The sequence below is a fragment of the Lepisma saccharinum genome, chromosome 12 (genome assembly GCF_977018435.1).
Source record: "Lepisma saccharinum chromosome 12, izLepSacc3.1, whole genome shotgun sequence".
Classification (NCBI taxonomy): Eukaryota; Metazoa; Arthropoda; class Insecta; order Zygentoma; family Lepismatidae; genus Lepisma; species Lepisma saccharinum.
In genome coordinates this window covers 42555001-43131716 of record NC_139240.1, presented here as the reverse complement: position 1 = coordinate 43131716, position 576716 = coordinate 42555001, and the positions used below count along the sequence as shown (strand labels likewise).

The window sequence follows — 576716 nt, the reverse complement described above, 5'->3', positions numbered from 1 at the left end:
GAACTGTGATTTCCAAGTAGCAATGACAGTTCTACCTGTGATCACAAAATCACAGTTTTTCCATCACTACTTCTTGTCAGTGTCAGTGTTGACGCTATATTTTTGGTGTTGCTGGCAGTATTGCCAAATAAAGTTGCAGAAAAGATTTTCATCAGTTTCAGGGAACCACAGTGAGAAATGTTAGGGTAATTGCAGGAGGTCAGGGTTAGAATACTACGCACAAGTCCTACATCAAATCTCCTTTTAGTACAATCAAATTAGGAGTATTTGGAGGTCAAAAAATAAAACGAAACATGCTAGAACATATAGTACCACTCGTGTTGAATTTATAAGAAAAAGACCCAAAGAATCCCATTGCGGGTTTCTGTCTTAGTTGATGCACCAAAAAGTACAACCCTGGGGATTTATGCACTTTAATGTGTTATTGGAATCAACATATTTGTATCAATTGACACACTTTGGGTTCTGTGTGTACCAGTTGACAAACTTTGGGTTCTGTGTGTATCTTCTGGCCTATAGGTGCGCCTTCAAATGTCAGACAATATTTATGCATTTATCAGTTGAAAGCAAAGCTACGTGACCTTCGGTACGTGAAAGTAGAAAGGATACAGTACTTCCAGATATTCTCAGATACTCGCCTCAAGACTTGACTACCTATATTTACGTGAACTTTACACATTAAAGCTAGCTTTTATACGCTCCATAATAATCTCTCCTTATCTGTACGTAACTTCCACTTTCACCAGTGCGGAAGATGTCATCTGCCTAATGTATCGATGTGCATGTGTGTGTGCAATCGGTGCGTGAGCTGGAGCGAATGCGTGCGAGCCGCCTACGCAGATACGAAACCGAAGCGCGCGCCAACAAATCATTTCGGAAATTACTGCAATTAGAGTTTCGCAACGATCGCCGCAAATCAATTTTAGCCTACCAAAGTGCATGCTCGGTTGACACCTATATAAACACCGATTGCAATGGCAGATTCGAGGCTTTCTCACGATACACATCGCTCGGTACCTTTAAGATTGTCCACACTCTTGCTTTGTACCTGGGACACGAAAGACCCACAATTCACTGCGATAATTTGAGCTACAAGTAAAACTAACAATCCTTTGTGGAAGGTTCGGCAATAGTTGTGCGGACCAAGCATTGTTTTCGACCAAAAATTCTTCACATTTGAAGAACATCAGAGTGCGAAATCATTGAAGACGGTGGAGGAGGAAGATATTAATTTATACACAAGGTGCGGGACTATTAGGTATATGATATACTACATATACATAGATATAGGAATTCCTTTATTCCTATGTTATACTTAACTCACTTACTTGCTTACTTTAACTTACTTATAATTATACTTTTATATTAGATATTAATAAAGTATCTCCTGTCCAATATACACATACAGACTCCCTATCATCGCCGTTAGTTGAATGATTTCAATTATCTATTTAAAATTGTCAATGGCAAAATCCGCTACAGTACCTAAAGTGTAAATCACCAACCCTGAGACCTTCTGTAAACAAACCGTCTCACCGATTCGATGTATCACTCCGAGTCAGCTGATTCATGACCAGTGTTTCTTTCAGAAAATTTGCTCCGGGGAGGGAGGGCATTCCAGAGAACCGGGAGGGCGTTGTGAATCTCATCTGCGAAATACAACATATCTGCGTTTAACATTGAGAAATGACGTACAGTAACAAAAGTGAAGTAGGATTCGGTGACCTAAGTATACTTAGTAATTCACTGTGGAAAGACATAGATTTTTCTTTTTATCTGTCTCTGTTTCTTTTTAATAGTCTGTTGTCTAAAATTTACAAATATTATATTATCAATTAGCATTGCAATAGTATATAGTAAATTATCACCTACTTTTACATTTAATCATCCAGAACAAATTCCACAATGGTGAACCAGGAAAAATATTACAATTATATATATAACTCAATAGAACACACCATGCAAAACTTAAGGTGGCATGAAGAATTTACAGCAATCTTATCCTGCGAACTTTATTCGTGGCATATAAATCTACTGTTTTCTCCAGAAAATCATCAGTTGGAATCTTAGGTCCCTCAACGCTTATTATCATGCAATGCATTAAAGTTCCTGGTAGCATTCTACTTCTTGTCCTAGTAAGTATCCTATTCATAGCACTGAAAGACCTTTCTACGCCGGCTGTCGTTACAGGAATGGTTAGAAGGACTTCACAGAGTTTTTATTTCAACTCTCAATATCCCACGTCAGCTTCTAAGATTTTCAACAATGGATTGTCTGTCGCTTCTGTATATATTCCATTATCAAGCATCGACTTGACAAAAAAAAATTTAGGACTTGAGGTCAGCAAGAACGCCTTGCACCTTAAGCATGTGAAAATTAGCACAAAACCTTTTGACTTAGGTGTCTTGCAAGTCTGCTACTAGCTGAAAGGTTTCAAATTGACTTGCGAATCTCATGGAATCAATAGATTGATCGTTGAACCTGTTTTCCATTTCTTCAATTACACTTTCCGCGTATTCCTTCTTCCCACAGAAAGTTTTCCTAGCATCTTCATCAGCAACCAGGTGCGCTTCAGATCCGATATTCTTCAGTTCGGTCCGAATATTTTTTGCAGATCGCTGTATTGTTTTCACACTGATTTGCAAGAAGCAGCAGCTAGAAGCGAAAAAGACGTGCCTGATTTGGGAAAAATTGCTTCGTGAAGAGCTTATATAAATTGTGTCTGCTTCTTCAACTCAGAAGAAATCGATTTTTTTTTCTGCGATTTGTAACTTCATATCTTGCATTTGGTCGTGACGTTTTTAACTGGCTACAAAATAACTAACTACCTGATGTGACGTTTTTAACTGACTACACACTAACTTTTTACGAAGAGCTGGTCTCTTCCAGAGTCTGTAGGAAGTTTTTAGTTTATTCTGACTTTTTAATGGACTGTGTTTGTCTTCTGCAAGTTCCCTTACAATCTTACACTTTTAACTCTTCTCAAGAGGCTTCTTACATCCCTTGTTTTAACCTTTAATCAAAATTTCAGACAAGGGGATATTTCCCGTATACATTGAAGGGCGCAAAATGTCCATATGTACCCAACAATTTTAATTCAATAAATCAATGAATCAACAATTTTGAAGAAAAATGCAAGAGAGAGAGAGAGAGAGAGAGAGAGAGAGAGAGAGAGAGAGAGAGAGAGAGAGACACACACACGGAGACGAAAACAGAGAGACAGGAAGAGGGAGATAAAGAGAGAGAAAGAGACAGGAATAGAAGAGAGACAAAGAGGCGGGAAGATGGAGACAAAGAGATAGAAAGAGGGAAACAAAGAGAGACAAAGAGACAGGAAGAGGGAGGCAAAGAGAGACAAAGAAATGGAAAGAGGGAGGCAAAGAGAGACAAAGAGACAGGAAGAGGGAAACAAAGAGAGACAAAGAGACAGGAAGAGGGAAACAAAGATAGACAAAGAGACAGGAAGGGGGAAACAAAGGGAGACAAAGAGACAGGAAGAGGGAAACAAAGATAGATAAAGAGACGGGAAGAGGGAGACAAAGAGACAGGAAGAGGGAGGCAAAGAGAGACAAAGAGACAGGAAGAGGGAGACAAAGAGAAACAAAGAGTCGGGAAGAGGGAGACAAAGAGAGACAAAGAGACCGGAAGATGGAGACAAAGAGACAGGAAGAGGGAGACAAAGAGAGACAAAGAGACGGGAAGAGAGAAACAAAGATAGACAAAGAGAAGGAGAGACAGAGGAAAAGATAGAAATGAGAGGGACAGAAAGATATAGAGATTTACACACACAAACACAATCACACAGAGAGATAGAAAGACAGAGAAATTTAAACGGACAAAGAGAGAGAGAGAGTTATTTCAAGAGGTCATCACACTTGTGGCTCCTTAAAACCTAAAAAAAATGTTTGTTGACTTGTTCATTCTTATTATATAAACACTACCCATGTATTATGACTCTCCCCAAGTTAAACTTCAACGAAAACATTCATGAAATAAAAACCCAAGCCTATTATAACGCTATCTCATTGGGGATTAGTACTGCATTACACATCACTGATTTTACATGATATGGAGTAGAAAAATCACACGATCCTGGCAACGCAGAGAAACCATAAGAATAGAGAAAAAGTAATAAAGATGAAGGCTTTTGCCGATCGCTTTGATGCTTACGACACACGACATTATCAGGTAAGAAGAGATGAAGAGGCGGGGAAGAGGGTAGGGGAGAACAGGCCATTAGGACAGTTATCGTTCCATTTCTGTCCGGCATAATGACTGTGGACGCGATCGAATGACGTATCCAGGCAGTGTAGCCAACTGGATGCAATTTGAACTAAGCCATAGTATGTCTGCGAGATGAGAGGCAGAAGGAAGAAACAAACAAAGAGAAAATATAAATAAATGGAAAAGAAAGGATAGGAAAGAGATGGACAGAAAGGTTGAGTCAACGAGTCTGGCAGGGTTAAAAGAAATCTAGTGCATTTTTGTATTAATAGCCGCATTTGTTTCACAATTTCTTACAGTGCCAAATCAGAGCTGAGATTAACTCTTGGAATTGGAAAGAACATCAGTTCTTTTCACATTTTCTTTCACATGCTCCATATCTGTAATGAGTTATTGCATTTTTAAGTGTTAATATTGCACTAATTTCTCTAGTTTTGCCAATATTCCATTGACCTAGCTTGTGGGGGCTTTGCTCTGATAACACTAATTGTATTTCTTTTTCAGAAATAGTATACCTTTCGTGTTCTTTGAATAGCCAGGTGCAATGAACTCCAGGAGCTGCTTTCTTGCAGGCCAGTAAGGCTCTGACGGTTCGACATACAACCAGCATAATCCTCTGTGTAGTTTGTGTTCAGTATCCTGCCCACGTCCGTGTGTGAATATTCTGAAGTGCAGAAAAAAGAGTTGAGATAAACACAAGAGGACAAGAGAGGTAATGAAAGTGTTGTAAATCTCCATCATTCGCACCCTGGGAGATGAGCTTCGTGTGGTGTAGCTAATGGAAACGCGTCGAATTGTAATAATAAGGTCCTGGGTTTGTTTCTCGATAGAGGCACACTTAGGGTTACCAGACGTCCGGATTTTTCCGGACATGTCCTACATTTTAGCCTTGTGTCCGGCGTCCGGGAGGAATTTGAAAAATATCATAAATGTCCTACATTTTGAGCGTCACGTAATATTACAGTAATTAGGAAAATACGTAACAGAAAAAAGTCATGCAAATTACAAGTCTATGGACTGCGCTTTCAAACTCAATAGTGAAATTTATTTTGATTCAGTCATTGCACAAAAAGAATAAAGTTTGTCCTGCTATTAAACAAACGGGAAAACGGAAGCAATTAATTAACAAAGTCTTGGGACCACTTTCTGATAACGTCACTGTTCAATGCCTGAGCAGAATTTCTTGCCTTAGGGTTTATACTGATGGAACAAGGTGTTGCCATTCTTATTCAATATAATTTAATTTTAAAGCAGGGGTAGGATATAGAGAAAAAAGTTATTCAGGGTGTCTGCCAGTCAAGAAAGTCATGGAAGTCGGGAAAAAGTAAAGAAATCAACAAGTAGGTCAAGAAGTCACTAAAAAGGCAATAAGTTATTCTTGTGGTCAAGAATTTTTGCTATTGATTGGTTGATTTAGTTTATTTTACTTCACTTTTTTCTATCTCATTGGCTAATCGCGAAGATGAGGATGAATGATGGTAAGATAAGATGGATGAATGGATAGTCATAAACATATAGGGACAACCGACACAAGCCCCACATAAGATTATACTGGCTGCGAGTAGACGCCAAAGCCTCTTATTGGATGACAAACACAGTTCAGGATTCATTAATACGAATTCTACAGATCTAATTCTATTCTTAAATTCATCTTCAGTTTTCATCTTAACTGCCCTTTTGGTAGGGATTTTCATTAAATAAATATTTATTTTCTTAATTACTAATTTCCAACTTTACCCTGTTATTGAACTAAAAACTACCCAAGATGAAACCATTTTAAATTACAGTAATTGCTGAATATTCGTTTGCCATTACAGGTCATAATTCAAATATTGAGAGAGTAATTTCATTACCATCAGCACAATAGACTCACGAGAAAATTATTTTTTCATAAAGTCTGTAAAATGTTTGGTATTGGTCCCTATAATTTCAACGAGTTTGACTGTCCACTATAACATCAATATATAGTTTGACTAAACCTGAAATTTTGATAAAAATTGTCTCCCCTGGAAAGTACCACTTAAATGAAGTAGTAAGAGGTACATTGATTAGTATGATTGCAAGTTTTAAAATTTTGCATTTAAACATTCGTTGGGAAATAATTTTTTAACTACTTCTTAACGTGTTCTATAGAAATCTGTTTTATTTATTGAGAATGTGTTGCGTCCTACATTTTGACTTAATGTCCTACATTTTGGGACAGCATGTCCTACATTTCCCTTACAGCGATCTGGTAACCCTAGGCACACTTGGTTAGGTCCCGATTAGCCTGAGTGGACTTGAAAGAAACTTGAAAAAAAGAATGAACGGTGGTAGAAGAAAACAGTAACTTTTTCCACGATAAGATTGGCAACACTGTTTCAGCGCTGTATGCATAAACGACGGAAGCATGACTGAACCGGGAGGGGGTGAAGTAAAAAAAAGAAAACTACCTTTGGAAGAGTAACGCGCTAATCAAACTATACAAAAAAAAATCATATGCAAAGGTGAATTCTGGCGTCGCTTTGGGAGAAGGGGAACAGGGGGTATTCTTTTTGACAGAGATAAAGATTGCAGCACTTACAGAGGTGGAAATTACCCCGGGCGTGGACAATCGGAGTCCGGCGTGTCTGTCAATCATAGCTCCTTGCGTTTATGTGAGTTATGCACGCCCGTACGTGTCGGAGAGTTAATGCGGGAAGCGTTGCGTCAAAGGCTAAGCGATCGCTTTGTTCAGGGATCAATGATGGGAGGGGGTGGTTGCAAATCGCTATGGGAACCGATTGTCAGCCTATCCCTGTCATGGATAATCGATAATTTCTTGTAGCCACAACATCCGAAGCCGTAAAGACGGTGTCAGCCAATGGGTATAAAGTGCGCAGAGAAACCTTGATCCTGTTTGAGTTTTTTTTATGCACAGATAGGCTAATCGGGACTGGAGCTACAGCTTAAGTGATATCGCACCACCGGGTGCCGAACCCGGACTCCTTGATATCAAGGCAAGGACGTTACCACTACGTCATCAGTATATTTCTTTTTAAATGATAAATATTAATCTTATAATTATATTCCCGAAAGGAAAACCGAGACTTATGAATGTGCAAATTTTGAAACGAATGTGTCAATTATAGCGAGAGGATTTCGCTCCAGCGGCAAATAGTTCGCACGGACGACGCTAGATAGAGTACGGAATTGAGAGCTTCTTCGCTCGAGCGAATAACGCTCCAACAGGCAAAACGAGCGGTACACGCTCGAAGCCCAGTAGTATACGTATAACCGTAATTTGTCTGTGATAGTAGGCTCTCAAATATGTATAGTGAGGTGAAAGAGACAGTGCAATTGTAAACTTAAAGCAAACATAGTCATCACTTCCATGTTAAAATGTAGTTTAGTTTATCTTATCAATACATAGCGATATATGAAAATGAAATAGATGATTATAGGGTGAAACTACCAGGGCGGATTTTTACAGCTATTGCCGCATTGAAATTATATCTGTATATATTCGAGCGTATCACGCTCGAGCTTGGGAGACTCGAACGAGTATTAGCGAGCAAAGTGGTCCCGTGCAGTGCTCTAATGTCAATGTAAGGCTGTATTTTTCAATTCATTGACATTGTGCGGTCATGAGAATTAGTAAGTGATGGTGAAATTGACTTCTATCTCTATAAACCCCTGCACCGACGCAACCAGCAGTTCATCACAAACTGGCACGTTGCCTAACATGCCAGGATGATAATGTATATGTTAGACAGAGAATACATCAAGATCAGTTGACCTAATTGTTGTGCGTCGGGTTTCCTTCAATCGTTTGTTTATGGTTTATCTGCAAAATTGCTACGAATTGTGAGAGGTAACCATTTGTCAAGACACCCAAACGTCATCCTCTCTTTCACGTAGAACACCTTGGACTGTATTTTGCAGCCTAACGAGGCTCTGGTGTCTGGACTCATGTTGTATGCTGTCCATGTGTATATGTGATTGTTAGGGAGACAAATTTATGGTAAATAAAAACTGAGGAGAGCGGTAAATAGAATGTTAGATCAGCGGTATATACCAGCGGTGGAAAAAAAATGGCACACACTTTTTCATTATGAGAGGAAACAACATACAAAGGAGCTATAAATTGATAAACTACTTCATTTTTATATACTGTACACATACAGAAGTACTTAGCTGTCCAACCAAGAAGAAAACATCAACACAAAAACACTTCATTTCTAAATTGCATATCTAAAGTTATATATTCATTTTATGTATTTAAAGGATATCTTTGCTGTCCAACAAATAAAATAATCACTACTGCACATACACAAACACGTAAAAAATCACATGATGAGAAACAAAATTAATTCATGACTGAACACAAATGACACTATTGTTTCCCTTGATGTGCGGGAACAGACTAATCTTATCGCTGCTACAGCTAGCAAGTTCAATGAAACTGGAAGTTGAGTAGACATTCGAGGAATGCAGCTTGACAGGGAGCGAAGTTTTCGAACTGAGGTTATGTGCATGGGAAATCCCAATTTGCAGCGTCTTCCTGATGTGATCGAAGATAAAACGTTCTTCAGCTGCTAGTGGTAGGAAACTTTAGGCAAACGTTTCGTTACAAATCGACAGTTTGCGCGCACAACCTCGATTGCCGGTTTTTGCGTGTTTTCTACTTAATTTGATGATATTTCACGGTTATTTCGCGAAAAAGCGTTCATTTCGTGGAAAATCAAACATTTCGCATTACTTTGCGAATAAAACTCATGCATATTTCATCATTGGGGTGTAGTTACGTACAGAATGTTGAAAATTGCATCTTTTTTCCACATTTCGCGATACGCGCATCGCGTATTCAATTCAATGTCCCTATTGATTGTCCTTTGATCTTACCATCATTCACTCTCATCTTTGGGACTAGCCAAAAGTGGCAGAAAATCGAAGTCAAACCGTATAACAGCAGAGAATACTGCAGTGATGCACATATTGGATCACCAGCATTTAGTTGGTGAAGTCAGAAATTTGTGAAATTTTTTCGCCACATTCCTTGGTTTTTGTGTGTCTGATAGATAGTTGTTGAACAAGTTGAAAGATATTGTACACGTTTGGAGTAAAAGGAAAGGAGTCAGGGAATTTCCTAAGCTAATCGTAAAGCTTAAGGCGATCTCCTACCTTGGCGAAAAGTTTGAGTATTTTCCATGGAAGCTTATGGGGGTAACTTTGGTCACAATTATCTCGAGAACCAGTCGACAGAAAATTTTCAGATTTGATCTGAACACCGAGAAAGGATGTTTCTAGAGAACCACTGATTAATATTTTCATTTTCTGCATCAACGTCCCGAAAATTTATTAATTAATTTCTATTCGCATTTTTTTCACTTTTCTTGACTGCAAAATGTTGTCGATAGGGGCTCTAAAGTTACACGATTATATTAAGGTTAAAGTTACACGCAAATGAAAGACCGTGTTTCTCTTGATACCCCTCTCTTGTGCCTCATGCGCACTTTTCCATTTTAAAATACTGGAGTTGATCCAAGATGGCGGCCTGCAAGATGACCGCCATGTTGGTCATATATCCTATCTGGTTTCCCTCCTACCATGTATCGTGTTTTGGTATGTTCGTGTTTCACCATACGTATTGTTTTAAATGTGTGTTCCCATACCTATGGACCATCCTTTAGAAATACAGTATAAAGATATACCTGATACACTTATCTGATGTAGGGCCTTCCCGATGGCGTAGGGTCCCGGTGGAGGCTCATTGAACAGTGGTTCGGATTCCACTTTAAGCTGTGGGCCAGTCCATATCCTATCTGTGCATAAAGTGGACTTAATTCAAATTCAAAAACACTCATCTGATAAACATTACAGAACAATCTGATCCATTTTTTGAAGCATTCTACGCACTTCTCAGGTGCATATTATTATTTCTGATCCCAACCAATCGAAATGAGTTCAATAATACGGAAACGGAACCTGCATTGATTCACTAGATCTATGGTACTCAAACTATTTTCTCATTGTACCCTTTTTAGTTGCAACCAAACGTCTAATGTACCCACCATAGGTTTTCTCCGAATAGTGCGTTTTGAGCAATTTTTTGGCTACCTGACTGGTGGGGCGTTTTTGGTATGTTGGAGGAGTATATCTCCAATAGAGCAAAATGACATTCGGGCTGTAAGTGGAAAGATGGTAAACACATAAACATTAGATTCTTACGTTTATTATTTTATTAGGTGTTCCTACGTTTACAATCATCTTTATGTATAGTGTTGTAATCCCGTCTTACCTGGGATCTGAGGTCACAGGGATGTTTCAATAATACATTTTAAGTAGAGCTTAATTGTATCTGTTAGCTGAACCTGCTCCGATTAAGAGGGAAGAGATATGGAAGGTTGAATTTAAAGGTTATTTACGCTTGTTCATACCTGGTAGGTGAGTGATGTTCTTGTCCAGATGCTTCTTGCAGACCGAATGGTGACTGATGCCAAGGTTCGATTCCGTGACCCTTGGCTCACAAATCCGAGCGATCCCGCGCGACTCGCTGCATACTAGGCAGCCGTAACTTCGTGTTCCGTCGTCGTAGTTCTGTAGTTGTAATGTGTCGTAGAGTAATTCACGTGTAATCTGAGACTAATGATCCAGAATGAGCGTCAAATGAGAGTCAAAATCCAATGAGAGTCAAATGAGACTTAGTTCGGGGAGTGAGCTTCCTTTTATAATCTTAGGCTTCGAAAGGTTGTTAAACCTTTAGAACACGCTGGATCTTGTTTAGATCCACGCGTTTGCCTTTCAGTCATTGTTTTCACGGAAGTTACAAAGTTAGCGCATTCTTGGGATCGCCCGCTGGTCGGACAATTCCAGGAAATAAACAAGCGTAAATATTCTCTTGACGAGGTTTTCTCGTATTCGTAATCTCCATATCTCTACAATAGTTACAAAAATTAAAATGTGTAACACGTATGCACTTTAATTTTCATATATTTTCCCACAGTTATTGAAAAAAAATTAAGAACAAAAAATAAGTTTGTAAACAAACTGTCGAGCACAATTTTGAAGTTTTTATTGTAAATTCTTGTGAGAAGGGTGTGCCTCTATAGCCTAACACAGTTTCTTGATGTCTGGTTGTGCACTTGAAACCTTCAAGCGGAGATTCGGCTCCAAATTTAGTCTATTATAGATTTCGAACGAGTCTTATATTTCAAAACACATGAAACAAAGATAAGAGTGTCAGTGTCAAAATCAGCCTCATTTTCCTGTTGAGTGTTAAAGCTATGAAATCTGAAACAAGGAAGTCTACTCTACACATCTGCAGCAAAAATGTCGTGTGGGTATTCTCCACATTTCTCTTCCGAGCTGATCGCGCACTCCCTTCAAGTCGTTCATGTACCCCTGGGGATACGCGTACCACAGTTTGAGAACCACTGCACTACATGAAGTTTAGTTTTAACTCCGTACACACAGAAAACTAAATGCATCATATCGATTGATGCACTAAAGTGTATTTTATGGCTTCTTCAAAGAATCAGATTCACATTTGATGCATTTCAACAAGGCGTCCCTCAAGGAAGTATATTGGGAACACTACTATACATGATTTACGTAGCTGATTTCGACCGCGCTGTCCAATATTGCCACTACCATCACTATGCTGACGATTCGCAAATCTATATTCAGTGTAATACAAAAAACTACGATAATGAGATGACCAAACTTCAATTCGATCTTGATGCTATAACAAATTGGTCACGGAGGAACTCCCTTCAATTAAATCCATCAAAATCTTGCTTCATGATCATAGGAACTCATGGTACCCTTAAGAAACTTCACAAAAACGCACCTTCTCCTCCAACTCTTGGCAGTATACCGCTATGCGAGGTGGATACAAGCAAAAACTTGGGGATTGTGTTCGATAGACACCTAAATTGGGAGCCACAAGTCGAATTTATTGTGAAAAACTGTATGGGGAAACTTAAATCTTTGTATCATTTAAAACATACTCTGGACGCTAATGTTAAAGATCGTCTTATGCAAGCACTCGTCCTATCCACATTAGACTATTGAGCTCCAGTGTACAGCCTAAACTATAAACTTCAAAAAATTCAGATTTGTTGTATACGTTTCATATTTAACCTAAACAGAAAGGAACATGTATACCCCTATTTAAAGAAACTTTCTTGGCTAAACATTAACAATAGAAGAAAATACTTAACACTCACCTTGATGCATAAAATTCTTAACAGTGGCTCCCCAAAATACTTATCCGATAAGATCTGTTCTCGTAGAACATCAGCCGAACATAATATCCGCAAGAAACACAATCTAAAAATCCCCAAACATAAAACCGCCAAGTCCTTCATTGTTAAAGGGATCAGGGAATGGAAAAAAACTGCCTGCACCATTCATTAACTAACATTATTTGCCATCAAAGTTTTAAGAAAAATCTGAAGAACTTACTATTGTCCCAACAACTTCATTAACCTTCATATGTTAACAATTGCACCTGCACTTATACATCATATAATGCATACCTCCCCCGCACACACATTGAACTACCGAAGACTTATTACTTATCTTTACTCCACAGTATATATACTAATCTATTCAATGTATTATTTTATCATTGTATAATCTTTATATTATCTTTATTGTATTATCATCATCATTATGTGTTTTTTTCTTTCTTTTGGTTTTTATTCATTTATTGTATCTTTGACAAGGGTTGATTGTAAGAACGGCCCACGAGGCCGAAACACGCCTGCTTAAATAAAGACCATTCTATTTTATTCTATTTGGTTCAATTTTTGTATGTCGTGAAAGAAACACCAAAGTGCATAATTTGATTAAAGTGCGGATTTATTTTAGTCGAGATGCACTTCAATGCATCAGTTGATGTTCCTTGATGCACCTTCTTGCATCTTTTTGGATCATGCACTTAAACGTTTGGTCTAAGCTTCAGAGTTTATGTAGTTCAGACCAAACGTTTAAGTGCATCATCAAAAAAATATGCATTCTGATGCATCAAAACGCATCAACTGATGCATCAAAACGCATCAACTGATGCATTGAAGTGCATCTCGACTGTAATAAGTCCTCACTTTAATCTAATTATGCACTTTGGTGTTGCTTTCACGACATACAAAAATGCAGCCAAATGCATCAAATGTGAATCTGATTCTTTGAAGAAGGCATAAAACATACTTTAGTGCATCAATCGATGCATTCTGGTTCATCAATCGATATGATTCATTTAGTTCTCTGAGTGTATAGAAAACAACGAAATAACACAGCATCCAAACTATAGCGTTAGAGTCAACCCTAACAACAGCAGGTCTGTTTGTCTGTTAGGGAACCGGCCGAGTTCAATTGCATCCCTTTCTCCCCTACCTAACCCCTTCCAGAGAGAAAGAGAGACAGAGAGAGAGAGAGAGAGAGAGAGAGAGAGAGAGAGAGAGAGAGAGAGAGAGAGAGAGAGAAATCTTACAGAACCGGAGACGGCGCACACCCATACATGGAGACTCCTCAATCAATATGGCCGCCTCACGACGTCGCAGCATCCCTTGCTACATTCGATCTCATCCCCATAAGCATCCCGGATAGGAGAAAGAGAGGAGCTGAAGGGAGGGGAGGGAGAACCGAAATGGAAGATTGAAGAGGGTTGGAGGGGGAGGGGGGACATCCCGAGAAAAAGGGTAGGAGGGGGGTTTCTTAAAGGTAATGTGACGGATGAAAAGTCAACTCCACAGACGCAACAAGAAAGAAGACGCCTTACTAGAATTGCTGCAAATGGACTCATCTAATTCTTACTATTTTTTGTACGAGGGTTGGGGCATAAGTCATGGCAATTATTATTTTCTTCCCGCGAGAATGCCCGAATAGCCTATACAAATGGAAGGGAGCAGTGTATAGTACTGTGGAATGTCTGAGGAATGCAGATAATTTGTACAGTCAACGGCAAAGATAATGGTAGGCAAAGTGTTCACCGCTATTTTCATTACTTTTTTGTTCTACATCCTGTGTTGTTTTAAGGAATGAAACTATGTTGGTTCGAAGCAGGCATTGTTCTCTGCTTATTGAAGTCATTATTTCAATTCGTTGTTATCATATCGTGTAATTCAGACAGAATGAAATGGTGGTGGACAATTCGCCTACTGTACCAAGTGTGGGATAGAGAAGCGAACGAAACATCCTTAAGTATAGCATCGTGCCACATCCATTTACAAGTCAGAAAGCACGCATTAGCTTTACAGGAACAAAAGAGGTGCATGCTACAGTAGCACGTTATTCCTCACAGTTTCCACCAGCTCCCTGTGGCATTTCTCCCTGGAAGAACGGTTATTTTGATACACGGACGATGTCCACGTCATTGACGGTGGTTGACTCAACAATGAATTCCCAGCGCACTCTGTACAATAACCGTTCATCGCAATGCCATCTAGTGACGTGTATACATACTCTGGGACATACGACCATATTTTGGTACGACCGTTTAACTTTGAGAAAAATATAGTTGCCATGACTATGCCCTCGTTTATAGAGCGACCCTCTCAAAATTTTCGGAACCTTATTTGATATTTCGGTTGCGGAAATCGAACTATATACACTGTATGCATCCTTCTAAAGTGATTTCAAAAGGTAGAAACCTAGTACTTTTATTATTCTGAAAATAAAACGATAAATATCAGAACAGAGATATATGAAAGATATACCTCGTGTACAGGGTACAACCATTCAGCTCTGAACGTTTTGTATGTGTTTATTGCAAGTAATCTTTAGGTAGTCTGAAGTTCATAAGTAGAAAAAGGAAATTCAACATAGAATTGAGGACTAAAAGTGGTAAACGTTGTAAGTGCCAAAAGCAAAAGTGTTGGGAAATCGCACATCAGCCCGTAAGAACATGCACACTAGTGACCTCTTTACACGCCCTCTGAACTACTTAGAGGGCTACCAGCCACATTTCACGTTTACCACATTATAAAGCATGGCACATTTCACAGTTTAACGTGGAAAACGGTGTTTGAATTATTGTGGCACTTACAGCGTTTACCAATTTTAGTCTTCAATTCGCCTTCCTAATTCAGGAATTCAATCAATTTCCGGCCATGACGTTTTGTCCTAGTGACTACATCCGGTCTCCCCCCCCCCTTCCCTCTCTCTCTCTCTTTCTCTCACACACATACCGTAGGAAAACGTAAAATGTAGGAAAATCTTCAAGTTCTGAACTTAACAACAAAAAAATCGATTAATGTGAAAATAGAATTAACATTCATTATCTTTAAAACCAGTGGCGTGCCCAAGGGGTTGGTGGGGGTCACTGCCCCCTTTGGCCCAGTATTCCTAAAAGAAAGAACATCAAAGGCAGGAAAAGATGACAAAACGAGGCTCCATTACAAAAAAACAGTATCGAAACCCCTCCCTTTGGAAAGTCCTAGACATGCCACTGTTTGAAACATAATGGAAGTTAACTCAAGAAGCAACGCTGATTATTTTTTATGAACATAGCATCGGTTAGCATTAGATCCCGGATTTTTATGTCATATCAAATTTCAAAATATGTACATAAATATGTAACAATAATTAATAAAATATGTAGCTACTCAAAAAAGCATAGCAACGTGTACATATTTAAGGAACTAATTTTGTCAAATATTAATTACTTTTCACATCGCAAATTATTGTATAATATGTAAATATGTAAGAGAGCTCTTTGTAACTTTCGAAACAATCGAATGGAAAATGCATAGCTACTTTTGTAATTTTTGTACAAAGGAACATATTGTGCAATGCTATACGTACAGGAAAGTAGCTTTCTTGTCCACCAATGCAAAGTTTCTAGGTGCTTTGCCTAGACCTGAAAGCGAAACTAAAATATATAACCAGAAAGGGGGGACGGGGGAGAAATTCCATTTCTTTCGATAAATAACAGTTCCCCCCCCCCTGTCTGTCGACTTGGCAGTCAATTTTAGGTGATCGTAAGCACTAAACATCTCATTGAAAATATGACATCACATGAGCTACAAATTTTCTTCATATTACAGAGATCGAAAACATAGGGAAAAGGATCAAGATAGGGAAAAATACCGAAATATGTTGTTTTATGTAAAGTAAATTAGCAAATATGTACAATATGTAATATCCTGGCAAATATGTAAAAAATATGTAACATAAAACTTATGCAAAATTATGTCAGTTACATAATTCGTTGATATTTTCCTGTTCAAGGTATGTATCTAGAAAGGAATAGAATATGTAATTTTCGGGGAGGGGACTTATCCCTTATCAGCAGCCGCCATGTAAAGAGGAAAAAGTGGGAGGGGGTAGCCATGAAGATGAATTTCTCATTATATTACAACGTATTGTACAAGATGTTTAATCCTGACAATGAAGTAAAATTGCTTACCGCCATACTATATTTAAATTAGATATTTATACGATTTCGGGGGAGGCTTCAGCCCCCCGAGCCCTCCCCTTGGCTACGTGCCTGATTAAAAGGTCGTCACGAGTCACATTTTCGTTCTTGTGAGAAACAGATTTTGAAGTTAAAAAAGTACATCAATATGTATTTGCAGTACAAATTTCTTCTGTCGCTAGTACTTCGTATTCTATCTAACCCCTGCACATCGCGTTACGACGCCAGGGATCCCGGGTTCGAATCCCGGCCTGGGCATGGATGTTTGTGACTGTTTATTCATCAATTTCATCATGTCATCACTCATCCACATCTTTGTGCCCCAAAAGTGGCACAAAAAGCGAAGTAAAATAAAGCAAATTAATCAATCGATCAATCTGTCTAACCCATCGAGAAAAATGTCTTGACAATGTATGTAATAGACTTCCGTGCCATTTCGCTTGCGAGTGAGTCGTGAAAGTAAATAAACCTGACACCGTCCAGCAACATTCCCACATTTATGTTATAAAGACGATTAACTTTTGTTTTCTAAATCTTCCTTTACCGAATTGTAGGCAGGGTTTAAACGTGAATTTACAGATGGCGCAGCGGTAACGTCGTCGCCTTTTAACTCTAGTTCGATACCCGGTGGAGGCACATAGTGGTTCGTATTCCACATTAAACTGTAGGTCCAGTCCCGATTAGGCTTTTAGTGCATAAAGTTGACTAAAATCTCAGAAATTCAATCCTGAATTATAGTCAGGGCACTGTTGCCACAATCTGAGGGCACAATTTCCCCCTTTTCTCCAAATTTTCCCTTCATCTAATGAAATGTTACGTAATAATAATAACAATTGGTAGTAGTAGTAGTAGCAGAGAAGTAATGGAACCTAATATAATATTACTACTAGTAATATTGAATGTGAAGGCTTCAAAGTTCCCTTTAATCGAATTCCCCTTTTCGCTTAAAATTCGGTCCGAAATCCTCTGCAAAAGGGAAATTTCCCTTCGAATGGCAACACTGAGTGAATTCTATGACGAATTTTGATTATTTTAGAAAGTAACGTTTGTTTACCTTTACTATTATATACTGATTGGGTTTTAGTGGGAAAATAGGAACATGTAACGTTACACCGGCCGTAGCAGCGGATCGAATTCATCGACGGGTGAAGTTACAAAACAGAGCCGTGTTGTGTATCGAAAACAAGGCCGTGCAGAGCCTAGAGAGAGAGAGAGAGAGAGAGAGAGAGAGAGAGAGAGAGAGAAAGAGAGAGAGATTGACTGCCAGCATCGCGAAGGACCGGATGCTCTCGAAATGAGACAGCTTTGTTGCTATGGTGATAGTCCGGGGATCTCTGTCTCCAAGCGGCTGCAAGATCTGGGGGCCCAACCCCGGGGAAGAGCGTGGGCGGTGACAATGGGTTTATCTCTTGCGCGGCGCATCTTCCCTCGCAGTGCGCATGCGCGGGGTAATCCCTGAATAACGATTCGCAGGATGAGCCTAGATAGTGTGTCATCCTCGCTCCGCCCTCGTCGGAGGAGACAAAATGGAGTCTTCGGGTCCATCCGAGGGAAGGGATGCTGGGTGGAAAATCCGTTTCGCTCTCGGGAGAAGCGTCAGTCGCTGGAGCATCCGCAAAATCAATAGCTGGAGATTCGGCTCAGGCTGGATGGTTCCCTCGTGGCTTTGTGGCGGTTTGGTATTGATTGCGTGGGAGAGGAACACGGGACGGCGACTTCTGTTGGCTGGAAGGCCTCTCTCTCTCTCTCTCTCTTTCTAGCGTTGACTCAAAGACGATCTTCTCTTTGCTGTACGCACGCAAGCCTTCACTTCAGCAGGGCAGACTAGCGCCAAGAATATCTCCACTATGTCTTGAGTAAGATATCTCGACTTTGAAGGGTAATATAAGTTGCAACAAAAGAAGATACATAAAAAAGATACCGATACTAGTATAATTTTAGTTTAAAATAACAAAGGCTCGTGACCGTCATACTAACCCATCACATTCCATTAATGACATTAAATAACTTCCAAGTTATTTTCATGTAGTATTATAACAGTTTAAAATATTGTGTGATATTTGGTAATATTGTTTTTATTTGAACTTCTCTCTAGGCCCAGAGGATGTACTGGAAGAATTTTTTTAAACATTGCAAGAATTTTAAAAGTATTGCAGTTACACCAAAATATCGGTGTCACATCTTGAGTTTCATGTAAATATTATTCATGTTTGTCGTTTAGGTTGATACGAGATGGAGAAAAGCGACAGTTATTAAAAAACGCTCAACTCCGGCTCTCTTTATGCCCTGCTCTCTGGTATTTAAATAAAAGCAAGTCGTTGCGGTATCGGCCGATGCCCTCACATAAAAGACTTACACAGAATAATCCACGACCCTCCCTCTCCGCTTGAAGTACGAGGCGTATTTTTAAAGTAAGTACCGTTTTGATATGTACAAAAAACAAGTAAACTTTTTGTAACAATTTTACGGACACAAGCTTTTGTATTCCGTCGTCATAGAAGTTTGCCGCCTGAGTTGACAGCCACTGCAACACGGCCGTTTTGAGGCTATCGTCGTCATCGTGGTGCTGACCTCCGAGATGCTTCTTCAGTTGCAGAAACACGTGGTAGTCACTGGGCGCTAGATCGGAGCTGCATGGAGGATGATCAAATTGTTCCCAGCCAAATGATGCGATGAGATCTTGACAAGAAAAGTCAAGGCGCTACCTAAACGTTTGCTTTTGTGCGCCTCAGTTAACATTTTTGTTACCCATCGTTACAATTTTAGATAGTTTAAGCGTTCGGTAACAATTTCGTAGATAACACTTCTTGAAACTTCAGGAAACTCCTCTGATAACGAAGAAATCTTGAAGCGTCTGTTCTTTTTCACTTTTTCGTCGACTTTCTGCACCAAATCGACAGTGATCACTCCGTTCCTCGTCATGAACATTCTTTCGGCCATCTTTGAAAGCTCTTACCCATTTGCGTACCATTCCATCACTCATAATTTTTTGTCCGTACACTTCTCAAATCTGACGGTGAATTTCAACTGCTGTCACGCCTTTAGCACTAAGGAAACGAATAACAACGCGTATTTCACAGTCGGCGGGATTCTCAATCGGCGGAGGCATTTTAAATACGCAAAAGCAAATGTATACACGATCGATTGTTGCCACAATGGCGTCTGTGGCTTGCCAACAGATGTAGGTACACAGTGCACATGCACGGGACACCGACCGCAGCGCTGCAGCGGCGGAATTTCAAAACGGTACTTACTTTAAAAATACGCCTCGTAGATAAAACAGAACGACTTTCATATCCTTCATCCGTCTGAAGAACTCTGCAATAATCTCGTCCGGAAACAGCCTAGCATGATAGTAATGCTACTTTTAAATAATTCTCCTTTTTTTTACCCCACGAGGGCAGGAATTGGAAATGACTGGTATCTTATATTTCCACACAGCCATTACCAGGTAATTACATGCCTTCCTTTACCTTTATGGTATCGGTGGAAAAATCTCAACCGATATATACCTATACCGCTTGTATCGGCCGATACCGATACACCGGTATCAGCTGAGCCCTAACAAAAAAATCACTTTCCAGAAAGAGCTGAAAACCAAGCAAAGACAATAACAAATCCGAAATCATTTATTTCATGTATCGAAACCAGGTGCGGATCCACGGGGAGGGCGATAGGGGCGATTGCCCCTCCCAACTACCAGGTTTTTGGATACATTATTGTGCCTAATATTTTTGAAGGCTCAAATGTTTTGTCTTCTATCGCAAAGTTTAGCAGGATCGAGAATATTTTCTAAGGTTTCATTTAAGCCCATTTTATGCTCATGATAAGCTAATCGGAACTGGACCTACAGTTTAATTTTGGATCAGAACCAGTATGCAATATGCCTCAAGAGGAGATCCGACCCGAGACCCTTTGACAGTATAGGTTTTCCTTTTCTTTGCTTGTTCAATTGAACCCATCATATCTGACCATTCAATTTACCGTGGCCCTGGGAAGAATTATGAAAACGACATACAACAATGACCATCTATTCGGGACCTCCCCGATGGCGTAATGGTAACGTCGTCGCCTTGTAATCAAGAGGTCCAGAGTTCTAAAAATTTAAGTCAAGTCCTGATTAGCCTATCTGTCCATAAATCGGACTTAAAACTCAAATTCAATAACAATCTATTTCAGCCCTTGACTCCTATTTTTGCAATACAATGCACAAATATCTAGAACATGGAAGTCTGCTAAAAGTGGCACAAAAAGCGAAGTAATATAAAGCAAATCAATCAATCTGCTGGGTTCATGTCCACAGTACTATACAGTATTATTGTTTATATAACACAGTGCAAGTGTTGCTTAGAATCGATTCACGGTGAGGTGAGGAACTGAAATTCACCCATCCCAACTGTAATTTCTGGATCCACCACTGATCGAAATCTATCCTATCTTCACTACTGCCATCTGTGTGAAGATGTGAAACTATTTCCAGTTAGAGCGAGCGTGCTTTTTCTGATTGGGTACTCTAAGGAAGGTTGATTTAAGTTTTCATAAACAACTACAAAGTGAGTTATTATCATGTCTCATGTATACTGTAGTTTCACTCGTATGTGGATTATAAGCAGCAACTTCCGTCCAAATGAAACAAGTTCGTGCTGCACCTATTTCTTACCTTTAATTCACAGCAGAACCTTGTGGCAAGAAGAGCTGCTAATGTCTGGCGATTCCAACATACTTTCAACGTTATCTTTTGAACGAAATCTTCATTTAGAATTTACACTAACTAACATTTCTACTTGTTTGTCTTTCAGAAGTTCCGACTTTCCCTTAATTTTTTCTTTCCTTTTACCGCAAGATATAGGTGCATTAACATATTTTTCATCCTAGAGGGAAAGTTTTGAGAAAATCAGGACATAGACATCTGTTGAGGTGTTGCTAAACTATTAGAAACTTAAGTGTGATACTTGCGGATGCCATTTCAATAGTCTTACTTTTTCTAGCCTATTTGGTTTCAACTGTAAGAAATATTCTATGTTTGAGGAAAAGATCAAGATAGAGACATCTGATGGGGTACTACTAAACTATTAGAAACTTGCGTGTGATACTCGTGTATGCCATTTGAGTAGTCCTACTTTTTCTAGCCTTCTCGAGGAGAAGATCAAGACGGAGACATCTGTTGGGGTGCTGCTACACTATTAGAAACTTGCGTGGAATACTTGCAGATTCAATTTGAATAGTCTTACTTTCTCTAGTGTTTTTGGTCTCAACCGTCAGAAAGGTTTTATCTTTGAGAAAAAGATAATGACAGAGACATCTGTTGGGTTGCTGCTACACTATTAGAAACTTGAGTGTGATACTTGCAGAAGGTATTTGAATAGTCTTACTTTCTCTAATGTTTTTGTTTTCAGATTAAAATTACCACCTGAGCGATAGTGTTGCTTCCAATATGGCCGCTCTACGTAGGATAGATCTTTGTTTACATTTAGTAGTAGTACGTAATAGCAGCGTGTTGTCATTGCTGGTATGGAAGAAACGTTTAAATTACGCGTTATATTTAAATATTGCGAATGCGATGTGAATTCCAGGAACTATAACGAAGGTGAAGCTGTGCTGAGAGCGAAGCATTTAATTATGATAATAAAAATAACACAGAAAATGCAGACGAAATTAATGTATACGCACTGGTTCTTCAAAGCAATTCACCTGTATTGCAAAGCTCAAGCAGGAAATAGATGCCGTTGCAGTTTTTTCCCCAAAGAGGCAGGCTGGTTTAATAACAACACCAGATAATAATAATAACAATAACAACAAGTTCATTGAGGCTATCTTCAGTCTTCACTGAAAATTGACTGACTGAATGAAACAGCAACATTAGCATGTCAATTATGTTTTTCTGACTTACCTTTATGATTTCGGACATTAATTAATTCCCATACTATTTTCATCTTCGCACTTGAATCTGTTCCAAATTTCATGCACAATACATTGTTTTCGAAAAAATGTTATATTCATAAAGAACAATTTAAAATTTACTTTCATGACAATAAAATCATCTTACCGAAAGATTATTTCCGAAAATAAAGTGAACAGACTAGTGCATTCTTCGTAATTTCCTTGCCGCATTTGAGTTATGCCAATCTTGTCAATCAGTTCTGTTTTCCCTGATTTATTTAAACATTTCATTTTGTTAATTCCACGGGGTAGAAAACACATGTAAGCTTTTCACTTGTCCTGAACCACAAAACGATTTATAGCAAAAAACTGAACAGCAGACGCTACTTTTTCGCATGTTCCCCATGCTTTGAACGGCTTCAACACGGCAAAGCGCAGCGAAGTGTCCTAAGTGGAGTGGTTCCAGAAAATCTCACCAGGAGACATATCGGATAATTTTAATCGCGAATATTCCATCCTTGAGGACAAGATCAAGACAGAGACATCTGTTGGGGTGCTGCTAAACTATTAGAAACTCGAGTGTGATACTTGCGGAAGCTATTTGAATAGTCTTACTTTCTCTAGTGTTTTTGTTTTCAGCTGTGAGCAATATTCCATCTTTGAGGACAAGATCAAGACAGAGACATCTGTTGGGGTGCTGCTAAACTATTAGAAACTTGCGCGGATGACATTTGAATAGTCTTACTTTCTCTAGTGTTCTTGGTTTCAACTGTCAAAAATAGCAATACAGAACACAAGTTAAGTGAAAAACAAGAACCTTAGGTGATGTGCTGCGGGAAAAATAAGTAACCTGTTTGTGGAAGAGTAAGTTAGGTTCTAATGGATAACTCTATCCTTGTATCCAGCGAGTACAGTCACTTCGCGCGCCCTGATTTTTGTCATTGAAGTTTGCCAAGGAAAGCTGCAGGTGACACGACCCTAAAGCCACAACATCGGTTCGGGCGGCGGGAGGAAAAAGAATGCAGAAGAAGAAGAAGGAAGAGGAAGAAGAAGAAAAGGAGCGTTATTCCGACGAGCGTGTCTGCGAGATGAAAAGCCCTGGCCTGTTGATGCTATTTCCCGGAGGTGTGCAGGTGTGGTCTTGTATTCGAGGGCGCGTCTCCCAGATACATCTGGCCACTGTAACGCAACACCTGAACGTGACACCGCAATACTTGGCAGCCGTGACGCTGACGTCACACCCTAAGATGCAGGATAGAGAGGTGGGAGGATGCTGTGCCTGGACCAGAAGATGCGAAAATGGAACATTTGAATCCAGATTAAACTCCATAGATGAACAAGGCTTTACGAAAAAGATTTTCCCGTTATTTTCCAGAACCACCACAGGCAAATTTCATTTGTCGCTCTCTTTCCAAATTCCTCTTCCTACAGGAGTAGACATTGTAATTCAGAAGCCAGCTTTCTTTCTCAAATATGGTGCAAGAAGGCCATGAATCCAACTAAGCTAAAGCTACACATTTTGAATTGTGACCTTCAGATATTTAATTTATTAATTAAAATAAAATTGGTTTATAAGTAATTAATTCTTGAGCTGGAATGGCATTCCTAAAGAATGTAACATCATAAATAACTACGCAACAAATTCTAATAATGGTCGACTACATCACATTGAATTTGAATTTGAAGTTAAATTTTTGGGAGCGTCAGCACTTAAAGGCTATTTTGCACCCGACACATTGTACGGGGTCCAGCCCCTTACCATAACTAAAATTTCATAATTGCAGTGTCGTGTTACTAAAATATTAAAATATTTTGACTTTCCTTAAAAGCTGAGGCTGTAAAGGGACACCCAGTTCACACAAGGCCAAAGAAACAGAACAACACACACAAAATTATACTGGCCATAGTGCCGGTCGCCAGAGCCTAGTTCGTCTGCAAAATGCAGTCCAGGGTGTACTACGTGTAAGTGAGGTTGACTTTTGGGCGCTTACGTGGAAGGTCACCCCTTACACCCCACCCCGACTACATCACATTGCTCCAGATATTCAAAATTCGGCCAGCAACAGTGAAAATAAATATAATAGCATTCTTTCTGATTTATTGATGAAAGTGATACAGAGAAAACACATACTGTACTTGTTATATAGTATATAAATATAAAGTGATGTAAATTTTCGTAAGCGAACTCGAGATATTAAAAATGTATTACAAGTGAATTTGAAAAATCAGGCGTCAGGTGAAAATTTTCAGGGGCCATGGCGATCGATCTTGGCTTCCCAACAAGAATCCTGCAAATTCTTCTTTCCTCTCCCATTCGTGCCACATGGCCTGCCCACTTAAGTCTTCTTGATTGAATCATTCTAATAATATCTGGAGAGGAATACAAATGATGCAGTTCTAAATTATGTAACATTCTGCTCATCTCTTCTAGGTCCAAACATTTTTCTAAAGATTATATTTTCAAATACTCTTAATTTATGTTACTCCTTTAATGTAAGGGACCAAGTTTCACATCCATATACAGTAAACCCTCATTAACACGAATCTCAAGGGACCGAAAAAATTCGTGCTAACCGGGGACTCGAATTTTATTGTTGCAATACAGTTCTTTCTACACATTAACCATTTACAATACGTATTATGTATGTCATCATAGAAAACACTACAACAGTACTACAGTAATTAACTCTTAAGAAAAGTACTCGCAGATCATTTTCTGGTGAAAAATTCCTGTATATTGCACTGTCGCAGACGGGAACGCAAATTCTTCACGACAAATCGCTAATGATGAAATTGAGTGTTTCTTTTGGAACCAGCGAAACAACTTAAATCTTGAATGTCTTAATTTTTGCCAATCTCGCTTGCTTTTGACTGAATTATAGGTCCAAGGTACATTTGAAGCGCGAATATGGTTGAACCATTCTAGAAGTAACGTTTCGACATCTTCGTACTTAGCACTGCGAAGTCGCTTAGATTTGTTACCGGAACCTCATGCAGCAGCATTAAGAATTTTTTCACGATCTTTATGTATTGTAGATAATGTCTATGCCTGCTGTCTACTTCCCCTTGGCCACGACTTACTGCTTGCAACTCGTACTGGCTATGTTTTAAAGAATAGAAAAACACATTTGAACACATTGTTGATCTGAATCTGTTGGTTACAACACTGTATAAGTTGATTGTTGACAATATGATAGAGATTGTTGAGCGATTTTTTACATACCTAGCAGAGGAACAACAGAAAAAAAAAACTATGAAAAACTTTGAAAGTTCGTGTTAAATGAGATATAATGACGCAACGGACTAAGAAACAGTTTGTAATTCGTGGTAACCGAAATTCGCGTTAACCTCTAAAACTTTCTATAAGATATAATACATCCCTGCCGGGACCAACATTTTGTTCATGTTAACCGAGTGTTCGTCTTAAGCGAGTTTGTGTTAACGAGGGTTTACTGTAATACTACAGGCAAAATTACTGTTTTGTATATTTTAAATTTTACTTTCTTAGATGTTATACGAGAAGATAAGAAAAGTAACATGCATTTCCTGAATTAAGTCTGCTTTTTATTTCCTCTTTAATATAATTTTCATTTGTTAGTATTACTCCTAAGTACTTGAATTTGGAAACTGATTCAAATGAGTTGTTACCAATAGTTAAATATTGACGGTATATATTCAGGATGTTCTTATTGTTTACGAAAGGTAAAAGTGTGCATTACGAATTTCAGTATCCCCTGCACCAGTCTGTGCGGCACCTTTCGGACCAATCATCTTCGGAACGAGAGTCTCTCCTTCCCTCCTCGCTGTCAGAGGCAGAGAAAACCGAGATCGGAAGAGCCTCCCACAGAACGGCGTATGTAATTAGACCCGTTTCGTGTCCGAGGGAGGGATGCGTGCTGCTTCGGTCGGTCATCACACGACGCCGTCGCCCTTGCGTGTCCCGTGGCGTAACCCGAATCCTCTCGGCCCCCGCGAAAAGTCAACCGTCTTATGCAAGTTTCCATGTGACAAGAAGCCCCGCTGATTCCCATCACGACACGCGACCTCACCTGCAGATAAGCGCCCTGGGCGACCATCACTCACGGGGTATCTGTCAGCATCGTTCTCGCGTGAGTTCGGCCCTGGCCTGATCGCCCCCCCCCCTTCCAAAATGACCGTACCTCCGCCCGTGATTCATGAGAACCGAACTGATAAGGATGACATTTCTTCCGCCGCGGCTTCAAGTGAACAAGGGCCCTGATCTGAGGCACGCATCCCACGACGATCTTTTGGTTTCTTCTTTTCCTGGAAGCTATGCAATCCCGCTTTACAAAGTATTTTGCCTCTGCCTTCGCAACAAGAAACGAAAATAAAAACAAAAGATGTACGCGACGTCGATAAGAAAAAGTACAGAGTCACGCAAATTAAACTTAGAATTAGGAAATACAGGATGTTCAAAAAAAAAACTTACCACATTTTGTAAATTTTCATACGGTTTATTGATTGATTTGGTTTATTTTACTATAAAGGATAACCATGATGTGGTAACACATAGGCTCATTACACGGTCACGTATGTAACAAAGATACCCCAACATACAGACACAAATAATGGTAATCTGGGGCACAAATTAGGTACTGAGACGAAACCTATTTTATTGCATAAATTAAATGTTATTGACAGTAAATAATAGAGAATACATTACATTGAATATTTGACTGTTTCAACTGCTTCTTTATAATGATTATGCATCTGACATATATTTCTTCTTGTTCAAAATTCTGCGAATTATACAGAACAATGTGTATTTTGAATTTTTCTACAGACTAACAAAGGACTAACAAATAAATATCACTTAGCAGAATTAACAGAATCCTACTTATAATTATTCATTGTAGTAAAATTGCGCGAGTCATGTATGTGACAGGCGATCATGTTTGTGAGATTGTATGAGAATACATGCATTTTGGTTACCTGATAAACTCTTAATATTAATGTATTAATAATATTTAATTTAAATACATTAAATGTTATTAAATATTTACGTTAATATAAATAAATTAATATATTAATATAAATAATTAACTGAGAATGGAAATATCACAATTCCACGACTGTTCTTTATGTTAGTAGGCAATCTTTGAATTATATCATCCACTTTTATGGTGCCTTCGTCATTTTCTTGACATATGGAGTTACTTATGTTCAGACTGTTTCTTCAGGAAAACAATACTAATATCAGAGTTTTGGCACAGCAGACACTTGTGCAACATACGTTTTTTTCCCATATACTTCTACAAGCAGAGAAAGCGCCAGGTGAAATATTTGAACGGTATATTGTAGCAATGAGATGCAGGCAGGGGAGATGAAATTTTTAAGGAGTACTGTATATTGGGGAAGACTAGAAGGGATAGAATAAGGAATGAGGAGTTCCGACAGACAGTGGGGGTGGGGAAGCTTCAGTACAGAATAGATCAGGCACAGATGAGATGGTTCGGACACATGAAGAGGATGGGTGAAGAAAGACTACCAGTAAGAGTTTACAATGCACAAGGAGTGGGAATAAGGCCAAGGGGGAGACCAAGATGTCGGTGGAAAGAGCAGATAGTGGAGAGTGTTAGGAGAAGAGGACAAGGTTGGAACACCGTGGATGGAGAGGAATGGTGGAAGACTTGACTTCTATGCCGACCTAGCCAGATGCAGGAAACGGAGAAGGATGATGATGATTGTAGCAGATGGTAACTGTGAAGATTCAATACCGTACGCACTACCTTTATCATCACAGCATGATTCTTTATCCTCACAGTAACAAATTATTGTATTAAGGTATCCAATGACTGTTCACTGCTAAATAGCGAGATTCCACTCAACCTGAACTTGATCTTCTCTTTTGCATCATAAAAATTATATTCACATTTGGAACTATTTTTGCAGCTACTGCAGCAGAGTCGACTGCATTCTGCACAATGGTTTCTTGTGCCATGACTTCTGCATGCACTCTAGACTTTGAACTACCACCCATACCATACCCAACTCCTTTTCCATGGGAAGTTGCTGAATATTTTCATTCAGCACTCGAAAATTGATCTTGTGATCTGGATATCATGTAGGTAGGGTAGCATATAAACTGTTTTTAAATTCACTCAATGGTCCATCACTCCAGATTACCAGTTTTGGCTTATTAGTTTGAAACTTGGATAAGACAGTTTTGCTTTGATGTGTTAGATTGGAAGGCTGCCGCTTGAATTATTTTACATTGAATGTTCATTGTAGGGTAGTTAGTATTTGTGAACATGTTTCCTAATGTCATTTTCCCATATAGTCATTTCATCAAGCAGACCTGCATATACGTAGAATGTCCGAATGGTATAAGAACTCTACCACTAATTCTCTGTATTCAATAGCTATTGTTACTGCCACTGTTAAACAGAAAATAAAATACACTATTCTGATTAATAATATCTGCATAATAACAGTGTGACATACATGTCTCAGGTCACAAACCTGCCTGCTGTCACATATATGGCCATCATAAACTGTAAAATTAATTAAAATTTTAATTATTTTTTAAAATATTTTGACAACCTTCCATGATTGCTTTGTGCACACAATATTTGGAGATTACATGTAGTATGAAGAGGAAAAATAACTTTGAAAGGTCATGTTTGTGACTCCTGAAAACCACAGCACCAATACCCCCCTTGCCCTTATGTGGCAACGCCTATGCCTGTACATGAAAATAAACCAAGTTCTTTCATGCCACGTTTGACTAATCGCGAAGATGAGGGTGAGTGATGATGTGACGAAATTGATAAGGGACACTCACAAACAACATACGATCATCACCGTTTAACTCTGAGAAAAAAATATAGTTGCCATGACTTATGCCCCAACCCTCGTATAAATTAAGAGACTGTTAAATTTGTTTACCGATCCCTCCTCGGCATGGTTTTGACGCGACCACATCCATATTTACCCCCGAATCCTATGATGGGGAGCAACCCGTGGACACTTGAGGAAAGTTCCTGTGGGAGGATCCAGGAATCAGATTACCCTCTCGTGGCCGTAGCGGAGGGGGAAGGGGGAGACAAGAGTCATGATAGAGGGCACTAATATGCATTCAGCCAACGAGCACCCAAGTACCCTTGAGGGATCATGCGATTCAATTATGGGGACAAGCTGCGTGTGGGGGACCGTTTTTCTGACTGGGTGATTCCTTATGGCGTATTAGGCTCTATCGTTGTGACTGGAGAAATGCGTATTGAGTGCATGATAGAAAAAGGTCTCCTATAGCTTGTCTTGCTGTTCCCATCCCTCGACTGCTTGCTAGAGTCCACGGGAGCGGAAGGAACAGAAGTTCTAGAAATGCAGAAGTGATCTCCAATATCTGGTTATAATCTCAGTCAGCATCCTTGCTCTGTCCACATTCTCCACGCTGCATAGTCGGTTGCAGACACAAGCAATTTTTCTTGCAGTTACTGCTAGCAGAAGTGCTTGACTAGAGCCCTTATATTTCTGGGCCATACCATTGTCACGGGTGGGACACGCGGACTAATTTTTTTTTTATATTAAAGTAACTATTCTACTGATAGTTCTTAGAGTTTCTGTGCAATGAAATATGAAACTTAACACTGTTGATTAAACATAACTCCCTTAGAATACTTCCACTTAGAATTCTTAGGCACTTCCAATGGAATGCCCCTTCTGCGCATTTTCATAGCGCAAAATACAAGACGTATCATAATATAGTAAACAACTTAAAGATTTTATTTCGTCTAAACTATGTGGATCACAACAATGATATTTTTGGTGTATCAATCAGTAACACTTCAAATTTCTATGAATGTCTACAAATGGCTACAAATGTTCAATGTGGCTTCCTCCAGTAATGCGACACACGTCCCATCGAAATTCGAGTTCATGCCATACTTTTCACAAGAACTCCTCGTCCACCAAAGCAAGGGCGTTTCCTATGCTCTCCTTTAGCTGTTGCACATTCTGCGGCATATAGGTGGTAACTTTATCATATTTTGTGAGTCAACAATCTCGACTTGTCATTTGGATAAACGCTCAAGTAATATACATAAATAAGTTAGATGGTAGAAGGGATTTTACATATTGTTACTTTATTTTAACTTTTCGATTTACTTTTGATTGGTACTGTTTTCCACCCTTTTCACCAAAAAACAATTAATTTCTCCTTTATCTGTTACATTTCCGCTTCAACTCCACTAGAATATTCAAAGGTCAATTAAAGGTCAATTGTCTTAAATATTTCTTTTTTATAATTTGAAAGTTGACATAAATTAAAATAAATTTCCTTTTATGTAAAAAAGGTGTTTTTATCTATCCTATCCATGACACAAAATTGTTTACTTATAGATATAAATCTGGGAAAATATTTTAAAAGTAGTTAAACAACAGTGCTTAGTTTCATATTTCATTGCGCAGAAACTGTAAGAAGAATGTTGCTTAACTATCAGTAGAATTATAGTCTGGGCGCCATTCAACCCATTAGAGTGGAAAGTCCTTGAAGTACCTAGAAATTCATTTTATTACCACAATCATGATTATGATAATATAGTGAGTCAGTACAATACCTGGGCTCTCGCGTAGTCAAGTGGTTAGCACTCTAGCCTTATATTGGGTTCGATTCCGTTAAGAGCCCCAAACACTTTCGGTGTTGACCCAGGATCGTGAGGGCATCTCTGGTCTCCAAAGCCAGACAACAGTGGCTATGGGACTCGATGCGCTGACCGCCTTCACCCGACGGCAAGCCCTGGCCTTTAGAAGACTGTTACGCCATGAAATTTGGTTTTGTACGGTTGCGTAGTAGCAGAAAAAAAATGGCGGTCAACTTCAACCGGAGACTGACTTGGAGAAGAGGGACGGGGAGTGAATATTGACACACATTATTTTTTTAAAAGCAATTCTGAACATTTTCGTCCTCTTTGATTCCAAGTCAGTAACACTTGTCATCAGTGCAGATCTTTAGCCAGAGTCAGGGGTCAGGGGGGGTTGAGCCCCCCTGGAACTGCCGTCAGCCCCCTGAACCTGTCTTCAGCCCCTTGACATTAGGCAAAAGTGAAGAGTGAAAATGTAGACAGCAGATATTATTTTGCTCACAACTTTGGTGAAGGATAAATTCACAGAACTTGAACAACAGCTAACACATTTCTTCATTTTATTTGTAAGAAGAAGTATAAGTAGCGGCAAGTATTTATAAGATTCTCTTCTCTAGACTCTAGAAGGTTATTTCACAGGGGAGCTTCTTTATCTGTACCTTCGCTGCCCCTGTTGCGGCATGCCACTTAGACCGAAATCTGTGACTTTGATGTCATCATGCAAATTCCATCCGCATCTGCGTCAAAGGTCAACAGCTCCCAAGTTTTTGGAACGAAGGGTAGTTTCATTGCTTCCGCCGGGGGTGGAATGTACTGTAGACACTATGATTGAATATTGTGTATTTCTTCTTGTGTGATATAAATATCTGTATCATCAAAAGTAGTATGGAGTGTGGAGTACGGGATGATTTCAGTAGCAGACAACACTTCAAAAAACGATGTTATAAAAGATATAGAAAAATGTAGTATTTGTATGATATTTCTAAAGTTCATATAACTTAATGACCCCCACCCCCTGCCCCACACACATAATTTACCTTCATTTAATTCTGTTAAACTTTTGAAAATTGGACTTGGTTTACAAAGCCCCCCCCCTGATAACCCGTGAGCCCCCCCTGGAGGTCAGTTCTAGCTACGGGCCTGTATCAGTGGCGGATCCAGAAGTTTCAATTGGGTACCTCACCTCACCTCACGAAGAATAAATTCTAAACGCTACACTTCCACTGTTTTATATAAACAATTTACAACAGTACTGTAAACATGGACCAAGCTGACTTCCATGTTATAGAGATTATTTTACAAAAAATAGAGTGCAGGGCCTGGAATAGGTGGTTGCTATTGTATGTCGCTATCATAATTTCTCCCATAGACAGGGTAAACTGAACAATTGACATAACGAGTAAAGTGAATGAACAAGGAAAATAAGTAGCTATTATCTAAAGGGGTTGCACAGTGGTTCGGATATAAATGTAAACTGTAGGTCCAGTTCAGATTAGCCTTTCCTCGGCATAAAATGGGCTTAAATCAAACTTTAAACAATATTCTCTAGCCTGTTAAACTTGGTGATCAGACAGAACAAAAATATTATGCATAATAATATATCAGGAAAACTAGCAGTTTGGAGGGGCAATCGCCCCTGTCGCCCTACCCGTGGATCTGCGCCTGATTGTCATTGGTATTTCTCTACACTCTACAAAATATGCAACTGAATTGCCATCAATTACATCAAGATACTCCTCTTGTTATTAATAGGGAATCGGGGGTTTTTACCATCTTTGGTGTCTTGTTGCAAGGCACCACACACAATATGGAGGCCTTAAACACAGGATTAGGTGGTGCGTTTCACCAATTAGGGTTTTACACCACTTTTAGTAACATCTCGGTTGTTAGTGTGAGCAGTTTTTGAATTGAAGGTTTTCTCAATAATAAATATCGACAGATTTCAGTGACTTCAAACATCGTTTTACAAAGTTTATAGGGCTGGAAGTTGGAAAAGATGATCCTTCGTGATATAAATAGTTTTCGTAACATTTGTCTGGGGGAAGGAAGGTACATAACATAGCCAAAATCCCACGAGACAGTTCATGCAATTAGATCATGGTGCTTTGTCATTCCGTAATGAAAAAGGATCATTAAGCAGCCTACTTGAAATACTTTTCTTTCTTTACGACTAAGAGAGTGTGGCGTGATAGCAGTCAAGTGAATTGAAATGCGCATAGCTAACTCGGCCCTTATATCAATGGAAAATTACCGTGGCTTAATCTATGGCACCGAAGGAATCTGAGATTGTTTAGTTGTTCAGAGGAAATTTAAATCAAAGGGTGAGAAATGGCCAGAAATGTCCAGGGAATATAAATGGTACCTTCAGGAACTGGATAGTTGATCTACACAACAAACAAAATATTGGTTCGTATTCCTTTCCTTTAGTTGCAATTTTCTTATGTTCTCATGTATCATTTGAATGTAACTAAAGTGTTTTAGCCAGAATTTATTTTTTATGTAGATGTGAATGTGTGAGCGCAATGGCACAGTGTGAAGCATGTACTGTATCCTGATTAGGAATTGTAGCTCTCCTAGCGACGTGATTCGAACAAGTGTTTACCTTGCCTGTAGTCATTGTAATCAATTCTCAATTTGCCCAGTACTGTATGGCATTGCGATGACATACGGTAATCCGGGCCAAGCATGAGTCATTTTCGACTACCATTGAAGCTCGTACCAGTGTACAGCCTAAACGGTGCATGCTTAGTTGAAAATTCAAGCAATTTAGATTGAAACTAATCTATTACCAACAAGTTTCCGTTTTTCGCTATGTGCACTAATGACGGAGTTGTTTCTCGGATCGGACTTTAGAATCACTTTGTATTTCTAAGAAGAGGGAACGTGAAAATGTGTTTCATGTACGCTAATCAAAACAATATTGTGTTTATATTAAATGTCATTTCTGTTATACTTTCACTTTTGAATTAGTATATCAATTTGTCTAGCAAAATATGTTATCATGCATTACCTAACATAACCTTACCTAACCTGAATCTAACGACTCTGGATCCCAGTGCCATCCCATTTTTAAATGTTATTGTTATTGAGTAATAGTGTATGTATGATATAATTTCTTGGAATGACCCATATTAAGATTAGTGCACTATAGAATAAAAATATAAAGATTTACATTATTTACCCTTGCATTAACTTTCATATTATGTGTATTACGTCATATATCTATATGATATAATACAAAACTTAATGCAAGGATAAACTATTTTTATCTTTATGTTCTTATTTATATTTATATATGTGTAAAATATGTCAACATATTATAATTTGGAATGTGCGTGCACTAATGCCTCTCGTGGGAACTATCCGTGTAGAAAAGTCTGAATAAAATTTTAGGAACTCAAAGATCAAAACATCCCAACATCAGTACTGGCAGAGCCTGTTCCACATTTTCTTAGAGGACGAGCGACATTTCTTAACGCAAAAGCGACATCGTAACGAGCAAGACGCGCAGGATATCGCTCAGATATTAAAAGCATATTCAGAAGGAGTGGAACGGAACGGATGACGAGACGGACCATTAAATCCCAACGACAACCTCTTTGATTGTCGACTCCTGTGGCGGCCGAGGAAGCGACAAACGAAGACACGTAAACGGGGAGTCTCGACGAATTTGCGAGTCCCGATACCTTTGTGCTGCTGTCCCTCAGGAGGGAAATGAGCCGTGGTTGATGCTGGTTGCTGAAAAGGGAACGACACTATAGCGTCTATCGTCATGGCTCTCTTTGTTGGAGCCGACAATCAGATCGCACCGCCTTTTGTTCGAAGCATTTTCAAACGTCCGGTGTCTTTTCGTTCTTCCTATTTCGCTTATTTCTTTTATCTCCTGGGTTAATCTTAATCTTGTCCAGACATTATTAGAATAATTAAATCAAGAAGAATTAGGTGGGCAGGCACGAATGGGAGAGGAAAGAAGAGTTTACAGAATTCTTGTTGGAAAACCTGATGGTAAGAAACCTTACCCAGGATAGGGACAGATGGAAGGCTTGTGTTGCTGCAGCTATAAACCTTCGGGCTTAACAAGACTAGAGAGTTAGTTATTTAGTTAAGTTTAATCGCGACCGCTTATCTACAAAGTATAATGAATATGAAGATGAATAGTGAAAGATGAAATGGATGAAGGGGCAAAAACACAGACGATTATACTTGCGGTGAGTCCAAACGCCAGAGCCCTGTTAGTCTGCAAAAGAGACTCTACGTTGCACTACATGGAAGAGACGTTAGGCTCACCCTTATACTCATGCACGGTTAATGAACCGATGAAATGGATGACGGAATGACGCACTCATGCAGCACCTATGCGCACGGCCATGACATTAGGCGGGTGGCAGATGTTCGCGCTGTTGCCACGTCGGAGCAAAACCCCGTGTGTTGAGAGCTTTAAGAGAATTAAAGATCTCGTTGTAGAGTTGGTCCTTGTAATCCGTGTGATACAAACTGACAGTATTTCCTCGAAAGATCAGGGATGACACAAAAGTGCCCCGGAGAGAGGTCGGTCTGACGCTCGAACTACACTAGGCAACGCAGCCCGGTTGACGTTGCCACACAGTGGGCGGGAACCAACTACTTTTGTCCCGCTCTCGCTTTGCTTTTCCCATATGTTGCAACAGCGCAATTCTGTCCAGCCGCCTATTTTCATGGCTGTGCGTTTAGGGTTTTAATCTGGAAACTTTGGATTCGTATCGCTCACCGCCGCCACGAGGACAACTGGCTGATATCATTTGACTGATGACCATATGGACACGTGGCAATACTAGGTGACCACTTGCAAATTTCAAAGTGTTCCCAATAATAAAAAATGTTATTTCTGGTCCACAATAAATTATTTCCCTACGTTACGTATTTACTAATGTCTCTGCCACGCGTCAACCACCGTAAACCAAAGTGCTTCTATCCGAATCTCCCTCAATGGCTATAAAAACTTTGGTTCAAGAGCACGACGTTTACGGCAGTTATTACAGTATAGTTATCAAATTGAAGATTTTCAATTTTGGCCAAACCCTGTTCCTAAAATAGTATTTTATTTTAACGTTTTTTTTTTTACAGGATTGTAACATATGCCTGAATCACAGGAGGCTAGATCTTTTGCTGGATTTTCCACTTGGATTCGTACTAGTTGTGTGGTACTGGCTCATCTGCTAGTTTTCGCCTAACACGATACTTGTTGCCGTACTTATCGGTATACTTTTGTTCCCACAAGGCATTGCGCAGAGCAGAGAAGGACAAGCGATTTGAATAACGTAGGAGAATAGCTCCTACTGTCATTACAAATTAAAATTAAAAGAAATATTTGGACTAAATATGGCAATCAAGGTGTACTCAACAAGCTTTTAATGAATTCTTGGCAGGATTCATTCATTAAAAATATGTTCACTGGTAATAATAATACAAATTTTCATTATCGTCTAGTCACATTTGTCGTGTACAAATCTCATCACTTTGGATAAATTCCTAAATGTTAATGAACACGAATGCACATCAGCTCCGTTACTTCTCCTTTCATCGAGCAGCGAACAAAAACCAACACTCGGAAATCGCAGACAAAAAACTTCCGCTTGCTAAACTCACTATCTTTACATGAACAAACTGTCGCTCTGCTTTGTTCATGGCTGTTCCACAGAATCTAGCAGAGAAAGCCAGTTGCAATTAGAACAAAGCCTAGTCGTCAAAACCATTTAAGCAGCCAGCCCGGCGGCCATCATTTCCAGCCAGGTAGCCAGTCCAGCGCCAACTAGGGTATTCGTACTGGAAATTCAGTTCCATGTGATTCAGCCTTTAATGGACAATGAGTGGCGAAACTCTGTGGTGCGTTTGTGGGTTGTTTGTCGAGAGTGAGTGGCTCCACAAAGGGTCCACTATATGGATCCACTGCTAAATGTAAAGTGCTTATTTTACTATATAATCTATCGTATGCTCATGAAGCGACCCACACACGGTACACAAACACTGAAGGCATCACCCAGTGGCCACTTGATGGAGAACAAGACGTCTCAACCAGCCTCGACAAACATCGCATGTAACTGCCTAGTAGTTTAGCAGCAGCCCAACAGATGTCTCTATCTTAGGCGCTGTTCTTTCATTGTTCAAATATACTGCTAATAATCTTTGGGAAGAACAGTTGAATGAACTCGTTCCAGCCATCACCTTCTCAAACTGGAGAAAGCCGAATGGCTTCTTCTAGTCACGTGAGCGACGTCATCATCTGTAGGGGAGACAGCCGGCATGTTTGATTTATTTGGTGGAAGTAATGTTGGACCTTTTTAGTGAATGTGGAATTGCAATGCAATTTTAAGAACTGCAACGAAGTTTAAGTGAAGTGTGAACGTACAAGAAATATGGTCTATAAGTGTTGAGTACCCCAGTGTAGAGGAAATTATGATTAGAACAGTAAAACTAATGTATTTAGATTTCTTCAAGATGTTACTAAAAAAGAGAAATGTATTAGAGCAATTCCACGTAATTTTGTCCCTACGATCAACTCCAGGGTAAGTAACACAGATCTTATACTTATCAATAAACTTGAGAAATAGCTTAGTTCACAATGTAAAGATTTAATGTACACGAAATAGGCATCTTACAAACTAAGATGGTCTTGTTCCAGCCCGGAAGTTCTGTTGTAACTAATTTGCTTCGAGCACTTTTGAAACAGGTTTTAAGCACAAGAAACGTGAAACATAGAATCATTCCCACCATATGACATCATTCAATCAATACGTTTCTCTCTGTCTGGGGAGTCTATTTAATTATATTTGAGTTACATGCCACAGATGACTAGCAAATAAATACACAATTACCAATTTGGACATATATGAATATGCAAGGAAAATAAACAGTCAAATTCACTATTATAAAAAATACTGTGCGTGTCACACGGTGGCAGCCGCGAATGTGTGCCACGAGGTTGCATACATACCGGATAAACAATGCCGTTTTCAAGGCCTCGACGACCAAAATGTTACCTCTTAATCCCCTGTAGACGCTGTGAAACTTTGTTGGCGCTGTGCGCATACATACAAACATTCATATGTGTGTATGTATGTGTGTATATATATATATAGATATGTACAAGGGACCTTCTTTTTATCCCCGACCATTCGCTGACAACAACCCAACATCTCGTTTTGGCAGCCTTGTTAAGGATGATGAATGTGTGCGCAGCAGTACGTGCGTTACTCACGTGAGGTCATATAAATTTCTCCAGATGGTAAGATAGTCTGTGATCATATAATGTCATACGTGTTGATCCGCTATTTTTAAGAATAATCTTTTGAGCCACTTCCCTCCTGTCTACGACATAATGGCATGCAATTTCCATAACGGCCTCCTATTTTTCGCAGTGCAACACGCCTTCGAACAGAACAGTTTCCTTAATTGCAAGAGATACTGGCCTGGACCGTCAGGGTCGTATATACTAAAAAATAAGGCCAACCTTAATCTGTATCCTTGTCGACAGATAACCCAAACCACACAAAAATACACCGGATTGCATAGGTGTAAGGGGAAAATTCACTACAGCGGCATCAATCTTGATAACTTGTGTCATGAGTTATGAACAGCAGCGAAAGGAGAAACCACGTATCACCCTAAGCCGGGACCCACAAATACTTCCAAAATTAAATAAAATTAAGGATAATGTTGAAATATTTTACTTAATAAATAGATTCTACTTATTAACCATAAAAATAAAAATCCAATAAATAACTTTTTTTAACCCACTACTATAATTAACATATAAATAAGATGCCTGAAAAAGGGTTACCATGATAGAGTAAAATATACATGAAACCTAACATGTCCTATATATTCTATAACTGAAAGAGTTAGACTTTCCCCAATGGTATCAAACCCCATAATGCGTCATACACCAAACTATAATAAAAAGGTAAGCTAATTAAGCTAGAGGGCTCATACCCCACATATGAAGGTTCATAATCAATCCTTCCCTTTTTAATGTTCACAAATAATAACGAAATACAGAAGCATGACTTAGGTACTTCTTAATCCAAGCGTTAGCATCATCAGTCCGGGACTCACCTTGAAGGATATTACATTTCATGGGATCCATAAGCATGGGAACCAGCAGAATTACTTGTAGACGTTTGCACCCAGTTTTTGATCATATTTTTGCCAACATCTAGTACTTTGAGAAGCCCTATTTTACGTTTGCTTAAAAAGATTACACATACTTCATTCTAGGAAAGTAAATATGTAATTTAAAAGATTAATTTAGTCTAACTAAATACAAGTGCTGAAATTGAGAGATGCTGGTAAAAAGCGATGGTAGAGCGCGAATAACACTACTGCAACACGGGATGAATTTAAAGTGCTAAAACAATATATCTTAGTAATTTAAATGTAATAGGTTTCTAAGACACAGTAAATAAATTTTCGAGCCCGTCTTTGCCACCCACGTAACGCCCCCTCGGGACCCAGCAGTGGGTCGCGCCCCATAGATTGAGAAACGATGCTCTAAGCACGAAAGAGGTGTAGACCATTGAAGAAGCGTTAAAGGAATAACCGTAAACGTGATTAAACGCGAAAGCAAAATCTAGCACAGGATTGATTGATTGATTTGCTGCTTTAAGTCCACTTTATGCACAGTAAGGCTAATCGGGACTGGACCTACAGTTTAGAGTGGGATCCGAACCACTATGTGCCTCTACCGGGTATCGAACACGGGACCCCTTGATTACAAGGCAACTACGCTACCACTGCGCCAGCGGGGAGGCCCTCTAATACAGGAATAAGCGCGAAGGTAAATAAATTAAATAAACGCGAAGGGACCGAACGCTAAATGGATTAGGCGCAAATGGAATAAAGTCAAAGAAACAATCGCGGAAGGAACAAAATTTCGTACCGGATTAAGCGCCAAAGGAATCATAGCAACTGTAGTAAAAAACGAAAAACAAAATCTAGTTCAAGGAGCAACGGTGAAAGAAATTAATGGCCAAATCAAAATTGAACACCAGAATAAGCGCGAAATGAAAAACCGCGAAAAGTATTAAGCGCAAAAGGAACTAGAGCGAAACGGAATATCAGAGGAGGGACAAGCGCCAATAGAATAACCGCGAAAACTAAATTTCAATTTCGTATCGAATTCCTTTCAATTGTTTCGGCGACCCTTTGCATTCACCAAATAGATATAAATATTAAAATTGTGGTTAACTGGTAAAGTTCAGAAACAGAAGAGGGCACGTACGACCCTCAACACGTGACGAAGCTCCCATAATCCACCTGGGATCATGAACCCAAAAATAATCCAGATGCAGCTCGAGGCTCGCATGGTCCATCTCCCTGAGGCTATAAATACACCCCGTAAAGTATTCGGAGGAAATGGAGAAGCATCAACTAATTCTCCCCCCAGGTGGCTCTGGCATCGCATTCCCACATGCTCCACGGCTATTATGGGTCTCCGTTGAGGTCAGTGGGAGACTCCAGAACGAATTCTCTCCTCTCTGCCTTGACACCTCCGGGGCCAATAAAAACTCACAAATTGGAGATGGGCTTTATGGGAACTGAAACAGATCTTGCTTTCCAGCGAACATCGTGCAGTTGGTAACACTGGGGAATAAAACGTTGGTAACCCTGATGAATAAGGAAATATTTCAAGAGCCTATGGAACAATAGTTGAATGTTCAACTTGCAATGTTAGAAGGTGGGACAGGTCGTCGGAGAGAGGCAGAATGAGATAGAGACAGAGGGAGAGAGAAATAGAAGGATAGAGAGAGAGAGAGAGAGAGAAAGAGAAGGATAGAGAGAGAGAGAAATGGGTAGACAGAGAGATGCAGACAAAGAGAGAAGCAGGGAGATAGAGAGAGAGAGAAATAGAAAGAGAGAGAGAGAGAAAGAGAGAGAGAGAGAAAGAGCCAAAAAGAGAGCAAAGAGAGAATGGAGAGAGAGAAGAGGCAGACAAAGAGCGAGATACAGAGGGAGAGGGAGAAAGAGAAGGATAGAGAGAGAGAGCCAAAAAGAGAGCAAAGAGAGAATGGAGAAAGAGAAGAGACAGACAGATCAAGAGAAAGACAGAGAGAGAGAGAGAAAGAGAGAGAGAGAGAGAGAGACAGATGGGTATACAGAGAGATGCAGCCAAAGAGAGAAGAAGGGAGATAGATAGAGAGAGAAGAGAGAGAGAGAGAGAGAGAGAGAGAGAGAGAGAGAGAGAGAGAGAGAGAGACGGAGACAGTCAGGGAGAGAGACAGAGACTGAACAAAGGGCGGGAAGATAGGACGAGAAATAAGGAAAAAACAGCGAACGAAGATACAAGAAAAGAAGAAAGACAAGCAAGAGAGATGCTGTAAATAAAGTGACGGATGTAGGGCAAGATAAGAAGAAATTAATGCAGAGAAAGAAAGAGAGGAAGAGTTTTTAAATAATGCAGACAGAAAGAGAAGAAAAGGTAAACACAAAGACAAAGAAGAAATGAAGATACGAAAATGAGAGGGAAGGAGTGAATGAACAGAGACAAGAAAGAAATAGAAAGAAAAGCGGTGAATAAGAGACACAAGGAAAGAAGAACGTAGGATAGACACAAAAGAAAGAGGGAAGGAAATTGAGGAAGAAAGAAAAAAGATATGACTAAAATGAATCTTTGAGCTAAAGCCGATATAAGAGATATAAGTTTTTACCGATACCGATATTGTACCGATATAACACTTAAGATAGCCCCCAAAAATTCGCTGTTAATCCAGCATCGTGAAGACTCCGGTCCTTGAAGCCAGATAACAGCAGAGATGGGACTACATGCGCTGACCAGACGTTAGTCAACAAAAAACTGCTCAAAAGTTTAGTTTTGGACGAACATACCGGGTGGTCCAAAAGTCCCGGAACGGTCACATATCGTGAGAAATACATATCGAATCGGAAAACGAAAAAATACGTGTTTAATAAGTGAAATAAAGCTATTCAATAATATCACATTTGATTCCCCACCCCTACCCCCCTGGGGTGGGGCGGGGGCAACTGTGAAATTTTAAATTGAAAGCCCCGTTCTGTATTGTAGAATCGGGAAGAGGACTTCATTCCGAGTCCAACGAGCTATCAACAATCCTCCTAGCTCAATTAGGAACGGAAATATTAAGATTTTGAATTTTCGCCAAAAAATAATAATAAGTAAAAAAAAAATTTAAAAAATCATAAAACCCCCCCAAAAATTCAAAGGGACACTCTGCCCCTAATTGAGCTGCCCCAATACCTTTCCATAGAGTATATGGTAGACCCCTTTTCCATATACTCTATTAAAATGTGGTGAGTGCAGATTCCGAATCTTCAATCGCTTTCACTGTAGCTCAATTTTTGGGAGTTTTTTTTTTTTTTTTTTTTTTTTTTTTTTTTTTGCGAAGATTTAAAATCGCTATATTTCCGTTCTTAATTGATCTAGGAGGATGGTTGATAGCTCGTTGGACTCCGAATGAAGTCTCTTTACGATTCTACAATACAAAATGATGGTTTCCATTGAAAATTTCACAGTTGCCCCCCGCCCCACCCCTAGGAAGCGGGAGTGGGGAATCAAGTGTGATATCATTGAATAGCTTTCTTTCACTTCCTAAACACGTATTTCTTTCGTTTTCCGGTTCGATGTGTATTTCTCAGGATATGTGACCGTTCCGGGACATTTGGACCACCCGGTATATAAAACGGCAGAATTTCCATGAAGATTATGAATGGATCACACACACAGTTTGTAAATGTAACGAGTTTTGCTTCAGAAAATAGATAATATTATTTGTACTTATTTAGATACTAGTGACCTGTCCGCGTTGTATTATATGTATATGTTAGGCGTGTTCATAAATCCGTTTATATAGATCTCATCAAAACCAAAGCACAGTACTATTTGTTGATGACTTTTGTTTATAGTATTAGCAATTTCCATGTGTCTAGGCACAGGGGTTCGGGTTGTAAACATTAAAAAAAGAAAGAAAAAAAACAACGGTTAACACTCCCATTTGTCTCTCAGGGGTTGAATTTGATTTCGATAGTTCAGTATTAGCGGTGGCGGAGTGGTTAGCACAGAGCGCTACGACACCAGGGGTTCCGGGTTCGAATCCAGGATTGAGCATGGGTGTCTTTTGTAAGCGTCCCTTCATCAGTTTCATCGCATCATCCTCATCTTCGCGATTAGCCAAAAGTGGCAGAAAAGGGAAGTAAGGTCAAACAAATCAATCAATCAATCAATAAGTCCCGTACCGTGACCTAAGGTGTCAGGTTTCGGACTCGGTTTGAATCTCAAGGGGGAAGCTTAACAACTTTTCTCCTGAGGTTTCGACTTGGGGAGCTACGGCGTAACCAGATCATGGAAACCTACAAGAACGACTGGGGGTTCGTCGTGCTGACCACACGTCACCCCGTAACTCGTTGGATGATCACCCACCTCTGCTGAGATTTGTGGGAGTAACGCCGGCAGTCTGTAGGTATAGGGCTTGGCCTGCAAAGGCTGTTGCTCCATGGGTTATTATTATCAGTCAATATATCTGGAGGGTAATAGTCAGTGGCGTGCGGTGACATTTAGACCAGGGTACGCAACATGGTCGCACTGAAGGGAGGGGTTAGAGGGGTCAGACCCCCCCCAGTCCATCGTGTTATACAGAAAATTACTTTTTTCGAAATTTTGTAATGGAAAATTTATCATCCTTGCATAATTTTCAAATAACAGGAATAACTTTTTGGAACGGCATAGCAGCATTTATCACTCCTTGCACCCTTTTGTAAGACCTTGATTCATCCCGCACAAAAGTTGTTGCTTGAGAATAAAGAATCACACCATATTTTAATTATTTTTTTTACGAGGAACATGTCCTGAAGATTAAGGGGAGCAGAAGCTAGTTTAATAAAATAGGATGTCAATTATTGAAGCATTAACGAGAAAACTAAGGAATCTCTGATATAATCTTAAACGCTACCAGAGAGATCCAAATGTAACGAGGTAAGATATATGTATGATCTTTTATATTTATATTCGCAAATACGTATATTCTGATGTAGCTACGTACAGTCCACCAATTGACTTCGATTAATTCCTACATGCAGCGCAATTAACATTGAACGCGAACGAACTGACATAATGATTTTTCGTGCTTTCGTATAGCATGTGATAAATTTGATAAATGTCAGTATCCTCCGTATCCTCTACTATTTGACACACCTTTCTCAGAGGAAACCAACGAACAAGGCCAACAAATAAAGTTTCCGCTTTTTCTACTGCCAGTCAATTGTATAGTTCTATTTTTTTAAATTCCTTTTTCTGAAAATGCGTAACATACTGCTTACCATCATTCATAACTCCTGCTTGAAACAAGTCCTGAAAATCAGGAACACACACACACACCTACCATTTCGGATCGTTTGCACTTTTATTATTATTATGCCGAAAATCCCATCTCCAGAATGTCATCAATAACTCTCGAATCCCCCCCCCCTCCCCATTCACTAAACCGAAAAACAAGCAAATAATATAAACGAAACACTTGCTGCAAATTTCACACCACAGAAGAAAGTAAAAGTCAACCTCCCACGGTAACAAACAAGTGTCTGTCGCCCCGAAAACAGCGCGTTCTTGTGGATGAATGGCTCGGAGTTGCCGGTCTATGAAATATTTTGTAGAAAAATGATAATAACGCTCACGAGAAAAATGCGTCAGCATACAAAGGTATTCATCCCAGCACAGTTCAAGAGCTAAAAGAGAAATGTTGCGCACAATATACCATCCATATACATTACATTTTTAAATGTCTTGGAGGGGGGAGGGGAGTGGCTCATTATCGAATCCCATAGTAGCATTATGTTTACTTATGTTTCTCGTTTTTCTATTCATTCATATTGTCGGGTCAACAGTCAACTCAACACCCATCCTCATCAACTTATAGGCTGAAATGCAAATGAACTTAAATAAAATGTTGATCTCTGGAATGGGATAAACAGATACTCTCATACTCTGAGTAATGTGTAAATTTGCAAATTGTTCACATAATTTCCCCCTGAGACAATGACGCCGCCAAAAAGGGGTTCACGCGCAAAAGTTAATACTCAATCGGTCAGTCCATTCTGCTATCCTCGTTTCCCTAACGCAAAAACCTTGCTAGTGTAATTTTAACCTCGCATAAATATTTCACATCTTATAGTTTACGCGAATATTCTACCACAAAATATCCTTGCCCTCCTCTTAGCAATCTTTTTTTTTTTATTGCAATCGAGCACAGTGATCTATCTATCTACGCGTGACTGCTAAATGTGAGTAAGCTAAACATTCCAGAAAGAAATATATGTTGACTACTGCCAACACTGCAAACGCTGCCCAAATCCTTGGTACCCTGGCTTCCCAGACCTCTGTGCTTTGAACAGGGAAACGCAGGATGAGGCGAGAGCGGGCAGACCCAAACATATGGTCGGGGCTGATCTGAGCCAATGGGGCTGCCTTCCGAATTTCTAGGGTACTCAAGAGGAGCGGCTGCGTTTGCTCGTGGAAATCGGCAGAAACGCGGATCGGGTGGTTCGCGGAAGGCACATCGGGATCGTTCGGGACTGCGTCCAGGAAGGCCAGATGGTGCAGACGACACAAGGCAGTCCGTAGCGTGTTCGTGCGGAAATCTGAATTTCTTGCAGTGGAAGTTCGGAACGATAATTTTCATGTTCAGGGAAGGCGAATAAAATATTTATTATTTTCTTATTGTGTTGTGGGTACGCATTGCGTACTTTGCGTATCCAGAATGCACGCCGCTGGTAATAGTACGCCCCTGGCAGACCTTGAATTCAGCACTGAAGTAAGGATGGAAAGAGCGGCCTTATCGTTAAAATCAGTAGAACACATGCTCCATCAACAGATATTTATCGGCTGCCGCCACAAAGTTAACAAGTTCCTGCCCATCCGTAAGGGTTAATTGCCGAGGGACCCGCTAGATGTCAGCCCGCAACCCAACCCAATATTCTTCCTCTTACCCACGTGCATCTGTAAATATTTGCGTGGGGTCCCGAAGGAGAGGACGGAAAATCTGTAGCAAGCATGAAACGAGGAGGCAATGGAGCGCGACGCTAGCGACACCTGGTAGAGTGACCTCTCGACCTGCGGAATCACGCTTGTATATCTTTTCGCGAGGTCAGGGAACCCACGGAAGGCTTATGGTGGGAAACAAATTTGTTGGGCGGTTAGGTCTGTTTCCCAGAAAGGGATAATCAGCTGCGAGCAGGGGCGGACTATATCAGGAGCCTCGTCCTATGGTATTTTGAAATTTGACTACCTTCGTGGCGTAGTGCTTAGCACAGCGCACTACGACAGAAGGGGTCCCTGGTTCGAATCCCGGCCATGGCATTGGTGTTTTTGTAAGTGTCCCTTCACCAATTTCATCTTCATCTTCGCGATTAGTCAAAAGTGGCAGAAGAGCGAAATAAAATAAACCATATCAATCAAGCAAACAAACAATTAATCAAACAAACAATTAATCGATCGACCTATATTTTGAAATTTGTCACAAATAAAAAAAAACGCAAGAAAACGTATTGAATTACTGTTCCAGAAATATTGTTATATTTGATTATACATTTAGTGCAAAATGTTTACTAAACTATTGGAAGAGATTTAGATACGTTAAACCATCTCCTTTTATACTGTCATAGGAGTAGAAATGTCTATGCGGGAATATTGCAATAGTGGTGTGAGGACGATTTCATTTAATTTGATTTCGAGGGAACGTCAGGGGTCCTGGTTACAATCCCGGCCTGTGCATGGGTGTTCTTTGTGAGTGTCCCTTCAACAATTTCATCATATTATCACTCATCCTCACTTTTGCGATTAGCCAAAAGTGGCAGAAAAGCGAAGCAAAATAAATCAAATCAATCAATCATTACGAGGGAGACATCTTTGCAGTGTACGTACACTCACCGGCAATAATAATGGGACGCATAGATCCAGAAATACTAGCTTCTCTGCAAGGCGATATGCGTGTTGCCTAAATCTACGACGATAAGTGTACCGGGTGTTTCATAAATAATTTACGGGTTATAGAAATTTATTGCAAGTAAAGTACGAGGGTCACTATTTATATTTTGAGCCTTGGCAACACTGAAGTTAGGCGCGATTTGACGTTTGCACGGAATCGTCTGGCATTATTGACCATAACGTACTTCAAATGTTTTGTCAATAGCTTCATTTGTGTTGTTTATGTTGCCTTGGAGATTGCGCGACAACAATAAAATGGAATTAACTCGTGAACATTTTCGTGCGATGATTTTTTACGATTTTCGACGTGGATTATCAAGACAAGAGTGCATCGATCAACTTACTTCCACATTTGGCGATGAAGCCCCATCCTTTGCCACTGTGAAACGCTGGTATAACAAATTTAATCGTGGCCGCCATTCGCTCACCGACGAGATTCGCGAAGGTCGTCCAAAATCAGTTGTTGTTCAAGAAAACATTGATGCTGTGCAAAACCTAATACTGCAAGATCGTCATGTGACATACTGTGAGATTGAGGCAACCATAGGCATTAGTTCCACCAGCATATATAAAATATTACATGATCATTTAGCTGTGAGAAAGGTATGTTCTCCTTGGATCCCACACAATTTGACAAAAACTCAAAAAGACGCTCGCGTCAATTGGTGCAAACAAATGCTCAATAAATACAATCGTGGTGCTTCAAAAGACGTATATAAGATTGTAACAGGTGACGAATCATGGATATATGCATATGAGCCGGAACGTAAACAGCAGTCGACTGTATGGGTGTTTCAAGATGAACCCAATCCAACAAAAGTTGTTCGCGCTCGAAGCACATCGAAACAAATGGTCGCCTGTTTTTTCGGGAAAACTGGTCATGTGGCAACTGTGCCTTTAGAGGAACGTAGAACGGTCAACTCTGAATGGTACACAACAATTTGTTTGCCAGAGGTCTTCGGTCAAATACGGAAAACAAACAAACGCCGTCGGATCATTCTTCATCAAGACAATGTCAGCTGTCACACATCTCGTCTAACAACCGACTTTATGAACAGTCAAAAAATCGAATTGATGGGTCATCCGACGTACAGTCCTGATTTGGCACCCAGTGACTTCTTCTTTTTCCCGAATGTCAAGAATAAATTGCGTGGACAACGATTTTCGTCGGCGGAAGACGCCGTTGATGCGTTCAAAAACCATATTATGGAGGTGTCTCAAGAAGATTGGAAAAACTGCTTTGACAAATGGTTCGAACGAATGCAAAAGTGTATTGACCATAAAGGAGAATACTTCGAAAAACAATAAAGCAGTTTTCAATGCCAAATTCCTGTTTTTTCATTGTTAGGCTCAAAATATAAATAGTGACCCTCGTATTGAACTCACGTTAATGAAACCAGTCCGGAACGAACGAGGAAAGCAAACAGCTTTTTTCTTTACACCTACAAATGTTCAATGCATGCACCACGGGTGACACGGTAGTCTCCTTCTTGCAACACTCGCATCTACATGAGCCTGTCGATAGTGTCTATCGCTGCGATAATACGCTTCCTTAGGACTTAGATATCACGCGGCATTGGTAGCGCGAATACCCTGTCAAAAAACCCACAAAAAGAAGTCACACGGTGTAAGGTCCGGTGATCTTGGGGACAAAAACATTGAACAAAACGCTGTGAGTGATGTGGTTGATTCGAGTGTCTCCTAGCGGAAGAGATGTGAACTCTCAGCTTAACAAAACAATCACTCACAAACTGTTTGCGTTCCTTCTGGACTGATTTCATTAACGTAAGTTCAATACCTTACTTGCAATAAATTTTTGTAACTCCTCAGTCGTTTATGAAACACCCTATATTATAATAGCAAATCTTCAATGGCATCTTCTACCACATCCGTAGTGTTAGGCAACGTGTCCCGTTTCTATTGCCGGTACAGCTTGACATATCAAATTTCAACCGTAAGCGATCGGATGGAACGTTGCCGATGCAATCAGCCACCCGCCCCTGCGTTGCAAAAATGTTCGGTGTTCTTCAACACATCGCCGTGCCAAAAGGTTGGTATCATTTGAAGGAAAAGCCGTGCACAGCGAAAGCAGAGACGTAATATTTAAAGTTGTTGATGTTCTTGACAACGAAGCTAGTGGCAACACGGGGGCACTCGGCCCAAGCGAAGGAGATGCGAGAGGTTCTGATATAAGGTGAAAAATTGTGGGAAACATTCCTTTACACGTGGTTTCATGTAGTCGTCAGAATCATTCCATGTATAGCACGCATCATATGTTTCTTTGGGGAAAATATTTGGAAAGCGTACACGCTAGTACATTTTGATATTTAAGCCTAAAACACATCAATATTGGATTTTCGTGGTATTTTTTTTAAAGCATAAAATGTGTTGAAGTTCGAGAGGAAGACCACAACTTACCAGTGGCGAAGCGTCCTATGAGGCCAGGAGGCCGGGCCTACCCTCGCCATTACTCTTTTAAAGGTGTATTTACTTATTTCGTCAAAACATATGTAATGCAATGGAAAAGTTTGGAATTTTCATTTATGATAATTACAAAAAAATTCTAACCCTGTCCAGTATACGAACTTTCCACGGAGTGAGGCACATTTGCTGGGGCCTCTTCTCTTCACATTCCGTCCTACGGTGGTATATGCGGGAAGCCTAATCTTACGAGTACTGTACGTATGCTTATAACGCGCTCCTGAGGCCGGCCTCCCGGTGTTACCCACTAGGACGAACAGCATATCAGCAACACTGCATTTCCGCCAGGGTTGGAAATTTGTGGTGTACCGGCATTTTTTATAAACATTAGCCTGTGTTCGTGCAGAGAGATTTCTATTTCATTGTATATTCTCCATATTTTGTACGAAACTTAGGTTTTCCTTCCTTTCATCGACAAGTGTAAGTGAAGTTGTGAATTACAGAGTACTGTAGTTCTGACTTCGTTTTCTGGTCAGAGTGCTGATGGTCTTGTCGATTCACCCAACACCGTAGCGTAAACAGAAAGTCCAAAGAACTTATATTTGTAAAGTAAGTCTTCATACCAAATTACGTAAATTAAAATGATAGTTACGCTTTATATTTACAAAGTAGTTTTACTTTCACTGGGAATAGAATAATTTATTTTTATCGTAAACGGGGATTCCCCTCTCGTTCACCCTCTGGGAAAACTTGCCTCCTGCTCACGACGCTAGAAGGGAGCTTGGCGCTTGGCTCGGAGCGCGAGGTTCGTGGCGGTAGAGCTTTGTTTTTGATTGGTGTCGTGTGCAGCGATCAGATTTATGCAAGAAGTGCTGGACTGAAATGCAAGAACAAGAACAATCGAGTTCTTAATTGAGTGAAGAAGTAATCATCGGTAAGGTAGGACCCACTTTTGGTCTTTCATGTTTCCTTCTTATAACAATCATTTCTAAAATGTTTTCAAGTATATTTTCCTTTGCAAGTAGCAGTGGCAAGTGACAGCAAAATATTTTTAAAAATTGAAAGTTGTTGAAACGTTATTTAATGCGTTAACACTGTCGTTGAATAAATATTACAAGCAGATATTTTTTATGCAGCCGACACAAGCGAAGAGGTAGGCAGTTTCGTTTACCCTGAAGGGATAACAAGAGAAGAGGGCGGCCAAATAAAGTACAATGCAAGGGAAGACTTTTTTTGGGTTTAGGACAAAGAGGGTTATGGGGTTATTGCGCGGGCCATGTCTGTTTCAGGTCTGGCGGAACAGGCCAGTGTTGTCACATTGGATTGGCAGAAAAGAGCTAAATTGCGCCTAAAATTGGGATTCTATTCTCTCAAGCAACTACATTTATTATAACCTGTTTATATGTTACATAGTAACCTGTCGTGTTGCCGGGTCCCAAACAAGGATCCTATGTTCTGTTATCACGTAAGGGTGTCTACTAACACAAGGGGTAGAACAAACTAGGATGCGAAGTATACACACTGAATGAGAGAGGTCACCTTTACTTATGTTTTTTTTTTCTTGAAAGCCCCGTAGTCGTCATCCTAACACGTTACGAAGCCAGGTGACCTAATTGTGGTCATGTCAATGTTTCCTGGTCATCTTTAATTCATTCTCCATACATTCTCATCGTCACGATTAGCATAGATCAGAACAAATGAGACGAAAATATTCAAAATTTAAATTATGTTTACTTGCACATACAGGTGTCAGAAATTCATTTATCTAGAAAGCCAAGACTGGAATTAACTACAACCATTCCTTTAGTTAGACAACAGATAACAATGGTGTTTTCCTCGGTGCGAGGAAGTCTTGCTACAAAAACTAAGTTGACAGCAATAGAACATACCAAACTGACAGTCGCTGAAAGTGCGGAATTCTGTCGTGTGCTCACGGCACAAACGTCAGACTAACCCGAAAATTATGGGGTTCTTCTAGCCCTTTTCACCTCAATTGCAAAATAAATAAATAAATTTAGAAAAAAGTGATGAAGAATTGACAACAGGGCTCGAGCACTATTCGTTGGATTTTCGCGATGTCTCATGATTGGTAGTTCTTTCTGGAGGTGTGTGCATAAATCAGGGGTTGAAAAAATACAAACAAATAAAAAAAACAGAAGTGAACAAAAATCTAGATCGATGACATCTGGTGGGTGGGGGAGAACGTCTAAGACACAATTATCGTGCTGATGGCCGGTAACAACACTTTTGAAAACGTCATGCCACTGCCAAGTAAAGAAGCGGTCTGGAGAGACATTGAACCACTCTCCATGACATAGCCCCCCCTCCCTTTCTTTTTACAGATTTAAGCAACTAATGGAAATTATCGCACTTCTGTGCCTACCCTGCTAGGAACTCTACGCTTCGCCACTGCAACTTACATACATTTTATTTCAAATTCGCGTTATTTCGAGATTTCGAATGAATGAGAATGTGTTTATTGATTGATTGATTGTTTATTTTACTTCGATTCTCTGTCAATTTTGGCTAACCCCGAAGATGAGGATGACTGATAATATGATGCAATTGATGAAGGGACACGACATTCACAGAGAACACCCATGCCCAGGTTGCGATTCGAACTCGGGACCCCTGGCGTCGTAGCGCGCTGTACTAACCACTCCGCCACGTAAGCCAGCAAAAGATGGGTTGAGAACTTGTAACTGAACATCCTTTGAAACAATTAACATATTTCGTTGTTAATGAAATATGTTAATTGTACCTAGATATGAGATCTGAAATAAAATATATGTGGCTTGGTTTTCCTAAGTCTGTCAGATTTGGGAAAACTCCCCTCTGAAAAAAAAGTTCTTATCTGCCAGATTCCTTTCCCTCTTACCATCACCCTCCCCTCACGCCCACTGCGAGAGGGGGTAAGAGGGGGTGAATAATTAGCAAGAAATGCGTTCCCGGGGCAGGCTTAAATCAGAACGAACCTTTATTAAAATCCTGCGGCGTGTAAATTCTCCAGGCATTAAGTTAATTAGAAGGAAATTACAAAGTGCTTCTGACACATAATTCGCCATTTTGCGATGGCGAGAGAGAAAGAGAGAGAGAGAGGAAAATTCTTCATGATGAGTGAGAGGGAAATAAGTCCGATTTTCTTCCCGCCCTTTCTCACCCCTTCTAAACACTCATCTACTCGGGGGGAGGGATTTTTGAATGGAATACCGAAGACGTCTTTCTTTTTAGCTGCAGAAGGGGGGAAAGAGGGGGAACTAACTCCAGGATCTTCGGTTTGCAACAACCGTGCCTCCACATCGAAATGCCTACTTGGCGTAAAAAGTCGTTCTTCTCTTTCTTTTGTTTCCAGAACTTCTTTTTCCACGCGCATGCGCTCCGGTCTTCCTTAACACATTCGTCTCCCTTCATATTTCACCATGATGACTCCTGCAATGCCATCTGGACGTAGCAGCCGGTAACTAATGCAGAGGGCACTGTGGTTGAGTTATCGGTCGTAGGTTCCTTCCCCTCCCCTCTCGTGCCATGGGAAAGACACACTGTCTGGTGGCATTTATGCTTTATTGTTGAAGGTCCTGGACCCAATTTGCAGCTGAACTGAAACTCCCACGGGGCACGTGACTGATTTCGCTACAACTGGCTGCTGAATTATATAGCAAACTGGAAATGATTCTCACTACCAGTTGTCCAGCTAATTTATTTATTTTCTTTTGTACACCCTTTAATAAAAGGGTTTGGAAAACGTCAAGATACAGAATGGTATAAAGTCAGTGCGTTTGTTTCTGGCGGTGCGCAACGGGACGCCGTACCGGCACCTTTTTAAAGGTGAGCTTAAAAAAAATTATGACGTTTTATTTTAACGAAAGAATTATGTGTGCAACACCGTTCATGAACATACCACAATATTTTGAATAATTCTTACATGGGCGTCAGTAGAAAATTTTCCAAGGGGATGGAAAAATCGAAGATATATAGAAGATGTTATACATATCAAGGAAGATGAAGGAAGCTACAGAGACGAGAGAAAATATCGCTAGAGAGAAAAATTAATGAAGAAAGGTACAGAAAATATAGAAAAAGAAATAATCAAGAAGAGAGGATGTAAACACGAATAAAAGGTACTAAAAATTGAGAAAAAGGTCGAAAGCTGAAAAAAATATACAAGGAATGAAAGATTAAGAACTAAAAAGGAAGATGGAAGGAGAAGTATACAATTTTTCCTCATTCCAAGGGAAGTCAAGCGACCCAACCCTCCCCATTAACCCTCCCTCACTGTGAACGATCATGAGTTCTTATGATGAACACAAAACCAAGCATTGTACATAGTTATTACTAGGGCTTGGAAGTTGAGGAAAAATCCTTTTTTTTCCTAGTGTCCGAAGACGAGGCCCAACATAATATATGTTCATTTTGGCTCATTGTAGGCCAGAAAAAGGTGGGTTTTATTTGTCCTTTTTGGCCTTTTTCGGCGATTTTTGGCTTATTGGTCCTTTTTTAGCCCATTTTTAGGTCTTAACGGCTTTTTTTGCAACTTTATCTTCTTTCGACTACATTTTTACTGCCCATTCTCAATTCGAATCATCTGTATAGTACAGACTACAAAAATAGAGCGAGTACAATCAAAGATGTTACGTTATATGAAGTATAAACTTGAAGGTATTTATCCCAAATTTGATTCGTACAGTAATCTAATAGAGGAGCTCCGAATGCACAGGCTTGACGATCGAAGGACAGTGCGCGACCTGCTGCTGCTCTGGAAAATATATAATGGAAAACTTCGCTCTCCTAATTGGATCTCACAATTTAAATTACGCGTTCCTAACAATAAGACGCGACCCAATCATCAAACCTTTTTTGTGAATAGAGCGCGAACAAACATTGTCAAGAAATCCCCTATCTGGAGAATGAGTATTCTCTACAATGCCTTGGAAAAGCGTAACAAAAATATTGATTTGTTCTCTATGCCATATATACAATTTAAAAACTGTGTAATGAAAACAATATCAAATAACAGTCACTGAAGCATGTATAAAAACCTGTATCTCTGAACTCTCTAACTGGGCGCCAGCCTGTTGAGTTCATTATTGAAAATAAAATAAAATAAAAATAAAATCAGTTCATCACCTCTTAAACATCCTTTCTGTAGTAAAGAAATAAAGAAATAGGTATTTGAACCATCCTTGAAACGAGATAAAAACATTTTTGGACGACTGAGATAGGATCCGAAGTCCTATTTCTGTAACCCTAGTGTGGTTAGGCCAAATATGATTGATTCTTCAAATATGATTTTTCCAATTATGTTAATGTAAAAAATATATAATGTCTAAAAGAAGATGCATTTCATTCATATAGTTTTTTCGCACTGTGTGTTCCATACCACCAGAATTTTTTATTTTCTTTATTCATTAAATATGTAATTAAAACTGAAGTTATTAATTAATTTGGATCACTTTTGTACGTCCTTTTTTTAATATTTTTAGGTCTTTTTTATAGGTCTCTTTTTTGGCAATTTATAGGTCTTCAACTTCCGAGCTCTAGCTATTACATTAAAACAAAACAGTATTCCTAGAGGATGGATGAGATATTGCATCTCCCTTTCTAGTTGGAATTTATTTTAGCCCTTAGGGTAGAGTGCGAAATCCTGAGGCGGAACAGGTTGGAGGGATTTCACCCACCAACAGTCTTGTCCTAAAAATTCCCCACCAAAACTTCCAGGGGGAGGGGGAGAGAGTTTGCCTTAACAACGAAGATAAGCAATTAGTTTTGACTTCAAAATATACTTTACTAAGGAAACAAACACGAAAAGAAGGACAATATCTGCCCCTGTGTGCGTTTGTGAGTGTTGCATGTGCTCTATCTTTCTCCTTTTCATTCAAGACCACAGGCGTACGTTGAGAGGGGGCTGATGGGGCTACAGCGTTACGAAATTTTGAGAAAAATCAATATTTTCAAATAAAAGCAGTGAAGAACTCGGAAAAAACCAAAGTGGTAAATGCATACCTCCATTAAAATGACTCCTGATTGCCATTTTTGAGAGTGGAAAGATCTAGAAGGCAGCTATGTACTATCCACCTGTACAATTGCAGCCCCTCCAGAAAGAAAATATTCTGCGTACGCCGGTGCTCAAGAAGCTATTAGTAGATTTACAAAAATATCAATATATGCACGATAAAAGTAAAAATAATAATACAACCATGAAATTTAATTGATTTATCTATCTAATATATAAAAATGGATGTATGTGTGTGTGTATGTTTGTTCCGGCATAACTCTCAAATGCCTGGAGCGATTTCAACCAAACTTGGTTCGCGTATCACTTGCAATCTAGAAAGAAATACTGTGGGGGTAAGACACCCCTGGCACCGCTGGGGGTGGGGGTGGGGAGGGGTGACGTAAAAATAATCGAAAACGACTGATATTAGAGTCGAATCCATAGTTTTCGGGGTCGCTAAGATGAATAGTGACACACTCAATGCCGTTCAACTCCAAGTTCATCACCTATCGGGATGGGGTGAGAAGGGGTGAAAACAAAGTGTCAAGAATGACCTAGATTAGTGTCGAATCCATAGTTTTTCGAGTCGCTAAGCTAATTGGTGACATTCACGATGACCAAACTTGGTACATATATGACTTACAATCTGGAAAGAAATACCGTGGGGATAAAACACCCCTGGCACTCCTAGGGCAGGGTTGGGAAGAGGGTGACATGTAAAAATAATCGAAAACAACCTATATTAGTGTGGAATCCATAGATTTCGGGGTCGCTAAGATGAATAGTGACACTCCCAATGTCTTTCAACTCCAAGATATCCCTGTCACCCCTAGGGGTGGGCTTGGAAGGGGGTGGCATGTAAAACGACCGATATTAGTGTGGAATCCATAGTTTTCGGGGTCGCTAAGATGTATAGTGACATTCCCAATGCCGTTCAATTTATTTATTCTTGCTCCTGGAGGTGAAACTAAAAATGTTGTTTATAATCAGTTTTGAGTTAAATTAATATTACAGTGAATTTGTAAAAGATTGTACTTTATAATTTGTATACTGTACTTATACTTTTAAACACCTGTAAATAAAATTAGTTACATTTTTAACCAGTTGGTAAAGAAATTAGTTTGCTAATTTAAAAATATCGGATATATAAAAGTAATAAAAGTAAATAAATAAATATATGTATATCATATATAAACATTTTATATATTTGTATGTATGTGCGTAAATTAAGACCTTACTAGCCTCACTAGTCTTCAATGATTTCGCACCCTGTGTTTGGGGGATGCAATAATTACATACAAGAGCATTACTTCCAAAGAAGTTACCAGAGTTACCCTACTCACCAGAAAATTTCAAATGCCACAATGTTTCTGACGCAGTTACTTCTTCCAAACCCTACCCTACACTAAAGGTAATGGTAACTAGCCTTATGGGTAAGTAAGAGAAACTAAAAAAACAATGATTTATGTAAGATGGCCATTTAATTCTTAATTTCAATTTTATCCATCATGAATCAATACGTTTATTAGATGAGGTAGTTAACATTACATTTACTGACTACGGGTAAATAATAATGCCTCTATCGTACATCAAATATTTATAGTTTTTGTGGGAAACATTTAATAAATATTTATAAGACATATAATAAAATGTAACGAACCTGAGAGTTTAAGGTTTTATATTTGTAAGAAGTTAAGATTTTTAAAATGTTTGTCACTTCAAATGATGTGCAAGCTGCCACAGACAACTATAGTTAGATTGATACAGTTGTGGTTGGAACTTGTGTATATCGTGTCATTCTATAGAATGAAGGGATCTGAACCAGTTAACTGATGGGGTGATGTAAACTACTCATCATTCATCCTCTTGATGAGACCACTCGTCATTGACATGACGAGTTATTGCTTGGCATGCGAAAGGTACAAATTACACAAAGGAATTAAACTACTGAAAAGACAATGGCAACTCGTTGGATCTTGTGAACCGTTGAACCTGTATCATGGCTGGGTGTAGGATAATTACCTGTCTAACTGAAGTCTCTTAGCTGAATGAAAATAGCGAAGTCCTCTGTGAGCTTCTCTCCTATTTGTTGACCAGAGCGTTGTACTACTATCGACCTCCTGCCTTGCTGACCTCCTCTCTCTACCAACTCAATTCCCAAAGTCCAGCCACTTCCCAGCTTGTCTCACCTCTATATTCCCTGGCCATCGAGCTCTTCCTCGATGCCGAATCGCCGAATCGTGTTTATTATCATAATTGCTACCATGCAAACCGCTGACTCTAAAACCAGAAGTGTTACCTGTTTCCTGAAAGCTCAGGAGGTTTGCATGGCACAACACAATGCATTGTAAACATGCCTAAGAAGCTTGAGACAGCTGAGAGAAAAACAAATGAATGCCCTGGTCAACATGAAGCGTTCAGAGAGACTTAATAAAATAAACATACAATCCTATGGATTGATACGTTCGCGCCGCCTAGGAAAAATTTTCCTTTGAAAATTTAAAAGTCAAATCGCAAAGCTTGACATGACTCAGGTTCGCCAATTCCATATATTTTCTTAAAAAACCAAATATACAAAATAAATCCACCAAAACATAACTTGTCTGTTGTTTGCCGTAGCCTGAATGAAAAAAAAAAAATTTTATTCCCTAAACTCTAAAATAAATAATACCCTTAATACTAACAAAGTCGTATGTTTATACGATGTAAAAAACAATAATATATACTATTATAGGACTAGAAATCACAAAAGTTCGTGTCGTTAAGCGAAAAAACTCTTAATGTATCACATGTGCGTGTACGTAATGTTTTCATGTAGAATTGCTCATTAATTTGCTCCTAGTCAAGAGTCTGTGATCCCTCGCCACGCGATAACGACTCTGTGTCTTCCGCAAGGCCAACGGCTGGCTGGAGCGTCTTGCAAGATGGAACGGAATTCACAATGTTTATGACTAGTTCCACTTGATATAGACTCTTCAAACAAAATAGAAAAACCTTAAAAAGGTGCACAAGTAAGCACACGTAAGTAAGCATGTAAAACATTGTCACATCTCACTATTTTGTCCATGTGAAAACCTGATCATATCAAAGTGCGTATGTTTTACGAACTAGGTAGCACTGCACTCCTAACATCGCCAAATATATAAACTTGCATGGCTGTGTTGCACATTCCAATGTATTATTATACAATATTCAAAGCATATAGTGAGTTACACTGAAAACTGTCGCTGATAAAACTTAATTATAGCGTTCAATTTTCTTTTCTACATTAAACTGTACACTGTATACATATATCTGGCTTGGTGAATACCTTTGTATGACTGCACACAAAATTATTAATCTTGCAAGTGACAAAACTATGTGCTTGAGTTTAAATATCAAATAAATGTTCTGCGAACAAATGTGTCGCTTTCAATATTCCATGTTGGTGAGAAGAGAAAAAAAAATAAAATATATCACACTTATATTTGCATGCAATACACATATGCATAAAATATTGTCACTAAAGCATGCTTTCTAAAATGTTCGAAAGTGCTGTAATTATGTTTTTTATTGCTTGCATGTCCGTTTATTATTCAAAGTGCAAAATTTCATCGGAAAAAAAAATTATGCACTAATTGATGCACTGGTCAATTGACTGATGCTTGTCGCTTCCTTGCAGTATAATGTAAACTTAAATGCATATAAAACTGATTCTTATGCATGACACAAAACTGAAAATGTATATAAGGACTATGGAAAAGTACTGTTTCCCATAATGCATGTTAAATGACCAAATAGATACACATGATAGGAGCTCACATGTGTATGTGTAGAAACACTGTAGCACAATTCTGTAATTATTGTTTGTGACCGGAACTGCTGGTTGTAAAATGTATATTTTCTCTGCTTCCTCTTCTTTCTGGATTGCTTGTCGTCTTGACTGCATTGGGGCAATGTAAAAATGTAGTAAATTACCCGTAGAACTAGGAGGGCAAACAGTGTGGAGGGGAATTTTATTTAGCTCCATCACTAGGTGTTGTTGATAATGTGTAGTCCGCTATGCTGGGAAATGTATGGTTGTACATCCTTCCTGTAAAAGGTAGTCTCCGTGCAGTAATAAGTAAAAATGTCTGCATGTCTCCCTCAAATTGGTGGTGACGAGTCTCTTCTTGAAATAGTACTTAAAATATCTGCATGTCTCCCTCGCAGAATGATACTCAGTCTTTCTGCTTGGTAATAGTAGACTGCTTGCGGATGTCCGTCATGAAAAATGCCCATGGATGGAGTAGGCATTGCTTGTCCATGGCGTTCCGTATAGACAGGTTAGGTTGAATAAAGGGAAAATTATGACAAAGAAAGGAAATTGCAATAGGATGGGTATATATAATTCAAGTATGCATGTACACAAAACCAACTAATTTCCACTGCCTTTTCTTTTAAAATTAAATTAAATTGTCTCATCAAAATAAAATAAATTAAATAAATATATAAAATAATTGCCATAACTCTTTGAAAATAAATAAGGAAAATTTAAATAAAATATCCAACCGTAATTAAAATATTAATGTCCATGATTAATGTGTTGCCTTAACCTATTAATTATTACTGCGCTGCTCTAAATGAATCTGTTTAAAAAGCTGATAATGTTTATACAAATAATATCCTAGGGTTGCGGTTAATAAAACATTCCAAATAATAAAAACTAATATTGACATGGGCAAAGGGTTTAGAACTAATTCTTGAAATGAAATGTTCTTACTAATTGATTGATTAAGTTGTTTTAAAGCAAGTTCAAGCGAAGTCCATTGGGGAATAGTGAAATCAGATAAATTCTTGGGAATATTAGGTAGTAATCCAATTTCCTTCATTTTTACTTGTTCGAAAGCTAACATTCTTGTGTGTAAAATTTGTTGATCCACAATAATTTGCGAAAAATCCTGATAATTAAAAAATGAAGATTGGCCTTCGTTAAGCTGAACTGATCTGTGCGTGTTCAAATTATTATTCAAATTCTGAATGACAATAAATTGACCTGAACCTGATATTAAAATACCATTACGTGTTCTGATAAACTGAAATAATTTATTGTCAGTAATAGACTTCACTACAAAATGTAAAATTAATAAACAAAAGTAAGTGTTGCAAGCATGTTCTAAATTCTGTTTAAATGTAAAAAAAAATTATTATGTCGTGAACCCTTAAAATAAATATATAAAATTTGTGTTGCGCAAAGCAAGCTGTTAGTATCTAAAAGGTTGCTTTGGCAAGCCTCTAATGGCCTCCTAATAAAAGATAGGCCGGTGCGATTAGCCGTGGTTCATAAATATGCAATATAAAACAAAAATTTCAGTAAATGCTACTTCTGAGTTTCGTTGAAACTCCAGGTGGTAACAAATATAGCATCAGGGAATTAAAAAAGGTGATATTCAAATTTTAAACACAATAAAAATAATAAAAACTTTTTCAATTCCAAATTTTCTTTAAACAAAAGAAATGTATCCACTCAAAACTTCTTGAGTCCGCCGTATACCTCAAATCACTTGGTCGTGTAAACAGACCCGCCGCGGAAAGGTATACTTGACCCATATAAGAATGGTGTGTCAATCCCTTAGGTATGTTTAAACAAAATAGATAGAGAATAGTTATGCTATATATTAAAATATAAATACAAATTAATAGTTATTACCTACTGTATGAACATTAACACGAAGTTAATCAGTAAGAAGTAATGAATTTATTGCTGCATTGTCAAATAAGGTGCAAATTGGGTAAGTGAGCTAAATTTCCTGATAATAAATAATAATAATTTCTCAAATTCTAACATTTGTGGTAAACCACACTGTTTAAATTTGGAAAGGCTAACGATGCCGTGGCGACTTTTGCTGCACATGCCTGTGCTAATCACCGAGGCTTAGCCTGGCATGTTGCTAATAATCTTGATTACTCTATGTGCATAAAGTGCTAAAATTGCCCTTTTGTAGAAATTTCCCTGATTTTATCAAAATTTCGTTTATCTTTATCCTGATTTTAATGAAAAAATGCGTCAATGTCCCAAAAAATTTACTTACTATAAATATCTCTATGAAAACGGGAAAATTTTGCGAGAAAAAACGCAAAAATTCATCTTGTTGTTCCTTTGTAAAATTATTGGTCGTGATTAACCTGAAGTGCATAAATGCGACGTTTTATGGCAAAAGTTATTTATGTAAAACAAAATATCCCTAACATTGTTGACATGAACTTCTATCGTGAAAATCAAATTCTAATGGCTATATGCGTAACTAAACTGATCCCATAAAATTTTAATGGACGACCGCCCCTGGCTGATGTAATCTCAATGCTAAGTGATTTCTAAGCTTCTAGCGTGTTCAAAGTACTCGGAAGAGCGCTTGAGTGCAGAAAAGGAATTCGCTGATACCAGACGTTCTAAATTGTGCAAGGTTGCATTTGTGGTCGCTGGACGCAACTGAAAATTTCTCTATGGCGACAACGAAAGCTCTGGCAAGTTCGCTGCCGTGATCGGCGACTTCGGGGAAGTTCGGGTTCCGTTCGGGAGGTGGAGGGGTAAAGGTCGCTTCTTCAAGCAGCAAGCAAAGGAACGGAGAGAGAAAATGCAAGGCGATGGTTCGCTGATACATTGAATGACGCCTAACTGTTTACAAAACTTTAACTTACTACGAACAAAGTGTAGTAAGCGCTGCGGGAGTACGAAATAAAGTCAAGGACTTAAAATGACGTAATAAATTGGATGAAAGAGAAAAAAAAAACTTCGTTGTGCTTACGACAGCGTGTTACTTGAACACTTCCGTGCTCGTAAAATAACAACATTTGGGAAGCTGTTAGCAAACTAACTGACTAATAAACCTTGCATAAAGTACAATGAAACATAAAAAATGAATAAATTATACTTAAAATTGGAAACGTAATTAATATAAAATTCTAGGCGAACGTGAAGTCGTAGAAAATGTGGTCTGTAAACGAAACAACAGGTTCGGGAACCTGAAAATTTGGCTTACTTTCTGTTTTTAAAGTAACACTTGAAACTTTCTCTACTTTTACTGGTGACTGATTCGCAAATAACTCTTTAATATTTACAACTGGCTGAACACAGGATGAAATAGGCAATTCACTTTCCAATTTGCGACTGTTTGGAACAAAATTAGGACCCTTGCTTACGGCAAATTTCTGAACTCTATCTTTAACGGATAAAATATTCTTCGGTAAATCTATACTGTCGTCTTTAGTGACTAAACTATTTCTGGATGCGTCTTGAACTTCTTCTTGTACCCTAGGTTGAATAATAATGGACTGAATTAGTGGAGGCGGCAGTGGCGGATTTATTGTTTTCAATGGTACCACTTCAACAATTGGTGTAACATCGTCGTAAATCTGATCAATGGACGGTGGAGCATTAAGTTTGCTTAACTGTAACTCGTTGGTACACTCATGGTCATAAGTAATAGATTTCTTGCGGTGACATTGAAAATAACAGATTATGAAAATTATAAAAATACTAATAATAAATGTTGTTAATAATAAAATTGTAATTATATTATAAGGATAGTCAAAGGACTTGTTCAACAGATAAATAAAATTAGAAGCTTTTACGTGTGGAAGTAATCCGTTTAAAATAACTAAAATCGCAATGATTTTCATGTTGCTTAGGCAATCAAAACAAACAGTTCTTCAAAGCTAACACGTACTTTAAGCCTGCCTAGTCTAAGTAGTAGATATTTTAACTCAACCTTTAATTATTTCTGACTCTAGGCTCAAATTATCTGCGTGATTTATTTATTTAATATAATTTATTTATTCTCTAAATTTATTAGCACTGTTTAACTTATGTTATTTTAAATTTTACTGCAAACTTTTCAGGTGTTAACTTTATGTTTAAAAACTTTGAAATCAATCGAACCGTACTGAAGTACAAGGTAAGGGAAAAAAATTGAGACTGATTTACTCCTGACTACCTGAAATAAAATAATAACTATTATTTATGCGATCTTTAAATGCATTAAAATACTAACATCACTAAAACTTGAAGAATCTTTAATTCTCTCTACTCATTCTAAAATATGCTTAGCATATTATTGTGGCAAAGCTAGAAACTAAAACCGTTGTGGTTTACTCATAATCATTCTGCGATGGCAGAATGGATTTCCAGGATTTTGGTCTAGATCCAATATCCGAAGGAAAATACTTGTTAGTGGAGCGCAATAAAATCTTGACGTCGACGTCTACATATTCATATAATATAAATATTCTCATAACTGGCGCTTAAAAATAAACTTGCTAATATAATCATATACCTTCTTCTGAAGAGTAACTATAAAATTCCAGTGATGTATTCGCTGAGCTAGTATTATTACATACTGCAAAAACTTTTGTGCCTAAAGCACATTATTAAATAATAAGTCTGCTTTTAATTGTTAATATTATTAGTGCTATTTTATTATAAATTATTATTATGTCACGCAAGTGAAATTAAAATATTAAATCTTGTTACTTATATAAATTTTCAATTTTAGTGACCATTATCCGTGCGTGAGTCCGCGTTGTCTTCTTGACGATCTTCATCTTCACCTGCCAAATTTTCCTCGCCTTCACCGTCATCTGGCGCATAATATTTTTTGAGTCTCTGGACGGCAATAGAGTCCACTACTGTCTTTCCGCGCTTGTTTTGGAATTCCACCAGGTATGTATTGGGATTCTCTTCTTGAATAACTGTGGCTGGGCCTTTATAAATACCTGAAAAGCACCGTGCGGTTCCAATTTTCTGGGTGCTGTCAAAAATTAATACTTGATCGCCTGGTTGAAACTTGATCTGTTTCCTCTTCTGATCATAATATTTCTTCACTTCAACATGTCGTTTTGCTAAATTATCCGTAGCATTGGTTCTTGCTTTCTCCAATACTCGGAACCGTACATCATTCTCCACATTTTCACAGCTTGGTGTGTGTAATGCAAGCTCCCAGGGCAGAGTAGGTTGGAATCCATGTACTAAAAAGAATGGGCTATACCGCAAATTCTGATTCCTGGTAGTATTGTAACTAAATACACTTGGCTGTAAATATTGGACCCAATCAGTGTGTTTTGAGTTGACATAACACTTCATTATACTCTGTAAGACCCCGTGGTTACGTTCCGAAAGACCTATAGAGTTATGAAGACCGACTGGTGAAAACTTAATGGTGATTCCCAATTTAGTGCCAAGTTCCTGGAAAAGCTTAGATTTAAATGCAGATCCGCGATCCGTGTAGATATCCTGTGGGACTCCGTAGCGTAACACTATCTCTTCGTACACAAATTCTGCTGCTGTACTGGCCGTGCAATCCGCAACTGGTTTGGCTATTAAATAGCGCGTCCCAAAATCTGTTGCAGCGATTATGTATCGATGACGAAGATTGGATGAAGGAGGATATGGGCCTGAAAAGTCTAGACAAATTCTCTGGAATGGCTTCTGTGCGGGAAAGGTGCACAGTTCCCCTGCTGGTAGACCTGGACGGCGTTTATTCTGCTGGCATGTTATACATTCCCTAATTTTCCTCTGTATAAATAACTTCATATTTGGAAAATAAATTCTTGGTAAGGCCACATTGTAACACTTGGTAAATCCAAGATGAGAACCTCCTATGGGTGAAGCATGGAGTGTCTCAATCACAGAATCACGTAACGTCATGGGAATGCATAATAATTTCTTGGTAGTAGCTCCTAATTTCTGCTGTCTATACAATAATCCATCTTCCAACACATGATGATAAACCTGCCTCTGGATGTGTAAAGGTAATGTTCCATCGTCCCTGTCTGGGTCCTCCAAAACTTTAATAATTGGGCCAAAAAATGAATCCTGTCTCTGATGTTCTGCGACATCTGTGCTTGCATCAAATAAAGTAAGTGTCCTGGGTTCGGGAATGTCCTCTTCAGTGTTGCCATCCTCTACGCTTTCTCCACATTCTCTGCTGAGGGGATCGGCGATATTCTCCGTAGTTTTAACATGGATCGGTGTAAATGAAAAATCCTCCAAAAGGTTGCTCCATCGAAGAAGCTTTGAGCTCAAATTACGGGATGTCCTAATGTACGTAATTGCTTTGTTGTCTGTATATAAATCAAAATGGCGGCCAATAAGATAAAATCTAAATGATTTAAAAGCATATAAAATTGCTGTTAATTCCTGCTCAATAACACTCAATCTTTTTTCAGTATCGGTCAACGTTCTACTGCAGTACGCACATGGCAAGTACTCTCCTTCTGCATTGGGCTGCATTAATACGCCACTGACCGCATGAGATGAAGCATCGGTGAAAACTTTGGTGTTCTTCGCTGGATCGTACGGTAACAAAACAGGTGCAGTAATTAGAGCTTCCTTTAATTTCTCAAATGCCGATTGTTGTTCAGGACCCCATGTAAATTTCTTGCCCTTACGAATTAAACCCTGTAATGGTGATGCAATATCAGAAAAATTCTTGACATATTTCCTCACGTAGCTGCAAAGACCTAAAAACATTTTAACCTTCTTCGTGGTGGTGGGAACTTTATAATTCTTAATGGATGACAGTATTCTATCACTTATACGATAGCCATATTTGCCCACATTGTGGCCCAAGGCAATTGTCTCATAGTATCCAAATGAACATTTAGGTACAGCCAATTTCAATCCGGCAGATCGTAAACATTGAAACATTTTCTCTAAATTGACCAACATATCCTTAAATGTATTGGCAAAAACAAACATGTCATCGATATAAAAGGCGAAATTATTGTCGTTCATTCCCGCTGTAGCGAGCTGAACACATCGGGTCATTGCCGCAGGAGAAGTCACATGTCCCATAGGTGTAAAGTTCATCGCAAATTGTCCCCTGGCTGGTATAGTAAAGGCAGTGTACTTTTTCGATTGTTCTTCTAATGGTATTTGAAAAAATCCTTGTTTCAAGTCAGCACTACAGTAGTAGCTCTTACCGGCCATATTGTGCAATATCTCTGAAATGTTTCCAATTGAAACTGCGTCGAAAACGGACCTGGCATTCAATAATCGAAAATCTTGCACCATGCGATAAGCTCCTGATTTCTTCTTGACAAGAAAAACTGGTGAATTGTACGGTGATGTCGTAGGACTGATGACCCCTGCTTCTAGCAAGTTGTCAATTTGCTGGTTAATTTCCTTACGCAGGTGAACTGGTATAGGGTAGGCTGGGACGTGAAATTCCGAATCGTCCTTTAACTTTATACGATGCGTATAATTAGTGGCACAACCAATGTCTTGCTCAGACCAAGAAAATACATCTACATACTTCTCTAATAATTGTCTAAGTTGCAATTTCTGATCGGGTTCTAATGCTGGATTTATGTCAAATTTAGTAATGTCGTGCACTGGTTTTGTCACGGTGCCAGTCTCCTTGGTCACCATAACGTTAGGTCCTTTGTCGTCTGCAATATGACGCGAAGCTGGTACTGGATTTTGCCATGCCTCTGCGGTACCTAAGCGTGCCCCTTTCCTAATTTTAACTTTGTAAGAATTTGGATTAGTAATCCAAATTAAAAATGACTCCGGATTTACAATGGCTCGAGGCACCATTAAGCCTGTGTCCATTTGAAACTGTAAATCTGGTTCCAAATAAGTTAAATTTTGATTATTAGAATTTGTCAATTTGACAGGAATACACAAATGAGATCTAGGTTTGATTCTAATTTGTCTGGAAGTTACAAATTCCGGCACATATAAATCCCTGATCAGACTAGCAACTTTTATGGAGACGTCAAAGGTCTTTCGGTGTTCCGTCCTTAACTGGTTTCGCGGAGGAGTACCAAATCTCCTCAGTGTGAGTCGATTTTGATCAAAATCCAAATTTGCCTTATGCGCTCTTAAAAAATCGTTTCCCAGGATTGTCCCATGTTCAAAATTTGGAATCATCCGAAAAGGATGGGTAAAATTGCGGCCGTTTATTGCAAAAGTTAATAGGACAATCTCTTTAATTTCAATCTGTTCTTTGGCTACTCCCCTTATGGCCGTATGAATTTTGAAACGTTTGGCGGTTGTAGGAATGCCTCGATCACTGGTGACGGATACTTGGCTTCCGGAATCCACGAGAAACCTCTGACGTTGTCCCCCTAATACTGCGTTAATATAAATTAATTCCTCATAGGGGAAAGTAGAGACTGATATCTGTTTGCCAACGAAATCTGCGCATACGTCTCTTCTATGGGCAGTCATTGTTCGTTTAAAGCCTCCGTGTTCTGAAAACAAGTGGCTGCTGTGTGATTAGGGTAATTACAAATTGAGCAGCGTGGTCTCCCCCGTTGCTCTTCCCTGTTTTCCTGGTCTCGCCCTGCTGAAGACGAGGAACCCCGCGAGTTCTGTCCGCGGAAGTTTCCACGTCCTCGCCATTGTTGGGTATTGCTGTATCGCCTATTGCGATCTGTGTTGTTACCATTACTATTACGTCCATTCCTGTACCCCCTATTGAATTGTCGTCTATTATTATTACCCCGATAAGAGCCTCTATAATTATTACTTGACTGATAATTATCCTTATAATAGGGTTCTCTAAATTGTTTTGGAGTAGATGAGTCGGTGCCAGGGTTCTGTTTCTGATCCTCCATGCTGTTCAATCTCAAAGTGAGACTGGCTAATCTCGCTTCCAGACCAGTTTCCTGAGCCTGGACTTGAGCTTTGGTATTGTGAGGATTGTTAAATAACTTAAGTTGCTCAACCTCCTTTTGCAATGCTTTAAATTTTGCCTCAATGTCTGAAGTGGGTCGCGCTTGCGCTGACTCAGCAGTAGCCAGATTGTTACTCTGCAGTAAAATCTGCTGCTGTTGCGAAAGTGCTGGTGTATTATGCAAAGGAGAGAATAAACTCTCTCTTTGCTCTTCGTACCTCAATTCCTTCAGCTTGCGCTGTCTCATCAAAAATTGGAGTTTCTCAAAGGATTTCAAATCTTTAAGCAACCCATGCACGGACTCATACTCTTTATGGTGGATATCTTTCATGTAATCCACCTGTAAGCCTAATATGATCTGCTTGATCTGTTGTTGAATACTCATTTTGGGGTCTGCCTTGAGTAGAAGTAATTGTTTGTCCCGAACATAATTCGTAACTGGCTCAGTTTCTTTGTGTAACCTATATCGAATTTGCTCCTCGATCTGGAGTTGATCCAAGGACCCTGTAAATTCGTCTTTAAATTTTTTCTGTATCTCCTCGTAAGTAACTTCCTGATTGTCTGTACCATCTTTCCAGGATTGGTACCACCGTAATGCTGGCCCGGCCAGAAGGGCTGGAAATAATTCTAGTTTACGGGCATTATTCCATCCATTTAATATGGCAAGGCTATCCACTTTATCTAAAAATTTTGAAACGTCCTCCCCGGCTATCCCCTGAAATGGGATACCCTCTAAAATAGTTGGGGGAACAAACTGCGACTGAGCCATTGTTGCGAATTGTGTTTGGTCTAAATCTCTAAAATCCTGATCCTGTTGCTCTAATTGTGGTTCACATCTCTGTTTTTCCAATAATTCTCGCTGAAGGCGTCTAGTTAAAATTGGGCTACGTTTAAACTTGGGGGTGGAACTTGCAGCTGGACTGCTGACATCTAAATTAAAACTTGTAGTCCCTCGTGCTATATCTAGCAATTGATCTAATGTTTCGTCGAGTTCATCAGCAAGGTGAAAGCTCGACATCTATCATGGCACCAATAACTTCTTCTCCCCCCATAAATGCAAAAGCTTTTAAGCCCTATGTATTTTCAAAATAAAATATGGCAAGGACATACTAACGAAAATAAATGAGCAAAATTTTGGGGTGGGAGTTGACCAAGTGTCAATATTTGGGGTGGGGTTGAATTTAAACTGGTAAAAAATTTCTTTTCATTTCTGAAAAAATGAAAAGACCCGCTAATCTCCACCACGTGTCATGCTATTTTCTCATCGCATTTCCGCAAAAATGGATGAAAGCCCTAAGCACCTCCATCCACGTGTCATTCTATAGAATGAAGGGATCTGAACCAGTTAACTGATGGGGTGATGTAAACTACTCATCATTCATCCTCTTGATGAGACCACTCGTCATTGACATGACGAGTTATTGCTTGGCATGCGAAAGGTACAAATTACACAAAGGAATTAAACTACTGAAAAGACAATGGCAACTCGTTGGATCTTGTGAACCGTTGAACCTGTATCATGGCTGGGTGTAGGATAATTACCTGTCTAACTGAAGTCTCTTAGCTGAATGAAAATAGCGAAGTCCTCTGTGAGCTTCTCTCCTATTTGTTGACCAGAGCGTTGTACTACTATCGACCTCCTGCCTTGCTGACCTCCTCTCTCTACCAACTCAATTCCCAAAGTCCAGCCACTTCCCAGCTTGTCTCACCTCTATATTCCCTGGCCATCGAGCTCTTCCTCGATGCCGAATCGCCGAATCGTGTTTATTATCATAATTGCTACCATGCAAACCGCTGACTCTAAAACCAGAAGTGTTACCTGTTTCCTGAAAGCTCAGGAGGTTTGCATGGCACAACACAATGCATTGTAAACATGCCTAAGAAGCTTGAGACAGCTGAGAGAAAAACAAATGAATGCCCTGGTCAACATGAAGCGTTCAGAGAGACTTAATAAAATAAACATACAATCCTATGGATTGATACGATATGTTTAGAAATACGGCATAATCTGTTCGTGTTGACGTCACTTTCTCATCTCAGCAGAGGAAGTGAATCAGCCTGAATGTTTTCTCCTGACGACAGACTGAGTTGAAAAACAGGTGAAGGTGAGAAATCAACAGAAACGTGGTACCGGTTAATGGAATGCCCGAATAGTGTAATTGGTAATTAATTTCGGTTCTTTCTAGCTATACTCGGAAATAATAATTAAGTACTGAAACTTTCGTGTATTTACGTTTGTCTTGTCCAACGTTAATTTATATGCAAGTGTGTTTAGTGTTTGTGATGTAATTTAATATGCTATAGAATTATTCCTCTTCAGGCAGAAACGTAAGCAAATCTGTACCTTGCTTGTAAGTCCACATACGATAGGAAATATAAGTGATTATGAGAGATAAGTGATTATAAAACTGCGTTTAACTTTGAATACCGTGTTGTGTTTCTTTTCTACCCAGCAAGCTCTGATGAGTGATAAAGAGTCTCATGTTCCCGACACAAGGAGCAGCGGACTAACTTTGTGACGACTGGTGTCCAACCGGGGGACGATGCAAAATGTATCAAATTGCTGTCAACTGTGATCTTTTTTCAAGTAATGTAACTGATATTTAATATTTAGATAAAAACTAGGGTATATTTTCAGGATTTATCACCTTATTAATAACATTCATGCATAAATACAACCTGATTTTGCTTTTCCTACATAATATCATACTACATATCCAATCTTCAATGTTATAGAATTTTCCCATATTTTACTTAAAAACTTAAAATCGAGTTTTCCCTGCATAATCAAAATATCAAATGTATAGTAGTCTATTCAGTACAAGAAACATAAATGTAATTTGCATTTTTTATTATTTTAAAGTGTAAATAACAAACGACGTGCACAATGAGGTTTTGAGTTTTTCCTTTAACTCCACTTTATGCACATATAGTCTAATCGAGGCAGGACCTACAGTTTAAAGTGGGATCTGAACCACCGTGCAGTGTGCCTGGGAACACTGTTACCACTATGCCATTGAGGAGGCCACGTGGAGAATACAAAGGATTACTAGTGTGTGGTGGCTCATCACAGAGCACATGAATATCCTAGCAAAATCCTTCCCATCTTTCTTACATAAGGTAAGTTACACACCACTGCACACAGGGTAAGAACATTACAAGAGGAAGCCTGGGAACATGGAGAGAGTTTGCACTCAATGAGAGGTAAGGTAATATGGTACGGAATATTAATATTCCTTTTTTCTTCCTCTCTCTTTTTCTCAGGAGATCTTTCAATCTTTTTAGGCACACGGAACTGTTTGAAGATGGAGATGAATTTTTGCCAGAGCAGACGCGAATGTAATTTTCTGTACATTTGAGGAAAGGAAATGCATTTTTAATTAGGGGAAAGTTTCCGAGCAGATCCCCCAACTTCTTCCTCTTCAACGCGAATTTTTAGTAGCCTGTGGAAGGTCTGCAGGATATATAGAGCTGCAGTGATTGACATCGCACTGTGAGAGAAACCTTAATGCAAGAAATGAGTAGTGTGGGTAGGAAAGCCAACTAACTAACTAACTCTCTAGCCTTCTTAAACCCGAAGGTTCATGGCTGCAGCAACACAGGCCTTCCATCTGTCCCTATCCTGAGCAAGATCTACATACTTTTTTCCATCCCTACCGATTTCCTTTAGGTCCATCTCAACGTTGTCCCCCATCTTCGTCTTGGCCTTCCTACAGGTCTCTTACCATCAGGTTTCCCAACAAGAATCCTGTAAACTCCTCTTTCCTCTCCCATTCGTGCCACATGGCCTGCCCACCTACGTCTTCTTGATTTAATTATTCTAATAATATCTGGACATGAATACACATTATGTAGTTCTATATTATGTAACCTTCTGCACTCAACTGTCTCCTCATCCATTTTAGGTCTAAATATTTCCTAAGGATCTTATTTTCAAATACTCTCAATTTATGTTCCTCTTTCAATGTAAGGGACTATAGACAAAATTACTGTTTTGTATATTTTAACTTTTAGTTTCATAGATATTAAACGAGAAGACAAAAGTTTATGAAGAGAAAAGTAACATGCATTTCCTGAATTAAGCCTACTTTTTATTTCCTCGTTAATATCATTTTCACTTGTTAATATTACTCCTAAGTACTTGAATTTGGAAACTGGTTCAAACGAGTTGTTATCAATAATTAGATTTTGATTATTACCTAACACTTGGTTTCGGCCTGTAAGCATATATTTAGTTTTATCTTTGTTAACTTCCAAACCTATATCTTTAGTTGCTTTGAAAAATATTTTAGCATTATTCTTAATTGTATTTATATCATCCTCTAATAAGTCTACATCATCTGCATATCCTAACAACTGAGTCACACCATTTAATTTTAGTCCTTCGTTAGTTTATTTTACCTTCCTAACAGCATATTCTAAGGCAAAATTAAAGAGCAAAGGAGATAATGCATCTCCTTGTTTTAACCCATCATGAATTGTAAATTTGTCAGACACATTAATACCCACACGAATTTTACTTTCTGTTTCATTGGTGCATACTTTTATGATGTTAACAAGATTCTTAGGTATTCCAAACTCTACTAATATATTATATAATTTAGGCTATAAATAATATAGGAAGGAAAGAGTTCCTAAAATATTCCCACTGTAGTTACAATTGTACAGACAACGTTTCGATTGACAATGATGAGTAAAAAAAAGTGTGGGCCTCTGAAGCCCCCTCAGGTAAGTAAGTTTTTCGTACAGCACGATTAAGTTAGGTGTAATAAACTGGAATTTCCGATAGCCTTCCCGAAAGCATAGTGGCAACGTCGTCGCCTCGTAATAAAGGTGTCAATGGTTCGATACACGGTGGAAGCACACAGTGGTTCCCAATGTCTGTCCAATCCCGATACAGAGAAAGCAAGAGATGGAAGGAATTAAACTGAGGAAAAGAGTTACAGAAACAGAGGGAAAATAGAAAGAAAGAAACACAAACGAAGAGAATAAAAGGTCGAAAATGAAAGGAGGAGAAGGAGAGAGATTAAGAAACAGAAATATAGAGTCAGAGAGAGATAGGGATAAAGAGAAACTGGAGAGAAATGTAGACGGCAAGAGGGGAACAATGGAAGAGAGGAAGTGAAAATCACAGGCAGCAAGAGATAAACAGAAAGAGACAGAGAAACAGAGAAAAATAGAGGGACGTAGAGAAGCAGAAGGAGAGAAATGAAGATAGATAGAGAAAGAAACAAAGGAAGAGTGAAAGAGAAATATACAGGCAGCAAGAGATTATCAAAAGAGGCAGAGAAGCAGAGAAAAATAGCGGGACGTAGAGAAGCAGAGGGAGAGAAATGAAGATAGAAAGAGATATAAACAAAGGACGAGTGAAAGAGAAATCCACAGGCAGAGAGAGAGGATAAAGAGAAAGAGAAGTGGAGAAAAACAGAGGGACGTATAGAAAGGGAAGAAGAGAAATTAATATAAAGGCACAGAGGGAAACAAAGGAAGATAGAGTTTGATACTCGGTGGAGGCATAGTGGTTCGAATCCAACTTTAAATCCAGTCACGACTAGCCTCTCTGCATCCAGTGGACTTAAAGCAAACAAACATGAATTTTCGAGCTAGAGAAACGGTGTGAGAATTGCTATGAACGTGAAAATGAAAGTTTCACCCAAAATTTTTAAAAAGAAGAGACGTTCTTGCAGGGTTTTGGGAGGCACTGAAGGTTAATTTACGCTAGTGCTGGAACATCAGCTCCATGTGTATCAGAATTTATATTTCGAGAAGTAATCCACCTGTAAGTTTATATTGTTGTGTGGTTTACGATCTGGTAGCAGCTTAGGCTCTAGATATAGCACTAGGATAAATAGGAGGTAAATAATAATAACCTTCTCGCGGACATGTATCTGGGGTCTGGAGTTACATTCCAGTGTATTGCAATTTTTGCTTTTTACCGTCGATTTTTTCATTTAGGGATAATCGCGACTATGAGAATAGGTGATTATTAGATGAAATTGACGAAGGGACGCTCACAAAGAGTATCCGTGCCCAGGCCGGGATTCGAACCCGGGAACTTTGAAAGTCGACTAGTTAACGCGCTCGGTCATCCTGCACGTCGCAACATGCCGCGAACGCATATTGGGGATATGGAGGTAGGGCGCCACACATTCACGATCTCGGCCGGTGTGGAGGAGGTGTGATCGGCACCACGCTTCCACTTCCATTAACCCCAAGATATCTATTTATTAGAGGCTATACAGTCCCTATACAGAGAAAGAAAGGAAGAAAGGAGCTACAGAAACAGAGGGGAAAATAGAAATAAAGATACACAAAGGGAAAATGGAAGTAATTGAGGGGGAAGGAAAAAGATGGAGGAAAGAAAATACAAAGGGAGAAAGAGAGGGATTGGGGGAAATTGAAAGTGAGAAGAAAGAGAGAGAGAGAGAGAGAGAGAGAGAGAGAGAGACAATGAAATGAGACTGAGAAAGATAAATACACAGGCAGCAAGAGAAGATAAACAGAGAGAGAGAGAGAGAGAGAGAGAGAAGTGGAAACGGAAGGAGATAAATGAAGGTAGAATGATAGGGACGGAAACATTTATTACAGACTAGGTAAACTCCAGAGCTGGTCTATGCAGACACATTGCAGGAGGTGATGTCAGCACCACGCTCCGGCTGCCTTTACACTTTTTCGCGGGTTGGCTGAACCCCAGAGCATCTCTATGCACGACATTGTTGGAAATGATCGCACCTGAAATTAACCAAGCCGGGAATAGAACCAGGGTCTTCGGTGTGACAGTCAGAGTCACCACAACTGATTGAGAAAGAAGCAGAACACGGCTTAGAGCCAGCGCTGAGAATGACATATTGTCTACCCTTCCCCCTTGCCGTCTGAACAGGGGAAACAACGTCCCCTGAGGACGCCATGTCTCCCCCGAAAGCAAACACATAATTCGATACCCTTAATTTTCCCACCTGTCCTGTTTGCAGAGATCATCAACCAGCGATCCTTGTCCGATGATGTCACGAATTATCATTTTTAAAACGCTCTCTTCCCCTCTGATCGATAACAATTACCTCTATCGTCCGTCAAGACATGTAATTTAGTGTCAGGAAGAGCGAGAGGGACTCCCCACCCCCTGTTATGACTCCATTTCCTCCCCTCTTAACCTCTTTTTCTTCTATTTTCCCGATTTCCATGTCGTTGTGTACACACAGGGGACAGCGGAAGCAACTTTACCACTATGCACACCGAACAAGCTCAATAACTTGCGATGAGGCTAATTTTATAGTGAAAGCATTGGTCGGTAGAGCAACCGCGAAAAGGATTTAAGCGCGAAAGTGAAATTTCGCGCTTAATCCGTTTCGTGGTTGTTCCTCTCGCGCTTAATCCGTTTCGCGGTTGTTTTTTCGCGCTTAATCCGTTTCGCGGTTGTTCCTTTCGCGCTTAATCCGTTTCGTGGTTGCTCCTTTCGCGCTTAATCCGTTTTGCGGTTCCTTTCGCGCTTAATCCGTTTCGCGGTTGCGCCTTTCGCGCTTAATCCGTTTCGTGGTTGTTCCTTTCGCGCTTAATCCGTTTCGCGGTTGTTCCTTTCGCGCTTAATCCGTTTCGCGGTTGTTCCTTTCGCGCTTAATCCGTTTCGCGGTTGCTCCTTTCACGCTTAAACCGTTTCGTGGTTGTTCCTTTCGCGCTTAATCCGTTTCGCGGTTGTTTTTTTGCGCTTAATCCGTTTCGCGTTTGTTCCTTTCGCGCTTATTCCTGTGTTCAATTTTAGTTTTGCGATTAATCCATTTCGCAGTTGATCCTTTCGCGCTTAAACTATTCGCACTTTTAATGTATTTCTAGGTTATTCCACCAACTCGAAAGCATGAGGATTGTAAAAAACAACAGATTATACCTTAAGGAGACTTGAAAAGCAAACAAGCAGCAGAAATGAACATGTTTTCACTGATTAAGGAACAGATAACCTAATCCTTGAGCAGAAGGCATTCTCCTATAATCTATTAACACTAAGCAAGCCCTGGCACCTGGCAACCAGTTGGGTGAGAATAAGAAGGGAGATAATCCTCTTCTGCTCCTCCCAAAATAGGTAGATAGGCTGGATAGTTCCAAAAACTGATTCTAAAGCTTTTTGTTGTACCACCTCATAGGCGCCGACATCATGGGGCTTGGGGGGGGGGGGCTCGAGCCCCCCCCAATGTTAACGATTTGCTAAAGAGGATATAATGTATTATTTTGCTTCTCTTGTAAAGTTTACTCTGAATTGTGCCACATGAACTTAACTTTAAATACACATTTGAAATGTTATAGACCATCAACTCTTGGGAGCTGAGACCGCTAAACCATCAACTTTGGGAGGGCTATGACCAGAGCCAGCAAAACACATGACTAATTACTATATACTAAGTATATAATTATGAGTATTGTTAACATTTTTACTAAAAGGAGTTTCAAAATAAGATGTGCATGAACTAGGAGAGTGGATGGGACGTTCGGGCTACAAATGGCTCTCACATGACATTCAGAACGAGATAATTGATATATTAGGGAGATCTGTTTTGCGCTCCGTGGTAGCAGATGTTAAAAGTCGGGAATATTTTGCTATTATGGTTGACGAAACTTGTGACATATCCATCCGTGAACAATTGACATTTTGCATTCGAACTGTAAATAAAATTTTTAATATTTTTGAGGAATTCATGGGCTTTTACGAGATTCCGAACACTGAGGCCAAAACTTAAAAAAGGGAAGGAGTGAGTCATTCATTATTTTTTTTCAGTGATCAGAGCCCCCTCAATAATTTTGACAAGTCGGCGCCCCACCACTACATCTAAGACAAATCTTATGCAAATCAAATGAAAATTGGAAAATATATAATTATTAATGTGTAGACTAGATGATTATGATTAAAACCATTGAATGTTTACAATAAGGCTCCATAGAAATGTAAATAGTGCACACAATCGAACCATGACTTAATTTTGAAATTCAAGAAAGTACATGCTTTAGAAAATGATTTAAAATTTCCTGAATTTTCAACGCTACCTGGTGTGTATTTCGTCACGAAGCATACAGAAGGCAGACGTCTCCCAAATGCATGTTATAGAAAGATAAAATTTTGTGAAAACCTGGTATAAATTCCATGCAGTTTATAGCAATATATGTATTTTGGAAACTTCAATGCTTCAGTACAAATGAGCATTCAACTGCGATTCTGGACACCTCTCTGTATGTGTGTGTGCTGTAATTTTATTTCAAGTAACTTCACACAATTCCCACAGCCTCTGCTATATTTGAAAACCCAGGGCTTTAGAAATTTTCCAATTCGTCAGGGCGTGGAGGGTGACAGATCCATTTTAGAGTGTTCACGTAGCAGAATGGATAACGCTCTTGCTTTCGGTACTAGTGGTCCCATGTCCGATCCACAGCGGGAGCTCCAACATTTCAGTGTTGACCCAGTATCGTGAGAACAAATGGGGAGCTACTTGACAAGAAGTAACGGTCTAGGGAGGAAGTAAACGGCGGCAATATGACTTACCATGACAAATCTCTATCGCCCTGTAATCAAGGAGTTCAAGGTTTGATCTTCGGTGGTGGCACATTGCACAGTGATTCGAATGACACTTTAAACTGTTGGGCCAGTGTTGGGCCAGTGTCCATTAAGCCCCTTGAACGTACAGTGGAGTTGCAAACAAAGGACGCTCGTCAGTATTTTGTTCTCAATCGGCTGTTAGGGCAGGGTTGGGTGCCAAGGAGAGTGAAAAATCCGGTATTAAAAGTGAACTTAATTAATTGATTTTTTGGATTTTGATGCAGTAAACCAAAATATGAAATAATGGTTCTCTAGAAACATCTTTTGTCAGTTCTCAAGACAAAAATTGAAAACTTTCTGTCGAATGGTTCTCGAGATAATCGTGACTAAAGTTTCGTCATAAGCTTATACGGGCTTGACACGGAAAATGCTCGAACTTCAACAGGGTATAAGGTCATCTTAAGGGCAGGGGGAACAGTTTGTGTCCATCCAGACGCGAGGGTCCTAAACTGCTCCTTCCCCACCGAGATTTCTCTCGCGGAGAACTGAGTAAAGAGAGGTACGTATGTGCGCAGGGTGGTTGTAGGAGGAGGAGAAAACTTAGCATTACGCTTATGGAAGTTTATTTTATTTCTTCTCTTTGGAATATGAAACATCCGATGGCGTAGAAAAACATGTGAACGGAAAGAGAATAGGCTCGAGATTTCATTTCCGGTTGGAAAAGTCGAAATGTTCATTTGATTAGACGCAATTTGAAGTTGCCTCTCCATAAAGAATATATGGGATCCTGTAAATACTTATTCATCATATGTTTCACGGATCGTCTCTGGTTTAATAATCAATTTTAAAACGACTTCCACTTCCAACATGGGGAGAAATTCATGCTCTCTTTTGCCTCTATGTTTCATTTCAGAAACAGTTATTTCGACGTTATTGAAAAAAATGCACTGGTGTGAAACTGCCCCTCGTAACTTTAACAACTTGTCTTGTAGCATATTCTAGACTCGTGGATCAGTTCGGAGTCACAAGATAAAATTCTAAACACACAGTCATGAATATAGGCGGCTGGGCAGAATTGCGCTGTTGCAACATGTGGGAAAAACAAAGCGAGAGAGGAACAAAAGTAGCAGATTCCCGCGCACAGCGTGGCAACGTCAACCGGCCTGCGTTGCCTAGTTCGAACGTCAGACTGACCTCTCTCCGGGGCACTCTTGTGTCATCCCTGACCTTTCGAGCAAATATTGTCAGTTTGTATCACACGGATTACAAGGACCAACTCTACAACGAGATCTTGCATTCTCTTAAACCTCAGAACACACAGGGTTGTGCGCCGACGTGGCAACAGCGCGAACTTCTGCCACCCGCCTAATTCCATGGCCGTGCTTTTAGTTACGCTTCGCTCGTGTACCTTAGGGTGAGGCAAGAAGTTTTGCATGAAATTATCTGATTCGTATCTAATCAAACTGAAGACGAAGATACTTCTCGGAGCTTCCGTTCCGAGGGTTGAAGCGAGAGAGGGATGATCCCGCGGTGATGAATCGCGACGTCACGGGATCGCAACATCCCCGAGCAGGGGCGGAACGGGAAAATTGAACAGTCAATCCAACGGCGGGATTACATCCGGCGTGGAATCTCCCGAAAAAGTCTCTTAATCACGGGCGGAAGGATAATTTAATTTCGGTCTTGGCACGAACGGCTGGGAGCTGAGGATTTTCGGGGTCGGCCCTAACGAGGAAGAACACTTCAATCAAACACTTCGGAGATTCTTGTTCTTGCCGGGTGGGGGAGGGAGAAGAGCGGAAGAGCAGGAAATGAGATACGATGAGAGTTGTTGTCTTCGCCCTACTTTGAAGAGGAGGTGGAGAATCCTCGTTAGATTAGAGCCACAGGAATCGACCACTGATTCCACCAATATATCTGAGGCCTTTGTGGCGCTAGTATCGTGGGTGAGGAAAGCACAGCGGCTCTAGGAGAGACCAAAGGGGCTGATGGAATGCATGGGGTTTCATTGTATTGCCAAATATACAGCATGTCCAAGATGTCTCCGTCGTATTTCAAAATATGCAGATTTATGACAGTTGCATTCATGGCGTTCTTACACCATATTTGTTAAAATGATAAAAGGCTGGCTCCTGAGAAAAATGGACTGGCGCATGAATTATTTTAGCTTTTTCTACTCCTGGCTTTATTTATGTTTTTGGTACATAAGCTTTCACATATTTATTAAAAAAAAAAAAAAAAGGTAAAGTGTTCCCCTGTGCTTAGCACCACGCCATGAAGGCGTATAGGGGGTGTGGGGGTAACGCCCCACACTTTCTTGATCCGGTCGTGAGTAGGGGTGATGTGATCAGCATCACGCCCCTGACCGCCTTTACCCCCCAGGGTTTCCCCCAGGTACCCATGTTATTCGACGCTGGGTAGGCGCCGGGGCCGCTTCCACCGTTAGAAAAGTTCCCGGATTTGAACCGGCCGGGGATCGAACCCGGGACCTTTAGCATGGTAGTCAGACGCGTTACCGACTGAGCCACCGCGGCCACCACATATTTATTATTATAAGAAATAAGAAATAATGGAACAAGGAGACAGCTTTGCTTATAGTTTTAAGTACAAAAATCGTTCGTATGCCGGCCACTGTACTTTGCAAGTAGTTGCATCAATTCCACTTCCACCTGCTTCTTTCTCTTCTGTTCAAAGTTGAACAAGATCCTCTCCCTAGACTTCCTTCTAGCTCGACTAAAGCTTCCCAAATGAATGCAGTAATACGGTATGCGCCAAAATATACAGTACTGAAACTCGCGCATCTCGAACACGTGGTTGCGTTTGTCGACGGGGCATAGCTCCAGCTGCACGTGTTCGCAGTAGTGAAAAGGAAGTTGTGTTGTGCAGTTGTTGTTGGAAATGGATCTCTCGACGGAGGAAAAAGTATTCATAGTTGAGCATTATTTCCGCTCATACGGAAGCGGTCGTAAAGGTGGACCGAGTTTGAAAAAGGTGACTGGTCTATATGCAACCCAAATGACAATCGTCCACTCCACATGCCCTAACCTAACCTAACCTTAGGTTTCCTGACAGTTATGCAATTCAAAAGGCACGATTGTTATTTGGGTTGCATATAGACCAGTCACTATATTGTAACATGTCTTATACTTTTGTTCATCTTTTCATTTCAGTACTGTATATTTTGGCGCATACTGTACATCGAAAATACTGAAGTCCTCGTGCGAAACTAGAAATGAGGAATTGCAATAAAGCTTGGATGTTCTAAAGCATGGAAACAAGCTGTTTCCTTGTCTTCGGTGAATCCACGGAAATCCTTTCATCTTAGCACCCAGAGAAGACATATAGTTGGAAACAGGGTTGCCAAATTTAGCTCTTTAACTACGTTACAAATTTTCAAGTTAACAATTTTAAGAGTTGTACAGTAACTGTGAAAGTTATGTGGACGTTACTTCTATTGTAAAAGAAAGTAACTCTGGTACTTTTAAGATTACCTACATTCCTTAAAAACAAAACTAACTGTTACAAGTAACTATTATGTTCCCAGCACTGATATAAACCACCCTCGCAGTCAATCTCTCTGGGCGGGCAACAACGCCTTGGGTCCCGGGTTCGAATCCTGGCCTTGGCATGGACGCTCTTTGTGAATGTTCATTCATCAATTTAAACATATCATCACTCATTCTCGCCTTCGCAATTAGCCAAAAATGGCAGAAAAGCTAAGCAAAACAAACCAAATCAATGACCCAATCAAACACCATGTGTAATTTAAAAGTTACTTGTTGTGTAAAATAGTGTGTATATATAATTGAGCGTTAGAGGTCTATATATGGACGCACGCGTATGTGTGATTTGTTGTAACAATACAGGGTGTCTCAAAAGTAATAGCGCAAACTGACACAGGTGAAAGTACACGATAATAGAAGCAAAAAAGTCTCAGTAAACATGGGTCTGCAAACGAGCCGTTTTCGAGATAATCGCGAATGTGTGGTTACAAGCCGCCACTGACTTCATTGTTTGTAAACGTCGTCCTAGTTGGTAAAATGCTAATAATGAGTGCGAATGTGTGGGTACAAGCCGTACCACCTCTCGGAAATGTTCTGTTTTGTAAACAAAGAGCAAACCTCCGACCGCGGTGTTTACAGAATGCAATCAATGTCGGCTTGTACGTACCCACACATTCGCACTCGTTATTAGCATTTTACCCAACTAGGACGACGTTTACAAACAATGAAGTCAGTGGCGGCTTGCAATCACACATTCGCGATTATCTCTAAAACGGCTCGTTTGCAGACCCATGTTTATTGAGACTTTTTTGCTTCTATTATCGTGTACTTTCAACTGTGTCAGTTTGCGATATTACTTATGAGACACCCTGTATATCCTTAAAAAGACGTATACTGTTCAGGAAACGAAAATACAGTCCACTACGCTGCAATGGTTCTTTAATGATTTGATTTGATTTTTGTTATTTGGCGTCGCTTTTCTGCCACTTTTGGCTAATCGCGGCGATGAGGATGAGTGATGACATGATGAAATTGATTGAAGGATACTCGCAAAGAACACCCATGCTGAGGCTGGGATCGTGCAAAGGGAACCTCAAACCAGGCTTCAGTTAATGTTTTTTTTTATTTCCTAAAAAGGCCATGTTAGGAAATTTAAATATGTAATTTATGCGTTCAAATCCACTCAAAATTCATGAAACAACAGGGAAGGAGAAAAAATTAACCTACAAAATTAAAAAAAGGTCGGAAAATGCAAAATAAAAGTGGAATAAACTACTTTCAGGTTAAGCATTATCTTCAAGAACCAGAAAAAGATATGATTTTCCTGTAACTTCCTAGCCTTATTTATTTGTATTCAAAGACTCGTGAAATGAATGAATGAATAAATGAATTGAAATTTTTGGGTGCGTGGGCACATGTGGCCATTTTGCATCCTTCAAAGTATGCGCGGAAAATATTATCTTATCTATAAGCCTTACATTAAAGTTAAAAAAGGGGGTGTTAAGAGTCCCTTGAGAAAGGTTAAAAATACAAGGTTGTAAATGAATAGGGAGCGGAAGTTGATCACCTAAACAATGTAGGTAGGTATATGGCGTATAGAATGTCCTAAAAAATGGAAAAAAATGACGTCAAAAATGCAAAAAATGATCATTAAATTTGTTAGTTTCAGGTTAAAAATTGAAATGAAAAGAAAATTAAACAAAATGCAATCTTGTTGTTTTTTTTTTTTAAAAAAATTAATCAGAATATGAAACGAGGATTTCAAATGGAAACAACCGAATAATTTTTAAACAATTTAATGAAAAAGTCGTATACACTGAATGAATTGGTGTAAAATGCATTAATTTCCCGCATCTGTGCTTGTAAATTGCAATCTTGCGAGATCTATAACAGGCCTATGTTCACCTTGGTGAAAAGACTCAAGAATATTACCAAAACGAAAGAAGCGATAAAATATGACGAAACAATACACCGAATATAGCGAAAAATGACGAGAAAATGCCGAAAATTGGGGAAAATGACCTAAAACCCGAAAATTGGCAAAAATTGTAAAAAAAAATGGACTTTAAAATTATCTTTTTTGGGTTCTAGACGAAGTGTAATATTGTGTATATTTAATGGACATCGTGTCCGAGATGGTAGAAAAAAGATAATATTTCATCAACTTCCGCTCCCTATAAATGAACCTTCACCGGACAAACAGAACATATTAAAAATGTACGGCTTGTTCAAGAACTTCCTCAAAGAGCTAAAAATATTTGTCATCATCCACCAGCATGGGTGAAAACAGTTGTTAAGATTTAGAAGAAAATCAAATCAACACATTGAATAAGAATATGCCTCGTTTCCGATGAATCAGGGTTGGATCCCGACACCCGACGCACCTGGAAATTCCGAGATGGTTATGACAGGGAAATCTGCTCCAGCTTCTCTTCTGCCGAGGGAGCCAGACGTCAGAGGATTCTCTCCGAGGTTGCCATGGAAACGGGAAAATGAGCTCGGAACTTGGATGACGTTCGGGATGGAACAGGGATGGAGGAGGGGTTGAAATTCCTCGGAGCGGCAGGTAAGTTAAATTCTCTCGAGGCTGGGTCAGATTATTGTGATGAAATATGCATAAGCTTCTTAATACACTCTTTTCTCTTTTATTACTGCGGCCACTTTCGTGCGGGCGCAGTGCATAATGGGAAGAACATAGCAAGCAGTAACAAGAAGGTATAACAATCTAGATGAAGCTGCAAAGCAAGTAACATTACAAATACAATACATATAAATCAAAAGTGAAGAAAAAGGTTTCATGACGGAAATGATTCCGTAGAACCTGAATTTCGCAGGCCATGTGGCACGAATGAGAGAGGAAAGAGAAATTTACAGGATTCTTGTTGGGAAACCTGATGGTAAGAGACCTGGAGGAAGGCCAAGACGAAGATGGAGGGGCAACGTTGAGATGGACCTAAAGGAAATCGGTAGGGATGGAAAAGAGTATTTAGATCTTGCTCAAGATAGGGACAGATGGAACGCCTGTGTTGCTGCAGCCATGAACCTTCGGGTTTAGGAAAGCTAGAGTGTTAGTTAATTAGAAATGAATTTAAGCGCAATGGATTCAGCTCAATGCTTTTCATCATAACCTGTTGAGTTTGCATTTCTATGGAAACCTCTCTAACAATGGGAGGTTGAATCTCCTTTTCAGCCATTGTTGTTGTTTCCATGGAGATGATTCGGTCAATTGTTAGAACGCTACTAGTATTGCAAAATCCCAAAAGTCCCCTCCCCTCCCTATCTTCAGTGCTTCCGTCCGCCAGCGCCCCGCAAGCCTCAGATTCACAGACTCTCAGTTCCTGAGATATATCTCCCTAACCAATTATCATAAGCCGATAATTCTTATTTAGTCTTCATCTTCATTAGATGGGCTAAGATAATATTCTGTTTGATTTTGCTATAATGTCAGTGATTTTGCAGTCATTTTAAAAGTAATGCTTAAAAAATGAAAAATTTTCATTACTTTTTATAGTTTTACCTTGTAACTTCTGAATAAATTAAGTGACATAAAATTCTTTGAAATAAAAGTTGTAGCCTAATTTATAAGCTTTAAAACTATATAAGTTTTAATGTATTTTTACTAAAAATACCCCATAAAATGTGTCTCCAAATGGAGGATAGTACGAAAAAGTGTTTCTTAATCACAGTCCAGAGCAGTGTTGCCACAATATGAGGGCACAATTTCCCTTTCCAAGGGGCAAAATTTCCCTTTTTGGATCGTTTTTCTCTTCACCTAAGCAAATTATATAATAATAATGATAATAATTAGTAGTAGTAGTAGCAGCAGCATTATTAGTGGTGGTGGTGGAAGTACGTAGTTAAGTTTTACATTGAATTCGTTATTAGTTTTATATATATATACTTTTAAATTTCGCATTTCATTTTTATTAGTTCCTGACCAGATGTCCCAAGTTTTATTCCTAGTCAAGAATTCATTTATTCGTTAATCCTCATCGCCAAAGATGCATAAAAGCAACGTACAATAAACTTAAAGGAGCAGAAACAAGTTGGAATAGCAAAATAAATAAATAACATAAAAATGTGGATATGAAATTCGAAATTAACATAAACTGTAGTAATGTAGTCAGATGACCTTAACATTTCCCTGCAAGTGTGGTATTTTCCTCGAAATTCCCTTTTCCCTTTTGGCTAAAATTTCGGTCCGAATTTCCCTGCAGAAGGGAAATTTCCCTTCATGTGGCAACATTGGTCCAGAGGCCAAGCCTCGAGAATTCCAATTAAATTAGGATAAGTCACCTAGGCACATCTATAACGAATAAGAACGAATCGGAGAAAAATACAGAGAAGATTTCAAATTGAAATAAAGCATAATAGAGTTTACTAGATATACGCGTACAATGAAAGAATAGAGATGTGTATACAAATGTAATCTGAGATTGTGTAAAACAATGGTGAAACCAGTGTTGATATACGGGTGTGAAACGAGGTCACTAACACCAAGTACTGAAAACAAATGAGACGTGTTTTAGAGAAAAATGTTTGGACCAGTAAAAGACCAGTATGGAACTTCTATCTGGATTTTGAGGGACGACCGCTTCTGCGAGTATCTATCACAGATCCCGTAGTCATTACCTTGGAAGGGCAGTTTGGCATCCACTGAAGCACGAGCTCCGTGAACACCCGCCACCATCTCTGCACCACGGACTGCCACACTTAGTAACAGAGTGACAACTGGACACGCTCAGAAAGTACCAGACTTCGGGTCATTATGGGCTGCTCTTGTCACAGTGAGGAGAATGCACACTTCAGCAATTAAATTCCACCGCATCAGGGATCACAATACATTTTGTTTCATACAAATGCGGCTATATTTACAAACGTTGTAAGGACTGAGCCGATACAAATACTCTTACCGATTCCCACCGATACGATTACAATAATTAAAATTTGTTCAAAATATTGATCAATATTAGGGTATAAATATTCGTCTCCAATTATATGCACCAATTTACCAAGAAATTTGCTTTAGAATATTCAAGAATCACATCAGAATATTGAAATAGATATTATGTAACCACAACAATCAGTTATTCCTGCAAAATTGGTGCAAAATAAATAGAAAGCTTGAATTTTGCATAATTTCTAGCATCGTGAAAGTATCGCGCGACATTTTTGCGGACCCAGTGAAAGATAAAAATGCCGGGAAAGTATCGGCTGGTATCGGAAAATGAATTCCAACCGATACCAATACATCGGCATCGGTATGGGCTCAGCCCTAGTTATAAGCATTTTTTCAATACGGAGTTACTTTCTAGGCACCCTGTATGTTGACCACTTCAAGTATCCATGCGTGGAAATGATTCTCTGGCATTTCTAAGTCGGGGAAGTAATTACCGTTGTAACACAAGCAGGACCACATGAATTGAATCTTCATCATCTTTTCCAGGTTCCTTTTTGGGGTTCACCTCAGCAAGTCCATACCTTGTACGCTGTACGTTTATACAACCAATGACCGCACAACAGAAAAGCCTTTTTATGAGACGAGAAAAGACAGAGGACGATATGAGTTTTCTTTCTTCATTCTCTCCTGTTATTTTCCTCGATTTCTTTCTCCTTTTTGTTTGCCGAGAAGGGTCCAGACTGCACACACACACCCCCTTTCCCCCTTTCGTCACGGCGTTATCCCGCCCCCCTGCCCCCAGAACCACCTTCATCTCCCGGAAAATGAACACTCTCTATGCCCCTCGCTTCCTGCCGCAGCCATAACAATTTGTCACACCGAGTTTCCCGTTTTATGAGAGCGAGAGCCCCCCCGGGTTGACATGCCCACCTCGCTGGAGAATTGGGCGGCGCCCCCCCCCCTTTCATTGTTGAACGGGCAACAATGACGAAACTCAATCGATGGGCGATACTTTCGGAGATGAGTCCCGGAAGACATAAATCCTCCTCCTGGGATCCGCACTTTCGCAGGTGCAAAAAAGAGTCACGTGACCCTTTGATCCTTCCGTGCTTTTCTTGCTTAGCGTGGTTAATTCTGAATCAGACGGTGAAGCGGTGAAGCGAGATGTTGCAGAGAAATCAGTTTGAAAACTCGCGATTTACCACGAGAATTACAAATTAGCCCACCTCCCCCCCACCAAATCATAAGCGTCCTATAGAATCAGTGAGCTATCTAATACAGACTGTCCATAAAGATATGAACCAATGGCGACATTATTTTCTGATTAGGTTGAGCTTTGGCATTGACGACCGAGTGGAGATAATTCTTCTTGTGGGCGAAAGGCAGAGAGAAGAGTTCAATAGGATACACTCGGGGAGTTTAAGTGGCTTAAATAAATTTCGAGATACATGATTAGGTTCACGATAAGCACCAGTAAGCGAAGAGAGCAGAGCTGCAACACTTGTCTACTTTCATGCCAGTGTTGTGTGTCGAGACTGTTGGCGGATATGTGGAACACGTTTTGCTGCTCATTACTTCTCCCATTGGACGTAGGTTTTATGGACACCCTGTAGAGATTTGATTTGCTTTTTGTCATTTAGCGTCGCTTTTGGTCACTTTTGGCTAATCGCAACGATAAAGATGAGTAATGATGTGATGGAATTGATGAAGGGCCACTCACAAAGAACACCCATGCCCAGCCCTGGATTCGAACCCCTGACCTCTGGCGTCACAGCGTGGTGTGCTAACCACTCCGCCATGTAGGTCACCCAGGGAAAACCCATGAAGAGACTCTTACAAGGGAATGATGCGAACTGGCTGCTACAGTGCAGTCTCTTCAAGTAAAATGAAATATTACCGCATATGGCCACTACTTATCCCATATGAGGTCGGTAGCTCTAGCTCTAGGAACAGAAGCAGTCAGGATTCTTTTCTGGAAGAGGATCTTCATGTTGGAAACATTAATTATAGGAATTATATAGTCTCATCTGTCCGGACCATTCTTAACTGAAAAAGAATTAAAGGAATGCGATGGAGTTGCATGTCTTCTCTTATAATATGGCTCCAGAAAAGGAGCTCAGTTCATTTCCTGTTTCGTCTCTTGATCTCATTTTCATCTTTATTCTCTTTCTCTCTGTGTCTCCTTCGCTTCTTTTATTTGACTCAGTAACTCTTTTCTTCACTGACACATTTTCTCTGTTTTTTTCTATTTATTTCTCTTCCTCTCTCCCACCTCTTTCTCCTCTTTGTGAATGTCTTGCCTCTTGTCTCGTTTCTTTATTTCTCTTCTGTTTTCTTCATCAGTTCATTTTCTGCGTTTCTCTCTTGTTTAATATCTCATCTTCTTCTATACTTTCTCTCTTTCTCTCTCTGCGTGCCTTTTCTTAACTCTTCCTTTTTCTATTTCTTGCATCTTCATTTCTTTTCCTTCTTGATGATTTCATTTTCTGTTTTCTCTCTTAGTTTACTCTCTCTCTCTCTCTGAATTTCTCCTTCACTTCTTTCATTTGACTTAGTTTTTCTTGTACTTTTCTTTATGTATCTTCATCTCTCTCTCTATGTTCTTTATTCTCTTCCCCTTTCCATCTCTCACTTTTTTATGTCTCTTCTTACCTTCTCTGTTCCTCTGTTTCTCGTTCTTTCATTTCATTTAGTTTCTCTCTCGCCCTCTGTAGCATTTCTTTATTGTATCTTCCTTTTCCTCATTCGCCATCGCTTCCTTCATATATCTTCTCGAGGGCCTATGGTAAAGTCGTCGCCTTGTAATCAAGAGGTCCCGGGTTCGATACCCGGTAGAGGCACAATGCACACTGGCAGTGGCGTATACTGAATCTAAAATCTGGGCTATCTCACTATGTCACGTGGTTCTAGGCTATGAATAGAAATAATTTACCAACTCCTAAGAAATCAGGTTGCCAACTCATAAGAAATCAGGTTGCCAACTCATAAGAAATCAGGTTACCAACTCATAGGAAATCAGGTTACCAACTCAATCAGGTTACCAACTCATAAGAAATCAGGTTGCCAACTCAATCACGTTACCAATTCTTAGGAAATCAGGTTGCCAACCCATAAGAAATCAGCTTGCCAACCCATAAGAAAACAGCTTACCAACTCATAGGAAATCAGGTTACCAACTCAATCAGGTTACCAACTCATAAGAAATCAGGTTGCCAACTCCAGAATCCCTGATATGAATAATAAGATTTACAATTTCTGATCGATTTTCCTCCTGTATTTTATTCTCTAGATTGCAGGCTTAGCAGATAGCGTAGCTAGCCTACAATATACGCTCCTGCACACTGGTTCGGATCTCACATTAACCTGAAGGTCCAGTCCCGATTAGCCTATCTGTGCATAAATTGGACTTAAAACCCAAACCAAACAAACAAAAAATAATCTTCTATTCTCTCCTTGAAACGTCAGTACATACCAATTAAGGACACAACCTTTTGATTTCGACTTCTGGCGCCCCATGAGGGTTACTTGTGGTTCTGCGAACATTATCCGAGAGACCAAACATTCATTTGCAAATCACATATCCTCTGCATTGTCGCCCCCTTTGTTTCGTTCATGGAACTAACGGTAACGAAGAGGACCGAGGTAGTAACACTTCTGACGTCAGGTTTCGCTCGTAAATGGTTTTTGTCCCTGCCCGCAGCTGCCAATGTTTACAGGAGGAGACGAGGGTAAACAGGTCCCGTGTCATAAGAAACCTCCTCGGGACGCCCTATTCAAGGCATTGTGGGACGAATTTTTATGTCCGATCTTTAACGACGTTTTCCACATAAGAGAATGCACTCGCACATGTGAGGCGGGGGCGTGTGTGTGTGTGCGCTGTAATCCTACACCGCGCTGCAGTGGTTGGAGGTCAGATTATAGTCTTCTGGAAAAGAAATTGAGGGTGGGACAGAATCACATGACTTGTGCTACCCTCTGGTGGCAAATGATCCAAACTCTCGAATGCTCTAACTTGGACAGTCACCTACACTTGTGCGCACATGAGACAGTGGTGCAAACTATACTCTTCTAAAAAAATGAAAGTGTGCTACAACTCTTGATTAATCGCAACGGAGAGAATGAATGATGATATGATGAAACTGATGAAGGGACAATCTCAAAGAACAATCATGCCGAGATTTGAATCCGGGACCCTTGGCACCGTAGCGCGTTGTGTAAGCACTTCGCCACGGAGATTGGCGGCTGGCTCATGTCGATTGTTTAGGTTATACAGGGTCTCCGAGAATGAATGGTGGGATTTCATGAGGTCTCTGTGAAGTATGTATTATGTGTGATGGATTGAAAGTGCTTTTATTTATTTTTAGTCACTCAAAAATATTACGAACAACATTAGTAAGTTCAGATATGAGCGCGCACACGTCTATTTCGGTCCACACTCTGGCAAGAACGTCTGGGGTAACGCTTGCAATTGCTTGCCTGATTCTTTCCTTGAGGTGGTTATCATTATCAATTACTAGCTGATTGCGTGTATTTATTTATCTCAATCTTGTAATAGACAGGAAAATGATGAATTCTAACGATTGAGAGTGTCACGAAAACTATGGATTCCACACTAATATCGGTCGTTTTCGCAACACAGCCTTAATGTTAGACAACCCGAGAAACACTATCGTTGTGCGGATTGCATAGAGTCACGGATTTCTGTTTGTGCGGAATTTAATATCGGTGGTTTTCGATTATTTTTACATGTTACCCCTTCCCACCCCACCCCTAGAGGTGTCAGGGGTGTCTTACCGCCAAAGTATTCTTTCCAGATTGCAAATGATACGTGTACCAAGTTTGGTTGAAATTGCTCCAGGCGTTCGAGAGTTATGCCGGAACAAACAAACATACACACACACACACATACATCCATATAAAGATTTTATTGTAAACCTCAATCTTGACGTAGCCCCAGAGGAAGAAGTCTAATGGAGTAAGATCAGGACCTCCTGCCAATCCACCATTCTGGAAATCGACGATTCGACTCTTCTCGCACATGATTAGCAAAGTGGGGTGTTGCTCCATCTTGTTGAAAGAGGATCTGCAACTCCGCATCTTCCATTTCCATTTGCTCGACTTGAGGAAACACAAAGTTCTGTAGCATGACCATGTACGCAGTGGAGCTGATGTTAGTTTCAACAAAAAGGAATAGGCCAGAAATTTAATGCACAAGAAAACGATAAATTTAACAACAATGACTTTCTTATTATGACAACAATAATGACACAAATAGAAGCACACGAACGCAATCGTTTTGAGTGATCGAATAAAATAAAAGCACTTTCAATCCATTACACATAATACATGCTTTACAAAGACGTCATGAAACTCCACCATTCATTCTCAGAGACCCTGGCTCAGACAGACGCACGTATCGTCAAACTCAAATCATTTTAAGTCCACTTTGGGCATAGATAGGCTAATCGGAACTGGAAGTACAGTAGGATCCGAGGGGACTCACGAGGATCGAACTAGAAACCTCATAATTAGATAAACAAATGCAGCATTGAGGAGGCGTATTGAGAAAGGATGCGAATGGTGGCGCAGGAATATACCGTGCGTCCATTTCGATCTGCAGCCGAGAGATCGGGAGAAACGTGGCGGGCGGCGCTGACGGAGGTGCCGACATTTGCGGCCTGTAATGCCCGCATATTTTTATGGACATATGCAGACATTTATATAAATATTGCAAAACTAGCACTAACCTGTGTTATAAGAGTTGTTCAAAGTGATGTCCACCTACACGCCTGGGAATTTCTGTACAAATTGCCTACACACGTCTCGACACGAGTCTGTTTTCACGTAAGTGTCATACATAAAAATTCTTTGTTCTGACGTGAACCTTGCGGCTGGCATTCCAATCGTCTGACTGACACAACACACATACACACTGCAATAACACAAACAAGTAACGGCAAGTAACCAAGAATAACACTCTTACGCACAGTACGAAATTAACACGCTCTTGGTTTACATCTGCCTGCCACTATATTCACAGCTCTGTAGTCGCGAAGGAACAAAAAACTTGAGCTAGGAGATTTCGGATTGCAAGGAAGCTCACGAACACCATTAGCTTTTAACGTTTCGTCTGCAGCGTAATCTTGATACAGTGTTGCACATTCGAAACCTCCAAACGATCCCCATCGCAGAGTATTATCTGTGGCTCTTAATATAATTTCTAAAGCATATTTATTTGTGTATATAAGGGTGGAACTTGGAAGAATTACAGAAGAACTTTTGCGTGTTATAACACAGGTTAGTGCTCGTTTTGCAAGATGTCCACAAAAATAAGCGGGCATTACAGGTCTCAAATGTCGGCATCTCTGTCAGCGCCGCCCGCCACGTTTCTCCCGATCTCTCGGCTGCAGATCGAAATGGACGCACTGTAGTAGGCATAGCCACACACTCCGGATAACAGAACAGAAATTCGGATTTCAAATTATCCGATATCCGTTTCGGATACGACCTATAATCTGGATATCCGAATATCAGGATAACATATTTGATGAAGGATTTGTAGAAAATCCGTACAGTAAAATACGAAAATGACGAATAAAAGAATATGTGGATAGCCCGTAAAACTGAAAAACGATAAATCTCTTCGGAAAATGCACACATTCGGATGTCCGTCTAACCTAATTAGGCATATGAAATACATAGGCCTATATCTAATTTTGATTCCCTTTCGGAGTATCGGAATTCACTCATTCTCCTAACAGGTGATTGATATATAACATTTAATTTTGTGTTGGCTGTAGTAAAACAGACTCCCCATTGTGGCGTGTCTTAGAGATAGGAACACATATGTGGATTTGTTCTACGTGGATGTTATCGTTCATAATTTTGTACAGGAAACAGAGCAATTGATCTCCTTTCTTTTGCTGATAGTTGTGATGTTTACAGAGATAAGTGGTTCATATTCGGAGTTCTATGTCTGTTTCTTTACTTCGGTATAAAGCAGCACTGAAGTTCACATGTTACGGCTCTGTAAAAAGTATAATGTTTAGAAGTTCAGTGGTGTTGGTATATTACGTACTTGTTATTTGGAAATTTTCATGAGTTCCACGAATCAACGCTCAACTATAATGAAGTAACTAACCTGAATGTAATTTACTTATGGCTGCAAATTGTAAATTACATTTCTTTTCTGTAAAATAATCTAAATGATAGAAATACATAGTATCTCAACTTTTAAAATGTTTTAACGTTCATTGAACATACGACTATATAATGTTGGTTAGTGCAACTTAATTATGATGCATTAATAAAAGTGGGCTGGAGAGTAAAACCTCAGGTATAAATAACTAGAAATTTTAAAAAAATATAGTAGTATACAAGGTACCTTTATTTATTAGGTAGGCCATTCCCGAGGTTCCAAGATGTTTTTTTTCTCCCATGATCCTCTGCGCGCTATGACGTCACGAAGAGGACAGAATCGAACTTACTTCGTTAGCGTATAAGGAAGCTTCAAATAAATGGGTCGATTTTTAAGTATACACACTTTTTCTTGAATGCCGGTACAATGAGTACAAATCACCCTGTTCGTGCTATTGCCACGTGCAATAATAATAGATGATAATCGCCTTGAATAAAGTGATCATCGCTTCCCAAAAAAACAAGTTGCTGCAGACTCATTGGCTCTGTATTTTTATTACCACTTTTAACAGGCTCGGGAAGTCCACTGTATGTTAATGATAGGCTAATAGTGGCAACTGGGCATACAGTTTAAATTTGGATCGGAACAATTCTACAAGGTGCATTAAAAGGGAATCAGAGCTGAGACCACTGCAGAGAATAAGTTTTCATTTCTTTCTTTATTCGTCTTACTCCTCATATCTGACCATGAATTTACCGTGACAATGGGAGGAATTATGGTAACAGAGGCGTAGCAAAGGGTGAGCGAAGAGGCCTTATTATTTTCTTTTAAAATGTAATAAATAAAGGTGAAATAAATAGATGTAAAGGACTAATTTTTGTGGGCGATAAAACTACAACATTATGTATTTAACCGGTTATAATTTTCTAGTGAAACATTACAATTTGAATGAATATGTCAACTATTTAGTATTTTTAATTAACCGGGTGGTAGCCGTCTGATTTTAGAATATTCAGGAACCCAAACAACAACAATGAAACGTTCTCTTACAAAGGTTGATAAGCAGAAACACAATTATTGACTTCTTAAAAATAAGCGGTTCGAGAACATCGTAAACCATTATACACAGCAGAAACAACAGAAAAACTTGACGTGTTTGGTGAAATGTCTTTCGAAATATGACCAATTACCACAAGAACATTTCAGACGTACACACATAAATGAGATTCACAATGATTATCCACGTTCTGAAATTCAAAATGAACTGATACAGGCAAAGAGCAACGATGTCAAAATGGGTATATTAAAAAAAAAGTAAAATTGGCAAATCCAGAGATTTAATAACTTCACGTTCAGTTTCAATATTTACTTTCTTTAGGTTCGAAACTTATTCTTTTACATTCTATATTGGTTTGTAAATGTACGTGACCTAACACAAAACAGCACAACAATGTTTAACATGCAACAGTTATTGTTCATTGTTGAAGCTTGTTAAAGTAGCTGTGAAACTACATTCAAAACTTGAAAGCCGAACACGTTTAAGAATTCTATTGAACTTTTACTTAAGGTAAAAGTTCTTTAATGCCGGATATCCATTCAAAAGTGGAGAGATGCTGGCAGCTGCATGACAGTACGTCAGTTTTGAATTTTATTATTTTCAGTCGCTTTTCTGTAATTTCTAGCTAATAGCGGCGATGCGAATTTAGTGGTGATGATGTGATTAAATTGAAGGACACTTCCAAGGACACCCATGCCTAGATCGATATTAGAACACGGGAACTCCTGTGGCAAGATCGAAAGTCGACACATTCGGTCACCAAACCGGCGTGTTTATGTTATTAATGCTACATTGATTTGACATATTTTACTTCGCTTTTCTGTCACTTTTGGCTACTCGCGAAGATAAAGATGATGGGACAGTCACAATGAATACCCAGCCCGGCTTCCAAACCAGGGACCCGTATTAATGCTATATATGTTCAAAGGTGTTTGTAAAATATATAAACCCTGTGGCCACCAGGCCTTTAAGAGTGCCAATGCCTGCCAACCAGATTTCCGTTAGATGGCGCCTAGTGAACTCATAGAATCCCATCACCGCTGCTGTATACAGCTTGATAGATTAGATTGCAGAATCTGCTATTTTATCCACTAGTTATATCCTGTGTTTTATATTCTGTGCTAACAAAATATAACACACAGGATTTTCCTGAAGTAACTTGGATTCTTGCTGTAACATGATTATGCCTTGTTTCCATATTAAACACACTATAGTTCCTGACCAAGGCAGTTTTTTTTTTTTTTTTTAAGCACCTTACACGTTACGTTTCCATCCTATATCTCATGGATTCTTATTATTCGCATGGCAATAAAATCTGTAGGACCTCTCCCGATAAGGTTTTTCCCTACCGTTTGGTAGGAGACGTCGTGGAAGTTCCACCTAGGACAATGGGCCTGCCTCTGCGTTGGTGGTCCTATACTAGGTGTGATAGTACATGACGTTTTCCGAGCTGTACAAGTTTGACAGCTCTGGAATATTGCTGGGTTGGGAAGGTTCTACGCTTGCTCAGCATCCACTCTTGTTATGCTGGGGTGAACTTGGCCAGCTTGGCCAGTAATGACAGTAATCCCTGAGATTTTTCCATGTAACTTCAGGAAATGTAGGTATGTAATGAAGTAAGTCTTCATAGCCAGTATGTAGGTATTGAAATAGTAAGTATGTGATGTTAGACCACTAATGGTTCTTCCTTTTGGGTCTGAGAAGAAATTCCTTAAGCTTGTAGGTTAGGTTGAGTGATAAGTATTTCAAGTGCTTTGTGCAATTTTTATTGCCTTAGATTTAACCGTGTCAGTATTGCAGACTCAAATGGAAGAATGGTGTATTATAAGAGATCGCTGTGGAAATGAAAGCAAGATCTTGTTATACACAGATGCAATCGACATTTATATCGATTGTATTTGCAAGCGATATATCAAGTCGATTGCGGTTGGTTCTCCGGCGCAAGGCTGTAAGGTACATATGGCCTTGCGTCCCTCTTCCAACTCAAAAAAGAGGCCCTCACAGATGGTAGACGTTGACGGCGTTGTGAGGCTTCAAACTGACATCTATCTGTACCGACGATAGTTGGCCTCATCTTTTCAGGACCATGAGAGACATGGATTGTTCACGAACCATATAAGATGGAAAGCACATCAGATGTCTAACTGTACGGCCTCAAAATCAACAACGCAAGGATTCAATCACGACTAAGGGTTCGTCGTGCTGACCACATGTCACCTCATAACAGGTTCGATGATCTCCCGCCTCGGCAGGTGGAAGTGAGGCCGGCACACACACCTGTATTAGTACACATTTGGATACATGCCACGAGAATACTGACACGTAATGAAATTTGTTTGACTCAAACATGCTGCAGAAACTCTTTTCACGTAATTTAATAGCCGGCCTCCGTGGTAGAATAGTTAGCACGCCAGGGATCCCAGGGCATGGATGTCTGTGTCCATTCATCAATTTCGTTATATCAGCACTCATCCCCATCTTCGCAATTAGCCAAAAGTGGCAGAAAAGCGAAGTAAAATAAATCAAATAAAGAATTAAAAAATGTAGATTTTAATATTTCACATTTGTGTTGCCTGATTGAATTTGTATAACAACCCTCAACCACAAGATTTTTCATACTTGTAATATTTACAAGTACTACTTTCTTAAAATAAGGGTGACTTAGAGGCTCCCTTGTCTCAACAAAACCTCTACACACAGACACATATAAAGTTCTCTCACATACAACTTACACTAACGATCAGGAGGAAATGCCTGTTCGGTATATAGGCTATCATGCAAATTTCCTTTCTAGAACCTACCTGAATTGCCTCACAGATAATTCTAATTTTAACGGTGAAATGAACATTTTAACAATATTATGAAACCATATTAAAAGTCCTCAGTTCAGCTCTTTCACACATGTCAAAGTTCATAGATGGTCACCAGAAAAAAAACCTTGGAGAATTAACAAATCAATAAAATTTACACCTGGAGGACGCAGAAGAATTAGTGGACCTACGAACTCTTTTAAGAATTTCTCAAAATTTTATTTCTGAGATTTTTCTTTTTAACTTTTCGATGCGTGGGAACATGAATTACAATTAGTTCTTTCATCAGTATCAATTACGCAATACAGCGAAATCAGATGATAAGCACCAAATCGTTCAACACGGATCTCCTTCATTATATTATAGTTAACTTCTACTAAAGTCAAGTGGTAGTGAATCCTGATATTCAATGCTGATACATACATCGATTTGAAGAAAGTATTTATATGCAATTAAACACTTTCCATTCATAATATTTGCAGCTGCAAAGTTAATGCATCAAAGTGTGACAAATGTTTCACACAGACAAGGAACTAATATATATATACGTTATCTGTTTCAAGAAGATTGGAATTCATTGATATAAGAAGAAACTATCATGTACTGTTAACGAGAGTAAAATCATGGGATTTTACTTGAACTCTTTGTAAGAATCAGGATCACTCGAGGATAATTTTATGTACAAATGTTAGTGCTGTGATTTCATATATCGAATGCTATTATATTCTTATTTTCAATCCATGTACATATATTATTACTCAAGGACAGTTACTGATACAGTGTATATATTTTGAGTAACTTCAAGTTTTCTAATTAAATATTTACTGTGATAGTTGACATATATTATAAATAGAAACGAAAGCGATATTTACATGATACACTAAAGTAAGAGACGGTGAAATTTACATCGAAAGTATGATATGTGCACGTGTAACTCGGATGAGTACTACAAGCGTTACTGATTTTGTAAATATTAACTTCAAAATATTTAATAGTGTTGTGCAGTGTCAGTGTTTACAGGATTGATTACATACTACCTCGCTAGTGTGTCATTGTGACATAAACTTTTATCTAGGTCACTATTGATGAAGCAATGACCTTATAATTGTGTCACGTGGTGTGTGTATATATTTTATGCATGGACAATGATAACGTCATACTAGAACTTAGGTGTGTGGCGTAAGACTCTCAATCATTGCATGCATGAGTCAGCGTAATAAACTCACGTGTCAGTGTTTACCTTTCATACGCTGACAAGTATTGTTTATTTTGTTTATTTTTCTTTTCCTTTTCCTTTTCAGGAACTATATTATTATTCAAATTACATATTTTCGGTTATGTTATGTTAATTCAATAATTTTGGGACTATATTTTGTAATAAAAAAAGTCTCTCCATAGAAATGATCGATATGGAATACAACTTTAAATCTTTCATCTTTAAGTGAAAATCAAGAGATTTTCTTTAGGGGGTAGAGTAACGTATCGTACCCAAGGTATTGGATAGAAATGACAAGTCTTATGTCATTCTTAGCATAGTAGGAAACAGAGATAGGAATGCGGAATAAGCAATGAGGCAAACGTGAGGTTATTGTCTTGGGAGACGAGGAGGCTTGGAGTGTTGGAATTGACAGGGAGTGAGATCAGTTGGCGAGAATACGAGAGAGAGTAAGGACTGCGGATTGTGAGAGAGAAGCGAAGTGGAGAACGATTAGGACAATGGCGTTTGATGAGATTGATGTCTGACAGGGAGGTCAGACAAGTGACATTTGAGAGGATAAAAGTGGGAATAATCTTCATCTATTTATAAGGTAAGTAATATCCTTTTCTAAACCAATCCATATCGGTTCAGTCATGGAGAGTACAAAACCCCAAATCTAACTTAAGTTAATTTCTATCGCCATTCCTTTAAATGTAACCTCTTGTATTTATCACATTTAGGCCAAGCGCTTGATAACCATCTGAAAGATGAATGAGGAATAACTACATCACCTAATACAATCTAAATGTAAATAAGCAACTTAATGTTTATTTTAAGCTAATCCAGCATTTTCCCTGCGCATAGGCTAATCATAGAATCATGGCGCAATCTAGATTTTTCCACCCTGACATTCTCGAAACTATTAAGTTTCAAGGTAACATTCACGAGGATGTATTAAGATTCAATGATAAATTTGAAAGTTTAGCCATTCTTAATGAGTGGGATGACTCTAAGAAAAGACAGATGCTACCCAGCATCTCCACCACATATCGCAACGCTACGACTGCGTTGGGATCGAACTATGAACCTTTAGATTGTGCCTTGGGTACGATACGCTTCGCAATTTGCCAAAAGTGGCAGAAAAGCGAAGTAAAATAAACCAAATAAAAAATTGAAAAGTGTAGATTTAATATTTCATATTTGTGTTGCTTGATTGAATTTGTGGACTTAAAGTCTACTTTATACACAGAAAGGCTAATTGGGACTGGAATTACAGTTTAAAGTGGGATCCGAACCAGTATGTGCCTCCACCGGGTATCGAACCCGGAACCCCTTTATTACAAGCAATTACGCGATCGGGGAGGCCATATTTCTGTTGCTTTCCAAGCCTTATTTTGTAATTGCGCACTGCTACTATTATTAGTAAAACACATTTTATATGTCTGTTCGATATGATATGACATTTAATTAGGAAAAGCAACGGATAATGTAATATTTATATAAAGTTAATTAATGTATTAAGTATGTTCTTACAACAAAGGTAGAATATGATAGGAAGCCAGTGCCAAAATTAGCCATAAGTTTCTTTAATTCCTTGCATTAGTATTTGCCTTAAAATATTGTTACAAATAAAATATAAAAATAAAGATCCTCAAACTCAGGTGGATAATAGAACAAATTATAATTCTCAGCATGCATTTACCTTCCATTATTAGAAGTATCATTCGATCGAAAAACAATTTCTGACTCTTGGCTGATAAGTGCGACGTGCCTAAAATACAGGATGACGTAACAGCATGTTTATTCCATATTTTTTGTTTTGAATTTGCATTGCTCTTACTTTATTTTACGTATAATTTACCACTTCGCTAATCGCAACGATGAGAATGAATGAAGGGATGATCACAAATGCCTGTGAATAGGACAAAGAGCACAAACCCTACAGAGTAATACACTGATCGTTGGCCCACACGCCAGAGCCTCGTTATCCCGCAAGAATTAAGTTTCCAGCATATATCACCTGGAAGAAATATTGTTATTTGGATGTTTCCCGACAAGCCATCGTTTACTTCTCCATCAGCTAATTCATTCACCCCCTCGGTAGCCGAGGGCGTTAAGTTGTCGACTTTTGATTTTGCCTCCGAAGTTCCCCGGTTCAAGTCCCAGTGTTGTCTGCGAGTGTCTATTCATCAATTTAAACTAATCATCACTCATCCTGTTCGTTGCGATTAGCCAAAAGTGGAGAAAAGCGACGCTAAATAACAAGAAAACACAAATGCAAATTTATCCTCATCGTTACCATCAACTTGGAGAATCTGTAAAGTAATGTAAAAATATTAAAGGGAAATTCCAGGATATTCAGAAATAAGTCATGTCAGAGCATGCCCGGACAAGAACTTTCCTTAGAATTGGATATTTAAAATAAATGCAATAGGTTTCCTGTAAAGAAAAACCGGCAGTGGACTACATGGACAAGATATCACATAAATAATGTCTGCCCCCCCCAAAAACAATATTTGCATTGTTTTGGAATAAATGTATTCTACTATCATGTATTTCATCCCTTGTTATCAAATTAAATTAACAGTTTTGGTGTATAATATCAAAAGATGTATGAAAACACAGTGTTTCATGGGTTATCTACTACATTCTTCGCATAGCTTTCTTCCTCTTGGTGACGTCACAAGCTCTATCCATTACCGTGCAAGTCGCAAAGTGGCCCCCTATGAGTAGTATATTTCTTTGACACATCGGCTCCTAGGTGGACTAGAATACCTAGATCCCTGGGTGTACAGTGGTGGAAAAAAGTTCTTCCCCATAATACTTTAATGGCAGTAAATAATGCCGGAAAGGTAGGCAACACACATTGCACCTTAAGGTGATCGGGTGATTCTGTCTGTCTCAAGGAGCAACTCGTCTTTCATGCAATAGCAAAGAGACACAGGAAATATAGGAAAGTCACGTGACATCAGGTGGAATGTTGTTCGTCATAAAATCGCCTTTTCTCAAGCCAGGTCGCAGAACCGACAAGAGTTATAGCCTATGTCCGAAAATGATTCCCCTAAAACCGTTGAACTAAACGCTAAAATAATTCTTGCTTTAAGTACAAAGGCTACTATACTATATGTGCTGCGGTAGCTCGGTCGTTAGGAGTTTGATTACCATGCGAGAGATCTGAGTTCGATCTCCGACTGGGGAGAATTGGAATTTTGTCCACCTGTTCAAGTGGCTCCGGCGCCCACCCAGTGTCGTATAAAGTGGGTACCTCTGGGAAACTTTGGGGGGGGGGGGTAAAGGCGGGCAGGGGCGTGGTGCTGATCACATTATCCCCATCTTCGGCCGTAACAAGAAAGTGTGGGACCCTAACTCCACACCCCCTACACGCCTTCATGGCTTGATTCAAAGCACAAGGTAGCACTTTGCTCTTTCATTTACTATACGTCCCGATTTTGTCGGAATAGAACTTTCTAATTTCTATGTGGAATTTCTTCCAAGTTCCGTAGGGATGTGAATATATTTCGTTTTAAAAACCACGGCCGATATCCTGTGTGTGTTTGGGGGGGGGGGGGGTAGGCTATAATTCAAACATGTGAGGTGATACTTTTCTCACTACTCCATTCTCCGATTCTTCGTATCAGAAATAAATCTTAATTCCACACACTGAAAATGTAGCATTTCCTACATCTTAGCATGCAAATATCTAGCAGCAAAGTAATGTGTAGGCACATAGTGGTTCGGATACCACTTTAAACTGTAGGTGCATTCCCGATTAGTCTTACTGTGCATAAAGTGGACTTAAGACAACAAATCAACCAACCAACACAATCCGGTTATCGTCCAGATTATCGAAACCAGAAGCTTCGTCGCGAATAACATAAGCAGGAAGACAATGTGAAATTACCGAACAGAAACAGAACCTAGAAAGGCAAAATTAGATTAAATCGACGATACAGCACGCGTTCTGAAATGAAGAAGAATACGAAAGTTGAAGGACCTCGATACACACACACACACACTTTTCCTCCCCTCAATGGTAAGTTATCCTTCTTGCAGAGAAGCCTTTACGTAGGCCTTCAAGGCCACGACGAGAAAGTATTTTACGTGCAATGGCGGGACCAAAACACAGGTCTAGTTTGATATGAAAGCTGTGTTCCTCCTTATTTCGTACGTCATTGATAACAGGAACACGGGCCTCGTCTGCTAACCCTAGTTTCGTAGAGCAGACGCCTTTTGCCACCCTTTGGTTCCGTGACCTTAGCTCATAGTTAGCAAGAGGGAATGACTCACCAGATACCTGTTGCCTCTGAGCTTATGCAAGAATAGATATTTCGTTAGCGTCTGTAAGTATTGTTTCATCTGCAGTTATATCAGTTAACGTTCGAATTGTTTCCTAATGGTTACGTTATTTATAAATTAGTTCTCGAGAGTGAGCTTTCTATCTTTGTATGGGGGGGGGGGGTATCCAGCCTGCATGTATTATTTTTTTCCTGAAACAAGAAGAAATTCCAAGACAAAAAAAGAGTCGTAGAAGAGTAGTTAAAAAAAAGAAAACGAAAATGTAAATGTTTAATTAAATTATTGTATAGATCGAGTGAATAATATTTTTTCACGGGGCCTCCTCGATGGCGTAATGATAACGTCGTCACCTTATAATCAAGGGATCCCGGGTTCGATACACGGTGGATGCACGTAGTAGTTCGTGTGTCATTTTAAACTGAAGGTCCAGTCCAGATTAGCTTATCTTTGCAGAAAAAATAAAAAATAAATTGTCACAGTGTAAGAAAATATCATGTTCAACCACATACAAAAGGAAATAATTTATTCCATGTTGGAGTTCACATTTATAGCATCTAACGAACACAATTTTGGATCGCAACGTATTTTCTCAGATCCATTTTAATTATACGTGCATGATAAAATAACAGAAGTTGAGGAAAGAGAAAGCCAAGCGAAACACAGATGCCTTCTCCAAAATTTCAAATCTCGTTACGTAAGGTTCTGGGTTGAAGTCCCGGGCACGCATGACTCTCTTGTTCTTGCCCTTTTATCTTCTCTACTGTATTTCATCATAAATCGTCGTTATGGTTTACCTAGAGGGGAGAAATAATGACAATAATTGCCAATACAAAGTCAATAACGAACAGAACAACAACTCAATTAGGAAGATGTCAAGAAAGAAACAAGACTTTACAGTGTCTCAGTCTCTCGGTTTCTCGAATTGAAAATTGCTCTCCCGTTCTCGGTCTCGACTATAGTTAAATATAGAAATCGAAAAAGTATGTATATATTTCATATATCCCGGTTTTATAGGAGATTTCGTGAGAGATGAAATAAGTACTCTTCGATCATGTTTATTTTTATTAGTTTTGTTACGTAACATCACTTTTCTTCCTAGTCGCGGACGAGTGACCATTACATGAAATTAATGACGAAATACTCAAACACCTGTGACAAGGACGGTACTCAAATCCGGGAACTTTGGTGACGAGATCGAAGGTTGAACACTTAATGAGCTTGCCCACCGAGTCTGCTTAATGTTGCTTGTGTCAGGTAATTCGAAATAACTGTCAATATCCCACAATCATTATCATTTGTTTCATAATTTATTTTATTGATGTTATTAACCTGAAGTCGAAGAAATAGTTGAAAGGCAATAATGCAAGATTGAATGTCTCTGATGTTACTTCGTGCCGAATAATATGACGTGATATTATGATATGAATATATTAATAATATACTATGCCTAGTTATTCCATTGATTGATCCCAATTGCGCACACAAAATATGGTATAATGTCCACTCCTAACCAACCTCCGTGGCGGAGTGGTTAGCACAGCGCGCTACGACAGCATGGGCCTCTGGTCCGAATCTCGGCTTGGCTATGGGTATTCTTGGTGAGTGTCCGTTAATCAATGTCGTCATATCATCACTCATTACTCATCTTCATCGTCGCTATTTGCAAAAAGTGAAAGAATAGCGACACTAAATAACAAAAATCCAATCAAATGGAACATCTTCACCGATTTAATTCTATACCGTACAAAATTCCCAGTTTATTACTGCTTCTTGCTTCATTTTACTGCATCTCAATTGTTTTCCGATTCGAAAAAAATTGGAATGTTGAGCAGTTGATTGTGCATTGTTTCGTTGTTTGGATTGTTTAATTAACGTCGCATTAATTAGTTTTAGACCAATCGTGACAGAGGGAATCGAGAGCACAAAGGAAGGGGAAAGACAAGTTAGAGACCACGGCTCTCTTTAAAGGTAGCATTCCGTGAATACGACTGAAGTGACTGAAGAATATATTTGGATAAAATTTGTTTCGCTTTTTCCTTTTCTTTCTGTTTCAGTTATTTTACTTAACTTTTCTTTTACCACTCGTGTTAATCGTGTCGGCGAGGAAGAATTATAAACTCGTGAAATGGACGATGGGACAAAAAATATATATGCCTCTCCCACGGTTCGAAACTGTGACCACAAAATATTGTCTTATTTTTAAAATTTACGTCAAATATGGTTTCACTCGTCTCTTTCTCAAGGCGTTCCATTGCCTCTTCGATGGCGTAGTGGTAACGTCTTCGACATGTAATCAAAGGCTTCCGAATTCCATACCAGATAGAGGAACATTTGGTTCGGACCCCACTTTAATCTGTAGGTCCAGTGCATAAACTGGACTTAAACCATTAGCGTGTGGCATGTGGCCTGTGATGAGAACCATCATTTCAGTGAACCTTCTTGACAATGAGTAGTATCACTCGAAAAATATTTTCTTACGTGTAGGTCTTGTTAAGAAACCAGTTGCTGAAATGTTCTTCTTGAGGCCACGTAGCACCCAGCTGTTGTTTGTTGTTGCTGGGGCATGAGTCATGTGATTCATGCTATCAATGCTCAATCCTTCCTGAGAACTCAGATCCACCAGACAAACTTAAGCGAATAATTTGTTATTTGGGTTGCATAAACAACAGGCTTTAAGACGTTACGAAATTCTAGGTCCCGTGGCCCAGGTAATTCTTTCTCCGACTGTACTATGTATCACACTTCCTGGGTGAACCAGGTGTAATTAGACAAATATAAAATTAATTTATAACTCCATTCAGTTAAACCTAACGATGACTACATTATCTCATCAGTGATCCTGAGTTTTACTGTACTCCCATATCAAAGCGACTGTACGATTCTTCCTACAATAAACTGTTAAGGGTTTAGTGTTAGTGTTTTTATGATAGCTTCGGTTAGGCTCAGAAAGAGTTAGTTCTATCGGCAATAAGAGCAATGAGTTCACTAACTGTGCAAGGGAAACGTAGCACACTTTATGCTGAGATAGGATAATCGGAACTGGACCTATTGTTTAAAGTGGATTTGAATCGTTGTGCATTGTTCTCCCGCCGGAAATCGAATCCGGGCCCAGTTGATTACAAGGCGATAACGTTAAAAACAACATCATTTGAAAGGCCCAACAGATCAATCGAGAAGTTGCTTGAAAATCTGAAAAATGGTTGACTACAAACAGACAGAAGGATAAATCAGGTAAATTATTATTGCATTGATCTACTATTTGACAGATCTACTGGCCCGCCAAATTTCGTTGTGTACTGGGATACCAAGAGTTTACACGGACAAATCAGAGAGAATATCCGGCAAGATATGCAACCAGCAGTACAATGCAGTTGAACGAGGTTGCATACATGACAGGAAACACTGGCACCTATTGCACTGGCGGTATACGAGCTGTCTTGGATCTAGCGGAAAAGCCTAAAATCTGATAATAAACCTTTTCTTCAAGCAGACTTAATCTCCAGGAAAATATAAATCGTTGTTTAACAGAAACTCACGTTTATCCTCGAATTTTCCGAGAAAGAACAGAAGGTGCGCTTCACGGCACGGGAGTTGATAATTTTGTTGATCAGAAGATACCGCGTGGTCTGGTTGGCGAAAGTAAATCATGCCAACATTTATGAACAAAGCAAACATTACAGAGTATGCAGTGAACATTTCCCCTCAGGTAAGTTCATATGCCACCTTTCTCTGCGACTTTTAGTACAAATGGATCGAGCTGGGGTGTTTAATCATACTTGCAAGAGTGTTTCTTTGTTTTTTGGTAGAAAGGTGCTGATACTTCGATAAGTTTGACGATAAAAATGATAATCTTCAAAGTTTAATTCATTTTGATACTTGTAAGTTTGTACTTGATTATTTATTAGATTTCGTTCGTTAACACAAACTGTTATTAATTGTTATTCAATCCATGAGAAAAGGTGCCGGTATAAGTAGGTTTTGCATACTGTCAGAAAAAAAAACACTGCTATCGAAGTATTCCAAATTGATTGATTGATTTGGTTTATTTTACTTCGCTTTTCTGCCAGTTTTGGCTAATCGTGAAGACGAGGCTGAGTGATGATATGTTGAAACTGATACAGCGAAACTCACAAAGAACACCCATGCTCAGGCTGGGATTCGAACCCGGGACACCTGGCATCGTAGCGCGCTGTGTTAACCACTCCGACACGGAGGCCGGTATATCCAAAATTGTCAAAGCCAGGAGTGAAATTACTGTTTTCGAGCACCTCACATTTTAAATGACAGCGCTTGAACAAACGTTTAAATGAAAGAGAGATGATAATGGGAGAACCTTCGAATTTACAGTTAATCTGTACTGGATGTAAATATTTCAGGCAGAATCCTAACCACTAATAATACGAAAACAAAGTGATTCCAGGTAGCTGGGTCAAGTAAATAAACACACGTGAACTACAGTTGGCCAAAGGTTTAGGCCCCTTTTCATTTCGTTATTGTCCAGATCATATGGATCTACACTGCAAAACTTCGCTTTTTCTCCATATGTTTTTCTGTCGACTGCGCAAAGAGTTTGAACATATGAAAAATCACCGCTGTTTCCAGATGGCACGACATTGTCATTAATTTTATGCAATGTTACCGATATTTTACACAGTATTAACAAACATACAGTTGACGCAGGTGTGACGAACGCTACGTGGTGGGTATTTCCTTGCAGACGACAAACAACTTGGCCGCGAACATGGCGGCGGTGCGAATCCTGACGTCACATGAAACCCACCAATTATATCTGGAAGTTAAAGTTTTACCGTGGATCGAGCGGACAGGTCTAAATTTCGAATTAATACCTTTCTTCATCTTGGAAACCTCCCTTCTCAGATTTTTCCAGATTTGAGGCTGAACAATGTGTATAAAAACTTTGTGGTTTAAAGATGCTATGCTGCTAGCTTGTCACTTTTATTTACAGCAATATACGATCAAGGGCGCCCACAGAGTGTTCCCCCTGAGATATCAGGAAAGACTTCATGTAAATCGAATGGCAAAATTGTAGCATGAATACATGTAGCATGAATGGACGAGGGTTGCTATGAAAGACAACAGAATAAGTGGTGTCTGTAAATCGTGAAAACAAACAAGAAGACAAATAACTGCTCATCAACAAAGTGATAGATATTTCTGGGAAGGAAGCAGTTTATATTTACAGGTATTTTAATTTAATTTTAATTTTATGATTTGTAAAATAATTATAAATTATAATAATAGGTAAAATATAAATTACTCTCCCAACCCCTTCGGGTTCGAAGTGGAAATTCCTGGAGAGCTTTGCCCATTTTGGGAAAAAGTGGGGGATGCTTGTGTGAATCAACGTCGAGAAAATGCACTGGTTGGGGGGTGCCTACGAAAATTATCCTGGTGGGGGATGGACGCTTTATGAGAACTGGAGGATAGCATTCCCCATGTTGCCTCCACTTCGAGCGGACGGCCTTGTATACGATGGTACAATAGAAATACCTAACTTGGAAATATGAACAGGTTTTAAAAGTGCCGTCCATAACAAAACTAAATAAATAAATACTGAAGCTTTTCACTTGGTCCTTAACACACGTCCATCATGTATGAGGTTAAGTCCAACCAGAATCAAACACGGTTTTCCCTCGTACGTCGTCGTCTCTTCCATCGCACAAGATAACTCAACTTGAGAAGAACTCAGAGAAAAATGAACCAATGTGGGTTTTTGAAAAGGTAGCTGAACTTGCGTTAGACAATTAGGCAGCTAATAGTACGTAGGTCCACTTATGATTAGGCTATCCTTTCAAGCACCAGAGCGGATACGGATCCATAAGTTTTGTTTGAAATTTCATATCATTTTGCAAAGTACAGTTATGTATTTTCAAGGTAGTTCACGTTACAAAAAAGTAATTTGATGATGTGAGAATTAATCAATGAATAATCAAGAACGAGAGATCAGTCAACAGGCACAAAAACAAAAAACATTGTTTTTCTATGTTTTAAGTATGATTGAAGTGACTGGACTCCACTTTAATTCATACTGAATGTTATTTCATATTATTTTGCAAATTACAGTTATATTTTCTCTTCCCGATTGAAATCTCACCCTCCCACTTGATCAGTGGATGTTGTCACTATGGTGAAAAGCTGATAGATTATTTCACATTGCATTTCTGTCACTTTTGGCAAATCGCAACACAAGTTCCTGCCTGCAGGTCCAGACGCCAGAGCCTCGTTAGTTTGCAAAATGGAGGTGGACTTTACTTGACGTCATGTATTTATTCTGTGTACTCTTACTTCAATGAAGAAATTGTAGATGTAACAATGGTTAAGTGGTAGAGAAGGCCCGCACAGCCTTAACTTCGCCACGGAAAATACGGCGAATTAGGCCCGTAGCCAGAATTGATCTCCAGGGGAGGCTCACGGGTAAATCAAGTCAATTTTTCAAAAGTTTAAAAGTGTTAAATGAAGGTAAATTATGTGTGTGTGGGGGGAAGGGGGAGGGTGGTCATTAAGTTACATAAACTTTAGGAATATCACACAAATGCTACATTTTTCTATATCTTTTAAAACATCACTTGAAGTTTTAATTGGGTGCTACTGAAATCATCCCTTACTACACACTCCATACTATGTTTGATGATACAGATATTTACGAGACCCAAGAAAAGATGGAGAATTTTCAATCATAGTGTTTAGCGTACATTCCACTCCCCGGCCGAAACAATAAAACTCCCCTTCGTTCTCAAAACTTGGGAGCTTTTAACCTTTGACGCAGAGGGAATTTGCATAATGACGTCAAAGTCACAGATTTCTGTATAAATAGGAGGTCACAACAGGGACAATGAAGGTACAGATAAAGAAGCTCCCCTGTGAAGAATCTTTCTGAAGTCTGGAGAAGAGAATCTCCTAAATACTTGCCGCTACTTAAGACTTCTTATAAATAAGATGAACGAATGTAATAGCTCCTGTTCATGCTCCCTGAATTTAAATAATATCTGCTGTCTACATTTTCACTCTTCACTGCAAACAAATTACACAAAATAGCTTTACCTAATGTCAAGGGGGCTGACCTCGGTGCCAGGGGGGTCTCAGGCCCCCCCTGGCCCCTGTCTGGCTACGGGCTTGAATAAAACACTGCGTTAAATTGAGGCTATGGTGGATACTGTGAGATGACTTGCAGGGAGAACCAAGCTGGTACCAGGGCAATGATAAAGGCTCTAGAGAACTTGCAATTTTGTAATTTTTGCGTCCTTCTTCTACCCATGGAGTTTCCTGCTCCTAGAGTTTTCAAACTTTTACCTGTCGTGGATTCCCTCCGCTGACAAATCTGCACGCGCCTCCCCTCAATAGTAATAGATACATAAATACATGTGATGTAACCTTGAAAGATCAACACATATTCTCTTTATGTGTTTATTTACTATAGGTACACATACAAGTAATGAAGATATAATGTGTTTCATTAATACAGGTAGTGTACAATTTGTTTAATGTTTATAAGCTGGTGTCAATTCATTCAACGCTATGATATTCATGTTGATAAAAAGGGATAAATACATTCAATAAGAAAAGCTGGACAATGGATATTACAAACAGGATCACAGCAATGTTTAGATTTCTACATTTGATTGTAGTCCTGTTTCTGCTAACAACATGCGCAATGTAAGAAGGAAATCGCAATGGATTTCATCTTTAACCTTTCTCTTACAAAGCAGCATCTTCCTTTTGAAGGCTGACACCTTGTCTGAACAATGAGAACATCCAGTTTGTGGAAAATATCAGAAAGGTTTGCCAATTTCTGTGCAAAGGCACTAACTATCAATGAGGTTTTATAAGCATTGGCATCGATTTCTTCCACAACGTACGAGTGCAGTTCCTGTCCGAGTTCAAAAACACGGGAGATGAAATTGCCGATGGACAACCAACGTGAGATGCAATAATATTAATACAGAATATATTGATATTTTTTATTAACACATTTTACTCTTTCAGAAAGAAAATATTATTTTTCGTAAGTTCTTCACGCCTCCCCGACGAAACTTCTGCACTTCCCAATGAAGTGATGGAATGCGTACTGGAGCTTCAGGCCGCGATGTTTGCGGCACGATTACGCTAACCAGTGCACCACGGAGTTCGACGCTTTCCCATCGCTGCGGTTACAAACGCGCGTGTTCCGAGATTGAGCGAATCGATCGCAAAGAGGGGGGGGGATCTCTAAAAATAATAATAATAAAAAGAGAAGTCTTCCCTCTGATCGCATATTTCCGAGGAGCGCGCGTTGTTTGATGGGCGGGAGAGAGGGCGAGGGAGAGGGGGGAAGATATGTAACGATTCCCACTCTTCGGGACGACAAACAAGGGGGAGGGGGGCAAGAGGGGGTGTGGCCTGGATCTGGAACGCATCGTTCGATAGCTCCTCAAGCCGTGCGGTTTTTGCTCGCTCTCTCTCTTGTCACTCCGGAACGCGGGAGTGAGAGAGAGAGAGAAAGAGAGAGGGGCGACTCTTGGATTCCCGTCCTCCGCTCTGATTGGCTGTCGTCTCTTCAGGAGGCAGCGACTCCACAAGAGAGATGGTTCGGACGTCACGAGCATCTCAGACACTCGGCGTTCCTCCTAATCCACCGCGCTAGTGCGAAGCGACCGTCTCAAAGCTTGTATCCCGGCCTCGCGAACGGACAAGCCACCCTTCCCTATGCACCGGCCGTCGATCGAAGGATGAGATCCAAACCCGTGGCGAGGCGCCTTGCTCAAGGTAGGTCCCGTATTTTCATTTCATTCTTTCTTGCTTCCCCCCCTGTTGGAATCTTTATAAAGCACCCCCTGTCCCGGTTAGGCCCACTCCCCCCCCTCGTGAAGGGGGTGGGGGTTGAAGGGCATTAGCATTTGTATCGGAGAAACATCCCTTAGCTTTCGCTCTTATCCGCCCCCTTCTACCCCCTTTCCTAGTGCGTGAATAATACCTTACCGATTCCACCCATGTAATGACCTAAACAGACAGCTTGGTTTCTAGATATTAATCGTACCCTTGATATACTCTGATCTTTGTTATTATCTTTGTTATTTAGCGTCGCTCTTCTAGCTTTTTTGGCTATTCGCGACGATGAGTGATGAAAGATGAAATTGATGAAGGGACACTCGAAAAGAACAGCAGGTCCGGGATTCGAAATCGGGGCCCTTGGCTCGTGGTGCGCTGTCACATAGGTTGATTAAAGGTTACTTCTAATCATATTCGAAACTTGTGAGTTGGTTTGGTTAAATCCTTTGTAATCAAGGGGATCCGTGTTCGATCCCCAGTGCGTACCCAAATTCAAACTGTTGGCCCAGTCCCGATTAGCCTATTTTAGCGCAGAGTGAACTCAAATAACTTTTGACAAGCCGCGACTTGTTTTCCTTGCATTTCCTTGCAAGTTGTGTTCTCGAAACTTATTTCCAATTGTTTTAGTTTCCCAGATATTTATTAGCCCTCAGTGGCATAGTGGTTAGCACTACATATTGCAAGGCAAGTTAATTTCGTGCTCTAATATCAAGTTGTCGTTGGTACCTCGTGCATTTCACTTACCCGATCACCGTGGCGAAGTTGATATCACAGCGCGCTACAACTCCAGTTGTCTGGGGTTCGAATCCCGACCTGGGTATGGGTATTTTTGTGAGTGTCCCTTAACGAATTTTATCATATCATTACTCATCCTTATCAGCCAAAAGTGACAGAAAAACGAATCTAAATGACAAAAATCAAATCAAGCATTTCACAGTTAATTTTCCATTTCTTAAAATTGTTTTGCGATATAATTTGAGAATTATAGAGACAATCTTAAATAACTTACAAATAGAAATAAAGAATTATTGTAAATATCAGTTATGTTAGTGCAAGGGTTACTGTTTCGATCCCAACAGAAGATTCACTTGAGTGGTTCGGATTTCATTCTAAAGTAAAGTGAGTACTCCTGAACATAAAAGTGAGATTGAAAAAAAATATTTTCGTGACTTTTCGTTTGCGCATGTTACACACATAGGCCATAACTTCTTCATTCTTCTTTAATTTTTTTTTACAAATCCTTTGCGTTACTTTATACCTCCTTGCACTAGTCACGACGACGAGTGTCCGTGATTTAACACATAAGGAAGAGAAACCATGGATTCGAACCCTGAACTGCTGGTTAATTTTGGCAGAGTGTGTGTGCTGCTTGAATGAGCATGTCTTTCGAAGCGTGTGAGGAGTTCGATGCTTCCTTACGACGTGTACATTCGGTCAGACTAATGAACCCCGAGTAGGTTTTTTTCCGTTTCCGCCCCTGGAGCTTCTTCATTGCGCCATTGACAAATACAGGAAGTAAATATGCCTTCTTTGTATCCGGATAAGTATTCACCTCATGCATGATGTATGTGAAATAAATAAGAGAGGTAGAATAAAGATGAAAATTATTGAAAATTATTGAAAGCTCAAGAACGTATTGGATGGGGTACAGAAATGAAAGTTAAATAAGTGATGAATTCCATATATAGATAGATATATACAACTGTTCAGAGAATGCATAATGCCTTAGTAAACAACGCTGCATATAGCTTTCCATGTTCTCAAACTTGGATTTAAGTAAGAATGAAGTGTGAGTTGAAGACTAAAATTGGTAAACGCTGTAAGCGCCACAATAATTCAAACACCGTTTTCCACGTTAAACTGTGAAATGTGCCATGCTTTATAATGTGGTAAACGTGAAATGTGGCTGGTAGCCCTCTAAGTAGTTCAAAGGGCATCTAAAGAGGTCACTAGTGTGCACGTTCTTACGGCTGATGTGCGGAACGATGCGATTTCCCAACACTTTCGCTTTTGGCACTTACAACGTTTACCACTTTCAGTTCTCAGTTGTCAGATTTATTGCAAGGAATTGAAAACTCCAATAATACGGGAGGATCTCGACGACATAAAAAAGTTGAATTTTTAAAATTTATTCGAATTTTATGTGAAGAATCGTAAACTAATCGTGAAGATGGAATCGTCAGCTTTTAAGGGTAAAACTAGGTCTACAGGCCTAATAGGCTAAATAAATTTTGATTTCTCCTGTACTCCTCCGTGATGGCTTAGAGATAACATCATCGAATTGTAACGAAGGGGTACCAGGTTCGACACCCGGTGGAGGCACATAGTGGTTCGGATCCCACTTTAAACTGCAGGTCCAGTCCCCATTAGCCTTTCTGTGCATAAAGTGGACCTAATAAAGCAAACTCAGCATCTACACATTTTGTTTCCTTCTTGCCTTGTTTCCCTCGCATTCTCTCTTTTGTTGTATTTCTTTTCTTCCTTTCTTTATCATCATTCATAATTTTATCTTTCTTTCTCCAACTCGCCATTTTTTCCATTCTACATTCTCCATCGCACCTATTACGTGCTATTTCGTCATTTCTCTTTCTATTCATGTCTTCTTTTCAAATCTCCATCTATCCACATATCTTTCTATGCTCTATCTTATCTGTTTCTTCTCATCTTCTCCCTTTACCTCTCCTCAGGACACCGTGTTTCTCTATTCTCTCTCTATTTCCACCATTCTCTTCATCCTCCGCGTCTTTCTATTCTCTGTTTCTCACAATATTATTTTTATTATCTCATTCTCTCTAGTGTTGCCCACGGGACGAGACGGGACAGGCTTTTAAAAATTCGAGACGAGACGAGATTGATCATGTGTCCCGAGACAAACGAATATTTTCGAGACGAGACAGCATTTCACAGCATTTCCACGAGACGAGACAGGCCAAGGTCTCGTCTCGTGGGCAACACTAATTCTCTCTTTGCCTCACACACACTCATCAGAAATGGAATTTGTCATGCATTGCCCTATTAGACGGTGGTTACTTATTATTAATTCACCAGCTCAAAAGTTAAGCTGTAGGGCCAGTCCCGATTAGCCTTTCTGTGCATAAAATGGACTTAATTCCAAGCAAGTTATACCATCAATAACGAATAAGAAATAATGAACAATTTAGGTTTATAATTCTAACAAGATGTATATATGTGCCGCTTGATTTTGGGCATCATACAGCATCTCCCAAGTGTCCATAGGCCAAATATATGGGGCTGAAATAGTTCTGTGCACAGCGTTGGGATAGCAACAACCTTTTCTGTATCCACGGTATGGGAAAAAGAAAAGGAACATCAAAATGAAAAATGAAATTTTACTGGTAACCAGTGGGAGATTGATTTACTGCAATATTTAGTGAAGGCATCTAGCGTACGCAGTTCTAGGGAGAGGTCAGGATAGCAACAAAATACTTCGTAATTATTGTTTTTTACTTTCGTTTTTAAAGTTAATTAAAGACAAGAATGGCAATTTAACGCGGGTTTTGTTTTTTCAGAGTTGTGCTTTCAATTGAAAATTTTAATTTGCTCAAAATTTCGGACGGGGTTGTAGCCCCGTGAGCTCCCCCTACGTACGTCTGCAATATCACAGGAAGAAACTGAGATATGAATGAACTGAAAATGGCCATTGTACTTACCTTGCTGTAGTTCACCAAAGAGCAGTGGAGACAATACTGAAACACGTCTCTGCAAATTGACACACCTGTGTATGAGAAAAAAATATTTACAGTATGATAAATTTTCAGTCCCAGTGACTAGATTAACAAACCGAGAAAGTAACTGATAACAATTACAAATAATAAATGCAAGCATTAAATATTGGCTTTGATAACTTTTTTCATTACAGGTTTAATTTTTTGCTTTATCGTTACCAAAGTCATTGTTTTCCATACTATAATTATTACAATTAATATGAACATTAAATTAATTTATAAGTCGTGATTATAGCAATTTCTACAAACAGAAATCGAAGCATCAAAACAATATCATGAATAAAACTATACCGATTCAGCATTTAGCAGTTAATTTTTCCTACAACAGATGACACTGGTGTAGTTGCTAATAAACTAACAATGGCATGGAGTCGTAAATAATTCAAAACCAATATCAGTAAATGTATTTCATTCTTTTCTGCAGGATGTCCTAAAAATTTGTAACCAATTCACTCCAGAGCAGAACCGTGGGGAACAAATTTCTGTATGGTCAGAAGACACGCAACAAAACAGTATTATTATAGTAACAAGTAAAAAGACAAGAACATCTAAAGTAAATAAACGCTAATGGTTACTTTGATTCGAAAATAATCCTGGAGAAAATTTCAGATTTATCGATAAAGAATTGGCAATGATATATGGAAGTTATGATTATATATGTTATAGACGAGCATTAGAAATATTGCCACATTTAAAAAAATCCAATAATGTTGTTTCAATAAGAAAAAAAATTAGAAACCGTGATATAAGTATTCTTAAGATGAGAAACAAGTAGAACACAAAACTATTAAATCAGAAAATAAGGGAAGCGTTCAAAAATATCCAATCATGTTCCACAATACATAAATTGTTTTCTGACAACAAGTGAAGTTCATAGCGCAGATTTCTATATTTTGACAGTCATCCTCGATAACAATGCACTCAATATTCCGCGATATATACCGAAGGTATTGCTTTATATACAGTACATATATGCACAGAGTTCCCACGCCCCGCGACACCCACATACACGGGAGCGCCGTACAACAACGACGAACTTTCAAATGGAGAATCAAACTTTTCCCGTGACTCGAACCCTCAACCTACTGGTTACCTTACCATCAGGTTATCTTGCCAGGACCTTCCCCTTTCACCTTTTCTTAGGGCTTAGCGATATCTTTAATTTGAAGTTGAGAAATAGGCATTTTTCTGCGATGACCGCACAGCACTTCACATAAGCAATTTTGCTCGGTGAGGCCTCGATAATGGAATTTTCTATCCTGTATGTATGCAACCGTGCGTCACAGACGCAAGTCATTTATTTTTCTCTCATACTAAAAGCAATAAAATGCTACGGAGATAGCATCATGTCAGCAGAGACACTAGTATGGTGAAGACGCTATGGTTAACACGTTTTCCCTTAAATCATGTATTATGCTTCATAGACCGCTATGATATTGTTATGTTTTTGTATTAAATAAACGTTTCGTAGGTCTTGTGTAGAAGTCTGCACTCTCCTGTGTCGGCCATACTTTGACTCGCCACACTGTCTGTCAGTTGCTTTACAAAAGAATGATACATGCATCAGGCAAACCTGAAAGCTGCATGGTTGCATACATACAGGATATACATTATTTTCGAGGGCTCGTAACGTCAAACCGAAGCTTAAACAAGCGAAACGTTACTAAGGAAAGTCTTTCGCCTTGATGTCTTCTACATGCTGTAAAATTTTTGTAGTGTTGTACGGTGACACACGAAGGAAATACAGTTTTGAAATTTTAGTCCAATCACCCTACTGGAGTTAATGTTTCATTTATATTATTTAGCGTCGCTTCTCTGTCACTTTTGATTAATCGCAACGATGAGTGATGAAATTGATGAACGTACACTCTGAAAGAACACCGACGCCCAGGCTGAGATTCGAACCCGTGACCCATGGCGTCGTAGCGTATTCTGCTAAACACTCCACCACATGGATCAGCTGAAGTTAATGTGGATTTACGAGTATCTAAATGACATTAACTTCAGCCGACTGCCGTGGCGGAGTGGATAGCATAACGCGCTACGACGCCATGGGTCACGGGTTCGAATCCAGGCCAAGGACATGGGTGGTCTTTGTGAGTGTCCCTTAATCAATTTCATCACCGATCCTCATTTTCGCGAGTAAACCCCAATCAATTAATTGTATCTGAATTTTCACCCCCCCCCTTTCCTCCTGCAGTACTGGAATTTGAATAAGCAAAGGCCACTAGGATACAAAGGCACAACAATACCTTCACTTACACCCCTCTAGAATCCTACTCCCGAGCATGGGCAGAGAAAAAGTCATGGGGAAGGTGGGGGAGTGGCTCGCGAGGGTTTAGGGGAGGGGTGACGTCACATTGTACGTCAATATTGCCTCAGATTCACAACCGAAAACTGAGCCCGGAAAAGTCCACCGTCATGCAACACACGCCAGATTGCGGATATCGTGCGTGTTTTGTTTCGTCAACCTATTCTCCCCCCCACTACAAAACCCCCCTCATGCTGCCCCCTCCCCCTTTCCCCTTACCCGACCGTATCTTGCGTATATAATTGCATTTCGTTTGGGAAATAAATGGCTCTCCGAAGAAATGAATGCTCCTCGTTATGAGCTGAATTGAACGTTAAATGTTTCTTCCGTCAACCAGGAGTCGAAAAGTACCTGCTCCTGGATTTCGCTGCAAGGGTTTAAGCCATGTATAAACAACCGTTCTAAACTAAAGGGAATTGAAAGATATAAAACCCTTCATCTGCACATTACGAATTTGTCTTTAAGTACACTTTATGCACAGAAGGACTAATCGGGACTGGATCTACAATTTAAAGCGGAAGCACTATGTGACTACACAGGGTATCGAACCCGGTATACCCATTAATCACAAGGCGACGACGTTACCTCTACGTTGAGCCCTTCTCTGCACACTCATAGCTATGAAAGCTCGTACGGAGAGGGTTTTGGAAGTCCTCCTTTATAAAGTTCTCCTTTATACAGTTATACTGGCCGCGGTGGCTCAGTCGGTAACGCGTCTGACTACCATGTTAAAGGTCCCGGTTTTCATCCCCGGCCGGTTCAAATCCGGGAACTTTTCTAACGGTGAAAGCGGCCCCGGCGCCCACCCAGCGTCGAATAACATGGGTACCTGGGGAAACCTGGGGGGTAAAGGCGGTCTGGGTCGTGGTGCTGATCACATCACCCCCACTCACGACCGGATCAAGAAAGTGTGGGGCGTTACCCCCACACCCCCTATACGCCTTCATGGCGTGGTGCTAAGCACAGGGGAGCACTTTACTTTTTTTTTTACTTTTTTTTTATACAGTTTACAGTTATGCAATATAAGTTTCGGAAATCAGTAAACCAGTACAGTATAGGCGTGAGTAGTGTTGCCCACGGGACGAGACGGGACAGGCTTTTAAAAATTCGAGACTAGACGAGATTGATCATGTGTCCCTTTGACAAACGAATATTTTCGAGACGAGACAGCATTTCACAGCATTTGCACGAGACGAGACGGGCCAAAATCTCGTCTCGTGGGCAACACTAGGCGTGAGATCACTGAAAATGAATAAGGCCACAGTCCTCATTTGCAAAACGGCTAATTAGAGGGTGAGGCTAATGAAAAACCTTTAAAAAACTAACAAAAATTTTAACAGCCTGTAATGTCCGTTTGAAGAAGGCTTTGGTTTTTCATTTCATTTTGTGATACCAATAAAATTACGTATATAATATGGACGTTGCTATAATGTCCAGATTTTCAAAGTTAATGCATTTTTCTGGATATAACAAACTACGTATATAGCTAAATTTTTAGTTCCTGGTCATAATTACTGCAATAAAAATTAGTAATTTCCCTTCCGAGGAACTTAAATTTGCATACAAGTTTACATGAAAATAATTACTTGGCTATTGTAAAATTCCTTTTAAGGAAATCTTATTACGCAACGCAAGTTTTCAAAAATCGATATTTATGGAAAAATAGTTTCAGATTAGTAGGCCAAATTCATTCAGATAACGTTAAAACATTAACATAAACAATTTGTAGTTGCGTAGTTCCGGATTGCAACTGTGATCCAATGAGACAATGACGCTACTTCGTGGACAAATGGGTGAAATAGCTTTCACAGCACAGGAGATAGCGCGCACGAATACAAAACGCACATACCCAAATCTTATTTTTCTTGAAATACTCAGCCATTTGAATATATGTCTAGATTAAAGATGAATGAATATATGATGTAAAACAAAAAAGTATGCAATTCTACATACCAAAATATATTAGAAAGAATAACAGGATTTTTATTTGACTCTCCTTGGTATTAATGAGCGACTTGCTGTGATGTACAGAGCGCAAAAGAGGATCTGGGTGCCCAATCTAGCGAGCAACAGGATTGTCATGCACGGAAAGTGTGCTCCGGAATTTGTTAACTTCTTGTCACAGTCATCATAGACCAAGAAGTTCTGGAGCACTCCCACGCATGACAATCCTGCAGTTCGCAAGATTGGGCACTGAGATTCTCGGAAGGTCTCCACATCTCTGGTAGCCCCCTCCAAGTAAGAAGTCAGCAGAAGGGCCAAACAGAAGACCAGTTTCAAGCGGCAAAATACCATTAAACACGTCAATCAACATCCAACGCAAATGGAAGCCAAGGAAACGTTACTTTACAACATCAACAGCATGAATGAATTGATCCCTAGCCACTACACGAATCCCACGGAAGATCTTATGGATGAATCTGCGACCAGGACAAGAATTGGTGCCCACAACTAACCTACTTATCCATAACATCGGCCAGGAAGACCAACGTCGCAAGGTTCATCACCTACGCCGGCCAGCAACTTAACTTCACATCAGCTGAGCTCTTGGTCTACTTCCACCAGCGACTTCTGCAGTCATGACTAGAATATCTTGATTACTCCCCCCTTCTACTCTACATGTCAGCAATACTTGCCACCTTTCTCCATGCCACCGCAGCAAGATGAACCCATCACCTATCTAGCCAAGTATGATCAGATTCTGCTACATCACACAACAAACAACAATCTTAGGTGGCAAGAGTTCCATTCCACACGGCTATTTCACATACACACATACTTATAGTTTCAGATTCAGTACTCTAAAATCCTTTTGGGCTATTTACAATAAAACTATAGCTGTAAAAAAAAAAAAACGCCTCTAAATTCTTGCAAATAACCTGAACTAAATATTCTAAAGCATCTTTATCATAATTATTTCGTGCTTGTCGAGTGATAGAGAAAGTAATAGTGACCTACATTTTCCCGTACCAACTTGCTACCGAATTGTTTTCCTTTACCACCAAAAACTTTAGTAAGCTTTTATAAATATGGTAAATGTAGTGCTTGAAATGATAATAAGCTACAAACATTTTTTTTTCCTAATCTGACAAAACCTCGTCTTTATACAATGCTTGTTCGTTGAATTCCGGTCATGTTACACGACAATCTCACGTATTGTATTTCAGAGGATGTCGACAGACTGGCAAATAAACCACTTTCTCTTTACCATTCCACCAACAATGAAGTACGCGACATTTACTGGCCTTTGCGTCCCCAACAATGAATGAGATGTTTGACCGGTGAAGTGTGAGCAAGTGTTAGGGTTTGAGTATCGGAAGTCATTGTTGCCAGTACGATTTCACGTGTCGATGGGTGCCAATGGGTAGGAAGGGAGGGGAGGGAGGTAATAGTGGGTGATTGAAAGAGCAACGCAGTGGCTTTCGGGACAAATGATTGGTTCGAGTGCTAGCAAGAAAGGAAACCGTTTATTGGTGGGGAAAAAAAGAGTGTGTTAATCCGGTTTGACTGAAACGGTTGTTGTTCTTCCCTTTTGATGTGCGCTTTCTCTCTACTTACGTTGCTTAATGGATCAGAAGCGAGGGTGTGCGCCCGGAAGCCGAACCGAAGCCTTCTTCAAACGGACATTACAGGCAGTGCTTTATTGACGATTCCATTGCCTTTGGGATGTTTTGTTGCTGCGGTAAAGGGCACGTTCTCATTCAAATCCGTAACCTTTGAGTAACTATGCCACTGCGGATATAGGAATGACGTCGATTCCAAATTGTGCCATGTATTTCTGCCTACCACACACAGAATCAACAATGTATCTATCAATTGACTTCAGTAACACACTAAAAGTGCAAGAACTGTTAAGAATGCACTTTCGATGCACCAAAGGGTATCATCATCAGCTGTTGTTTCTTGTGATGATCAGTTGAGAAGATCAGACACGATCAGTTCAAGGAAACCAAACTTAAGTGCATCAACTTCGATTTTGTTTAGATGGAAACTCCATGCACTTATATAAGATAATCGTCACACCCTAATTTAAAGTGGAGGGGGTTTGAACCCCTGAAATATTCCTGCGCAGGAATCAATCACTTATTTACAATTGTTTTACGTAAGATAACAATTCGTTCACCAAGTAATTGATCTCCATTTAAGTTGCCGATTGGTTTGGTTTGATTTGGTGTTTTAAGTCCACTTTATGCACAGTAAGGCTAATCGGGACTGGACCTACAGTTTAAAGTGGAATCCGAACCACTTGAGCCTCCACCAGGTATCGAACCCGGGACCTTAAGTTGCCGAAAACTAAATGATTTTGCATTGTGTTCATATGGCATCCGCAGTTATCTGTTTCAAAATGAAATTATGTTTGTGTATATAAACACAAATGTGCATAGTACATACATAGTACACAGAAATACTTGGTGTGCGGGGCCGTTGACTGGCCAAGTCACGATCTTGCTACTTAAAGTTCCTGATTCGGGTTCCAGACTGACCCGTTGGATTGAATGAAATTAAAATTGTTGGTGCGTCAGCGCTTAGGCTCTTCCAGCCATTACGTTATAAAGGTCCTTGCCATAGATAAAATCAATACGTGTCTCTGAGAACTAAAATCTCCTTACGTAAGTTAAAAGCTGAGGCTGTAAAAGGACACTAAGAACATACAAAGACAAAACACAGGACGAAAAAACAACCTTACTGAGGATTATATTGACCGTATCACCAGACGCCAGAGCCTCGTTGGCCTGCAAGATTGTACCCAGGTAATTACCGGGAAGTGCTATATGGAAGTGAAGTTCACTTTGTGGTGCATTCTCAAAATATTAGACCTACTTCTTACATCCCTCACCTTTCGTGAGTTTACCTTTCACTAAAGCATTCATCTTCAACTTTATGATTGGCGGAAATAGTCAGAAAGGATTTTTTTTTATATCCCGACCTTCGTGGTTAGTACAGCGCGCTACGACGCCAGGGGTGTCGGGTTCGAATTCCGGCTTGAGCATGTTCTTTGTGAGTGTCCCTTCATCAATTTCATCATATCATCAGTCATCCTCATCGTCGCTATTAGCGAAAAGTGAAAGAAAAGAGATGTTAAATAACAAGAGTCAGATCAAATCCAGAAATATTTGTGGTAATGCAGCTAAATTGCAGAGAGTAGCTCTGTAGATTCTGCAACCAAACCGTCACCATAGAATGTGTCTTCTGCATCCATAAATAATCTGCAGACGTTAGCTACGTAAGCATGGGTGGGCTTCTCCGAACAGATAGATTCGCCAGGGTCCAGATGGGAAGATGATTCCCCCGCCTGTGATTGGCCAGGGATGGGGAGATAGCGAGGGGAAGCATCTGCCATTGGAAGAGTACCATCATCGTGATCCTCAGGGATGCTGTAAGCGGGGGACGAGGAAGGTTCTACTAGCTAAATTGGCAGAAGATCCTGCGCAGAGTGAAAAGGGCGTGGCAGATGTCTTCCATCGCAGAATCGACCCGTGCAGCATCTCGGTCTCATCTCTCCCCTGTGCACCCCCACCCCCCGTTCTCCTCGGCGGCTCCTTCACCTGGGAGCTACTCGGCACGTTCTCAGCATCCGCGGAAGATCCAGGAATGGAGATCATGACGTATCAGAGCACAAGCTAGAGTATGGATTCCTTTCTGAGGTCTCCGCTACAAATATTCCCTCAATTGTAAGACATTTCGTGTAGTTCCTAAGCGGCTGAGAAAAAGTTTCCATACCGAATATATGCAACCCGCAGTAGTGGGAAACACTGCAAATGGAGAAAGAGAACCTATTTTCTCTATGGATCGTTTCACCTCTTCCTACGCTCTTCCAAGACCAGAAATGACACTTTACAAACAACAAAAAAGCAGCTGCAAAACCGACGCAAGAGATGATACCAGATTCACCAACTGTTTGATGCAATATAAGTTTTTTTATTTATGTTATTAAGCGCCGCAGTTATGTAACTCTTGGCTAATCGTGACAATGAGGATGAGTGATGAAACTGAACGTTAGGATGTGTTGTAGCATTCTGACTTTCGGATATACGATAGTGACTTTTATTTTATTTATACATAAGAAGTTTGGTAATGGTGGACATGCCTTTTTTTTCCGACGGAACCGTTTGTACTTTACAAGTCGACACACGTCTGTACTTTTTCTTTATTTTTCTTCTTTAGGCTAACCGAAACGAAGGTGAATTATGATTAGATTTGATTGATGTTTGTTATTTACCTTTGCATTTCTGCCACTTTTGACTAATCATGACGATGAGGATAAATGATGATATGATGAAACTGATGAAGGGACACTAACAAAGAACACCCATGCCCAGGCCAGGATTACAATCCGGGACCCCTGGTGTCGTAGCGTGCTGTGCTAACCACTCCGCCACGGAGGTCGGCAAAGATGAATGGTGATAAATGACACTGATGAAGGAGACTCAAAAACAGAACACTCATTCCCATGTTACGTCTCCAACCAGTAACAAGTAACAAGTGAAAACTAGACTGAATTTTTTATTGGAAGTGAACCAGACTTCATTCACTTTACAAAACATTAACATTTTTTTTACTCCATTGGGCATTGTTAAACTTGGTGTAAAATTTGTTAGACAAATTAACCATATAAACATTGCTATATTTCCATACAAATTATCTTGATGTCACTATACTGGCATATTATTCTCTCAGACATTTTAACCACCTGTGAAAGCTTCGGGGGAGTGGTCCGAAACCTTGCCTTGTTGAATGTCCACTCCGTTCCCTCTGTTCATCCTTAGAAGTTACTGGTTCGTTGTAGTTTCATTGTTCCTTCGTCTATTTCATCAATTTAGAATGCACCCTATTCGTCACGGTCAGTTAGAGTTGTAGAAAAGCCGACACAAACCAATGAAACTGTGAGGGCTTGCAGGGGCGCCAACTTTTGAAAAACACAAAACAAATCTCATAAATCCTCCTTTTCATGTTTCATGATATTAATTTTCATAATATTGATACGCCTATGGATAGTATATAATATATACAATGCTAAAAATAAAGAAAATGGAGATGTAAGAGCAAATCTGAAATATGTGTAGTTAGTATAAGGTCAAGGAGCTATGTTTCATTTATTTGTTGGTATCTTTTGCTTATTTTTGTGGATACCAATTGCGACCAAAATAGAAAACTTCTCCATACTAATAGAAAACTTCTCCATACTATTAAGGCCGGCTGTGACTAACGTGCAACATCGATTTCAATAACAAAATTCACCACAAGTCACAATAACAAATACATAATAATAATAACAACAACAACACAAATTATTGGGTGGGCTATGGCCCCACGGACCCAAATAGGTTGTCGCTACTAAATGCAAGTCAAGGGTAATGGACCACGATGATTTCAATACAATGACAGTCCGGGAATCGAACCAGGAGACCTCTGGCCCAGTTGGACAGGCATTGTGCGGAGTTTCCATTCTCCAGCTTAGTCCCTCTTGAGCCCCAACCCTCGCCCACGCTTGCTTTGGACATTTTCTGCGCCGTTCGTCTGCGAAGAGTTCTTTATTGCACTCTGTTGGCCGTCGATGCATCGGTATCCGCCGTGACTCATGTATGCATCAAGTGCCAACGTCTCTCACACGCCCACGCCGCATGTTTCTATTCTTGTAAACGACCGGCTAAGGCGCAAGACTCTTCCATTGCCACCTTCGAGCTTGATAAGAGAAATGTTATTCATTTGGCCCAAGTGAATGATTCAGATCTGCAAGCCGATATATATATATCTTGGGATGTCAAACTAGTTTCAAGGTGCGGAAATTCTTGAAAATGCACTTATAGTCGTGTATTCTTCTCTACTGTGAGATCTGTATTCTTCTCTGCTGTGAGATCTGTTTCGAGTAACAAGCTAGCAGGGTGATGAGCACATCCTCCGTGATTTTGTTAGTGGCATCTACAGAAAAACTTGGGTTCGGTGTGGTATATGTTGTTTCTTTCTTATTACCTTTTTCTCCCTCTTTCTTCATCTATCTCTCTCTTTCTTTTATCCTTCTATCTTTTTCTCTCCATCTCTATTTCTATTTAATTTTTTCCGTCTCCTTTTCTCTGCTCTATTTATTTCGATCTTCTATTTCTGTGATTCTGTGTTTCTTCTATCTACATCTTTCCTTCCTTCTTTCGCTTTTCAATTTATTGAATTATTCCTTTCTCTCATTTATCCTTCTTTCTCTGCTTCTATATTTCTATTTCTGTCTTTCTTTCTCTCTTCCCTTTATCCTTATTTCGCTTTCTATGCTTCTGCATTTCTATTTATTTATTTCAATCCCCTTTATCTCTGCTTCTGTCAGCCTCATTCTATCCTTGTTTATTTCCTTCCTTTATCCTTCTTTCCCTGCTTCTATATTTCTATTTGTTTCTATCCTTCCTTCTTTCTTTTTCTCTGCTTCTTTCTTTCTATTTTTTCCTTTCTCTCTTTCATTTATCCTTTCTCCGCTATTATTCTATCAATTTATTTCACTATTATTTATCCTTCTCTCTCTGCTTCTTTATTTCTATTTCTATCCTTCTCTCTCTGCTTCTGTATTTCTATTTCTATCCTTCTCTCATACTCTTACCCTTATTTCGTTTTCTCTGCTTTTGTACTTCTATTTATTTACTCATTTACTTATTTCCTTTAATCTTCCTTCTCTTTCTCCATGTATACCTTTCTATATTCATCACTTTTCTTTATTTCTCTGTTTCTTAATTTTTTCCCTTTCTTTTCCTGTCCGGCCTACTGCGTGATCTCTCTCTCTCTCTAGTAGATATGATCCTGAAAATTTCTCCTGTAACCTATTTAGGTTAGTAGGAGGATGGACTAGGATACCCACCCACCCTCACTTATTTGGTTCTGATGCCCTTCTGTCTCATGTCTTCGAATAGTCGGACATCTGAAGTTCTGAAAATCTCTAAAACAAGTAAACAAAACTGAAATGGTCCTATCGATTGACGAAAACTCAACACACGAAAACAGAAGGAGGGGAGGGGGGGAGCTAAACTGGAACTTATCCCTCGCAAATACATAACGAAACATCTTTCGCGTGCGTGGAACATGAGGAATATCCTGGCAGCATAGGCTGATCCGCGATGCTGCTTCGGAACAAAATGCAACGCTTTAGAGGTTGATTTACAGCCAGGGTTGTGATCGATATGCGAGACTTCTGGGAGCAGGTTCATCTGAGCAATGTTCCTCTGTTTATCCAACGCAAGTGGTTGGTTACTTTGCGCCGTCAACGGAACTTTCTCATCTCCTATGTTTCTTGTCTTGATCTATTGTAAACGTAACCATCTTTATTCTTCTCGTCTCAAACACACGTATGCCTTGTCCTTCAACAGAAGTTATTCCATGTTCTTCCTATGAGCGTGTGAGTACACCAAAATTGTTTTCATTTTACGTGGTCCTACATGACCACACATACGCACACCATGGTAATCTGACAGTGCAGATTCACTTGTGCTGCCACCTGGAGTGCTTCATGGGAACTAATTTACACACTTACACTGCTTATGAAAATTTCATTCTGTTTGGGAGAACTTGCCAGAACTCAAAATTATATTATGGATTATTTAACAATTTTCTGTTGAATTTTGATTTTTTTTTCTCCAGGAGACCCAAGGAAGGTTCCCAGGTGTATGCTAACGTGGTTCCCCGAAACGAGCGATATGTCAACACACACACACACGCGCGCACTTATACACATCGTAGCAAATTTTACGTTATTTATGCTCACTTTATAAGGTTACGCAGATCAGATTTACCGCTTTTATCATCGTGTTTTTGCACATCATACTTCGATGTGCTTCGTCATGCTGTTCACTTGAGTATATGCAGATAGACGAGTTCTCGCGTGATACATAGAAGGAAGGGAGGAAGAAAGAAATAGAGAGAGAGAGCGAGAGAGAGAGAGAGAGAGAGAGAGAGAGAGAGAGAGAGAGAGAAAAGTAGAAGTAGAAGTAACGGTTCGCCTGAGCTTACACACTTTGTACAGATAGTGCTGCCACCTGGAATGCTTGATGGGAACTAATTCACACACTTTCCACATGCTATTTATGCAAATTTCCCACTATTTGGGAACTTTACAGAACTGACAATTGTATCAGGGCACAATTCCATAATTTTCTGCTGGATTTTGGATGAATTCTTCACAAAGGATCCGAGGAAAGTTCCTCAAAGCTGATTTGGTTCCCCCGTGTGAAGGTGTGCATTCTGAATACAATTCCCCGAAACGACTAATCGTGCGCGTACACATACACATACATACATACAAAGGTTGGAAATTAAGAATCATATTGTCAGGAGTTGTATTTCAATAGAAGTGAAATAAACTTAAGGAGAAGAGGGACAATTTCACACCAGTTGGGCATTTATTTCAATATCGTCGGATTGGGCACTGGGATTAGTATGCGAGAGAGTATGAATTTCTCTCCATGTTGCAAGTGAAAGCGGTTTTCTAAGGTTATTATTAAGCTAGACACGATGTTTGAAAAATATGATCAATAAGTATTTACAGAATCCCATGTATTCCTTATGGGAAATCAACTTCAACTTCAAGTTACGGCTAATACGGTAAAATGAGAGTTTTGACCTTTCCTACTACTATGACATAGTTCAAAGGGTCCTTTTCCCGTCCACGTACATTTCTACGTCATTAGATGTTTGATATTCCAGAGAGAACAAATGAAATAACGGTCCCATAAGCTTAATGCATTTCTTCTTGCCTCCTACGACCATCCTGGCAGTGTTGCCAAACCTGATGTGTACAAGAGAGCTAAATGTCACCAAGATGACTTTCAAGGAGCTAGATTAACGAAGGCGGGATAAAGTGCCTCCGTTAGCTTTACAGTGATGGCAATTTATTTTTAATATTCACCGCCTAGATTTGGCGGCATCACCCATCACAATAATCCACTGATGCTCATATGAAATCGAAAAAAGGATTCCCGGATTATTATTATCATCTTCCCCTTAGCCACGGCGCTATATAAAAGTAGGTGGGGAGGTAAGAGGGGGTGGGTGCCGCAACCAAAATAACAATATCACGTCACGTGCAAAATGTACACTCATGGCAAAAGTTGGTCTTTGTGGGCCAGTGGTGGCATCATAGTGGGTCAGGTGGCGGGTGCTACAATTCACAGCCAAACGAGTTCACGAAAGAGCCAGATCTGGCTCCAAAAGAGCGGAGTTGGCAACAGTGATCGGCAACTGCTGCAGTGAGAAAGACCTAGGGGAAATTGTCCCTCTCCCCACTGTAAAAAAGAGAAAGGAGAAATTGAACATTTTTTTTATGAACATTACATTTCATAGTGTTCTCTCGTATAACTGAAATTAGTTAATGGTAAGACTTCTTGCATAAAACTGGCGGGTAAAACGAATTTAACTTTGAGTATTATCACATAAGTCGAATGGAAACCTTGATTTGTTTTTTATCTAATAGGTTTCTGCATGTAGGGTTGCACAAGTTTGCTGTAATGTAGGATAGACTCATCGCTGATCCACATATATTTTCAAGTCTGAGTTAGTTAGTGCCTGCATACCTCAAGAAGAAGAATATTTGGAATCTATGCGTAGTCACCCATGGAGCCACCGCGAAGGTCTTTCCACCCAACTGCGTGCGGACTGAGGCCATTGTCGGAACTTCCTCCTCTATTTGTAAACTTGCTGGTGTGGTAAGCATGCATAGAGATATTGAATTTTCATTTCCAGAGAGCAAGAAATCACTGTTTTTTGCTGGTGCATGCAGGAGGTGCCATCTTTAAAATGACAAAAATGGTGTTGTGAAGCTCACTTGATCAGTGTTGCAGCCTTGATGTCGTTTCGTAAATAACGTCATGTAAATTTGAGCTGTTTACAGTTTTTCCTGTAATTTTTGTTGGACCTTTCATTTGACTCTCCTTTGTAAAAGAGAAATTCTCAGTGTGTTTCTGTACGCAGGAAATATGTATTTTGTTACTTCTTTGTATCCTGTTTCTAGTCTGCTTTGAATATCAGTGGGGAAAGATCCGATCTCTTATCACAAGAAGTAAATGAGGAATATTCATAACTACTTTAGCAGAATATGAAGTCACGGAGAAGCTATAAAAAAAAGGGGGAGGCTCAGGCCATGAGTAAATCATGTGAATCAAAGATCTCATCTCCATCTTGGCTATCACAGGAGCATTCCTTTCCTTTGAAGAGTTCCTTTCTCTGCGTGTGCGTATGTGTCACGCATACGCCGTGATTGTCTTCAATCCGCGAATGGCGTGACGCGGAGGGATATCTATTATGGATGAACCCGGATCGAGGAATGAAGGGAAGGTAGGGTGGTTTCGAGCGAGGGTGGCGATTTTATTGGAGGATAACGCGCCAGGTTAGATTTGCTGACCTGGGTCGAGGTCATGTTGAAACATGTTCATGAGTCGTCTTCTGCAATTAATGAAATCTGTTCATTTGGCAAGAGGAAAGCTCACCCCCTCAAAGGAAGATGAAATATGGTGGAGGATTTCTAGCACATGCATCCTTGTTGTAAGCTCTGCACCCCTAACATTGCGAGTTCAGGGATCCCGGGTTCGAATCCCAGGCAAGATATGGCTGGTCGTGTTTGTCCTGAATGAGAAATAGGAGAAATGAGTAAAACTGATACAAAAAAAAGAAAGAAAATGGAAGGGGAATTGCCGCTTAGTGGTTTTCCTTGTACTAAAAAAAAAAGTGTAGAGTAGCCTGACTGCCATGCGGAAGACCCGGGTTCAGTTCTTAGGGTGGCTGATTTTCCCGACATGGTCCCTGCATGGAGCGTTTTTTTTCTATTCATTTTTCTCTTTACATTCCTTCCTTTTCTCATTTTTCCATATTTCCTTATCCTTTCCTTACTCTCGTCTCCTTTTTCTTCCCTTTTATTTTCTTAATTTATCTTCTTTTTATTCCGATTATCTTACTTTCTTATCTCCTCTTTCTTTCTTTTCCATACGTTCCTTTCTTTTATTTCCTCTTTTCTTTTTCCTTCTCTCTCTTTTCCCCTTCCTATTACATTCCTTCCTTTTAAGTTTTCCTTTCGTTTATTTTTTCCTTGCTATCTTCCTCCTCTTTCCTTTCTACTACTTTTCTTCCTTTTACTTCCCTTCCTTTCTCCTATCTCTTTCCTTCTTTTCCTCATTTGGTGTTATGTTTTGATTCATCGCAAGAGAGAAGAATTATTTTTTAAAACGAGAGAGATTGGAAAGAAGAAAAAGTGAGTGATAGAGAAAAGAAAGAGAGAAGAACGAAAAGAAGTTTGATAGAGAAACAAAAGAAGCGAGAAAAGGAGAGAGATGGAGAAATAAAGAAAGCAAGAGAGAGCGTAAGAGGGAAAACAGATAAAGAAATAAAGCGAGAGAGTGGGGAGAAAAATAAGCAATAGAAAATAGAGACAAAACACTGGGAGTGTAAAGTTGAAAAGGTGACCAAGAACAAAGAAACAGCAAGTAAATAAATATGGGAACAAGGAAACGTCCTGAAGATGTAGAAATGAAGGCGAAAATATAGAAACGGAAGACAGAAAAGAATACAAGAAAAGAAAACGACTGATCAAACTATCCAAAGCGGAGAGGAGTAAGTGACCCTTTTGACTCTCCTTGTTGGCGCCTCTGTAAGTCAGTATCTATTATTGCACTGTAAATCATTTTATGAGGATCTAGCCAGAATGTTCCAAGAAACAAAGCCACGTGCGGTTCTTATAAATTGCTTCCCGCTCTCTCCCTCACTGCAAGACAACAAAAATGAATCTGGGGCTTCGAAGGGCCACAACTTGTTCGACACGCGCGAGTTGTGTCGGATTTCATTATCTATTCATGGCCGCTGATAACAAGCTGGCGTCAGCAACCGTGTTCTGTGGACAAAGCAATGACACCGAGTCATGCGAAATGGGTTATGCAAGCCTTCCCTGCGAGGGCGGGAACCATAGCTCCTGATGAGCTATTTGCATGGGGAAGATTAGAGGTGGACTGCTTGGCGTTCGCGCCGCTCGCAATGACATCCTCGTTTACGAAATAGCCTTTCCTTTGCGAGCTGCAGCCGCGATTGCTTGTTGTAATCACAGTATGAAAGTTCTTCACCTATGTCAATTCCTCTCTTTTCTCTCTCCCTGCCCTTCAAAGTCTTACTTCTCTGGCTCTATTTCTCACTCTCTTCCCCTTTCCTTCCCTCTCTTACCCATTTTCATACATTTCTTTCTCTCTCTTACCATTTCTCACTCAATTCGTTCCCTCGTGCCCTTTCTCACTCATTTGTTTCCTTCCCTTTCCCATTCTTATTCATTTCTCTCCCTCTCTTAACATTTCGCACTCATTCGTTTCCTCTCTTACCCTATCTCACTCATTTATTTACCACATACTCTTTCTCACTCATTTCTTTTTCCTATCTTACCCTTTCTCACTCATTTCATTCCCTATCTTACACTTTTTCACTCACCTTTACCCCTTACTTTTTCTCACTCATTTATTTTCTTCTCTTACCAAATTTCACACATTTTTCCATCTCTTACTTTTTCTCACTCATTTCTTTACCTCTCTCTTACCCTTTGTCACTAACTTCTTTCCCTCTCTTACGCTTTCTCACTCATTTCTTTCCCTTTCTCATTCATTTCTTTCCCCTTCTGGTTTTCTCACTAATTTCTTTCCTCTCTTACCCTTTCTCACTCATTTCTTCCCCCCTCTGGTTTTCTCACTCATTTCTTTTCTCTCTTACCCTTTCTCACTATTTTCTTACCTTCTCTTACCCTTTCTCCTTCATTTTTCCTCTCTAACGCTTTCTCACTCATTTCTTTCCCTCTCTTACCCTTTCTCACTAATTTCTTTCCCTCTCTTACACGCTCTCACTCATTTCTTTTCCTTTCTTACCCTTTATGAATATTTTTCTTCGCTCTCGTACTTCTCACATTTCTTTCCCTCTCTTATTCTTTCACACCACACTAATTTCTTCCCTTCTCGTACTCTTTCTCAGTAATGTATTTTTCTCTTACCTTTTCTCACTCATTTCTTCCCCCCCCCCCTCGTACTCTTTCTTACATTTATTTCCCTCCCTTACCCCTTCTAATTTATTTCCCTCTCATACTCTTTCTCGAAAGTATTGTAGGTCAAAGAGCTACATACCCATTTCCCCTTCAATACATGATTGATCGGAGCACATATAGTGGCCTTGCCTCTCCGCACGCACACATGATGTTGAGGTGCGTAGGCAGTTCCAGCCCCAGATAAATTAACAATGAGATGAGACTAAACAATCACAGGTAGTCACGGAGAGAACATGCACTCTCGTTCTACGTGACATGTGGCCTTCACAACGCAAAAACACAGCCTCCTGGAGCTGGAAAATGTCAACAACATACTCCCGTGAGTAATAAACAAAAAATACGGATCGTGTTTCAATAACTACAGGTGTCAGTTACTTGCTTTGGACACTTTACCTGTATGTCTGGGCGGGGACAGTCATAATTCTTCAGATCACCTTACGGGATAAGCGTAGGAAGTACTCGGGCAATGAAGGTATTGCAACACGATATGCTTTTCAGAGGTATCGAGTTTCTTAGCACTTGTATACAAAGACCTTGTTACTGCTGCACCAAACGAAGCAGGGTTGCTAACTTCAGTGACAAGGTACTAGATCTAGAGGTTTTGAAGTTACTGCAATCGTAAAGCATGCAAAGTGTAATTCTAGGATTAAGGGAGGGGCCGGGGGGATACAGCCCCGAGCCTCCACTTGTAAGGGAGATACTGCTGGGGAAAACTGAGTTGGAAATGAAGAAAATGAGACACTTGACATGTGGTAAAATATAAGTAACATAACTAATGATCGGACATAATTTGGCCTGAAAGTTTGAGCTGAAATTGTACATACGATGGAAGTTGTATGCTATTTTGTTGATGTTGTATTGTATTCAGAGTTGAAAGCATAGAGAACATACCTACCCCAGGAGATGTGTATTTCGTCTGTGCCTTCCTTTCTCTATCCTGCTTGAATTCAAACACCTTGAAAGTTAATTCGTGTTTTATTAACTTCTGACAATGTCAGCGTAAGAGAAACAAGAAGACACCATAAAATGCATAGCTACATTATCAGCCACATTGTAACGCCACAACAATCATTGACCATAAAACAATGATGTCTTCCCTTTCTCGCTCTTCCCATCTGCTTTACTTTCAGTTGTAATTGTCCTTCTGCTTCTTTCGATTCCAGTCCATTGTGCATTGTTTCATTGTTTGGTCTTTCTTTGTGAAGATCTTCTCCTCAATGCTCGACTTGAAATAGCAATTTTAATAGGATGTGACGTATCTTGTATTCTTATTTCTGTGGAGACGACCAAGAGAATTCATCCAATCCGTATTAAAATTTTCATCTGACGTAAGAGAATTAAGGCTACACGGAAGCAACAAAAGTAGTTTACGAAAATTCCTCACCTTTCGAAAAAGACCGCTGTAAAATGTCTTATTCTGCCAAATTTCATCGTTTTACTCTTTAGCTTAGCATTTCATTCGTAGTAGCTTCTAAGGGACTTAGAATGCCTTCACATGACGTAATTAATAAATACAAGAATTCTAATTGCATGATAGTTTATCAAAAAGTAAATATATCTTTGTGACTAATAACTAGATCGTGGTTTTGTATATAATTACATATTCTATTTTTTCTAGATACATACAGGAAAATGTCAACGAATTATGTAACTGACAAAATTTTGTATAAGTTTTGTTATATTTACTAATTTACAAAAAACAACTTGGCTATTTCCGTAATATTTCCCATCAAAAGGTAAACAAAAAGGTAAAGTGCTCCCCAGTGCTTAGCACCACGCCATTAAGGCGTTAAGGGGATGTGGGGGTAACGCCCCAGTCTTTGTTGATCCGGTCATGAGTGGGGGTGAAGTGATCAGCATCAAGCCCCTGACCGCCTTTACCCCCCAGGGTTTCCCCCAGGTACCCATGTTATTCGACGCTGGGTGGGCGCCGGGGCCGCTTCCAACGTTAGAAAAGTTCCCGGATTTGAACCGGCCGGGGATCGAATCCGGGACCTTTAGCATGGTAGTTAGACGCGTTACCGATTTTCTTTTTCTTTTTATATTTTTTTATAAAGGAAAGCCCCTAAGGGGAAGCTTCCCCCATCACACTTCATTCACTCATATCATTTCACTCACATTTCTATTTCAGGACTTTCCAGGACAGGCAATCACAAACATTCATGTCCGAGCCGGGATTCGAACCCGGGACCCCCGGCTTTGCAGCGCGATGTGCTAACCACTCCCGCTACAGGGGCCGACATTGAGCCACCGCGGATCTTTATCCTTTTTTATATATTCTCGATCTCTGAAACACGATTTAGAAAATTTGTAGCTCATGTGATGTGATGTCATATTTTCTAATCAATGAGATGCATAGTGCTTACGATCACCTAAAATGGACTGCCAAGACAGGCTGGACCGAAAAAAATACGGGAATTTATTTATCGAAAGATATATTTATCGAAAGATACTGGAGTTTCTCCCCCCCCCCCCCCCGGTTACATATTTTCGTTTTGCTCTTAGGTTTAGGCAAAGAACCTAAACACTTGACATCGGTGGACAAGCAAGCTACTGTACTTCCCTGTACGTAGCGAGTTACACAATCAATATGTTCCCTTGTACAAAAAGTGCAAAACTAGCTATGTATTTTCATTGTTCTTTCTGCAGACGCTTTCTTTACAATTTGTTTCGAAAGTTACAAAGAGCTCTCGTTTGGGAAATTTCTTAAATATATACACGTTGCTGCGCTTTTTTTGAGTTTATAAATTCGATACAAACTTTAATTTGAACAACTTATGTCCTTCAAATTATGTTGAATATGTTCAAATAAAATAAATACAAACAGAATTCTTGAAATTGTTTGGATACTCGATTATTATTAATATAACATATTCCTTGATACTACATATTTAGCTACGTATCCTTTTGATAATATACATTTAGTTACATATTTTAACATTTTTTTACTTATTTATTTACATATTTTGCACTTTGATATTACATGAAAATCCGGGATCTAATAATAACATAAATGTGTCTGTTTCTAAGTCACTGTATAACTTTGTTATCCATGGAATATGAATCTCGAATTTCTTTGACAGGTATCTCTCATAGAGTACTTACTCTTTACGCTTTAAATATCAAATGTTTATTACGTCCCTCGTCACAAATATTGGGGCTCAAATTCTGAAAAAAATTAAAAACGAGATCATTTTTCAAAGAGCTATAACTGGAAGAGGAAACCAGTAACAGAGCTCAAATATTTTCTGCTAAAACTTTAGATGTACGTTTCCTATATAAAAAAATATAGCTCTGATATTACATTACCTTTTTAAACAAACTTAAACTTTGATTTTTGTTCAAAATTGAATTGAAGTTTTGGCCCTAAATTTCAGCCGTTTGCATTAGAGATGACGAAAAAAGATATAGCACATAAAATATAGCTTGGAATGTACTGAAAACAATGTATTTTAACCCAGCCTTCTATCGTTTCTCTTAGCTAAGTTATCATAATTATCGCAACTAACAAAAATCAGCAATGTTTACACTAAATCAAGCTTTAGAAAAATAATCCCCGTTTTGAAGTACCCTTAGATATGAGCTACAAAAAAAAAATGTTCAAGCAAACGGTGCTGGACCATTCGGTATGATTGACTCAAAATATATATTTTCTTCTATTAAATATATAAGCAAATATGAATGAGATTTCTCCTATTCTGGGACATTTTAAGATGATTTTCTTCCCCTTCTCGCTTTCGTACAGTTTTGGCTTGGTCCTGGCAAATTTTGCTGCTCAAATGGATGTTGAGCCACAGACGGTAGCACAGCTTCCTATTGCCTCCTATCACTGGAAAAGTAGACAAGCGTCTAACTTACATAGAGTAAAGACAGAAAGATGTGGATTTTGCTGGGAAGAGATAAAAAAAAAAAAGTTCCACAACAGTTAACTAACTCGATTCGTATTTCTAACAATTGTCCGCGGACACTTTTATGTCGCCCAGATGTCCCAAGGAAACTTCTCCTCCCACCCTTTTCTCATCTCCTCAGAGATTTGTGATGGGCAGAGAGAATGGATCTTCAAGAAACCTGCAAGTGATAAAACGCAGCTATTCGGTCGGATGTATGTGTTTACCTTTGTCGTCCTTCCACCGGATGACTGATCGAAATTCCAGGAGGTTGGAACGTCTTAAAAACAAGTGACGGCGCGCAAGGAAATGCAGATGGCGTGGCAATCGTTTGATGGGGGCAAAATAATTACACGTGATTCGATCACTTATGTCAACACAGTCCTGGTATTTTAATGTAACAAGAAACAAAACGAAGCAGCTTTGAGAAGCTCAAATACTTACAAGGAATGGTCATGAGAAGAAGTTTTGAGTCTTAATTTGATTTGATTTAGTTTGCTTGTTAGTGTTCTGCCACTTTTGGCCAATCGCGAAGATGAGGATGGTAAGGTGAAATTGAAGAATGGCCAATGGAAAACATATAGGGACAACACAACATAAATTCCGGAGAGCATTATAGTATGTGAGAGTCCAGACACCACAGACGACCTCCGTGGCGAAGTGATTAGTACAGCGCGTTACGACTCCAGGAGTCTCAGGTTCGTATCCCGACCTGGGCATGGGTGATCTTTGTGAATGTCCCTTTACCAATTTCATCATATCATCATCACTCATCCTTATATCCGCGATTGGCCAAAAGAGGAAGAAGACCGAAATAAAATAAATCAAATCAGTTGAGCAATCCAGACGCCAGACTTGTTGGCCTGTAAAATTCAGCCAGGGTGTACTACGTGGAAGAAAGGTTAACATTTGGGTGGTAATGGAGAAAGCCACCTCTTACACTTCACAAAAATTGTGCAAGGTTTAATAATAACAACTGGAAACAGGGGAGAGAAGAGAAGATAAAGAGCATGGAACAGAGAGCAGGAAGAGGGAAAAGTGACCTGATAGAGACGGAAGAGAGAGGGGACAACAAGATAAGGGGAAAAGAACTAGAGGGAAACAAAGAGAGAGAGAGGGGGGAGAGAGAGAGAGAGAGAGAGAGAGAGAGAGAGAGAGAGAGAGAGAGAGAAGGTAGAAAATAAAAATATGAGGGACAGAGAAAAAGATAAATGAAATCAACAGAGGAAAGATATTGATTGATTGAATTAATTAACGTCTCATTTCTTCCACTTTTGGCTAATCGCGACGATGAGGATGAAGTTTGGTAGGATTAAATTGATGAAAGGACAATCACAAACATGTAGACGACGCAAGATAAGAAGGCTGACTTTTGGGCCTAACAAAAACATTGAAAGTATTAAGAAAAGAGAAGATAATAGTTGTAACAGAGAAAAGAAAGAGGGAGGAATGGCCGGATTGAAAGAGAAAGAGAAAGGAGATAGAAAGAGATGGAGGGGAGAACAGGTGAAAGAGAGAAAGATGAGAACAAAAAAAAGGCAGAGAAAAACTATAGAAACAAAATCAACAACAGGGGAAGTTGATAGGAAAGAGAGGAAAACAAAAGAAAATGAAAGCAAAGGGGAAGCAAAGAAATCAAAAGAGAAGGTAAAATAGAGAGATGGAGATAAGAATGAAAGAAGAAAAAAGAAAGAGCGCTTATCAGGAAAGAACTTGTGAGTAGAGAGTTAGAGAAAATACGGAAGAGAGAGATGGGAGTGAGTAGGAAAGAGAGAAGTCACATATTCCCCGAGCGATAAAAAAGGTAAGACTCACTACCAGCTTACCATATCCACAAGAGTGTAGGAACTTTCCGAAGAAACTTCTCTAAACACAGCCGACACTAAGGCTCACAGCAGCACTAGAAACGAAAGGATATTGATCCTTAGGCTATTTGCATGGCCGTTCCAAGCGGTAGAACACAAAGTAACATCAACCTAGGAAGACAAGACGAAGGTTTACTTATTCAACCCCCCCTTCCTCAGTTTCTAACTCTTTTACGTTCGATTTCCACACGAACCCGTCTCCTTCACCTCTAACCACTGTTTACCTTCCGCCGGGTCACGTGACTCGTTTCTCAATCGGCAGGGGGGAGGGGGTTCGGGCCAGAAAGAAGAAAAAAAACAAAAGAAAAAAAGAGGCAGCCCCCGACTTGGAGAAAAGTATGGAAATTGTCACATCTTTCCGTCCACTCGTTCTAGACTCCCCACTTAGTTGTTTCAATTTTCCCGCAGAGGGAATGAAAGAAAAGGTGCCAATATCTCAATCAGGAAATCATTTTTTTAAAAAGAAATATCTGCAGGGGAGAGAGTCCTGTTTTTTTTTTTTTTTTCTTCCTTCCATGGTACACAAGGGAGTGGTTCGAGACATGAATGCACGCAAGTCGAAGAAAATGAAATCGTAGTCTTTCGCATGCATATAAACACTCCCACCCACACACAGCGAATATGTACACTCATCGGCAATAAAAGTGGGACATGTAGATCCTGAAGTACTCGCTTCCCTACAAGGCGGTGGTAGAAGTTGCCATTGAAAATTTGCTATTAGAATCCATTTAACGCCGTAGTGTTAGACAACACACACAACGCCTTGCAGGGAAGCAAGTATTTCAGGATATACATGTCCGATTTTTATTGCCGATGAGTGTACATTCGTAACAGGCTGTAATTTTCGAAACGTACAAACTCAACTAACTTACATCGTTAGTTTGAGGATTACTTCGCTTGAGCCCGATAACAACGAAACTATCATCGAATTGTACTCGAATTCAGAGCTCCCTACAGTGGGAACATGGCCACACAGAGCTGCTTGTTTCGGTGAAATTTTGTAGATAGTGCCTTTCTAAAAAATAAAAGGTTGTAGATTTTTTTTTCAATGAGAATTGTACAGGGTGGTCCGAAAGTCCTGTCACCCCCTACCTAAAAGTAAGAAGAACAATAGAGGAACAATATACGAGCTCCTACAGTTTGGAAGTGAAGGCATGTCGCACATCCTCCATGCTGTTGCCAGAATGCACACGATCATGTGCCCATACACTTGGCAATCATCCTCTCTTCCAAAATGTAGGAGCTTGTGTCAGCCATCTGAAATAGAAAATTAAAACAATATTTACAGTACATGTGTTTGATATTATTATATTGTTCCTCTATTGTTCTTATTACTTTTAGGTAGGGTGTGACAAGACTTTCGGATCACCCTGTACACTCACCTCACTTAGTACTCCAGCAGTTCGTTTCTTTATACAGCATATTTGCAGAAGATACAAGTCAAGCTACAAGTGTATCAATATACGATGTATAGAAGACACTTTATTACTAACGTCGTTGACTGTACATACAGCCATACGAACTAGCTGAATGAGTTTAAAACTGAACGACAGAGACAATTACAGAAACTGTTTACACATGGACGAAGGGCTGGTATCTAGAAATATATTTCTGGGGGAGGAGTCCGAACCAAGTATCTCAGAATAGTAATAATAATAATAATAATTATATATGATAATTTTATGAGATGATAGTAATATAATAAAAATATATAATATAATAATTTTATTAATCGTGTGCCATTGCACCACAAACAATTGGACGAATAATCTCGGAAACATGCCATCAGAATATTTGAAAGTGTGTTCATTACTTTCGTATTAACGTTTTTCTAGACCTGTTGTAGTCATGTTACAAATAGGCACTCTTCACGAGTAAACTAGTGTCTTGTGATATTCTAATTCTAGGTTCGAATCCCGTATGGGTATTTGCGTGGTGTAGCAGACTATCACGAGCTTCATGACAGCATGTATCAATTTTTGCAATCTGAAATCCTGGGTTCAAGTATCGGGTGAACTGCTTGCTGATTATTTATTGCTCATCTATTTAATCAAATCAACATAATTTCCCCCCCTAGGTTGCGGCACTAGGGTAACTTGGGGCTTAACTTCACCCAACAATGCTGTAGTTCATAGTAATGGTAGAAAATATATATTGTGTAATAATTCTATGCCGATAAGGCATTGTCACAAAAAAGTGACACTTCGACTGTCCGTTTTACGTTTTAAAAAATCGTGAGAGACTTAAAGAAAGGGACTGTCTCGGCCAATACTGAACGTCTGGTCACCTGAGTGTAGAGAGACTCACAATAACGCCCATTCTCAAACAGGGACTCGAACACAAAACCTTAAGTGTCGAGATCTTGGTCTACACGAGCACGTCCACAATAAAAGCTGTTAATTTTGTGACGATTTGTATGTTAAGATCCCCATAACAAGTCAAAGCTAACGACACCTATTAAATTTAGTAAGAAGTATGTCTTATGACGTAGTATATCTGGCCCTGACGTCATGGAGATGGCCTCTTGTCCTTGATTTCGCTGCCCACTCGCAGTACATATCTCCTGCTTGTAAACGAACAAACGGATATACGTAGGTTGTTCACCTGTGTTATCTTCGAATGCAGCAAATATCTTCACGTGTGGTATGCAGGATACTAATTGGAGCGTTACCCAATGAATACTACTCGTATGAATACAGCCCAGTTGTAATCAGTGTTCCAGGAATAACCCTTGTTGACGTACTCGAACAAATCTCTAATCGAGAAGAAAAGGACAACGGCTTACGAATCTTCATGGAATGAGGCACGTGTCCTTTCGGGATGTGAGGGAATCCAACATGTTGCAGGTTTACGCATCCATCCTCCGATATATCACAGTCCCGAGAAATTCTGACGTCAGGCCACGGTGAATCATTCCAATGGCGATAGCACTGCCTGGCATGATCTCCGTCTCATCACAGCAGAGCGAAAGCTGCCAACATAAAATGCATTGACAAGTTTCTCTGTGCTTTAATACGTAACTCAATCAGAACCTTTTCTTGACAAGATTGCACAGCTGTAGGCTTCAACTGTTTACAGGGTTGATCGGGAAAGGTCCAGCACCCACGTACGTATAGGCTCCCAGCTTTGGCACCACCAGGCAGGGTGCGATTTTGTCATTAGGAGGTGAACTTACGGGGTTTACACTCTTAAAAATCTTATAGATGTTACCAATACCCCCCAGAAAACTGAATAATAGGTTTCCATGAATTTAAACCTCGCATGCAGTATCTCTCTATGACATAAATATTATTCATTCATTCATTGTTTTCTGTCTAATTGGCAGGTTTTTCACTGCAATCTCCAGCTTTCCCTATTCTCCGCCTTACGCTTCGTAATAGCATATGACCCAGTTAATTTAATATCATCCATAAGCTGATATCTCTTTCTTCCACGGACTTTTCCTCCTTCAACCATTCCCTCCAAGGCATCCCTTAGCAGGCAGTTCCTTCTTAGACAGTGTCTAACCAGTTTCTTTTCCTCTTCTTGATGGTCTCCAGTATAGATCTTTTTTCACCAACTCTTTTCAGTACGGCTTCGTTTCTTACCTTGTCCGTCCATTTTACACGCTCCATCTTTCGCCATGTCCACATTTCAAAAGCTTCGAGTAGTTTCTCTTCATTTCTTCTCAACGTCCAGGTTTCTGCACCATATAGTGTTACACTCCACACAAAACATTTCACTAATCTCTTCCTTAGACCTATGTCCATGGGTCCACAAAAAAACATTTTTTCTTCTATTGAAAGCTTCTTTTGCTATTGCGATTCTCATTTATGTACTTATAATCGCTTAAAATCTAATTTTGATGTCGAAGAGAATACAAATGAACACCCTTCGAAACCTTAGTAAAAATCAAACTACAGGGTGGTCACAAAGTGGGCGATAATAGTTGGATTACTTGATGTGAACACATGCCTGTGTCATTGATAACCACCTCTGGGACTTCTTGGAGGCCCTTCAGAACGTTATTTAGGGGAACGTCACCGCCCGGGAAAAGGTCTTATTCACACTTGCATCGCGAAATGTGCCAAAATATGGCTCAGAGTTCGGCCGTGCTATGAAAAAGACGGTATACATACCGATGTTCCTCCGGACACTTAAACCATCAGGCATGTGTTCATACCAAGCATTCAACCATAACCATCGTAGTGTCGAAAATACAGGTGGGTACGCCCACTTTGTGACCACCCTGTATATGAAAATTAAGCTTTTGAATTCTATAAATCAATTAAATGGACGAAATGAATGAGACCGTTCCTGCAGGTTCGATGGTTTGAAAATTGTCACTGTCAAATATTCTTGATACATTTTGTTGCAATTTATTTGGAAACAAAAGCAGATTTTAAAGTGTTGCAACTCCTAAATGATTTCTCTGATCGTTAGATTCGTGGCACTGAGCCCGCGTTCACGTTCAGCTGTAGTGGTACCAATTTCGATTGAATTCACAATGTTTTTGAGTGAAGTGGGAATGTGTTTCGGATATTCTTTCCAGATGCGAAAATCAAATCTTTTAACTAGTGACGCGCACGTGTTATGTAAGTATGATATATATTAAATAATATACGTTGCACATCGAGTAGGTGGGAAATAATTGTCCCTGGTCGGGATGCGTGATTCATAACCAGAAGTCGGTATGGTTCAAGATAGGGGGAGGGATCCTCCCTATTTCCCTTTTCAAAACGCACCCTGCCACCTAGTAAGGGTACCAGAAAAATGAGCGGAGGGAAAAAGGGGGAATATGCCACTCAATACCATACAAAAACCTCACATTTGGCTAAAATAATTGGAATTTATCCAGTTCCTCATGCTTGCTTCGAGGTTTGGTTTGAGTTGGTGCTTTAAGTCCACGTTATGCACACTAAGGCTAATCGGGACTGGACCTACAGTTTAAAGTGGGATCCGAACCACTATGTGCCGCCACCGGGTATCGATTCCGGGACCCCTTCATTACAAGGCAACGACGTTTCTACTGCGCCATCGGGGAGGAAACACTTGCTTCGAGGCGTGGGTGGACAACGAGAGGCGACACGAAAATCTGGAACGAATTAGAAGGCATGTGCCAAGATAATAGTATTTTACCAATTATAATGCTAATGACACGCAGAGTGAAGTTTTTGCCTTTTATCACTTACTTCTCGCGTAGTAACTTCTAAAAAAAAAAATCACCGGGTACTTTATCGTTACTTTTTGTTTACCACACACATGCTTTTGTCAGCCAACGTCCAAGTACTCTGGTACGAATGAGTCTTTGTCTTTTCACTACATGATTCACCTGGTTTGTTGAAGAAATAACAGGCAACCTTCTTATCACTTTGTTATTTTGATCTGACTAAGATGTTTGCGTGACGTTTCTGCTAGGGGTGAAATTTTATAGCTACAAGAAGCAACTTGCGGTTTCAAGAAGAGAATTGTCGATGTCGAAGTCGTGGCGCAAATTACGTTACGAAATATGAAAAGTTAAATAAATATTACGTTTACAGTGTTTGCACAGTTTTATTATAGTAATTTTTAAAATCAGATAATAATGGGATGATATTACGCTTCAAAACCATATTTTAGAATTTTAATAATAGTTTTTTTTAGGGGAGCAACGCGAATAAAGATAGGAAAACGTAAATATGAACAGGATATAATAAAAAAATAACCCTGAAATTTTTCTAAAGTTTTCATGAAATTTAGCTTCTCCCCTTTTCGCTTGAGACGGGGAAATTTCCCATCGTGTGGCAAAACCCCTCGCGCCTGAACATGTCGGTTTACACAAACGTAATCTTGCAAAGGAAATAGATCACAGAATAAGAAGGAACAGAAATCCTGCAAAGGAACTTGAACATAGGATAAGAACGAAAAGAAATCCTCCAAAGGAACTACATCATGGAATAAGAACGAAAAGAAATCCTGCTATGGAACTAGACCATACAATAAGAAGGAACAGATATTCTGCAAAAGAACTAGATCACAGAATAAAAACGAAAAGAAAACCTGCAAAGGAACTACATCACAGAATAAGAACGAAAAGATCCTCCAAAGGAACTATCATAAAATAAGAAGGAACAGATATTCTGCAAAGGAACTAGACCATAAAATAAGAAGGAACAGAAATCCTGAAAAAAACTAAACAAGAATAAGAACGAATAGAAATCCTCCAAAGAAACTAGATCATAGAATAAGAAGGAACAAAAATCCTGCAAGAAACTAGATCATAGAATAAGAAGGAACAGAAATCCTCAAAGGAACTAGATCATAAATTAAGAAGGAATATAAATCCTGCAATGGAAGTAGATCATATAATAAGAAGGAACAGCAATCCTTCAAAGGAACTACATCATAGAATAAGAACGAAAATAAATCTCCAAAGGAACTAGATGATAAAACAAGAAGGAACAGATATCCTGCAAAGGAACTAGATCATAGAATAAGAAAGAACAGAAATCCTCCAAAGGAACTACATCATAGAATAAGAACGTAAAGAAATCCTCCAAAGAACTATCATAAAATAAGAAGGAACAGATATTCTGCAAAGGAACTAGACCATAAAATAAGAAGGAACCGAAATCTTGAAAAGAACTAGAACAAGAATAAGAACGAAAAGAAATCCTGGAAAGGAACTAGATCATAGAATAAGGAGGAGAAGAAATCCTGCATGTGATCAAGATTATAGAATAAGAAGGAATAGAAATCCTGCAAAGGAACTAGATAAAGGAACAAGAAGGACACGAACTAGATCATAGAATAAGGAGGAGGAGAAATCCTGCAAGTGAACTAGATCATGGAATAAGAAGGAATAGAAATCCTGCAAAGGAACGAGATCATAGAATAAGAAGGAATAGAAATCCTGCAAAGGAGCTAGATAAAGGAACAAGAAGGTATAGAAATCCTGCAAGGAAACTCATTAGAATAAGGAGGAGGAGAAATTCTGCAAAGGAACTAGATCATAGAATAAGAGGGAATAGAAATCCTGCAAAGGAACTAGATCAAACAACAAGAAGGAATAGAAATGCTGCAAAGGAACTAGGTCATAGAATAAGGAGGAGGAGAAATCCTCCAAAGGAATTAGATCATAGAATTAGAAGGACCAGAAATCCTCCAAATAAACTAGATCATAAATAAGAAGGAATATAAATCCTGCAAATGAACTAGATCATAGAATAAGAAGGAACAGAAATATCCAAAAGGAACTAGATCATAAAATAAGAAAGAACAGAAATCCTGCAATGGAACTAGATCATAGAATAAGAAGGAGGAGAAATCCTGCAAAGGAACTATATCATAGAATAAGAAGGAATAGAAATCCTACAAAGGAACTAGATCAAACAACAAGAAGGAATAGAAATCGTGCAAAGGAGCTAGATCATAGAATAAGGAGGAGGAGAAATCCTCCAAAGGAACTAGATCATAGAATTAGAAGGAACAGAAATTCTCCAAAAGAACCAGATCATAAAATAAAAAGGGACAGAAATCCTGCAAAAAAACTAGATCATAGATTATGAAGGAGCAGAAATCCTCCAAAGGAACAAGATCATAGAATAAGAAAGAATATAAGTCCTGCAAAGGAACTAGATAAAGGAACAAGAAGGAATAGAAATCCTGCAAAGAAACTAGATCATAGAATATGGAGGAGGAGAAATCCTGCAAAGAAACTAGATCATAGAATAAGAAGGAATAGAAATTTGCAAAGGAACTAGATCATGGAATGAGAAGGAGAAATCCTGCAAAGGAACTAGATAATAGAATAAGAAGGAATAGAAATCCTGCAACGGAACTAAACCATAGAATAAGACGGAATAAAAATCTGAAAATGAACTAGATAATAGAATAAGGAGGAGAAATCCTGCAAAGGAACTAGATCATAGAATGAGAAGGAATAGAAATCTGCAAAGGAACTAGATCATAGAATAAGAAGGAATAGAAATCTGCAAAGGAACTAGATCATAGAATAAGAAGGAATAGAAATTGCAAAGGAACTAGATCATAGAATAAGAAGGAATAGAAATCTGTAAAGGAACTAGATCATAGAATAAGAAGGAATAGAAATCTGCAAATAAACTAGATCATAGAATAAAAAGGAATAGAAATCTGCAAAGGAAGTAGATCATAGAATAAGAAGCAACAGAAATTCTGCAAAGGAACTAGATCATAGATTTAGATGGAAAAGAAATCTGCAAAGGAACTAGTTCATAGAATAAGAAGGAACAGAAATCCAAGATAATTTCATTATCAAAACATTAATACTGCAATGGGGATAAGACAGGCAGTGACATCTGCCATAAAGTTCTGCAACGGCGAAAAAAAATAGATCCAAAGAATAATAATAGCTGAGATGGCCTTAGAGCGCTTATGTCATATGATTATTTTTTTATATCATGGTAAGCGTCTTTAATAACTCATTGTACTCGTATATAATGCCTAGTATATCGGAGCAGTATTTAGGTAATTCGTGTGTAGTGAACTTGTATTACCTGGTTCGCCAGTACAGTTGAGAAGACTTACATAATAGGAACATAAATTTTAATAGTTTACACGGCAATTGCATTAGTTCTGTCTTGTCGTCAAAATAGATAACATGTTTTGCATTTTAAATTATATGGTTTTATTCTTAAGCGTAAAGTTTATTAATTTTTCTTCTGGAACGTATTATGTCCAGGAATGTATTTGAATAACAAAGAGATCTGTGGCTTATCCAGTGTCATGGCATTGTCTAAAACAAGACGTATAGAGGCCACAGACAATTGTCATTAAGAGAATGTTATGAATTTACTTTTCATCGCATGGCAAGCTGAAGAAATCAGTAAAAACATTTCGTGCGTAATGCTGACATGCTGAATAAAGAGGCTGTTATAATGTTTTATTTTAACAATGTGAGCATATGTACATTACTCTTTACGATCGAGCAATTGTTTCTATTGATCTTTGCTATAAGTTATCCGGGATTGCATAACAAGAATGTAAAATAGAAGTACACTGTGTCGTGCTACGGGTTCATTTAAAAATGTGTATAAGCATTGTTAGGAACAGGCCCATAGCCAGAATTATATTTCGGCTGCAGGTGGGGGACTTATCCTTTATCAGCAGCCGCGATCTAAAGGCGAAAAAATGGGTGGTAGAGACCGTAAAGATGAATTTCTCAGTACATTACAACTAGTTAACCAATATGAGATGGACCTAAAGGAAATCGGTAAGGATGAAAAAGATTGGATTGATCTTACCCAGGATGGGGACAGATGGAAGGCCTGTGTTGCTGCAGCCATAATCCTTCGGGTTTATGAAGGCTAGAAAGTTAGTTAGTTAGTTTAATCCTGCTAATGAAGTAAAATTACTTTCCACTACTTATTTAAATTAGATATTTGTAAGATTTCGCATAGGTTTCAGCCCCCCCCCCCCCCTCGGCTACGTATATGGCCCTTGGTTCAAAACGTAACTCAGTTAGCACGGGCGTCAGAAAGGAAGGGATCGAATTGGTCCAACAACCCCGCCCCCACTTTAGAAATTGACATCGTTTACTTCAAGTTACAGAAAAGCGGAGATCTTGTTATTTTTATTAATAACAGAAAGTTCCGTTAGTGTGTATTCAAACGGAATAACTAACGTTAAAACTAACTTAGATCGAAAGAATTGAGTGTAAAATACAGGAATCATATGCTACCATTTAATCCACAGAATAAAGTTTAATGATTGGGTACTTAAAAATATATTTATGACTCGCACACAAGACGTGGCCAGGGACGATCGGATATTTGAAAAGTTTAGAACGCAACGCTATGGGTGTACGTGCTCTAATATTATACTAATAGCTACTCAAAATATTTTTGTCTATTGAAATTGATGAATACTGTCCTTTTCAAAATAGTTAGATGTTTTACATAAACGAATTCAATAGCGACACCAAATTGGAAAAGCAATACTTTTTTTGTCATTTTTACATTATTTAAAATAATTGGAAAATAATTGTCTTATGCCATTGCTCACAAATTCCTACCTTGCCTCTACAATAAATTGTGAGGTTCATATTTTGAAAAATATGAAAATTAAAAAATCGCTCACTTACCGTAGTTTTCGTGGTGAGAATAAGCTTTCTATAAGTTCCCTAGCAACGTCCGATCCCATAGTCAACAACAAACATGTCAAACACGATAGCATTGTTACATCTTTAAACAACCATAACGTAGCTATTTTCGTAATGTGAGTACTAAGTTGCATACAACTGTTTATGTAATCTCTGGACTGAATCTTCTTATGTAGATGTCACTCTTGTTTGATTAGCGTTTTCTGACTTGGAATTGAATCTGCGTTGTTGTTGATCTAGAAGATAAAGTATGAGAAAAGAATTGTCGGACGTCGCTAGGGACGACAAAACGGGGTATTTTCACTCTTAAGGCGAAGAGGGACAATTACGCACCAGTTGTTCATTTATTTCAATATCGTCGGATTGGGCACTGCTATTTAAAAAAGGGACTAGTATGCAAGAGAGTATGAACTTCTCTCCATGTTGCAAGTGGAAACTGTTTTTCAAGTTGATTAGTAATCTAGACACGATGTTTGAAAAATATTATCAATAAGTATTTACAGAATCCCATGTATCCTTATGGGAAATCAACTTCAAGTTACGGCTCATCAAATGGGAGTTTCGACTATTCCTACTACTATGACATAGTTCAACGTGCCCTTTTTACGTCCACGTACTTTTCTACGTCATTAGATGTTTGATATTCCAGAGAGAACGAATAAAATAATGGTCCCATCAACCTAATGCATTTCTCCTTGCCTCATACGGCCATCCTTGCAGTGTTGCTAAACCTGATGTGCATAAAAGAGCTACATTTCACCATTAATAGAGCTAAAGATGACTTTCAAGGAGCTAGATTAACGAAGGCTGGATAAAGTGCCTCCTAGAGTAATTTTAGCTGTCAGAGGGCTGCGGGCGCTGCAATCACCGTTAGCTTTACAGTGACGGCAATTTATTCTTATTTTTCATGGCCCTGATTTGGCAGCATCACCCATCTCAATAATCCACTGATGCTCATATGAAATCGAAAATGAAGGATTCCCGGATAACGTATTATCATCTTCACCTTAGTCACGGCGCTATATAAAAGTAGCTGGGGAGGTAAGAGGGGTGGGTGATGCAACCAATATAACAATATCACGTCACGTGCAAAATGAATGGTCTTTGTGGGCCGAGCCAGTGGTGGCATCATAATGGAGCTGGGGCGGGTGCCGCAGTTCACAGCCAAACGAGTGCACGAAAGAGCCAGATCTGGCTCCAAAAGAGAGGAGTTGGCAACAGCGATCGGCAGCTGTCGCAGCGGGAAAAACCATGGTGAAATTATCCCTCTCCCCCTTAAAGAATGGGGTGTGAGTATTTTTTAAATTTTCTTGTTGCTTTGAGACAATATCGAGGGGAGGATTCCCTCACGAAAAATATGTATGTCAGCGAGTCAGTGGGTTTGGAGTTTTATATACCGTACCGTATGTTGGATGCATGCAACTGCAATTTGTAATCATTATCTACATTTATGCATGATAAAAACATTGAAATTTAAAAAAAAAAAAACTTGCTTCCCGTTTTTCAACAGGCAGGCTGTCAAATTTCACGGTAACTTTTAACAGTGGAGAGACATGTAAGCAGCTGTTTGCATCGCCCATTCTCCCTCCGCTCGGTTGAAAGCGCCCCAGGGTATTCTCTTCTTGGCCCAGCTGCATATAAAGTTAATATTTTCCCACTTCAATCCATTTGATTGATTTAGTTAATTTTACTTCGCTTTTCTGCCACTGCTGCCTAATCGCGAAAATGGGGATGAATGATGATGAGACGAGATGGATAAAGGGACAATCACAAACATGTAGGGACAACACAACAGAAGTCCCACAGAGTATTATGCTGGCTGTGAGTCCAGACACCAGAGCTTCGCTAGTCTGCAAATACAGTTCAGAGTGTGCTACGTGGAAGGGAGGCTGATATTTGGATGTCTTCGAAAATGGTAACCCCTTACACCCCCAATCGCGAAGATGAGTACGAGCAATAATATGAAATAAACAATTGAAGTAGTTCGATAGTTCCTTATTGAATGAACTAATTACTAACTAACTCTCTAGCCTTCTTAAACCCGAAGGTTCATGTCTGCAGCAACACAGGCCTTCCATCTGCCCCTATCCTGAGCAAGATCTACCCACTCTTTTCCATCCCTACCGATTTCCTTTAGGTCCATCTCAACGTTATCCCTCCATCTTCGTCTTGGCCTTCCTACAGGTCTCTTACCATCAGGTTTCCCAACAAGAATCCTGTAAACTCCTCTTTCCTCTCCCATTCGTGCCACATGACCTGCCCACCTAAGTCTTCTTGATTTAATCATTCTAATAATATCTTGACATGAATACAAATTATGTAGTTCTAAATTATGTAACCTTCTCCACTCACCTGTCTCCTCATCCCTTTTAAGTCCAAATATTTTCCTAAGGATCTTATTTTCAAATACTCTCAATTTATGTTTCTCTTTCAATGTAAGGGACCAAGTGTCGCATCCATATAATACTACAGGCGTGAATGAGTTTGAGTTTTCTTAGACTGTAAATAGCTATACCGAGTGTTTCTAAATTGCGTGTAAATGTTATCATAATATGTCATGACCTACGTAGGCTAGAATCAATATTCTAAGGTACAGTAAAACCTTGTTAATCCGGACTTCGCTTAATCCGGACAGGCAAAAGAAAAAGAAGATAAAAAAAGCAGAATGCAAGGTTTTAAATGTGGCTAGAAGTCAACAAGAGAACTTCCCAAAGAAAAGGCAGTCAACCACTGATGAAATTCTGTTTCCCGCAGACTTTGTACTGTACTGTATAGTGTATTTAGGCCTATGCCCTTTAAATAGACCATAATAAACGTGTTTTGTTGCTATAAACGGAGTTTGAATGCACTTTCTACTGTTTATTTAGGTTATTTCAGTTAATCCGGACTTTCGTTAAACCGGTCAACTTATCCCCCAATTAGTCCGGATTAACGAGGTTTTACTGTACTTAGAACCGCGAGGCAATAGTTTAATTTATTGACTGGTAACATATACAAATCTGCAAATTTAAAAACCTACCTCCCGGAATGAAATCACAAATACGCCACTGAGTGGGCATTGCCCCAAAGCAAAAAACCTTAATTTGCACAGTGGGCTTATCTACTTTGAATATCCTATTTTCAACAATCCCACCTTTCCTTTTGGCGCGCACAATAGTCAGTGCCCATCATAATGTCGGCTTTGCGAACATTAACTGCCTGTAAACCCTTCTAGATGAGCGTTTACGAGCAGGCTGCGATTGGAATCAATAAACTGGCGGACTCTTCTCTAAACGTTTGTTTGTCCAGAGGTATTTGATGGGCAAGAACATAATGAAAGACAGAGAACCGCGTCTATAATTGCAAATCGCATCTCGCGTCGGGAATACATACCCGATAAGGCTGTCGGAGAAATAACACTAAGGCTGTCTTTATTGCATATCCCCGGATATCAACGCCGGGTGATAAACGACCGCTTCGGGATGAACAGAACTATTAATACGTCCGCGGAAGGATATCTCTATAGGCAATGTCTTGTCAATGCTGAGGGCAATTAAAAAAGTATAAAGATATTAAATATTGAGATTTGATGGACATTGTCATCCGGTTTAAAAAGGTCTAAGGGATAAGTTGCCGAGATGAGAGCTGCTGTTGTTGTGTTTGCCAGCTTCTGTAGTCATTGTTCTCTGTCTTACACATATCTGTTGCCCATTGTCTGCCTTGTGCCGTCTCCGACAGACAATCGACTACCTTCAGAAACACGTGCCATGGAGCGAGCAGGTACTGGAAGTGATTATCCTCATGACAATGCTTTGGTTGCGTTTGTGTGGACGATCAGGCGATGGCGTAAGCTTCAACAAGTGCAAAACGACGGTTTTTGCGGCGGTTATCATCTGCAGAACGTCGGTGATGGAGGAACTATTGATGTATTCTCATCCTACGATTGGTCGCATCCTTAAAATTTTACTCGTTGGAATGTCAGGGATAAGTCGGGTGGACGTTTGCAAAATTTCGTCTCCTTTCAAAAAGGCGCTATGATATTGCAAATTCCAAAAAATTACATCTGCTTAGAATTTCTACAAAATCATTTGTACTTCAATTCAAAGATGTTCGGGATAGCCAGGCCGGTTCTGCAACCGAAAATGGCGCTCGGTGGCGCTCGCAGTGTTGCTAACTCCTCACTTGAAAAAATCACCAAGGTTTTTGTTTTTGGGTCTAACCTAACCTCAAGCAAGGAGCTGGCAACACTGCTTGAGGCTTTTCTCGCAGTGTGGCCAACTCACCCCAAGAATATTTCACCATGTGATATTTTACAAGCGAAGCTAACCTACGAATGGGAGTTAGCAACACTGATTAGTGTAATCAGCTCAGTTGAGCGCCATCAATTGGCGATTAGTGTTGCCAACTCACCCCAAGAATATTTCACCATATGATATTTTACAAGCAAAGATAACCTACGAATGGGAGTTGGCAACACTGACTAGTGGAGGTGCACGGGTTGAGTGCCATCAATTGCGGTTCAGTGTTGCCAACTCACCCCAAGAATATTTCACCACATGTTATTTTTACAGGCGAAGCTAACCTACAAATGGGAGTTGGCAACACTGACTAGTGAAGGTGCACGGGTTGAGTGCCATCAATTGATGTTGCCAGTGTTGCCAACTCACCTCAAGAATATTTCACCATGTGATATTTTACAGGCAAAGCTAACCTACAACTAGAAGTTGACAACACTGGTAACATCAATTGCAATTCAATGTTGCCAACTCGCCTGAAGAATATTTTACCATGTGATATTTTACAGGCGAAGCTAACCTACAAATAGAAGTTGACAACACTGGTAACATCAATTGCGGTTCAATGTTGCCAACTTACCTGAAGAATATTTCATCATGTGATATTTTACAGGCGAAGCTAACCTACAAATGGGAGTTGGCAATACTGACTAATAGAAGTGGCCAGGGTTGCGTCCGAATCAACAGCAGATGTCACCTAGAGTGCTGTTCCATCTGGGACTCAGCCAATCTCTGTTGTCCGAATTTGCGGTAGACGTGGAGTCGGAGGGAAGAGCAGAGAGGCGCGACAGATGCACGCTTGAACTTGCTGTGATGCTGCGCTTGGCAGCCATATTCTAATTTTTATTTTGTACAGGCAACATTTACTGATTAGAGGATGTAAAACTCTATATTTTAATATTTTATCGATAATGAATGCAGAAAACTTGTAAATAATGAAATAGCGTGTTATATTTTTAATGTGAGTAGTTAGGTGGAAATCATTGTCATGTTTGTTTGCGCCCCCAGAGCGCGGTGGGTGAAGTTCGGGCTGACACCTGGCGGGAAAAGTGACAGCCGTACTACAAGGGGACATGCAGATTCGGACGACTTGGACGCGACTTCGAGTGCACGCGAGAGCAACGGGGGAGAACGGGATGGAGCGCTTGCCAATCCGGACACGGCTTTTGTAAACCTCTCTCGGGAACGATGTGCCACACACGCGCGCGCGCCTATCGGTAGATTATGTTTCGCGTATTTATTTGTTGCGCTGACACAGCGTGATGAGTAAATAATGCATTTTCTCATTTTTGAAGTACGAATGCACTTTATCGTAATCTTCCAAGTCCCGGGGACACTAATGTTTGTATATCGTGACTTTTGTAAACCTCTCTCGGGAACGATGTGCCACACACACACGTGCACGCGCTGGCGCCTCTTATTATTTGTGCAAGAAAAAGATGTTAAACCTGTTAAAACTGCTCTGTGACCCTCTCGTTCTTCACGTCGTACGCGAAAAACTTCTCTGCAATCAGGATAACGCTGCACACGGTGTCATCGGGCAGCGCGTCGTGGAACTCGCAGACGATTTTGATGTTGGTGCGATCGTTGACCACCACCTGCTTCCTCTTCGTCGTGTTGATGACGAACATCGGCCTGCGGATTTTGAATTCGCTGGGCGTGTAGTACACGTCCACGTTTCCCTCGGTCACGCGCTTGTAAGCCGTGTAAGCTTCGTAAAGTTTTAGGTAATCGTCTTTGGTCATGTCGAGGTTGTAATTCTCGCGCGGGAAAACTTCGTTGCGTCCATTTTTCAGATAAACATTCTTGATCTTGCAGTCGTCGAACTTGCTGGAATCTTTTTCCTGGTTGTTATCGCGCCCGGTCTGAAAGAGCACCACGACGAAATCTGGCATGTCGAACTGTATGTTGTTGAACTGTGTCGTCACGTCGAATTCCATGTGACTTCCCGACGCCATCTTCTGCACACACTGGTAACCGTGAAAGTGAATCGGTACCTGCGGACTCTTCAAGATCTCTGCTTTGTACTTGAGGGCGTAGTTTGTTTCGTATTCCACGATCGGCATTCTCAATTCCATGCTCCGGATGACGCACTTGGCTGCTTCGGGTAATGTGTTGGCTATCGGCGTGCCGTCGGCGTTCAAGTTGGTGTATCGCATCAGTGCGCCGTTGTTGTTGGCCGCTCTTCGAAACGTGACGCGCAATCCTCCCTTCCACATGATCTCTTTGTAGTCGGAGAAGAATCCCGGCAGCAGACGCATGGGAAAGAGCACCGTGTGACTTTTAGTCGATATTTTGGTCCCTGCTTCGAATCCTCCCGCCTGGTAGTATGCCGCATCCGTTTTGGATAATTTCAATGTTCCCACTGCCGTCGACGTGATGCCTGGATAATCTATTCTGTCGATGACGGTGTTGTGTTTCCTCACCTCCACCTGCGAGAACAGATGAGGTACGAAGTTGTCCACGAGTTTCAAATTTGCATTGGGCGGAAACGCTTCTCCGCTTTCTTTCTTCACCACGTCGAATTGAAGGTAGAGGTCCGCTCTGTGAGGATGAACAAACCCGTCCCCTACGTCCACGTCGTATTCGATCTCCCTGTTTGCTTCGTTGAGATTGGCGAACGTGCGACGGTTCGGAGGGAAAGATTGCAATTCGTAACTTTCGATTTGTTCCATTTTCACTATGTGTGTTATTTACTATACGTTGATCTCCACGATGGCCGTCGTAGTGGCACCTGCGAAATCCACCACCTCTCCTTTCTCGTTCGTCACCACCAACTCTATGTCGTCTATGCGGTTGCGACATACTGGAAAATAGATCGGCGAAGAGGGTGTGTAGATGATCGGTTCCATGAACTCGGAACTGGGTTTGAATGTGGCGATGATTCCCGTCTGCTTGTGACTTCCCAGCAACTCCCCGTCCGAAGATTTAGTGATCATGCCTTCCGCCACGTTACAGTGAACGTTCAGAGTCTCTATGGCCAGAAATTTAGGAATGTTTGCTGCCGTGTGCTTGATGCCAGCTTCGAGTTTTGTGTTGTTCTCGAAACCTAAAAGTTCTCCCATGGTGCCCAGGTCCACGGTCTCCGTCGCCGATAGGATTTCCACTCTGTGCGTGACCGAATTTTGAGAAAGGTACGTGCCTTTGGGTAAATGAGCTTGCAAAGTGGAAAGATTGTATTGACCTGGCGTGACGACGATGTGTTCGCTTCCGACGCTAATTTTGTTGTTGTGATGCGTGACGTTAGGTATGAGGTACATGCTGTAGAATGCACGCAGAGCTACGGATTTAGGATAGACGATGTCGTCGTGCAGCGTGAGTTTCAAGATCGAAGATTCGCTCGTGAGATGGAACACGCCCATCGTGTTTAAGATTCCACAATGCTTTCTGAAAATGTTCCACCGACGGGTTATTTATTTTAGACATGTATGCGAGAACAGAAAGGCAAAGGTGGCCGCAGTTAACATCGGTGAAACCCTGGATGCGTTTGTCATTGTAGTAGAGGTTGGCAACACTGAGATACTTCACCAACCTGGCAGGCGGTGTGCCACCGAACGAATCGAAAACAAATGCTTTGTCATCGTTAATTTTGAGGTAGCATATCCAATGTGTACCAGGATTTTTGTAATTGTCCAGGTTGACCACGCCATACTCCTTTTTCTTCACAGCAGAGGGTAGAGAATCGGACATGAAAACACCCCTAAAGTTCCTTATTCCCAACGGTTCGATCAGAGATTCAATATCGAAGTTGGACAGGGCTTCTTCTTTTTTTTATATTTCTTCAAAGCATCGAGGTTGCTTTTTTGTTTTTTGGTTATACCTTTCCCCTTCTTCTCCATAGCCAGGTTGTGACGTTTCTGTTCTTCCAATTCTGCCTTGTTTTTCTTCGAGTCGATGACGGTTTTCGCGATGGCGGCGCTACCGCCGGCCAAACTTCCAACGGCCCCCAATGCTGCCAGGATGGCCGGGATGCTGAATATGAAACCTCCGATCTTTTGCTGTTTTCGCGAACGCTGCAAGCGTTTCAATTGAGGTGTGCTGAGAAGTAATTTCATTCCGTGTCCTTTCGTCAAGCAAGAACGTTTCTTCTCACGTTGTTTCTTGGTGAGTAACCCATCGAGGGCACCTAGATTTTTCAGATTGGAGTATGGTATCTGGTACACGACACCTTTGGGCTTCATGTTGATGCTCTATATGTTATTTTCACGATATGTTATTTATATATATGTTTTGAGATTTTTTTGTTTTGTGTAATTTTTTTTGGTATGTTATTTATATATAAATATTCTGAGATTTTTTTGTTCCGTGTAATTTTTTTCAAGGATATACTTCCCGCAGAACCGTTACACAAATTCTATTACGTGCTTTGTTTTTTTACCAAAAAGTTCTTTTGTACCCTTGTACACGATTCGAGTTTTGTTCTCGATTAAAATAGCTAGCTTCTCGTCGGATAACATGTCAGCGTATCGATCTGGTAAAAATAGACTGTATTGTGCGTTGAGCAGCAGACGTGCCTTGGGACCATACTGGGTAGAAACAATTGAGCCGGAAGTTATCGTGTAAGGTTTGTCCACTTCCAATTCCCGAATTTTTACATACTCTACTGACAAATTTAGCATTTGTTTTAATGCTTGGAGGTCACTTATTTTTTCAGTTGTCATATCGAAGAGAAATTTTCAGTGTGTGTGTTAGAGAAATTTAGTTTTTTTTTTTTTTTTCACGATGTGTGTTATTTATATATACCGAAGATTATTTTTTTTCACGATGTGTGTTATTTATATATATATTTTTTTCACGATTTGTATCGAAGATTTTTTTTTGTGTGTGTGCGTTAGAGGAAGAAAGTTCGTACTTCGGAAAACGCAATGATGTGCGTGATGATTTCTTCAGTTTCCTGTTTGGACTTACACCAATCATCAGTATATCGTCTTCTCCCCTGCCTCGCCTCGTGCAGTTCGTCTATTCTCTTGTTTAATTTTTCCCCCGCAACCGAAAGAAGAGTGTCAAGATCACCGCACCTCATGCCGCTAATTTCCCGAAGATAATCCTTAACAGCCATTTCACAAGGGATGCGAAATTCCGGCGTTGATCTTGCTATGATCAAAAATTTTCTTATATCCTCACAATCTCTATTTACTGCATGTTTGAATATTTTACACAGCAGTTCGTGCGGCAAATCGGTTATGCAAGACATGTTGTTATTATTTCTTTTTTACTGTATGTTATTTATATACCCCATCCAAATTTTTGTTTCGTGTTCATGGCGATGGTGGTGCCCAGTGCTGCAACTCTTTCTCCCAGCGAAGCGTCTCTGCTAACGAATCTTTCGAAAGCTGCGTGCTCTAACTTTCTGTCTGCTTCATGACGTGCATCCAGATCGGTGCGAGTGGTGTTGTAGGCGATGTCGTGATCTTTGCATGCGGCGTCCAACGGATTCACACCCTTGTCTCCTCTCTCCAATCTTTTCTCGAGTTTGGTACCCGGTCCGCAGAACTGGTAGCCGGGTAAATGCATCTCGAAAGGTAACTTGTTGATGATGTCGTTCACGAGTCCCTTTCCTTCGGCCACGTTCCAGAATCTCGGAGGCAACGTGTTGATGATTTTGATGAGGTAACCTATACCCTTGTCGTTGTTCACGATGAAGTTGGAAAGTTTCGTGCTGATCATGTCCATAATTCCTATCTTCTCGTTGTAGAAATTACGATTGCCTGCATTCTCCTCTCCTGCAATAACCAACAACCTGTCTATGAGCTTGCGCACGTCGTCCACCCACACAAACTCTTTGGGTAGGGTGTTGTAGAGTTTGACGCCGCTGCCTGTTTTCACCTGGTTCCAAATCGGTTTGATGAGATTTCTGTACTTCTCGCCACTGCTGGATTTCACCCTATTCTGCGAGGCGTCGTTGTTCTGGTACAAGGCATCCGTCATGATCAAAATTTCCTTGTAACTCTGGTAATCTTCGTCGGTGTAATCTTTCGGCTGCTTTTTGGCAACGAGTTCCCACAGTCCCACCGTACCCGGATACCTGTTCCAACTATCCTTCTCGCCTAAATTAACTTTAATGTCGTTGCCTTCGAAGGTCACCTTCGATTTTCCAATCTTCCAAACCACACCACCGCCTTCGTTGCTCTCCATGCTCGGATACAATCCGAACACTTCATCCTTGTCGAATTTCCCCGTGCTCAGGTAGTCTCGTGCCAAAGGTCCCAACTCGATTTTATCCAAAGACGACGGCGTGCTACCTATGGCTCGACGTCGTGCCGGTACGTCCCTTAGTTCGAACGGCGTCGAAGGAATGCTCGAAATAGGCGTGGGTACGGTGTAACTTTTAGCTGCAAGTGGTACGAGTTCGTTGATCAAATTTTTATTTTGTTCCGTGACGCCTTTAATTTCTTTACCTAGATCGCTGATGGCGTCGATCACAGGTTGATCTTGACGTTTCTTCTCTTCGTAGAATCCGCGATTCTCGGATTTCCAACCTTTGAAACGTTTCGCGAGGTAGTTTCGCAACTTGAGATTTTCGTCTTCGATTTTTCGTTTCGTCATAGCGTTATTTATACACGTTGTTTCTCACAACGTTGCAACGTTTAGAAAGTCGTTGATTTTGTTTCTGTATTTTCCGTCGTTGGGTTTTCTCGTCATGTCGATCGTCGCGAATCCGAAATCGTCACTGTTCCAGCAAGAAGTGCAGCAGCGTTCCGAAAATTGATTGTAGTTCATGTCTCCGCCTACGTAGTCATCGTACGCGTGCTTGAGGTTGGTGTGATCTTGACGAAACAAACATATGAAATTAGCGTTGTCGCGTACTAACTGTTTTGGAATTTTGGAAAACGTTTGAGCTAGGAAGAAGCAATCCATTCCTTTGTGACGACCTTGCGTGAAAAAGTTGCGAATTTCATTTTGATTTTCCAGGATGACGTCGTCGAACACAACAACTGAATTTTCACGGCAATCGTCGAGTGGAATAATTTCCGAAGCGAACGTTGCAATATCCAGACCATCGTACAGTTTCATCAGTTGCTGGTATTTGGATTGCTCCAAACTTTTCGAGAACACGTAGAGGTGCCTGTTCTTCCAATCTAACCAATTCGGTGCGAGGAGAAAATTGTCCACGAGCAGTGTTGTTTTCCCACACCCCGAAGGACCTACGATCAGACAGCGGATGCTGTCGGGAAGCAACTCACCGTTCTTTTTTCTCGTTTGACTTTCCGAATCCGGTAGACGTTTCACCACGTTCCACGTACTTACAAGATCACTTCGTTCGCGTTGATCCAACTCTTTTCCGGAAGTCCCAGCCATTTGACAAACAGTTTGTCGCCTTTTCTACGCAATACTTTCTCGATGAGGTACGTGTCGGGATGTTTTGTTTTAGAGAGTTCCTCTTCGTAAAATCTTCCTTTCAAAATCTCGCCGCTACTATCTTTTATTATATACGTGTGTCGGTTTCCGGGTAAAACTCGAACCACCGTAAAAAGTTCCGTGCTCCAATTTTTTGTGAACCCCTTCTCGAAGGTGCGTTTGAATTTGCTGATCCTCACCTGGTCTCCAATTTTGAATTTTGAATTCTTGGTAGTCGTGGGAGTGTACTTTGGACAGTAAACTGTAGAAATTAAACGCTGCTCGTCAGATTTCGTAACGTCAGCTGGCTTCATGCCTATCGTTCTGTGTACCGTATCATTATAGGTGCCGACGAGTTCCGGCAGTATGTCGACCCATTTGTAATTCCCCCGAAGCGTGAATTGTTTCCACATGTGTGTTTTCAAGGTTCGATTAAATCTTTCCACGATGCTGGCTTTGATGTGACTGAAGGTTGAATAATGCCGAATGTCATGTTTTTGAATAAACTTTTGGAATACAGCATTGTAAAATTCCATCCCCTTGTCCGTTTGCAAAAACCGAGGTCGTCTGTCGCTTTCGCGAAAAATTGTTTTGAATGCTTCCGTGACGCACGTTCCCGTTTTGGCTTTCAAAGGTAGAGCCCATGCGAATTTCGAAAACGTGTCTATGACGGTGAGGAGGTACTTGTTACCCTTGTTCAATTTATGCACATTTTTTAGATTGCCGCTACTCATCTCCACGAGGTCACTTTGCCAGAGGTCATCGATGCTCTTGGTTACCACTGCCAAACGTTGGTAGTTGCGGCGTGCAGGTTTATGCAATTCTTCGACGATAGCTTGCCTAGACATTTTTAGAGATTACGTTTGAAGAGAAGCACGAGCGTGATGGGATTCAAAGAGGGTGGCACTTCGCTCGTGTTTTGAATGATCAGCTTATCGCCGGCACTCACGTCAAAAACGGTGAGATCTTCGTCTTCGTGTATTTCATATATGTTGCGCGTTTCGTTCCAACGTGCCAGAGGAATGTTTCCTGCTTTCTGAACACCACGATTCGATATCAAGGTCATGGTGGGAACGCTAGCTTTTCTGCCGTGAGACCAGTACGAAAATTCGTTTATCTGAATTGTACCATCGAGGAGAAACTTGTAGTACGGATGATAAGGATGTAACATGTACAGTTTGTTACCTTCGACGAACGTGGAGATTCTCTGTTGATTGGGTACGCTGTTGATTTCGATGGCTTGCAGAGAATGCAGTTTAGCGAATTTAGTATCGACGCTAACGAGGTTGCTGTGAAGCTGTCCCAGTGTATTTTGTACGGGCAACAAATGTTCGACGATGGTATCCGTTACTGTAGAAAATGACGGTTTGATTTTCACTTCCACGTTCAACTGCTTGTAGTTTTCGTTGAGTTCTTGTAACTTGGCACCGAAAGAGGCCAGCGTCGATTCCTGCGTGGATTCCAACACTCCAACTTGATCTCTGATGTTGACGACGATACTCTGAAGGTTCTCGACTTGATTCAATTTCGAACTTTTCTCGGTAAGATCGTTCACGATGCTTCGCATCTCGGTAAACTGCGTGTGAAGGTCGGCGACGCTCTGCGAAGTGGGCAGCGTCGACACCAGCGAAGCAAGTTCGTCTCGAATCTGTTCCACGTTCGCCGTTTCTGTTTCCAGTCGTTTCAGCATACGTGATATGCTTCTTTTCAAAGCGTGCAATTCTTTGGAGGTGGGGAGATTGGCAACCCTACTCTCGAGATCGCTCAACGAACTTTTGATGTCGCTCGAATCGGATAGTGCCGTCACCGCCGTTTTTAATTTTTCCAAATCTTCGCTCGAAGGTACGCTCGTCCGTAACGAATCCAAGTCACCCTGTATGTTGTCCAGTACGTGATGAAAATGAGCAAGGTTCGATTCGACGTTCAAATTTTCTAAATATTCGATCTTCTGCTGAACCGTGCTTAACGTGTCTTGTATGCTCGTCAACGCACTTGCTTCAGCGTGAATATTTTTAATTTCTTCGTTGATCAACTCCAGAGATGCCTGAAGCGTAGCGATGGTGGTTTGAATGTGTTCGAAATCTTGATAAGCCTCCAATTGAATTTTTATGTTCGCGACGCTTTTGCCGATGACCTGCAGTTCGTCTGACGATGGTAGGTTCGTCATGGTATCTTCCAAAGTCTGTAACTTGGATTTAATTTCTTCCAACGTGCTGGCGAATTCTTCTTGTAATTTGGAAACAACAACATGCAAGCGTTCTACATCAATATCCTTCACGACGGTTTGAAGTTCAGAGAAATTCTTTTCGATTGCGGAAGTTCGTTCTTCGATTTCGAGTTTCAATTTTTCCAAATCTTCATTTTTCGATTGAAATTGTTGTAATTTGGCCAAATCATTTTGAAGCTTATCCACGCTCAACTGTATATTTTGAACGTTGTCGTAAGAAGGTACGTCGACATAATTTTTTATGAGCGTTTTCAGTTCGGAATCGATTTTCAGAATGGGGTCCAGACATTGCGTTTGGAGCGTAGCAATCTCCGACTCTAAACTTTTGTTTAAGGTCTCCTGCAAAGCGATCAAATCGCTTCTCAACTTTTTAATTCTGACGTCCAACTTGAGAATCTCTTCTGCGTGGTCTACACGTTTGGTGTGGCCGAAAATATCGTTAGGCATTTTGGTTAACGGTTATTTATAATAGGATAGACGATTCGTAATTCTACGAAGAGAGGAATAAGTTTGTCGTAATCTCCTAGGAGTTCAACGTATAAACAATCTCCTGCAGAAACATCGTATGTAATGTTAGAAAGCATCTTGTCGTGCTTGATTCGAAAAATATTCTTGCCGGTAGATATTTTGATTTCGCCTACGTTTTCCGGATTCACGGTGATTTGAAGTTTTCCATCGATCGGAATTTTGTAAAAATGTAAATTGTTGTTGAAGACGTAAAACATCTTGCCCACATCATCATCCAATTTCGTCCAAATGCTGTTAAGGTGAACAATCAGTAGACCGTTGAGTTTAGTTAACATGGAAGGTAGAAATTCATGATCTGTCGTCGCGCGATGTACAGTCTCCATGTTGGTTTGTTTTCGGAAACCAAAAAGATTCATATTATGCTGGTTATTTAAAATACGGTCAAAGTTGTTTTTTTTGTAATAACAGTCAGTGTTTTTTTTTTTTGTTTTTTTTTTTTATGAATCTTCTGTTGAAGATGGGCATATGTTGCAGGTTTTGCTTTCTGCTAAGCGATAGTGCCCCCACGGTAGTGTGTGGATTCCACATTGGAGAACGCACCTCTTGTCGTCGTTGGGATCCAGGGCAATCTTCCTCACTTTGTTGGTGGTCAACACATGGTCGACGCTCTGGATGCGCTGTTCTGCTCTTAGAACCGACGACCTGGTCTTGAGGCAATCCACGAAGTCCTCGAATGTGAGATGCTCCCGAACCACCTGTCTGCCGACACCCTTGGCCTTCTTGGTAACGCTGCCCTCGGCTTTGATGGTATAGGCCTTGGCGCGAAGACCTGCAAACTCGAGAATCACGTCTCCGTCCTTCTCGTCTTTGAGTTTGCCGGGCACCTTCTTGTTGCGGGCCAGGATACCGTACTGGTTCGGCTGGGGATAGCCTGAGGTGTCGAAGAGCTCTTCAAGAGCTGGAACTGTGGCTATATCCCCGTATGCGTCGGCTGTGCGAACGTGGTACACCAAGCTGTCCGTGTCCGTGTAGAGAAGCGAGATGTTGTGGCCGTAGTGTGGACGTAATATGTCGTAGTATGTTTCGAACATGTGGAGCTTGCTCAGATCCAGAACAGTGGCTCCAACGTAGATGGGCTTGGTGAGTTTCACCACACCTTGCCTCATGTGAATCAGAGCCAGCTGCTCGTTATAGATTGTTCGAGACTTGAACAATGGACTCGCGACAAGCTGACGACATCGCTCTTTCCTCGTCACCAATTTTATGTCCACGCGATTCCGTACATTCTCCATGGTCTTGCCAAACACCGCATTATTCATGAGCTTGAAGAAATCCCTATCAAGCTCGGACGTGGCTGCGGTGCGGTATTCAGTGTTGACTTCAATATATGGACGCAACCATGGAGAATGCTCGAACTTGAGGATACGGTGAACTGCGTGGACTGTGACCCCTTGCTGCATCAACCACCGGAGATTCTGGTAGTGAAGGACGTAATTCTTCTTGGGTTCGAAATCCATGACGAGCTTCGTCTGGTTGGAATCGGGTGGACACTTGAACTCGGGTGTAGGGGGAAGATCGCAGAACAAATCCTGCAGCTTCTCGGAGAACTCAAGGTCCACCTCGGCGAAGAACCCATGTTCCGAATCGTCGAAACCTTCAACGTCGAAGTTGGAGGGATCAGCCCACTCGAACCCTCTAAAAGGGAGTGGCTGCATCATGGAGTGCCCGTACAAGTTATTCACGTCCGTGTGCATGATGTAGCTCGACGGTTGTGAGGGGTCGTAGCCAGTAGCCATGTGATGGTTGTTGGCGCATGCGTGCCGTTGCGACACCTGGACCATTCCACCCCGCACGGCGCGTTCCACAAACAGCATCATGTCCACATCCGAAAGAAGCTCCAGCTTGATTTTCGTCACCAGAAACATGGCTGACCACGCCAGTCCGGGGAGACTATAGAAGTAGGCGGGATCCAGGTGGTAGATGTTCATTGCGGTCGCCCGGAACGTCTGGAACACGTCGGCGAGGAGCGTCACATCAAGTCTGAGGTAGGCATCGTGGTAGTCCCCGAGATTTTGGCAATCCAGCTCGCGCCACATGGACTGAGCATGGTTATAGTCATCCTCAGAGATGCCCGAGCCTCGCAGCTTGCTATAGAACTTCGCCTGGGGAGGTAGCGACGTCTCCGCAAACTTGGTAGGGTCTGTGATGTATTCGTAGGGGTAGACCCCCTTACGCCTGAAGAGACCGGCGTCCAAGTTTGGAAAATTCGCAGAGGTAATAAGCATTTGTTTGTTGCTCAGCTTCCCTGCAAGAGCATCGAGGCTGGCTGGGAGGAACCTCAGGGAGTCGAGGAAGCGAAGCTCGACGGTAGAGCCGGATTCTGGGATCGACACTCGCTTGCTCACACTGATGTAACGCTCCTCGTTCTGGGCGAGAACGTTGATTCGCATGTCGTCGTACCCAAGATGTTTGATCAGGTGGTGAAAATCGTACCCCGAGCCATTGTGAAAAAACACAGGGATGAAGCGCGGGTCCCGGGCCAAGCGGTTGCAGTCGTTGCACCAAGGACCAACGTACCTACCGTTAAAGTGATCGTGGTGATGGACTTTACGGTTGTTGATGCTAAACTCACAGGTGCACACAGGACAGGTAGTAGCCTCCTCGTGTCTATGTTGATCGTCGGGGGACAGTGGGAGCATAGACTTGGGGGCCAACAATACCTTCCCTATCTCGATGGCCTCGTCAACCATCCTCTCGAGGAAGTGTTTGGCTGCGTCGGGACCGCGATACACATAGGGCTCGGGGTCAACATGTCGGTCTCGTCGCACCACAACGTATGCGAAACTAGATGCCTCGTGGAGTTGGTAAGGGGTGGTGGAAGAAACTTCAGGATCGGGATCGCAAGTGGACAGGGGTTTGAGAAAAGCCTCGAAATCCGCGATGATGATAGCGGGGTGCTCTACCATAGCACCATGCATGCGAAAATGCTCCACGTCGCCAGGTTTGGGCAAGTCTGCCACCCCCGGCTTGTTGGCATTGCAGTAGAGCTTGTGGTTAGCGAGCTTCTCGGCAGCGATGTTGGGACCTCTGATGTGTTGGTAACTGCGTTGATCTCGTCCGTCGAACATTGACAAGCACCTGCGACAAACTTCTTTGTGGTGTTCGTGTTTGCTTGTTTGGCTCGAAACAAGTCTAGAGAGGGAACGGATGAGGGTGTAGTGGTGATGGGTCTCGTCCTTGATGAGTAGGAGATGGATTTCTCGAGCATCATTGTCGTCCACGTCGCTCACCCGGATAGGGTACACCACATTTTCGTCGGTGAGGCTATAAACGTTGATGGCCAACCGAGGGTTGTGTGTACGGGCCTCGAACTTGCGAATATCCGAGACCTCCACCGGGTAGTTGATCCCAGCAATGGCATCTTTCAGCTCTGGCTCGTAGGGTAGGTAGTGGTTAACTCGGTGTGGTTGTTTTTTCCGGTCGACAGGGTGTAATGCTGCAAGCACACACCATACGAAGCACTTGGCGTCACTGTTTTGAATGTTCAGGACGGCCTTTTTATCCTCAATTGCTTCTGGTAAGCGGACGTAGCTGGAGGCGGAGAGAGGTACAAACTTGCAAAGTTTGACGCGCAGTTCGTGAGGCTCGCCACACAGCGAACCCCCCGAGCCCTTGGCTTGATGTTCCTCCTGCTTTGCCACCAGCTCCTCGCCAAACTTGTTGTAGATGACCTCGAGGTTTTCGACATCCGCCAGATGTAGCGTCTTCGCCTTGGTGTTGTGGCAGAAGCTGTAAATTTCGTCAGACGGCTTCTTGTACCGGCAACGTAGCGATGCGTAGAATTTGATGGAGTGCGTTGCAAGCGCATCGCCGAGGACGGAAATAATTTGCGCTTGCACGTTCTCTAAAAAGCTACGCACGTCGCATGAGCCCTCCGAAATAAAAGGAAAGTCCTCTAACGAACGCTGGAAAGCAGACTGGTCTGCTTTTATCGCAGGCTTGACGCGTTTGGCGAGTGGTGCATTGATGGAGGCTGCTTCCGCCTTCCTCTTGGTAGAGGTCGAAGGCTGGGCCCCAGATGTATTTTTGCTTAGGCAAGTAAGCTTATGCTTTTTGGCATACGCAATTGTAATATGTTTATTACATCCGGAACACAGTTCGGTGGCAGCCAAATGCTTGCCTGGCACGCAGGTGCGACAATGTCTTGCAAAATGTTCGCTTGATATAGTTTTTTCGCACACAGGGCAACTTTTCATGGAGCGCATTTTTTCGGGGTATGTTTATTTATATATGGGTGGTGTTGCCTTCCTCAAATATATGCTTTAATCAACTCTATAAAAAAAATTAAAAAAATATATAAGAAAAATATGATTGTAGATAGAAAAAACACAATAAATATTGTATGCATGTGTAATTCTATTTAGCTTATTTTTGCTAGACACAAATCTTCTTCAGATTTTATTGCCCACTAATATATTTTTCTACCAATCTAATAGAAGTGTGAAACTATGAAAATGTTCTGAGACAATCTTCTCTAGAATATTCTTCCCCAAAGCTAATGTTAACAACCTGTTGTAACCTAAGCATCGTGTGTATTGCATCCGGCGAAGCCACGCTAACGCCCAAGCAGCTCGCTATTATGTACCTGCACGCTCCGGATATGCTGACGATCTTCCATCCCAGCTCGCTGTTGTGTGCCTGCATGCTCCGGTTATCTCGCTCGCTCTGAAACAAAATATAAACAAAACAAATTGTATACACCCAAGCGACCCGCTATTATGTACTTGCATGCTCCAGATGTTGCGGGGTAGGTGTACTGACGAGGCTCACCGTTGTATAACTTTCGTCGTCCCAAGGCCTACGTATTGTTGATAGCACACGCAGAGAGGAGAGGGAGCAAAATTGTAGTTTTTCTAGATGTGTTTGCGCCATAATACAGAAATAATAAGAGGCGCCAGCGCGTGCACGTGTGTGTGTGGCACATCGTTCCCGAGAGAGGTTTACAAAAGTCACGATATACAAACATTAGTGTCCCCGGGACTTGGAAGATTACGATAAAGTGCATTCGTACTTCAAAAATGAGAAAATGCATTATTTACTCATCACGCTGTGTCAGCGCAACAAATAAATACGCGAAACATAATCTACCGATAGGCGCGCGCGCGTGTGTGGCACATCGTTCCCGAGAGAGGTTTACAAAAGCCGTGTCCGGATTGGCAAGCGCTCCATCCCGTTCTCCCCCGTTGCTCTCGCGTGCACTCGAAGTCGCGTCCAAGTCGTCCGAATCTGCATGTCCCCTTGTAGTACGGCTGTCACTTTTCCCGCCAGGTGTCAGCCCGAACTTCACCCACCGCGCTCTGGGGGCGCAAACAAACATGACAATGATTTCCACCTAACTACTCACATTAAAAATATAACACGCTATTTCATTATTTACAAGTTTTCTGCATTCATTATCGATAAAATATTAAAATATAGAGTTTTACATCCTCTAATCAGTAAATGTTGCCTGTACAAAATAAAAATTAGAATATGGCTGCCAAGCGCAGCATCACAGCAAGTTCAAGCGTGCATCTGTCGCGCCTCTCTGCTCTTCCCTCCGACTCCACGTCTACCGCAAATTCGGACAACAGAGATTGGCTGAGTCCCAGATGGAACAGCACTCTAGGTGACATCTGCTGTTGATTCGGACGCAACCCTGGCCACTTCTATTAGTCAGTATTGCCAACTCCCATTTGTAGGTTAGCTTCGCCTGTAAAATATCACATGATGAAATATTCTTCAGGTAAGTTGGCAACATTGAACCGCAATTGATGTTACCAGTGTTGTCAACTTCTATTTGTAGGTTAGCTTCGCCTGTAAAATATCACATGGTAAAATATTCTTCAGGCGAGTTGGCAACATTGAATTGCAATTGATGTTACCAGTGTTGTCAACTTCTAGTTGTAGGTTAGCTTTGCCTGTAAAATATCACATGGTGAAATATTCTTGAGGTGAGTTGGCAACACTGGCAACATCAATTGATGGCACTCAACCCGTGCACCTTCACTAGTCAGTGTTGCCAACTCCCATTTGTAGGTTAGCTTCGCCTGTAAAAATAACATGTGGTGAAATATTCTTGGGGTGAGTTGGCAACACTGAACCGCAATTGATGGCACTCAACCCGTGCACCTCCACTAGTCAGTGTTGCCAACTCCCATTCGTAGGTTATCTTTGCTTGTAAAATATCATATGGTGAAATATTCTTGGGGTGAGTTGGCAACACTAATCGCCAATTGATGGCGCTCAACTGAGCTGATTACACTAATCAGTGTTGCTAACTCCCATTCGTAGGTTAGCTTCGCTTGTAAAATATCACATGGTGAAATATTCTTGGGGTGAGTTGGCCACACTGCGAGAAAAGCCTCAAGCAGTGTTGCCAGCTCCTTGCTTGAGGTTAGGTTAGACCCAAAAACAAAAACCTTGGTGATTTTTTCAAGTGAGGAGTTAGCAACACTGCGAGCGCCACCGAGCGCCATTTTCGGTTGCAGAACCGGCCTGGCTACCCTACTGTCACAAACTGCGATTTTCTGTAGCTTTCATATAAGTCGCACTGAGAAAATATTATTATAAGTATAATTTTATATTAGGCATGTCTTATGATTCTAAACAGTGATGGTCTAACATGTCTGCAATGTTTGCTTTCTAAAGAAAAATAATTAATATTCGGAAAAAATATCTCTAAGCTGTTTGATAGCCATTTTCCAAATTTGGGAGGGCTGTAACTCCAATCCCATTAGCCCATCCGTGTGTACACCTTTGTTCTCACACAATATCAGTAGTTACGCGAACTGGAATTATTATACAAGGAATAAAGAAACCGAACAGTCAAAAAAAGTACCAAACCAAATAAAAAAGTACCAAACCAAATAAAAAAAGTACCGTATTCTGGCAACACTGCAAATAATTATATCTAAACTTCTCGTCTGTGCATATTTCAACCTGTTACAGGCAGTCGGTATCGGGACAAGCATGCGTCAGGTGCAGGTCGTGTGCAGGCGGCGTACAAAATCACGCACCAAGATGGAACAACGTTACAACATAAGGTTTTGTTACAAATTGGGTAAAACGTTACACATGATAAGGGCAGTGTATGGTGATGCAGCATTATCAAGAACCCAGGTGTATGACTGGTGTACAATCGTTTCAAAGGTGGACGTGAAAGTGTCGAGGATGAACCAAGATCAGGACGCCATTCAACGTCAAGGAATGATGACAATGTGGAGAAACTTCGTGCACTGGTGAGAGGTTATAGACCATGAATTTGTCACTGAAAAACCAAACAATCAGTGGTATTACAAGGAAGTGCTTGGTCGACTCAGAAACAGGATGTAACGGGTTAGGAAGGACATCTGTGATTCTGGCCAATGGTTTCTGATACACGATAATGCTCGGCCTCATACCGCATTGTCTGCACAACAGTACCTTGCTAAGCATTCAGTGAAAGTTATCAATCACCCTCCATATTCTCCGGACATATCGCCTGCTGATTTTTTTCCTTTTTTCCAGTGTACCGAGATGAGAAACATAATAAACGATCTCTCTCTGAAAAGTTCCAAATTGCATCTGTTCGAGCTTAATAAAAGGGCGAAGATTTGACGACGTCGCGGACATTAAATTAAATGTTACGCTTATTTTGCGAACAAGACCTGTACAACCGCTGCTCAAAGTGTATTGCCTCCTCTGGTGATTATTTTGAAGGCGATAAAGTCATTTGAAGGTAATTAAAGAAAAAAAGTTCTATTTTCTTATGGGCGAACCTTGTATGTGCTCCTTGGAATTTGTTTCTGAAACCATTTTATGCACAGAAAGGCTAATCGTGACTGGACCTACAGTTTAAAGTTGGATCCGAACTACTATGTGCCTTCACTGGGTACCGCCGACCTGCGTGGCGGAGTGGTTATTACAAATCACTATGACGTCAGAGTTCCAGGGTTTGAATCCCGACCTGGGCATGGGTGTTCTTTGAGCTTTCCTTCATCCATTTCATCATATCATACTCGTCTTCGCGATTAGCCAAAAGTGGAAGAAAAACGAAGTAAACTAAATGAAATCAATTGATCATTTTGGGAGGGCTGCAACCTCAATCACCATCGCCTTTCGCACGCCCTTGCTGCAATATGAGTAATTCAGGGAGATAGTATTATTACATACACTCCTTGGCGTTGGGTAAGTTTGATTTTAAGTCCGCTTTATGCACAGAAGTTGTATGCTACGCCCTCCCTTGCCCGCCATAGTTTCCGGTGTTCCTTGTTTCTCAAAAATTATAAATGGCGTAAGGTAATCACGGAAACACGGTTTCGCTTCAACTTCCCCCAGCGGTTGAGGTAGGCGCACTCGTGTAGACTTACTGCCTATCACACACACTGGTGTTCGCACAACACAACAAAGTCCACTGTACACGAAGGCAGCGCGAAGGTGCTCTCGTTCCAAGAATCGCGGCAAAACTGTATATGGAGAGTTAGCACGGAGCTGCTCTCACTACAAGGATCGCGGTAAGACTGTGTGTCGAAAAACCATGTCCTTCGTTTTATTTAGATTTTGAAAAGAGACGCTAGGCGTTCGTTGAAGTGACGCTTCCGCAGAGGTTATTCCACCACGCTCTATTGTCTCCAAACTAGGACGGACCGTGTCCGAAGTTTACTCAGACGGATTAAGCTTCAGCCTCGCTGTCGCCATAGCTCAACTGCAACCGGTGTCCACAAACTGATCAATTACAACCGATTTGATCTGGCGTCCGTAATTGTCGCTTGATCGTGACGAAACTCCACACATCTGTCCTTGCACATATGCCGCTGCGCTGGTATAAGTTTCACGTGAATCTGACCGCTGGAAACCGAGATATTTAAATGTTTGTCATCACGGTCGAATTTCCTAAGCTTTAGGCGCATAGCGTGACCCTTCAGGTGCTCACCCTTAACACAAGCGAACGTCTCGTTCCTCCCGTCGGCTTGGCAAAAATCAAATATGTAATCTTACAAATGAAAACACTCAACACTTTGAATCGACACGTCTTTTTACCGCTACATACATGAATAATAATGATAATAATAATAATGACGGTAAATCTGACTGTCACAACCTCGCCCTTCTCCTTCTTCCAAGGATTTCGTAAGCGTGAAAAATTCGCTCTACACAGGGACAGAATTTTTTTTTGTTTACAAATCCTTGAACACTCTGTATATAAAATAGACCAACAAATACATGAACACCCTGTATATAAATTGGCAAACAAATACATTAACACCCTGTATATAAATTGGCAAACAAATACATTAACACCCTGTATATAAAAATTGACAAGCAAATACATGTACACCCTGTATATAGAAATTTACTCTCTGAACGGCACGGACACTGTGACCTTCCAGATACATAACATATATATTAACACCCTGAATATAAACATAACATGAAGAGTATGTACACAAAACAAGAACAAGAAGTGAGCATTTACGTGTCAGCTTGCATTCTTACGTCGCTCTCTCTCTCGTATCTGGGCGAACCGTGTCTCGAATTTGGCCTGTTCGTGTCTCTCGCTGGGCTCCATGGGATTCTCGCTCCACGGCGTCCTGCATCTCCTCGATCTGACTCCGGGCTGACCGACCTGCTATCCGCGTGGCGCTGATAAAAGCCATCCCGGACTTGGCCGTTCTGAAAAAAGCCGTCGTTTCTCCTTGGCGACGCACGAGTCGGACCTCCACGCCGTCTCCTGCCTCTGAACGGGCGTCTTCGTCGCGGTGAAGGTGGATCTTGTAGCTGGCGGTTCCTTTCAGCCCCTGGAGCGTGGTGCTGTCCTCTCCATCCCTGCTGGACTAGACGAACGCGCGGGTGTTTATTCCGGTGCGACGAATCATCTTCCGGTCGGCGCCGCTTGCTAAACTTCTCACCCCTGGTTTTCTGCCTCTCCTCCTCGCACTGAAACAGATTTTCCAGTGTGAGGGACATCGCGTCGGCGTCAAACACGCATGCTCCATTGAGATGACGACGAATCTCGTGTGGGAAATGGTACACCAGAGCGGCTATTATCTCCGCCGTGGTCATTTGGGGTTGCAGAGACTTGAACTCATTGTAACGTTTCCAAAAGTACTGGGCATACGTGAGTCCTCCGCCCCTGTCGTATCGTTCGTTTCGCACCTGCATCAGCATCCTCTCGACCTGCAGGGGACGTTGAAAATAAGTGAGAAACGCTTCTTTGAACTCCTCATATGAATTGAAGTTCCCCTCGTTCCTGTCCATCCAGTTCTTGGCCCGGTCCTGCATTAAACCTTTCAGAATCAGAAGCCTATCCTCGTCTGTCAGACCTAACTCACGGGCGGTAGAATTAAATTCCTCGAGGTACGTGGAAGGAAGAATTCTGTCAGCACCCGAAAATTTTTTGAAGTGCTTCCGGTATTCGGGCGGAAACAGAGCTTTCCTCGCGGCCGGTGGGTCAAAGCGTAAATCTTCGTCCCTCTGCTCGCGGCGCGGACTGAACCGTGGTGACGCAGTGTCTTCTCTTCGAAGGGGGCGGGGCGTTCCTGGAGCTCGCTGGTCGCTTTCCCCGTTCGAACAAGTGGCGACGTCGGCTGCCGGTGGTGACGTCAATCTGGGCTCCCGCGACGAAGTGCCGCTGCTAGTCACGCTCAGTTGACGCACTTTCATCTCGAGGTCCTCAATTCGTTCGGAGTTTCCTTCGGCTCGACCTGAAATTTCTCTCACTTGTCGCCCCAGGGTGTCTATGCCACGGTCACATGTCGCTTCCAGCTGCACGCATTGTCGGGCCATCTGCTGCATACCTTCCTCTTGGTCGCGCACGCTCTGAGACAGTGTTGCCATCTGGTTCTCTTGCCGGTCGATCCGCACGTTGATGTCGGCGATTTTGGTTTCGACACGGGATTCGCATTCCTGGACCCGAGTGACGAGTTCCTGCGTAATCGCCTCACCGGAAATACGGATGGTCTCCTGGAGGCGGTCTTCCGTCACTCGCATCTGGGTGCTTATGGCCTCTATCTTGCTTTGGGTGGCTTCCATCTTTGATTCTAGCGAGGCTTGGATTTCGCTTCGCGTGGCCTCCATCTTGGCTTCCATCCGCAGTAGCATCTCAATGATCTGTTGGGAGCTGGTACCACTGAGGCTAGCTGCTTCGTCGACCCGTTCTGCACCTCCCGGAGAAACCTGTTGCGTGCTGGTCTCCTTGGCTTGCCCCCCGCTGTTCGGTAGACTGGTTTCTTCACGTGGACTTAACGGAACATCGCACCGGGAACAAACGAGGCTAGCCGTGCCGACGTTTTCACTTTCTGGGAACTCTTCGCTGCAGACATCGCAAATCACCCTTACGTCACTCATGTTTAAGTTCTCGATGCGGCGGTTGCGCAATTTCATGAAATCAAATATTCAACCCTCGGTCGATTCTCAATGCTCGCTGACAAGCGTAAACGTGAGCGCTTACAATATATACCAATATGTATTAAAACAATTCACAAACGAAAAAAGATAAGGGCGGTCGATTCCCCTTTTGCCAGAACTCAACTTAACGCCTAATGCCATATGCCAAACAAAAATTTTAAAATGCCTAACGCCTTAAGTAGCTGCCCTACTACCTTGACAAAAATAAACGCCTAATGTCTCAATTACCACCTCACGTCAAAAATAACACAATGAAACACAGTTACATGACACCAAAATACGCCTGACGTAGCCCTTACAAAAACGACATATGCACCTGCACTGAGGGTGCTTTCGATTTAAAATATACCGGTCCCTGTGTTCGCGGCGCCAAAAATGTATGTTCACCTGCACTGATGATGCTTTCGATTTAAAAAAAAAACGGTCCAGGGTTCGAGTCCCTGTTCGGGCGCCAAAAATGTATGCTACGCCCTCCCTTGCCCGCCATAGTTTCCGGTGTTCCTTGTTTCTCAAAAATTATAAATGGCGTAAGGTAATCACGGAAACACGGTTTCGCTTCAACTTCCCCCAGCGGTTGAGGTAGGCGCACTCGTGTAGACTTACTGCCTATCACACACACTGGTGTTCGCACAACACAACAAAGTCCACTGTACACGAAGGCAGCGCGAAGGTGCTCTCGTTCCAAGAATCGCGGCAAAACTGTATATGGAGAGTTAGCACGGAGCTGCTCTCACTACAAGGATCGCGGTAAGACTGTGTGTCGAAAAACCATGTCCTTCGTTTTATTTAGATTTTGAAAAGAGACGCTAGGCGTTCGTTGAAGTGACGCTTCCGCAGAGGTTATTCCACCACGCTCTATTGTCTCCAAACTAGGACGGACCGTGTCCGAAGTTTACTCAGACGGATTAAGCTTCAGCCTCGCTGTCGCCATAGCTCAACTGCAACCGGTGTCCACAAACTGATCAATTACAACCGATTTGATCTGGCGTCCGTAATTGTCGCTTGATCGTGACGAAACTCCACACATCTGTCCTTGCACATATGCCGCTGCGCTGGTATAAGTTTCACGTGAATCTGACCGCTGGAAACCGAGATATTTAAATGTTTGTCATCACGGTCGAATTTCCTAAGCTTTAGGCGCATAGCGTGACCCTTCAGGTGCTCACCCTTAACACAAGCGAACGTCTCGTTCCTCCCGTCGGCTTGGCAAAAATCAAATATGTAATCTTACAAATGAAAACACTCAACACTTTGAATCGACACGTCTTTTTACCGCTACATACATGAATAATAATGATAATAATAATAATGACGGTAAATCTGACTGTCACAAAGTGATAATCGTGATTGAACTTATAGCTTAAAGTGGGATCCGTTTCAACCATGTGCATCCAGCGGGTATCGAACCCCTTGATTACAAGGTGTCGATGTTACCACCACACGATTGATTGATTGGTTCATTTAGTGTATTTACTTCGCTTTTCTGCCGCTTTAGGCTAATCTCGAAGATGAGAATGGGTAATGATATGATGATGAAGAACAACTGCATCCTCAGGCCGGGATTCGAACCCGAGAGCCGTTGTGCCATGCTAGCCACTTCCCCACGGAGGTCGGCGTTACATCATAGGGGTGGTTGGGCCTCCCGATGGCGTAGTGGTAACGTTATCGTCTTGTAATCAACGGTTCCCGGGTTCATACCCGGTTGAGGCACATTTCACACAGGTTCGGATACCACTTCAAAACTGTAGGTCCAGTCCCGACTAGCCTATCTGTGCATAAAGTGGACTTCACAAGTGTTCAAGGCACAGGGGTGGCATGTACTCTTCGAAATATACAGGGTGTTTCCGAGCTAATGATACACACTTTCAGGGATGATGGAGAAGGGCACATGTATCAATTTGAGATAAAGAACCCTGGTCCGGTAACGACTTAGTCGAAAGTTATGAGCGAGAATCGGTGCATGAAAATGTAATACTTTACCTGCATAAGTTTCACAAGCTGCTACATTCACAACAGTTGTTCAAAGTGACGTCCCCCGGCTTCCCTGCAGGCATGACATTGTCGCACAAAGTTTTGGCGTACACAGGCAGCGAGAATTCTTGCGAGGAGATCCTCTGTGACATTGTTCGAACAACCCCGAGGTTGTTCCAACGGGTACGCCAGAACTTTGTGCGACAATGTCATGACTGCAGGGAAGCCGGGGGACTCCACTTTGAACAACTGTTGTGAATGTAGCAGCTTGTGAAACTTTTTGCAGGTAATAAAAGTATTACATCTTCATACACCGATTTTCGCTTATAACTTTCGACTAAGTCGTTTCCGGACCAGGGTTCATTATCTCAAATTGATACATGTGCCCTCCTCCATCATCCCTGAAAGTTTGTATCATCAGCCCGGAAACACCCTGTATACAACTCAGTATCCCCCGCATAAGGCGTGTAACATATATGCAGGATGAAGATGAAGAGTTGTGCCATTCAAATGAACTGATTGATTTGGTATATTTTACTTCGCTTATCTGCTACTTTTGGCCAATAGCGAAGATGAGGATGATATGATGAAGTTGAAAGGACACAGGATTCGAACCCGGTAAATCTGGCGTAGAAGGTCGATTTGCTAACCCGTTAAAATGAAAAACCTCTACGTTCTGAAGAACGTTAAGCGTCAAGAACTTCAATGCAGTTCCGGGACACCACTCTTGTAGCCTCCCCACTCTACCACACACACACACACGTCTGACTTCCCTGGTCCGAAAGCCATTGTGACACAGACGACAAAATGATTAATTGTCCGTGGGTGTTTTGTGGTTACGTGGAAGTATCGACCAGCGTGATCGTCCCCACGTTTTCCTTGCCAGAAAGAAATCCTGACTCTTCGCATACACTTTGTCAGTGGCTCACGCCGTCCGTCAAGGGGGTGGGAGATCGACGCAGAAGACGATCTACTGGCAGATGTAAGAGTTACGGGAGGGGGGTAAGGGGGGAGGCGAGCGAAGGCCAATCGATAGCGAAATAACAAACCTTGTACCACGGTGTTCATTATCTTGCCCCTTGCTCGCATGCGATTTCGTCATCATGGTGTTGACCAATCTGTGTTGAGGAGGTTTTTCTTTATATTCTTCTCTTTAAACTTGTTTGGGTCATCGAACAGCGTGAAGTTCAGAGAAACAAAAACAAGAAGAAAAAACTAGTCGTCAGTGCTCCAATCACCAAGCGTTTCTCTTGTCGTCACCAGTAAGGCTGTGCCAACAGCCCTACCCTTATCTATTCTTAAACTCACAGCTCTCCTTCAATTAGGATTACCTCTGCAAGACGGTGCAGCGAATGGATGCTACTTTCCGCAATGGCACTGAGCAACATTTCACCTGACGAAGCACTTACGGGAAATTTCCAGTAAGAGGAAAAGTGAAAATTGGGCTACCCTGAACAATAATTTCCATTCTGCTCTTGAAGTCAGTGAGCGCTACGACGCCAGAGGGTCCCGGGCTCGAATCCCGGCCTGTTCTTTGTGAGCGTCGCTTCATCAATTTCATCATGTCATTTTTCATTCTCATCGTCGCGATTATCAAATAATTACAGAAAAGCGAAGTAAATCAAACCAAATTCAATAACAGACTAGAACTTTCAAGAAGTTTCTTCAAAACCGGAAATGGCTTCATCTTCCGGTGTTGAAATTCTGATGTATAAGACCATTTTATTGCATGTAACTCAACAACAAGACTAACAATAACATTTAAACAAATAAATGCAAAGTATTAGTGGGAAAAGGATCAAACAAAACGTAATAGTGAGAAAATAAACAACACGTATAACTTTTAGATACTATTTATAATATATTACCAGGAAATAGCAAATAATATAAAAAATGACACATGTTCAGTTCGAAACTTATTTTATTTAAATTGATACTTGATACCGAGTACGAAACGTATAATCAATAACACTACTATTACGAGTGTGGGACGGATAATCTTTGTTCGGGACGTGATGAGATCTGGAAATAAAAAAGAGAATTAGGCTTTCGGGACGGGATTCCAGACCCTGTTTTTCCCTGAAATGACTGTTTTCGCTTGTTTTCGCTTTTCCCGGAATGAAACTTTTCATTTCCAACAAATTTCAAGAACACTTCGAGAATTAAACGCTTTTAAAACATTATCATTTTCGAAATTTCCCGACTGTTCGCGATACAGAAGTGAGGACGTTACGGGAAATCTTTATCAGACCCCGATAACGACCCCGCAGATCCCTAGTTACAAGCATACTTCTCCAAGGAGTCGACTGTAATGAACAACTATCAAACTTTCCTTCGTGTATCCTGTCTTTCATTCAAATAGTGTGATGCTCAAGTTACGATCTCTTTCAACTTCCTCTAGAACGTCAGACCTAAAAATAAGTTTGGGGTATGTCGGTGAAAAACCGGATGTTCGGTAGTCTGATTCACGAACCATAGATGCTCCTCGAGGTATTAAATATTCTTAGTGATGATCCCTGAAGTACTAGATGTGTAGAGGTAGATAAATTCCCCCCAGAAGTAGTAGCTAGTACCTGAGGTGACAAGATGTCCTGTGAGGTAGTGGATGTTCCCAGAGTAAACAGATGCTCACAGATGTAGTAGTTAATTCTTGAGATAACAGATGCCCTCTGAGGTAATAGATGTTCTCAGAGATACTAGATGCTCCAAGAAATAGCTGATTCCTGAGTTAATCAATGCTATCTGGGGTAGTAGATGTTGCCGAAGTAGCATATGCTCCCAGAGGTAGTAGATGCTCCAACAAGTATAGCTACTTTCTGAGGTAACATATCCCTATGATGTAATAGATGTTACCAGGTAGTAGATACTTCCAGAAATAGTAGCACATTCTTGAATTAATCGATGATCTCTGATATAGTCGATGCCCTCTGAACTAGCAGATATTCCCAGAGGCAGTAGATTTTCCCAGAAGTAGCACATACTTCCTGTAGTCACAGATGCACTCTGATGTACTTCCTGTAGTAAGAGATGTTCTCTGAGGTAGAAGATGTTTTCTGGAGTAACAGATGCTTCCAGAAATAGTAGACCCTTCGTGAGGTAGTACATGCCTTCTGACTTCTGATATAGCAGATGATCCAAGCGGTAGTAGATGTTCCATGAGGTACATAGATGCTCCCAGAAGTAGTACTGTAGCTACATTCTGATGTACGTAGTAATAGATGTTCTCTCAGATCGTAGAAGTAGATGTTTCCTGAGATAGTAGATGCTCTCAAAGACACTAGATGCTCCATGAGGTAATAGATGCTTCGTCGTTTAGTAGATCCTTCGTGAGGCAGTATATGCTCTCTGTATGGGCAGGTTCTCATTCGTTTTATTCATACCACGTGAAGAAGTTGATCAAAAAGTTGAGCACACGACCTACCGTTCCAATTTCTAGCTGTTCATAAATCGTCTAGGATTCACCATTCAAATCATCTATCTATAGCCTATTTCCAGATAGCTCACACGTGGAACATATCATTATAGCGTTCATAGGTCATCTCATAGTACTACAGCTAGCGACAGTGACATGTCCAATGAGGGGGTTGATGGAGTTAATACCCCCCCCTTTTTGGGCCAGTATTCCTAAAAAAAACGTTAAAGGAAGGAAGAGATGTCAAAATGAGGGCTGACTAAGAATTTTATACGTAAGCCCTCCTTTCGAAAATTCTGGGCATGCCACTGGCTGACAGTACAGTGGACATTAGCGAAAATACGCTACGAAGCCGCAAGTCCCGGGTTCGAAGCTTCAATGGGCTAGAGAGGCAGTAAAAGAACTCAAAATAAACAGAATACAAGGCATAGAATCTAAGGAGGAACTTGTACAGCTATTTATTGCTCCAGTCTGTGCTTTTCAGTTATCTCTCCGGGAGATTTTTTCCTTGGCTTAACAAGACTCGCATTATGAAGAAGCGGAGGTGAAATTCTCGAAACGTACCGTAACGGTAACAAAACAAGCACGGCTAATGGGAGAATACGAAGTGGAAACTGTGGACTTGTTTATTGCTTCGTCCTGGTCGTATCAATCCACACATCCCCCCCCCCCTCCCTTCCTCCAATGGGCCTTTGAGTTTAAAATTGTTAATTTCGTTCACACATTAGGAAGAAACATAACTGTGAAATACATTCAGGGTGGAGAATCCTGGAAATAACAACTGTACGCTGTTCCCAGTTCACAATGTGGAATAATGTCAACCAATGTCGTCAGTTGCGGGATGATTTGCAGCAACTGAAGCTTTCTTCTTCTTCTTCCCCCGTGTGATACTGTGGTGTCGTGAAGCAATGTTAAACACACAAATGGATCAGAGTCAGTAGAGAGTACTGTTGCCAACTGAAGGAACGTGTACCTGCGGGTGGAGATTTTTGACTGAATTTTCCTAGGAGAAAGATTTCAGTTTTGTATGGGGAAACTGGGTTTCCATTGTGCTAAAAAAAGAATTTCCTTGTTTATGGGATGCACTTTTCTAGTTGTTAAAATGCCCACAAATACATTTCATGTATTCAAGACCTATTTTAGGATTTTTGGAACCTATTTTAGGATTTTTAGAACCTATTTCAGGATTTTTAGAGCCTATTTTAGGATTTTAGAACCTATTTTAGGATTTTTAGAGCCTATTTAGGATTTTTAGAACCTATTTTAGGATTTTAGAGCCTATTTTAGGATTTTTAGAACCTATTTTAGGATTTTAGAGCCTATTTCAGGATTTTTAGAACCTATTTTTGGATTTTTAGAGCCTATTTTAGGATTTTTAGAACCTATTTTACGATTTTTAGAACCTATTTTAGGATTTTTAGAGCCTATTTTAGGATTTTTAGAACCTATTTTAGGATTTTAGAGCCTATTTTAGGATTTTTAGAACCTATTTTTGGATTTTTAGAGCCTATTTTAGGATTTTTAGAACCTATTTTAGGATTTTTAGAACCTATTTTAGGATTTTAGAGCCTATTTTAGGATTTTTAGAACCTATTTTAGGATTTTAGAGCCTATTTTAGGATTTTTAGAACCTATTTTTGGATTTTTAGAGCCTATTTTAGGATTTTTAGAACCTATTTTACGATTTTTAGAGCCTATTTTAGGAACCTAAAAGCACACTTTTTAGAACCTAAAAATCCGACGTCTAGTTATGATGAATCTTTGAGTTGCACGCTCAGTCACTTGGCCCATTGCGAAGGTCTTTCCACCCATCTGCCTGCGATACTGAAGCCATTGTCGCACTTCTCCCTCCATTCGTTAAATTGCTGGCGTCGTAATCACGGATGCAGATATTGAATTCTCTTTTGCCAGAGAATTTATATACGTTTTAGGCTTCTAGAGGGCAAGAAGCCACTGCTCTTCACTGGTGCAAGTGTGTGAAGAAAGCGCCATCTTTGACGAAAATGCTGTTCTGAAGCTACCTTGATCCATGTTGCACACTTGAGTTCGTTTTGTAAATGACAGTTGATTCCTGATGTAAATTTGACCTCTAAACAGTCTCTCATATAATTTTTATCGGACATTTAAGGTTTTCATTTGATTCATGTGAATATACTTTCAATTACATTCTCTTTGAAAGAGAGGGAGAGAGAGAGAGAGAGAGAGAGAGAAAAGGTAAAGAAGCCCCCTTCCTCTCTCTCTCTCTCTATTTCTTTCATTTTCTCTTTTCTTCTCTTTTTTCTTCCTCTCTCTCTCTCTCTCTCTCTCTCTCTCGAAGAGAGAAAAAAGAAGGGAAAATGCCCCTGCTTGAGAAAGAGAAAATGAGAGAAGGAAAGAGAGAGAAGGAAAAAAAGAAGATAGATATGAGGGAGAGAGAGGATTTTTCTTTCTCTCTCCTGTCTCTCACACTTTCCCCTTCCTCTTCTTCCTCTCTCTTTTCTTCCTTCTTCTGAAGAGAGAAAAAGAACACCCCTTCCCACCTCTCTCTCTCTCTCTCAAAAGTCTCTCTCTCTCTCTCTCTCTCTCTCTCTCTCTCTCTCTCTCTCTCTCTCTCTCTCTCTCTCTCTCTCCCTCCTTCAAGAAGAGAGAGAGAAATGAGGGGGATAAAAACATCCCTATCAAGAATAAAAATATTTTTTCTTTTGTCAGGGATAAATTTTTGTGGGGGGGAAATCCCCGGTATCCCCCCCCCCAGCATGGGCGTCGCCAGAAATTTTTGTATGGGGGCTCGGGCAAATGGTAATTGTCGAATAGTAGAAAAATATTAAGTATTATTACCACGGTTATAAATGTTATTATACAATAATAAATATTATGAATGCCGACACACGATCAGCTAAACGAGTCAATACCAGCACACTCTTTGGCATTTCATGCAGTTAGTATCTGAAATGCATTTTCATATTAACTTTTGCACGTCTCGTTCAAGAAAAGGCTTTAAATCTTAGGCGATTTTTTTCCCCAAAAGGTTTGTTGTGTGACCTCTCACCTGCAACTGTAATTATTAGAATTTTGAAAACTGTGGAACCATACCATGTTCCTGTATTCTTCATTCAATGTTTTCGATCCAATGCATTTTTACATTAATTATTCTGTTCGAATAACTAAATGAACTTTGTTTCTGTTCTTAACAGTAAAAAACTTTCGGCTTTCTTGTATCTTTAAATGAACCATGTCAATTTCCAGGGGGAGTCCACCGACCCGTTCGACCCCCCCTTCCCTCCCGACGCCCATGCCCCCCAGTTAATTCGCACACTGCCCATGAACATAGTTGAAAATTGGGCGGAGATATTTATAAGAACTTGTTGGCAACACTGCAAGGGAGATGTCGAGAAACGGTATGAATCGAAGGATGACGAATGTGTTGTTTCATGTAAAAGGCTGGGGATTGTGGAAGGGGGTTAAACCATTACATGAATTACGCCTCCCCCCCCCCCCCTTCAGCCATGACGGAGAGCAATTTCTGTGTTTCTGGTGTAAACACAAGCCTTGAATTCTTGTGTGCCAAAGATGACATGCTTTTTCTATGTGATTGTGTGGCTGGGTTTAACCGTGTAGCGTCTCAGATGAGCGTGCTTCGAGTGGCAGAGCGAACACCGTGACGTACTGCGAAGGCAGGGAGCACTTGGGTTCGAATCCCGAACAAGGTGTCAATATCCCTTGAATACTTTTCTCCCTTCAGTCTCTCCGCATCAATATTGAGCACAAGCTGCGTAAGATAGATAAATGAATACGTGCTGTTATAACCGTCTCATTACCAATTCATGTAATAAAAATACAATGAATTAATTTGAATATTTTAGTTAATACTATTTTAAATAGTCCAGTCCCGATTGCGTATTTACAAACGCTATAGTACTGCAGAACCTCCAGCGATATTTGGCTACTGATTGGCTGCCATTCCGGAAGTTGATGCAGCGTTCCTTCAAGTTAACGCTAGATGGCAGGGTTAAAATTAACAGTGTAGATTTCAGATATTCATCCCAACAAGATAAGAAACCCATTTACACTAAGGTTCATTTCTTAGCAAAATTATTTAAATTAATGTTTTAGAAGACGGAAATCAGAACTCTTCTTGAAGTGAATGATTTTTTTATTTAAAGTCACATCAGTGCAAACATTGTAACTACCAATGACTATTGAGAAAATTATGGATATCCAACGTATGGCATTTTAAACATTATATTTTATTATATAAACGTATATTTCTTAACATAATTTCAACAATCTGTTTACAAATTTTATTACTATATAATCGCAAGTCTTATTTTTCAATACTTTTACTGTAAATGAAGAAGCAAGGAACAATGGACACGGAACATAAACACTTCCGGTGCACCCAGCCAATATGAAAGTGAGCAGCACTATAGAGTTTGTAAATACGCGTCCCTTTTAGCCTTACTGTGAATAAAGTGGACTTAACACAGAAAATCAATCAATCAACAATTTGAATATGTAATGTATTTTTATAATTATTTTAATTAGAGTCGCGGTAAATCTGTGTCGACCCTGTGGCGGAGTGGTTAGCACAGAGCTCTACGACGCCAGGGTTCCCTGGTACGAATCCCGGCTCGGACATGAATGTTTGTGTTTGTCTGTCCTGATGAAAATGAGAATTGAAAGAAATTGACATGTATGGACTTGATGTGGGGAAGGCTGCCGTGTAGGGGTCTTCCTTTTAAACAAACAAGAAAATTCGTTAGGGCGTCTGGCTACCATGCAAGAGAGCCGGGTTCGATCCCCGTGGAGGGAGGACCGGGATTTTTTCCACTTTACCCCTTTTTACTATTTTAATTTTAACATTATGAGACATTTGGTTCGAACCCCCTTTCGAAACGTGCCTGGTTGCTAGATCGCAAATTGGGAGAATTTAGGTTCGGATCCTGGACGATGGCAAGGTTTTGTCCAATAAATTGTTTCTCCATCTTATCAATCATCGTTGCCATAGACCAGGGGGAGTTAATAGAATAGAAATAGTTCAGGAACTTCTCGCGAGAGGTTGAGACCCAAAACAAAACATTGTGGCGAGAAGCAGCCTGAAGAATCCCACAACAAAGTGTCTTTGTAACAGGCTGCCTGAACGTGTGCATATTTAACACCATCATCCATTCCACCCGATCCCCCCCTCCCCCTTACTGGATGTTTATGCTACGCCGAAGACCCCTTCTAGCTCTTGAGAGTTATGCCTTCAGTTTTTGCTTTTTTGTACCCGTGCGGTAGATTACGGAACCACATTTCCGTGGGAGACCTGCTAACTTGTTGCGTAACTTGTGGGGCCGGGGACAAATGTTGCATGTTTTCGGGGCCTATCTGTGGGGAGAGGGTTGAGTTTGTGTGGGGGCCGTGGGAAAGATCTGCACCCGCTGACAGCGTTTTCTAATATATCGCCAAACTGAAACAATGTTGTTTTCTCTACCTTAAATAATCAATGTGAAGATTTCGTATGTGCTCGGCTTCTTTTGATTGTCATGGCTACTCGCGTTGTCTCTTCTTATTTCTTTCTTGTCTCTTTTTATCACTTTGTCTCTATTTCATTCTTTCTATCTTCCTTTGCGTCTGTTTGTCCTCTCCTTTTCATCCGTTTCTATATCTTGTTTTTCCCCTCTTTCCTTCGTTTTTTCTTTTCGTTTCCTCTGCCTTTCTCTTTCTCTGTTTCTCGCTTTTCTCCATTTTTGTTCGTCTCTCATTCTATCCTCTACTGTAGTTTTGCAACTGTCTACATTTCCTTCTTTCTTTTCTTTCCTTCTTCCTCTCTTTCTCTCTCCCGTTAGTCTCTCATTCTGTCTCCCCCTGTCTCTTTTTGTAACTTTGTCTCCATTTCTGTCTTTGTGTATGTCTTTCCTCTTGTTCCTCTTTTCTCTCTTTCTCTTTCTTTTTTCTCTATCTTGTTCCCCCCTTTCCTTTGTTATTATTTTCGTTTCCTCTACCTTTCTCTTCCCCTGTTTCTCGTTTTCTATGTTTCTTTATCTTCTTTCAGTCTTTCTCTCCCCATTTTTGTTCGTCTCTCATTCTATCCTCTACTGTCTAGTTTTGCAACTGTCTATATTTCCTTCTTTATTTTCTATCTTCCTTCCTCTCTTTCTCTCTCCCGTTAGTCTCTCATTCTGTCTCCCCCTGTCTCTTTTTGTAATTTTGTCTCTATTTCTATCTTTATGTATTCCTTTCTCTCCTTATTTGTGTCTGTCTTTCCTCTCCTTATTCCTGTTTCTCTCTGGTTTTCCCCATTTTCTTCGTTTTTCTCTCATCGTCTTTCTTCCTTTTCCCTCCCTCTGCTCCTTTCTCTCTTTCTGCTTCTTTTCCTTTCTCAATATTTATGTTCATCTGTCTTTCTATATCAGGCCTGGAACGAAAGAAGACTCCCGCTTTCGTCTCGATTTTACATTAGTCTTGTCTCGTTCTCGGTCTCGTTCTCGTCTCGATTCCGCCACGTCTTGTTTCGGAACCATCTTAATCAATCTTACCTTTGAGTAGCAAGAATGTCACTGAACCCAGAAAAAAGTGGCTCAGAGATTTGATCACTGAGCACACATCATCAAAAGGAAAAAATCTTGAACCACGGAGTTGGTTGGAATATCTTTGTGGTATGACGACACGAGAGAAAAGAGCACTACTGGCGCAATCTAAGCCACTGAAATGTGGATGAAACTAGTGGGAATCAAACTCAGAACCCTTTTATTACGCTGACAGATCCCCTGGAATCAACGAGCTTTCTTTGTCTACACTGCGAATCTATTCTAGCACCCAAAAGTATATTCAATATACTACGTCTTTGTACACAATGAACGTGATGATCATATCTTGCAGAGAGCTTCCGAGGGCCATGTGCACCAAGTTCAGAGACCATTACTCCAAACGACGACATATGCAGCGTACTCCAGACCTCTGGAATCTCCATGTGTGTTCTCAAAGATGCATTGAAGGAGACCGCTTCAACATCACGATTTACTACACAAGTTAATTCCTTTTATAAGCCAAGGATGCAGCGGTGGTCTCTGAGGTAATGCTTACCAGTAGCGGACCCTCATCGCACAAGAGATAACCCAGTCTGTCTGCAGTGTTTAACGCTTTGTAGATAGCTACTGTTTTTTGTTACAAGATACCAGCTAGCATCATCTTCTGGTGTAATGTAGAAGCGTCTTCTTATCTTTCTCTCTCCTCTCCCCTAGCTTTATTCGCGTTCTTTCTTTGAACTTTCCCATGCTTAGGAACTTTAGTGACCGTCTCCTGTTTAGAAAGATGGCGTAGTGGTAAAGTCGTCGTCGTCTTGTAATGAAGGGGTCCCAGATTCGTGGCTCCCGTGGCGGAGTGGTTAGCACATCGCGCTACGGCGCCAGGGGTCTCGGGTTGGAATCCCGGCCTGGGCATGGTTGTTTGTGAGTGTCCATTCTTCAATTTTCATCATATCATCACTCATCACCATCCTCGCAATTAGCCAAAAGTGGCACAAAAGCGAAATAAAGTAAAGCTAATCAATCAATCAATCAATCGATAACCGGTGAAGGTACATAGTGGTTTCTATCCCACTTTGACTGTAGATCTAGTCCTGAGGGAAACTGAGGAAAAAGATCCCCTTCGGGGGAAGGTGGCTCTATTTCTCTCTCTCTCCCCCTCTCTCTCCTTTTCTCTCTCTCTCCTTTTCTCTCCCTCTCTCTCTCTCTGAGGGGAGAAAGATAGAGAGAAAGAAGGAAGAATCCCCCCCTCTCTCTCTCTCTCTCTCTCTTTCCTCTCTTCTTCTTCTCTCTCTTGGAAGGAAAAGAATCTCCTCCTCTCTCTCTCGTTCTCTTCTGGGGAGGGTTCAAGTGTTTCTCTCTCTCTCTCTTCATCTTTCTTTCCTTCTCTCCTTTCTTTCTTTTTCTTCTCTCTCTCTCTCTTCATCTTTCTTTCCTTCTCTCCTTTCTTTCTTTTTCTTCTCTCTCTCTCGCGGTCCGGACCCCCCCGGGGGACAATCTTGGGGGTGGGGCGAGGGGCAACCTCTCTTTCTTTCTCCTCTCTGTTCCCCCCAGAGTTGAGAGAGAGAGAGAGGGAGAGAGAAAGAGAGAGAGAAAATAAGGAAAGAAAGAAAGAAGGAAAGAGAGAGAGAGAGAGAGAGAGAGAGAGAGAGAGAGAGAGAGAGAGAAACGTTTATCTCTCTCTCTCTCTCTCTCTCTCTCTCTCTCTCTCTTAGCATAGATACAAAGAAACATAAGGGGAAAAGAGTTAGCTACGGAAGTAAAGGAAAAGAAGAAGGTAGATAGACAAACATGAATAAAGAATGATAGGATAAAAGACGGAGAAAAAAGAGATTGAGAAAGAAAAATACAGAGGTAGACGAGAGAATAATAGAAGGAAAAAGAAACAGAATGAAAGAAAGGGATAGAGAGAAACGGACGGAAAATGAAAGAGGGGGAGAGAGAGAAAGAAAGGAAGAAAGAGATTAAAAATAAACAAACAGGCAGCAAGAGGGGATAGACAGGAAGAGAAAACAGATAAAAATAGACAGAAGTACAGAAACGGAAGGAGACAGATGAAGACAGAAAAGACAGGGAGAGAAAGAAAAGATGAAATGGATTCTACTATGGGATAGTTGTAAATTCGTTCCCTTCCAATCAAGGGGTCTCGAGTTCAACACCCAGTGGTTCGAATTTCACTTTAAACTGTAGGTCCACTCCCGATTAGAATATTAGTGCATAATGTGGACAGGAAACAAGCTTGGAATAAGGATAATTATATCTGCTAATTAAAGCTTACGAATGACGAGAAAACTGCCTGGTTCTGTATTCGAAATTTCAACACTAAGCGAGCGAAGGGTGCGAGGGCGAACGAAAGAAGGAGGCAACACAGGGGCACTCGGCACATGTGAAGGGGATTTCCTTGTTGGAAAATAAGCTATTGTAGCCACGAAACTAACACGAGTCTCTAGCTAACTGAGAAAGCAAACCACATGATCATTCATATGCTCTAGAAGAAAATCTAAGCAGATGTTTATCTCTTGTTTCCCGTTTTTTTCCCCCTTCCTCAGATTTTGGCATATTATAAGCCGTTTTTCGAAAGGATAGGAAATTTCGAAAATGGATTTGCAGACACTGGACTCCCAAAAAGGTCAGCCGTAACAACTTGGAGGAATTTAATGTTGATGGGAGAGTGTTTGTATAACAGGAATACGTTGGTGTCTGTTTCAAGTTCTTGTTCTGGCAAATTTTTACAAGCAATGAAGACAATGACGTGATCATGGAAGTCCGGAAGTGTCAACATATATTTCACACATATGGTTTATTTTAAGCCACAGTGGAGGCAGCGGCGGTGGCGCAGCAACCCTCGAGGGCCAGGACCTACCTATTGACTGCCGGCCTCACTCCCACCTGCCGAGATAGATCATCCAACCAATTAAGAGGTGACGTGTGGTCAGCACAACGAACCCCCAGTCGTTGTTGCATGTTTCCATAACCGAGTTAAGCTAGTTATCCGTAGCTCCCCAATTTCCTCACGGTGGTGGGTGGCCACCGGTCCCATACGCAGGCCGAAATCTTAAGTGAAAGGTTGTTACGCTTCCCCTAGGGGACTCGAACCTGCGAATGTCCCGTAGCCGGAGCCCAAAGCATGACCACGGTGCGGAACTTTTAAGTCACAGAATTTATGTTAATTTTCAGAAGGGTGTTGCAATAATACGATAACTTCAAATTGAAGGAGCGCTTTTTGTGGGTCATCGTTATTAAGGGGGCGAAATATGCCTCACTTGCCCCCCCCCCCCGATCCCCCGGGAAAAAATACTCACTTGCCACTTCCTGGAAAATATCCCACGAACGTTCATGGATGTGTTGTAATTCTAATATTCACTCTTGCTAAGAAATGCAATATCTCTCCTCATTCTAGTACACTGATTTAGTTCATCTCCTCTTATCTTCAAATATTTTTTTCCTGTTTCTCTTTATATTTTACTCTGAAGCGGGATGGAAACTCTAACGTTTAATTTATGTGGCGCGGGATATATGACCACTACGTTTTCCGCCGACTTCCAAGGGTGCGACAAATGGCCAAAAATCCCTAATTTTTCAGATTCCAAGATTGAGTCGCCATCATTAGAAAAGCAGCGCTCTTGACCAGTGCAAGGTTATCATGAGGCTCGTAGCCAGGCAGGGGCCAGGGGGGCTCAGTCCCCTCTGACAGGGTCGCCAGCCCCCCCCCCCCCCCGCCACTGCCGCTAGCCAAACTATTTTGTATTCTAATTTGTTTGAGGTGAAGAGTGAAAATATAGACAGAATATATTAATTTGTTCACAACTTCGTTCGTTCATCTTGTTTATGAGCAGAAGTCTAAGCAGCGGCAAGTGTTTAGAAGATTTTCTAGACTTTAGAAAGTTTTTTTCGTAGGGAGCCTTCTTTATCTGTGCCTTCCCTGCCCCCTGTTGTAGCCTCTCGTTTGACAGTAATCTGTGACTTTGATGTCATTATCCACATTCCTTCTGCATCTTCGTCAAATATCAATAGATCATAAGTTTTATTGCTTTGGCCGGGCGTGGAATGTACGGTAGGCACTATGATTGAAGTGAATATTGTGCATTTTAACTTAAATATCTGTATCATCAAAAATAGTATGGAGTGTGTATTAAGGCATGGTGTCAGTAGCAGTCATTAGCATTTCAAGAGATGTTTTAGAAGATATAGAAAAATAAACTGTAGTATTCGTATGATATTTCTAAATTTTATATTAATTTAATGAATCCCGACACACATAATTTACCTTCATTTAATATTATTAAACTTTTAAAAAATGGGTTTACAAAGCTCCCCCGGTGACCCGTGAGCCCCCTGGAGGTCAGTTGTAGCTACGGGCTTGGTTATCACTTGTCGCTCCAGAGAAGGTACTTACCCCGATGGTGGGAAAACACTGGAGATGAAGATGCTGGGGTGAAGGGCTGATAATCTCTCTCCACGTGCTGAGCCCTTCGAGGGCAATGCACCCTTCTGGGGATGCGGCACTCGAGGTTTGTCACTTAGCAGGCTGTCTCTAAACACTCTCAAGAGATTGCGGCGTCGAGGACGAGTTTCGAGCTTTCATAACGAAGACTTCTTTCAGTAAGCATATGGTGCTTGTTTCAATGAAATGTGACGAAACTGCTGAATATCTCCGGGCACTAGCGTACGCAGGAGTTTTCCTTTCTTTGGAGGGGGCTGGAATTATAAAGGGGTGTTTAGCTGCATTCTAGGCGTGCGGTAGATGCACTATCAATATCGTATCAATCTATAGGATTATTCTCTATTTTAACTTTCTCCAGAAGCTTCAATTCACCAAGGTTCATTCACTTGTTTACTGTAGCTACAGCGCCTTGAATAACGTAGTGTGGAAAACGACCCAAGAAACTGGTTCCCCAAGACGATGACAAGTAGATGGCAGTGCGATCGACCCAGGTGCTAATTTTGTTAAGAAAGAAATGCGGCTTAGTTAGTTTTTGGAATATATTGTGTAGATTTGTTTCTCTAGAAAGGCGGTAAGTGAATTGATGGAAACAGTTATATTTGTGGAGTGATTTGCAGTCACGAAATGGCATTAATTTACAGAGAAAAGTAACATAAATACGTTTTATGTGCAACGCAACACGAGCATCAACATATCGCATGTGAGGCTGGACGTCAAACGTTGGATTGTGTACACAAGTTTATTTTTGTATACTAATAAAATTGAAATAGTGTCATGAAGGAGAAAACATGTTTCGTGGCGTACATATTATGAAGTCATTTTCCCGAAATGCAGATATTCGAAAGAATTTAATTTCATATTCCATGGAGTTCAAATAGCCGATTAGGCTGTACCTTGTCATCTCTATCAACAAATTGCTTTACATTCGTGTCGATTGGTAAGTAGAACATTGGTGTTAAGGACTGTGCATTTTTACTCGTGACTTGGCTGTAAAATGTCTACCTTGTACTTGCTGAAAATAAACCGCAAATTAACATAAGTCCACCGTTGTATTTATTCACTTTTTATTTATTTCATTGGATTATTTTTTTAATGTATTTATGGGAAGGCATTTATGAACGATTTACAGGCAGTGCAATTGCTGGCTGGTTTAACATCGTATGATCATGTAATAATAGCACAAATATAACTCAACCAACGCGTTGTTTACATTTTTCCAGTAAGCGGGAAACGAAAAGTGTCATATTTCACGCTTGCGAGTTTTTGGGCGGTAAGTTGGACAACACGCGAGTGGATGTAAAACAATCTTTGAAAAATAAACGAGTATTGTCTGTGTGAATTTTCATAAAAATAATATTTGTGACAATGACAATATTAATGAACCTTTCAGGATAATGCATACACAATACTAATTCTCGCAGCAATTGTCATGTTACGTGTTACAATCCATACCTATGTTTTCTTCCGTATTGTTAATAAAAAACTCAAGGACAGGTCATGATCGACGGTTCATAATATTCTTTAATATTTTCGCGACTACTGTACCAAATATAACAATTTTCTGATACAAAGAAATGTTACAAGGAAAAGAATCAGACGTTGCAGCAAAAACCCCATTTACTTCCATTATAAGCAGTCGAACACCAAGCACCGGGGTCAACACCAACGCCTCTAGCGGATCATTTTCGAGTGGAACCAGCCAGAGAGCGCAGAAGCATGCCGTTTTCCACACTACGTTATTCTAGGCGCTGTACTCTAGCTGTCCACTCCTCTCAGGTATTTGAATTATGCACACTCGAGAGTTAAGCAGACTTCCACTTCCTGATATATTGAGGCTGCAAGGTTTACAACAGGTGAACAAGTAATAAGCTGTTTACGATAATAGGAAGGTAAAAACTCCGTATCAGCGAATAGAGACATGGGTTTAGAGGAGCGGACAGACTGGCAAGGGACTCATTTTTCGATTTGATGAGAGACAGGCAAAAGCACTTTGGGGAGGAGAGAAGGACAGCAGTCTGCCTAACTTAGGTGAACTACCTACCAAGCCTGGAGAAAGGATAGTTTCATTTTATTCTTCGATATTAACTTCATCATCATTCTTCTAAGTCTAGACAGGTATTTAACCTAATCCGTACCATGTATGATTCGGGTTCAAGGTTCTAAAATCCAACGAGTGACTATTTGCCAATTCTACTTGTTTAAGGTATTTTATTTCAGTTGTGCCTTTTGCTGCCAAGCATTTAACTTGTCGTTATGACGAGTGCTCTCATCATTAATGAGGATGAATGATGATTAGCTACATCACCCATTGAGAGTGGCAGGTTCGATCCCATCATTCAGTAGAATGAGACGATATTTCGTAAGGCATAAAGGCACATAGGGGGATGTGAATGCACGCATTATTGATCTCGACCATTTTTTTCAGTTGATGTGATCAGCATCACGCTCCTGCCGCTTTTACCTTTCAGATACCCATTTATTTCAGGCTGGGTGAACCCTAAAGCGGCTTTATGGAGGTGAAAGGGGAAAGGCCGTAAAAATTCCAACCTGCCCTAGTGACTACACCACCGCAAACCCCTAAAATATTTCGTTTGAAATGGTAATCGGGTGTCATTTGAAGGGATGTTTTCATTTACCACTGTTTCTTCCCAAGAGTTATTTACTGTTCCATTTAAAAAAAAAAAATGATTTTTTAAAAATGTTGACAAGGGCTGCAGCCCCATCAGCTACCCCGCTGCGTACGCCAATGTCTCCGGTAATACATTCCTGGCAACCCTCTACTCAGAGACATTAACGAAGAGCAGAGAATGTAACGACAGTACTAGTCACCACTTACACTTCAATAATATGACGTATGAATCGGAACACTTGATTGACATGCAACCTGTATATTGAAGCCCCCAAAACAAGAAACAATTTTGATTCTCTTCGAATTTTGACATGTATAAATATTATTCATAGTTGGAAGAAACAAAAATGTAAGTTGATGTCAATTCAGTTATTAACTACTGTCAAATTAACTTTATTATAATATTAGTTACTGTGCATAATGTTATTAACATTGGTTGTATTATTTATTGAGTATAAATATGTTGATATTTCTTTAAGAAGTGGTGATACCAGTGTATTAGTTTGGAACTACATTATGTGTGAGAGATGCAATGTAGGTACATGGGAAATCAACATGAGCAGATAAATATTAAAATCTATCACATAGTTTTCCTGCAAGCCTATAAGCTCATAGAAGTCTGATTAGGGGGAGTGATATAAAGTACTAAATTCATAAAACCTTTATAAAGACCGTTAGGTGCGTGTCAGGACCAAGAAACACGCCTTCAGGCAAACGTGTAACTGTATGATACAAAAATTACTAAGTTCAAGATCTGCCAAGTGGCTTTTTCATGGGCTAGCCCATCGAGTTCTTTAGCCCATATCGTCAGATGTTTTAGAGCTCTATTATTCAATTCAGGCAGCTTCCTAAAATGCTTTGTCAACCCGCCATTGTTGACCGGGGATCGAGAGCGGGACCTAATCATTCGGTTACATTAGAATTCAAATGAAAAGGGTGACTCAATTGTTAATCTACATTTGACAAAGACACCTTAATTTTCAACCGTAAGGTAGCGGAGAGCGATGCAATCTGCTGCTTACCATGTAATCCCGTCCTTGCGTTGCCAAAATGTGCGATATTCTTCAACCCCTTTGTAAATATCGCAACACGAAGGTCCTCCGGCATAAGCGAAGGGAAAGAGAGAGAAGAAAACAAATGACTGTCCACTTTAGTTTGCGAATTTGCTGGGGTTTTCCTCACTTTGGTGGAGCCGTAGTTAGTAAATGAAGATGGTAGTAACAAATCCTGATAAGCGGTCTTCCTTTAGAGACATAACCATAACAGGGTCGCCATATTGGATTTGGGTCAATGTTTTTTAATCGGGAGCACAATGCCACAAGCGAAGGGGAATTGTCAACTTTAGTTTGCGACTTTGACTGGGGTTTTCTTGTCTTGGTAAACCTGTACAGTAACCTGAAAAGTGTCACCTTTCCCTCCCCTCCTCAATTCCAAAACATATTATCAGCGTCCGCGATTGAATGAATTGGAGGAGGGGAGGCAAGGTGCCAAAACTGGGGGACAAGGTCAGTTTACTTCTCTTTGTAGATAAGTTTTAGCATAATACGGGGGCAAAGTGGAAAAAAGTGGGGCAGCAACTGCCCCCCACGCCCCCCCCCCTAATCGCCTCGGCGCCACTGCATATTATTGTCCATGCTCTCAAAAGTTGTCATAATATTCTCATCATTTACATATTCTCCCGTATTGTCTTCGCATTGAAGAACGTCATGCTTTTAACTTTATTCATTTTCTTAATATTATGCTGTTTGCTTTCTGCGGTCTGATATGAATATTCTTATCATTGTTTTTTATTAATTTTCTTTCACTTACACTTAAATTTGCGCAATTTCGATTCTCACCCATTCAATTCGTAATCTCAGGCAGAACTCTGAAATTCCGCGCATGATAAGTTTCTCTCTTTTTACCTGGATGTTTCCCAAAATAAAACAAAAACAATGTACTTTGCTAACATGAAACAGAGGTACGACTGAGAACGGAATCCAGCACAGAAAAAAATCATTACATTCCCCTCCCCCCCTCAGTACTGCCACTCTTGTTCTTTTTAATGCATGCGTACAAGAGGTGTACAGGAATATATAATTATAATATAAAATATCTTCAACACGGAGTATTAAAATTTATATTACGACCGGTTTACGGTTTGAAGGAAGCAAAGCAAACGGTCGTTCACGCGAGAAAATTGTCAAACGACCGACAGATGGCAGTAAAGTATAGACGAATGCGTCATTTGTTACTGAATCGCCGACACAGGCTTCTAGCGCAAATAGGCTGAGGAATAAATAAATAAATAAATAAACACATAAAACAGAAAAGGATAGGATTTTGCTCAGTTTTCCAGGACGGTTTTATAGCAGGCAGCGCACAGTTATCAGTTAGAGAGATTTTTGCGTAATCTTGTGTTATGTTATGCTCATACGGAATCGAAGGAGCAGCCTGGCTACATTGTGTCAGTTGGGCATGACTGCGTTTCACGGTGTTTTACGCGGAGGAAGAAAAAAAAATGTGCGATTCACAGCTTTCCTTGAAAATGTATTCTTCCACGCTGTAACCATTTGCTTATTTCTTTCTTCTTTTTTTTTCCTGTCTCGCAAGAAATTTACAGTCTGCAACGAGAATACATATCTGTGTTAACAACACTGGCTACAGGTCGTACCTCGAACGCCTTTGGCAAATCCTTGTATGACCAATCACCATATCTTCTGAGTCGGACATTAATTTCGATATAATTGGTTCGCACCTCGTTAAAAGTATCTACAGCCACTTGTCTGGATCTTTCAATCGACATCAAGCTATCGTCAGGTGCGCAATAATTGTTCTGGAAGTCCATATAATTCTCAAGCGAGACCAAATTGCAGTTGACAACATCATCATAAAATACTGTGTGTGTTTTTGCCTGGAGCTTCGATGGGTACTCTCTACCATGGCGTATGACAGATACGTGATTTTCCGTTGAGTTATTCGACGCTATAAAATCATCACTTTCGCCATTACCACACCGTTTCTGGAAGTGTTAATGTCGTTTTCCCCTCGATAAGGAACATTACAATCCCCTCCCCCTCTTGCACGCTTCTCCTTGCTGCTTTGACTTCCAGGTTCCAATGTAACACGTAGCTCTACATTGTTGTTGCTTTTGTTGTGATTCTGGAAGGTGAAAAGCTGCAAGGGTGACAGATATATCGCCATCAACGTGCCGCATTCAGAAGTAAGGGGTGACTTTTTCTAGAGACCCCCAAATGTCAACCTCTCTTCCACATTGTACACCCTGGACTGCATTTAGTAGACTAACGAGGCTCTGGTGCCTAGAAGTCAGCCAGGATAATCCCTCTGCAGGTCTCATATTGTGTTGGCCCTAAGTGTTTGTAATTGTCCCTTCATTTGTCCTTATATTTGCGATTTGTCGCCGGCCCTCGTGGCGGAGTGGTTAGTACATCGCGCTATGACGCCAGGGGTCCCAGGTTCGAATCCTGCCCTGGACATGGATGGTTCTGTCTGTCCAATCATAATTTTCATCATATCATTAACCCAAAACAGATAAAAAAAGAAACAGATAGTTTCTTGTAAAAACAATATTTTACAAAATAGTGTCGAGTTGCTCATGTTACCCCAGACATGGGGTAATATGAACATAGACCAGGGGTAATATGGGTCACTGCAAATAAAGCTGGATATATCAAAATTTTTACAGTTTTTCTTAGTGCACCTGGTAGTTATTACCATTTATACGCTACACAAGCACAATCCATCACAAAAGGAATGTCTCCATCATCCCCACCCAAAAAATCATTTGCAGTTTTCGCATACAAAGGTGACTCCATCTTCCTCAATGGTTACACCGTCCTCATGGAACCACTCGCTGCCATTCTCACACCTTAACAATTTTTCTCCATTGAAGTCAATGTTTACGGCGTAAACAGGACACATACAATCGTCATCAGTTAAAAAATGAATAAATCATTTATTAATGTATTTCATTGTTGTTTGTTTATTTACTTATTTGTTTATAATATTGTTAAATTTCATTCATTTATTTAATTTAAATGTTCTAAAGACCAGAATAATTAATCTACATTTGGAATATTGTACAGTCGAAAATAGTTGCTCATATTTCCCCATTTATGCTCATATTACCCCGAATACCTCTGCTCATATTTCTCCAGACGCAATGATTTGAATTACCATATCCTGTGCCACAATGCTTGCATGCAACGAAACAGTTTCATTCTGAATACAAAGCCTAATCACTACGTTTTCAAATGACTATTATGGCATTTTGTCAGACTAACAACTTGCATGTTATTTTAGCCTATATATATAGTACAACCTCGCACAGAAAATTATCATACCTACACGTGTGACAACCCTAGAAATCTTCTTTGACCATACAGGCCCGTGTTATACAATCAACGAATAACATGTCAAACGAAAATGTACATAAATTAAACAAGGAAACAATAAATATTTTGCTACGACATAATTTGGGGTCGTTGCACTGTAATAATTTCATATGTACCGTATTCACTGAGCGACTGTCGTGGGACGTGCACGGTTAATTCAGCTTCATCTTCCTAATAGGTCGAACACTTGAAAGGTATCATTTTATGCTATTATTTGGCTCTTCACCTTCTTCCAGAGGTTCGACAAGGTGTAATTTAGTGAGAGTCTGGTGAAGTAAACTACTGTTATAGTTTCCATGTGTCAAATTGAATCCACATGTTCATAAGAAGTTGAAAAAGGAGTTCCTTCCTTCAGCTGTTATGAATGCCGTTCTTTGTTTCCACTTGTCTCATCAGTTGTGAATTGAAGTCTCGAATGCAACCTTCTTTGGTGAATGTGAATAATAGTGCCTCGGTTCCAGTTCCAACTACACCATTGGCTAGAGGTTAGCCTTACCCTTAGAGCTTTGTCGACAACCAATGTGATCTCTTGCAGTATCATGTTATGCAGATGCCCAGGACTCGTGTTCATGTTGTTTGCTAATCAACTCGAATGTCCTCCAATTCTGTCTGGTGTTTCTGACTGATCAGATCTCTTTCGTGTCAATCCTATATCTAAGTTTCCAATTCGTTTTCCTTTGCCTTTTAGTTTAGTAAGTGTCGAAATGAAGAGATGATGGAGAATGAATTGGCAATGGTGATAACAGAATTATGGAGGAGATAGATCTTACCGGCAGACCATAATTTCTCAATTTCAGGGATGAGTGTAGATTGAAGGGCATGATCATTGATTGGATTTATTTTACTCCGCCTTTCTGCCACTTTTGGCTAATGGCGAAGAAGAGGATGAAAGGTGATAAGATTAAATTTATGAAAAAGCACATTTTTCTCTGATGATGAGAGCAATGTATGCGCTCGAAACGTTGGAAGCTAACGCCGGTTTTACCTGGCTGGTAACCCGAGAACACTTGTTCGGACAAACACACACGTCTCACAGAGGATTATACCGATTATACTGGCTGCTAGTCCAGACGCCAGAGCCCTGTTAGCCTACTTCGTGGAAGTGAAGTTGACTTTTCGGTACCTTCTCATGCTACCCCTAACACCCCTTGACGTGGATGTAAGGCAAATTTACCACCAATATGACCACAAATTATGACTATTTGAAAGGTACCCTCTAGGTATCGTGAAAATTTGACGAGCTTGTTGAGGAGTTGTGGATTAACCACTGCACCACAATGAGAGAACCCATGCCGAGGCCTATATTTGAACCCGGGACCCCTGACATCGTAGCGCGTTGTGCTAACCACTCCGCCACGGAGATAGGCGTCCACAATTTAGAAATCGAGGTAAGAGCGGGAGGGACATCATTTCCGACACGAGACGAGATGGCCCATCTCTCCTTAGATACAGAGCTGCTGAACATTGATCATCACCGACAACGATAGCATCACGTCCATCCTTTCATATGAATTCTATAAGGCCACATTTACGCAACGCTCACAATATCGATGCCGGCGCCCATTAGCAAGTGACCAAGCAAATGCTTCTCGTGACCAGAGGATGAATCTGAAAAGGGCCGGATGCTGCAAAGGAAAGGATCTTTCACGATGCGTTTATCCCGCTCGTGTCTTCTTTGTGGCAGAAGCAGTCTCATCCTCGCCACAATACTGATCGGCTGAGGATCAAGCCTCGCGCTTCTCGATTGCTGAATCCTGTCGACGTGGATTCGTTGACAAATGATCTCTCATTCTGCTTCTGGACGGAGTGGCCACGCCGCCAATGATTGTCCACGGAGGGAGTACAATGTGTGATGATATCAAGACGTCACCGTGATAAATCATCGCAAAAAAAAAAAAAAATGTTTTTGATTCCTTGTTATTCGCATGTGCCGACCAGAGGTTCTTTCTCGCCTGTATGCTCTAAGGCAGTGTTTCTCAACCACCAGGTCGCGAGAGGTTCTCCTGAAGTTTGCGACTTGCAGCCAGAGCTGGAAACCACCTGCAGGATGGCCATTCGTTCGAGTTTCCATTGAAATAACAAAACATTATTTCTCACCAGTGCTTGTGAGAAATCGAGCAATCGAACCCGAGTGAGAGGAGGGCGTTGCTTTCTGTCTCAAAAACTTGGAGGTTGACGGACGGTCACCAAGGTCAATTTAGTTTGCACAGCAATTTTCATTAACAAACATATTGAAGTGGAAATATTGTGTTTAATTTGAATTTTTTGGTGTCCAAAATAGAACATTCCAATGAAAATCAGACTTACCAAATTAATTTAATGATACTGGGCGCAGTGGCGTATACTGATTCCAAGATCTGGGCTATCCCACTATGTCACGTGGTCCTAGGCTATGAATAGAAATACATTTACCAACTCCTAATAAATCAGGTTGCCAACTCATGAGAAATCAGGTTGCCAACTCATGAGAAATCAGGTTGCCAACTCATGAGAAAGCAGGTTGCCAACTCATGAGAAATCAGGTTGCCAACTCATGAGAAATCAGGTTGCCAACTCATAGGAAATCAGGTTACCAACTCATGAGAAATCAGGTTGCCAACTCATGAGAAATCAGGTTGCCAACTCATAGGAAATCAGGTTACCAACTCCAGAATCAGCATCATCATCTCACTGATATGAATAATATTATTTACAATTTCTGATCGATTTTTCTCCTGTGTTTTATTCTCTAGACTTCAGACTTCGCAGATAGCTGAGCCTAGCAAGCCTAGAATATACGCTCTTGACTGGGCGGAAGAAACTAAAAGATTCCATTAGATCCAGTGGTTGTCAACTAATTCAATCCAAATTAGATATTTGTCAACAAGCCTAGGCGGAATCCAAATAACATTCTCTATGATTATGCCATGATTTAGTTATTGATATTAAATTTCAATGGTAATTATTAATTAACGTGTAAAGTTAAACAAATTAGAAAGATGTTTAGGGAGTAATAGTGTTGGGATCGAATCACAGACTTAAAAAAAAAAGAATTTGCCGGGCCACGGGCTCATGAAGGTTGAGAACAACCACTGACATAGAAGCATTAGACTCATAGCGTTTATTTTAGTAGAAATCTCATTATTGCATTTGTGGATGGGTGCGCATTACTTTCACACCAGACATTCTCATCCTGTTTGTTACTCATGCGTTTCATTTATTTTCCAGGTGAGTCCCTTTGGTGGAACGTCAAAGATGAATCCGTGCGTAAGTACACAAATATTACGTAGCGTAGTACGCATTGCGTGTTGAAGGTGTACACAGTCAGAATTATTTGTATTACAAGACTTCGCAGCAGGCTGCAAACAGAAGTGACATAAAATTCCAGGTTAATGTTTCCCTAATATATCGGCTCCATAATTATATTTACCGTCGCTTGTAGTTAATAGCGAAGATGAAGATGAATGATGATTCTATGAAGAGACCATGGCAAAGGAACCTTGAGTGGCTAACGAACAGAGGCGTCGGGGCCTCGGGTCCAATGGGACCTTTGCAATATAACTGTAATAAATAGAAGTGAGCAAAATAGATGGAAAAGGCTATTTTTGTGGGCAGCTAGCTAAACTATAATTCTTTTTATATCTGGCTTTAAATTGTAGTTAAACGTTACAATTTGAATGAATACGTCACTTTTTTATTTAAATAAGTTATTGTTATTAATTTATTACTTTAAATAAACCAGGCGGTAGTCGCCTGATTTTGAAAACTCAGGAAAATAAAAAAAACACTGTCACGATCTCTTAGAAAGGTTGATAAGCGTAACAAAAGTTTGACTTATCATTACTTAGCGTCTCTAGAACATACAAAAACATTATCCCCAGGAGGAACAACAGAAAATTCAGAACATTTTATAGATAGGGTGAAATTGTTTTCGAAATATGACCCAAATATGACCTACCTCCGAACGACCATGTCACAAGAATGGCTGTCAGAATTGCCATTACTTCTGTATTAGCCATAGAGAACGTCATGGCCTCAACTCTGAACCATTCAGATATTCAGAAATTCAGCTCCGGGTAAAGCAGAGAAAGACATTTTTAGAACGAGTGAAATTAATAAATATCATTTTACAGTAAATTTATTATTAGGCTACATTCTAATGCTCTAATCTCGCCCAGGACATTGCGATATTTTGATTCGCCGATGCTAACGACTAGTTTGCTTTTATCACCCTTCTAAATTAATGAATGTTGAATTGATAAACTACACGGGAACAAACAACACAACGTTCATGCCTTACCCACGATTCGAACCAAGGACCCTCTAGCTTTGTACATACATTCCACTTATTTCCACTGAGTCTCAGGTATTTAAATATAGAGGGCAGGATTCACATTCATACTTTTGTGCAGCAATAGTCATAATTTCTGTAACTACTATTCATTTTGTCGCTTACTATTGAACTTCTGTTTTCCATTGTTTAAATCGTATGGTATTTATACCATTGTGTTGTTTTATTTTTAGTGTTACATGAGAAGTAGAAGAAACTCGCGGTACAACACAATGTCTTTAACCTAATATTAGTCATACAGTACTGGTTTAATCAAGAAGGCAGTCGTAACCAGTCGTAGCTTAGGAACTTTCTTTAAAATAAAGAATACATCAGTAAATTGTACGCAAATATTTCAACAGCCATGAATTTCAGCAAGATATAATACTTTTCGGGCGTTATTTACAAACGATAAAGTTTGCTACAACAATTGTTAGGAAATTAAGCTTCCAAACACTATTTCGTAAAAACAAATAGTGAAATGCACAGAAAATACTTATGTTAATTACTCAATATTTCTTGATTCCATAATTCTGGGTCGGAAAAATTGAATAAATTCAATCTTCTAGACATTCAAAATGCAGTTTGTGTACTTAAACGAAGCAAGCTGTGTGGCAGTTTTATTTCCTTTAACAATTTTGCATGTAGTACCTTGCAATTCATCCAGCTTTATTTATCCTATCTCATATTATTATTTATTTGGGGCGAAAAATGTCAAAAAAAGTATATAAAGGGAAACAGAAATGTTTAGAAATTCCGTTAGGATTGTCCTAATGATTTATTGATACAATACCAATTTCTGTTGTAGATATGCAGAAATTTGTTTTTATGTTCTTTTGTTTATAAATCGTGAATGCAAACCCAAGTAGGAGATTAGCCTATATATGGCTTTTAACGAGTAAATTTCAGAGCCAGTTCCTCTGCTTCACAACTATACTACCTACCCATTATAGTGCAGAGCTCATTTTCCTGGAAGCTATCAACGCTAGGCACACAAGCGGCCTATTGGGTGAGAATCATGGAGGGAGGCAACCAGTTCGTTTCCTACTCCCCCCAAATAGGCATTTGCTAGAGTGGATAGTTCAATAGGGATAAGAGTTTGCACTTTATGCACGGATAAGCTGATCGAAACGGGACTGAACTGAATCCCACTAGTATGTGTCTCTACCGGGCACGGAACCTTGAACCATGTAATTACAAGGTGACGATGTTGTAAGTCATTGTGGAGGCTCTTTCGTCCTTTGCTTCGCTCCTTCTCTCTCTTTCTATCTTAGCTTATCCCCTTCCGTTTCTCTAAGTCCAAGTATTTTTTTCTGCTTCTCTATATCTTTCTGTTTATCATATCTTTGTATTTTTCTTTCTTTCTCTCACTCTCTCTCTCTCTGTCAATTTATCTCCTATCCTATCTCTTTCCCTGTCTCTCCATATTTCTTTCAATCATTCTATCTTACTGTTTATCAATCCCCCCCGCTCTCTCTCTCTCTCTCTCTCTCTCTCTCTCTCTCTCTTTCTACATTTCCTTCTCCTCTGTTTATCTTTCTCTTCCCTTTTTCCTTTACTTTTATAACTATTTTTTATATCTATCTCTCTCCTGTTTCTTTCTAACCATCTTTTTCTTTCTGTTTCCATCGGAACTGGACTTACAGTTTAAAGTGTGCTCCAAATAAGGGATAACCACAAAATCCAAATAATCCGAATCTCCGGATAATTTGGTTATCCGGATTGAACAGATTTGATCAAGGATTTGAAGAAAATCCGTACAGTGAAATGCGAAAATGACGAATAAAATAATATGTGGATAACCCGTAATATGGATAAACGATAATACTGTTCGGATAAAGCACACATTCGAATATCCGGACATTTCGGATAATCCGGACAATTCGGATATCTAGATAATTCGGAAATTTGAACAAACTTTATAACCGGATATCAGAATATCATATATCTGAAAAAAAATTATCGAAATTTTGGACATTTCCTACTCCGAACCAGCATTTGTCCCCACCGGATATCGAATCCGGGACTCCTTGATTACAAGGCGACGACGTTCCGCTACGCCTCCGGGAAGGACACAATGGAAACGGATCAGAAATGCATTGTCGTTACTTGTGATGATGATAATAATGCGGGAACTTTCTGACGTCGAGACAACCAAGAGAAGTCTCGCCCTGCCACGCCCCCCCTCTGGCGCAACCGAGGAGAGCCCTCGCAGGAACACGAGGATATTAATTTTGATGTTTGCGGTGGAGTGGCCTTTGCCCCCAGTAAGAAATCCGAGACGGGGATTCGGAGGAAGATTTATGCGTGTCCTGCCCCTGTCCGGCGAGAAAATCCGACACTCCAGATACCCCCCCCCCCTCTCTCCTCTCTAGTATTTGCTGCTCAGACAGATGGGTTTCAAGGGGAAGCGAAGCAATGGGCGGTTTCTTCATCGGAAAATTGGAGAAGTCTTGGAAAGTGGAAGATTGAGATGCTGAAGTAAGGAAGGGGTCGATGCGGATGTCCTTGTGGCGGAAGGGCTCTTCTCAGAATTCCACACAGCCACATCTCTCTTCTTCTTTCCTTCTCTCTCACTCTGTTTCTCTCTACCGTTCTTTTTTACCCTCAGGGCCTTCCTTGCTTCAGTTCTCATTCCTCCCATATACATATATACGAGGTCTGTCCAAACTATGGGTGGTCACATCCGGGTAAAATTTTATTCAGATAATTTTCTATCTGGTTTTCAAATATTCAGATATCTTGACATCCGAATTGTCACGATTATGTGGATATTCGGATTAATCGAATTATCTGTTGCATACGAAACGGATATCGGATAATTTGAAATCCGGATATACGTTCGTTATCCGTATTTTGTGGCCATCCCTAGTATAAACTGTTGCAATGCCGTGCCAATCAATGTATTGACACTCAATATTCTGCTACTGGCGCTGCGTAGCGGGATTCATCAGAAGTAATAGTCGCGTCACTCTACGTTACTTCATTTTCTGTCTGCAAGCCTTTGAGCGAGGCAGCATTCCTTGTTAGCGAAGAAAATTTGGATGCAGCAACATGACAATGCTCCAGTGTTCTTATTCAACACAACTACTGTAACCCAGCCCATCCGTTCTCCTCGTTTGGCATGTGGGGACTTCTTTCTGTTTCGAGTGTGAAATCCACGGTGTAAGGACGCCGCATGCAGACGATACTTGGGGTCGAAGAAAATTCGCTAGGCGAGCAGCAGTCTATGGCACAAAACCTGTACCCGATTGCATTCCAAAAGTGGAAGAAACCGATTTCAAAGTGATAAATATGACATTTTCAAGTTTCCAAACCAGGGCTCGCTTCCACATGCCTCTATTTAATCTAGAAGCCTCCGCAATGACGTAGATTTTGAATGTCTTAGATTGATTGATTGATTTACTTTATTTTACTTCGCGTTTTGTGCCTTTTGGCTAATTTGCGAAGATGGGGATGAGTGATGAAATTATAAAATTGATGAATGGACATTCACAAATAACCAAGCCCGAGCGGGATTCGAACCCGGGACCCCTGGCGTCGCAGGGTCCGGCTGAATGTCTTAGATTAGAGGTTGCTGTTACCCTGCCAAAATAACAGACAATAGATTAGTTATGCCTTGAACTAACTAATGTAGTATAATAAAATTCACGGTAGTTTGCTCCCATGTCATTGCTGTCGCCATTTCTGTGACCAACGAACCACTCAGGTTTTCCTGCATAACTGGATTTGTATTCTTCGACAGTTGCTTAATTGGTCCTAATGTCTAGATAGAGGGAGAAAAAGAAATATCCTGCATGTGCAACAAAATTTTGACAAGTAAGGAACTTACCTTAAGAAGTCAAGATCATCCGTAGGTTGTATGGTGAAGCTCTTCCTTGTTTTCTGAAATGATAAGAGAAAAAAAAAGAAAATGTATTTAATTGTAAAGTTTTGGCAGTTGAGGTATAAAACTGTTTCAAGGGAACCCCCCAAAATAGGTGCACAATTATTATATAATTTTCACCTTCGATTAGAAGCAAGTATTGTGACTGGATAAGTTTAGTTATTCATGATTCGCATGTGCACTCATTAAGTCTTATAGTCAGCTTATTTTCCGAACATTTCCAGCTGACTGCTCAGGTCTATCTATCGAGCCTATCATTCCGAGCTAAGGTAGCCCTGAGACAGGAACCTTAGCTGGTAATGCTATCCAGAACAACCGCGAAAGGGATCATCAACAGCGAAAGTGAAATTTTCGCTGTTATTCCGTTCGCATTTAATCCGTTTCGCTCTAATTCCTTTCGCATTTAATCCGTTTCGCTCTAATTTATTTCGCATTTAATCCGTTTCGCTCTAATTTCTTTCGCATTTAATCCGTTTCGCTCTAATTTCTTTCGCATTTAATCCGTTTCGCTCTAATTCCTTTCGCATTTAATCCGTTTCTCTCTAACTCCTTTCGCATTTAATCCGTTTCGCTCTAATTCCTTTCGCATTTAATCCGTTTCTCTCTAATTCCTTTCGCATTTAATCCGTTTCGCTCTAATTCCTTTCGCATTTAATCCGTTTCGCTCTAATTCCTTTCGCATTTAATCCGTTTCGCTCTAATTCCTTTCGCATTTAATCCGTTTTGCTCTAATTCCTTTCGCATTTAATCCGTTTCTCTCTAATTCCTTTCGCATTTAATCCGTTTCGCTCTAATTCCTTTCGCATTTAATCCGTTTTGCTCTAATTCCTTTCGCATTTAATCCGTTTCGCTCTAATTTCTTTCGCATTTAATCCGTTTCGCTCTAATTCCTTTCGCATTTAAACCGTTTTGCTCTAATTCCTTTCGCATTTAATCCGTTTCGCTCTAATTCCTTTCGCATTTAATCCGTTTTGCTCTAATTCCTTTCGCATTTAATCCGTTTTGCTCTAATTTCTTTCGCATTTAATCCGTTTCGCTCTAATTTCTTTCGCATTTAATCCGTTTCGCTCTAATTCATTTCGCATTTAAACCGTTTTGCTCTAATTCCTTTCGCATTTAATCCGTTTTGCTCTAATTTCTTTCGCATTTAATCCGTTTCGCTCTAATTCCTTTCGCATTTAAACCGTTTTGCTCTAATTCCTTTCGCATTTAATCCGTTTCGCTCTAATTCCTTTCGCATTTAATCCGTTTCGCTCTAATTCCTTTCGCATTTAATCCGTTTCGCTCTAATTTCTTTCGCATTTAATCCGTTTCGCTCTAATTCCTTTCGCGTTTAATCCATTTTTCTAATTCCTTTCGCGCTTATTCTTTTGCAGTTATTCCGTTTCGTTCTCGTTCCTTTCGCGCATTTCCCCCCCCCCCAGTCTACAGAGTGAACAGGAGGGTTAGTGACTCAGATAGGGAAGAAAAAAGAAAAGTGGTGATGAATGGACTTAAGAAAGAAGTTAATTCACGCTATAACCGTGATTGTTCTTCATAGGCGTCGAGAGGGGCGTCCGAAGGGGTCCGTAGATCCCCTCCTGGGTAATCTGGCATCCTTCACTACAAAAAGCAGAAGGATTGTTATTTTTATTGTTAATAACAGAAATATTAAAGGTAATTAGTCTTCGAACAGAATAACCAAAGTACTAACTCCAGCAAATTAAAAAAATAGTGTAAAAATACAGGAACCAGGAATAAAAGGTTCCAGTTTTCTGAATTCAATAAATAAATTCAAAAATCATTGGGTGGATCGAGTTGCAAAATCTTCCCATTTATGTAACAACATTAATAATTAATGATAACAATAATAAATTTGGAATGGAATTAGCTTTATTTGTATTAGTTTACAATAGTTATTACGTAATTATTTCTACTAAAGTTTAATCAATAGCCTAAAACTTCCCTCTACAAAAAATCCTGGTGACGTCGATGTTTTATTTGCAAGATGCCTTTGGCATTTATATCACAGGGATGCCGGAGATGACACATGCTCTCCTAGGCAACCATTGTCCTTTGTACATTGAGAGCAACGTCTGACAGGATCCTTTCGTTCGGAACAGAACGAGGGGAACATTCCACCATCCTCTGACCTTGGGGGATTCCTGTTCAGCCATTCATAAGGAGTTACCGGGCAGTATTGAGAGCATTAAGGGGGGTTTTCCTACTGGGAATGAATCCTCCGGTTGTCCTCTTTGGAAACTGGGCTGAGAGATAAGACGGCATGGATCTGAACAATAAAGGGATGAGATCACAAAACGAATTCAATGACTACGCTTGTCGAGATAGGGCACGATACAGGTCAGTGTAGTGTTGTTCGGAAAAGACTTAACTTGAATCGGTTCTTGCGGTGTTTAGCATTTTTTTTGTCCCCTTAAAAAAACAGAAACTTTTCGGCAAAAAGTGTGAGTAGGATATTTGAGAAACTGATCCGAGACGTGTGAAGGCTTGCGCGGTTGTAAGAGGCTATTTGGGTAAGTTTTAACATAAGGGTATTGGTGGTATCACGTGTATGCATTTAAAAGGATGTAAAAGCATTTGCTTTGTAATCAATGTACCCGGGTTCGATACCCAGTGGAGGCATATAGCGGTTCGGATTCCACTTTAAACTGTACGTTCAGTTCCGATTAGCCTATATGTGCATGAAGAGGACTTAAAACAAGAACACATACTTCATAAATAAAATATTCGATATTTCAGTAATAATACCCTAATTATCACTTTCATATGCCCATAACTTCCATATCATTAAAGTTTATAAACTTCACCACTGAATTCCTGGCGAAATTCTACCCCAAAACCATACCCCACACGCCCCCCTTCCCATTTAAACAAATTAAGTTGGATCCAAGATGGCGGACGTTGTCATGACATGCACCAAAAAGTTTCCCCCTAGGCCTCATGACCAATTGCTGCAATCTACACTCCCTTTCAATTTATAAGGGGTGGTCAAGGATTTTTGACACACCCTGTACAATTTTTTTTCTCTGTGTTACCAATTGCTAGAAGTACATACGTATCGTCAAAGTTTAAAGTCAAAGTCAGGGGTAGTTTTTAACAGTCCTTGTAGGTGATTATTTATGAGCATTCCACAAACTTTTGGGTAGTTCTTATGATGAATACAATAACAAATGAACAGAATAACAATTGTGAAGAGTAGCGAACCTTTTCTAAAAAAAACCACTGGTTTTGAAGTATACGTATGCTTTTATGCTCAGATAGGGCAATCTGGACTTGACCTACAGTTTAAAGTGGAATCTGAACCATTTCGCAATGCGCCTTCAACCAGGGATCTTTTGAATACAAGGCGATCTATCTGGATGATAGGTGCATATCAACTTTTGCCATGTAAGAAAACAACTACTGTATGTACGCTGATATCCTCTATGCTATTAACTCATTGATTCAGTAGTATGACAGTGTGATGACACCAAAGAAGGACAGGTGGGCGGATGCCATCGAGACAGGATCCCCTCGAAACAGAAAATAATATTTCTAGAAATTAAATAAGTATTTACGCTAGTTATGTGTTTTCCAGCGTTTGGAAGTATCTACTTACTTGTGACGCTGTAACGTTTTGACAAATTCTAACTGTAAATACGAGTAGCTACTTTTAGAAGTAAGTAGCAAGCTGTAACTGTAACGAGCGTTACTTTTTTGCAATACAAATAACGTTAATAAAAGTTACTTCACAGCACATAAACTGTTAAATTCAAAATTTTGTAAGTGCGGATGAGCTAAATTTGGCAACTGTTTCCAACTATGTGTCTCCTCTGGATGCTAAAGTGAAAGGATTTTAGTGGAATCGCCTACACTATATGCTATATATGTAGAATATCCCAAATTTTATTGTAATTCGTCGTTTCTAATTGCACTCGAGGACTCCAGCGCTATATCGTTTTTTCTTTATTTGTTATCATAGACGTCTGGAAGGGTGGACAATAGGGGCCACGCCCCTTCCTGGGAAACGAGTGTGAATCTCAAATTATATATTTCACACATATAATTTCATTTCAGTCACTGTTATTAAGAGCGAGATGCAGAAACGTGATAACTTCAAACTCAAGGAGTGTTTTTGAGGGGTAAAACTACTAAAGGGGGAAATATGATCCCCCCGGTAAAAATCCTGAGGACGTCAATGTTTATTGTCTGATAAAAATATATGAAGACTTATATCTTGTACCGGAAACACCAAAGAAATACGTGTAATTCTTCATATAGTTTACTTATTATTACAATAATGATCATTGTGGGAAGTTTGCAAGAAAATTTTCAGCAGGAAGTAACTGTAAAAGTACGAGTAACTGTGATTAAATTACTTTTTCAAATAAGTAACAGTAACTATAACTCAGTTACTTTTAAAAAAGTAAGTTTCCGAACACTGGAATTTCCCATGTGATATTTAGATGTACATGGTTAACGAAGTAAGTAATAAGTTGTGTTTTATACAGCGTATATTGACACACCTGTAGATTGAATTGCATCTTCTGCAAATATGCTGTATAAAGGAACAAACTGCCGGAGTACTTGTTGAGGCCAGTGTACCATGACTACTTCTCTCCGCTTACAACGATACTGATTTATGCCAGCATCATATACAGTAGAACCTAGGTATAAAAAGGAGCTTCATATCGCCTAATAGCTAACCTATGATGTGAAAAGCAAGATATGTTTTCCCAAACAACAGAATACATAGAACTCGGGAAATCTAGTTTAAACACCGAGCTGTTTGCAGCAACATTTTCATTGGTTCTGGCAACCCTGATTAACATTATTCACCACAATAATGGAAAACAGAGTTGTCATCTAGGAAGAGCCGCAATTGAAATGCAAGGGGGGAGGGAAGGGGGCGATTCGATTCCCCCTCTCACTTAAGGCAGTTACGACTGCTCTGCACGCACTAGTCAAATTGGATCCGTAACGACAGCGTCAGATAATTATCAGCAGTAATCAATGCAGAGAGGAGGCGGCCGTGTGTAATTACCTCGAGGATAGCTCTTCATTCTAACCCCCCTACTTTTTTCAAGAGGGTAAAAAGTCTCGAGCCAAAAGGTCATTTAAGTGGGAAGCTGGATATTATGGAAAGACATTCGAAGCAAAATATTAATATCAACCAGAGAAGAAACGAGATTCAGTATCTCGTTCTTCACTTGTTCTTATCGTCCACAGAGACCCACTATACAGGGAAGACCGTAGCGAGTTGACCATGCTTTTATGTTTAAATTTTTGGAATCTTAAAAGTTACTATCTCCTATTGATGAAATGCTATGAGCAATACCTGTAGTTTCATCGACACTATGAAATTTTATTACACCATCCTCCTAAAAGTTGTAAAGTTATTGTTAGTTTTTTCGAAGCATGTCAGTAATGTCAACTCGTATATTATGTGCGGGATCAGTTGACAATAATATACATATTATGTGTAATTCTACCCCTCATATGGTTTGGAATACTTTATTTCAAACAATATACTGCTACAAACATGTGTTCAAATGAACAGTATAATGCGAAACATAAATGTTCCAAAGTTAAAAAAGATAGATTACATATGGTTTACTGAAGTTTTTTACATAATGTTTATTTCTTATTTTTATATCACAAATACAAGTACTATAGACTTTCCTATTATCCTCATGTATTATACCGGGTGATCCGTTTGGGTATGGATAAAATAAAATGGATGTGAAATTTTTTGGTCAAATGTAATTACCTGAAATATTGTATACAAAAGACTGAAAGCTGGGAGTTTTTATTTTTATACACTACTAACAGTTTGGTACAGTTTTCAGTTTTCTACATGGCCTCCATTGCGAACTCTGCACAACTCATAACAGTTTGGTACAGTTTTCAGTTTTCTACATGGCCTCCATTGCGAACTCTGCACAACTCATAACAGTTTGGAACAGTTTTCAGTTTTCTACATGGCCTCCATTGCGAACTCTGCACAACTCATAACAGTTTGGAACAGTTTTCAGTTTTCTACATGGCCTCCATTGCGAACTCTGCACAACTCATAACAGTTTGGAACAGTTTTCAGTTTTCTACATGGCCTCCATTGCGAACTCTGCACAACTCATAACAGTTTGGTACAGTTTTCAGTTTTCTACATGGCCTCCATTGCGAACTCTGCACAACTCATAACAGTTTGGTACAGTTTTCAGTTTTCTACATGGCCTCCATTGCGAACTCTGCACAACTCATAACAGTTTGGTACAGTTTTCAGTTTTCTACATGGCCTCCATTGCGAACTCTGCACAACTCATAACAGTTTGGTACAGTTTTCAGTTTTCTACATGGCCTCCATTGCGAACTCTGCACAACTCATAACAGTTTGGAACAGTTTTCAGTTTTCTACATGGCCTCCATTGCGAACTCTGCACAACTCATAACAGTTTGGAACAGTTTTCAGTTTTCTACATGGCCTCCATTGCGAACTCTGCACAACTCATAACAGTTTGGTACAGTTTTCAGTTTTCTACATGGCCTCCATTGCGAACTCTGCACAACTCATAACAGTTTGGTACAGTTTTCAGTTTTCTACATGGCCTCCATTGCGAACTCTGCACAACTCATAACAGTTTGGAACAGTTTTCAGTTTTCTACATGGCCTCCATTGCGAACTCTGCACAACTCATAACAGTTTGGTACAGTTTTCAGTTTTCTACATGGCCTCCATTGCGAACTCTGCACAACTCATAACAGTTTGGTACAGTTTTCAGTTTTCTACATGGCCTCCATTGCGAACTCTGCACAACTCATAACAGTTTGGTACAGTTTTCAGTTTTCTACATGGCCTCCATTGCGAACTCTGCACAACTCATAACAGTTTGGTACAGTTTTCAGTTTTCTACATGGCCTCCATTGCGAACTCTGCACAACTCATAACAGTTTGGTACAGTTTTCAGTTTTCTACATGGCCTCCATTGCGAACTCTGCACAACTCATAACAGTTTGGTACAGTTTTCAGTTTTCTACATGGCCTCCATTGCGAACTCTGCACAACTCATAACAGTTTGGTACAGTTTTCAGTTTTCTACATGGCCTCCATTGCGAACTCTGCACAACTCATAACAGTTTGGTACAGTTTTCAGTTTTCTACATGGCCTCCATTGCGAACTCTGCACAACTCATAACAGTTTGGTACAGTTTTCAGTTTTCTACATGGCCTCCATTGCGAACTCTGCACAACTCATAACAGTTTGGTACAGTTTTCAGTTTTCTACATGGCCTCCATTGCGAACTCTGCACAACTCATAACAGTTTGGTACAGTTTTCAGTTTTCTACATGGCCTCCATTGGGAACTCTGCACAACTCATAACAGTTTGGTACAGTTTTCAGTTTTCTACATGGCCTCCATTGCGAACTCTGCACAACTCATAACAGTTTGGTACAGTTTTCAGTTTTCTACATGGCCTCCATTGGGAACTCTGCACAACTCATAACAGTTTGGTACAGTTTTCAGTTTTCTACATGGCCTCCATTGGGAACTCTGCACAACTCATAACAGTTTGGTACAGTTTTCAGTTTTCTACATGGCCTCCATTGCGAACTCTGCACAACTCATAACAGTTTGGTACAGTTTTCAGTTTTCTACATGGCCTCCATTGCCAACTCTGCACAACTCATAAAGGTGATTCAATTCATTCCACGTCTGGTGCAACATCTCTGGGGTGATTCTGTCGAAAGCCTGTGTGATTTTGAGTTTCAGATCAAAATCATCAATGTCTGGGTTTCTGTGAATGGCCCCTTAAATGTCAAGCGTAATTCACCAATAGCGCTACGTAGGAAATCTACTTAACATATTCGCCAAATGACTACTAATGTTTGGTTCGCTTAATGGCGCCTTGTCAAGCTTAATCGCCAAGTGGTGCCTAAATATTAAGCTTTATTCATCAAATGGAGTCTAAATGTCCAGTTTTAGTCGCCAAATGGCGCCTAAATGGTAAGATTTAGTCACCAAATGCCCTCCAAATGTCAAGCTTTGTTCACACAGTGGCGGCTAAGTGTTAACGTACATTCACCAAATTGTGCCAAAATGAGAAGCTTAATCGCTAAACTGCTCCTAAACGTTAAGGGCATAGGAGAAGTTTCCACCAGGCTTTTCCTTCCGAGTCAGTGTTGCCAACTTAACTCTTTCGTGCACTCGTTTGGTTGTGAACTGAGGCGCACCCACCCCTCATGCCCCAACATGATGTCATCACTGGCTTCGGCTCACATGGACCAACCTTTGCCATAAGTATATGAAATTTTGCACATGACGTGATATTGTTATATTGGCTGCGTCGTCCCACCCCCTCTTACCTCCCCACCTACTTTTTATAGCGCCGTGGAGATGACATAATATTGTTCCCGATGGTGCAATGGTAGCGTCGTCGCCTTGTAATCAAGGGGATTCCTGGTTCGATACCCGGTGGAGGCACATAGTGGTTCGAATCCCACCTTAAACTGTAGGTGCAGTCCCGATTAGCCTTGCCGGACATAAAGTGAACTTAAAATAAATCAATTCTGGACTCGTAGCGTGATGTGCTAACCACTCCACCACGGGGGCCGGCAAGTTTAATGTGGAAATGGTGCTTAAATATCGGACTAGCTTTGAACGCCAGAAGAAGGAAACTAGAGCTATTCGTGAGGATAGTGATTCTTCCGCGGTGGATAAATATGTGACCTGTGCCGGGATCTTGCTTTTCCAGATCTCGCACTCTCTCCAGCAGGCATAAGTGTCAGTGGCACGAGTTAGGAGTGTTTACCTTCGGGACCCTCGTGCCGGGCGCTTTGACACGGAGAGCGGAACCTGCGAAAATCATCCGATGCTCCTGTAAATGTGTCAGCGTCATCGTCAAGTGTGGTCCTATTAGACGCGACGCAGGGTTGCCACGTCATGTAAACACTGCAAAAGGTAGGGGAGGCTGCTTGGGAAAATATCTGATCGGGAGAGTCGAGACCGACGGAGACGGTAGGGAGTTTTCTTCATTCTACGCGGGGTACCGAGACGAGATGGGTCTCGGTCTTGGATCGAAATTCGCTACGTGATCGACACATCGAGACCAAACCTTTCGAGACGAGACCTAGATCGAGAACGAGATATGTTCATCAGTTTCGAGCAGAAATAAAAACATGTTAGGAATATTAAAACAATGGATCTCAGGATGATACGTATTACTTTAAGAAACTGTTCACAAATTCACCAAGTATTACTTTCAGGAACTATTTTCAACAAGTTTACTACGATCAGTATACTTTTCCAGAAGCTAGAGAAAATATACATTAAACTACAATTAAGAAAATATTTGACTAACCCTATTCACTATTTCACAAAACAGTTTTATACTAGCATAGTTTGGCTACCCTTTTTTATTACAAAACTTTACAGTCCTCCCATCTATTATCACAATTTACATTTACTTTAAGAAACAAATTTCCACTCCCTGAAGGAATTATTTTAAGCAATTCCTAACTTTCTTCAACGACGTTTAATTCATCATTACGCAACACTCTTCACGCTACTTGAGTTTGAGTTTTTGCTATTAAGTCCACTTCTTGCACAGATAGGGTAATCAGGACTGGACCTACAGTTTAAAGTGGGATCCGAACTACTATATATCTCAACCGGGCATATACCCGGTGGAGACACATGGCACAGTGTTCGAATTCCACTTTAAACTGTATGTCCAGTCTCGATTAGCCTTACTGTGCATATATAGTGGACTTAAAACATCAAATCAAATCAACCAGGGACCCTTGATTACAATGCAGCGACGTTACCACTACGCCATCGGGAGCCCCCTTCACGGTACTTGAAGAAGCAAAGTGCATATTGCAAATGGACATATTTCTAAGACACTTTCAGTAATTGGGGTGCTCAATTCAGAAGTAGATGCTAATGCAAGTTCAAGCTCCGAGGCGCTGAAAAATCTGAAGAGAAAATCTTTATCAACTCTGTAAAATAACAGGATACTGCTCCTCTGTGGCTGCAATACATTAGGATGCTCGATATTCTTCGGAATTTCATTAAAGGCGATTGTACTGGGCAGAAGAGTTTACATCTGCAATCAGTTACGAATCTGCTCACTTTCTTGCTGCATCGGCCTATGCTGTAAGTGCACGTCTGAATGTACAAGAAATGATGAAACCCAACATGTCATCACCATCTACTGATAATACTACAGTGGACTGCATATTAGGCGAAGTGACCGTCGTTTTGGTCTTGTATGTCAACTGATCTTCTTATAGAACCATATTTTACTTATCATGTTAGTTAAATAAATCGTGCATACATTTTAAAACAACAAACACAAGATGTAACAAGCGCAAGTGAACGATACAATGCAAACAAAATATATTACGTTCTCACTAATATCGCAAGAAATGGAACACGCCAGATATAGGGAAACATTTGTCTATTTTAAACTTCATATTTCTTGAACTCCTGAGTCTACAGGCAAGAAACAAACAACATTCTCTAGAGGAAATAATAGGCCAGGAATTTGGTCCTGTGTCTTTGTAAATTACATAGTTTCTTATATATTTGCTGTTAAGGTCACAAACCAATTTTTACGCTAAATCTAAAAATTGAAATAAATAATCGAAGCTTTTCTAATTCATTACGATTCATGGTAGCTGTATCAATCAAAATCCACAATTTAGAAAATATTCTGCTCTTTCATTTTGGTTATCTTCACTTTCTTGTGTAAATACCCGTTTTCGAGATACCATGCGTTCATTTCGATCTTCAGCCGAGAGATCGGGAGAAGCGTGGCGGGCGGCGCTGACGGAGATGCCGACATTTGGGGCCTGTAATGCCCGCTTATTTTTATGGACATATGCAGACATTTATATAAATATTGCAAAACGAGCACTAACCTGTGTTATAAGAGTACGGTTTTAATTTTAGTAGCTTAGTGGCTGTATGTGCTGATGATTTTCACACGCTCATCTCCTGTGAAACACGGCGTAGAGGTTTGTTTGGAGAACGTTCTAACGCTGCACCAATTTCATCGAGTTTTGCTTTAACGATCCAGTTTCTCGTAATTTAAGGACAAGATGTCTAACCGTATCTCTATGTGGAGGTGAAACGCCTGGGAATTTCTGTACAAATTGCCTACACACGTCTCGACACGAGTCTGTTTTCACGTAAGTGTCATACATAAAAATTATTTGTTCTAACGTGAACCTTGCGGCTGGCATTCCAATCGTCTCACTGACACAACACACATACACACTGCAATAACACAAACAAGTAACGGCTAGTAACCAAGAATAACACTCTTGCGCACAGTACGAAATTAACACGCTCTTGTTTTACATCTGCTCGCCACTATATTCACAGCTCTTGTCTTCAACTAGTCGCGAAGGAACAAAGAACTCGAGCTCGGAGATTTCGGATTGCAAGGAAGCTCACGAAAACCATTGACATTTAATGGAGTTTTGTGTATATAAGGGCAGAACTTCTTGCAGAAGAACTTTTGCGTGTTATAACACAGGTTAGTGCTCGTTTTGCAATATTTATATAAATGTCTGCGTATGCCCATAAAAATAAGCGGGCATTACAGGCCGCAAATGTCGGCATCTCCATCAGCGTCGCCCGCCACGCTTCTCCCGATCTCTCGGCTGAAGATCGAAATGAACGCACGGTATTACTCGTATGGTTTATTATTATTCAAGGTGAATTTTGGGGGCATATTTTCAAGATGGAGGCGAACCTACAGGTCCGAGACTCTTCAAAATCGTACACGTCATATTTTTTTTGTACTACAGAGGAAGTTGCAATTAGTTCCTCAGATGGCCAAGCAATTCCATAACTTTACTAGACCACATAACCAGACTGACATAACTAGAACAACACAAGGAAAGGTTTGCACAAAGAAGTATAAACAATTCGTCAGACAAACAGAAGAACAAATGAACAGCCATAGCCATTAACATTAGGTCAAAGAGACAGTTAATTGCAGAAAAACAACAATAAGAAAATCAACCAGGTCACGCAGGCAGACCATCACAAAACAATCCAAAAGTTATTAATACAGTATATTTTGAATTTTACAAGCTATGAAAACCATTGACTCATTAAATAAAGGATCTAATTGGTGAAAAATAGGGGAAGCTTGAATCTTGAAAGTATTACATCTACGCATACCCATTGCTTCCGATCCCACCTCCAATAAAATAGCGCCCAATTCTCAATTTCAAACTCTCCATTTTGTACCAAAAGAAGAATCGCAAGCATTTAGATCTGTATCTGTATCTGCATTAAGAACCAACATGTGACAACTGACCCAAATATGACTAATTGTTTTTACTCCAGTGACACATTAAAGTGTATAAACTGCCCATGTTGCACTTTTGATGCATTAAAATATACAGAAGAATGCATAAAAGGGTACTACTATCAGCTCCTTTTCCGTGTGATGATCAGTGAGTAAATCTGGGCACGATGATTTCAGACACCAGCATTAACTGTGTCAATAGATGCATTTCGAGCTCTGTATGTAGATTACGAATAATTGGAAAATGTAAAATTAGATGGGCCTCCCTGGTGACGCACTGGTAACATGGTTGACTTGTAATCAAGGGGTCACGGGTTCGATACCCGGTGGGGTGATTGGCATAACACTTCAAACAGTAGGTCCAGTCTCTAGTCTATCTATGCTTCAAGTAGATTTTAAAAAACGGAGAACATAGAATATTATTTTCAAAAAGAGATATTGAAATATGTTTCGAGTAAAAGTTGTAAAAAAAAATATATCATTTTCCAAAAATATAGTTTTTGTAACCTTGCCGAAGTGTCGGTAAATGCCAAATGTGGTACAGCCTCAGAGATATGTCTAGTTCAGTCTTGGGCAACTCGAGTACACTTGTGCCAAGTACACCGGGCTACGATGCCAGGTGTCCCGGATTTGAATACCGGCCTGAGCATGCGTGTTGTTCGTGAGTGTCCCCTCATCAATCTCATTACCCATCCTCATCTTCGCCATTAGCCAAAAGTGTCAGAAAACAGCAGTAAAATAAACTAAATGAATCAAATCGTGTATACTTGTGGAGGGCAGCAAGCGTCCCGTGCGGTGCGAGCTCCCCGACTGAACAGCGTACATTAGGGTGAAACGAAAAAATCTAATAATGCGGAAAAGTTGCCTTTTGATGTAAAAACGACAAAGATAAAATTTGATGGTAATCGGAGCATGTCTTGAGGTGCCGCAAGTACCATAAAGTTTCATAAATTTGAATTATTTTTTGCTTTATTTCAACCTTTTTCTCTAGTTTCTTATTTGCGCTATAAAAGCCCAAAACAAAAAGTTCGTACTTTTTATGCCTTTTTATTAATAGAACAAACTTTATTTGGTGGTTTTAAATTTATGATGAGGATAAAAAAAATAATTATTAAAATATTAAATTTAAAACCCAACTTTTCCGCACTATTATTGTTTTTAATTTTTTTGTGCCACCCTACTGTACATTAAGGCGAGAAAATAGAACAGAAGTGGAAGGGTTACTTCAAGATGACTAGAGCGTTCCCCAATTTCACGAACGCAACCGACGTAGCCTCCTGCCTCGCTCACTCCCTCGTTTCCGCTACAACGCTACAGGACCGCTGCTCCCTCTTCAATGCTCGCATGCATACGAAAGAACTCTTTCTGAATCACAGCGGGTTGAGAAGGCCTGATCTTCATATGCCAGAAGATTCTCCTCACAAAGTGCATGGCGAATGGATCATCAGGCGTAAAGATGGGAAATTCCAAGAGAATGAAAAGAAACCCATTTCAAACGTGTTTATTGACCTACAAGACAGCGTGGAAGACACGCTTAATTCTATCGCGCAACGTGTGCAACACGCCTCTCGCTTGGGATTCATTTCACGAGCAACAGACAATGGGGACAGATAGCATGGCTAATTTTTGCAACGTGGCAAAAATACTTCAGGTTTTCTTCTGTCCCTAAGTATCGAGGTTTCTCACTGACTCGAGAGAGATTTTGTTTCGTTGGTGCCCTTTCACCAAACCAAACATGTTTATTTCACCGTGTGGTGTGGTTAGCACTGCGCGCTACCAGGCCAGTGAGCCCGTGTTCGAATCCAGGCATGGACAAGGGTGTTCTTTGTGAATGTCCCTTCATCAATTTCATCATAGCATCACTCATTTTCATCTTCGCGATTAGCCAAAAGTGGCAGAAAAGCGAAGTAAGGTAAACCAAATCCGAAAAAAGTTATAAATGATAATTTTAGGCTAAAATGTAAAAAAATTATCAAATTTTCCATTTATAAATAAAGAACGATATGTGGTAGTCAGACAGGATAATGCGTCTGACTCCTTTCGGTAGGCAGCGGCGTACCCAGGATTTTCGAAAGGGCAGGGGGTTACGTATACATTTTTTAGTATTCAATCCTCATTTTGCCATCTTTCTTTTCCTGCGCTTGACGTTCTTCTTTTAGGAATACTGGCTCAAAAGGGGGGGGGGTATGGCTCCCACCAACTCTCCCTTGTGCACACCACTGTCACTAGGCCAGGGTTTCATTCAATGTTCACAGTAATATCCCTTCATGGAGTATCCTGGGGTTCATCAGGCGTCTTATAAAATGATACCTGGGTTAACCATTGAGGTAAAAGCTGTCGGAGCATGGTGCTGATCACGTCACCCATACAAATGGCCGAGATTGTGAATGTGTGAGGTCCTATCCTCAAATATCCCTTCCCGCCGCAAAAGCAAGCAAGTATAATCTGAGCACCGCTGTAATCGTATCGGTAACTAAATTCCATTCTTGTTATCGTTATTATCTCTGGAACTAACTCACTGCCTCGTCTTCAGTTTGGAAATGTTAGATACGATGTGCATTCAAGTTCTAAGGTCTCATTTTTTTTTCATGAATTGAAGCAGTTATAAACGTGAGAGTTGTTTGAGAAGAAGCATCCATTCTTGAAGGTTGATGTGGCCAGATGGCAGCAGGATACGGTTCATAGGAAGCTAGTGGCGCTATCTAACCACGGACATGTTTATCACACTGGAAATGACGCCATTTACATCGAAACAATAGCGTGTTATTATCCATTTTCTTCACCTGTGTGGAGTAACACCCATCGATATTCATCAAGGATTTTTCAGCATACAAAACAGACCCCTAAAGAAGCGTTTGAAGAGGCCATGCTGTCGTGGCGTCAGCGTTGTGAAAAATGTGTACGTCTGGAGGGTGATTATGTTGAGAAGTGATGGCAGTTTGAGCTTTCTGAGGTGAATACTTTGTTCAAAATAAATTAGGAGACCTTAGAACTTGAATGCACCTCGTATAAAAATATGAAAACAATAGGAAAACAAACTAAAAGCAAGTTTCACTACACTAACACCACACATAATAAAGCGTTCTCCTGCACATTGCCACAAGCCATAGCGGCTCCACACATGAAGATGTGCGACCACCACGACGCCCCGGCCGCTTCTATCCTTCATGGTAGCTCCCCCGGTATCCATTTTGTTTGAGGCCGGGTGAACCCCAGAGTCACTTTATGCAGGGACATGGTCAGAAAAATACTACCATTGAAATCGAACCCGGTTCTCCCGCTTGGCAGTCAGACACTCTACCGACTGGACCCCAAACACTTGTAATAATGTAGCTACAAGTAATGGGACACCCACATCTATATTCTGTCCCAGGAATCTGTGGAGCAAGGACGCGCATAACGATAGAGAAGGGGAGAAAGCGACTTGGACGGAGCGTAGCAGTGCGCGTTGCTACAATTGGCTGGTAGCTGCAGCATTGCATTTGTCGAGCCCTCTCGAGTCACTACTTGTGCAGAGGACTTGGCTTGTTCCACAGATACCTGGGACAGAATAGAGTACAGCACGTCTTGGTCTCTAATTCTACAGGTTGATCAAAAATGTAGTTGATTATTATTTTTACTATCTTTTTGCTTTGTAGGTGGTGAGTAACAACGAAAACTGCATTAATTGAGGTTGCATAATACGTAAACAGCTGATTAGGCAAAATTGTTCCTCTATGCCAAATAAACATCAGCCTGTTCTTGATCTTCACTATATACATAGGTACACTCACAGAAACTTGGTATCTCACAATGGCAACTACTTCCAGCACTTATTATAAATATTGTACAGGGTGTTCACATGAAACCTCCCTGATTTCAAATTACAATTGTGAGGAAACTATTTGACATAGAGCCTTGCGGTCTGCATCATGTAAAGCTACTCAAGAAGTTTTTCTATATAATTTAGTGTACTTCTACGTGGGCTCCTTTCGTAATCCTTAAAATGTCTATCCGATACTAGATCTCGAACCACACTCGACCTGACCGTCGGTTAACACTCCCAGTGGCTAGGATCTTGTCATTCCAAGCTTTAATTGTCTTTATGTCTGGTGGCTCCCGTTCAAACTCCGTCTGAAAGGTTTTGGACTGAAATTGGCAGTTTTCCTTTCCGCATACCACGCACTGCGCTCTCTCTTGTGCTGTCAATATCATTGCTAATTACTCAGCATGAGCTGCTTTATATGATGCCGCAAACCGCAAGGTTTTATGTTGAATAGCTTTCTCACAATTGTAATCTGAAGTCAGGGAGGTTTCGTGTGGACACCCTGTACAGTAAATCGTTTTCCCATAATGTTGCATCTTTTTTTGAACACCCTGTATATTCCAGACATTTGCAATTTGAAATGGTGTCAATTCGTCCTGGTTTGGACCATCTTAACCTGTAACCACAAATGTTTTTTTATTGCATTGAGTAACTTATCAGCATCTACCTGGACGCTACATGATAACATCGTAGGTATCTTCGAACCAACCATGAAGAAAAGCCCATGTCGCTAGTCTCGCATATAAAGAGCTTGATCTAAAGATTCAATACGTCCGGATGAACCACTCGAACAATTCAACAGATATCCCGCTGACTTTATGGCGAAAATTATTTCCATTACTAATAATCCGGAGAAAAGGGGGACGGTACTTGTCACGTTCCTCTTCGGCGATGGAAAAAAAAATGAATAGCGGACAGCGATAACTATATTCTGCCAGGTTATCATTCAGCTCCACTCGAAAGGAAGGAGGATGTCTCCGGGGGTCGTTGTGAAAAGGATTTCTTTCAGAGACAAGCGCTGGTTGAATTGCGATATCTACAGTCCATTGAAGCGACGGAAGAAGGCCAGGAAATGGGGGGAGGTGGGATGCATTCACCAGAGAAATAGGTATGTGTGAAGAAGCATACGTGGAAAGAAAAACGTTGTGTGTCCTTTTGTTCTCTTATGTCAAACTGCTTCTGCTGACAAGTATGATCAGCGTTGTCAACTGCCGAAGCAAAATTATCGGAGTCCCTTGAGGCAGCATATTGGTGCCGTTATGTTAATACCGACGGGAAGATGAAACTGTAAAGGAGAAGAATAGAAAATATTAAGTGGGAAGTGTCGGTGGCCTTCATAAGGAACATATCTCGGCAAAGTAAGGCAAGCCTCTTTCGACTTGGTTTCAGCGGGGTTTGAACCCGAAACCTCCGAAATTAGAGTCTGTCACGCTATCCATCCAATAAACCTCCTTCAGTAAGGGAATGCCTATTAAAATGAGATCAGAAATGAACCTTTCGCTCAAAGCCCTTTTATCGATTTACACGGTGCTTGATTAGTTGAGTTGTTGTTTTAAGTCCTCTTTATGCACAGAAAGGCTAATCGGGACTGGACCTGCAGTTTAAAATGGGATACGAACCACTAAGTGCCTCCACCGGGTATCGAACCTGGGACAACTCGATTACAAGGCAACGACGCTACCACTGCGCCATCGCGGAGGCACGGTGCTTGATTAGGTTATATACTTTGTTTATCTCAATAGAAAGGTCCATTAGTTAGTGACAACGGTAATGACAGTTTTTCTCAGTCCTAGAATCTATTTGTAGCTTGTTGATTCTCTTTTCGCCTTTACGCTCTCTCTCTCTCTCTCTCTCTCTGTGTTTGCCTTTTTATCTGTTTCGAGTTTCCTTTATTTCTATCTGTGTCACTCTCGTATTCTTTCTTGCATGTCTCCTACTTTTATTCTTATGCCTGTCCCCCCTCTCACTCTCCATCTCTCTCTCTCACTCTCTTTCTCCTCTCTCTCTCTCTCACTCTTTATTTCTCTCTCTCACTCTCTCTCTTTCACTCTCTTTTTCACTCTCTTTCTCTCTCTCTTTCTCTCTCTCTCTCTCTCTTTCTCTCTCTCTCTCTCTCTCTCTCTCTAATACACACACACACACACACACACAAACGCACGCGTGAACGTCTCTCTCTTCCGGGGGCTTCCCCCGAAAACGTAGTGGAAACATCATCTCGATATCGGATGAAGCACCAAGTGGTTCGGATACCACTTTCATAAGTTCAGTCCGGATGTAAACAAATAAAGAAATAAATGGAGAGAATGAGAGCTACAGCAACGGGGAGGAGATGGAAGGAGATAAATATAAACAGAGGAAAAAGAAAGACAGAAAGAAAGATATAGAAAAGGTGACAGATAAAACAGGTTCTTTACCCAATGGAGGCGTAGAGTGGTTTCGCTTTCTATTCTCTCTTCTTCGCTCACTTCTCGTCCTCAGTTTACAAAATTTGTCTTCGTCTTTCTTGAAAATTTATATTTTAGGATGATCTGTAAACGTGATGGCAGGATTTATTTTGTAATGAGAAAAAATAATATATATATATATATATAAATAAATGCAATGAGGAGTAATATCACAGGTTATCATAAAATAGAAACGTTTTAAGGCGAAGAGTGGCAGTTTCGCACCAAGTGTGCATTTATTCCTATTTCGTCGGAATGGGTACTGCTTCTTAAAAAACAAAACACAGTACAAGCGAGTATGAATTTCTCCCCATGTTGCAAGTGGTAGCGGTTTTGTAGATCTGTAAAAAATATGATGAATAAGTATTTACAGAATCCCATGCATTCCTATGGACAAATAACTTCAAGTTGCGGCTAATCAAATGGAAATTTCGGATTTTTATAACGAAAGTATAATCTTCAACCTGTCCACTTTCCGTTCATGTGTTCATCGGGAGTTTGATATTCCCAAGGTAACACGTAAACTAATACTCACATAATCGTAATGCTGTTTTCTCCTCCTTCTAAGACCACCCACAGATCTCTCTTTCTCCAGTTCATTGTTCATTAATTTGTTTAATTTCACTTCGCTTTTTGTGGCTAATTTGCGAAGATGGGGATGAATGATGATGTGATGAAATTGATGAATGGAACTCACAAACATCCATGTCCAGGCCAGGATTCGAACCCGGGACCCCTAGCGTCGTAGCGCGATGTGCTAACCACTCCGCCACGGGGGAAGGTCGGTGGGGGAGGAGCAGTTTCGGGTTCTCGCGATTCACATTATTATAATGTTATTTAATATAATTATAGTATACTTGTTTTAATTTAAACATTATCATTATTGTTATTATGGTTCGGACCCCACCCCAGAAATACATATATTTCCAGTTACCTGCGTCACGGAATATTACGTAACCCCCTTTAATTTCCCATGAGTGGCAACTCTGCTAAGAGGAGTCAGATGATGGAGCCGTGATCTATTGAAGCGAGGGGGGAGAGCTGAATGAGTGGTAGGAGGACGACACCTGGGCAGCTCTCCTTCCTCTCCCTTTCTACGGTTCGTGTTGCGTCACAGCGACGGATGATGAAGAGATGTCTTCCTCCTCCTTTCATACTCTCCCGGGCGAACCACTCCACCCCCCACGGACAGGACAACATTCTCGACTCAGTAGGTCACCTTTTGAGGCAGCGGAGTGGAGTGAATGCAGCGACCCCCTTAGATAAAGCCGGTCCGCGAAGAATGGGGAAGTGTGAACAGTGGATCGGCATTATCTTCACGCTGGTGCATCTTCATGACGCAGGAGGGGGGTTTCCGCGAGTGCCCCCCCTCCTTCCCCTTTATACAACCGGACGCTTGGGGAAGGCTGTACTCGGCTGCAGGGTTGCCAGCGGTGTGCTTTTAACAGTGTTTCTACTATACCCTGTCCCGGTTGTCTCTGGAGCAAGCGAACGAAAACAAGTATTGAAACGAGACGGCTCCACCAATCGAACGAAAACAAGTATTCAAATGAGACTGCTCCACCAATGAACATGGGAGATGGAGCGATATTGCGTGAAGTTAGCAGCCTTCAAGCAACATGTACTGCTTCGCTCTGTCCCTTCTCTGCCACTATGCGCTGCCTTGCTCTAGAGATAGACGGGACAGAGTATATATAGAACCGAGGGCGTGCCCAAGCGGGATTGATGGGATCACATCCCCTCTTCGACCCTATATTTTTGAAAAAAAAAAAACGCCAAAAGGCAGGAAAAGGTGGCAAAATGAGGACTGACTACTACAAAAAAACTACACGTAGAACACCCTCCTTTTTTTCAAAAATCCACTGTCTGGAACTGGTCTCACCTTGACACAAAAGTAAAAACACTGATGGGAACAATTTTTTTTTTTTAATTCCCTCCTACAAGTCAAAATTTCCCTTTTCCCTTGCCTAAGAAAAATTATCTTGAAAAGCAATCCGTATATTATTCACTTGATTCATTTTATATTTGATTTGATTCTTGTTATTTCGCGTCGCTTTTCCGCCCCTTTTGGCTAATCGCGACGATAAGAATGAGTGGTGATGTGAAAAACTTGATGAAGGGCGGCTACTCATAAGGAACACCCATGGGCAGGACGGGATTCGAATCCGGAACCCCTGCCGTCGTAGTGCGCTGTGATAACCAATGTTCGGGACTCTCGGTTTTGCTCTCTCTTATTATTTGTAGTTGTCTTCTGGCAACACTGACATATACATGTTCGAAACTGAACAGTTATGGACAGCACGTTTCATCTTTACAAAAAAAAAAGAGCTTGATTCGGTAGCCCTCGGAAGAACCACGGGTGACTTTTCACTATGGACGCATAGGCTTCCTTTTTCTCAGATGGAGACTACAAGGCAAAATTTGTGTTATTGTCCGGAATTCCTTGCGCGAACCAACTAACTACTACTCACATAATACCCGTACCCTCCGAAGAAGAAGTAGAGAAGTCCGGTCTAGATGATTGAGATTACTGACACAACTGCAGTCTGGTTGTGACATCATCAACGGGCGTGTGTTCTGAACTAGCAATATGACTAATCTATTTCTCTACGCCGTTGTTGTATGCGCGATGGTGAGTAGGTTAGGTACCCGAACGTCAAAGTACTACTAGAAAAGGAGTGTTTGTATTCTTGTTTTGTTATTTTTACGTCGTTTTGAGGCCACAACATGCATAAAACAGCTCTGAGGTTCACCCAGCATTCAATAAATGGGTATCTTTGGACTGGGAAACGTGGTGAGGTTGTGAATGCAAGAGCTCTACGTCCATACCAGCCTCTTATGCCTTGCTGGAATGTTGCAATGCCCTGGAGCAGTTTTACCGTTTACTTTTCTACAGTTTTGGCTAATCGCGAGGATGGGGATGATGATAATAATATCCCGGGTCGCAATAACCCGTGAGGGCCAGGGCCTATTTACCGACTACCGACCTCACTTCCACCTGCCGAGTGGACACCATCCGACCAGTTACGGGGTGGTCAGCAGAACGTAGAATGGATCTTCTTCAGTACATTCATTCGTAGCTCACAGTGGCCATGCACAGGTTGAAATCTCAGGAGAAAAGTTTTCAAAGTTAAAGTCCGATTCTAACGCCACTTTACTTCAAAGAAAGTTCCGAAAGATCAGTTTGCCTCTGACAACCATATTATGTCAAGTCCACGTGAAGTCCACCCAGTGTATCCTCCCCTCAAACCTTTCCCACCAATAGCGTCCGTTTTAGGAACTGGCAGCTCTTGTCAAATCCATGTGGAGTAAATAAGATGTTGCTAATTCAGTTTCTTTAGAGATATCTTAACGTGAGTTTGCGGTTGCGTCATCTTTGCTAGGTTGAGTTATTGTGTTGTGCTATTTTTATATACAATGTGGAGACGTTGGGAGTATAACGTCGCATCTAATAATTGGATGTCTAAACACTGTAGGTAAAAGTTACAACAGCGCTTTTCAAAGATACAGGTGCTGGTTCGAAACCAGATACGCGTCCATATGGTTCCTCTCCAGATAACATTATGTCAAAGATACCGAACTGGCGTTCGAATCAGGACTTCAACTATACGCTTCTCCCAGGAACTCGAACCAGTGCGCTTCCTGCAGCCCGAGTACAAAGCCTGACGCCTTAGACCGCACGGCCACGGTCATCACCCACTGTTTTCGCAAATATTATCCAAATTATGAGAGATATTCAGAGGGGAAGTGTTTAATTGGGGGAAGACCAGGGAACGTGAAAGCAAGATTTTACTGTACACTCAGATCAGGATGCAGCTTTTACTTTTTCCCGCCATCATCGAACTTGCAGAACTCCATCTTATTGTGCAGCCGACAGACAAGCATCATCTGCCGGCATTTCCGGATGTCAAGGTCCTTTTGTGAAAGATACCTCCGTTGAAGAGGGGGCTGGGGGGAGGGTCCCCTCAGGGAAGATGCTGCCGATACAGGATGAGCGTTGCACCCGTTGTGGGCGGGCAACGTACACCCTTCGGCTTTGAAGATGGACTAAGGACAGAGCGTCCCCATCTGCGAGTGGTTCGCCGCCCACTTCCTCCGTCGGGGAAGATCCGATCTCAGAACAAGATGAGGCCACACAGTTGCCAGATTTATTCATTATTTATACGGGTGAAATAAGGACGGAACGTAACAAGGTAAAGCAAAATTGTCCCTTTCCTCATCGCACTGTTCTATGAATGTCTGCCTGTCTAGGCACTAGAAGCTACCCAAATAGACAGGTCAAAAGGGCACTAAAATAATAAAGCAAATAGGCAGTAACTTGTAATAATATGAAGAACATAAAATTCAAAATCTAACATCTAAAATCACTTTAATTATACTCATAACTGTAATTTTCAATGTAGACAGAATATTGTATATTTTTACATTGAGTGTATTACATTTATAGAATTATTTTTCGAAAACATAAAATATTTTAAAACATTGTAGTATGTTCCAGTCATTTATCCAACACCCCACAAAATGTCCTCAATATCCTCCTAAAATATTTCATGAAGGCCCAATTTATTTCATTCTCTCTCAAAATTACCCTTACACCCACAGATGGAAAATTTCGCATAAACCCCTTCTATGTTCTATAACCTTGTGAAATAATAGTCGACTTGTAGTTTATATCAACAATTGTTCCAATCTTTTTACATATATTTTTGTATCAAGAAGAATTCTCTCAACTCCTCAAGAAGTTATCGTGACAACAAAATGTAGCAATTTCTAGAATTTCAAAAACAATCTTTACAGGTACCTACTCGCAGGATTAAGAATTTTATGTACTTACGGACACTCATTATCAAAATAGGCTCTAACGGTTGAAATAGGCCATTTTAGGCACAGTAGAATTCACATTTAGAGATTCTTGTACCTTGAGACAAACTTCTGTACTGAAAAACTAGGAAACTGTTCCGGCGTTAATTACAAAGCGATGGCGTTACCACTGCGTCAGCTAGAATGCCTTAGGAAAACTTACATTTTTCAAATTTTAGTTTAGAACAGTATTACAGAAATTGTATCACATGCCAATGTTGAGGACATTTCACCTCGTACTGAATGTCTTTACCCATGATTCATAGCACATAATCTCTTCACATCTATTCCTGGCAAATGCTGAAAATTCCGAACGAAGAAATGATTCAGCCAGCAAGGAATTTCTGATAAAGAATTCGTGGAAGCTTTTATCTAAGGATCGGATCATCCAATCCCCTTCTTTTCCCATCGACCGTGTAACATTTATCCGACACGTTACAATTTAATAAAAATATATCAAAACCGGCCATGTAATGTTGCATGCTGAGGAGAAAAAAAAACCGTGTCCACAGGCAATTCTTGTTATTTCTTTTTTCGGTTTCGTGCCGGAATTTTCAGCGTGGAAATATTGAAATGATATTACGCCAATAAAGCATTTCTCAGCGCACTTGCAGGAAGCATTGGTGACATTGTAAAGTTTCTTCCATGACGTTGATGACTGGACGATCGTCCAGATACGATGTCCGCTTGCTCTGCGATTAGATCGATAGGTTTTTTTCAGCGGCTATTTCTGATTCGATAAGTTCGATGTCCTCCCGGAACCGCTACGAAAAGATATTAGTCATCCTCTTTTTCTTTTATGGGGTCCTCATTTATTCGCTGAGATTACAATCTGAGAGAAACTGCTGATCTATGGAGATTGTTTCATAACGTACTGACAGTGTCAGATCTGCCTAAAATTTTTGGAGAACATTCGTGAAGGAATGAAGGTAGATAGAGTGAAAATAGATTTTCTTCTATCTTTTCTGCTTTATCTCCTTCCTTTGCCCGCCGACCGTGGCGGAGTGGTTAGAACAGTGTTTTGCGACGCCAGCGCTCCCGGGTTCGAATCCCTGTGTGAGCATGTGTGTTCTTTGTGACTGTGTCTTCATCATTGTATCATCACTCATCCTCATCTTCGCGATTAACCAAAAGGGGCAGAAAAGCGAAGCAAAATAAGCAAACCATCAATCAATCAAATGCTTCATTTGCCTGTTCTTAGAAGCGTAAAAGAATGAATGCAATTGAGTGGAGCAATGAGCAGGTACGCGGTTCGAAGGAAACCTTTCTCTACTTTCCACCACATGTTTCTACTTACACAACACCCACCGTCGTCGAAACTGTTTTAAAGAAACAGTGAAACTCTCTCTAAACTGTGTATATTCAGTACCGAATAGCCTCTGTACAGTCACCGCCATAAAAATGGGCAACATACAGGCCATTCGGTTTAGCTTGATCTCTGGCCTTGAGCTGCGCAGAAGCGTGCCGTCAGCGCGACGATGCGAGAGTTCCACTGAGAGCAGAGTTGCAAACTGCCTTCAATTACCTATAATAATCTGACTTCGGAGCTTATTGGTAGGTGTGTTCAGTACTTACTGCATATATATATATACATATATTTAAAAAAGGCGACAATTTGAGAAGGTGATAGTTCAAGGAAAAGAATGACAGAGGATTATTTTGGTCGGTGAAACCCTCCTTGATTAAGCCCCTCGGCGAAAGAGGCATCCTCCCTCTCCTCCGCTTCCTCTCGGGGGGGGGGGGGATCTTGTTACCACGAGTAAGGTGATTGTTGACCTGTGCTTTATTCAACTGAGGCTGAGGTGACAACTGGAATGAATATTGGAGAAAGCAAAGTGATTCATAGTCAGAGTAGAGAAATTATCTTAACATGCATAAGTTTATAAGGAAAAAAGCTGACAGTGGTCTTGCGTTGAACGTGAAACAAGTGCAAAAGCGTGTTATGTCAGTAAGTACTTTGGAACGAAAATGATCTCTACGAAGTGACTGGGAAGGGATTAGTAACGCCTAACAAACCACGCAGAGGGGAAAAAATGTAAAAGTGATGTGGATCAATTTGACAAGTGTGTTATTCGTAGAACAATTGACGAATGTCACGATCATGAAGGACAGCGTGCTACTTTAGATTCGTAAGTATTTTTTTATGACACAACAGCCTTTGCCAGTTTCATATCTAGTAGAATTGTAACTTCCGCGTATTGCAACACTGCACTTATGAGTCACGTGACGTCTTCTGCAGACGACAAGCATTTCCCGCTTTTCGCATGCCAGAGCTCAGGCTAAACCGAATGCGCTGTACCTTACATAACGCTTGGAAGGAAAGGAGTCTTTAAGGATACAGGTGGCCCGTCCCATTTGTATTGCCGTTGACTGTACATCACGAACACATTCCTTCCAGTATTCAGGTCAACTCTGCATCCAAATATACTCCGATTGAGACTCGATCCCGAAACCCTTGATGGCACCTCTAAGACTGGACCTCTTGTGAAAGGAAACCTGATTTCACAAACAAGGAACAGGCGATTGGTACGAACAGCCAATTGCGTGCGTGTATGCGTGCTTGTGCGTGTGGTTCCGTGGTCGGCAAACCTCTCCGCGAAGGGGTCGTGCCGGGGCGCATTGAAATTTGGTGAAGTGTGAAAAACCGTTTGGATTTTTGCGGTTTCCAGAACCATTGGAGGGTGAACGGGGAGAACAGGAGAATGGGTGGTGAGGAAGAATGCATCCAATCACCTGAACCAGAGTGAGTTATCTTTTTTCCTTTCAGGACAAGCTGGAATGTGGTCGCTCAATCAAGGACGCATGCATGGATGCTCGTGCTTTTGACAGATAGGTCGAAGCCAAGAGGATTTTTGTAAGGCAAGGGGTAGACTCCGGATTTACAGGCAGTGGGTTTTCAGCCGTCTATGGATTTGGCCAATTTTCCTATTTAGATGGTGTGCGCCTATTTTTGGAAATAATGCTGTTCCACATTGCACGAGAATTCACGCACAAAAAATTCTTTAAAACACCGAATTTGAGGAAGACTCACATTTAGGCCCGCAGAAGCATGTCCTCTAATATTATTTTGATAGCGCAAATGCTATGTAAATGCTTCCAAAAATCTTATAGCAGATAGTACTTTTCACGGAAGCATTTCATGTAACATTTAGGTTAGCTTTTGCGATTTGTATACAGCACGAAAGGCACGTCGAGTTGCACCATCTATGGTGAGTGCACGGTGTTTACATTACATTTGAAACAACTAAAATATTCTTCCATACGTGTACAGTAAACGTTGTAAAGTATGTATTTAATCAGTGCCATTCTTCTCTACCTAAAACCATTTAGTACGAAGCGTAATTCCTCTCGGTTGAATAGTTATCGTGTTTTAAAAATGTGAAGTGATACGTTGTTCACATCTCACTCGGCCGCCATTACAACTGCTCTCGTGACCTACAGGTCGCGTCTGATTGGTTACGCTACGAAAAATGATACGGACCGAGCCTATCCTTGAGAAATGTCATTAAATATGCCATGGCATCTGAAATGCCATAAGATTTCTCACTTTACACGGCAGCTTTTTGGTCATGGCGTAAATGTTAAGGAAAATGCTTTCGTCTAAAGCGGTCATTAGTGTTGTCGACCTCCATGGTGAAGTGATTAAACTGTAGGTTCAGTCCCGATTAGCCTTACTGTGCATAAACTGAACTTAAAAAAACACCAAATCAACCAATGCTGGCGTGATTAACACATCGCGCTACGACGAGGTTTCGAATTCCGGCCTGGACATGGGTGTTCTTTGTGAGTGTCAATCAATTTCATCGCATCATCCTCATCGTCGCGGTCAGCCAAAAGCGAACCATGGATCCCTTGATTACAAGGCGAAATTACCACTACACCGTCCAGGAGGCCTCTGTTTGTCGTCTTTGTCTGTGATATCGAATACATTAGATACAAACGCAGTGTAATTAACTTAGATGCGCAGATTAGAGGGAGAAAGGTATTTGCAGGCTGAAACACTAAAAGTCTATTCTGAAAGTCGGAACTTTTTCGTAAACAGATAAACTATCCATACAAGTTGAGAACCTCCCCGATGGCGCAGTGGTAGCGTCGTCGCCTTGTAATCAAGGGGTCCCGGGTTCGATACCCGGTGGAGGCACAAGTGGTTCGGATCCCACTTTAAACTGTAGGTCCAGTCCCAATTAGCCTTACTGTGCATAAAGTGGACTTAAAACAACAAATCAAACAAATCAAATCATACAAGTTGAGTCTGATCGGGGCGTATCCATGATTTTTCGCGTCGGGTCGGGTGTCTTGAAAAATTGTTGGAGGCGGGTGATAACAACTTGGAATGTGTCTGTCAATATTTATTTCATATGTGACTCTTGCGGTCATAAAAACTACACATTGTATAAAATTAATAAATTGTGTGAATTTAAAATTCTTTAAAACTAACAATTTTACTTTAAACTGTAGGTCCAATCCGCTTATACCAGAGCCGTTATGCTTTCCTACGCGAACCCCCCCCCCCCTTCACCTAAGTTGTTGCGTCACTGGGGGAAGTAGGCGACGAATTTTGTTGCCATTCCTAAGCGTCACAGCAGGCGCCCGTAACAGCCAATCAGACAAGCATTTGTTGAAATCTGCCAGGCCTCTTTTATGTTATTGGAGGCCGGGAATAACACTGGCCGTACTTCAGTCTATCTGAGCATAAAGTGGACATCATAAATGCGAGCATTACTGTTGGGAGAAACGGACGTGGATGTTTCATTTTGTCCTGTACTGCACGTTCAGAAAAGATACAGTTCCTGCCCTCCTTTTGAAGTGGCTTTACCTCACACCATTATGTAACGTATACGCCAATATAGCTGCTTAAAACATTTATAAGAAAAGTGGTCGACAATGAGCATATCTCACCCTGTTCTTTTTTTGTTCAGGTTATCATCATTATCATTTCCTTGCGGACACTTTTTTTCACACCGTTCTGTCCCTCCCTAGGACAGCGGAAAGGCATGTACAAATGACAATAACAGAAGATCTCGCTGTTGGACACCATGTAGAGGCTGGGACACAGGCATGAATTAACTCAACAGATAAAAATGGCGAATCGTGCAGGAGCTCAAGAGAGGGCGCTCGGATCCTTCTTTTTTTCTCGCCCCTCTCCCCGGTCTTCCTCTTTCAATGAGGATGGTGCTGCGAATTTATTTATTTCCGTTCCCCTTTTGCCATAAATCACAGCGATTCGGAAGATCCTTCTTTTGGAAGCAGGGCTTCAAAACGCCTGTGCCATCTGCACGTCAGGGGGCCATTGTTGAGCGTTGATAAAGTGATCAACACGAGGTATAGCTGTCCCTAATAGTCTCCTCTCGCCCCTACGGTCTGGCACATCTTTTGCTGCAACAACTTGCAGGCGACCTCTCGGTAGCTGCCTCCTGTTGTAGGCATTAATGTGATAACAGACCAAGGGGGATGGGGAGACCTAGAGAGAGGGGTTGGTGACGGAGGAGGGGGTTAAGAAGGTCAGAATCCTTCTCGCCCCTCTTTCGGGGATATATTTCTATGTGTGCGCCTCCCCGTTTGAAAAATGACAGTTTTCGTCTCTCTATATCCCTTCCTCGACATCCCTTCAGTTTTGAAAACTGCTACAGATGCTTCATGTCCGAACAATCGATGGTTTCAGCCGGCAAACGAGGGATTACCCGAAAGATGTACATGACTGGCCTTTCACCTCTCCCACCGTTGTCAAGGTTGCCATGTCATAGAGCTGGAAAGAGATACTGCGAGGAGTGTTTGTGGGACTCCACGGTTTGGTCAGGACGGAACCTGAAGTAGAAGTGGAACACTTGTCTTTCGGAACCGCTCAAAACGAGATAAAGGAGCGTGAAATTTGATTGAATGAGAGTCAAGTGCTAGAAACTAGTTTTGGATCTGGCCGATTCGGGTGTCAGCCATTCTTGAAAACAAAAGTTCGTATTATACAATGAGTGATGAGATATTCAAAGAACAGCCATAAATCAGAGAAAGTGCAAGTGGAAAGCACTCTCATAATTAATATCTCGGTCTTTGTCAGCTTCAAAGAATCTCTTATAGACATTCTTGCAGAGCAAGAAAATAATTTATTTACTACTTCGCGCCCATTGCATGTAATCTATCTCACCTCCATCTTACTTCCATGCAATTGTCTTTCTGCTGATATTGAAATGACAGAAACCATTCTATTGATTAATTTATTTGGTTTATTTTACTTCGCTCTTCTGACATTTTTGGTTAGTCGCAAAGATGAGGAGGGGTGATGATATGATTTAAATTGATGAAGGGACACTCGCAAAGAATATCCATATCTTGCCGGGATTCGAATCCGTGATCCCTGTCGTTGAAGGGCGCTGTGTTAACCACATCGAGGACTCATTCGAGTCTTTATTATTTCTACTTACTTGATTGATTTTTATGTAAAAAAAATATTGAAGAAAATACGAGGGGCGATCAGGTTGCTCTGACCCTAACATAGAAAGAGCGGCAATAGAGTTTCAATTTTATTTTTATTTTTCAACATACTCCCCTGCAACTCCAATGCACTTCTCCCATCGGTGCTCCAGCGCGTGGATACCTTGCAAAAAAAAATCTTCCGACTGGTCCTCCAACCATGAGTCCACAGCCCTTATCACCTCAGAATCATCAGAAAATTTTTGCCCACGAATGTCATTCTTCAAATGTTTGAACAAATGGAAATCACTGGGGGCCAAATCTGGGGAATAGGGTGGGTGGGGCAGCAATTCGAACGATGCATCTGCGATAGCGGCCCTCGCAATGCGTGAGGTGTGGACAGGTGCATTGTCCTGGTGAAGGAGCACACCACGGGTCAACATCCCACGCCTCTTTTTCTTGATGGAATCGCGTAATTTCTTGATTAGGTCACTGTAGTATGTGCCAGTGACGGTTTGGCCTCTTTGTAGATAGTCCACAAGAAGGACACCCTTGCAGTCCCAGAAAATTGAGGCCATCACCTTCTTGGCTGACGTTTGTACCTTGAACTTCTTCGTTGGTGGAGAATGTGGGTGTTTCCACTCCATGCTTTGTGATTTTGTTTCTGGGTCGAAGTGATGGACCCATGTTTCATCCATAGTTACAAATCGGGCAAGAAAATCGTCTATATCAGCACGAAACTTGGCAAGAAGTTCTTGACTGATGAGCACTCGGGTGCGCTTCTGATCTGGGGTGAGGTTTCGAGGGACCCATCTTGCAGCAATTTTTTTCATTTGCAATTCCTGGGTAATTATGTTTTGCACAGTGCCATATGACAGGCCACACATATCAGCAACATGACGGATAGTGACTCGACGATCCTTCAGCACGATATCGTGGACTTTGTTAATGTTTTCGGTCATCATGACAGTTTTTGGTGCTCCACCTGCATGTTCATCCTCACACGACTCTCTCCCACAATTAAATTCACGACACCATCTCTTCACCATATTGTATGAAGGAGCACTGTCCCCTAATGTATCCACCAAGTCCTCATGAATTTTGGATACCGTCCACTTCTTCTTTACAAAATATTTAATCACAGCTCTCACCTCAGTTTTCTCCATTCTGGCACATTGACACAACTTCACTCAGTTAAACCCCTGTAAAAAGAAAACTGTACGTTACTTAGACTTGCAATTCAGATTGAAAGCATATAAAGGATCACTAAACAATAACAAAATAAAAAATCAATCGTGACGTCATTCCTTCTATGTTAGGGTCGGAGCAACCTGATCGCCCCTCGTAGTTGTGACAATATTTTTACAGGCAGGTATAAACATAATCTAAAAGTTGTCTTATCTCTTAAACAACGTTATATAGTGTTATAGGAGTACAAAGCGCCTCCACCCCCCTTCAGATGCTGTACTATGTATGTGCTGGTTCATTTAGAACGCAGTATGTGTAAGTCTCATATGATTTAAGCACTACTTCCAGTCCGAAAAGGGTAACTTCAGTTAATCACTGACTAGTGCTTGGGTACTAGTTGCATGATATCATCGAGATGGCTGTTTCTTTTGTTTTTTTTTTGTTTTTTCAAGCCCTTTCCAGTCGAAAGTGAAATAATGTAACTCAAGTAATCTTCACTGGGCTCTGTTGTAAGCTTTCTGGTAACCAAGCAATTGCCGAGCCCTCTTGCCTGTTGCTGGTATTAGCTGAGAAAATAATTTTCAAACGTTTAACATAGTTTAGATATTTTTCTTAACTTGTGCTAAAAAGGTAACGTTTGGCAACACTGTGATTTCCCTCATTTCCGCCCCCTTTCCTGCACAGCAGTTACAATGCAATATTTCTCATTGTCTGAGTTCATCCAAGTCGGTGGAGGTCTCGCCATTATCATTTATATGACGCAATACTGACACCTCGCTATGAAGCAGATCGATTTCACTCTCTCTCTCTCTCTCTCTCTCTCTCTCTCTCTCTCTCTCTCACACACACACACACACACATACAATGCAGAGAATCTGTTCGCTCGCCCATCATACAAACTGACATTCACATGTATATCAATCTGTCCAGCAGGGGGCAGGTCTGAGTGAGTTGTAGCGAACGATCTCTTACAGCTGTTTGCTACCCTCGTATTTACATAGTCATCCTGCAATGGTCTGGGTCGAAAGCCGCCTTTAACAAAGTGCGGTTCGAACATATTAGTTTAGTCGTATGCTTCCTCTCCTCCCTAAGCCACATGTGGGAGAAGGGGGAGTGCAGGAGTACATTGTACCCCCAAAATTTTGGAAAGGGGTGCATTATTGCCCTAAATCCGTAGATCCAAGATGTACCCTTGTACCCCTACAGATGCGAAAGCGCTGCTGTTATAAGAACCTTTCTTTTACTTTTGATTGATTTGGTTTATTTTACGTCACTTTCTGTCACTTTTGGCTGATTGCGAAGTTGAGGATAAGTGACGATATGATGAAATTGATGAAGGGACAATCACAAAGAACATCCCGTGCCCAGAGCGGGATTCGAACCCGGGGGCCCTAATTTTAGTACCTGAACACAAAACATATGTTTTTACAAACATTATGTTATGTTGCAACAGAATCCAAAGCACTGCACACCTTGGTACGAGTTAGTTCACTAACTAGTGCTCTTGGAAATATTTTTGAGAATGCGACAAGTGTTTAAAATTAGCATGATGCGATGGAATAAGACAAAGTTCTTTCAGTATATCAAGTTACCAGCTTGAATTGTATTTGACTAATTATGTATCTGGTAGGTTTATTGCCGCAAGAACACAATCCTTAATCCATCAGCCCATATCAAGGACAAGATCAATCTAATGTCGACAGTCCATAATTTCCTACGTGGCAACATTTGCATTTCTCCCATGAATACTATTTTCTTCGAGTGGCTAGAGTTTCGAACTGTCAGTGAATATTTGTGGGAGTTTAGGAAGAGGATGTGTTGACCCTTTAGCCGATCAAGGAGGTTCCATTACCATGGCGATGGTTTGTTTTGGTTGTGTGCGCTATTGCCAAGATTAACAGCCGCAGTGCTCAGCAACAGAGGGAAGATAACTTTATGGAATGTCTGTGATCTTCCGAAGATTCTTTGTTCAACTCCGAACGTACAGCAGATGGCTAGCTGAAAGTCGGTTTATGACTGTGGGTAAAAACATTGTACAAGGAACTATAGAGCGACCACAAGGAAAAAAAAACCTTGGACGAAAAGTCCCCGCGCAGCTTTCCCTTCTTCCGTTCAGCTCGGGCCATAAGGAAGCACGTACTCCACGCGGGAGTACGGTGCATAGGAGTCACGGGTCTGCGCAGGTTTCTCTGCTTGTGGTTCCACTATAGCGAGCATTAAGCTCCACGCGTGAATACAAGAGCGCTCTTACACAAGTGAAACGAGTTGCCCAGGCCTCTTTAGACACTAATATTTTTCTAAGAATTATATAGAACAACGTTTCACAACCATATAAAACTTGAGACAAAATTTCAGTATTGACTATCTTAACTTTAAACTCTTTGACGTTATTTTCTAGAAATAATAAATTTACCGTTGCTGCGATTTCTAGGTCTCGATTACTTCAGATTGGCTACGTGTGTTCAGCAGACAAATCCCATTGACGTTTTACCATGTACTCTAAGCGGGATACCGCCTGCTATTTGCCCTAACGATGCTGAATCTGAGCAAAAATAATAATGCTCTCAACAAGCCATTGAAACAAAGATGCGAAAATTTAATGGACAAATTTTGGCTACAAATGTGGAAAATGTAATAATAATAATATAGCTATGGTATGAAAGCGAGGTCGAATAGTTTGGCCCATTGAACTTGCCACGTTTCTGTAGGAAGCTGCCGAGTCCGTGATTGCGAGGCGTGTGACTGCGGAATGTACGCAGCAGTGGTTTGCACTCTCAAGTAGAAGAACAGCAGATGTGTTAGACTCACAATGCAACACGTGTCGACGCATATTCGAAATTTATGGTCTGCACACCCTCGCTACAGCCCTGACTTTTCACTTTCAATTAAATTTGTGATAATCCCAAGTTCGATTTCCGGTGGGAGTTCCTTAATTTCGGTGAAGAGAAATTATACATGTATATATATTACATATGGGACATTCCATTATCACGGGAGGACACCCAGAGTAAATTTTTTACATTAAAGTAACTATTCTACTGATAGTTAAGCAACATTTTTCTTACAGTTTCTGTGCAATTAATTGCGAAAGTAAACACTGTTGATTAAACATAATTACCCTTAGAATACTTTCCAAGATTTATAGCTATAAGTGAACAATTTTGTGTCACGGGCTCAAACCAAACTTATTTCAATTTATGTGAATTTTTAAATTATGAAAAATGAATTATTCAAGACAAAGAGAGAAGTTAATTGACCTTTGAATATTCTAGTGGAGTTGAAGGGTAAATGCAACAGTTAAAGTAGAAATTAATTGTTTTTTGGTGGCACGGGTGGGACACAATACAAAACACAATTAAATCAAAATGTTAAAATAAGCAGATAATATGTAAAATACCTTCTACTTTCTAACTCAAATACTTGAACTTCTATTCAAATGGCAATTTTAGGTTGTTGACTCACAAGATAGATTAAAGTTACAGCATTTTATTTAATTTAAAAAATTGAGGTTCAGGGGCATTTTCACATGGAATGCTCCATATATATATATATATATATATATATATATATATATATATACATACACATGTGTGTGTATGTGTGTGTGTGTGTGTGTGTAGCCCTATATCAGTGGCGTATACTGATTCCAAAATCTGGGCTATCTCACTACGTCACGTGGTCCTAGGCTATGAATAGAAATAAATTTACCAAGTTCTAAGAAATCAGGTTGCAAACTCATAAGAAATCAGGTTGCCAACTCATAGGAAATCAGGTTGCCAACTCATTAAGAAATCAGGTTGCCAACTCATAGGAAATCAGGTTACCAACTCATAAGAAATCAGGTAGCCAACTTCAGAATCAGGATCATCGTCTCACTGATATGAATAATATTATTTACAATTTCAGATCGATTTTTCTCCTGTATTTTATTCTCTAGACTTCAGGCTCCGCAGATAGCGTAGCTAGCCTAGAATATACGCTCCTGCCGTATATATACGCTTCCTCCATTGTTGGTCTGTACATATTCTCCTTTCCCTCCTATTTCCAACGTCCACAATGAGCGTACACTGCAATTAAGACCCGTAAACGAAGCTCCAACATGTTTGTCTTATTCGCATGTTTGAGGAACGACCGGGGGTGCGTCCCTCGATCCACGTACGCACGTGCATAATCCAGAATGGGAAGTGACGCAGGAGCGAATACAGGGGAGAGAAAACGAGCCTACTTTTAATTGTCGATCCAGGGCGCGAGTCTCCGTCTTTTATGACGTTGTTGCTGTCAAGCGAAATTACCCAAACATTATCCGGGCTCTTGAATTAATCATCGGTAGGATTTCGGCGGGGGCATTTTTGGACTCCCTCCCCCTCCCCCGCTGCCGCATCTGCACGGCCCATCTATCAGAGCTTTTTTCGGAGACGGTTGGGTGTGCGGTGGCCTGCCTGACTGAAGCCAATTAACCGACAAGGCTCCCGGGGTCGTTAAATGCTGGATTGAGTGATTCTCCAACTTGATCAAACAAAACTTTTCCTCTTCTTGTTTTTCGATCACGGCAAATCCTCCCCTCGCGGTCTTCCCACTCGAATGGAGATTGCAATGGACTAATTTCCACGCCAGACACTCACCGGACATCTTGTTTGCTTTGGAGAACACATTTCTCTTCCTTCCGTTCCTGTGGGGAAGGACAGATTTAAATCTTCCCTGTGCATTAATAAACCGGAGAATGGAATTTTACATTTCTATATTATTGCATTTATTCGATAAATCGGGTGAAGATTCTGTGACGATCCTGTATTTGAAACTCGAGTAAAGATTCCGATATTGGGCAATCAAAAAATCTGTAGTGGAAATTCGGATAGAACAACTTACGTTTGAAATTCTGGTAACACTGCAATGGTCGCGAGAATCACAATAGTGATCCACTCATATATTTTCACGTGTTACTGCAGTTTGGCAACACTATCGACCTTGGCTCTTAACATATAGTATATATATATATATATATATATATATATATATATATATATATATATATATATATATACATACATACATACACCTCCGGGTTGGAGGTATACAAAAATACACACAAATATTTTAGCCTCTGTAAAGTTTATTAACTTTCTCTATTCTTTTTTTTTATTTTGATTTATTTTACTTCGTCTTTTGTGCCACTTTTGGCTAATTTGCGAAGATGGGGGTGAGTAATGATATGATGAAATTGATTAATGGGCACTCACAAACATCCATGCTCAGACCAGGATTCGAACCCGAGACCCCTGGCGTCGTAGCGCGATGTGGTAACCACTCCGCCACGGAGGCCGGCATTAACTTTCTTGTCCCAGTTTTGTACAAAGTAGGCCTAACTCAGAAACCTTTTATGTACGCTGGTACACTTCAATGTGGGTACCATTTGTGTAGCTTGACAGATATCCAAACGATACTCAAGCTCGTGCCAAGTGTTGACCAGCATTTGAGGAGTTATTAGCGCAACGATACGCTGTCTCAAATCACCCAAACCGTGAACTTTTCTCTTGTACACAACATCTTTAATGAAGCCGCATGCAAGAAAAAAAAAAGTCTAATGATGTCAGATCTGGGGATCTAGATGGCTAGGTAGGTTCTGCGCATGCGTGACTCAACAGCAAGACTGATCGTACAAGGGGACTACTGAAATCTTGGATCGAGGGCCAATCGACTTAGCTTCCCCACGGAACAATACAAGGAGCAGTTTTGGCATTATTCAAATTCAAATTCTTTATTTGCGTGGGCGAGGTTCAGCCTGAGGCTGCTCTGCCACTTAACCCGTGTCATCGATTACATTTAAATTTACATTTCTTATACATAAGTTATTGCAGTATTAATACAGTGTACAATAAACTGTATGATTTAGTTACAAAATCTATTGATAAAGTAATTGTAATAAATGTATGAATAAAATGATACAAAAATTGTGAAAAGACAACATAAAAATAAAATAAAATGAATAAGAAATAAATTTTAGAAAAATATTTAGACAAAATGCATAACATAAACATACAAGTTACATCATAGTATTTGTATACCTCTAGCTCGGACACCCTGTATATAGTATTGACCCTATACCTTCCTGAAACAGTCCAGGAACTCTCTTCGTTCAGCCAGTATTTGCATTATGACTTGTTATAGAGCTCATGTTTTCAGTGGAGCGCAATAGCGATCCACAGGAATATTGACGGGAGTATTAGGAATATTGACGGGAGTATTTTCAGACACAAAGTATTTTCATATATGCCTATATAAGTACTAGTTCCAAAACCTGATGTAAATGTATGACGTCTGTGTGTCCAGACCACAAAAAACCTATGTACGTATATTTCTAATGAGTGTGTGTGTGTGTGTGTGAAAACTTATGTCTGTGAATTTGTATGTATTTACGTATGTATACTTCTGTTAATATTTTATTTCAATTATGCACTGTGTAATATTGTACGCGCTAAAACAAAAGGTTCCAGGCTCGAATCCCGGCATGGGTGTTCTTTGAGAGTGTTCCTTGATTTCATTACATCATCAGTTATCCAAATCTTCGCGATTAGCTAAATGTGGCAGAAAAGCTAAGTAAAATAAAGCAAATCAATCGATCAATCAATCATATACTTTAAGCAATTTTATCAGTGTATGAACTTTCACAACCCAGAAGTGTCAGTGATTGTACACCTATTGTAATTGAAGCAAATTACGTTATAGCTATGTGATAAGTAATAAATAAAAAAATTGCGTGATATTCGAACCAAGAAGAGTATTTAACAATAGTTCCTTCTCAGAAAACGACACAGTGTAGGTTGGGAATACTTAGTACATAACACGGTGTTCTTTTCTCTTCCCTATCCTTCGCCCGTTTTCCACGAAGCAGAGGAGGGAAGGGAAGAGATGTTGGAGGGTGAAATCGGCTCGTTAAATCTCGAGCACGAACCCGGGTCACGAGAACTAATTGCCGAGGTGAGGTCAACCCGCGACCCAGAACCTTATACGACCCGCACCATATGTGCGCGTATACGTTTGCAGGGTTGCGTGTGTGTGTGTGTGTGTTGGAGAGGAAGAAGAGGAGGGAAAGTGACAAAGAAACAGAGCTGAACTGTTGAGCCATCCAGAGTGGAGGAATGTGTATGGTTTCAAGATTGCCATCTCGTATACTAGCCTTGAGGATCGGGGATTTATCCAGAATTTGTAATGTGGAGAAAAAAGTAAAACTAGGGTTGTTATATTTCATAAGTGAAAATCCGGGACACCGCTGACGGTGCGGAAGAGGGGGGGGGGGGGTAAAGTCGCTTGTACAGTCAGCGACAATAAAAATGGGACACTTAGATCCTGAAATACTCACTTCCCTGCAAAGCGTTATGCGTGTTGGTTAACTCCACGCCGGAGGTAGAAGTTGCCATTGAAAATTTGTTATTTAAATCCACTTATCGCCTTAGAGTTAGGCAACACACATAACACCTTGCAGAGGAGCAAGCATTATAGGTGTCCTACTTTCATTGCCGGTGACTGTATGTACAGTAACGAACACTTCTGGGTTGTGACGATCCCATTAATCGTTACAACCCAGAAGTGTCCGTCCGGCCCGGTGCTGGTAGTGGTTAGCACATCGCGCTACTACGCCAGGGGGTCCTGGGTTCGAATCCCGGCCTGGGCATGGATGTTTGTGAGTGTCCATTCGTCAATTTCATCATAACATCACTCATCCCCATCTTCGCAAATTATCCAAAACTGGCGAAGTAAAATAAATCAATCAATCAACCAGAAGCGTCAGAGACTTTACACCATAATTATTATGATTGGTTTCATTATCATATTCTTGGGGGTCTCGGGTTCGAATCACCCAAACGTGGCAGAGAATCGAAGTAAAATAAACCAAATCAATCAATTAATCAATTTACACTTCTTAATAAACGGAAATGCACTTCGAAGTCTATCAATAAACTTACACTGTGTCGAAACTTTATTTGAAAACTGTGGACTGAACAGATATGCACCCGAGCACTGACTGCTTACAGTAAGCAGCTTACTATACAATGGAAGATATAATCTTAACTGACATTCAGCACTGCTAAATTAAATAAAATAAGGTAAGCATTATTACTAGTTGTCAGCAAATGCATCGAACTGCGCCACCGTGAAGTCAAGTATCCCCGCAGCACATTTTTGTAACTGAATAACTCTTGTATTAGAGTGAGCGATGTAGATTTTTTTTATATAATTCATTTTAAAATTGCGTCCACGTATTTAAATAGAATAATGTTCATGAAAGTATAGTCCCACCTGATTCCGGGAGATTAGTGCGTCCCGAAGAAACTTTTCGGGACACCGGGACACGGGACTGTCCCGGAAAGTCCAAGACGAATAGCAACCCTAGGTAAAACTTTACGGATTTGTCGTGGGAGAGTTTTGGGCTGTGCTGGAAGGTTGTGAATAAGCGTTTTTTTTGTTGTTTTTTTAGAAAACCTTAGGCCTAATCGAAAAATCGAGAGGACACAAAGATCGAGATCGAGTTTGACATTCAGACAAGACCGAACACGATGGAGACTGGCATTTGTTTAGCTATGGTATTTCAAATTCTGAAAAACTACATCTGTTTAGAATTATTTCTAAATCATTCATGTGTTTGTGTAGTTTGTTGACACTGTTGTCCTAAACTATTTCATCTTCATCGTCGCGATACCCAAAAGTGTCACAAAATCTGCGTAAAATATGAAAAATAAAAGTACCAAATCTATTGAACACACACGCGCGCGCGCACCCCCTCCCCCCAGACACACATTTCTTAAAAACATGCCTTCGATTACCGGTGGAGAGACATAGTGGTTCGGATCCCACTTTAAACTGTAGGTCCAGTCCCGATTAGCCTTACTGTGCATAAAGTGGACTTAAAATAACAAATCAATCCAATCCAACTAAAAACATGCCCCCTTAACCAAGGAATAATCCTAGTTACTTGTTGCGTTTCTCATTTAAACACTGGAGTGATTATATACACTATTTAATGTACTGACACTGGACTACATTGGAATGGAGTCGACCACCGTGTAGCAATGTCTCTCGCTGTTCTTTCGTTCAGTGCGGGTATTTCCCGATAAGTACCACGCCCTGCACAGTCTCCGAAGAAGAGAGTCTGCACTGTCATGCCACCTAGTGGCGACAAGTATAATGAATACTTAAAATATACAAATTTTCACACATTGATAACACAAATAATAATACATACACTAATCTATCCCAAACACTACTTTTATCCATTTTTATAGGGCTAGTAATAGGGGAAGCGGCGGCTAGTTACAACAGAGGTAGGTTGCAACACTGTTAATATCTCCTCAACGTGAAGAGTTACGGGAACGAACTTGCCCTTCTCGCATGCCCTTTTTGTGGAGGAAGAAACGTTCTAGATTGTTGGTGCACGCGAGGTGATAACAGTTACAGTACATAAGAATTGTTGTTTTCAGACTAGGTGAGTAAAATTTGAATAATTTATTTTGAAGTGACTGGCGACTAGGACAAGTAACTGTCGTTGACTATGTTGCTATTAATGATACACATGTACTTTCACCTGTAAAAGAATGACAACCATGTTTTCAATGAGATTCATGTTGAAGACATTTTCGTCCTTTTGTTAAGTAAAGTGGGCGAGGGGTAAGTTGCAACAGGTGGAAGCGAGTGGGTACAGTGTATAGAGTGTGACGGGTGGGCACATTTCAAGAAATGTGCGAAAGAAGATGCGTTTTATGTCTGTCATCATTGTTTCTCAGATTAAAGAAATTGTTTCTTTCGTTTGTATTCTCCTTTATCTAGCGTACATTTATACACCACAAATATGCTAAATTTAGGTCTAGGTATACTTGAAGTTTAAAATATTATTACAATGTCAGCATATGTTGAACAGTTTGTAACATAATATTCATATCGTTTTTTGTATCATTTGTTAAATAAATTAAGATTTTCGTTCATACTTTCATTTATGTTTCCAAGTGTTGCAACAAAAGTTAGGTGTTTGGAAATTTTAAATTTACAATAAAAGTACATGAATGTCGAGGTTCTCAAAGTTTCTGTGCAAGTGGAATGTATCCCGTCTTTCAACTACAAAGTTTCGTGGACGTGTGTAGAAAAGCAAAAATTATACAATTTTTTGAAGTTGAAAATTTTAAAAGTGTTGGAACTAGCCCCCGCTTCCCCTACATATTTTTTCTACAGTTATTTATAGTAGAGGGGCTTACTAGAGCATTGTTTGCCATTTTAATAAGGGGGTGATGTGCTCGAGTTGGTTTTGTAGGAATCGAAGTTAAAGTATTTAGATGAATTGCTACACTACATGGAACACAAATTAACTACTCTCCATCAATAAAATGATCACTTGCAACTATTGTCTTATATTATCTAGATGCGTATATAACATTAAATATTACATCAAGATTGTAGTTACTGTTTATTTTGAATCCTTTACTAACCCATATCAGTTGGTGAAGGCTTATCCAAAATGTTCCATCAGGAGGTGTAAGTTTCGTGATTAGGGGCTATAAGGGTAAATTTAGAGCCAAATATTCCAGAAATTGACGTTTCAGGGGGGTGTTAGGAAAATTTTGGGTTAGGGTTGTGTTGAGTCTTGTATATAAATCACTGATCAGTTGGTGATTTCTAGAATGAGGCGATAGGTTGGAAAGCTACATGGGACACTTCCACGTCAAAAGATACCAGGTTTGTACAAAACTCCACCTAGATGGAAACACTTTTAGGAGTCTTCTTTTACAGACAAGTTTCGAGTCTTGGCTTACGGTGATGGTTCCCCCTCATTTCACAGTGTTTAACCTTAGCTCCGTTCCCGTTCCCGTTCCCGTGACGGGATCACGCGTGAGGACGTTGCCTATTCCTGCGGGATAAGGAGGGACTTTTGTGAAGCATCTTGTATGACATAAGTCGGGCACCTCTTCATCCATCATCGTCTCCTTTGACGCGAAGAGATCCGACCTCAGCGAGGAAGCAGGTTTGGTTTCAGTTTTCCTCAGGAGGACGTTTTCAAACCTTGTCGGGTTCCTGTTTCAAGGAGGGTGCGGAGGGTAAAGAGCTTATTTCTTTCTTCTCTTCAAAAGCACTCCATGGAAATCTCAGTTGGTTGGGTACAAATTTGATAGCGAGACAATGATTTGGAATGGGTTATTTGTCTGCTATAAGTCCACTTTATTCTCAACTAGACTAATAGTTTATGGTGAGATTAGAATCACTATACAATTTGATTTCACATGTAATCGAACCCTAGACCCTTTGATCACCAGGAGTTTGAAAATCGCGTTAAGGGTCCACAGGATGATCCTAATATCATGCCCGCTCCCCCATACGTTTACATGAAGTAGTCTGCTTCAATTTTTTCGTTCATTTCAGATGGCCTCCGTGGCGGAATGGTTAGCACATCGCGCTAGGACGGGTTCGAATCCTGACCTGTGCGTGGATGTTTGTGAGTGTCCATTCATCAATTTCATCATATCATCACTTATCCCCATCTTCGCAAATTAGCCAAAAGTGGCACAAAAGCGAAGTAAAATAAAGCAAATCAATCAAACAGATGGGCTCCACAAGAGCCTATAGTGTGGAATGAATGATTGAATGAAAGAATCATTTGATTTATTTTACTTCGCGTTTCTTCCACTTTTGGCTAATTGCGAAGATGAGGACCAATTTTCGATAAGATGAAATAGATAAAAGGACAATCACAAACATATAGGTACAGCACAACGCATCTCCCATAAAGAATTATACTGGCCATGGGCCCAGACGCCAGTGCCTCGTTAGTCTGCAAAATGCCCTAAGTTTGGAACAACGGCTGTGGGACAAAAGGGGTATAAATCCATCGACCTACCGCCAGAAGAACAGAGGACAATACGGAGCTGTTACAGCGAAAACCAACCACGTCGGTCAACCGGCCACTGCAGTTGCCAAACCTTGCAGCACCTCTGTTGAAAGGGTCAATGGTCTCCTTACTGGCGCTGTGTTGCTCAAAATAGGAAGACTGTGTGCGACATGGAAGGCTATGTTTGTTGTGGTGTAAGTGTTTGTAGTGAATTTCCGGTGTGAAAATTATCTACTTTCGGATGCGGGTGTGTATCGGCAACAGCGTCCACGTAACTCAGTCCGGAGTGGCAGGAAACCGGTATAGTTACACCTTTTGCATTTGCACTATAATTGCAAGCAACCATGTAGAAGTAGGAGCGGCCGGATAGTGGGTAGTGTGGAGCTGATCACATCTCCTCCAAGCAGTGTTGCCACTGTCAGGCATCAATGTATAATTGTGTTTCTTTCATTATCCATTTCATCAGTTCATCACTCGTCACCATCCTCGCTTTTGAGTAGAAGATTAGAAAAGCCACGTAAAATGACATGAAGTAGGAATATAAATAGGCTTGTACTCAAAGGAGTGAATATAAAAATACGAGAAAAGAAATATTTCCTGAAATTTTTGGCACTAAAAATGGGAAATTTCCCTTCACGCGTCAACACTGCCTCCAAAAATGACAGATTGTGAAACCCGAAGTAGGAATATAATATAAATAGGTTTGTACTCAAAGGAGTGACTGTAAAAATAGAAAGAAAAGAAATATTTCCTGAAATTTTTGGCCCTAGAAATGGGAAATTTCCCTTCACGCGTCAACACTGCCTCCAAAAATGACAGATTGTGAAACCCGAAGTAGGAATATAATATAAATAGGTTTGTACTCAAAGGAGTGACTGTAAAAATAGAAAGAAAAGAAACATTTCCTGAAATTTTTGGCCCTAAAAAGGGGAAATTTACCTTCACGCGTCAACACTGCCTCCACAAATGACAGATTGTGAAACCCGAAGTAGGAATATAAATAGGTTTGTACTCAAAGGAGGGAATGGATAAATAGAAAGAAAATAAATATTTCCTGAAATTTTTGGCCCTAAAAAGGGGAAATTTCCCTTCACGCGTTAACACTGCCTCCATAATTGACTGAGATTGTGAAACCTCCACATTCCGTCCTGGCATGTTGCAATGTACAGTCACCGGCAATAACAATTGAACACCTTGATCCTGAAACACTCGCTTCCCTGAAAGGCGTTGTGCGTGTTGCCTATCTTTACGGCGACGAACAGATTTCAATAGCAAATTTTCAATGCAAGTTCGCAGTAGAACTAAGCAACACACACAACGCCTTGCAGGGAAGCGAGTATTTCAGGATGCATTTGTCTCATTTTTGCCGGTCACTGTACGCAGAGTACCTTAACACTAGAATCATGCGGGAACATACTCCTCTCCCCAACCCTTGAGAAATTTCTTGTGCAACCGCTGTGCATCGGTCGGTCGCATCTTATCTTAGCCTACTAGAGAGGAGGGATGTTGGTTCGGACAGTCTTCCAGAAAAAGAACGACATCTCTTATCCGGAGTCTGTTGTTTGACAGCTAGGAAATTAATCTGCCAACTACGCGGAACTAGCAAGGGGAGTGGGAGGGGGGTAACGTATGAGGTATGGAGGTAGTGATGAGCCCCCCTCCCCTCCACACGCACACTCCTTGTCCGCCAACATGTGGTTCGCGTTAAAAAGTGGTCCAAGGTTTGTTGACCAGCTGGTCCGGCAGTTAGCGTTGAGTTTCTCTGTTGTCGTCAGTCGGTATCATCTTGTGACACGTTTGTGCATCCACTGTTGCCAAGTCTAACCGCTGACCGCTCGGTCACTTCGGACACTTATTTTGAGATTTATTCCCGGAGAATGATGATATTTTGTATCTGCCAATCTCGTACTAAAGAGTTCGAAATTTCTTGTGATTTCGAGTGCAGGCAAGGACATGAGTGATACATACATACATACATACATACATACATACATACATACATACATACATACATACATACATACACACACACCCCCAACACACGCACGTGAATTATAATATGATATGTTTTTTTAATATATTATGTGTCGCCCCAGTCGAATCTGGTCATGCTTCTACTTGTAAAGCAGGAGCTCAACATCTGCACGTGCTAGATTATGCATACATTATGTATGACTTGCACGAGATTCGAATGTTCTGGAATTAATCTGTAGTTCTTAAGATAACAAAATTACTTATTATGTGATCTTTTTAGGCATTGAAAAAATATTTCATGAAGGTATGTAATTTACAACTTTAATAGCTTTATGTAAATATTGTAAAACTCTAAATTGCATGATGTAATTATGGAAATCCATGGATACGTGTAAATATCGTCTAAGTTTCCTTGGTATTTTGTAAACAACCATTCAGTATAAAAGAGAACCAAATTTCTGTATATTTAGGCTTTCTTACCCGGTTATCGTTAGGCTGGTATCACAAGTCAACCTCGTAGGGAGAATTTGCCTGTGCCCCATGTCAGGTTCTGTTTATGCTTGGGTCAGTTTCTCATAACCTGCTGCTCATGCTCTGGGTTCTTGCGATACCATCAAACCAGGTTGCCCGTTACAGATTTGTACTCGATTCAGGATTGCCAGTGGATAAGTTTTATTGTATACTGTGCATAAAAAGATAATAAATCAAGCTTTATTGGAAGAAAGTTCCATAACCTTTCATTTCTAACTTAAGAAGGGTATAAATCCGACAGCTGTGACCATTCCAAGGCCCTAGGGAATAATGTAGGTCAATTATCACATAAAAAAAGTAAATTACTAAATATTTCTTAAATATATATATATATATATATATATATATATATATTATTAAATATATTTAAAGAACTCATTTGTAACTTTTATATAGGGTCTGTATCAGATATTTATAAAGTAGCAAACCAAATCCTTCAGAAACTAGTTGAAATGCCCATAAATTACAAATTAGTTGAAATGGTTTTATCCAGTATAAGTATTAATATAAATTAATTAAATTAAATTAAATTTGTGGAACAAACTTAAAATGTTCGGCGTTGGAAAAAACGTGATAGAAATGAAATAATTGGCATTTCCACTGAAGAACTAAATGGTCATTTTCAGAACTCATCAGACATAAATCCTAAAATTAAGAAACGTACGATCGACTCCATAAGTGTTCACAAAAGCATAAACAAAAATAGTTTTGATTTCTCTTTTATAACTCATGCCAAGGTCCAAACTGCAATTAATAAAATAAAATCCAATGCAACCGGAGCAGATGAAATTTCTATAAACATGTTAAAATGTATCGCTTCCCACATCTCATTTGCAATTGCAGACGTTTTCAACACATCCCTGTATACTGGCACATTCCCAAATATTTGGAAACTCGCTCACATACGCCCCCTGGCTAAAATCACCAACCCAGTAAGCGCTCAAGATTTTCGACCGATCAGTATTCTCCCCACGTTGTCAAAAGTATTTGAACACATCGTGCACGAGCAAATTTTTAATTATGTACAATCGAAAAATATGTTAAACCCCTTCCAGTCCGGTTTTCGCCCACAACACAGCACCAGCACAGCACTCATTAAAGTGGTGGATGACGTAAGGTCAGCGATGGATAAGAGATATCTGACAATGCTGGTTCTCCTCGATTACAGCAAAGCCTTCCAAACCGTCGACCACGATATCCTGCTGGCAAAATTGTCATCGTATTTCAACTTCTCCCAACCCGCTGTTGACTGGACTCGATCATTCTTAGCAGCCAGACAGCAATGCACATTAGTTTCTGAAAATAAGTCGTCATGGCTGCCGATAAATTTCGGTGTTCCCCAAGGAAGCGTTTTGTCTCCGCTACTGTTCTCCATGTACATAAATGAAATGTCGGAAACATTTCAATCAACGAATTACCATCTGTACGCTGATGACGTCCAATGTTACTTATCGTTCCCTAAAACAAACATCAATATGGCCATCAAAGCCCTAAACGTTGATATTATGAACGTCTGCAAGTGGTCTCAGGCAAACGGACTACGAGTAAATGCTGAGAAAACTAAATGTACTTTAATTGGCTCACGGCACCTCATATCCACAACAGCGAAGTACTCCATCCCGGACATTCTTGTAGACGGAAAACCCATTTCACTATCACTTTCGGTCAAAAACCTGGGAATTGTTGTGGACGAAAACCTCACCTGGAGTGACCATGTGAAGGCCATATGCAAAAAATCTTACGCAGCATTACACTCACTGTACCGCCTAAAAACATCTTACCACAAGAGGTAAAGAAAACACTCGTGGAATCGCTAGTTTTGTCGCAAATAGACTACTGCGACTTGACGTATGTTGACCTCAACGGTGAACTAGCAAGACGTCTACAGCGAATACAAAATGCATGTGTACGTTTTATTTATAACATCAAACATTTTGACCACCTTACCCCGGCTTTCAAAGACCTAGGCTGGTTCGACCTTTCAACACGCCGTCGCTTCCACGCTCTTACAGCGCTCTACAAAATAGTGCATTCAAGAGAACCCCCCCTACCTACTTTCACGATTTCAACCCCTAAGCGCAGCACACACCTTTGCTACCCGTTCACGAAACAACTCCCTGCTCACCATCCCCTCCAAGACAGCGTTTTACGGATATTCCTTCACGGTCACTGCCACCAGAGCGTGGAACGACCTCCCCAATGGCATAAGAAACTCTTCTTCTCTAGGCAATTTCAAATCAAAATTAAGAAAGCATCTTCTGGAGGCAACTTATCAGTACTGAAAACAAGGAAAGAAAATAGAATGAAATCTTTCTTGATCTAAATTTGCAGGCCAAACACCGACCGACTTTTCTGTATTTTAAGTATTTTTGTTATGTGTGTGTTCATGCTGTACGTGCATTTTTTACGTTTCTTACAGCATATATGCGTATTTTTGTGTTTTGTCTTTTTGTGTTTCTTTTCTTTTTTGTGTTTTTTTCTTTTTGTTTTTTGTTTTTTGTGTTTTTCTTCTTTCTTTTTGTGTTTTTTTTCTTTTTTTGTGTTTTTTATTTTCTTTGGTATTTTGATCTTTTATGTTTCGTAAACTGTTAGATATTTCAACTAAATTTGTAAACTGTGAAGTAGAGATGGTTAAGTGTAAGAAAAGGCTTGTGCATTAACTTCGCCATCCAAAAGAAGAAGTAAATAAATAAATAAATAAATAAATATTTGTCTTGCATTCTACTTTTACTTTTATTGTGCATAGATTCTTATTCGCAGTAGCAGCGAATGGGTGCCAAAACTGGGGGCCGGGACAAGGACAGTGTGCATTTTCTTGGTAGACAAGGCCATAGCGAGGGAGTAAATTTATTATTTATTATCAATATTGATGTATTCATTGGATCTTCGCTGTTACCAGTGAATGCAACAATATATATATATATATATATATATATATATATATATATATATATATATATATATATATATATATATGCGGGTGAGGGTGTTTGTTTGTATTTATGTATGTGTGTGTGTGACACCAGTATTCAATGATATCGCACTAAGTACCTACTTAGTTGTGCTGGTTGCCTAGGAATTGTATTAGAGGACAGTAACTTCTGTGGCTGAACCACTCTGACATGAAATGTTCTGCTTTGACTCGAACCCAGAACGTTAAGACGTGAAATCGTTTCCAAGATTTTTAGTTTGACACAAGATTGAGTGAGTATCCACGAACAACTATGTTTCCCAATGTTTCAAACAACAGAAACAAATTATATATAGTAGACTTGTTATTTCTAAACAATACATTCTTGTATGTTTCTGTTTCAGCAATAACCATAATTCCTCTCAGCCTTTCAATGAATTTTCACTGTTTCTCGTGTCACAAAGTGCAGTTCGGCCATCTTGCCTACGGACGCGTTGCATGACGGGATGAGTGCAGCGGTCACGCCATCTGCAGTTATTAAGAGCGGAGGGTCGCATTGGTAATGTCCATTGCGTGTCTGGTGTTACGTCCTGTTCGGTCCCCGACCAAGTGACACATCAATACTTCTCGCTCTGATTGGAATCTGAGGAATAAAGGTTGCGTCGATTTCTGGACGTTGGTGGCCGAACCCTTTCTGTGGATGACGTGTCTCCGTGAACTCTTTGCAATCACTGCCACCTTTATTTTGGGTTACCTTTCCTTGCCAGTTCTTGAAAGTGTTCATTTAGTTATTAAGTGATCAAAGACCCGAACTTAATTCGTTTCAAGTACACAGAAAAAAAAACCTGATTTCATTGAATTAACAAAACAGATTCGGTTACAATTTTTCACAATCAGCAAAAAAATTGGGTAGGCTACAAAATTTAGTAATTTTGACCAGGCCCATACCCAAAAGGGGGGCCAAGGGGGCCATCCCCCCTCGAGCCATGAAATATTTTAATGCAAACCTAGAAAAACCTAGAAAAAGTAACATGGACGATTCTTCAAGAATTTCGATTTTCTTCTTTCATAAATGAATTTCTTATATCTGGAGGTATGTAGACTCCAGAAGTCTGCAGTCTACTATATTTAGTAATTTTAGTATTGTAACAATTTATGCGAAGCTACTAAATGTTCCAACTTTTACTCCCTGTTCTGACTTTTTTCGAACTGCAGTCTTGATGAGAAAATGTCCTTTGTTTTGATTAATTCACATTCAGGCATGTTCTTCATTATAAGGCTCATTCCACAGCGTTGGTGATCACATTCAGGGTACAAATTCCATTGGCGAAAGGGGGATCTCCCACCTTCCCACCAACAATCTTGTTCTTTTAAAATTTTCTCCCCATCCAAAGAGTTTGTGTTATAACAGTAAATATATTCAATTAGTTTTGACTTCAAACATACTTTTCTAAGAATAATATCATAAGCATATACAAAGAAGGAAGTGTGTGAATGTTGCATACATCTCTCTCTCTTTAGGGCTGGTAACAGCATGGGGTTAAAAGGTACTTCTACTGTCATAGATAAGATTTTAAAATTATATCAAATTGGACTAGTAAGGAATGGAGCCGTAGCTGCGAAGGGGGTTGTCATTCTCACCCTTGGCCCCTGGACAAATTAGACCGACCTGTTATTTCTCCTCTATTTCTCAACTCCTTTCGTCGGGAATGTAACATAGCACTTACATCTTAATTTAATTGGAAACTAATGTCATCTTAAAGTTTCTCATTTTGTGTTTGAACAACAATACACACTGATTCAATGAAGATGATGTGGGATGCCCAACCGAACCGACTGCCCTTTTATTAGCCATATATTTTGAATGCTAAGCTTTCCTTTCGTCGGATTCAACGGAAAAGAGTATGTACATGAAAGTTCTACAATGTCCAAGTATGCCACCTGTATATAGGTAGGGGGGGGGGTGAAAATTCGGTGCAGGAGGTGCGAAAATATATTCTCGTCCTGGTCGCTGAAATCTAGCTACAACTCTGATAAGGAAATATTTTATTTCGAGAGACCATTAATAGATTTACATCATTATAGATACATAACACAATAAAAGTATGAAAATTGAATTTTCATTATTAATAAAATGCAATAATTAAATAAAATCTAACAGTTATTAAAAACATTTCACCTATCTTCTAATTTCTTGACATTTTGAACCAGTTCTTAAAGGAAATAGTTCGCTAATTTTTAAATGTAGGAAATTAATTTGTTTATATATGTTTATAAATATATATATATATATATATATATATATATATAAATTAATTAATTAATGATATCAATTTAATAATTTAATAATTTTCATATTTCATGACAATTATATAGGTATATATGAGGGGATCAAGCCCGAAACCGTGGTTTTGTGTGTGTGTGTGTGTGTGAACGTTAAACAAGTGTGCACGATTACTAAAGAAACTTGTTGCTGGTGAATAATAATTTGTTTCTCGCCCATTGAAACGAAGATTTTATTGGTTACCAGCAGTGGCATGCCCAAGGGGGGAATCATACCCTCTCCCTTTGGCCCTATTCCTGACCTGATTAAAAGGAAAGCCAAAGGCAGTAAAAGATGGCAAACAAAGATCCTGTACTGTTCAAGGATAAAGTGTTGTCAGACCAACGTTCAGTAGTCGAAGCTTTTGCACATCATTTTCTGTAGGTGTATAAAAAAGATCCCCCTAGATACGACATGAAAGTATTGCCTAACCATAAACAATATGAAACTTTGGATAATCTTAATATTACAGAGATAGCAATTGAAGACATAGAAAAAGCCATTAAAAATTTAAAACCTAAGAAATCAGCCGGACCGGACAAGATACCTCCCTATGTAGTTAAAGGTTGCAGTGATGTGTTGAAATACCCATTGTATCTAATTTTCAATTTAATTCTTGCAAAGCACAAATTCCCTGAAAAATGGAAAGCCACGGCAATTTGTCCACTTCCCAAAACCAATAACACTAATGACGTACAAGACTACCGACCAATAAGTATATTATCAGCCCCAGCAAAAATATTCGAAAAAATCATGCACTGTTACATATTTACTCACGTAAAACCTGTAACATCATCGTTTCAGCATGGCTTTGTACCACGTAAATCAGTGTTGACCAATCTCTCCGATATTACCAATTTTATAAGTCCAACCTTGGACGAAGGAGGTCAAGTTGACGCAATATATACAGACTTCTGCAAAGCATTCGACTTGGTTAACCACGATATCTTATTAAGTAAATTAGCATGCTTCAATATTTCTGAACCACTGCGCCAATTGTTCGCTTCCTATTTGCAGAACCGTAAGCAGTACAGTAGGTGAAACCGCCGATCCTAGAACTACCTTTTGACCTACTTTCTCACCTTAATGGATTTCTCGCGTAAGGCACGAGCAGTGTTGCCAACTCCTCACTCGAAAAATCACCAAGGTTTTTGTTTTACGCACTAAACTAACCTACAATGAGAGAAAAAATGGACAGAAAAAAGCTCTGGCATCATTTTTTAAGCTATTTTTTATGCTAACTCGTTTTTTGACCCACATTTGAAATGACTTACGATATTTTCCTATAAGGCTGCCCCCTTTTACTGTAGGCCCCCCCCCCTCTCTCCCCTTCCCCCCCTTTTTTAGTGTAATCTACTACGACGTGCTAATAGGCTTCTGCTCTCAGCGTAATTTGTTTTACGCACTAAACTAACCTACAATAAAAGAAAATTAGACAGAAGAAAAGCTCTGGCATCAGTTTTTTTAAGCTATTTTTTACCTTCTGCAAATCTTGCTTTTAGGCCAACTCGTTTTTTGATCTTCATTTGAAATGACATACCTATAAGGCTGCCTCTCTTAGTGTAAGGCCCCCCCTCTCAGTGTAATCTACTACGACCTGCTAATAGGCTTTTGCTCTCAGCGTAATCCGTTTTACGGGCTAAACTAACCTACAATGAGAGAAAATTAGGCAGAAGAGAAGCTGTGGCATCAGTATTTTAAGCTATCTTTTACCTTCTGCAAATTTTGCTAACATCGTTTTTTGACCTATATTTGAAATAACTTACGATATTTTCCTATAAGGCCGTCTCCTCTTACTGTAAGGCCCCTCAGTGTAATCTATCACGACCTTGCACTCTCAGCGTAATCTGCCACAATGTTTTGTTATTAAAACTCTCAGGTGTGATCTTCTACAATGTGTATGTGTGATAATCAAAATTTTTATTTTTTTGTTAAGGAAATCCCTGGCCCCCAAAAAAAGAAAAATATCCCGCCAGGGGTGCGTGGTGCCCCAACACAGTTCTAATGGCCACGGCTAACAAAGCCATGCCTTTGTAGAGTTTCATGGGTTGTTTTTTTTTAAACCCCCCATGACTCCCTACAGAGGACCTCCGTGTGTAATGTGTGTGTTTTATGATTGAAGAGAAGAAAAATTTTTTGGTTAAGAATGGAATGTGTAAGAACTAAAAAAAAGTTTCCGTAGGGGGTGCAGCATCTGAAAGAAATAAAAAAATATCCTCAAAATAGTGTACATAATATGATAGAAAAATATAAAAAAAGTGTGAATGCAAAAATTAGTGTGAATGATTGTTTTTCTTTAAAAAAATGATAGAAAAATATAAAAAAATGTGAATGCAAAAATAAGTGTGAATAATTGTTTTTTTTTAAAAAAAAAGTGGTGCAAGAAATAATACGTACTTTTTTGATTGAGAAGTCTAATGGTGCGAGCAGGTTTCTTCCTCGTCATGGCATCCCCATTCTCGGGTGTGGATGTTGCAGTCGAGTAGCCTCAATTTGGTGTCGCGGGGATCAAGCGCCACTTTGTTGATCGTGGATGTACGCAACTGGTCGATGGTGCTCGTGATCCGATGTTCGGTCATGTGTTTGATTTTTTTGTCGAACAAGCACGACTTGTAATCTTCTACGGTCAGTTTGTTTGTGCTCGAACGCCCCACCCCTTTTGCTTTTTTTATTTCGGTCTCGTCCTGGATTTTCACGGCGTACATTTTCGCTCGAAGACCAGCAAACTCTGTGATGATGCGGCCGTTGACTTCATCCTTCATCTTCCCGATCGTCATTTTCTGGCTGTCGTCGAAGAGAGCGTGATCTTTGGGATAATTAGAGAAGTCGAAATGCTGGCTCATGCTTTTTAGATCTTCGTATAGATCATCGGTGCGGATGTTGTACACGAAGCTGTCTGTGTCGGTGTACGCCACCTCGATCGCCTCTCCATAGCGTGGTTTCATGATGTCGTAGTGAAACTTGTACATGGCCAGCTTCGACAACTCGAGGATCGCGACTCCCACGGCGATTGGTTTGTCGAATGTTATGTTTCTGAGAGCACGTTCGATCAATACCAACGTGTCGCTCAGTATCGTGAAGTTCTTGTACGTGGGCTGAGCGACGAGCTTGTTTATTTTCTTCGGGTCGGAGACCAAGTTGATATTTCTTCTTTTCCTCGCATCTTCCATGCTCTTGCCGTAGATGCTGTTGTTCATCAACTTGTATAGGTCTTTGTCTGCGGAAGAAGAAGCTGATGCTCGACGTTGAGTGTTGCCGTCGATATAGGGCGCTAGCCACCTGGTCTGTCTAAACTTCAATCCCGAGTGCACGCGCTTCAAAACCAATCCATGCTGGAGGTAGAATTGTAGGAGACGATAATGCACCACGTAATTCTCTTTGCTCTTGAAGGTGAGCATCAGCTTCTTCTCCGGAGTCGATTCCATCACAGGTGCCATCGCAAATCCATGGTGTTCTCGATGAAGCGATGCAGGATATTCCAAATCTACTTTCAGGAAACATCCATTTTCATGATCTTCGCCCCATTCCAAACAATCTTGAAGTTCCTGCTCGCTCATCCATTCGTATTCTCCGATGGGCAGAGTCTCGGACATGGCATAACCATACAGGTTGTTCATGTCCCAGTATGCCAAGAAGTTTGTCGCTTTCTCTGCATCGAAATCGGCAACATATGAATTGTTGGCTTTGACGTATCGAAGGGGGCACTGGACGATTCCACCGCGTTTTGCCTCTTCGACAAACAAAAGTTGATTGACGTCCTTGATGAGTTCTATCTTCACCTTCGTGGATTTTAACATCGCTTGCCAAGAATAACCCGGTGTGGTGTAGCTGAAAGCGGGGTCCAAACCATATGCCGCCATTCCTCTCGAGCGATGGAGATGAAAACGGTCGCTCAATAGCGTAACATCCAGTTTCAGATACAGATCGTGATAGTCGGCCATGGTTTGACAAGAGAATGTAGACCACACGAGCTGAGCATGATGGTAGTCCTCTTCGCTGCAACGGGTGTCGCTAAGACGACTGTAGAATGCTTCTCTCGGTGGTAACGACGTTTCTGAGAATTTGGAAGCATCCGTCATGTATTCGTACGGGTAAACACCCTTGCGTCTCAACAGTGCTAAATGTTGGTCGCCGAAACATTTCCTGGTGGCGATCAAATCATCGTCGGTGAGTTGAGACGCGAGTGTCGCCAAACTCGAAGACAGAAAGTTGTAGGAGTCCAAGAAGCGAATTTCTACGTGATTGCCATTTCCAACGTCCACCTTCTTGCTGAATGAAATGAATTTCTCGTTGGTGCGAGCTATGACGCTAATGGGTTGAGCGTCGCATCCCATCTCCTTTATGAAGATTTTGGCGTCGTAGCCCTCCAAATTGTGAATGAATACTGGAATAAAATTCGGTTTCTTGATTTGTAGATTACAGTTGTTACACAGGGGGGCTACATATTTTCCCGTGTGATGATTGTGGTGGCGAATTTTGATATTTTCGAGGGTGAAGTTACATTCGCACGCATCACACTGAGAGGCAAGGTCGTATGCTTCCTTCTCTTCCTGGGTAAGAGGCTCCATTGCTTTGTCTTCTCTTAGTAGAGGAGCGAATCGTATGGCCATCTGTTTCAAGGTTTGAACAAATTTTTGTGGAACATCATTGCCACGATATAAAGTAACATTGCCTGTGTTGTTGACCATCAATCCAAAAGCGCAGGCTTCGTGATGTAGAATTTCGGTGGTGCTTGATACGCTGGGATTCGGTTCGCATGTGGCGAGTGGAAGTTGGAAACTTTCAAAGTCGGCGCATATCACCACGGGATGCCAGAGTAACGCCTTGTAGTTGGAAAATGTCATGTCATGAGAAGGCATTTTGATAGCCGTAGCCGGATGTTTACTGCACATTTCATGATGATCTCGGAGTTCTTCATCAGCATTTTTTTTCCCTTGACCGTAGAATATACTCAGGCATCTGTCGCATACTTGAATTTTATGTTGATGTGTGGTAATTTGACTTCCTGTTAATTTTGGAAGATTCTGGATTAGACAGTAATGATAATTATCATCATCTTCGATCAGGAGTAATCTGATGACACGATTACTTTTAATGTTGCTGTGTCTGAGAACGTAGATGGTGTTGTTTTTGTCTAATCCGAAGATGTGTACTGCTATACTTTCGTTTTTATCTGTCTTGTACTGTGCCTCAAATTTACTAATGTCTCGTAGATTTACAGGGTAATTAATGCCAGCCATAGGTTTTTCAAATTCTGAGAGATATTCTGGCTTGTTGTAGTGGTATAAACGATGTTTGTTATTATTGGCTGGGTGATGATCGGCAATGATGCACCACAAAAAGCATCTGTTATCTTCATTTTGAATGTTGATGATGGCTTTCTTACTGGCTATTTCCGGGGGCAAATTGATGTAGCTGGATGCTCCCATCGGGTTGTATCGTGCCACCTTCAAAGTTAAAGTGTGAGGCGAACCGCAAAGTGTCCAACCCGATCCACGTTTTTGGAAAGTCTCGTGCTTGTTCAACAAAGCGTCAATCATCTGGTTGCAAATGGCATCCACCTCATCGACGTCGGCGGCGTGGAGGCTCTTTACACCAGTGTAATGATGGAAAGTTTCTCGCTCTTTTTTTACGTTTTCGTAAATGACGGAAACGATGAGGTGGATTTTCAACGAGCATTGCAACAAAGCTTCGGTGATAGACGAAATTAACTTGGTTTTGACCGAGTGAAAAAAGTTGTTTAGATCAGATGTTTCTTCAGATCGGAAAGTCTCCTCGATTAAAATATTTCTAATATTTTCGCCGGCACTCTTCTGCTTTTTTCGTGGCGCTTGATCGTCAACATCGAGCTCTCTCTTACTTGATCCTTCCCCATGCACATCCTTCCGATGTCTACTCAAGTGAGAGATGGATATATATTTCCCACATTGGTCGCATGCACGTTTCGCTTGCTTCTTCTCCATTCTTTTGCTAAGAAAAAAAAATGAAGTTACTAAATTGCACACATTTTTTTGTGGTGTTATTTATATTAGACCCCGAAACCCATAAATAATCTAGCATAGATGAAGTTACTATTTGTAGTAATTATTTATATTAGACCCCCAAGCATAAATAATCTACCATGGATGAAGTTACTATTTGTGGTGTTATTTATATTAGACCCCAAAACCATAAATAATCTACCATAGATGAAGTTACTATTTGTGGTGTTATTTATAGTAGATACGTTCTTAATTTTTTCTTAAATAACCAACATGAATCTCTTTGGTTTCCGAAAGCAAACAATGGAGACTGTACACCGCACGACGACAGATCATGAATTTCTACCTTCCGTATTAACTAAACTCAATGGTCTACTGATTGTTCATCTCAACAGTATTTGGACGAAATTGGATGATGATGTGGGCAAGATGTTTTACGTCTTCAATAACAATTTACATTTTTACGAAATTCCGATCGACGGGAAACTTCAAATCACCGTGAATCCGGAAAACGTAGGCGAAATCAAAATATCTACCGGCAAGAACATTTTTCGAATCAAGCACGACAAGATGCTTTCTAACATTACGTACGATGTGTCTGCAGGAGATTATCTTTACGTGGAACTCCTAGGAGATTACGACAAACTTATTCCTCTCTTCGTAGAATTACGAATCGTCTATCCTATTATAAATAACCGTTAACCAAAAATGCCTAACGACATTTTCGGCAACACCAAGCGTGTAGACCATGCAGAAGAGATTCTCATGTTGGACATTCGAGTTAAGAAGTTGAGGACCGATTTGATCGCTTTGCAGGAAACCTTAAACAAAAGTTTAGAGTCGGAAATCGCTACGCTCCAAACGCAATGTCTCGATCCCATTCTGAAAATCGATTCCGAACTGAAGACGCTGATAAAAAATTATGTCGACGTACCTTCTTACGACAACGTTCAAAATATACAGTTGAGCGTGGATTCGCTTCAAAATGATTTGGCCAAATTACAGCAATTTCAATCGAAAAATGAAGATTTGGAAAAATTGAAACTCGAAATCGAAGAACGAACTTCCGCAATCGAAAAGAATTTCTCTGAACTTCAAACCGTGGTGAACGATATAGACGCAGAACGCTTGCACGTCGTCGTTTCCAAATTACAAGAAGAATTCACCAGCACGTTGGAAGAAATTAAATCCAAGTTGCAGACTTTGGAAGATACAATGACGAACCTACCATCGTCGGACGAACTGCAGGTCATCGGTAAAAGCGTCGCGAACATAAAAATTCAATTGGAGGCCTATCGAGATTTCGAACACATTCAAACCACCATCGCTACGCTTCAGGCGTCCTTGGAATTGATCAACGAAGAAATTAAAAATATTCACGCTGAAGCGAGAGCGTTGACGAGCATTCAAGACACGTTGAGCACGGTTCAGCAGAAGATCGAATATTTAGAAAATTTGAACGTCGAAACGAATCTCGCTCATTTTCATCATGTACTGGACAACATACAGGGTGACTTGGAATCGTTACGGACGAGCGTGCCTTCGAGCGAAGATTTGGAAAAATTGAAAACGGCGGTGACGGCACTATCCGATTCGAGTGACATCAAAAGTTCGTTGAGCGATCTCGAGAGTAAAGTGGCCAATCTCCCTACCTCCAAAGAATTACACGCTTTGAAAAGAAACATATCTCGAATGCTGAAACGACTAGAAACGGAAACGGCGAACGTGGAACAGATTCGAGACGAACTTGCTTCGCTGGTGTCGACGCTGCCCACTTCGCAGAGCGTCGCCGATCTTCACACGCAGTTTACAGAGATGCGAAGCATCGTGAACGATCTTACCGAGAAGAGCTCGAAATTGAATCAAGTCGAGAACCTTCAGAACATCGTCGTCAACATCAGAGATCAAGTTGGAGTGCTGGAATCCACGCAGGAATCGACGCTGGCCTCTTTCGGTGCCAAGTTGCAAGAACTCAACGAAAACTACAAGCAGTTGAACGTGGAAGTGAAAATCAAACCGTCGTTTTCTACCGTAACGGATACCATAGTCGAGCATTTGCTGCCCGTACAAAACACACTGGGTCAGCTTCACAGTAATTTGCTCGGCGTCGACACTAAATTCGCTAAACTGCATTCTCTGCAAGCCATCGAAATCAACAGCGTACCCAATCAACAGAGAATCTCCACGTTCGTCGAAGGTAACAAACTGTACATGTTGCATCCTTATCATCCGTACTACAAGTTTCTCCTCGATGGCACGATTCAGATAAACGAATTTTCGTACTGGTCTCACGGTAGAAAAGCTAGCGTTCCCACCATGACTTTGATATCGAATCGTGGTGTCCAGAAAGCAGGAAACATTCCTCTGGCACGTTGGAACGAAACGCGCAACATATATGAAATACACGAAGACGAAGATCTTACCGTTTTCGACGTGAGTGCCGGCGATAAGCTGATCATTCAAAACACGAGCGAAGTGCCACCCTCTTTGAATCCCATCACGCTGGTGCTTCTCTTGAAACGTAATCTCTAAAAAAATGTCTAGGCAAGCCATCGTCGAAGAATTGCATAAACCTGCACGCCGTAACTACGAACGTTTGGCTGTGGTAACCAAGGGCATCGACGACCTCTGGCAAAGTGACCTCGTGGAGATGAGTAGCGGCAATTTGAAAAACGTGCATAAATTGAACAAGGGCAACAAGTACCTCCTCACCGTCATAGACACGTTTTCGAAATTCGCATGGGCTCTACCTTTGAAAGCCAAAACGGGGACATGCGTCACGGAAGCATTCAAGACAATTTTTCGCGAAAGCGGCGGCAGACGACCTCGGTTTCTGCAAACGGACAACGGTAAAGAATTTTACAACGCCGTATTCCAAAAGTTTATTCAAAAACACAAGATTCGACATTATTCGACCTTCAGTCACATCAAAGCCGGCATCGTGGAAAGATTCAATCGAACCTTGAAAACACACATGTGGAAACGATTCACGCTTCGGGGAAATTACAAATGGGTCGACATCCTGCCGGAACTCGTCGACACCTATAATGATACGGTACACAGAACGATAGGCATGAAGCCAGCCGACGTTACCAAGTCCGACGAGCAGCGTTTAATTTCTACAGTTTACTGTCCAAAGTACACACCCACGACAAAAAAAGCTAAATACAAAATTGGAGACCGGGTGAGGATTAGCAAATTCAAACGCACCTTCGAGAAGGGATTCACAAAAAATTGGAGCACGGAACTCTTTACGGTGGTTCGAGTTCTACCCGGAAACCGACACACGTATATAATAAAAGATAGTAGCGGCGAAATTTTGAAAGGAAGATTTTACGAAGAGGAACTCTCTAAAACGAAACACCCCGACACGTACCTCATCGAGAAAGTATTGCGTAGGAAAGGTGACAAACTTTTGGTGAAAAGGCTGGGACTTCCGGAAACAAGTTGGATCGACGCGAACGAAGTGATCTTGTGAGTACGTGGAACGTGGTGAAGCGTCTACCGGATCCGGAAAGTCAAACGAGAAAAAAAAAGAACGGTAAGTTGCTTCCCGACAGCATCCGCTGTCTGATCGTAGGTCCTTCGGGGTGTGGGAAAACGACACTGCTCGTGGACAATTTTCTCCTCGCACCGAATTGGTTAGATTGGAAGAACAGGCACCTGTACGTGTTCTCGAAAAGTTTGGAGCAATCCAAATACCAGCAACTGATGAAACTGTACGATGGTCTGGACATTGCAACGTTTGCCTCGGAAATAAAACCACTCGACGATTGTCGTGAAAATTCAGTCGTCGTGTTCGACGACGCCATCCTGGAAAATCAAAATGAAATTCGCAACTTTTTCACGCAAGGTCGTCACAAAGGAATGGATTGTTTTTACCTAGCTCAAACGTTTTCCAAAATTCCAAAACAGTTAGTACGCGACAACGCTAATTTCATATGTTTGTTTCGTCAAGATCACACCAACCTCAAGCACGCGTACGATGACTACGTAGGCGGAGACATGAACTACAATCAATTTTCGGAAGGCTGCTGCTCTACTTGCTGGAACGGTGACGATTTCGGATTCGCTACGATCGACATGACGAGGAAACCCAACGACGGAAAATACAGAAACAAAATCAACGACTTTCTAAACGTTGCAACGTTGTGAGAAACGACGTATATAAATAACGTCATGACGAAACGAAAAATCGAAGACGAAAATCTCAAGCTTCGCGATTACCTCGCGAAACGCTTCAAAGGTTGGAAATCCGAAAATCGCGGATTCTACGAAGAGAAGAAACGTCAGGATCAACCCGTGATCGATGCCATCAGCGGTCTAGGTAAAGAAATTAAAAGTGTCACGGAACAAAATAAAAATTTGATTAATGAACTCGTACCGCTCGGAGCTAAAAGTTACACCGTACCCACGCCCATTTCGAGCATTCCTTCGACACCGTTCGAACTGAAGGATGCACCTGCACGACGTCGAGCCATAGGCAGCACGTCGTCGTCTTCGGATAAGATCGAGTTGGGACCTTTGGCACGAGACTACCTGAGCACGGGGAAATTCGACAAGGATGAAGTGTTCGGATTGTATCCCAGCATGGAAACCAGCGAAGGCGGCGGTGTGGTGTGGAAGATTGGGAAATCGAAGGTGACCTTCGAAGGCAACGACATTAAAGTCAATTTAGGCGACAAGGATAGTTGGAACAGGTATCCGGGTACGGTTGGACTGTGGGAACTCGTCGCCAAAAAGCAGCCGAAAGATTACACCGACGAAGATTACCAGAGTTACAAGGAAATTCTGATCATGACGGATGCCTTGTACCAGAACAACGACGCCTCGCAGAATAGGGTGAAATCGAGCAGCGGCGAGAAGTACAGGAATCTCATCAAACCGATTTGGAACCAGGTCAAAACAGGCAGCGGCGTCAAACGCTACAACACGCTACCCAAAGAATTCGTTTGGGTGGACGACGTTAGGAAACTCGTGGACCGATTGTTGGTGATAGCCAGCGAAGAGAATGCAGGCAACCGTAATTTCTACAACGAGAAGGTTGGCATCGTGGACATGATCAGCACGAAACTTTCCAACTTCATCGTGAACGACGACAAGGGCATAGGTTACCTGATCAAAATCATCAACACGCTGCCTCCGAAATTCTGGAACGTGGCCGAAGGAAAAGGACTCGTGAACGACATCATCAACAAGTTACCTTTCGAGATGCATCTACCTGGCTACCAGTACTGCGGACCGTGTACCAAACTCGAGAAAAGATTGGAGAGAGGAGACAAGGGTGTGAATGCGTTGGATGCCGCATGCAAAGATCACGACATCGCCTACAACACCACGCAGACGGATCTGAATGCACGTCACGAAGCAGACAGAAAGTTAGAGCACGCAGCTTTCGAAAGGTTCGTGAGTAGAGACGCATCGTTGGGTGAACGGGTCGCCGCACTGGGTACCACCATCGCCATGAACACGAAACAAAAATTGGGGTGGGGTATATAAATAACATACAGTAAAAAAAACAACATGGCTTGCATAACTGATTTGCCACCCGAGCTACTATCTAAAATATTCAAAAAGGTAGTTAACGGAGATGTTAATAAACTTGTAATCATGGCAAAAACAATGCCGGAATTTCGCATCCCTTGTGAAATGGTTCTCAAGGACCTTCTTCGGGAGATCAGCGGCCTGAGGTGCGGTGATCTCAACATTCTGCTTTCGGCTGCAGGGGAAAAATTAAACGATAGGTCGGACGAACTGTACGAGGCGATGCAGGGAAGAAGACAGTATACTGATGATTGGTACAAGTCTATGCAGGAGAAGGAAGATATCACTACGCACATCCTCGCGTTTTCCGAAGCACGAACTTTCTTCCTCTGTTAAAAAAAATAATAATATATATACGTGTCAAAAAAAAACTTGATATATAAATAACACACATCATAAAAAAATAATCTTCGGTATATATAAATAACACACATCGTGAAAAACAATTAAATTTCTCTCTAACACTTTGAAATTTTTTGATATGACGACCGAAAAAATAAGTGATCTCCAAGCATTAAAACAAATGCTAAATTTGTCAGTCGAGTATGTAAAAATTCAGGAATTGGAAGTCGACAAACCTTACACGATAACTTCCGGTTCAATCGTTTCTACCCAGTATGGTCCCAAGGTACGCCTGTTGCTCAACGCACAATACAGTCTATTTTTACCAGATCGATACGCTAACATGTTATCCGACGAGAAGCTATCTATTTTAATCGAGAACAAAACTCGAATCGTGTACAAGGGGACAAAGGAACTTCTTGGCAAGAAAACGAAGCACGTAATAGAATTTGTGTAACGAGTGCGAGGCCTTGAAAATATATAAATAACATACCGTAAAAAACTACACAAGAAAAAATCTCAGAATATATATATAAATAACATACCGTGAAAATAACACATAGAGCATCAACATGAAGCCCAAGGGTGTCGTGTACCAGATACCATATTCGAATCTAAAAAATCTAGGTACCCTCGATGGGTTACTCACCAAGAAACAACGCGAGAAGAAACGTTCTTGCTTGTCGAAAGGACATGGAATGAAATTGCTGCTCAGCACACCTCAATTGAAAAGGTTGCAGCGTTCGCGGAAACAGCAAAAGATCGGAGGTTTCATATTCAGCATCCCGGCCATCCTGGCAGCATTGGGGGCCGTTGGAAGTTTGGCCGGCGGAAGTGCCGCCATTGCGAAAACCGTCATCGACTCGAAGAAGAACAAGGCGGAATTGGAAGAACAGAAACGTCACAACCTGGCCATGGAGAAGAAGGGGAAAGGTATAACCAAAAAACAAAAAAGCAACCTCGATGCTTTGAAGAAATATAAAAAAAAGAAACAGAAGCACTCACCAACCGAGACATTGAATCTCTGATCGAACCGTTACAAATCAAACACTTCAGAGGAGTTTTCATGTCCGACTCGTTACCTTCAAGCGTGAAAAGAAGAGAATGTGGAGTAGTCAACTTGGACGGTCAAGAAAATCCAGGCACGCATTGGATATGTTACCACAAAAACGATGATAAAGCATTCGTTTTCGATTCTTTCGGAGGTGTTCCACCTACAAATTTAATTCATTATCTGAAAACGAGCAAAACCTCTATATACTACAACGACGAACGCATTCAAGATTTCGGAGACGTGAACTGCGGTCATCTCTGCCTCTCCGTGCTCGCGTTTCTCTCTAAAATAAATAACCCTACGGTCGAAGATTTCCAGAAAGTACTGTGGAACCTGAAACAGCATCACTAGGATGGGCGTGTTCCATCTCACGAGCGAATCTTCAATCTTGAAACTCACGTTGCACGACGACATCGTCTATCCTAAATCCGTGGCTCTGCGTGCATTCTACAGCATGTACCTCATACCCAATGTTACGCAGCACAACAACAAAATTAGCGTCGGAAGCGAACACATCGTCGTCACGCCAGGCCAATACAATCTTTCCACTTTGCAAGCTCAATTACCCAAAGGCACATACCTTTCTCAAAATTCGGTCACGCACAGAGTGGAAATCCTGTCGGCGACGGAGACCGTGGACCTGGGCACCATGGGAGAACTTTTAGGTTTCGAGAACGACACCAAACTCGAAGCTGGTATCAAGCACGTGGCAACCAACATTCCTAAATTTTTGGCCATAGAGACTTTGAACGTACACTGTAACGTGGCCGAAGGTATGATCACGAAATCCTCGGACGGATTGTTAGGAAGTCACAAGCAGACGGGAATCATAGCCACTTTCAAACCAAGTTCCGAGTTCATGGAACCGATCATCTACACACCCTCTTCGCCGATCTATTTTCCAGTATGTCGCAACCGCATAGACGACATAGAGTTGGTGGTGACGAACGAGAAAGGAGATGTGGTGGATTTCGCAGGTGCCACTACGACGGCCATCGTGGAGATCAACGTATAATAAATAACCATACATGTAAAATGGAGCAAATCGAAAGTTACGAATTGCAATCTTTCCCTCCCAACCGTCGCACGTTCGCCAATCTCAACGAGGCGAACAGGGAGATCGAATACGACGTGGACGTAGGCGACGGGTTCGTTCATCCTCACAGAGCGGACCTCTACCTTCAATTCGACGTGGTGAAGAAAGAAAGCGGAGACGCGTTTCCCGCAGCAGCAAACTTGATACTCGTAGACAACTTCGTGCCTCACCTGTTCTCGCAGGTGGAGGTGAGGAAACACAACACCGTCATCGACAGAATAGATTATCCAGGCATCACGTCGACGGCAGTGGGAACGTTGAAATTATCCAAAACGGACGCACCATACTATCAGGCCGGGGGATTCGAAGCAGGAACCAAAATATCGACGACAAGTCACACGGTGCTCTTTCCCATGCGTCTGCTGCCGGGATTCTTCTCGGACTACAAGGAGATCATGTGGAAGGGAGGACTGAGGGTCACGTTTCGAAGAGCGGCCAACGACAACGACGCACTGATGCGATACGCTACTTTGGGTCCGGACGGCACCACGCCGATAGCCAACACACTACCCGAAGCAGCCAAGTGCGTCATCCGGAGCATGGAATTGAGAATGCCGGTGGTGGAATACGAAACGAACTACGCCCTCAAGTACAAAGCGGAGATCTTGAAAAGTCCGCAGGTGCCGATTCACTTTCACGGTTACCAGTGCGTGCAGAAGATGGCGTCGGGAAGTCACATGGAATTCGACGTGACGACGCAGTTCAACAACATACAGTTCGACATGCCAGATTTCGTCGTAGTGCTCTTTCAGACCGGGCGCAATAACAATCAGGAAAAAGATTCCAGCAAATTCGACGACTGCAAGATCAAGAACGTTTATCTCAAGAATGGACGCAACGAAGTGTTCCCGCGCGAAAATTACAACCTGGACATAACCAAAGATGATTACCTCAAACTTTACGAAGCTTACACGGCTTACAAACGCGTGACCGAGGGAAGCGTGGACATGTACTACACCCCCAGCGAATTCAAAATCCGCAGGCCGATGTTCGTCATCAACACATCTAAGAGAAAGAAGATTGTGGTCAACGATCGAACCAACATCAAGGTCGTCTGCGAGTTCCACGACGCGCTGCCTGCCGATACTCTGTGCAGCGTCATCCTGATTGCAGAGAAGTCCTTCGCGTATGACGTGAAAAACGAGAGGGTCACAGAGCAGTTTTAAAAAATATCGCCAACAAGCAAGAATAGCTTTTCTACATTCCCAATTACAAAATTTTTAATCTAAAAACACATCCAAAGCACTCTAATAGGATGCAGAGTGTTTTTTTAGGATCAAATCGAATTAAAAAAAAAAAAAAAACCCATGAAACTCTACAAAGGCATGGCTTTGTTAGCCGTGGCCATTAGAACTGTGTTGGGGCACCACGCACCCCTGGCGGGATATTTTTCTTTTTTTGGGGGCCAGGGATTTCCTTAACAAAAAAATAAAAATTTTGATTATCACACATACACATTGTAGAAGATCACACCTGAGAGTTTTAATAACAAAACATTGTGGCAGATTACGCTGAGAGTGCAAGGTCGTGATAGATTACACTGAGGGGCCTTACAGTAAGAGGAGACGGCCTTATAGGAAAATATCGTAAGTTATTTCAAATATAGGTCAAAAAACGATGTTAGCAAAATTTGCAGAAGGTAAAAGATAGCTTAAAATACTGATGCCACAGCTTCTCTTCTGCCTAATTTTCTCTCATTGTAGGTTAGTTTAGCCCGTAAAACGGATTACGCTGAGAGCAAAAGCCTATTAGCAGGTCGTAGTAGATTACACTGAGAGGGGGGGCCTTACACTAAGAGAGGCAGCCTTATAGGTATGTCATTTCAAATGAAGATCAAAAAACGAGTTGGCCTAAAAGCAAGATTTGCAGAAGGTAAAAAATAGCTTAAAAAAACTGATGCCAGAGCTTTTCTTCTGTCTAATTTTCTTTTATTGTAGGTTAGTTTAGTGCGTAAAACAAATTACGCTGAGAGCAGAAGCCTATTAGCACGTCGTAGTAGATTACACTAAAAAAGGGGGGGAAGGGGAGAGAGGGGGGGGGCCTACAGTAAAAGGGGGCAGCCTTATAGGAAAATATCGTAAGTCATTTCAAATGTGGGTCAAAAAACGAGTTAGCATAAAAAATAGCTTAAAAAATGATGCCAGAGCTTTTTTCTGTCCATTTTTTCTCTCATTGTAGGTTAGTTTAGTGCGTAAAACAAAAACCTTGGTGATTTTTCGAGTGAGGAGTTGGCAACACTGCTCGTGCCTTACGCGAGAAATCCATTAAGGTGAGAAAGTAGGTCAAAAGGTAGTTCTAGGATCGGCGGTTTCACCTACTCAGTACGTGACGTATAAAGGCCACACATCTTCAAAGATAAGAGTCACCTCTGGAGTACCCCAGGGGTCTAACCTTGGGCCACTTCTTTTCACGTTACTTATTAACGATTTGCCTGATTCATTTGAAAATTCACACAAATTGCTTTTCGCAGATGACCTGAAATTCTACAGGAAAATAAGCAAACGAGATGATAGTGTTCAACTTCAAAATGATATTACAAATTTAGAAACGTGGACAATAAACAATGATTTAACACTAAATATCAATAAATGCCATTTTGTATCATATACTCGAAAGAAAAACCCAGTTGAATTTCAGTATCAAATATACAACCATACTCTAGCAAGAAATTTTATAGTCAAGGATTTAGGGGTTATTTTTGATTCAAATCTTACTTTTAATAAACACGTAGAACAAATAATTAGTGAAGCGTTCAAGAGCCTTGGGTTCATTCTGAGAATGGGGAGGGATTTCAAGAATATAGAGACACTAAAAGTTTTGTATTGTTCGAATGTAAGACCAAAACTCGAATATGCATCTGTTATATGGAATACAGACACAGCAAAGTACAGTGAAGCAATTGAAAGAGTCCAATCACGATTTCTAAGATTTTTAAAATACAAATTTCAGAAAGTTTACCCCACATTTGAACACTACGACAACCTAATATATGAAAGTCGGTTTACAAAGCTGTGCCATAGAAGAACGTTACAGGAAATAGTATTCTTGTGGAAGTTGTTAAATAACGAAGTAGATGCTGAACATCTACTCTGCCAGATAAATGTTCGAATCCCGTCGTCGAAAACTAGACTCAAGAACGAAATTTTTCTTATAAAGAAGGCTAGATCGGAAATTAAAAAGAAATCTCCATTGTGGAGAATGTGCACCAGTTACAATAAATTGCTAATCAAGAATAACACCATTGACATATTTTCTATGAACCTAAGGGACCTCAGTAAAGCCACTATTAACACAATAACCTAAGTTTAAACACATAATTTCCTAATGAAATAATATGTGATCAAGTGTGTGTGTGTATATATATATATATAGGAAATAATTTTAATGTATTTTATGTAGGTGTGTGTGTGTGTGTGTGTGTGTGTGTGTGTGTGTGTGTGTGTGTGTGTGTGTGTGTGTGTGTGTGTGTGTGTATATATATATATATATATATATATATATATATATATATATATTACAGAAATATATGTAATTGTATTCACTATGTATCCTTCACATGGGCTCTGTAATTAGGTATGTACCTGTTGAGTTCGATAAATAAATAAATAAATTAGCGCTGACTACTAAAAGAAAGTGTACGTAACACAGGCGCCGACTACGTGAGGGCAAGGAACTTTCTGCCCCCCCCCCCTTCAAATAATGTAGAGGGACACATTTTTTATATATATTTATCCACAAAAAATACTGTTTGTCAAACTTGCCCAACAAAAATTTACCTTACCCTTACCGTACCTCTAGTACGTAACCCCCCATTTCAAAAATCCTGGGCACGCCACTGGTTTCCAGAATGTATTTTTTTGTTATACAGAGGCTGTAAGGATAAGTTTTTTTTTGGGGGGGTGACCATACTGGGCCTTTCTGAATATTTTTAGAGGGTGCTCAAGAAATTTGGGGGGTGCATGTGGATAAATTACTGCATCTTCCTCTAGTCTTGTGTATACGTCTCTGCAGGCCGTAACCAGAATTATATTTGGTGGGGGGGCTCATCTCTTATCACCAGCTGCATTTCATCTAAAGGCGAAAAAGTGGGGGGAGGGGTAGAAGCTCTGAAGATGAATTTCTTAAACAAGGTGTTTAATCCTGCTAATGGAGTAGAATTAATTACCACTATACAATGTTTAGATCAGATATTTGTAGAATTTCTTGGGGCTTGGAAGTTAACAAAGAGAAAACTAAATATATGGTTACAGGCCGAAACCAAGTGTTAGGTAATAATCAAAATCTAATTATTGATAACAACTCGTTTGAACCAGTTTCCAAATTCAAATACTTAGGAGTAATATTAAAAAATTAAAATTATATTACAGAGGAAATAAAAAGTAGGCTTAATTCAGGAAATGCATGTTACTTCTCTCTTCATAAACTTTTGTCTTCTCGTTTAATATCTAAGAAACTAAAAGTTAAAATATACAAAACAGTAATTTTGCCTGTAGTATTACATGGGTGTGAAACTTGGTCCCTTACATTGAAAGAGGAACATAAATTGATAGTATTGGAAAATAAGATCCTTAGGAAAATCTTTGGACCTAAAAGGGATGAGGAGACAGGTGAGTGGAGAAGGTTACATAATTTAGAACTACATAATTTGTATTCATGTCCAGATATTACTAGAATAATTAAATGAAGAAGACTTAGGTGGGCAGGCCATGTGGCACGAATGGGAGAGGAAAGAGGAGTTCACAGGATTCTTGTTGGGAAACCTGATGGTAAGAGACCTATAGGAAGGCCAAGACGAGGATGGAGGGACAACGTTGAGATGGACCTAAAGGAAATCGGTAGGGATGGAAAAGAGTATATAGATCTTGCTCAAGATAGGGACAGATGGAAGGCCTGTGTTGCTGCAGCCATGAACCTTCGGGTTTAAGAAGGCTTGAGAGTTAGTTAGTTAGTTCAGCCCCCGAGCCCCTCCCCTGGTTACATCCCTGCGTCTGCCTGATCTCGAGGAGTTATCCTCCTGAATGAGTCATAAGGCGAACCAGGTTTCATTTTGGCGAAATATTCATACAATTTATGTTCAGTGGCGTGCCAAAGGAGCGTTGGTGGGGGGCATAACCCCTCTTTGCCCGAGTATTCCTTCAAAAAGGATGTGAAAAGCTGGAAAAGACGGCATAATATACCTGACTACTAAAAAAAAGTAAACGTACCCCCTCCTCCCTTCAAAAATCCTTGGCACGCCACTGTTTGTGTTTTAATTCACTAAAGTCTAAACGAGACGAGAATCTCGGATAGCAAGTCTCGCTTCGTCTCGATATTATATCAATATTCCAGTGATTGCTTCTCTCCAGTTTAAAATTTCTCCTGCTGTACTGGAGCTGCCACAAAATAATACAACAAATAATCCATAATACGGTTACGAAGTATATTTTACTTCGCTTTTCTGCCACTTTTTGGCTAATTGCGAAGATGATGATGAATGGAGATAAGATGAAATGGATGAAGGGACAATCACAAACACAATACAGGCGCCAGAGCGTTGTTAGCCTGCGACATTGCGGTTACCTGGGTGGACTACGTGGTAGTGAGGATCTTTTTGGAGCTATTCTAAAGGGTCAAAACCTGCAGATCTATTGATTTTATAATCTTGTGCATAATTTTTGTTTCACCGTTTTTAAAACTGAAGGCTTAGCTTCTTTAATCTGATATTTTGTCAAAAGTTGTACACTCCACGCTTGGTACAGTGGGATCCATGAGCATTACCGTGCAAATTGTCCAGTACCATGTTCGTGCACTTCATTTGACCCAATATTATAAGAAAACTCAAAACAAGCTGTTGACAACTTCTGCACCAGCATGCATAAAAATTCATCGCTTAAAAACACATAGGATGTAAGAAAAGAAAATAATGAAAATAGTCATGGACATGCTCATGGATCCCACTGCACCAATACGGAGAGTTTGGTCCCCCTATGGTGAAGTGGAAAATAAATCCTAGGGTAATTATCCGATAAGGCCCGATCACCTCTCACTCGTTTATTTCGTTAATTTTAGCGTTGATACTTACCTATTCTGCATTGGGGATGATTCTTTAAGGTGAAGTTGTGCCTTTTTCCATAAAATAGTGTCAACTTTTCATATTACGAGTCATTATTTGTCTTCCTTGTTCTGCTTGTGTAACAGACAATATGGCGTGCACTCGTGATGGATTATCGCGCGTCGTGCTTGTGTTTTGTCGATTTGGAGTGGGTATGCAGTGTCTCAACCTTCTTAACCGAAAAATACCTACTTTTGTGTTCATTATATCATCACAAACTATTGACGGGTAGCCCCACAAACCATTGACGGATAGCCCCAAAAACCATTCACGATAGTCCCAAAAACCATTGACGGATAGCCCCAAAAACCATTCACGATAGCCCCAAAAACCATTCACGATAGCCCCACTGACCATTTCCGGCAAGGTTAGGTTAGGTTGGGTTAGGTTAGGTAAGCATAGTTAAAGAAAATTCTCGTAAAAACAAAAGGCACGTTTGGAAACAATGGCGAGATCGCGTGACTTTCGACGCTCGCGCCATCTGCAAGTACATAATGGAAACAACGGCATAATGTTACAGAAAATGCAAGTTCCTTACATAGCAAGTGAATATTTCTTGTTCGGCAGCATTCTATCGTGAAGTTTTCAGTTTCCGCGAAAGAAAATACCTCCAAGAACGTCGACAATGCTACAGAAACTGATTTCAGTAAATAGTTTCTCCTGTAAATTTGATCCTGTAAATATCGGATATTTACCAATCCTAGTATTCATATTAATTTGGAGGTCAAGGAATTTTTAAAAAAGACGTTGCTTTACGAGGCTCGAACTTTGTCCTAACTTCAAAAACAACCTCATTTTTTATTATTAGGAGAATTGGCGTGAGAGGAATACAGCAATGATCATCAAGATTATAAACAAACAATTCTATTTCCGTGTGTCAATAAATAAATTACCTGCAGCTACTTTGATGATTATTTAAACAAGCCGTGTGCAATTTGTACCAAGGAATCATCTGAAAAGATTACATCTGATTATCGTGCCATCTATCGAGAAGTAGGGGAAGCTTACACTTGTTTTTCGTACTGGCAATGTTGATCCTCGTGTTAATTAATGGGGCCAGTTTCTAGGGAGGTAATATCGACACAATCAACATTACACCCCAGCAAAGGTGTGTGTATATGCGTGTTTGCGACCGTTTTGTACAACATGGCAGTGTTATGCACAAAGCAAACGATGTAATAACATGTAGTCGACTTCCACGTTGCATTGATTACTTGATGAATTGGGGGATTGCATTACACATGGGCTGTACCTGCCTATCCTTCTCCCTCTTGCCTCTTTACGGCGTACTTCTCGTAATGACCATTTGGCTGTCGTAAACAATGTGATAAGTTCAGACTCGTAACCGGCGTGAGCCAGGTTAGTTCAAACACAAAATACATAAATACCTTAAGAAAAATATTCTCCATCGCGAGCCACCACTTTCGCCCATCTGTCAGGCAAGTTACGGATTCCGTGGCGAAAGAAGTCCTCATCCTTTGAAGCGATCCAGTCAGAGACCCATTTTTCGATATCTTCTGAAGAAGTGAACCGCTGTCCAATCAAATTGTTATTCATGCAATCGAACAAGTAGTAGTCCGAAGGAGCAACGTCTGGTGAATACGGCGGGTGGGGTAAAACTTCCCATCCGACATTTTCTAAATAGGTTTTGACCGGTTTTGCGACATGTGGGCGAGCGTTATCATGTTGAAAAATAAGTTTATCATGTCTGTTCTCTCATTCTGGTCGTTTCGTGGCCAGAGCTTGCTTCAAACGCATTAATTGTCGTCGATAACGTTCTCCATTAATAGTTTCACCCGGTTGCAGCAGCTCATAGTACACCACACCTTTCATATCTCCACCATATGCACAGCATAACCTTTGCACAGTGAATATATCGTTTCGGTTGTGATGGACCTGGTTCACCTGGCTTCACCCAGGCCTTTTTTCGTTTCGGGTTCTCGTAATGGATCCACTTCTCATCGCCAGTAACAATGCGATGCAAAAACCCCTTTCTTTTCTGTCTTTGAAGCAGCAATTCGCAAATGGTTTTTCGTCTTTCAACGTCTCTGTCTTTCAATTCATGTGGAACCCAATGTGACATCTTTTGAATCATTCCCATGGCTTTGAGGCGTTTGGAAACTGTTGTTTGATCAACGCCTAATGCTTCTGCAAGTTCTTCCTGCGTTTGACACGAATCCTGATGGAGCAATGCTCTCAATTCTTCGTCTTCCATTTTTTTTGGCTGTCCAGGTCGCTCTTGGTCTTCCAGGCCGAAATCACCACTTCTAAACCGTGCAAACCACTTCTGACACGTTCGCTCAGCTAGCGCATGGTCACCACACACTTCCACCAAAATACGATGACTTTCGGTAGCACTTTTCTGCATGTTAAAGTAATGAAGCAGAACACCCCGCAAAAACACTTTATCTGGCACGAACTGCGCCATGTTCAGTTGATTACAAAATGCTGTTGTTGACGCGTCAATCAACTGCCCTATACTACGAACGATGCGCGCTGACAGGAGTTTTCAACGCATGTGTGGCTACACGGAACTGTGGGACGATACGCTCGTTACGCCATCTCATGTCCAGGCGCACGAATTAATTCCTAGATCTAAAACAAAAAAATTCACAGGGTGTACGCTAAGTTCCGTGAACCATTGGACTATGTTTCCATTGAATATGCAAAGGTCATTGATGATAGAATGATGATAAAGCTGTAATTGGTACAACAAAGGAGGCATTTTTAAATTTAAAAAATATTAAACGCGTATTATAATGATTGCATATAAATATAAAGTTTAGAGTAGTATTCTATAGGCTACAGTATGCTATTTTGTTCTTGATATTGCTTCTGTGAATTATTAGTTTCAATTCTATTAATAAATTTAATAATACCCCTAATTACACTAAAAATGAAGTTGGTAAAAAAATCTAAAAAAGTGAAAAATTAACGAATAAAACAATTCTCTTCCTTTTTTGGGCAGACACAATTGTCGCGTTTCACGATAAGAGCCTTTATAGTCCGCTGTCAGTTGTTGCGGAAAAGAGATACAAGAACATTGTTGAGACTCTCGCATGGGCTTACTCCAGTGGTTCCCAAAGTGTGCACCGCGGCGGCGCCCTGGGGTGCCGTGGCTGGCTTACAGGGGCGCCGCGAAATGTTCCAATATTTTCATTGAAATTACACTTACTTGTTAGTCTACACATAATTTTAGATATGATTGTTCCAAATATGTGCATATTTAGTACTTTTTACATGCAAAATGTATCTGAATTTGAAATATGTGTTTATTTTTTAACTTAAGGCGAAGAGGGACAATTTCTCCTAAGTCTTTCTCGCTGGGGCAGCTACCGATCACTGTTGCCAACTTCGCTCTTTTGGAGCCAAATCTGCCTCTTTCGTGCACTCGTTTGACTGAACTGTGGCACCCGCCCTCTGCCGCACCATGTTGCCACCACTGGCTCAGGCCCATAAAAACCAACCTTTGCCATGAGTGTACATTTTGCACATGACGTGATATGCATATACGTATAGGCTGCGTTACCCACCCCTCTTTACTCCACAGGTATTATTATATATAGCGCTGTGGCTAAGGTGAGGATGACAATATTGTTATCCGGGAATTCTTTATTTTAGATTTCACATGAACATCGTTGGATTATTGAGATGGGTGATGCCGCCAAATCTAGGCGGTGAAAACTAAGAATAAATTGCCATCACTTTAAAGCTAACGGCAATAGCGGCGCCCCCACCCCTCTGACACCTAAAATTATCCTAGGAGGCACTTTATGCAGCCTTCGTTAATCTAGCTCCTTGAAAGTCATCTTTAGCTCTATTAATGATGAAATGTAGCTCTTTTATGCACACCAGGTTTGGCAACACTGCGAGGATGGCCGTATGAGGCAAGGAGAAATGCATTAGGTTTATGGGACCATCATTTTATTCGTTCTCTCGGGAATATCAAACATCCGATGACGTAGAAAAGTACATGGACGGAAAAAGGACACGTTGAACTATGTCAGAGGAGAAGGAAAAGTCAAAACTCCCATTTGATTAGCCGTAACTTGAAGTTGAAGTTGATTTCCCATAAGGAATACATGGGATTCTGAAAATACTTATTAGTCATATTTTTCAAACATCGTGTCTAGCTTATGAATCAACTTGAAAAACAGTTTTCACTTGCAACATGGACAGAAATTCATACTCTCTTGCATACTAATACCTTTTTTAAATAGCAGTGCCAATTGCGACGATATTGAAATAAATGCACAACTAGTGCGTAATTGTCCCTCCTCACCTTAAGGCAAGCAACCTAACCACACTAACTGAGCGTTGCAAGTGTTAAATAGGCCTACATTCTGACTTGGGCGCCGCGGGAGAATCTTGAAACTCTAAGGGCGCCCTGGCTTACTCGATACTCACAAGGGGTGTAAGGGGTGACCCATTCTCAAGATACCGAAAAGTCAACCTCACTTCTACGTAGTACACCCTGGACTCCATTTTGCAGACTAACGAGGCTCTGGCGTCTGGGCCCATGCCCAGTCAAACCTCTATGTAACTTGCGTTGTGTGCTGTCCATATGTGGTTTGTGATTGTCCCTTCATCTTTTCATCATTCATGCTCATCTTCGCAATTAGCCAAAATTGGCAGAAACGCGAAGTAAAATAAACCAACTCACTAGTTCGACACTTAGAAGTCTCAAATGAGGTTAAGCCCCCCCCCCCCCCTTGGCGGAGTGGTTAGCACATTGAGCTACGACGCCAGGAGTCCCGGGTTTGAATCCCGGTCCGGGCATGGATGTCATCACTCATCCCCATCTTCGCAAGCCAAAAGTGGCACAAAAATCGAAGTAAAATAAAGAAAGTGAATCAATCAATCGGATTGGATTGGATTGATTTGTTGTTTTAAGTCCACTTTATGCACAGTATGGCTAATCGGGACTGGACCTACAGTTTTAAAGTGGGATCCGAACCACTATGTGCCTCCACTGGGAATCGAACCCGGGACCCCTTGATTACAAGGCGACGACGCTACCACTGCGCCATCGGGGAGGCCCAGAATGAATCAATCAATCAAATCATGTTATGTAACTTATTGGTTTTGATAACATAAGACACATCTCATATTACTCAAGACTTGCACGAAGGGAGCAACCAAGGTAGCAAAAGTTACACTAAAATTTACTGCACACATTGTGCGCATTTCTACAAAATTATTACACTGGTCAATTGATGGCGATAAAATGCTAACGGACTTCATGTGTTCACACCCTCTCCCCCGTGAAACCAGAGGTAGTAAGGCCATTTGAGTCATAGCCAAATCACATACATAAATGATTAAGACAGATTTACAAAAGTAAAAAGTATAGCGTTGTAGAGTACAACACACATTTCTTTGCCGTTGCGTAGATACCAATTTTCGTTTCGTCTCCCTCTCTCTTAGCATCACGTGTTCTACCCTGCTCGCCAACCTTCGCTATTGTTGCCATATTGTCATTCCATTCCTGGACACACTCGCGCAAACATCATTGAAAACAATTGAATAGCGCTCCAGCTCGCGGTTCACACCGTTCGGCAGGGACGGTAATGTGGTAATGTAGCACGGCGTAGTGGTTACTTCTTTTATGCAGTGCATGTTCATTGGCTACCTAGTAACTAGTGTTGCCAACTGTAATAATGAAGCACTATTTCTGTCACGGAAGGGGAAAGGCAGGTAAAGTGACGGGTGAGTTTTGTTGGATTGGAAGCACCATATTTTTATTTTATACTAAGTATTTGACACGTTTGACGTTGTGTGCGAGTGCTTCTGAACTGTAGACAATTTACCGAACCCATAGCTGTGTTCAATGTTATCTACTGGTTATAATCAGGGCTAGGATTTATAGGTAAATACATACTTTTAGTTTGACGAAATATCGCTGAAATTTTGTGATATCTTTGCAAATAGTAATGGTTGTAGTGATTTAAGGTACATTTTATTGTCAATATTTTTCCATATTTCTAACTTTAGTAAATACTTACTTTTACATATTTAAGGAAAATATACTTAATTTTACATATTTCAACAGGTTTAATTCACAAATTGTTCATATTTCATAATTTTGGAATTGTTCAAAATAAATAAATTATATGGCTCCAACAGCATTTCAACTCTTGGCTCCGGCACGTGTTCTTGTAGAAATTGCATAGAGGAGGCTGTCATTTTTGCTGCTTAATGCGATGCATATTGTTTTCTGTGTTAAAAGTGCCATGCTTTGATGGGTGACCAAGTTCATAGAAGGGCCGACGGAAGGGGAGGGCGAACCGTGCCACCGCCGAGAGCGGCAAATTTTCAGGGCGGCAAAATTTGAAGAGAAGAAAAAAAATAAGCCTATTGAAAACTGTGGTCCAGCGAGATATTCTTTTGCGCTTAATAGTATTGAAATATCATAAGAAGTCTCATTATTTATTTTATATTTTGATGTTTTACTTAGGAATATATTGATTTTCAATTTCCCATTGCTGCATAATGACGAGGGGTGGGGGGTTCGAAATGGAGCAGCATCTGCCACCGCCCAGGGAGGCAAAATGACTAGCGCCGGCCCTGGTTTATAGCAAAAGAAAAACCCGCGCAGCTTATCGTCTAGTGGCAGTATATGTACTTGTTATTGTTGTGGAAGCCAGCATCGTTTGTAAATGTAGAACAAAGGCAACCGACTTTCGCCGATCACAGAGAGGAAATAATAATACTGCTTGAGGCAGAGTGTTGTGGTCCAATTGTCCCGGTTGAAGACGTTGGCATGTTATTATCTGCCGCTGCAGTTCCATACCAGTGTATACGGGTTTTGGGAGTGAACAGTTAGAACGCCACCAGTGCATTAATGGAATGAAAAATAATATTTTTTTTATTTTGTTTGAAATCACTCAAATAAGGAATCGTATGAAGAAGTCTTCTTTGCAGCATTTTTGGTAATTTTACGTATGTGTTAGTTCATATTTTGCGAATTTTTAGTCCATATGTATGTAGCTACATACAAAGCCACTTGTTAGTACATATTAATCCTAGTCCTAGTATAATGCATAGCGTTTAAAACTCAGCGTTAGATAGACCTGAATTCTCTAATTTTCTTGTTGTACGTAACAGCTGTGCATCGGCGCACTGCAGCGATTTTTCTATCTGCTCCATTAGCAACACTGCTTCTTGAGTTGTGTCGCACATCGCACGGCAGAAATATCTGTGTTGGTAGCAGAAGGTTTGCGCTAGTCAGGTTGTATATGGCGTATACCGCCGTATGCCCTCGTTGATTATGTGCTTTTGTCCAGAGACGAGACTTGGCATTATCAACGTTTTTCTGTTTGATGCCAAGTTTCGACGCCACGGGTTTCCCCGAATTGTCAATTGAAGATTTGCTACGGAAGTTCTATCATCGCCGTAAAGTTGGGCAACTTTTATTGCTGATGACTGCACACATTTTAAGAATTCAGGGAGAAAACCAGGGGCGATTCCTCCATGTAGGAAGTAAGGAACTTCTTACAGTTCATTTGTATTTATTTCCAGTTCTCTGCTTTTTAGGAGTTTAATGCGTGTTATAAAATTATGAGCGTAACGTACGAACAATTGCCTAGGTTGGCTATTGTCAAGAGTTAACTGCTCTCGCTCGCTCAGCCTCAGCCCAAAGACTATGGTTACAGGCTTTTCTGTTCCTCGCTGAGGAATCTCGGCGGTCTTCCTACGGACAGATGGATGAGGAGTGGGGTAAGGTTACGAAGATCAGCGAGGACCGAGGAACCAGCAAGACTTTCCTCACAATCAGCGATGCCAACCCCAGCAAAATGGTACCAAACCAAGCACAGTTTGATCTTTGTTGGCACTTAGCACCCTGCTTTTGACATAATGGTTAAATGTGGCATAATCTGCAAACGCTAATCCTTGGGAGAGGGAAATCGAATTCAAAGGAATATGTTTTCAGGAAATGAAAATAAAATTGTGTCCAAATCTAATTTCTACTTCACCAGCGGACATGTTTAAAACGAAAGGGAGTATGCCGATCCAGCGGAAAGATGTTGCACCATTTTAAACAATTTTTGGGGAAAATTTACACTATGATATAACTGTTAATAAGTAACACAAGTTCAAAACTCTAGAAAGTAGATGCAAAATTACAATTATCCGGAAAAAAAATTAATAAAAAATCCTAGCACAATTTAGAAGCATTTAGCATAATTTCGAAGATTAACCAGCACTTTTTTTATTATCGTCAATCCAATGACGACAGGGAGGGGAAGAAAATCGAAATTCTTGCGAAATCTGAAATATCGTTAATGTTATTTTCGTCGGTTTTTATGTTTTAAATGTTTCATAGCTCAAAATGAAGAGGAAGGGCACCTTGCCCTACCTTGAGCATGGCCCTGCAGCTAACATTCTAAATGCAATGGATAGTACAAGCAATACGTGTGAATGTAATCGAACGCATTCTTCAAACCTTCCTCGGTTTACTATAACATATTCCTAAACTTCGCAAAAACCACGAGTTGCCACTGGAGAAAACGTGATAAGTCATATTATCTTGATTTTACAAGAGCACAAATCAAACTTTCAAGACGCAATATTCTTCCCTTGAAACTTTCACATTTCTCAGGACTTACAAGACTACACTGACGGAACTCTAAAATGCCATCGACAACACCGAATAGATAATACTGGTCAGGTTTCCCCACCTATACTCTTCATTTGTTTAAATTTTATGAAATGCTTACAAGCATGGAAGAAGTAATTTGTCGAATTTACAGCTATAAACGGATCTTTAAGTAGATTAATGCGTTATTCATATTTATCATGCGCGTTAATTCTAGTACAGCAAGGCCAGCAATGCTGGGCCACAGCATTACAACTGCCAAATACTTTTTTCTTTTTACTTACTTGGAATTTTTGTAATTATTTTCTGCCATCTCAAAAGAATAAACTTATAGTCATTTCAGTCGCAGTCCAGTCTTTCGAGATGGAAACCCGTAGCACCATCTTGTGGCGATTTGATAGAACATCTATGTATTTGTCCAACACCCCGGGCACAAGGAAACAGGAGAGAGATGTTAATGGGACAGAGTAGGTGACCTTGAACCATCTAATAACGGGCCAGCTGCTTCTATGCAGGGACTGAAGTGCAGTCATAGTAGCAATGGCGGTTGCTGTATCTACCGTAGTGTTGCAAACTGTACGGTTAAATATCTACGTACATGGAATTTTTGTACCGTGTAATGCCACTACCAGCGTTGAGACAGATTTTTTAATATAATTTAATATAATTATATATAACTATAATTTTTGACAGAATAATAACATACTATTCATGATTACAAAACAACTTTTGCAATCAATTAAAGCAAAGGAAATTTTCATCAAAAAGTTACTATCGAGTTAGCAAGTGCAGAGAAAGACTATCTTTAACCTTCAAATAGCCACTATTTAAAGAAAGTTTTGAAGGCAAAAAAGACCTTAAGAATTTTTTGACTCTTAATTTTTCTGGGGCTGCTTCCCCAAGGATAAAAGTCACAACACGCCACTGACACTTACAAATTATTTTTAAACCGCTTGGAAATAGTGTTTCGTTTCAGGTACGACGACGATAAATATGCATATTAAAATTGATGCAAAAACTTTTGTTTTTGGCCAGTGAAATCAAATCGCACTGAGCCATTTCATTTCGTTCTACTTCATTCCCATGCAATCAATTCAGGGGACCTTGAATGGTACCCGCCCCCCTACCTTTACTTTTACACTCTGACACTTGCATAGGATTCCCTGTCTTCAGCCCCATTGCGTGACGTATGAAGCGATCCTCCGTCCCATCCCCTGCACGAACACTCTGCTTCGAGGAATAGCCAGACTGGAAGAATTTTAATAAGAAGAACTCCCTCAAATCCACTTGCTGACTTGCCCACCTTCGTGGTATAGTGGTAAGCGCAAGGTGCTTCGAAGCCAGGGATCTTAGGTCAGAATTCCAAGTGGGCGATGAAGTTTTGAATTCAATTTTCTCGAGGCTCCTTTTCCTCAAATTATTTCCCCTGCCATCTTCTCGCTTTTGGTTAACCTAACTAGCACAAGTCCCACCCTAATGCGCCTGACCTGTCTAACCAACTCACATGAGTATATAGGAGCGCGGTAAGACCGAAAGTAGTTTCTTGCCGACGGAAAAGAAAAATTTGAGTAGGTTAGGTTCGCGTGTCTTGTGTTATATTTGTATTAGGTTAAAACCAAAAGCGAGAAGATGGCAGGGCAAAGAATTTGAAGAACAGGAACAACGAAAAAGTGGAATTCAAGACTTCATCACCCAAAACGTATACATATATTTTGTAATTGTATTTTGGTAATTTTCCTTCTCTGCCACTTTTGGTCAATCGCGGCGGCGAGGATGACTTATGATTAGATAAAATTGACACCCATCCCCAGGCCGGGACTCACACCCGAAAACTTCGATTGTGAGATCAAAAGTTGAACACCGAGTCGGCCTGAAACACACGCGGAGCCACCAAGCACGTCACTGTTTTCTCCGTAAAGTAATGTTGAAAAAGCTCAGGTACATGGTGCCAAAGCAGAAAGTGTAGGGGCTGACCGGAAAGTAGCGCTACTCGCGTGTGATTGCTGTAGAGCTACCACAAACAATAGAACCATCGGCCAGAATCCTTCGTGCACCTTCCCCTCCATCGGTTCACTCCGGCCATACCAACGAGCCTATACAGGCTCCATTCTGCCCCCTCCACGGGGGAGTACGATGCCCAGGAGTCGCGGGCCTGCGCAGGTTCCACTAAAAATATCCAGCAATAAATTTGGGACATCTATGTACCTTCCTTGCAATGAGTTTATCTTTTGCCTAACTCTATATTGGTGGCCGAATTTTCAACTGAAGATTTGCTATGGAAGTTCCGTCATCGCCCTAGAGTTAGGCAACACACATAACGCCATACATGGAAGCGAGTGTTTCAGGATCCCCATTGGAGGAAAGAGTTGTAGACCCTTATGAACCCACCTGCATGTGAACTCCTTCTCCACCACGGGACTTGTGTTCGACTACAATTGCAATCGTCTCACTGCTGTTAAAGAACACTGAAAAAATTTCTACGCGATGAAATTTGATCCTTACACGTTCCCTTGCCTTGAATTTCCACGCTCTGTCCAATTTTCGCAAACACGTTTTATAATTAGGCACCGAACACCAGGAAAAGGTCGCTCTGTCGACAGGTTCGGCACTTGCTTAAAAATAATATCGCCGCTGCACGGCGCACACTTAATAGCATATAATTTCCGGTGGTACTTGTTGCTGGGGGCTCCCTGACTATAGCATCCCGGAAAGCCAGCAGTCAAAGCAAGACGAGGGTTCAATCTGGCAGCACTGAGACTGGAACCGATTTCCTCCCCCTCCGCAAGGTTGGCGCGCATTTAGCTTCCGTGTATCTGGCTACACTGATTTCAGAACTGAGGGTTTATGCTCCATAGCTCGTTGACTTTGCTCACTCCTTTAATAGACACATAACTCGGGAGTTATTATTCGCCTCGCTGTTTCGGACTGAATTAAAATCTCTACGGAAAAGAGAGGGGGTTAAAGCATCCTCCCCCTCCTCTTTTACCCCCTTCGCTTTCTTCCGCGAGGCCAAGACCTCGTAAATCGCTAAAAGGAGAGCGCCAGAAAGGCACAGGGAGTTGGCAGGATGAGAGACTCGGTGGCGGGGGCGTTGGGGGGGGCTTGTAATGTTTAACCTTTCCCCCCCTCACACCACTACCGCCATCTGCTCGGGACTCAGTTTAATTAAGAAATATCAATTGAGCGAAGCACCGTAGTGTCACGTTGTGTCTATTGTCAGCCTCGGAGTTCGCTTTCGGGGAGAATATTTTCGCGTGGGTTTTTAATTGGCCGCCTTTTGTCCAAAGTCTCTCGCTGGCAAGACAAGCCCATTTCCTCAGCACAGAGAAAAGAGCTGCAAATTGAGTTTCGGAAGCCCTCCGCAAGTCGGCGCTCCAGTCAGTCGCCTCGCTTCTCTTGTTAATTCTCTCTCTCTTCTTTTTTTCCACTCTCTGTGTGCTTCTGGTTTTGATGAGTTTGTCGGGAATCCGTACTCTCCTGCATGCGAGCGAGCCTGTTGTCACGTCTTAACCTACGGAGCGCTAATTTAGACTCGCATCTAGGGTGACTCCACCGTACACGTATATCCTTGGCATTTATACGGCTTCCATCCTACCTGCTGTAAGAAAAACAATAGATCGACAGCTTAGGTTCAAGATGGGAAGTCCCTCTCGTGTTTGTCTTCTCTCTTGCCACTTCTAAAACTTACTGCCGTGCTTGTACAGTCACCTGAAAAATTGAGTTCAGACGCATGCCTGTTACGCCTGATTCCAAGTACAACCCATATTTCCTGCTAGTAAACTTTCCTTTAAAAAATACAACTAATTACGGTGGATGCACTGCTGTACCCTATTTAGCTGAACTTTCTTCTTTGTGCTGTGCACACACCCACACACTCACACATACAGTAGATACACATGCAGTTGTGTGCAGTTGCCAATCTCCTAGCACAAATAGCCATATCACAAGAATCATTTTATAATTATAACTTATACTTCATTGGAACAATGTACAGAGCCAAGAACAGTTCGATTCATTCGAACTTATCGTTATTTTAGACAATGAAGAGCCAAGAAGAGATCAATTGAACATATTATTAACTGAAAACCCAAGAACCGAGAAAGATTTGATTCAATTGAACGTATCGTTTGATCGGATCACAAGGAGCCAAGAAGCGTTCAATTCAATTGAACGTGTCGTTTGATCGGAAGACAAGGAGACAATAAGTGTTCAATTCAATTGAACTTATCGTTTGATCGGAAGATAAGGAGCAATAAGTGTTCAATTCAATTGAACGTGTCGTTTGATCGGCAGACAAGGATACAATAAGTGACAATTTAATTGAACGTATAGTTTGATCGAATCACAAAGAGCCTAGAAGATTGAAGGAATCATCCATTCGAGAAACAAGGTAGCCAAGTTCTGTTGAACGCCAATAAAGAAATGCATTACCTATCACTACGTCCATTAGAGATGACGTTCTTATTCGGTGCAATAAGAAAACTAATAGTCCGAGAACTTTAATGTTACCGAAGTTTATTATATTTTATTATTGGCGACTATCATAGTCTTCTTAGCAGAAATGCGTAACGAAACATAAAAGTAAATATATTATTTAGTACGATATCTACAGACCTCTTTAAGATGTTATGAGATCGACGCATCATAAATAATGGACACTAAATCATAATGACAATTTTACGAACTGTTATTATCTCCCATAACAACTCTTCCTATTGTGCACTAGATACTATGACTGACAGAGACATCTCTTGTTCAAGATAAGAAGCACGTCGTTAATTCCAGTCTTGACGATGAGCTCAGAAGATGAAATATACTCGTTAACGGCATCGTATCAAAGTTCAGTGTTGCCAATTGATGTACTTTAGCGACCAGATTTAGTTGTGGAACCGAAGCGAGTGTATTATCGGTATAAAGTCTTCTTGTTGATACGAGATGCTGCATGGGAGGCATTCTTAGCACGAGACCATGCTAAAGAGGAAAACTGATATTAACAAAAGCCACTGATATGTAGCTTTAAAAGCATTAAAACAAGTTGAATAAGATACTTGTTACGTATATTAGTTTTGTACGTTTTATTTCTTGTGCAAAGATGAACTAGTCGGAACTGGATCTACAGTTTAAAGTGGGATCCGAACCACTGTGTATTTTGAGATCGGACTCGGGACCCCATGATTACTAGGCGACGGCCATAGGCGTGCGCACGGGGGTGGCAAGGGGGAGCAAATTCCCCTCCCCCCAATCATGGAAGTCGGCAGATTTTTCCACTAGTCGAATCTAAGAGTAGCAGGACGAAAGGATACTCAAGATGGAATTAGTTTTCACGTCTTTCTCGCATTATGTCTTCCAGACGGCAGGGGAACACAGAGGGACAATTGCTCTCCTCGATATCAAATTTTATACAAATAAAAATACATTTCGTAAAATTTTCTTGCTCGCTTCGCTCTCAATATCTGCTTTTCTTGCAGTCTTGTCAAGTTCAGAACCGTAGCTATTGTGCGGCGGGAGTTGGCCCTGTGCGCCGAACGATCTAAATGAAAAAAATGTAGAAGAGAATGCTATGGTGCCCCATGAAATTTTTTCTGCCATATTAGATCAATATTGTCTTCAGTTTGCAAAAATTTGGATCTAATCAGAGGGTCTGCGCACGCCTATGGCGACGGCATTACCACTAAGCTTTAGGTAGGAGAGATAGTACTCACAGCACAAATATACGCTAATTTTGCTATCACATTACAGATGATAATTTATGTACAGATTATAATATTGTTGCTTGCACATTGTTTGGAATGTTACAGATCTTTAGAAAAAATTACCTGAAAAATGAAGTAAAGGAAAGGAAAATACGACGACGAACATCTTATCGGCTTTTGCCTTTCATCATCTGGTATCTAGAGACGAAACTTAATGCAGTTCCGTCTCGTCTCGTGAATAAGGACAGCTCGTTTCTATTATATATATATATATATATATATATATATATATATATATATATATATATATATAGCGTACATATAAAGGGGAACAGATGAAGAAAATGATAGGTTAATGTAACATCGCCGCATATTTGTACCGTTAGGGTAACGGCGACCGAAGTATGAGAGCATAACTGACGGGAACAACAAGACAATGAAATGAAGCGTCCGCTGTACTAGTTACAAGGAACAGGAACAAGAAATTGTCATTGTTCCACCACAAGGTTCTTGTTTTCACAAAACCTAGAATCACCATGCTTGCAACCCACTGAACACAGACATAGTTTACACAAGAAGCTCCTTGGACATACTAACCTCAAATGGGATAAGATTATGCAACAACAGGAGGAATAATTTTGATAACAGCAATGGCTAATAGGGTCTGGAAGTTACAATTCTTCTCTCCTTATCAGTCTTCAAACTTGCTAGAACGGAAAGCAGAGCAGATAAAGTGAAGAAGATGTTTCTTCCTTGTAATTCTTTTCCTTGTCAGAAGCACCACACTGCCAAATGCTCCGTTATAGATTTGGTCTACATTCTGAGTGACTGGAGCAATAACAACTTATCATGTTTCATGTCAACATTACTCTCATGACTTCAACACAGATAGTCTTTCGTTTGTATCATAACATTTACTACTTTGTACCACAACATTTGAATGAATTAAGTACTGAGGTGGATATTGAATTTATCCGAGTTTTATGTATTCAGGTAGTAATATTTATAATACAATGACATTATTTGGCCATTGTGCCGCTCGAACACTACCCGTGTCGCGGCTGGTATCACGCGGCCCGCCGGCAAAACCGCACGCGCACAACCCCTCAACTCAAGTTCATATATTTATTTTAATTACAATATTTCACAATTACAAGTAAAGTAATCATACAATTTGTTTGAAATGATTTCGTTTTACTGTCAACATTTTTTCGCACCTTCTGAGAAAGTTCACTTATAAATCTCCACCTAACACTTCTGCACGAGTTTGTTTTCACATAAGAACCGTACATAAAATATCTCTGTTCTAAAATGTACTTTACATTGCAGCGTCTGGCCTCTCCAATGGTGTAGTCAAGGAGGACCCGGTGAAGGCACATAATGGTTCGGATTCCACTGTAAACTTTAGGTCCCGATTAGCCTCTCTGTACATAAAGTGGACTTTAAAACAACAAAATTTCAAGCAAAACACACTCGCATGACTTCACCTTCCATATCAAAACATTCACTACTTAGTAATACTAAACTTGAATTCAATATTGAGGTGAATACATACATATAATTTATTCTAGTTTCCTGTAATCAAGTAGTAAGGAAGGAAGGGGAAAAAATACATAAAACTGAATGGTAGAAATAGTAATATTCAAATAACAATTTTTAACTCGTGACGTAACAGCCCTTGAGGGTCGGTACCTACCTGCCGAATGCCGGCCTCACTCCCACATGCCTCAGCAGAGGTGGACGATTGTGCAACCAGTTACAGGGTGACGTGTGGTCAGCACGACAAACCTCCAGTTGTTGTTGTAGGTTTCATGACCGGCAAATAACAATTTTTACTATGAACTAATATACTTATTTTATTGTCAATTATCATTGTTATAAGTTTGGGGAAGTATCTTCTACTCAGTAGATCATGTGGGAAATTTTATCTAACACAACAGTTTTTTTTAATGTCATACCTTTCATACAGTAAACGTACTATATAATTACTTAATTTTGTCATCGCGTTTTCTGAACACCTTGTTCAAGAAAAAATCTTTGTAAGCCAGAGGGTATATTTTAGACACAAAGTTTGCATTGTGTGAGTGCACCTGATGCGCGGACAGGTTAATCGGGACTGGGCCTACAGTTTTAGGTGGGATCGGAACTACTATGTGCCTCCATCGAGTATCGAACCCGAGATCCATTAATTACAAGGCGATGTTACCACTACGCCATCAGGGAGACCGAAAAGTTTTACGTTGTGTGACATTTCTTAATAAAAATATCATTTCTGGAATTTTGAAAACTCAAGGAGTCCCGCTTGAATACCTATTAACCCGAATGAACTATCCCAATTTCCAGAGAGGAGTAAGGTGACCAGTACGAAACCCCCAGTGAAACGAAAACGGTTTATAGAGACTGCAACACTGTGCAACCTGAGCCAATGAGATATAGGATGCGATTTGGCTATGACAGTCACCTTTGTCTGGCAGGATTGTCAGGATCAACTGGGCTATAACTGCAGAAATACCTCACGAGATAACACTAGGAAGAGATGATCGTGTGTCTTCTGTGCGCATTTCCGCAAGGGGGGGGGGGGGGTCGTCATTGACATTTCAGTTCGAAACTTCCAGGGGGTGGAGGGAGGGGGGGAGTGTCATGGAAGTGTATCTTTGTACAAGCGCGGAAGTCACTAATGACGCTTCCTTTGTGGTGATAGTGTCTCCCTGTGGTCTGGCCAAGAACTATTACACCACTTTTCCTTGCCTGGGAAGTTCGTCTCGGCGAGTGCTATGACCGGAGGGACCCCGACCGACGTGGACACCAAGGTAGGTGCACTTTATGGTCGTCGTGGTGTAGTGGCTAGGATGCGCCCCTGGGCACTGGTTGCAGTTTAGAAAGGCCTGCTCGAAGTTCCCGGGTTTGAATTCTGATTTGGCCACTGGTGTTCTTTGAGAGTGTCCATCAGGTTCGTCTGATCATCCTCATCGTGGCGATTAGCAAGAAGTGGCAGAGAGGAGACGTAAAAAAGTACAAATGCAGTTTGTTGAAGAAAAACAAATTTCGTAAAAGACGCAACCGTAACTAGACCGGGGGACGTAATAGGTACAGTCTAGACACGAGTCAAGCAACAAATTTAAAATAGGAACTTAAAATCAGCAACAGATGTCACTGCCTCCCGACTCACCATCCTGCTGTTTACACTTAACTTGGAATCGTGTCCGATAAAAAAATTGAGATTTTTTTTTTTAAATTTGTGGAATACATAGCACAGTGGTGTATCCAGAGTTTCTGGTTACTGGATGGCTGTCAAAGATTTAGGTGGGCTACATCTTGAAATGAAAATGCACTTCGACGTGTATTTATTTATTTACGACTTTGTTTACATTGTGAATTTAAGGCTGAAATGTCTTTTTTCTTCCACTTAACCGTTAATTACAATGTTTCATTACTTCTGTTTGCTGTCATAATGAAAAATGAATAATAATAAAATAAACGCATTGCAGTTTATTATAAGTGGATACACAAACATGCGCGAGAAGCAATTTCATAACCATTGCCGCTAAAAACGTAATCCAAATATTATGCATTAACTATAATCCACATAATATTAACTACAGGGCAAATATAATGTTTATAATCGTTGTGCATTATTTTCTTATGTCTTAGTGTGCACACGGCATCCAGCGTGAGGCCTCCTATCCTTTCTTTGACCTTGCCTAAGGCTCGTGTTTCGAGTGGTTTCCATTTATAGATCTCTTTGACTAGTCTTTCAACATTCATTCTATTTTCGTGCCCAGCCCAAGCCATCTTAATCTCTGTGATTTAATGAAATTTATGATGTTTTCATTTTGTATTATATCATTGAATTCTTCGTCAATTCGTATTCTACAAGTACCACCAGTTTCTTGCAGAGGTTCATATATTCTCCTTTAGATTTTCCTATCAAATATTAGGGGTTTTGTTTATAAGGAGTTTTTCTGTGTCAAAGTTTCACATGAATATGTGATAACAGGTCTTATTATGGCATGAAAAAGGCCAAATTTAGCTGATTTAGCTATTAATTTCCTTTATAATAAAGGTAAATTAGATAAAAATGCTTCATTGCCAAAAATAATCCTCTCTTTAATTTCATCTTCAATTGTATTGTCGCCATTTACTACTGATACAAGATATTTAAAGGATCTCAATTTCTCCGTTCGTTTGTAATTAGTACTTCTAATCTACTAAATTGAAATGTAGCATTGAAAAAGTGTTAAATGTTATGTTTGATAGCAATTCACAGCATGACGAGTAATAATTAAAAAGTTATAAACTAATTAACAGGGTCTACTCTGTTAATGGGAAGTGAGGACCTCCATGATTAAGGGGTTAAAAGAATGCCAACCGAAACCATAGACCCCAGGTTCGAATCTTCTAAGATTTCTCATCAGATCCATCGCTTTCGTTGTAAAACTAAAACAAAACTCCATTGCGCAACAGTTCTCTAAGTGCCAGGGCCTCCCAAAGCGTAATTTTTCCATTGAGTGACGTGTGGTCAGCGCATCGAGTCCCATCGCCGCTGCGTTCTGTCTTCCAAAACCAGAGCCCGATATTTCTTTTCAAATAGCACCCCAGCCGCCTCCCGTGGCGGAGTGGTTAGCACATCGCGCTACGACGCCAGCGGTCCTGGGTTTCTAATCCCGGCTTTGACATGGGTGTTTTTGTCAGTGTCCCTTCATCAATTTCAACATATCATCACATCACTCATCCGCATCTTTGCAAATTAGCCGAAAGTGGCACAAAAAGCGAAGTAAAATAAAACCAATCAATCAATCAAAGTAGCTCCCCAATTGTCCTCACGCCGAAATTTTGGTTGCTCCAAAGGATCAACCAACAGGATTGGCCAACCAGATTTTCCTCGAGGCATTGCCCACCCTACCCCCCACCCCTGACGCCGCCCGTGCATACACATTTACTAATACAACACAGTTACCTCAATCATGTGTCTTAGATATGAATTCTTAGTGTTGCTAAAAAAAAATACTACGGCTGTAAAAGAGGAGGGGGGGGGGCATCGTAGATAGTGAAAATTCAAGGGTGCTTTAGGAAATCCCTTTCAATTCTAAGTAAACAATGCTCCTCTTGTCTTTACGTTTTCAAACTCCTTTTCATTCTGATATTTTAAGTCGCGATGTGCTCAGAGGCGATTAACGTCTATTGTAAACATGGAGAAGAACTGCAAAAAGACACGTCCCCGCAGATTAAGTCCTGGCTGGTAAAGCCGGTTTGAAAAATTTACGAGGCGTGAAATTAGATAAGGATGGATAGGTCCCGCGGACAAGGTTTATCTATAACTTAAGCCACGGAATTATCATCACGAGAAAGAGAGGCTGCCGCCGCTCCGGCCAGTGTTGCCATCCGCGTCAGTTTGTAACGCAGATCTCGTAAGTAAACTAGAGCGACAGAGGGTGACAATTGAACGACGTAAAGAAGTAAACACGAGCACCTTTGTGAAATTTTAGAATTCCTCTGGACAATATGAATCACGCTCGTCGATAGAAAATAACAATACAGTGGAATCCCAATTTTACGTTACCGCATTTTTTCTGCTTTATACAATTCACTTTCCTGGTTCTAATAAGCAAATTACTATAACATTGTCCCCGATTATACATTGTCCTCGTCTTGTAAGTTCTTGAGCCGACCTTCGTGGAGGAGTGGTTAGCACATAGTTTAGAATCTCAGTCGGGACATGGGTGTTCCTTATGTGTGTACCTTCATCTATTTCATTCTATCATCTCTCATCCACGTCGTTGCGATTAGCCAAAAGTGGCAGCAAATCGGCGCAAAATAACCTAAGCCAATCTTCAGCCTCGATGGAAGTTCTGCTGTATAGTGCTCGATTGGGGGGGGGGGGGGGTAAGATTCAACATAATTTCTCAACATGAACATCACCGTGTGTAATCTAATACGAACCAACAGACCAAAATATAATACAGCGGATATTACTGGTGTTTAGAGATGGGATATTTATAACTGCTGGTGAAACTGGTGTAAAATTGATGTAACAATATAATGGAGTTAAAGTGGTAGAACTCCTACCAGAAGTGATGCTCGTGTCTATGATAAGCAAATGAGAGAGCTGCTGACACAAATCCCTACATGTAGGATAATTTAATTACAGTTGGCAACATAAAGTCACAAATCACAATGCGTATTTGTTCCTATTTGGTTCCTCTATTCTTACATCGGTGATTCAACAGATTAATAGCCTTGTTTTGTAAGTGGACACGGGTCCATCGTCCCAAAATGACTTCGAGCACGGACTCAGCCGGGACCCGAATTTGTGGGTGGACATTTATGTGACGACACGTGCAGTAAGAGTTATGCCGGATGTTAGAAAAAAAGAAATATGAATGGGTATTTTTTTTCTTAATTGGTTCTCGTACATAAATCAACTCAAGCGGAAGCTCTCTTGCTGGCAAGTTGGCAGTCCTTAGGGCATGTTTGGACTTGCAGTCAGCACGAGTTGTTTTCGTGTTCATATGAAAAACTCGTTTTAATTCGGGATGTAAAAGCATTATGAAGCAGAGAGCAATATTGTGCCGTTTGTTGTTGTAAATTCTGTATTTGAATTAATGTTTTTAAGTCCATTTTATGCACAGATAGGCTAATCGGGACTGGGCCTACAGTTTAATGTGGGATCCGAACCACTGTGCAATGTGCATCCACCGGGTATTGAACTGTTGTAATCATGTGATATATTGTAACATTATTAAATTTCAAGATATGTGATGTTAAAATATTAAATGTTGAACATTATTGGGCTGGAAGAGTAAAGTGAGGGTGTGGAGTTAGGGCTCCACACTTTCTTGATCACGGCCACGCCCCTGGCCGCCTTTACCCCCCAGAGTTTCCTCCAGGTACCCACTTCAAGCCGGAGCCGCTTGAACAGGTGAAAAAAAATCCCGGTTCTCCTCCGCCGGGGATCGAACCCGCGCCTCTCGCATGGTAGTCAGACGAGAAATCACCGTTCACGTCCAACTATCAGCAAAAAAACGGCAAATGAATTCTGTAAAGGTGCAGAATCCACCATACTATCGCATTCCTGTGCACTCGAGATCTCCTCTTACAAGTCGAAGTTAAAGTGCAACAATACTTGGTGTTGATAAATTTTATCAACTGTAGGACCTGCTATGCACGTCGAGTGCTTGAGCTTATGTATTAGCCGCCAGTTTGCAAAAACTTATCAATGTACAGGGATATTTTGAATCTGCAGTTGGCAACATGTACAGTGAACTCTGGCTTACTGTCACTTCAAAGTCTGCCGACCTGCCGAGATGGAAATCAAGGTGCACTATTAAATTAGATACGCTTGTTTGCTGTTCGCAGATGGCAGCACTGGGTCTGGATACAAATCTCTAAAGGAAGTGAGGGAAAGAATTGGAACATATGCAAATGCAGGAACAAAATAGAATAATTCTTTTCGGAATTTAGATTCGCGTTGCGAATGATTTCAAAATATAACGCAAGGAATCTTATACCTGCCCCCCCCCCCCCCTCACACGCACATGTGAACTATCCAATATAGGGGTTGCATATTTTGGGGCAAGAGGAAAGGATTTGTTACAACCTTCCTTCACCCAACAGGTCGCCAGGTGCCTGGGCTTGCCTTGTCTTTATGGCTTCCCGGAGCATGAGCCCTGCTTGAAAATCATTAAGTTGTCTCAGAAAGGTATTTGAAGTACCGGAAGGAAGTTTGCAGTGGATATGTTTCGAAGCCCTCAGATGTTATTTCTGTCTATGTCTTCGTTTGCAAACAGTTGCATTTTAAAACAAAATACTGTATATGTAACATTAATTCTGACACGTTTCAGTGGCAAGAAACACATCTTGTCGAAAAAAAGTGCCCGTATCAGAAATTCTCCCAAGTTCAGAAAAAACTTAAAATTTTACGATCACCGGATAGAATGGATGAATTTCAGTCACTATGATGCATTTGAATGGTGTAAAATTCGCTAATCCTCAGTAAGGGGATGAGAAAGCAGTCCTAAAAAGATTAAATGCTGGACTCTCAGTCCTACGAAGAAACACAAGAGCCAAGGAACCTTGCCTTCCGGATGGCGTAGTGGTAAAGTCATCACCTTGTAATAAAATGATCCCTAGTTCGATACCCGGTGGATGCACAAAGTGGATAGGGTGTCACTTTAAACTGTAGGTCCAGTATCGATTAGCCAATCCGTGTACTTAAAAGCAAACTCAAACAAGAGCCAAACTCAGCACACACACAGTAAAATTAACGCGTTACAAGTTCCTTTCTTGCTAAAAGTAACATGTTACCGTTACTTTACTCTGAAAGTAACTCGTTACGTTATTATAGGCAGATAAGAAATTTCAACGCAATCAGCACAACATACCCACATTAAGCAAGCTCTAAACAGAGGATCTTGTCAATTAGAAATGTGGACATGGAACGAGAAATTAACGTAACGGTACTCATTTGAGCAAAGTGAAGAGAGTGCAATGGTCCTTCTAAGGGCCATCCTGAGGCAACTTGAAAATTATTTACTATAAGGGAGATGGAGTTGTCAGAAAACAATTTCTGTTGCTTTCGGGCTGTGAATTAGAAATGTGGACATGGAACTAGGGAAAACTGTAACGGTACCAGTTGAGGCGGTACCTTTTAAGGGCCATCTTCGTCTCGGGCAACATTCACCATAAGGGGGCTGCTTTTCAGACCCTGGGAGCAATGATATCAGCTCGTAAGGAGAGCTGCATCTCTAAGTGTGCAATACATACGAAAGTAGGGGGGAAAGATGACAATGCAACCTTGTTCATTTCATTCACATTCCCATATTCCTTCCCTGACACAACTATAAAATGCCTGTTTAGGAATACCTTCCATGTTTTATTTTGGACAAAACGCGTTACCGTCTTCCCCCTGTAGTAGCTGCAGGGAAATTGACACACAAAAAAAGGGGAGGACATGAAACGTTCGGAAATTGATTTTTTTTCTATTTTTACGATTCTGTCTTGACGGTACACTCTCCCCCCCCCCTTTCGACATTGATGTAGCCCCTTCCCCAAAACTTCTCGACGGATACCGAACAAACCAACCGTCCTAACACTCCCCATGCATCCTCTGTTGTTTTCCTGCAAGAAGAAAGGGAATCGGCCCCGAGATTGGCCGTACTTCTCTCCCCAATACATAATCCTTTTCTTCTTTTTTTATGTTGCTCGATTCTACCCTTATTCCAGCTTGCCCATTCAGACCATATTGTCGAGCCATACATCGAATCCAGGATATTGAGTCCCAAGATTAACCGCTGGATGGCGGCACGATCGCAACTCCCCCCTTCTTTCCTTCCTTTCTTGTTGTCGATAGCCAATACATGTCTGATGTTCCCCACTTTTGTGCTTTTTTCTCTCCCCAGAGCAGAGCAGCACTGAAGAAGGAAACAGGGTTGGAAATTACGAGGTTTTATCATTTTGATAATTCTTTGTTACTTCTTCGTTCTTTTGAGCTTAGAATAGTTAGTTCACACAATGTTGCATTATGACTCCGTTGTGTTATGGCATGTCGAGTTTTACACGGTTCTTTCTCGTTCCGTAAAAAATAAATATCCGAAAAAAATGTCTTACAAAAAAATTCCGTAGTATTTTAACTTGCTTTAACTCAACTTACAGTTTTGAAGTGGAAATTTGAAAGTACCCGTTTCCGTTAAACATGTGGACATCTGTTCAAATAAAGAAATATTTACAAATATGTGAAAAAAGTGTCGACCCCCGTGGCGGAGTGGTTAGCACAGCGCTCTACGACGCCAGGGGTCCCGGTTTCGAATCCCGGCCTGGGTATGTGTGTTCTTTGTGAGTGTCCCTTCATCAATTGCATCATATCATAATTCATCCTCATCTTCGCGAGTAGTCACCAAATCAATCAATGAATCAATATGTGAAAAATCCATTTTCATATGTCTACCATCCGTATTAAATATTCCAGGTTTTTAAATTATTTTTAGCTGGCTGACTTTTCTAGTCGAACTCTCGAAAGCATATCTGGGACTGACCTTACTGTTATCCCAAGATAATATATTCACCTTTTAATATGTCTATGATTGGGGAAAGTAGTAGACAATAAAAAAATGTCTAGGAAGAAGAGTAAAGGATGTGATGCAAACTGATGCAAAGTGTTTTGGAAAGAAACCTTACTATTCAGGACAATTAAATGTAGGAACTTGATATTGGGGCTTACCTCCGTGACGGAGAGGTTGGCACAGCGCGCTACGGCCCCGAGTTCGAATCCAGACCCGAGCATGAGTGTTCTTCACCAATATCATCGTATCATCACTCATCCTCATCTTCGCGATTGGCAGAAAAGCGAAGTAAAATCGTGCCATTCTAAAGAATGAGAGGATCTGAAGCAGTGTTTGTGCAATTAATTGCTGGGTGATGTAAATTACTCATCATTTATCCTCTGATGAGAGCACTCGTCATTGGCATGGCGAGTTAACGCTTGGCAATGCGAAAGGTACAAAATCAAACTAAGGAACTAAACTGCAGAAAAGACAATGGTTACTCGTTTGGTTTTGTGAACCGTTGTTTTAAGTTGTTTTAAGGCAAGTTTAAGTGGAGTTTATTGGGAAATAGTGAAATTAGATAAATTTTTGGGAATATTAAGTGGTAATTTAATTATTTTTTTTTATTTGTTTAAAAGCTAAAATTTTGGTATGTAAAATTTGTTGATTTATAATAATTTGAGAAAAATTTTGATAATTAAAAAATATAGATTGTTTTTTGTTAATTTGAATTGATTTGTGGGTGTTTAAATTATTATTTAAATTTTGAATGACAATAAATTGATTTGAGTTTGATATTTAAAATATTATTATGTGTTTTGATAAATTGAAATAATTTATTGTTAGTAATAGATTTTATTTTAAATTATAAAATGTAGAATTATTAAATAAGAGTAAGTTTTGTAAGTATGTTTTGAGTTTTGTTTAAATTAAAAAAATTATTATGTTGTGAATTTTTAAAATAAATATATAAAATTTGAGTTGTGCAAAGCAAGCTATTAGTGTTTTAAGAGGTTGATTTGGCAAGTTTTTAATCAAATCCATCTATTTTTATAATGGCACCATTTCAACACCAATAATTTACCAGATTGAACTTCGTTAATGAAAAACTCCACAGCTATATTTTAGTATTATCAGTATCGTTCGAAAATTTCCAGTCCCTGCTTCAAACGCTGTGAGTGCTCTAAACAGCAGAACTATGAAATCCCATCACTATCGATAACCGAATTCCCATAGAAACGTTCATTCATCCACCATCCTTCAAAACAATGGCATTACATGGAAAGAGAAATGAAAGTTGAGAGACGCGGATTGAGGAGGGGAGAACTGTAACTGAATAAAGTACGTCTACCACTTTTGAGACTTTTGTTGCCGTAAGAGGATGGCAGGGGAGGCTTATAAAGTTATGATGACCAGAACTACTTCATTGCGGCGGAAGGACATCTCGAATGCTCCTGGAATTAATGCGTCTTTGTTCGCCGGCAGCGAGAATCGTTGGCCGAACAAAAAACCGAAAAGCACAATTCCGCAGTTTTTATTGCACATTTTGTCCTCGGAGACAATGGACTGAGCATCTTAAGGCTGGAACACTTGGAAAGTTATGCTTGATGCAAGGATGGTTAAGGAACAGAGCATTGATGAAGAATGCATTAAAAAAAAGTGTTCTTTTTTCTAGTGCTCGTGCGATGGAGATGCACTTCAGTTTTCAATGGCCGTGCTCGCCTTTTGTAGCGTCTGGATTCCCCTTTGTGTTGCGGTTATTTTTCGTGAGATATGGTTTGGAATGAAAGAAAAGCAAAAGAAGACAAGCGATTTGAAATATCAGTAACAGATGGCGAAACCAATCCAATACAATCGAGAGACAAGGAGACTAGAAGTAAAATAGCAGCCTCGTGTACTTAACCAGAGCTAAAACAGCCTTATTTCTTAATCCATGATACTTATCTATTCTTCTTGTAGTTAACACGTCTCGACTAGAGTACTGCATTGGACCACTTTCGCTTTAAAATACTCGATCGAATCTCCCACGCCCGAGCGTGATAAGCTCTATCGTACCGTACTTGAGGTACGTATAATAATTCCGTATATTATTATGTAAGGCTCAAATACAATATATATGAAAGTATGCAATATCGTATCAATCCCTAAGATTATATGTTTATTTTATTTAAGTCTCTCTGAACGCTTCATGTTGACCAGGGCATTCACTTGTTTTTCTCAGTTGTCTCAACCTCTGAGGCATGTTTACAATGCATTGTGTTGTACCATGCAAACCTCCTGAGCATTCAGGAAACAGGTAATACTTCTGGTTATAGAGTCAGCGGTTTGCATGGTGGCAATTAATAACACGATTCGGCATAGAGGAAGAGCTCGATGGCCTGGTAATATAGAGGTGAGACAAGCTGAGAGGGGACTGACTTTGGGGATTGAGTTGAGATAGAAGAGGTGGTCAGCAAGGCAGTAGGTCAGAAGTGGAACGACGCTCTGGTCGACGAATTGGAGAAGCTTACAGAGGACTTCATTAATTCTATTCAGCTAAAGAATTCAGATAGACAGGTAATTATCCTAACACCCAGCCATGATTCAGGTTCAACGGTTCACAAAACCCAACGAGTGACCATTGTCTTTTTTGTAGTCTATTTCCTTAGTGTGATTTTGTACCTTTCGCATTGCCAAGCGATAACTCGTCATGCCAATGACGAGTGGTCTCATCAGAGGATGAATGATGAGTAATTTACATCACCCCAGCAATTAATTGCATAAACAACTGGTTCAGATCCCCTCATTCTTTAGAATGACACGTGGTGGAGTTGCTTCGGGTCTTTTCATTTTTTTTAAATGAAGAGAGTTTGTTAACCAGTTTAGAATTCAATCCCACCCCTAAGTTTGACACGTGGTGGAGTGCTTGAGGCCTTTTCATTTTTTTTCGGAAATGAAAAGAGTTGCAGTTAATTTTTAACCAGTTTTCAGTTACAGACCGAAACGTAACATCAAAATGGATACACATGCTGACAGACCTGCCTACGCAATTACAAATTGCAGTGCAACAAATACGTGTACATCATTTTTCACTTATCGAAAGGGATAATCATATTCTGCGAAATAATAAAATGCAGTTATAACATTCAATCGAACATCATTTTAATGTTACAATAATAGTAGAATCATAAAATGTCAGCCTTGGTAGTTTCAGCCCATAATCATCTATTTCATTTTCACATATCTCGGTAAGATATGCAAAACTGCATTTTAACATGTAGATGATGACTATGTTCACTCATGTTTAATTTCACTTCGTTATTTACTTCACGACCCATACGTGATAGCCCGCTACAGTAGACAAATGACGAAAATTCGTATTAGGGTTCGAATGTACTCGTATTTCGCTCTTTCGAGCGTTTTTCGCTCGAGTGTAAGACATATTATTTCTGCATGCCATCTAGCGTTGCCCGTGCGAACTATTTGCCGGTCGAGCGAAAAACGCTCATTGCAGCACTCTATCAGTAACATATCTTTATACTATTTCCTAGAGTAACTAGTGTTTACTTTCTTCCTTACTATATCGTTCCTCAGTTTGCTTTTCATTTTTAAAATCCGACCCTTTAACGAGTTATCTAATTAAGAATATTTTGTAGTTGTGACTGTAACGATGCAGACGTATCGGTATTGGTTGGATTTTAGTTATCGATACCATCTGAAACTTTTCTTGCGGTTTAATCTTTCGCGAAGTCAACAAAAATGCCACGCGACATTTTCGCGGTGTCTAATTATAGTGGACGTTATGCAAAATTAATTTCCATTGATTTAGTACCGATATTATGTTTAAAATACTGTATTTTGTGATTACATACATGGTATTTTCTTATGTTCTGATGTAATTTTTGAATATTGCGAAGTGAAACTCTGGTAAATTGATTCTTATAATTGCAGCGGAATACCCACTCACCAATATTAATCAACATTTTGAATAACTTTTAATTGTTACAATTTCCAAGGTCGTTATCGGCTCAGCCCTACTCTCTATTTGTGTGTGGCATAGAAGCCTATGCTTCCCCCCACGATGATTTGCATAAATCTTGTTATTATGTTAATTTCAATCTTTGTATACATTCGGCACTGTCTTCCTCGGATCCAAAAGTACAGTAATCAGCCACCAAGGATGTCACTGAATCAGTTTTTGTTCTCTTCTTCCTTTCACGTTCTCCTCTTCATCTTTTTCTCTCATCGTCATCTCTCCTTAGGTTGTATTTTCTCTTATTTCGACTTATCTCTGTATTTTTCCATTTCCGAGCCGACCCCCGTAATCCCAGTCTGAGCATCTTTGTGAGGGTCCCAACATCACTCATCCTCACCGTCGCCATTAGCCAAAAGTGTCAAAAAAGCGGCGCTAAATAAAAAAAATCATAACACTCCGAAGCTACCTCTCTTCTTTTTATCTCACTCTCATTCTCCTTTTTTTCTTATTATTATTTTAAAGCTGCATTGTTGGACTAACATGTCTTTCTCCTGTGAAGCGTGTCGTGATCAAGCCGCCGTAAACGCAATTCCAACAAGTTTATCAGCAACGGCGCCAACTTACATGATCCTGTGGGGATCGATCCCAACCAATAATTTGCCCGTTATTACAATTTATTTCAGAAATATAGTTCCCGCGCTTAAGAAAACAACTTAATTACGACTGAGTTTTACCAAAATATTTCATAAAAATTTGTTACGTCTCCAATGTGATATTTTTCAATGCCCTATATTATTTACACCTCATCGTTAGGAAAGTAAGGGAGGATAAGGGCTTATAACCAGGGTGGAAATCGACATCACTAAGCACAAAAAACTAAAAATAGGCAGGCAAAAAACACCGAAAATACAATATTGACACTAAAATTGATAAATATCGGAAGATTTTTCGACATTTTCCCATACTGGGTCCTCAAAAAGCACTTCGAAATAGGCACTTATGTAAAAACAGGCACTATAAAAATCACGTGTTCCGCTCAGAAATGGCCTAAAAAGGTTTTTATATGTAATAGCCTACATTTTTTCAGCCCACGTATACATATAGAGGGTGTCCATAAATTATTCATCCCTTAACAGATCCAAATATCTTTACTGTATAAAGTTCTCGGAAACAACAGACATGGCATTATATTCATTGGCACAAATAATTTGTAATGAATATAGCTTTCATTATTAATAAACCTTCACATTGACACCATGAGTGGCTTTCACAATATCAAGTCTATTGATGAATTCACTCCACGTGTTGCCGTAACTTTCTTGCTGCAGACGATGCACGTCCACATAAATAAATCTAGGGAATCTTGTACAGGAGATTGTTTCCCACAACCACAACACACACATTGCCTTTTCCTGAACCGTCGCCATTTTACTGTTTTGTCACAATTCATGATGGTATTGAGAGTTGCATGGAATTCATTTTGAGATGTTCTTCACGTTAATACTAACGACCTCCGCTCCACTTGCATACAAACATTTTTAAGAAGAACATTTATGGGATGAATGATATCTGGACGCGCTGTATTATTGGATAACATTATGAAACAAATCTCCGAGTTCAGTCTGAAAAGTTGGCGTCACTGTTTATCGGACCACAAGGGATACCGCATTTGTCACATACACGTTAGTCAGAAGAGCAGGCTTCTGTTTTTATTAAGGTGCGTGCTAATTTCCTTCCGCTAAAAGAGACAAAAAAAGGAGCTCCCTAGCAACCACGTGACTTGGACACGTGACCGGAAGCGGAGCGAGAGAGGATTGAATAAGCGCCCTCCACACACACACCGACTGTAATTTTTGCCGGGTGACAGATGACGTGCACACGTTACGGACCTATTTTATCATTACGTTGACGAAAGGCAAGGATAGGAGGCGTCAGTGAGTAAAAAAGAGACACTTTCCGAAGCGCTGCTGTCAAACAATTATTTCCAGAATGTAGTTCGGCTATATGACTGTAAAGTTTTCCGTGCACATTGCATCGTGCCATGAAGGTACATAAGGGGCCAATTATTTTCACCACAAGGGACTGTTTACATCACTTTTTAAACTTTAACTTAGAATTTTAGTTTGTTTTAGCAAGTTTTATTTGTATTTCCTCGTACGATACTCGAAAAAAATATCGCATACATTCGTGGCGAAGTAATTATCACAGCGTGCTAGGACGCTAGAGGTCCGGGTTCAAGTCCCGTCCTGGGTATGTGTGTTTTTTTGGCATTGTCCCTTCATCAATTTAATCTTACCACCATCCACCCTCATCCTCGTGATTAGCCAAAAGGGGCACAAAAAGCGAAGTAAACTAAACCAAATCAATCAATATCAATCGAACCAAAAATGATTAATATATGTAATATGAATTATACCTTTTTGGACTGTAACCGTATCGTTATGGCTTGTTCACGCGTTTGTTGATTGATTAATTGACTTGCTTTGTTATACTTCGCTTTTTGTGCCACTTTTGGCTAATTTGCGAAGATGGAGATGAGTGATGATATGATGAAATTGATGAATAGACACTCGCAAATATCCATGCCCAGGCCAGGATTCGAACCCGGGACATCTGGCGTCGTAGCGCGATGTGCTAACCACTCCGCCACGGGGCCGGCACGCGCGTTTGTGTAAGAATGAGAATGTATGTGTTTGTGTGTGATATAAATTGTACTGCCTTTTTTGTTTATGTGTGTGAAAGGGTGAGCATGTGAGTGTGTGTGCGTTTATAAACAAACTGTATACTTTTTTGTATTTTTTGCGTTTTTCACTTACTTTCAAGATTCTACACGTTTAATTTAGAGCACAAGACGATTGTCTAAAACTTTCAGGTAATACTCGCGCAGGATTGGTATCGATTATTGCAATAATAGCGATGCAGCGGCAATTTACAATTCTTCGAATGTACATCGTTGTTTTTATTTCGTAAGAGCTGGCGAGAACCCGGAACGGTGAGTAGGTGGCAACATCGGAAATATATCTCCCTCTCTCTCTGCGCGGACTTGTCAAGGTCAGACGCTTTCATATCGCTCTTCGACTCTAGGTCAATTTCTTCTGTGTAAGGCTCAATACTTATCAGCCTCCCCTCGTATTAAGTAGCGTGTTCCGAGAGTACTTTATAAAGTAATACTTCCATAGGATTCCGTTTAAAATTCTAACTTCCACCTGACATGCAGCCATTTCAGCTGACATTATTTTAAAGCTGAAGTCCAACTTACAGAATGTGACGACAGATGGCACTAACATAGCTTTTATCTTTTGCTTCAACACATAATATACTACACGGTTTGCACGTGAATCCTACATCATCTATGCTTTACATTAGTTATAATATCTTATTGGCATGGTTACAATTTATTTATTTTTAGGCCAAAAAAACACAATCTTTATGCATGATGCTTAATTGTCGTAACAAGATACACATGTTAATCTAATTTAACAAATGAAACGAAGACAATTCACCAATTATATCACAGTTGTTTTTTTTCTTGACATAATTTCAGCATTGTAAAATGGAAACCTCTCGCATTGCATAAGCTAAATTTTAGTGCAACTCGTTTTTATGTGATCCTCCCAGCTAGATACGAGTGATCCGCTGAACGATGACAGGTGCGGTCCTCCATTCATATTGGGGTTAGGCGTAAAAAGACATGTCAAGAAACAGCAACATGAGGCAATGGATGTCCGGGTGGGGACTACTTTGGGAGGTCCCTGGACTAAGGATAAGGTCTACATTAGGAATAAAGATATTAAATTAGGCACCTGGAATGTTCTGAGCCTTTACCGGCCTGGGGCATTTCAGTGAACAGTTAATGACATAGTTAAGTATAAATTAGATGTAGTAGCTGTCCAGGAAGTTAGGTGGCCAGGAGAAGGGAATTGTAAAGCTACAAATTATACTTTTTTCTATGGTGGTACTGAAAATCATAATTTTGGAACAGGCTTTTTCATAAATAATAGAATTATCTCGGCTCTTAAAACAGTAGAATTTATTAATGATAGGATAATAAGCATACATGTACCAACGGAAGATAAAGATGATAATACTAAAGATGCTTTTTATGCATAGTTAGAACAGGTCTTTGATAAATTTTCTCAGTATGATATGAAAATTCTGTTAGGTGACTGTAATGCACAGATATCAAAGAAGAGACATTTAAACCCACGATTCGTAAAGAAAGTCTTCATGAATTAAGTAATGATAATGGTATAAGATTGATTACTTTTGCAACCTCAAAGAATTTAATTGTGAAAAGTACCACTTTTAAACATAAAGATATCCATAAATATACTTGGTCTTCTCCAGATGGAAAAACTCATAATCGGATAGATCATATTCTCATTGATAAGAGAAGGCATACTAGTATAATTTACGTTCGTACACATAAAGGTGCTGACTGTGCCAGTGACCATTATTTAGTAATTGCTAAATTAAGAGAAAGATTCTCAGTGTTAAATCATAAGCAACAAAATCTAAAAGTTCTAAAATTTGATACAGGAAAGTTTACTGATGAAAGAATTAAGAAAGATTACCAAATTAAACTGTCAAATAGATTTGATATTTTGCAGGATTTAAATGATGATGAAAATATAAATGAAACAGACGTAAAAAAGAATTGGGAGCACATACGTAATGCAATAGAATCAGCAGCTAAATAAAGTACTGGATACCATAAACCAAGAAAAAGTAAGCCATGGTTTGATAATGAATGTCATAATCTAATAGAAATAAGAAATCAGGCTAGACTTAGGTGGTTAAATAACTCTGATGATACAAATCTAAGCAATTACAATAGAATAAAGCGAGAAGTTAACCGCACGTTTAGAAGTAAAAAAAGAGATTACTTGAAAAGTAAAATTAACGAAATTGAAACAAACAGCAAAAATAAAAATATCAGAGATTTATATAAAGGTGTAAATGAGTTTAGAAAGGGGTGGCAACCTAAAGTAAACTTGATAAAATATAAAGACGGTGATTTTCTAGCTGACCCAAGCGATATTCTAAATAGATGGAAGAACTACTTTAATTACCTTTTAAATGTTCATGTAGGAGATAAATCAGAAGAGAATGAAGTACACACAGCATAACCTTTAGTTCCAGAACCTAACTTGACCAATTTCATAAATTAATTTGTTTAATATGGAATAAAGAAGAAATCTCTCAACAGTGGAAATAGTCCATAATTGATCCTGTGTTTAAAAAAGGTGATAAAATGAACTGCAATAATTACCATGGAATTTCTCTACTCTCACCAACATATAAAATATTATCTAACATTCTTTTAACAATATTAACCCCATATGCTAATGAAATTATAGGTGATTATCAATGTGGATTTAAACGTAACAGATCAACTACAGATCAAATTTTTCACATTAGACAGACACTTGAAAAAAAGTGGGAATATAATCAAAATGTCCATCAGCTATTCATTGATTTCAAAAAAGCATATAATTCAGTCAAGAGATAAATTATATAATACATTAGTCGAGTTTGGAATACCTAAGAAGCTTGTTAGTATGATAAAAGTATGCACCTGTGAAACAGAAAGTAAAATTCGTGTGGATATTAATGTGTCTGACAAATTTACAATTCATGATGGGTTAAAACAAGGAGATGCATTATCTCCTTTGCTCTTTAATTTTGCCTTAGAATATGCTGTTAGGAAGGTAAAAGAAACTAACGAAGGACTAAAATTAAATGGTGTGACTCAGTTGTTAGCATATGCAGATGATGTAGACTTATTAGGGGATGATATAAATACAATTAAGAATAATGCTAAAATATTTTTCAAAACTGCTAAAGAGATAGTTTTGGAAGTTAACAAAGAGAAAACTAATATATACTTACAGGCCGAAACCAAGTGTTAGGTAATAATCAAAATCTAATTATTGATAACAACTCGTTTGAACCAGTTTCCAAACTCAAATACTTAGGAGTAATATTAACAAATGAAAATTATATTAAAGAGGAAATAAAAAGTAGGCTTAATTCAGGAAATGCATGTTACTTCTCTCTTCATAAACTTTTGTCTTCTCGTTTAATATCTAAGAAACTAAAAGTTAAAATATACAAAACAGTAATTTTGCCTGTAGTATTATATGGATGTGAAACTTGGTCCCTTACATTGAAAGAGGAACATAAATTGAGAGTATTTGAAAATAAGATCCTTAGGAAAATCTTTGGACCTAAAAGGGATGAGGAGACAGGTGAGTGGAGAAGGTTACATAATTTAGAACTACATAATTTGTATTCATATCCAGATATTATTAGAATGATTAAATCAAGACTTAGGTGGGCAGTCCATGTGGCACGAATGGGAGAGGAAAGAGGAGTTCACAGGATTCTTGTTGGGAAACCTGATGGTAAGAGACCTTTAGGAAAGCCAAGACGAAGATGGAGGGACAACGTTGAGATGGACCTAAAGGAAATCGGTAGGGATGGAAAAGAGTATATAGATCTTGGTCAAGATAGGGACAAATGGAAGGCCTGTGTTGCTGCAGCAATGAACCTTCGGGTTTAAGAAGGCTAGAGAGTTAGTTTTGGTAGTTAGTTAGTTAGTTTCTATCTTATCGTTTACTAGTAAACAAGATGTGAGATAATGTCGAAGTGCATGGTTAAGTGGAAGAAAAGACGTTATAGCATTAACTTCGCCATGTATACAAAACAGAAAATAAGTAAGTAAAATAAATATCGAGACCGAAACGAGAGTGGGACTGGAGCTTATATAACGAGAATAACGATACGAGACCGCGCCAAATCTCGTCTCGTCCATTTCTCGGTTCCTCATCCTGTATTTGGCGCCCTCTACACACGGCCACTAGGACTGAGACACGAGACATCCACATCACAGTCAGAAAAATGTATCCAGGGGAGGGGGTTGTGTGGAAAAGGAGAGGAGGGGACCCGCGGAGAACGTCAACTTCCTTGCCTTCCGCTGTCTTTCTCCTCCGGCTCGAGATATGGGAGCAAGCAGCATCGTTGAGATAAAAGCAAATCCGAGTTTTTCACCCTGCTAATATCTTCAGCGCCGTGGGGAGAAGAATCAATACGGGGGTGGGGGTCGACTCTAACCGCTCTCTTTTAGGGGTGGGATCGCTAAGGCTTGTGAAGGATGTTGCAACACGAGATTACATATAATTCTTTAGGTCTTGGTTGTGTAGTATTGGGCAGAACAAACTTTATGCAGCTGATTCGATTAGTTTGGATCTTGATGAAGTCCTTCTTCCTCATCCGTCAGCTTTCTTCGTATTCTTAAGCTGTGTCTGAAAGGTACAAATAACAAGCTTGAAGTATGGTCTTGTCGGAAGTGACGTCACCTAGAGCAGTTCGAAAGCGCCAATTAAACGAGCAATCGAGACCGTAGCATGGAGCACGCATCGTTGCAGGCTTGAATACTTGACCCGTGCAATTGTTGTTCATTTGTTTCAAATCATGGAACTCGAAAGTCAGCCATATAATTTTTGTAATTCTTTTAATGTGTGGAAGTGTGAGTATAAGAACTTTTTAAAATGATATGTAATTTCTATGGTGAAAAACGAGTGTTTAAAACGCGGGAAAAACATTGTGTTCTTAGTTTTATCTACTGGTTGTACTTGGCGCTGCAATCGAAGTGCAATCCGAAAGACTTTCACTTCCAGTGGAAGATATCAATACTGAACTGCGGGGCTATTGTCGAAGGGTGTTAATAAATACATAAATAAACTGAGAATAAGAATACAAACTTCGTAGTGAGGTAAATATATTAAGGTGATCTTAATACTGTGGCAAAGATTTGAGCATTTTCTTCTTGAAGCTTGTGGTCACGATTATCTTCAGAACAGGTAACTAACTAACTCTCTAGCCTTCTTAAACCCGAAGGTTCATGGCTGTAGCAACACAGGCCTTCCATCTTTCCCTAACTTGAGCAAGAATTATATACTCTTTTCCATCCCTACCGATTTCCCTTAGGTCCCTCTCAACGTTGTCCATCCATCTTCGTCTTGGTCTTCCTATAGGTCTCTTACCATCAGGTTTCCCAACAAGAATCCTGTAAACTCCTCTTTCCTCTCCCATTCGTGCCACATGGCCTGCCCACCTAAGTCTTCTTAATTTAATTATTCTAATAATATCTGGACATATACAAATTATGTAGTTCTAAATTATGTAACCTTCTCCACTCACCTGTCTCCTCATCCCTTTTAGGTCCAAAGATTTTTCCTAAGGATCTTATTTTCAAATACTCTCAATTTATGTTCCTCTTTCAATGTAGGGGATCAAGTTTCACATCCATATAATACTACAGGCAAAATTACTGTTTTGTATATTTTAACTTTTAGTTTCTTAGATATTAAACGAGAAGACAAAAGTTTATGAAGAGAGAAGTAACATGCATTTCCTGAATTAAGCCTACTTTTTATTTCCTCTTTAATATAATTTTCATTTGTTAATATTACTCCTAAGTATTTGAATTTGGAAACTGGTTCAAACGAGTTGTTATCAATAATTAGATTTTGATTATTACCTAACACTTGGTTTCGGCCTGTAAGCATATATTTAGTTTTCTCCTTGTTAACTTCCAAACCTATCTCTCTAGCAGTTTTGAAAAATATTTTAGCATTATTCTTAATTGTATTCACATCATCCCCCAGTAAGTCTACATCATCTGCATATGCTAAGAACTGAGTCACACCATTTAATTTTAGTCGTTCTTTAGTTTCTTTTACCTTCCTAACAGCATATTCTAAGGCAAAATTAAAGAGCAAAGGAGATAATGCATCTCCTTGTTTTAACCCATCATGAATTGTAAATTTGTCAGACACATTAATATCCACACGAATTTTACTTTCTGTTTCACAGGTGCATACTTTTATCATACTAACAAGCTTCTTAGGTATTCCAAACTCGACTAATATATTATATAATTTATCTCTTGACTGAATTATATGCTTTTTTGAAATCAATGAATAGCTGATGGACATTTTGATTATATTCCCACTTTTTTTTCAAGTGTCTGTCTGATGTGAAAAATTTGATCTGTAGTTGATCTGTTACGTTTAAATCCACATTGATAATCACCTATAATTTCATTAGCATATGGGGTTAGTCGTGTTAAAAGAATGTTAGATAATATTTTATATGTTGTTGAGAGTAGAGAAATTCCACGGTAATTATTGTAGTTCATTTTATCACCTTTTTTAAACACAGGAACAATTATGGATTCATTCCACTGTTGAGGGATTTCTTCTTTATTCCATATTAAACAAATTAATTTATGAATTTGACATATTAATGAATTTCCACCATATTTAATTAACTCAGCTGGTATTAAATCAATGCCAGGTGCTTTGTTATTCTTTAGCCTTTTAATAGCATCTTTAACTTCAGTCAAGTTTGGTTCTGGAACTAAAGGTTCTGCTTTGTGTACTTCATTCACTTCTGATTTATCTCCTACATGGACATTTAAAAGGTCATTAAAGTAGTTCTTCCATCTATTTAGAATATCGCTTGGGTCAGCTAGAAAATCACCGTCTTTATCTTTTATCAAGTTTACTTCAGGTTGCCACCCCTTTCTAAACTCATTTACACCTTTATATAAATCTCTGATATTTTTGTTTTTGCTGTTTGTTTCAATTTCGTTAATTTTGCTTTTCAAGTAATCTCTTTTTTTACTTCTAAACGTGCGGTTAACTTCTCGCTTTATTCTATTATAATTGTTTAGATTTGTATCATCAGAGTTATTTAACCACCTAAGTCTAGCCTGATTTCTTATTTCTATTAGATTATGACATTCACTATCAAACCATGGCTTACTTTTTCTTGGTTTATGGTTTCCTATACTTTATTTAGCTGCTGATTCTATTGCATTACGTATGTGCTCCCAATTCTTTTTTACGTCTGTTTCATTTATATTTTCATCATCATTTAAATCCTGCAAAATATCAAATCTATTTGACAGTTTAATTTGGTAATCTTTCTTAATTCTTTCATCAGTAAATTTTCCTGTATCAAATTTTAGAACTTTTAGATTTTGTTGCTTATGATTTAACACTGAGAATCTTTCTCTTAATTTAGCAATTACTAAATAATGATCACTGGCACAGTCAGCACCTCTATGTGTACGAACGTCAATTATACTAGTATGTCTTCTCTTATCAATGAGAATATGATCTATCTGATTATGAGTTTTTCCATCTGGAGAAGACCAAGTATATTTATGGATATCTTTATGTTTAAAAGTGGTACTTTTCACAATTAAATTCTTTGAGGTTGCAAAAGTAATCAATCTTATACCATTATCATTACTTAATTCATGAAGACTTTCTTTACGAATCGTGGGTTTAAATGTCTCTTCTTTGATATCTGTGCATTACAGTCACCTAACAGAATTTTCATATCATACTGAGAAAATTTATCAAAGACCTGTTCTAACTCTGTATAAAAATCATCTTTAGTATTATCATCTTTATCTACCGTTGGTGCATGTATGTTTATTAAAATAATTTTACACCACCTACCCTGTAAAACTGCATATGATATCCTATCATTAATAAATTCTACTGTTTTAAGAGCCGAGATAATTCTATTATTTATGAAAAAGCCTGTTCCAAAATTATGATTTTCAGTACCACCATAGAAAAAAGTATAATTTGTAGTTTTACAATTCCCTTCTCCTGGCCACCTAACTTTCTGGACAGCTACTACATCTAATTTATGCTTAACTATTTCATTAACTGTACACTGAAATGCCCCAGGCCGGTAAAGGCTCAGAACATTCCAGGTGCCTAATTTAATATCCTTATTCCTAATGTAGATCTTATCCTTAGTCCAGGGACCTCCCAAAGTAGTCCCCACCCGGAGATCCGAACGGGGGACTATTTTACCTCCGGAATATTTTACCTTGTGAACATCCATGGCCTTATATTGCTGATTCTTGACATGGCTTTTTACAGTGCAGAGTTGTCAGCTCTATGCCTAACCCCCAATATGAATGCAGGAACTACTACACAAGACAAACACAAACACATTAGAGAGCACAACTACTACACAAGACACACACAAACACACTAGACAGAAGTGGAAAATGAAACCCTGTATGAAAATTTATTTTGAAATTGTACCTGAGCACTGAGAAAGGATGCTTCTGGAGAATAATTTTTTGATAGTTCCATTTACTGCACAAAGGTTCTCAAAATCTATTAATTTAACTCTTGAAATACCGTATTTTTCACTTTCCTTGAAAGAGAAGGAAATGATTGTAGGTTGAAAAGATTCTCTCTGTATATCGACCAGCTGAGTTGTAGAAAGGATTCCAAGCTTTGAAGATCTAACGTCACTCTCATCTTTAGGGCAACGCTAACGCCACTCTCATCTTCTTCTTGGAACCTCTTCCGTAACTCACCTGGTTGATAGACCAAGAGAATCCTTTCATCATTCGTCCCCAGGAAAGCCTCAAGACTTACTTATGATTGTATGTGTTTGATAGACATATGGACAGACTTGACTACAGAAGGACGGCACGAGACCTTATGCTTCTTTGGAACATCTTTAACGCCAAACGTCGATCTCCTCTCTGTGGCTTTCACAATTCAAAATACGCATTCCCAACATTAAAACACGACCCAAGCACTATATAATATGTTGAAACTCTACAGTGTTATTATTTTATGTATTGTATAAGCAATTGTACTGTAATGGACTCTGTAAATTGGTGTAAACCTGTTGAGTTCAATTATAAATAAATAAATAAATACTGCATATTGAAACTCGTGAATTTGAAAAATAATAACAAGATACGTCTTTCGCTTTTTCTTCTACCAACAAATGGACGAAGATAAGTCTTGTTATCGTTGAGCGACAAGGGCACATCCAGTCTGTAAAGAAACATTCATTGCGCATGCGCGAACACCATACCAAAGCAACCCGATGCACATCATTAAAAAAAAGTTCAGTCCGAGCGACATGAAAGCGACAAACGACATGTGCAGCTTGTGTCATCTTGGTTGCATTTATTTCTGAACGTTGGTTTCTAAGAGACACTTGTCGCTAGTCGCTTCGGTATGAAATCTCCCTAAAATTCCCCGAGTCTCATTCCCGCTGGTCTCTGATTGATTGGTTGATTTAGTTTATTTTACTTCGCTCTTCTGTCACTTTTGGCTAATCGCGAAGATGAAGATAAGTGACGATATGGTTAAATTGATGATGGGACACTCATAAAGAAAATCCATTGCCAGGCCGGGAATCGAACCCTAGACCCCTCTCATCGTTGCGCGTTGTGCTAACCACTACGCCACGGAGGCCGACGTCTTACTAGTCTTGTAGCGAGACTTACAGGTCTCGCCACCGTGTTTATTTTAACATCCAATCCTGGTGAATACTAACAGGATACAGGAAGTGTTAAAGTTTTCCTGGCGTCGAATGATGAGTTGTGGAAAGAATTCCAAAGTTTCGAGAGCTAACGTCACTCTCATCTTCAGAGTAACGTGTCATCCTCTAGCCTGTGGAAAGGATTCCAAAGTTTCAAGAGCTAACGTCACTCTCATCCTCAGAGTAACGTGTCATCCTCTAGCCTGTGGAAAGGATTCCAAAGTTTCGAGAGCTAACGTCACTCTCATCTTCAGAGTAACGTGTCATCCTCTAGCCTGTGGAAAGGATTCCAAAGTTTCAAGAGCTAACGTCACTCTCATCTTCAGAGTAACGTGTCATCCTCTAGCCTGTGGAAAGGATTCCAAAGTTTCAAGAGCTAACGTCACTCTCATCTTCAGAGTAAAGTGTCATCCTCTAGCCTGTGGAAAGGATTCCAAAGTTTCAAGAGCTAACGTCACTCTCATCTTCAGAGTAAAGTGTCATCCTCTAGCCTGTGGAAAGGATTCCAAAGTTTCGAGAGGTAACGTCACTCTCATCTTCAGGGTAGAGGATGACACGTTACTCTGAAGATGAGAGTGACGTTAGCTCTTGAAACTTTGGAATCCTTTCCACAACTGACCTGGTTGATACCCAGAGATAATATTTTCAACAATGACAGGATAGTTGATAAAACGAACAAAGGACGAACAGAAAATACACTTCTTCTCTCCTTTTATTGCCGTCGACGATAATCCCCCGTGAATTTGGTGGGACATCAAAGGAAGCGTGCCATGTCTACTATCGTGCGTTCATTGCATGTGTGCCACATTGCATAATACCGCAGGATAGAGAGAAAGGTTTAGAAAACCAAGGGAAGTGATGGAAAGGGGTCCGCAGCCATAACAATTAATGGCAGGGAGATCCGTCGGAGGGGAAGCTGCAGGGATATGTCGTGCAGAGGGGGGGGGGAGAAGACAGAAGGAACGGAAGAAGGTGATCACGTGACTCACGCTATGTCATCCGTTTATCAGCGCTCACACCTTTCCCCATCCCTCCAATTCGCAGGTGGGGGGAGGGCGCTATTCTTAATGGAAGAGTCGCTATAGCTAGGATCACGGCAGGGCTTCTCTGCCCATGTAGTTAATTGGGGGTGGGTGAATACTCAAAGTGACGTAAACAGTGGGGTGGATCATGTGCTGTATGAAGAGATACCGCAGAGTGGTTCCTTACAAGAACAATAAATTGCTGGCTTCACTTTGTCATGTAACAACTGATGTAGATAGGTGCAAAACAGAACATATCTACAGGGAGGTTATTTCAGTCGTTCACCGCCATCGTGTCGGCCGGTCGGCGCCGCCTTCATGCAACAGGTCCCGGCAAATTGCGTTAGAGGAAGTCCGTAACAGAAACAGCTTGTTTTGTAATGTTTCCACTTTTCACAATTACAGTTACAATTACAATTGAATAAGCACGTACCTTGTCGCAAGGATGCTGGAAAAGGTGTCCTCCCAAATACAAATATTTCTGGCACCTTATTTCTGACATCTAATCTTAGATTAGACATTGCTACTTTATCGTCAGTTGACAGAAAGGGAAGACAGCATCCCGGCGCATAAAGCGAACCGAAACCGTAAAATGATATTTAAAATTAATAATAGTGATCACTAACCTGGTGTGTTATAAGATATATTGAAAATGACCTCCTTCAACAGCAATACAACACGTTTCTTAGGTTCAAGAGATCCTGTCTCTCGTAATTGCCTGACCACTTTTCTGCAAGAGTTCGTTTTCACGTAATTATCGTACATAAAAACTCGATGTTCAAGACTATATTTGTTTAGCGGAATAACTAATGAATGAATAACAATTAACACACAATAAAGCACTAGCACACCAACTCAATAACACAGTATAAAAAAGACGCGTACTGATAAACGCAAACAGAAGTGAGCATGAGGGTACGTTACACTCACGACGTCTGGTAGCCGACAGTGTTGCTAACCATTTTCCGGCAATGTCCCTACAGACATAGTAAAAATCTCCCTACAACTGACCAAATGTCCCTACGCCAAGTAAAGCGTCTAAAAAACAACACCTCATTAGCATGCAAAACAGAAGAGAAAATATACACATTTACTTACCAAATCTTTCTGCTCGGTGCTCCACAATTAATGAAGGAGCGAATTTACAATACAGGACCCCTCCCCGATTTTTGTAATATTTCGCATACTCACTAATTGAGGCCTCCTAATCACGAATTTGAAGTTAAAATTTGTGGGTCACCTGTAGAAATAGCAAAATAAGTGAATTTGAGTGGTCCGTGATCGGCACGATTGCTCATTACTTACCGGAAGATTTTGTGTTTCCAATACTTAAAAAATGAAATATACATTCCTGATATTGCTACGACCCCAAATTTGAACTATGTTTGCCTATCCTATCCTATCCTAACCTAACCTAACCTTACCGTGAATGGTTCGTGGGGTTATCCGTCAATGGCTTGTGGGGCTACCCGTGCTTGGTTTTTCGACCCCAAATTTTAATTATGTTTGCCTTGCCTAACCTAACTTAACCTAACCTTACCGAGAATGGTCAGTGGGGCTATCCGTGAATGGTTTTGCGCTAATTGTGATTACGAACCGATAAAAAAATCGTATTCATCATCGAAGACACCATTTTCGTATCCTGCAATTTTACGATCGATGCACTGTTGCCAAGCTTACCTGAAATCAAATCAGTCCACATTCCACATGTTCTTCTACATCGTGATTGTCACTGTCACATGTAATCCCCTTCTTTAGGTAATATACCGAAATCCATAAGTTTATTAATTACCCCACGAAATCCTCCTGCACACTCCACCTAAAAATCTGTACAACATTAACAACTTTTTTACTGTTCTCTTCCGCCATTCTTACACGATCCATGCTCTCCAAGTATGAAATCAACAGTGTGGCAACGCTGTAGACAGCGTAACTAATTGCGAACGTCAATTGTTCATATCAACAAATATGGCTACCATACTTGTATACGGAGAATCATTGCGAGAATTGAAATGCTTATTTTACAACTTCTACACGTTAATGAACAATTTTTTCACCTCACCCCAACATGTTAACTTGAGATAAATCATCACGACTAATTATTTCGTGAGTATAAAACGTAGCATAGAAATTACAGAAGGGTCCGGTATTGTAAATTTTTGCCTTAATGAATAATAGGGGTGTGCGGGACAAAATGTTTTGGGTCGGGACGGGAATTTTTTTTAAATCCCGACATTCGCAACGGGAAAAATTTTCAATTTCCCGACCAAGTCGGGAAATTTTCGAAATTTCCCGAAGCTCAGGAAATCTCGAATTCTACACGTCATTTTCACTTTAAGTGATTGTTTTTGCATTTCTAGAATAAAAACTTACAATTTATGATAAGTTCCAGAAACTTACAATGAAGAAAACGTCGAGAATTAACGACTTTTTAAAGTGACCATTCGGTATTTCCCGACTGCTTGGGATCCCGAAAAGTCGGGAAGTCATTTCCCGAAGTCGGGATCGGGAAGGGAATTTTCTTTTCCCGATCCCGGTCCCGACTTTTCGGGATCCCGCACACCCCTATTGAATAACGTTGAGTCATTTACTGTTATTTGAAGTCATACATGCTGCTGCTGTGAAGAGATAGATGTTGGTTGGTGATGCTGTATTTCCTGAAGTCTTTAACAATTCTGGTCCCATTTTATTTCTCTTTTTTGTTTTTGTATCACTTAGGTAACATTGAAAATATTCTTTCAGTTTCCGCGTTAGAATGTGGCAATGTTAGCACTATTTTCGCGAGAGTGGAAATGTTTTCAAAAAATAACTTGCCTTGAAAGTTCTCGGTAACCGATAACATGTTCCAAAATTCTGATGGAGACTTGTTGGTTAGTTGTTTTTTCTCTTCCTCACTAAAGTATTCAGATAAACTAATCCATTCATTCCAAACCGAGCACGAAGAAAGTGCAGCTGACTGGCGAGTAAGCTTTGCACCTTTGCGCAATAAAAAGTTATTTTCCAAGATTGAAAAAAGTCCCTACGTTTTCCTTCATTTGGCAAAATCTACGCGGGCGAAATATAGTGAAAAGTCCCTAAGGTTGGTATCACTGCCGACACTGTCTCATTCGTGCAGTATGAAGCGCCGTCTCGCGGCTGACAACTCCCCCGATAAGCTGCCGGTGCTCTCGCGACAACTGAGGATAAAGTAGCAATGTCTAATCTAAGGTTAGATGTCAGAAATAAGGTGCCAGAAATATTTGTATTTGGGAGGACACCTTTTCCAGCATCCTTGCGACAAGGTACGTGCTTATTCAATTGTAATTGTAACTGTAATTGTGAAAAGTGGAAACATTACAAAACAAGCTGTTTCTGTTACGGACTTCCTCTAACGCAATTTGCCGGGACCTGTTGCATGAAGGCGGCGCCGACCGGCCGACACGATGGCGGTGAACGACTGAAATAACCTCCCTGTATTAGAATTAAGGCTGAGCCGATACTAATTTGAATCGATGCCGATACTCTCACCGACACCAATGCTTGAAAATTGCAATAACTAAAAGTTATTCAAAATATTGCTTAACATTAGTGTGTAAGCAGGCACGTATCTATAAATACATTTCGGAGGGGGTCCGACCAACTGCTCAATAATAATAAGTTATATTAGTTGAATTAAAATAAAATTAATTAATTTGTAAATTAATTAATATTGTATTGTTATTATTACATGAATACGTAAAACTTGGTAAAAGAATAGAAGTATAACAGTACTTTTTCATTATCTACGTAGCTTACGTGTAGTTAAGATGGCCAAAATAAAAACAACTGCCCTGGCAAGGAAATGAATGTCAAATAGATAAAGAATTGAATATTTGAATATTTATTGAATAACAAAGAAGGGAGTTAGATTCAATTGACGAAAATTGAAGTTTCTCATTAACATTTTATGCATACAGTAGTCTCGCGATTAACCGAGTCCCGATTAACCGAGGCTCCGAGTTAACCGGGGGAGTGGTCGGAAAACATCGCGCTTCATAACGCACCCCTTGTTTGTTTACTAGTAAGTTGGAGTCAAGTCACCGTCCGCTCTGCACGTGTTCGTTACATTGTCGGTGTATCCGATTGTTACGGTGGTGTTTAAGTCTGTGTAGGCCTATTCTAAGCGGAAAAAGTAATCTTCTCATTTATGTTGTACTAGTAATAAATAATTACTATACAGTTTTAAGTGTTGTTTCGTAATTTACGACCTATTAGCACATTATCTCCTTATTATCCGATTTTTTCCGTATCCGAGGTAATCTGGGTCCCAATTAGCTCGGATAATCGCGAGTCTACTGTATTATCATAAGTAATTGTGGGCACAAATCTTTGGAACTGTCCTTGAAAGCCGTATGATCAAAATTTCTCGCCTTCCAATAAGTTTGGCTGTAATAAATAACCATCGAGTATGTAACAAATGCAAAAAAAAAGTATATTTTCATTATTTAAATAGGGTACTTGCTAAGTCTTTCGGGGAGTGGGGGGCCGGACCCCCCCTAAATACGTCCTTGTGTGTAAGTATTCCAGTCTAATTATATGCATCACTTTACCAAGAATTTTGCTATAAAATATTCAAGAATAACAAAACAATATTAAATTACATTCGATCTCAAAATTCATAAAATGATACTTCCAATTTAGCATAAATTCCAGTGAATTAGACTCCGGGAAAGCATTTTTCCGGACTCCGTGAAATACCACAATGCCGGAAAAGTATCGGCCGGTATAGGTAAATAAATTCCAACCAATACTTTCCGATACCGATTCCGCTGCTGGTAGAAAGAGAGGATTTCGGTCGAGCGTCAAATAGTTCGCACGTACGACGCTAGATAGCGTACGGAATCGAATAACGCTCGAACAGGCAAAACGAGCGGTATGTACTCGAAGCCCAGTAGTACAGGTATAAAAGCAATTTGTCTGTGGTAGTGGGCCCTCAAATATGGACTGTGAAGTGCAAGGCGAAGTGAAATTAAAATTTAGTCCTCATCTACATGTTAAAATGTAGTTGTGTTTACGTTACTAACGCAATGATATATGAAAATGAAATAGATGATTGTGGGCTGAAACGGAAAGGACGGATATTTTGCATTGTAACATTAAAATGAAATTCCTTTGTAGCGTAGCACGATCGAGGGTGGGTCAAGCGATCGAAAGTGGTCCCATGCAGTAATCTAGTGGCTACCTTAATTTTTGAATCAGTCAGCCAGGAATTGATTACTGCCTAGTACAGACACAACACTCGTATCGATTGATTGATTTGGTTTATTTTACTTCTCTTTCCTGCCACTTTTGGCTAATCGTGAAAATAGGGACTAGTGATGGGATTGCCGAATGGGACACTCACAAAGGACACGCACGTCTTACCGAGAAAGACAAACGGTCGAAATGCCTCCTGGATGGCATAGTGGTAACATCACCTAGTAAAGACGCTGTCCCGATTTCGATATTCAGCTGAGGAACTTAGTGGTTCAGATTCCACTTTAAACTGTAGGCCCAGTCCGGATTAGCCTTTCGGTTCATAAATTGGACTTAAATTAAGCTAAATTACAATCAATCAAAAAAGGTCGAATGCTTGAAAGCAAGGCGGACTTCCGTGGCAGAGTGGTTATCACACCGCGCTACGACGCCAGAGGTCACGGGTTCGAATCCCTCCATGTGAATGGATGTTGTTTGTGAATGTCTCTTTATCGATTTCATCACATCATCATCTCTCATCCTCATCTCCGCGATTAGGCCAAAGTTGCAGAAAAACGAAATGAATTAAACCAAATCAATCACTTAATCCATTGAAAGCAAGGGTTGGGGGGGGGGATTAGAACGGATCGTTCGTGGTTGTCACTAAAGATACCATCCCAACACTCGATTGAAACAACCGAGAGCTGACGCCACGAATAATAAAAATATTCGTCGCGGGGTTTGAAACTGCGTCACCTGGTACAAAAATTCCACAGCTTCAGCTAACGCACAGATCCCTCCTTCGCGTGTGTGCGAATGTCCATTCATGCGTGCTTTCATTAAATTCTGCCTGGCTCGAAAAGCACAAAAATTGAAACAAGTATCCTCTTTCATCCTGCGCCCTTATGCAACAATACGCACAGATACAGTGAGCGGGACAGCAGGGCGCCTAAGGGGATTGCAACCTCGCCTACGTTGAATACGTACCAATACACCCGTATACAGAGCCCAGGGCTTCAATAAATTTTAAATCACTTCCCAAGCCGGCACCGACAATACAAACGGTGCTGATAAAAATGAAACAGAAAGAGAAGAGAGACAATCTCCCTTTTTTCGTTGTTTTTTTTATCGAGCCAAAAAAAAAATTGACTCCAGGTCTGATTTCACACGACCGACTCTAATGAACATTTTTGTATATTGTTTGAGGGCATCATAATTTTTTGACATTACAAACCCTACCCCCTCCTCCAGTTTGACCTTCCAATCTCCATACACATCCCTGTTCTTCTCCCCTCCCACTGTTTAGCGTCCCCCTCCCCCCAAAAAACCCTTCCAGTAATGGAGACTTTATTGAACGTTGATTGCCATTGTATTTGAAAATCGAGTTCCGTTCAGACTCGATAAAAAAAAGCAAACTGCAAAAAAAAAAAAAAAATGAAGTGTGTTTTGTGACTGCAAGGACGAATATGTAACTGAATGATTTTTTGTGTGTGAAAAGAATAAAGGAACGAAGGGTGACTGAGTGATAGGCAGTTGAACTGTCAATCATTCTCCTGTCAGTTTATCATAGGTTACGGAATGAAAATAAAACCCTGTTAAGAGATGCAAACACTTCCTTTCCCGTTGTTTTTGACATTAGGACAACGTTTCAAAAGTTGAATAGAATGAAGTATGATTGTATCCCAACGCGTGCGTCTTAATTGAACGAAAGGCACTAAATTTTAAGTTTTGAATTTTATAATTTGTGCGTAGAGAGAGCGTGATTCAGTTCTTATAGTTTACTGGAAAGACAATTTTTCTATATTGTAAATAATACACTTCAGGATATAAACCGTGTGCACATAAATGATCGAGAACACTTTGAAATACATCTCATTCTCTTCTGTTTATATGAGATCTGAACTGCATACAAGTATAAAAAATATACAATTGAAAATCTTATCCATGCATTTGTCACCAACTTTTCTTTCGTAATGCAATGAATTCTAAATTAATGAATAAATGTAATAAAGATATACAAATATATATCAGTACCCCGGGCGTCGTAGCACGCTGTGCTAACCACTTCTTTAACGATTTTGTCTTCTCATCTCGTTTCTCATAGTTATTAGTACGTACATAAAATCTTTGTTAAATTCTTGACAATGGAAGATAAAAGGTCACTGCGCATTCGTCATACCAGATTAAAATCCAAGCATGTAAATTTAGGTATAACCACACTAAAAATCATACGTAATTCAGGTTGACTTAATGATGATGTTGCAGTGCTAAAAGTTTCAAGTTTTTGTTTTAAGTCCATTTTATGCATAGAGAGGCTAATGGAGACTGGACCACACACACAAACAAACATAGTTTCTCTTCTCTTGATGTTCTGATCACACGTATATAACCTTAGCAATAACTCGGTCCTAATGTCACGATTTTGATTTGATTTGATTTATTTTACTTCGGTTTTTGTGCCACTTTTGGCTAATGTGCAAAGATGGGAATGAGGGATGATATGATGAAATTGATGAATGGACACTCAGAAATTTCCATGCCCAGGCCAGGATTCGAACCCGGGATCCCTAGCGTCGTAGCTCATTGTGCTAACCACTCCGCCACAGGTGCCGGCCTTAATGTCACGAATACAGCGTTTGATGTTCAATCTTAATGCATCAAGGGTTTGTGGTCTGTTTGCATAGACATAGATTTTAAATAACCCCACAAAAAGCAATCTAAAGGAGTTAAATCACAACTTCTTGGAGGCCAACTAACAGTTCATTTCTTGAAATTATCCTTTCACCAAACTTTTCTTGCAATACGTTGATAGTGACAGTAGGAGTGTGACATGTGGCACCGTCTTGTTGGAACCACATGTTCTCCAAATCAATTTCATCTAAATTTGGCTACAAAAAATCTGTTAATATAAATCGGTACCGCTCACCAGTCACTGTAACTGTATCTCCAACCTCGTTTTGGAAAAAAAAAAAAATGGTCCGATGATGCCACCATGCCATAAACCACACTATGCAGTGACCTCTTGCGGATGCAAGGGCTTCTCGTGAATCTCTTGTGGATTGTTTTCACACCAAAAACGACAATTTTGTTTGTTTACATATCCACTTAACCAGAAATGAGCTTCATCTGAGAAGATAATTTTTTGCCCAAAATTATGATCCGTTTCAAGTTCAATAGAACGTCTGTTTTCATAATTTTTTTGGATAAGAACCAAACGTTCTTGAAGCGTGTATTTAGCCATGATGAATTGTCACAGTATACTAAACACTTATGAGGTAAAGTGGTCTCCTGTGCTTAGGCGTATAGGGGGTGTGGGGGTAACGCCCCACACTTTCTTGATCCGGTCATGAGTGGGGGTGATGTGATCAGCATCACGCCCCTGACCGCCTTTACCCCCCAGGGTTTCCCCCAGGTACCCATGTCATTCGACGCTGGGTGGGCGCCGGGGCCGCTTCCAACGTTAGAAAAGTCCCCGGATTTGAACCGGCCGGGGACCTTGAGCATGGTAGTCAGACGCGTTACTGACTGAGCCACCGTTGCCTGTTCATTTCAAAATCATATCATTCTTATTGGAAAACCCTTTACAATATATACTTCTTGCTTTCTTCAGTAATTTACTATTTGATTTTCTCTTCACATTACAATGTTATTTGCCTGTACGATTATAAGTCTTTCTCCATCCGAAGGTAGAGCACATTTTTTGGGATGTCTTTGTTCCCCTTCTATTCAGCTCTCTATGAAAAATAAGGAGCTTTCAATAAAACAAGCTTGGTACTTTGTAGTAAAAGTATAAGCGTGTCTGCTGTAAAAAGCACATGGAATTTAGTGGTTATTAACATACCATAACCTTGAAACCAATATGTGAACTCATTCATTTCATCTATCAATATTTGTTTGTATATTGTAAGGTTAAGAATTAGTGAGTCCCTTCCAAGGACCAGAATAAAGACCAATCTAATTTCTATCCAGGGGTAAGGATCAACAAACAAAGCGCGTGCAGGAGGCACGGAAAGTTAGGGAAGGGGGAGGGGAGGGGGCAATTTTCGTCGCGTTGCGGATGCTATAAACAGTAGAAGAGACGGTAGCACAAAGCGCGTAAATTTATGGATGCGGAGGCGCAATATCCGGGCGAAGAAAGCGGGGGAGGACTCCCCGGGAATCCACTTTGAAATCCCAGCAAGGCGCTGGATGAGGACAGAGCGTGTAAAATATTATGTCCCCCGAAGAGGGGGCAGGGATGATAGAACGTGGCGGTGACACGACCTGGATGTAAAAGGGAAGTAAACGGCTGCGATCGTCATATTTTATCCATTATATTTTCACAGATTTCAAGTATAAATCCAAGTCCTGGTGAATAGTTTCGTGACACCGTAGGACTACCCTTCGGCTGCGTCGGAAATGTGCGAGACCGTATTTGAAGTTAACTTCCGTCGAGAATGGTTTCGCAGTGTTGAAGCCTTGTACTGGGAGCGAAAATATTTCGAATTGCACTTTGGCTGCAAAGCCTATGATCGCATGTCCAGCTGGCGGCTGTGGGAAACAACGAATCAGCGATCAGTTGAATTATCTTCGACTGACACCGGGCATTTTCGTGTAACAAGGCACCCGAACGTTACTGGCGGACGAAACGTGTGAGCGTCGGATACTCCACATGTTCACAAACGCACTGTAAAACGGGGGAGAGAGGGAGTTGATCGTCGCCGTTAATGGGTAAGAGTTGTACAATAGTGCACAAAGCACGAGAAATTAGTACACAAAACACCCAAACACTGTAGAAACAAGCTAATAAAAACAACTGACAAGAACAGACGTACGTTTGGCAACGTTGTAACGGTAGAGCGATGTTACCCCTACAGCTTTTAATTAGCAACTGAGGTTGTTGACACTCCTCGAGCGCTATGTAGCAAAAAGTAGGGAAGCCGCCAGTTGGGCCTACGATCATTAGATAAAACTAAGAACACGTTGTTTTTCCCGCGTTGTAAACACTTTTACACTTTCTTATATTTTCGAGCAATCTGGCAACCTTTTTTTTAAAAAATAAAATAAAAAATATGCGGTTACTTACGATGTAGGATCATCTTTAGTGTACCTCCCGCCAGGGCTGTAGTAGAGACTGTACGGCGGTATACGTCGTGTACCTTGTGGTAAACCTTACTCGTTAGCGTAGTATACTTTTTGCTACAATGAGTACACACCTACTTTCGTCTCGTGTAGACAAGTCTATATTTATTTATGTAAATTGGTCATTACTTCAGTGAGCTTAGAATCCTCAAGTGTCACGTGTCGCTTCGGTGTGAAAACTCCCCAAATAATGTTCTTTCTTTTTCCCGAAACAAAATAACACTGTTGGTTTTTCTGTTCATTTTGCTAGGCAAAAAAGAAAGGGGGAATAGCATGGTTCAGACTGGGTGGCTGGAAACAAGTAAAAATGAAGAATGAAACGATATGCTCTTTGTGCGTGGAGGGAGAGACTGACGAGCATCTGCTCTCTGTCTGCCCGCTACGCGTGATTTGCGAGATAAGTGGGTTGAGAACGTAACAGGAAGGGAAATAATGGAAGTGGTAGAAGATAGAAGAGGAATCATAAGTGAGATAGTGCAACGAGTGGGGAGATACTTGTGGGAAGTGAGGGAAAGACGAGGAAAGGCGATAGCGGACAACGAAACGAACGAATAAACCGTACAAAGTGTTCCTAGCTTGTAGTACGTGTTCTGTGCAACCAGCTTTGTGCAATTTATATGTGTTATACATATATTCATACATGTGTCAAATAAAAAACCAATGTGAATCATCATGTAGTGCGTAGAGCCAACGGCTCGCACAAAGAAATTCAAATAAATTCAAATTCATATGTTAGTAATTTAAATGTTATAGCTTTTTAAGACAGTAAAATATTTTCGAGCCGACTTCGCGATCCACCAAACGCTCCCTCGAGACCTAGCAGTGGGTCGCGCCCCATAGGTTGAGAAACGATGCTTTAGTGTGATTGTCAGTGTAATGATTTAATCCATATATTTAATGGAAACATAATCCTAAGTTAATGGAAATATAGTCTCCAGTTAACGTTTATCGAAACTCAGCGTATACCCTCTGAGAATTGTGAGACTATAGCACTGCCACTCGTTCTGAAAGACAAAATCTGTAGGACCGCTCGGGACTCACGGAGGGAGTTCGCTTCTCTCTGTGTCTCTGTGTCTTTCTCCCCTTCAGAGGCTATTCTTCCCACCGAAGGAAAAATGGCCAAAGGATAAAACGGGAGAGTTCGAAGGAACTCATTAAACGTGAAATTTGTATGAAGGCTTTTGACGATGAAGAGAAGGGGGGAGACAGAGAGAGAGAGAGAGAGAGAGAGAGAGAGAGAGAGAGAGAGAGAGAGAGAGAGAGAGAGAACGTAATGAACAAAAACGGGGCAACCCAATTATGCCGGAGCAAAACCATCGTTCAATTAAAATTAAACGACATCAATTATTCACAATTTGTGCAATTTTATCTGACAATGAGGCCTCTCCCGGGAGGCGGAGGGTTGGATATGAATGCGTAAAAGGCAAGCAATCAGCACCGCTCCGTGCTCCTCTGTGGATGCTGCGCGCGTTTCATCTCTCCGTTCTCTTGCGACACACCGATAAATCAATGGAGCATCTGGTTCTGATGGCACCGCTTTCGTCTTACAGATTATCAACGTCATAAACAACGTGGGAAAAGAGGCTACACTGGGAGGGATGGGTCCGGTGGATGCCAGAAGATGCTAGATAAAATGAACCCACCCTTTTTACCAATCTATAGTAATATTGTATAATCCCGAGAGAAATTAACAGCACGTATAGATAAGGAATCCAAAACATGCGCCGGACCCTGTGGCCGAGTGGTTAGCATATCGCGCTGCGACGCCAAGGGTCCCGGGTTCGAATCCCGCTTGGTTGTAAATGTCCAATTATCATCCCCATCGTTGCAAATTAGCCAAGAGACACAAAATGCGAACTAAAATAAACTAAATCAATCAATCCAAAACATGCAACGATTTTGCAGCTACTAATATTCAAAGGTTCTATATTGCATGTAAGGAAGGATTCATACCGAAACGACACGTTACAGGCCACAGGTGTCACTTGGAAACGAATCCTCAGTATTCGATGTGACCTTTCGAACGACGCAAGCTGCACGTGTCGCTTGAATGTCGCTCGGACTGGGCCATTTTCTCAATACCATGCATCGCGTCGCCTCAGTTCTGTTCTTCGCGCATGCGCAGTAAATGTCTTCCATTACTTTCTAAATGTATTTCGCTTGTCCCTTGCCGATTCGGTCTGAAAGCTCCCTTAGAGAGATTGCAGACTGAAGCGACACGCGACACGCAGAACCCTAAGTAACCAATGCAACATTTCGAACCACACCATCACGACAAGCTGCACGTGTCGCTTGTCGCTCGGGTTGGGCCGTTTTCTCAATACCGTGCGTCGTGACGCCTTCGTATATTGTTCGTGCATGTGTGGTGAATGTTTTGCCTCAAGAATATTTCAGACCGAAGTGACAAGAGGCACGTGTCGTTTAGGAACGAGCCGATCAACAACAACTTTTCACATCGTAGCGGCTTGCCAGGCCGCACAAGCCGGCGTTTGTGTGATGAAATCTTCAAGAGACAGGTGTTGCTTGTTATCTGTGGCAAGTCATCTGCCGCTTGTCCCTATGGTATGGAAGCTCTCTCAAAAGTAGGATATCCAAAACCAAAACATGAAACTATTTTGCAGCTTGCATAGCATTCAAAGGATTTACATTGCATATTAGATTAAGATAATCAGACATGCCATTAGACGGAACAGCCCTTTTTGTTATTTTAAAAATCTGGTCACTTTATATTAGACTAGCTGATTATCCGGCGTTGCCCGGGTGTTTAATGAATTCTAACTATAGCGTAAAATGTAACTAATTTTATTTACAGGTATTTAAAAGTATAAGTACAGTATACAAATTATAAAGTAATATCTTTTACAAATTCACTATAATATAAATTTGACAACACTTTATGAACAACATTTTTAGTTTCACCTCCAAGAGCAAGAATAAATAAATTGAACGGCATTGGGAGTGTCACTATTCATCTTAGCGACCCCAAAAAGTGTAGATTCCACACTAATATCTGTAGTTTTTGATTACTTTTACATGTAACCCCCTCCCCCCCCAACCCCTAGGGGTGCCAGGGGTGTCTTGGAGTTGAACGGCATTGGGAGAGTCACTATTCATCTTAGCGACCCCGAAAACTGTGGATTTCAGACTAATATCGGACTATCCCACCCACACCCCTAAGGGTGACAGGGGTGTCTTACCCCCACAGTATTTCTTTCCAGATTGTAAGCCATGTGTGTACCAGATTTGGTCATCGTGAATGTCACCAATTAGCTTAGCGACTTTAAAAACTATATATTCGACACTAATCTTGGTAATTTTTGACATTTTGATTTCCACCCCCTCTCACCCCCATCCCGATAGGTGATGAACTTGAAGTGGAACGGCATTAGGAGTGTCACTTTTCATCTTAGCGACCCCGAAAACTATGGATTCTACACTAATATTGGTCGTTTTCGATTATTTTTACATGTCACTCCCTCCCACCCCCACCCCCAGGAGTGCCAGAGTTGTATTATCTTCACAGTATTTCTTTGAAGATTGCAAGTGATACGTGTTCCAAGTTTGGTTGAAATCGCTCCAGGCGTTCGAGAGTTATGCCGGAACAAACATACACACATACATACATAGTACATATATACATGCATACATACATTTTTATATATAGAGAGATGTAATGTCAAAAGATGAGGGAAACGTGGAAGAAAGTAAGTATCGCAAGCATATCTTGGGGATACAGCACTGGAGAAAGGAGGCGTGCTTGAGGAAAGGATTTAGAAAGTCATGCACCATTCTCCTTACCCATCGCAGTGGGGTTTCTTACAGGGTAGGCAATGCGCCAGCCTGTATCGTAATGCTGGTTGCCTGACCGCAAGGGTCTGATTCAAGCTCCCAAATTCGCTTTTCCTCGTTGTGTTCTATCTGAAACGCAACACAATTCTGCTCATAGCTGGTTTCAACATGGAATGACAGAAAAGAGAACAAGTAGGAGAAGCGTTTGCAGCATTCGGTATACGTACCATATGAGCATTCACCTGAGTGGGGGTTTCTGAAGTAATATTCGAAAATTCGTGGGGAAGCGGTTAGCACAGCGCGCTACGACGTCAGTAATTTCGAAGAAAAATGCACCCAGTCTTGAATAGAGAGAACATCTTGAACAAAATTCCCCTGAAAATTGCTCCTTGGATAGAGTAACAGGTAGACATTGTGTCAAGATGTTTATGCGATCAAGGAAAAAGTTCTGCAAATTTGCAAGTCCTTTTCCATCTATCTGAAGCAGTGTCACAAAGCTTGAATTATTCAAGACTGCTTGTACCTCAGGGGCAATTATTGACGCTTCTACGTTTGAGAGGGTACAGGTTAAACCCTAGTGGATTTCACAAGCGGAGACAGTTTTTGTTGTTAATTAGCTCCCAAAGTGCACGCAAGAGTGCTCCCGAAGCGTCGCAACTTGACATCATTTCTAGGGGAAAATGTTGATGAACCAAAGCGGTTCCTCAAGGGAATCTATTCAAGGGAGAGAGTGCATATATAAGTGACTGCCAGATGTGGTTCGGGAAAAAGAAAGTTTCCCTCGGTTTAATTTTGACAGTTGGAGTTGGTGTCTTCATAAATCCCAAAAGATTAGTGCATCTTACCGTAGCCTACAATTCTCATGATGAGTTTTTTTCAGTGCAGAAAGATTTTTCTCTCGTGTTTCCAAGTTTATATCTTTGGACTAGTATCCGCAAAAAATAATCCGATCTCGACATAAACCCGCACAATTTCATTCCTGTGAAGAACGCAGTTTAAAATAGCATAAGTGCCCTCTTGCTTGCTACCTTCATTGTAGCCTTTGTTACATCATGTAGAATTGTCATCAGTAATGCCTATGGTACGATTTTTTTTAAAAAAAAATAAGTCTTCTCGAAAGATCGCCATGGAATTTCAAATCCCTAAAAATTATGCCGCTTCAGAATTCTTTTTAGAACATTCAGGTGATTGTTCGTGTGCTTTGCTTTCACTGTTGGCATGTAATAGTTTCGTTGCACTGTAAGCCTATTTTCTATTAAAGAAACTAGGCAATAGGGAAAGAAAACCATGTGAACATTCATGTGAATAAACTAGAAATAATACTCAACACATATCATTTTTCAAATTTTGAAAAAAATGTCGGTTTCTTGAAACAATGCGCTAACTGTATGCGCGATCATATTTCATTTTACGAGACCAAGCCCAAAGCTTACAAATCAATACGAAAACGAGACTTTAGTTATTGAGATTAACTCGAAGAGAGACAAGGATCACTTACTAAGAGCCACTCGAGACGAGACAAGGCTCAGTTACGGAGAGTTACTCGAGGCAAGACAAGGATTGTTACGGAGAGTTACTCGTGTCAAGACAAGGATCAGTTACGAAGATTTACTCGAGACGAGAAAAGGATCAGTTATGGAGAGTTACTCGAAGCGAGACAAGGGTCAGTTGCGGAGAGTTACTCGAGGCGAGAAAATGATCAGTTACGGAGAGTTACTCGAGGCGAGAAATGGATCAGTTACGGAGAGTTACTCGAGGCGAGACAACGATCAGTTACGGAGAGTTACTCGAGGCGAGAAAAGGATCAGTTACGGAGAGTTACTCGAGGCGAGACAACGATCAGTTACGGAGAGTTACTCGAAGCGAGACAAGGATCAGTCACGGAGAGTTACTCGAGGCGAGACAAGGATCAGTTACGGAGAGTTACTCGAGGCGAGAAAATGATCAGTTACGGAGAGTTACTCGAGGCGAGAAAATTATCAGTTACGGACAGTTACTCGAGGCGAGACAAGGATCAGTCAAGCAGAGTTACTCGAGGCGAGACAAGGATCAGTTACGGAGAGTTACTCGAGGCGAGAAAATGATCAGTTACGGAGAGTTACCCGAGGCGAGAAAAGGATCAGTTACGGAGAGTTACTCGAGGCGAGAAAATGATCAGTTACGGACAGTTACTCGAGGCGAGAAAATGATCAGTTACGGAGAGTTACTCGAGGCGAGACAAGGATCAGTCACGGAGAGTTACTCGAGGCGAGACAAGGATCTGTCACGGAGAGTTACTCGAGGCGAGAAAAGGATCAGTTACGGAGAGTTACTCGAGGCGAGAAAATGATCAGTTACGGAGAGTTACTCGAGGCGAGACAAGGATCAGTCACGGAGAGTTACTCGAGGCGAGACAAGGATCTGTCACGGAGAGTTACTCGAGGCGAGAAAAGGATCAGTTACGGAGAGTTACTCGAGGCGAGAAAATGATCAGTTACGGAGAGTTACTCGAGGGGAGAAAAGGATCAGTTACGGAGAGTTACTCGAGGCGAGAAAATGATCAGTTACGGAGAGTTACTCGAGGCGAGAAAAGGATCAGTTACGGAGAGTTACTCGAGGCGAGAAAATGATCAGTTACGGAGAGTTACTCGAGGGGAGAAAAGATCAGTTACGGAGAGTTACTCGAGGCGAGAGAACGATCAGTTGCAAAGATTTACTCGAGGGCTTACAGGGATCAGGTAAACATGCTTCATGGCATTTTTTATCCAATTATCTATTTATTCAGTTCTTCATTGTTTCTCATCATCGTTATTAACCTAGAGAGGTAAGAAAGCACCCCGAGCCATACCCCCACGTCGGAGTGGTGTTAGGAACGTGCTACGAAGCCAGAGGTACCAGGTTCGAACCTTGGCCAAGGCATTGTGTTTGGTTGTCCATTTTAGTAGTTCATCATTCATCTTCATCGTGAAATAAACAAAATACAAATGGACACTATCAAGTCGTATTCAAGAGCGAGGTTATGGTCTTCATAGAAATTGAATTAAATTTTATAAGTAAAAATATTTTTTTAATAATCTCAATGTTTTTTAAAATGGTTTGACGGGAGTTATAAATCGAAATTTCATGTTTTAGGAAAAAGTTTGTCGTGTCACAAAGTTTCTCGAATTTTCTTTTTTTCTTTTTTGCACGAAAACACACTACCCAGGGGAGAAGCAAAAATATACACAGAAAATCAACATCATGTCACCCGACGGCCATTTTTCTTTGGACGCAAAAGAAACCGATCAACACATTTTCTCCTCACATCCCTTTTCGTCTTTCTCTCCAAATCTCATCTCTTTTTACTTCCTCCCACCCTCCTCTTTTTAAAGCTTTGTACATTTGGGAATCCGTCTGTGAGTCGTTATTTTTTTTCTCTTTTCTTTCCCGTGGCGAGATTTCAATCTATCCCGTTTGATATTTCAAGTCGCGCACCGTGCTGGCTATCTCCGAGTATTGTGTCGGCCACAAAAGGCCCAAATCTCACTAGGGGCTACTTTCTCTCTTCTCTGACCGGGTCTGTCCTTTTGAAATCCCATTCTATTCTCTTCTTTCGTTTGCTTTCTCTCTTTTTTCTCTCTCCCCCTTCTCCCGCAGTGATTTAAACTAGCCGGAAGGAGAGAAAAGAAAAGTCCCTCTGCCGATCGTCTGATGGAGTCGATTGCAAAAAGTGTCCACTGCACAAAGGGGCTGAGGAATGGGTGAGTCCTTATCGAAGGAGCATTTTCTCACTCTCTCCGCAAACATTGCCGCCCCAATATCCCTGAATCGAATCCGCCTCTGCCTTCTGTTCGGACTATCACACGGTTTGAAACATCTCTGTCCATCACCTTGTACCCTAGACGCAGTGGCTCCCAAAGCTCACTTCGTTTCCCAAAGAGCCATTGGCAATGATATATCCACACAACCCAACACTCCCCTAAAATTTTTGTAAATGGTCATTTTTACTCTAAATTTACATTTACGCTTCCCTAAATACAAACTTACACCCCTCCTAGATGAAACAAAACAACCTGACCGGTTCAGCGGGTTTGAACCCCTTCCGAAATTTTGCCAAATTGCACTGTTCTACAATGAAATGCATTATTTATTGAATACCAAAACCAGTGGCAGTGGTTAGGGGAGGGATGTTGGGGGAAGTAACCCCCCACTTTTAGCCATTATTGCCCATCGCACTACGCTAATATGTTAAACCTTATCTAACAAGGTAAAGTAAACTGTATTTTCCCCGCGCCCAGTTTTGGCACCTTGTCCCCCTACTTTTGGAACCCAATCGCCGCCACTGACCAAAGCTGTTGTTAGGTGCAGATGAAGAAAAGTCACCTGAACGTTATTATTGTGCCTAGTATTATTAGAAGTAGTACACATAAATACAAACACAAATAATAACAACCTAATCCTTATCATTATGAAGTTCTGCGGAAATGAATGAACTTCTTATGATACAACTGTAACTTATTTAATTCTGGACTTGATAAATCTTTCCAGAGGGGCTCCGACCCTCTGGACCCCCTATAAATACATCGTTGAGTGGGATGCGTAAGTTTTAACAAGCAAATTTTCCATCAGCATGTTCATTCTCTGTTTTACGCAATAACATCTTCAAGATTTGAAAGTGAAACACAACGTCAAACAAGCTGCTATCAACCTCTGCACCAGCATATTTAAAAATCCAATACTTTAAAACAAGTAGGATGCAAGAGAAAATTTAATAAAAATATGAGACAATTTCCTGAACAATACCGGCCCATCCCTCTCTACAATTGGGTCCGAATCACTGACCTCGCCGTGTAAATGTAAAAAAAAATGAAACTCCTTAATTGCAAAGTGATTCGCGATTAAAATTACCACTTCGGCGCAATGTGGCCGCTTGGTGTGTTCTGCTAAACATTTTTACTTGGATAAACAAACATGGCGGCAGAACCATCATGGTTGCGTGGGCTGCAGTCTTGAAACTGTTCTTGTAATCGCCGAAGATCGAAACCTAAGCAATTTCTATCCACCAGAATTATTCCAATGAATTTAATGGACGCAGAAAACAGTGTTGCGTGAAGGTATAATAATAATAATAATAATAATAATAATAATAATAATAATAATAATAATATTAATATTAATAAAATAATGTTATGTTAAGTGCTGCAGTATTCGACCCATTCTGATCGAAAGTTTTACTTTAATGAATGAAAATTATGTAAAGACTATAGATAATACACTGGGATGGAGATAATGTTCTGCATTTTATTGTTATTATTAATAATAATAATGGTAATATTCTGTGACGACAAAATGCAACGGAAAAGGCTTAGAGGGTTTGATGATGGTCTTAAAACTTTCTAGAAATGAACACTTGTTCGATGTTCACCATTACTTTTACCGGTTTTTCATACTGGTGCCCACTATTTTCAAAAACTCTCATCAGATGGCACATCAGATAACTATAATCTGGATTCTATCTTGAATGGCCTAGAAAAATACCACCCTATGTAAAGTCAAAGAATGAGCACGTAAAAATGAGATCTCCATATACAGTGCAGAGAACGAGAATTTTCACTTCTGAGATCTCGTATTGATTGAAAGAAGTGAATTTTACACTGATAGAAAATTGATGATTTCTTATTTTTTTAACCAAGAAGCATTTCACTGTTACAACGTGAAATTCTAGATTTGAATCTGCTCACAAGATTTTTGGAAGGGATGTTAAGGTACAAAATTATGGTTGGGAAAGGTAAAAAAAGGTGCAAAAACTGGTGCTGATAAAATACCCTTATTCGATGCTCTGTTTTTCTGCTCTGCGCCTTCTGTACATAATGAGCGCGGACCGCACAGAGAGCTGTGGTTACGCGCGGACCGCATAGGGAACTGTGGTTCTGCCGAATAGGTTTTGTTGAAGTTTGTGCTTTCTCTGGCGGGTTTTGCTACATCATCTTGGGAAGTATTGGCCCTGAAATACCATACTATAGCTTTCGTTCCGCACTACAAAATGAGACTATGGGATTTTATGAAGCTGCTCAAGAAGAGTGAAAACTATTATTTTTCTTTCCAATTTTTTAACAAAACATGAAAGAAAAGGAAGGGAAAAAGATGCTGAAACATGAAAGAGGGGTAAATAGGGGATAAATGTGCTAATCTCAGGATAAGATGCAACAAAGTGTGTTCATTTTACTTGATTTCATGTCCTAAAATACATATCTCAAACAATCGGTATGAAAATACTTATATTTTTAGAAATATGCTGCAACTTAAAATCCGTCCCCTAGTAATAAGTCAACTATAACCTTTTCTTTCTGTGCATTTCTAAGCACCAAATTGTACTTTTTTTTTTTTACTGCTATCGGTCCTTTATAACTTATAAAAAGGACTCTGTAACAATCGGTAAATTACATTTTTCGTTTGCAAATAATATGTATCCACTACAAAGCGACGGAGATTCCTTTGTCTAATGTCGACTGATATTCGGGCCGTTAGAATAAGCATGATTTTGATGACTGAAATCAATAGGCATTTCTTCTTCTTTTATTGTGAGCAGAAGGAAGGTTATTGTAACGTCACACGAAATATTGTACAAGAAAAAAAACAAAGGATAAGAATACATTAAAAATCACCAAGCTCCGTTTGTTCTTGGTAGAAAAACCACATAAATAACTAATTCGATTGATATCGCGGTTACAGAACGAACACAAGGGATATACAAAAGTCAGTTGGGAAGATCAGACGGTTGCTGTTTGATAGACTAAGATTTAAACCTTTTTTTTTATATTGAGTAGCAAGCAAGGATAGACGGGAGAAACGGTGGTCAATGCAAATCAACCACCAATACCAATCTCCCAATACCACAGATTGGAAAGGCATCAGTGATTTTTGCCTACCTGTTTTCAACAACCAAGAAAGACTGCGGGCAGCTAATAAGCTACCCCTAAAGTAATACCGCAACGGCCTTATAAGTCAAAAGAACTTGTCTGAAGCATCCTTACCCCCCTCCCCCCTCACTTACCCTTCTTTTCCAGTGCCTAGCCTCGGTTTGGTGCGATTTGGCCGAACACAATGGATGTTACAGATAGAAAGATGTCGGTTCGTGTGAGAGGACAAGACAGGACTCCCCGGTGAGGCCCTGACATTGTGACTGACAGACAGTTGGGGGCCGAAAAGGGACGGTGGAACTTCGCGAACAAGTCACCAGGTGTCCTTCCGTTTTTGCTCTCAACAATGAGCGTTTATTAAGATGTCCACGCTGACGTCTCCGAAAGAAAGAAAAAAAAGGGAAAAACCAATGATTGGGTCCATTGTCTGTGAGGTCATCAGTCGGGGCCGCTTCCCACGTTTGTGCCTAGTGCTGGGCGTCCCGTATGGGGAGCAGTGTTGCCGCCTTCGTCAAATTTTCGGTTACTTGGACATTGCAAAATTTGCGCATTCTCGCATTACCCTGTATTTAATTCTTTCAAGAATCCTGAACACAGAATAAATTAATTTCATATCAGGATATCAACAGTGAAAAAATGTACAAACACACATATACAACAACAACAATAATAATAATAGCGACAGTAAAATCAATATTAGTATCTCTCCAACTGTTTGATGCACGTCGTTCTGCCAAGTACAATGACGCTTTTACATCACAATGAGGCTTTCTCCACAGTAATGCTCTTGAACAGTTAATACTGGTGACTAGTTTTCAGGATGAAATAAGAAATGTACGAAGCACAATGAAGGGAACTCATCCCAGATAAGCTGACATGGAATAAAACGCGGAAAAGGTTGTTTTAAATATTAAAAATTGGAGCAGGAACTTAAACTATACAGATAAAAAGTATTTCAGCTTTAAGTCAATATGATTTTTCAACTAAAGACGGAGAATTAAATAGAGCGTCGGACTTACTGTGTAGGTTTTAACTAACGTTTTTGCATTGTTAGCCAGGGGTTCCGGCTTCAATTCGCGCGGGGAGAGGGGTGCGTTTGAATGGTTCGGTTCGAGCTTTACGCTGCAAGTTCAGTCCGAATCAGCGTATCTAGGCTTTTTTTATCAGCACGTTTAGTGATATTTTGCTGTTCAGATTTGGCAACACTGACAGTGAAAAATTTATGTCCTTATAGCTTGTGCATACATGAGCGCGGATGCTTCCATCCTTTTGTAAATCCATGAAAGAAGCCCTCAAAACGGGGATGAGAAAGGAGAGAGAGAGAGAGAGAGAGAGAGAGAGAGAGAGAGAGAGAGAGAGAGAGAGAGAGAGAGAGAGAGAGAGAGAGAGAGAGAGAGAGGTTCCACTCTTTCTCCACTTGCGGTCCCTACCTTTGGTGTTGACATACATCAGTCCCTCGCTTCCAATGCTAGGGGTTCCCTCTCCTTTATCCACATTCCTTTCATCCTCTTTTATTCCGAAAACTGGTTTTTCAGATTTATTGAGGAAAAGTGATATGAAAGGGAAAAAGTTAAAAAGCAAGAATCCCTCTCAAAAATGCGTGTCCATCAATTTCCACAACCAAAAGATAAGGTGTCCTCTTTGGGCAATGTGAGTTATGGGATTCTCCACAAATGGGAAACAGGGTAAGGTTGTGCAAAACTCGCCTGTGAGGAGGGTTGTACGTAGGTGCTTTCGCTTAGAACCAAGGAATTCACATGCACGTACGGTCACCGGCAATAAAAACGCGACTCCTAGATCCTGAAATGCTGGCTTCCCTGCTATGTGTTGTGTGTGTTGCCTAACTTTGCGACGATAGAAGAACTTCCTATTGCAAAGTTGCTATTAAAGTGCGGTCACCGCCTTAGAGTTAGGCAATACATCCCATTTGTATTGTCGGTCACTGTACATGGGCGTCGACCCACCCTCGCAATTGGTATTGTTCATTTCAAGTTACAAACAGCAGAAAGCTTCTTATTTTTATCGTTAATAAGATAAATAAAATTCTTCAACATCCACATTGAATCCAGTCTTATGTACTTGGTTCCCCGTAGAGTTCGTGGCATCCTGGGCAGTTGACAATTTCTTGAAGGTCTGTAGATGTGGAAGGTACAGCAGCATCAAATTTCAAGCGCTTTTTCCCTTTGCAAAGCTTGCCTCCTTTACTTGGCTCTGGACTTTGGGATGATGCACACTCCAATGTTCTTCGATATGGTGATGATGTCATTATGCCTCCGTGATTGGAAAGGAATAGGCTAGTTAATTTTTTGAAACAAGCCAAAGATTTTTGTAAAAAATGAAATTTTTGTAGGAAAACGGACTTACAGCCTTCATTCTTTTCCGGAGTGTGCACTCATTTACTCCCAGCGATGCGGCAATTTTCCTTTTGCTTTCTCCCAGTTGTAATCGCCTGTAGCAGTCATTCAATACTTCCTCCGTGAACACCAATTTACGGTTTGTTTTCCTTTTGTAGCCTGACATTTTTCCTATAGATGAAATAATAACTATTGTCACAAAGTTTGTCTTTTATCTATGAATTTATGCACATAGGATACTGTACTTTCACTTTACTTCTGATTCCATCTATGTAAATTCTTCTAATTTTACAGAAATTATTGAGAAATTGTGACCTCAGACATCTTTTAAAAAATATCACAGATTCAAGGAATTTTACTACGTAGAAACTGCCCTGTCCCTCAAGAGTACGCATGCGAACTCTTTGGGTCCTGTTCAATGCGTACTCTTTGAGGACAACGCCACATTTAATGTTTGGTCACCAGAAGGCAGAATCAATCAGACTAAAGATGTGAAATCTACACCTATGTATTCTCAAGGCGTGCACAGATATTTACTATACAGGTCATTGTTTTCCCGTTTTAGCGTTATTGTGCAGACGTTATATTATACAAGCGTAATATTACACAGAAATGGCATTAAAGTACTTACCTGCTAATTACTCATTCCCTGCCAGCAGCTTGTTACTTCCTTCATGCTCATACACAACCTTCCGTACTGCTGCTTGCTAACGTCTAGAAGCTACCATACCACAATGCTGCCAACTTTGGAAATTGGCACTGCGTACTCTTTCAAGACCGTGTACTCTTATAGGAAGGAACCTATCCCACGTATCTCCGAGCAGCTTGTTGTAATATAAGCAGAAAGTATGTAAGTTTCGAATGAGTGGAGGTTTACAGACTTCAGCCACATGACGGCGCTAATGTGCATGGTGGCAAAGGTGGCGATCCCGTCACAACAGCGCACACAGTATGTCGTATATACTCTTGTGTATAAAGGTTTACTTTTCTGACATCTCAAACGGATCACCCGGCATATTTATGTTAGAGGTCACACAGCATAAACTTTATGAATAAAATGTCCCCAAACTTTTTAAGCCTATTCTTAACGAGGTGTGTAAAAAGTAAAGTAAATATGAATTTTAGTTCACTAACTACATGTAAAACACTAGTTAAAAAACTGGAAAACAGTTGTCCTGGATATTCACTCATCTGGTAGATCGAGTAGAATCAAATATAAATAGGCCTACTTATCAAATCATTAACATACTTATATACTAAACGTTTTTGGTAACTGACATGCAAGTATAAAACACACATATATAATGCACTTAATTACAACAAGTTACACAAGTAAGCATAAGGGTCATTCCACGTCAATTCATCCAGGCCATGTCACCCACCATCCCCGATTTTGATGAAATTCGGTATGCTTATAGAACTTTTGATGCTGATTACAAAAATGACAACTTTTTTTAAATTGGTCAAGGGGTTCAGAAGTTACGCACTTTTTAAGATCTCCGTGTACGCCACATCCGGCTCCACTTTGAATGACACGCATTAGGTTATAAACGATCGTATCTTCCCTCATGTTTGCCGTAGAAACTTCAAGTTTGTTTTCTTTTCTTCAGAATAGTATAAGCTTTCATTTAAATAACGTTTCAGATGAATGCATTAATAAACATGCATTTTTATATATAGTTTTATGTATTTTTTTAGAAAAATAAATGACTAACTTCAAGAGCGAATTTCATGCAATGCCCCCCCTTCAATTTTCCCCCAATTTTATATGTAGGTAGCTCAGAGTGTGTACTAATGCCTGATGAAAAAATTGGGATGGGCGGTTCAGAGACAGGGTGATAAAAAAATAATTTGCATAAAATGACATTAAAAGTAAATCTTATTAAAAATGCTTATGTATTTAGCACAAAGCCAGAAGTACAATATGTTTCAAGTTACAATATTCAAAATTTATGTTCACTAAGCATAGGCGTAACTTGGTGGGAGCAAAGGGAAGCACTTGCCCCCTCCAAAATGTATAGATTGATTTAAAATTTGCAAGTAATAATTACAGTGGAACCCCGATTTAAGTTCCTCGATTGTACGTTTTCCTTCATTTTGCATTCAATCTTAATGGTCTGGTTAAAAATTTTCCAAGATTTTATATTTTCCCGCGTATTAAGTTTTTTCAGCTTGGTCTCCTGGATAACGTAAAATTGAGGTTCCACTGTATCTAAGTTAGTTTCAACAGTCTTCATTTTTTAAAATTTTATATATTATATAATTATTATTAACATTCCCAAGTTTAGCAAATTTATCTTCGAGAACATTCTTTTTGTGCATTTTATCTCAATATGGAAGTTCTTTTTTGGCTACTCTTCATGGGTATACGTAATATGAAGTAAGAATTAATACTACACATTTGTGCTGATTGAAGTTTTTTCAAATGGAGCTTTTTCGCCACATACCACAGAAAATATCCTTCTGACGAGATGGTTGGAACAGTAAAAATACTTGTAAAGACTTCTATAGTATAAAGCAACAAGTACGGCAATTATGTAGAAATAGTATTCAAGGCATAAATTTCTTAGTAATCATCTAGGGTGAAATGACAACAACCCACAGTACAATGTGTCAGCGATTGCAAAGTACTACAACAGTACCAGGAAGTATACACTATTTTGAACTTACAGGTTCCGTAAGTTACTTTTTACAAGTAACTGAGTTACAGTCAATCATTAAAAAAGTTACTCAGTTATTGTTACTTGTACTTTGAAAGTAACTTAGTTTCTTTTACAGTTACTGTAACAGTAACGTACTGTTAATGATCATTGATTTGTGTAAACGTTACGCAAAATCAATAATCAAGATGACTTCCATGTTTTACTTATGTTTCTAGTACATAATATGTATTCATATATTTACATTATTACTGCTAATAAATGATGGAAAACACAGTCAACTTTGCTTGAACGATTATAATTAAAAATCATTTGTATGCTGACTACGGTATTTTGAATATGTTGTCATTGATTCCACTTGCACCTATTTCTTTCTCCTCCATTCCAAGTTCAACAATATCCAAAGATCCACTCCCTCGACAATGACTTTTTCCTAGCTGGACAACAACATTCCAAACGAACGCAGCAGTTTACCAAAAACAATGGAGTTTTCACATACAATTAGAAATGAATTACAGTAAAGCGTGGATGTTCTAAATTTAGCATGCAACAATGTATAGCTTCCTTGCCAGCAATTCCAAGTAAATCCTTTCACGTAGCATTCGGAGAAGGTACATATTTTATTTTTATAGTCTGGAACAGAATTGTCCAATGTAGCTATTTCCCTACTGCAAAAAATAACTCTGTTACCGTTGTTAACGTTACAGGTACTTACTTTTAAAAGTAGCTAGTTACAGTTAGAATTCCTAAATAAAAAGTAACTGTACTTGTAACTTTGTAACTAGTTACTAGTTGTAACTAGTTACTTCGAAACACTAGTTGTTTAACAATCAGAGCCAAAATAGTAAGTGCTGATGTGATATGTTTTGTATAACTGTATGGTTTGACTTTTGTGAAGAAGTGGCTTTCGAATTCCAACAGTGAACAGTTATGTAGTAGCATGTGTGTGCGTGACTCAAACTTGTTTGTAGGATTGCTTCAAAAGTCCACGTGAAAATGGCAATGCAGCTATTAAATTCTTGCATCCACTTTGTCCATCAACTTCCCACTACTGGCCAAAAAGTATGCTGTGTCCAGTGGACATTAACAACACAAATGGATGGACATATGTACTTAGTGATAAGTCAAATACTTTAGTGTGTTTGAAATGGTCAAAATATCCATCTAAAATGTGAACGGCACAATTTATAGTACATGCAATTTTGGCAATGCATAGAGTACAATTTTTACGTACTATCTTAATGGGTCACTTGGAAACTTTCTTCGGGTTGAGATAATCGCAAAGTTTTCCATCGCATAAAGATAGTGTCCAGGATTATTTGATAAATACATTTGAAAAATCACAATTATTACTCTTTATTCGTTTTTTCCTCAAGTGCCAGGAGCATCACAAAATATATTTAACTTATAAATTTTGGAGGGGGAAAGTGCTTCCCTTTGCCCCCACCAAGTTACGCCTATGCTTAGTGAACATAAATTTTGAATATTGTAACTTGAAACATATTGTACTTCAGGCTTTGTGCTAAATACATAAGCATTTTTAATAAGATTTACTTTTAATGTCATTTTATGCAAATTATTTTTTTATCACCCTGTTTCTGAACCGCCCATCCCAATTTTTTCATCAGGCATTAGTACACACTCTGAGCTACCTACATATAAAATTGGGGGGAAATTGAAGGGGGGCATTGCATGAAATTCGCTCTTGAAGTTAGTCATTTTTTTTCTAAAAAAATACATAAAACTATATATAAAAATGCATGTTTATTGATGCATTCATCTGAAACGTTATTTAAATGAAAGCTTATACTATTCTGAAGAAAAGAAAACAAACTTGAAGTTTCTACGGCAAACCCGAGGGAAGATACGATCGTTTATAACCTAATGCGTGTCATTCAAAGTGGAGCCGGATGTGGCGTACACGGAGATCTTAAAAAGTGCGTAACTTCTGAACCCCTTGACCAATTTTAAAAAAGTTGTCATTTTTGTAATCAGCATCAAAAGTTCTATAAGCATACCAAATTTCATCAAAATTGGGGATGGTGGGTGACATTTTCACAAAATTCTGGATGATTTGACATGGAATGACCCATAAGCCTATATTATATGTGATAGTACTTGGTGTTTGGCCTCCCAGATGGCGCAGTGGTAGAGTCGTTGCCTTGTAATCAAGGGGTTCTGGGTGTGTGCTCTCCTTAGTTTCCCTCACGATACTGGGTCAGCACCGATAGGATGGGGACTTCCACTGGGGATCCAACCCGAGACCTCTCGCACCAAGGGCTACACGGGAGCCTTCCAGTTGAATAATGTCCTGTAACATTGGTGGCTAATAAAGAATCATTGCCACGAACGTCGTCCACGAATAAAGCTTGATTGATTGATTGATTGATTTAGTTTATTTTACTTCGCGTTTTGCGAAGATGGGGATGAGTGATGAAATGATGAAATTGATGAATGGACATTCACAAACAACCAAGCCCGACCGGGATTCGAACCCGGGACCCTTGGCATCGCAGCGCGATGTGCTAACCACTCGGCCACAGGGTCGCATTTCAAACTTACAATAAAATGTGTCCCGGGTTCGATTCACCTGTGGAGACACATAGTCGTTCGGATCCTACTTTAAACTGTATGCCCGGTCCCGATTAGCCTATCTGTGCATAAAATGGACTTTAAAAATTCAAAAGTAATTTCTAATTAAATACGAAGAGGGTACATGCTTGGGATCACTGATGTCGTGATTGATTTGGTTTATTTTACTACGCTTTTCTGCCACTTTTGGCAATCACGAAGATGAGGATGAGTGATGATATTGTTAAATTGAAGAAGAGGCGCTCACACACAGGCTCAGGCCGGGATTAAAACCCGAGACTCGCGACGTCGCAGCGCCCTGTGCTAACCATTCCGGCACGGAGGTCGGCACCGACGTCGATAACCACTCCGGAATTTAAGGCTTAGATGCACAAATGTATCGACATTATCTCAACAGTAAGTGTTAGGCTCGTAATGCTTTGCTAAAAAGGACAATAATCCCCTCCAGGACGCTTTTCCTTAACAGAATCATTGTGGAAGGGGAGGTTGCGTCATCGTCTGTGATGGATGGATCTCCCCCTTCTCCATCTTCCGAAAACTCATCTCTGACTACCGGATAAAAAGCTCCTTCCGGCGAGCCCCCTCCTTTGTCTAAGGGTCAGGAGCCGCTATCAGCCTCCTCTTGACACGGCAATTATCTGTTAGCACGCTCTTTCCTCAGAGAGCTTCCAGGTTGAAAGGGCAGAGGATGTGTTCATTTCAAGAGCGCATCGCTGGATGTCCTTTATAGGGGAAGAGAAATCTCCACGCTCCCTAATCGCATCGTTCAAGCACAATTACATCCCTCTCTGCCTGGAGAGGAAAGCGAGGCGTGAGTAATTCCAAAAGCGGGCTCGTAAGTTGAAGGTCGTGTGTTCGAATCCGCGATTATCCTCCTTCAGTTTCGTGTCTCTCCGTGGAAGTTGGATCGCCTTATTTTCTTTTTATTCCGCTTGCACATAGAGAAGAGTGGACATATCTATGATATTTACCCTTCAGGCTTGAGGAACAGTTTCAATGTCCAGCCTGACGCAAAGACTGCTCCTCCCATGCGGTGAGTTGGAGAAAGATAGGTCTGTGGCTTGGATGGTTGTAAGAGGGGCAGAAATATTAGCATTGCGCTTATGGGAGTGTTATTTTACTTGTTCTCTTGGGAATACCAAACTTCCGATGCGTAGAAAAGCTCATGAACGGAAATAGGACCCGTTGAAGATCTGATTTCTCGTCGGAAAAAGTCGAAAACTCCCATTTAAATAGCGGTAACTTGAAGATGTCGCGTTTTTCCCTCCATAAGGAAAGCATGGAAAATATTTATTCATCATACTGTTGTGTATTGGAACACACGCAGATTACACTCAAGGTGTCGAATAGATTTGATATGCACGCATAATTCAACATTGTTTAATTGACATCAAATTATCATTCAACAAACTACAGGGTGTCCGAAAAAGAATGTACCCTTTTCAAAGAAATATTCTCGGCCCCCCTGATGTATTTTTTTTTTATACGAAAGGTAAGGTAATATATCAATTTTTTTTCCTACATTACAAAGATTCAATATGGGCGCCCTTCGTGACACTGCAGATATCGAGTCGATAGTCCATTTCCTCCCATACTCGAATCAACATGTCTCTTGTAACGGCAGTAAAGGCTTCTGTGCTCCGCTCTCGCAGCTCCATCAGATCTCGAGGCAATTGTGGGACAAAGACTCTGTCTTTGACAAAGCCCCATAAAAAGAAGTCTCATGGTGTCATGTCTGGAGACCTCGGGCGCCATCTCAACAACGCTTCATAATCAGGACCAGTGCGACCTATCCAACGCGGTGGGAGATGTTCATTCAGATACCCTCTCACGTCATTATGGAAGTGGGGTGGAGCTCTATCCTGTTGGAAAATGAAATCTCGGGAGTGCTCTTCAAGTTGTGGCATCAATCACATCTGGAGCATGTCAAGATACGAGTGTTCACTTACAGTCAGTCCTTTCTGCAAAGAAAAATGGCCCATAAAGCTTCCTTCTGCATATGGCAGAAAAGACGTTCAATTTTGGAGAATCCCCAACATGCTCAGTGATTCGCCGAGGGTGTTCTGATCCCCATATTCGAACATTATGCCTGTTGACTTTGCCGTAGATATGGAAGGTCGCCTCATCACTGAAGACTATCTATCCTGTCCCCAAAATCATTATTTTCCAGGAATCCCAACATGTCTACACTGAAGGCAGTGCGAAGTTGTTTGTCATCTTCAGTGAGTGCCTGCACAAGTTGCAGTTTGTAAGCCTCACGAAGAACATCCCAGACTGTCGAGCGGGGTAATGCTAACTCACGGCTCGCTTTCCGAACTGACTTCATGGGACTGCGTTGGAAGGATTGCCGAACTCTATCCACTGTCTCCTCTGAATGCGAAGGACGGCCGGTGCTTTTGATCTTGCATAGGTAACCTGTCTCCATGAGTTGTGTATGCCAACGTTTTATGGAGTTCTTGTAAGGTGGAACGACTCCAAACTGTCGCCGAAAGTTGCGTTTGAAGTGTCATAACAGATGTTGTTTTTGCGTATTCCACAGCACAAAATGCCTTCTGTTGTTTGGTGGGCGCCATCTTGAAAAATGTTGTATTCATGGGAACGGTGTGTATTTCAATCAAAACTTGGAGTATCTAATAGCAATCAGTGTAACTTACACTACACCTCTCTCCACACACTGGCACCTGAAAAGAAAAGGGTACAATCTCTTTCGGACACGCTGTATAATGAACTCCATTTATACAAGACAAAACCCAATCTGTTTTTACCCACATATCAACAATTTCAAAGGTCTTGCTCACATCTATTTACATAATCAGCGTCCCACACACGACACATACTTTTCAAACATCGTGTCTAGCTTATATTATAATCAACTTGAAAAACAGCTTCCACTTGCAACACGGGGAAAGGTTCATATTGTGTACAGTCGGGTTTGTTTTTAGTAGCAGAGCCCTATTGAAATAAATGCACAACTGGTGCGAAACTGTCACTCTCCTCCTTAAGATAATAAAAAGTTTCAAAAAACAGTCAAAAGTAGTATTTTCATGTTTTGTTAGTTCAAGGACATTAAAACGTATTACATACCTCAAGAGAAGAAAGTTGCAGGACATGCATCCAACATGAACCCGAAGTAATATTTGTTTTTTTTATAAACAATATTTTTGTCACATTAATTTTCATACTTCTTACCAACAAGTTACAATTTTGTACAGCAAAACTAGTTTTTATACATCACCTTTAATACGGCACTTGCCCAATTAATCAAAATTAATCAAATGATGTCGGCCTTAGGATACAATCCAGGATTAGAGAACTAATTGAGCCTAATATTATATTAGTCAACATGCTTAGACATACTAAAATGAGATTATTCTCGATAATTTTTTTGATTGATTGATTGATTTGCTTAATTTTTCTTCACTTTTGGCTAATTTTCGAAGCTGGGGATGAGTGATTACATGATGAAATTGATGAAATGGACAATCACAAACATCCATGCCCATTCCGGGATTCGAACCCGGGACCCCTGGCGTCGTAGCGCGATGTGCTAATCAAGGGCCGGCTCTTTATGATTTTTATAATAACCCGTGACGCAACAGGCCGTGAGGGCTTACCCACCGGCTGCCGGCCTCACTCGAGATCATCTAACCAATTACGGGATGACGTGTGGTCAACACGACGAACCCCCATTCGTTGGTTTCCATAATCCGGTGATCCTACTCATTCTCATTCGCCGAAATCTAGGGAGAAAAGTTCACGCCTTTTTGACTTTATTATAATTTATTTATTAATATTTAATTAAGGGTAAGTATTAGTTTATATGTAATTTTTTAAAAAATAGAAGAGTATTTACGAGAAAAATTATTGGGATCGGAGCATCGACTTTAAAAAAAAAAAAAAAAATAGCGGGCTGTGGTCTCACAGAGGTTGAAAACCGCTTTCCTAGAGCTTCATATAGTTTGCTTTCGTCCTTCTGATAGCAAATAGGTTCACAGTGACACGATACTATGACCTATATCTAGACAAGAACGAAAACAAACCAAGTTCACTTGAAAGCGAAATCACAACAGATGAAATGATATGAAATGTCGTAGCGTTTCCTTCGAACCTAGATAAATTTTCGAAAAAAAGTATTTACTGAGACAGATCAAAACTTGTCCTTGAGGTTTCAGCAGCGCCATAGACTATCACTTCACGGAAGAATCACGTTGCTCATAATTGATTATTGTGCTGGCGAAGTACAGGCCGCGAAACATATTATCGCACGATTCCAGTGGAGATTTCGCATGAGAACAATGCAGCAGACGACACAGAGACACGATCGTTCCTTCTCGAGCACAAACGCACACAATACCCACTTGATGAGCCGCATCATTTGATTTGCAGTCCTCTGGGGCGAGGACAGCGAGTGCCGATGTAAAATGACTGCACAATGACTTGTTTGTGACATCGCATTAAGAACAGGTAGTTCTCACTGTCATAACCACTCTTTTATTGACCCCTCGAGTATTTTATGACTGTCGCTCATCATTATAGGACTGTTGGAAGATTTCCGTAGTGTGAAGAGCTCTGACTGCCTCTACGTAATTATAATGATTGAACGATTGAAATTCAAACTGTGATGGCTATTTGCGTCCGTCATATCCACCCCCCCCCCCCCCGTAGCTAAAATCAATATGTCTCCCTGAGGACTAAGATCTCCTTACACACTTACACAGATAGATTAGAAACTGCCGGCCCCTGTGGCAGAGTTGTTAGCATATCGCGCTACGACGCCAGGGGCCCCGGGTTCGAATCCTGGCCTGGGAGTGTGCGAGTGTCCATTCATCAATTTCATCATATCATCACTCATCTCCATCTTCGCAATTTAGCCAAAAGTGGCACAAAAAAGCGAAGTGAAATAAAGCAAATCAAATCAATCAATCAAGAGAGAGAGAGAGAGAGAGAGGGGGAGGGAAGGAGAGACAGAGAGAGGGAGGGAGGGAAGGAGAGACAGAGAGAGAGAGGGAGGGAAGGAGAGAGAGAGAGAAAGAGAGAGTGAGAGAGAGAACTAGAGAGATAGAAAGAGAGTGAGAGAGAGAAATAGAGAGTGAGAGAGAGAAATTGAGAGTGAGAGGGAGAACTAGAGAGATAGAAAGAGAGAGAGAGAAAGAGAGAGAGAGCGAGAGAGAGAGAGAGCGAGAGAGAAAGAGTGTGAGAGAGAGAGAATTTAGAACGAAATACAAGGGTATCAGATCCCAATAATATTAATAAAACCGATCCAACTTTTGATCCAGCGTAGTTCATCCGCCATTGTAGAAAATCGCGTTTTTCGCACAATGGATCTCGCTTATATTTTGATCCGGCTTGTCTAAAGAAAATCGAAGAAGAAACAAGTTTCTCACGGCTTGGAAGAATTGTCTTTCCGGCGCTCACCAAACCGGAAGCGGAAGTCCGGGGAATACAGACCTGGACGTGCCAATTAAACCGTGCTTGAGACACTGCGGTCGCTCACAGGCGTTGATAACCTTAATGAGGACTCCCCGATGCTACGCGCTTGCGTAATGTATTACATGCACACGCGTGAGAGAGTGTGGTTTCCTTATCTGCCCGTCGACGAGTTCGGTTATGGTAGGAAGTACTTGGATTGAATGGTCCTCTTGCAATTCCTATGCTGGTTCGGACGCCGCAAATAAAATTTTATTCTCATTCACCGTAAGAACGAAGTTAATGTAAACATAACCACGTGACTCCTGAGTTGGTTTCCTATGCGTTAGTTCTAGTGTTACTTTGCCCTTGAAAGTATTGGTCGCAGCTGTGCCGCGCAGGGTATTTCACTCGCTCTCGGCTCCGAATTTTCGCTTATAGAAATCAAACTATTGGTCATACCTTGGTGTATGAGAAGCATGGTGACGTCATTGGAGATGGCGTCCCAGTCTGTCTAGTCCTTCAATGCCCAAAGTCCTTTGGAAATGACACGATCTTCAAAGAAGGGGACAATTTCTTGCATGCTGGCGTTGGAAGAGTGGTAACTGGCGCGCTCCTGCTCAAAATAGCCAGTACGGAGTTCAGAACTCAGACTGAAAGCACACGTCCGTACGGACGCGCATGCCCACGCAACGACTACAGTGACTGTGGCGCCATCTTGTCGTGAATTTTCGTTATCGTAATAAACAGTAATGATGGCTCACTAACTTTTATTTCGGTGTGTACTACAGCAGACGCTCAGGGCTCTCCCTTATTTCACAACGCGAGAGCAACCTTGCTTTCTGACGTCACTGAGTATCATTTAGATATTCTCTGTGCAACAAACAGCGCACATGTTGAAGTTTATGAGTAAAAAAAAAACTCGTGATTTTGGGGAACATTTCGAAAACACAACATATCTCTACCTAACATAACAAAACGTTTAGAGTTATCGCTTCATTTCCAAGAAAGCGCTGTCTACACCTAGTGTACCATTTGTGTAATAAATGTTTGAAATCAGGTAATTAGTATATGCTCATTCTTTATATGTTTGCAGGATATTCAAGCATAGAGTAGCCCCGATAGAACAACTTCCTACGATGTCAAACCTGTTTGCGTCCCCTGTTCCGTAAAGCCAGCACAAAACGGAACGCTGATAACAGGAAAGAACAAACACACGTAATGTTCACTCCATTTCCAGTTCGCCATTTTCTTTCCACTTTCCGGTTCAATAGAGAAGTTCTTTGTGATCGATATCTAGCCCAACGGTTGACGTCTTTCCAGGGTTGTTTGCATGTGAAGACTTTCGTTCTTGAAGCTATCAATTGTCAGTTCTCTTTCATCTTCTCTCCATGCCGTTTTTCTCTTCCGGAGTGCGCCATCTTGACTGAAAAGAGCTCACCACGACCTCCTCATATGAGCGCATATCTGACTGCATCTTCCTGTCATAGCGTTCATCAAAAGCTGCCATTGTTCCACCGCTTCTGGTCTTTTGTTGACGACGGAGGAAGGAGTTTCCAGAAGAGATGACCCCCTCGCGTCCTCAACATCACTGAAGAACTTTCTTGGATCGGGGCGATGTGCAATGGGAAAATGAAGATCTCCCCCCGTGGACGCATTATTGTACCTGAACCATTTGTGGACGGGACATCTGCCCTGCTCCTAATGACAGCGTACACGGGTGTTGGGAAGGGAGGATTTATTATGGAAGAAGACTTTATCAACGATCAAGGACTTCCTGGAGTGTCCTGAGCAATACGAGCCTTGTTCGTGGCGGAACTCTCGCTCGCTATTCTCTTTAGAAACATCACAATTCCTCCCCCCTTATTTTGTTGGTGAAACCAATAGCAGGAGAGAGAGATAGGAGAGGCCGTAAGTTAAAAACCACTTCAGGGATTTCACATGAGGATTCCCGAGCAGATTGACTTCCATTCATATAGGATGCCACAATGCGATGGTAGTCGGTAGACTTGACGTCCTTTGTGGGTCGGTCAGCAGGGGTCAGAGTATTTGCCATTGTGATGCCCAATTCTTTCTTGCCAGCGGCGGGTAAATGTTTGAAGAAAGGCAGAAGCTAGTCGAGCTAGACAGGGAGGGGGAACGTACCAGAAAACAGGGGGGATCGGACGTAACGTGTCTTCAACGACGTTTTTTTTTTCAAACTCGAGATGACTTTCCTGCCCTGGGGGGTCAGGTGAATTTTGTATGAAGTTAAAAAAGTGATAACTCACCATGTGGTAAGCATTGGCCCCCCTCTCTCACACACACTCTCTTTTCAAAAACTGATGGTAATTGGCGCAAGAACAGCAACCGGATTTCCAGTAACCGCAGCCTGGAGCCACAGATGTAAATGAATCTCCTGCATAAACGATTGCAATATGGTTTTTTGGCCGAGCATGACACTATGGATTGTTTGTATTATTCCAGCCTTGAGGCAGATATGTGGTCGGGTGCGTTGTTTAAATAAAGGGGTCGAGCGTTCTGTTTGCAGCCCCCATCCCCCCAACAGGGTGAGCTGGATTAATCTTCGCATTGGAGGGGCTGGCAGATACGAATATAGACTCTGATTGGTAATGACATTTGAGATGCTCCTCGGTACCGTAGACCAACTGTAGAGTTCATGGTCGTCTCATATCATGTACACACCATTTAGTGGAAACTCTACATCCACCTTAAACATGTGCGCGTGTGTGTCTACTTTCCTCCTTCGCAATTGCCAGGTTGAGCGAATACTAAAGGTAGATCATACAGCACCGGCCACTGTATTGTGAGGTGAATCAAAATTAAATTATTTCAATTTATATAAAATAGTACTGGACGAGTAACTATCAAGCCAATGTTGAAGTAATATTTCTTATAAGGATGTAATTTATAGGATAAATTCTCGCTCCAGTCTAGAAACAATTGTTACAAGAATGTAAGTATGAAAATGCTCATTAAAACATACTAAAAGTGCAAATTTGTGCACGTTAAAAAACGCAAGTAACTTATCTATTATTATACAGGCACTCTTGTGGCATATGTGAATAAGATGCATGTTACGGTAAGGTTTGTGCAAGGTTTTCACTACGTAACATTCTAATTTGTTGAAGTAAATTCGCGAACAAAAGGAGACACTCGAACAACAAGGCCAGAAACTCATTAACAACGGTCGGCGCGGTACGGTACGGCACGGCACGACTCGGCTCGGCCTGTGCCGTGCTGCGTCGTGCCGCGCCTTGCCGTGCCGACCGTTCGCGTAATGGGATTCCGGTCTGAATCTCAGCTTCACGTCGATTTGTCAGAAAGTCTGTTTCGTCTCGTTTTGATTTGCCTGGTCTCGGTTTCATCCTCTGTGCTGTGAAGTAAAGACCTCATATCTCTCTCCAGTACAAATAAAGGGAGAGAGAGAAGGGGGTATCGACAGAAGATTAGCCCGCAATGACTTTTTTGCAGCCCTAGACTCAGAATGTGATTGGACAAAACGGGTAAAGATGCATTTGTTAAAACCCATGAGAAAAGGACGGACGTTATTTCACGTATAACGTCTGTTTCTATCGGGACTGGAACGACAGTTTAAGGTGCGATCCGAAACAGTGTGCGCCTCCACCGGGTATCGAACACGGGATGTGACCCCTTGAATACAAGGCGGCGACATTACCCTACCCTTAATTATGTTCATTTTCTGTAATTGGGCATGTGCCTGTGTGTTCCGAATAAATAATAAACATTGCCAATTATGTATACAGTAATAAGGTTAATAGTTAAAAGTAGCAAAAATACTCACAAAGACTGGCGACAAAATACCATAAAAACGCGCAACGGGAGGAAAAGGGTATGTAGAATGAGTGATGCAGGCCGGAAAGTCTTATGTCAAAAACACGTTTTGTACATCATAAGTAAACCACGGGGATCCATCGTGGCCGAAATGAATTTCATAGTCAAATGCTATATTTTACTAAAGAGGGAAATTATCAAATGGAGCATAACTCGCCTGCTGAGTTGAATCGCTGAAGCACAAACCAGTATCCACGCAATGGTCCGTGAACATCCCTTTCTTGCATCGTCATCTCTTCCCTCGACTCCTCTTTCACGGCATCTCCAAGAGCGTGTCATATTCCCTACTCTCCCTTCTACCACCCTCCTAGCACATTGACATGCCATTATTGCAAAATTTTGCCATGGAAATATCTGTTGGAAATTTCTCTTCAACAGTTGCAGATGACGTGCGTACGCGAGGATCTCGGCTCGGTGGAACATCTGAAAAATCATCTCATCTCTTCTCCCCCGCCCTCTTCTTTCTCCGATTTCCAAATAGTGCTTCACCATTGGAGTATATGAATGAGCAGAGCGCGTGAGGATGGGAATTCATTGTGTTGTTTCCAATAGCGCTACTGCAGTGACAGAGGGTTTGTACTGTATCACTAAAATTATCTTCAATAAAGCAGAAGAATCCCTCTGTGTGTGCATATATATGTATATACATGCGATTGTAAGTGATAAGGTATTTGGCGAGTAGTAAGTGAGTAAAATTTTCTCAGATGAAGGGGATGAAAGGACAATTTGAAACGAATATTAGCAACACGTATTTCTCGAAAAATCAAGTTTTGATGTGAAATTAAAGATTACTGTCAGGAAAGAAATAGTAATGGTTCTAATATACGTTTGAAACTTATTTTCTACAACTTGCAAGGTCAAGAAACATTATTGTGTTTGTCGGCAGACTGTTTGCGGACTGCATTTCAGAAAAGGGATTGTATGGAAGCATCCAATTTTTTACATGGAGTTCCAACACGAATTTCTCGAAAAATCAGTGCCATTTCGTTTTTGTTTTTTTTTCATGCAGTAGATACTTGCCAACTTCCGTGGCGGAGTGGACATCACATCCAGATATCCCGGGCTCTAATCCCGCTCTGGGCATGGCTGTTCTGAGTGTCCCTTAGCAATTTCATCATATTATCACTCATCCTCAACTTCCCAATTAGCCAAAAGTGGCAGTAATGCGAAGTAAAATAAACCAAATCAATCAATCAAAAATCACTAGGTACTTATTAGGCAATTACAAACTGACTAGCGTGAAATGTTGACATACTCTCTCGTCCTGTTCACCCGGTGGAGGCGCTTGATATAATGGTTCGGATCTCACTTTAAACTTTAGGTCCAGTCACAATTAGCCTTTCTGTGCACAAAGTGGACTTAAAACACCAAATCAATCAATAACTTTCTAATTGATTACGATCTACCTTATACTCAAATATCGATAGATTTACACTTCAACTGTCGGAAGATGTGGAATATAGCCAATAAAAATTAATGCAAAATGACATTAATTTGCTTTTTTTTCAATTGGCGTCAATTTTTCATGTTAATCGTGTCGATGAGGACGGAGTAGACGACAGAATAACAACCAAGCTCTAGCCTGGACTGTTTCAATTGATTTAGTTTTTGTAGTTAAGTCCACTCTATGCACATATAGGATAATCGGGACTGGACCTACAGTTTGAAAGGGGCACCACAACCACTGTACAATATATCTCCAGCGGACATCGAACCAGGGACCCCTTGATTACAAGGCGACGACGACGTTACCACTACGCCACAGGGGAGGCCTCTTGCAGCTAAGATCTTGAAGAGAGTGTCTATGACAAGTGAGAGAAAATCATGGTTGTATAGGAATGAATAGAAGATTTAATATGTCCATGCGCTCAAGATTAAAAAATAAGGAGAAATTGTATGGAAAGATATCTGAGCCCCACGACACATTGCTCCCTTTTTAATGTGCATAATGTAGACTTTGTAACAACATTTTTATTTCCCTCTTCATCACTGAAATTTCCGTACATGGGAAATTTTTCATACAGAGGGATTTTTCCCCCACCATTGAAAATACCAGGAAGAGTGTTGGTCAAAATCAACTCCCTCCATCCCCCACACTTTCCGCTTCGTCACGCCGAAGCAAATTAAGTGTCCAGTAGCGACGGAAAGAGGAGACAACGAGTTTGAGAGAACGCGAATATCCGAAGGTCAAAACCAGCCACTCGTCATTCACCCCCAACCCCCACACACAACCCCCTCACCCCAAATCCTCTTCCGAACGGTTTGCTTTATGAATTTTCATTTTCCGCCCGCATCCCCATTTACTTCAAAGCAAAGGGTGTTAAAGGAACATCCCCCGGGATGCCGCTTCAAGTCCTTTATCCCCGATTTGGGGCTTGCGATCTGAAAATTATCTCAGGAGCAGTGTTGCAACACCCTGTCCTTTGTCCCTGTCGAGTCTATTTCACTGGTGGCAGCAATAATGTCACTCAGAATTCAACAACAAGTTGTACAGCATCTAAACCAAGGTAAATGATTTAGTCACCACATCAAAGTAGCCGCGGTAGCTCAGTCGTTGTCGACCTCCGTGGCGGAGTGGTTAGCAGAGCTTGATAAGTAACGAAGAAAATGTAACAATTGAAAAAGTATAAAAGTGAGAAAATGTGTGAATGGGGGATACCTCTGTGTAGGGGGTATTTCCTTTAAAAAAAAAAAGTCGTTAGAGCGTCTGACTAGCATTTGAGAGACCCGGGTTCGATCCCCGGCGGGGGAGAACCGGGACTTTTTCAACCTGTTCAAGCGGCTCCGGCGCGCATCCAGCGTCGTATAAAGTGGGTACTTGGAGGAAACTCTGGGAAGTGGGGGGGTTAAGGCGGCCAGGGGCGTGGTGCTGATCACATCACCCTCAGCTCGGCCGAGATCAAGAAAGTGTGGGGCCCTAAACCCACAACCCCGATACGCCTTCATGGCGTGGTGCAGAGAACACTTTTTCCATCAAAGTATTGCAAAATTACTGCCAAAAGACTTTTTAGTTTAGGGATCTCCAATGTCCTCAACAATATAATTTTTGACATACCTGATATAAACATTTCACTTAATATTTTGGGAATTTCGTCATCCACCACCTTAGTTTGGTGTGTATATACAGGAACACGTCATAAATCATAAATAAATATTGTTATAAATTGTCGAAATTCTCGCATCTCGATGGGTATAAAGGTCATAGGCTAACCTTACATACTTCTCATGTAAGGAATATTACTTCATTTCTTGAGACACAGCAGCCTTCATAGGCCTGACCCAGAACTCAGTAAATCAATGTAGTGCAGAGATTGAGAGATTATAGTAAGTACTTCTCAAAATGTTACATTAGCATCCTAAAGGCATGCTCACTGAGAACACTCCAACGGATGCATCACTGATGGAGTAATACTCCAAAGGGTACATCGTTCACTGGAGATATTGCAAAGGGTACATCGCTCACTAGAAACATTGCTAAGGGTGCATCCCTCATTGGGAACATTGCAGAGGATATATCCTTCTCTGGGAACATTGCCATTGCTCACTGGGAACATTGCAACGGGAACATCGCTCACTGAGAACATTGCCAAGGGTACATCCATCAATGGGAACATTGCAGAAGGTATATCCTTCTATGGGAACATTCCAATGGGTACATCGCTCATTGGGGCAATTACAAAGAGTACATCGCTCACTGGGAACATTGAAGAGGGTATATCCTTCTCTAAGAACATTGCAAAGGGTGCATTGCTCACTGGGAACATTGAAATGGGTACATCGCTCACTGGGAACATTGACAAGGGTATATCCTTCTCTGGAAACATTGCAAAGGGTGCATTTCTCACTGGGAACATTGCAATGGGTACATCGCTCACTGGGGCAATTACAAAGAGTACATCACTCACTGGGAACATTGCCAAGAGTATATCCTTCTCTAGGAACATTGCTAAGGGTGCATTGTTAACTGGGAACATTGCAAATGGTGCACTGCTCACTGGGAACATAGCATAGGGTATATCCTTCTCTGGGAATATTGCACAGAGAATCTCTCTCACTGAAAAATTGCAAAGGATCGCTCATTAGGTAGATATAAAGGGTACATCGGTCAATAAAACTGGGTTTTTAATTACTGCCTGTTCCGCAGTGCTGTTCAAACCTCGGACAAAAGATAAAGCCATCACATGACGATCATCGAAGCCTGAATTCTGGTAAACTTTCGGAGGCTGAGGTCTGCACCCCTGAGTTCGGCATCCTTTCCCATTGGAGACGAGGTGACACCCCGCATGCCTCCATTAATAAGCTCGCTCCGAGTGCAAGAGACAGACGAGTAATTGGAAAGTGTGATCAACAGCGGAGAAGGGCGACACAATCTGTGTTAAACGGTTGCTGACATCAACAGCTGGAAGAGTCCTTGGTAATGAGCTGTTTTGTTCCTGTTGTGCTCCTCGTAATAGCATCTCTCCCCCTTCTCCCACCCAACGCGGGAAGAGGAAGCGTCACAGGAATCAAGACGTCATCGCACCCCTCAGAAAGGATGCAGCCCCCAGCTCACTATGTGATAATTTTCACTTCGTCACACTGAACTGGATATCCAGTAGGAATGCCCTAGTTGGCTTGATTGGTTTTGGCGACTAGACCGTGTTCTAATTGCAACTGGCTTGTCTGGTAGATACCGCGGTAACAGCCAATCAGATCGATAATTTGATCATGTGAAGATAATCTGTGAGTTTGGGAAGGAAAAGAGTTTTTGTCTGTGGTTTCCGAGTGTTGGTTGTTTTGGTTGCTGCTCGTGTTCATTAATATTTAGGAATTTATCCAAAGCGATGAGATTTGTGCACGGCGGATGTGATAATGAAAATCTTTATTGTTACCAGTGCACTAAATGTTTGACATACAGTTGAACGATGTTTTTTTAATGAATGAATCCTGCGAAACTTAAGAACTAATATTAATGAATTAAAAAGCATGTTGAGTACACGTAAAGTAAAAAAGGCAAAGTGCTCCCCTGTGCTTTGCACCAGGCCATGAAGGCGTATAGGGGGTGTGGAGTTATGGCCCCACTTTCTTCATCACGGCCGCAGGTGGGGGTGATGTGATCGGCACCACACTCCTGGCCGCCTTTACCCCACCCCGTCCCCCAGAGTTTCCTCCAGGTACCCGCCGGAGTCGTTTGAACAGGTGGAAAAAAATCCAGGTTCTCCCGCGCCGAGGATCGAACCCCAGTCTTTCGCATGGTAGTCAGACGCCCTAATGACTGAGCTACCGCAGCTCTTCAGTACACCTTGGTTACCATATTTTCGAGCCAGCATCTAGCCCGTACTTTTATATTTAATCTTAAGTCTTTAATCTTGGCAAATTGTAAGGAAAATAGCAGCAGTAGGTAGGTATTCTACAACTTTCTTCCTCAAGTTGCTCGTCCATTTTTCTAGCTGTGGGAAAAAAAAGTCTACCAACCAACAAGTACGAAAAAAAGTATCGTGCGAGGCGAAAACTAGCAGGCGAGAAAGTACACCACCACTAGTCCAAGTTCAACTGGCAAATCGAGGAAATCTAGCCTCGAGTGATTTGGCCTTGAGCATTTGATCTTAATTTGTAGCAAATAAGCAGCGGTTCCTTGAATTTTTGGGCACCTGCTTGCTTGCTTATTCACTGACATTCGATGTGAAGACATCTCGAAATGGACAGAGGTCGCTAGGAAGACCCAGCATTCACTGAGAAGCGTGACAGCAACTGGGGAAACATTTGAAAAGAATGCATCGAACGCTGACCACGCATTATTATCCAACTAAAATTCACATGATAGACCCTGACTCTCAAAATGGCTGTTGCCCCAGGGGCAAACACCGAAATCATTTAGCTCCCTGGGGATCAAACCAAGGACCGATTTCACCAAAGACTATTCAGGTACCCAGGAGCCCTGTAAAGCTTTAGGAAAGCCATTCGAAATATCGAAATATTAACGCTATTGTTTGTGACAATTATGAACAGATATTCATGTTGCGGACAAGGATTACGCCAGAGAAGATACTGAGTGACCTATCGTCAACCCCCTTTTTCACACTAACGAACTAGAAAAGTTAGATTTTGGGTAAAATATTATTGTATGCCAAATATGCACGTTTATATTTTATTCAGTATACCCGACTGTTTTCCAACTCAATTGCTTTCTTGCACAGTTATCGACTGTGGGCAAAACATTGGAGCGTTGTGAGGGAGGGGTTGTTCCCCTGGAAATTGACACCCTTCATTTTAAATTAAAAAGGATTATTATTATTATTATTATTATTATTATTATTATTGTTAGTATAGTCGATAACCGAAATAAAGTTAAATTAATTAGATGCCACCAGAAATATGAAAGTAAAAATATTTAGACTGAAAAAAAGTATTGTAAAATATCAGAAATTCCATTTTTCAAATTATGCCATTGAATCTAAGTACTAAATGGATCCACGAGTTTTTACAATCCCAAAACTAATATTTTGATACAAGAGGTTACAAAACGTAGCTATACTTTATGACTAAATTTTACTCACTACTTTCAAAGTTTTTTATACATGGAAGAGTGTAAAAGTTAATCAAAAATTAAATAACTATGGATTTCAATTAATGGACGACATATAAAAAATAAAGGAAAACAACCGTGCCAAAATTTCATTACTTGATTGATTTGGTTTACTTAGCTTTTCTTCACCTTGTGGCTTATGGCGACGATGAGAATAAGTGATGATATGGTGAAATTGTTGACACAAAGACTATTCATATGCAAGCTGGGATTCAAACCCGGAACCTCTGACGAATTTTCATTCATGTTGTGGTCAATTTTAAGGTCTAACCATGCCCTACAAAAATTTCTGTCGAATCCCATGGATGAAAATCTTTTGCTCTAACTGGCCAAGACATTTTTTGCGAGCTCTCTCCTAGTGTCTAAGTAGGGTGCGAAATCACTGCAGATTGGTGGGGAGGAAGAAGGAACGCGCGAGCACACACACACAATAAATAACCAAATTAAAAAAAAAATACAATATATTACATCGACTGTCCTTCATTTACAATTCGATTGCAAATTGAAGATTTTAATCCTACTACTAATGCTATGAATAATGATTTGCGTGACTTAGGAGGGAGGGGCAAGAATTAAGAGACATTAAGAAGATATTAGTTTATTACATAATTCTTGATTGATTTATTTTTTTTTACTTCGGTTTTTGTGCCTCTTGGCTAATTTGCGAAGATGAGGATGAGGGATGAAATGATGGAATTGATGAATGGACATTCACAAACAACCAAGCCCGAGCGGGATTCGAAATCGGGACCCTTGGCGTCGCAGCGCGATGTAGATTCCTACATATAATTCACATCTAAATTTAGGTGTTTTATTATTATATTATATACTTTGTGAGATAGCTGACGGTGTTTTATTAATATATTATATACTTTGAGGTAGCTGACGAAAGGCGATGAGAAATGGAGAAAATATCAAGTCGGACAAATTTATGTGTTCTGGGGATTGCTGGGTTCAGTGTCCTTAGACATGAGGCTCTTTGTTTTTCGTTGTGTATGTTTTCGATATTATTCATGCAAAGTATACCTAGCTATTCGCTTCCGAAACTAATTAACTAATTGTTTATGTTTGTTGTTAGAACAAAAACTCTCCCCCCGTAAAAGTTTGGTAGGGGGAAAATTTAAGGACAAGATCGTTGGTAGGGGAATTTTCCCCCTGTCTCCCCCGGAATTTCGCACCCTGGTCTAAAGTATTAGTAGTTTTGTTTTCCTTAAATTGTGTGCAATCTATCCTAACCTTTCCTTGCTTAACGCTGCACTCACTGGAAGGTTTCTGCTAACGCGATAAATAACAGTTGATGAAACTGTAACGGCTTATGTAACTCCCCAGCGCCGTGCATCATTTCGTTTTCGTCGCCAGAAACCACGTGACGTACGTGGTCGGCCTCAGCACCACAATGGGGTGGCTTCCCGTCAACCGAACCCATGGTTTGTCGCAGCACCCGTGGCAACGGGAGAGCAAACACGCAGGAAAAAGAAGCGGAGATAAATCTCTTTCCTGCGTCCCCCCCTTTAGTAAACTTTTTACCTACATTTCCTTTCAAAAAGTTTTTGATTTCTCTCCCATTTTTTTTCTACCCTCCCTTTCCCGCGCGAAATCTAACAGGATCAGCTGGTGACGACAGCGAGCGCCCTCTGAGTTCACAATGAACCCACGTTCCATCGGTCAAGTGGCCACATCTCCTCCACAATATATGACCAATACATTTCTCTTTTTTATATTTCTTCCGTCCTTCCACGATTTCTCGCCCGCGCGGCCCTTCTCAAAACACGGAGGGGGAAAGAAACGCAACGAGAGGGAAAGATGAATTCCCCACCAGATTTTCATTTGAAAATATGGCTTGTCACTGTTGCCAGATGCTGCAGTTAAGAGCGGAACGCGGGAAGAAAATTCCCACTTTCGCTGCTCCATGGTGACTCTCGCATGAGGCTACCAAACGCAGTGATCCCAACGCGTCAGCAAAATTTCCACAGCGACCCATTTATGGCCATTTAGACGCGAAATTTACCCGTACACCTCCCTAAAAACGACCTTACACACCCGCAGATGGAAAAATGCTGGATCAATCTCTCCAGACGTTCTAACCTTTCTTTTTAATCTATATCCCGATTTTTTCTATCATCTGAAGGGACGTGAAAATGTCTCCAGTTTTTGTCGAACCACATTCAGGTGCTTGTTGGAATTGTTCTTTTGTGTCCACTTTACGCACAGATAGGCTATTTGGAACTTGACCTACGGTTCAAAATGTGGTCCAAACTACTATGTGCCTCCACCGGGTATCGAAGCCAGGATCCCTTGATTACAAGGCGACGCCGACGTTACCACTATGCCATCGGAGAGGTCCTGAGCAGCACTTGAAGTGGAAAATGTTAGGGGAGAAATGATTGGTCAGCGTTATGTTTAGCTGGGGTTAACGAGACAGCTGGGGGAAGCTATCCCCCGCATGCCCTGGGGATAAATGATGATTAGATACAATTGAGGAACTGACAATCCGAAGGGAACATATTAGGTCGGGACTCGAAACCGGAACCTTCGAGTACGATTTGAAGTCGAGACGAGGCTCTGAATAGATTATATTTCCCCTCCCCTGTCCTGAAATAAACTTACAATCACCAACAAAATTGTTCGTTTTAACATAACGTCTGTGTCTGAGATGTTCTAAGTGCAGAGAGAAAAAACAACAACAAATAATTACAAATGAAGTTAATCATCACATATTGCAATGAAGTAAACTCTGACTACTTAATATTTTCGGTTACTTTATTTTGGGACACCCTGTAGAAATCACTGATGCATATCAGTATTCATCCTTATGTAAGAGAGAGAGAGAGAGAGAGAGAGAGAGAGAGAGAGAGAGAGAGAGAGAGAGAGAGAGAGAGAGAGAGAGAGAGAGAGAGCAAGCCTAAATGTGGGATTCCCCGTTGGCATAGTGGTAAGCCTTATTCTTGTATAGCCTGTCTCGGGAATGTATGGGGCAACCGGGCAAGCGAACTAAAACATGTTCTCTGCGTAAGAAGTGCCTCGAGAGGGCCCGACCAACGAACGCGTGAGATGAAAAGTGACCGCATGGCAGGAAATCGCGGTCGCAACTACCAGCCGATTGCAACAGCACACACTGCTTTGCTCCTCCCACTCGCTTTCTCCCCTTTTTTACCGTTATGCGCGGTCTTGCTCCACATATTCGAGAGATAGGTAGTATAGTGCTCCTTTCTCGATCTCAGTTTGCAGATGGCATTTACGAGACAACACGAGACCGAGCTAGAACGTATTTTCTCGCTTCTGAAGAGTGCATGCGTTATTGTTATGATTACTATAATTTACTAATCATTACTACTATTGGTGGGTCTCCTTAATAGCACAGTAACTAACGTAGTTGCCTTGTAATGAAGTTATCCCAGGTAGTCGTGTGGTCCATTCCAGTGGACCAGACAGCAACCCTTACCGTCAAGAATCAGAAAAATAAGATGAAACGAGCATTTACTCCTCAAAACACGTTACATGGAGTACTTGGATGTATATATATATTTTAGTGGCACTGCCTCCAATATGTTTACACCCCTCTGTCTGATCCCTGCCTTCAGTTTCTGGTAGATATAGATTTTAGAGGTTACGATAACGTAATCGCATTCTCCTTTGATGTGTGTTGTGCTACGACGCCAGGGGTCCCGGGTTCGAATTCCGGTCTGATCATGGGTGCTCTTTTTGAGTATCCTTTCATCAATGTCAGAGGGCAATCTGAGGGCAACACTGGGGGTTAAAGGCTGCCGAGCGTGATGCTGATCACATCATCCAACTATGGCCGAGATCAAGAATATGCGGAGCTCTACCTCCACATCACCCCTATGTGCCTTCCATGGAATGGGTGCACACGCACAGGTGTACATTTACCTTACCTAAAATTAAAAATAAAAACAGCGGTACTTACAAGTTTGCATTCTTATAAATTTTACATTGCTTTTCTACCCTCTAGGTTAATAGTTAGTGTAGAATTGATGAACACCATACTCCTGGTATTGTGTCGCTGCGCTAACCACTCCTCCACGGAGACTGGCATACGCATACACACACACACACGTGCCTTATTCTCCATCTTTCTCCACTTACTTCGAGAAAAGGGAATTTTTCTTTGAAGAAGAAGAGGGAATTTCCCACTGCTTTGTAGCCTTTGGGAGAGGGAAAAGTTGAGGACGAGAACACACTTCTTTTCTTGTCGCGGCAAAGAGTCGCACAAAATGACGAAAAGTTCTCCTGTCGAGTTTTTAATATCGCTCCATTCTGCGGGGCCGCTACTCTATTTCATGGAATCTCTGTCTAGCGAAGGAGGAAAGAGGAAAGGGGGGAGGGGGAGAATGCTCCCATTTTGAAAAAGAGAGTGGGGGGATACTGCCTTCGTCTCCTGACAATATAACCGAGGGGTGACCAAACCGGAGCATGCAGGGGTGACCAAATTTCATCAGGCCCCGGCCACCTGCGGGTTGCCATACGTCACCCGAGCAGTCGTGTTGGCGGCGTGTTTGCAACGCTCCTTCGCTCCCCTTCCCCCCGCCCTGAAAGGGTGAGGGTGGGGTGGGAGCTCCGTGGAGATCAAGGGCAAGTTAGAGAGGACAGTGTTCCACAGAGGTGTGTGCGACTGGAGTCGCCACAGCCTCGTTGGACTGTGGAATTCGGTAGCTTACGTTCCCTTGATCTAGCACAATACTGAGAAGCAAGTACTATGAGTAAATTTTTCGATACCTAGGTCTGCATTTTAATGGTGGAACTTACCGATGAAATGTGCCCCTATTATTGTATAGAGACATCTTAATTATTCAGGATTTTCGAAAGGGAGAAGGAGTTATGTATTCTTTTTTTAGTCCCCACATTTTGTCATCTTTTCCTGCTTTTGACGTTCTTTCTTTTTAGGAATACTGGGCAGTGACCCCACCAACCCCCCTTGGACACGCCACTGGTAGTGACCACAACAATGCCGTGTCCTTCTACACAGAATTCATGCTTTGTTTGATGTAGTTCTGTTTCAGTTATTTTATGTCGGATTTCTGCCACTAATCGCGAGGATCCCTCTATCTCCGTGTCTCTACTTATTTTTCTCTGTATTCCGCTCTTTCATGCATTTAATCTCTCTCTCTTTGTCTGTTTCATAACTTCCTTCTATCTAAGTTTCTCTTTATTTCTCATACTTTTCTCTCTCTCCGTCTCCACTTCTATCTTTCTCTGTAATTCTCTCCGTCTTTTCATGACTTTCCTTTCTCTCTGTCTTTCTACTACATTTTTCCTCGGCATTCTATCTGTCGATACTTTTGCTCTTACTGCGTTTCTGTCTTATCTTTCCACGATTCTCTCTCTCTCCATTTCTACTACTTTGTTTCTCTGCATACTCTTTGTCTTTTCTTCCTTTCTCGTTGTCTACTTCTTTCTTTGTCTGCGTTTCTCTCAATCTTTCCATGATTCTGTCACCTCTTTCTTCTCTACTTCCTTTTCTTTATATTTCTCTGTCTTTTCATGCATTCTTTTCTCTCCATACGTTACTTTCTCTGCGTTTCTCTTTCTCCTCTCTACTATTTTTCTTTGCATTCCTCTGTCATGCATTTTTCTGTCTCTACTTCTATATTTGTATGTGTTGCTCTCTGTATCTGAATTGTCTCTCTCTCTCTTTCTCTCTACGTGTATGTCTCAGATTATCTCGTTCTCGCATACTTGTTCCTGTCTTACTGTCTCTTTCTCTCTGCTTTTTATCTTCCCCTGTCTCTTCCTGTTTCTCTCTCATTCTTCCATTGCCTTTCAAGTCAAGATCGTATAAAATAAAGAACATTGAGTATCGTAACAAGACCAACACAATACCTAGAAGCCAACAAACAGCGAATGAGAAGCTCTCCTCAGAACGAACACTTTCACCCATCTCCGACCACTCCTCTCAGCTCAACTTGTCGTGACAGGGGAGGATTCGTAACGTATGTGTTCCGCCACTAATTAAGCGACTTCCCATGAGCCGGGCTGAATGTAGTAGAGCCTCCTTTCACATACTTCCAGCTTCCAAAATAGACTCCGTATCCATTGTTTCGCTGTACATTACACGCTACGCCTTCTCTTCTATAAATAGCGATGAGGTAATGTGAATACACCCAAAAAGCATAGGCAGTCAGTCAGTGCGGGTTTATGATGCATTAAGACCTTCTTTACAATGAACGCCGGTCCCATAACAAACTCAAGTGTGAAGTTAATCGAATATTGACCTATAGTTTTTCTAGGTGCCGATAACACTTTGTGCCGTACATTGCGCTGCTCATATTCGGGTTTTCAGCAGTGGAACTAACCGTCTGAAAAGATACTAAGGTTTCATTCAAGTAATGATGCGTTCAAGAAATTCCCGGACCTGTAAATCATGCAACAAGCTAATGAATAATATTTGAGCATGAAACAGATTCCCTTTACCGAAAAACAGGATAGGAGAGAAATTTTGAGGGATCATAGTGTCTAAGGGAGACGCAAAGAAAAACAACTTTATAAAAACTAGACAAGACGGGCATTTGGCTAACAGGGTATTATAATATCAAAGTTTGGGATCTTCATTTTTCTTCAATTTGGTCGTTTCGTCGAGTGTGTTCTCGCTAGACTAGAAAAGATATGGGGTTTGCTTACTGATGGAGGGTGATGATCGGATGTAGGGAGCGAGTCTGTAGGTCCACCACCGCATTTAAAACCCTGGCATGGAAACAGTGTTGCTAGGTTAAGTCAAGGGAAGTCTGTAGTTTGCTTACATTCCGAAGTTTCAGAAATTTTTGGTACTAGTGTACTTGAGAAACTCGTGTAAATAGGTCCTAGCAACTAGTGTAGTGGACTTTCTTCTCGATCATCTCCTTGTGACAACTTACTTTTCTTTGGTTCGATACTTTTAATGCGGATTAGGTTTTTGTAGTGTATTAAATCGAGGCATATTTCTACGTTGCATTTTTGGACGAAAGATGCAAAGGAAGGCCTGGACATCTCTCGGAAGAAGAAAATCAAACCGGTTCCTCCAGAAAGGCAACAACAAATAGGATGACCCTCGTATATGTGTGGCAACTTCGAAAGCACGTGTACATTTCTCCATGGTAACAGACGCTGATACGATACAATTCAGCTCGAAATGGGAATTGTCCTCCTCGGTGGCTTAGTGGTAGCGTCGTCGCCTTGTGAACAAGGGGTTCCGGGTTCGCGTGCTCGAATCATCATCTCGTGAGCGTCCATCGTTGTAATCAGTCACCCTTGTCGCTGCAATTAGCGTAATGAGGCAGCAAGGTGATGTACAACAAGGAAGAAATACAAATACACCATTTTGGATGACGACAGAGCAATTTGTTTGCATCTACGCTACCCAGAGAAACCTGCGTTGTCAAATTACGACAACAACACATCCAATGCACAAAGGACGCCGCCTCGTCTCTTGTATAGCTGCAACACCCCACAGGACTTCATTTACCTTCAGAGGACATCTACAATTGGCCAAGGCGCCGTAAAAACTGACTTCCTAAGGAAATATGTCCTGTCCCTAGCTTCTTAACAGCCCAGATTGTTTGTGCCATTACCATCTTTATAGTCTTCAAAATAAAGGCGGTAGTGGACACGGGATACTAGGGAGAGAGAGAGAGGGAGGGTCGTTGCCAGTGTTGCCACAATCTGGGGCACAATTTCCCTTCGCAAGAGAAAATTTCCCTTTTTTGAACCATTTTTCCCCTTCACCCAAATACATTATATTATAAATATTATTAATAGTGGTGGTGATGATGGGGCTGCTGCTGGTGGTGGTAGTAGAAGTAGTAGTAGTAGTAGGCCTATTTACGTTGCTCCACATTCGTATGAATGAGAAATGTTAAACAAATTAATCACATTCATGTCAGCCTCATCGCTTCTTGACCAGACATCCCAGGTTCAAATCCTGATCGTTGCTATTGTCCGAAGATACAGAAAAGGGAAGTACAATAAACAAAATACATATAGGCTCATACTGAAAGCAGTAGACATAAGAAGGAATAGAAAAAATATGGATATGAAACTGGAACGTAATATAATCTATTGAGCCTGATGTTTTCAAATTACACTGAAATTGTGGTATTTGTCATTAAATTTCCCTTTCGTTAAGAATTTCCCTGCAAAAAGGGAAATTTACCTTAATGCGGCAACACTGGTCGTTGCGCGCAAGGAGGCTGACAAAGACTGCTGAACAGGTCCTGTGAGTTCATCTCTGCCTAGAGGAAGAGGGGAAACGTTTTTCCCCTCTCTCCCTGTCGCACTCGACCAACTGGTCTGCCTCCTGGCTCCGCCCACCGCCGGAGCCGCTCCGCCCACCGAAGCCCACAGCCTCCGCCCCTTTCTTGTGTGCGAGCTGAATGCGGGCCTCGGCAAAAGTTCGGCTCCTTTTAGCGTTTTCCCGAGTCTGGAGACCGCCACGGTGTGTTTTCTTGGGGAGTTTTTTTTGGTGAAGAAGAACCGTGAGGAGGCCTCAAGGAACCCGTATAGATACAGAAACAGGATAGCAAGACGTTCTGCGTGGCAGGAACAGTGTGCGTGTGTGCGTGTGCGTGCGTGGTCCACCCACAGAAAGTTCCACGAGAATAAAAAGTCGAACCGGTCAGATTGACAATCTTTGCGAGACTTGTGTGCCGTGAGCTTCTTCTTTACCATCATCCGCGCCGCCGTCGCGTCACGAGAGAGAAATGGGGCGGTCAGCGCGACCGACGGATTTTCATTGGTTTGTTCTCGCGACCACGCCTTTGTCGAGGAAAACAAATGAATCGAAGAGTCAATTAACCGCTTATGACGCTCTGGATTAAACAATTGTGCAGGACACCGGTACGTCTGTGATGGATGGATTTTGTCTCGTGAACAGTATGGAGTTCGATTCCAGAACAGAGCACACCCCTTACAGTGCAAGCCTTGGATAAAAAAAAGCAACTTTCCACGAGGTATTTATACTTCCCAGTTTTGCATGCTTTTAGTGTTGTAAATATAAAACTTGCTGCGGACTATAAGAGATACCAAGTGTCAAGATAATTCCATATTTAGTATCTTAATTGACCTGTCCGGCTGCATCTAAATGCCGATATCGTAATACACAGAACTGAAAATGCATAAAATCAAGGTTCATGCAGTTTTAGTACAACAGTTTCATACAGTTAAGCGTGTACTTTTGGTTTGTTTCAAAATTATTCTATACTGCAAAACAGTATTCTTTCATGCATTTCTCTCTCTGTTTTGGTACACCAAGAATGCATCTTTAGAAGTTTATCCATTGTAATGCGTTACTGTAGCCAAAACAATTATGCACATTTTTGTAATGACAGATTTTGGGTTGCCCGTCGAGTTCCGTGGTGGAGTGGTTAACACGGGGTCCAGGGTTCGAATTCCAGACTGGACATGGCTGTTCTTTGTGAGTGTCCCTCCATCAATTTCATCATATCATCACTCATCGTCATCGTCGCGATTAGCCAAAAGGGGAAGAAAAGCGACGCTAAATAACAAAAATAGAAATACAAAATACACGTTGGTTTCTGTGTCTAATTAATAAAAGCATTGATGTTTTAGGAATCTGAGAATGCTAGAAAGATAAAATCTTGTGTATTAAAATCCCATTCAAGTATTAATTAATTGTTAAAAAAATACATGAACCATTAAACTAGGAACATAGCAATTAACGTATATATTACCCATGGAACATAGTAAATGCACATATTCAACTTTCTTACAAAAGTTGCTACTATCAGAAATCTAATATAGACGACACGTGACATGCTTGTTCTTGGTTCTATATTCTATTTCGCCTAAGAACAATTCAACAAATGTTCAACCATCTCCGTGGCAGAGCACGTTGCGTGGTCGACTCACGATCTCTCTTCAGAAGGTTCTGGGCTCGAGTCCCGACCTGCGTGTAAATGTTATAGATTAGAATAAAAAAGCAAAGTAAGAAAAATGCAATGCCCAAAATGTTCGTTATAATTCTCAATAAAGAACGCCTTTATATATAGGGGTTTTAAGGAAAAAAATACAAATCATTTTGGAGTAGCGTAGTAGTAAATATTAAATTGATTTTATTTGTATGTGTTTTTAATAAATGTGATATGACAACAAGAATTGTTGCCACTTCGCTCACCGAATACATCGAGTTTCGACTAAGGATGGATACACCGAAGGTTCCAAATTCAAATCCCGAGTATCCTTTCATCGATTTAAGGTAATCATCGTTCATTCGATTAGGCAAAAGTATCAGCAAATCTACGTAATGTATGAAATGTCCAAATACAAAGAAACTTCAGCTAACAATCGTTTATCTTCATCGTCACGATACACGTTCGAAGAGAGAAGTAAAACAAGAAAAATACAACACAGTATAAAAACAATAACGTTGGCAATTTATAAATCGGTTGCTATGTTATTATAAAGAAAATAGAAGTACTCAAGACCCACAATTCTAGCAACGGACAAGCTAGTTCAACGCTTCGCTACGACGATTGCTAAGAGATTCTATATTTTGTTGTATCTAAATAACAGTGCCATTTTTTTTTTTTAACGAAAATTGTGTTTTTAACTCAGATTCAAGTCGGATTCGACGGAATCTTAACGAACGGTGGATGAAGAGGGTGAGACAAACACAAATAATGATCATTTATATAGGATTCGAAAGCAGGACCCCTGTTTACGCAACACTATTATATGTCACAGATAAGATGACAAATATGTATAAATATTGTGACTCTAGAGTCCACTAAAGGTTTACGTGATCAGTGAAAACAGAGACAATACCAAATCTAATGTGATGTGAGGACATAATATTACAGCTACCAAAAGTATAATGTATTTACTTATATTATTGGCATCGGTTTGCATTTAGTAATATTATTATTTAACAAAAGTACAACAATTGTTGTTGACCAAAGACGGATAATGTTACAATAGCAATACGTGTGTGTGTTTTTACTGCCATAGCTCTCAGAAGAATTAACGTGCGATACATCCAAAGATGAGAAAATACAGCTGTGACTGTATAGTTAACAAGTTAGAACAACATTTAATAAATAACTAAGTTCCATGGGTACCAACTAGTAGATTGACACATTCCTCGGTTAATTGGTCGTAGTTTTCTAACGAATTGAAAAAAATACGATAATCTGCGTTATAATCAATTAGTATTTTAATCCGAATTCGTTACATCTTCGTATCATTTATAGTTTCCTAAATAGCAAAATCGATGCTTTATTAAAATCATTATGTTATCGGCATTACGATTACAATGTCTATTAATGGCAGTTTCTAACTCTCATTGACGGACACACGGACAGATCGATAGAGTAATAAATACCAGTAACCCAGCGCCTGGTATTCTCTCTGTTCACGAAATTATGTATTTTTATCTGCAGTAGTTTCCGACAGATATCGAATGTCTCGATTGTCGGATTAATAGGGAACATTTTCTAGAATTACGTTGACACTTTCTACATCTTTAAGTATGCCAAATTGCATGTTTGTAACTTTACTTGGTTCTGAGATATCGAACATATATGGACTCTTGATTTTCGATTATTTTATGCGACAGAAAGACAGGCAAATCAGATCAAGATTGTCATTATCCCGTGTGGTTAGTATTGTGCAGATGTTTCTCTTTGTCAACTAGATTGTGTGTTTCTATAGGTAGATGCTTCCGAGACATCGATTGATTTCGAATGTTGACTAAAACAGGCAGATCGAGAAGGTGGAGAGCGCATTACGTAGAGAATTCACAGTTTATTCAACCCACCTAATTTCTTATTTATAGGTCAAACAGTTTCGGAGATATCGAAAAATTACAAATTTGTCAGTTCTTGACTTTCAATTGCTAGACCCCCACAAAGTAGTTGACGTGCCACTAAAATTATTTATCTCGCGCTAAACTAGTATTTACTAGGTCGTCACATTTGCTAGTTTTAGAAATATCGATAGGTCACTTTTGATCGATTTTTGTTACCCGAATGAATTTATTTTACTAATATTTCATCAGTCATTCCATTTATGTGCCCAAACCATCTTAACCTTAGTGATTTAATGCAAATTATGATGTTTTCATTCCTTATAGTATTATTGAGTCTTTGTTAGTTCGTATTTCTCCAAATATACCATCAGGTTCCTCCAGAGGTTCATACATTCTTATTAGATTGTCCATTCAAATTTTACGAGTTTATATTTACAGGAGTATTTGAATGTCCAAGTTTCACATGCATATGTAATTACAGGTCTTATTATGGTATGATAAAGTCTCAGTTTAGCTGATTTAGATATTATTTTCTTAAACCTAAAGTAGCGAAAAATGCTTTATTGCCCAAAATCATTCTCTCTATTTTCTTCTTCTATTGTGTTGTCTCCGTTTACTACTGATCCCAATGTATTTAAAGGATCTCAATTTCTCTATTTGCTCTTCGTTTATAATTAGATTCTTCTTGATTGATTGATTTGGTTTATTTTACTTCGTTTTTGGTTTCGCGAAGATGAGGATGAGTGATGCCCGGGTCTGGATTTGAACCCGGGACCGCTGGTGTCGTAGCGCGGCAATTAGATTTTCTTATTAAGCCTTTTACCTTCACATAGAATTTGCAAATAAAGGCATTAATATCAGAAAAAACAAATTAGCTTAATTTACGATTTGAATTTGAATTTGAATTTTAAAATTTTGGGAGCGTCAGCACTTAGGCTATTTTGCTCCCGTCACATTATACGGGGGCCAGCCCCTTACCTTTACAAATAACAACTCTAACGTTGCATAACTAAAAATCTTAAAATGTTCTAACTTCTGTTAAAAGCTGAGGCTGTAAACGGGCACTCAGCACACACAAGGACAAAAAACAGGACAACACACACAAAATTATACTGGTCATAGTGCCAGTCGCCAGAGCCTCGTTAGTCTTTAGTCCAGGGTGCACTATGTGGAAGTGAGGTTGACTTTTGAGCGCCTACGTGGAAGGTACCCCTTACACCCCCTTAATTTACGATGTAGACATTTCTGCAACATGTCATATGTTGGTAATGGCATCTTTTAAACATTCTTGCAGTAAGGGAAACATAATTCGCAATATTATCCGTGCGAACAATGACCATATTATGATAATAGCATCTCTTTTCTTGTACGATATTCTTAGAGGTAATTTGGGGGTGACACGAAATGGCAAATATCCCACCAAGGGTATGCGTAAATTGATCTACGAAAACGGCTACATTTCTAATAATAGTCTAACTTAGAAAGAGAAGTAATTTCTGAAAATAATCATGTGTATGTTCATTTCAATTATAAATGTTGATGCGTGTGGAGAATTATGTTTTGTTTTGCTTCTTAGTAATGCTTCTAAAATACCACCCTAAATGTTCTCCGGGCAAAATTTCCTTAGAATTTAATACCATTATACAGTAGTACTGTTATACCAAGGACAAAACAACGCATGTGCAAAGTTTCACTTTTTTTCACCTAAGTGACTACTTTTGTTGATAGATTCCTATGTTAACTCATATGAACTAATAAACAGTCATAAGAGGTGCAAATTTTACCGATGACAACATTTATCCAAATATAAAACATGTTTTTTTGCCTAGGATCTTGAATATTAAAATGCTTTTTATCTCAAAGTAGGATTTAGCACAATTGTGGTTTTGGCATTGGTGCGACGACGTACAAGATGAGACTCGTGTTCAAACCATTAGACTGGATGCAGTTTTTAACATCAAATTAATTAGAGTGTTAACCAGTAAAATCTATTGTAAGTCATTCAGAGTGTAAATGTCATTTCAATAATCAAATACTTTTGGTTGTTTCTTCGTATCCATAAACAAAATTGCATGGTAGTACAAAATTTGGTAACTTTGACAGAATTACTAAAATAAATTGTAATGATGAACAACAATTGGTTTGTGACATATTTATTTTACTCCAACATCTATTGCTTTATTATTCAAAGCAGGTGTTATTTAAGACTTCTAAAAATCCGGTAAAAATATTTGAAATAACTAATCATCTAAGGTAACTTGACGTAATAATTATAACTAAAATAATTTTACATTTAATTATCTATATATTTGGATTTTACTTCTGCACATCTATTATTGAATTTATGTAAGTTGTGGATACAACTCGATGTATTATAATTCTGAAATCTACTCTATAACTACCCCACTGAGTTTTGGGTACATGCTATTATCAAATACCCATACAATTCTCAATATTAGGATTTATCCTATCCGAATCATTCACTATTCATTACGTGGGAATAGAGGCTTTTTATGGGGGTATCACATTTAGTATACCCCTAAATACCATGCAAATATAACACATTTGGGACAAAGAGAAAATTTATTTATTTGGTTTATGTTGCTTTACTGGATAGGTGGGCTGGTCGCCTTCTGTCGCCCCCTCTGGCGCCATCACTGAGTGACGTACGCATATATTTAAAGTAAAAAAAGCATTGCTTATCTTTGTTGTTATAACAAGATAAACTTTTTATTTTCTTTTATTTTCTTTTACTGAGGTACACTTACTCTTGCCCTGGCTTATCCAATGCGAATGACAACAAGCACATTTTGATAGTGAGAGCTATTCGAGTATACACGACAATGATATTTCAATAAGCTTTTTTTTTTTCAATAACAACAACATTCATATTTTAATTAAAAAGTTTTCCTAGTATGAACAACAATAAGCTCTTTTACAATACGAACAACTGCGATCATATTTGAAAAGAAAATGTATTCCCTATTTCAACAACGACAATTCCATTTTGTTAGTAGGAGCTCTTTCAATATGAACAACCACCACCATAATTTGGAAATTAGTGCATTTCAAATCAGAATAACAATAATCAATACATTAAATGAAGCAACAAGGCCCATAAAAGTTGTATCCTCGAGCTATTATCTAGGGGGCATCAGATATGGGATTTGCTCTAAAATGCATAAGTTTTTATAAATATTATTAATACCATATTACTCGACTTTCCAAAATACAGAAAGTACCTTTGAGACTATCTTCAAAACATAAATAAATTACTTTGAATTCTTAAAATATAGTATAATTAATCAATCATGATATTTAAAATAAGGTTCCTTGTATGGGATATAGCATATACATTTAACAACATATTAGATGTTGGTCTTTTTTACGTGCTGGTTGAGATCTTAAAAAACAAAATAACAAAAATAACATTAACAGGCATTAATAAGATTAAGAGAAAATGCAGAAAAATGCATAAATGCACTAAGGTGAATTAAAGCAAGTACAGAGAAGCATTCCAGTATTTCTCCTGATTTATCTAAACAATTTTCTCTTAATTTCATTAAAATGCATCGTGTCAGAAATTTCGATCTACGAAGTACCAAGAAAACACCAATTACACACACGGTTTCTCAGAAGTAAATAAAATAAACGATGCATTTTCTTTTCCGTATGCATTGTAATAAGTTTAATAAGAAAGGATTCATTCTTAACATAAATTCATAATTCATAATGAAAACTTATTATTTCCACCTTTTCCGTTGTTTCTAAAGCTCTTTTACCGTGTTCTATATAAATATATAAGAACGATTTGCCACTTGTCATATTAATGTTAATTTTATATATACTCGTATTTATTGCACGCTAGATTGACTTGTGGGTAACCTGCATGATAAAATTCTATTTTTTCGGTACACCATCTCTGAAAGTGCTGAATGCAATGACGTCAAATGAATCGTATAGAAAGATAGTAAATTTTATTATTCCCCCTCATAAGTTGGTTTTACCAACATAAAATAAAAAGCATTAACGAAGATAAAAGCCGTTAATATTTTTATTTTAATGACCATACACAAGAAACATGTTCTCATTTTTTTACGCTTGAAGTCATAAACGTATTTGTTGACACTGCTTTAACATTTTTAATCAGAAATATTTTTCTCGGTTCTCAAAACGCAATATTATTTAATTTTCTTCGAATCTATAAATCCTCCTTTCCTTAAGAAAATAACAATCGTGAAGTTCTCAATACTTTCGCTAGGGTGCAACCTTGTCGCGCCGTTGTCGGGAAGTTATGGATTAATGGTTGTCAATTAAGCTTGATTCTATACTACCTGCACATTGATTACGCGTTTCTTTTGTTTAGTGATGTTATTAACGTCCGCTGAGAGCCGCCACACGTTACTGAGCAACCTCGAGGGAAAATTAGTTTTGTGTTGTCAGTGTTGCAACACAAAGGGAAATTCCTGCTACAATTTCTTTCAAAATGAACCAGAAAAGCGTATTCAATATACGTTTTACTTGCTTAGAGCTGCGTTTAGAGCTCAAAAGAAATAATAATATGAAACTATTTTTTTTAAATAGTATATATATCTTATTTCACGACGCTTCTCTGCCTCAGGATAATCGCGACTATGAGGATGAATGATGATTAGATTAAATTGATGAAGGCACACTCACAAATAAACACTCATGTTGAGAGTCGATCACACAATGTGAATGACCAACGAGACAGCAAAAGAACAAATAGATGAAAGGCTTGATTAGAAGAGTATTTTCAAGTTGATTTAAAATCGATAACAAAATCGAAGTTTACCTGACAATTCCATTATATTTCCTTTTTCAACTTTCTGCTGAACAATTTTTCTCTGTTAAATCAAGAGGCACATAGTTGTTCGGGTCTCACATTAAGCTGTAGGTCCAGTCCCGATTAGCCTATCTGTGCATAACGCGGACTTGAAGCAAAATTCCAAAAACGAGAATATTTCATATATTGAGTTTGCAATTTATAATATACCCTATTTTCTTGTAGTTTACGGTTCTTACAAGCATTGAAACACAATAATTCTTATAACTGTAACATAAATCAAGGAGAGAATAAATATCGGGTGAAGGAGCGTATGGTCTCCCGAAACGTTACATCATAAATTGTGTTTACATGCTTGTAAGAACCGTAAATTTCAAGATAAATAATTCTACAATGCAAGTATTCGTATATACAAGAAAAATAGAATGACCTTGTTCCCAATTGTAAAGAAGGATGAAAGCTACGTTTCCACATTTTTACAACAATTGAAACACAGGGTTGTGTTTTATAACCGATTTTTAAATTAGGAAAAGTTTACCGTTTAGGCTGGAGCAACTCCCCCAGTCTTAACCAGGCTAAATCTCAGCTTCACATCTCCTCCTTCGCTGCTCCGGGCAATTTTCATCCAATTCTCGATGGGACAATGAGCAAATGCAGTTGAGGTCGTGACGTCACAAGAGCATCGGACGATTGACCTAAAAATAATGTTACTGACTCACGGAGAAGGAATCGTTTCTCATCTCTTTCTCCATCTCCGCTCCGGAAAACTTGCAGACAGATTTTTAACCCTTCTCCCTCCTCGCAATGAGGTCTGCTCCCTAAGACAGTCAGTGCCATTAAAACTTCGCTCGGACGGGGCAATTACCGAGGTTATATATGCGTTACGTGCTCGCCAGGCTTTTCCGCGTTTGACTACATTCTCCGTTCCGCCTCTCTGCTCTTGGGGATCAGCGAACTAGCCTTAGGAATTCTAATACAGAAACGAACTGTTCTCTTTCAGTGTAGTCTTCTGCTGCTCGTAACAATTTCCGTATATAAGATGGCAATTAGAGTAGGTCGGGAAAAAACAAATATTTTGACTCGATATAACTATAATTGTACAGGGTGAGGCAAAAGTCAGTTTACAATGGCCACAGCGGTCGCCAGACCTATCACGCCAGGATGTTTACTTGCGCGGACTGAAGTGAAAACGTAAAGCCCATGGCGTACACTAAGAAAATTAAGGGTATGGACCATATCAAAGAAAGGATCACAGGCGCCATCTTCCAAATCACCCCCACCAAACTAGCAGACGAATAGAAGCATACATTCAAGCAGGTAGTACGCCTTATTGAACATGTACTGTAACTGCAACCATGACATATCAATCATGTGTAAGCTTGTATGGACGTATTTGTCTGTCCTATGTAACCTGACTTTGGCCTCACCTGTATAATGATTAGCATAGACAATATTCTGTATTTACGTTCCGATGTCTGAGAATTTTTTGTGTACTCTCCATCTGCCAGTTTGCCACTCCCTTGGAGCCATAAATTCTTTCTTCCGTCGCCACCAGGAAGGCCAACAGGGACACACGCCCTATGTAACATCTTGTTACGCCTACACATAATCGATGACGCCAATCATAATAGAATTTGTAATTTCACAAGATGGTTCATGTAGGTTTTTCGTAATTAGGAGAATGTTGTTTGAAGGTTTATATGTGAGGGAAGGCAATCCAACGTGTGCGGATTTTTGACAACTGTAATTGAAGAAGGTGGTTCAATACTAATATTATTATTTCCTTTGGTGTTTTTATTAATGTATGGGGTGCATATAGAAGGAATATTAGTGAAAGAAGTGTTTAGGGAACCCATGGGATGCAGAGTAGATACCCATGGGACTGGGACATATGTTTATTGTATAGTTCTTCCACTTCTACGATAGTCTCAGAGGAGGCTCATTAATTCTCATTGTTTAGCGTTAAGGGACAGAAGGATTTTTCATATTGACAAAGCCAGTACACTTTTAACACTTTCGAAATCTGAAGATACGAGGTATTTTAGAACAGTTTATGAATTCATGCATATCTGCAATAAGGCTCTGAGAAAGAAAAAATATCGTGGTGTTGTTTGGAGCAATTTTGGACTTGGTAAGTCTTTCGGGGGTGTCACGACCCCCTTCCGAATACGCTCTTGCTGATTAGTGAAATTTTAAGTTAAAGAACGAATTCTCTCCTTTTTTTTCTAACACTGGCCAAGCCTGAGCAAGGTTTTGTTACCAGGAAACTAACCCCTGCGAATCACCAGATTAACATAGGAAAAAAAAATCTCTAAACCACAGCACTTTCTGACCAGCATTACGTCATTTCCTCCTGCTCAGCCAATGGGAAGAGAGTTTGCACACCAATCAACTTGAAAAGTAAAGTTGATGGCCAGCAGTGGATTTGGGAAAGCGTTATGTCAAAAGTTCATGCCACCGGTCCGGTCCTGAGGATCAGCCACGGAAAAAATTGCCCCAATGATTTTCGATGGGATTTCGGATTGTGGCCGTTAAGATGATACGATGCCTCAATAAACTAAAGTTATCTTCAAAGAACATCCGATGCTTGTGTTGACTCGAATGAGATTAGTGGACAAACGAGGATGGCTGGGAAAATTGAATTGTTGCCGCTAACAACTCCTCCCCTCCTCTTTCTGTTATGAATCGCACATAGTACGGTATACTATTAGTTCTGCTATGGTACTTTGACTTGGATTACAGTGAAGTATGGGAAAATCTGTCGGAGGTTTTTTTTCTCACTTCTCAACCTATGTTCAGGTCGACCATTACATCCACATTACCGCCATCCCCCAAGCAAACAATGAAAAGTAGATAAATTAATGCCATTTCAACCGAAATATGAATTATTGTAAGGTATTTTTCGGGTATAATAAATGTGACTGTGTAAATATTCTCACTCTACCTTCCCCTCCCACACCCATCCTTTATTTATTTCTGGCGCTGCCACCGGATGGAACATATTGGAGAATGGGATTGAGTAGAAATCTGGCTAGAAAGGTAATGTTCAGTTTGAATTAACTGTATGTTATTTCAGGGTTGACGGAACTCCTGGTCTCACATACGTGCATTTGCCCCCGGGGAATGATATTTGAAAAGGAAGAACATTGCCAATGGAAATATTGATTGAGTTGGTGTTTTAAGTCCTCTTTATGCAGAGATAGTCTAATCGGGACTGGACCTACAGTTTAGAGTGGGATCCGAACCACTATGTGCCTCCACCGGGTATCGAACCCGGGACCCCCTGATTACAAGGTGACGACGCAACCACTGCGCCATCGGGGAGGCCCTACCTTTGCAGTATTTGCCATTTTTTCAACCATTTCCCTGTGATATCATTTCGAGAATCATAGTACAATTGAATTTTGAAAATGGATGTAAAATCTCTGCGGAGATAAGTATATTTTAATAGCAAATTTTAAATGGCAAGTTCTACCACCGCAGTAGATTTAGGCAACACATATGACCTATTGCAGGGAAGCGATTGTTTCAGGATCTAGGTGTCCCAATTTCATTGCTGAAGACTGTACATTATGATATCGTATTCCCCACGAGGCCCTCCCGATGGCGTAGTGGTAGCGTAATGAAGAACAAAGAGTCCCGGGTTCGATACCCGATGGAGGCACATAGTAGTTCCGATCCCACTTCAAACTATAGGCACAGTCCCGATTAGCCTATCTGTGGTTAAATTGGACTTAAAAATATACTCATACTCAACCTATTCTCCAATCAGTAAAATAACCGAGTTGCAACTTATTTTTGCCTCTTGTACAGGAGAAGGGGGAGGGGGAGTGGAATCCCCCGCTGGAAATTATCCAAATAGATCAAAAACCACTTCGTCACCTTTGTGAGTTTATCTCATGAACTACTAAGGCACACGCTTGAAAAGAATAAACGTATATTTTTTTTACAATAGTTCAACGAAGATATGAACTATGCTCCGCGCTCCCTGCGCTGAAAAGACAGCGTTCTTTCTAGTTGCTTTGTGAGCGATACAAGATAACTTACAGCAGTTGTCGACGTTTACGTTAATGAACCATTCAAGGTGACGAGAGTCTGCAGACACAGCCCAAAACCCTTGAACAATGGGTCGCCAAAGACCGACAGAGGCCGTGTTTACGCAGTTCAAAATGTTCGGCCGGAACGACTCACGGACTTCAATCGTCACGGCGATTCTCGTCGCGTAATTAGGAGCAGTGACGTCAGTGCCGCGGCAAAACTAAACACTCCAGTAATTAAAAAGGCTGTTCGGTGGATTGTTACGGAAGTGTTGCCAACCTTACTTACATATTCCTGAACAAACGCCCTTATGAGTGCAGCAAGATCTTGAACTAATGCATGACTTATTTAGTGATGCTAACCATCCTTATTTATAACTCCTTGTTATTTTACGCAGCTTTTGTACCGCTTGGGTAAATCGTGACGATGAGGATGAATGATGAACCCATGAAATAGATGAAGAGACAAACCGAATGATACATGCATGGCTTTTTATGTCGGTACGTACCAGACCTCAAGATTTATAGCTGTAGTTTCTCCTCAGATGCGGGGGAAAGAAGGCCGTCATATCCTGTCCAGGAGAATAGGACCACATACACAACGATTTCCTATACCCCGCGCGGTGAGAGAACTAAGTTGGAATTTCTTCGTTGGCTCTTTCACAGGGAATTGATTGATTTGCTTTATTTTACTTCGCTTTTTGTGCCACTTTTTCCCTAATTTGTGAAGATGGGGATGAGTGATGATATGATGAAATTGATGAATGGACGGACACTCATAAACATCCATGCCCAGGCCAGAATTCGAACCCGGGACCCCTGGCGTCTCTTTCATAGGGGATAGGAAGGAACATGTGAACCCTTGAACCAATCAGATTGGCTCAGTTGCCATGGGTTTACTACATTGACACAATTATGCCTCAGAGCAACAGCGGGATCCAAAATGTCGCTAAGCCTAACTCTCTGACCCTCTCTGAACTGCGAGCGAAGGGTACGTGTTGACAGCAGATGGACTCTAATCAGATATGTGGCAACACTGCTTCTTCACTTGGGAACTCCCACATCTGACTCGGTTCTCCCATCGCGTGGAGTTTAGCAGGACTTTTCTCAAGTCTGGTGACATTTCCGAAATGCTGGTTGGCAACCTCGTAACAATGGCTGTCGGATGGTTGTCGTTTGTTTCAAGTTCCGAAGCAGCGATTCCTGTGTCTGGGACACCTCCAGGATGGCACAGAACAAGGTGGTTGTTGATGGTTGGACACAGGTGCGCGCGTTACGCCGATTTCGAGTACGTGATGTATCGCGGTTGTCGCAGAGTCGTGGGTCTTTGTTCGAGGCCTCCCACACCAGGAGCCACCTGGCCGTGGAACAATATCTCTCCTCCTACGCACTCCGTCCGATATTTTTAAACGCCCATCTTGAGTTTCCTTCCTCTCCAACTCTTGTACACTCGGAGCAAGAAAAGGTGTTTCCAGTTCAGAAAGGCCAATTGCATTACCAATTTTCTATGGAAGACGCTACATTATGCAATCCCGTATACATTCTGTGAAACCGTGGTTGCCTATTGATAAGGGTGCAAATGGATGGCAGTTTGAGATCAATCATTTTGTTGCGTTTGCAGTACATGCCGTCTTTAGACCAAGTAATAACACCTGTTCTTCACCTCGCTGGTTGCTGGACTAGGTTTCGAACTCGTTAGCCAACTGGTTTGCTAACGGTGGCATATCTCGCAACTTGTGTACTGGAAGTAGCCAGGCCAAACCAATTTTCATTCGCTTTGTTTATTCGCTACAAGGACATGCTCAGAGAGTTTTTTCATGAGGATGTTCAACCCCTGTTTCAAGAAAAATAGTAATACTAGAGCATGAAACAGTAGCAATACCTAAGTCCTAAGCAGCGCGCACCCCCAGAAGAATTAGATAAGAACTGAAAACTTTTGGAACATTATAACTCTATCATTTATGATTATCGTATACTGAAGAAGAATGCTTCATGTTGAGCAGGAGCCACAAAAGTTTTGTTTTACGTTTCACGCTCTCGCCACCAGTCGGCGCTCATTGAAATATGGTGACGCTTTAGAAGAAGGCTTTCTATGTGCAATTTGCAACTGACAGAATCCGAAATTACTAATACTTGTATCTACATGCATGTGTGTGTTCGTGTATGTTAGGGAGAAACAGAAGTTGATCAACCGGAAAAATATATACTCGAATAAAATCACTTGAATTCATAGAATATTTTCAAGAAATGGTACATACCTGTGTGTGTGTCCATCTGCTCCTACGTCTCGGTCACACACTGGAACGTTAACTGCCGTTCTTATATTTTTCGCCACTAGCGTTTTCACACCGCCTGTAAGGAAACAATTGTGAATGACTAGATTATTCTTCACTACGTCTCATTTGGAATTCGAAAAAAAATGCACGAACCATGTGATCAGTTTTATGTGTGGTTCTCTTTTTTTTTTAGACAATGAAACGTTTTTCGCTTGTTTAGAGTACTGGAAAACATTTTTGTAATTATGTATGTATGTCTTGCTTGTATTGGATATTACGAGAATCTAAACTAGATCGACAATACCCTTCGAGGCCGATATGAGACCGAGACTGTGTTTTAGAACTCGACACGAGACAGACGAGACTACCAAAACGCAGACATCCAAGTTACGGCTAACCACATGGGAGCTTTCAACTTTTTCCAACGACATATCATATCTTCAACGTGTCTTCTTTACGTTCATATGTTTTTCTCTCTCTTTTTCCCAGCTCGCCACGGAAAAAGATCGGTGGGGAGGGGCAGTTTAGGGTCCTCGCAGCTGTCTGATGCAATGCGAGTTGATATTATCTTCCTACTTAGTCTACTCGTGAACGAGAAGCCAGAGTGTTGGTCCATCGCGATCTTCTCACACTGCGGAGAATTCTCTGCAGACCTTTCCGTCTCTTGCTGCCACTCATCCTCTTCGCACCGTTGTCGAGCGCTGGGGGGAGGTCATTGTGACATCTCGCAGGAGACGATTTCCTCAGCATCAATCCATCACTGATAGCGGCCCACTAAAAGGGCAGCAGACGAGCTGATAGCACGGAATTCTGTCACTGACCAGGTCAACACAACAGGATATCTCTCAGTCTTTCCTGAAACGTCCTGATCCCCTTCCTTTCTCTCTTAACAGAGAGCTGTCAACGAAGCAACGAACTCAATGAAACTCCGAAGATAAGAAGAGTAGCCAAAAGAAGCAGGTCAAGATGCATCTTCCTGTTACTTTCGTTTCTCTTTCTAGTTAAATACGACCAATAACAGAAAATTATTACTTTTCTGAAAATTGCTTTCAAAGTAATAAAATTACAGTAATAGTATCTTTGGTCAAAAAAGTAGTAACTGTAACTTACTTTATTCAAGATACGATGTAAATCGTGGAATGTTTTCCATGCATGATTGCAAATCCACTAATGACGATTTGGTAACTTTAGTAAGATGTGGTGATTTTGAGCAAATTATTTGGTAACTATGGTAAACGTGCACGGTTACTAAAGAAATTTGGTTTTGACGACAGGGCCGTAGTCATGCAGAGGCCAGGGCGTGCCGAGCCCCCCACCACCCCGCCCCTGGGAATGGCCTCAGCCCCTTCCCTCCCTGAAATTAGGTAAAACCATATTGTAAAATTTTCTTGCAGTGACGAGTGAAATTGTGGACATATGCTCATTGCTTGGGATAAATTCATATAACACGAAGAGCAGCCATGACATTCGTTCATCTTGTTTATGAGCCGACGTCTAAGTATGGGGAAGTGATTGCAATATTCTCTCGGCTTCAGTTATGAGTGTGAGGAAATGGTGCAAACCCCTAATCCAGGAATGACTTGTTCTTTAACCATCTGTTACATCTCGTTGCTGTTAAATGTGTGGATGAAATTGCTTCCATTAAACACATCACCAAAATCTACTTATGGATGAGGTCAGTTGCAATCAATTTATACTTCTAGAGATGTTTTAGATGTTGAAAAAACTATATGTATTTGAATGATATTTCTAAATTTTTCGATGCCATATTAACTTCAAGAACCCCCTTAACACACCCACACATTATTTACCTTCATTTAGTGCTGGTAAACTTTTGAAAAACTTACTTGTTTTATAAACCCTTGAGCCCCCCTGGAGATCAATTCTAGCTACGAGCCTGTACGAACAATTTTATGTGTGTCACCTATTGAAACAAATGTTTGGACAATAAATTATTTTTTGGTAAAACTGTGTAATTCATCCCATTGTCCTGATGCTCAGGGGTTTATTCAGTCAAGTCGGGTATGTATGTTTGATTCAGAGGGGGTGTAAGGTTACATATAGAGTAAAAGTGACCATAAATTGGGGCTTCGTGAAAATTTTTAAGGGGTGTTGAAGGAATTTTGGGGGGTGTTGTGGATGTGTGGATAAATCGGAAGCCAGAAACCCAGGAGATAAATTTCACGAATTACGCCATCCCTGTTTTGATTTGATTTTTATTATTTAATGTCGCCTTTCTTCCACTTTTGGATAACCGCGACGGTGAGAATTAGTGATTGATTTTGTTTATATTACTTCGTTTTTTTGCAACTGTTGGCTAATCGCGAAGATGAGTATGAGTGGTGATATGATGAAATTGATGAAGGGACATCGAGAAAGAACACCCTTGCGCGGATCGAATCCGGGACCCCTGGCGTCGTAGCCCGCTGTACTAACCACTCTTCGGATGAATGATGATATAATTAAATTGATGAAGGGACAGTGATAAATAACATCCATGCCCAGGTCGGGATTCGAACCCGGGCCATCCCTGTCACGACTGCAAAATGTATAAAGACCAGGTGGGAGTACATGGAAATCACGAGGAAGAATGTTTCTGAGAATTCCCGGTTGCCAGGGACGCGCAATCGCGCGTGTGCCTGCTGTGATGAAACTATCTTCACACCTGACTCGTCGCAGAAGACGATAGAGATAAGGGGGACTCTTCTGTGTACTCGGATCTCTTGTACTGCAGAATTAATCTGGGAGAGCAAACAGAGAATCACGCACTTGACACCGCCCGCAGCTGCCCTCTGTAAGCGACGCAGGTGGAGACAAGAGGAAGACGTAAGAGGAATCCTGTCTGCAGTAGTGTGGATGCAATCGCAGCAACCGATTTCTTCTTGCAACTAAAGGTCCGCAACTTTATGAGTCATGCGCCTAAGTGAAACAGCTGGGTTTCCAAAAAGTTTTCACACAAACACACACATACACAGATACATACGTATACATTGTCACGGGTGGGACGCCCAGACTACATTTTTGGCATTAAAGTAACTATTCTACTGAAAGCAAAATTTTTCTTATAGTTTCCGTGCAAGGAATTATGAAACTTAACACTGCTGATTGAACTAAACTACCCTTAGAATACTTTCCCAGATTTATAGCTATTTCATAAGTGAACAATTTTGTGTCACGGGTGGGACGGATAAAACACTGCCTCTTTACTTAATAGGAAATTTATTTTAAATTTCTGCGAATTTACATGAAAAATAAGTTATTTAAAACAATGACAGAAGGCAATTGACCATTTAATATTCTAGTGGAGTTGAGTGGGAAATGTAACAGTTAGAGGAGAAATTAATTGTTCTTTGGTGTCACGGGTGGGACAAAAGTGAATAAAAAAATTAAAATAAACGAACAATATGTAAAAATACCTTCTACCTTAACTACGTATAATACTTGAATTTTTATCCAAATGACAAGTCTATATTGTTGACACAAAATAAAATAAAGTTACAGCATTTCATTTAATTTAAAAAATGGAGATTCAGGGACAGTTTGACATGGATTGTTTCATATATATATATACCGGGTGGTCCATTTATAATGATAGTATGGAATATCGCATGCAGAATGCATCCAATCGAAAAATTGCACAGAATAAAAGTTTGATACTATTGAGGGGGTAAGTCAATGCCGCAAAAATTTCATCGCCGCCACCCACCTCTTAAGGTGGGTGGGGGGTAAATTTGAAATTTCAAATGGAACATCCCCATTCGTTTTACATATTTGGGTTCCGTGTTGAAAAAAAAAAAAGAATTTTTTGTTTGAAAAATTTTGTAAAAAAATTGCAAACTTCGAACATTTATAAACATTTGGTAATTTCGGATACATTTGGTTCCCTTTATGTAATAACGGTTTTGGTTTCCGTTGAGAACATTGCATAAACGAATTTTATTCAAAAAATGTGTGCAAAGAATTCGGCAAAAGAAAATTGTTTGCAATTTATATTTTTGTGTAACAATAAATAATATTAATTTGTTCCAACTCTTTGGTTAACACGTATGTATTAATTATAATATATATATTAATTATAATATATATTAATTATAATATATATATTAATTCTAAAAAATAACTGATCCTGAAAGTTCATTACGTCAATGAAAAATCCGCGTGGCAAACCCTGGCCCTCCGAGATGTTGCGTCATGGAGTTTATTTTATTTATGTATTGCTCTAAACTATTCCTCATAATTCTTAACGATTTTTATAAAAACTCTTATTAGGTATATTTTGTGTTAGTCTTTTCATAAGAAACACTAATAAAATGATCTACTTTCAAACCTCTACAGTGGCTATTACGCAGGGCGATAAGTAATATTTGGCAATTAATAAGATCTGAAGTTTTCATGATCCAAAATGAACTACATTTCCCGTACTTTGTAATTTACTGATGACTTTTTCCAGCTGACATGTTTGTCATGTTGACATTTCCAGTACCATCATCAAAGTGGTAAGTGGAACACAGGTGCTGAATTACAAACGTTTCAGATTCCTCTGTGTGTGTACATTATAAAAGTTTTCACTGTATATAGTATCTTAGTTATTAGAAAGAAAGCACAAACGCCAGGCCTTGGTTTAGGGATTCTTTGAGAGGGGGCTAAAGCATTAAGCCTCCATTTGCAAAGGAGCCGTCCACCGATGGGAATATGTTTTATTTGTTAAGGATTATGGAATACATAACTTAACCATGTCACATAATTTGGCATAAAAGTTATAACTGAAGTTGTATATAGTAGGGAGGGAGGGAAGGGTGGGGGCTTCTATATTGTTAGACTTAGGTTTCCACACATATAAGTCGTGGCCTGACGCAAGCAAGTATTAAGTTGTCACCAAGGAAACCACAAAGTAATAATGTTAAGGATGGAAACAGAAATAACAATCGTAAGTTATGAATTTTCAATCACATGTTATGCATGTATTTATCTTTTCTATCCAAATGTATGTGTCAATACTTAATTCATAAAATATCGGTAACATCAACTGAATAGTCAGATCAACAAAATATTGGCGTACTCGCATATGTCACACATTCACATAAGTAGTACTACCCATACCATAAATATTCCAAGTAATTTTTCAAGAGTTCTTATTTTTTCTCATTATGCACTGTTTGAGTAGATGCATGTTTTCTTTATCAAACAATAGGACACGACTATAACGTGACGTGAAATACAATTCTTTAGCGCTCTTAAACATATACTTTGATCAGATTGGACAATCCCTCGTTGATTCACATATATCAAATACACGTATATCATGTATGGATAGATTCTTCTCAAGATAACCGATGCGGGCTTATGTAGACAATTTGCATTCCAGTCGCGTGTTGTTTGCTTAAAATGGCCAATCAGGAGTCGGATGAAGTCAGTTCCAAGATTTTTGCTGTTTTACTAATTTTAAATGTTGTAAACAATACGCAAACATACTGGCAGCCTTAACATAAACATAATAAAATTTAAGATTAATTATACTTACACTCTGCGTCTGTATAATTTACTAGATGTTGATCCCAAGTAATGTTCACTAGCGATCATTGTATTGAATTATTAGATTTTTCTAAGTGTTACTCATTCTGTTATACTCCACTGCAGTCAACAATTAAGATGCATATGCATTAAACGTACAATAAAGCTCTATTAGAACGAAATATTATTTCGGGGAATTATACGAGGAATCCACATAAAGTATCTAAAGAGTACATGAGAACTACAATTGCTGTTTATATACGGTAGAAATATACCCAAGCAAGAAAGGTCAGAAGTTCCCACGAAAAACAGATATTACTTGTTTACATGCTATTGGTCCAGTGACGATGTAAATTAAAGGTTAGCGTGCGTAGCTGTCACGCCCTTGATAATTTACGAAGTTCGTTCCACTGAGAGTTTACTGTATTTCGAAGTTCGTTCTGCTGAAAGTTTACTGTATGCTATTTGAGAGCTATGAAGTGAAAGCGCCCTGCTGTGCTTCGTTGCAGGGAGCAGTGACGAGGCAGAGGAGGCTGGGACTGCAGAGGAGGACTCGATGCTGTCTTCGACGGACGTCATGGGGCCACGTGACCCTGTCGAGCCCGTTGCGATGGACCTAAAGGCGAGCGAGGAGCCACGTGGAGGGCAGCCAGCCGAGCCGGCGACTCTGGAACAAAGAATCAGGTCTCAACTCTCGACGGTCCCCGCAGAGCTGGAACTGAGGGAATCTCAGGTGACCTCGGGAGCGGGCGTTTGGAGCCGGCAACAGGTGGCCCGAGGGGCCCGCTACGGGCCGTTCCTCGGAAAGTGGACGCCTGAGCCTATGGATGCGCGGTACGCTTGGGAAGTAAGTACATACTTCATTTTTTTTCAATCCAACGAGTTTCCATGTGTCTTTCTGGGCAACACTGAAAACCCGTTTTGTAATGCGATAAGCTGGCTTCTTCCTCCCACCTTGTGCGCACGTTTTCTGAGCATCTGGCTCGAAACAGAAGACTCTTTGTTCTTCTGCGCATGCACGAGAGTGTACAGCGCATGCTTCTGCGCAGGTGCTTCCCACGTGACGCAGCGCGTAATGAGCCTTCTGCTTATAGACTTGACTTGGCAGGTGGAAGATAAGCACCAAACGGCGTTCTAAACTGGAGTACAATTTAGTAGCCAGTTAAAGAAAGAATATAGTTGATATAATGTGCTGACTAGAGCGATAGGTACAAACGTATACAAAGAGGAAATATATTCACACGAACACGCTGGTTAGGGAGAATGAATATGAGTGCTGGGAATGGATAAAATAAAGTACTGCCGCCACAGTAAAAAAAGACCAAGGGACCAATAGCTTCATTACCTGGCCACGATTGGAAACTCCAGTGATTTGATCTCTTTAGGACCAAAACTAATTCTGCATCCTTGTGTTTAATAGATATGTGGTTTGGCATTCTACGTAACATTCTAACGTAGACTGCAGCCCGTTACTCCATATTCAAGTATTCACGACAGAGGGTTTTGTTCGTAATTCTACAGGTTAAGCTAATCGAAAGAGTGATTGTGAAGGTGAGAGTGAAAGTGAGAGTGAGAGTGATAACCATTAAGCATACACAACGTAAAGTAAAAATCAAGCTGCTCAGCTGAACCAATAGCATACTTGTTTTGTTAGTGAGTGTAATAAGGATTGATGGAAATGTATGATAGCCTATCACATTAAACAGTAACTTACTGTCGTTCCTCGTCTAGAAACTTTATGGTACATCCAAGATAGTGGTGTGCCAAGGATTTTTATAAGAGGGGATATGGTAAAAAAAAAAAGTTACATCTTCCATTTTGATATCCAGGCCTTTATTTTGCCACATTTTCCTGCATTTGGCCGTCCAAAGGGGCGATGGTGCTACTGACCTAAGGATGCTTAGATCAAAATAGAAAGCAATTATAATAATTAATTAATGATGCATTTACATAGAAATTTATTAACGAAATATCATTCTTATGTGAAGAGAAAAAATAAAAGAGTTCGTATATAGGAAACTCTACAATATGACATACTATAGATAAATCACTGTTATGGAAAGTTGGCAGAAAATTGTATATATTCGTAGAATTGCCAGTGCTTCACTAAGAAAAATGTATATCTAATACTGAACTAATAGAACTTGTTGAATGTAATGGATGATATTCAACTTGACGTCATCACGCAGCGCAGTTTGGGGAGAGAGTTGAATGCGCATGAAGTCCAGCAAACAGATTCGCGGGTGTCAAGGAAAGCGTATGAGAAGTCTTCTTACAGCGATAAAATTTTCGATATTTTATACGTACACATTCCTCATATGATCACAATAATTATATACATTGGATCATACGCACAATGCTTACTCTGGTCTGGTGCCAGGCGTGATTTCGCTCAATGAATTGTAGGGGATGTTGTTCGCTGAATATTGTCATGTGCATATCCCCAGGCAGCAGCAGAAATAGATTATAACATATTTAATTGCGAAGCTACCAGGATTGAGCTCTCCGAAATTGCTTAGATTCTAAAAATATCAATGCTTAATCAATGGAAAGTCATATGCTCTAAAATGGCATATAATAAGTGTCTACTGAAACTACTAAGGAACTTGGGCAGAAATTAAAGCCTCGAAACTGATTTGTCATAAAAACGTACATTATGTTGGAACAAGAACGATCCAACCAGTTTTCTTACGATGTTCCATCATTAGGGTGAACCAGTATTTACCTGAAGAATACGCAACACTCTTATTACTATTACTAGTCTGCACCGTGGAATTTAAACGAAACGAAGCTCCCCAGATTTAGTTGCAGGGAACAATATATGGATACACTGCCCCCGGGGAACAAACCCATGAACTGTCATACGAAGCGTGAAACGTTTGTTGATGCGTGCTCATCTGCATCGCCGATTCCTCCCTTGTTTTCTGCATCGGCGAATGTTTGTTTCTGTGTTCCCTTGTTTGTTTGTTTGCCTGTTTGTTGTTTGCTCTTCACATCTCGCACACCAGAATTGCAGATTGCGCTGCATTGCTATATTATTTGAGTTCGTTGCACGTGGATGCTTCTTGGCAACGGTCAACCATGGCAAGCAGGTGGTTTCAATTCAACACGAAACGTTTGCAGGCTACGCTCCCCTCATCCCGTTTGGGTTATAAGTTCTGCAGTGATTTGATACGGAACGAGATTCCCGGCGAAAACTCATCTTATGCCACGTTATCGGTCTCGGGTTGATAACATCGTTACCGATTCACAAAATCAAAGAGTTACTTTACAGCATCATCGTTAAGACGTCTTGGATTATGAAGGCATTGATCCAATAATATTTATAATTTATTTACCCGGCGTTGCCCGGGCATTTATTTATCCCAATCTTCTATTAGATAGGAAAATAATGAATTCTATCTATAGTGTAAAATGTAACTAATTTTATTTACAGGTATTTTAAAGTATAAGTACAGTATACAAATTATAAAGTAAAATCATTTACAAATTCAGTATAATATTAATTTAACTCAAAACTTGATTATGAACAACATTTTTAGTTCACCTCCAGGAGCAAGAATAAATAAATGGAACGGCACTGGGAGTGTCACTGTTCATTTTAGCGACCACGAACGTTATGGATTCCACACAAATATCGGTCGTTTTCGATTATTTTTACATGTCACCCCCTTCCCACCCCCACCTCTAGGGGTGCCAGGCGTCTCTTACCCCCACAGTATTTCTTTCCAGGTTGTAAGTCATATGTGCACCAAGTTTGGTTGAAATTGCTCCTGGCGTTCGAGAGTTATGCCGGAACAAACATATATACATTTGATATTTGAATTTAAAATTTTGGGTGCGTCAGCACTAAGGCTATTTTGCACCCGTCACATTATACGGGGTCCAGTCGCTTACCATTACAAATAACAACTCTAACGTTGTATAACTAAAATCATAAAATATTCTGACTTTCGTTAAAAGCTGAGGCTGTAGAGGGTCACTCAGCACACATAAGGACAAAAGTACAGGACAACACAAACAAAATTATGCTGGCCATAGGGCCAGTCGCCAGAGCCTCGTTATTCTTCAGTCCAGGGTGTACTAACGTGGAAGTGAGGTTGACATTTGGGTGTACTACGTGGAAGGTCACCCCTTACACCCCCAAACATATATACATACATACATTTTTATATATATAGTAGATTACAAAGCTCACTTTCCATGAGGAACAAGGACACACAATTGCACTAGTGCACCCTGGGCTTATTTTCTTGCAGGTTAACGAGACTCTGGCTCATGGACCCAGAGCTGTGGGGCTTCTATTGTGTTGACCATATAGGCTTGACCATATTGCTTTGATTTGTTTTTACATCCACTTTATTCACAGAAAGGCTAATCGGGACTGCACTTACAGTTTAAAGTGGGATCCGAACCACTATGTGTCTCCACCGGGAATCGAGCTCGGGACACCTTGATCACAAGACCACGACGTTACCACTACACTATTGTGCAGGCCCAGACTCCTGCACAATATCCTCATCCCATATCATTATTTATCCCCATACTCGCGATCAGCCAAAGACAGAAACGTGACGTTAAATATACTAAACCAATCGATGAGATCTCTCGCCCATTATCATTGCCCAATGCCATGAAATCTTGTCCATGAGGTCACGTTCTCCAGCTATCCTCCAAATGCATCCACTGATGAATGGGTGGGTAACCCCCTAGTGCCGCTTATGAGAATTTCTCGCAATTATGCCTCATTTCACGTGATGGTATAGTAGTAACTACTCATGAACACTAAAAATACCTAAAACCTACAAAAACTGCCGAACAGTTCACGCCTGATACTGCTACAACCCAACGCACATTGCGACACAGCGTAATGTCTATCATTCAGGCGCATAATATACAATTTTATACTTTTCTACAATTTCTTCTTTCATAAAAACAAAATTCCATGACTTTTCCGAGGTTTGGTTGGTTGGTGGAAACGTCTACTTAGCAGTTGCTACTTTATTATATTAAACTTTGTGCGACATTTTTTTGTGCTCGTGTTGCATGTATTTTAATTATTATAAAATCACAATAACATTTACGCGTTACACTTGAACACACGCGTTCTAGAGTTTGCTTTATGTCTGTCCACTTTATGCTCAGAAAGGCTAATCGGAACTGAATGAAGTGCGATCCTCACCACTAAGGGCCTCCACCGGATATCGAACCCGGGACCCCTTGATTATAATGCAATCACGATACCACTTTGCTATCGGGGAGGTAGGAAAATTCTAGACAATAACGAAATAATAACTTCGTTAACAGTAAATAACTAACTAACTCTCTAGCAGTCTTAAACCCGAAGGTTTATGGCTCCAGCAACACAAGCCTTCCATCTGTCCCTATGCCGGGCTAGATCAATCAATTAATCAAATCAAACAATTATAACGGTGATATGACTACCTAATGTCGTCGAGCCACCACTTTAGGTTGATCGCTACTATGGAGTTAATTAATGGTGTAGATGAAGGAATAAACGTACATACTTTGGCCGATACTTGAAAAAGGCCGATACTTGAAAAAAATTCTCAGATTGCATGTCATTTTCTCATAGTATTGTAGAATCGAGATGCTAAAAAAGAGAGACATACGACAAACGGTATATATGTCCCCTATCGTTAATGAACATAAAAGAGGGGAACCATTTTTCGTGCACTTTCCCTCTTCCTAGCATGTCAATATACGCTCCCCGTTGTTCCTTTGTCAATCTTTAACCCCCTCTCCTCCGCGCCCTACACTTAGCCCCACACCCTGTCTAAGCTATCACTTAGGTCACCCCCAATGAGCCCTATTGTGGGCTTCCGCAATTGATTTATCCTCTTAGGCGCAATTAACGTTACAGATCTTCCCCCCTCTTCTTTATTCACTGTACGAATCCTCCCTCCCCGCCCCCCTCTTCGCACTTTTCTCTCCCCCTTGCGCTCTCTCACTTAGCACGCCATAATTTACTAAACAGAGTGAATATCCGCCCCAATTGAGCTGGCGTGGGAAAGGCGTGCATCCCACTCACATCGGCCGAGAGTAATTAATCAAATTGTAAATAACGAGAAACAGCGAAAGGTCAAGGGACCCTTGCCATGTGGAAGTGTTATCAACCAATAGTTGTTTTTTTCTCTCTCTGTCGGAAAAATATTTTCTTGAAATGATTCTTGAAGCTTTCCTGGCAGAGGATAATGAAGATATTCTCTACTCTAGAGATATCAGCGGATATGCTTTCCCGCTTTTGAGAGCTAATATCACTTTCGTCAGTGAAGATGAGAGGGACTTTAGCTCTTGAAAGCTCGGAAGCGTATCCAGAACTGACGTGGCTTATATCTACAGGATAAATGTACGCATTTATTTTCTTCTTTCAAGTAAGAATATTGTTGATGTCCAACCTGAAATATATGAGCCAATTTTTATGTTCAGAATCATGAATGTGAGACTCTCCCTGGACATGGATGTTCGTTGTAAGTGTCCCCTTTATCAATTTCATCATATCACTTATCTTCATCTTCGCGATTAGCCAAAAGTGGCAGAAAAGCGAAGTAAAATAAAGCAACGAATAGGAAAGACTTAAACCGTTTCTTTGTTTGCACATTTCACTACATGGAAATCAAACCCTATTTAATTGTATTATGTTAAACGTTGGCTGTCTCTTTCATGACATTGTGCTGGTTTTGAAAAGAGGAATAGTCCAGTAGTTTCTTTCGTAAAATATCTGGGACCTCTGTTGCCAAGATCACTTGGGTGCGTTCAGGGGAAGGGAGATCCTAACTTCTCGTTAATTCGTACCTTGCCCTCCTCCCAACGGCACCTCCATGCTACGTCACAATATTGAAACTGGATCATTTGAAGAAAAAAAAATCGGTTTTGTCTGTACGCAGTCATCCATCTTTGCCTTTGAGTCCGCCATCACGTGACAATCGAGTTTCAGAGATCTCGAGGAAATCACAGAACCTCATTCATCAATCCAGCCTTCCCCCTCTTTCCAAACTCCCCATCAGTGTCTCGATTTATTACGTCAAAAATCAAGGAGTCTCCTTTACCTTCTTCTGTAACCGCCCTCCCCCCACCTAATCCTTTCCAGTCATCAAATACAACGCAACGAATCTGGAGCACAAAGGGGAATATGTTTGAAAGTGTGTGTTTTTTACTAATAAAGAATTTCTTAAGTTTTTTTCATTGCTTTGCAGTATTTTTCTATCAGGACGAAAGTTTGATACCAATTTCTCTCCTTTCTTTTCTGTCTTGACACACGGAAGTGGAAGAATCACGAATGAAGTGACATCTGATTTCTCTTCTCTATTTTTTCTGACACTTTTTCTTCACTGCTTATCAGTTATCAGTTTGAGCTGACCCATAAAAAGTTCATGAAATGCACGACACAGAAGACTTTGGTGATTAAAAGCTGCTGATACGATCTTTTAAACAACTCAGAATGAACGCAGCATGGAAGATGTCATTCTGGCATAGATACATGGGCTAGCAGTTAAATTCGTGTGTGGAACAAGTTCCCAGATTAGTGGTAATACTCATATACTCTTTACTTAATTCGGCGGGTACTGGTAATGTCACTCGGATGCTCTTTTCTTAATTCAGGGGATACTAGTAATGTTACTCGCATGCACTTTCCTTCATTCGGCGAGTAGTGTTAATGTTACTCGGATGCTCTTTCTTTAATTCGGCGGGTAGTCGTAATGTTACTCGGATGCTCTTTCCATAATTCTGCGGGTAGTGACAATGTTACTCGCTCCTTAATTCGGCGGGTAGTGTAATGTTACTCGGATGCTCTTTCCTTAATTCGGTGTTTACTGGCAATAATACTCACATGCTTTTTCCTTCATTCGACGAGTAGTGTTAATGTTACTTGGATGCTCTTTCCATAATTCTGCGGGTAATGACTGTTACTCGCTTCTTAATTCGACGGGTAATGTTAATGTTACTCGGATCCTCTTTCCTTAAGGTGTTTACTGGCAATATTACTCGCATGCTCTTTCCTTCATTCGGCGAGTAGTGTTAATGTTACTTGGATGCTCTTTCCATAATTCTGCGGGTAATGACAATGTTACTCACTCCTTAATTCGGCGGGTAGTGTAACGAAGCTATACTGAAAAGAGTTGGTGAAAAAAGATCTATACTGGAGACCATCAAGAAGAGGAAAAGAAACTGGTTAGGACACTGTCTAAGAAGAAACTGCCTGCTAAGAGATGCCTTGGAGGGAATGGTTGAAGGAAGAAAAGTCCGTGGAAGAAAGAGATATCAGCTTATGGATGATATTAAATTAACTGGGTCGTATGCTATTATGAAGCGTAAGGCAGAGAACAGGGAAAGCTGGAGATTGCAGTGAAAAACCTGCCAATTAGGCAGAAAACAATGAATGAATGAATGTAATGTTACTCGGACGCTCTTTCCTTAATTCGGCGTTTACTGGCAATATTACTCGAATGCTCTTTCCTTAAATATGCGGGTACTGGTAATGTTACTCGAATGCTCCATCCTTAATTCGGGGGATACTAGTAATGTTACCCGCATGCTCTTTCCTTCATTCGGCGGGTAGTGGTAATGTTACTCGGATGCTCTTTCCTTAATTCGGCGTTTACTGGCAATATTACTCGCATGCTCTTTCCTTAAATGTGCGGGTACTGGTAATGTTGCTCGAATGCTCCATCCTTAATTCGGGGGATACTAGTAATGTTACCCGCATGCTCTTTCCTTCATTCCACGGGTAGTGGTAATGTTACTCGGATGCTCTTTACATAATTCTGCGGATAGTGACAATGTTACTCGCATGGTCTTTCCTTCATTCCACGGGTAGTGTTAATGTTACTCGGATTATCTTTCCTTAATTCGGCGGGTACTGGTAATGTTACTCGGATACTCTTTCCTTCATTTTTTCCTTTTCTCCTTTGCCCTTCTGCCCCGTCCATCTATGGTCATCAGTTTCTCATTTCCTTTTCACTGTTCTTCCATCGTTCAATGTTATTGTCTTGTTTCCTCATTTATTGTCCTTTCTTTCCGAAATAGTTTTCTATCACTTTCCATTTCGGTTTATATGCAACTTGTCCCTCTTCTTGTAGTCATAATACATTTGAGGCGCTCAGAATAATAACGGCAGATCCCAACCGACCTCGAATTTTGAGATGCAAGTATGACGGTATACTGCTGCCACCTACCTTTCATATGCTGAAGTATCAAAAGAATTGGTATATGCCAAAACACTCATATTCCACCTTCAAAATTTGCCCGTAAGGAAAATTAAAATATAATCAGTTAGAAAATGACATATCCCAACTGTGTGTGCTTTTGTTTATGTCCGCTACGAGTTCGGTGGCGTTGTAGACAATATGCCAAAGGTGGATATTACATGTCACTGTGTCAGAAGGCATTCCTTAACTTATTTGGTACTACCGTACGTCATTGCCTTCTTTTTCGGAGATTCTGGCATAACAACACATTCAGTCAGGTCTGTGCGAGGTAAGTGGTTCATGTGTTTTAAACATTACGTTACCTACTAAGGTTATGTTTTACATTGCATGTTTACATGCAATTCGACGTATGTTATACTGATTGTGGCCGATTTCAGAGCAAGATATGATATTCCGTGTCCATTTTTTAAAACTGCGATTACACCACTGAACATTAGAGAAGTGCTGTAACTTTCCTGATTTCAACTTGCGTGTTTCAACGTTTGTCTGGCGATGTGAAGGACACGTAGTGTTATGGCCTTGGTGATTATAATAAGCAGAATGCCTATTTCTTTTATTTAATCGAGAAAAATGAACTTCGAAAGGCATACAAAATGGACAGAATAATCAGAGACGAAAGTAGGCGCAAGTTTACCTATAAGTATCATGTTACGGTGAAGTGAAATTCCAGCTTCCTCCGAATAAAGAAAACCCTGCGTACGGTAGGGACATGAGGTGATTGGTGTTCGGTTGGGTTCTTTCTTGTACATAAGTTTTACCCCATTTTTTCACTTGTGTATATTTTTTCCTAGTAAACAGCACAAAATCTGTGAAACTATTAACCACAATGGTTCAAGAATTTGCAGATAAACTTGAAAAACCATATTTAAAAGAACCTAAAAAAATAACGTCATAATGTTAAAAGTCTCCTGAGTTTTGAAATGAAACAGGTAATGTCATTTTTCTCAAACTGAACTTTGGTTGGGATCTGCCGTTATTATTCTGAGCGTCTCATTTAATAACTTAAGTTTGAGCTTACTTTAATACTTTTACATCTTACCATTGCATTCCTCTTGGGTTTATATGTAGTTGAAAACAAAGGAACGAGAAATTTTACAACTTACATCCTTACCCATGTGACATTTCCGAGGCAGACGCCTAGAAACAAGACATAACAGATTTCTGCTTTCACCTCAACTATTCTCCTCTCTCCTTCCTGGCATCCCGCGGCAAATTTTCATTTCACAGAAGCTGTCGTCTCCCGGGAATTTATCAAAGGGCGGAAAACCTCGTTTTCTCTCCCCTTCGCCTCCCACAGGATACTTTCTCATCCCCCCTCCCTTTCCCCGGCAGCGTCAGGAACCCCCCATTTGACATGGCACGATGGTTCGTTTTTAACCCCTTGTCGTGAGTTTACAAAACCAGAGCTCCGCCCAAAAGCTATGTTCCCGAGGGTTGGTGAGGAACCGCAGGAACAAACGGGAGGAGATTCCCGGGACTCCTTTTGTGAGGACGGAAACGGATTCCGTATTTGATTGCAATTTAGCCGCGTGGAAATCGGGAGGTGGGGAGGGAGAATTCTTCGCATTGCGAAACACGGAACACGCGTACTCTTCATGATTTTCCTTCCTGCCAGGTGTAGTGTGGCCAACTGGTGTGTGTGAATTGTTACTAGTTCAACTGGCTAATCAATCCCAAACAAGTATGTAGATAATACACTAAAGGGGTGCACTTTTGATAAGTTGACCAGATTTTTAAAACAACAAAACGGGACATTTTTTTACATTTTCCTGAAGCAAAAACGGGACAAAACGAGACGGCAAAATCTAAGTTAAAAGGTAAAGTTCCCCCGTGCATATAGAAACCGTGCCATGAAGGCAGATCTTGGCCATTTTGGAGGTGATATGATCAGCACCACGCTCCGGCCACCTATGTCCCACTCAGGGTTGCCTCCAGGTATTCATTGATTTGAGGCTGGGTGAGTCCCATGTACACGTCTTAACATAAAAACTATTTCGTCACAAATACTTATGCCTGAAAACTGTCATGCAAGCCTGGAGTTTTCTGCCCTTCTGCTTACTGTTCGTACGGCCTCAACTTACAGAAGGGCCCCAGCAAAGTGGTCAACTTATATTTCTGGACCAGGCTTTCCAAACAAGTTTTCTTTGCCACAAACGTCAAATATTTTCCGCAGCATCACTACAAATTTCCACCCTCGATTATACCCACTGTTGTTTTAGCTCAAACTCATGTATACGTAGAATATGTTCCTGAGATTTGTGCCATGTTTATTAGGGGTGTGCGGGAAAGATTTTTTTTTTTTATACCGGCAAGGTAAGTTTTATAACCCCGGATTTCAGGACTGGAAAAAATCGCATCGAAATTTTCCAACACTGAAAATTCGAGATTTCCCCCATTAAGTGATTGTTCCTACATTTCTGGAATAAAAAGAAGTTTCTGGCATTTAAAATGCCGAAAACATGGAGAATTAGCTATTTTTAAATATGACCATTTCAAATTTACCGATTGCTCGGGATCCCAAAAAGTCGGGAAGTCATTTCCCAATGTCGGGATTGGGGCGGGAAACGTTTTTCCCGATCCCTGTACCGAATTTTCGGAATCGCGCACATTCCTAATGTTTTATCGAACACATATCTTTAACATTTCGAGAACGAACGGTTTTCTGTTCTTTGTAACAAGAATACTATCATGACTATTCGGTGAGAGACTACACTCCTAGCTGAGATGGCAACACTTATCTTTCACCCTTTCTGGTCGGAAAATATATTCCTTTCCTATTCGCGGCCTCTGACGGATTTATCTCCAACCTCTGCCAGATGAGAAGAAAACGGAGGGGGTTGAGAAGATTCCTGACTCGCTTCCGAAACAGCAGTTGTTCCGCTGATGCCACAATGGCGGAGGTGGTTATCTAAATGACAACGCCGAGATTTGATTGCGGAACGAAGCGAGTGACGGCTCCGTCTCCCTTCCTTCCTTGCTCCAAGGTATCCCGCAGAGTTGATTGGTTACGGCACAGTGTGATTCTTCACTACGCACAAATGCAGTGGCCTCAGTCGCATTAGTGAGTGGTCGACTCACAAGCTGAGGTTTCAGGTTCCAGTCCCGGCCCGAACCTGACACTCTGTGCGTGTGTCATCATTCATCATGGCAGAAACACGACTTAAAACACTTTGAAAGTCTCATTTTACTAAATGAAGAAAAACGTTGATAATGAACTAACTCAAGGTTAACAAAGCTACAGCCGCTATAACAGTGCTTGTCTCTGTGACGCCGCGAATTTTTATTAACTGCGTCCAATTTCTCACATTTCAAATCAATAGAAGTTAATTGAAAGAATTACTAAAAAACAGCGATTTAATTATCAAGTTAATTAATTTCCACAAGTTGATTAAAACCACAATTTAGTCTTTGTTGAGAGTAGTCTTTAATAATTTCTGATTGGAAGACAGTGCTATACACACTTTGGTGGTGCAAGTGTGTTGGATAATTTTTAAATTGGTGCTCTTTGGTGCTTCTCTATTACATATTGTAGTATTACGGACTCTTGTATTAGATATTGAAATTGCATTATTTCGACTCTTCTATTACATATTGTAATTGTGGTATTTCGGACTCTTCTATCACAAATCGTAATTGTGGTATTTCGTGTTCTATTACATGTCGTAATTTCAGACTTCGGACTCTTCTATTACTTGTCGTAATTGTTGTATTTCGAACTCGTCTATTACATATCGCAATATCGGTATTTCGAACCCTTCTATTACATATCGTAATTTCAGAGTTCGGACTCTTCTATTACATGTCGTAATTGTTGTATTTCGAACCCGTCTATTACATATCGTAATATCAGTATTTCGGACCCTTCTATTATATATCGTAATTGTTGTATTTCGGACCCTTCTATTACATATCTTAATTTCAGACTTCGAAATCTTCATTACAAGTCGTAATTGTTGTATTTCGGACCCTTCTATTACATATCGTAATTTCAGACTTTGGACTCTTGTACTATTACATGCCGTGAGTGTGTGAGTGAATTAGAATTGTTGGGTGCGTCGGCACACTTGGCCATTTTGTACCCTTAGAATATACGAAGAAAAATCCCCTTATCTAAAATGCTTACCTTAGAGCTTAAAAAGAGCCCCTTGAGAAGGGTAAAAATGCAAGGTTGTAAAGAGACATGCACAAGACATACACAACATATTAAAAAGGTAAGATACTAAATACTTCCTCAGGTACAGTGTAAAATGTAAAAAGCCTGTACTTATAAAAAACATAAAAATAGTGGTAACACAATTAAGTCAAGTTACAAAAACACTGAATTCGCTGACCAAGGAAATTTCATCCACTTTAAAAAAAAAAATAAAAACACTTTAAAGGTAACGTTTCGACACTCTATCAGGGCCTTCTTCAGACTAAGAAATGAATTTATTTATTTGTTTATTTTTCATTTGAATTTGTTTGTTAGTCTGAACAAAGCCCTGTTACAGGGTCGAAATTAGTGGCGTGCTCAGGATTTTCGGAAGGGGAGGGGGTTACGTATATTCCTTTTAGTATACCTTTTCCTGCCTCTAGCGTTCTTCTTTTTAGCAATACTAGGCCAAAGGAGGGATTTATGACATCCACCAAAACTCCTTTCACCACGCCACTGGTTGAAACGTCATGTTTATAGTGTTCTTTTTGCTTTATTTTACTTCGCTTTTTGTGCCACTTTTGGCTAATTTGCGAAGATGGGGATGAGTGATGATATGATGAATTGGACATTCACAAACATCCATACCCAGGCCGGGATTCGAACCCGGGACGCCTAGCGTCGTAGCGTGATGTGAAAACCACTCCGCCACGGGGCCCGGCTTTTTTATATATGAATAATATTGCCTTAGCGAATTTAGTGTTTTTCTAAAAATATTGGTTTAAACACTGCCATTATCTCTCAAAATGAAGATATACAGTTGGGAAGGATAAAAGTTAGTAATTTAAGAATTTCGAATTCTTGTATTACATATTTTAACCTTGAAATTCTTAGATCTCGGAGTAAAACATAAATCTAATGCGGTCTAGCACCTCTAAGAAACTGTGATAGTAATAGACCGCGGGATTGGCTATACACTTGCTTCGCCCTTCTAAAGGAGAGTGAGCCTGCCGGAGGGAAGCGAGAGGACAGCACTGTTTGTTTTAATGACGGGGGTTGGTGGGGGGTGAGGGGAAGAGGGGCGGGGTCTTTGATAGAAGCTCGTCCAGCTTTGTTGACACATCAAAAATTCAGCAACCGCGAGACCTTTCGACGAACTGTAATTAGATTTCCAGTTTTGGGAGAGTTTGAGCAGACGCTTAATTATACACGTTTAATCTTACCGTGAAGAATGAGGGCCGTGTTAGCTAACGGGTATGCGAATCAGTGTTGCAAACTTCCCTAACGAAATCGTGCCTAGACTTGGCTCCTTTCTCAGATTAGAGTGTACTTCAGTTGTCTCCAGTAACATGAAAGGAAGAGTACGTTTCAAGGTGACACTCGTCTGATTGGGTGCTCCGCGCGCTTGGCGCCATCTCTCTCCATACAAGAGTGCCACCATAGTCGGGTGCGTTCAAAGCTGGAAACTATAGCGACGCTGGTATTATCTCGCAAAGAATTAAGCCTGAAAGACACGGAGCTGGATTTCCAGTAGGAATGCCCTACTTGGCACTGGACTGGCTACCCATTTCCTAGTTTTCGCTATTTATCATAAAATCATTCAAAAATAATAAATCGATTTCCATATTTTGAAATGTTAAAGAAGTAAAACCGTTGATTTATCTTTATTATAGTGTTAGCTATGTTGAGAAAAGAGTTTTCTTTTCGGCACTTTGAGCTGAAGTAACAAAAACATTACAAAAGCACGTTAACTATCCGTAGTCCTGTTTCAAATCAGCACAGGTAACTACAATTTGTATTTTTGTTATTTAGCGTCGCTTCCTTTCACGTCGGTCTAATCGCGACTATGAAGATGAGTGACTATCAGATGAAGTTGATGAAGGGACGATCACAAGGAACATCCATACCCAGATCGAGTTTTTAACCCCGGATCTTCGAGTTCTATGTTTAAATACATAAAATGTTCGTTTGGAAGCTCAAAATATTCTTAGAACCTAATAGACCTAATAGTAATAATTTAGCGGTCTAGTGGATAGAGTGAGTAAACCTACAGGCACAACATAGGGGTCTCGATTTGATTTCACATTATCCATATGAGGCGTTGCGGATACGAAGGGCGAACTCAACAAACATACATTGTGAGGGAAATGCGTTTCAACTTGTCAGGCACAGTGCGAACTCCACAAAAACTTGGTAATAATAGATCGGAATGTTTCATGCGTGATTTCCAAAGTTTTTTGTGGAGTTCATACTGTGCCTGACAACTTGAAATGTATTTCTCTCACAATGTACGTTTGTTGAGTTCGCCCTTCGTATCCGCAACGCCTCACACTCGCTCTCTATCTGCAGGTGTCCGTGTAGGAGTGGTTATAACAGCGCTTCAATTTCATCATATTATCACTTATAACACCATTAAGCCTTGTTTCCATGATATGAAAAACTCAATATGCTGACCAAGGCAGAAATTTATTTTATTATAAAACATAAACTAAACGTAACGTTTCAACCTTCTAGCAAGGTCTTCTTCAGACTTAAGGACAAGAAAGGGCAAGAGAGAAAGAGGAGAGAAAAAGGAAGAAGAATGAAGGAAAAAGAGCGTGAGATAAAGAGTCCAGTCACATTCTAGATGGAAGAAAATATGTTTAGCTTTTTAGGTGAAAGTACAGTTGACGGGAAAGCCACCTGCTAGAATGTTCCAGAACAACTTTCTAATAGTCTGGAGGGGAGTAATGTTTGTGTATATATATCGTCCTGTTTTGTATCTTGTTACATTTGTACTTGATGCAGAGTCTGAAGAAGACCTTGCTAGAAGGTTGAAACGTTACGTTTAGTTTATGTTTTATAATAAAATAAATTTCTGCCTTGGTCAGCATATTGAGTTCTTCATATTATCACTCATCTTTGTCTTCGCGATTACCCAAAAGTTGCAGAAAAGCGAAGCAAAATAAACCAAATAATCAATCTTTGTCTATTTCTCTATCTGGATCCCACTGTAGGCCCAGTCCCGATTAGCCAATATGTGCATAAAAGTGGACTTAATATTCAAACAAACCTCTTTCTCTCTACCTCTCTCCTTTTCAATCTCTCTTCCTCCCTGTCTCTCTCTCTCTCTTTCTTCCTATCTCTTTCTCCCTCCCTCCCTCCGTCTCTCTCTCTCTCTCTCTCTCTCTCTCTCTCTCTCTCTCTCTCTCTCTCTCTCTCTCTCTCTCTCTCTCTCTCCCCTGTTTCTTCATCTCCGATAACTTGCAGAAATAGTAGAAGCGACATAAATTCCACAATAAAATTGACTGGCATATTCTTGTCCTCAGACTTAAAATTTAAAACGTTCTCACGTGATTACCCTGAATATATGACCAGCGTGTGCAAATTTACCACAACCATTATCTACGTGTATTTACTTGTTCAAGTGATTCGTAAACTTATAAATGTTCTATCTTTGTGCGTCTATCATTCTGTTTCTCTTCCCAATGTCATTGTACAGGCACGGACCCTTATGGGTAGCGACGAACCCATTGGCTTTATATGGTGTCCTTGCAACTTGCAATATGGCAGTGTCCAGGACTGTACATCATACTAGGTGGGCATCTAGGAGAAATTTAAACTAAGCACGGAAATTAAGATCATATCATTGGTTGTGCGGACGCTGAGTTAAAACAATAAAAATTCTTGAAGCAGTCTTTTCCCACACTCGCCATTCGAATTTGTTTCCTAATGCACGTGTAGCTCAAAACGGCTAATACAACCATAGTCTATTTCTAACTGACGGTATTCAGAGGTCATACATAATTTGTCTTTGCAGTAAAAAGAAGTACTGTCTAAAGTTATAAAATTCACTTAGTATGCCCAAGGTTGATGATGCGGGTTTATGACTGCCGAGTGCAACAATTGTTTTGCAAATTAAAGGCTACAACTCTTTCATTCAACGGCCACTTCCCATTAGTTCTTTATCCAATGTACATTCTTTATACTTCAAAGTAATTTCACGGCGGACATGTTTTAGAGGATGAAAGCTGGAGGCCCGGAAACTCTACTTTCATTGGGTCTAAAGTCTTTCGAACTTCTCTCTTTTGGATTGATTGATTTTGTTTATCTCACTTCAGTTTTCTGCCACTTTTGGCTAATCGCGAAGATGAGGATAAGTGATGATGATATGATGAAATTGATGAAGGGACACTCACAAAGAACACCCATGCCCAGGCCGGGATTCACACCTGGGACCCCTCGTGGCGTGGCGCGTTGTGATAACCACTCCTCCACGGAGGACAGCACATTCCCTTTTGGATCGTTGCCAAAAATAAATATATATATATTTCTCTTCGTGCCTCTCTCTCTCTCGATTTATTCATTGATTTGATTTGGTTTACGTCGCTTTTCTGCCACTTTTGGCTAATTGCGACAAGGGGGGATGAATGGTGATACGGTGAGATGAAGGGACAATCATAAACATGTAGGGACGACACAACACTAGCCCTATAGAAGATTTACTCGCTGTGAGTCTAGAAGTCAGAGCCTCGACAGTCACAAAGGAACTGGGGTCTAGAATGCTCAGACCAGGATTTGAACTCAGACACTAGTGAGTCGACCACTCAGTGTGGTCAGCCACCGTAGCGGCTTGTACTAGGATCGATTCTTGAGGAAGGAACAGGTTCCTCTGTGTTCTATCAAGTTTCCAAGTAGGGAAGGAGGGTTCAAAATCGAAACGTCGCCTCTTCCAACATATAATGACGTCATGGTTAGGTGTCATGAAAAATAAAGAAACATTTTCAGGAAGGGAATAAAGAAGTTATGAAAGAAATTATGGAGATAAATGAGGAAGGTACGGGGAGGGAGAGAGAGTGAAGATAGAGAAAGAAACGATAAGAGTTTGAGAGAAAGGAAGAGTAGTAAATGAAGTAACATACGGAGATAAAGAGTGAAGATGAAAAATAAATGATTGAGACAGAGAAAAGAAGACGATTAAAAGAAGCGAGATTCGTAGAACGAGAGTGAAGATAAAGAAAGAAACAAAAAGTGAAGCTGGTTTGCAACACTGATTGATCCTGCACCCGCGAGGAGCAACAGCGGGGAAGGGGGAAGATCATAATAATAATTTACGATGTTGATTTATTTGCAGCCTCGTTGAATTGGCGATGCGGTTTGTTGACTGTTGTCCCGAGGCAAAGGAGCTCCGGCCGAGGGCAAGGCGCGTGGCTCCACCAGGGGTCGCTTGCTTCGAACGTGGAACTGATGTTTCGTGTCTTCAGTCTGTTCTCTTGCACGTTTTGGGTTGACAGTCTGTTCTCTTGCACGTTTTGGGTTGACAGTCTGTTCTCTTGCACGTTTTGGGTTGACAGTCTGTTCTATTGCACCTTTTGGGTTGACAGTCTGTTCTCTTGAACGTTTTGGGTTGACAGTCTGTTCTCTTGCACGTTTTGGGTTGACAGTCTGTTCTCTTGCACGTTTTGGGTTGACAGTCTGTTCTCTTGCACGTTTTGGGTTGACAGTCTGTTCTCTTGCACGTTTTGGGTTGACAGTCTGTTCTCTTGCACGTTTTGGGTTGACAGTCTGTTCTCTTGCACGTTTTGGGTTGACAGTCTGTTCTCTTGCACGTTTTGGGTTGATAGTCTGTTCTCTTGCACGTTTTGGGTTGATCGTGAGGAATACGAACTAAAGAATGGGCAAAAACACTTCACACACCTTTCCCAGTAGTGTTGATATCGTGATAACCCACCAAGAGTCTCGTTTCGTGTCATATCCGAGACTATGTATCTCGTTCTCCGTAGAGACCAGTTTCGTATGTACAGTAGAGCAACACTAAGGATCGTAAAACCTTCGAAAAAACGGACTTTATCCATCCCTGCACAGTTTCCATTAATGTGATTTGATGAAGATAATGCTGAATGGGTGATACGAGTACAGATGGAGTTGTTGTTGTGGTTGAGTTACTGTTTTAGTCGACTTTATGCGCAGGTAGGCTAATCGGGACTGGATCTACAGTTTGAAGTGGGATCCGAACCCAGTCGCGCCCAGAATAAGGGCGTTCGTTTGTGACTGTCTATTCATTAATTTCATCTAATCATCATTCATCTTCTTCGTCGCGATTGACCTAAAGAGGAAGAAACTGTAAAATGATGGAAATACAAAACATACGTATCTTTTGCTCACGACGTGTACTTTTTATGATGTTCGTGGACAGTGTAGAAAAGGATTTGCAGCAATATCCGATCGAAAAACCGATAGTTCATCTCGTTATATATATTTTTTTCTTTTCCATTTCCTCTTCCTCCCTTATCGATCTCGATATGGTCTCCGCCGTGCATCCTTATAGCCTCTTTGGTCACGTCCACATATCCCTCCCCCCTCCTTGTAGGAGGCATTTGACTGCGTGAGCTTCGCAATAAAAAACCATTGACAGAAACGAGGAGGGTGGATGGACGAATAAAAATTGGTCACCTGCTTCCCCCTCCCTGAAAATCGTTAGGTCACTTTGCGGCGATCTTCAAAGCCACCAGAATCCCCCCCAAAAGAAGAGATTGCGGTTTCGTACTCATCATTGGCTTCATTTTGCAACATCACGCAAGTTTCCAGAGTGTGACTGTTCACTCTCCCAGAGAGTGTGGAGGGGTGATCACACACACTGTTCTCCCTCCTCCAGGGATTATTTTTTTTAAGCCTCTTTTGATGGTTGTCCAATTTGGGGAAAGAATACGATGAGCTCCATATGGACTGACCGTTCTAATCTTCCGCTGTTCTGACCCCTAATGATTTCTGGCGACCCCTACCGTATCCAGGGGCACGGTTAACCATTAGCCCCATAGTTTTGTCCGCTTCAATTACCCCGGGTCTCCAAAAAAAATATTTTTCGGGTCTACTGGAAACGCAATTTAATGCCTCAATTAGGAACTTGCTCGTGTCATATTTTCGGCGGTAACCAACACACTTATTTAGTATTGGATTTGGCGTATACTACCGCAATGTTGAGGTCCGTAAGGTTTCTTAAACTTTCAGAAAGCCATCTCACGACGCCAGCGGTCTCAGGGTTAAATCCCAGCCTGGTCATGGGTGTTCCTTGTGAGTGTCCCTTCATCAATGTCATCATATCATCATTCATCCTCGTCATCGCGATAAGCCAAAAGTGTCACAAAAGCAAAGTAAAATAGAAAGGAAATTAATCAATCAATCCATCAATAAATTTATTCGAATTTACGAATTTACAGTCAAAATCTATTTTTGGGATTGAATAATCTGAGAAACCCATCCAATCGGTTGCTTTTTCTGCTTTCTCAACTCTGAACGCCCATTACGACTCTAAAGCCTCTTTTTAAAAGTCAATTGGATTAAAAGATAAATGAGAGTAATTGTGTAATTCGACTATTTATATTAAAAAATAACATGCTTAAAAATGTCGCGTCAAGTTTTCCGTAGTGTAACTTCTCCTATGGGTCTGAAAACTTTCTAGACCTCAAATTTTCTATTCTGGTGCAGACTACATTCTTACATTCGATATATTACACCTGAGTTTTCCACTTGCGGGTGTAAATGTAAAATTAGAGCCAAAATGACCATAAATTGGGTCTTTATAAGATATTTTAAGACGATTTAAGCAACTTTCGGTACAGTGTTAGGGGTCTGTAAATAAATCATGAACTGTGTCGTCAAAGGTAAGACATTTGATACAGACAAATATTAAGCAGTTTCAGCAACTAGTATGAACTAACATTAGATTAAGGAGCCGGATGAATTGAAAACGGCAAACAATACATGTTGCTATTTCGTTGCTACATAAATACACTTATTTATAACCGGACAACAAGTCTTACTACGAAACAGTGACCAAGAATCGATTAATGGGCCTAGGGTGACATCTATTGTCAGTTACTGTAACGAACACACACATGCACGCAATATGTAAATGTAATCTTCAAACACATATTGATGATCGTGTGCTGTGAATCCATTATAGCTGTCCCCTTCGGTCTACGCTGAGTGAGTTCAGTGATAAATGGGAGATAGTTGTTAGCCATACCGCCTTCTTCTCCATTAGTAATCCGAAGACACTCTGATGTTATCGTGTTCCATGATGCCCTAAGTGCACAGTCGTTGGCGCCATATGTAGTCCCTCCCCTCTGCGTTTGTCTTTTAGACATGGTAATAGCATCCATATCAGTGTTTTTTTTTTGTATTTACTAGTAACCCTTTTGGTATGCTTTCATACGCATGTTTATGTGTTATAAGTAGACCTCGCATTTTAGGTTTTTACAGGTATGTAAGAAATAATAAGTTATGTCACCGTTTCGTTAAAAAACGCAACAACTGATAAACTTTTATAGTGCCTAAAAAAACTATTTTGCTTGTTAGAACCTATTTTAAGTTTATGCGCCTAAATCAAGCCTTTTCTTAGGTTTCTATATATTTTTTAAGGTTTTACAGGATTTGTATGTCACACAGAGGCATTTGCTTTGTTTGGTCACGAAAAAAGTCAATGTCGAACGTGTTTCAAACGTTTTCCCTGTCGATTTCCCTTCCTCGGAGTCCATGGTGATTTTTCAAAGCTCTAAACAAAGCAAAATATCTGGTGCCACCGTACAATCCAAAGTGTGATCTGATCTGTGTGGTCTTGCTTACTTTCACGTCACTTCGGTGCTTTGTGGCATTCACGCCTTGCAAACTGACATTTCAGCATTGAAGTTTGCACCACTGACTATGTTTTTTAAAATATTGTATTCAGCATACAAGATGATCCTCACAGGCACAATTGCGGAGTTTGACTGTGAATAACATGAAAAACGAATGTTGCCTAACTAAACGGCGAAGAGTGGATTTTAATAGCAAATTTCTAAAGGTAAGTTCTGCCATCGCCGTAGGGTTAGGCAACCCACATAACGTTATGCAAGAGAGTGCGTATTTCAGGGTATAGGTGTCCCACTTTCATTGCCGGTGACTATACCTAATCAGCAGTATTCAGAAATTTTGAACTATTTGAAGTTTTTTTAACCTACTTCAGGATTTTTAGAACCTATTTTAAGTTTTTTAGAACCTATTTTAGGATTTTTAGAACCTATTTTACGATTTTTAGAACCTATTTTAAGGTTTTTAGAACCTATTTTAGGATTTTTAGAACCTATTTTAAGGTTTTTAGAACCTATTTTAGGATTTTTAGAACCTATTTTAAGGTTTCTAGAACCTATTTTAGGATTTTAGAACCTATTTTAAGGTTTCTAGAACCTATTTTAGGATTTTTAGAACCTATTTTAAGGTTTCTTGAACCTATTTTAGGATTTTTAGAACCTATTTTAAGGTTTCTAGAACCTATTTTAGGATTTTTAGAACCTATTTTAAGGTTTCTAGAACCTATTTTAGGATTTTTAGAACCTATTTTAAGGTTTTTAGAACCTATTTTAGGATTTTTAGAACCAATTTTAAGGTTTCTAGAACCTATTTTAGGATTTTTAGAACCAATTTTAAGGTTTCTAGAACCTATTTTAGGATTTTTAGAACCTATTTTAAGGTTTCTAGAACCTATTTTAGGATTTTTAGAACCTATTTTAAGGTTTCTAGAACCTATTTTAGGATTTTTAGAACCTATTTTAAGGTTTCTAGAACCTATTTTAGGATTTTTAGAACCAATTTTAAGGTTTCTAGAACCTATTTTAGGATTTTTAGAACCAATTTTAAGGTTTCTAGAACCTATTTTAGGATTTTTAGAACCAATTTTAAGGTTTCTAGAACCTATTTTAGGATTTTTAGAACCAATTTTAAGGTTTCTAGAACCTATTTTAGGATTTTTAGAACCAATTTTAAGGTTTCTAGAACCTATTTTAGGATTTTTAGAACCAATTTTAAGGTTTCTAGAACCTATTTTAGGATTTTTAGAACCAATTTTAAGGTTTTTAGAACCTATTTTAGGATTTTTAGAACCTATTTTAAGGTTTTTAGAACCTATTTTAGGATTTTTAGAACCAATTTTAAGGTTTCTAGAACCTATTTTAGGATTTTTAGAACCAATTTTAAGGTTTCTAGAACCTATTTTAGGATTTTTAGAACCTATTTTAAGGTTTCTAGAACCTATTTTAGGATTTTTAGAACCAATTTTAAGGTTTCTAGAACCTATTTTAGGATTTTTAGAACCTATTTTAAGGTTTCTAGAACCTATTTTAGGATTTTTAGAACCTATTTTAAGGTTTCTAGAACCTATTTTAGGATTTTTAGAACCAATTTTAAGGTTTCTAGAACCTATTTTAGGATTTTTAGAACCAATTTTAAGGTTTCTAGAACCTATTTTAGGATTTTTAGAACCAATTTTAAGGTTTCTAGAACCTATTTTAGGATTTTAGAACCTATTTTAGGAACCTGAAAGCACACTTTTTAGAACCAAAAAATTCGAGGTCTAGTTATTAGTCACTCTTCTCTTACTTCAGCCGACGTTTGTGTTGGAGTGGTTAGCATAGGACGCTACGAAGAAAGGGGGTCCCGGTTTCGAATCCCGGTCTGGGCATTGGTGTACTTTGTTAGTAAGCTATACCTTCATCAGTTTCATGTAATCATTACTCATCCTCATCAAAAAGTGGTAGATCCCGAAATTTCGCCACCACAATTTTCTTTCAGAGGGAACTTGATTTGTAAAAAGTGGATATCACGTATAGCTGCGTTCTAGGTAGGGGGCGGTGGTAAACGTCGTTTAAAAAGTTGGTAAAAGACAGAAATTATAATCCGGGGTCATTTTAAGAGGAGTTTGCATTTACCGCTTTGATCTTACCCGAGTTCTATACTGTCTTTATTTGAAAATTTTGATTTTCTCAAAATTTCGGGAGGGGCTGTAGCATCATCAGCTCGCCCTCTGGGCACGCCAGTGCTGTTCATATACAGATTTCGGGAAATCATTTTTCGATTTTCAGAATACCGAACCGTGGGGAAATTGTGAATGGTCGTTTATTAACATTTTTTTTTTGAGCTTTGTCCTCTCTCTCTCGACCCGCTCTCCCTATCGCTAGCTCTCTTTTTCGCCATTTCTCTCGCTTTGTCTTGCTCTCTCTCTTTTTCTTCCTCTCTCTCTCTCTCTCTCTCTCTCTCTCTCTCTCTATCTTTTTCTGTATATATCTTTCTCTCGTTATATCTTTCTCTCTCGTTTTCTTAATCTTTCTGTCTCTCTTTCACCCTCTCTCTGGCCCCAGAGCTATTTGTGCGACCGAAAGACTCCCACCTAAGACGAGTCCCCTAAAGAATGGAACCCAGGTGTCCCGCGTTGCAGTTAGAAACCTTACCAAGGTTCCAGGCACGAGACCTGAACATGACTGTTCTCTGTAAGTGTCCCTCCATAAAATTCAGCCAATCATCACTCAATCACATCGTCGCGATTAAAGAAATGTGGCAAAAAAGCGACGCTAAAGTACAAAAATACAAATACTTCCTGAAATATCTTCATAGGGAAGCTTTCTATTGTATTGCTATTGACGTACTCGTGATGGGATTGGTGGGGTCATACATTCCTTCCCGCTTTCATGAAAGGTGACAATAGGACTGACTGAGACATTCGCGTATGCATGATGTAAGTGTCCATGCAGATCCACTTGACAACGAATCAGCATGTGGAGTTTGTTAAGGACAGACTAAAATAAGCACTAAATTACCTAAAATAGGCAGACAAACAGATACCGGAAATAATGAAAGGGCACTATAAAGTAAAAATGGGTCAAAATAAATAGACATGTATTTTTTACTCCAATTTTCATGCCATTTTCACACTTATCGATTTGTATTAACATTATAATTGGTCACTAACTATGCCTTCTAACTTTAAAAAGAGTTATTTCTACCTCACAGGAAGTTAATGAACAATACATGAAGAAAGCAATGCACTGGGACAAAGTGTTACTTCTTGTAGTGTTGAATTGCCCTATTCCATTGATGACCTGTAATATGACCTTCGTATAGGCTTGTGAGCTGCAGTACTCGCGGGAGCTACACAATACACAAAGCCAAATGGGTGGGGGGGGGGAAGCCAAAGGTATTTTGGAGGATGATTAGGCAAAATAGTCATTAACCCTTAAAAACAAATTGAAATTAATAAAAGGATATTAAAGTCTGTTTTAAAGATGGCGAGTCGGTAAAAACCTACCCTTTAGCATTATTGATTCTGTGACTTTTCCATCCTAAACACGATTTTAATTTTCTCGGAGCGGTGATCTGAGAGGGTGGAGATAGTACCTTTTTGCGTCGCGGAGTTAGCAACACTGATGCCAATCCCGACCGTTCGGTGCAGTTGTACGATCAGCCGCGGAATGAAAATCTGGCTGCAAAAGAGAGAGAGAGAGTGAGGGGAAAAAATATGTTAGCAGTGGAAAGATGATGAATGCTTTGTAATATCCTGCAGATACGGGATCCCTTCCCTCCTTCATACCTAATTGTCTGTAAATTCGGTGAATTGTTTATGGCCCAATGTCCATGCATAGATTCGGGGGGGATGAGGGGGCGCAGTGTTTGCCCTTTTGACGTTATTGGCTCTGTCAGACAGAGGTTATTAGGCCGTATATCAGGGAGACAGCTGGAACTGATGGCGTATTAGATACATAGTCGGATGGTCATTTGTCGAACAAGACTTTCCGGCGAGGAATCGCTATCATCGGCAGAGGTCACTAGTGTGTCATGGCTGAAGACAAGTTGATAAAAACGGTTGGTCCTAGATTATTCCCCCCCACCCGATCTCGACCCGCGATTCTTGCTGGTGATATATATTTTAAGAGCGGAAACTGACTGACCAGTGTATGGTTCCTCCCTCGATTTTTTATTGGTTAATCCAGCTCGGGTTCTATCACCGAGGAAATCGTGTGCCGTAATGTGGAGTAGAAGGTGGAATGACTGGATCGTTCCCGTGCCCCTTAAGCGCCTGCAACCCGCATGTACGTAACTGATAAGCGTGTTGCCTAACGTCCAGGATATTCTTGATTCGAAAGTGGGTGGTGGAACATTCGTGAAGAGCGCTAATTTGAACTTATGCAGCTGGGCAGAAGAATGTCCTTTTGAAATTTGTATTTAGCGTCGCTTTTCTTCCACTTTTGGCTAATCGCGACAATGACTGATGATATGATCAAATTGATGAAGGGACTCTCACAAAGTACACGCATGCCCAGGTCGGTATTCGAACCCGGGACCCCTGACGTCGTTGCGCGCTGCGCTAACCACTCTGCCACGGAGTTCAGCTAACTCAAGTATTGTTTCTTGTGTTTCATGTGTATTTTGCAACTCATATATTATTGATGCAATCGCCACAGATGAAATGAGAAGACAATGATGGAAAAACAAGGACACGAAAAAGATAGAGAGCTGCAGTGGCCAATAGGAATGCACTTCCACTCCTCAACACATAGCAGTGTTGACACAATCTGAGCAAACAATTTCCTTTAACAAGAGCAAAATTTCCCTTCCTTGCCAATTTTTCCCTTCATCTAAAGACATTATATAATAATAATATATAATACATAATAATAAGTAGTAGTGGTTGTAGTAGTATTATTTTCGTTGGTCCATGTTCGTATGTATGAAAAATATTAAAATTAAACACACCTGCTTGTTACCTGACCAGAAGTCCCAGGTTCGAACCCTGTTCAGGCATGAATGTACAGGTGTGTTTGTTCTATCAACCATTTCAAGTTCATCATTCATCCTTATCGTCGCTGTTAACCGAATGTATAGAAAAGCTACATAAAATAAACAAAATAGTAATATGAGCATGCAGACTCTTACTCAAATATATGCAATAAGAAGAGCAAAATAATATGGATACGAAACTCGAACGTAATATAATCTGCACTAATATTGAGCTTGATGTAATCAAATTTCGGGTATTTTTTTATCGAATTTACCTTTTCGATTAAATTTCGCTCCGATTTCCATACAAGAGGGAAATTTTTATTTCATATGGCAACACTGCCCAATAGTTAATTACACAATATACTCTACAATGGGGAAAAAGTGGGAAAATAAATCCATAACTTTACGTCTACCATTGGGTGTGTCTTTCTTCGTCTCACACTGTAGGAAAACTAGAAGGGGAAAGTCAATAACGCCGGTGTCAAGTTCGTCGGTACATCACGTTGTTTACCAAATCGACTCCTGTTATCAGTTTCCTCCCTGAGGATTCACTGGGAACAGAGCACGTGCTGGTGGATCCTCTGTCGAGACTAATTGCGTCTCACGGTTTTCATATCGCCCCGCAGGTGACGAGTTCGCAAGCATCCTCCTGCTCTTCCGTCGATGACAACCGCTTTCTCTGTCAACAACCGCCGCAATCACACGCGGTGGACGCATTTGCCTTCAGAAGCGTAAGAGAATCTGGACGATTCTCTGAAAAAGAAAAATGATTTCTTGGAGAAGGAACAAAGTAAGATACTATCTCTCTTAGTTTCGGCAACTTCAAGTAAAACTTATGATCTCAAGTCCAATATTTCCATAACTTCAAGTCACACATAGGTTCTCACATGTAACAAAATGTCCAGAACTTCAAGCAAACCATAGTATACGATGATAAACTAGTTTTGGTGTACATGGTCTGTTATGTCCTACCTATGGCTCTTACGCACTTACAACGCACACGTCCTCACTCAAGTCTATCTGTCGCTCACTTGTCTATCACAAAACTGATTTTTCCTCTCCCCGACCTCACTATATACTTCTTTACCAATATCCTGTTGGCGGGAGGGCCTCCCCCATGGCGCAGTGGTAGCGTCATTGCCTTGTAATCAAGGGGTCCCGGGTTCGATCCCCGGTGGAGGCACAAGTGGTTCGGATGGCACTTTAAACTGTAGGTCCAGTCCTGATTAGCCTTACTGTGCATAAAGTGGACTTAAAACACCAACTCAAAACCAAACCTGTTGGCGGGAGTCGGGGAACAGGCACTCTTGCTCAATGCTGAGTTGTCCCTAGGCAGGAAACGAACAACCTTGGCAGGCCATATGCACCACAGAAGGATCACGTGCAACAAACAATATTTCCATAACTTAGCATAGAATCCTGTGTGGAACAAATCCCAATAACTTCACGTCAACAAAGCAACAAAATTCCCATAACTTCAAGCCAAACATATGATCTCATGCAAGAAAATTTCCATAACTTCAGGCTGAACATAGGGTCTCATGCAACAACATTTCCATAATAAACATAGGATCTCATGCAACAAAATTTCCATAAATTCAAGCCAGGCATAGGATCTCTCTCTCTCACGGAACATAATTTCCATAACTTCAAACATAGGATCTCGTAAAATAAAATTTCCATAATTTACAGCCAGATACGGAATCTCATGCACAACAAAATTTCCATAACTTTAAACCAAACATAATATCCAACGCAACAAAGTTTCTTTAATGTTAAGCGACGTAGGATCTCTCTCATGCAACATAATTTCAAAAACGTCTTGTTAAACAGGATCTCATGAAATAAAATTTCCATAACTTCAAGCCAAATAGTGTCTGATACAACAAAATTTCCATAATTTCAAGCCAAGCATAGGAGCTCATGTAATTCAAACTTACAATAGGATACCTACATGATTGTACGAGGAAGACCAAACTTAAATAATCGATTTTTTTATTAAATTTTCAAATTCTGCTTTTTACTCGTACTTTATAATACACTAGCTGACTACCCGGCGTTGCCCGGGCATTTATTTATGCCAATCTTGTATTAGACAGGAAAAAATGAATTCTAACTATAGTGTAAAATGTAACTAATTTTAAATGTGATCGTGAATGTCACCAATTAGCTTAGCGACTCCGGAAACTATGGATTCGACACTAATCTAAGTTATTTGTGGCATTTTATTTTTCACCCCCTCTCACCCCCCATGCCGATAGGTGACGCACTTGGAGTTGAACCACATTGGGAGTGTCACGAAAACTATGGATTCCATTCGCAACACAGCCTGAATGTTAGACAACCCGAGAAACATTGTCGTTGTGCAGGATTGCATAGAGTCACGGATGTCTGTTTGTACGGAATTTAATATCGGTCGTTTGCGATTATTTTTACATGACACCCCTTCCCACCCCACCCCTAGAGGTGCCAGGGGTGTTTTACCCCAAAAATATAATTTCCAGATTGCAAGTGATGCGTGTATCAAGTTTGGTTGAAATTGCTCCAGGCGTTCGAGAGTTATGCCGGAACAAACATATATACACACATACATCCATTTTTATAGAATAGATTGTTTGATTCATGTTTCGCTCTTGACATAGGTGCACGTGGATGTATCGCAACATCGAATTAATAAATTAATATTAACCTCAAGAGGTTTACATTCGTGTTTACGTAATAGTACTACATATTGCAACAATATAATATAAAAATGCTTTTATGTAAAGTAAAGTCACAATAGTTACTTTTGCAAAGTAAATTAAGGAAAACGTTAGCAACATGTTTGTAACGACTTAGTGCATTACGGGGTCTGGGAGAATACTGTAGCCTCAACCATGACAGTCTGGCATTTGGCCAGACTCTTACCCCTAAGCTTAGAATCTGTAAGTGAAATCTGTTATCAAGAACAAAGGAGCAATAATTCTTTCATTCTGGGGGGAAGAAGTTTCCTGTAAGTCAACGAAGAAAGGGTGTGATAGAAGGGAAAAAGAAGTTCGACGTCATGGTTCGAACATCAAGTGTGAAAATGTTTAATGAGAATTTTTTCCCTTTGCTCCCGTCCCCCGCTTCTCGCTGGTATTCAATGGGGGAGAAGAAAAAAGAGTTCAGTGGAAGCGAACAGAAAATCTAGAAATGCTTTTAAAAACTCCTCCTTTTTAATTACTCCACTAATATGAGGAGTTTTCTCTCTTCAAAATGTGGCCGACTTCTGCTCAACCGACCGTGTCACTTTCCTCTCTTGGCTTTTTCCATATTATATGTTTCCTTGTCGAAGGGTGGGCCGCGGTGGAGGAGGCTGTGCTATATCTGACGCAGGATAATTTTTCTGCTTTCTTTGTCCAAACCGTTCATTGTTTCTAACCAGTGTTGCCAGCTTGTGGTTCCAAAAAGTGTCAAAAAGTAGTGAATTCATACCATAGATCCAGTACTGATTGATTGATTTGGTTTATTTTACTTCGCCTTTCTGCCAATTTTGGCTAATCGTGATGATCATGAGTGATGATATGATGCAATTGATAAAGGGACACTCACAAAAACCACCTATGCCCAGGCTGGGATTCGAACTAGGATTCTGTGCTAACGACTCCGCCACGTAGAGCGGCTCCAGTACCCGGACTGCACGGCTTCTTGTACACTTTGAGAAGCACGGTAACGCAAAGTTATTTTATGGAAGCTTTCCCCAGTTTCCTTGAATTATAAAAAAACGAACAATCAATTGTCAAGTACCAATAGATCAAATGACAATCACCTCTAGTTACACGTGTGGAAAACAAAGTGTGTTTATTTTTGTTTTAAGTCAATTTCATGTACAAATACGCTAATCGAGACTGGGCCTACATTTTAAAGTTGTATCCGAACCACTATGTGCCTACACCGAGTATCGAACCCGAGGCACCTTGAACACAAGGCGACGATGTTACAACTACGCCATCGGGAAGGCCCTTATAAGTGCGTTTCACAAACACTTTATGCTTAAATAGGCTAATCGAAGTTGGAGCTGCAGTGGTCCCCGAGGTACTGTGCAATGTAACTCCTCCGGGAATAAACCAGGGACTTCCTGATTACAATTGATAGCCACTACACTATCGGAAACACCCAACTTTCACGTTCAAGAGTAAACGGCATCTTATTTTCCCATCTAAAATTATGTGATCAACCCGTATGGCATTTACAACTAGCAATAAATAGTGAATATACATACATATTTAAGTGTGTGTGTCCAAATTTGGTCTCGGAAAACATGCCAGCCTAGCTGCTTCCCTGCTTTAGATCCAAAATTACAAAAAAGGTCATAAATTGGGTCTTTGTGAAAATTTTTAGGGGATGTTGAGGAAATTTTGCAGGTTGTTAGGCAAGGGCACCCGAATAATTTTTTCTCAGGGGGTGCAGGGTCATAGAAACTTTTATTATTATTATTATTTTATTACTGCTTTTACAGTTGCTATTATTTGTTATTGTTACTACTACTACTACTACTACTACTACTACTACTACTACTACTACTACTACTACTACTACTACTACTACTACTACTACTTATGTTTTTTTTAAAAAAAATACATACATTTGTAATTTCCATATTCTGTATATCTATATGCAATTTGCATGACTGTATATTGACAAAAAGCTGCTTTTATAGTTAGATAATCAGTGTAAAATAGACTGGAAGCTTAAATGTAGCTAACTCTACTTCAAATAATAATAATAATAATTGTTGTAACTATTATTACAACATTTTTTGTTACAATATATCGCTACAGGGCCTCCCCGATGGCGCAGTGGTAGCGTCGTTGCCTTGTAATCAAGGGATCCCGGGTTCGATATCCGGTGGAAGCACATAGTGGTTCGGATCCCATTTTAAACTGTAGGTCCAGTCCCGTTTAGTATTACTGTGCACAAAGTGGACTTAAAACACCAAACCAAACCAATATATCGCTACAATTTTACCATTTGAATTACATTAACTCTTTCCAGAAATCTCATGTGGGGAAGTGCCCCCCCCTGACCCCTTCCTGCTGGCGCCCTTGTTGTTAGGGGGTGTGCCGGTGTGCATAGATCACTTCTGCCACGGCTATGGATGACTGAGGAAATCGAAGCGTTGTTATTTGTTGGATTTTCGCACACTTCTCCAGAACCTTTCAGCTAACCGCCATCACATTGTCGTTCTACCCAGCTTCACCAATCTGTTGCAGAGTCTAATTGTTGCACAAGTTAGCAACAGTGCGTTGCTAGTCCCAGAGGAGAAAGGAGAAAAAACCCTTTCGCCAGTCGAACCGCAGGCTGTCTAGAGGTCTACGGAAACCGCCATAGTGTGTTCGATCCCTTCCGGACCGAACTAATCCACTAAAGGGGAAAAGCGACCTTCGGATAAGGCGCCAGCCGACGGGGGAAGATGCAATAGGACGGAAAATTCGATCACATGGAGAAAGAAAACAGAGAACTTTTTTTCTCCCCTTCCACCGTGCATTTATCCCCTCCATCTCTTCTTACTTTCAATCGCAGTCTCTCATCTTTCTCTCGCGTCCGCATCAAGACCAAACATCTGCTGACGCTAATTTACGCATCAATCACGACAAGACCCGCGCACGCATGCACGCACTTGACTCTACGCAGAACCGTTTATTGAAAAAGAATATGCTGGGTGAAGTAATGTGGGAGGGTGGAAAAGTGAGCAAATGAAGGAAAAATAGAGGGGAAAAGATAGGTGATGCAGAAGGAACAAATGAACGTTGAGGGAGACAGTGTTGTCGACTCCTCCGTGCAATAAAACCTCACTCAAAATAATGCAAAAGTCATCCGCTATGTATTGCACCGTGTCGTGAGGTCACATGGAGCTGGTACAAGGCACATGTAAACAGCACTGTGACAACCACCTTTACCATCAAGGTGTCCCGGGTTCTATTCTCAGTAACGACACTTTAAACTGTAGGTCCAGTCGCACTGTTTAAGCATAAAGTGGACTTGAATCAAATGAATCAATCAATTAGAATCTGGGTCTGTGTGCGATCTGCTTATCGATAATAATTGAGGACTAAAAGTGGTAAACGTTGTAAGTGCCAAAAGCGAAAGTGTTGTGACCTCTTTACACGCCCTTTGAACTACTTAGAGGGCTACCAGCCACATTTCACGTTTACCACATTATAAAGCATGGGACATTTCACAGTTTAACGTGGAAAACGGTGTTTGAATTATTGTAGCACTTACAGCGTTTACCAATTTTAGTCTTCAATTCTACCCTGATTCCATGGAGCGTAGCTTGGGAAGTAATTCTGAGGGGCCAGAATCAAACGTGGGCCTTAATTTTGAGTTGGAGACTCGAAAAATATTGATTGATTTGGTTTATTTTACTTCCTGATGTTTTTTGGCTAATGGCGACGAAGAAGATGAGTGATTATATAATGAAATTGATGAAGGAAATCTCACAAAGATGCCTAGACCACAACACGAACATGGGACCTCTGGCGTCCTAGTATGTTATGCTAACCCCTCCGCCCGGAGGCCTGGAAATTCGACACGTTTTTCATTTCATAAAAATTATTATTATATTCGCGAAATTTCAAATATTTCTCGTCCCAGAAAGTTAACAAATGTAATATAAATTTGAAACTTTTGGGAGGGCAAGTGCCTCCTTTGCCCCTGCCAAGTTACGCGTAAACCTGAGGCTACCTACGCCGAGAATCGATCACTGCTTTTCTAGATGAAGAATCTAGCATAAACAAAAGCAAGAACACTGTGATTCGAAGTCAATAATTGGTATGTATCTGTCAACTCTGTCAATTAGTCGAGGTTATATCATACCCAATGCATAGGCCTAAGGATTCTATCTAAGAGCACTGACCTCTAAACTAAGTTAAATTCCCCCCTTCCACCTTTTCAGCTATATGTACCCCAGTTGCGTATGCTCTCTCACTATGACAAGTGGTCCTAAGGTATGGAGGGAGGGAGAAGACTATTCTCGTGCAAGGTGTGTATAAGGGGTTAGACACACCCACATTGCTAGTTCTCGTCGTCTTCAAGGAAGGCACGTTGCCATACCAGGTTGCAAACTCCTAACAATTCAGGTTGCCAACTCAAGAATCACCATCATCTTGTCAGTGAAATGGGCAATTTAATTCACAATTTCTAATCGATGTTTTTATGTATTGTACTATCTTGGCTTCAGGCTTCGCAGATAGCCTGGATTATCCCTATTTACCCCTGTTGCCTCTATGTAGTTGAAGCGATATGTCCAACTCTATTGTGCAAAATAATTTTCCAACGAATATGGCTTGTATCCCGATTTAAAACTTACGTTCCTGTAGGAATTAGCACGAAAATCTGCAATTTTCCGCTGAATAACCTCAAAAGTAGTTTAATTTGCCAAGGATGTTTCATTCGTCCAGATTTAGCGACTACTTGCCGGGGTTGGCAACACTGCGGGTACCACGAAGGAAGGCACACCCCGGCTGCCGCTCTTACGCGCTCAATTAGGCATCTTGGTTTCAGCATTTGTCTACCTTGTTTAACGGCAAATGAAGAGTTGGTAGGAAAGCTGATTCGGGTAATTTTGGCCGACAGCTTTTTGTCTCCCACTTTGAGCAAATTTTCATCCAACCCAGGCACTGGGGTGGGGTTGCCCCCTCCCGCCCCCAAATTTCCCCTCCCGCAGTTTGAAAAGCAGAATGTCCGTAGGAGTGTGATTTGTATTTTCACTCGACGTTACTAAAATGCTATTTTACGGATATATTACGTGACGGATTTACACGTTCTTTTAAGCAAAACCAATATTGTTACAAACATAAGCAAAAACGAACATGAAGATCCCAGATAGCGTAGTGGATCATCGCCTTGTAAACAAGGGGCCCCAGGTTCGATATCTGGTGGGGCACATGGTGGTTCGGATTCCAGTTTATTAAACTGTAGGCACAGTCCCAATTAGCCTATCTGAGCAAAAAGATGGGCTTAAAACAAAAACTAAAAAAAAAATTTGAAAATACCAGGAGACCCCTTAGCACACACAAGATGGCGCTTATGATATGGGAAATTCTTCATTGTATCTTATTAAATTAAAAAAACAATCCAAATCCAAAGAAGTAAAGTATCTGCTTTCTAACTTTAAAATACTCTATACTTATCTGTACAATATGTAATTGGAGCTAAACCTTACATTTCGCAATGTAACATATCACGTTTTCACAGCATTAATCCATACTCTTTAACTTACATATAAAGCAAAAACTCATTGTAATTACCACGAGAACTCCAAGGCATATAGAGTCAGGTGTGTCAACATTCTGTAACATCATCACACTTAAGGCCTCGCCGATGGAGTAGTGTTAATATCGTCTCCTTGTAATCAAGGGGTCCCGCTTTAGATACCCAGTGGTTCGGATCCCACTTTAAACTGTAGATCCAGTCTCGATTAGCCTATCTGTGCATAAAACTAACTTTTAAAATCTTCAATGATCACAATTAGGCCAAAATTACAAAGTATTCAAGTAGCAATCCTACACACAGAAAAGTGAAAGCATCAGTTGAAACAAAACAATGTATAAAGTCTCTAGTTCAGACCAAATGTTTAAGTGTATCATAGAGAAATGCACATAAAAATGCAACCATTGATGCATTAAAGTATAGCTCCACATAGAAAGAAATACTCGCTTGAATCACATGATGCACTTTGGCGTTTCATTTACAAACAATACACACAAATGCATAAAATTGTAAACCTTATTCTTAGCAAAGGCCAAAAAAACACTTTGCATCAATCGATGTGTTCCTGGTGCATCAGTTTTCTGTGCGTACTTAGTTACACAAATACGATTATGTACTCGTCTAACGGGTAGGACGTGTCAACATTGACGAATCATAGCTTGTTTGTGCACATTTCCCCAAAAGAAAAGTCACCTTGTCGTCCCACGAGGACGGTAGCCATAACAACAGTCTGCAAAACTTAGGTGAAACTGCTTCTGTATTGTACACGAAGGGGAGAAGCAGGGCTTTTCTTGGCTCCAATGCAGAGGAAACAAAACGAAGACCCTGAAATTCGACAGTAATCACAGGACGTGATGCAATGGATCAGTCCGGGATATCTTACCTAACCGAGTTCATTACTTCCCCGCAGAAACCTCCCAACGGCAGAGGGTGACGGAGACAATCGCCCTCACAAAGCGAGGGTGGGATGAAAGCGCCGGTGCTGCCGCCTCGGGAGACGTCAAGAGAAAACAAGATCACATAACCGTCAACAAGGTCCGTGAATGCCTTCGTCCAACTGGGAACGCTGTAAAGTATTGGAACCGGAATCTTTCATCACCAGCTACGATATTGGTAATCCTATTGCAAAGTCAGCTGTTCCTGATGGAGAAATGAGAAGAACAGTGCGTTCATTTTGGGTCGGGGCCGAGATAGCGCGTAGCTGCAGACCGCGAGGCATCGCACAGATGACGGCATTTCCGATCCATAACGTCCCGCTACGCATGCAGACAATTACATTCGTATTGTATAACGATACATACCAATTACGCAGTTGCAGGGAATGGTTACATTTTCTTTCGAAACGCCGCATTCCGTGGCGGAGTGGTTAGCAGAGCGCACTACGAAGCCTGGCGTCACGGGTTCGAATCCCGGTCTGCGCAGATTTATTCCCCAGTCAGGAACAATGGAAATTCCATTGAAAACAGTCCCATGTCAGGAACTGGTCTGTACCAGTTGCATATTTCAGAGAAATGTCTTCGCAACTCAGGACGTCTCACTAATTACCTCTGGGGAGGATGAATTGGCGTTGAAAATAGTTGACATTACACACACCTGTGTAACTGCTAACCTAACTTAACCTAACCTTACCTAACCTAACCTATAAGCAAAATATCTGCAATATACTCAAACTTTATTAGAGGAAAGAACTCCCGTAAAGCACAGTGCTTTTCCTGCAAATGGATGGATATATATACCTGTATACCGTATGTATGTCGTATTTCAGAATAACGTGCAGTAACGATAAGAACCTCTCCAAAACCTGTCCTTACCTCTCCCCCTTCCCTCCCCAAACATCCTTAGTTGGGAGCATTCCTCTCCAAACATTCCACGTGCAAATAACCGTCCCTGAATTGGGAACTTCCGTCATAGTTCCTGAATTGGGAAGTCCTTAGTTGGAACATCACCCTCTGGGCATGAGTGTTCTTTGTGAGGGTGGCTTCATCAATTTCATCACTTCATCACTCATCCGCAATGTCGTGATTAGCGAAAAAAGTTGCAGAAAAGCGACGCTAAATAGCTAATGACATTTTAGGTCCGGCCCGGTATGTTGGCACTGATCGAGCAGAGATATACTGGTAAAGCAAACCAGTTTTCTTTTCCTGTGCTAGGATCATTGCTGATCTGATCTCTACTCCTGCCTGAGCTCCTCCATAGGACACGATGGACTCTTTCGTCTATCGTCTCTGCTAACGCTCACCAAACAAGCCTCGAAGCGAACGGAGCGGACATCCATCACAGGAAGACAGCACGTTGTTCGGAACAGAGCAAGCGGAAAACGCAAAGGCTTCTGAGGCTACCCCAAAGACACCAATATCGTCCTCTTTGTCGCGAGGTGGCGATTCCTGATAATTGTAAAAACCGGCCACGTCGTCATTGTCCTTCCCACACATAACAGGGGACGGATCAGAATCCTTTTCATCCCTCGCCAGACCTTTAGGTGCTATCCCGGCAGCCTTAATACACCACTAATCTCGTTATTATCGTTCCGGCTCTGGCTTCAACCCGGATCCTCGCCTCCGAACAGAGATCCTATTGACAGTTCGCGGACCAGTGTCTGTTACCCCCAAAGGCCTTCCTTCGCACCTCTTTCAAAGGGATTTTTTACGCACCGGAGGACGACAATGCCAGGCCACATCAGGCCACTGATAGAGATGTCACCGGGGCTTTTCACGCTTCACCCTCCCGTATCATGGAGCGGAGAAAGGCAACAATCAAACAGAAATGCAGTGGCCTCTGCAACCGGGAGCGTCTTCGCTGCTTCTGTCACTGATCCGATCCCCCACTCCTGTTCTGGATTCGCACCTGGACAGCGGCAGTGGTGCCAACTCTCGGGGTGCAGAAACATGGGCGGCGCCAGAATTTGTAGGTGGTTAGGCCATTGATAATTTAATTGTTGCTTTAAGTCCACTATATCCACAGAAAGGCTAATCGGGACTGGACCTACAGTTTAAAGTGGAACCCGAACCATTGTGCAATGTGCCTTCATATCGAACCCGGCATCCCTTGATTACAAGGCCACGACTTTCACACTACGCCGTTGGGGAGACACCAGGCCATTGATATGACTTGAATAGTAGAAATAACAACAATGATAATTATTTTCAACTTATGATTAGTATTGTAACAAAATAAAACACATAACAATAATGAAAATAATAATTCGATTTTATTCCAATTTTATTATTATTGTTGCATTCTTGGGAAGGTTTGTCTACTAGATTCACCAGATCAGTGAATAGCCAGAACAAGTATTTTGAGTATTTTTTTCATAATTTTTTTCCATTTGATACAGGTAATGTACTGGGGTTCCGGGTTCGATACCCTGTGGAGGAACATAGTGGTTCGGATCCCACTTTAAAATGTAGGTTCAGTCCCGATTAGCCTTACTGTGCATAAAGTGGACATAAAACGCCAAATCAACCAACCAACCAAGTTAATGTACTAAAGTGTGAAGTTATTCTATTTTGTTATTACCTTTTACACAGCTTGAACAAGAACAATCTTTACAAGTTAGGGTGAAATTTTAATCATAGTGTTTATTCTGCGTGACCTCTCACATAAAACTCAAATTTTTTGTATTTTGAAAACTGTGAAACCATTTATGCTTGGTTAAATGATAGAATATGAAAACATAAAATGTTTTTCTATATGTTACACTTTTTCATTTGGATTAAACTCTCTTTTTTCACTTTGTTCTCGTACTAAGTATCTGGACATAATTGCTGTTAGTTTACAATTAAAATAACACGCACTCTGATTTTTTGTAAGTTGAAATGAACGGCACCAATTTCCAGTGGGGGGGAGGCGACCCCCTTCCTCCCAACGCCCATGTGCATGATTGATCATGTTTTCTCGAATGTGGTAGGTTCTATGTCTCCATTACACTTATGGGTACTTCTCTATGCTCTTGACTAAGGTGTTGGACCACGTTGGCATATTTCGGACTATTCGAATACCTTATAAATACAAAAGACCACTTCGTGAAGCTGATGGTTGGGATAATATAAATACTAATACTAACCTATGTCTTGCGGTAAATTCAAAGGTGGAGAATATAAATGTTAATACTGCAAGTATTCTGAGTGTCATCGCTTATAATTAGAATGTATATTCCACTTGTTTTTTTTTTTCACAATTAATTATTTCCCAAAGTCAAAATTTGTTTTAAGTTCAAGTTATACACAGACAAGCTAATTAGGCTCAATTTATGGTAATTTTGGCTCTAAAATTACCCTTACACATCCTAAATACGAACTTATAGACGCAAATATGGAAAATTTCGGATAAAACCCCAGTGGAATATGAACCACTACGTATGTACCTCTACGTCATTCGGAAGGGTCAAGCTCGATGAAAGAAATATTTGTAATTTTGTAATATGGAATATATGCATTGTACTCATTGGTGGCGTGGTCGTGATTGCCTGTTTATCAGAATGAAACGACTAATTTAGTTTTAAAGTTTATCTCTTCTATGTAACTTGATTCTAAATCGTATGTTCTAGACTGCACAAGAAGAGTTGCCTTTAATGTCCTATGATTTCAACAATTAATATATCCAACGATATCCTTATTAATTTTCATTACTTGAAATTTAAGGATAACTTAAATGGGTTATCTTCCCTATTTGAAATAACAGAATTTGAAATCGTACCAGAATACATAAAAACTGTATAGGTTGCAAACACTGCATGTTGTGTACATTTGAGATGCACGAATCGTTCCCATCCTCTTTCAACATATCTACCTGCTGGGCGTCTACAATTGAGTCTTCCGAATCCTTTGGCAACAATGGCGTGGGTGTCAGGCTGGAAAGTTGAAGGTTGTAACGCTTCGAAAGAAAAGATCGGCAAGCTCCAGTTCTCAGCGGGCGGACAAGAACGGGGAGATGGGTGAATGGTGGTGTAAGTTAGCAACCCTGAGTGCAAGGACACATGTTGCCAAACGCACATGAATGTGTCTAGAAAGCTCTTTGCAATTTGACTCGAACCGGTCCATAGCCCTTTGTCCCAAATTGACATCGTTCATTTCAAGTTTAAAAAAATAATAATAATAACCGAAGTGAAGTAAATGTGTTAGATAGAAAAAAAATAGTGTACAGGAACCAGGTCATGTTTTCAACCACTTAATCAAAGGAATGAATGAAATGATTCCACAGTTTAAAAATTCCAAAAATTTCAGATTTTCATGTGAGAGGTCACTCAACATAAACTTTATTACTAAAATTCCCTTCCTCTAACTTTCAAAAATACCTACTTACTCTCTAGCCTTCCTAAACCCGATAATTTATGGTTGCAGCAACATAAGCCTTCCATCTGCCCCAATCCTGGGCAAGATCAATCCAATCTTTTCCATCCTTACCGATTTTCTTTAGGTCCATCCCAACGTTATCCCTCCTTCTTCGTCTTGGACTTCCTACAGGTCTCTTACCATCAGGTTTCCCAACGAGAATCTAAACCAGGGGTTCCCAAACCTTATCGAATCAGGGCGCCATTAGAGTTTCAAGATTTTTCCGCGGCTACAGGCCTATCTAACACTTGCAATGCCCAGTTAATGTGGTTAGGTTGCTAGCATTAAGTTAAAAAATAAACACATTTGAAATGCAGAAACATTTTACATGTAAAATGTACTTAATGAGCACATATTTGGAACAATCATATCAATTGAATTCACAATTGAAAATATTGTAACATTTCGCGGCGCACAGTTTGGGAACCGCTGCTTATTTCCTCTCCCATTCGTGCCACGTGGTCTGTGCACCTAAGTCCTTGATTTAAATAATAACTATGCATTTCAGTTCATTACCTGTAGCCTATGCCGGCCCCCGTGGCGAAGTGGTTAGCGCATCGCGCTAAGACGCCAGGGGTCCCAGGGTTCGAATCCAGCCATGAGCATGAATTTTTGTGAGTGTCCAATCATCAATTTCATCATATCATCCATCACTCATTACCTGTTTCCGATCGGCCGAACACCTCTCACTCGTGTATTTCGTCACTTTTTACATTCGTGCTTACCTATTGTGCATTGCGATAGATTCTTTTAAGGTGTGATTTTGCTTTTCTGACGAAAATAATGTCAATAACAGTAATTATTGTTCGTCCTTTTCTCGATTGCTTAAGGCACAATATGGCGGGTACAGCTACAGTAGCGTCGATGATCAGTGGGTATACAGTGTTTCCAACCTTCTTAACCGAAAAAATGTCCCACGAACCATTCCCGGATAGCCCCAAAAACCATTCCCGGATAGCCCCACAAACCATTCACGGTAAGGTTAGGTTAGGTTCGGTTAGGTTAGGCAAATATAGTTAAAATTTGGGGTCGTAGTAATATCGGAAATGTATATTTCGTTTTTTCATCTTCTTGCAAAACACCGCGTCGTTGGAAACACTGACAGGAGGTTACGTCATGAACATCTGGTTCACGTTGAGCAAGCAAGGAACAGCAACGGTAATTGTGCGTCGGAGAGATATTCTTCGTGAAAAACACATGATTTTCCGCTCCAGCAGATTCTACGATGACAGAAGAAGTATCCAAATCCTAAAAAAAAAACTCATTCCAGTAAGTACTTTCTTGTGTAAAAATGAAGAAATCCGTTATTCCGATCGGAAACTGTTACGCATCACTCATCTCCATCTTCGCAAAATAGCCTAAAGTGGCATAAAAAATCGAAGTAAAATAAACCAAGTCAATCAATTATTATATGTATGAAATGTAAAAAAAAAAGGAAGAAAAACAGTTGTGCTGTATATTAAGTGATCTGACGGATCGAATACAAAAGTGGCGGCAGGTATATAATGGTGATAACAGCAATACTAATAATAATAATAATAATACTAAGAAGAAGAATCTAGTGGAATGAAATGGGCTTTTATTAGTTTGTACTAGTTGTTTTATAATCATTACTATTCGAATTTTATCAAGGACCTGGCCTTCTCCTACAAAGATTTATAGCGATGCTTATGATTTCTGTCAAGTGCCTCGTTCTTCAATTTCTTGATTAACCCTCACATAACTAAATTCCCTCGCCCGGGGCAGAGGGCAGCATGAGAGCAGCGGAAGGAAGGTTCGGGAACCTGACAATTGCTGCCATCTGTGTCACGCGCCGCGAACCATTATTTCCGAAAGCTGTTAGCCTGAGCGACCGGATATTCCCAATAGCGTGCCGCGTTCCCCACAAGCTAACTCGCCTTGCGGTAGATGGGGAACGGAATATATGTTACACATTATCGTACCTTCAAAAATAACCAGTATGAGAGTAAATTATAAAAGTGATGAAAATATTTAATTTCATGTCATAGGAATTCACTTTGCTGTTAAGGCCCATATAGCTATAGAACTAACTGTATTTTGGAACGGGTCCGAACAAAATGTCTCATATGTAATAATAATAATAGTAATAATAACAATAATATGGCCGCGGTGGCTCAGTCGGTGTCGGCCCCCGTGGCTCTATGACGCCAGGGGTCCCGGGTTCGAATCCCGGCTCGACATTAATGTTTGTGATTGTCTGTCCTGAAAAGTCCTGAAATTGAGAATTGAATAAAATGATATGATTGAATGAACTGTGATGGGGAAATTCCGCTTAGGAGCTTTCCTTATAAACAATATACAGGGTGACTTGTAATTAGATGTATTCCCTGAAAGGGGTTAAAGTAGAGACAATTTGCAATAAATTTGAAATTTGACTATATGACACGCCGTCCGAAAATTAGTAGTTTTCGAGATAATCGAATTTCTATTGTTTTTTTTAAAAAAATGACATTTTTCCACATAAAAAGATGAATTGAGAAAGAAACTGCTCATTGTAGGGCACATATTTCAGTGTTTTCTGATAGCTAACAAATAAATGGTTCGTTGAAAAAAAAGTTTTTCCCAAATAACATTCACATGTAAGTAACGGGTGGTTTTTACGGACATTTGTTAACTCGTGATGCGATGGTGTCCTTGATGTGTTGACCAGCTATTGAAATCCTCTCCCTGAGCTCTTCTTGCAGTTTACCGGTGTCAGGTAAACTAAGTCTTTCATGTGGCTCCAAATGTAGAAGTCGCAAGGCGTCAAATTGAATGGGGGATCGAGCTGGGCAGTCATCATGCTAGTAAATCATATCACGTCTTGTAGCTAGAGGCACATCCTCCAACAACATTGCCATCCCGTTTCTCAAAAAATGTTCATAAGTGATGCCATTTAAGATTTGGGGCAAGAAAAATGGCTCGATCCAATGATTGTTGATGACGGCCATCTATACTTCTGAATGGGCGTGCGACAGTGGCTGGATGAAAATTACTCAAAGAAAGAAAGCGTGATCCGAACCACTGTGTACCTTCACCGCATATCGAATCCGGGACCCCTTCATCACAAGGTGACGACGTTACACGTTACCACTCCCTCATCGGGGAGAAATGACGACCGCCCTGAAACTGAAAAAAGTTCATTTAATTCGAGTCGTGAAATTCCAGCCACATTTCCATCTAAAGAGTCAGTAAAAGACCGATTCCAAATCAAAGTAAAAATTTGTCCATCAGTATAACGATTGATTGATTGGTTGATTTTACGTCGCTTTTCTACCACTTTTCCCATGCCCAGGCCGAAATTCGAACCCGGACCCCTGCCGTCGTACATAGATATGCTAACTACTCCGCCACTAATTTAGGAAGAGTTCACTATATTTCTATGTAGTATAATACTTCTGAAAATTCCCACCAATTACATGTGATGTTGGCCCGCTTGGCAGAAGTGACCAGTCGAGAATTTTGTACGGGTTATCAAACCGCGAAATTTCATCTTTCTGCCACTAATGGTTCCTGACACGTGAGTGAACGATACGGAAATATACGAGCGTCGCAGAAGCCTACATTTTTTTTCAGCTTTGGTCATTAGTGCCTCAAAGTGGGCCAGGTTCCTGCCATGAAACAAATCCGTGAGTATGTGAACTGACGGCTCCTAAAGCCGGACATGACAGTGAATTAATTAAGCGAGGAAGCTGGGAATAATTAGGAATGCACACCGTGAGAAAGTTGGTGCGTGTGTGAAGCAGTTTAAGGCATCCGATGGGAAAATCGATTCAGTTTTTAAAGTGGCAAAACGTTTCCTTGTGGCAATTACATGGCAAATTCTTTCCCTATTATCTTACTCAATTTCGCATTTGTAAATCGTCCAACTCACATGAACGGCGTCGAAAACTAACTAAAACAGTAGTTGTGGATCTTTATAAGCCCGCGGACCGGTAAATTCGTTTTTAAAAGTCGATGCCCCAATCCCAATAATTTTGCTCGTAAATACCTTTCTAATTTTAAAACTTCATACTTGAATTAATATAAATTATAGTGTAATCATAGAGAGTATTAGTTCCATTATATACAGGCTTGTTGACAAATAAAAAATTGGTTTAAATTAGTTGACAACTAAATCTAATGGAATCTTTTAGTTTCCTCTGACCAATGTCATTAAATAAATCTGGTAAGTCCTCAATTTTCATTTCTTTTCCGACACCACCAATTTCCTCTTTTCGCTGGTGAACCCCTAACGAAAGGCCTTTCCAGGTGGTTGTCATCTCGGGCTGCAAGTCGCGTCACCCTTGCGACTCGAACTCGAGAACCGTCAAACCGTTGTAATTCGAATTGGAAGGCCTCTGAGCGGCTTTGAATTCTCACCAACACTGTCGCTTTTGTCGCGAAAGCATTTCCAGTTATCGCAGTCGAAACCCCTACGAAAGGCCACCTTTCCGTGTGTTTGCCAGCTCGGACTGCAAGTTACAAACTTCAAGAGAACCTCTCATGGGCCGGCAGGTGGAGAAACACTGGTCTATAAAGAATAACTTGTTTCAGATGCTGTCTATTTCGTTTCCCATTTGCTGCTGAGCAGCTCGCCAGCTCAACAGCGCAGAAAGAAAGAATCAGATTTTCACTGGGCACCTTTAACGATTGACACTACCACGGACTTTTCAAACGTCAGAAGATTCAATGACAATAGGGAAAGTGAGCACTCAAATTGCCCGGGCAAGAGAAATAACCAACTGTGAATGGTAGATGCTACGCATGCGCAGACCCCAGCGCGCTTGGCATTGGTCGAGGGAGCCCTCGTGACATATGAAAGGAGCTGGCGGCACTGGCTCTGCGGGTAATTCCCGGCCTCGCTATCTCCAGGTCCATTCACAGTGCAGAACGGTTATGTTGACAATATCCGGTCGTTTTCCTGCTGGCCGCTTCCGGGAGGAGGATTCTAATGTTGCCGCGTGTTACCTCGACAGGGGAGCAGAGGTAGGCCTAATTGGCAACAACATTACCACTACGCCATCTAATCACAATGTGCCGCCACCGAGAATCGAACCTGGGACACCTTGATTACAAGGCAACAACATTACCACCACACCACTAGAGGTGATGACAGTTGCAAAGCATGATGGGTAGAAGCATTACTCCTCATCCTAGATTTTTGCTCTCTTGCGTAGAAGGAGGAGGAACGCCCCCTCCTTTCTCCTTGTTCTCAGCCAACCGAATCGTCCGCAAGCCTTGTCTAATAACGTTCAGGGAGGGAAAAAACCCTAATTACCACCTATTATGGCGTATCGTCGGATACAAATGGCAATTCCACGTTCACCATTATGTCTTCTCTGGCCGAGGAGACGAGCCCCCTAAAAGCATTATCGCGGCTCCTCTTTCGGCACGGGGGAAGGGGGGGAGGGGGATGTTCCGGTTGGCTAACGATGCGCGCCGCAAGTGATAACCGCGGAGACGTTTCCCCGGGAGATCGCTGAACCAAGAACGAGATCACACAGCTTCCTCGCTAGAGCATTTTTTAACCCACCCCGCCGCCCCTCCGCTCCTCGCATCGGGAAATCCTCGCTTTCATCCATTTGCACCTCCTCCTCCTAGGAGAGTGGGGAAAAAAAGAGCATCGGGTGCCTATCTGTCCGTGTCTTGGCTGACACGAGTCTAATGGACCAGCCTCTTCATCATCTGGACCCTTAGCATTCACAAGAGACAAGGAAGGGAGGGGATGGAGAGGCACGCTTTCTAATGGATGTTCTTCATAAGCGGGAAAAATGTGACACAACATTGCAAAGATCCCTGCCCGGGAAGGCTTTATAGTAACTTCACCATAAAAAAGCAAAGCGCGTAGGAGGGGAGGAAGATTTTGAAACCAAGAGGGGTGGGTCCTGAAAATAAACGCAGAACAGGAAAATTCGCGATTATTCCATTTCCGTTATTGCCTGTATTATCATAATCAAATACACAGTTTTTCTAAAGGTTGTTATTCCATCACCGCTTGTTTCTCTTTTTTTTACGGCCATTCTATACTGCAGCTTTACGTTTTAGCTTTATCTTGTTCCGCACATTTCTTTACAGTTGCTTATTTTGTTTTTCCCCCGCTCTGTGGTCTAGTATACAGCAAGAACGCATGGTCTTCATACAGTCTTCACCTCTTCCTCCTGTAAGGGCCTCGTTCCGTTGCTTCCCTGTGTTGCCGAAGGCTTCCGAGTAGTACAGTTGCAACTTTTTCCGCCAGGTGTCAGTTCGTACGTCACTCACCGTGCACCATGCGGAAGCAGACGGCAGACGCCAAGCAAACATTATAATGTTTTATACTTAATTGCTACTTAACTTGAAGAAAAGTGGCGTGCGATTTCTTCTTTTACAATCTTTCCAAATACAGTGTTATCGATAAAAATTTCCGAGTAGCGCTGAGTTACGTAGCGTCTACCAAGTGAAAGTTACAATATGGCTGCGGAGCGTAGCGCTGCAGTAAGTTGAAGCGTGCACTTGTTGCGCCTTCCACTTCTCGCCTCCAACTCCACCTATGCCGCGGATTGGCGCTGTAAAGGTACGAGGATTCTGCGGCTGGCACGGTGCTCTAGCGATTCGGTAACGATCTCAGTGTTAGAAAAAAAAGAGAAGGAAAAAGAATGGTCTCCCGTGTAGCCGATCTATAGGCTCCATCTCCGATTGATGGGCTAGATGGTGATGGGCTTCGACACCTTGACAAGACACCGAATGAAAAGCAGCGATAAGCCTTGGCCCTCAAAGTGCCGTTGCGGCATGGGAGGGAATTATGGCAAGTGTCGCAGTTACTTAAAGTTTCAGTACAGCATTTCCTAAGGGTCCCGGGTTCGAATCCCGATCGGGCTTGGTTGTTTGTGAATGTCCATTCATCAATTTCATCACTCATCCCCATCTTCGCAAATTAGCCAAGAGGCACAAAACGTGAAGTAAAATAAACTAAATTAAATCAAAATCAATCAAAGTACAGCATTTCCAGTGACCACTGCTGCGACGATGTGCCTCTAATAACCTGAGCGTAGCTGGATAAATGGAGGAATTCGGATCACTGGAGTCTTCTCCCTACCTGAACTACATTACCATCCAAACATGCCCCCCTCTCCAATTTAAAGCATTCTCAAGTGCTCCTCATTCTAAATTTCATCAGGGTTAGTCTTTTCTAAGAGTGCGTGTTCTTTTTATGTTAGTTTTATATGTCTGTGGCATGCTGGTGTTTTATTTTGCACAGTACTGTACTTGTTTTATTTTTAATGCTAGTGGTAGTCACTTTAAGTCTTACTTTCCGAACATAGCAATCAAAATACAGGGTGTATCATAAGTCAGTTGACCAAATGAAGAGCTGAATAACTTGTGTCAATGGACTCATGTGCCACTTTGTATTGTATTGTACGCAGTACATTCTTATTGTGTATCCTGTAGTATTCTTTCTAATCAGTAGCGTGCCGAGGTTTGTGAAAGGGGGTGAAGAGGGGTAACAAGGAACATATTGGGGAAACGGCTTCTGCTTTCAGCACGTAAGTTTCCTTGTGCTTTCGCGTATCAACCAACGGCTGCACTTTGCAGAACAAACAAGGCCCATAAACATTCCTTTGGGCACGCCACTGATTACACTCATTCCTTGTATATAATGTGTTGTTTAAAGAAAAGAGAAACTATATCTGTGAAAAATAGCAAACGAGACTGTAGTAAATTCGACAAGTTGAAGTCTCTAAGTGTCAATTCAATGACGGAACCGTGGACAAATAGTACGACAGTTGTTTGCTTCTTGTGAAGCAAATCTAAGTAAAATGATTAGGCCCTACATACCTTTTAGAAATGGGCATGGCCACGTCAAAATTGTGACTATCAAAGAGTTTTTTTTCACGTGCATAACAAAATTTACTACTTCAACACTATAAAACGTAAGTAAACTCTAGTCCTTTGAATATTGATTTTCTAAGTTGTAAGATTTTATGATACAAGTTAAAAACTATTTCTGATGGATCACGAGAGTAATGTGGACATACCCATTTCTAAAAATGATAACCTTCTTTAGTTAAAATATCCTCAAGAGATGTCTCCGTAAAATAAAGCTAGAATTCAGTGAAGAAATAATATAAATATGGAGAGCTTGTAGAGAAAGTACACACCATTAATAGCACAAAAAGACTTTAGTATACTTTTATGTCATATCTTTTGTCACGAACTGTAAAATGTGAACAATCTATAGTAATTAACGTTGAATTTCGAAAACACATTTCTTACGAAGATACAAAAAATATCGAAAAGGGTACTATATTGATAGCCGTGTCCTGCAGTATTTACGAAAGTGAACTATTAGAAGTTCAAAAGAATATAATTACATTTATACAGCTTGAATGAATAATTATCATGCAGGAGGAAACACATTATAAAAATATTTCATTAGAAGAAAGAGATAAAACGAATCTCTTCGGTGAATAAGTCCTGCTCCGAATGAATGAATGAATTTTCCTGAGTTTCTAGTGGTGGAAGTGTCGTTTCCCTGACTTCGATCTGATTTGATGGTTTGGAAATGACGTGTAGCGGTGAATATGTCTAGTTACCTCTGCGACTGTGGTGGTTCTGGGTAGAACTGGTGTTATGGTCCTGAAAAGGGCCGACTTGAGTTTTCGTCCTGAGAAGAGCATACTTCCTGTGACAATTTCCTTTTTATGTTCTTTGTCTTTCTTCTTTGTCTGTATTGTCTGGTCTTCTGTCCCAACACAGACACAAACATACATCCAACATATATAAATCCCCAATCATACCACTCACTGACATAACTATTCTCCACAAAGGAAGCATCGGAGGCATAAAATATTCCATTACCACCCCCAATGGAATTGTCTCAAAACACCGAGAACATTTTCAAGAATCACTCACTTATTCCACTTCTTAAGAGTGAAAATACCCTTTTTTGACATACTTATATGCAGAAAGGTGATCGCATTTGCACCTGGTAGATACATTCGGAACTTTTACGGATGTACATTTTAGATCCAAGACCGTGTGTGCCGTTCCCACATAAAAAAAGTTAAATAAATAAAGTAAAAAGTAGAGAGTCCGTGCAACTTCAAATCCAGAGTATGCGTCAAATATTTACATTAAATTCAAAATTTATAGAATGTTCTGCATAGTTTGTTTCAAATTTACATTTCAAATGCAGTACTAGAACACGTGAACATTGATCTGAATTTTCCATCATAGTGCCTAAAAATGAACGTAATCACGAGAAACCGCACTTCATTTTTTAAATCATAATCGTATTTTCGATCTGACTGATATTTACCATGTTTTGAGACAAAACACAATTTCGAGAGCAAGAAAAATATATGCTTGAAAGTTTTTTGTTTCCATATTCAAGATATAACAAGAAAACTTAGTTTGATTTTCATTTTGTACTTCCTTGGAACTTTCTCTTTCGGATGGCACCAGTTTTGCAAATCTGTGTAGCATAGTAACGTTTCTATAATGAGAAATAGTAAGCTAAGTGTATTTAGCATGACGCCATTTTGAATCCAACATGGCGGTTACCGTCCCAGGTTGCAAAATTGGCAACATCACTTTTTTTTAACTCTCTATGATGAAATATTTCAGAAAAATAGTGTTGCCGCTTGTGGCGGTGACGTTCCTAAGATGTGACAAGTTTGTCACCCTATTATTAGTGACAATTCACTCGATCTATGTATTCAAAATCCTTAAAACATATCTGATGAATGATGATATATATTTGTTTCATGTTTCCAGTGTAGTTTCACAGTATCAAACCTCACTACGTTTGTCAGTCGTTGTTGAATATGCACTTACTGCTCTTCACCTTGAAGGGAAAAAAAAGAAAAAAAGCAACGTTGCAATCTAAGAATTCATTCTAAAAGACATCAACAATTGCTGATTGTTGTGCAATCGAAGGCCAACCATGGTGAGTGGATGGGTCATTTTTTCTCTTGCAGGTGACCGTTGCGTGTAGTGGTATCCGAGGATACTTGGATGCAACCCTATTCGGTGGTTGGCTAAAGTTCGTCCGTTCAGCCAATAAGGTTGAAGATTCGAACGTACGGCCTTTCCTATTGGCTGGTCAGGTAAGCATCGATGATAATTGTAGACCTCGATTGTTTGTCTATATATATAATATAGTTTCTCTTATCTTTATTTTATTTACAATTTATTTGCTGAGTAGTACAGTGTCCCGGGTTCAAGGACAGAAAATGAGGCTCGGTGAGGCTCGCCTTAATGGATTTCTCTCGTAAGGCATGAGCCTCATTTTCTCGCAGTGTTGCCAGCTCACCCCAAGAATATTTCACCATGTGATATTTTACAGGCGAAGCTAACCTACAAATGGGAGTTGGCAACACTGGCAACATCAATTGCGGTTTAGTGTTGCCAACTCACCTCAAGAATATTTCACCATGTGATATTTGACAGGCGAAGCTAACCTACAGAGTAGTACAGTGGGCCGGGTTCAAGAACCGAAAATGGCGCTCGGTGGCGCTCGCAGTGTTGCCAACCCCCTACTCGAAAAAATCACCAAGGTTTTTGTTTTTGGGTATAACCTAACCTCAAGCAAGGAGTTGGCAACGCTTGAGGCTTTCTTGCAGTGTTGCCAACTCACCCCAAGAATATTTCACCATGTGATATTTTACAGGCGAAGCTAACCTACAAATGGGAGTTGGCAACACTGATTAGTGGAGGTGCATGGGTTCTGCAACATCAATTGGCGTTCAGTGTTGCCAACTCACCTCAAGAATATTTCACCATGTGATATTTTACAGGCGAAGCTAACCTACAAATGGGAGTTGGCAATACTGGCAACATTAATTGGCGATCAGTGTTGCCAACTCACCTCAAGAATATTTCACCATGTGATATTTGACAGGCGAAGCTAACCTACGAATGGGAGTTGGCAACACTGACTAGTGGAGGTAGCCGGGTTCACCAGCATCAATTGGCGATCAGTGTTGCCAACTCACCCCAAGAATATTTCACCATGTGATATTTTACAAGCGAAGCTAACCTACGAATGGGAGTTAACAACACTAGCAACATCAATTGCGGTTTAGTGTTGCCAACTCACCCCAAGAATATTTTACCATGTGATATTTGACAGGCGAAGCTAACCTACGAATAAGAGTTAGCAACACTGATTAGTGTAATCAGCTCAGTTGAGCGCCATCAATTGGCGATCAGTGTTGCCAACTCACCCCAAGAATATTTCACCATGTGATATTTTACAAGCAAAGATAACCTACGAATGGGAGTTGGCAACATTGACTAGTGGAGGTGCACGGGTTCACCAGCATCAATTGCGGTTCAGTGTTACCAACTCACCCCAAAAATATTCCACTATGTGATATTTTACAGACGAAGCTAACCTACAAATGGGAGTTGGCAACACTGACTAGTGTAATCAACCCGGTTCTGCGCCATCAATTGCGGTTCAGTGTTGCCAACTTACCCCAAGAATATTTTACCATATGATATTTTATTTCCAAGTCCCGGGGACACCAATGTATATCGTGATTTTTGTAAACCTCTCTCGGGAACGATGTGCCACACACGTGCGCGCGCGCCTATCGGCAGATTACGTTTCGCGTATTTATTCGTTGCGCTGACACAGCGTGATAAGTAAATAATGCACTTTCTCATTTTTTGAAGTACGAATGCACTTTATCGTAATCTTCCAAGTCCCGGGGACACTAATGTTTGTATATCGTGACCTTTGTAAACCTCTCTCGGGAACGATGTGCCACACACGCGCGTGCGCGTGCTGGCGCCTCTTATTATTTTTGTATTGTGACTCAAGCAAACAAACAAATAATTTTTTTTATTTTTTTAGGATTCCTAGCCTCTAACCTCGCCAGGGTGCGTGGTGCCCAACCCAAAAAGGTTCTAACGGCTGTGGTTATGGATAACCACACCTCTGTAGAGTTTTCATGTGTTTTTTTTTTCTCTCAAACTTTCATGAAACTCTACAGAGGACCTCCGTAATGCATGCAACGTGTACTAACGACTCTAGTGTTATTTGATGTTGTAATATTTTTTGATATAGAGTTTTATTGTGAGATATGTTTATTATAATATTTTCTTGATGAAGATGGAGAATGTGTGTGTTATAAAAACTAAAGTTGCATGCTTTTTTTTTCCTAGTGTGTGTGTGCTTGATGTTCGACAGCATCTGAAACGATAAAAAAAGAATTTTATTGTTAATTTTCTCATGTAAAAACAACAAAATTTTGTGCAAATTCTGATTGTCTCGTGCTATAGTGCAAAAAACTGATGAAAAAAAGATATTGTAACTGATAATTGGTGAAATTGACATTGTAACTGATCTGAACTAGAGAAATTCGTATTATTATTGTGCTAGCACAAAATTTTTATTGTAACTGATTGTGCAAGAAAAAGATGTTAAACCTGTTAAAACTGCTCTGTGACCCTCTCGTTCTTCACGTCGTAGGCGAAAGACTTCTCTGCAATCAGGATGACGCTGCACACGGTATCATCGGGCAGCGCGTCGTGGAACTCGCAGACGATCTTGATGTTGGTGCGATCGTTGACCACCACCTGCTTCCTCTTCGTCGTGTTGATGACGAACATCGGCCTGCGGATTTTGAATTCGCTGGGCGTGTAGTACACGTCCACGTTTCCCTCGGTCACGCGCTTGTAAGCCGTGTAAGCTTCGTAAAGTTTGAGGTAATCGTCTTTGGTCATGTCGAGGTTGTAATTCTCGCGCGGGAACACTTCGTTCCTACCATTCTTGAGATAAACGTTCTTGATCTTGCAGTCGTCGAACTTGCTGGAATCTTTTTCCTGGTTGTTATCGCGCCCGGTCTGAAAGAGCACTACGACGAAATCTGGCATGTCGAACTGTATGTTGTTGAACTGAGTCGTCACGTCGAATTCCATGTGACTTCCCGACGCCAACTTCTGCACGCACTGGTAACCGTGAAAGTGAATCGGCACCTGCGGACTCTTCAAGATCTCCGCTTTGTACTTGAGGGCGTAGTTTGTTTCGTATTCCACGATCGGCATTCTCAATTCCATGCTCCGGATGACGCACTTGGCTGCTTCGGGTAATGTGTTGGCTATCGGCGTGCCGTCGGCGTTCAAGTTGGTGTATCGCATCAGTGCGTCGTTGTCGTTGGCCGCTCTTCGAAACATGATCTCTTTGTAGTCGGAGAAGAATCCCGGTAGCAGACGCATGGGAAAGAGCACCGTGTGACTTCTCGTCGATATTTTCGTTCCCGCTTCGAATCCTCCCGCCTGGTAGTATGCCGCATCCGTTTTGGATAATTTCAATGTTCCCACTGCCGTCGACGTGATGCCTGGATAATCTATTCTGTCGATGACGGTGTTGTGTTTCCTCACCTCCACCTGCGAGAACAGGTGAGGTACGAAGTTGTCCACGAGTTTCAAATTTGCATTGGGCGGAAACGCTTCTCCGCTTTCTTTCTTCACCACGTCGAATTGAAGGTAGAGGTCCGCTCTGTGAGGATGAACAAACCCGTCCCCTACGTCCACGTCGTATTCGATCTCCCTGTTCGCTTCGTTGAGATTAGCAAACGTGCGACGGTTCGGAGGGAAAGATTGCAATTCGTAACTTTCGATTTGTTCCATTTTCACTATGCGTGTTATTTACTATACGTCGATCTCCACGATGGCCGTCGTAGTGGCACCTGCGAAATCCGCCACCTCTTCTTTCTCGTTCGTCACTACCAACTCTATGTCGTCTATGCGGTTGCGACATACTGGAAAATAGATCGGCGAAGAGGGCGTGTAGATGATCGGTTCCATGAATTCGGAATTGGGTTTGAATGTGGCGATGATTCCCGTCTGCTTGTGACTTCCCAGCAACCCCCCGTCCGAAGATTTAGTGATCATTCCTTCCGCCACGTTACAGTGAACGTTCAGAGTCTCTATGGCCAGAAATTTAGGAATGTTTGCTGCCGTGTGCTTGATGCCAGCTTCGAGTTTTGTGTTGTTCTCGAAACCTAAAAGTTCTCCCATGGTGCCCAGGTCCACGGTCTCCGTCGCCGACACGATTTCCACTCTGTGCGTGACCGAATTTTGAGAAAGGTACGTGCCTTTGGGTAACTGAGCTTGCAAAGTGGAAAGATTGTATTGACCTGGCGTGACGACGATGTGTTCGCTTCCGACGCTAATTTTGTTGTTGTGATGCGTGACGTTAGGTATGAGGTACATGCTGTAGAATGCACGCAAAGCTACGGATTTAGGATAGACGATGTCGTCGTGCAGCGTGAGTTTCAAGATCGAAGATTCGCTCGTGAGATGGAACACGCCCATCGTATTTAAGATTCAACAATGCTTTCTGAAAATGTTCCACCGACGGGTTATTTATTTTAGACATGTATGCGAGAACGGAAAGGCATAGGTGGCCGCAGTTAACATCGGTGAAACCCTGGATGCGTTTGTCATTGTAGTAGAGGTTGGCAACACTGAGATACTTCACCAACCTGGCAGGCGGTGTGCCACCGAACGAATCGAAAACAAATGCATTGTTATCGTCAATTTTGAGGTAGCATATCCAATGTGTACCAGGATTTTTGTAACTGTCCAGGTTGACCACGCCATACTCCTTTTTCTTCACAGCAGAGGGTAGAGAATCGGACATGAAAACACCTCTGAAATTCCTTATTCCCAACAGTTCGATTAGAGATTCAATATCGAAGTTGGACAGGGCTTCTTCTTTTTTTTATATTTCTTTAAAGCATCGAGGTTGCTTTTTTGCTTTTTGGTCATACCTTTCCCCTTCTTCTCCATGGCCAGGTTGTGACGTTTCTGTTCTTCCAACTCGGCTTTGTTCTTCTTCGAGTCGATGACGGTTTTCGCGATGGCGGCACTTCCGCCGGCCAAACTTCCAACGGCCCCCAATGCCGCCAGGATGGCTGGGATGCTGAATATGAAACCTCCGATTTTTTGCTGTTTCCGCGAACGCTGCAAGCGTCTCAATTGAGGTGTGCTGAGAAGTAATTTCATTCCGTGTCCTTTCGTCAAGCAAGAACGTTTCTTCTCGCGTTGTTTCTTGGTGAGTAACCCATCGAGGGCACCTAGATTTTTCAGATTGGAGTAAGGTATCTGGTACACGACACCCTTGGGCTTCATGTTGATGCTCTATATGTTATCTTCACGGTATGTTATTTATATATATGTTCTGAGATTTTTTTTGTTTTGTGTAATTTTTTTCGGTATGTTATTTATATATAAATGTTCTGAGATTTTTTTTGTTCCGTGTAATTTTTTTTTCAAGGATATACTCCGCGCAGAGCCCTTACACAAATTCTATTACGTGCTTTGTTTTCTTACCAAGAAGTTCCTTTGTACCCTTGTACACGATTTGAGTTTTGTTCTCGATTAAAATAGCTAGCTTCTCGTCGGATAACATGTTAGCGTATCGATCTGGTAAAAATAGACTGTATTGTGCGTTGAGCAACAGACGCGCCTTGGGACCATACTGGGTAGAAACAATTGAACCGGAAGTTATCGTGTAAGGTTTGTCCACTTCCAATTCCTGAATTTTTACATACTCTACTGACAAATTTAGCATTTGTTTTAATGCTTGGAGGTCACTCATTTTTTCAGTCGTCATATTGAAGAGAAATTTTCAGTGTGTGTGTTAGAGAAATTTAATTTTTTTTCACAATGTGTGTTATTTATATATACACTGAAGATTATTTTTTTTTCACGATGTGTGTTATTTTATATATATTTTTTTTCACGAGATTTTTGTATCGAAGATTTTTTTTTGTGTGTGTTAGAGGAAGAAAGTTTGTGCTTCGGAAAATGCGATGATGTGCGTGATGATATCTTCCGTCTCTTGTTTCGACTTATGCCAATCATCTGTGAATCGTCTTCTCCCCTGCCTCGTCTCATGCAGTTCATCTAACCTATTGTTTAATTCTTCCCCTGCGGCCGAAAAAAGAGTGTCGAGATCGTCGCACCTCATGCCGCTAATTTCCCGAAGATAATCCTTGACAGCCATTTCACAAGGGATGCGAAATTCCGGCGTTGATCTCGCTATGATCAAAAATTTTCTTATATCCTCACAATCTCCGTTTACTGCATGTTTGAATATTTTACACAGTAGTTCGTGTGGCAAGTCGGTTATACCAGACATGATGTATTTTTTTACTGTATGTTATTTATATACCCCACCCAAGTTTTTGTTTTGTGTTCATGGCTATGGTGGTGCCCAGTGCCGCAACTCTTTCTCCCAGCGATGCGTCTCTGCTGACGAATCTTTCGAAAGCTGCGTGCTCTAATTTTCTGTCTGCTTCGTGACGTGCATCTAGATCGGTGCGAGTGGTGTTGTAGGCGATGTCGTGATCTTTGCATGCGGCGTCCAACGGATTCACACCCTTGTCTCCTCTCTCCAATCTTTTCTCGAGTTTGGTACCCGGTCCGCAGTACTGGTAGCCGGGTAAATGCATCTCGAAAGGTAACTTGTTGATGATGTCGTTCACGAGTCCCTTTCCTTCGACCATGTTCCAGAATCTCGGAGGCAGCGTGTTGATAATTTTAATGAGGTAACCTATGCCCTTGTCGTTGTTCACGATGAAGTTGGAAAGTTTGGCGCTGATCATGTCCACGATGCCAACCTTCTCGTTGTAGAAATTACGATTGCCTGCATTCTCCTCTCCTGCAATAACCAACAATCGGTCTATGAGCTTGTCCACCCAAACGAACTCTTTGGGTAGGGTGTTGTAGAGTTTGACGCCGCTGCCTGTTTGACCTGGTTCCATATCGGCTTGATGAGATTTCTGTACTTCTCACCGCTGCTCGATTTCACCCTATTCTGCGAGGCGTCGTTGTTCTGGTACAAGGCATCCGTCATGATCAAAATTTCCTTGTAACTCTGGTAATCTTCGTCGGTGTAATCTTTCGGCTGCTTTTTGGCAACGAGTTCCCACAGTCCCACCGTACCCGGATACCTGTTCCAACTATCCTTCTCGCCTAAATTAACTTTAATGTCGTTGCCTTCGAAGGTCACCTTCGATTTTCCAATCTTCCAAACCACACCGCCGCCCTCGTTGCTCTCCATGCTCGGATACAATCCGAACACTTCATCCTTGTCGAATTTCCCCGTGCTCAGGTAGTCTCGTGCCAAAGGTCCCAACTCGATCTTATCCAAAGACGACGACGTGCTACCTATGGCTTGACGTCGTGCCGGTACGTTCTTCAGTTCGAACGGCGTCGAAGGAATGCTCGAAATAGGCGTGGGTACGGCGTAACTTTTAGCTGCAAGTGGTACGAGTTCGTTGATCAAATTTTTATTTTGTTCTGTGACGCCTTTAATTTCTTTACCTAGATCGCTGATGGCGTCGATCACAGGTTGATCTTGACGTTTCTTCTCTTCGTAGAATCCGCGATTCTCGGATTTCCAACCTTTGAAGCGTTTCGCGAGGTAATCGCGAAGCTTGAGATTTTCGTCTTCGATTTTTCGTTTCGTCATAACGTTATTTATACACGTTGTTTCTCACAACGTTGCAACGTTTAAAAAATCGTTGATTTTGTTTCTGTATTTTCCGTCGTTGGGTTTTCTCGTCATGTCGATCGTCGCGAATCCGAAATCGTCACTGTTCCAACAGTGGGAGCAGCAGCGTTCCGAAAATTGATTGTAGTTCATGTCTCCGCCTACGTAGTCATCGTACGCGTGCTTGAGGTTGGTGTGATCTTGACGAAACAAACATATAAAATTAGCGTTGTCGCGTACTAACTGTTTTGGAATTTTGGAAAACGTTTGAGCTAGGAAGAAGCAATCTATTCCTTTGTGACGACCTTGCGTGAAAAAGTTGCGAATTTCATTTTGATTTTCCAGGATGACATCGTCGAACACAACGACTGAATTTTCACGACAATCGTCGAGTGGTTTTATTTCCGAAGCGAACGTTGCAATGTCTAGACCATCGTACAGTTTCATCAGTTGCTGGTATTTGGATTGCTCCAAACTTTTGGAGAACACGTAGAGGTGCCTGTTCTTCCAATCTAACCAATTCGGTGCGAGGAGAAAATTGTCCACGAGCAGTGTTGTTTTCCCACACCCCGAAGGACCTACGATCAGACAGCGGATGCTGTCGGGAAGCAACTCGCCGTTCCTTTTCTTTTTTCGATTTTCCGAATCAGGTAGACGTTTCACGACATTCCACGCACTCATAGAATCACTTCGTTTGAATCGATCCAACTCGTGTCCGGAAGTCCCAGCCATTTCACCAAAAGTTTGTCGCCTCTCTTACGCAAAACTTTTTCGATAAGGTACGTGTCGGGGTATTTCGTTTTAGAGAGTTCCTCCTCGTAGAAGCGCCCCAATAAAATTTCACCGCCACTGTCCTTTATTATATACGTGTGACGGTTTCCGGGTAGAACTCGAACCACGGTAAAAAGTTCCGTGCTCCAGTTTCGTGTGAAACCTCTGTCGAACGTTTGCTTCAATTTACTGACCCTCACCTGGTCTCCAATTTTGTATTTTGATTTCTTGGTAGTCGTGGGAGTGTACTTTGGACAGTAAACTGTAGAAATTAAACGCTGCTCGTCGGACTTGGTAACGTCAACTGGCTTCATGCCTATCGTTCTGTGTACCGTATCATTATAGGTATCGACGAGTTCCGGCAGAATATCAACCCATTTGTAATTTCCCCGAAGCGTGAATTGTTTCCACATGTGTGTTTTCAAGGTTCGATTAAATCTTTCCACGATGCTGGCTTTAATGTGACTGAAAGTCGAATAATGTCGAATATCATGTTTTTGAATAAACTTTTGGAATACGGCATTGTAAAATTCTTTACCGTTGTCTGTTTGCAAAAACCGTGGTCGTCTGCCGTCGCTTTCGCGAAAAATTGTCTTGAATGCTTCCGTGACGCACGTCTCCGTTTTCGCCTTCAAAGGTAGAGCCCATGCGAATTTCGAAAATGTGTCTATGACTGTGAGGAGGTACTTGTTGCCCTTGTTCAATTTATGTACGTTTTTTAGATTGCCGCTGCTCATCTCCACGAGGTCACTTTGCCAGAGGTCATCGATGCCCTTGGTTACCACCGCCAAACGTTCGTAGTTGCGGCGTGCAGGTTTATGCAATTCTTGGACGATGGCTTGCCTAGACATTTTTTTAGAGATTACGTTTGAAAAGAAACACCAGCGTGATGGGATTCAAAGAGGGTGGCACCTCACCTGTGTTTTGAACGATCAGCTTATCGCCGGCACTCACGTCGAAAACGGTAAGATCTTCGTCTTCGTGTATTTCATATACGTTGCGCGTTTCGTTCCAACGTGCTAGAGGAATGTTTCCCGCTTTCTGAACACCACGATTCGATATTAAGGTCATGGTGGGAACGCTAGCTTTTCTGCCGTGAGAACAGTACGAAAATTCGTTTATCTGAATCGTGCCATCGAGGAGAAACTTGTAGTACGGATGATAAGGATGTAGCATGTACAGTTTGTTACCTTCGACGAACGTGGAGATTCTCTGTTGATTGGGTACGCTGTTGATTTCGATGGCTTGCAGAGAATGCAGTTTAGCGAATTTAGTATCGACGCTAACGAGGTTGCTGTGAAGCTGTCCCAGTGTATTTTGTACGGGCAACAAATGTTCGACGATGGTATCCGTTACTGTAGAAAATGACGGTTTGATTTTCACTTCCACGTTCAACTGCTTGTAGTTTTCGTTAAGTTCTTGTAACTTGGCACCGAAAGAGGCCAGCGTCGATTCCTGCGTGGATTCCAGCACTCCAACTTGATCCCTGATGTTGACGACAATACTCTGAAGGTTCTCGACTTGATTCAATTTCGAACTTTTCTCGGTGAGATCGTTCACGATGCTTCGCATCTCGGTAAACTGCGTGTGAAGGTCTGCGACGCTCTGCGAAGTGGGCAGCGTCGACACCAGCGAAGCAAGTTCGTCTCGAATCTGTTCCACGTTCGCCGTTTCCGTTTCTAGTCGTTTCAGCATACGTGATATGTTCCTTTTTAAAGCGTGTAATTCTTTGGAGGTGGGGAGATTGGCCACCCTACTCTCGAGATCGCTCAACGAACTTTTGATGTCGCTCGATTCGGATAGTGCCGTCACCGCCGTTTTCAATTTTTCCAAATCTTCGCTCGAAGGCACGCTCGTCCGTAACGATTCCAAGTCACCCTGTATGTTGTCCAGAACGTGATGAAAATGAGCAAGATTGGATTCGACGTTCAAATTTTCTAAATATTCGATCTTCTGCTGAACCTTGCTTAACGTGTCTTGAATGCTCGTTAACGCGTTCGCTTCAGCGTGAATATTTTTAATTTCTTCGTTGATCAACTCCAGAGACGCCTGAAGCGTAGCGATGGTGGTTTGAATGTGTTCGAAATCTTGATAAGCCTCCAATTGAATTTTTATGTTCGCAACACTTTTGCCGATGACCTGCAGTTCGTCTGACGATGGTAGGTTCGTCATTGTATCTTCCAAAGTCTGTAACTTGGATTTAATTTCTTCCAACGTGCCGGTGAATTCTTCTTGTAATTTGGAAACAACGACATGCAAGCGTTCTACATCGATATCCTTCACGACGGTTTGAAGTTCAGAGAAATTCTTTTCTATTGCGGAAGTTCGTTCTTCGATTTCGAGTTTCAATTTTTCCAAATCTTCATTTTTCGATTGAAATTGCTGTAATTTGGCCAAATCATTTTGAAGCGAATCCACGCTCAACTGTATATTTTGAACGCTGTCGTAAGAAGGTACGTCAACATAATTTTTTATGAGCGTTTTCAGTTCGGAATCGATTTTCAGAATGGGGTCGAGACATTGCGTTTGGAGCGTAGCGATCTCGGACTCTAAACTTTTGTTTAAGGTCTCCTGCAAAGCGATCAAATCGCTCCTCAACTTTTTAATTCGGACGTCCAACATGAGAATCTCTTCTGCGTGGTCTACACGCTTGGTGTTGCCGAAAATATCGTTAGGCATTTTGGTTAACGGTTATTTATAATAGGATAGACGATTCGTAATTCTACGAAGAGAGGAATGAGTTTGTCGTAATCTCCTAGGAGTTCCACGTATAAACAATCTCCTGCAGAAACATCGTACGTAATGCTAGAAAGCATCTTGTCGTGCTTGATTCGAAAAATGTTCTTGCCGGTAGATATTTTGATTTCGCCTACGTTTTTCGGATTCACGGCGATTTGAAGTTTTCCATCGATCGGAATTTCGTAGAAATGTAAATTGTTGTTGAAGACGTAAAACATCTTGCCCACATCGTCATCCAATTTCGTCCAAATGCTGTTAAGGTGAACAATCAGTAGACCGTTGAGTTTAGTTAACATGGAAGGTAGAAATTCATGATCTGTCGTCGCGCGGTGTACAGTCTCCATGTTGGTTTGTTTTCGGAAACCAAAAAGATTCATAGGTATGCTGGTTATTTAAGAATACGGTCAAAGTTTTTTTTGTAATAACAGTCAGTGTTTTTTTTTGTAATAACTAACAAAATGATTTGTTTTTGTTTTTTTTTGTTTTTTTTGTTTGTTTTTTTTTGTTTGTTTTTTATGAATCTTCTGTTGAAGATGGGCATATGTTGCAGGTTTTGCTTTCTGCTAAACGATAGTGCCCCCACGGCAGTGTGTGGATTCCACATTGGAGAACGCACCTCTTGTCGTCGTTGGGATCCAGGGCAATCTTCCTCACCTTGTTGGTGGTCAACACATGGTCGACGCTCTGGATGCGCTGTTCTGCTCTTAGAATCGACGACCTGGTCTTGAGGCAATCCATGAAGTCCTCGAATGTGAGATGCTCCCGAACCACCTGTCTGCCGACACCCTTGGCCTTCTTGGTAACGCTACCCTCGGCTTTGATGGTATAGGCCTTGGCGCGAAGACCTACAAACTCAAGAATCACGTCTCCGTCCTTCTCGTCCTTGAGTTTACCGGGCACCTTTTTGTTTCGGGCCAGGATACCGTACTGGTTCGGCTGGGGATAGCCCGAGGTGTCGAAGAGGTTAACCAAAGATGGAACTCTGGCTATATCCTCGTATGCGTCGGCTGTGCGAACGTGGTACACCAAGCTGTCCGTGTCTGTGTAGAGAAGCGAGATGTTGTGGTCGTAGTGTGGACGTAATATGTCGTAGTACGTCTCGAACATGTGGAGCTTGCTCAGATCCAGAACAGTGGCTCCGACGTAGATAGGCTTGGTGAGTTTCACCACACCTTGCCTCATGTGAATCAGAGCCAGCTGCTCGTTGTAGATTGTTCGAGACTTGAACAATGGACTCGCGACAAGCTGACGACATAGCTCTTTCCTCGTCACCAATTTTATGTCCACGCGATTCCGTACATTCTCCATGGTCTTGCCAAACACCGCATTATTCATGAGCTTGAAGAAATCCTTATCAAGCTCGGACTCGGCTTTTTTGCGGTGTTCAGTGTTGACATCAATATATGGACGCAACCACGGAGAATGCTCGAACTTGAGGATGCGGTGAACTGCGTGGACCGTGACCCTTCGCTGCATCAACCACCGGAGATTCTGGTAGTGCAGAACGTAATTCTTCTTGGGTTCGAAATCCATGACGAGCTTCGTCTGGTTGGAATCGGGTGGACACTTGAACTCGGGTGCAGGGGGGAGATCGCAGAACAAATCCTGCAGCTTCTCGGAGAACTCAAGGTCCACCTCGGCGAAGAACCCATGTTCCGAATCGTCGAAACCTTTAACGTCGAAGTTGGAAGGGTCAGCCCACTCGAACCCTCTAAAGGGGAGTGGCTGCATCATGGAGTGCCCGTACAAGTTATTCACGTCCGTGTGCATGATGTAGCTTGACGGTTGGGTGGAGTCGTAGCCAGTAGCCATGTGATGGTTGTTGGCGCGCGCGTGCCGTTGCGACACCTGGACCATGCCACCCCGCACGGCACGTTCCACAAACAGTACCATGTCCACGTCCGAAAGAAGCTCCAGCTCGATTTTCGTCACCAGAAACATGGCCGACCACGCCAGTCCGGGGAGACTATAGAAGTAGGCGGGATCCAGGTGGTAGATTTTCATTGCAGTCGCACGGAACGTCTGGAACACGTCGGCGAGGAGCGTCACATCAAGTTTGAGGTAGGCATTGTGGTAGTCCTCGAAAGTTCGACAACCCAGCTCGCACCACATGGACTGGGCGTGGTGATATTCTTCGTCGGTGATGTTTGAGCCTCGTAGCTGACTGTAGAACTTCGCCTGGGGAGGTAGCGACGTCTCCGCAAACTTGGTACGGTCTGTGATGTATTCGTAGGGGTAGACCCCCTTACGCGTGAAGAGACCGGGGTCCAAGTTTGGAAAATTCGCAGAGGTGATGCGCATTTGTTCGTTGCTCAGCTTTTTCGTCAGGGCATCGAGGCTGGCCGGGAGGAACCTCAGGGAGTCGAGGAAGCAAAGCTCGACGGTAGAGCCGGATTCTGGGATCAACACTCGCTTGCTCACACTGATGTAACGCTCCTCGTTCTGGGCCAGGACGTTAATTCGCTTGTCGTCGTACCCAAGATGCTTGATCAGGTGGTGAAAGTCGTATCCCGAGCCATTGTGAAAAAACACAGGGATAAAGTACGGGTCCCGGGCCATGAGGTTGCATCCGTTGCACCAAGGACCTACGTACCTACCGTTAAAGTGATCGTGGTGATGGACTTTACGGTTGTTGGCGGTGTACTCCTTAACGCAGACAGGGCAAGCGATGGCCTCGTCGTGTCTACGTTGATCGTCGGGGGACAGTGGGAGCATAGACTTGGGGGCCAACAGTATCTTCCCTATCTCGATGGCCTCGACAACCATCCTCTCGAGGAAGTGTTTGGCTGCGTCGAGACCACTGTACACGTAGGGCTCAGGGGGGATGTGTTGGTCTCGTCGCACCACAACGTATGCGAAACTGGATGCCTCGTGAAGTTGGTAAGGGGTGGTGGAGGAAACTTCGGGGTCGGGATCGCAAGTAGACAGGGGTTTGAGAAAAGCCTCGAAATCCGCGATGATGATAGCGGGGTGCTCCACCATGGCACCGTGCATGCGGAAACGCTCCACAGTGCCAGGTTTGGGCAAAACTGCTACCCCAGGCTCGTTGGCATTGCAATAAAGTTTGTGGCGAGCGAGTTTCTCGGCAGCGATGTTGTGACCTCTGATGCGCTGGTAATCCTGCCGTTCTCGATTACGAAAAATAGACAAGCACCTGGGACAAACTTCTATGTGGGTTTTGTCTTTGCTCAGCTGGCTCGAAACAAGTCTAGAGAGAGAACGGATGAGGGTGTAGTGATGGTGAGTTTCATTCTTGATGAGCAGAAGGTGAATTTCCTGCGCACCGTCGTCGTCTACGTCGCTCACCCGAATGGGGTACACCACATTTTCGTCGATGAGGCCATAAACGTTGATGGCCAACCGAGGGTTGTGTGTACGGGCCTCAAACTTGCGAATGTCCGAAAGCGCCACCGGATAGTCGATCCCAGCCATCGCATCTTCCAGCTCTGGCTCGTAGGGTAGGTAGTGGGTAACGCGTTTTGGTTGGTTTTTTGGCTCAACAGGGTGTAATGCTGCAAGCACCGACCAGAGAAAGCACTTGGCGTCACTGTTCTGAATGTTCAGGACGGCCTTCTTTTCCACAATTGCTTTTGGTAAGGGGGTGTAGCTGGAGGCGGAGAGAGGTACAAACTTGCAAAGTTTGACGCACAGTTCGTGAGGCTCACCACACAGCGAACCCCCCGAGCCCTTGGCTTGATGTTCCTCCTGCTTTGCCACCAGCTCCTCGGCAAACTTGTTGTAAATAACCTCGAGGTTGTCGACATCCGCCAGATGCAGCGTCTTCGCCTTGGTGTTGTGGCAGAAGCTGTAAATTTCATCAGACGGCTTCTTGTACTGGCAACGTAGCGATGCGTAGAATTTGATGGAGTGCGTTGCAAGCGCATCGCCGAGGATGGAAATAATTTGGGCTTGCACGTTCTCCAAAAAGCTACGCACGTCGCATGAGTCCTCCGAAGTAAGGGGAAAATTCTCTAATAAACGCTGGAAAGCAGACTGGTTCGCTTTTATCGCAGGCTTGACGCATTTGGCGGGTGGTGCATTGATGGAGGCTGCTTCTGCCTTCCTCTTGGTGGAGGTCGAAGGCTGGGCCCCAGATGTATTTTTGCTTAGGCAAGTAAGCTTATGCTTTTTGACATACGCAATTGTAATATGTTTATTACATCCGGAGCACAGTTCGGTGGCAGCCAAATGCTTGCCTGGCACGCAGGTGCGACAATGTCTTGCAAAATTTTTGCTTGATATGGTTGTTTTGCACACAGGGCAATTTTTCATGGAGCGCATTTTTTTTGGGTATGTTTATTTATATGTGATCTGTTGGTGGTAGAGTGTTGTCTTCCTCAAATATGTGCTTTAATCAACCCTATAAAAAAATTAAAAAAAATATATAAGAAAAATATGATTGTAGATAGAAAAAAAAAAAATATTGTATGCATGTGTAATTCTATTTAGCTTATTTTTGCTAGACACAAATCTTCTTCAGATTTTATTGCCCACTAATATATTTTTCTACCAATCTAATAGAGGTGTGAAACTATGAAAATATTCTGAGACAATCTTCTCTAAAACATTCTTCCCCCAAAGCTAATGTTAACAACCTGTTGTAACCTAAGCATCGTGTGTATTGCATCCGGCGAAGCCACGCTAACGCCCAAGCAGCTTGCTATTATGTACCTGCACGCTCCGGATGTGCTGACGATCTTCCATCCCAGCTCGCTGTTGTGTGCCTGCATGCTCCAGATATCTAATAATCTTCGGGAATCTCGCCCGCTCTGAAACAAAATATAAACAAAACAAATTGTATACGCCCAAGCAGCCCGCTATTATGTACTTGCACACTCCGGATGTTGGGGGTAGGTGTACTGACGAGGCTTGCCGTTGTGTAACTTCCGTCGTCCCAAAGCCTACGTATTGTTGAATTTGCGTTATTGTGTCAACATTGATAGCACGCGCAGAGAGGAGAGAAAACAAAATTGTAGTTTTTCTAGATGTGTTTGCGCCATAATACAGAAAATAAAAAAGAAGCGCGCGCGCGCGTGTGTGTGGCACATCGTTCCCGAGAGAGGTTTACAAAGGTCACGATATACAAACATTAGTGTCCCCGGGACTTGGAAGATTACGATAAAGTGCATTCGTACTTCAAAAAATGAGAAAGTGCATTATTTACTCATCACGCTGTGTCAGCGCAACGAATAAATACGCGAAACGTAATCTGCCGATAGGCGCGCGCGCACGTGTGTGGCACATCGTTCCCGAGAGAGGTTTACAAAAATCACGATATACATTGGTGTCCCCGGGACTTGGAAATAAAATATCATATGGTAAAATATTCTTGGGGTAAGTTGGCAACACTGAACCGCAATTGATGGCGCAGAACCGGGTTGATTACACTAGTCAGTGTTGCCAACTCCCATTTGTAGGTTAGCTTCGTCTGTAAAATATCACATAGTGGAATATTTTTGGGGTGAGTTGGTAACACTGAACCGCAATTGATGCTGGTGAACCCGTGCACCTCCACTAGTCAATGTTGCCAACTCCCATTCGTAGGTTATCTTTGCTTGTAAAATATCACATGGTGAAATATTCTTGGGGTGAGTTGGCAACACTGATCGCCAATTGATGGCGCTCAACTGAGCTGATTACACTAATCAGTGTTGCTAACTCTTATTCGTAGGTTAGCTTCGCCTGTCAAATATCACATGGTAAAATATTCTTGGGGTGAGTTGGCAACACTAAACCGCAATTGATGTTGCTAGTGTTGTTAACTCCCATTCGTAGGTTAGCTTCGCTTGTAAAATATCACATGGTGAAATATTCTTGGGGTGAGTTGGCAACACTGATCGCCAATTGATGCTGGTGAACCCGGCTACCTCCACTAGTCAGTGTTGCCAACTCCCATTCGTAGGTTAGCTTCGCCTGTCAAATATCACATGGTGAAATATTCTTGAGGTGAGTTGGCAACACTGATCGCCAATTAATGTTGCCAGTATTGCCAACTCCCATTTGTAGGTTAGCTTCGCCTGTAAAATATCACATGGTGAAATATTCTTGAGGTGAGTTGGCAACACTGAACGCCAATTGATGTTGCAGAACCCATGCACCTCCACTAATCAGTGTTGCCAACTCCCATTTGTAGGTTAGCTTCGCCTGTAAAATATCACATGGTGAAATATTCTTGGGGTGAGTTGGCAACACTGCAAGAAAGCCTCAAGCGTTGCCAACTCCTTGCTTGAGGTTAGGTTATACCCAAAAACAAAAACCTTGGTGATTTTTTCGAGTAGGGGGTTGGCAACACTGCGAGCGCCACCGAGCGCCATTTTCGGTTCTTGAACCCGGCCCACTGTACTACTCTGTAGGTTAGCTTCGCCTGTCAAATATCACATGGTGAAATATTCTTGAGGTGAGTTGGCAACACTAAACCGCAATTGATGTTGCCAGTGTTGCCAACTCCCATTTGTAGGTTAGCTTCGCCTGTAAAATATCACATGGTGAAATATTCTTGGGGTGAGCTGGCAACACTGCGAGAAAATGAGGCTCATGCCTTACGAGAGAAATCCATTAAGGCGAGCCTCACCGAGCCTCATTTTCTGTCCTTGAACCCGGGACACGTGATAAGAATATTTATACTCTTTTCATTTTCGTCATAAGAATATATACTCTTTTCTTACGCCGGTCGCACACCGGATCCGACACGACGCGACTCGACGAGTCATTTTTGTTGCAAACAGACTCGGAGAACGTTGCGACGGTTTACAACTAAACCTTGAAGGTGCAGAGAATTTGGTCTCGTGGGAACGCGACGCTTCTGCGCATGCGTGAATCTACTCTCTCTAGCCCACCGACTGCATGTTACTCACCACTTTATTGTTTGACAGCACGTATGTATGTATAGGTTTGAGAATGCGTGCAACGTCAAAAATGAAGCTTAAATTGGTAAATTCTACAAGAAAAACAATCTTCAGTCCAGATTGATATATATTGCTCGAATAACTGTGTTTGCAATTCGCGAATTAAACTTTTTCCTTTTTTGCAAGGGGTTCATCTATTGCTGGATTCATGTGTAAGCAGGAATTATATTTACAAGGAAATTACTCTCTTTTCGGAGGAGATAAATTAACATTAAAATGAAAAATAACTAGAAATACAATATAATACAAAGTTACGCAATTGATTACTCATTACTTCACACAAACATATGTGTTTCCAAAGCTTCAACGGCTTTACTGGAATTTCAAATTTATCACATATGTTAGTGATTTTTTTGTTCTGCAACATTTTTGTACAAACAAAATACCAAAAGTGAATTATCATATTTACATATAAAGTGTCAAAACGGTAAAGGGATAGAACCAGCATTAATAGTAATGAAAATTTCCAAGAATAATTGGCTCCTACCCCCTTTCCCCGTTTCCTTGCCCACACTGTGGTGTTACACCCTTCCCAACTTAATCTTTGTTAGCAATTTACAAAGTTATGTTGTCATGGAATACTGCCATGAATGGAATTAAAGTAATCAACACCTTTTTTTGCCTGTCGTTCTTGTATGAAGAACACAAGACTCGTCTTAAATCGTCGTGTCGCTTCGTGTATCGCCACGTTGTGACTCGTCGCGTCGTATCTCGTCGTTTCGCTGTGTATCATCGCGTTGTGACTCGTCGCGTCGCGTCGGCTCCGGTGTGCGGCTGGCCTTAAGATTAGCTATACCATGCAAGTGGAGATGAAAGCAGCGTTGCCAGCAGAGATAATAGCAGCACTTACAGAGCAGGTATGAATGCAGTAGATCTTATAAAACAAAGCAATCATCTCTGTTATGTGCATCATTGGTGCATTAGATATCATTTCATTGAGGTCATCTCTGTTTGTAACGTGCTGTTACTTCTAGATATAATGCAGTCTAGATATGAATATGTGTGAAGATAGCATCCTTTCCTACCAAACTACCAACAGTATATGAACGATAAGAAACAAAAATATAAAATTTGGAAACACAGAACATCTAAAGAGCTTATACCATTACCAATGACCAAGATCTTTCGTTCCGTAGAGGTAACGTAAATGACCTCTGAAGTCTGCCCCTGAGTGGGGAATAGACGACCTATTACGTTCTTTCTTTAAATTTGTATTTACCATCGCTTTTCTTCCACTTTTGGCTAATCACTGCTTTGAGGAGGGGTGATGATTATATGAAATTGTTGAAGGGGACATTAACAAAGAATACCCATGCGACTCGAAGCCGGGGACTTCGGTATAAAGATAAATAGACGTGAACTGCGCCTCATCCTTGCATGTAGACAACCAGAAGCACATGACGAATTCGCACATTGCATAAGGTGCAAGGATTTATGTTGAATTTATAAGAAAACGAATCTCTCATTTTAGCAATTGTTGTGGACTTCGGGTAATATCAAGATATGAGAACCGAAAAGATCACACGCAATAGAACGTCTTTAAATGCATTGTCATAGTCCTCTTTATTGAGGCTTTGCGTCGTAGGCTAAATGACGATTTGTTGCTCATTTCGTATTGCTTTACCTGTCTGCATTCCTACTCATCTTTCTCGTAACTGTGTAATGAAGGTTGCAAGATATAACCCTTATCCGGGTTACTTTTGTATGAAAAACCCAAATAAACAACTACCTTGAATTGTTAGTCCTGGGTTCCTATCCCGTTTCTCACCAGAGCGCACCATAATCTAAGAATAAGTTTACTTAGGCAATTTGGAGCGTTTACACATTGGGGGTTATTCCTGAAACGTAGCAGAAATGGGCTTCATACATATTAACTCTCTCGTATATACAAATACAGGTTTCGGATTTTTCCCGTTAAGTTCTCTAATTTGCAACATACTTCTGTCTACATGTGACTCTGCTCGCAGGCCCGAAAACCGTTGAATACATTCTCTCAGGGGACATTCTCTCAGTCCTCTTTCATATTTCTGCTTCGTCCCTCGATTAGTGGGGGGGGAGGTCTGGAAGTTCAAATCTTACTGGCTAGTTTGGAATTTGCATACTTGAGAACTCTTAAAGAACTAATATTGAAGACCCAAGGAAATACATATTTGCAAATTGAAATTAAACTAAACACTAATAAAGATGTGGCCAGATCGCTCACACACACCCAAGAATGTAATAACAATACAAAACACGGAAGACACAGGGTTCGAATCCCGGCCTGGGCATGGGCGTTCTGTGCGAGTGTCCCTTCATCAATTTCATCATATAATCATGATCGTCGATAATAGCCACAAGTGGCAGAAAAGCGAAGTTAAATAACAAAAATTAAATCAAATCAAATATTGTGGTGCATGTACGCAGAGGTTAATCTATTCGCACACATAATATATTGATTATCACGAGGTTTCATAAAAAAACAATGATTTAATACCAAACTCACAATTCACAGTTTGTAATATTTACAAACAATCGAATGTTGTTTCAGATATTATGCACACTTAATAATACTGTTTTCAAAATGGTACTATTTCTGATGGTAATGTCGCACACTTCAGGTGATCCAACTCTGTGAAAGAGGGGAAACTCCGATCTGCGAAAAGAAGCTTGTAACGTGTCACTTGCATGATGGGTGATTCTTCTCCCCTCCGTGCCATCGGGTTTCAAATTGATTTATGGGATGGTATCCCTCGGGAACTGCTTCAGCCGCAAGCGAGGTTAGGAAGTTACTTGTGTCCTATGTTTTGGCAGACCCATCGCATGTACAAGATGCACGCAATTGGTGAACAGAAAAAAAGAAGAAGATGAGCCGAAACCCCCTCGTTCGGTTGCTGTTACAGCCCCCAATCCCCCCCCCCCCCTCTTCGAAGCAGGAAATGCAAGGTTCGGGAAAATGTAACTTGGCACGAAAGGGTTGTATCAAGTCTTGGTTCGATGATCGATTTAATGATGTGCTGGAACCATCCTCGTAGCTAGATGTTTTGGCGGCCTAGGCAGGATTGCGGTTTGGCGCCTTTACCCCCAAGCACCGACATTTATGTGCATCCTGTGATATTTTCTTCTTGTGCCATAAGCTCATTATAAAATAATGGTTGTCTACACACAGTGTCTGACACATTTCAATTATTAATGAAAAACTAATGAATATACAAATAAACTGGTGGCAATGCTAGATAGATAAACTCAAAAAGTGTTGTGTCCTGCTTCAGTAGGCTACATGTGCTCCTTTTGTCACACGGAGAATGTCAAGACTTCTTCCCACGTTCGGGGCAGCATGCCGACATCCACGGTGGCTATCATGTTGTTTATTCTGGTTTTCTGTTCATAAAAGTTCATCACTTTTGCAAGGTTCGTCATCATTGTTCGTCGTGTTTTGAACGAACGTTTTCCGGTATTTTTTGAATCTTCATTAGTTTCTGATTTATTACTAATTGAAATGTGTCAGACACTTTGTGTACACCCTGTATATAGAGAGTCGATGTTTGCATTTCTGATTTTTCTTTATATATATATAGCACGTTTATGAATATTTCAGTTATGTCTTAGTGCCTGAAGAGCATCTTTAAAAACGTGCTATTGGAAACTAGAAAATTACAGCAGAATATACCTCTGCCAAGAGTAAATTTCTCCGTAGCATATTCTGACTTTGTTGCATTAGAAAAAAAGTTTTGAATGACGCCGTCTGTGTAAGGCGCACCCTAGCAGGGCTCGAAATGGGAATTTTCACGATACGAAACGCTTTACTTTTGTTAACATGCTGTTGCCTGTTTTTTGTCTCTGATTACAACAGTGACGACACGGAACGGGAAGGGTCCAGATATTCATGGAACCGGAACGCCGTTCCGGTCTGCTCCGGTCCATTTCGACTCCTGCGCCCTAGTCTTCAGCCCCGCTAGGCCTACCCCTCGCTATGGCCCTGCCTAGAACGAAAGAAGACGCATATTTATTTTCTTCTTCTTAATGTTTTCCTCGAAACTAAAGTGACAACGAACCTATTCTGTCATCTTACTAGACCTTTACTAATATTCATGGTGATGAAAATCTTTTAACATAAAATTAACAATAAATAGAGGCTTTTAAACTTCCTACCCCCCAATTAGTAACTGTGTCAACTTTAAATCTCTAATCTTTTCTTTTTTCTTTTTTTTAATAATACCATTTCATACACTTTACACTAGTATTAACCTTCAGATTACTAACCTTTCTCTAAATTTAAGATCCTAAAAATCAATAATTGTAGATCTAACACAATAACATGTTAACCATACTTACACTGTTATATGTAAACCAATAATCCGAATAATCATTGGTCCATTTTCTGGTATGATATTAAATCATACCTATATGAAAATTAAAATAATTACAAATAAAGAATAAACGGGGGAATCCGGTAAATATTTTGCGTCACTGATTTCCCGGTATAATTTAAGGCACCGAGGCAATAGCGCATACCTTCGAATGTGTGCGGGTGTCTGGAGGAGGAGGAGAGCATTTTTCGGAGGTTCCCCCTTTACTTGTAAGCCAAACTGCAAAGATATGCAGAAGAACGATGGCAAAGTTTATAACGGACCTTAGACAGTTACTGTAATTTGCTGATGGTATGAATGGGAAGTATATTTGCATTCTGTCATCTTAGGCATAAATAATAATAGAAAAATATTATTTCATCAATGATTTGGGAATGGGGTTGATATTGTCACCCTCTTCCACCAAGCACTTAGAAGAAATTGAGAATTGTATCTTCCATCAGACACTTTGCTACTTGAAGAGAATGATGACGTGTTTCATACCACAACAGACAATAACATTGTGTTCTGATGTGAGTGTGGAAGGTCTACGTTGCTAGTTTAGGCTTGTTAGCCTTACTTCTCTTAGCGTAAATAATACCTTTTTGGACAAGCCCAGATAAAATTGCAGACCTAACCTAACAACGAAAGCATTTCTTGCTTACGTCAGAACACGATGTTGGTTGTCTGTTGTGTTATGAGTCAGACCCATTGAGGTGATATAATTTTTTTTTAATTTGCGCAACAAGCGCTTCCTCATTTGAAGGAAATGAGAGTATTATACCCTGTTCTTAAAACAAGCACTCCATTGTTTGAAGAGAATGATACCTAAATCATCCTTCATCTAATTTGTTCAACAAGCACTGACTGCTATTTCAAGATGCTAATTGCTGATATTATATGTGTCTTTTAAATCAATTTTCCTGTTTTCATTCTCAGTTTTAATGCACATTTGCATGTATTTCTCGCTAGCTTTATTGCTTATGATCTCTTGTAATAGTAACCTAATCACTGCTCCGGGAATGAAACTTTTATAGGGTGCGTGATGTGTTCCCACATTTCAGACTTGATTATTACAGGTCTAATTACGCAGTTAATGATTGTCCTCGAACTGTTCATTGCATTGCTATCGTGCACGGAAGTTCAAGGCGATGAACGAGATAGCATATCTACTACATGCTCCTGCAATCTGATAATCAATAAACGTTACGGATGTTCCCCACCTGTTTTGATTGCGATTAGAGCAGCCGTTCTCTTCTAGTTTAAAGTTCCACATTGTGTAGTTTCCTATTAACTGAAGTTAATTTTCTAATTGTTGTACAGATGGAGCTACTTACGAATGTTTTCATAACTCTATATTCACTTATGTTAATTATTCCGAAACCGATACATTTTATAATTTGTAAGCAAATTTAATTGTTTCTTCTTTTGAGGAATGTGTGTACTTATATTTGTTATACACATGGTATAACGAGAGTTCTGACATTTCAATTCTCAGAAAAATGATTATGGGTGCATTCTATTACCTAAGGGCTGATGTTAATTGAAAGGTTTAAGTTTCTTCGATTCGTAAGTCACACTGAATATAAGAAAATATTATAATTCTCTATTGGAAATGTGAAAATATTCTAAACAGTGATGATTCAACATGTAGGCTATGTATTATATCACTGTAATGTTTTGTTGGTTGTTTCAAGTAAGCATATCGTGAACTTATTGGAAGTTGAACTTGCACTAGTTCTAATCAGTGGATTCAAGGTAGTTACACTTAGAATAATGAATAAACTGGGTTGCTCAGTCTAAACTAGAAATGAACTGAGAAGCAAGAATAATTACCTTGCAATACACTAGAACTATTCTCCGTCTCACGTACGACTGAAGAAAACAACAATGGTGACAAAACAAAAGTCTCTCTCTCTCTCTCTCTCTCTCTCTCTCTCTCTCTCTCTCTCTCTCTCTCTCTCTCTCTCTCTCTCCTCTCCTCTCTCTACTCTCTCTCTCTCTCTCTTACTCTCTCTCTCACTCTCTCTCTTCTCTCTTACTTTATCTCTCACTCTCTCTCTTCTCTCTTACTTTATCTCTCACTCTCTCCGTCAATTTCCTTTCGTCATTTAATATTGTTTCATAAGCATTTATCTAAACGAGCTCCTTGTTTCGTCATTCACGACACTATGACACGGCTAAATCCTTCAAACTTGCTCTTCGCCACCATACCATCATCACTTGTGTACTTGATCATCTTGATGTCCCTTAACAAAACGTCTGTCTCCCTCTCAAAAATAAAATTTCTAATGTTGCCTAGACTCAATGCATTATTTTCTTCACAGCATTTAAGCGATATTCTTCTTTTTCGCTTTTTGTAAGCAGACTCACCATGTTTTTTCAAGCCTTTTCACAAGGAAATAAATGTTGAAGTTTGTTATTAAATAGTAAGTTTACTTCTGCATTTATACGTGTTAATGTTGGCATAGTAGATCATCCTTGATCATGGTCTTTCTTACTGTTGCCTTGTAATCAAGAGGCACCAAGTTCGATTCCCGATGGACAGGGGGCACATTAGTTCCGATCCATATTATTTTTTTCACTGTAAAATAGCTAGAGAAATGACGGCAAATATCCACTGCCATCCAACTGTCGTAGAGAAAGTGAACATGGCCATTTTGAATTATTAACGCCCATTACATAGTTAATCTAGTGGTAACATCGTTGCTTTGTTGTCAAGAGGTCCCGGATTCGATACCCGGTGGAAGCACATAGCTGTTCGTATCTTAAACTGTAGGCCCAGTCCTGATTAACCTATCTATGCTTAAAGTAGACTTAAAATAAAAATTAAAATATTCATTTCTTTGTATAAAGAAAGAGTTGTGTTTCGTTTTTATATATTAAGAGGTTAAGAGACCCATCGTCTCTCCATAGTGCCCGGGTTTGGTACCCGGAGTGGGTAATCTAATGTCGGCATTTTTCCTGCTTTGTCTCTCCGTAAATCTGCTCTGGGGTTCATCCAACAACAGGGGACAACCCTGGGGGATAAAGGAGGGCAGAGCGTAGTGTTGATTACATCACATTCCAAAACAAAAATGACCGCGATCGATAATGTGAGAGACCCTACCTCCCCCCCCCCCCCCTATGTCTGCCTTGGTGGCATAGTGCAATGTTCACAGCAGGAAACTTTATCTACCTTTGCCTTACACGATTGTCACTAACATTCCGACAACTTGCTAGAACCTGGCAACACTGAAGGATGAGGTTCTTGCTGCAAGCTTGAAAAGACACGCGACCAAGACAAACGGAGAAGGCGCCTCATGTTTCATCTTATCCCTGATCTCCCACCCAAGGGACGTACTTGCACGCATCCAGGAATTCCATGCAAAGAACAACGCTTCCCCCCTTCCCCCGTCAACAGCCGCTTTGTTTTTATCTCGCTGCGAAGGTCTTGGAAGCAACAATTACGAAGGAGGGGGACAGACGTCGCATGGGGCAACGGATACTATCTGCCAGCGGCCGACGTCCTCATTGCGATATCGCAAAATCTGGGCAGCAAGAGGAAGGGTTCGGATGACGTGGCCCTTAGAAGGACCGTCTTCTGCATGTAACCTGGCCCTTAACGCTTCTCCCTTCACGGCTGCAACCCGCTTAACAATATTATCTCCACCCTTTTTTCGGAGCGGTCATACAGATAAAAAAAAAAAGAAGTGATAGAAAAGTACAGTCACCAAGAAAGAAAATGGGACACCTCTAGTGGAACCACAAGCAAAGAAACCTGTGCAGATCCGCGACTCCTGTGCACCGCACTCCCGCGTGGAGGGGAGGGGCAGAGTGGAGCAAGCGTCACTACTTGCGCAGAGACTTGTTTTTGTTTGCCTGCTCCACAGTAGGGATGGCCAGATCCGGATCCTGGCGGATCCGAAATCCGGATCCGGTTGGTTCCGGATCCTTAGAATCCGGATCCTAAAATTTTTCGGATCCGGATCCGGTGCTTTCGGATCCGGATCCAGAATTTTCGGATTCGGATCCAGAACTTTCGGATCCGGATCCAGAATTTTCGGATCCGGATCCGGTACTTTCGGATCCTGATCCGGAATTTTCGGATCCGGATCCATTTTGCCATCCCACATGCGCTTCTTTGGAAAGTAAGAATGTGCTTATAACATATTATTACCTGCTAATATACATACACACACACATATACATAGTGTGTGTGCGCGCGTGCGCGATTTGTAATTAATTAATACACCTACAAGGGAGGTCTAAGTCTCCCCCTCCGATTTCCATGAAACTTGCGGGGCCCAAATGAAGAAATACGTGTTTTTTGTTTCGGCAAAAAAACAACACTTGAAAAAAATTCTTGTAGGACTAACGAAAAATTTCTTTGTAATCGAAGATCATAATACCTTTTAAGGTGTGGTAATATTATAATTGGATTGAGATACGAAACTCTCGGATCCGTATCCGGATTTTCGGATCCGGATCCGGATCCAGATCAGGAACTTTCGGATCCGGAACTCTCGGATCCGGATCCAGATCCGGAACTTTCGAATTAGGATCCAGATCCGAAACTTTCAGACCCGGATCCGGATCCGGATCCGTTTGGCCATCCCTACTCCTCAGTTAGCTGGGACAGAGTATAGATCCTGAAATCCCTTCCCTGCAAGGCGTTGTGCGTATTGCCTAACCCTACGGCGACAAGTTAATTTTAATAGCAAATTTTCACCGCCGTGGAGTTAGGCAACACGCACAACGCCTTGCAGGGAAGCAAGTATTTCAGGATCTAGGTGCTCTTATTGCCGGTGACCGTACAAAGAATTACAAGGAATATCATGAAGAATGGGTTTAACAGTGTCTGAACAGAAAACTTCATAGTGTAATTACGTCACTGTCAATGTTGAGTGTAGCATTGAGTGTTCGGAATTAACAATTACTTTTTAGACATTCTGTAACTAGTTACTTTTAAAAGTAACTAGTAGTAACTGTATCAGAGATTTTTTGCAATGAAAGTAACATTATAAACACTTTTAGAGTTACTTTACGACACTTCAGTTGTTAATTTGAAACTTGTAACGTTGGGAAGAGCTAATTCTGTTTTAATTATGTGTCTTCTTTGGATGCTAAGGTGAAACAATTTTATCGGAATCGCCTAAAGCAAGGAGGACAGAAAGTAACTGTAAAAATAACTTGCTGATACTTATCAAGTAACTATAACTGCGTTACTTTTTAAAATTAGTAACTGTAATTGAGTTACTTTTTGAACCAAGTAACTGTAACTCAAGTTACCTTTAAGATGTAACTTTCCGAACCTGGTAGCATTGCATGGCGCAGCAACCTGAGCGCTACGAAGTGTGCAAAAGGATGCTGGATAAAGTTGATGAAAAAATAGCAATGCTGGAAGTGATCAAGAAAAGAAAACAAATCGGTTGAAACTCTGGCCCAGGAGGAATACGCTGATACGCTGAAGAAAATCGTAAACAGGAAAGGTTTCGGGAAAGAAGAAATCAATTCATAGATGATACTAATCTGACATGAAACATAAGGCGCAAGATTGGGAAACCTGGAGATTCCAGCGAAAAATCTGCCTACTGGATAGAGAACAATGGATAAACAGCACTTTTTTTTATTTGCATTTTCCTTGTGCGAGCTGTACGCACTACATAAATTTTACTTTATACGCACTTACTCTTTACTTACAGTCATGTATTAATATTGTACCCTCTTTATGTTAATATACAGACACTCTTAGTAGTTGATCAGATATAAGAAAATTAGACACAATAAGTATAGTTTAGCAATAAAAAAAAGTTATGTGTCTGATTCCTTTGGTGTCCAGTCTCTATATATCTCTATTCCAATCTTTCACTTCCACACAAACTCCCCTCTTGCACTGTTTCTCGGGCTGCCTTTCACACTCCCATTCTCCCCTCTTCTTTATGTGATAAGGGGTGCTTACACTTTACGTTACACTATAAAGATGGCTCTGTTTGAGCATGATCACTAATTTCGCTGTCATCTCTGATAGCTTTCCCCCTCCGTTCTCTTACTTCCCACAGGTATTTCCCCACTTGTCTCGCTTCTTTTGTCTTCATTCTATAAACAAAACGATATGAACAGCACTTATGGAGCGGACGTCATCACTGATAGAAGCTGAAAAAAATAATTCGCTCAGAAGGATTGGAAGATTTACGTACAAGCCAGGGAAATATTGTTACAATGAGGAATTAAAATATAATAAACGGATAAGAGATAGTAAATCAAAAAAGTTGAGGTCATCATGCTGAGACTCGAGATAGAGTAGAGGTTCATTCTCTAAATGGGGTCTTGCGTGCGGGGCAGGCCCTCCTAACCTAACACTTACTAATCTACAATTACGCTTAGGTCTAATGTGGTTAGGTTAGGAGTGCCAGGTTCAGAGCTCCCGACATTTAGTTTTGAGTTTGCTGCAAGCTGTGTGTGTCCCGCAAAATACCCGAAATGCCTCGGTCACTGAGAAGTTAATGTTATCCAGCAGTGTAGTGTGGATAACTTGGAATCTTGAGTAGGTGGACGTACCTAGTTTACCGGCCAGTAGGTCTTCAAGTAATAAATTCATTACGGAGTCGCCGAGCAAATCGGCTAATATTTTGAATAAAAATATAACTTACACAGTAACTCATACATAAAATCATAAAGCTGCTTCTTTTCAACGGATGTTTTGCACAAAATATCAATCAAGACATAACGTGATAAATAAAAGGAAGACAAATGCATATATTGTTATTGATTCGTCGCAGTATTGGATGCACGGTGCCTTGTGTAGCTATTTAATCGGCAATAAAAAAGCTGGCGATCCGAGTAACAGCTGGTAAAAATGGATTACGGCCTTTTCATTCCTGACGTCACCGATCGCTACCAATAACAGGACGCTAGGCCCATTGTTGCGATACGCCATGTTCTCTGATAACTGCATCGTCATGGAGGAGTTTCTTGATAAGTACGCGTCACGAACCATTTCTTGGGAAGTTATCACATCGTTAAGTTGGGTAATTTATGGAAGATACGATGTACTGTTTCTCTAACAATGGGACTACTCAGGAATATCCACATTGAATTACTCAATGGATGGAGGGCATGGAACGAGTTCTGATTGGTCCCGATTTTTGGTTCAACTTAGCTGCATATTCTAGAAATAGACTCGTAGAGAAATAATTAGTATTATATTCTGTGACGTAGTAAGGGGTGGGCAAAGTCCACCGCCCGGAGCCTCAGGGGTTGATACAAAAAATGTAATAAATAGAAGTGAGAAAAATAGATGGACAAGGATTATTTGCGGGCAATAAAATTAAAACAGTATGTTTATATCTGGCTTTAAATTCTAATTAAAAGTTAGAATTTGAATAAATACGTCAAATCAGGTGCCCCTTAGGCGGGCCCTAAGCCTAAAGGGGCCAGAAAAAAGTAGAAATTATTGTCGCACTTCTCATGTGAACTATTTACGCGAAAATTCATGATAACTTGCTTGAACATTTTTACCCATTTATTCTTGAATAAAAATGCACCTTGTCTTGCCTTTTTTCTTCCTCTAGACCTTGCGCTCCAGATTTTAATGTTAACAATAAAGCAACTGTAATGAGGCACAGTGTTCTCTGTACCGCTTTTTGTTTGTTTTCGTTGCATTTTTTTACAATTTTTTTTTAGGTTTCTTCTTGCTCCTTCCCTGCTGTAAGTATGCCATTTTTAAGTGAGTGAAATTATTAAATGTAATTTTCGTCAGTAATTATTATTATTATTTAAATATGATAATTTGTTGACGTATCCCTGAATATGTTGTATCGATTTGCATTGAGGTTTCAAAGTTAAAGAACTGACGTTGGGCCTCGCATTTTAATCTCGCCAAGGGCCTCGCGATATCTTGCTACGCCACTGATTATAGTATTATATTTGAGCGTTTAATCCTATTCATCTCTCTCTCTATCTGGATTTACCTTGATGATCATTATCAATACTCTCTGCTTTCTAGGGCCTCGCCAATGACGTAATGGTAACACTGTCGCATCCCCGTTGAGAGTAAATTGCATTTTGATCCCACTTTAAGCTCTATATCCAGTCACGATTAGCGTAAAGTAGACTTAAACAAACTTTGAAAATCCTCATCTTGACCTCAAATTCTCAACAGCATTACGGATGGTATCATAATGTGAATGATAGAAGGCCCTTTGGGGGTGAGACCACGAACGAGGTAGATATGTGTAAAAATAAGCCCCAGACAAGGGATTTATCTACAAGGTTCGCCCATAAAGAAACCGAACTTTTTATTTAGGAAAGAAAACATGAAATTACCTTCAAATGACTTTATCACCTTCAAAAAATTACCAGAGGAGGCAATACACTTTGACTAGCGTTTGTACAGGTCTTGGAAACAATGTTGATAGTCATTGGCAGTAAATGTTCGCAAAATACGCGCAACATTTAATTTAATGTTCGCGACGTCGTCAAATCTTCGCCCTTTCATAGCCATCTTAAGCTTAGGAAATGGGGAAAAATCAGCAGGCGATATGTCCGGAGAATATAGAGGGTGATTGATCACTGTCACTAAATGCTTAGCAGGGTATTGTTGTACAGACAATGCGGTATGATGCCGAGCATTATCGTGTAACAGAAACCATTGGCCAGAATCACAGAGGTCCTTTCTAACCCGCTTCATCATGTTTCTGAGTCGACCAAGCACTTTCTTGTAATACCACTGATTGATTGTTTGGTTTTCAGGGACAAATTCATGGTGGATCAGTCCTTGGGAATCAAAAAATTAGATCAGGAACACCGTTGTCCTGATCTTTGTTCATCCTCGACACTTTCACGTCCACCTTTGAAACGATTGTACAGTGGGATCCATGAGTATTACCGTGCAAATTGTCCATCGCCATGTTCGTGCACTATATTTGACCCAATAAGAGCTTCAAGAATTAAAAGAAAACTCAAAACAAGCTGTTGACAACTTCTGCACCATCATACATAAAGATCCATCGCTTAAAAACACACAGGATGTAAGAGAAAAATTAATGAAAATAGTCGTGGAAAATTTGCACTCATGGATCCCACTGTACCAGCCATACACCTGGATTCTTGATAATGCTGCATCACCATACACTGCCCATATCATCTGTAACGTTTCGGTAAACGATTTACCCAATTTGTAACAAAACTTTATGCTGTATCGTTGTTCCATCTTGGTGCGCGTATTTTGTACGCCGCCTGCACACGACCTGCTTCTGACGTACGCTTGCCCCGATACCGCTACCTGTCAGTGTTGCCACAATCTGAGGGCACAATTTCCCTTTCCAAGGGGCAAAATTTCCCTTTTTGGACTATTTTCCACTTAACCTAAACAAATATAATAATAATTATTATTATTATTATTATTTTATTATTAGCAGTGGTAGTAGTAGCAGCAGCAGCAGCAGTAGTAGTAAAATTTCCGTTGCTCCATGGTCGTATGAATAAAGAATATTACACAATTTTTTCACATATGTGAAGCTTCATTCCTTTCTGGTCAGATGTCCCAGATGTAAATCATGGCCGAGTGTGCTGCCACGCGCGTGTCAGTAGTAAGAATGAGCGTCAAATTTGCTCCTGCCACGTAATTCGTCTGCTAAGAGGAAGTTACAAATCTTAAGAGCAGATGAAGACGAGAAAAATGCAAGTTTATGACTAGTGGGAATGAATGTCCATGCAATTTAGAATCTTTTTTTTTAGAAACCATTTAGCGATATTATTTTAATGCTAACAGAACCTAACCTACAACGTTGTAATACGAGAGCATTTGGGTTTATTATTAGAATAATGTTAAGGGGCCTAATCTTAAAACATTTTTGTGTAAGTAATCGCTAAAACTTCACAGTATGTGTTACAGACGTAATTGCATACATAGCATGATGAAATCACGATAAAACAAAGACCGAGTCTGCTGTCATGCGCATGTCTCTTTTGGGTTACAGCAGAAAAATAACGTGGGAGCAGACACTACCTTAAATCATGGTCAGGAATCCATTAAATCGTTAATTCTAATCGTTACAATTATCCGAAGATACAGAAAGGCGACGTATAATAAACTTAAGAGAAATACAAATAGATACAGGCTAATATTCAAGGGAGCAGATATATGAAGGATCAGAAACAAATAAAATTGTGAATATGAAACTGGAACTTAATATCAACTGTAATAATGTAAAGTCACAAGTCTTAAAATTTCCTGAAATTGTTATATTTTTCATCGAAATTCCCTTTTCCCTTTTGGCTAAAATTTCGGTCCGAATTTCCCTGCAAAAGAGAAATTTCCCTTCATGTGGCAACATTGCTGCCTGTAACAGATTGAAACATGCACTGGCGGGAAGTTTAGATATAGCTCTTTGCAGTGTTGCCAGAATACGGTACTTTTTTTTTTACAGTTCGGTTTCTTTATGGGCGGACCTTGTAGAATATTCCATCAGGGGGAGTGGGGTGTAAGGATAAATTCATATCCAAAATTAACATTAATTGGTCCTTCGTAAAAAAAATGGCGGTTTAGGACATTTGGGCGGATAAATCAGTCCCAGACTTCTTTGGAGTGCTGTGGAAATTTGTCAGATTTGTGATTTAGCGTCGCTTCACTACAACTTGCTGCTAATTGCGACTATGAGGATGAATGATGAAAGAATACTCACAAATAACACCCAAGCCAAGACCAGGATTCGACTACTGGAGTTGTGGGGAATTTGTCAGAAAATATCAAGTGAGGTGAATGATAACCTGCAAGGTGTATTAAGGGAGAAGAGAACAGAGAAAAACAGGATTTCACTCGAAATGACGAACAATCAAAAGAAGGGAATACTCGAAAAGATAAAGCACAAATTATTTATTACTCGGGTACAAAGTAATAAATACGAGAGGTAGATTTTCGACCAGGTTTAAGAATGAACGAAAAAGCCGCGAAGGAATTAACGCTACACAATTTGGCAAAAACCAAAAAGAGATTAAAGTCTTATTACACCAGCAGTGACTGCTCAAGAACTCGCAGAAACAGACAATGAAATACAGAATTGCACGCTTTCCCCATCTATCGGCCGCTCATGAAACTAACCGTTGAAAGCTGAACGAGGACTTATCGTGACATTGGCGCGCAAGGAAGGCGATTGAGCATTGGAAAGCTGTCGGAATAATGATATATCGTAGAGAAAATTACCAATAGAGTGTTTGCCTTTTATCCTCAGAAATATTCTTCATTTCTTCCCCTTTCTTTTCTTTGTTTCTTTGTCGTGTACCGAAACTGAGTCCGGAGCCACGAATCTTGGCCAGATACCCTACACATCAAGGACATCTGAGTGACCTGATCCGTATCGAAAAGCTGATCACGCAAAGTGGGAGAATCGTAACAAAGAGGGCGGTGTGGTGTTTTGTGTGTCACATAGGTTATATTGATATGTCCATTGGCATATATAATAAGCAGAAATACTAGATCCTATCGACCCAGATACACGATTGTTCAAGCTCTCCGGTATTTGTGGATGGATTCTAGTGTTTTTTGTACCGGAATGACCTTCATGCTTTTCGGACCAACGTTCGGTCCCGCATTCAAATTGGTCTTTGGTCGAAGGGTATGGTTTTTATACGCCCCAGATTTTTCTAGAAACATACCCAAATACAGTTTTCTGTCCCGAAGTTTCGGAAAAAAGTTGGGACTGAAGGGTCGTTCTGGTCAAAGGAAGGGAGAAGTGTTATGACAAATTTATTTATTGTTATTTCTCTCTCTCTCTCTCTGCACACATACATATACACACATACAAGGGCTCCCGCAAGGAGGGCCCAAGGGGGGGGGGGGGGCTGCCCACCTGAAGTACCAAGAAATAAGTTATATAATTCAAATTTTGAAATTGTATCTTGAAGACCGGTACAAGGGGTGTCGTGAAATGCGGGGAATGCTTTGTGAGAATTCTCTTAACGGTGGGAAAGTATCGCCCAGCCTTCTCCCCACTTTAAGCGCTGATGCCCCCCCCCCAGAACAAATTATGTGCTTATCTCCTTATTTTCTGTATCTGTTTAATTTATTTTCTCTCTCCTCTTGCACCAACACATCCGTTTAGGACGGTCTGTCCTCTAGAATTCAAGAATGGATGGATACAGTGGCCTCGGAATCGACTCTCGTCGTCTTAAGGGTGAATAAAATATCTTTAGGTGGACTCTGGTTCGGTGGCCATGGCAAGGGCCAGAGCTAGGAATTTTTCAAGGTGGAGTGATGTTCATGAACGTTGTACTGTACTGGAGCATTCTTGTTCATGCTCAAATTCATACTTTTAATGCAATTATTACAAATATTTTGTATGCAATTTTTATTAGTGTTAAAAATTCGGCATATAAATTTCCTGTATTTTGTAAAATAATGAATATTATAAAAATAAAGCGAAATTTGCTTCCATCGGTTAAATAAAAGCTTCTCTATGCTTTTCAAGTCAAACGTAACTTGAAAACGTAATAGTGGAAACATTATATTCAACTGATAACATTTAAAAAAAATAATAATTTACCAAAACTCATTTAGACACAGTTACCGGAATAGTAAAATGAATTCTAGAATAACCATTTTGATCAAAATTATTCAATGAAATTTTCCTATTTTTGTAGGTTTACTGATTCTGTTTACATGTGTTAAAAGTTTAATTTGATAATTTTCGTGCACGTAATCATTTTTCGCACTTTAATCAAACCCAATGGAGAATCTAGAAACGTTATTCACTTTTGAAGTGAAACTGAGTTATGTCGGTCAATTGTTAACGCCGCTTTGTGTGATTTATACTATAATTATTTACCAGCTTGTTACTTTGCGTTATTTAAATAATATATCATGTATTCATTCTATTTGGGTGGGCAGACGAAAGGGCTGAGACTATTTTAAAGTGGGCTAGAGCCCACCCTCGGCCACCCAGTGGTGACCCCCTGAAACTGTGCCTGTGTTTCTTCTATTTTACTATATTAATACTAATCAGGAGAGATGGGAATTCCCTCAATACAGACTACCTTAACCTTAACATCCAGTTATTAAATGCATCTTTGACGTCAAAGAGAAGGGGAAAAGTCATTCTGTTACAATTATGCCAAGCATATGAATGATACTTCCAGAGGTTCGTAAAAAATGTGGCTGGTCTATCGACAATATTGAAACAAGTTTTAGCATGATCAATTGCCAAACTTCCAAGGTTATATTACTGTTGTAGTATGTACCAATAATTCATTTTCGTAGTTATTTGAGTGTCTACCCATCACTTATCTTAAAAATCCCAAGTGAAGTAATTTTCATATTCTGTACATAGAGGGCATCCTTCACAATAGAAAAAATGTTTTTGTGTGCAGAACAAATGGACATTTGTGTACATTTCCTAAAAACTTTTCGTAGTTCTTTATAATGAGGTCTCGGTACAGCCAGTGGTGCCAACTTCAAATAAATTGGGTCGTTGCTAGATTGACACGATTCTTTATTGTAATCTACCCTTCTTGAGGAGTTAGTGTACCTCAAAGTCAACGGCAGGGACAATGTTTCACGAACAAGGATCATCACTAATTTTCGATGCAAATTCGTTCAGAATTTACAATTGGCGCTGAGTGAAATGACAATTTAAGTGGCGTGTGAAGACTAACTTAGAAGCACAATAATGTACCATTAATATTAGAAATATGGGGAAAATTTAACGGAATATGTTGCAGAAAATATGTAGAGAATGGATTCTTGTTATGCTTTCGTATGACTGCTTGAGTCACGACATTGTTTTCGATGGCTTCATGATCAAGTCCTGGCTAGGGCATGGATGTTTCTGCGTGAGTGTACCTTCATCAATGTCATCTAATCATCCTCGGCGTCGCGACTAGCCTAGACAGAGAGAAAATGCGAGGGTCATTTCAAATTTAGTAGTAATAATAATTTCTAAATTTAGACAAGTTACAATAATTTCCAAGTGTATATGCATAATGAACTAATGGATGTTCTCGACCTTATCGCTTTTCTTAAGTGGAGCTGATGTGCGACCAAATATAATTACTATGATTTTTTTCTTTAATCTGTTGCTGTGTGTTTCTACTATTGAACATTAATACTCTAGCTGGTATATTTCCTGAGATACGTGACGCTGAATATATTTCTTGCAGATATTCTACGAAACAACCCGAGACATTGGCGCTTCGGAGGAACTTCTTCTGGGTCCAAAGGAGCCAATCCAGTTGGACATGTTCACAGAGTCCACGTCAGAAGATAGAAGCGACCGAGAGACTGGTGAGTGTATCTTTCGTTCTGTACTTTGTTTCAGAATGCTGTTTCGAATAGGAATAACTACAGATTGTAAATACATTATTATGGTTCGGGATACTGTTCGAAATACAGTGCAAACTCAATTTTACGTATCTCAGGGGACCAAACTGAAAAAAACTTAAAATGCTGGAGATGATTACAAATTTAGTAGTTCTGAATTATGTAAACTTCTTCACTCACCTGTCTCCTCATCCCTCTTAAGTCCGAATGTTTTTCTAAGCATTTTATTTTCAAATACTCTTAATTTATGTTCCTCATTCAACGTGAGGGGCCATGTTTCGCATCCATATAATACTACACGCAAAATTATTGTTTTGTATATTTTAATATTTAGTTTCTTAAGTATTATACGAGAATATAAAAGTTTATGAAGAGAAAGGTAACACGCATTTCCTGAATTAAGCCTGCTTTTTATTTACTCTTTAATATCATTTTCATTTGTTAGTATTTCTCCCTAAGTGCTTCAATTTGGAATTTGATTCAAACGAGTTGTTAAAATGCTGTAAAATGTAAAATCCAGGAAAAGTTTATAACATTTTGCTATGTTGGGACCATGAAGATTGAATGTATAATGTGAGAAAATGTAAAAGCAGGGAATGTAAAATCGGGGTTCCACTGTAAATTCGTATATACATAACAAAAACCCACACAATAATCTTAAAACAATGTAACAAAATGGTCTATAAAATTACTTTAGACATCAATTCGCATCAAATTTCTGAGAGCATCCAACGATGGAGAAATTCCCGAACACACAAAAACTACATGACTTTCGACAGTAAATATCGACTCTTGTGAATCCGTTACGCTACAAATGCTGCAAAGCATTTAAATGGCTAGATATATTGACCGTGTTGATATTTGTATGACTACCAAAGGCGCGCATGTGGATATCTGCTGAAATTTTATGGGTTACCTAAATAGAAAAATAAAATCCCATTAGTCCAGCATTATTAGTTTCAGAAATATATCAATTTCTTATTCGTAATAATTCTACCGGACACAATGCAATAAGAACCTAAAAAGATGCCGAAAATAGCCAATAATCCCAAAAAAGGTAAAACGTTCGCAAAATGGTAAAATTACAACAATGTTTTTTGGTTCTAACCGAAGAAATAAGCTGCTATTATATTTTGCATTATCTTCACTTCCCGAATGATATTTTATTTTGACATCTTCCAAGCTCTGTAATTATTCGTGTATTGTTTTATGTCAATGTCGTATTTATATAAATGGAACCTTCAACGGGCACGAAAGTTTATGTCACATAGAGGCAATTTAACGACGATCTCTTGTGAGGTCGGTCCACTGGGTTCGTTGTTAATGCAAGACGTATTAGACGTGAGAGGGGTACTGTACACTCTTATTTAATTCCATTCATTCATTCATTTTTTTTTAAATCCACCTAACAGCTTTTAAGCCGTTTTTTGTCCATTATAATATATACAGTTGCTTTACATTAAAAATATTTTATTCCATCGAAGTGTTTTATCTACGTTAAAATTGTTGCTGGTGGATGGCAGGCTAGTCAATTACTACTACTGAACTGGTATTCGTCGGCGGGCGATGACGACATGCGGAAGCAAGCGGGATATTCAAACATATAAGTAAAGCTGTCACAAACTCGACTTTCAGGATCAGTGGAGAGTCTGTTTGCCAACAATGTGAGAAGTGTATCAAGACGAAAAGTAGTAGCATTCGAAATCATTCAATTATTATGTTTTTCTACGTTCACTTCATGGTATAGACTAATTGATACTGAACATACAGCTTAACTTTATTTGATGTTTTTTTTCACATCAATTTTCCACTTTTGGCTAATCGCGGCGACGAGGATAAGTGATGATGTGACATGACGTAGTTCATGAACAAACACTCACAAAGAACACCCATTCCCAGGACGGGATTCGAACCAGGGACCTCTGATGTAGCGTCCTGTGGGCTGGACCTCCAGTTTAAAGTGGGATCCGAAACACAATGTGCCTCCTCCGGTTATCGAATCCGGGACCCCATGATTACAAGGCGACAGCGTTACCACTACGTCATCGGGGAGGTCCTGCGCATTGTGATATTGTTTTGGCTTTGCAAATGAAAATCTATCAACATTTTCCTTCGTCCGTTACATCCGTGCAAAAGGAAAAAAATTAAATTCCAGTTTCTCCTTTGCTGGGGGGTGTTTATCACTAACGTGCAATTTGTCACCGAGCGATGCCGTAGGGAAGAAATGTCATGACGCCAACTTCGCGTGACGCGTTTAAAAAATGATGAGCTTCATGGAGGAATTGGCCGACAGTCCCCGTGCGAGTATACACATCGCCTCTGCACATACGCATATATTTGTAACAACATATGGTGAGAATTCTGTCGGATGTGTTGAAGATGACTGATTACTTATCACGAAGGAGATTCTGAGGCAAAGTGCAAAGCCTGAGTTTAACAGGAATTAATATTGCATCGCCATTGATCAGTAGCGATCTGTGCGCAGGCCGGGAACAGTGTGATCAACTCGTGGGTGCTTTCACTAAGTTTGGTTACTTTTTTAAGCTTGACTATTTTCTCTTCGAATATTTCTTTTCACGTTTGACGGCCTCTAGTGTGGGCAGCGTAACGTACTACGAAGCTAGAGGTCCTAGGTTCGAACTTTTCTACTTAATAAACCCTGGATTACATTTTGCAGACTAACGAGGCTCTGGCGTCTGGACTCACAATCACTTGTGTTGTGTTGTCCATGTGTGTTCGTGATTGTCCCTTCATCCATTTCAGCTTACCACCATTCATCCTCATCTTCGCGATAAGCCAAAAATAGCAGAAAAGCAAAGTAAAATAAACCAAATGATTGAATCAATCAATCTTCATCGGAGTATGTTTTTCTTTTCGCAATTTTATCTTTTTGCGGTTATGCTTATTTCTTCCTTTATCTTTTCGCTCATTCGGTTGGCAAAACTCCATTTCCAAGCTGTTTTCTTCTACGGTTATCCATTTTTATTGTCGTCCATTCATTTCCAAGCCAATGTATTCCTTGTTTCGTTGTTTTTCCATTTGGTGGTCATCTCTCTCGTTCTAATTCCATTCCCAAGTCATATCCTTTACGTTTTTACAGGGTCCCAACAAGTGGCATAGCTTAAATCAATCAACCAATCCTTTCGCTGTTATCCCTGTTTTGCGTCAAGTCAAGTTAACTTTCTCGCAGGAACTTGCTCTTGTAAGGTCTCTAAATTTTCCCTCTTGGTTCTGTTTAATTACCTTTATGCAAGGTCCATGCATGAAAAAAAGAGCGTATGGTCTAACCTGTCACTTTTCAAGCGCTACAAATAGCTCGACAGTTCCTGCACCAATCAGATGCGAGAAAATGTTGTCTGCAGGACCGGGAGGAGCGAATGGGAAGCAGAGAAGCGGTTTTATCCTCACTTCTTGTCTTATTAATAAAGCTCGTTGCCCCCAATTTTCATGGCTGTGTATAGGGTGCTGAATGCACATTTGTGAATTCCCGTGTAGCTAATAAATGGTCTGGCTTCCCCCAACGTGGGATTGACACTACATAGCGTATACTTCTAGAAAGTTCAACGTTCGGCAAGCGCTGGAATGGTAATCGAGGGGTCCCGAATTCAATATCAATAGCCTGTGGGGCACATAGAGGTTCGGATCACACTTTAAACTGTTGGTCCAGTCCCGATTAGCCTTTGTGTGCACAAAGTCGACTTAAAAGCAAGCTCAAACGCTGTTTACGATTCACTTGTCTTCACCTGTTTACTTAATCTTCATTGGGAACATGACACGCGTCACCACGAAGCCTGTATAACCTAAGACAAGTACTGAAGTAAGCTATTTAACCATAATAACGATTCAAGTGCTTGGGAAGGTATAAAGTCACTCATATAGGTCTTAACAATCTGCACTTAAAACGTAAGCATTTTATAATAGTAATGTACACGTTTTCAATTATAGTGATAATGATAGAGTTCGACATTATGACACCTTGGTGTTTGATATGATATCCCTATAGAATATAACAATATCCGATATAGCCAATTTTAGATTTAGATTTACTAGTATAGTCTATATTTTGACATCTCGCAATATGTGTGCTCCTAACGGTGTCCTTCCGTTTTCAAAGCATTGCAAAATCTTTTGATTTTATCAGGAGAAAGAACGTTCTTCAACATGCGGCAGCATCTTGCATTTAGTGATGTTATTGCACCCGAGTTTGCAACACTGGTAGCAGCGAAAAACTTATCAGCCATGGAGGACAATCCTAGTTGTTGACTGCTGATTACTTCCTGTCCAACTCGTGCGACCTGGACACCAGCAAGACCCGAGTTTCCACCCATTTCAATTTATCACCGTCATGAGTCAGTCTTAACGTGTTGTCTCTTGTCAGTAAAACGTAGCTACCTGTTCTCCTCCTGATGTATGGAAAATCTATGGGATTAAGGAAAAACTTGTGGTGGGGGGGAAGGGGAGCCACGCGAAGACGTTGTGTCCAATCCGAAATATTCTTACGGAGCTGTCGCCTGACAGTCGAAGGAAGCCTGCCCTTTTCTGAACAGTAATTACACGTGATGGTAATCAACGCACAAACAATGCATTAAGGCCAAACGGAATTTGAGACATGACTGGCTGCATCGACGCTGACAGACTGTCATAACTCACACGCCGTTCTTCCTAACATAATGAGCCTCGTCTTTGTCAAATTGATCCGTGCCCGCACAATAATAACACGCGCTAGAACAAAAACACAACGCTACTGTTTCTCCCCCCTCCACCGCAAGAACGTTCTCTCTTTGCAAGGAGTTTTTTTTGTCTTCTTCTTCAAGAAAGAGGACTGTAAAAGAAAGCTTAAACGGTGAAGGTTATGATTTCCATCCGCTCCAGAGCGGTTGGATTTAACCACGCTTGTCAAGGACATCGATTTGTTAATAAGGTCTTCGGGATTGATGTGTTGTCGTACATACAACCATAATTCATTTTCTTTTTAACAACAAAAATCCTATACTCTTGTGGTGTGGATTGATCGATAAAACAACAGACCTTGCCCAAATATTCACTCTTTCTGTCCTCATGTCCACTTTATGCATAGAAAGGCTAATCGGGACTGTGCTTACAGTTAAAAGTGGGATCCAAACCACTATTTGCCGCCACCGGGTATCGAACCCAGGACCCTTTGATTACAGGGGACGACGAAATTATCAAGGTGTTACTCGGGCCAGGGACTTATCCAGAATTTTCCATCTGGAGGGGTGTAAGTGTAATAAAGCCAGTCATTATAAATTGAGCCTTTGTGAAAATTTTTAAGGGAGCATTGGAGGGGTCTGTCCCAGCCATAGTCTTGGTTCTGGTTGCGAATAAACCAATAGCCAAAATCTGCTCTTCTGACTTTTCTGGCTGATCTTTGAGACAAAAGGCTCCTTCGTGACACACCATTCAAAAGAAGTAATCCCGACTATTTTGTCCGCCAAATGGCAACCTCGCTCAGGCGACGACTGACGTATCACAGAAAGTAATTCTGATTCTGATTTCTATTCATGTACAAACCCCTCCCTGGCTGTATATATACAGAAATAATGGGGGGAATTCAACTTACTGCAGCCCAAGGATGGTGGAATTCAATCGATATAATTTGATTGTGACTAATTACATGTTATTGTCCTCCTCCGTGGTCGTGCGGTCCAAGGCACTGTGCTTTGTACTCCGACTGCGGGACGGCATGGGTTCGAGTCCCCCTGGGTTCAGTCTCTGGGTTCTCGGCCTGTGTATAGGACCGGTGGCAACCCACCGTCGTGCGGAAATTGGAAATTGGGGAGCTACGAGTGACTAGCTTAACCCGGTTTCGGAAATCTCCTATAACGGAAGGGGTTTCGACGTGCTGACCCCACGTCACCACACACCTGTAGGTAGGAATGTGGAAGGGGGACTGGCAGACGAGAGATCGGCCTAGGCCCTTCAAGGGCTGTCGAGCCACGGGGTTATTAATTACATGTTATTAATAAACAATTTTAAATTATAACCAAAAAACATTTCTCTCTAAGCAATCTGGATGTAAATATCAGATTGATACGATGAAATTAGTGAAGAGACACTCACCAAGAACACATATGCCAAGGCAGGGATTCAAACCCGGGACCCCTAGCGTCGTACCGCGCTGTGCTAACCACTCTGTGACGGTGGTCGACACAATATACCAAAACTAGGAATGAAAGATGGAAAACCAGAAAGAAGTTACCAAAAAAAAAATAAAACGATTACAAAGAAAATGATGAAGGCGAAGGGGGTTTCCTTGTACCTGTAAAGAACAGGTTACAGAGAAATGGAAGAAGGAACTCCATGATTGTCAAATGCAATTTTTCAGCATTGACATGGATATCCAAGCAATTTGGAGCCTGTTCTCGCAACAGGAAGCCACACACTGACCTAACTCTTCCCACCTGAAGTCGATATTACGAATATAATTCCGTTGTTTGGTGACGACCTCCGTTTTACCCGCAATCTTGTTTACCTTGGCAACATTAACCCTTGGGCTGACATACCCTGATGATCGCGATAGCATCACGCAAAGCAATGGAGACCCCCGCAACGATCCGCTCCTGTTCCTTTTGTATTGTGCGTGTCATTATGTGTGAACGAAGTGCCGCGGGAAGATAAGCAACACAATATGGCTAATCGTGGGTGCGAGATGAACATTGAAGATTGCCGAGGGAAAACATGTTCATTACATGACGAACACCGAATGATATTTGTACAGATTAACTGGATTCCATTTTTCAACCCGATGCCGGACACGCCCTCGTCTCCTTTTTCCCCTTGTCCCGTTCGGTTTCGTCGTTTTCGTGACGTCCTTCTCGTTGGCGTCAGCTCGCACTGTGAGACCTTCTGCTGTGGCTCAGGATAACACCAGTATAAATGAATGCAAGGGGGAGTTGCACTAATTGACTGCTTCAGACATTTTCCAAGCGCACAAATATGAGCATTCTTTTCAAGTATAGTAGATCTAGAAGTACACTGGCGGGGGGGGGGGGGAGAGATTGAGATAGAGAGAGTGAGAGAGAAAGAGAGAGAGAGAGAGAGTTGAAAAGGAAAATCGACAGAAAAACATACGATCATTGTGAAATGTTTGATTTTTTTCTTTTTTTATTTAGCGTCGTCTTTCTCTCACTTTTTGGCTAATCGCGACGATGACGATGAGTGATGATATGATGAAATTGATGAAGGGACACTCGGCCAGGCCGGGATGCTAATCTGGGACTCCAGCGTCGAAGAGGTCGGCTTAAGCATTGGGAAAGAATGAGATAAACAAATAGAGGTGAGAGATGTTTTTGTTTGTTTTATTTTTATTCACATTTCTTCCACTTTTGGCTAATTGCGAGGAAGATGAATGGGCAGAATAGAATACCAGAACGAATAGTACGAACTCCATTAGAATATCTTGAGTTCGAAATGTACCATAGCGTGTGCTGACGGAGGGTTGTTGTGTGTTTGTTCGCCACTGAGGCAAGAAGTAACATAAGAGCTCCGACACATATTTTCCATATCAGAAATACTCTAGGTGGCGTGATTATCACCATGTGCCTTTCATCTTTACTCCGTGGTTCGCATTGATGAGAGGCAAGGTGAACCCCAGAGCCGTTTATCCAAGAACAACACCGGAAAAATTATTGTCCGAAATCACACTCGCCCGAGTGGAAGCTGACATGCACAATAAATAGAGCTTTGTAAGCTTCACTACCACTACAAATCAGAAATATTCCTATGCCACTGAACGTAGATACAAGGCTTTAAAATAATATCAAATTATACACGTTGAAAATACAGGAATGTATGTAAGCAATAGAAAGCAATGACTCACCTAGCTGAATCATTATTGTGTAGTCCCGTGCACGTGAAGTCAGCGTTCCTTTATTCTCATGCATTCGGCGGGAGATATTTCTTCAAATCATTGACCGTTTTAAAACTAGCCACTTTGTTGCTGGAGAAACCTGTAGAATAATAAAAAAAGAACATTTATTTTTCGCATGTAATAATTTCTAAATTAAAGTGGTCTACATCCCGGCACATCTATATTCCTGGGTGTGGAACAGTTTCGAATTCAATAAAATAAGTTATATTATTATGATTATTATTACAGTTTTGTACATGCATTTGAGTTGGTTAAAGTTGTTTAAGTAATATACTCCAACTTTCATTTCTGCGTATTTCTGACTTTGAGCGAAATGAAACTGGTATAACTGGATTATACAAAACGATACAGTTTTTTAATGTGTACATATAAAGTTGCTTCATGCGTCTCTTGGAAAACAAAATTATATTAAATTAACGTATGGTGTAGTACAATCGTGCACAAAAATGAAAATGTGCATACCAACATATAAATTGCACAAAATTAGCGTGATGGCCATAGAACTTTGTATCTTCCTCCTTCTAAACGTACTGGAAAATTCCACGCAGTGTTGGCAGATTTTGGCAGTTAAAAGGAATTGAGGGGGAAAATGTCTGTCGGAATAATTATGGATAATAAACCTTTCTTCGAGCAAGGCCTCATCTCCAGGAAAATATCAACTGGGGGCAAGCCCCGGCACCTACTAGGTGAGATGAGTCAAGGCAAAATGGATAATAAACCTTTTCATGCTCCCTCAAAGATAGGCAATACTTAGGCTGGAGAGTTCAGTGAACAAACCGATCTCTAACTACGCACTAGTAATCCCAACGTCGGAATAATTATGTAATTAACATTTTCAAATCATTTTGACAAATGTAATGAATTGACGCAGTGATAAGTAAGTTATTAATCATTACAATTATGTAATAATGAATCACCTACGGTAGTGACATCTACGAACTTTGCTCACGATTCCTTCTCCTTGGCTCTCTCGACTTTGGGTCCGATTTTTTGCCATGGTTAATATTTACCTTAGTTCGGAGTTACCTTTCTTCTCTGCGTTGTAATGAAAGTCGTCTTGGGTCCCTGGTTCGAATCCTGGCCTGGGCATGGATGTTTGTGAGTGTCTATTCATCAATTTCATCATATCATCACTCATCCCCATCTTCGCAAATTAGCCAAAAGTGGCACAAAAAGCGAAGTAAAATAACCAAATCAAATGAAAGTCGTCTTGTCCACGATATTAAGGGTTCCTTTTTAATGTGGTTAAATTTTACAATAAAGCCGATGATCCTTTGTAAGGAAATATTGCATTGGTGCAAAAATCTAAGTATGACAAGCACAGAAGATCCGGACAGTGAACTTGAAACAAAAATAGCGTTTTTAGTTTCGTATAATGTGTTACGCATTCTACTATTTGTACAGCGTGTTCCAAAAGTCGCGGAACCAAAATGTTGATGGCACGTAACATAAAAACCGTAAGAGATATTTACACCGGGTTTTCTGCATTATAATGCCTAATGCACTGAGGTATTTTTCAATGCTTAATATTGTTATTTTGCTCCATATAGGAAAATCTATGAATTAAACAATGGCTGAATTCAGCATTAGTTTTTTCCCCCCAGAATATCGCTTTTGCGTGAGAAACATATGTAGGAAATTATGAAAGTCATGTATCGGGTCATAATTAGATTTTTTCGACCAATATGGGTCAGGTGCAACTTTTGATAGGTTTCGGACTGGCGATTATATGGATTAAATGAAAAGTGCAATTTTAAGGCCATATCCCCTTAGGGTTGCAGCAGTAATAGGTTAAAATTTTAACAGACGCAGGCAACATGTGGTAACGTCGTCGCCTTGCAAACAAGGGGTCTTATGTTCGATACCCGGTGGAGGCACATAGTGCTTCGGATCCCACTTTAAACTGTAGGTCCAATCCCGATTATCTGTGCATAAAATGGACTTAAACGGTGTGTTCATGTTTCGAAAATTAAAGCAAACTAAGAAATATTTTTACACAGAAGGTGATGCTGTTGGGTTGGTACCAAGTTTCGAATTCTAAGAATATTAAAGTTTCTTACTATAAATGAATGTGTTCTATACATAATTTTATAAAATAAACGATATTTGTAGTGTTTATACTCTCCATTGCCTCAGACTTCAACTAAAAATATTGAATAGCAAAAAAAGTGGGAAGAAAGAACCCTGACAGTCTTAAAATGCAAACGTTCACCTTATTTGACAACATGCTGTGCACTCTGATTTCCCTAGCTTATGTGGATTGGTGCAAATTTAATTAGGAATTACTTCATTATCAGTTTAATTAGATCTACCCTGTAACACTTAGCAAGATACCTGGAGATAATTTTCCCCAGAGCAACTGAAGCGAGAAAGAAAACTGACTTTGCGTCCGTGTCAAAACACAGGTCTCTGTTACCTGCCGTTTTAGTGTCTTCTCTTAAACAGGTTTTCCCGAACCAGATAATCGGGAACATATCCCGGGGAATCGTTAACACCAGGCCCATAAAACCGGGAGGATGTTTCATGAAATTTGACGCCACTTCCCACCTGTTTACGAGGTCTGCATTTTGCCGCGAGTATAATCAAAGAGCAAAGGGTTCTTTACGATAAAAGTCTCGAAGCTTAATATACTCGGTATGAAAAGGGGAGGAAGGTCTTGATGTTCCCTAGCAAGTGTTTCCATCTTGGATGAGACACAGTGTTGCACCTCTCCTTTCATGTATAAAGTTTAACCTAAAGTCTTTCAATGAACACGAGAGAAATAGATCGGTGCATTGAGTGGTCGATTCGCAATCTCGCCAACTAAGATACCGGTTCGAGCCCTTGCTTGGGTGGATGTGCACTTTGTGAGTGTTTCTCCATCTTGTATATCGTCGCGATTCGCCAAAAGAGGCAGAAAAGCGAGAGAGCAGCCGGCAATTATCTCTCACTCACACTTGTCATTCAAAATTAACTTTTACCCTCCCCGCCCCCGAGATGTTTAACAGTAGCAATTCCTCTTCAAGGACCCCTTGTAATCCAGGGGTCCCGGATTCGATTGCTGGTGGAGATAAGGTTGTGCTACATTTCGGTATATAACTATGGAGTCGATATTTTTAAAATTTTGGAGGGCCGATATTATAAACAATCTCGCCGTCTAGCTGTACCGATATTAACGATACCGATAGTGGCCTTCATAAACAGCCTTGATCTTGAGTCGTAGCTTTGTAATAAAAGGGTCCCGCGTTCGTTACCCGGCGGAGGCACATAGTGGTTCAGATCCCACTTTAAATGCTATGCCCAGTCCAGATTAGCATATCTGTGCACAAAGTGGGCTCAGAATAAAAATAAAAAAGAGATCCATGTTCTCGCTAATCTTTAGTTCCTCGATTAAGGTCCGGGGCGCTGTTTACAACCGCAGACTGCAGAGTGAATCATTCAACTTGACTGTGTTGTGGGATTCATATTTTCGCTTGTTCAGCGAGCAACATGATTCTCTGTTTTCCCTAGCTAAAATTGCAATTCAAGCCTCGGAATTGATCGATTGAAGTTTCTTTTAAGTCCACTTTATGTGCAGATAGCGTAATCGGGATTGGACATACAGTTTAAGGTGTCTCCACCGGGTATCGAAATCGGAGCCGCTTGATTACGTTACCATTACGCCATACGGGAAGTCGCTATGTAGTTAGTATCGATATCCCAACGTGGGTACTTTCGATATATAGACTCGATATCAATATTCAAACTATTAATCGATATCGCACAGCCCTAGCTGGAGGCACATTGCACAATGAACCGAACAAACTGTAGGTGGAATCCTGATTTGACTATCCCAGCATAACGTGGACTTTCAACAATTAACTTAGTGGAATACGTGAAAAAAGATCATCATCGGTCCCATTCCAAGAAACGTGGTTAATCTTCTACCAGAATTATCATGCTGAACATATCCTTACCACCTGTTGTTACGTGAAAGATCGATAATCTAGTCAGTCCTGAGCAAGGCTTGTCCTCTCTCGCGGGCTGACAAGGACGCGAGCGACCTTTGACCTTCGGCAGCTGCCGGAACTTGGCGTCCATGCGAGGAAGTTGCGGTGCTCCTCGTGCAGCCAGCCAGCATGGGAAAACGACGACGGTCCACCGGAGACTTCCATTCACTGCACTGGTCAATGGATCGAGCGGATGTGCCGCCGGAATATCTTTTCCGGGGGTTTCCCGTCAATGGGCGCCGAGGATGCAGCTGTGAGCATTTCTTTTGAATGACGCTTTGACTAATGATTCGAGTGATGGTATGTGAGGAACGGCCCCGAGCTTGCAATGGCAGGGGCAGAACCGGTGAATTGATATTTTCCGCAAGAATACCTTCAGTGCTAACAGCACCCACGAGATAAATTGCTGTAGCGGGAAAGATGATGAGAGTGAGTGTTGTCTGTGAATGTCCCTTCATCATACCATCCCCACCGTCGCGATTAGCCAAAAGTGGACAGAAAAGAGACGCTAAGGGGAAAAAAAGGAAACAACTACTCCCACCAGCTCTCAAAATCGTTATTGGAGCAAAAACTTGGCAGATAACGACATAATCGCTAATTTATTTATAACGCATAGAATACCGAATAATAAAAAAAGCAAATCTCTTCGGAAACTTTCATTATAAAGCCATCTGCAACACTCGTATCACTGATATTCCTTTTTCTGTCCCCCAACAGGCCCTATAATAAATATGCCACTGTCAACGAAAAGCATTGTTTTTGCTTTTCTGTTGCTGCCTAATGCGGAAACGCACCCCCACCCCCTATCCGCCCCTCCCCCTCTCCAGAGAAGTGAAGAGAGAGTGATTGCGGGTGCGGAAGGGGAGCATATGCAGCGATCCTGATTTCCAGAGCGATTAGAAGTGCATCGTGTCATAGAGTCGGGGAACCATGGAGAAGGGACGGAAGGAAGAATAAATTAGAGCAGCGTGCAACATCTGCTGAAGTCCTGCAGGGTTGCCAGGATCGTGGTAATTTGCGGAGAAGACTTGATTATTTGAATATTTTGTCTTGTCGTCGTTTTAATGCTCACAAGGGTGCGTCAACACTGCAGACTATTTGCACCCGTCTTATGATGTGGAGAATTCACGTCAAGCCCCTATACCGTTGGCCGATGCCAAGAAACCATTTTCGAAATGTCCTCTCGTTTCCAAAAACCTACGATTTTCCAAATTCTGAACAACTACATCTGCATTCACGTGAATCGCCGCGTGGTTTGCATACACTGTTGTTTCGTGGCTAATAAGTAGTGCCCAGATTTTAATAGTCAAGACATGAGAAATATGTGCATAAATATGTAGGAAAATTGCTGAAATATGTAAAAAAATATTAACTATATCGAAATATGTAAAAATATCTAAGTATAATAAAACATCTAATATACATATAACATCTCATTTCTGTACTGTTTTTGTTACCGGCAATAAAAAATGTAAATTGTACTATATTATTTTCCTGAATTCATTATTATATTACAAGGCGTTGTCTTGAAATAATTAAATTTTAATGTGTTAAATGACATTGCAACATTTATAATCTGATAAATTGATGACGTGAATGGCAATAGTTTAGAGTAGAGTTGATTAGCCAGTTTTGCCAGATATTTTTCACAAAGAGAAATTATTTAAAGTTAGAGAAGTATTCTCATTGAATGAACAAAACGGCGAGAAATAAAATGAACATTTAGTGCGAAAATTTGTTTGAATGATTGTCCCACAATTATAGCTGCGTACTCAATGAAACCAGAAACAAGACATAAACAATGCATTTTATGTAAAAATATGTAATGTAAACAGGAAATATGTAATCAGCCTCAAAATATGTAAAAATGTGAAATTCACACATATACGTATCGTACCCAAGGTAATGGGTAAGAAGTATAAAGTCTTAGCATAGCAGGTATCAGAGATAGGAATGCTGAATAAGTAATCAGACAAAGGTCGGGTGATTGACTTGGAAGGCTTATGTGGCATGAGTGTTGGAATTGTGAGGAGGTGTGAACAGTTGGCGAGAATACGAGAGAGAGTAAGGACTGCGGATTGTGAGAGAGGAGCAAAGTGGAGAACGGTTATTGGACGATGGTGTGTGATTGAATCGATGTCTGACAGGGAGGTCAGACAAGTGACATTTGAGAGGACAAGTGTAGGAACAATCTTCATCTATTTGTACGTCAAGAAATATCCTTTTCTAAACCAATCCATATCGGTTCAGTCATGCAGAGTATAAAACCCATATCTAATCTAAGTTAATTTCTATCGCCATTCCTTTAAAAGGTAACCTCTTGCATTTATCACATTTAGGCCAAGCGAGTGATAACCATCTGAGAGATGAATGAGAAATAACTACATCACCCAATTCAATCTAGAGGTTCTTGGTTCGATTCCAAACGCAGCATGGGAGTTGCGTTACGTATAATTCCTAACATTGTTATTTGCCGACATCTATATTCTTTCTTGGCAACATACAAAGGAAAATAATATGTAATTACATAAACATCCGGGTCCTAGTAATAGGCTAAACCTATTAAACCATTGCGAATATATAGACAACTGCAAAAGCAAGACACACAAGGATTCACGTGAATGGTCTAGAAGGAATTATACGCAGATGTAGTTGTTCAGAATTTGGAATATCGTAAAGGTTTTTGAAAAGGAGATGGAATTTGGAAAACGTCTTCACTGGTTTCGGCCAAAGGTCCAGACCAGCCTTAACTAAATACTCCAGGTTTCAAAAGTTTGGGAAATATCTGAAAAGCCCACATGAGACAATAATAGGAAAATATGTTAATTGTAGAAAATAACCGACAAGCACGTTATAACAACATACTGTAGTTGCAGATAGAATCGAAGCAAAATAACCGCCAGAAGTTAGTTTGATGCAAAGGGACGAATCACCATCCAATATACTAGGTAGATAATATACTGTTGGGTCGATTCAGGATACGGTAGAGATAAGGGAAAAGGGTTGTATCACATTTCACGAACACGTCCTTTTCTCGAACTCTGGCATCTACAACATACATGGACACAAGGCTGCCCGTAGGATTTCTTCTCCGGGGGCAAGGTCATAGAAACTCTAATTATTATTATTAGTATTAGTAGTAGTATATTATTATTATTATTATTATTTTATTATTACTGCTTTTATTGTTGCTATTGTTGTTATTATTACTTGTATTACTACTACTGCTACATACGTTTTTTTTAAAATTACATACATTTGTAATTTCCATGTTCCGTATATCTATGTACAATTTGCATAACTGTATAGTGACAAATAGCTGTTTATTTTATAGTTAGATAAAGTAGACTGTAAGCTTAAATGTAACCCTAATTCAAATAATAATAATAATAGTTACTGTAACTTACGGCCTGTAAGTCACAGAAAACAACCTTTTTTGTTATAAAATATGGCTACAATTTCACCATTCGAAATACATTAACTCCTTCCAGAAATCTCAGTGGGGGCAAGTGCTCCCCCCTGGCCCCTCCCTGCTGGCGCCCTTGCACAGACACACACACACACACACAATATGTAAAGCTACCCCATGACGTGAAGGACCTTGAGGTAGGACTCCGCTCACAATCTCGACAATTTCTTGGAGGTGATATGGTCAGCACCACACTCCGCCTTCCTGCACCCCCCGGGTTGTCCCCCAAGCAACAATTTATTGGAGCTGGGTGAACCACAGAGCCACTCCACGCGGGAACAATGTGGACAATTCCAACTTGAAATCACCCACCCCCAGGAATCGAACCTGCGTCTCACGCGTGGCAGTCAGACGCCCTTCTGGCTGGACCGAGACTAATATATGTAGTCAATTTCTTCTCCCTAACCCTCTCTCATTTGTATACCTCTTCAAGTTTACCCTGAAAGATGAACTGATAAAATAGATTAAAAGAGAAACAAAAAGTCGCTATCTTACTAGGAATTTGAATTATTTTTTTTTTTATCTGTGCGGGATGCCGCTTAATCTCACTTGTTTTCCTGCGAGTGGTCCTCGGTTCGATCCTCGGATAAAGATTTAAACAAATATTTGAAAATAAGAACTAGTAGCAGCCTCTGGTGAAGTAAGTTAGAAGAACAGCGGTGATGGCCTCGCCTCGGCCAATGGTAGGACCTTAGCCTCAAAGTGCTGATTCGCAAGAGTTTAGTACAGTCTAGAGTACTGCACGAAGAGGATTTCGTTCGAGCGCCAAATAGTTCGCACGGACGACGCTAAAATTCTTCCGCCCAGAGTTTGGACTTGCAAATTCTATTTTTGTCTTTTCTGTCGAAAGTTAGGGAGGGTCACGTGAACCGCTGAACCAATCGGCTTTGACCAGTTGCCGTGGTGAGGGGGACTTCTCGTGTATTCTGCGTTGCGAAGTGTATGCCTGACAGCAAAAGTTCGGCGTTGTTGTGCGGTTTGTTTGTGCTTTTTTTTCGTATCTGTGATTTTTATACTGAAAGATGATGAGCCTAACGCGAATACACCGGCGAAATCGGAAGAAAAAAAAAGTTGTCGGGCGTGGTATTCCTCTGCGTGGCCCGACTCGTGAATTAGTATGTGCAGTGCGAGTTTATTTTGAAAATGAAAGAGATAATAATGGCCCCTTGATTCCGTTTAAAAAAAGTGATTGGGAGAACAGCAGCTGCTCTGGGAATTATCAGAACGTCCGTGATGTCCATCGGGAAGGAAAAGTCCCGCTTAATGGAGACAGCCGCATCATAACATGCTATAGTACCACTGGAGTAAGCAGGATTTTATTTCGGAGGGTTGGAATTGTAAATGTGGATGTTACAAAGTTGCATTTTTTCCCGTGGGGCGGAATAAGTAATAAAACATTTCATAATTATTAGAGTTGAACGGATATCCACACCCATGCTGATTCTCTTACCTATCTCACCGATACCCTTGTTTGAAAATGACGCGTATTAATTAAAAGCTGTTCAAAATATTGACTAATATTAGTGTGCAAGTAAATACTTCCAATTGTGTGTATCAATTTATTAGGGTTGTGCTTTATACGTAAGAATTACATCAAATTCTGAAAATACTATTACGTAATCACAAAATACACTTTTCCATACAACATTGGTTCAAAAAAACTGAAACTTGGAATTATGCATAAATTCAAGGACACCCTGAAAGTGCTTGCTGCATATTTGCAAGCCTCGCGAAAGATTAAAATGTTGGAAAAGTATTGGTCGGTGTCGGTAAATATAATCCAACCGATATCTTCCGATACTGATACCACGGTTAAAAGTGGTTTAAAGACAAAAATGATATTTGGGAGGTTGATTTAAGAGGTTCTCCAGTTACCAATTTGGTTTTCCTGATCTTTTAAAAATACTTTTAGTTGAAACTTTTGAATTTCTCAAAATTTCGGGAGAGAACTGCAGCCCCATGAGTCCCCCCTCGAGCCAACCACCCATTCTATATCGCATAAATTCTGAATTCAACCTAAATTTCAGGATCTTACTGAAAATGCTGTAGATACTCTTGTGAGGATATCAGTAAAACACATATGCCCGGTTCGCTCAACCATCTTTAAAACGTTCTTAACGAGTTGATAGTTAACGCATCACTAAAATCTTAGCAGCCTGTTAAACTTTTAATGTTCGCTCAAGCGATTTTATAGGCCTGTTAACTAACGACATGTTAGAGACGTTTTGCTTTGATGCCTTGCTATTCTCATACTTTGCTACGAGAAATGCAACGTTTTCATTGGTTGCACCGTGGACAGTAGACTGTGCGTAAGCGGATTTGGGCTTTTTTGTACGAAATCCCAGGAACAAAAATAAATAAAGTAATGTGTAACACCTAAATATATGTTTCAGAAATGAATGTTAGTTAGGTATTTACGTCCGCACACCGAAAATGTTATGTATTAGGATTAACAGTTACATTGTAATTTCATAAGTTAGATTTAAATGAGTGCCTACCGACTGCCAATACAAGATCATAAATATATAAATTAAAACTACTGTTCTAGGTTAGGGTAATCTGTTTGAAGTTTGATAAATTTAATTATATTAAAATGGCATTGCAAAAGAGGCCTAAAGGTGGAAATGAACGTGTGTTTGCAATAATAATTTTCCTCAACAAAAGAGAACATTTCACGAAATGTACACCATGCATAACTTAATTTACTGTGCCATGGCAATTAAATAATATGTAGATATTGCAAGTCACTTCTATTGGCATTGATGTGAATGGGGCATTACAAACAAGAAATCTACCGTTTCCAAATAATCACTGACAAAAAAAAGAAGGCACGTAAAATGTTTACCAGTATGATTACCGTTCATGCATATGTTTCTGACGTTTCTGAATGGTTGTGTTTTTGTTTCGTACAAATATTTTTCAAAGAAAAAATATATATAATAAGATACGATATTTTATATTTGATTTATCATAAATGGTAAAAAGGACAAGTACACTGTTTGACAGTATCCTCAAAACTTGTACGAACGTACCGTGCAAAGAATAATTTCCGAATGCGTGGTACTGTGTTTTACAAACAAATATGCATACTTTTACAATGTTCATCCACGAAACTATATTACCAGAAACAGCTTAGGATTAAGCTTTTTTCTTAATAAAACATACATGTGTAGTACAGGACTTTACATTATGTTTGGTTATTCATTATGTGATGAAATTGTAGTCATTCAGAAAATGTACCTTGTACATGGAACGGTTGATTAATATGATATTTGACATTTGATTTATCATAACTGGTAAAAAACAAGTGCACTTCCAATCAATTTACAATTCACTATTTGATATCGCTGTGTAGACAACAATGAAATTAATATAAACTATAAAGGATGGATAATATTGAGTAATCGGAACTCGACGTGCCATTTTAACTGGCGAGCAAAACGAAATATGCCACGAGAAGTAACTGGACCCTAAAATTTGATTGCAGTGCAGATGTTCATACGAACAGTCTCCACAATACCCTAGATAGAATTCTAACCCTCCGTAATAATTCCGAGTTTTCGGCTCATTGCCCCCTCCCCCCCTCGAAAGAGTCCACCCCCAAAAGGCCAAGCACGGCGAAGTCGGTTGCCGCGATGTAGCAAGCGAATGCGTGGGTCTCCGCCTCCCTGCCTCTGCCTGAAATGCGAGCGAGCGAAGGGTGCATGTTGACAGGAAAAGATATCCTGTACGACTGGACAAAAAAAAGACGTTTGGCAACACCGCTTTCCCAACTTCCACACTAGCACAAGTGGAGACGAAAAGTCTGGGGTTCCTCAAGTCCAAACTCTAGCCGGAGCGACTTTAGATAGCGTACGGAATTGAGAGCTTCTCCGCTCGAGCGAATAACGCTCGAGCAGGCAAAACGAGCGGTACACGCTTGAAGCCCAGTAGTGCACGTATAATCGTAATTTGTCTGTGGTAGTGGGGCCTCAAAAGTGAATCGTGAAGTGAGAGACGCAGTGAAATTGAAACATCTCCATGACAAAATGTAGTTTAGTCTATCTTGCCAATACTCAGTGATATATGGAAATGAATTAGATGATTATGTGTGTTGCCTCTACGGCGACAAGTGGATTCTAATAGCAAATTCTCAATGGCTACCCCTGCCGTAGAGTTACGCAACACACATAACACCTTGCAGCGAAGAGAGTATTTCAGGATCTAGGTGTATCATTATTATTGCCGGTGACTGTACAATTCTGCTGAAGTCGACAGGAGTCTGTGGAGGAAGCAAGCGAAAACAAGTTCTCTGTGCAAGTAGTGACTCGAGAGGGCTCGACCAATAAACGCGTGAAAGGGCAAGTAAGTGCATGGAGGGGAAAACGCGGCTGCAGCTACCAGCCGTTTGCGGCAGCGCACACTCTCCTGTTTTTGTGTGTCTGTCACTCTAGATATTTTTTTTAATTATTTTTTACTTACGTTTGTTCAGTACGTTCATATCAAATATTTTTTTTGTAATGGCATAAAATACACGTAACAGCCCGTGAGGTAAGATATCATTAAACCAGTTACGGGGTGACGTGTGGTCAGCACGACGAACCCCCCAGTCCTCGTTGTAGATTCTCTATGATCGAGTTACGCTACTCATTCGTAGCAACTCAATTTTTTCACGTGGCCACCGGTTCCATACACAGGCAGAAATCTCAAGAAAAGTTGTTACACTTTCCCCAAGAGACTCGAACCTGCGCACGTCCCGTATCCTGAACCCAAAGCTTGCACCTTAGACCGCACGGCCAGGACGTGCGACCATAAATGCATGTGTTGTTTCTTTTAATTGTTCAGAGCTAGGTGGTAGAACAGCCTAAGAAAATAAAAACACCTTTCTATTCTGTTCTGTTCTAAATCCCCAACTTTCAACAAGTCGTCATCACAGATACTTTCACCTACTCGTAGTTACATCAGCATTTTTTTTTAAAAAAACTTGCAACAAAAAAAGTTGTGACTGGCAACACTGAATGTTCACTCCTCGAAAGAGGAGAGCGGAAGGTCCAGAGAGTCAGTCTTTCGACGGAAGCTGGCTTTGATAATCACGGCTGGACAAATGTTTTTTTTATCTTTATTCTTTCTCTTTTCCATTGTTTTCCGATTCAAAAACGAAGCTGACGCAATAATGACAGGTGCTAGGAGTTACCGAACGCTTTGTCAGTGGTCAGGGGAAAGGCAGAGGGTCTCCGCTGATAAAGCCGAAGGAAGAGATAGGGGCCTCACCTGATGGGAAACCCTCCGGTAGTGTTGCCAACCCAACGCGCAATGATTCCCGCACAATGCTCCTGTTACGGTTGTGTGCATATCACGAGCACTGCTATAACATCTCTCTAGCTGATAAAGTTATCGATAACACTGGTCTACATATGAAAAAAAGATTTCTGCTGACTTAGATATTTTAACTGATTCTATATAATTTGAGGTCGCTGATTCCAAATATGTAGTCAGAAAATGTGTATCACGTCACAATTTTTCACAAATCACATTTGAAAATTTTCACAATATTATAATACTGGGCTAAACTCCAACAATTTTTCATATTGATATCTGCACATAATGAAATTTCTTTTTCTGTTGACTTAGATATTTTAACTGATTCTATATAATTTGATGTCGCTGATTCCAAATATGTAGTCAGAAAATGTGTATCACGTCACAATTTTTCACAAATCACATTTGAAAATTTTCACAATATTATAATACTGGGCTAAACTCCAACAATTTTCCATATAGATATCTGCACATAATGAAATTTCTTTTTCTGCTGACTTACATATTATAACTGATTCTATATAATTTGAGGTCGCTGATTCCAAATATGTAGTCAGAAAAAGTGTATCACGTCACAATTTTTCACAAATCACATTTGAAAATTTTCACAATATTATAATACTGTGCTAAACTCCAACAATTTTCCATATAGATATCTGCACATAATGAAATTATAGGACTATACATAAGGTGGCGGAGCTGATAACAGGTATTAAGTTGCATTGTTTGACAAGTCATATTTCAAAATTTTCAGAAAATTATATCCGGCTACATTCCAAAAGCACTTGCAAAGAGAATGCGACGTAGTCAGATGTTCAATCAGAGTTTCACGTCACGTTGTTTAACAAACATACGTTTCTATTTTCTCAATAGGGAGTTCTGAATGAACAAAAAGTTTAGGTAATTCCGGCAAATTGATCAATTTGTTTCACGAGCACATACAGTCAGCACCTGATGCCTGTACTTATGCTAAACTTAACATACACCACAGAATAGCACAACATGCATACCTACTTAGGCAAAATTATTCGTTTCTTTGATTTTCTGGAGTACGTGGCCTCAGGAACGTCACGCTGCAAGCACCAGCAATAGTCGGCCATCATGTTTTCATTCCATCTCCTCTGATATCGGTGCTCCGTGGCTTTTATGTCTTGGTGGAAGCGTTCGCCCTGTTCTTCACTTACGGCACCAAGATTGGACGGAAATACATCTAAGCGGCTGTGCAGGAAGTGAAGCCTGACACTCATATTTACTCCTAACTTTTGAAACGTCACCAACAAATTTTCAACTAGAATCTCGTAGTTGTGCGACCTGAAGTTTCCAAGAAATTTTGTATTGACATCAGAAAATGCACAGCATACATCTTACTTTGTGTGGTTAATTGTTTGTAAGAATTCTTCATCTTCCATTAGCATCCTTATCTGAGGACCATCAAAATACCTGCTTTTACTTTCTCATGCGTCAATGCAGGACATTTTGAGCAAATGTATTTAAAGCAAGCCCCATTCTTATCCAGAGCTTTTACATACTGCTTCATTAATTCCAACTTAATGTGCAGTGGAGCAAGTAACACTTCCTTAGGATCAACAAGCGGCTTGTTCTGGATGTTTTTCGCCCCGACTTCAAAGCTTTTCCTGGCAGGCCACAGTCTTCGTACCCGATGTTCGTTCCTTGCTCGACTGTCCCATAAATACAAAAAGCATGGATATTTCGTGAAACCTGCTTGTTGACCAAGTAACATTGAAATGACCTTGAGATCTTCACACACAAGCCAACTGTCATTTGCATACTTTTTTTCTTTCGAAGCAGTTCTTTCATTGTTTCGTAGCTTTCCTTCAAATGTACGGAGTGGCCAACAGGAATGGATGCTAACTTATTGCCATTATGTATCAACACACACTTCAAACTCCTCTTGCTATCAATAAAAAGCCTCCATTCTTCTGCATTATACGTACATCCCATAGCTTCAATTAGTCCCTTCACATCTGTACAATACACATATTCTTCGTCCCTTTGAAAATATCTTAATACATGCCTATCTCTGTCCAGATACATGAAGGTTGTTCCAGACGCTAACATATTTCTTTCCTTCTTTTCTACACAGGTCCTGCATACTTTATGAGGTGCCCAGGATTTATCTTGGTCACCCAATTTAATCCCGAAATATGCACTATACGCTTTCCTTACTAAGTTAGTAATATTTGTCCTTTGTTTTGAGGTTAACAATGTTCGAATAACTGATTTAAATAATAATCACTATAATGTTCCATGTGCTGCCATCTTGTGACCTCTTTACGGACTACGTTGTTTCATTGCTCTAAATATACATCCCTAATATTAGATAATTTTCTATTTTCCTCCGAAACCTGACGTGATAGAAAAAAACGGATTTCGGTTTTGGATTTACCACCCTCGAATTACTAAAGAACAACCATCAGACTCCAGTCAGCAAAATGGACGTAGACCAGTGTAATTTATATGATAATAATAGATTTCGTAAGTATTTTGTAGGTTCCCTGTTATGTTATATACATTTTCACTACAAAAACACCACGCCAGAGGTCACCTGAATTCAGTTCCTCTTCTTAATCCTCTGTGGTACAGCCTGGCCTGTATTTTGCAGACTAACGAGGTTCTGGCGCCTAGACCTGCAACGAGGATAATCCTCTGCTGGGCTCGTGTTGTGTTGTCCCTTTATCCATATCATCCTGTCACCATACATCCTCATATTCGCGCTTAGCCAAAGTGACAGAAAAGCGAAGAAAAATAAAACAATAATGTCCCTGGCTCAAAATGATATTGCCAATGGAATTCCAGACAACACTGATACTTGTTTGGGTACCATTCCTACTTTGTCAACATTTGTTAATATTTAAGCACATATTATGAAGATCCTTAGCTGTGTATAACTGCAAATGTGGTACAGCTCTACCAAGATACGAAAACCCCCCAGGAAACGCAAAGTAAAGTGTACAGTCATTTGTTTTCTCCTCTCGCTTTTCCCCCAGTGCCTCCGTGTTGCCATGTGTATAACTTCAACAGCGTTAAATCACGTCTATACTTTGGCTGTGTACGGTTTTGTTTTACCCTTCATGAATAAAGATGACGACTTTTGTATTGAAGAATGGTGCACAATTTGGCAACGCAAGGATTTCATGGTAAACAGCTGATTGCATCGCCCACGGTTGAAAATTCGACGACAGCGTTGCAAGGGGTTTTCTCTTCTTGGTCGAGTCTCACTCGTTAGTACAGTTTGAGCAAGATAAGAATGTCTCTGTGGCGCTGTAGTCGCAGGGCACACAGGCACGAGAGAAGGGGAAGCGAAATGAGAAAACAAATTACTGTGCACTTTAGTTCACGAGTTTGCCGAGGTCATTCTTATTTTTAATGCTCCATTTCTGTGAAAAAAATCATAAGTTGGAAGCACTGAACAGCCCAGATAAGAAGCACACACACATCCAAAGTCAACCGATTCGCATGTGTGAATCGCCCATGTGACTGTTCCGCAAACGTTAGGAAAGGAGGGGAGGGGAGGAACCGCTGCTACACCTTCCTTCCTGACTTCATTAAACCACAGCGGCAGCACCTGTTCCCCCCTCTTTTTTCAACCCCTCTCCACCTCCTCCCTCGCATGCAAAAGCTATGCTCCTTTCCTGTCAATATAGCCCGGAATCTGTGATTATCAACCAGAAGGGTCGCTCGTATATGTGCGTGAGAGGTGAGGAATATAATTATACACCTTGACTGCAATCAGCTCTCCCAACGGTAATTACCAGCATTCAAAAAATCAAAAGAGCATGAGTGGTGTGGGCGGAGGTCTCTTCTGGCAGCTGGAAGGAGGGGCGGTGGGGGGAAGGCCTCAACAGAAGGCAAGGGACTATTAATATGATACTGGAGTCAGTTTCACTTTTTAAAAAAAGTATGTTGACCATTACGTACTTTAATGAATTCGTCTGCTAGATAAAGATTTGATTGATATTTTTAGTTCCTTTGGCTTTAGCTTTTCTGCCACTTTTGGCCAAACGCGAAGATGGAGATGAATGGCGATGATATACATGAAAGGACAATAACAAACATACAGGGGTCGACATAACACGAGCACCACAGGATTGTCCTAGCTGAAGGTCCAGCGTCGTTAGTCTGGAAAATACAGTCCAGAGTGTACTACGTGGAAGAAAGGTTGACATTGGGTGTATCTAAGCCCCGCGACAAGTTAAGTTTGCAGCAACTTTTCGCCCATGTAGACCCAAACGTGCGCGCAGAATATAGTTCCGCTGCAGTACTGCCGATTTTCTCAATGTCTGTGATACGAACAGCTCGGCGGTCGAGGCAAAACTCGCACGGGAATTGCTGAGCGCCGTTCTCGCGCGGATTAATACATACAACCTGCTACAAACTTAGCCTGTCGCGGGGTATAGAAAGGGTCACCCCTTACACCCCTGCTACTCGAATATCCAGAATTGACTGACTGAATTAGGTTACTTTACGTTGTTTTCCGGCGACGATGAGTATGAGTGATGATATGATGAAGTTGATGAAGGGACAATCGCAAAGAACAACCATGTCCAGGTCGGGATTCGAACCCGGGACCCCTGGACCCGTAGGGCGATGTGCAAACCACTCCGCAACGAAGGTCACAGTGGTTCGAATCGCACTTCAAACTGTAGGTTCATTTTATGCTCAGCCGACTCCCCTGGCAGAGTGGTTAGCACGCCACACTACGGTTCCATAGGTCCCGGGTTCGAATCCCGGCCTGGGCATGGATGTTTTTGAGTGTCCATTCATCAATTTCATCACATCATCACTCCTCCCCATCTTCGCAAATTATCCAAAAGTGGCAGAAAGGAGAAGTCAAATAAAGCAAATCAATAATTTTATGCTCAGATGCTAATCGAGCTAGACCCACAGTTTAAAGTGAGATTCGAACCATTGTGCAATGTGTCTCCACCGGAGATTGAGCCGCGGATCCAGGGCCTCCCCGATATCGTCGTCGCCCTGTAATCAAGGAATCCCGAGTTCGATACCCGGTGGAAGCCCATAGCGGTTCGGATCCCACTTTAAACTGTAGGTCCACTCTCTATTAGACTATCTGTGCATAAAGTGGACTTAAGACTCAAACTTAAAACTCAGAAGCAGGGACCCTTTGATTACCTGGCATCCCGATTATACCGAAGGGTTATATTCAAGTAATTTAATACAAGGTGCTTAAGTGGTATATTTATGCACTTAACATACAGTTATAAGAGGGCATATCGATGCGAGTTTAGCGTTCTTCTGCGCAGGCGTACGAGTACTGCGCAATTTTCACCACACGAGGCTCGTCGATCAGCTTCATGATAACAGCCATACAGCTTGAGTGAGCTGTATCAGAGATTTCGGATTTTTTTTTTTGCGCGCAATGAAGCAAAATATTCACCTCATTGTACTGCAATTTTTTAACCGCTGCACACATGAATTACGATCACGCATACACACATATGAATGGCGCACATATACCGTGCCACATTGCAGAAAGGGAGAACTGGAACGCTAATAGAGCCGTATAATCGTATCTACTCCGACACACGTCCAATTCAGGATTCGTCTACCGTTAATATCAACACCCTTTTGCCTTTTGGTCCACGGCCTCATGTCGCAGACAAAGAATAACGTATTATCACCCCTTGGCGTCTGACTACAGCCATCCTACGTAGCGACTCTATTGAAACGTTTCTCCCATTGTAAGAACCATTGCGACCCTTTTGTGGATCCATTTGAATGGGTTAGCCCGCGGCTGGCGCTACAGGATCATTAAAATGTCTCGATCCGGGTTGCCCTCCCTTTTGGGGGCTTGGTTTCTGATCTCTGAGAAGAATCCTGTTCGTCATGTGCTTCCGATGTGATTCGACATTGTCCGAGGCGACGGACACGTGTCGGACGCACCGTTGTCGCCAATAAAACCCGAATTGTACATTTCATGTTGGGAACTAAGCTGCAGTGACTTATTCTGGTGCAGCGGCATCAACCACGAGTGTACTCATGGTGAGTCATACGGTAGCAAATGAGAAGTTTTTCTAGGCGGTGCAAGAGGGAGAATCGTCTCATGATATCGTCATAACTGCACCATATGACTAGGGCCTGGATAATTATGTAATGTGAACATTTTCAGATCAAATCAGTGAAATATTGGCCAAATAGTGCCTACAAATGTGCATTTTAGAATACATATTTTACTCGTAAGTATATATATGTCATATTTCCGGCATTTTAATATTTATACCTCGGCCACGCTATCTCCCGACAGAACTGGTATTTTGTCTAAATCCTGTTTTCCTGTTGGTTGCAACGGGAAGGAGGGATTCTAACGTTACCGCTTGTTGCCCAAACAAGGGGCAGAGGTATGTCTAATTGGTTGCTTGAGAACGCGGCAACATAAAGTCGTTTCCTTTTAATACATATTTTTATTAAAATAACAATTTATTATTAATGTTTTCAAGCTTCATCCCTTTATTTGTAGATATCTGATCCACTTTCTTCATTTAGTGTATATGTTTTTGTTCTATTGCTTCGGTTCTCTGCTACTTTTGGCTAAACGCGACGATGAGAATGGGTGGGAGTTAAATGAAATTGTTCGAAGAGGCACTGCCTAGATCGTACTCGAATCCAGAAACCGGTTTCTAGTTAGATTTCTTTGTTTGGGAGAAATGGAGAAATTTAGCATATTAAAAATTCAAACAGAATTTAGCTTTCAATAAAATATATCCAGTTTCATGAATATTTATGAGTGTAGACTACTTACAAGTAATGAGCATGTTTTTTGTTGTAATAAACCTCACCGCAACAATGATGAAAAAATATTATGAAAAAAATTGCAAATAGGAAAGAAATGTATTCAATAAATGTTAGAAATCAGCAAATGGCGAGTGTCTAGTTATAACAACACGAAATATACGATAGAAAAGTAAGAAATAGAGATCTTCCCTCCCGAAGGTTCCATGAGAGAAGTCATATTTTATCCGCGCAGTAATATTCTGCAGTGAAGCCCCCTATTCTCTCTCAATTGATAGAATATATGTTTACACTCTCTTTCTCTCTCTCTCTCTCTCTCTCTCTCTCTTAGTTCCTCACGCTCTCTTCTCACTACCTTCTCTTCTCTTTGTCTCTTTTTCCGTTTCTTTATTTCTTTCACTCTTTTCCTACGTTCTTTTCCCTTTCTTTTTCAGCCTCCTTCTACTTATTTAATCACATTATCCTCTCTCTCTCTTTTTTGCCACTCATTCTCTTTTTGTTGCCTCATACTTCCTTTTCTTCCTTTATTTCTTCATACTTCCTTCCACTCCATGAAGTATCTCTCTCCCTCTCCCTCTCTGTTCTGTTTCTCTTTCTCTCTCTGTCTCTCTTTCTCTCTCCCTCTCTGTTCTGTTTCTCTTTCTCTATCTCTCTCTCTCTCTCTCTCTCTCTTGCTTTCTCTGCTTCTGTATCTTTCTCTGTTCTCTCTCTCTCTCTCTCTCTTGCTTTCTGCCTATCTGGTTCTCCCTTTCTCTCTCTCTCTCCTTACATTTTCTTTTCTTTCTCTCTCCTTACATTTTCTTTTCTCTCTCTCTCTCTCTCTCTCTCACTCTCTCTCTCTCTCTCTCTCTGTCCCCTTACATTTTCTTTTCTTTCTCTCTCCTTACATTTTCTTTTCTCTCTCTCTCTCCTTACATTTACTTCTCTTTCTCCTTACATTTTAATTTCTCTCTCCTTACAGTTTCTTTTCTTTCTTTCTCTCCTTAAATTTTCTTTTCTCTCTCTCTCTCTCTCTCTCTCTCTCTCTCTCTCTCTCTCCTTACATTTTATTTTCTTCCTGTCTCTGTTTCTCCCTTTCTCTTTGTTTACATTGTCTCTTCTTTCTCTCTCTCTCTCTCTTTGTATAATGACCAATCATACATACATAGCCAGTCTCTGTTGTCTAGCTCACCGCGAAGTCAAAGGCCTTATATTCGAATACTATGTAATTTCGCGCTTCTATTGCATTAGTATACTGAGACTGAAAAGTAAAAAGTTTGAAAAGGAACGAGAGGGGGAGATTTTCTTTTGTCTTTTCCTCCCGACAAATCGGAAATGACAAATAATTCGTTGACAGTAATGTCCGGGAGAATCAGTTGAACCTATAAGATCACACACAGTATTATATCATCTGCCATTCTATTGTCGCACGTGACAGAATCGATGCCAACTGTCCGGGGGAATAACAGACGCAGGTCCCATTCTGGATCAAGATGGCTGCTAAAATGGAGGGCGAGGGGGTTAAAAACACCGCAACCCCTCTTTTTTTTTTACCCTCTTTTGTATCTCTTAACGCGACCGCAAGATGCGGCCGCAGAGAAACACTGTGTCAATCTGTAAAAGAATATACCGAAAGGGGTGCTCCCAGGAAAAACTTATTAACTTTCATAAAGGGCTTTGAAAGGGCTATCGTAGGGGCAAACGGCCCGTGCACGCGTCCTAGAGGGGGGCGTGATTGTGCCCTCGGGGGAGGGGGAGGTCGATAAGTCAAAGCTGTGCCCCCGCAACCCCCCTGACGAGGAAACAAAAGGTTCCGCCGAATGGAGATACTGTGGATAAACGTCTGCAGCGTGCGTATTAATGAGACCACGCACTTTGGCTATGCGAGCACACACAACGTACGCTTCCCTCTCCCCTGTAATGCATTACAGGAAGGAGAAGTGTTGTTTCCGTTACAGAAAATTCGCATCTGTTTCTTCTCCCAACTCTCAATTGTCCCGATTGAAGATTTCCAATTTGCTGTGTACATAAGCGGATCCGCGGACCTCCGTGGCGGAGTGGTTAACACAAAGCGAATCGCGGGTTCGAATCCCGGCCTAGACGTGGGTGTTTTTTTGTGAACGTTCCTTCATCAATTTCATCGTATCATCACTCATCCTCATCGTCGCGATTAGCAAGAATTGGCGTAAAGTAAACAATTCAATCAACATAGGCGGATCTAAAACTTTTTTCTGAGAGGGGCACAGAACATGATGTAAGCATATAAGTTGTAACTACAGCGCCTTGAATAACGTAGTGTGGAAAACGACCCAAGAAACTGGTTCCCCGAGACGATGACAAGTAGATGGCAGTGCGATCGACCCAGGTGCTAATTTTGTTATGAAAGTAATGCGGTTTAGTTAGTTTTTGGAATATATTGTGCAGATTTGTTTCTCTAGAAAGGCGGTAATTGAATTGATGGAAACAGTTATATTTGTGGAGTGATTTGCAGTCACGAAATGGCATCAATTTGGAAAGAAAAGTAAAATAAAATTAATAAATAAATAGCATGCGTAACACAAGAAGAAACATCGCAATGTGATTCCGGACGTCAGGTCTTGGACTGTGTATTAGAGTTTATTTTTCTATGTTATTAGAACATAAATAGTATCCTGAACGATAAGTGTCGCGTGCCGCTTGTCGCTTTGGTGCGCAATCTCACTAAAGCACGACACTCGTTGCATCGCGTATGCGCGAACAACAAACCACGGCAACATGTGGCAAGCTATTGAGGAAATGGCCCAGTTTGAGCGACGCAGAAGCGACAAAGCGACACGTGTGGTTTATCGTGTCGCCTAGATCTGTTGTTGTAATGTGCGGTTTATCGTGTCGCTTATCTGTTGTTCGCAAGCAACGCTTGCTAATAGACTGAAGGCACCATGTCGCTTGTCACTTAGTTGGGAACTCCACCTGTAGCACGTCGCTTCGGTCTCAGCACCCTTCCTTTAGGGAGCTTTCCGACAGAAGTAACAAGTAGCACGCAAATACGCCATATGAACGTGTCGTTTGCTGTTTGGACCCTCATGTGCAATGACTGCTATTTTACAGTCTGGAAGTGTGTGTCACTAGTGTGACAGTGTGAACATCCCGTGTCGCTTGACCCATTGGTTTGAAAGTTGCCCTACACTCATGTCGATGGCACTAAGAAAGTTTTGTGGGGTTCCCCTTGTCGTTTCATGCAGTCATCATTATCATCATCGCCGCGATTAGTTTAAAGAGGAAGAAAAGAGACAGTAAATATCAAAAATACAAATGCTTCAGTGTGTATATCTTTAAAAGAAATGATGATGATGATAATAATGAACCTAATTCATACACAAAAATGTAGTTGCCAAGAGCATTCCACGCGTATTTTTTCTCCCGTATTATTAACGAAAGTGACGATAACAGGACGTGGTCGACTGTCTAGAATGTTCGTTAATATCTTCGCGACCACTGTACCAAATATCATAGCAATTATTACATTCATAGAAATGCTTCATGTAAAAGAATCAGACGTTGCAGCGAAAACTCCACTTACTTCCATTATAAACAGTCGAACACCAAGCACCGGGGTCAACACCAGCGCCTCTAGCGGATCATTTTCGAGTGGAACCAGCCAGAGAGCGCAGAAGTATGCCGTTTTCCACACTACGTTATTTTAGGCGCTGTAGTTGTAACGCTGAAATAAATATCTAATCTGTTCTGGGGGGAAAAGCACATACATAAGTCAAAGAATGCAATTTTACAGCAGACAGTTATTAATGTTTATTCTATTAATAGCAAGCATTACAGACATGATATATATGTTGTTGGATCATGCTGTTTAGAATCTGTACACATGCCAAATATAAAATTGTACTTGTAATATTTTCTTTGATTGATTCAGTGTGACAATGAAGCAACAGAAATTGCAGTTTGTGACTTGTGACACCCAACACAATGTGCAAATTTTTCAACAAATTAAAAAACAGCTTAAATATATACGGTACGGTTGTGTGTGTAACTGAGTTCGTTTTATGTCCAATTTGTGGTCAGGTAAACTAATCGAGACTGGATCTCAAAAGTGTAGTGTACAGTACTATACCTCCATCAGGAAACGAGCCAGGGACCCTTTCATTATAAGGTGATAGATTAGTAGATTTTTGTGAAATGGCAGTAGTTCGACGTTGTTTGTAGTATTAACAATGATTTAGAAAGGGATGACCTTGATAATTCATTTCCTCAGGCAAAATTGTCACAAACGAGCAATATTTGAAGTAGGCCCCGGTTCGATTCCTGGGGTCGACTTAGTGTTTACTAAGTGTAGTCTCGATTTATGTGTTTATTCTAAACTTTGTTTTATGCTTTTACTATCTGGTAAAGGATTGCTATAACATTTTCTGTTAGTTGTAATATAATGCTACCAATACTTTCTAAAATAGCTAGTCAGTCCATTTAGGAGGGTACTTGCCCTAGTGCCCCTTCCGCTAAATCCGCCAATGGCTCTGTAAACTGAATGTGCCGCGTATAGGGTGTGAGAAATAAATGTAGGAGTAAGAAAAAATAAGAAAAACGGGGAGGTTACATGCAGTTAGCAGGAACATGCGTATATTGAAAAGTACTAATTTCCTCCAATCTAATGTAATTTACTAAATTCACCCTAGCGTTACCTTTTCATTACCCTCACATATTCCACGACGAACATTATCCAGTATTAAAAGTTCTACTACATATGTACAGAGCATTCCCTGACATTCGCTACGAGACTCGGCGGCAAGCGGCCCGGCATCAGCGCTTGTCTTTCCCGGTGAATGGGTCCGCGACAGTCGCTTACATTAAACCTCGTAAAAAAGTTTAGAGTAACAGGGTCAGTTCTGAATAAAAGTGGAAAGAAAAATGGGGAAATAAAGTATACAAAGACAATCCGCACACCATCCGTGAGTTAAAAGAGAGTATTGTACGAAAAATCGGAAGAATTACAGTAGACCAACTTGCACGTGTAAATGCCAATTTCCTTCGGAGATGCCAGGAATGTGTTGCAGCAGAGGGACATCATTTTCAACACCTTCTGTAGTCAAGGTTAGTACACAATATGAAAACTGTAATTTTAATAGCCGACTCTACCGACTGTCGCTGACCCGTTCACCGGGAAAGACAAGCGCTGATGCCTTGCAGCTTGCCGCCGAGTCTCGTAGCGAATGTCAGGGAATGCTTCGTATATATATTTTTTAAATTATCTAAGTACCCCGAGGGTCTACCCGATGTCATGCTCAGAGAACTAAATGCATCATATCGATTGATGCACCAGAATGCGTCGATTGATGCACTAAAATGTGTTTTGTAGCATCTTCAAAGGAGCAGATTCATATTTGATGCATTTTGGTGCATTTTTGTATGTCGTGAAAGAAGCACCAAAGTGCATCATTTGATTCAAGTGAGGGTTTCTTTCAGCCGAAATGCACTTTAATGCATCAGCTGATTGATGCACCTTCCTGCATCTTTTTTGATGATGCACTTAAACGTTTCGTCTGAGCTACGTAAAGTCATTAGCTCATACCAAACGTTTAAGTGCATCATCCGAAAAGATTCAGGAAGGTGCATCAAGGAACATCAACTAATGCATTGAAGTGCATCTCGACTGAAAAAAATTCCTCACTTGAATGAAATGATGCACTTTGGTGTTTCTATCACGACATACAAAAATGCACCAAAAATGCATCTAATGTGAATCTCATCCTTTGAAGAAGCTACAAAACACATTTTAGTGCATCAATAGATGCATTCTGGTGCATCAATCGATATGATGCATTTAGTTTTCTAGTGGTAATGCGGTCGTCTTGTAATCAAAGGGTCTCGGGTTCAATACTCGGTGGAGGCACATAGTGGTTCGGGTTCGGTATAATGTTAAAATTATTTTAAAGCTATTTACAAGTAATATTAATGGGATCGGGCATCGACTTTTAAAAAAACGAATTTACCAAACTACTGGCTCACGAAAAGTGGGCTCACGTAAAGGTTAGAACGAGATAATAGATTATGTGCAATTAAGCTGAAAGCGGCAAGATTTACAACGCTTGCGAAATAATATATATATATATATATATATATATATATATACACGAATATATTATAGCACGTATAACCAGGGGTAGAAAAATACAGGGTGCCCGGTCGCCATGGCGCCTGAAAAAATCCACCTTGTGCCAGAATTTTCAAATTCATTGCTACAAAAATATATATATTTCGAGTTTGCTTATGGAAATTTTCATTACTACATAACATTATATATTATACAGGGTGAGGCAGTCAAACGGGAAGATTTTAAAAATTCACAAAAAATGGAGAGAGCAAATATTAGTTATTTTTAACATGAACGTACTGTACATTAGCGGAAGTTACTAGTGTACCTGAAAAATGTTCATTTTTTTTTAATATGGTGTCAGTAAGATGGCGTCCTTGGTTTTGCACACATTGTCGGAGTCTCAGAATAAATCCGCCCATGACGTTGCGAGAGGCAGTCACACGAGAAGATTTCAGGAATGGCTGGCGGGCGTGGTTGGGAGTTATGAGAGTGGGGGCCAATACTTATTCGAAAATGAACACGGTAACACGGTGACGGTAAACGCTAGACGTTATGCTGACATGTTGGTAATATTTTTCCTGCCTGCCCTCGATGACTATGACCCAGATGAAGAAACACTCTTCCAGCAAGATGGTGCAACTAGCCATACTGCCAGAGTGTCTATGGATGTACTTAGACTCGCATTTCATGGTCAGATTTGGCGATATTCCGTGACCTGCCCGTTCACCCGACTTGCCGGCTCCAGACTTTTTTGAGGGATTAACTCAAATCCAAAGTATTCAAGGACAACCCTCCCAAGAACCAGGGATGATTTGAAGGAGCGAATGCGGCAAGAGATCCACAACATTCCGTTGGAGATGCTACGAAGCGTCATGGGCGGATTTACTCTGAGACTCCGACAATGTGTGCAACACCTAGGACGCCATATTACTGACACCATATTCAAAAAATGAACATTTTTCAGGTACACTAGTAATTTCAACTCATGTACAATACATTCATGTTCAAAAATTAACTAATACTGTATTTACTGTCTCAATTTTTGGGGATTTTTTTTTTAAATCTTCCCATTTGACTGCCTCACCCTGTATATGTATATTATTAAAATTATCTTTGTGTACATTATGTTCAGCATAAATGGGACTTCGGTCCTGTGATGGACAAATAAAGAAATGAAATGAAATGAAATTCAATGTCTGTATGTTTTCTGTATCACGTCTATAATTAAACCAGAATAATAAACATGCCATTGTAATTTTTTTAATGTTGCTAGCCAAATTTTAAAATCCGCGGCGATATTGTAGAGTTGGCCATATCTTAGAATGTATTGCATATTTATTCATGTTATTACCAGTTCAGACTTCTTTAGGAATGTCACTCGGGCGCAAGAATTAATTACTTTTAATCAAATCATGTATTAATTAATAAATTAAATGCTTTAAGATCATATTTCAAAAATATGTAGTTTTATCATAATTGGATTTATGGCTCTTCTAGACCATATTTGCTAAAATAAATAAAATAAATAAAGCTGGCTCCTGCTCTGGCGTACACAGAGCCCCCTCCGAAATTTTGAGGAAAGCAATACTTTCAAATAAAGGTTGTGAACTCTGGGGAAAAACCAGTGGTAAATGCAAACTCATATTAAAATAACCCCCGATCGTCATTCTTGAGATTGGAAACTACTAAAAATTCGATACATCTTGTTGTGTATGCAATCCTCCTACAAAACAGATGTGTACTACAGCCCCTCCCGAAAAGAAATTGTGAGTACGCCAGCGGGCTCCTGATAAAAAGGGGCTAACGTTTAGTTTTTCTGCCCCGAGAACAACAAGATCCTACTACTACCAAAATAATAGTATTAACAATCCACGTGAAGCGTAGGTTACTTTTATCTGCTTTTGCCACATATGCTTGAACACATTGTTACTCCATATCGACTTCTGTCGGAAGAAACATTACAGAGTTGTCTATTGTGAAACAGATGAAATAACAACAATCGCGTCCTCTTTGATCTGGCGCCGGCGGGTGATTGTTTCCTTGTACTGGCGCAGATACCGCCTCTTGACAATGATATCCATAAAGGCTTGCGCCGGTTAACAAAAGAAAGGGAACTTCTTTCAGGCAAAACTATAGTCCAGGAAGATCTACAGAGAATGTCTTTGTCTACCAAAGTGCGTAGTTATGGCTGCCTTCGAGTTGTGTTCCTAATTGAGCCTTGACGAAAATGGAGGTGGAAAGTAAGTCTCGAAATCCTACATATTGGTTCATATTTTAGATATTAGTGGTTGGAATAGGATAATCGGTTTAATCATTATTTTTCCCCAATGATTGATTAGTTTGATCTATTTTCTTCGCGTTTCTGATAATCCGGGAGATGAGGATGAAACAATGAAGAAAACTTACAAAGAACATGCCCAGGCCGGGATTCGGGCCCGGGACGACTGGCGTCTTAGCTCGCTGTACTAACCATTCCGTTACTGAGGTTGGAGTTTAGGCCGATGGAGCGACGAGTTTATTTCTGAATTTTTCCCGATTCCATATTTCTATAAACGGTCTCTTACTGACTTTCGGTTATTGTTTTTATGAATATATAACGCGGGTTCGATTCCAGGGGTGAGTAGCCACATATGACTCTTTTTTCCCATAAAAGCAACTCTGAGGTTCACCCAATAGAACAATAAATAGATACCCAAGGGGTAAAGGTGGCAGGAGCTTGGTGCTGATCACGTTACTTTCACAGTTACTAACATATGGGAGCGTACCTTCACCCAGTGCCTCATGGCATACACCGCACCAAAGTTTCTCACGTGGCAGCCAGAGCGCTCTTAAAGGCTATCGGAGCGTTGTGCTGACCGCATCCCATCTACATTGGTTGTTCTGTCCAAACGTTTTTGTTTTCAAGTCCGCCATATGCTCAGATAGGCTAATGGAACTACACATAAAGTTCATATGGATTCGAATTTCTGTGCAATATGTCTCCATCGTGGATCGAACGCTGGACCTCTTCACTCTCGAGGTAGCCGACCTCTGTCGGAGTGGTTGGCACAACACGGCCTAGGCATAAGTGTTCTTGGTCAGTGTCCACCAATTTTATCATATCATCACTTATCCTCAACTTCGCGATTAACCAGAAGTGGCAGAAAAGCGAAGTAAAATGAACCACATCAATTCACTCTCAACGAGGCCTGTGCTGAGTTCACTGTGTCCGTGATCAATGGACACGGAGAGGGGACAAAGGCGACAGGAACGTGGTACTGATCACACCTCCTCCACTCTATAGTAGAGATGGTTCGTGTAATTCAAGGCCTCTGGACTTGTAAAATGAATTACTAAATATTTTGTGTCTATGCTAACAAGTATGACAATTAAGATTCGTGTGCTCGATACTCGGTGCGCATTGCACAGTGGTGCAGATACCACGTTAAATTGGACGGACAGTCCCGATTAGCCGATCCGAGCATCAAGTGGACTTTTGACAAGTATGGCAAAACTCATTAGAAACATACGTGTGTCAATTTTAGACGAAGTTTGTTCACCTGAAGACGAGAGAAGAGGAGCTTGGTGCTTGGTAATGATATACAGTTTATGTCAACACTAGGCTGGTGACGTTATGCCCCAACTTACTCCGGCTACCACAAGAGTGGTATGCCCCAACTTTTCTCAAGACAACACTGTAGGATGGTTTGACTAATCGTGACGTGCTTCAATTTCAGATGTCCCAGCTACGAATCCTGGGCTAGGAATGGATGTATCATCGTGTTTGTAGCATCATTCATTACATCAGTCACCCTCATCAAGTACAGGGTGATTTAATACTGTGAACCACCCATATAATTTCTACATATATTAATGAACATGAGTGGACACATGCAGTACTGAATCTTTGATGGATGTTACACACTGCGTCCTCCATCTTGGAGTCAATTCAAATTTTTCAAATGGGAATAGGGGTATGTGACATACAAAAATCATATGAAATTTTCTGCCAAATCGAATGGCTGAATCCATTTTAAGGTATCTTAATCCTTTTCAAGTTATTGCGTGTGATATGTTACAGTAGGTACGGATAATACCTGATAGAACGTGCTTACTATGTGTCCTTTTTCAGCTACACGCATCCGCAAAAGTATTTCCCATGTTCACATGTGTCCATTCATATACAGTGATATCTGTAGAAATTATATGTGATTCCACACTTTTGAATCACCCTGTAGAAATATAAATTCTGTTTGGACCTATCAAATTTGTAATTATCGAAACATATCGTTATAGTTTTGAACTGAACACTGTGTTAGCTAACCAAATACGGATGAACAAAACAATTAAACCCATTCAGTGCCTCGTCTCTTTAAAAGTACCGGATGTGGAACACCTTGCACACAGGACGAAGGACGATACATGTACGCTTAGGAACAGGAACGGTGGAATTTCATGCATATTCTCAGGGTAAACACAAGAAGAGGGGTGGCATTGGCGACCACCGAAGGTAGGAAGATACCAGGAAACCGGAAATCGGGACTATCCCCTTCCGGTTGGATGTTACCGCTTCATGGACGCCGCAGGCACCTGTTGGTACTGAAAGGCTCAGAGGCGGAACCATATGGGGACTAGAAGGAGGGGCGGAAGGGGTAGTAACTGATTTCGGCCGTTTCTTCGCTGGGTTGCGCGTCTTTTGTTAACGAAAAAGATTCAAATTACACGACTCGTCTGCTTAATTAGCGTAACAGCTCGTTACCTTGCCGCAAGGCGATTTTTAACCGTGCGAGTGCCACCTTGTGGTCGGCTTTCTCCGGATAAGGATATCGCGCACCTGCTTTGTTTAGACCCGTCGACAGAATGCACATAAATAGCTTGTTCTTTCAAAGTTACCTGAACGCAGTGTGCGCATTAACTGGGGGATGCCGGGATTGCCCCCCTTCCCACAAAAAGTAATTATGCCCGGCAAAAGAAAATTATTTTTATCCCTGCCAGGGATGTTTTTACCCTCCTCAAGGAAAATGGAACTGAGAACATATAGTACACCACTTCAGGGTGTGAAATTATTGAAAAGTGGTGGGGAGAGAAAGTTCTTCATCTTCAAACCCCCTCCCCCACAAACATATGTGTATATTATACGATATATATATTTGTAATGCTAATAAGAGTAAAAATAAATTACTCAATTAAAATATATTATTATTATTATTAATTACATAAAGGAAATTAATATGTTACTTTTATACATATCATATATTGCAAAGAAGCTAATTTATTTACCAACTGGTTAAAGATGTTAATAAATTATGAAATAGTTTAAGTGGTTTTATTATGTGTAACTTTTTGGTTAGTTTGTGCTTTATGTTAAAATAAATCAATTAGATTTCATAGTTATTATTGTCTTGCAATCTTGTTTTACTTTTATTGTGCGTATTGATGTAGATTTTTCATGATCCCTTGAGAGAGAATGCATTCAATACTCACAACCACACTAATTTGTGTGTGTTTTCGATATTATTCTTAGTAAAGTATATTTGAAATTGTAAGAAATTGCTTATCTTTTGTTTGTTATAACAAAAATTCTCCCCCCGGACATTTTTGGTGGGGGAATTTTTGACGCCAAGATTGTTGGTGGTGGGGAAATTACCCCCGTCCCCCCAGGATTTCGCAGCCTTGTGAATTAAAGGAGGACACCATTCTGAATGTTCACAAGATAGGTTAGATGGATATTAATTTTGAACTTTGCAATAGAAATTCGGTCAAGTGTTCGGTGACACTAGTTTGATAGGTTTTTGTTCTTTTTAGAATGTAAATATACTGTTTCTAAATTATGTGTAAACGTTATCATAAGATTGAATTACCTAGGTTAGAAGCAATGTTTTGAGGTACTTAGAACTGTAAGGCGATAGTTTAGTTTAACGACTGGTAACAGATATACAAATTTTCACACCTCTCCCCAAAATGAAATCACAAATACGCCACTGAGTGGGCATCCCCCCCCCCCCCAAATAGCGAAAAGCTGAATTCGGAGTGCCTGAACATGTCGATAGTTTTAAACCGGGATCGGTAGTACAGCATCGAATAACTTACTGGGAGAAGGTGCATGCCCATTTCACCGTCAAAATGCGTCCCGAGTAATTCCTAAAGAAACAGAGCATTTTCTATTTTGCTACATAGCCGTCTCACCCATGGTCACTTGTTGCAATGGCTGGACCCTCCAATGTGTCGTGTCTGTAATGTTATTTTATGTGTTCGGCATGTTCTTATTAAATGTGTCGATTTACTTTCCAAACAAACAAATGTTTCTAGCTTTTTGAGAAGAGCGGGCCACTGTTTCAGAGGAAATTTTAGTCTATCATTACCTTTTTAATGTGTTGTGTATGTCCTGTGCAAGTCCCTTTACAACCTTTTACACTTTTAACCTTTGTAACAAATCAGGTTGCCAACTCTAGAATCAACATCAACTTTTTAGTGATGCAAACTGTCACGGCGAAGCGACAGTTAACATTGCATTAATTTGCACTGATTATTAAGCTGTGTTACGCAAGGCGTATTTAAAACGCGCGGAGGGCAAGCGACCACCTGGCGATTGCTCGGGGCAGCTGAAGATACGATTGTACTACGAATCAATTTCTCTTCCGCGCTTGAGAGTTTTTCGGGATTGGGGGGTTGTGGAGGGGAAAACTCTGTGCTTACCATTCGTTTCCGTTTCAGATGCATTTGAACAGTCAAATGAGGGCGAGGTACGCTCCCCGGCAACTCACAGGTGTTCCTCCGTTCTACCGGTGACTTTGACACTCTGGTACACATTCACTCCGCTTCCAAAGGAACGCGAGGAAAGGGGGTGGAGGAGGAACAGATGCAATATCCGTTTGTGTCGACATGTCCACAGATTCAGGACTGAACATATAATAAAAATACGGCTTGTTGCCCTGCCCCCAGGTCAACATTTTAATTATATCATGTTTCTTTATTAGTGTGCTAATTATCTAGGAAATTCCACAAAGACCATTTGAATTTGAATTTATTTTTGAAGTACAAGCCTTTACAGCTGTACATATCGTACAGTGGGATCCATGAGTATTACCGTGCAAATTGTCCATGACTATTTTCATTAATTTTTCTCTTACATCCTACATGTGTTTTTAAGCGATGAAAAAGTTGTCAACAGCTTGTTTTGAGTTTATTTTAATTCTTGAAGCTGTCATTGGGTCAAATAAAGTGTACGAACATGGTGATGGACAATTTGCAATAGATCCCACTGTACAAGGGGGAAAAATAGAGCATTTCTGCATATCCCTTCCTCTTTTGGTATTTTCCTCCTCTTCGCTAAATTGGGAGTTCACAACCACCACCTCACACTTCCCTGAATGTGATTTTATTTATTTTACTTCGCTTTTCTGCCACTATTGTCTAGTCGCGAAGATCAAGATGAGTGATATAATGAAATTGATGAAGGAGCACTCGCAAAGAACACCCACAACAAGATCGGAATCCGAACCCGGGACATCTGGCGTCGTAGCGCGCTGTGCTAACCACCCGATCATGTCCCCAAGTTTCGTTACACTTACACTAATTTCTTAGGGCCTCCCCGATGATGGCGTATTGGTAATGTTGTTACAAATATACTGAAGATAATATATCTCATTTTTTTTTTTAAAAAAAGTACTGCGCGGACCATTTAAAACACTGGCAGACCTAAGCTTTGGTGTTCCTGGTGTAGTGGGTAAGGCCAATTTTCAATATATGTAAACTAAACTTAAATCGCCTCGGTGGCCGAACACATTGAGCTGTCGACTCACGATCCGGTGGCTGAACTCTGGTGCTGATCACATCACCTCCAGTGTGGCCGAGCTCGAGAGTGCGTGGGTTCCCTACCTCCATATCAGCGGCGTATGCTGAGTCTTAAGACCTGGACTAGCTTACTATGACACCTGGTCCTAGGCTATGGAGGAAGGGAGAAGACTATAGGCTCATTCTTGACGTCTTCAAGAAAGCCACGTTGCCATCCTAACGGTAGTCAGGTTGCCAACTTCTAATAATTCAGGTTGCCAACTCTTAAGAATTCAGGTTGCCAACTCCTAAGAATTCAGGTTGCCAACTCCTAAAGATTCAGGTTGCCAACTCCTAAGAATTCGGGTTGCCAACTCTTAAGAATTCAGGTTGCCAACTCTTAAGAATTCAGGTTGCCAACTCCTAAGAATTCAGGTTGCCAACTCCTAAGAATTCAGGTTGCCAACTCCTAAAGATTCAGGTTGCCAACTTCAGAATTGCAATTATCTTATTTTTGAAATCAGGTTAATTCACAGTTTCTAATCAATTTTTCTTCATTGTTTACTTTCTTGGCTTCAGGCTTCGCAGGTAGCCTAGCTAGCCTGGAATATACGCTCCTGCTCCACATCCCCAGGCGCCTGTATGGCACGGTACAATGCAGAAGAGATAGCTTTGCCCTTTCCTATATTTCTAATATCCTATCTACAGGTACGTGTATTAACAAACAAAGTTAACAACCGCAATGAGACGTTCTACGAGTTTGGTGGTTACGTCGATGCCAGTATCGTGACATAAAAGAGGTGCTATGCAAACATGTGGGCTAGACCCCCTCCTCCTATTCCTTTTAGAACACATTACAAGTAAAACGTGCGTCGGGAGTGTTGTTGTTTCATCACGCACACACGTAACATAACGCCTGAAAAAGATCATCGATTGTTTCGGCTTGTTGTTGTGGAGGACATCAGAGCATATAACATGCGATTGCCTACACATCCATTGTCATACAAGGTCGCAAGGGAATTTGTGCTGCGGTTTGGGCATCCGGGTCTATATTTGGTATGTTTTAAGTTTCCGGAATCCATCTCTGCTCGTGACGTCACACTAAAATGATCTATTTGAGTACGATGCAAGGACCAAAGGACACTTGCAAGTAATGTGGTATTTGAAATATTTCCAGTAGGAAAGGGGGATTTCCAGTAGATGTCCCGACAAAATGTACGACTTGGGTTTTCGCGACGAAACGTACCATTCAGATAAACAGCTACCTGTGAAGGATCCACTACTAACTTCAAAATATTTACTCCGCGACAAAACGTACCACTTCAAGGAAAACGCTTGAACTTGCCCTTGATATGTCAGACATTCCGATACGGTGCGCTGCCACCCGAATCAGCACCCAGCTAATTTGACCTTGAGTTAGTTTAGGTTAGGTTAGGTTATAGGTTCATGCTCCCAAATTGACAGCGATTCGCCAAGTGTTTCCTTCGACAGAAAACAGTGGGTGCTTCTTCCATTTTAATAAATGCCTTTGGCGTAAAGTTCAAGATATAGGACTTTCGGTCGAGTAACGAGAGAATGAGGAAATCCGTTTGCATATAAGCATGTGTGCCACTCTGGCGTTCTTAAAGACTGAGGAAATTTATGATGGATGGCTGGAAATACACTCAAGCCCCAGAATCAGCGAAGCTAACTCTTTTCTTTGATTAATTTGTGAATAGTTGGTTGCAAAACGCGGAAATTCGAATAACAGTGTGGAACTGTGATAACAAACGACACGATTTTTTATGCCGTTCCATCAAGTGGTACGTTTTGTCGCATCGCAGATATTTTAAGAGTCATTAGAAGACCCTTCGCATGTAGCCGCCCAGGTGGTAGGTACGTTTTGCCGCTGATAGGTTTTGTCACTGGTACGTTTTGCCGCCGATACGTTTTGTCAGTGGTACGTTTTGTCGATGGTACGTTTTGTCGCGTATTCTCTCCAGTAACAACTATGTAAACTATATACACAATCCCCAAACAGCCAAAAATTATCAATCAGAACAGGGTGCAGGAACCACAGTGAGAATTTACCCTCGTCCTCCCTTCAAATACCACCCTGTTCAGAAACAAACCGCAAGCACTGGATGTGAAAAGATGGGGAGAAATAGAAGTGATAGAAGTCTAAAACCGAGTAAACTTTATTGACTGATTGATTTGTTTTATTTCACTTCGCTTTTCTTCCACTTCGGCTAATCGGGAAAACCGACCTCCGTGACGGATGTCACGTCATCACTCATGGTCATCGTCTCGATTAGCCAAAAGTGGCAAGAGTCACCCTTGCAACAGATTAAGTTAGGGGAGTCTCCTGGACATTCCTCTACTGTTACTTGCTGAAGGCATTCTGAGTGCATTTACAATGCTCTTGTCACCTTCATGACTCCTTGACCTATATTCATAGGCGGTTTGATGAGTCTCGTGGGAGACAGACGACTCCTTGACGCCAGCACCTCCAAGACAGAAGAAGGAGGTGACAGAATGGACACAGGTTGTGATCACGCACCGTCGAAGTATACGATAGCATGCTCGGTTCTGGCGAATTCTTGGGAAAGGTGAATTGCCGATTATCTACAATCTCCTGTCGTGCTCATTGATGATTCCATAATCACGAATGCAAAAACAACACAAAAGACCCTAGATGGTAGAATTGCGCACTATGTAATGGTTGGGTGTGCATAGACATATTTTGCACAAAAACTGCAAGTTTAATAACAAAATCAAACCTTTTCGGATGTGCTCCGAAAATAAAGTTGTTTTGAAAAGTCCGAAGGTTCTTCACAACAATGAAATATTGGAGAAACGTTAGTAATTATGAATTATGCATCAGTTTAGTTTTTCTTCCATAACACATAGACACTTTATTTAAAAAAAATATAAAAACTTCTCTATGTTGTGTCCAATATGAGAGGTTATCAGCAGCTATTCTCTAAGTTTTCAGAGTTTTAGAACATAAATTGGAAAGGGAAAAGAGGTGCGATGAAAATATAATTTCTGTTTGAGAAAAAATATCGAGGGAATATATATCTCTCTCATTCTCTCTTTCGTTCTCTCTCTGTGTCTTCATCTCTCTCTCTCTCTCTGTGCCTCTCTCATTCTCTCTCTATCTCTTTCGTCCTCTCGCGGTGTCTCTCTCTCTCTCTCTCATTCTCTCTGTCTCATTCGTTCTCTCTGTGTGTCTTCATCTCATTCTCTCTACGTGTCTCTCTCTCATTCTCTCTCTGTCTCTTTCGTTCTCTCTCATTCTCTCTGTGTCTCTTTCGTTCTCTCTCTCTCTCTCTCTCTCTCTCTCTCTCTCTCTCTCTCTCTCTCTCTCTCTCTCTCTCTCTCTGTCTGTCTCTTTCGTTCTCCATCTGTCTCTCTCATTCTCTCCCTCTCTCTCTCATTCTTTCTCTGTCTCTTTCGTTCTCTCTCATTCTCTGTCTCTTTCGTTTTCTCTCATTCTCTGTCTCTTTCGTTCTCTCTCTCATTCTCTCTGTGTCTCTTTCGTTCTCACTCTGTCTCTCTCTCATTCTCTCTCTGTGTCTTTCGTTCTCGCTCTCATTCTCTCTGTGTCTCTTTCGTTCTCTCTCTGTGTCTTCATTTCATTCTCTCTGTCTCTCGTTCTCTCTCTTTGCCTTAATCTCATTTTCTCTCTCTCTCTCTCTCTCTCTCTCTCTCGTTCTCCATCTGTCTCTCTCTCGTTCTCTCCCTGTCTCTCTCTCATTCTTTCTCTGTCTCTTTCGTTCTCTCTCATTCTCTGTCTCTTTCGTTCTCTCTCTCATTCTCTCTGTGTCTCTTTCGTTCTCTCTATGTGTCTTCCGCTCATTCTCTCTCTGTCTCTTTCGTTCTCACTCTGTCTCTCTCTCATTCTCTCTCTGTCTCTTTCGTTCTCTCTCTGTGTCTCTCTTTCGTTATCTCTCTGTCTCTCTCTCTCTGTTTCAGTAAGAATCGATTCACGAACGAGTAACGAAAGACTAAGAAGCAACTCTGTAACGAGAAATACCACTTGACAGCTTCACTTGGCACCGCAGTTTCGTTACAATTGGTGGGGAGGGAGGAGGGGTTGGGACAAAAGAAAACAACATCGGGTATTCCGTATTAGAGCAAACATCACAGGAAGGAATCAACATACGTCTTGGCACGTAGCTACATGCGTCGAACACGCACATCGTAAGCAATTAGGCGCGACAATCGCACGAAAGAAACGCAAATTAGTAGCCTCAACATCTGAGTAGATGTCGCGATAAGCCACGGACGAGCGTTTTGGAAGTGATATCGTGCGCCCACAGACAACGTGACCTAATAAATGCAATTTCCGTTTTCCAGAAGGTCGGAAAACTATTTTGTGACGGTGTTTGTCATTCTCAAGTAAGACGCCTACACGCTGCACTTTGTTTGTTCGGTGCATGTTTTACATGCATATCATGACTTTTCCGTTACCCTTTTGCTAAATTGTCGCCGCTGCATTTGTTAATATTGACACGTGGCCCGGAATTTCTGGTTGCGCAGATACTTATTCTCAATTCCTGAGAAAGACAACTGCAAATATCGCTCGCTTAGGATAGTTGTTGCCACCCGGAATGGAGATTGAAGAAAGCTACGTCAGCCAAACACGTTGCTACCCGGCGGGCAAAGATAGGTTCCAGCCCATTGCGGAATTGTTACTGTTCCAATATCCTGCGTGAGAAATCTTCAGTCAATTAGCATTTTTACACCAATTAATTTATTTTATAGCAGCGAGTGAGAGAAAGGGAGGGATACAAATAAAGAAAGTGTAGGAGAAATAGAGAGAAATAAACAGGCAAAAAATAAGAAGATAAGGTAAAGACAGATAGAGAAAAAAGAGAACAGATAGAGTAAGAGAGACAGAAAGAGACAAGAAGTTATAAGAGAGATATAGAAAGAAAGGGGCAGAAAGATGGAGAGAGAGAGAGAGAGAGAGAGAGAAAGAAAAATAAAAGAAAGATACAAAGGTAAAGCGAATGAGAGAAAGGAAGAGATAGAGAGAAAGAAAGAAGCAAAAAGATAGAGTAAGAGAGAGAGAGATATAAAGAGTCAGAAATATAAATCGAGACAGAAAGGAAAAGTTAGAAAGGGAAAGAAAGAAATGCAAGAGATAGCGAAAGAAAGAGACAAAAGGTAAAACAAGAGAGGGAGAAAAAGAAATCACGAAAAATACAAAAGATAGAGAGAGAGAAAGAGACAAGGAAGATTGAGCGAGAGAGAGATAGTGAGAAAGAAAGAGCAAGAGAATGAAAGACAAAAACTGAGCGAGAGAGGGGGGGGAGAAATGAAAGGGAAAATGAGAAGGCGAGAAAGAAATAGACAAAAAGATAGAGAGAATAAGAAAAATATGGAGCGAGAAACAATAAGAAAGTCCAACAGAAAAAGGCGAGAGAGAGAGAGGGGGGACACGAGTCAAAGAGCAAAAGAATAAGAGATTGGGAGAGAGAAAAGTGAAAGAGAGTAAAGGATGAGACAAGGAGAAAGAAGAATATAATAAAAGAGCCAGTGCTATAGAACGACCAAGACAAATAGTGTGGCTGTTTCATGTGTAAGGAAACTTACGTCTTACTTTGTTTTTCTTAAGTCTCCTCTGTATGCACAACACAGCGCGCTATGACGCCATCGGTTCCCGGCCGGGTCATGGGTGTTCAGTGTGAGTGTCCCCTCATCAATTGCATCACATCATCGCTCATTCTCATCTTAACGATTAGCCAAAAGTGGCAGAAAAGTGACGTAAAATAAACCGAATCACCAGGTAAAGAGGTGAACATATAATTATCGTTTTCTTATTGTACTTCCCTTAGTTAGTGCATGTCACGAATTAGCAGCTTATTAGAGTATCCTCCGATGAATTTCCTGTTGTTGATTCTGTTTTTAAGCCCACTATATTCATAGAAAGGCTAATCTGGACCTGACTTACAGTTTAAAGTGGGATCCTAACCGCCGTGTGACCCCACCGGATGTCGAACCCGGTACCCCTTGATTACTATGCCATCGGGAAGGACCTCTGATGCGCTTCTGTGTATATATGATGCACCGAAAGTGCATCATTGATGGATTACTAGCTTTAATGTTTTGATTGATTGAAATTAAAAATGTTGGGTGCGTCAGCACTTGGGCTCTTTGCATCTCTCATATTATACGTGGCCAACCAAGCCCCTTAACATAACTAAAATCAACACGTGACTTTGTGTACTAAACTCTCCTTACCAAGACTGAAAGCTGGGACTGTAAAAGGGTGCTCAACAAATGATAAAACACAAGGATTGTACAAACTGTAGGTCCGGACGCCAGAGCCTCGTTAGCATCCAACATTGCAGTTACCAGGGTGCACTGTGTGGAAGTGAGATTAACTTTTGGGTGCCCTCTGCGAAAGTCACTACTTAGGCTACACCCTGCGCTTAAATGTGTTTTTGGAGTGTATATGTGTCAAGTAACATATTGTAGCTTCTGTTCGGCAGTTTATTTTTAGATTCGAGCTCGAGGCTAGGGATAGCCAAACTCGGGAAAAAATTATCCGGATATCCAATCTATCCGGATACCTGAATTGTCCGGATATTCATATTATCCTAAATGTCTGGATATCCAAATGTATGCATTATCCGGACATTTTTATCATTTATCCGTTCAAGGGGCTGTCCACATATTAATTTATTCGTCACTTTCGTACTTCACTGTACGGATTTTCTACAAATGCTTCAAAAAATATGTTCTATCCAAATGTTGGTTGTTGGTAGATTTGGTGTTTTAAGTCCACTTAATGCACAGTAAGGCTAATCGGGACTGGACTTACAGTTTAAAGTGGGATCCGAACCACTATGTGCCTCCACCGGTTATCGAATCCGGAACCCTTTGATTTCAAGGCGACGACGCTATCTATATCCGAATGGAATAGAAGAATAGAATAATGGGTCTTTATTTAAGCAGAAGTGTTTCGGCCCAGGCCGTTCTTACAACCAACCCTTGCCACACATACAATGAATTAATAAACAACCAACCCTTGCCACAGATACAATGAATTAATAAAAACAAAGAGAAAAAAACATAATAATCATGATAATACTATAAAGATTATACAAGGATTGTACAATGATAGAATAATACATTGAATTCATTTCATCATGACATCACTTATCTTCGCAAATTAGCCAAAAGTGGCACAAAAGGCGAAGTAAAATAAAGCAAATCAATCAATTCATTAGTATGTATGCTGTGAAGTAAAGATATGTAACAAGTCAATACTAGTGCATTGTGTGGTGGGAGGGGGTGATATAGGTATTAATTACATGATGTGTAAGTGCAGGTCCAATTATTAAGATTGGTAACACCATTAAGCATTGTTTCCCCGATAACCAGAATTCAATATGCTGACCAAGGCAGAATTGATTTTATTTTGAAACATAAACTAAAAGTTACGTTTCAACCTTCTAGCAAGGCCTTCTTAAGACTGTACAAAAAAAAAGTTTTAAAATAAAATAAATTTTGCCTTGGTCAGCATGTTGAATTATTTGAAATCCGGATGTGGCCATCCCCGAGACAGGCACAGTCTCGTCTTGTTTTTGAGTCATGCCTATTCGCCACATTTCAATGTTAATGAATTCCATTGGAATACGTAGCAGAATTTACAAACGGGAAGGGCAAAGGGCATGTGAACCAGTGTCCAAGAACTCATTGCGGGTAACCAGGGGAATTGCAACGGAGGTCAAAGTTGAAACAAGCACCGCACGCGAATATGGCACCACAACTCCCCCTCCCGCAATCCACCTCTTCTCCCGCACAAAACGGAAGTGACTTTTCCCTGCACTTCCGAGTACCTCCCCCTTCCACTCGCGTTTCAGGCGGATACTCCCTCGCCCTATGATGAGGTATGACACTGATGCGTGAGCCAATGGGAGAACAGATAGCGATTGTGTCGCGAAGACACGAGCATAGAGGCGTCCCGACTGTCCGTGCCGTAGGATGTGGACAGTGCGTCGTTGAATCACGTGGTGGATGGAGTGCGCCGAGACGCAGGTAACAATAAATGCACACGCACATGCGTAAGCACAGGTCGCACCTTGACGCATCCCCATGCATGAGTCAAAGGAAGAATACACCACCTTTCAAAAGCACTCTATTATTTCTCTTCTCTGGGATGGGATATCTTTTAAATTGCTCCTTCTGAATGGATTTTTGACCGTAACGAGATGGAACGACACTAAACACATTCTCGTTCCAGTCTCGTACTGAGAATAACTAGCCGCACGAATTTTTATTCTTATTTAGCGTCGCTTTTCTTCCATTCTTGACTAATCGCGACGACGATATGATGACCACGAATTTTTATTCTTATTTAGCGTCGCTTTTCTTCCATTCTTGACTAATCGCGACGACGATATGATGACGTTGATGAAGAGAGACTCGCAAAGAACACCCATACCCTGTCTGGGATTCGAATCAGGCCTCCTGGCGTCGTAGCGCGCTGTGCTAGCTACTCTGCTACGGAGGTCGGCATATGGCTAATGTCATTTTCTCTTCAATCGCGAATATTTAAAGCGTCGGTGAGATTTCAAATTTCGTTCAGAAATGGACAAAAATATAATTGAAGAAAGCTCTGACCTTGCCATTGTAATTGTAAAATCTTAGCGTTCAAGACTTCAGTATGTGTACCCAAAAATTGGTTTTTGAAATGTGACATTTCTTCAAATCACTTTTTCGTTATATGTTTCCAAAACAGCTTTACCGGTTTCTGATCTCGCATTAACGATTTTTATCTACAGATCGTGCTATTGAAATCAAATCTACGTGTTCCATTCCTCCTGTTTCTTTGCATTTATTTTATATATCAACTTTATGCACTGATGGGCTAATTGGGGATGGATCTACAGTTTAATTCGAACCAGGGGTGCCCATCCCCCCAAGGCCAATGCCGCATCCCACCAAAATCATGTCATGCGCCCCCCCCCCCAAATCATATCATTCGCGCCCTCAAACCATATCGTAATCCGCACAAAGTATTTAATTACGACAGCGTGTCTACCGAAAGTAACTTTTTCTTAGCTTTACTGAACACTATACTTGATCTGCCCCTCCTCCCATCCCTCAAGACCACCTCTAAAATCGTTCATCATAATGAAGAATATCGCTTGTCTTGTAATGCAGCTTTAGTACAAAAACTTCACATTCACCTCATTAAAGCGACAAACACGCATCCTAGCAACATATTATTGCGAGCGAAGCGAGCAAGAACATTTTTACATCAATTTCTTTGCAGGCTTTAAAATATTAATTTAATAGGATGTCAATACTTTCTTAAGTCTTTTCCAGCTTCTCCTTTGGCACTTTCGAGGTCGAAAACGTGTGGATACTATATCGCTAAATACAGTCTCCAAAATTTTATGTTCGAACTCTCTCCATCCCTTGACAATCTAAGATGTAACACTTTATCAAGAGATTTCTATCTCCCCCTCTAAATTTAATACTCAATCAATTTTAGACTTACTGTTGATATTGAAAAGTGGATATTGCCTCCTCCAAAGAATTAATTCTCAGTCTCCACACCAGAATTTCCGCAACAGTTTGAGACAATAGCAATACACAAGAATTGAATATCCCCTCAATGTAATGCTCAATCCCCCTCTAACTAAAATACCCGCCATAATCTAAGACCTAGAGTTGGATACTGCCCCCCCAAATTTTAATTCAGAATCCCCCCCCCCCAGAACCCACATGTCAATTAAGGCCAAATATGTAAAAGTTGAATATCTCTCTTCAATAATACCCTTGAACACTTTCTTTTCTTCATCTAATGGATTAAATATAGTACATTTAAGGTGTAAAATCTTTACATATATTTTGGAAAAATATTTAAATGTTGAATTTTTTATTGTTTGATGGGAAAAAATTCCCCCAAAAAATCTCGATGGCGCAACCTGCGCCATAATCCCCCCTGTGCACACCCCTGATTCAAACCACTATGTGCCTCCACCGGGTATCGAACTCTTTCCGTTTCTATGTACAGTAAATAGTTGATTGGATTAATGACAGTCTAAGATATTCAATTTCCGTTGCCATCACACTGCCGTAAAAAAAAGGCTATGATCGTTTTAATAGTATTAACTGTCATTACATGGTGCCCATAATTGATGATTCTATACCCCACTTGGTCAGCGCATTTCGAGTCCCATCGCCGATGTTTTCTGGCCTTCGAGACCGGAGCCCGCTACCTTTTCTTTTCAGGTACCTTCCGAATTGTCCTCATGATGCTGTGTTAACATCGAAATTTTGGGTGCTCCCAACAGAAATCGAACCCTTGACTGTTCACATCAAAGTCGGGAGCGCGTAAAGGCATGCGAGACAGTCTCCGCCCGGCTTTTCCCTCCGATTCAGTGTTGCCAACTTAGCTCTCTTGGAGCCAGATCTGGCTCTTTCGTGCACTCGTTCGGCTGTGAACTGGGGCGCCCGCCCCAGTGCCTCACTATGATACCATCACTGGTTCCGACCCACATAGACCAACTTTTGCCATGATTATACATTTTACATGTGACGTGATATTGTTATATTGGCTGCGTCGTCCCATCCCCTCTCATATTCCTAGCTACTTTTTTATAGCGCCGTGTTGACGTGAAATTGGCATAATTAATATTGTTATCAGGGAATCCTTTATTCTCTATTTCGTACGACCATGAGATTGGTGATGCCGCCAAATCTAGGCGGTGAAAACTAAGAATAAATTGTCATCAATTTAGAGTTAACGGTAATAGCAGCGCCCCACCCCTTTGACAACTAACATTAGGAAGCACTTCGTAAATCTAGCGCCTTGAAAGTCAGATTTAACTCCATTTGAGGTGAAATTTAGCTCTTTTATGCGCACCAGGTTTGGCAACACTGGTCATATGGGAGTATTTTTTGATTTGTTATCTTGGGAATATCAAACTTCCGATGGAATAGAAAATGATATCAACGGGAAGAGGGCAGTTTGAAGAAGTGATTGCCCAGCAGAAAAGTCGAAACTCCCATTTGATTAGCCGTAACTTGATGTTGAAGTTCATTCCCCATAAGGAATACATGGGATTCCGAAAAGTGTTATTCGTCATATTTTTTACAGGTCGTATCTAGCTTAATAATCAACTTTGAAAAACTCTTCGACCTGCCACATGTGGAGAAATTCATCCTCTTTTGTACCCCCACGTTTTTCTTCAGTACCATTGCCCGCCCATTCCGATGATATTCAAATAAATGCACACATGGTGCGTAATCGTATATCCTCGCCTTAACAGTTGACCTACACGGCAACACATTCAACGATTCAGTCTTTAAACATACATTTATGGCGAACAGAACTAATTTAAAATAATTATCTATATTTGTGCACTGTAAAAATTTAACTGGAGGAATGACGGTCTAAGACCGTCAATTTTCGCTGCCATCCATCTACCGTTAAAAAATTATCGTGACCGTTTTTAAATGTAAGTTGAACGATTCAGTCTTAAACAATATATTTATGGCATACGTAAGTGTAATTTATAATCATCATTTATCCTTATGCATGAAAAAATCTTCAAATTGAAATAAAAAACGGTTGTGTAACGTTTTTTTTTGTAAATTAAATGGCAGACTGTTAATTTTGTAAATTAAATGGCAGACTGTTAATTTTAACGGTACAATATTTTGCAGTAACTTGTAACAGCGTGGATATCCTTAAAAATATGTTTTTTATGGTGGATAGGCAACTGGCAAATACTGTCGCTTGTTTGGAACTATATTAGAATTTTGGGTTGCGCAAAGGATCAATTTCTCTCCATCCCTTCTGGATGAGATATTTTTGTGGCTTATTTTAGCCCCTCCCGGGAAAATGCTACTGCGGAAACATATAACAACGTCCAGGACACTTCTGCCTTTTGCTCCATTGTAAAAGTCAACCCAGTGATAGAAATTACTTACGTTTAATATTCAATCTACCACTAAACTAATTCTTTGGTAATCCACATCACAAACGGCATTTTCTCACTGGCCTAGTTTGACTTTTGTTATTGAGCGTCGCTTTCTGCCACTTTTGACTAAACGCGACGATGGGTGATGAAGTTGATGAACTCGAAATGCACCATACAAAGTTGATGCACTTTTAATACATGTGTCATTTTGTTATGTTTATCTTATCCTTTGTTATCTTTGGAAAGATCGTGTCTGATCTTCCCAATCGATGCATTTTAGTGCATCACACGGAACAAAATCTGATAAAAGATCCATTTCATGCATTTCTGTGTGTATTTTGACACACCAGAAAGTGTCACGTTTATGCACGTTAATGTGTTATTGGAGTCGACATACGTGTGTCAATTGACACGGGTTCTGTGTGAAAGAACACCCATGCCGAGATTCGAACCCAGAACCCCAGGCGTCGTAGCGTGCCTTGCTAACCATTCCGCTACAATTGCTTAGAGACGGCAGTACTTGAGATTCGACCCTGCTATTGCTAAGAGCAAATGCCTTATTTTCGTTATTGTATTTATGGCTGTATCTCGTTTCCGGTTCTTATTAACGACACGTGTCTTATTCTCGTTCATAGAGATGGTACCGAGGCATGTAAGGGTGGCTCTTTCTGAAAACACCCAAATGTCAATATCTCTTCCACGTACTGGACTGCATTTTTGCAGACTACCGAGACCCTGGCGCCTGGAATCACAGCCAGTATAATCCTCTGTGGAGCTGGTGTCGTGTCCTGTCCATGTGTGTGTGTGTGTCATTATCCTTTCACCATTTTCATCATGTCATCACTCATCCACATCTTCGCGATTAGCCAACAGTCGCAAAAAACGAAGTTGAATAAAGCAAATCAATCAATCAATCGGTTAGAGAGACAAAGATGGCCTTTAAAAAGATACGAGACCAGAAACAGGCCAGATCCTTAGAATTGAATTGAATTCTTGTGTAAAGTTCACTTTATGCACAGATTAACTAATCGGGTCTGTACCTACAGTTTTAAGTGAGATCCGAACCACTGTGTCGTGTGCCTCCACAATCGAATCGAACTTTTCTTTCTCTGTCTCCTTCGCTCCCTCCCTCCCCCTATCTCTCGAGAGAGAAAGAGAGGAAAGGGGAGAGAGAGAGAGAGCTCTCCCTCTCAAAGAGAGAGAAAAGAAAGATAGAATTAAAACAAAGAGGGAAGGTGAAAGAAAAGCAGAGAGAGAGAGAGAGAAAAAATATTTACTACTTTCTTTCTTTCTTCGTCTACATCTCTCTCTTACTTACTTCTCTCTCTCTCTCTCTCTTACTTTTCTTTTCCCCTCCCCCTCCTCTCTCTCTCTCTCCCCTTCTCTGTTAGGAAAGAAAGAAAGAGGAGATATAGGTAAACCACCTCCTTTTCTCTCTCTCTCCCTCTGCCTCTTTTTCTCCGAAACAAAGAAGTAAAGAAAGGAGGAAGGAAGGAAGATTTTTTATTTTTTATTTCTACTCTCTCTCTCAAAGAAGAAGAAGAAGAAAAAGAAGATAGAGTAGAGAGAAGGAAATAAAGAGAGAAACAGAAGAGAGAAACTTCTTCCTCTCTCTTTTCTTCCTTCTTTTCTCTTCCTCTTCTTCTGGAAAGAGGAGAAGAAAGAAAGCATGTATCTTTTATCCTATCTCTCTCTTTCAAGATAGAAAAAAAGAGAATGGATGAAAGAAGGAAAGAAGACCCTCTTCTTCCTTCTCTTTCTCCTTCCCCCTTTCCTTTTCTCTCTCTCTCTCTCTTCTTCTCAGAGAGAGAGAGAGAGAGAGAGAGAGAGAGAGAGAAAGACAGACAGAGAGATAACAAGGCCCAGCTTCTTCAAGGTCTAGTACGAGATTTATAAACTTGAGACCAGACGAGGCTTATTTTGCGAGATTCTCGGTACTGATCGATTGATTGATTGATTGATTTAGTTTATTTTACTTCGCGTTTTGTGCCTCTTGGCTAATTTGCGAAGATGGGGATGAAATGATGAAATTGATGAATGGACATTCACAAACAACCAAGCCCGACCGGGATTCGAACCCGGGACCCTTGGCGTCGCAGCGCGATGTGCTAACCACTCGGCCACAGGGTCGGGCTCGGTACTGATCGAGATTGCAGAAGTATGAATATCATATTTGAAAACCAAATTAATTTCCTGTACGACCTATTCAGATGAATATACTCATACATACATGATAAACTAATCATGCGTCTCATTTTTTGTAAAATAACAGGAAGATGATTTCGCACGGAAGGCGAGAGCGCTAACTGCTTCTTTTTTTTTTAAAAAAAAAAAAAGGAAAGGAAAGCCCTAAGCGGTAGTTTTCCCCATCATTCTTTTTTTTCTCTTTTTCCACAGCTTTGTTCAATTCTCTATTTTCTTATTGAGGACAAAACACATCCATGGCTTAGCCGAGATTAGAACCCGGGATACCTGGCGTCGTAGCACGCTGTGCTAACCACTTCGCCACGGAGGTCAACTACATTTGTCTACGCTGAAGCCGACAATCTAGCTACATATTCTTAAAATTATTTCAGAAATACATGCATTAGACCAGGGGTTCTCAACCTTTTTTTGGGCCTGCGCCCCCCCCCCTATCCCTTGCTGTTAGGGTTAATAAATTTAACTCAAAGAATACTTTACAATGCTTTTATTATTACAGATATTAAAAAATACTTGTTTTGTTGATAGAACATTTTCATTAATTAATAAAATTGCTTAATAGGCCTACTTTACAAAGCATTCTGCCCTCACCGCTGTTAAAATTTCAAGCTACATCATTTGGTTTTATTTCTTAAGAACACAATTAATGAGTGACAGAGAGAACTATTTGCAGAAGTTTCTTTTCTGAGACCTACAAGGGGTTTGTGTTTGCCACAACTTTTTAGGGGAGGGGGTAATTCATGTATATATTTTTCATTGCTCACCACGCCTCCCCTGAAACTCTCCAACGCCTCCCGGGGGGGGGGGGGCAGGTTGATAACCCCTGCATTAGACCATCAAAAGGTTTTTTTTTCCAACTACGAGGCATAAATTATAATGTGAATGGAATTTAGTTATAACTCCATTAAGCCTTGTTTCCATGATTATGAAAAACTAAATATGCTGACCAAGGCAGTAATTTATTTTATTAAAAAACATAAACTAACGTAACGTTTCAACCTTCTAGCAAGGTCTTCTTCAGACTCTGTATCAAGTACAAAAGTAACCAGATACAGCAAGAAGGGTAATATATATACACAAACATTACTCCCTCCAGACTATTTAGAAAGTTGTTTGGAACTTTCTAGCAGATGACTTTCACTTTCCAACTTTACTTTCACCTAAAAGGCTAAACACAATTACTTCCATATAGAATGTGGTTGGACTTTTTAATCTCACGCTCTTTTCCCTTCATTTTTCTTCCTTCTCCTCTCCTCTTTTTCTCTTGTCCTTTCCACTCTTTCCAACATCTTCTTCCATTCTTTGTTTAACTTCAGTCCCCCATTCCAGTTCATTGTGTCTTCTTCGCCTTTCTTCTCTATTTCCTTGGCTTCCTTCCATTTTCTCACTAGCATTCTCTTCTCCCTTCCTATCTGCTTAGCCTCATCCCACTCTATGTCATGTCCTGTTTCTCTCGTGTGTTTAAATATTGCATTTCTCTCTCTCTTAAGTCGTACATCATCCCTATGTTGTTTCAACCTGTCTTTCAGCCTTTTTTTCGTTTCTCCTATGTACACACTCTGACATTCTTTACATTTTACTTCGTAGATAATCCCTTCTTCTTCCTCTTCTCTGTTTTCCTTTTTCTTGTTAGCATTCCTCGCTATTCCTAAGATGCTTCTTCCTCCCTTCCTGTAAGTTTTAATTCCTGCTTTAATAAGCACTTTGCATATCTTTTCTGTGGTCTTCCCAATACTCCTTATTCCAAACCTTCTCTCCTCTTTTTCTTTCTCTTCCAATTCTCCCCTGCCCGTTTTCTTACTTCCCCTGCCCGTATCAGGTTTGAAACAACATAGGGATGATGTACGACTTAAGAGAGAGAGAAATGCAATATTTAAACACACGAGAGAAACAGGACATGACATAGAGTGGGATGAGGCTAAGCAGATAGGAAGGGAGAAGAGAATGCTAGTGAGAAAATGGAAGGAAGCCAAGGAAATAGAGAAGAAAGGCGAAGAAGACACAATGAACTGGAATGGGGGACTGAAGTTAAACAAAGAATGGAAGAAGATGTTGGAAAGAGTGGAAAGGACAAGAGAAAAAGAGGAGAGGAGAAGGAAGAAAAATGAAGGGAAAAGAGCGTGAGATTAAAAAGTCCAACCACATTCTATATGGAAGTAATTGTGTTTAAGCCTTTTAGGTGAAAGTAAAGTTGGAAAGTGAAAGTCATCTGCTAGAAAGTTCCAAACAACTTTCTAAATAGTCTGGAGGGAGTAATGTTTGTGTATATATATTACCCTTCTTGCTGTATCTGGTTACTTTTGTACTTGATACAGAGTCTGAAGAAGACCTTGCTAGAAGGTTGAAACGTTACGTTAGTTTATGTTTTTTAATAAATAAATTACTGCCTTGGTCAGCATATTTAGTTGGAATTTAGTTAAATAAAAAAAAAAGTGTGCAAGGCTCTAGCCTCGTAGAATCGGCGGTTATAGTAACTAACATTCACTGTTTTCCAGAAAGTTGCAGAGATGTGGCAGGTTCTTTCTGTTGCCTCGATTTGTAAATACCTGCCGTTGTCATCTCGAGTCTCCATATATAAACAACAACAACTAAAGCATGTTACCGCACAAACTTTCGCAGAGCAAAACATTTCTCAGTAGATTTTTTTTGAAGCTTCGTTTCCACGCTATTAGCCCTCGAGAACGCAACAATGCTGCACAGGTTCGCAATTCCGATGACTTGACTTTTTTTATTTTATATAACATCGCATTTCTTCTACTTTTGTACTGATCGATCTAGGGTATCCCCGATGGCGCAGTGCTAGCGTTGTCGCCTTGTAATCAAGTGTTCCCGGGTTCGATACCCGTGGAGGCACATAGTGGTTAGGATCCCAATTTAAACTGTATGTCCAGTCCCGATCAGGCTTACTGTGCATAGAGTGGACTTAAAACACCAACTCAATCAATCAATTTTGTACTGATCAGGGTAACGTACTAAGAAGACAGAGGTCCAAGGTTCAAAACCTGGTTATGATACGAGGGTTGGGGTAGAAGTCATGGCAACTATTTTCTTTTGCGAGACCGGCACGAAAATCAGAAATATGCAAGGAACCGGTGTATGGTACTGTGGAATGTAAGAACAATGCAGATCATGTGTACCAGATATAAGATATAGAGAAGCGAGCATCGTACCATATATATTTACAAGTCAGAAAGCATACAGTACAAGCTTTACAGGAACGAAAGAGGTGCATACTACAGTAGGACACTATTCCCCACAGTTTCCACCAGCTCACTGTGGCATTATTTGGCCTTTCTCCCCCCCCCCCCCCAAAGAACGGCTATTTTGATACACCAACGCTGCGGCACGACGGTTGACTCAACAATGAATTACTACTGCCCTCTGTACGACAACCGTTCATCAAACTGCCATCTAGTGACGTGTTCGCATACTGCAGGTGGAGAGACGAGCGGCTAGGGACAGCCTTAGCAACTTGGAAATACATGCTAACAGCACCAAACCTGACCTGTCTAACATATCCACGTATGCATATTTCTGCTAGTATATGCCCACGTGGATAGGTTAGGCAGGTCAGGTTTGGTGCTGTTAGGATATATCTCCCCAAGTTGCTAAGGCTGTGCCTAGCCCCACTCGTGCTCCGGGACGACTTTTGCGCCAGCCCTCGTAGTATTAGCTATCAGCAGTGACAACGTAGAAGAGAAGCGTGCATGAATGGATGTTTTCAGGTCGTGCTTGCAGAAAAATTGGACAGAGATTAAAAAGAAACGACTTCTCCCACTGGCGGTTTTGTTCTGCGCACATATGACTACGGAAGGTGTCGTGAAAGAGTAGCTTCCGTCGTGTTGCCAACAGAACCGTATACCTTAGGTAAAGAACAAGGTGTGAGGGTGGGTGTATGAGCTCTGGGGGGATGATTCACACGCAGAGCACAAAGGGAGGAATGCCTGCCCGACTCTTCCCTTAACCCGAAAATAAATCAACCGAGAAATCCCCCCTTCCCACAAGCGCACCAGCATTGCATGTCTTGAATGGGTCTTCTGGACAACCAGAAATGTCAATAATCGCCTTTTGTGGCCCTCCGAGTCCTTTGTGGCTCAGAGGTCGAACTCCATTGCTTCGGCTCCTCTTCTTCCTCTGCGGGGTTTGACAGGTGGGCATTGTTGGGGAGAAGGGAGCAACTGCCTCTGCTCTCATCATAAGTTACCCAGAAGGACGTCACAGGGGACAAATGACAGTGTTTGTTCCTTGCACGGAAACGCCTGAGCTTGTGGAAAGTTCGACATGGATGAACAGTGTTGAACACTGCCTATGCTTATTTAACACTTCTTGACTTCTTAATTTCGCTTTTACTAAATGTAACGTTGCAATGGAATCTCGCGCCCACAATTTTTCATTCTTCTGCGCAAGCAAAGAAGACTACGGCTCATCCGTCTGCGCATCCTACATTTGACGTTACTACGATGGAATCTCGCATCACATTTTTTCGTTCTGCTCAAGTGCAGCAGGCTACGGCGCATCCTATATCTGACGTTACTACAAATTCGTTCTTCTGCGCAAGTGCAGCAAGCTAAGGTGCATCCGTCTGCGCATCCTATATCTGGCGTTACAACAAATTCGTTCTTCTGTGCAAGCGCAGCAGGCCACGGCGCATCCGTCTACGCATCCTACATCTGACGTTACTGTGAAGAAATATCGCACCTACAACTCTCCATTCTTCTGCACATGCGCAGAAGGCTACGGCGCATCCGTCTGTGCATTCTACCTCTGAAGGAATCTAGCGCCCACAAATTTTCGGTCTTCTGGGCAGGTTACGGCGCATCTGTCTGCGCATTCTGGAACTGACGCTGCAAAGAGAGCCCCTCTCACTCATCACTATATGTTATCTTAACGATGTACAGTCTACTGAGCATATTTTTATGTACAATACTGAAAACGTGTTGTAAACTTACGCAACTGAACGTGAGACTTAGCTTTAGATTTCTTGCATATTATTGGGTTCTCCATGATTACTGAACCTATACATATTTTAAAAATCCTCACCATTCGGGCTTAAATTAATTGCGCATTCTGTGCAATATCCATTGGCATATATATGAACACATCTTGCGTATATTTGAAAGCGTTCTGTCAGTAGAACTGAATTAGTGTGTTGCCAAATCTATTATTAATATTATTAATTACCACTTGATTAATAATAACGTGGTTTTAATTGGCAATGTCTCATTTGCTCCCTGTTCTTTTCCAGCCTCCCAGCATTCAGGAACTGTAGACGAGGAGCGGGAGGAGGAGCAGGAAGATAGTTCAGAAACCCGTTGCATAGTCTGTGACAAGAACTTCGAGGATTTCGACCAGTAAGTTTCCAGTAGATTATACATTTAAGGTCTTTGTACTATCTCTTCCTTTGCACCCATCTTGTACACCCAACGGCAAAAGAAATAGTAGGCTAATTTTCCATCACCATCAGCCTGTTTTCCAATAGTTGGAGGGTCATTATTTGAAATAATAACGTCAATAAGCAGATAACATCTTATTCATATCAACATAATTCCATATTTTAAAACAGTAAGTAGAATAAAAAAACAATGAAAATAGTGATGGACAATTTGTCTACTATTATCTTTGCCGTTGGCTGTACAATTCTTATTACGTTTTCGATATTCCTTCCTTCATATCACTCAAGAATTTGCACTGTACCTTCCATAGTATCCTTAGTCTCTGATAACCTTCAGTTCTTTCTCAATTTTTCCTCTTCCGGTAGATCCAGTCCCGATTAGCCTATCTGGTGTGCATAAAGTGGACTTAAAAAATTGAAACTCTATGGATACAGCTTAACCAGGAAGACGAAAACCCTCTGGCGCTGTCGTTGAATGGTGCGTGGACGATGCAATCAGCTGCTTGCCATGTAATACTGCCCCTGCGTTGCCAAAATGTGCAGCGTTCTTCAATACATTGCTATCACCCGTCGTCAATGCCAAGTGTTTGTATCATCATGAAGGGTAAAACCATACACATAGCGAAAGCAGAGGCGTAATATTTAACAACGAAACAAGAGATTGAAGCTGCACATGTGGATACATTCGGATTCCACAGAGGGCCTCCCCGATGGCGCAGTGGTAGCGTCGTTGCCTTGTAATCAAGGGGTCCCGAGTTCGATACCCGGTGGAGCTACATAGTGGTTCGGATCCCACTTTAAACTGTAGGTCCAGTCCCGATTAGCCTTACTGTGCACAAAGTGGACTTCAAACACCAAATCAAACCAAATCGGATTCCACAGAGGCATTCGGGCACAAACGAGAGGAGAAAACAAATGACTGTCCACTTTAGTTCGCGAGTTTCTTCTCATCTTGGTTAAGATGTAAGATGACCTTCTCTCTCTATAACAATCTTTCCATCTTTCGTTCACCCATTGTATCTTTCTTACTCTCTCTCTCGCTCTCTCTCCTTCGTTCATTATTTCTATATCTTTGCTTCCTCTATTTGTATGTCATTCTCTCTTCTTCTGTTTCTATCACTTTGTTTTCTTTTCTATTGTTCTCTCTCTCCTCTTTCATCTCTCTCATCCTGTTTTCCTTTGTTTTTTTCCTCTGCTTCTCTATAATTTTCTATATTTCGTGAATCACTCTTTCCTTTTATCTGTGTTCTCTGAGTGTAACTCTTGCTCCAGTCTGAAAATTTATATTTATTTGGCTGGCCAAGAGGGTGACGGGTAATTTTAACGGGGTTAGAAGTTCCCTTGCCCCTCTGGTGGTGACGACTCTATACCGATGTACTCCAAGTTTAACTATCTCCGATAGTAAGAAAGGGCAATTTTTTTTGCATGGTTCATGTAATCGCTTACTTTTTTCCCTTTTCAAGTTTTCACTACTGGTTGAATTTCAGAGCTCACCCCTAAAGTTCGGTGGCTACTACGCCCCTGAATGCCACTGTGAATGAAATGACACTAAAAAAATTGAATTATTTGTACCAATAAGCATCAATAATCACGAGAAGGAACTAATATGTAATTCGAAGAATAACGAATCCACATGATCCATTCGGCAGAGCGTCTGATTGCTACAGGGGAGATCCGGGTTCGATTCCCAGAGTGAGTGATTTTTAAAGAATTTTTCCAGCAATGTATCTGCATAGAGCGGCTGTGAGGTTTACCCAGCCTCTAATGAGTACCGGTGACCAACCTGGGAGGTAAAGGCGGACGGAGCGTGGTGCTCATCACGTCACCTTTACAAATGGCCGACGTTGTACAAGTGCGTGGCTTTACCCCCACATCCCTTGGGGCATAGTGTAATGTGAAAGAGTAGTTTTAGTTTGAGCTATTATTGTACAGTCACGGAGAGTTCTGGATTGTATTGATACCAGTCAATGAGGTTGTTACAAGGCAGAAGTGTCCGTGACCGTGACTGTACTACGATGATGGTACGAAGAAGCATACTAATGATAAGAAAAAAATGGAATAGCATAGTTTCAAAAAAGTACTAGAGAATGGATAATGCCAAATTAGTCAAGTAAGAATCTTGTTTATTGTAAATTGTTTAGGCATCAATAATATGTTCTTTCCCTGCGGTATGTCGTGCATGTGAATCATGAAATATTTCTGGTTTCACACGATATAATATAATTATAAATGGAGTAACTCTCTTAATATAGCGCCATTATTTTCCGTGGAAATGCCCACGGATTACATTTAAAATACCTCCAAGAGAAACAGGCCAATAACTGGCAACTGTGCTGGCCTCTAGTGACAACCATTTTGTTTCAATCTGGAAACTTCTTTTATGTTTCCACGCCGACATTCATTCTTTTTTACACGTCTGTCTGCCTCATTTCTCTTTCTCCAGTATTACCCCTCTATGCCTGTCTCCTGATGCAATTTTGGCCTGGGGGATAAAGTTGTAACGGTATCCTGGCCCATAAATTCAGGTGATTACCTGACGTTCGCTTGTCTCTGCTGCCGCGACGGTGTTGCCATCTGTTGGCGCTTAATGTTTCACGCACTTCTGCACATATACCGGGAAATGTATCACAGAGATAAATCAATGACCTACGGATTTGTATTTCACAACACTTATCTATTATTAGTTTTTAATTGTGGTAGGTTGACATTAGTGGCGCATCTATGGCATGACAGGTTTGGTACGTCGCTTAGGCGTCATTTGAAGGAATCACAATGGAACAGTTTGTAGTAACCAAATTGTCTTTATATTTTTCATTATTAATAATTTATGACCTTTAGAAAGTTCACTGTGACCATATTGGTAGGGCGTCTGACAGCCACACGGGAGGCCAAGGTTCAATTCTCGAGGGGCGTGACCGAAAGTGGGAATTTTTTCAGCCAGCGGCTCACAGCCTCTAAGAAATGGATACCCAGTGGCATGGAGGTTAAAGGCGGCCAGAGTATGGTCACCACTACAAATGGCAGAGACGGTGGATGTGTGAGGTCTTCACTCCACACACCAATAGGCCTTCACGACATATTGCAATGTGCAGTGGGTATATTTACATTGTATAAATAATCCACAAAATTTGATCAGATCCCTTCAGAATAAAGATTCCGGCTGTAAAAGGGGTGTCTCGTGTGGCATGTTATGCCCTAGTGGATACGCCACTGTTCAATCAAGGTCAGTAGTTTCTAGAAGTTTGCACTTATGACCAAGTAGGTAGATTCTCCTACTCTCTCTAGGTTACAAAGTATGAAAATGGGTAGCACCTTTGCTTTAGTGAGGGGAGGAGTGAGGCTGTTTCACCATAGAGTTCAGTTGACAACTGGAAATGTCTACGTATTATCAAATAAGTCGTTGGTATCTCAAAATATCTTTAACAATACCCACTGGAAAAAATGACCCGAAAGATTTCTCACTGCCTGCAATCTATATGGGGTGGTTCAGTTGATAAAGTGTCTTGGTTGCCACGAGCGAAACCCTGTGTGGGTGATCCCATGTAGACATTTTCCTGTCTCCACGCACAAGTGGCTCTGAGGCTAACTCAGCCTCTCGCTAAAGTCAGTCACCGCGTGATCATAATCACATCACTTTCGTTACATGTTTGTGTATGTATTTTTTTCTTATTTAGAGTCTATTTTCTGTCACTTCTGGCCAATCGCGGGGATGATTAGATTGCATTGAGCACAAAGATCACCCATGCCCAGACCGAGATTCGAACCCGGGAACTTCGGTGCCAAGTCCGACGATCACTTGTGCCCGAGATCGGGAATGGGTGGAACCCTACTTCTAACCCTCCTTCGAAAGTGCCAATTCATAGAGAAGAACTTGAACTTTTACCTAGCATCTGCTTGTATTTTTTCTTGTTTGAAAAAAAAAAAAAAAATCACCATTGTTATCACAATTCCACTGCTTATGGCAATACTTCAGTCACCGTAATACGATGCGATTTCACCTTGACGGAATCTCCAGGAGAAATTCTCGTAAAGAGCTGTTTATGCCATCGTCAAATCCTTTCCTTTGTTGTCCAAGATAGCGTGATGGGTTTCGCAGAGGAACTTTTTATGTTTAACGATTATTTCGTTCCACCGTAGCAACGTCCGCGCCACCGTGCGTCCAGAAATGGAAGATTATAGTACTATGGCAATCAACATTTGCGAGAGGAGGCAGACAAAATGTCGCAGGAAGCCGTTTATGAAGAAGTAGATGTGCTAATGCACAAAAATTACTCCAGTTTTACCACGCAAAAGCATTCCCTGTCCATAAAAGCACAAACACTTTTAATTCAGATTATTCAAAGTCTCTGTTCACACTTGAACACTTGTATGAACGAGATGCCTAGGTTTTTCTGCCTCTTTGGGTTAATTGCAACGATGAGGATGAATGGTGATCAGATGAAATTGATAACGAGATACAAAAGATCACCCATGCCGAGACCGAGACTCTAACCCGAAATTTTCGATAGCGAGGCCGTGAATCTTCCACTGGGTCATTTTTGAACCTTTAGGATCAAGAGGACAAAAAAATACAAAATTTCGGACTTTCTGGCTCTTAGTTTTTGAGCTATTGACGTACGAAAAGGCAAAAATCGCAAAATAAATAAATAAATAACACTTTAAAATCTTTAAGCAGCTTTGATAAAAAAAAATTTAAAAGAAACTATTTTTCTAGAGAGCTCAAATTGGTGTCATTCTCTTCTGTTTTAAATGAGTTTTCATTCGAAATTCAACATGACTGTGGTATTTGAATTTTGTAATTGTTCCAAAACCCCAGAAAAATTCAAAATCTGAAAACATGGAGTTGAAATAATCATAGATTTTATGTGCGTAAAGAAATTCCTCGTACATAATGCATAATGATAACGTTATCGCCTTGTAATAAGGATTCCCAGGTTCGATACCCGGCGCAGGTTAAGTCCCAAATAGCGTATATGTGCGTCCACAGACTAATTCTGTAGTCATACGAATCAACGACGCAGTAGCCGGTTGACCCTGAACTATAGGTAACCAGGAATGCCTCAAAGCGTTGCGGAGCGGCATAACACGCAGGCGGATTGTTATTTTGTAGCTGAAGTGTCTCCAGTCAGAAAGAGGACTTTCCTCTCGAAGTAGCCCAAACATCTGGAAAATGGAATGAAATTCTCGAACCTTATCCTTTCGCTTTGATTGTGGTGGTGTTGTGGATTGTCTCCGCTATTTGTGTTGCGTCTGCGCTCAATCTGTTTCGTGCTATTCTTCTAGCATATAACCCGTTCTGAATTTGTATCTGTCGCTCTCGCTTGACAATGAAGAGCCACCTAGGTGGATCCGACCCGACTCTCCGCATGGGCGTTCTTTGTCTTCTTCATCTAATCTTAATTAACCTCAAGGGGAAGCAAAACGACGCAAAATAAGTTCATGATTAGTGGAAATTCATTTTGCGGCCACGGTCGAATTTTTAATTGTCTTAATATACAGACATACATACTCTCCCTTCTTCATAAACTCCCATCACACTAGCAGACGTCTTACGAATCTTGGAGCGTTGAAATGAAGAATGCATTCAAGCAGATGGTGCGCATTAGAGTACTGGAAAGGGGCACTTTCGTTTGCTCCTAGAGAGTCTCTCGCAATGGAATATCATTTTAATGTGACAATAATTTTAGACACATACATGTAAAATATCTGCCTTGGTAGTTTCAGCCCACAACCATCTATTTCATTTTCATATATCACTGCATTGGTAAGATAGATTAAACTACATTTTAGCATGGAGGTAATGACTATGTTTGCGTCTTTCAGTTTAAGATCCATATTCGAGGCCCCGCTACCACATACAAATAGCGGTTATACGTATACTACTGGGCTTCGAGTGTTTTGCCTGTTCGAGCGTTATTCGCTCGAGCGAAGAAGCTCTCAATTCCGTACGCTATCTAGCGTCATCCGTGCGAACTACTTGGCGCTCGAATGAAATCCTCTCCGAGCAACACTAGCGCGCATATTGTATACAAATAAAAGTACGGAAAACATGTACGTGGAAGTTAGAACCAACCGGGAAATACAACAGCGAGTAGCTGAAGACGAAATGGATCAGCGTGCCCTTTCTTCCATCATTACTAACTCCCCCCCCCCCCCCCCCACATCGACACTCACACACACTTCATGCATCTCGCTGCTCTCTCCCTGTCATTTGAGCAGAGAGGTTTTAAAGGTTCGCAGGAGATAGCCTGTGCACCTGTCACATGCTCATGGCGTGACTTGAAACCATTGGAGCAACCGATGCCAGAGATCAATGCGTCGCTTCTCCTCGCGGAATCAAGCGTAAGGCAACACGTGAGAATGAACCCTTTGGGGGGGAGGGGGAGACTTAGCTCCTTTCAGGTGTTCAAAATCATTGTTTTTACACTGCTCGCATAAGGGCGAGGGCAGGGCCGCGACACCTTCCTGGAAATTAGGAAAATGAAATAAGAGGATGAGCGAACAAGCTTTGTTTTAGCTTGAGTTGTAGTTTTAAGTTCACTTTATGCACAGATAAGCTAATCGGGACTGGACCTACCGTTTATAGTGGGATCCGAACCATTATGTGCCTCCACCGGTATCGAATCCGACACTCCTTGATTACAAGGCGACGACGTCATCACTACACCATCGGGAAGGCAAAACAAGCTTTGCATACAAGAGAACCAACGTTCGTCAGCTGTTCGCATGTGGCTTTGTTGAACCAAGCTCCAGTGAGGGTTAGCAGTTAGGAAGGAGATAGTAATTAGAGTGTACATTTTAATAATTACTTTTCATTTGCATTAAATGCAGCATTTTCATGTCAATCGTGTTCAGTTGTTCACAAATCCATATCTCCTAAACAAGATGTTGTAAGTTTAAAAATCATATTCCCTCCATATTCCTTTGTGGTTTAATACTCTCAATTAATCTTCTTCTTATTTGCCTTACCCTTTCGGCGTTTCTACTGGCGTGCCTTTTAGAGAATTAATCCCGAAATTACAAGATTCCAAACATAACTTCATTCTCTATCCACCTAGATTGTCTTTCCTGCCTACATTTTACAAAAATGTTTAAGTATCTGTATATTTCCATAACCATATGATAGTTCTTTGTGACTGTGTAATCATTATTGTTGATTTCTTTGTGGTTAAAGCACTTCTTTTCAATTACTTCAGCACTGTTTATTTGGTATCATATTATCAGAATAAAATCATCTCATAGTAAAACTGTGTTCCCAGTGTTGTTTACTACAATTTGTTTGGTGATTCCAACAAAAAAAAAATGGAATAAGACGTATTGAGAATATTACTGCATGTTGACAAAGCTCTTCAGAACATGCCTTCTTTCTTTCTACCCATTATTTTTTAAGGAGACCTATATATTCGTTATGCATTCGAAAGGGAAGATAGGGAGAGGAAGGGATAAATGATTTGTCAGCGTCAAAGATCCCGATCCCGGGATCACGGAATTAGAGTCCGTAGTCCCGAAATCCCGTGATTATTAAATCTATTTGGTATTGTATTCACTAGACTTGTTGTTTTCTACACGTTGAGAGTGTTGATGTTGTACGGCGACTCTCTGTGCCCGTACAACACACTTGTCTCATTTAGATGCTACTGTGCAATTCTAAGTGACTTTTCTTGTGTTGCAGGTTGGACGAGCATCTGGTGTCAGGGCACAGGTACCAGCCGGACCAGTTCAAGTGCGACTACTGCAGCAAAAGCTACTCGTGGCGACCGAATCTCCTGAAACACAAAACAGTCCACGGCGAGTACCGGAAGTATCCGTGCGAGAACTGCAGCAAGGTCTTCACCGACCCCAGCAACCTCCAGAGGCACATCCGGACCCACCACGTGGGAGCCAGGTCCCACGCCTGCCCCGAGTGCGGAAAGACCTTCGCCACGTCGAGCGGGCTCAAGCAGCACACCCACATCCACTCCAGCGTGAAGCCGTTCCAGTGCGAGGTGTGCTTCAAGGCGTACACGCAGTTCTCCAACCTCTGCAGGCACAAGCGGATGCACGCCGACTGCCGGATGCAGATCAAGTGCCACAAGTGCGGGCAAGCGTTCAGCACGGTCACCTCTCTGTCGAAGCACAAGCGGTTCTGCGACACGACGCCCGGGCAGCTGCCCCACTTGGTCGGAGACGATCTACCCCGAGGGCCACCGATGAACCTTCCCCAGCCGAACAACTCCCTTCTCCTCTACCCGCGTCCGGGTCTCCCCTTCTACCCGCCGTCCCTCATGAACCCGTACCCGCTGTTCCCCGGAGCCACGCTCCCGCCGGCGCACCCTTTCATGACCAACCCCTTGCTGTTCCACCACGCACCGGGACAAAAGATCGAAGAGGACGGCTCCGACGTCAAGTACCACCTCCCGGAATCTCCGGAGAAGCTGAAGAACGGCGTGAGTCCTCCGGGCGTTCCGGGACTGCATCCGCAACCCGGAACGTTGCCGCAACCTACGCAGGAGAAGGAACGCCACAGCGCGGAGATGATGACGAAACCAATCCCGTCGCCGCGACCGGCAAACACGTACCCCAACCCGAGAGAGGCGTTGCCGTCGCTCCCGAACTACAAGCTCGAAGAACAAGAAACGCCGAGGGACCTGTCCAGGGGACATCGCAGGTCCCCGAGCCAGGACCGCGAGCAGAGACGCGAGGAGGAGGCCCGCACCCCGGTGCGAACGAAACCCACCAGCAGTCCGCCCGCGCCGTCCGAAGCAGAGCAACCCCTGGACCTGCGAGTGGAGAGGAAGCGCGAATCGGAACCCGCGGCGAAGGAGGAACCCAAGACCTTGCCACCGGCGGAAGAGAAGCCGGCGGACGAACGGATCACCCCGACGCAACCGTTACCCCTGCCGATCCGCCCGTGCGACCTGCAAGACAAAGCGCCGCCTCATCATCAGATGCCGGGAGCCAAGGTACCGATGGCCTACCCTAGGCCGATCCATCCCATCTTCCTGGAAGCGATGTACCGGCTGGACAGACCGCCGTTCCCGGGATTTCCGACGAGTCCCGACCGCCTCATGCCTCCCTTCGCACCAAGGGGATTCCCGTTCCTGAACCACATGGTAAACGGGATGAACGGACAGAACCGGCCGTTCGAGATGATGCGGAACCAGCTCCCGAACTTTGTCAAACCCTACCAGGAGGTCCTCAGCCCGCACCTGAACAAGATGAAGGACAGGTACGCGTGCAAGTTCTGCGGCAAAGTGTTCCCCCGTTCGGCGAACCTCACGCGTCACCTCCGCACGCACACCGGGGAGCAGCCGTACAAGTGCAAGTACTGCGAGCGGTCGTTCAGCATCTCGTCCAACCTCCAGCGCCACGTGCGCAACATCCACAACAAGGAGAAGCCCTTCAAATGCCCCCTGTGCGACCGCTGCTTCGGCCAGCAGACGAACCTCGACAGGCACCTCAAGAAGCACGAGTCGGACGAGAGCGGGGCGATGGCGGACAGTCCGGGGAGCAGCAACGAGAACGAGAGGGAGGACACCTACTTCGACGAGATCCGCAGCTTCATGGGGAAGGTGGCGTACTCCGAACCGACCGACCTGAACCCTGGAGTCCTCAAAGAACACGATGACGATTCGGACGAAATGTCCGACGCGGCTATCGAGGTCACCTCCTCGGACGAACGAATCAAGCTGGATCCGGAGACCAAAGAAGAACTGGCGCTCTCCCCGGCGCCGTTCGAAACCAACGGGAACTCCAAGGACAACGCTAGCCCTAGTCCGGTACAGGCAGAACCCGGCCAAGTCGCCAGTTAGGAGAACCCCTTCAAGCTATTGCCAAAGGACGCAACTAATATAGTTCCTAGACTCCTGAAGAATCAAGACAGGCATTTCTCGAAGGAAGCAAACGCACTACTGACCAATCGCTTCAGATCAGTATTCAGCAAGAGACGCGTGCGTGTCTTTCTGTGCAAGTGTGTGTGATCGTTGTGACGTAAGAGGACAACAATCCCATCCCCTACTTCGATTCGTGCACTGTTACAATCCAAAGATTTTTAAACAGATAAACATGTACAAATTTAATCGTGGTATGTCTTGATATGTACAACTTTTTTTTAAACATACGCACAAACTAAAAAGAATATGTATTACTTCAGCAAATCATCAAAATATGAAATTGAACTCAGTCTGAGTACAAGAACTCAAGCAGTGATGTTACATTTGTGCTTCACTTTGCAGTGTGTGGCGGCATAGCTCAGTGGTATTCAGTGAAGTGTGTGGTTTTTCATTGACAAAGAACAATTAGAGCATTTCTCTCCCTTTTGCTAAGAAAAGAAATCACACTCACCACGTACCAACGCCTACAGTCTATCTTTTTAGGTACGAAAAACACTCTCTCACACAGGTGAAATCAATTTTTAATAAAAATTGTACTACACCGACCACCAAAAATCTACTTAATCTGAATATGTTCCAAAGATCTCATACATATAGTGGCATAACCTTTGCTTAAATCTCTTTGTACAAATACAAGTTATAAAGTTATATGCATTGTGCCCTTTTTTACAATATTTCTTTCTTACATGTTGGAAACAATTTTGTATAGAAAACTATTCATGTACTACAAAAATATTAACCCCTTTATAAACTGTTAATTTGTGTAAAATGTGGTCCATATTGTTTGAGTATACATCTAAATCTTTCACTGTTCTACTGAAATGTAACCAAATAAAATTTAGCTAGTCAGGGAGACCAACTTTTTTAAACAAGCAATGAAGTAATTGAAATTGTTCAAGATTTTTTTGCAAGTGCATGTTTGAAAATAACTTACCTCTGCATCACAGACCAATTAAATCATAAAAAAAGTTTTTTCTTATCAAGAAAAAGAATTTACATTTGCGATATCAAGTGTTGCATTTTTCTCAAATCCTATTCATTTCTATGTCTTTGCAATAAGAATGTTTCAAATTTTTAAGAAAAGAAAAAATGTATATAAAATATGTGAGCAAGTAAAGTAATATGGTATTTGTTAATTTGTTTGCCTTTTTATTTTGAAACTTTGGTCATATTTTGTACCTCAAAGACAAACTATAAACATCTTCTCCTGTTACACATGTTTCGCTTAGCTGATACGACAATTCAAGAGCATTAAGTGCCCATACTGCCAACAACAAAAATTATATGAGAAGGTTAATATGGTCGGGCAGTAGTAATACAAAGGACATGACAAGTAGAGGAGTTGTGACAATAATCAGAATTTCGGAAACGAAAAAAATAATGTTTTGGAGCCTCTACGTGGGTCGTTCCGTATGCTGTAAAAAAAAAAATATGTTTACGATACACTAGAAAACTATACATACATGTGTCGGAGGATCCTTCCTCACTTCTCCACATAATCCCATAGAGATTCAGGCATTTGTCCCACTGTTGCACTAATTTGTCCATACCCTTTGCAAGAAAATCAGGGCTCTGGCTATTGAGCACTATTCTCACATTCCGCTTCACTTCTTCATCTGTTTCGAAACGGCAACCTTGCAATTCAGACTTTAACACCGGAAAAGATGGAAATCACTTTGCGCTAAATCGAGGCTGTGTGGAGGGTGGGACAGCCGTTCCCACCCCAATTCTTCAATTTTGTGTTTTGTTTGCGCTGCTGAGGGGTTGCGAGCGTTAACGTCAAGAAGAATGACACCAGCTGACAGGAGACCTGGTCGCTTATGTCGAATTGCATTTTTCAGTTTATCCAATGTTTGACAATAACGGTCAGCATTAATTGTTCTTCCTAGCTCCAAAAAGTCCATCAGCAGAACACCCTTAGCATCCATTCTTCTGAACTCCTTATGACGCGAGCCCTCGTTTTCCGAACAAGCATTTACTTTTCGCCCTTGAGCGCATGCGCCTTCACGTCTGTTAACGAATCAATTGTTGTTCCTTGTAGACGAAGGATGGCGCTTGTCAACCATGTGCTTCTTTTTAATGGCATTGCTTTATACAATAATTTATAGCACAGGGAAACATATATTGAACGTCCCTAGTATAATAGTAACATTCCAAATTTCAAACTTGAACATGAATTAAATAACATTTTACAATCTACAGATGTATCGTGGAATTCGATCCATACGAAATACTTTTGGGATTTACGATTTCCTTCTTTTTGTTTTCGTTTTTTGCTGTAGTATAACTCGAAAATGTATGAGATCTCCACACAACCATTTGTGCCTTCATGGCATCGTGCAATGTACATGGGGAAAACTTTAAGTTAACCCCTTTTTTCACTATTTAAGTTATTCAGTGATTTAGCTTTATCACACATACATTTTGCCTCGCCGATGGCGTAGTGGTAACGTCGTCGCCTTGTAATCAACGGGTCCCGGGTTCGATACCCGGTGGAGCCACATAGTGGTTCGGATCCCACATTAAATTGTAGGTAAAGTCCCGATTAGCCTTACTGTGCATAAAGTGAACTTAAAACACCAACTCAATCCAATTCAAATCTTATGGTTGTAACTGAATCGATTAGAATGAATTTCCAACATTTTTCGTAAATTATATTGTTCTAAACGAACATCACACGTAGAATTAAGTGTTTGGTAACTTTGAAAGTACGTCGAATGTCTGTTTATTGTGAGACTCCAACAGGACGAAGAAACGTACAGTCACGAACACTTCTGTGTTGTAAAAACCCATTGACTCTCAATGACATTATTATAACCAGCGGCGGCTCGTGACTTTTCACAGATGCGTGCTACAGGTAGATGTTGTTTCTTGCACTTACAATTATCCCCCCCCCACAAAAACACATACACATTTACACACTCACTTGGAGTTGCTAGCGTACGCAGGTTTTTTCCCCCGGGGGGGGGGGGGGGTGGGTCTGGAATTGTAAAGGTCTGTATCACATAGCTGCTTTCTACGTACGGTCGGAATAAACTATAAAATATTTTGCAATCACCGATTTAAGCCTTCATTTTAAGTTATTCAAAGACAAAAATGGTAATCGGAGATTATTTTAAGGGGTGTTTGCATTTAACACGGTTCTTTCTTTCCGGGTTCTTTGCTGCTTTCGTCCGAAACTCAAAATTTGGAGATGGGATGTAGCCACCCATCAATTTCCTAGCCCCAACCTCTCGTATGCCACTGCTTGGAACAACTGTCCTTTACAATGACTGCTCCATATGCCACGTACATGACCATGAACAGTGCAAAAAGAATTTGTGTTTCTGTAAAGCTATCCGCAAACTTTCTTCTTATACTGAGATGACAACACTTACCGTGCTGTGGATCTGTGTAGCACGCTAGCAGAAGAATTTCGCGAGCTGATTGGCTCCGACCCTACCTCCCCCGTAGAACCGAGGGGCATTCGGCCAGATTCGGCGCGCCGCGAGGTGGCGAAAGCGTGCTATGAAGCGAATAGCACGGTATTCGTTGTAGGTTAAGAGCGTGCGGAAAATACATAGCGCGCTGCAAATTTTTGAGCCTCTTAACGTGAGAATTTTCATTTCACTGCAGTGTTTTATTAAACTTCTTCAATCTATGAAATGTGCCCCTTTCTTTCTTTCCATTTTAGTAAATTGAGTAGCGTGCTATAGCACGGTAGCACGTATTAAGCAGCCGCCACTGATTATAACCCAGATGTGTCCGTGACTGTACAAGGGTCTGTGAAATGGTTAACAATATCAAAAAGAGCATGAATAGCATGAATATGGTAACTACATGCAAATATGCATTGAAAAATGTCAAAAGATGAGTAAAAATTCCGAAACGTGCATGAAAATAATTGTGAAGTAATACAATGTACGTACCAAGAACAATTACAAAACAAACGCGCTACATTTTATTATCCTTCTATCAATAATAAAAATATATAAAAAGAAGGATAAATAAAATACGAAAGTAATATAGAGAACCAAAAAAATTAAGACAAAAATGTAGGAAACAAAATAGAAACGGAAGAAATTATCCATGTTTTCAATGAAAGTTGGACAAAATAATTTCGTTTTATGTCTACTTAATGCTCAGATAGGTTAATCGAGTCTGTATCTACACTTGAAAGTAGCTTCCAAACCACTGTGCAACGTTTCTCCACAGGTGATCGAACCCTGGACCCCATGATTACAATGCGGCAGTGTTGAACACTACAGCCGACCTTCGTGGCGGAGTGGTTAGCACAGAGAGCTACGACGCCAGAGATTCCGGGTTCGAATCTCGGCCTGGGCATGGATGTTCTTTATGAATGTGCCTTCATTAATTTCATCGCATCATCATTCATCCTCATCTTCGCGATTAGCCAGAAGTGACAGAGAAGCGAAGTAAAATAAACCAAATCAATAAACAATAAATTAATTAAACACTACAGTATCGGGGAAGCCTTCAACAATGGTTTGAGATATTTTGTAAATAATGATATCTGGTGAAAGCTCCAAAAACAAGGTGGCCACTCTAGGACCATTATAAAATTCAAGTATAATTCCCGGTTTTCAAGGCGAACTCTCCAATAATTCAAGGCTACAAACAGATGTTTTCTCTATTTCAACCTTATGTTACGTATTACTACACCCCCCCCCCACACACACACAAATACATTAACAACATAAATGGTCTGTGCGATTTCAATGTATTCAAACAATTCCAATTCAATTGAAGAGTATATACATATATTTAATTTAAGGTGCGGGGTTTGCATTTGCCATTTTGCATTCTCATTATAGTCATCTACAAAAAATTGTTAATTGTATAAGTATTTCAAATTAACCTAATCAACTTCAAGATATCTTATCTTAGATTAATCTTCAATATGTCAGATAGATTTTTCTCCAAAGGACACTTACAAAGCAAGCGGACTGATATAATTCTGTTCTATTTTCCACGTAGCTTACTTTCTTTTCCATCCTCCAAAAAAATAAAAAATAAACTGTGAAAAGCTTGCCTCAGAGCATTAATAAATATGTATAAATTGAATGGAATTTCGATTAATAAAATTTGCAATTTTTCACGTCTGCAGATAAAAATTCAAATAGAATTCACGCATAATTCCCAGAGCCAATAATTCACGCATAATCAAGGAATTTCCGGTGAGTTGCCACACTGCAACACAGAATGTTTTATTTTCTACATCGGTATTCCGTACAAACAAACTACACTAACGTTGTTGTTGAACTAGATTTCATGTGTTTCCAAGAGCGATGGTGAATATTCCATCATTAATTTCAATCACGTCAACACGAGTAAATATGAAAGATAAAATAATGTTTGCACTACACCTAATCTACAATGTGCACTGCAGAGATCAGACAGTGATAATTTGTGGCATTCCTATTCAACACGCTTCGTCCCTTCTAGACACCTTCCCTCCGACGAAGAGACGCAAGTGAACCCTTCGCTAAGCTAAATAACAGGTTGCAAAGGCGCAGATAATGTCGCTGTTTGTTAAATCATTCATTGGGTACGTGAGGAGACATCTGTTATGTATTCCCAGCACGTCTGTGCTCACATGTATATTACTTGTCAGACAGGTGCTTCACGATGACTGAAAATTTAACACCACTGACTCGTGTTGTTTCGATGTCCTGAAAGACAAAGTGATGACCTGCCCCAAACCGCTTCAACTGCTTGGTTACGATTGGCTGATGGATGGCCTGCAAAGGCTGCCATCACTAGGGGAATTACCACTAAAAACAGTGTCACAAGTAATCATTTTTGAAACTGGTCTGTAATTTCCAGTTGTGGGGAAAGTAATGTCCCTTTCATTGATTTTGTAGCAGAAGAACTAATTTCCAGCAATATGGAAGCAATAAAACCTGGAGTGAATAATATACACGCATTCATTTTTAATAATATTCTTCCAGCAAGGCTTATATTTTATAGTGATGGTAGATCTACGAGTGATTTATAAGCTACGGGACTCTTGAAAAACGCACACATGTAGAAATAAGATATGTAGTACTCTTCTACTGTTGTGATTAAATCGGACTGACTGCCATACAGGAGACCCTGGTTTCATTCCGTGGTGGATGGGCTCGGATGGGAATGTTTCCAGCAAAAGAGCGGCTCAGAAGAGTTTAGTCCAGTCTCTACCTAAGAAGTAAAGGCTCCCGGAGTGTGGTGCTGATCACATCACATCATACATACATACATACATACATACATACATACATACATACATACATACATACTATATATGTTATATGTATGTACCGTATGTACCGTATGTATGTATGTATATATATGTGTGTGTGTGTGTGTGTGTGTAAATATATGCAAATGGAGTTCGATACGCATCAAATCAAAGTTCATGCACTTCTGATTTGATTTTTTTTTGTAATTAACCTCGCTTTCCTGCAGAGGCCTGCACAAGACCTGGAGCAGACCCGTTCGCGAGACATCGCTCCTGAAATGCCATGCAACCTGCGCAACACCCTCGCTTGAGCAGCTTGTCTGGCCACCTGCCCAGATCGTTCCTGGCAGGCATTGTAGACCCGCCGGGTACCCGCAGTCTTACGATACCTAGTAGGTCTCAGTTCGTTCTTTCCATCAACTGCAGACCCCTCCCTCTGCATGACGTAGTTGCTTCGAGTAGAAACTGCACCGGGCCCACACCGTTCTGCAGTGTTGCCAACTGCAATAGATTTGCACTACTTAAAAAAGGGAACTCAAAGCTTCGTAAGCCACATCACCAATGAAATGAGATTTACGAATGTTGCTACCCCCCCCCCACACACACACATTGAAATAGGTTTTCCGTGGCACAGGATCCATAAGTATATGTCGTAAATAACCAACATACGTATATATAGTGATATAGGGCAGGATTGAAACATGTCACGTTCGACGCTGAAGTCGCGAGTCAAACAACACACTGTTCTACTGCGAACACCAGCGCCGTAGCCAGCCAGGGGCATTGCCGTTACCCTCGTTTGGTGGGGGGGGGCAAGTACTTGGATAAACGTAACAACAACAACAATCGCAATAATAGTAATAAAGTAGCATGAAAGGCATTATTATCCTCATAAATCACGCAAAAAGGGGGTAGAAATCGGTTCTCACGCATTTGTGTTGAAACAGAGGATTAGAAATATTGTTTTTCAACACGTCAATTTCACGTTAGCTAATAATGGAAAACAAGCACACAAACTATTTTTGAAAGAAAGAAAGTGCATGATAAATGCATTCCGAATGTACATACATATGGCATGTAAAATTTCCATGTACAATATTTTCTTTTCACATGGAGCGACGTATTACATAATTAATTCATCCAACTCGTAACAAACCAACATTAATAGCAAATAATATCACGGGCCGCCATAGCATTCTCTGTTTTAAAACTTTTCTCACTTAGATCGTTCGGCGCTCAGGGCCGACTCCCGCTACCCCTTTGCTACGGCATTGAACTTGATGAGACTTGTACTTTAATGTTTGACCCCCACCCTGACCCCTCCGCTAGACAATTTCCGTCCAAGGTTGTGAGCAATGCACCCTGCCCCCTCTGGTTGCGCCACTGCGTGCCTGGTTAAGGCACCATGCAATGAAAAACAATTAGTTTTCAGTGAGGAGATTTTTGTTTGCTCGATCATTCATTTAGATAAATGAAACTGTAATATTGCGTGCATTTCATGGCAATAAGATAAAAACTGCTTACGCTGAACTGAAATCGCTAAGTATATAAATTCTCCTTGGAGAAGAAGCTCCTCCTAGGACTTCGTAGGATTTAGTAGCTACGTAAGTAGGCAACACTGGCTGCAGCCGTCCACGTGGTGATGAAACACCTGGAGCGACACGTTGCCGGAGGGCTGTTTCCTTCCAGCAAGTTTTGCAGGCGCCCGGGTCTTGATGAATGCCCAGGTACCTTGTAAGCGCAGAGCGCCTTGAAGACCAAGAACCCGGGTAGAGACGCAAGTCGACTCGTTGCCGTGGGCAGGCGAGCAGGTAAACCTGTTATCGCGTGCAAGCGGGCAGTGGGTAGGTAAAAGGCACACTATGCTGGCCTCTACTTTCCTGCCAGTTTTGGCTAACTGCTGAGATAAGGATGAGTAATGATGTGAGTTATGCTATTTTGAAAATTGCATGTTGTTACATGTTTCATCGCTTACTTCTGCTTCTGAATGAGATACAGACTTCAGAAAACACTCATTCAGTGTCTAAAATCTACAATTTCAAGTTTGAAAAGATTCTACAAGAAAGATTCCCATAATTTATTTTGTTCTATTTCTAAAAGACTATATTTTGTAGCTAGATACATCCTCAAAACATTCACAATATTAACCCGAGGAGGAAGGCCCACAACCTCTTGTTTTTCGATTTTGCAATTGTGAATATTTTTATAACAATTGAAAATAAATTATATTGTTCCCTAGGGTGTTCTCAATGTCTCCGTATTACTTTTTTTATAAAATCATAAAGGTGATGCATATCAAAATGGATTAGGTTCGCAATTATGCCATAAAGTACAAGGGGAATTTCGTACAATTGAATGTATTTCATGTACGTTAAATAAGCATGAGGTTAAGTATCCTATGCATGAAAAAGAAGCTTTATGTATCATATGTGCAGTGAGGAAATTCCAAAAATACGTACAAGGTAGATCGTTTGAATTATGGACAGATTCAATGCCGGTTAAGCAATTGTTAGCTATGGAAAAACCAATTCCTATTTTAGCGTCGCCACGGATTCAAAGGTGGTGTTTATTTTTGGCTTCATTCACATATAAACTAATATGTACTAAAAAGGTTGAATTTGCGGACATGTTATCAAGATTGCCAGTTCCTGACGTATATGATGATGATCCTAGGCAAGAAGAATTTGTGACGCCAAATGCAAAGCAGGCGATTTTCACGTATTGTAAAAGAGATGAAATTCTTAAGTTAACGAAATCTTATTGTAAGAATGAATGGCCACAAGATGTGAAAGGGTTCAAAGGAGATGAATTGAAGGAACTGTTGGCGTACAAGAGAAGACAGGCAGAATTAAGCATTACGGATGAGTTACTGTATTGGGGTCGGAGACTGGTGGTTCCCAAAGGAGTGCGAAATTACATTATTCAGAGAGCCCATGAAGATCATTGTGGTATTGTAAAAATGAAAGTAATGCTCAGAGAGAGATATTGGTGGCCAGGAATAGATAAGGCTATTGAAGAGTATGTAAATAAATGTGAAGTTTGTGCGGCAGTCAAGCCAAATACAAGTTCTAAGAACTATAGTGCATGGACTGAATGTAGACATCCGTGGGAAAGGAAGCATATGGATTTTTTGTGTATAGAAGTATTACTTATATTATAATAGTAGATGCCTACAGCAAATGGGTAGATTGTGATAGAGTTTCGTCTACTTCATTTAAAGAAGTAAAGCGTTATCTAATCAAACATTTTGCTATTTTTGGGCTACCAAAGTGTATTGTGGTAGATAATGGTCCCCCATTCTCATCTTCAGAATTTAAAACATTCTGTGATGAACGTCACGTCAATTTGTACCATTGTCCTGCGTACCATACTGCAAGCAATGGTCAGGTTGAGCGTTACGTGTAGACAGTTAAAACAAAGCTAAACTGTGCTGTACGGGAGCAATTGAAAAAGAATACGCATGTCAACGTTGAAGAATTATTGCAGAGAGTATTGGTGGCTTTGAGGAGCGAATATGACGCATCAGGTGACAAAACGCCACAGCAAATGATATTTTCCTACATTCTCAGGAATAAATTTGATGCCCAAATGGAAGAAATAATAGATCAAAACTGCGAAAGGGATCAAGCAGAAGCAGATGAAAAGGTGAACCAAAGAGGCGGTTTTGTATGGGTTATGCTACCATTTAAGTACAAGAGGAATGCTATGAGGTAAGGGAAAAATTATAGCACAGAAAAGCAAAGTTACATGGGTGGTGAATGTTGAAGGTAGAAACCGGGTCGTGCATGAAGATCAGTTGAAGTGGATACAAGACAAGAAAGATAGATATCATTTTGGAAGTCAGAAGAAGGAGGAGGATAATGATGAACAAATTCATGGACCAGATACAGGTCAAGACAGCGGATCAGTTTTCTGCGATGAACACTTATTCATTACAGGAAAAAGTGGAAGTAATGGCAGTGTTCTGTGGAGCCGGAAGTTTCTACGCCAGATGGCAAACCGTCTGCATCGTATTTGACTGATTCCTGCAGCCCACATCAGCGACAACAGCAGCATCAGTGTAGGAGGTCCTCTCGACAGAGAAAACCACCTGATAGACTGAAATATAACTAAGTCAAATAAGGAAGAGGGGGAAATGTTAAGTATGCATAATATCTGAATCGATATTCAATTGTTTGTAAAGTTATTGATTGATGAGATTGTGTGTTCAGCCATCTTAGAAATGGTCTTGTAAGTTTAGTATTAAATCGTTGTTATTTTGTATCCTCGTGTTAATCTTTATATTATGAAGTACCTACGAATCATTTAACCTCTGCGTACATACACGATAGGTACCTGAACCAAATATGACGTCGTACCCAATATGGCCTATTTGCTGCTTCCAAGTAGTTACGTGGTGAATTCAACAGATAACGTTAGTATGTCATTTAGACTGTCCGAATGACATGATTGAACCTGTTGGTTTTACCTATAGTGCTGTAATTGAGGACAAATAAGTAAAATTGCTGGACCTCGTGATTGTGTTCTACGTAGTCTAATATTGCATAGGTAAGTTATTACTTACTACATCTTCCAAGTGATAGGTGTTAATGGTATCTCTAGTCCCAGGCCCGTACCAAGGGAAGAAAGTCTCTTGCGCCACTACAGACATTGTACTGGTTATGTAGGACTTTCTGTAGAATACTGTGTACATTATAAAAAGCTTTCAAAATCTGCAAAAGTCAGAGGAATTAAATTATTCTTGCTTGGCAGAATTTGTAACCGGAAACAAGTTTCGTTTTATCTTCCCAACAATCTTCCTTTTTGGGTAATATTGCTTATAAAAAGTTCTTTCATTTATTTTCAAAAATGTTCAACAAACGTGATTCATTTGATTAACTTACAAAGTTGAAGTGTAACTCTTATTTTTAGCATGTTAAATCATTACACAGTTATGTAAAATACCTGGAAAAGTCAGGGACTTTGCAAAGTGGGTGTGGACCCTCATCTATCAACCCCACACACATATGTTGCTTTTCGTAGGCTATTTGAATTGTTTGCATTACGCACACATGTAGTCTACCCGTATTATATTTTTTTCTCGCTCTCTGACAGAAACAAATGTTAGGGTCAACTGCGAATATTTGTCACGTGGTTGCATGCATATAGGTTAGAAAATGCTGTTCTTCAACATTTCGTAACAAAATTAGCAAATTTCTCTACCCACCCTCTCCTATACACCCGCCTTGTAATCAAGAGGTCCCGGGTTCGATACCTGGTGGAGGCACATAGTGGTTTGGATCCCACTTTAAACTGTAGGTCCAGTCCCAATTAGCCTTACTGTGCATAAAGTGAACTTAAAAACACCAACTCAACTCAACTCAAACTCCTATACACCCCCCAACACACACACACACACGTGTGTGTGTGTATATATATATGAGAGAAAATTTATTTAAAATTTGCCTATGGGTCTGCCCTCCCTCAAAAAAATCCTGGGTACGGGCCTGTCTAGTCCATATTATGGTAGCTCATAATTTGTTGTTTACAACAATGTACTTATTATAGACTTTAATCTAAAGTCCAGTTTAAAACGAACGAAAAACGAACACTATGTAAGGTGGACTCAATATGGCCTACATAGGAATATATCGAAAAGAACATGTGCAAATGTGACATTTGTTACTCTTATGTTCACGTAGAGTGTCTGGGAGTCATTGAGGATGATGAAGGACCTTTCATTTGCCCAGACTGTGGTGTATGATCTTCTTCTGACAAGTTATGACATGTCACTTCCTTGTTTATTGGTTTGTGAACAATGTTATTTTATTGTATAATCTCATTATATAAATAAAACATAAGTGTATTAATATACCTATCTACCAATAAAAATAACATTCTGGTACTTCCTTTACAATTTCTGTAGCATTTTTTGATGTGAAAGAACAAAATATATTACTAGGCATATACCCAATATGGTCTAAACGTTACATTTTAACAAAATCTTCACTGCACCCACGTTATTATTTGGAATCGGCTCCAATTCTCAGTAAACGTCCAGAAATGTTCCCTCTCTTGTATCTTGCGATTAGTTTTATCCTTCAGACTTTATACACCATTTGAAACAATCGCAAAATTTAGGTAGGCCATACTGGGTTCAGTTACCTTACGTAGGAGGCAAAATTCACGTGGTGTGCCATCAGCCCCTCTTGTTGGGATGTTTCTTCCTACATAACGCTTTTGACAGCAACAGAGTGCAATTGGTTTGGTAATAATGGTAAATATTGTAATTATTATAATGACTATATAACTGCACTTACGTATACAAAAAGGATTTAATGCAATAATTATATGTTATTTTTAGGTTGAGTGTATGATAATATTTGCGTGTGACACTATTGGAATGATTGATTCTTATTTTTATAAAATAATTGTATTTTTCTATAATTATTATGTAACTGCACCTCTCTAAACAACAAAGGAAGCAGTAATAACAAAAAAGGTGTTTTGAATTTTGGTGATAAAATATCCCCCTTTGGCAAGGATAAGCTAGTGTTCAAAAAATGTCTCACAACACTGTAGAGACAAGAACAATTGTAATAGGCATAATTATCACGAAACCGGCTGACGACTCGGAATAAATTGGCTGGGGATGTTATGCAACACAACATAGGAGTGAGTATGTACGAGTGGAACCACACGAAAGGATGAGAGACAGAATGTCTGCACCGTTTCACCAATTAATAATTAAGGTGGTCGGTCTCGTAACTCTAACCTTCACCCATTTGTATGCATATATATATATAAACAAACAAACCTAGTTTATTATTTATTGTTTTGTGTTCGGAACGCTCAATTGTCGTTCAGAAACTCATCAGTACAATTGACGACATATCATGCAATTCGACCCGTCCTGACTTTGACTGTTTGTGGACTTCCGAGACGAACACACGCAAATGTGCATTCTGTATCGCGTAAGAGAGGCATAATGATTGCCGAAGGTGCTTTGGTTCCATATAACAGCATAGTATACAGGGCGAAACAAATATATGCGGTAATACTTTAGGAAGAGATTCCTTATGCGTAGATAAGAAAGTCATGCCAACATGAATACGAAAATGCGTCATTTCTGAGTAATAAGTTGGGTGCTAAAAACCTCTCAAATAAGCATGCAATAGGCACTTGAATAAGATAAGACACTAAAATAGGCATATGCTGCATGTATTCCGTATAATGTTGTGTAAAGTGTGTAAGGCAGATGTTTGAACAGGTTAAGACATGCAAGCGAAGTACCATTGATGGAAAGCTGCAACTACTCCAGTAGCACCTTGTGTGATCTGAATTGTTCCAAGTGCAGCGAACTTCTGAACTGACCTTTTTGCCTGTGCTACCAAAAAACGTTGTCCCGCAACGTGGCCGTGCGGCCTGAGGCGGCAGCCTTTGGGCTCGGGCTATGCTTGTTCGAGTCTCCTGGGCGAAGTGTAACAGCTTTTTTCTCCTCAGATTTCGGCTAGTGTATGGGACGTGTGGCCACGTACCATCGTGAGGAAATTGCGGAGCTACGAATGAGAAGCGTAACCTACAGTCCAGCAGAATTAACTTGAGAGAAATGGCCGCTCTTTGAGTGATGCAACTGCGCTCGAATTGGCTAGAGCGGGGGACTTCCCTAGAGCAGAGTTTGAGTTTCCGTTGGCCCGTTACAGCGGGAAGTCCCCCGCTCTAGCCAATTCGAGCGCAGTTGCATCACTCACAGAGCGGCCATTTCTCTCAAGTTAATTCTGCTGGACTGTAGTCACGGAAAACTACAACAACGACTGGGAGTTTGTCGTGCTGAATATAAAATGTAGCTTGAAATACATGGAAAACAATGTTTTTACTCCAGCTTTTTCTTATCTGAGTTATCACAATTATCGCAACTGTCTGTAAAGGCCAGAAGTCATGAAGCAAAAATGGCTACCATTTTCAAACAACGTCAAGTTTTAGAAATATAATGCCTGTTTTGAACTACCCTCGCATCAACAAAAATGATCGAACAACCAATTTTATTTTCTGACCGTTTTGGTATGGATTGACCCATCTGCATCTCTTAAAAAAAATCAGATTCGGATTCGGATTCTGTGCCTGATCAACTAGATCATCAGAATCAGTCTTCCCTTCCGAAATCATTCAACTCCCTAAAAGGAAGATTTCTCAGAAGAAAAGAATACAAGGTCAAACGTCTGAAATCATAACCAGTTCGCCTTTCAAGAATGTAATATTCCTTATATAATTCTACTTAATTTTAAATTAGTTAGTAATACAAATAATTTCAGTACAACCGATTTTGCAGTCTACTATTCTTTTCAAATTCCTTCCTACGTGCGAACTTTTGCCCCACCGCATGCAAACTTTAACCGCACCAGTGAGGTAAAAGTACGTTTTCGTCATTAGTTACAAAAATATATGTTACAACAAATATTGGGTTGGCCCATAAGTTCTGGCGTTTTCTTTAAGTGAACATTTTGCGTGAAAAATAAAATGTGTTGGCAATGTGTTTTATGTTATTCGATAGAGAATTATGTGCTCTACAAAATAGTGTGTTTAGTTTTTTTATGCTGATATACTTTTTGTTCTTTTCAGGTCATTAAAATGGAGTGTCAAGTCGACAAAAAAGAGCATTTTTGACACCTTCTGCTTTTTGCGTTTAATCAAGGTGCCAAAGCCACAGATGCTGCTCGAGAGATTTTGAAGTGTATGTTTTTTAATGAAATGTATAAATAATGTGTATTTAATACATATCACTGTAGCAGTGGCGTATGCTAAGTCCAAGATATGGGCTATCTGACTATGACACGTGACTCTGGAAGGAGGAGGACCTGAACACCGTGTATAAATGGATACACACACATTTTGCTCGTTCTCGGCATCTTCAAGGAAGTATCGTTGCCATGCCAACGGCGGCTAGGTTGCCAACTCATAAGAAATCAGGTTGCCAACTCCTGAGAAATCAGGTTGCCAACTCCAGAATCACCATCATCTAATTGAAATGAGTAATTTTATTCACAATTTATAATATATTTTTCTTCTGTATTCTACTCTCGAGTTTTCAGGCTTCGCAGATAGCCTCGAATATAGGCTTCTGCACTGTAGTGTGTTAGTGCTTGAAAGCTGGATTTTACACTCCCGTTCAGTGACGAGAGGTGCCATAAAAGATAGTAGATTAAGTGATCTCTGTTATATGATGCCTCATTAGAATTTTCTTAATTGGGGGGGAAAGCATCACTGTTCCCCGACTTTGAGTACTGATGCCTATCCGTTCGCCCGTGAGGAAAAATCCTGCGAGAGTCCATGAATTGGAACTTAGTTTTCTTTGCCCGCATAAACGTAGGCGTGGCTATAAGCTATCAGGCTACACGGAAATACGAGGGTTTTTCAATAAATTACCAACATTCCTTGTCTAAGTTATAAGACGTTTATTGGCAAATGGAAACTGCTCCATATTAAAACGCTACAATAAATTCCTCAAGACAAATGTCTTGATTCTTTTTTGTCAGAGTATCTTCATAATTTTTATCTAATAACCAATTATCCTCCTCTCTGTGATTATCCAAAGTAGCAGAAAATCTACACAAAATACAATATGTTCGATACCGGGTGGAGGCACATAGTGGTTCGGATCCCACTTTAAACTGTAGGTCCAGTCCCAATTAGCCTTAATATTGTGCATAAAGTGGACTTAAAAACACCAACTCAATCAACTCAACTCAAAACAAAATACAATATGAATGTCTTGAATACTATCATTACGTCAAAATTATGGTATTAAATCTTTCACGAAGAAAGTGATTGTTACTTGTTGAACGAACGTCGTACTTTGAAGCAATACATGATCGTTCGGTTGAACCGCCGCTGACAAGGAAGTTTTTCAGCTGAAATTCGAGGGAGAAAGCTTTCTACGCATTGATCGGAAAAGAAATGGAGAAGCAAGAATATCAACAAGAAGCTGTAAGTTCCCGATCATTAGCGTGAGTCTAATGAATGAGAAGAGAGCGCACTGGACTGCAATCATCACCACTCTCGTGTTGTGGCTGAGGTGTGATTGTTCGGTGTCAGCTCCTCGACAATGATGAATGTTACATATCTCCCCCACCTCTTCCCTGCCTACTTGCCACTTTCCCCCTATCATTCGCACACGGCAATCACTGGGCAGCAGGACTACCAACTGCAATAAAAATTTCTCAAAATTTTATTGTAGCACTTTTTTTTCAACTGGCATGTCGTTGAAACTTGGTGTAATGATTAGGGCCAGGATTTTCATGACTTAGCATATATTTTTTGCTAAGGGTGGTGTGTTCCCTCATATATAAAAATTCAAATCATGAAGAAACTAATTAATGAAGATGCTTTGTAAGGGGTATTTAGGTATACAGTAAAACCTCGTTAATCCGGACTAATGGGAGGGGGGATAAGTTGACCGGTTTAACGAAATAACCTAAAAGAACAGTAGAAAGTGCATTAAAACTCCGTTTTTAGCAACAAAACACGCTTGTTATGGTGTATTTAAAGGGCATAGGCCTAAATACACTATACAGTACAAAGTCTGCGGGAAACAGAATTTCATCAGTGGTTGGACTGCCTTTTCTTTGGGAAGTTCTCTTGTTGACTTCTAGCCTCATTTAAATATTTGCATTCTGCTTTCTTTTTTTTCTTTTTTTTGCCTGTCCGGATTAAGCGAAGTCCGGCTCATCGGGGTTTTACTGAATTTGGCAACTTCTACGTGATATAGCACATTTTCATAGATTTTCGGCCATATTCACCATATTTTCTTTTTTTTAAGGAATATACAGCCATTTACGAAGTGGATTTATTTTTACTCCCATGTTCACTCAAGTTGTTGATTTTTATTACAATTATACGTCATTTTATTTCCTGAAAAATGGTAAAAACCAGTCTCCTTTCTAATGGAATGAAATCAGAAAATGGACTTTGGCCCAAAATAACCCTGAGTGTAGATCACTGTTTATTTTCTGAAAAATTATGAGAACTACCTTGCTACAAATGTAATACAAATTTTCTCTCGATACTACAGAAATTGAGCCAATTGACATTGTTTACTTTAAATATGCTCCTTCTGTGTGAGCTGAAGTAGAAAGAAGCTTCTTACAGTGCAAGGCTTTGCTGGCTGACAATAGGCAATCATTTTTGTTTGAAAAACACAGAAAGTATTCATTGTTCATTGTAACTCAGGACTCATAAAGAGAACTATAAATAGTATGTGAAATATTGATGTTTGAAACAGTTCGGTTGTAAGGACATATTTTTTTAAATTGTGGTGCTTATTTTTCAGATTATGGTGCATATTTTTTTAAAATCTTAGGTCATAAGAGCACTTTTTATTTTGCATTTTTTTGGTGATTTTTACGTCATAAGAGTCCTAGCCCTAGTAATGCTCAATGACTAATTGATTGAGTTAGTTTATATTACTATTACTTTTGGCTAATCGCGAAGATTGAAACTGATCAAGGAACACTCACAAAGAACACCCATGCCCAGCACGGGATTCGAACCCGGGACTCCTGGGATCGAAGCACGCTGTGTAGCCACGGAGGTTGGCTAGGTAAGGATCAAGAAGATGCGAGAAAGAAATCTATGAATAATAACGAAATGGCAAATCTGATATTTTTTTTGTGAAAATTTACGTAATTGGAAATGTATAAAGGTTTCGGTGTGCGCTCTACGAGATGTGCACAAATGCTAATCAGGGCTCGACATATAGTTTAAAACACAGAGCAAACAACGGATATATACATAAACCGAAAATCAAATACAGACCAGTTGATTAGAGTGTAATAGAGATAAGGACCACACTCACTATCAGTAACCACCAGTGGCCTGTTCAGGATTTTCTAAAGAGGGGGAGGTATAATTTTTTTAGTAGTCAGCCCTCATTTTGCCATCTTTCCCTGTCTTTGACGTTATTTTTTTTTTCAGAAATACTAGGACAAAGGGAGCTATGGCCCCCACCTACTCCCCTTGGACACGCAACTGTCAGTGACATGTACACAATTTAAAAAAGGCAAAAAGGATAAAAACAATTGGCAAAAAGGAACAGAAGACAGTTTGAAATAAGTGATTAAAATGAAATAATTTATTTATGAGCTCAAACTCTCAATGATCTGACATTTTTGTCATGAGCGTGACTTGGGACCTAACTTTGGAGAGGGGGGAGGGGCAGGGTTTAACTTTGGGGGGGCAGAATCGAAAATTGTTCTATCCCACAAAAATAGCATGTAGAACTATTTTGTTACTGTTACATTTGTGAAATCATAAAAATTACTCATTACTTTGCATCTCGAGTCCCAACAGCTTAACAAAAGTTCCATTAACTTCTCAATGTTAATAAATCTGAAACTTGCCCAGTGAGAGTTTAAAGAGTTGAAACAAATCGCCAAACAAGCTGCTGACAGCCCCTGTACCAGCATCCTTCAAATTATATTCCTTAAAAACACGTAGGATGCAAGAGAAAATTTAATGAAAACTGTCATGAACAATTTACAGAGTAATACTCGTGCATCCCACTGTACATAATCGCGTTGAAAATAAAGACTAGTCTTAACACCCAGTACGATACATATAACGTAATTCTCAGTCAGAGTTCAATTATACCATTCTTGCACTCCAAAAGCAATTCAGGAAACCTCAGAGGAACTGAATTCTCGTGACGTATCGCATTCTTTTCACCTTGCCTTCGCTCAGTAGGGTATACTTTTCGTTCTCTTTCATCGTATATCAAAACAACAGAGGTGTTCTTCAGAAGAACATGAAAAAAGAGGAGAAAATAGAAGGAAAAAATAGATGTCGCCACACGACATACCGGTCCGTGCCAGACTCTCTTTCAGCAGCGAATGGCGATTCTCTGAGGCTGTGGGAATCTGAACCCCAGGATACAACGGCGCCCTCTTCGCCAAGGTTCAACGTAAGTTTCAGGCAGCGTTGCCAACTGCATAATGTGTAATATTCCATTTACTTCACTACAAAATCTTCAAGCAGGTCCTTCGTTACTGTTTCTACCTCCCTGGTAGAAACCTCATTTTTTCATAAAATGAAGTGTTGATACAAATAATAACCAGAGTAATGTCAGATTTCAACTAAAAAGAACATACAATTACAACAAGGCATCTGTTCTATTGTCAATTGCTGGGAGTTATAATACAGCCTGAGCCTAAAATCTGCAACCAGCTATGCTACTGACGAAAGTTTGGAAGAAGGGGCATTGTACATTGGACACCACGGTCACCTGACCTCAATCCCATGGACTCTGCCATATGGGGAAATTTGAAATCTGAGGTGCATGCTCTGAACATCCTGGATCTAGATCATCTCAGGGAAAAGGATAATCACCACAGTTGCTGCTGACTAGTCCTAATTCAAGGAAAGGTGTCGAAACATTTGGGGGAGTTTGTTGAGACGGGGGTGTAAGTTTTGCATTAAGAAAACCAGACGTGCTGTTCACCAGTTCCCCCATGGATTCCAGGCTTTATACAGAGCATTCCCTGACATTCGCTACGAGGCTCGGCGGCAAGCTGCCCGGCATCAGGGCTTGTCTTTCCCGGTGAACGGATCAGCGACAGTCGCTAGAGTCGGCTATTAAAATTACAGTTTTCATATTGTGTACTAACCTTGACTACAGAAGGTGTTGAAAATGATGTCCCTCTGCTGCAACACATTCCTGGCATCTCCGAAGGAAATTGGCATTTACACGTGCAAGTTCGTCTACTGTAATTCTCCCGATTTTTCGTACAATACTCTCTTTTAACTCACGGATGGTGTGCGGATTGTCTTTGTATACTTAATTTTTTAGATTTCCCCATTTTTCTTTCCACTTTTATTCAGAACTGACCCTGTTACTCTAAACTTTTTTACGAGGTTTAATATAAGCGACTGTCGCGGACCCGTTCACCGGGAAGACAAGCACTGATGCCGGGCCGCTTGCCGCTGAGTCTCGTACCGAATGTCAGGGAATGCTCTGTAGTTACCCTGTACATTAATTTCATTCACAGTGCAGTTCTCGAAAGTGGCTGTCTCCAGACTCAAAATTCAACTTTGCGACCATCAGCTATAGTTTTTAATTAGCATTTTTTTTTCTTGAGTACTATAAAAGTTGAACGTATGGCCTACATATATATTCACATGAATATCCATCATATGCAAGTTGTGTAGTATACAAGTGGTAAATTTTCTGATACAATTGAAAAACTACCTCTGATGGTCATAAGAGTAGCGTTGGCATGTCTTTTGACGCCATCTCATTATATTACGTCGCTACTTTTTGTGGCTATGCACTTGTTATGCTTATAATATGATGGAAATGTTATATATTTATTGCATCCTTTTAGTGTAGTAATATTGTCCAATAAATTTCCTATCATTGTACCTTGTATACCACAGTAGCTTAATTGTAATGATAAATATCGGTGTATAGGGGTTAAATTTGTGCGAAAGTCACAGTATCTTACCCTATATTCGAACCAAGGGCAGCAATAATCAATGTCAAACAATGGACTGTGATATGTCGTTAGGTGACATGGCAAAATAAAGGGATACCAATTGCATTAGATGCTCTTACTTGCTGTGTATTGCTTTAAAATAACTGATTGATTAATTGATTTGGTTCATTTTACTTCTATTTTCTTCCACTTTTGGCTAATCGCGAATATGAGGACATGTGATGATATGATGAAACTGATGAAGGGACACCCACAAAGAACACTCATGCCCAGGCTGGGATTCGAAACTAGGACTCCTGGCATCGTTGCACGCTGTGCTAACCAATCCGTCACGAAGGTCGGCTGCTTTTAAAAAATATATGCATGTGTGTGTGTGTTTTTTTATATACTCTATTTTTAGCATCTGCTTTTGATTTGATTTAAACGAATAAATTTACAGCTTTGGCGCCTAAATGTTAATGTTAACTGTACAAGTTCGGCTTCGAACCCTACTACAGATTCATCCTAATTATCTAGTATTAGAACTGTCATTGTTTACAAAGTATTGATGGATTGATTGATTGATTTGGTGTTTTAAGTCCACTTTATGCACATTAAGGCTATCCGGGACTGGACTTACAGTTTAAAGTGGAATCCGAACCACTATGTGCCTCCACCGGGTAGCGAACCCGGGACCCCTTGATTACAAGTCGACGATACTACCTACGTACCACTGCGCCATCGGGGAGGCATATGTTTACAAAGTATAGGAATACGCAAGTCCTACGTTACTAGGTATTTTAAACAGTTATGCACTGCTCAGCTTTCTTTGCGATTATAGCATATAATACTCCTCTACACACAGTTAAAGTATATTAGAGGAAACTTTCGTGCACGTACTGGTCTGTCACCATATCTGAAGCTCTGTCCTGCAAGCAGTGGCAAAGTCTGTAGTTCGCATAATTTCCGAGAGGTAGACATGGAGCTACAGTAGATAAGGATGTCCATGGTTTTACACACAGAATTAAATTCAACTTTTCGATAGGTCTTGCGGTTCTTTGTACACTGTACTTTAGTTGCAATTTGAGGGAGCTGTATCAAATATATCATTTATATATTATCGCAATATTTTCCCGCCCCTATAAGATTTTGAAATTTCGTGCTTTACACACAAAAGTAAATAAATGACGAGAACAATTTATACTAGAACACACTTTTCTTGTAAATACCCCACACCAACATAATCAACTATTCATCATAATAAAATCATTTTTCATTTGCCAACTAACAACTTTCTCGACTGTAGCATAATCGATCAATTGATCTGATTATTGCAATTGCACTTACCCCAATTCATTAAAGTCAGTCTATTACAGTTCTTTGTACTGTTAGTATATACACCAGAAGCGCACAACAAATTAAACACAAAAACTATCACCATAAAACATCAGTCAATGAATTACTTGTTGATTTGAACACAAAAGCAAGAGACGAACATTCGAAGTTCCAACACAGAAGACATTAATGATATCACGTGACGCAATGTTACCAGCACTTGTGTTTCTCAACTGGTAAGACGAAGAGTGCAATAACTGAACTCTTTTTTGGTTTTAAATATGTACGTTTCCATTTCATATTATATGCATGAATAACTCTTTTAGTAAGCTTACATTCGCCAACGCACACGCCCTTGTATCAGCGAAATTATCTTTACTTGCATTGCAGAACAAGTTGAAATACTAATCTGAAATCGGATTATTCACAGTATGAGAATGCACAAAACACGAGCAACTTAGAGTTACCAACTGTCGGATAAATGGAGGGTATATTCTCCAAACTTGAAGGTGTTTGTCCTTCCATTTTAAAACTATGAACTGTCTAGTATTTTGTCCATTAACAGGGCACCTACTTATATCGAGAAGTTTTGCAATCTTCACAGAACTTTAGAATTTGATAAATGAAGATATCAAGGTAAATGCACAAACAAATGGAATGCCTGTTCTGTTGAAATTCTTGCGCTCCCTGTACAGTTTATAACACACATCATATCACAGACCGTATTGAGATAATAAGTCGTTTCACATGACTCAACTCACTGCGTTGATGAATACGAGAGACTCAATGAGATTGCGGACACACACACAGACAATTATTACAATTGTAGACTGAAAACAAAAACCGAGCTAAGTGCCAAAATCTAAGTTCCGAGAAAAACAGGAAAAACATTGTCTTGGAAGATATCCTACAAGGTTAACATTACCGTTCTAGGCTTACCTCATTAGACGGGGCTTGTTTTGGAGGAAACTCAGCACACAATAACCTCCAAGACGTCCAAGTGACCACAAAACCAGTCACATGTCGCTTGGCACATAGCCCGTATTTTGATACACAGCAGGTGGCACTTAGACCAAGGCGCATTCTTATGGCTAAAGTTTGAACTACTTGCAGACTGCATATCACATAGCCCGGTTTTTACCGCACTGGCATAGGCCCATAGCCCATATTTTAGCAATAAAATGGAAATCGATTGTTGTGGCACTTAGCCCGGTTTTTATTTTCAGTCTACAATTGCTGTTGTCTCGCTTCTTTGCAGGTTGCCCTGAAACTTATCGATAAGTTTCTTCGAAATGAATAAACATTTCAACACATTTGCCTCAGGATGGAAACACTTGTCCTGAAGAGCAATCTAAGGCGAGAAGAGTCACTTTTTGATGGTCGTATGGCGTGCGATATGGCAATCAGGATTTTTTCTCTGAAAAGGTGGATTATTTTGCAGGCAACACAGGAGGCTTCGGGTTCATCCATAATAGAGAGCACAGCGTCCCTATAAATATTGCACGGGTTGCCAGAATTAGTTTGAAAAATATCCCGTGTGCATCCTTTACAGTCACTAAAGAATTAGCTTATACACGGAGACTACCTAAGTATTGCACGCAACACCCCTATAGTGTTCGTCACCGACAAGCACATAGTCAGGAGTTAATTCGGTTGCAGAACATTCAGGATATTTTATATTATTTCCAAATCATCTGTCTAAATGTTAGGAAAGTGCAAAGTTTATATTGTTGGCGAAGGGGAGGTTGTGTGGTAGCTGGAAACAAAATAATAATGGGGACGGACATTTGTCTACTGTTATCCTTGAACATAGGATTTAGGGAGGACAAAGAACTTTCATTTCTCAACAAGGGCAGATGTTACACATATGTAATATTTTTTTAATATTGTCCTCCAAAATTTATATGAAGTTGGCGCTATGGTCCTGGAACTATATGTAGGCATACAGGCTATACAGTATAAGTACCATTTTCAAAGCATGAACTACGAATTGTGTTGTTACAAAATAACCATTTTAACTGATCTGTAAAGTAGCCTATTATTCGGCAATAGTTTATAAAATCTGAAAATACCAAACAAGAGATTTCTGTCCCATCTTTCTTTCCACCAAAGGTAATACCGCTGAAGGGCATATATTTTTTAAACAGGTGATTCTCCTCACAACTATGGTGCACTGGCAACCCAGATTTCGCATGAAAAGTGACAAGATGACAAACTGGTGGAAGTAAGTTCACAGGGAAAGGTAGGAGAGGGGGAGAAAAGATTTAAGTAAAGTCCCTACTGTCTCGTGACTAACACTCAGCGACATCTAGATGAGCTCTTAAGGCGAAGGGGGGTGGGGTAGGGGGTGTGGGGAGAAGAGTGTTAGCACGGGAGTTGACCCAATGTTAAGATTTAAATTTAACTCTCAACCCCTAGGGCATTGTTGTCGTTCTCATGAAATATTCAAGAGATTTCGATCTCACACAGAAAGGACGACGGATTTGCAACACGGTGGAAGCGTTCGGTAATTACTGCCATCTATCCGCGATAAACAGAAGTTTTATTGTTCTTTTACTTACCTCGTATTTTTCCGTGTATTACAGACAAATAAGCATTCAAGAAATTTAATTAATTTACGACGAATGATAATTCTTGCTAATTTTTATAGTTCTTTTGATTTATTTGCTGTCTCTATTCTGTTTCTAACGTTGTTGCGGGAAACTTAAGACAGTGGCGTTCCAATGATGTACGTAGGGGAAGGGGGCAGTTGCCGCGACAAATAATTATAATTCGTCACGCGGAAAATAAACAAATGAGTAGGTTAGGCAAGAGTGGGAATAAGTAGATAAGTAGTAAAATCAGGTTCTTAAACTGTACAGTATAAAATTGCGACAACATATTGTAGGAATGGATTATATGACTTTGAAGAACTTCGTATTATTTCGAAGTTCAGCAATATTTCTATAAGTTTAATATTTGGTCCATGTATTCAATCGTGTCGTTTTCTTTCATTTTTAACGAACAGTAACGATGAGAATGAATGATGAATCAGATGAAACTAACGAACGAACACACATAGGGGAACTCGGGGCAGAACGGGATAGTGGGGCGGAACGGGACGGGGCAGAACGGGATAGTATCATTTTTGACGCAATGAGGTTTTAAGCAATTCCCCCCCCCCCCCATTTTCAGATGGTGCAAGCTTACGTTAGAAAGACTGATAGGCAGCAACGGGATGTGAACTCAATGGAAATGGTAGAAATGTATTTTTTTAAAAGTCATCTGAGCAGTTTAACGTACCAAAATCAACGCTGGAAAGATACGTTAATAAAGCTAAGAAGAATCCTGATTACAAAGTTAACAAATCAGATGGGAAATTTAAAAATGTTTTCACTCCAGAACAAGAAGACGAGCTGGTAGCATGCCTTAAGTCAATGGAGAACAGACTCTTTGGTCTAACGATGAAAGATCTCAGATCATTAGGCTATCAACTAGCAGAAAGAAATTGCCTACCTCACAGGTTTGACAAAGAAACTTGTCTAGCAGGGCAGGACTGGGCTAAAGGATTTCTTAATAGGCATCCTACCATGTCGATTCGTACTCCTGAAAATACATCTGGCGCACGAGCGAAGGGATTCAATAAAGTAACTGTTTCGCAGTTTCACGCTCTTCTTAATGAAGTTATTGATAAGCAAAAGCTTACTGCGGACAAAATATTCAACTGTGATGAAACCGGCTTGTCTGTGAATCCTAAAAGTCAGTCGAAAATAATAGTGCTTGAGGAGCAATAACATCTTCAGAACGGGGAGAAACCGTGACAGCGGAGGTTTGCATGTCTGCATCTGGGTTATACATGCCGCCAATGCTTATCTCTTCAAGAATGAAAAAAAACAACAAGAATTTGAGCTTGGTTTGCCCCCAGGAGGCTGGTCTGAAGTTCACTCCTCGGGATGGATGACCACTGAATTATTTGTAGTGTGGTTTACAAAGTTTGTGGGGTTTTCTAAAGCCACAAAAGAATCACCTGTTCTTCTTATTGTGGATGGACATTCGACTCACACTAAAAACCTGCAGCTGCTTGATATGGCTAGAGACAATGGTGTAGTCCTACTTTGTTTACCGCATAAGTTGAAATCCCTGGACGTAACATTTTTCAAGCCCCTAAGCCTTTACTACGGTGAAGAGGTCAGAAAATGGCTCAGAAGTCATCCAGGAAAAGTTGTTACTCTTTTCCAAATATCATCGATATTTGGGGCCGCATTTTTACATGTTACCACAATGCGAACTGCTATAAACGGCTTTAAGAAAACTGGGATATGGTCATACGATCTGAATGTCTTTTCAGACGCAGATTACCTCCCATCAGCGACAACTGATATTCAGTTGTAAAACAGTGAATGTCCCTCTGCAAACTCTACTGATGGACAATCTCACAATTCGACAACTGACTCTCCAGTGTCCACTGAAACCCCCCCCCCTCACCAAGAAGACAAAGACCAACCAAGACACAATCATCGAACCCCAACCTGGATGTTCATGGGTGCCAGATTCTCCCAACTTGCTATGTTCTCAGCAAAACTCAGCTTTTCGGATATCAGCCGAGGCTTTGATACCGATTCCGCTAATCAGGCAAAATACAAAGCGGACTTCAAGAAGAAAAAAAGAGGAAAAACTGTCATATTAACAGATTCTCCGTTTAAGAATGAGTTACAGGATGCTGTCGCCAGCAAAGAGGACAAAGAAACAGCAAAAAAGCGCAAAAATAAAGAAAAAGAGGTCAAAAATGCTACTAAAGGAAAGTCAATTGCAAAATATATTTTTAAGAAAATTAAAACTGAACAATCTAACTGTACACAAAACAAACCTAAGGGAGAAGAGACCAAAGGCCTTAAGACAATTAAGAAGAAGATGATGGCGGTGAGTGAATCATATGAAGAGGAAGCTGACTGTCTCTACTGCGGGGACTTCTACTCCATTTCTAATGAGGGCTGGGTCGCATGCCAGGAGTGTTTCAAGTGGGCACACAACTCAGACAGTGAGGACGAAGAAGAAATTTTGATTTGTGAACTTTGCCAGGAAGCCTAAGCCTACTAGTTTCTAGTTAGATGCTTCTTAAGCAATATTAAGATTCATTGCCTATTTTTCAAAATGACATACAAATATTTTTTTTGCTTACTGATGTTTTTTCCGATTTCAATTTTTTTTAAACTTTAACATTAAACAATTTTGTATCTTAGTTTTAGGATCATATTCCTAATAGTTTTCAACATTTTTGCAATAATTTCACCAAAATACTATCCTATTCCATTCTGCCCCGTGGGTGGGTCAGAACGGGAAATATGCAAGCATTTTTTAAAAAATATATAACAAATACAAAATATATAGTTTTACGTAATTTTCATGTCAGATATGTTAGATTATACTATAAAGTGATGTTTTATACCTTTAGGAAGTGTTTTCTTGTGTTCCCTAATTTTACAAAAATTGTCAAAGATGTTTGGCTACTTCAAGTTCAATAATTCCTAACTTAAACGAATATTTACGACCTTATTATAACAATTTACAGCCTTAACTAACTATTTACCGGTGGCGTCGTGTGAAGTAAATCGATGGCTGTTCACACCTAGCCTATATTAAGAGAAAATTTTACCCCTCCCCCAGACCGAGATGGGCTACAAACACAGAAAATCAATGGTTGATCACAATCACAGAGAAGAAAACGCTAAATGTGAGTAATACTGATTAAGTGCGTACAAGGAAAAAATAATAAAATAAAGTAAAACAAGAAATATGAATATAATAATGCATGTTTTTTGAAGAATGCGAACCTGGGACTTTGTATTGTGCTAGCCACTCCGCCAGAGCGTTCAGCGAAAATCCATTTACGAAAAGTCAATTTTCATTTATTTCGATTCAGTGGCGACGATCGAGTTCCAGAACCGGAGTGGGAGTAAAGTGCCAAAACTGAGGGGGGGGGGGGAAGAAAGTATATTTCCATCTGTATATAAGGTTTAGCATAGTGCGCGGAGAAAAGTGTGTGTGGGGAGGGGGAACTGCCCCCTCGCCTTCCCTAATCGCCGCCACTGTTTCGATTTATCGTTTCCACTTAACACCCCCCCTCGTCCGTCAATACCCTCAAAAACAAGAAAAAAATACTAAGGTAAACAGTTTGAATTATTGAAATGCCTATTTTTCTCCTCTTTTTGGGGTTGGAAATTATTTTACCTATTCATAAGAATTAACCCCACCACCATAATAATAATTCGTTGGTATCATGGATAGTGGACCATGATAGCAACGAATTATTATTATTATTATTATTTTTCAATTTCAATAGCTATTTG

At 40.6% G+C, this 576716-nt stretch overlaps 1 protein-coding gene across 1 annotated transcript; it reads left to right on the top strand.

Moving 5' to 3' along the window:
• Window positions 1-111118: 111118 nt before the first annotated feature.
• Window positions 111119-549497, top strand: LOC145996032 (transcription factor hamlet-like). The gene is made up of 5 exons (XM_083132219.1): window positions 111119-111301; window positions 391290-391627; window positions 477626-477749; window positions 538373-538478; window positions 546192-549497. The coding sequence occupies exons 1-5, from the start codon at window positions 111265-111267 to the stop codon at window positions 548308-548310; spliced, it is 2724 nt and encodes a 907-aa protein (XP_082988345.1). The 5' UTR covers window positions 111119-111264; the 3' UTR covers window positions 548311-549497.
• The last annotated feature ends 27219 nt before the right edge of the window (window positions 549498-576716 follow it).

Bases quoted from the DNA above. Each gene is read 5' to 3' on its own strand.
- LOC145996032 (XM_083132219.1), top strand. From the start codon at position 111,265: ATGAGATCCAAACCCGTGGCGAGGCGCCTTGCTCAAG. The intron at 391,628-477,625 runs GTAAGTACATAC...TATTTCTTGCAG, and splicing joins ATGCGCGGTACGCTTGGGAA to ATATTCTACGAAACAACCCG. The intron at 538,479-546,191 runs GTAAGTTTCCAG...CTTGTGTTGCAG, and splicing joins AACTTCGAGGATTTCGACCA to GTTGGACGAGCATCTGGTGT.